The sequence below is a fragment of the Ascochyta rabiei genome, chromosome 2, assembly GCF_004011695.2.
Source record: "Ascochyta rabiei chromosome 2, complete sequence".
In the NCBI taxonomy this organism is placed as follows: Eukaryota; Fungi; Ascomycota; class Dothideomycetes; order Pleosporales; family Didymellaceae; genus Ascochyta; species Ascochyta rabiei.
The window spans coordinates 1,941,438-2,398,304 of record NC_082406.1 but is presented as its reverse complement, the minus strand read 5'-3'; the positions used below and the strand labels follow the sequence as shown (position 1 = coordinate 2,398,304).

Below are 456,867 nucleotides of genomic sequence, written 5' to 3'. Positions count from 1 at the left end.
AGGGAGGACATGCGCCTTATTCGACTGGCACAGCTACCGGTGCAGCTTCCACCTCCGCGATGCGGTTTTACCCTGCAGCGCTGGGCGATGTTTGTGAATTTACCTTACTCTAAGTGTCAGCAACCAACGTGGCGCCCTCGCACTGAAGTTTATTTTGGCATGCCTTAGCCACAAGCTCCTTTGTCCGCCTTCCAGCCACTCAGGCTCTGCGGCCTGAACTCCGCCTGGAAACTTGATGCTGCCTAGGCGCTTGGCAACGCCCACCTATGCAAAACAGCTGTTTTAGCCTTTCGGTATAGCAGTTGAAGACGGTTGGACTGCAGCCGACGTTCTGATCTCCCAGCGTTCAACAACCGAATGCTCGATCAAGCGTTCACAGTCGATCTCCAGGTCAAACTCTAGTTTCGCGATTGCAGCCTTTTTCGAAAACGCTGCAACGCGAGTGCATTACTCGCTCCACCTGATGCCGAGGTTTTAAGCCATCCGCACTGCAAATATGAAATCATGCCTCGTGAGTGCGTTACGCGTATGGTTTGCCGACAAGGCCCACAGCCTTCAAAGACCATTTGCATGCAGGGTCGGTTGTCACGAGGAATTTGAATCTTTCGGCATCCTTGTTCGGCGAAGATCCTTGGTCTCTCGGTTGCCGTCAACCGTTCCAACGTTGCTGTCAGCCGGTTTGGTGACTGATTGCTGCCAGGGATCTCGGCCTGACCAATCAAATCTTTTCGCACGCCCAACGTTAGCCCAGTTCTGCCCCATGTAGTACGGTCCCTTCTTTTTTCTGTTTCTGCCAATGAAAGCGTCGAAGCCAGAAGATTCTCGGAAAACCTTCGAATTTTTACTTGTGTGTGCTAGGTATCAAGGCAGGTCTGCATCGGCAGATGCAACAATCTACACATAGGTAAGCCTCCACACTTTTCCAGAAAACGGGTCCTGCAAAATCCACACGTCATCATGAGGACCACTGCCCCGCGACCAGCAACCGAAATTGTTCTGAGGTTCGCTCACAAGGGCCCAGACCCCGTTAGCCATTCTCTGCATCACCACGACTCAGCTTCGACTTCTGAAAGACAGCAACGCGCCTCGCCGCAATGGAGGGCAACTTCAAGGAGTTGGTAGCTCCAGCTCCGCGCTAGGCTCTATCCAGCGTCTCCCTAGCCATAGGTAACTTTTGGCAATGCCTTCCAAGCCGTTAATCAGGAAACTCACCGTTTACTGCCTGTCCACGTCTACATATCAAGACACCCGCTGCACCTTCCGTGCCCCGTTCCATTCTTGAAACCCACGTGGATCCTAACTGGCATCGCCGGTTGCGATTGGAAAGGACAGCCTGGGGTCTTCAAAAATCCTTTCGGTACAGCTTCCGATAAGCAACTAATGCCTGTCTGCACTAATCAGTCTTGGAGATCAAATGGCGATCTTCAAGATCTACTTCCCAAGCGCTCTCACGGAGTTTACGCCATGTGTTTTCCCAACGACTTTGTGGCTCCCCTACGTAACTGCCACATTCTAGAGATTGTTATCCAGGGCCTTATCGCGGACAGTCATCCACACTAAGAAGGCGAATATCTTGCACGAACAACCCCATATAACTTAGCTTGTTGCTCAGACATTTGCGCTCTGGGAAAGGGTCTGACGTCGCAGCAAGCCGTCTCACCTTGCATCGTAGCGCTTTGGAGGGCGCATTGTAGTGTGCCCCTCTATGTAAATGTGCACTAACGTCATAACAACGTTCCCAGTCTCGTGCAAGCACTAGGCATACGCTTGTTCAAGGACCGAACAGACAATAGGCTAAACTCCTGCCTTCGGAACTACTACAACACCCACACACTAGTATGTTGACTTCCAAGCCACACCCTGTCTGGGACAGCTTCCGCACGCCCCGGAGTAGCGACTTTGCAGAGAAGTTTGGTTCGCCTCTACCGACCACTGTCGGCTTTTTTGCACAGCCTACATAGCTCAAACTTCGATCAGTCATTAGTAGCCAAACAAAATCAACAAACAGGGATTCCTAGATTACGCATCTTGACACCGAGTCGAGGTGCCGTCGGTCCAAAATTCTACTATATTCGTAGCAGCATGCAGGGTGAACAGTTCATTCGCGTACGCAGCTCGCTTGCAACCCGTTTACCATTGTGCATCAACGCTTCTTGGGAGAACTGCCGGTGAACCACACTAGGTAGTGACGCTTAATCGACAGCGTCTACCTAGCATGGCACCATCTAGACTGCGTCTATAATAGCTCATTCCTCATCGGTATCTAGCACTGGTCCGGACCTGTGTTCCCCTGACCAATTGGATCTCTCTCTCCACGTCCACCCGGGTCTACAGCAGTCGACTAGCATATATATGCAGTCGACTAGTGTATATATGCAGTCCCAGTACCGGACACTCTATCTCTGGATCAGTTCCTTGCCGACACACGTACTACCCTCTAGCCACACGACCACCTGAATGGACTACCGGGTACCAGGCACAAGTAGTGTAGGTACTGAGATGTTACGGCGTCCAGGGAGCACGGACCGAGTACTTAGGAGCTCCCTCACCATCCACGCAAGCCAATAAAGCCAGTCTTGGTTGCCGGTTGTCCCTGACTACCTGCCCTGTGTAGAGGGATAATAGTTTCAACACTCAGAACTTCATCTGCGTGACCCACTCACACTACCTGTGCCTGCTACCCCAATAGAAGCCCGCGGGGGGCCTGCTTACGCGGGGGCCACGCGCGCGCACTGAGCTGTAAACGAGGTTGGGTTGGTGGTTGGCGAGTCTGACACGCCCCTGAATCTGCCAGCGCGCTGTTGGATGGGAGGATCTGGCATTTGTTGTCTTGTTCGGCTCGGATACTGTACTTGTCTGGTAGATCAGCAGGAGAGGTCAGTGGGCGTGGTGTGTTTTTCGCGAAAAGTGTCGAGATGCGATCTCGATCTGCTACATGGCAGTGATAGCGTCTTCGATGCGTTGAGTTCCTTCATCAGATGCACTGGACGGATGCTGCAGAAGAAATCCAGGTCTTTGACCAGCGAAACTAACATCATTTCTAGGCGGCTTTAAACTCATCAGTCCATCCAGCTCCTTGTGAACACATACTGCAGCGTAACCACGCAGATGAAATAGTATCAAGTAGTAACTTGCACACCCCCCATTCCCCCAGATCATGCTCAACGGCTAAACCTACACTCGTAGTCCATACATATCGACATAGTTCCAACCCTGCCCCTTCTTCGACAATTCATCCCATGCACTACAACTGCCATTCGATAACAAACAAACCACCTCAAAGCTACACCGTACCACCCCACGTCCACTATCAGTCCCTCAATGCTCAACTGCACATCCTGCGTAAGACACATTCGCTCAATTGTGACTTCCCAACTACGCACATGTGGACAAGTCCGCTTCCAACCTTCACACGCTGCATGAGAGCCTCGAAGTCTTGTTTGGCAGATACGAAATGGACCTGAGTACTCTCGATGAAGGCTTCGTTTACGTCTACCAAGAGGGCGGGTCGTAGATAGAGCGTGCATGGTTCCGTAGCGACCGTGGGGGTTTCCTATACGGGAGGTTTGCATAGTACGGTGCGGGGAGACGGTTCGTCGTACTTGCTGGTCTTCACTGAGTGTGGTTCTGAGACGAGCTTCACTGGTTGAGTTTTTTTTGCTGCTGCTGCTGCTGCTGTTGGGGTTTCTATGGATTCGATTTTATTCGATTCTCAGGCCCGGGTAAGGTTTGGATATCTCGGGAGCGCGGGATCCTTCTGTATGATGCTTAGTGTTGGAGTATAACTTCGCTATCAACCTAACAATACATGTGTCTTAACAGCGCTAGCAGTGCTCGAACACTTGCGCAAACACTTCACCAGACACTCACGGCTCTTTCAGGTTGCGACAACTGCTGGAGCACGAGCACGGTGCACTTGGGGACTGGGTTGGGAGGGGGAGTTGTGAATTTGAGAGGGGTGTCTTCAAGGGCTGCCATTACAAGAGCAAAGGATATCTACACGAAGTCGCCCAGAAGCATGCAATGAACTCCACGAACGTCCCGCTGCGCCTGTCATCATAGCCTAACGCCCGTTCTGGCTGGCTCCACAGGTGTCCTATACATAGCCAGTAATTACATCTCAACGCATTGCTCGTTCTACTCGCTATCGTCACCAATAAGCTTTGCGTAATCCTCCGCAGAAGCAAAGGTGGGGAGTTGCTTGAGCTTCCTCTTCTTCTTCTTCCTTCCATCTTTGCCATCGTCGTCGCCATCTGCGTCGTCGCCAACGTCGAGATCAACGGGCACGTCGTCTTCATCGTCCATGAACCCGTCTTCGTCGTCGAGGTCAAAGTTCTCGAAGTCGTCGTCGTCATCGTCAGCAGGCGCAGGAGCTGCATCATCCTCGTCATCGCTGCCAAGGTTGAGCTCGACGCCAGCGTCCATAGTAACTCCTCCTTCTGCGTCGGAGTCGCTCATCATGTCGTCCATGTCGATGTCGCTGAAGTCGTCGTCGCCGCCGTCGCCCTCGACATCTGGTCGCGATTTGACAAGCGCCTTCCAGATCTCGTCCTCGCCACTTTCGTCGTCGCTGTCGTCTGCGTCCTTCTTGCTCTTCTTCTTCGCCTTCTTGTCGGCCTGTTTGGCTTTGCCGGCCTTTTCGAAATACGTGTGGAAGAAAACTTCGTCGTCACGCACGTCGTCGACCTTCTTGCGCCAGAAAGACTCTGAGTTGAGTGGATCGTGGGTGCGGTCGCCGTCGCGGGCTGTAATAAGGTAGTCGGTGGCCTTGGAAGTACCAGACATAGGCTGCATGATGGAGGAACCGTGCACGCCTTGCGCCTTGGTCTTTGCATTGCGGAAGGAGAACTTGTCGAGGAAGTTCATGAGAGTGTAGATAGTTGGGTCGGGCTTCTCCTTGATGAGTTCCTGATGAACAATCTTCGAGGCTAAGACATGTACTGATGGATGGTAGTGTGCCTGAAGCGGTAGCAACTCCCACAAACAAGACAGGTCTGCTTGTGCGTGCTCAGGGTCGCGTTTTCGGGCGTCGTATGCAGGCTTAGCAGGCTTCTTCTCCTCCACCTTGTTCTCGCCATCTTCTGGGACATCCTCGAAATGCTCATCCTCACCATCGTCAACATGATCTTCTGGTGTTGACAACATAGCCTTGATACTGGGGAAGGTCGTCATAAGCTCATTAACAAGGTACAACACACCGCAGATGAAAGGAGGTTCGTGCATGTGAATAACCTGAAGTAAGCGCTTGACGAATGCTTTGACGCGTTTGATGCTGGTATCCGCTTTGAGTGACCGGTAAAGGAGATTGAGATACATGATGTGCTTAGATGTCGTGATGAGACGAGGGTCGAGAAGAGACTCGTATAGTGTGCGGTAGAATCGGTCGGTGGAGATGTTCTTGGTGACAGAAATTTGCTGAATGAGGGTCATGGCCTGGATACCGGTGTTGAAGTTGGATGAGTGTGTAACCTGGTAGATGGTGTTGAGCTGGTCCTCGAATTTGGCATCGTCAGTCTTGGCGAAAGGAAAAGCACGGTTGACACCTGTGAGAATGGCAGAGATCAACTTTTCTCTCGACTCGTCGGCAACCTTGAAAGCCATGGTAGCTTCCTTCTCGGCCTTCTTCTTCGCCATCTTTCCAGGTGCGCTTCCACCTCCTTGGATGTGACCGTGCTTGTTCAGCACTGCGACCTTCTTTTCTTCCTTTTCATGATCCTTTTGTTTCTTGAGAAGACCAAGGAAAATACTGAAGTATATCTCCAGCAGTTTGTTGGCAACTTCCTGCTCCTTCACACTAAGCACGGTCTGGTTGAGGGTAATGACAGCGTAGTACTTGGCATGTGCGCTTTGGTTCGGCCGGAAGATTAGGTCAGATTCGATGGAGTTGATGATGACGTTCTTCATCAGCGGGTGCGTGATCTGCAGCTGGAGAAGCAGGTACGATGCTCGCGATGACACCTTTTTCTCTTTATCTCCGAGCTTGTTGATGAGCAGTCGCAGCAAGTTTTCCTCCTGCTCTGGCTTCTCTTTCAGCAGCTCCCAGACAAAGGTCACTGCGCGATTTCGCGAGTACTCGACTTCGTCGTTGGTCCAGCCTTCGATGATCTTGAGCATCTCGAAGTATTGCTTCTTGAGCCAATCCTCGTACGACCATGCAATCAGGTGCACCTTCTGCAGCTCGCCAGGCAGCTTCTCGCCATATTTCCAGTGCATGTTCTTTCCCTGCAGCGCGCTAAGAAGGCCTGGCTGTCGTGCAAACGCCTTCAACTTCCTGTCTGGCGGTAGGAGAACACCCTGTCCCAGTAAATCCTTTAGCGCGGCCAAGGCCATCATGGCAGCACTCCTGCTTTTCTTGCGCGACAGTCCCAGTAGCTGATCGAAAGCCTTTGTCGTGTGCAGCGGCGACTCCTGAACCAACAGTGTCAAAGCTGAGACCTTATCTTCCATGGTACCAGACGCCATAATGGTGGACATGAACTTGTGCGACGCATCCTTAGACATGTGGGAGGCGGCATATTCGGTCGTCTCGACTTCCAGAAGCTCATCGGCGTAGGCGTGGAGGTCGTCAAGAATGTATTTGGGGGGTATCGTAGGGTTCTCGACTGTGGGAAGCTGAGGCAGCTCGACGGTGTGCCATTCAGGCTGCACTTTGAATATCTGGCGCGTGTATCAGCTTATCATCTCTCAGAGATCGCAGACATGCCCTTACCAATGCCGAGCGCTTCTTGCCGGCATCTCCACCCTTGCGCGCATCCTTCTTGTCGTTCTTCACCCGGTCCTGGCCCGAAGGCGGCTTCGTAAAGCCATCCTTAGTCTCAGCATGGGTCCGCTTCTTCCCCATTTGAGGTATCTGGCGTCGCGGGGTGTATTGCTGCAAGGTCTATCAGAGAAAGTACTCTGACGCGTCTTGACCTTGAACACGCCGTTTGCGACAGGTTCGATAGTTCGAAATTTGAGATGCGCACGGACCGACGGTGAATCGTTTCGCCTCGCGTCCGATACGCTAGCTCGACACGGCCTAGCTTGCCCTGTGTTCATCGCGGACACCCATAGGGATCTCCGGATTAGTGAGTCAACGCGGCGAAACTCTTCAACTGCTTGAAAGGGGCTCCAGCTGCTCTCAAATAACAGTAGAACATTATCTGAGGTCAATTGACTTTCGCGACCATCCGATCTTGCAGCGCGAAACTACCCCTCCTTCTACCCCGCGGAGCTCTGCAGTATCTGCTTAGGTAAAGCTTCAAGGAGGATTGAGACGACGTGGAACCCCGGGCAATAGCAAAGATGGCATCCACAGTATCAACAGCAAACGACGAAGATCCCAAGGTCTCAATCACGCCACTCCTAAAACGACTATGGCATGAATCGCCATCGACAAAACCCAACGCGGACGAGATTGCTGCAGCACTTTCCTTGATCTTCACAAACAGTCTTTCAGAGGTCCAGATAGGTGCTCTGTTGACATGTCTCCATTTCACCGACGAAGACAGACAGGCGGAAGTGCTCGCCAAATGTTCAAAAGCTATGCGAGACTTCTCGACCAAAATCGACGTACACGCGCTTGAGCAGGTCCTCCAGAAACGTGGAAGAAAGGAGGGCAACTACCATGGAGGTTTGGTATGTGTTTCCAGCTCTTCGAGACCCTCGAGTTTGCTCTGCCTCACATGTTGATCAAGTGCATCATCACTGTATTATTGTCAGCTGACCATCTGTCCAGGTTGACATAGTTGGCACGGGAGGTGACTCGCACAACACTTTCAACATCTCAACGACATCTTCTATCCTCGCCAGTGCGTTACTTATGGTGGCAAAGCACGGTAACAAAGCATCCACATCGCGCTCAGGCTCAGCAGACCTCCTGGCTTGCGCTCCCCCAAAAGCACCAATAATCACCGCGGTCGCCCCCAGAACCATCAACGAAATCTACTCTGAAACCAACTACGCCTTCCTGTTTGCACCTATATTTCATCCTGGTGCAAGACATGCTGCCTCCATCCGCAAGCAGCTCGGCTGGCGCACAATCTTCAATCTCCTCGGACCCCTTGCAAACCCCCTGCACGAGCAGATCGAAGCTCGAGTCCTTGGTGTAGCACGCAAAGAGATTGCCCCTGACTTTGCTGAAGCGCTTCGCCAATCCGGCGCCAGGAAAGCTTTGGTCATGTGCGGTGATGAGGAATTGGATGAGCTCTCATGTGCAGGACCGACGCACTGTTGGCGCCTGATTGAGAACTCTTCAGGCGAGGTTGACATCAACTTCTTCAAGCTCTCTCCGGAAGACTTTGGGCTGCCAACACACCCGCTGAGCGAAGTGTCGCCGGGCCAGTCACCAGAGAAGAATGCCGAGATCCTGATGAAGATCTTGACTGGCGAAGTCTCACCCGACGACCCGATCTTGCATTTCGTGTACATCAACACTGCTGCTTTGTTCGTAATCAGTGGTATCTGCGACGCAGACACGAGCGACATGGGCGAAGGCGATGATGGCAATGTCATCAAAGAGGTTGGACCCGGCGGTGGACGCTGGAAAGAAGGTGTGAGAAGAGCAAAGTGGGCTATATCGAGCGGCGAAGCATACAAACAGTGGCAAAACTTCGTCGAAGTCACTAACAAAGTGGCTTAGGGGACTTTCTTCTATTGGTAGATTTGGTACAAACTTGTTCTCAGGGGCGAAGTCCATTCTTGAGTCTCAACCATGCTTGTTGTCAAGCTCTGGCTTACCATTTGCTCAACCTCCTACTAACATGGCTGGTCGGACCAAGGGCATTCGTCTGTCGATGCAACGCGCATGTTGTTTACGTTCCATTTCCGCCATTCCCGAAAAGGGTGGTCCATCGTCAGACCAAGACAAACGACTGCATCCATCCAAGTACTGGCACCGACCTGGAAGTCAAAGGCTAAAAGCATACTTTGAACGACAGGGGACGCTCGCCAACGACCAACCCCTGAGAACACCCCAGCACAAGCTCCAACCTAAACAGAGCCAAGCCCACCGTACCAAAGAAACCTACCAAGCATCAACAAGCAGCCCCCAGCACTCCCAGCACATTCAACCCCCAGATTCCCCACCCCCACCAGCCAAGCCTCCCTGAACGAGATGGAAATCTCTTACAACCCAAACAAACCTATCTGCATACTCGACCTCTGACACTTCTACCTTACTGCCATCTACACCGCAGAGCACGCACGCCTCTTCCCCTCCCTCATGCAGGGCAGGTCGTGAAACTACAGATCGCTGCCAGGCCGCTGTTCAGGCTGTTCAGCGTCCAAGTGCGGCGTTGCAGTCTGTGGGTGATTTTGAAGGGCTGGTCGCGGGGAGAAGTGGGACCGGGCTGCTGTTGTACGATTGGAGACAGGGGTTAAGGAGACGGTGGAGGGTAGGGTGTATATAGAGGAGATAGTGCCGTGTCGGGTGGTGGGGTCGGAGGAGTGGTGGTCGGGTGCGTTGGAGGGTGTTGGTGGGTTTGGGGTGAGCGAGTAGGAGGGATAGAGTAGTGGTTGGAGGGGTCTGGGGGTCATCACGGAGCGAGGCTTGTGCAGCGCAAATGTGAGACTGTGTGAGCGAGGAAAGGCCGAGATGGGTTATTAATGGACATGAGAGATTCAGTGGCAATTTGAGGACGAGCTCGAGTCTCGAACGTGGAGCATGTCATGATGTTTTCATTAATCATATCAGTGTTCGCTATACCCGCTTCAGTATGCGCCCTCTCTCGCCTCATACTTCTGTCCTTCTACAACACCTACTTCCACCCCACCCCAGACCTCGCCATCAACAACGAGCTCCAAGCCTGCAATCTTTGTAGCACCAGCGTCGAGGCCCCACAGCGAGATAGCAAGGTAGTTAGTTCCGCGGTAGTTCAAGATACCTTCTGGCACGGGGAAGTTGGTCTGAGGTCCGACGTTGTTGACGTATTTACCGTACTGCCATCCGTTGACGTAGAGCTGCACCCTGTATGCCGAGACACTGGATCCCGAGCCAGTGCTGTTGCTGCTTGTACCATTTGTGAATGTAAAGCTCACGGGGATGTCAAAATTCTTAGGCAAGTCGAGGTCGAACTCGGTGGCGAAGAAACCAATGCCGGGGGCGGGAATGCCATCTGTGACAGGGCCTTTGCTGGCCTTCCAGCTGACGTTGGCAGACAAAGCTCCAGGCTGATGAAGACCGTTGCGTTCGGCGAACAGGCCGCCCTCGTTCAGCGGACCGCGTGAGATGTCGACGTAGTCCTCGCCGCCAAGGTTACCGGTAAGCTTCCAGGAAACATCGGACTGGCTGTGGCCGGCGAGTTTGTAGTTCAAGATACCACGAGGGTTCTTGCCGGTCTCAGTGCCGATGGTCCAGGTCTGATCGAGACCTTGGTTGTCGATGACAACAGTGATGGTATACTCCTTGCCGGCCGACAAGTTGGGAAGGGTGACAGTCGAGTTCCCGTTGGTTGCTTTGTCGTATCCTGTCCATGACCCCAGGAACTGGTCACCAATCCAGATAGAGGAGCCGAATGCAGATCCGCCCTGAGTCCAGACATAGAAGGTCGTCTCATTGCCGGTGGCCTTGAAGGTACCGCGGTAGAGCAGAGTGCCGGTGTGGAAGCCATAATCAGAGCTGTAGAGTGAGACAGGCGTCGTCAGCGGTCGCAGGGAGTTGTATGTCTTCTTCAAGTCTGCAGCTTTCCACTTGCTATCGTCGTAGTCGGCCTGGAGTTCCGGCAGTGTGTCAATGTACTTCCACTCGAGTTCGTTCAGCTTTGGGACGCTGATGTCGGCCTTGGGCAGCTCGACAGTACCACTCAGCGCACCAGCCTTTGAGGCTTGGACGCTAACGTCTTTACCATTGAAAGTAACCTTGGACACAGTTGAAGCTACGCCGATGATTTCAATGGATGTGGTGTTGTTCAGATCTCCGGTAAGAGTCAATGTATCACCACTGACCTTCGCCGTGCGAGTCAAAGAGCCTGCCTTAAGAATGACAGGGCTTGATGAGTCGTGGGGAGCCTGGTCGATTGCCCAGTATTTGTAAGCTTCGTTGCGGTCTACGATGTAGACGTAGATGGGGTTACTCTCTACGCCAATCTTGGCGACCTTTCGCCCACCATCGACGTTGAAGTTGAGAACAGTGTAACCCCTTGTGGTGATGCTCTTCAAATCGCCCTCGAGTACCTCCAAGCCGGTGACAGCAAGAGCCAATTCGTGGGTTTCACCAGGACCACCGTACACAACGAGCACAGTCTTGTCGTCGTACTTGTGCCAAGTAAAGATCTCGGCAGTTGAATAGACAATTGTGGCACCACCAATGCTATAGTCACTGACGTGGATCTTTGAGTCGCGTCCATTGAGCGTGAGCGAAGTTCCGTTCACTTGTGGGACAGTAATGTTGCCAAAGGCCTTGGTGGGGATGTTGAGCTTGTAAGTGGTCGAGTCAAGAGTGTTGTACTTGGAGTGGCGTACAAAGTAGAAGTTGGTGGTATTGCCGAACGCAGGCGTGACAGTCAGCGCTGGAGTGTTGGTCCAGGCGGTGGTGGAAGCATTTCCTCGAGCTGCAGTCAAGTACGCAGGGCTGACCTTGAAGAAGTTGGCTTGTAGCTTCTGCTCTGAGTACTTTTCACGGTCCACGCGACGATCTTCGCGAATGATAGCCGCGTAGTCGTAAGATGTGTATCCACCAGGATGTCCAAGGTTGCCCCAGTTTGTACCACCGTAGGTCATGTACAGATTCAGGACAGTAACACCAAAGCTGTAAAGGTTCTTGTAGAAGACTCTCTCCATTTCGGCATTGACGAGGATGTTGCACTTGTCGAAGCCTGGTCCGCCCCAAGGATCGAAACTACCAGCCTGGAACTCGAGAATGGAGTATGGTGTGTTTGGGCTCTGTTTCAAGTGCAGGTCATGCCAGTTTGTTGGAAGAGCGTTGTTGGGCCAGACAGTCGGGTTGGCGCAGTCGAAGCCTAGCGGGTAGCCATCGTGGCCATATATATCCACCACGGCTGGATAGCCAGGAGCAGTCGGAATCGGAGCATTATACCCTTTCGGGCTTGCATCATTTGAGATCAAAGGCACGATAACACCAGCATCGTGAAGCTGGTCGATCACATACTGCATGTACTCGGGATCCGGGAAGGGTTTGATCGCTGATGTGGCCTGGGTGTACTCATTCTCGGGCTGCACAAGAATGATCGGTCCGCCGTTTGTGATCTGAGCCGAAGCTATCTTCTTGCCGACGTTCTTCATGTAGTTGTCCGTTGCTGCGAGGAAATCTGGAGCCCTCGTCCTCAGAGTACCGTTGACCCTCTGAATCCAACCGGGAAACCCACCACCCGAGCTTTCTGCGTTGATATATGGGCCAGGTCGAGCAATTAGATAGATGCCGGCTTCGGACGCTGCGTCGAAGAATGGCTGGAGGTCGAAAACACCCTCCTCACGGTACTCACCAGGCTTACCCTCGAGCAAAGCCCAGTCGACGTAGAAGGAAACACCATTGTATCCAAGTGCCTTAACCTTCTGGAAAAGATCGAGGTAAAGATCGGGTACTGGGAGTCTGCATGTGGTGAGCAAGGAAAAGTCGTTGACCAATTGATATCTACTTACCGGTAGGGGTGAATTTCCCCCGAGTAGAGGAAGATGCGTTCGCCATGCACGAAAATCGAGTCCTTATCCCAGGTTACAATATCCTGCAGGGCATCCCTCTTATAGGGAGTAATCCATTGATCAGGCTGGAAGCCAACAGCTCTCGCAGCAGATTCAATCGCAAAACAGGAAAGCGCGACAGCGCCACCAAGCTTCAGGATGCCCTTCATATTGACTGAAAAGCTAGCAGTATCCTGCCCAACCCAACGAGCGGGCAAGCTGTATCTTTGTACACCCACAACTCGGCTATCCCGCCGGACCATCAGCCACTAACATCCTGTTCGTGCCTGACCACGACTGCACGTCCACGGGACTTGTCTGATGTCACCCGAGTTTGCGGGCTTTCCCCACCTCACCCAGTGCTCCGCTGCAGGCTGCAGGCTGCAGGATTTGAACGCTTACTCGCTTCGCACTACAATCCGCAGCAGCACGGACGGTACGATTCCACCAGTGTCGGCGCTGACGGCTCTTCGGAACATGGGTTTATGATGATGCAAGTGGGGAATCAGTATTCACAAACGGCTGAGCCGCTACAGAATGGGGAATGTGGGTGGACGATCAACGGGGTGGCGCTGGGGTAAGAGCTTGACCTTGGGAAAAAAGCTTGGAGAACTGGGGTAATCCGCCCCATATCGGGCAAGGCATCCGCCAACTTATTCGCAGTCGTTCGGCTTTTGGCCGAGGGGAGATCACGTTGGCATCCAAGGAGGCGATGGAAGGGGAATTGTGCCGGTCTCCGACGCGATGACGCTGGTCGGAGACAAGATTCGTGTTCTGCTAGCTTGGAGGCGTTAGCATTTGAATATCGACCTGAAAGCCGAGGAACAACAAGTCTCCGTGGACTTCCCATTCAACGAGAGGCGTTTACGAACCTTGAGATGAATCCAAGCCCAGAGACGAGCAACTTTTGCATCTTGCACAAGCCACGTCTAAACTACCTCCCTAGCAGCGACTTCCAACCAAGCATCCCAGAGACTGCGAAGACCTCCAGCGCCCAAAACGTCCCCCTCTTACACATCCACAAACCCACGCGTCTCCAACAGCACCCAAACAGGAAACCTCTCAACCTCTACACCGAACCAAAAAGAAAAGAAGAAGAAAAAAAAATCAAAAAATCAAAAAATCAAAAACATTGTAGCTACGCCGAATTCGAAACGGTATTACAGCTTCTTGGAACTTCGAACCTCGATGCTCCTCCATCCCGTCTCTACTCAAGAAAGGGAATACAAAGGCCCGTGTACACCTCCAAGATCCATAGCCAAGTAAGCAACGGGAACACCTCACCTCTCAACCAGCGATGTAGAAGACGGAAGACCAAGAAAAGGGTATACGTGCAAATTGAATCTGGGCCAACGAAACGTAAAAACTGGACACTTTGTGAGTCGCGAATAGGATGAACCTGTCTTGAATTTCGTTCAATCGATCTATTCAAAGTGAAATCCTGGGCGTCAAATCAACAGGAGAAAGCATGATCTTGACCTGGAATTCACTTCTTCAATTGCTATCTGAGCTCCAAACGCCATGGCTAATCTGCATATTGAAGCTTGCGCTTGCACCAACCCATCGAGCTTAACAATAACCGCTGGTATTCACAAAGACTCTTCACTTCGGGCCCGACTTGATGTTCTCCTGGCGCCTGGTATCCTATTCATAGGCGCTCAGATCCAGCGGCACGCTACTCCCTCTCCCAGCTCTGTACCTCTTCGGCCCACCTGTGAACGGCCTTGGAGCTGGGAACGAGTGTTCGGGCTGGAACCTCCATCTCAGATCGTGCACAGGCGCAATTTTGCCCTTCTGCCCTGATGATGCTCCGCTTGTTGTTCCTGTCGGACTCCTCAAGTTCGATCCGCCGTTCGATAGTGTGTACATGCTTGCGTCCATTGTTGATCGCGAAGGTGTCTGCGAGGTGGGTCGACTCGGTGCGGCGCTCGGCGGTGGGGGAGGAAGGGGCGCTGACATGGAGGGGGGCGGCGGGGTTGGCGCTGCCCCTGGAGGAGGTGGTGGAGGAGGAGGAGGAGCCGCAGGTGAAGCGCGGCCTTGGCCAAACGCGTTTCGTGCTGCTTGCTCTGCGAGAGAAGGTATGTGTCCGTTTGTTGGTGGTGGAGGCGCGGGCGTAGAAGGTGATCGAGATCGAGAGCTGTCGTAGCGGTATGGATCGTAGTCGTCATCGTCTTCTTGCGGCCGAGGCGCGGGCGGCGCAGATGGAGGGGGAGGAGGCGTTGATCGTGAAGGAGCTCGCGGCGCGGCTGGTGGGGGTGGTGGCGGCGGAGGTGGAGGTATGGCACCTGGGGGAGGTGGAGGGGGTGCGGACGGCGTCGAAGTTGGAGGAGGCGGTGGAGGGGCGGGGGGTGCGCTACCTGGGACGGGAGGGGCGCGAGCAGGCGACGCTGGGGGTGGAGGCGCCATGCCAGAGGGCTTTCGGGACGAAGGGGGGGGCATGGGTGGCTTCTTGCCAATCGGCGGAGGTGGTTTTGGTTTCCCGCTGATGCTCGAGGCAAGAGAGGCAACGGGTTTGAGCGGCGGTCGTGCGCCTGGCATGGGCGGCGCAGGCGGGGCACCCCCAGGAGGAAGCGGAGGGGCGCCTGGCGGTCGCGGTGCTGCTCCTCGCGGAGGTGTGGGCGCCGAGCTTCGTGTCTCTGGATCGGACATGTATGGCGACTTTGTGTCGGCGCCCGTTTTGACACCCCCCGACTTTCTCAACTTGGGCATGCCGCCAGCGAACAGCCCTCCCAGCTGCGGAGGTGCAGCCATTCCACTGTCTCCTCCCGTGTCGCTGTTGCTTCTCGCCCGGCTGCCAGCTCCTGGTACGGGCGGGGCAAGACCGCCAGGAGGTGCAGGTGGTCTTCCCATGCCAGGAACAGGCGGCGCTCCCCCGATTGCCGGCGCAGCATCTTTGACCTTCCCGACGATTGGCGCGGACCGGTCGTTCACCACGGCAACCTTCTTCAGCCTCGTGCCCTTGCTAATATCGCCCAGCAGCGCTCCCTGCGACCTGTTAGCGGGCTCACGCCGACACATCCGGGCACATGTCCCAGCTGCAGTCCGAGTTCAGACGCACTCTTCCGGCACCAGAGGGCGGCTTTGCTCCTGGCGCCTTCATCCCAGGCATGGGCGGAGGGGGAGGGGGAGGTGGAGGTGGAGGGCCCGGCATTGTGTCGAGTGCGTCCTCTGGCGGTGGTGTTGGGGGCTCCTTCTCTTCCGTGCAGGCGATGCAGACGGTCTGGCGGGGTCCTGCTGCCTGGAGCCGCGTGTCGGTGTGCAGAGGGTGTCGTGTTGGTTGGTTGGGTGGGTTCCAACTTCCAAGGCAGTCGTTCGGTCGCGGATGCCAGCTCCTTGGCAGCGACCGCCGCACCGCCGCCGCACCGCCGCCGCGCCGCCGCACCGCCCGCAGGCTTCGTCACTCACTTGTCGGACCCGAGCCGCAGTCCACCACCCAGCTCGCCCACCACCATGAAGCCCGCGAGCCTGCCCCTGCGCGTCCAATCGCGTCCTGCGTGCCAGCTGTGCGACTACATACGCCAGCAGCCCCTGTCGCGGCGCACTTTCCTGGCCGCCTCCACCCTCAAGTCCCCCTCGATACCGAGGCAAACAGCCCGATCACAGGCGGCCACACCCCGGATTCCTGCCCGCCGCATCCAGACCAGCTGGCGCAATGTCGAGCGAGCAGACTTCCCCGAGACTGCTGCCAGCCCACAGTCGACTTCAGACTCGGTTGCTGCCGTGAAGACGCGGCTGGCGGAAGTCGAGGCGCAGATCAAGGGCATCCTCGACTCGAACAGGGGGGAGCCAGAGAAAACCATCCACGCAGCATTGGAGGGCTTGGAAGACGTGGCAGTTTCTGCCATCGCTGTTCGCTCACGGCAACCACCTCCCACCAAGACGACCATCAGACAGAGCTCGGCTGGCGCAATCCTCTCTGGACTCGCCAGCGAAGACACACCCAAGCAGAAGAGGGCCTACACAAAACCACTCGCTCTGAATGAGCTCCCAACCCCCGCATACCTCTCCAAACTCGCCGAAGGCTTCCTGAAGCACCCCAATGTCTTCATCGGACCCAATGTGCTCAGGGTCTACATCCGCCTGCAACGCCTGCTCAACCGCCCACACGCCATCCCTGAGATTCTCTATCTCTACGCCAACAAGCCTGTTCCGCAAGAAGGGTCCTCTCCACCCAAGTTCTCGAAGCCCTCGCCCAAGGCTGCATCGCAAGCTATTCCCGCCGACCTCGCCGAGGAGTCGTTAACAGCTGCCATTGAAGCCAAGGACATGTCCCTCGCCCTTGCCGTCATTGACCACACCTACCGCGCACCAGCTTGGAGGCGCCACCGCATGATCACCAAGATGGGCCTGCCCAGCATCCTAGCCGCCATGACCCCGCTTGCCCTCTACATGATCGCCCAAGAAATGTCCGTATACAGCGGCTACATCAACCCCTGGACCTTCAAGCTGTACGCATTCGCCGGCATGAGCACCTATGTCATTTGCACCGGTACCCTCGGCTTTGTTGCCCTGACCACATACAACGATGACCACGACAGAGTGGTCTGGAGACCCGGTATGCCTTTGCTCGACCGCTACATCAGGGCTGACGAGCGCGCCGCTCTGGATCGCATAGCGTGTGCCTGGGGTTTCAAGGAGCTGTGGAAGAGGGGTGGCGAGGAGGGCGAGGAATGGGAGGGACTGAGGCAATTGTGTCTGTTGAGGGGGATGTGGCTTGATAAACCCGATTTGCTGCCTGGCATGAACCCAGGCCGCTAAGCTGGACAAGGAGAGGAGAGACATGTATCGAGACATGCTGTAATATAGGCCAACACTGGCGAGACCAATTGATCTCACGATTCGTGACCCTCCACCACCTTTCTTCGTGATGCTTACTCAGCAAACTCTAGACATAGTAACCAATACATCACCCTATCTCTGTATATACCACTCATGCAGTATCTTATATACTAGACAGTAACTAATACATCACCCTGTCTCTATGTATACCACTCATGCAGTATCTTATATACTAGACAGTAACTAGTACATCACCCCATCTCTGTGTATACCACTCATGCAGTATCTTATATACTAGACAGTAACTAATACATCACCCTATCTCTATGTATACCACTCATGCAGTATCTTATATACTAGACAGTAACTAGTACATCACCCCATCTCTGTGTATACCTGTTCGCTCCCTTGGGAGTCGGCAAATCGGCGGCATAGCTTCGGTTCATCAACCAAATCCACAAACAGCCCTTCTGACGATTTCGAACCCATCCGGCAGGCAGCCACTGACAAAACAGCATTTGCAAAAAAAAAAAAAAAAAAAAAAAAAAAAAAGAAAAAAAAATCATTCATGATCACGAAGCGGCTTACTGCTCACAGTACCATAGAAGGTGAACGCAAAAGCGAAAAAAAAAAAAAGATTCTGCGACACCTGTGTGATTCGAACACACGCTCCCGAAGGAATTGGCTGACTCCGATCTTAGTAGTAGAGAAAGGTAGCAGGCCAACGCGTTAACCACTCCGCTAAGGTTGATGTTAGCGACTGTTTGTGGTTCTTCTTTGTGAGGTGATTGCTTACCCAAAGTGCCTTTGGATGTTGTGATGAAGGGATAGACGAGTTTGAAATTATAGATACCCAGATTGTGGGTGGTGGGGCTGTGCTGATGTGAGGCTTGCTGGGCTTGCTGGTCTGGCTTGGTGGGGTGGTGCTCGGTTCTAGAGTGCTTTGGGATTAGTTTTTGATTTTCTGGCGAGCGCGGATCGTGTATAGTGGGTGGGATGACCACCTCCGATGTTACGATGCCTTCGCTGCACACTGACTAGGATATGCACTTTCATTCAATCAACTCGAATGCCCCCTCGGTGGTCTTTCGTTGCGGCAATGACGTCGATCTTGATGATCGTGACTGAGACGATGGATTTCGTGCATCTTTTAGGGTTATGCTCTAGAGCACTGGGTACGAGGGACGAACACTATGTCATGACAGCAGCAATCATGAACGTGGCAGTCTTCATGCTGCTATCGTTAGGTTATTCTTGCGTCTACATTTGTTCACAAGAGAGACCTCGAAAACACAATGCTGGAGAAAGTTTGACCAGAATTGTACATCACACCAGTTTCATTGAGGAGCGAGCTACCTCTTATTGATATTCGACTCATTGGCGTTTCATGACGCAAGCTTCGTCTCGCTGTCTGCTACCTGTGGAACTATCACACGATAATTCGAGTGTGAGTTGTTGAATTGATCTTGCCGAAAGTCTGTGCGACGCTCGCCACTCTCTCTGACGTACAACGACCAAGAAGTGCAAGATTGATTGTTTCTGACTGATTCACTGCCTTTCCTTGCCTATGTGCTCGCACGCTGCGTGTCAGACTGGACTTCTCCTTTGCTTAGACGGTTATCTATCCGTGAATGTTGCATATTCCCCACAGTGCTTCCCTTTCTTGAGCATACGACAACGTATCGTCGCTCAGTCAAGTATTTGGCGGTCCTCTGTTCGGTGTTGGCATGGAGTAGGCTGGCTACTGCTGTCCGAGCGCAGTGCTGAGCCCTCGTCAGTTCCAATCATAGGCTTGCAACACTCTTCTGAGACTCACCCGTCAGACATGTATGCCATTCCATTGTTCATGCCACCGCTCATATCCCACCAGCTCTCGTGCCAATTGCGGCATATGAAGTCCTCCATGGCACGAACGAAGCTAAGCGGCTCTGGTTCGCCGTCCATGGTCATTGGGAAGTCGGGAAAAGTATCGAAGGCGGATGGGTCAAGGTCTGGTATGGTCATGTGGTGGTCCGTACCATCTGTTTGCTGTTGGGTGTCATTGGCATCTACAGATAGCAATTGTGCAGGCGGTGCTCTCTTATTCCGCCGATAGTCCTGTATGACCCGCGACACTTTATTCAAGGCTTTGATGGTCTCTGCGAAAGGTTTCAGATCTGTGCGGGCCGTTGTGCTTGTGTGTTCCATAGCATCGCCAACCTGCTCGAGTAGACGCACATCTGCCTCGCAGTCCTCTGGGTTGGTGCAGTCCACGATATACTCGTACAGAGTAAAGAAGGCGCAGAACGGATAGAAGAGAATGAAACTGTGTCCAAACATTAGCCCGTCTTGATTTCGGGCGCCGTCTAATGCCAAGATTCATCTTTGCAAACGAAGCGGCTTGTGCAACTCTGCTAAAAAGTAGCGAAGCCTCGTGAATAGAAGTCAAGTATAAAGACGATATAGGGGACCACGACTTACTGAACAAAACCGAATCTAGATGAGTTGATTTTTACCCCTCCTCCTCCAACGCCAGTTGTCTCAAAATCTAATGAGGTGCTGACGACTTTCCGCGCTGCGCGCACACTTAGTGAGTCGACAGTGTCTATCTTATCGAGGCGGTTTGCGAGCCTTTTGAGCCCTATTATGAAGGCATAAATGTTCATGATATTGTCGGCGACAAGACAGCGGAGCTGGAATTCTGGGGCAGTATCTGCCAATATCGCTTCCATCTTCTATTCTGCCACCAAAGCTTCAATTTGATGACAGCATTCGTTCACTCTCTGTGATACATTGGGGTCTTGATGCTCAGAGCTGTCAATATAATCGACGACCTCAACCACTCTGGCTAGACCCTCAAATGGTCAGCAGTGCTTTTGAGCTACCAACTTACATTGGCTTCTGCTTACCCGTGTGGCTCGTCCACACACAAGCTAGCATAACCTGAGCTGCAGTAGGGTGCAGGTTCCTCGAGGTCAAAACAGGCGGTGGCTTCACACTCTTCGGCTTCCATCGCAACTAGCACAAAGTCAGTCTGTACTGTCCGCGGGCCAACTTTCAGGCCGAAAACCTGGCCAGGCTCAGCACCTTTCCATCTGTACTCTGTATCCTGCAACCTCATGTTTTCTAGTAGATCTGGAAGGAATGGTCCGGTACGATCAACGCACACCCTAGTCGTCTAAGCTTGAATCCGCAACAGTTGGACGAACTTGCTTCGAGTGTCTTCTTGGAACTGGGACGATCTCTCAAAAGGGGCAACTTACAACAGTGGGCTTGCCATAAAACAAGCGGAACAAGCAATCAGTGGATAAGACATGTCAATAGAGGTATCTGAGCGACTCTCTTTTCTCTTCCTCCTCCACTGTCCTAGCTGGGGTGATATCGAGGTTGTCGATTCCCTTACTTTCTAGGTAATGGCAAGATTTGCAATGAAACTTCCACGACAGCTGATAATCAAGGTTGTTAATCGCGACCCAGCACGTCATCGCTGCTGTGTAGCCATCCATATCGGTCTCGGTTGATGTGTCCAGCCATGCGGGAACATGCTCGAGTGCCTTCAGGTACGCTGCTTGCGTGAGTAGATGTTCGTGCCCCCGCGTTTGGGGCAGGCCATAATGGAGTGCTGCGAAATACATCACGTGTAGGCCTGAGTCGACCTTGACATAAGGCGAGCCATTTATACTCGGAAGTGTCCTCAGGAGGTCAACATCGAGAGCTGTCGTGAAGATGTCCGGTATCACCAGCGTATTCATCATATCGATAAATGCTTCGATGCACTGACGTGCTTCTTCAGGGGCGATACTCCAGTTGACTCTCAACTGAGTCAGTCAGCTCGAACCTTGAGTTTGCCAAGGTCCTCAAGGGCATCGTTAAGTGCCGACATAACAGTGTCGACTTGCGGAGTTGGAGTGCTGGTTGGAGTGGCCTGGGACTGGAAACACCTTTTCGTATCGTTCGCCATACGAAAAATCCAAGAATCTTGGGCATTCTCAGGAGCTTGGAACACGACACTTGGAGACGACTCTGCAACTATGTTTGCAGCGCCTGGGTCTATAGGATCTGGTGTAGAGCCGGCCAAAGATGTCGACACTGACGGTGATCGTTGCTGCGCAGATTCCAGACGACTGCCGTCGTTGCTAATTTGCTTTTCAAGCAGCTCGAGCCGTTTGCTAAGAGATGTAACCGCAACTCTGTGTTGAGCCAGTCGAGGCCGTTGACGGCGCTCCACGTATTGACACCCTGACTTGGCTGTGACACACTGGTGACAGGCAGGATCATCTTTATCGCATTTCACCTGTATGTCGTCAGTACGTCACGTTGTTTGGAGCCTACAGCTTGAGCAACGGGCCCTAGAGGGTTTCTTGGCTGGAGGTTTCCTATCCAAAGTCCCGACTCCTGCAACTTCTTGTAAGGCCTCAGCGAGGACAAAATCAATAACCTCGACCCTGAGTCGGACCACGATCGTAGCAACGCCCTGTATCACGCGCATTTCGACATCCCCACTCCTCCGACTAGCCTAGAGGAACACACCTTGCGCTCACAGCGCAGACACTGTACACAAGGATCAGCGAAGCATTCTACAGGCACACATATAACGCATACAGCGAGCTTCATAGTGATCGACACTGACAGGTGCAGTCCTGTCGTGTTGCAGGCCGCTCTACGTATGTCCGGGTGCGGATCTCTGAGTACACCTGTGGCTTTAGATGTGGACCATGTCGCTGATTAGTAGTACCCAGTTATTGGAGCTTCTGTCAGCCAAGTTAGTGCCTAAAATTGTGGTGAGAGGATGACGGATCTTGGGTCATCATCGTTGTATGTTTGGAGTTCATCATATGGACATTCGGTACTCCGGGCGCCGCGGGAGCCGTGCAGAAAGACGAACATGTCCAATCACAAGATGCCTCGCTGCTCCACACAAAGCCAAACCGGACATTCGGCTTCCAACAACAATCCGTGACAGCAGCCCTCTCACTGTAGCTTTCGAAACGTGAAAGCAACAGCTCGCTCTAAGTGCAGCACAACGACACAAGAGTCACGAAATGACTTGGCTTTGTCTGGACTGCCGGGAAGAAGTCTTGGAAGGCGCGGAGCCCGTGGTCGTAATTCCCCTTGATGCCTACGTCGGCCAAAACTCCTCTTCCTTGACGAACCCACCTCCGGACTCGATAGTCAAACTTCATGGTCGATCTGTGATCTGATGGAGAAGCTCACACGCAACGGTCAGGCCATCCTGTGCACAGTTCATCAACCATCCTCTCTCCTCTTCCAGCGGTTCGATCGTATCTTGCTTCTTGGGAAAGGTGGACATACAGTCTACTTTGGTGATGTTGGTCGAAACTCCAAAATCCTCCTGGATTACTTTACGCTAAATGGTGGACCCGAGTATACTACTGGCCAAAACCCCGCGGAGTACATGCTCGCAGCAATCGGGGCAGCCCCAGGTGCTCAGAAATCGATCGAATGGCCTCAAGTATGGAAATACAGCCAAGAGTACAAAGAAGTACAGGTCGAGCTCTCAGTTGCGGGAAAATGCGTATCGCCCGTCCGCCGTTATAGATCCGTCCGATGAAAGCCATCAGGCCTTCGCTGCATCGTTCATAACTCAGCTCCTAGCTGTTGGTATCCGTGTTGCTCAACAGTACTGGCGTACTCCTTCGTACATATACTCCAAGGCGATTCTTACCGTCGGTTGTTCGCTTCCCATCGGGTTCTCTTTCTTTAAGGGCGACAACACCCAGCAAGGTCTCCAGAACCAAATGTTTGGTGTCTTCATCTTCCTCTTCGTGGTAATCCAACTTATTTATCAGATCATGCCTATGTTTGTAAGTCAGCGAACGTTATATGAGGCTCGAGAGAGGCAGTCAAAGACATACGCCTGGCAGACGTTCGTGTTGTCCAACGTTGTAATCGAAATGGCTTGGAATGCGGTTAGTTTGCTTCTTCCTGACCTCACTAAGAACTGAGTGCTAACCATCTCCGTTAGTTCATGGCTGTCTTCTGCTTCCTCGTCTGGTTTTATCCGGCAGCCTTGTATCGCAACGCACAGCCTACAGACTCTGTCGGCATTCGGTCCTTCCAAACGTTGCTTCTTGTTGTGGTCACCTTCATCTTTGCATCGGCCTTGGCGCATATGCTGATCGCCGGTTGCCCCAGCGAGGAAGTTGCTGGCGCGTTCGCAACGCTCCTATCAACCATGCTTTACGCTTTCTGTGGCATTCTCGCAGGGCCAGACGCTCTTCCTGGGTTCTGGATCTTCATGTATCGGGTCAATCCCTTCACCTACCTTGTATCCAGTCTCATGTCGACAACGCTCGGCCAAGCTCCCGCCTATTGCGCAGACACTGAGTTCCAGCAATTCAGTCCAGCTAATGAAACCTGCCTCGAGTACATGCAGAAGTACATGTCGATAGCAGGAGGTTACCTACGCGACAACGAGGCCACAGATCAGTGCCAGTATTGCCAAATTGACAACACCGACCAGTTCCTCCGCCGCATCAACGCGAGCTGGGAAACGCGCTGGAGAAACTTTGGACTGCTGTGGGTTTATGTCGCATTCAACGTTACCGCTGCGATGCTCCTCTACTGGCTGTGTCGTGTGCCCAAGGGCAGGAAAGCAAAAAATGGGTCTGGAAGAAGTTCCCCAAAGATGCAGATGCTGCCTCATGGCGCACTGGGTTCCTTTCCTGTCAATCGCTTTCGGTTTAATATCCAGTCGGTAATAGACTTTTAGATTCTCTTAGCCTTTGTTCGAAAAGTAGTTGAATAGTGATAGCGCGACTTAGCTCACGGCCTGGTCGGCAAAGCCAGACGTTGATGTCATTCCCCCAGTTACATCACAAAAAATGCCATCATGGACTACCATCATTAGAAACAAATCCAACATTTATAGACGTTCGAAGTCTCGAGGGCTTTTTTTTCTTATACGCCCAGCATGCCGCAGACCAATGGGAACGTGAGCCCTGACCGATTCATCGATCCCCAGCCGCAGCGCCAATCTGCAGTGCAGATCGCGATAAGGGAATTCTCGCCAGTGTGGTATGTGGTTCCTCAGACCGACAGCGATGCCTGCATCTCTTGTCTCAATCTCGTCTGCCTCGCCTCGCCTTTCCCTATTCTAAGACGTTGCTTGAGAGTCCTCTGTGGGCTTTGGATAAATATTGACCCCAGAATGCGACGAACTCTAGCGCGGCTTGCGAATGGTGTTGGCAGGTGCTTAGCAATGCTTTACAACTATACGCTCTGCAACAAGTATAAAGGTGACTAACATATTCACCAGGTTCCTCATATCCATGGATACAGGAATCATCTCCATAATCATGAACATCCTCCCCTGGCAATTCAACGGCCTCGGAATAATCTCGACAATTATGTTTGTCTTTAACCTCGTCCTGTTCACTGCCTTCAGCCTCCTCGCCATCGTCCGCCTCTTCACCTTCCCGCGCCATGTAAAAGCCGAATCCCTGAACTCAGTCGAGGAAATGTCCTACCAGGGCGCACCCGCAATCGCGTACCTCACGCTCGTCGCCCAAGTCGCGCTCACATGCAGCACAGCATGGGGTTTCCGGCTCACCGTCCTCGCATACGTGCTGTGGTGGATCGGGTTGGTGTGGTGCGTAACACTGTGCAGCGCGAGTGTCATTGTCCTTGCAAAACGCAGCATTACAGACGATCGAAGTTTCTCGCCGGCCATCTTCCTGCCTTTGATCGCCGTCATGACGCTCGGCACAACTGGCGGTATCGTGACCCGCTACTCGGTTGGCATGTCTGCGCGTCTCGCTATTCCCATTATCGTGACCTCATTTATGGTGATTGGGTACGCGTTCTTTCTCTCGCTGCTGTACTACGCCATCTACGCACATCGATTACTTGCTGTTGGCCCGCCGATGAAAGCTAAGCTGCCGAGTCTGTGCGTCACGATTGGACCGCTGGGACAGTTTGCCACGGCGATTCAATTACTCAGCACTGCGGCGAATACCAGGGGACTATTTGGAAGCTATAATCGAGGGACTTGGCTCACGGCAAGCTCTGCGTCGAGTGTATCTGCTGCGAGTGAGCTGATTGCGTTGATGGTTGTCGGATTCGGGTTCTTGTGGATCACAGTTGCGTGGTACATGATCCTCGAGGCTGTGGTGCAGAGGAGAATGCCATATAGCTTGACCTGGTGGAGTATGATTTTCCCAATGGGTAAGCTTTTTTCCTATGTCATTGGCAAAGCTACAGTCTCTAACCTACCTTCAGGTGTCTACACCACAGCATTGATCAACCTGTCCATCGCAATGAACTCCGACGCATTCCGTGGGCTCTCAGCAGCGCTATTGATTTTCTTGGTCATTCTGTACTTTATGAACTGGGGCTTCACAATCGGGCGGCTTGTTACTGGGGTTGCATTGGGCATTCCGCAGCAACGAGAAGAGGAAGATGAGCATGCGAAGCAGAAGGCTAGGGAAGAGCATGAACGACTATACGGACTCATCCAGAGCCAAAGGAACCAACGCGAGCAGGAGGAGGATCTGCAAGGCGGAAATGCCTAGATTGCTTGTTTCTGTCTTCTTTTCCTACCCGTTTCCACGTACATAAAGTTGATCTTTCGAACACAACACCGCAGCATGTACGTGTTTGATTCAATCATGGATTGTGTGCGGAAGTGGAGTCGCATCAAATTCAGCCCTCCATGTTGACTGCACGAGTAACTCCAGCGACCGCCTGATGGCCTTGGCCACCAACCGGCTCTCCACATTCTGGGCAACGAGCGAGTTGCATTGGCATCCCACACTCACCGATAGCAAACTGTACCCATTAGCAAATGTCACCGAGAGATTAAAAGGAGACTTACCGGGTGTCCATTGACGCAGTTGTACCAGTGGCCAGAATGCGTAGCGATACCTCCGCGGCCGCTCACCATCGCTCGTTTGATCGCCTCAAGCTCTTCCGTCGTTATTTCAGCATAGAATTCGCGACCAAGTAGCCGGAGAGACTGCTCCACGCCATTTTTGAGCTGATCCCGACCGCTGAAAGCACTCTCGCAAAGCTCCTCCGCATCTTCGAGTAGAGCCTTTGCAGACTCGCGATACTGCATAGCCTTTGGGTTAGGCGCTTGTTGAATACCACCTGACGAACCAAGAAGGCGGGCGATATGAGCGTAGTACAGCGTTGCCTCAACTGCAAGCTTGGGTGATTTGGAGATCTTGGAATCTTTGATGAGCTCTGAACAGTCGTGCAGGAAGGAACCGCTCTGATCAATTGGCGAACCGCCGGGGAAGTCGATTGTAACAGATTTTGACCTGAGAGGACGAAGTACTTCGAACTTGTCGTTCAGTATGACTTGACGTACTCTGAGATGGTACAGTCGACCGCCCAAAGTAATACGCTGATCACGGTCTTGTTCTTTGCTCATTCCTATTGATTCAAGACTGATCTGCGCCATTGAGTCACTAAGGTCGACTTGTTTGCTGGCAGCATGCACAATGGCCTCATGTAGCTTGTGCGACGGTTTGTGCTTCTGGTTCATCTTAAGCAAGAATTCCGTAGCAGCCTTCTCCAGATTGCTGGCCTTGACATATCGCTTGCGAATTTTTCTAGCAATGTCTTCTGCGTCCCTGCTAGACAGGGTATCCGAGCGTGTCGACTCCAGACTGTCTTCAACGCTTCGCAACGCGCCTGACAGCTCATGAAGCTCTTGTTGCCCACTGACAACGAAGCGTTTTGACATCTCGTCGATGACTGCACGGTTGACGACCCTGTTGTATCGCTGGATGACATGTTGGCGAATAGGCTCTCGACAGGTAGGACACTGAGGAATGGCAGCTGCCAACTGTTCGTTGTCTCTCAAAGCAGTGTACTTTCCGGTCTCCTCATTCATCTCGTACACTTCCTTCATCCCAATGATACCATCGAGAGTCTCAACAGTGAAGAAGTGTCTGCCTTTGCAGCCGAGAACAACAATAGGCGAATCGTTCAGATCAACCTCTGCGTATGGTAGCATCATGACAAGGTCGGGTTGCTCGTCTGCTCGCATACCACACTGCTGACAGATGTCAAGTGGGCACTCTTCGCCACAAAGCCCGGGGCATTGGTGTCCACACGGAAGCAGCTTGGTGCATCGCACGTCGCATGGAAGCCTGCTGCAGGGGGCTGAACATGGCATTGCGCAGTTGCCTTGGTGTTCACAAGACCAAGCGCATTGTTCGACGCAAGGTGCGCAAGGCTCGTGGCACTTGAGCTTACAGCTTGAGTGCTTGCATTGTACCTGGAAATGTCAGTCATTTTGGTTACGATACCAGTAACGCCATAGAACAGTCCGGGAACCACACTTACCTCACAAGGTTGCTGACAGAGACCACAGTCACCTCCTCCATGACAGATTCGCTTACAATTATGATTGCAAGTCCCATGTTTCCGACCACACTTCTTTTTACATGCAGCGTGCTTCGAGGTAGCTTCGCCTTCAGTGTTCTTCTGTTTGCAGCTGCCGCAGCTCCCAGGGCATTGGTGACCGCAAAGGAGAACTTCAGGGCAGAGCGATGGGCACACAAACCTCTCACTGTCCACATCTACCGAGCATTTGATTTTGACCGTGTGCTTGCATTCAGAGATTTCTTTCTGCACAATCGTCTCGCAGCGAATGCTATTGCGATCCAAGGTCTTGTGGCATAAGACTCGATCTTTCGTGTGGCCGCATGGAAGCTGTACATTATCGATGGGAATCATGCATAACCCGCAATCCTCACCACACGTAGGTTTCTGACATGGGTGTTCGCATGGATCGTGCCGGCGCTGACATGGCATCTCGCATTGCCAGACTGCGTGCATCGCTTCAGAGTGACACCTTGCCTGACAGCTGTGGCCACAATCTAGCCTATCAACACATGCCTCCCTGCAACCGCCTTCGGGGCTGGCGGCTAGAAAGTCATCGGGTTCGCTGACTTCAATGATCTTGTCTGTGTGGCGTGGGCAACACAATGAGAGAGTATTGCCAACTGCTTCTTCAGCTTCGAGTATGTTGATCACCTTCTGCCACATTTTGACGCTGCGATATGTCTCTGCGTTACCGATCAGATACATTCCGTGTTGAGCCCGGCTTAGCAAGACGTTGATCCGGTTCGAGGTCTTGAGAAACCCAACGTTCTGACTTTTGTTGCTGCGTACCAAAGATATGACAATGATCTTGGCTTCCTCGCCTTGGAAGTTGTCGACAGTCGCAACTCTGAGAAGTTCACTTAGTTGCTTCTTCTCCAGTGGCTTTCTTCGGTAGTTCTGCGTAGCATTAGGCGTTTGTGGAGCAGGATCAGCTGTGCCAAACCCGTCCTTCTCAAGAGCTTCTTGGTCTCGATCGCTCAGTACAATCTCATAGTCCTTACGTAAAGCTGCACGCAACTTCTGTAACTGACCAGTGTATGGAGTGAGTACTGCAATCTCGCTGCTGGTATAGGCACCTTGACGGATGATGTGACGGACGAGTGCGTGTACCATCGCGATCTCCCATTCATTGGATCTCGACTTGTTGTGATGTACTGAACCCTCCTTATCATCTTCCAAGTGGTCATGATCAAGCCAGAATACATTCTTGCGCATACCAATGACGTCAGGTAGGGTAGTTGTCGACGGATGATCGATCAGCTTTGGGTAGATTGTCTCACGAATGAGCGTGGAGACATCTGGTCGCATCCGGCGTTGAACTTCCAGTTGGGCGACGGGCATTAGCGGTCTACCTCGCTCTCCGATCGACAACCTCTCAAATTGGCTCTTATCGAGCGAATGCAAGACGCCTTGTTTGCTCTCGAGAGACAGATCCTGGAAGTTATTGATTGTAGGGCGCAGCTGCTCATGATCGCCAATCTGAATGCAGTGCTCAACAGTCGGAAGCAATGCAGAGAGCATATGTGGTTCCATAACTTCTCCCGCTTCTTCGCAAATAATGACTTTGGAGCTGACATGTTGTAGCACGGAGATACGTTTTGCTAGCCCGGATGTAGTCACCCCAATAACGTCTGCGCCTGCCAATACTCGTCGATCTGCCTCGTCGTGAACTTTGCTGAGCGTTGTGTAGCAATCATTCGCTGTATCAACAGTCTGTGACAGTTCCGCTACAGCATCAAGTCGTATCTCGGCTAGCCAGTGTTGGACCAAGATGCAGCGCTCGAAATGCTCCAAAGAGCGCGCACTATGTGTCGCTTTCTTGACAATATCTTGAATCTCCATCGCTGTAGCTTGGGAATGAGGGCCGATGACTGACCTCGCAGGCTTCCAAGTGTCAAAAGGATGCTTACCAACTAATGCGAAGTTGTCATCATCAGTTTTCCGGAATTGGGAATGGATCTTGGGGTACTTTTGAGAGATGTGGTAACCCAAGGCCTTCCAGTCCGCAGTTTTGTTCGATGCATGGAGTCGCCCGAGGATCTTGTTCACATGCTGTTCGTGCTCTTCCAGACCCTTGTACGTCATTGCCGATTTATATGCCTCGTTCTTGGTCTTCCCTTCCGACTTTGCAATATCACGAAGATTGTGACCGTCGAGAAGGTCTGATTTGCTTTGGCCGCCAACACGGATGATTTTCGTGATGCCGACCTTGATCAGATGTTCCAAGAACTGGTCGAGGGCGTGGTTCGTGTAGCACCTACACATGTATCAGCAGAGCACTTTGATAACGGATTCAATGTGAGTCGTTGTGATCAGAAACACATGGTCGTAAGCTTATGAACTAGCATTTTAGGAGAAGAGAAACGGCTGCATACGCTTACATGCTTGTTACGACAAGGGAGCAAAAGACTTACACTACAATAATTGGCCCAAGAGCTGCAGTTTTTTTCACCGCCAGAAGAATCCTCATGACTTGTAGGCCAATGTAAGATTTACCTGTCCCCGGTGGGCCTTGAATAAAGGCGATTTCGCGGGTCAGGGCCGCAACCAGAGCTCTACACTGACCATAATCAAGCTCTGTTTTTGCCGCGATCTCTTCGAGAAGCGTCGAGTCTGAGCATGATGCGGTGGCATGGATACCAAACGAGCCGTCAGCGGCTCGTGCAGTCGTCTTCATAATTGCTCCTAAAGGAAATTTGAACCCAGGTTGTCGGGAGTAAACGGGGGGTGGGATGTCCTGGTAGACTCTTTGATGCGGTGGTTCATTGTGTCTATCCGGAAGAAGCCACTGGGAAAATCTCAAGCGACTCAGTCGCTGCATGACCTGCAGATTCTCAAGTATCGGTACGAAGGTTGCTGGAATGACATTGGGGAACTCTAGGAGGACGCCTTGCGTGTTGCCACAACTTGCACCGATCGATATGTCAAGTGATGTGTGATCTTGAGTTGTCAACTTTGCAGTAATGGTTGCTATGTAGTCGCGGTCAACCAGATTGTACTCCTGGGCGGGGTTGGTGCTTTTCTGTGTTACCGTAAGGAAGAGCTGTTGGACGACCGAGTCCTGGATCCAAATGTAAGAAAGCAACGAGCCTTCTTCCAGTCTTCTGGAGTCTTCCCACCAATCGCGTCTCTCAGTAGGCGACCTCCGGCGCGCGCCTTGAGGCTGAGGAAACGAGATTTGTATCTGAAGTCCACGGCGTGTGTCAAAGGTCACATAGCTGACATGAGCGTTTGGATAATGGTACACTCGCATATCTCCGAGATGTCCTTTTGGTTTAGAGAGTACGGAAGGATCATCGATTGCTGCGCACATCAGGCCGGAAAGAGCTTTCTTCAGCTCACCGAACACATCATGTCGATAGAGACGAAAGTTGGTATCGATGTGTCTCTCAACCTTGTTCGTCAGGAAATGAGGCTGATCAGGGTCGGTCGACGGCAGGAACTCCTTTACGTCGCTCATTAGCTCTTCGCGAGTAGGAAAGATGGTAATCTCAACGATATCGAGCTTATCATTGTCATGTCTGTCGGCTGGGAGTACAAGATCCCTTGGGTATGTGGAAGCCGCAAGGGTGCGTGGTACGTCTTCCGTCGATTCTTCGTCAGAAACCAAGCCCTTTGCTCGATTAATCAGCGCTCGTGTATCTGCGATACAATTCTTGACGATCGTAGAAGTTACAGAGGGCAGGTTTTCCGGAACGATGTCTGCCGCGGTCTCTATAGTATCAACCAGCTCGAGCAAACAATCGTTGAGCCGTGCTCGCCGGTCCCGGTAGAGCAATTCGTACAAAGCTGCAGTAAGGCAGGTGAGAGCCCTCTCAACTACGGCCTGAGGGACTGTGGTACGCTCACCAGTGCGGACAGTGACTAAAGCTTCGCAAAGATGTTGGAAGAAACGGATCGCTCGGGTGCCGTTAACGCCTCCAATGAAGCTGTATATGCCGCCGACATGCTCGTCTACTGCAAGACAGTCCACTAAGGATGGGTGTGTGATGACCTCAAGGAAGTGCTTGGCTACTTCGACGTACTCTGCCATGCTGTTTGCTGTGGTTCGCCTGTCAACAATAGCTTTGACGTGGGCACGACCGTTGCACTTCACTTCGTCGTTGTCAAGGTCGCGAGGCAGTTGCTGCTTCCAATCTCGATCGTCTTCCTGGAGGATTCCCAGAGCACCTTCCCACACACGTCGCATGGTGTAAGTTTCTGCTGGAGAGTATGCACCGCCAAGATACTTCTTCCAGCTGCTGTATTGTGTGCGGGCATGCTGCTGCTCCTCAGTCTCCTCCGCTCTCACTCGCCGCGGAAGGCCACTGGTAGCAGAATCGGCATCGTGCGAGAAGCGGCAATTCTTTCGAGTACAGCCGTCGTTCTGAAAGTCAAAGCATATGCCTGCTGCTTTCTCACGTCCGCCACGGTCGTCACGTCCTCGTCCAGTACCCCGTCCTCGGCCACGGCTGCTTCCTCTGCTGTTTCCGCGGCCAGACCCACAGCCTCGCCAACTCATTTTGACAAATTGTTGAACCTTGCGGCTGTTGGTTCTGCACAAATAAAGGTCAATGAAAAGCACTCAAATGGTAACGATGCTCTCACCGAAGTTGTGTACAGTGAAATGGCGCAGTGTGATTGTTGTTTAGTTGAGAGAGTTCAGCAAGGTGGGGTGAGACCTGATTGCTCAACGCCTATCTCAGCGCAAAACAAACACGCGGACCAGGATGTTACCGGCCTGGCGGGACATGTCGACCGTGGTGACGCAATGTTTTTAAAATGTTGCAGTCTCAGTCAGCTACGGGTGGGTGCACGGTGACTGTACAATTCTATGCCGTTCGGCAGCATAAGTTGCGCACTTGCTGCTTTGTTCGATGAGCATCTGCAGGTGTCTAAGGAACAGATGAGATAACTTGCTGCCAGCTGTAACTGTTAGAGTATGCTGGCTTCTTACGGTAGTACGCTTGATGAAACCTTTGAGGTAAGTGAAATTGACGTGAGACTCACCTCATGGCGGTAGTGGCGGTTTGCCCCAGCCCTGCCACACAAATTCGCCATATCAGGGCAGGTACAAACAGCACTTAAGATGTTCCCAGTAATCAACACAGACGTGTGAGTTAACCGTAACACAAAACGCAAGAAACAAGCAGGAATCGAAGAAGTTCCAAAACGATCTCAATAACAAAAGTACTAGAAAGCGACGCTAACAAAAATGCAAGTGAAAGATCTATATACCATTAGCATCCCTTCTTCCTACATCCTCATTACATCCCTCCTGTACTACCTTCTTGTATGCAAATACACAAAGCAAGACAGGAACGCGCAATCGACCGCTGTACGCTCACTTCAACACAAATGCCAATCACTTGGATCCGACTGCATCCAATCTTTCTTTGAAGTCACATCTTGTCCTTAGATCATGAAAGCAGCAATACCAGCTGCTCCTGCAAGAGCCACACCTGCACCAGGCAACAATCCACTAGCAGCTCCCGTAAAAGTTTCAATCGGAGCTGACTGGCTCGCGGTCGGCGTGGTGGAGGCACCAGAGGTCGCAGTAGCGACAGCAGCAACCGTCTTCAGCAGCCGGGGAGTCGTGGAGTACGTCATGAGATCACCCCCGAATGCGAGAGAAGCGCTGGCCAAAGGCATGCGCGAAACTGTGGAAGCGTTGGGGAAAGCAACACGTTCGGGTGCAGGTGCAGACGGCTTCAGAGTGGCGCGATCAAACTCTCCTGGAGCGAGGACACTAAGACAAGAGGTTAGTATGTGTATGTTTTGGTGGTTGCGAGCACAATACCTGTCAATGACATGAGCGACACCGTTGTACAGGATGGTGTTGGGGAACGTGATCCTTGCGTTGTTCACCCAGGCGGAACCATCTGGCAAAACCGTAAAAGTCAAGTTGGTACCTTGGAGGGATGGGACCGTGACATTGCCCAAGGATGGTGAGAAGATGACATTGTTGGGAATGATGTGGTAGCTGAGAACCTCTCGGAGCGTGTCGATATCTGCACTCTCAAGTACTGAGCCAATGGAGTCAAAGGCTGCATCAGTGGGAACGAAGATAGTGAAGTCAGAAATGTTGAGGCTCGCAGTGTCGGGTCCGGTCAAGCCAAAATCAATGTTCAGCTTAGCAGCCTCCAGAGCAGCGTTTATGGCGAAGTAACCCGCTCGGTATGTGAAGAGCTGGAAAGGAGCACCAAATGCGAGAACAGTGTCAACTTTGTGGATCGTGATTCCTTCACCCAGCTTGATGTCCTGTTTTACGGGTTGGTAATCTTTAGATAGATTGAGCGAACAGAAGAGATACATACAGCTTCAGTAACCGTGGAGATGGTTTGCTCTCCAGACAGAACGCACACGTCGTCCCCGTTCTTTACGAGTCCATTGTAAGCACCACCAGTGAAGTTGGAGAAAGGCTGTCGTGCATCAATATATGAGATGTCGAGCAGAGTTTGGGCAAATGTAGGAACATTGGTGATGAGTTTTGACGGATAGGCTCCTTTGAAGACGTGGTTTGCAAGCAGAGCTCCAACGGCAATAGTGTTGTTGCGGTACTCGATCGCTTCGCCCTCAGGAACGTCTCGTGGCACGTTCAAAAAGGCTTGATTGGTTGGCGCGAAAATGGTGATGTTGGAAGCCGAGGCGAGGGTGTCTGCAAGGCCATCCACGAGACCGACAAGCTCAAGCAGCGTGCTGAGATCAGGCTGAGACTTGAGAAGCGCAGCAATATCGCCCTGTGCAAGGCAAGAGCCAGCCATAAAGATGGAGGATAAAAGTGATAGACGCATCTTGAAGCTGGAGGAGTTTGTAGACGCAGAGGCGAAAGCGTAGGCAGGTTACTTCAGAGATGAGAAGGAGACGTATGATGCGAAACTGTAGAGTGATGTCCTGGCAAGTGGTGAGCTTGGAGTGCTCTTATACTCAACTCATACCAAGGCCTCCAGTCTTCCACTATAGAGAAAAGCTCGCTGATAATCATGACGACTATACAAGACAAATTTGTCGTGGTTGAGGTCCCATGATCAGGGTAAAGCACACTGATCCTATGATTAGACCCCCGTAATTCTTCGCTTGATGTATTGTGAAGTCTTAATTCCCAGGCTGCCCCAAGATGCACAGCCATGCCAAGACATGCAGCAAGCCGTGGACCAATCAGCAAACACATCGTCCGCAACGAGACGGCCAAAATTTACCGACTCCACAGCGAGCGGCCAGGGGGAGCGAGCAATATGCCAATTGTGGTGAAATCGCGCGCGGAAGTATAGATCATGGTTTTGGGCTCCCGGATTTCGAGGCTTCAGGGAGCCTGACCGCTACCTAGGTATGACGACGCCTTAAGATTCCGGTCAGCAAACACACCTGCACGAGTGGGGACGGCCAAAATCTGCCGGACCCCTGCCCGTACAAGCAAGCGATTTGGATTGACGCTTCCCCAGTATCTAAAGAACGCCCGTAAATTGTCGTTCGGCACAGCAATCAAGTCATTTCTGTGTCTTTCAACAGGTTCGTCTCATAACGCCCAAGGATAGTACTGTAGTCGCCGTACCATTGCTCCAACCACGACGTCGCATCAAACAAACGGGTTGTGAAACAACTCATCGCCGGGTCAAGAGACGTCATGTGTGCCGTCAACATACGCAGCTTCAGACCGCACTGCTCTATACGAAAGTTGTCCTTTGATAGACACTGCCCGTAGGTGTTTGTTGGGTCTGTAGATGCTACCAAGAGATTGACCAACACGAAGAGTGAGTATAAGACAGTAGGGGCAAAACAAAACGTAGGAAGACCGAGAATCAGGGTAGGGTCCATCTCTGTGGCAGTATTGATGACGGCGTGACAGTGTTGGATTAAAGCCTCGAGCGCGGTTTGTAGAAAAGGGATGATGTTTGCTGGCTTTGGGAAGTCTTTTACGATAATACGTCCCGGGATGAAGGGTGCTGCGAACGATGCCTTATTTGTAGGAGTGTGAAGGACAAGCTCGTAGATGTAGACCATGGCTACGTGTTGCCAGACTTTGAGCGTCTGCGATGACGCGAGACTGGGTGGAATCTGAGCTACCCATGCATCGACCTTGGATTTCAAGTGCTTAACCGTAGCGTAAGTATTGTAATCGTTTCCATCTACGAAGACCGCTGATTGACAGAGACACAAGCAATTCGATATCTCGTCAACCAGTTGGATGATGCGGACGATCTGGCAAAGCAAGATGTCGGATGGATCGCCTGTACTTTCCAGGTGTAGGAGACATTCCCGATGGTGAGCGTCCCAAGAGACTGCAATTGGCCGGCGCGTACTGATGGACGATGTTGAAAGCGCCACAAAGCAGGCAAGCCAAGTCCGGCGTGCTTCAAAAGATGTAGGATCCTCATGCATGGAGAAGTACGCCGCAGGAGAAGGCTGCAACAAAGGTCCGGCGATTCCAAGGTCAATAGCCATATCGGTAGCTAACTGAACGAGTTGATAGCAACTAACTTGCTGCCCCTTCCGCGTCGATTTGCTCCAGAAAGTGGCTACAAGCAGAGCCTGCACGAGTTCCAGGGATCTCTGCCCCTTACTTATGACTTCGTCTCCGAGGATACGCATTGTCTCTCGCACAAGCTCATCGTGTACTTCGAGTTCAGTACCTTGCGCATTCTGCGTGACGGAAAACACCACCACAGAGAGCAGTAAGACTGGAGATCTCGCGCGAATATAATTCAGCTTCATCGGCAGACGAACGACAGGCCAGGCGGCTCCCGCATGGTGTGCATACAGGGAAAGCAATTTTTGTTGCTTACTTGGCGGGATGCGGGCGTCTAAGAATGCCAATACAGCGGCATCATAATCCTCTAGCGAGGAGCTGGGCGATGTGCTACTGCTCTGCTTCCGCAATGCTTTCCTGAGTTCCTGGATTTGGACTTCGAGTTCGTTGATGCGATTGCGCTGGAGACGTGGTGCCGCTGGGATGCACTCTAAATTGGTGCGGCTGCATCGCTCACAAGTCCCTCCAAGTGATGTGCTTACGTCACATTTGATCTTGAGACGATGGCACTCTTCACAAGCACGAGACCGCTTCCTTGTACTGCCAGTCCTATCCAGGAAAGCCATAGGGATCGAAGACAAAGCACCGTTTTTCTCAATCGTATTCGATGCGCTTGGGAGTGTACTCTGGCAATTACTGTGGTAAAGGTCTCGTTCGTGCAGTCGAGGCGCAGTAGCGTGGCATTGGTGGCACCTGCCTGATTTGTGTGATGGAGTACGGTTTGGGAATGTCAGCAAAGGGCGCAAATATCCGTTTAGCCTCAAATTGCCAGCCCTGTGCCGTACTCTGGTCGATTCTCGGACAAAGTAGAAGTGCAGAAGTGTTCCATCTTAGCTGTGCATCCCCATTCGCTTCATATCTGATTTGATCCTTCATGTCGTTCCCAAAGCCTTGTATAGTTCCTCAATCCCGCCCTTTGACTCGCTTGAACTGTGCGCATGGACTTCCCCTCGTACCTTATCCTGATATGTTTATTCTTCTTTTGATTCTCCCCTCTCGGGATAATATCCTCCCGCGAATTCCAGGCTCGCGTTTTCAAATCTCTCTATCCTGACCTTTTTCCACCCATGCCAAGGCATCCACCCCTCGCTCTCATAAATTGTAACGTCAATCGTCGCGATAAAGCTCTCGCGGCAAAAGTTCGGCCTGTGACCATCAGGAAACGGACTTGCCAGACCGAACCAGCCTGGCTCTTTTGGTGCCCGCGCCTTCAGCTCGAGTTTGTTCACGTAATTTGATACTGAGATGGAGAATGAGCGGGTTTCCCAGTCGATATCGACGCTCATGAATGGGCTTAGGAATGGCATGTTCAAATATGAGACTGAGAACGGGGGAACGAAGTCCAGAACCAGATCGTTTGAGCGATACCCGAGCATATACGCTGTTTGTCCCATAATCTTGCCGCCGGCGAGACAGACGCCCGTCTGGTCGTTGGTGTTGAAGGCCTGAACCCACATATGAGCATCGGGGAAGCTGTTTGCCCAGTTCTTTTCTTGATGGATGTGCCCGCGGCCTTTGCGGTCCGCAACAGGATGGTCGTCACCCAGAGGCGGGATCGAGAGTACAAATGAACAAGGTGAGTTGATGCTGTGCACGTGCCAGTGCAACGGTAGGGGGAGGTTGATCATCCATCCTTCGGGGGTGTTTTTATCAGCCCTCCAGGTCGTTACAGAATCGCTGTCTGCTTCGAGACTCCATTCTGGTGCACTAAGACGGTACGATGTAGTACCGTTGGCGTGCACGGCCATGTAGCCTATGCCTGGGATGCGAAGTTCGAAAGCATTGCTGCTTGTGTCTGTGATGTTTCGTTCGATGCTGTCCACAAACTCTTCGCGTTGGAAGATTGGAGAGCCGGATTTAGGATAGTAGGTAAAGGATACCATGTGTGGTCGTGTCGAAGCCTTTGGTACTGAGCAGATGATGAGAGCGATGTGCGCGCCGCTTTCGAAGTCGAATTTCGAGTAGAAGCCCTCGAACTGAGAACTCGGATGGGGTGCGTAGTGTTCCATGGTTGTGCGGTGCTCCGTTGTGATAAGATTGTAAAACGGTCGTGCAAATCTGTTGACTCCTTTAGTAGACTGATGATGCGCAAGTCATGACGTAGGGTCTTCCATCGCTTGGCAACAGGAAGCAGTTATTTGCTTACAATTTTTTAATTTTTTTTTGATATATTGATGACGGAGCATCTTTGGGTTGTACGATTGTTTCGGAGATTTCTTAATCTAACGTTGTTGTTGAGAGTGCGTGGAATTCTTAGCGGCATACACATCCTGTGAAGTTGCTTCGACCCAAAAGCTACCACCATCTACAATCAGCTGCACTCCTCTACAACTCATCCTTCTCACTACTTTTGACACTTCCAGTCCTGGCCTGCTCAGTCAATCCTTTGCGAACAATGCTCGTGAGAACTTCGTAGACTACTTGCGCTGCAGCAACGCTGGTGACCTCCGCGGAGCTGTCGTATGCAGGGCTGACTTCGACAATATCCGCACCAACAACGTTCAGACTCTCAATGCCTCTCAGAATTCTGATAAGTTCTCTGGTAGACCAACCTCCCGGTTCAGGTGTACCTGTTGCAGGTGCCAGGCCCGGGTCAATGACGTCAATATCGATGCTTAGGTATACTGGCATATCTGTGCCAACGCGACCCATGATGGAATCGATGATGCCCTTTGTCCCTATGTCGTCAATGTCATCGGTAGAGATGCGCATCCACCCCTGATTCGTGTCGTCTTCGTAATCTGTCGCATCGTCGCCTGATAACCTGGTCCTCAGTCCAGCGTGCACGCTCGAGCCATTCGCAACAAGACCCTCGGTCGATGCTAGCCAGAACATGCTACCATGGTTCAAGAAAGACTGTGTTGTGGGGTCTTCAGGATCAATCCATGCAGAGGGATACTTGGCTGGGTGCCATGTGTCCAAATGTGCGTCGAAATGCACAACTGTGATGGGCTGACCATATGCCTTGTTCAGAGCCCTGAGTGCAGGCAGAGCAACGCTGTGGTCACCACCCAGCGTGATGACCTTCGGCTTGTTAAAGTACTTCACCCCACTCTCAGTGCTCTTCTCAGTAGGCCCTCGCCCTGCAAGCTCCAGGTAGGCTTCGCTCATCTGTCGCAGAGCGAGAGCATTGTCGAAGGGTGTGATTGGGATGTCACCACAATCCACGATGTTCGCCCATGATGTGAAAGGATTGAGGCCGGCGCGTGCGTTGTAGCCTCGGAAGGACGTCTGGCGTGCTGAGCCAGAGCGAATGGCTCGAGGGCCAAACCGAGCGCCTGGTCGGTAAGAGACTGCTGTATCGAAGGGTGCACCGAGAATGGCAATGTCGTAAGCTGTCTCAGGGTGGGTCAAGCATCGTGTGTGCGGCAGATGAGCAAATGTCGATATGCCGCTGAAACCCCACTGCGTACAGGTCAGTCGTGACCAAAGTATGACTTGTAACGCTCACATCAGTTCCCCATTTCTGCTCTAATTCGTCAAGACGGTCCTGTGAGAACGCCTCTTGGTGCGCGTGATGAGAGCCGTGTGCCGAGGCAAGAGCTGGCAACGCCAGTAACGACGCTTTCCTCCACCTCATGTTGATGCTAGATCGATTTGATTAAATCGCTAACAAGGATATGTATGGGCGGCTCTGGTATTTGAACAAGAGCGGCAATCGCGTCTGCAGCCATGCTACCTATCTCGAATACACTCCGATTTCAGGTCCGACAGGCGTCGCGCGGGGTGGTCCAGCGGGGCAGCTCATAGCTCAAAGAGGCAGGTCCACGCTGGTTCACCGTTTCTTGCGTCAAACTATACCCACGACAGGAAGTGCCTGATGAAGTGCAAGGTTATGGAACATGTGAAGGACGTGATGTCGCAGAGAAAGGCGGCACAATGTCGTGAGATGACTGTCAGGACAATGTTGGCCAATGACGCAACACAGTACACGTGATGGCGCGATTTTGTCCTTACGAACTCCATCCTTCTCAGCTTACTTTGTAACTGTCAATCGTCAGCTAACGCCTTGCACCCCCGATACCAAAGTCTCTTTCGACAATGAGCGACGAGAAGACGACTGAGTATGTGACGCTTGTGTCCAACGATGGCTACGAGTTCAAGCTGTTGCGCTCGGCGGCCTGCATTGCAGGCACGATCAAGAGAGCGATGAACCCCGAATGTAAGCAGGTGTTTCAGTGTTATCACGACAGCGAGAAGCTGACAATACTTGCAGCTGGCTTCCAAGAAACAGCGCGAAACCGCATGGAATTCCCTACGATCAAGTACACCACCCCTACCCTTCGCATTTGAACATCCGCATCCGCAATGCTCCGACGAAGACGTGCAGCTAACCACGAGAAGTGGCGTTGTGCTCGAGAAAGTTTGCGAATACCTCTACTACAACCAGAAGCATGCAGACAGTAAGGATGTCTCGGACATGGACATCCCGCCTGAGCTGTGCTTGGAGCTGTTAATTGCCGCTGACTTCTTGGACGGTACATATCCTTTCTCCGATATCACTATACACTGCTCACACAACCTACAGTTTGAAACGGTTTTACGTAGCATCGATCAAGCCCATGAACGTTTGGGCGCGGACCTACACAATCAGTCAAGCCAATATACACGGCTTTCGGCCTCAGCACCGACAGCATTCCTGCACACCCTGCGTCATGCCATAGAGATGGGTGAAGTGTTTCGTCTCAGGGGCAAAACACGAAGCGGATCGAAGGCGAAGGAATGCGAAGGGGGGGAGAGGGCTGCCAGGGCTTTACTTCACGGTGTTGTAGAAGGGTGACTGTTCAAGTCCAGATACTGCTGACATTTCAAAAGAGTGATGGATTACCTCAATAACCCCGGAACATCGATGCATGTCATCTTTAGGGGTACAGTAGAAGAACGAAGTCGTCGCCGTAGGCTGATCAAAGTCTCTACACGCCCATCCTGTTGTAGCGTAGCCTGTTAACTCTCACCACTCTCAATCTTGTTACACCTGTCCACACCAAATCGCGGTATTGATTGGAAGGACTCTAGGCTGAGCATCTGGTGACGAGACTGAAATCTGCGTGAATTGAAATGAAGGGTATTATTATTATGCGGCAAGGTGAAACCTCTCCTTCACACTTTATACGGGGCGGAGCCGTTCGCTCGACTGCTTGACCAGGTGCAGTTGTAAAATATCAGCGAGCGTTGAAAGTGACGCTTGACTAGACGCTCGAAAAGCATCAGATATGCGAGCGATGAGGTTCTGTTCACAGGAGAGTCTGCGCGCCTTACCGATGAGGAGTGTACCTCCACCCCATCTATCTGTCTGAAGCGAAAGGAAATGCTAGGCTAGGCTCGTAACGAGAGCAGAAGCTTACTATGCACGCTTCGGGCCGAAAGACTTGATATCCCATCTGAAAAGCCTGAGAAGACTTTAAATTCACAACCGATCAAAATAAAATCAATCCGCCCCTTTTGCGAAATGCAGAGCTTGATCTGATGGTTTAGTCACGTCGCTGGTTTCGACTATCTTACGCGACGTCATGAGGCGGTCGGTATCTGGACTTTGCACACGACAACCAGCACTTCGACGATATGAGACGTATGACTCGAGCCCGAATCCTCTATCACGACCTCGATATCAACGAGGCAACTCGTTGATCGGTCCATGAGCATAAAGCACGCTCGTTTCAGAACCAATGTCGGATTGTTCTTGTGCAAGCTCACACACTTTTAGTCACCTCAGCCTTTGTAGTCAAGGGTCGTGTTTTAGCGAAAGTTCAATGTGTAAATCCCCCTCCAGCATGGTCACGAACACGAGATAGCAGCTAGCCCACCTTTCTTATCCGGATGCACATCCCGAAATGGTACACCAACCCCGCACCTTATCCCTCGCATGGGACCAGGGTACGTCTGATAACGACAACCATCGACTACAAATACAGCCAAGCAGCTCGCGTGAGGCTTGAAAGCTTGTGCGGTCATATTCTCGTGGATTGCATTTATCATGGATAGCACAGGTAAAGATGTCGAAACGCCCATCACGGTGCGCAAGCTCTCAATCGCAGCGGAAGAGGTGCGCGAGGCAATTGAAGTTGAGCACACCCTCACATTCTGGGAGGCTGTGAAGCTGTATCCCAAAGCAATTGGGTGGTCCTGCTATTTCAGCCTAGGGGTCATCATGCTGGGTAAGTGTCTCACACGAAACACAACACACTTCCTAACTCGGATGGACAGCATTCGACCCCCAGCTCCTCGGCAACCTCTACGCCATGCCCGCGTTCCAGAAACAGTTCGGGTACGCCTTTGAAGACGGGTACATCATCTCTGCCGTCTGGCAAACCGGTCTCGGCATGGGCAATCCAATTGGCCAAGTCGTTGGCGCGCTCGCAGCCGGTTATCCCATGGAGTGGTATGGGCGCAAGAAGACATTTATCGCTTGTGTCTTCGCTGTCGCAGGATTAGTGTTTATCCAGTTTTTCGCTCGCTCCTTACCAGTTCTGCTCGCTGGAGAGCTCCTTGCGGGACTGGTCTTGGGGGCATTTGTCGTCATTGCGCCCGCATATGCATCTGAGGTCAGTCCACTCGCTATGCGCAGTGTGAGTACGAGTTATGTCAATCTGTGTTTTGTTACAGGCCAATTGCTGGGAAACGGGGTCACGGCGGCAACGCAGCACATGACCAGCCATTGGGCATACTCAATTCCGTTTTCGCTGCAGTGGTTCTGGGTCCTTGTCATCCTGCCTGGAATGTGGTTCGCGCCTGAGTCGCCCTGGTGGCTCGTACGGCAGGGTAGACTCGAGGATGCGGAGAAAGCGCTTGCGAGTTTGTCAAGCGAAAAGGTAAACGTCAAAGCCGCCTTAGCACAGATCGTCGAGACGGATTCGCTGGAGAGGGACATGGAGGCTGGAAGCACCTATTATGACTTGTTCCGGAAGATCAATTGGCGCCGTACGGAGATCGCCATCGGGGTTTACACGACACAGGTACTGTGTGGCGTTTACCTGATCAACTACGGGACCTACTTCTTCAGCCTTGCAGGGTTGAACACAGACCAGGCTTACGACATGGGCATAGGCTTCATGGCCATTGGATGGATCAGTGTCCTCTTGTCGTGGTATCTGATGCAGAAGTTCGGACGTCGGGTGCTGTTTGGCGCTGGTCTTGCCGTACTCACTATCATCATGTTTCTGGTCGGAATTCTGGACTGTGTTCCAACGCAAGGTGCGGTGTGGGCGAAGTCGGCCATGTAAGTATGCCCTTCTTGGTCATCAATTATTATGCTGACTCTACAGGCTCTTGGTTTGGAACTCGGTGTACAACTGGAGCGTCGGTCCCGTCGCTTTCGCAATCTTCTGCGAAGTCAGCGCCACCCGGGTGCGCTCAAAGACTATCGCGGTTGCTACCGCAGTGCAAGCACTGGTTGGCATCGTTATGACTGTTGCTATTCCGTATCTCATCAATCCAGACGAGGCAAACTTGGGAGGGAAGCTGGGCTTCTTCTTCGGTGGCCTCTCGCTGCCATGCCTCGTTTGGTGGTTCTTACGAGTTCCAGAGATGAAGGGAAGGACCTACGAGGAGCTGGATATCATGTTCGAGAGAAACGTGCCGACGAGGCAGTTCAAGAGGTTCCAGATATGAGTATGACGATGGGAACGCTGTGTTTCGTCCCAGAGCAAGATTTGCCATGATTGCCGCCCGGGTCAGACCATATGTCGATTAAAACACAACACCAGATCTTTGGAGATACGTGGGCTTCTGTTCGAAAAATATAAGGTAGAGCACGTGGTCGTGATCTTAGAACCTTCGATTCGGTCACAAGACCACTGTGATGCTGTCCAAATCAGCAGCCCCGTGTGATGTGCGGAAAATTGACAGCTTGACAGGTCGATCATCAACGGTCGAGAAGCCACCATTTCTCAGAGCAGTTCGAAGCGGCGAGTAGTGTGAGGACAACCGGCGCCCATTGGCTCCTTAATTCCGGTTCATGAAGCTTCCGCTTCGCTTGCAACACGATGCTCGGCTCAACATACGTTTTGCGCATATCATCTCGGCTAGCTGACGGTCAACGTATTGAATACGGTCTGGTTGGCCACCGGGTGAGTTCCTGGATGGGCCTACTCAGCGCGCACATGTTCATGCAAGCAGTCGCTTCGCTCGCATTCTCCTCATCTTCTCAAGCTTTTGCAAGACGCGTTTGTGAGAGGACAAACTGTCTGAACGATCGCGACGTTGTTTAAGTGTAATGAAGAAGACTTGCTAAGCTTTCAACGTTTTTCTTTGAGTCCATCAGCTCCACAGCGGCCCGCCGGTAATATCCAGCCAGTGCATCGTTTCACCCCTCGGCAAGATGCAGCGTCCGGATAACAACGTCGATGAAACACTGAAGGATGAGAAGCTGAACAGCAAAGAGGTTCTAGGGACTGTGAACGATAAGGATGAGGGCCTTGTAAGAAGAAACTGCGATGTTGACGCCGAGCGGCATGAGAAGAATAGAGAACTCGCTGGTAGCGTCCGAGTGAGCAATGAAGCACCAAACAACGACATCAATCTCGAGAGAGCTGTCGCTACGAACGAGATGGAAGAAAAAGACGCCGCAACTACAGACATTACAGGTGCTCCTATCGAAGACGAAGAGGCAGAAGACGAATCCAAGTACCTCTCTGGTGTCAAACTCTGGACACTCTCTTTCGGCCTGTGTTTAACAACGTTTGTCATTGCACTAGACAACACCATCATCGCGACCGCGATCCCAAAAATAACATCCGTCTTCAACAGCCTCGAAGATGTCGGCTGGTACGGTTCTTCCTACCTGCTCACCACCACCTCTCTCCAGCCCTCGTTCGGAAAGGTCTACACATATTTCGACGTAAAATACACGTATCTCGGTGCACTCATCATCTTCGAGGTGGGCAGTGTGATATGCGCCGCCGCGACCAGCTCGCCCATGTTCATCATCGGGCGGGCCATTGCCGGTGCAGGAGCTGCGGCACTGTACAGTGGCGGCATGACGATCATCGGGTTCTCTGTTCCGCTGCGAAAACGTGCTATCTACATCGCAGCACTGTCTTCTATGTTCGGCATTGCCAGTGTCGTAGGCCCAATCCTTGGCGGCGCCTTCACCGATCGGCTTTCATGGCGTTTTTGTTTCTGGATCAACCTTCCCTTTGGTGGAGTCTCTTTGGCTGTGGTGTTTTTCTTCTTCAGCAATCCGGAGAGGAAGTATAGTCATCTTCCGATCAGAGAGAGGCTGGCACATATCGACTTGGCTGGTGCGGTGTTCCTGATCTGTGCGATTGTGAGCTTGCTCTTAGCGCTGCAGTGGGGTGGATTCACGTATCCGTGGAGTAACTCGAAGGTTTGGGGGACGTTGTTGGGGTTTGGACTACTCATCGCTGTGTTCATTGCAATCCAGTTCTACCAGAAGGACCGAGCGACTATACCAGTAAAGGTTTTCAAACAGCGAACCATCTTGGTTAGTTGTGTTTTCTCAGCGCTGCTATCTATGGCGCTCTACACGTAAGCCATTGCCTCTGCCTTACATTTGATAGGTGACGCTGACCACAACAGGCATATCTTCTACCTGCCGTTCTACTTCCAGGCTATCAAAGGCACTACGGCTGAAGAGTCCGGAATCCGCACTATCGCCTACCTCGTCAGCATCACCGTATCTTCTATCGTCATTGGCGCCTCCATCACTGTAGTGGGGTGGTACGCACCCTTCATGTGGTTCGGTTCGGCAATATTTGCGGTCGGTGCAGGCATGCTATACACACTCAAAGTCAGCTCGCCCAACAGCCATTGGATCGGGTACCAGATCCTCGCAGGTATCGGCGCTGGAGCAGGTGTCCAGATCCCGTTCATCGCCGTTCAAGTTGTTTCTAGCGTAAAAGACATGCCGACTGCAAATGCTTGTGTGCTGTTCTTCAACAGTCTCGGTGGTGCGCTCAGTATCTCGATAGCCCAGAATATCTTCGTCAATACGCTTGCGAAAGAGATCCCAAAATACGTGCCGAACTTTGATCCACAGATTGTTGCGCAGGCTGGAGCCACAAACCTGAGGCAGGTTGTGCCTCCAGAGTTATTGCCGGGGGTGTTGCATGGCTACAACAACGCGATTGTGACGGCCTTCATTTTGGCGATTGCGACGTCGTGTATGGCCTTTGTTGTCAGTCTTGGGCAGGAGCAAAAGAGTGTTAAAGGAAAGAAGCTCATGCATGGTGGTGGAGGCGCGTAGGATAGTCCACGAGGATAGGTTTACACTTTGAAGTACAAATACAGCTCATCTCAGACCAGCTCTCAAACCATCCTGCTTGATAGTACAAGTCCGCACAACGCCAATACAGTCATTGACCCAGGGCTTGCCAGATCAACACGTCTTGCACATCGCTTCAACCTTTCGATATCACTGCGTTTCGTCAGTGCTCAAACAATATAAGCAGAATCAATCAGGCTTACCTTCTTCGGGGGACACACTGCACAGCTAGTCTCCACCTTCACAGTAGCCATGATGATTCCTTCGTGTCCACGTCCGCATTTCTGCTGGATCATCTGACCCTTCGGGCAGAACTTTTGCAAGATGCACTCGGTGTGGCCACACTTGTGCGAGTATGCGTGGTAGTAACACATCCCAAATGATCTGGCTGTGAATGGAGCTTTGATGGATTTGTTGCTTTGTTCTTGCTTTAACGTGGACTATGTGTTTGACAGTCTTGCTTTCTGTGGAATTGCGGAGTAAGAAACGATGGAGCACAGGAGGCGTTCGGTCTTATAGTGCTCGGAGTTTATGATAGATGGTATTCAGTGTTGGAAAACGATCGATAGAGACAGGAAAAGACTGATCCACCGTGGACTAGGTTTTATGGCTAGTGAGCTGGGTGAACACATTCTGGCAGCCGACCGAGTGCATTATATACGTTTATGTCTGTAGCTTCAAATTGAGTGCATTGAAAGTGCATTGTCTGGAACTAGAAAAGCTTTGTTGGCTTGAGCGAAGTAAAGCAAATGAGCACAGGTCATAGTTTGAGCATGCGTAACTAGGGCCACGAGCAATCCGTGAAAGCAAATGCTACATGCAGCAATCGAAGTCGGGTCGCAAACTGTGACCAAATGGGGTTAATGTGATGGTTACACAGTATGCGTGTCAGGACGAGTGTTTATGTCGAGGAGCTGGTATCTGAATCTTGCTCATTGAGAGAAGGGACGAGCCAGACTATCTCAAAAAGCCAGACCGTTTGTCAGTGCCATTTCCTACCTTGCGTACGGCTGCTGGTCATTACTAAATCAAGTGACAATGGGTGAAAGCCGTTTGTTTGAGTTGCTCGAGTAACACAATTCATCCGCTTATTCGGGTACCTGCGATCCACAAGCCTCGGGTCAGGTGGTTGTGGTACCTCTGTTGTTGAGTTGATGGGTTTAGACAAGCTGCGGAAGCGGGTTGATCTCTTTGCGGGTGTACAGATGTTTCCACTGTTTGGTACTGTCTTACCGTCGGCACGCTGCATTGAGTCACGCCAGGCTCTTCACTAGTGGCTGAGCATACGTCTTGAGCATAGCCATGTCGTTTCAAGTGCTAAGACTCTAGCTGAAGATGGATTGATCGAAGGTTCTACACAGATTCGACAAGTCGTACGTCTTATTTAGCTTGCTCACGTGTTGCTCGAGGATCAAGATTGACCGATTTTGCAAGATTCTCAATGACGCCTCAAGGCAAATAGCCGGCTTCTTCTTGGCTTGTGTAATCACATGGTCATGTTTGCTACCTACCAGAAGTTGGCGGTAGGAATCGCCGGTAGGACCTAGGCGCAGACTGACAGCTCGACAGCTACCGGAGGCTCAAGTGGCTGTGTGACGCTATTGTCAAGACTCGTGCGGTGGCGCTCTTATGCCCAGTAGATCTCGAGGAGGCTGGGTTAGCGACAAATGTTGTTGATCGAATTCCTACTACGGCGTTGGCCAGCATTTTCGTGATTACTGGCCAATCACAGCACACCCTCACCGCCATTTTTGGTGGGCACTATCAATGCAGACGCAGCGAGGACCTGCAGATGACGAAAGATAGCTGAAGGCTGTTGTTGCATGAGCTATGCTCTCTTGCCTCGGCCTTGATTGAAGCAGAGGCAAGCGCAAGCAAGTGCAAACGAGTCGACTAGCTTCAGGATGCCACCATACCAAGTGAGGAGTTGCAGGTGCAGGAGCTCCACTTCGTAGTGGGACTTCAACATCTTAGATGGGCGGCATACCCAAGAGCTGTCATGTTCACCCGATACAACGTCAGCTGGAATTCTGGCGACCCACCGTGGCGTCGGAGAGCGTGTGGAGGTCGAGAAGGTGAAAGCCTGGCTCGTCTGCTGGCGGCCTGTGGCTGATAGAGACCTGTCCGTCAAGCAGCAGAGGGCAGACAGCAATAGCTGGAGAACCGCGGTATGCTACACGCCCTGAAGCCATGGAGCAATGCGCTGGCAGCCGGTTGTCGTTGATATGAGGCGTGCCTGCTGGTGAGGCACAGCCCTGCAAACGCACGTTAACAAGCCTCAAGAAGCGGTGACAGCTCCTGGTGTCGTCAGTCGTGGAGACAGCGATTCGACAGCTCTTGGTGTCCGTGCCAGCTGTCAAGATGTGAACTAAAATCGGCACAGAGACGATGCATGAGACAGGTGTAGTTAGCGGAGGATTTGGACAACGCATCGCTCGCCTCTCTGCAGGTTGACGCAGAGCTGCACCTGCATACCCACAGGGCCGGGATGATTTGCAGGTTAACACTACCGGCGACATCCACAGCGTTCGCCTCGCCATTTTCTCGCTCTCCTACGGTCGTGGTCGCTGTCGTTGTTGTCGTTGCTCTCGCTGTCGTTGCAGATACTGCTGCCGCTCACTCCTCCCCTCCTCAACCTACCTAAGCGGATAGCCCCCCGCACCCATCCTCGCGCAAATCTGGAGTTCGTGTGTGCGGCCCAATTCGTCTCGGACCGCCCAGGACAGCCGCATTGACCTCCGCTACACCGCCTGCGAGAGCTGTTGCAGCTTTAAACAACGTCGCGGCACCTCGCGCGCGGGGAATTGGAGTTGGAGAAGTCGCGATGCGCTGTCCGCCGCTTTCATCTGACTCTCCAGCCACCCTGCATCTCCCTCTCCTTGCCTGATGACAGCTAGCCCGTCGCAACAGAGTTCCCGCGTCGCCTCGTCCAATCGACGCTGTAATTGGCTCATTCTTCATCCCAGTCATCGAATGAGAGTAGGGCTGTGGTCCTGAACAGCGACACCGTCTCGACTTGTCCATTTCGAGGTATTTAGATATCTGCAAGCTGAGCCACGCCATGGGGGCAGCTGGGCTCTATCGAGTGCATCGCTGACGGCTCTCCAGACATACACCCAACTTGATCTGCCCTTCGTTCACCGATCTTGTACAACACCTCAATCATCCACTGTCTCGACTTTGTTCCAGTATCTGTACATTATACCATCAGCACTTTCATCGTCATTGCCTAATACAGCAGTTCCCCGCGTGGCGTCTATCTGGGTGGACCACCCTACCAGCGTCAATCTCCGATTGTAATCATCACGAGAGTCGTAATTCACTTGACATAGCGCCGCGCACGGCCACCCAGTCGGCTCTCGGAACACATCAATTGGCCAGCACAGGTTGCTAGATCTCGAGTCTTCATCTCTTCGGCGGCAACATCGCACAGCGTCATCGGTCAGCTCGGGCCGGGCTGCTCTGTGTCTGTTTTCGAGATACAGCGCAACGGTCCGGGTTGGCTGTTGTTCAGGGTGAGTGAAAGCAGTCTTCTGGCAGCATCTATCTCAGCAGATACCGACGCTTTTGATACACAACGGCTTTCGCCGCACAAGCATTACCATACATCGTCACTCTGTCACTCTGTCACTATCGCTCCTTGCGACAGCAATCTATCTCAACATCAGGCTTACGTTGTACAACAGTTGAAACTTGTAGAGAATGGCATCTCTAGACTTCGACCAGAAGTTCCTCGGGCGGATAGCCCAGCAAACGGAAGACTCCAGCCCATACCTGTCAAGCGCATTGTACCAGATTCTTGGCCTCTCAGTCCTGCTTTCACGCAGGCTCATTCGCGCCAGGAAGCTTCGCAAACTCGACACAAGCAGGGACACACCATCACTCGCAGCATATCAGCATATCCTATGGATGTCCAGAGAGGGCCTGTCTATACTGGAGCTGTATGTGCTTCCGTACGCGCAGGACAACCAACATGGACCAGAATGCAGGGTGCTGAGCGTCAAGCTACGAGCAAGCTTCTACCACATCTTTTGCCTGTTCCACAACCAGCCATCTGTCACCATGACAAACATGGAATCGACAGAGTCAAGAGGACACGATGCAGCATTGTCTACACGATCCGCGCACGGCCGCAGGCCAGATCAAGGACCATCGCCGCCCTCGAAACGTACAGGGAAGCAACCAGTGCTTCGTGAACCCATCGACTCGATCGTCTCAGAGACATCCTTTGTCACCAATCCTTATGCGGCAGGTGGGCCTGTGGGGACTCCATCTCCCGGCCCACCACTTAACGCACCCCCTGGTCTCAACCCTGTCCCAATACCACAGCCCTCTGCTTTCCTTTTGCCGCCGTTGAATTTTGTACCACTAGCCACTGGATACTTCACTACTGCTACATCGTATGCCACATCGTTTCTCCCAGGGTCGCATCCTCTTCGACTGTCTGTAGCTCTTGAGCACAGTGCGTTCCTGTGGGACTGCGTGCATGACCACGAAGGATCACGACGCGTCGCTCGTCGCGCCATCAAAGACGTATATCGTGCACAGGAAGCGATGGACGATACCGAGTTCGAGGACGCTGCAGAGCTTGTGGGTATATTGGGAAGGATGATGAAGCGCAAGAGCTGGGAAGGCACCCCCCGAGTTGGAGGTATAGGAAGCCCTGAACCAGTCCTACCGGGCGGAGGACAAGTTCGTGACACTGCTAGCAGAGTTCATACAGATCCTAGTATCCCTGTGATTGCACCTCTGCAATACATCCAAAACACACGAAGAGCCGCCGAAGGCCCCCCTATAACTATATCCGCTGCACAAAGCCCACCGAGGGACCCTACACGCAGTCGTGCTAGCAACAATGCATCGAAGCACAAACATACTAGTAGCCACGAGAACACGCCACGGTCGAATACAAACCGGTTGTCTGGAGGGAGCCAAGAAACGACCCCACGTGCAAAGCATATCAGCATGGAGAGTGGTGGCAGTATGACACCAAGAGCGCCCCAAGGCAAGGGCGGTCGGTCTCCTGCTACGCCTTCAACTGTCCGTAGCGTGCATCAGCATGCTGGCAGCGGCGGCTCACACAAGACAACATCTGAGTACCGGAACTCTCCGCCGATACCAGAGAGTGCAGCTGTGACAGCAACTTCCCAGGAGATGCGAACCTCACCGACGTCCCGCCATTCACCACCGTTGCGCCGCTCTCCAAAATCGTCTCCAAATCTCGATGCACGCAACAGGGAGCCAAGCTGACTCGTAGCGGCGGGTAAGGAAAAAGCAAGAAAGATGGACGTGCAGTGGTTACCAAACCGAGAAGCAGATATCGTCTTTCTGCCGCCATCCGCAAACTCAACTCCAGTGGATACTCGCCCGCCGATACAAGAAGCATTGAGACTACTCTAGTCACACACATTATCCCACACACAAACCTAAACCGACCCGAGCCTCGGTCGAAACTAGTTTGATTACCATATACGCTCCGACGCGTGCGACGGCTGTCTAATTTCCTCATCCTACACCACACCTATACTACGCGCAATGTACAGTATCTCATCATGTTCTGGCGTGTTGGATTCTGCTCCCAAGTTTGGAAGCAGATATTGTCTGCACATCACAATTTCTCGGGGGCGTATTCGGATGAATTTTAATGGTTTTTGCATCTTCCTCTTCGAGATATCACTCTGTCAGCGGAATATAAGTGGGCAGCTTTGGAGCGGTTTTGCTTAGTAGGTCTCACGCGTTACGACGTGATGACTAGGACCATGGTAGAATTAATGCACAATATCTACTCTTTTTTTCTCACAATACTATGATACATTTTTGAAGAAGCTTACTTGCATCAACTGCAGCACCCTTGCTCCTGACAACACGGTCACTCGTCATCTACATCGGAGTGATCCCGTTTCGTAACGCACGGAGCGGAACGATGGATCTGGCTGACGGATTCTTCTCTCTCTGCCCGCCCCGTCATTTCTCGGTCCCTTGCCTCAGCACGGCGATTTCTGAGGGAGCGCGGGGCCCATCCGAGGAAGTCTCTCCTCATCCTCCGGTCAGCAGCAGGGACCGTGGAGATAGCCAGGGTGGGTGAATGTGGAGATGGAGACGGCGTTCTGCGCTTATATTCTCCATTCAGCGTTGGGCTCGTGTCCTCTTCATCCTGAGCAGGTGCGGCAGGAGTCGGCTCTGGTTTGAGAGTGTAGAAGGTGAAGTCGTAGCTAGCTCTGGAGGTGGTCGTCGCTGGTTTCTTGGAGCTGCGGTCGACACCCTTCAATATCACAGCTTCCTCGGAACACTCCCACAGCTGCCTGATTCGGTCGTTGCTTTCAGGACGCTTGTCAGGCGACTCACTCTCCAGCGTTGGATAGCATGGGAATGGCAGGTTCCTATCCTGGAGATCCTTGAGTGTCATTAGGGTGGCGTGGCTGGTCAGATTGACAGGTGTTGGCTGTAGTGGTGGCTCGGGCTCCTGTCGAATGGATCCAGCTTGCGATTTAGTCATGTTGGATGGGTGGATTTTGAACAGTATTTGTTAGAGTTTCGAGGAGTGGCTTGGAATCGCGTGATATTGACGTGGGGGGACTGGGGAAGCCAACACGAATTATATAGATAAAACTGCATGAATAATTCATAGTAATTAGGTGTGGATAATTTATCACAGTACAGTTAAAGGTCCTTGGTGATGCGGAATATTGCTATAGGTATGTACGTTTTTGGTTTGAGTTCTTTGGTTCACGATGTGAAGACACAACCACAAAAATCATATTCTTCTATTCCCTTGTAAAATATGGTTAACCTTTCAACAAGCGTATAGGAGCGGCTGTTTAGAACCCGAACCATAGTTAAGTTCACGACAGTGTACAACCCTCGTAGATGATCTAGGGATACCACAACTGGATAATATCTGGTTAGACTTGTACGCGGCTTATCGAAGCCAATGTTGGTGAGTGTTAGAGCCGTAATTACTTCCAGAGCTTTCTGTACAACCCATCAAGGTACGTATTCAAAAACTGCTATCTTTGCGCCTCGAGATATTCAATAGCACATTGCAGCCCTCCCTGAACATACAAAAATTTGCATGAGCAGAAACTCAATTTTGTATTATAACATCTTGACAGTACCAACTACCACCAGATTCGTCTTAAGATTCACAACATCAAAATGGCAACACCCCAAAAAACAACCACTCTCCACGGTGGTGAGCTGCACCACACGGTATCAAACACCTCCACGGCAGCTGTGGAATCACCAGAACCGCAATCTTCCAAATCTTCTGGGCGTTCGAATCTATCCCATTCTACACCAGTACCTGAACCTACAGTCACTTCAGAGTCACCGGAGTCGCCTAACTCGACACCACCAAGCGCACCACGACCATCAAAACGCGTCAGGACAACCCGGGTGAAGCAGGTGAGCACCTCCAGCACCCCATATACCGTTGGCAGCGCCCAGAAGGCAACACAGGTAGCCACTAGGACGATTCAACGGCTTGTCATTCGCATGCTCGCAGGTCACGGTCGCCGCCAGCCCGGACTGTTGATCTGCTAGGTGGGTTCCTGCGGCCTGGCGACTCATAGTATGAGACGGCCAGGCGAGCCACGAGAGACCGTGATTCGTATTGGTTTGGCGAAGGGCTCCAGACTGCGGAGAAGGCGGAGGGGATGGTTGAGATTAATCTTGATGAAGAGAAAGAAAAGATCGACGAAGGAAAAGGAAAGAGGAAAGTGGAGACGGAATGAGAAGAGAAGGAGTTCCAATCGGTGGAGTAGTCGACGCTTTGCGTTGGCGGGTGTCTTGCCGAATACTTCTGGCTTTGTGTCAGCTCAGAAGCGCCAGTGAAAAGGCAGCAAGACGTTTATTGGTAAAGAGTGCTTTGATAGACAGTTCGAGTTTGAAACCCGTGGATTAGAGGCAACTGTGCGGCACTTGAAGAACCTGCGCCAATAGCAAAGTGGTGGGTGATATGTACTTCAGCGCAAGCTGACTCGATGCCCATACTTCATAAGATAATGTGACCTGCTGCTTGCAGCATCCTGGCTAAGGTAGCCTGTGAAGCGTGTCCAGTTGTTGTGACTAACGTTCGCTCGTACTGGCATCGCGACCGAGCACAATTCATGTTAGCTGTGTGCCATGCTTTGAGCTTCGACTGTGGCGATCATCTTGTACCCAGTGTCGTGCGTCCTCTCTCACCTCTCCTAAATTTTTATTCATTGCAAAATTTTGCGTCTTTAATAGCCAGGAAATCGGGTTAGTCACATTGACTTCTGTAAGTGCCATCTTGGTGTCGTTAGTGTTGTTACCCTGTAACAGGCGAGTTCGAATATGAAGCTGGAAAAGTGAGTATATAGTTCCAGATTCGGTGCGAAATTAGCTCCGCCCGATTCTGACGTGGCGAGTTCAGTTTCTGGCGACGCTTACCCTTTGCTTCTCATCTAGCAGTGTAGAGGGTTGATAAGTAGATTGTGTTGGGTTGCGGAATTCTGGCGAGCAAAAGTCCAAGCCAGGCAACAACAGACAGCGGTTCTTACATGTACAATTTGCTAGGATGTGAAACAAAGCTGAAAATTTAGTTTTGGTTCAGCTGCATCGTCCCTTGCAGCTGTTACGGCCTGAACCCCGCCATCGTCATCGTTGCGGGGCAGTGTGGCTGGCGCAATGCAGCAAAACGCGGACAGCAGGATATTGCGTGCATGAGGAGTGGCTGCAGGTTCGAAGGTGGGTCCTTCCCTGTGCTGATGTGGCGCAAACGTAATCACAACTAGACAGCTGACGGCGCGATAGATCCCGTTCAGGATCTTACTACTACTCTACTCTCCCACTCACATCACTGATTCTCAGCATTTTGCAACAATGGCTGGCTCTGCAAAGTACCTGCTGCTCGTCGCAATTGCGATCCTCGTCCTCCTACCTGCGAAGGCGGACGCCTTTGGCGCTGGAAACATCGCGTCCATCTCAAAGATTGAAGGAAAAAACTGGCGGCATGGCGATATCGAAGACATGCTTGCGACGGTCGCGTGTATACGCGGTCACAAATGGAAGTCGATGATGATCAAGGTATGCTTGGCTGGCGATCCGCGAGTCAGTACATGTGGTTGATGCACTGCAGCGTGTGTACTTTGGCAACTGGCTACGGGACTATTCACAGGTATGTTGTTTGGAAGAGATGAACGATGCGAATACTGAAAATTACAGGCTGTCGATACTGCTACCCTCAGCAAAGTCCAAGTGAGTGTCAGACATGATGTGTGCCGCATATCCGAAGACTGACGACTGCCAAGGGCGAGACTATCCGCTTGCTTGTGTGGATACTTGCCTTCATGTCCTTTGGATACGCTACCGGAGAGTTTGAAGTTACTGCTGAGCGTCTGGGCACATACCGACCTGAAGAACACATTGACAATCCCAAAGACTACGCCGACAACCAAGATGCTCGCAAGTTTGATCCACGGTTACGGGGCCCTGTTTCAGAGGCAGAACTTGCTGTTGATCCCAATACCGGTACTAGTTTGTCTTGGCAGCCTCATTGTTAGGTTACTGACGCTCACAGGAATGAAAAACTACATCGCAAATGAGCAAGGTGGGTGGGCAACATCAGCAGGCTACGTAAAGTATTCTTTCTCGCGGGCCATTCACTTTGGCAGGATGTACACACACGGTCCTTCGGGCCAATGCGGACGAGAAGAGGATCTCTGCGAGGCCCTTCGATGTCTGGGCCAAGGACTACATTGCCTTGAGGATTATGGTGCCCACACGAACTACACTGAGCTCGTTCTGCGTGAGCTTGGATACAACAACGTGTTCGCACACGTTGGTACTCAGGCTAGCATTAACCTCCGCGGCAAGCACGTGTTCCCGCTTGTGACTGGTACCTTTGGAGGCGTTGACTTCTTCCATTCGGTTCTCGGAGAGGCCACAGACCATATCAGCTCTGCGGAGATTGATCAGATGGATACTACGCTCTCGGATGCTTTAACAAGCAACACGAAGGGAGGTGGTCCAGGTGCACTGGGTGGACTCACCGATATCCTGTCCAAAGTTCCTGGCACAAGCGGTCTTATCCAGGAAGCGCAGACACTGCAAGCTTCTTCTGACGCTCAAGCTACGGCAAACGCCGGCCATGGGTACCGCTCTGGAGGCTACGACAGCTTCGGTTCGCGTGCTGGTGCACAGGATCAGTTTGGAGGAGCTCCTACGTTCGATGCACCTCCAGGCTCAGTTGGAGGGCCCCCCGGTCCGAACATTCCAGGCACTAACACTGATCCAGCCACGATCATTCCAAAGATTTACCCCATCTTAGTCTTCAGAGACAGGGTAGTCCGTAGCATCTCGGACATTGTATCCAAGATTCCAGGCCTTGAGAAGCTGATCGACACCATCACAGAGCGCGTTACTCTGTTCGTGCTATCGCTCCTCGCGCCTTTTGTCCTCCCTATCATCAAGAATGCATCTTCGCAGCTGAAGACAGGATCCTCAGCCGTTGTCGAGGCCGCTGCCAAACATCAGTTTGATGTCTGGAACAACCCCATGTCCACTGATCCCACGCACTCGATGCTCTCGAAAGACCATTTCTCGAATATCCTTAACGAGCCAGCTGGCCAGGTCGCAGTCACCATCCTGCAATACGTCGTCCCACGTATCATGTACGCATTCGACCATCCTGATGTGCCAGTCGATCAAGTGCTTAACGACTGCGTGAGCGTGTTTCACCATCCTGGACTGCGAGACTCACGCTCCGAGGTACACAACAGCATGTTCAAGGTCGTCCAGGACTGGGCTCACGCCTACCAAGGCCAAGACCTCAACACTGTCCTGAGCTCCGAGTCGGTCAAGGCAGGAAAGAACCACAAAGGTGGCGACGACCACGCCGGCCACGGTGCAGCGGGTCTGCAGCAGTTTCAAGGACATGGCGGACACAGTCACGGCGCGGGAAGCAACTACAACTTCGGCGCCAGCCACCAGCAATCGTCCTCTTCGTCCGGAGGCGGTCTGCTTGGTTCGCTTACATCGCAACTCCCTGGCGGTTTAGGCAGCGCATTCTCCAGCTTCGGCAAGCGCGAGGGTCCAGAAGGCGATTTCTCAAGTCCCCAAAGTTCGTCTGCGTACCAGCCCTCGCCCTCACCGCAGTCCTCGGGCTTCCAGCCTTACCAGTCCAACTACACCGGGGAGCCATACCAGGCGCCCGCTGAGCATGTAAATTCGCAGCCAGTGGGTGGCTATGGGTGGGGTGAGGCACAGTTTGCGAGCGGGCAGGTGCATGAACCGAGCTACACTGTGCCGACAGGATACCAGCAAGGTTTTGAAAACCATGGAAACCCGGCGCAGCAGTACGGGGGTGGAGGGTATTCGTATGATCAGGGTCAGGGTCAGAATCATGGTCAGAATCAGGGACAAGGCGGTGGAAGGCAGTGGGGCGCTGGCGGTGGGAATGCAGGCTGGTGAGCTACCACATGGGAGTGTCAGGGTCCTGGCCGGAAAATTGTTGTCAGCTTGTCCCGTACGATAGATCGTTGTGACTGCACGGAAGCAGCGGTATGACGGCCCTATGTTTCTTTGTTGGGAGATCGAAAGCTGAACAAGGCAGTCAATCAGAAGGGTTGCATGCCAAGTGAGTTTTGCTGTTGCTGTTCATTGGTCGCAATATAGCGGAGAGATTGAATTTTTTTCTCTTTACTTCATAGCACATCCTCGCCTGTCTTTCCCATTGTAATTACACACATGATACAAGCGCTTCCAGATGCCCAAGATTTGCAATAGATGCCAAAACGCCGGCGGGGTGAATGCAGGCGCGTTGTTTACAGTGGGGGCGGTGTTGGTACATTAGGTATACAATCGCTTCATTCTCCGTTCGCTATTCGAAGCTGTTCCAGCAGTAACATTTACTCGTTGATCTTGGCCAGCAGCCTAGCAGTCGTTAGTACCTTTGCTCCCAAGCACATCGCTGTCTGCTTCTGTAGCCGCAACGTCGTGCGCGTGTAGGTGGACTTACTCGTGGTCGCGGAACAGCGAGTACTCCTCCTCGCCAACCTTGATGGGAGAGCCGCCGAACTGGGGAATCAGGACCTTGTCGCCAGGCTGGACGCTGACGGCGACGCGGTTGCCAGACTTGTCGTATGCGCCGGGGCCGACGGCGAGCACCTTGGCCTCGTTCAGCTCCTTGACGGCTGTCTCGGGCAGGAAAATGCCGGTTGCGGTCTTGGCTTCAGGCTTGAGGCGCTGCACGAGCACGCGGTCGAGGAGCGGGGCAAGGGAGCGGATGGACTTGAGGGCAGACTGGAGGGCATGTCAGTGATGTGCTGGGTAGAGAATGCAGCTGGTCAGGTTGCAGCTGTTGTCATTATCGTGGATGGTTTGGGGTGCAGAGACATCGTCTCGCGGATGGGAAGCTCGCAAGAGGTAACGTACCATGGTGCTTGATTAGAAGAGATGGGATTGAAAGACGGGGTATCTCGAGAAGTGAATGTTATGTTCTGGGGGTGAGGTTGAGATGCAGACGTCGAAATTTCGAGAACATGTCCATGTCCGTATGTCCGTGCACGGGCAGAGCTTCGAGACCTCGGAACAACGCGTCGAGCTTCGTGTATTACCACATACAGCCAAGCTGCCATTCGACCCAGACCCTCTTTCTTGTCTCTTCTGTATATTGATTAGTGCAGGGCGTTGCGAGCTGTTCAATGCCACGGCTTCGTACATGTGGAGAAGCAATGTCCTCAGGTTGAGGGAGAAATCCTCTGCTGCGGCATGGCGCAACACTCGGGCACATAGCTCGCAGACGAGCTTGCCTATCTCTGATCAAGAGTTTTGGCGCGCTCTGGGGCGTGTCGATGATAATCTCGTGAAGCACAAACACGATGACTTCGTCCTGAAGATAGGTGAGTTGTGTTGCTGAATGGAGCGGTCGAGCTGCTAACAAAGGTCTCAGGCTTCGCTATCAGTGGAGGCGTGGATTCCATGGCACTCGCTGCATTGTTTGCGAACCTCAAGAATTCTAAAGAGTACCAGACGCCTCAAATCCATGCACATGCATTCATCGTAGACCATAAAGTGCGTCCAGAGAGCACAGAAGAAGCAGACTGGGTTGCCGAGCAGTGCCGCTCCAAATGTACGGCATTTTTCCGTGTATATTCGACACTAGAAGCAGGGCTAACATATACCAGTCGATATGCAAGCTTCTGTCCTGCCTCTTTCATGGCCCGCTGGATTTGACCCGCTCGATCACAAGCGCTTCGAGACGGACGCACGCACGCTACGATACCAGACACTTGGCCGTGCCTGTCGCGCAGCGCGCATTAGAACATTGCTTCTCGCGCACCACGGCGATGACCAGGCGGAGACGGTCCTCATGCGTCTTGCGAACAACCGCCTGCGCTCCGGCCTGCAAGCCATGCAGCCTGTCGATTGGATTCCTGAGTGTCACGGCATTCATGGAGTCTCACACAGTGGACTTCATACAAGAAATCGAACAAACTCGCCGTTTCCGGTTGAAGACGGAGGTGTGAGCATCCTGCGGCCTCTCCTTGGATTTGACAAATCGCGCCTCATTGCTACGTGTAAACACCATGGAGTGGCTTGGGCTGAAGACAAGACAAACCATTTACAAACGTACACATCACGCAACGCCATTCGACATATTTTGAAAAATCATGAGCTGCCAGCTGCTTTGAACATCAGGTCGCTCGTGGAAATATCGCTTCAGATGCAGAAACGCGTAGCACAGCACAGAGAGGATGCGAGACTCGCATTACAATGTTGTCCCAAGCGGCTCGATATCCAAGCGGGTTCGCTGCTAATTCGTTTCCCTTCGTTCGACAGCCTTTTTGATCAGTCCCCCGTTGATCAGCGGAACGTGAACAAGGCCAAGAATAAGGCCTACTGTCTCCTCGAGCAAGCCGGTCAATTGATCACGCCTAGGGAGACTGCACCGCTAGGAGAACTAGCTGCCACTGTCGCAAATATTTGGCCTGAGTTTCTTGAGCTTGAAGGAACCGACCCATCTCAAACTGCGTTTTCTGGTAACAAAACAAACTACTGCATTTACAGTATCTGGTGGCGGAAGTGGGACAGGCCTTCTCCCTTTTCCGAGCGATTCAGGAACCCTGGTGGCGCTGCACATGCTCATCCTCACGAATGGCTGCTTACGCGCCAACCTCTGGAAAACCACAAACCGGACTCATCCCCTAGAAGTTTCCAATATGCTCCTTCACGCGTCTTTCCTCTCACACAAGATCCCATCCCGACGCTGAACAGCGTGGCGAACGATGGATACCAGCTCTTCGATAGCCGCTGGTGGATACGCATCAGGAACAACAGCGCCGACGCTCTCACACTGCGCTTCTTCACTAAAGACGATCTCGCCCACATTCCATCTCTGCACGACGCAAAGCGTTTCGGTCGGCGTCCTGAACGCTTCATCGCCGCCGCTTTATCACTGCTGAAACCTGTAGATCTGCGCTTCACACTCCCAGCTGTGTTTCGACAAGATCCGGTCACTAAACAAGAAACTCTTGTCGGATTCCCGACACTGGACGTGAGTATAGGACAGCTTGGGTCTCCAGAGGACGTATGCACGTGGCAGGTTCGATACAAGAAGATAGGTCACTCGAGTGGGAGTGTCGTCTCGGGTATTACACACGCAATGATCGAAAAGGAGCTGGCAAAGTTTGACAAGAAGGTGACAAAGGTCGCAGATAAAAGAAATCCAGAGGATAAGCGGGGTAAACTTTCTGCACAGTATCGCGGCCAGTTGCAGTTGAACATGGAATCCGAAAAGACAAAATCTTCTGACCCTATGAGAGCCGGGAAGAAGAGAGCAAACCACGACAAAACCGTACCGCTCGTGCCCGCTGCCGAATCACAACGACGCGGTCGGTCGGAGAACAGGGAGGGCGGTGGGTACAAGATCAAGTGGGAAGATTTGCAAGATCGATTCAGTTGTTAACCTTATAATATTCCGTCGTAAGACAAAATGCTGTTCATTCTTGTCTGGCTTTCTTGTCACGTCTGAATGCTCTACTCGTATGTTTTTGCTGACCGCTATCGTTATGGGTTAATCAAAAAAGCTCATTGAAATTTCGCTAAGAAATCTACAGAGCTCTGCCGAGAGACTTGAAGTGAGCACGATGGGGAGCCGTAGGCAAGTGAGACGGGTTCATGTGCTTGATTTCGGCGCGTCTTCCTCTGCTCGTGCAGTCTTACTCTGCAGCTGCACAGCAACTGAGGTCACAGATGTCCTAGCAGCCATGTCCACCTTTGTCGAGCCGTATAATCGCCTAATTTGCACGATAATCGGTGCCAAGTCCTGCTCCACCCCATTATACGCGAGCTCGCCTTATCAAAGGTGTCACAGCCTCGGTGCACCAATAAGTCACAGCATGATCATAGTATAGACACAGCATGGCTGTTGGTAAAGACCATACTGAGTCTGCAGTTCGCTCGATCACCATGAGCCAAGACGAAGCTACCAAATATCGCCAACGTCCATAGGCCGCATTTCTGTCCCGAACGCACTCCCACAGAACTTGAAGTTTTGTCTAGCCTTGACTTTCAACTTCGAACCTAGAGAGATTGCTTATGTGCCCTCGAGCACACTAGCGAGAGTGATCGCTAGTTTCAAAGATATCCATAATGACCTTTAGGCAGTCTCCCAACAGGGCTAGAGGAGACGTTTCTCGAAACCAGGGCTTATGCCAGCGCCGCTCAGCCTGCTGTGTGAAGTTGTCGAAAATCAACCCCGGCGCTTGGCGAGTCACTGCAGCTCCAGACTCAGCTGACACGCATGGAATTGCATTGCCACTCACAATGAGGCCGTCAACTCAAGGGTGTATCAACAACTGACAATTAAAGTCGAGGATACTGATTGTCAACGGCTACGGAAAACACAAAACTTATCACCAATATAGAACTACCGAGCGACCAGAGGCTCAAAATCTTTACCAGCAGTCCTTCTTTCAGAATAAGCGCCACCAGCTGTACGCCGCGACACACGAAATCCTGCATCGGTTGCACCAGCGAATGATATAATTGCTCTGCTTCGTCGGAAGCATACCAGTTCCTTGCTCAACACGACACGGATAGACATCAACAACGCCTCGACGCCCTGCTAGTACCTGATCGTATGCCAGTCTCCGGACTCGCTCCTGAACTGGATCATGCAACTTATCCTTCTCACTGCGATACTTGCGGTGACTACTGCGCAGCAAAATCCTCCGGATCCTATCAAGGACTTTTGTCGACGACACCAGCATCAGACATGCATAATCGATTCGAAGCTTTACATCGATGGGGGGAAGGTGTTCTATGGAGGGTCTGTGGAGAGTGATAGTGTCGCTCAGCAGAGTCAGCTTGTCACAATTTGAGTCGCGGTTGTAGCTGACCAACGCAGACACTCGATTATTGTGGGAGGATGTTCGGGATACCAACAATCAGTACATGTTCCCAACTCAGTACAAGAACCTATCGAAGGTACGTTGTTCCTGATACGCTACGAGCCAGTAACGAGAAATTAACATCTTGAACAGGATGTCAATGTTCCTTCCGTAAGTGGTGGCGCCCTGTGGCCCGACACCTCCAACAAGCTGTTCTACTTGTTTGGTGGAGAATACAACGAGGTCACCGACGTGCAGACTTTCACCAGTTTATGGCTCTTTGATGTCATTTACAACACTTGGAACAAATCAAGCGCCTCGGACGGCTCACAGGCTGGCATTTCCTGGCCTGCATTCGGTGCAGCTGCTGTATCTGACGTAGGAATCGCCTACTACTACGGAGGATATCTGAGCAACAAGACTGTCCCTGGGTGGTCCGACAAGCCCATGATGCTAAACTCTCTAACATCGTACGATATGAACACTCGAAGTTGGTCTAACCATACATACGACCGAACACCTCGAGCTGAAGGATTGCTCCATTTCTTGCCGGCCTCGGCAGCAGGCATGTTAGTGTACTTTGGGGGTGTAGAGACGAATCTTACCGGAGGAATTAGCTTTGTGAGTCAAGTTGGTTTCTAGTGGATGGACGATTGCTGACATGTTATAGGCAAACATGAGTGTATGTGGCATCATGCATGGTACTATTGGACTTGACTGACAACGATTGTTAGCAAATTCAGTTGTTTGATATAAATGACAACAAGTGGTACACACAGAGTGCCAGTGGAGAGGTGCCTGATCCAAGACGTGGAGCCTGCGCAGGTGTAATTTGGGCAGAGGATCGATCCTCCTACAATTTGTAAGTGCCACACGAAACATATCTCGTCATGGAAACGATGCTAACCTCGCGAAGTTATGTGTGGGGTGGGGTTGCAGCCAACGGGAGCGCGTTCGAAGAGGCCTACATACTGACTCTACCATCCTTCCAATGGACCCGAGTAAATCATCCATCCACCTTCACAATTTCATGGTATACTCACACAGTTAGATACATCCAGCCCCTCCCGCCACTGTTCCGAACTACGGTGGTAAGGGATGGTCATCTTGTGACGTGATCCGCAATTCACAGATGATCATCATGAGTGGCGCGACCACCAACAGATCCATTGTGGAATGCCATGTCCCAAACATGGGTGGCCAATCCGGCCTCTTACTTGGGCAAGAAAGTGTGGAGGTAGAAAACTGGTGGCACGCAGTCAGGAGCGATGTAAACAGGTACCGGGTGCCGGATAAGATCGTTGAGCTTATCGGCGGCAAGTACGTGCTGTCCATGCTTTTTAACAGCTCTTCACATACTGATGCGGTAGCAGTGCTGATGGTAGTGCCACCAAAACTGCACCAGTACAAGGCTGGGCCACGCCTTCGTTGGCGGGCTATTGGAGAGGAACCATGGTAATCAATTCACGAACAGCAACGAGAACTGTCGCAGCCACACCAACTGCTGAGCAGCCGACAAGCCAACCCCCATCGAGAAAGACAAACGTGGGAGCCATAGCAGGTGGGACTGTTGGTGGTGTCGTTGCGCTGGCCGGTATAATCGCTCTTATATTCATCTGTCTTCGCAGACGTCGCAAGCAAGCCATGCACGACCAAGCCGAGCGTAATCCCAGCACGGGACCCAACCTCCACGGTCCTGACATGGCGCCGAAGCACTTTGCACACGCTTCTATCTCGCAGAGCAGCACCATGTTCGCTTCCATGGCCCAATCGCCCACCTACTCACCCCAGGCCTCACCACCGCCTCCGAGCACCTGGCACGGAGAACAAAACTCCTACCAAACATCACCGCCACACCAGCATCAGAACAGCGAGTGGGCGCAGCAGGGCAATCAGTCTTACCTGCAGCCGTACTACCCGCCGCCTCCCGACCCTTCGCAGTCACCGGCGAGGAAAAGTCCTTACGAGATCAGTGTTGAACTGCCCGAAGTGAGGAGCCCAGCCAATGCTGAGATGTCGGATGTTAGAAGTCCCATCGGTAGTCAGGCACCAGACTTGACGATTCCGGTTCCTGTTCGCGGTGTCTTGTAAATCAGAGCTGATACTTGTATAACGAACAGTCAAGGATTTTAGTTGCGTCTTGTTTACTAATAACGTGGGGTTGGTGGATTGGTAATTGAAGTAACGTACTTTGTTATACTCGACACGTACGTCCACTGTGATTTGAGAAGGATCGTTTACAAGGGGTTAAGACAATCGTTCGGCTTCGCTATTCCTGTCACTGGCTTTGTGAGACGCATGATTTTCGGCTCCTCAGAACACCGTCCATAACTGCAAAGGTAGACGCAAACGCAAACGCAAACGCAAAGAGATGACCACTCTCCTGCTTTTTCTCTCTCACGGCAGACCCTATACCCACGAGCCAGACCCTCAACACCCAAACACTCATCTCCCATCTCTACGTCGTCGTGCAGCTCGTTCGATGAATTCTTGCAGGCCTTTTGATCCATGGCACGGTAAGTCGGGGGCAATGACTGTCACTACGACCTCATGCTTGCGGGCTGAGCTACGGTCAGAATGAAGATGAAGCGCATTAGGGTCTCGAAGCGCATCGTGTGGTGATCTGTAGTTGAGGGAGAAACTGCACAAGAAGGATTTGAGACGGATACCATCTGGGGTGATGGCGGATGTGGTGCGATGGTTGAGGCTGCGGTTCTGTCTGAGTGCATGCAATGTAGAGGCTACCCCCACGTGTCGACGGCGGAGAACGTTGCGTTGTCTCGATAAGACATGGTGAACTGTTTACCGTTGCTTAATTGGATTAGGTAGTTGTGCAGCAGATGGGAAACCTATCGTGATCTGGTGTTGTGCGCTTGAAGGCTTTGTGTATTGTTGATTTGCCCTTGTGAGCGCGGGTGTGGTTGGAAAAAGGTTGACGCGCCACCATTACCTCATGCCGTCGAGACTGTCCCTTCCGTGGGCTCACCACACTTCATCTATCTTTCACCCCGAACCCCGAAGCTTTAGAATATCCACGCCCAGATACACTTGATATTTGCATCGACGTATTATAGATTACTAGCGAGCTGCGCACTTCGAAGAATACTCAACTCAACTATCTGACTGCGAACAAACCAGTCCACCAAGGTCCTGAATCCGCCAAACATTACATATGCTAAACATTACAGCTAGAGCCATCAATATCCCCAGTCCTCCTCCAAAATCAAACAGGTATAATGCGAATGCTCCCATGAGCCCCCATAAGAATAAGAACATAGCGTCGTGAAGAACATTTGAATCCGGAGCGCCACCCGCTAAAGATGCTAAAGCCGTATGAGCAGTATCGTGGTCATGTGCTCTGCCTGCGAAGCGGTTGCCTTGCATACGTGACGATCGCTATCAAAGAGCTAGCACGGCGAGGAATCCAGCGACACCAGCCAGAGTTGCACCGACAGCAGCCCGAACGTGCGACGCAGCGCCAGTCGACTCAGGCAGGGGGGACCCAGTCGCGGTGCCGGTGTGGGTGCCATTGGCAGACAGGGTAGCAGAGTGGACAGCAGAAATGGCAGTGCTGTTCAAGCCGGTGGGCACTGCACTCGCGGAGCTGACGGTCGAGCTGACGGTCGAGCTGCCGGTCGAGCTGCCGGTCGAGCTGCCGGTAGAGGTGGCGGTCGAAGTGGCGGTCGAGGTGGCGGTCGAGGTGACGACAGGCGTGGTCGAGGCTTCAGCAGTGACAGGGTACAGCAGAGGCAGAATGCTCTTGACGTCGGCAGGCATGGATGCGTACCACCCTGGAGTGTTGCCGGCGGAGAGAGAAGAGCTCATTTCGGCCGCAAACGCCGACTCAGAGGCCGTGGCGTAGTCGCGCACATCGGACGGCAGCGCAGTCGCAAGGACCCAAAGGACGGATTGCGCTTGCTCAGGACTACACCATTACTGTTAGTGGCGTGTCTACAGAGTGTTGTGGCTGTGTGGGTCGCGTGCAGCCTACCTGATAGAAGTCTGGGCACTCACGCCCACAGCCACGGCGGCCAACCCAGCCAGGAACGTGAGCTGCATCTCGTATAGCGACTGACGAATGGTGCAGACGCGCAAATGAATGTGGAGAAGCCTTGATCACTTCCACGCGTTCGGTGGAGACAAGAGGTCTTGCGCAAGGAGCGACAACAGAGCAGTAAACAGTGAGCGACAGGATTGAGATGAAAAGGGAGGCTTCTTGGGGATCCCCCAGGCTGTATATGAAACGGGGTCAAGGCACGACATGTTCACGATGCCATGCCTGGGGCGGCTAACGCATCACTGGGAATTAACCACCCAAGGTCCAAGGCCATCCTCCAGCTGCGATTTTTAAATTGCGGCGAGAAGACGTCAAATGACAAGGCTGGGGTAGAAATGAATCTCGAACAAGCGAAATGCGCATTGGGTGATTCGCTACACGGCATGTTCAGTTTTCGTAGAGCTAATGCACTCAGGGGCGCAGGCAGTGGAACCTTCAGTGCAGTGCAGTGCAGCGCAGCGTGGCATTGCGCTCTCTTGAACCAAATCGCAGCGTTGCTGCGCTCAGGGTCATCGACTGCTTCACTGACCGCACAGCGCTAATTACAACATGCTCCCGCTTTTCGAATCCTTCGGCTGCATACCATCGCGCTCGAGTCATGTTCATCTGACGGCAGCGCGGAGGTGCCAGACTAGCGCACCAATCAGCAATGCTCGTGGCATCGTTAGTGAGCTTCCTCATTTCCACTTTCCTTCAAGCATCTTGCACGGACTGGGAGAGTGGTTTCCAGGGCAGCCTCGCTGCGAGACGCGGTCCGGTCGGGTCGGGTCCCACGATCAACAGCCTCGTCGTGACGCGTAGATGCGTGTGACGTCAGTGGTCGTGAACAGCAACCGCAGTTTGTGGAGATCGAGGTCTGTGATTTCCTGGTTCAATGGGAATATCGCTGTTGTAGTCGATACTTCGCACAAGGCAGCTGGCAAATGACACCGCACATGGCAATTTGGCTTTCGGTAGTCGCCAACCGAGGATGATGCCGCCCAAGTGCTAAACATCGCGGTTTTGTCTGCTGTGTCTCCGGCATCCCATTTTGCAAATGTTGATGTAATTCCTCATCTCAAAATGTGTTTTGTATCTACATAATATATCGTGACAGCCATCCATGCAAGCTATATACAGCGAGCGCTAACATTAAACTCGGGTCCGTCCGGATCGCAAGTATATCCTCCCAGTGCAGCCGTAATAGGTGGCCGTAGTCGTAAGGACGTGATCGTGACGCTCATCGAAGGCGAAGGTATCATCTCTAACAGGGCATAAAGTCGTCGATCGGTGTATCCGCAATGTCGGTAAAGTTGGAAGGAAAGTCGTAATGCAAACATGCTGCCCAGAATCTCGTCAAGCTCCTTGTCATCCTCGCTCTTGTTTCCATCGTAAGGTCGTTGGCCAACGACTGTTTCAAGGCGCGCGAGCCTTTAAAAGTATGATTCGACAACATCCTGCCCACCACGGATGGCCCACTCCACGATTTCCATACCGTTGAGCCCGCTGGCCCAGTAACTCTTGTTTTTGCCTTGCAGGCAATTGAATTTTTCGTACGCGCCATCTCTGAGAGGCTGGCTGTCGAAGTGTGGGAAATAATCCCACTTCCTGAAAGCCTTGACGTCGCTGTCAGTCAAAGGTTCCGACGGTTCAGTGGCGTTACGAGGGTCCTTGTTGATCTCTGACAGGCTCTCGATGAGCAGGCGGCGTGCGGCTGACTCCGTTTGAAACTCGTATGGGCCCCAAGACCAAGCTACGGAGACGTTCGATTGTTCGTTCAAACGCAATACTGCCACGGGCTCGCCGTCGTTTGGTGGGGGTAGCGCCGGCGACGTGGTGTTTGCGATATAGGAAACGCCGAATGGAAGTTCGAACTCGACCGCTGAAGAGTAGTACTGGATCGTGGACACATTCGCAAACACATTGTACTCCTCTTCTGTAATGTCTAATCCTGCTCTTTCCAGGTTCTCGATGTTCGGCGGAAACGCAAATATAATCGAGCTACATTCCTGTTTACGCCACTTGTAGAAGCTATCGCACGGTTCAGTGTATTTGATGACTGGATGCTTTCCCGATCGATCAATGCATCGGACTTCGGCAGAAGTTTTAATGGGTGTGTTACAGAGCTGTGACGCGGAATACTCTACAAACATCTTGTGGAAGTCCATGTAGTACACTTCGTGTAGTCCAATGAACGCGGTCAGGATGTCCGGGGTGAAGTATTGCAAGATGTAGAGCTGCGTCACGTGTTAGTACGTGCTGCATGGATTGCCCCTGCAAGCTCTATGCAGAAGAGGCCGTGACATACCGCTGGGACTATGTTGATGTCGCCGTATCCATACAGAGCCACTGGATTTACGAGCAGGATTGGTAGCGCCGTGAAGTTGTTTTGGCGGAACCATTGCGTCCCTGAGACGGTAAACTCGTCTGAGACGCCATTCTGCGGCTCGTTAGCTCACCGTCTTCGCACCACCAGTTGCGCAAAGCTCATGTGGTACCTTGTATCCCGCAACGCTGATAGGCTGAAAGCGTTGGTTCCACAGCGCCGCGTAACGCGGGATCTCTGCAGACAGAGAAGCCAGAAACTGGGGGATCAATGCTGGGTTTGCTTGAATTGCGCCATTTGTATAGTTGTATCGGAACATCTCACGCGCGCCTGCCAGCTGGAACGGCTCGGAGGTGACATTGGTTGCGTTGAGGATCTTTAGGGTTTCGGTGTAGGTTGCGTTGGAGAAGAAGGCGGCGCCAAGCGGGTGGAAGGTGCCTCTGAGTGGTGTGATCAGCCGCGTTTGGGCGCTTCCCATGCTGTGTAACAAATACGTACTGCTCGTCATACCATGCCTGACATTTACCACCGACCTCGGCTTGTTTATCGAATATCATGGCTTTGATGCCTTTCTCTTCAAGCTTCGCCGCTGCTGACAAGCCCGACGGGCCTGCGCCAATGATGCATACCGGAGGCTTTTCATGGCGAGGTTGGGGCCAAGCTGATGCTGTAAGTGAGAGAAGCGGTAGAAGCAAGGACCAAGTCGTTGTGCCCTTCATGGTGTACGGTTGTCAATGGAGAGCAGAAGGAAAGTGACAGCGTACCTGCAGCTTATAACAGTAGCACCAGCATCTTACGAGCCTTCCTTCAGACGGTGAGGCCGTCGGCTGCACGGTGCGCTGGCAGCTACTCGGGAACAGCAAGGTCGGGTTGCCGCCTCAACACGCCAGCCAGTTTGAAGCCTCAAAGGAAGCGAGGAGGAGCCGGGATCGTGACCGATGGGGCAAAGTTGGGCGACTGAAGGTCGTGCGTTGAAGCTTTGTGCTTCTAGTATGACGTTTGAGACCAGGGACGTGTCTGAATGGAGTTCACCGTAGATGCTCTGGTAGCCTGGGAAACGGTCGCAACAGCGATGGCCGAATTCCTCTGAAGTCGACAATCTCCCCACAACGCATCTAAGGTAAGGGTAGATGCACATGGCGCTGCCATCGATGTCATTCTGCGTTTGCTCTGCATTGCATTGCATAGCGCGCGCCGGTCAATAGGTTCAGCCTTAAACCCCCACGCCACATCGTGTTTGAGCTCTCCACATTCCACGCCAATGGCTGGTTCCTGCCTCTTCAAAAGCTGCACGCCCCAAACGGAACCATTGACAGAATTTATTTCGACGTCTTGGACCGCTGTGGATACTATTCGACAACGCGCCCTACCTAGGAACAGCCGTGCAAGACGACTCGGCCCGCGGGCCCCTGATTTAGCCGGACGTTATGCTGGGCTGAAGGACCTTCTGCGCTGGCCATCCAGCGAGCCTTGACAACTCATCTGCTCGGCGAAGTGGCAACGCTTTTGGCAAGCCCTGCGACGACGAACGGCACGGCGACAAGATGATGCTGTTTGAAACAGCAACGACAATGAATCGTAGAGGAAGAGATGACATCAGAAGCACGGACAGCCTTAAAGAGCATGGACAAAAAGAGCAACCATGGAGGACGAACCGAAAGGAAGGACGTTCCACCCATGCGTGGGCGCGACCGCAATGACTTTTGATCGATCCAGTGACCTACCTTGATGTACGTGGCCATGCGACGGGAGATCATGTCAATGCTGTAGGAAACGTCATCTTCATCGAACAGGTGCGAAAGGGGTGAAGGCAGCAGCGTGTCGTAGGCCTAGATCATTGGAAAGGTCAGTGAGTTGGTGCGCCTTACCCTTCGGCCAGTGCGACGCAAACGCTGCCCTGGAAGCAGCCGCGTCTCAAACAAACAGACACCTACACCTTGCACTGGAGCTGCGCATTCCCAGGAGCATGCAAACGAACTGACTCCGTAACATTCAAGCTATCAATTCGATTGCTTCGACGGGTACTGGGAGGCAGACGACGGCATTTAGCCATTGTATAAGTAAGGAAAGTCGCTAAGCGAAGACAACCGCCACCCGTGGTATCCTCAATGCGAGTCATTAATAACGAGTAGAGATGTGAACGGACGTGACAAAGTGGGAGCGACCCAGGAGGCTCTACTGTCTACAGCTCGAAACGTAAGTGCATTTTGTCAGAAGCGAAAGATAGGGAGTACCAGTCATCAGTACATGTAGGCTTTTTGCTGCTCGATATCCATTTCAAAGCGAGTTTGGTCTGTTGCACCGCTCATCGGTCGCTCGGATGGAGGACTGCTATGCTGCAACGGTATCGCAGTGCCAGGCCGCGATTCCATATCGATACGATCCGCTGGTCTGCGCGAGTCCATCTCGACCTGGTCGACAATCGGTGTGAACTTCTCCCGTCTCCTGCTGTGGTCGGATCCGTTGGCGTATTTGGAGCCTTGTTGTCGTGCGCGAGTACGGAACAGCAACGGCTTGAGAGCAGGTATACAGCCACAGATCACACCAACATTTGTCTCGATGGCGGTCCAGATCCAGATGTTGTAACCCTCCCAAGTGGCGTCGTATGTCTCAAAGAGTGTATAGTGGATCCAGTACGCACGAAAGCTGCCAGCTACGACAATGACACCCCCAACGGAAAAGAGAATGACAAGGCCAATACGCTGATTCCAGGGTAGAGAGAGACCGAAAAGGGTTGGAATCGGCAAAGCGTAAATCATGAAATCTGTGACCACGTTGAGGGTACTCTGCACCATCAGCGGTGGACCCTCAGGGATGCAGTCGCGGTGATCCGCAGTCAGCTCCCAATAACTGGAGATCGGACTGTCCTTGTCAGTGATAGGAAGAGCGCGATGGAGACTGAGCAACGTACATGCATTGCACCCACAGTGCAACGATAAACACGACGAATGCAGCGAATACAAGGGCGAAAGTACCCCAGACAAGTTTCCGAAAGAGCGACTTCTCTGGTGCGATGCGAAAGTACGAAACAAGAATAGACATCTTGACAGTGCTCGAAGCAAGGACGAATAGTGTCTGACCAGCCATGGATGCCTGCGGAACCGTTAGAACACCTGTTCCGTTACACACGTCGTACATCGTCGTACCTTTCGCCCAGTCGATAGCTCGGGGAGTTTCATGTCCCACACGTGCTTATCCCAGCCGTACATCTGTGTCGCCATGATGACCAAGACTGTGGTTCCGATGGAGAAGATCTGTTGTTCGTTGGCATCGCCACTCGGTAACGCCGACTCTCGGTACGTACCATGGCAGCAACCATGAGGTAGTCGTCCCACCAGCTCTTCTTCAACCACCCTATTCGCACCCATAGTCGCAGGAAAACGATGATCATGGCGATTGGTAACAGGGTGAGTTCGACGACCATCAGTCCTGGTCCGCGCGTGGCAGGATCGACATAGTTTGGCTTCGGCCATGTTGCAACGATCTCGGGCGGTGCGGACCTCATGGTGATGAAGATATGATGAGTCCGAAGTACTAGGGGTATGCTTCAATCGACTCCAGAGAGAGAGTGAACATGGAGCATCACCCATCCAGAGGCACGGGACATGCAGGACACATATATCCAAATTGAAGTTCAGGGCGAGTCTGTACTCAAGCCATATTCAGCTACGCCGTACTAGGATTGATACACTACTGATTCGCCATCACTGAGGAGGCACTGAAGACAGGCATCTTCGAGGTGCGACTGGATCACTCGTATGGCAGCCATGGAGCGCTCCGCTGCGGGTACTGGATGACAAGCCGCTTCGTCCGCAGGGGTCAGGTACCTGAGATTCGCCTTCAGCGCGCCTGTGCCGTGACTTGCCAGTACCAAGTCCATATTAGCCTTCTGGCCAGTACGACGCGAGCCGTGGTGGGTCCAAGGAGAACCGGGTACAGGCAACGTCGTTGATGCCGACTGTCGTTGGACAGAATGCTGACTTAGATTCATGATGCGCTGGCCAATGAGGCGGTGCAGACAGGGTTGAGTTGAGCTCCGCACCGCTTCGAGACGCCGCCAGTGCATCTCACGCAGGGTGGTATGGGAAGTGCCGTATGAGCCGATGCTTTAGTCGACCAGAGGCGCGACCCAGTCTATCCGCCTCGCTCAACAAAAGAAGAGCAAGTGCACAGCGTAACGCGTCTGTCGCGTGGGAAGTCGTTGACATCCCGGTCCTCGTACGGGAAGATTTTGAGTTTGCCACTTCAGGCATGGCAGCTCGGGAAGGTGGCCAATCGTTGGTGGGGCCACGACGATCCCCAGGGACTGGTCAACATCGTGCAACGAGTTGCATTGCAGCATCGCTCTCCAATGTGATATCCACCCAAAATGGGTCAACGCGATGGCGGAAGCGGGTTACGGGGAAGCGCTGAGTTACCACCACTGTTCTCGTGGCGGCCAATTCACAGCCGCCTTCCAGGTCTCCGTCCTCTCCTCCACAGACCCTGCCTTCCGTGACGTCCTCTCCCGGCACAACCTTCCAGTCCATCACCGTCAGCTCGTGCACATCTGCACCATAAAAGCCACAAACAACGGACTACGTCAGAATCGTTAGGTCTGAGGCACGATCTGGGAGACTTTGTATCCCAACCCAGCATGACATGGCCTGACACCGCTCAAGTACTACGTATGACAGTATTGCGCTACACATACCGTGTAAGCTAGGTATGGGGAATGATGTGCCAAACGACGCAAGTCAAGACGCTATACACTACCGACCGAGCCGTTTCCTCCTGCCTTTATGTGGTAACCGTAAGGAGTGCACTTACGTACCGAGCTTACCCTAGGCCAAACCCCGTCTCCAATGACCTGCAGGCTTTGTTCACCGTTACGCGTTCGCATCTCCGAGGTCAACCGATGTCGCTTGTTGGAGATCTAGCGAGCCGTATGGACCGTCGACTGCAGCAATACCACGCCGTCGTAGATGGTACTGCTATCAGCTCATGGCTACCACAACGGCGCGGGTCCAGATTGTGCGGTACACTTGGATACGGAACGCGAATCAATTCGACTGCACCCGCTCTCCAACCGCAATCACATGACTACGCACTCCCATTGGGCACTCGCAACATCCCAACATAAGTAGGGCTGTCTGAAAGCATCAGGTCCCAAGATGGTCAGGCTACACAACAGATCGGACGGCTTCGTCAACTTTCTAAAGCATATGCCAGGCATTACAACGACTGCTACGACACGCCTTCCCGTCTCATGTCCGTCATAGCAGTGGGCATACTGCTTTGGAGAACCATGACATAAGCATCCTATCCACTCCTTTATTTGATCAGCACTGTAAGCAAGGATTCAGCACTGTAAGCAAGGGTTCAACAACAGTGCCGAATTCAACAACACGATATGTAACAAGCACGACTATGTTTGAGCACAGAACCACATCTTAGCCTGCAGCTTAGAAAGATCCCCAGAGAAACGGTAGATGCGTCGAAGAAGTCACCTCCCCCAACAAGGCCGAATTCCTGTTTCCATTCGAGGAACCTGCGCATCGCATGGCCATATGTGCTGATTTGCGTTTTCGTACGAAACTTTACTGTCCTCTGCAAGGTGCTGGACGCTCTCGTTTGTGCAGTTTCCGTGCTCGCTTGCGCACGGAGATATCTGGATGCTTGGGCTGCGGGTGGGAGCTTCCTTGGTGCGGGGTTTGAAGGGGAGGGTAGTAGCGTGTTATTGGGGGTCGATTTGAGATGGTCGGAGTAGAGTGAAGGAGAGGAGAAGAGAGGAGAGGGTACGGTGTTTGTATTCGCGCAGCAAAGGGGGTATAGTCATGCAAGTACACTTTCTTCTTGCGCCGTGTCCACCATCTAGAAATCCACACATCCTGCCAACGCTCTACGCACCACCGACGTTCATCTTCTTCTTGACAGCGCGCATCCGCTCAATCGTGCCCTCTCTCCCGCTCTCCCTGCCCACCTCGAGCACAATCATGCGGACAAAGTCTTTGCTGAGCCAGTAGCTGCTGTGCGCGCCCAGCATGGTGAGGTACTGAATTTCCAGCGCGCCGCCGCCGTACTTCATGAAGTAGTCGATCTGGCCGTTGTCGTTGAGCAGATACGCGCGTTTCTCTGCGACTTCTTCGCGCGTGAAGTTGTGCGTTTCGAGCTCAACGTTGCTGGGTAGGCGGATGGTGGCGGGCTTGTTGAGATGGGTGGATGAGTCGGCACGGCGAAAGGGGTTGGCGAAGGAGAAGTAGGAAGAGGAGGCTGAGGGTATGGTGGCGGGCTTCAGCATCTCGGCATACGAGACGTCGACGGTGGCGTTGATGCGCATGGCGACGGGGTCGTATGGGTTGATGATATTGTAGATGTTGTCGACGGCTAGGCAGCCATATGTGCCTTGCTCGCCGGCGACGCCAGGGGTGGCGTACGAGTCTGCGCCAGGCTTCTCTTTATCGCGACGGGGAAGGAGGGTTGCGCTTTTCATGAGGAGGAAGAGAGCGGCGGGGCTGCCACAAACAAACAGGTCGGTCGTGTTGAAGATGAAGTGGTCTTTGGGGAGGTCTTCTGTAGGCGACGCTGGGTCAATCGAGCTGGAGTCGACTTTGCTGGGCTGGTTGCTGAGGATGTCGATGGCCATCACTGAGCCAAGGGAGTGGGCGATCAGGTGGACTCTGCCGTATTCCGCAAAGCCAGGATTGTTGGCGCACCATAATGTGTAGATACGGTTCGCTTCTTGTATGCATGCGGCGACCATGGTCGGGTTGTGCTGTGGCGAAAGGTAGTACGGGACGTCGAGCATGACGTCGCTGATTATGCCACGAATGGAAGGCAGGGTGACTGGAGTGATGTCCTTCAGAGTGTACTTGTTGGCTGCAGGATCCTCGGCCTCCGTGGTGTCAGCGCCCGTCTCTAGGGATACACGTTGCCGCCAGTTGACCTAGCAGTAGTAAGCACGCTAGTCACTGGCAAGGACAAGAACGAAGTCTTACTGGCAACACCATGACGCCACCCATGTCTCTTCGTAAATGGCGTTTGACATCTGGGGTCCCGAGCTCGACATTCACTTCGCGTCTGAAAGAGTTCATTGCATGTGTGAAGTGAAAGGTTTCCATACGTTCGGACAACTTTTGCCCAATGCCATGGATGACCAGCACCAGGTCTGTCACTCGTGGACGTTCAGACACGGCAAGCTCAGGGTCCGACTTCAGCCTTCGGTAGGCTGGTGCTCCGGCCTGCGCAGTCGACGCGCCCTGGTACGCCTTTTGGGAGGTCGAGTCCATTTTGCTTGGGTGCAGCTTATCCCAGATTGCTTGGTCGAAGCCTCTCACCACGCACACGCCGATGGACCTACCTTTCCGGATGTAGTTCGCCAGTGGTCGCCTACCGTAGTAATCAGACGGCTGCAGCGTCGGCTTCAAGATGTAGGCTTCCGTGTCGTTGGCATAGATGACACCAGCCTTGAGATAGAGCTGCTTGTATCCAGCAGCGCCGTACTCGAGATCGCCGGCTGCTTTGTTGTCGGGCCCTTCTGGGCCCGTTGAGATGTCAATTCGGTCGCACGCATTTTCAACAATGTCCAGCCGCTCCTGCTCTGGAGTATCCTGTTCGTCCGGTAGAGTGCTCTGGACCAAGCCGGTGGTTTGCATCTGCTGCGATGCCGAGGGCCTGCTGCCTGGAGCTAGGGGCTTGTCAGGCCACAGCTTGTGAAGGACCTTCATCTCGCCGAGCGCTCCGACTTCAACCGCACTGCTCAGCTCGTCCTTCCATGTCTGCGTCCAAGGTTGCAGATCGACGTAGCCGGCTTCGAGCATGTTCGCGACCTCGACCTCCACGGGCATCATCGAGTCCTTGTAGAACCAGGTGCCGCGAATGATTCGAGAGATGTCGCTGAGAGGTGACCAGTAGATGGGCTCCATGCGTATCGAGTCAGCGTCCATGGCGACATGGTGCAGCCTCGAGACGCCGACGGGTACCTTGGCAGAGGGTCCGGGCTGAGGCTGGGAAGGCCTCCTCGCCGGACCTTTGTCTTTGGCGGTCGACAGAGCTGGCTCCATGTCGTGGTCCCACCGGTAGCTGTCCACCTCGTGTATCGTCGGCCGACTGCCGCCTTCTCCCGGGCCGGGTTTCCACGGGGCAGCAGCAGCGCTGCGGGAGGGTGCCCGGATGAAAGGCGTTCCTGTGGTGGTGGAGCCCGCGGTGGGCGATGCTTGGCTCGGATCAAGAGCCTTCATCGACTGTACCATCGTTGCCGCTTGGCTGCCACCACTCGAGCCAGCTCGGCCGCGGGCAAACAGGTCAGCAGAGCGGGAGTAGTGTCCGCTGCTGCTCGATCGTCCCAACGGTATGTCTCTGCCCCTGGGGCTGCCTCCGCCTCTGGGCAAGCTGTCGGCTCTTCTCCGCTTCCACCGAGCCACGGCCGGGTTGGTGGGTGTGCCTGGTTCCTGCACCTCCTTCTTCTCGCCCGGCTCCTCGTTGTGCTGCAGTATCTTCTTCCTGAGCGCCAGCCAGGACCGGTTGACGGCATCGTTGTCGTAGGTGGAGAAAGGACGGGGGAGCTGCTTCTGCTTCTTTGCCGCCGCCGCCGCGCCTGTTGCGGGTGGAGGGACAGGCGAGAGCGGGTCGTCGATGGCGAGCGGGGACGTGTAGAAGTAGCGCACGGGGACTGGGCTGGGTGCTTCGGTCGAGTGAAGGACTTGACGGATGTACTGGTTCGCGTGCGAAGACATGGCCGGCTCGCGCCTGCTCGTGGTGGCGGAGGTCTCGGCTCAGACGACGGGTGCAGATGGCTTCGCGTCTGCAGGCGTTTGTCATGGTATCCCGCCACAAGCGTGCATTGAACGTGTCCTCATGGTGCGTGGAGTAAGCAGGTCACAGACAGGCAGAAGGCGGGGTGGTAGCCTGGCGCCGACCTGCTCTCGTCGCGCGTCTTGTCCAGACTCACTCGAGCTTCTGACGCCAGCATCCAGCATCCAGCATCCACCATCCACCATCTCGCTTAACATGGCGCTGCATACGCCGAGCCGGTCGAGATGATGGGCACGCTACGACACGAGGCAATCCATGTTTTACTTTGTTGGATTATCGTGGCTAGGAACTATATACAGGCCCGTAACATCATCATTTCATCTTCGTGCCATCAACCCTTAACCGAACAGGACATCACCGAGGCGGATGGACACCGTCTTGGTCTGAACGTAGTTCTCTAGAGCAGCCTCACCAAGCTCACGACCTACTCCCGACTCTTTGTAACCGCCAAAGGGCAAAGCAAAGTGGAGGGTGTTGTACGAGTTGACCCAGACGGTACCAGCGCGGAGCGCGTTGGCCACCTCGATCGCGGTCTTGAGGTTGGTGGTGTGAACGGCAGCGGCCAGGCCGTAGATGGAGTTGTTGCCAATCTTGATGACGTCCTCCTTTGTCTTGAACTTGGAAATCGTGCACACGGGGCCGAAGATCTCTTCTTGCTGGATCTTCATGTCCTCGGTGACGTTGGAGAATATGGTAGGCTCGATGAAGTAGCCCTTGTCACCCTTGCGCTTACCGCCCGTCTCAACCGTGGCACCGGACTTCTTGCCCTCGTCGATGTACGACATGATGCGGTCGAACTGGAGCTGGGAAACCTGGGGGCCCTGGAAGGTGTCCTGATGGAAGGGATCGCCTACACTGTTGGCGGCTGTGCGCTCCCTGAATCGCTGGATGAACTTGTCGTAGATCTCTTCCTGCACGTAGATGCGCGAGCCGGCGCAGCACGTCTGTCCGTGGTTGAAGTAGATACCAAAGTTGGCCCATTCAATGGCTTCATCGATGTTGGCATCGGCGAAGACAATGTTGGGGCTCTTGCCGCCGAGCTCGAGGGTGACCTTCTTCAGGTTGGAGCCAGCAGCAGCCTTCATGATCTGGCGACCGACAACAGTGGAACCAGTGAAGGCAATCTTGTCAATGTCCATGTGCGCCGACATGGCAGCACCGGCAACCTTGCCGAATCCAGAAATGACGTTGATGACACCTGGTGGGAAGCCGGCCTTTTGGATGAGTGTGCAGGCTATGAGGGCCGAGAGAGGCGTCTGCTCAGCTGTCTTCAGGACAATGGTGTTACCTGTGGCAATGGCGGGACCAATCTTCCATGCCCACATGAGCAGGGGGAAGTTCCAGGGAATGATCTGACCGCAGACACCAATCTAGCCAAGTCAGTACGATGCGAGTGAAGGCGTGTGGATAGCACGTACGGGCTCCTTGCGGATGTAGTTGAATGTGTCGGGTGATGTGTCGACGACCTTGCCCTCGATCTTGTCGGCCCAACCGCCGTAGTACCTCAAGCAGCCAGCGGCAGATTTCACATCAACGTCCTTGGCCACGGAGAAGGCCTTGCCGTTGTCGAGAGCCTCGACCGAAGCCAGCAGGTCGGCATACTCGAGGAACAGATCGGCAAGCTTCACCAGGAGCTTTCCACGGTTCTCAGGTGTCTCCTTCCTCCATGGGCCGTTGAATGCCTTGCGGGCAGCTGCAACAGCAATGTCGACATCCTTCTCGGATGCCTCCTGGACGGACGTGATGACCTCTTCTGTGGAGGGGTTGATGACCTCAAACGACTTGCCGTCAACGGCCTTGACGAATTCGTTGTTGATGAAGCTGTTTGACGTGTGAGCAAGTACAGTGGACAGGAAAAGTCGAAAAGTCAGAAAGAACAGAAAGGACAGAAAGAATAGAAAGGACAGAAAGGTCAGAAAGGACAGAAAGGTCAGAAAGGTCAGAAAGGTCAGAAAGGTCAGAAAGGTCAGAAAGGTCAGAAAGGACAGAAAGGTCAAAAAGGGGACGGCGGCAGTGGGCAGCGAGACTTACAGGCCAGTGGGCTGCTCGTACTCGCCCGTCTGAGGGGTCTTGAGCTTCACCGAAGTGTCAGACATGATTCTGTTTGCGAATTGGGGTATCAAAGAAAACAAAAGGTCAGTGGAGGGCTGCGTGCTCAGGACGAGGGGTAGACGGGTTTTAAGTAGTCGCCGCTATGCCGCCAGCATGAGGGGAGTCTCCACCAGACGAGCACCGATATGGAGGAACCGCCAGCAGCCTCGGCCGTCAGGAGCCGCTCGGAGCCCGTCTCGAGCAAGCTGAGTGGGCTATGGCGGCCGTGATGGCGCGGGTCGAGTGGCGCTTGTTGCTGCGGCGTCCAGTGCTGCCCCGCTCTTCTGGCCATTGATGTTCTACCCCTCCCCCGCATCCTGTGTCGCCAGGACGCTGTAGCCAGCCCCAACGTGGATGCATGGCGCGCCCATTTGGAACGGACATGCCTAGCACACAGGCCTGACCGTGGAACCATTGTTGATCGTCGGCGCGCATGCTGCACCACCGTCTGGAGGCACACAATTGCACTCCAAAGCCCTGCAGCGCGCGGCCCTCTCCAGCCTCGGAATTGCCCACACTCCCGAGCGTAGCCTACCCACACCCAAGCCCCTCTACTAACACGAATAGGGGAGTCCTCCTGCCCCACCTCAATACCCTCGGCTTCTATTCAAGCGAGCACCGGAGGCAGATGTCCAGAGGGTGGACATGGGAAACGACCTTTCTCATCAAAGCCAGCGTGGCCATGGACTAGCCCTACCTGCCGGCAGTCTACTCAAGTGCTGAACAGACGACCCCCAAAGGTCAGGCGCCTTCACATCGAGCCTATCCGACCCGAAGTGGCTGCTTCGGATGAACGCTCCATTACCCCAGCAAGCGGGCAAGCGGGCAAGCTGTTATGATGGCAGGCCCCGGAGCCCAGAGCTGACTGGCATCGTAAATCCCCATGTGTTGGTTTCGCGGGGGGTTCGTAGGGAACAAGCTGATGACACGGAAGCTAACATGGCTGGCGTCATTTCCGCACAAAAGGCTGTACGGAACGGCTCCCATCTGGTAGCCGACACTTGGCCTATGCACATCTTCCGGACCCTGAGCGCAGTGTGGACGTCTCTTTGGCTGCGATTGCATGATAGTGTGGTAAGTGTAGCAGGCACGAGTCGTGAAGTCGTGTAGGTGTGCCGGCAGTGACTGGTGAGCAAACTCTACCTATCTACTGTTTCACAGCCATGCATAGAGCGTGCAGCGCAGATAGCTAGCATTCGAAAACACTATGATGAGTGCACCATCGATACCGAGATGTTTCGTCTTCTCGACTGAACGCTCTGCTGCCATGGCCCACCTACGCTACTTGTGCCTGCTACCATGATAATACGTCCAAGATGGTGCGAAGCGTTGTCGCCCAAGAGGCGGAACGATGTGCAGCAGACGTCTGACAAGCTGGTGTATGATGTCAGCGCGGCATCTTTCCGAACGCGGAACCCTCAGAATACACCGTCACGAAGACTCGAGAAGCCAAGTGAAGCAATCTGTCGCTCCTCGGTTTCAGGCTTCTGTCGCTTCGCTATGCACGCGTCGCCACTTGGGTCTGCACGTTGATGGTGCACCTTGCTCCGCTTGAGCGTTCCGTTGCGCTTTGTTCCGAGAGGCTCGGTCCAACGCTGCCATGCAACCCATGTTTCCGAATCAGCACTGCGTTAGTGTGGTTTGGTCGCATCGAGGCAGCAGTCATCTTGCTGGGCAAACTGCGACCGTATGCGGAACCCTGCTCCACTCCACCACGGCACGCGATTCTCGTCATCCACATTGTCATGTCCCCAAGGGCCTGTTGGAGAAAAGCGTGTGCTCGTCTGAAAAGGCGCTTTCACAAGTGGTAGACATGTTTAGCATTGCACGTAAGTCTTGTCACTGACTGCTATTCCTGTGTCCGCTACCTAGAAACTCAAAGGAAACCCGAATAGAATCGCTCCGTGTGTCGTACAGAATCGAACCAGATACCCTGTCGACCAAGTGCCAATCGCAATTTGAGGTGGTCGTATCGTTTGTATTGTAGAGAATAGGGACATTTCCAAAGAGAGAAACGGAAGAGGTAAGAACGGCCGTTTTGACGAGTGAACCATCTGTCGCTCGACATCGGATTAAACATGAAAAAAGACCAAATCGTCAAAGGCGCATGAGGATCGAAATCGCTCAGAGCATCTCGTCGTCCATGGCAGTGTCACCTCCCGCAACAGCCGGGGCAGCCTCGGCGCCGTTGCTGACCATGACATCGTTGCCGCCCTCGGCGGTGGGGAAGTAGTCAGCCATCTCAGCGTCAAGCTCCTCGATTGTCTTCTTCTTCTGGCGCTCGCGGCCACCACGGCCACCGCGACCACGGGTGGCCTCCCCGCGTCCTTTACCAGCAGCAGGAGCGGCTTTTGCGGCTGTTGCCGGCTTGGGCTTGTCCTTTTTCGGTTGTCTAGATGTGTGAGCTGACGTCCAGGTAGATGCGGCAGGGTAAACCTACGTGACGCGGTCGGCAAGAGAAGACTGCTTGGTTGCGGGTACGTTCGCAGCGCTGACAAGGAGGTCAACGCGAATAGGGCGGTTGTCAATCTTAACTCCGTTCAAGGCAGTGGTGGCCTTGGAGGCCTGTTCGGGCCTGTTGAAGATGACGGTAGCGCTTCCGAGGCTCTTGCCGTTTGGTCCGTACTGCATGAGGATCTTCTTGGGCCTGCCAACACCGACTGCGGAGGCAAAGTAATCCTAAAAGGCGTATTAGTCGTCGTGGTAGGGAACGAGTTTCGTAGCAGTCATGCATGACGCGCGTGTCCGGGACCGGCGTTCGTAATCGTCCTCGAATCCATGTTCGGCAGTGGTACGGCAACGCTTGGAAAGTTGAGATTGACATCCAGGCGCAGCGAGAAGACCTTTCGGTTCAGACGGGACCACTTGGAATGCTGGAGCAAACACTGGGCTGTTGAGAATCGCGTGGGCATCACGCTGCGAGCCATTCTTGAGAGTACAACGCCTTGCCCCCGGGGATCGAGACTCTCAATGTTCGTAGAACGGCTCGGCTTCTCGGTGCTCGAAGGCTTGCTGAATCAGGGCAAAGCCTCGCCAGGGACAGACCGCTGGTGCACGCTGATGTCTTCTTCTCGGGCTGTTTGCCTTGTTCGCAGACATCGAATCTCAACTTTCGTCGCGGAAGCGCCTCAGGGTGTTCGCATGCTGCTGGTCTTATGCCAGATGTGTCTGCCAAACACATATCGTGACGTGACTTCTTTGCAAGACATGGCTCAACGACCATGCTGAGGGCCTAGGGGAGAGAGTTCGACATCGACTTCGTCGTTGGGACGCGTTCGTGCGCAAATTGCGACAAGAGTAGGTTCAAAGACCTGCAGCGGTCTTACATACCTGAAGTTGGTTCTGCTCGACGTCCAACGGCTACTTGTGGTTAGCGTGGGTTCGGCGCATGGTGCAGGGGGGCTACGTACCAAGTTGGAGATCATAATCTTGCTCTCACCGCCGACAGCAGCGGGGCCGGCAGGAGCTGCCTTGGGCTGCTTGGCCTGCTTTGTCGACTTCTTGACACCACCGACAGGGGCGGCGGTGGCAGCAGGGCGACCGGCATCTGGGCGACGGCCGCCGCGGCCCTTGCGGCCTGACTGCTTCCTCGAGCTGATGATGGACTCGAGGGACTGGTCCAAGCGTGATTCAGACATTGCGAAGGTGGCTGAGGCTAGTGTCGTCGCTGGGACGGACGTGGAGGGTGCGCTGAGTGAGGGCAGCGGACGCGACAGGGCTTGAGTCGCGGTGTTTGGGCAGGGCGCGTGGCAGCCGGGGAGAGAGCAGTTGTCGCGGGTGCGCGTGGGAGCTTGGGCGCAAAGGAGGGTGTGTGCAAAGGGATGGGTTGCAGAAGCTGGGCTTGGGTGGAGTGGGTGGAGTGATGGAGAAGACGGTGGAAGGGGGAGCCACCAGGCAGAACAAAAGGGAAAGGGACGCCCGGCGCCCGGCGCACGGACGCGGTGACCGAATCCACGCTGTGCTGTGTTCGAACCAAGGCCGCCTGCGCCACGGCGGATCCCTGGGTCGCGCCTGCCTGCCTGGCCATAGCTCAGCCTAGGTGACGACGAGACGACGAGAGCTGCCGCCACTGCTCACAGCAGCACAACAAGCATGGACCGGTAGCAGAATGGCCGTGACTCCGGTGAGCGCCCCCGCAGCCTCGAGTGTATCGGTATGCAGAGCTGACCCGCGCCACAGTGGCAGTTCAAGTTCTTCGACGTCTCGCAAGTGAAGCTCCCGGACGACGAGAGCGCGTTCCTCGCCGAGGTATGCCCCCCATAGCCCCCGCGAGCAGAGCCCTTCTCACCCACCGCAGCCCGGCAACACTACGAGCGTCGTCTCCGGCTCCGGGAGCATCTTCGTAGGCAGCGCCGATGGCGTCGTCCGCATCCTGTCGCAGGCCTTCAAGGTCGTGCGCGCCTTCCAGGCCCACGATGCCGGCGCAATCACCTACATGAAGCAGGTCGAGGGCACTGCGCTGCTCGTCACCATCGCCGAGGACCTGTCCAACGAGCCCGTGCTGAAGGTCTGGGCACTCGACAAGCTGGAGAAGAAGACGGGCATCCCACGCTGTCAAAGCACCCTCCCGATCCAGAATGGGCGCAAGCAGTTCCCCATATCAGCCTTTGCCGCCCTCGACGATCTGTCGCAGCTTGCCGTAGGGTTTGCGAACGGCGCCGTCACGGTGGTCAGAGGCGACCTGATCCACGACCGGGGAGCGCGGCAGCGCACTGTCTTCGAGTCGGAGGAGCCCATCACCGGCATCGAGTTCAGGGAAGGGAACATCACCACCCTCTATATAGCCACAACCGCACGTATCATGACCCTCGTGATATCAGGCCGCGGCCAGGGGCAGCCAGCCAAATCCCTGGACGAGTACGGCTGCGGGAGAGACTGCATAGCCGTGGACAAGACCACGCGAGACGTTGTTGTAGGGAGAAACGATGCCATCTACTACTACGGTCAGCACGGGCGAGGCCCGCCGTATACCTACGAAGGCGAGAAGAAGATGGTCTCGACCTACAAGGATTACGTCGTAATCGTGGCACCACCCAAGTCGAATGCAATACCTAGGTCGAATCCGTTGAGGGCTTTCGGTGTCGGTGCAGCCGACGACGCTTTCAACACATCGACCTTTACGTTACTGAACACCGAGCTGCGGTATGTAGCGCATCAGGAGCAGTTGACATCACAAGTGCAGCACATCATTTCTGAGTGGGGTGATCTCTTCATCTTCACAATCGAGGGCAAGGTAGGAAGTCTCGTTGATCCAAACTAAAACCGACTAATACCCCTCAGATCTTCAGATACCATGAGAAGCCGTTTGCGCAGAAACTCGACATGCTCTATCAGAGAAATCTCTACGTGCTTGCGATCAATTTGGCCCAAAAGGCTGGTCTCGATGCGTCGCAGCAGAATGTCATACTCAGGAAGTTCGGCGACTACCTCTACTCGAAGCAGGACTACGACACAGCCATGCAGCAGTATCTAAAGGCCATTGATAACACGGAACCTTCTCAAGTCATACGAAAAGTGCGTTCATTGTGATATAATCGATGCTTCTGCTGACATTTGAGTAGTTCCTAGATACACAGAGGATACACAACTTGATCGAGTACCTGGAAGAGCTCCACGATCACCACAAAGCCACCTCAGACCACACGACTCTATTGCTGAACTGCTACGCGAAACTAAAGGATGTCGACAAGTTGGAGGAATTCATCAAATCGCCTGATGACCTGAAGTTCGACCTAGATACCGCCATTTCCATGTGTCGCCAAGGAGGCTACTACGACCAGGCTGCTTTCCTTGCCCGTAAACATGGCGAACATGAGCTTGTAGTTGACGTCCTCATCGAAGACTCGAAGCGATATGCGGAAGCACTAGCCTACATCTGGCGGTTGGAGCCTGAGGTCGCCTACTTCAATCTCATGAAGTACGCTACAGTTTTGCTTCAGCAAATACCCAGGGACACTACACAACTGTTTATCGATTACTACACAGCAGTTTTCCAACCCAAAAAGGACGCGATTGTGATCCCAACCGCCCCTTCGTCGGGAGGTGGAATGGGCATGGGGCTCGGTGTGGCGTCGAGCGCAGTGCAAAACCTCGCGGCGCTGTTACCACTACCATACATGAACACCAACGCGCTGGCGTCGCCTCCCACAGGTGAACAGAAGAGCACGATGAGCCAAGCTCAGATCATTGAACAAACCTCGGACGAGCCTGCGCCCGAGTACAAGGTCCCCAAACCACGAACTGCCTTTTCTGCATTCGTCGATCACCCTCAAGAGTTCATTGTGTTCCTTGAGGCTTGCATCAACTCGGACAACCTGCGAGAGGATGACAAAGTTGATCTCTACACGACATTGTTCGAGATGTATCTACATAGTGCATCGTCAAAGAAAGACGGTGAGCGGCAGGCTTGGGAGAACAAAGCGAGGAAGCTCGTCGAGAAAAAGGACATTCCCATCGACACTTCAAACGTTCTGTTGCTTTCTCATCTCTCCGATTTCCGCGATGGTGCAATACTCGTCCGTGAGCAGCAGGGACTCCACTTCGACATCTTCCGTAGCTACACCGCTACGAACGACACGCAAGGTGCAATCCGCGCGCTGCGCAAGTACGGTCCGGAGGAGCCAGCTCTCTACCCTGCCGCACTAGCGTACTTCACCTCTTCCCCTGAGATACTGGCTGAGGCTGGCGACGAGCTCGATTCAGTTCTCAAGAAGATCGACGAAGACGGGCTCATGGCGCCCCTCCAGGTCATCCAGACTCTCTCCACAAACGGCGTCGCTACCATGGGTATGGTCAAATCCTACCTCAGCGCGACCATTGAGCGCGAACGTGTCGAAATCGCAACCAACAGACGCACCATCGAGACGTTCCGCGCCGACACAGAAAGCAAGAAGACGGAGCTTCAGAACCTCAACACGAAGCCGGTGGTGTTCCAAGCAGCTCGCTGCAAGGTGTGCAACAAGGCTTTGGAATTGCCAGTCGTGCACTTCCTCTGCAAGCACAGCTTCCACCAGAGTTGTCTGAGCACAGACGAGGATGTCCGGGATGCCGAAGTCGAGTGCCCGATCTGTAGCGGCCAGAACGCAACCGTCAAGGCGATTCGGCGCGCTCAAATCGAGAGCGCAGAAAGACACGACCTGTTCGCGGATGCACTGCGCAGGAGCAGGGATGGGTTCGCGGTTATCAGTGAGTGGTTTGGCAGAGGAGTCATGGGCGTGGAAGGGAAGGACTAGACGCAGGCAACACATTGGTAGAAATGGAAAACATGGTTGCACTCAAGAATTCAATTCTAGATGCAGGGGACAGACCCTGTATCTCGACTTACACCGCATGCCAAATCTCCAGCATACAGACGACTCCCGGCACGGAGGATGGGAGTGTCATTGACTGCGGTGAGAAGCCATGCAAGGCTTCGAAATAGCCATAGTGGAGTGCATGTGGAAGACTGCCATGGTAAATGAAGTCGTGTGGTTGTAGCTTTTCAAGGCTGGATGGATGTTGGCAAGCATCTCGTTGGCAAGCATTTCGTTGGCTTGATGCGGTGGTGGTGGTGGTGGTGGTGGTGGTGGCTGCAGGCTGCGGAGGTGCGGTACGGAGAGATGACGGAAGCGCGGCGAGGTAGCAGGGGTGTAGCGTGTGTGTACCTTCACAAGCTAAGCTGGTATCTTGCCCTCCGCACCCAGCCCGTCGCCATCTGTCGCCTGTTGTACGCTCGCTCGGTGTTGGACATATCCTACGAATCTGCACCAACTGTTTGCACGCCGCGAAGTTACTGCCCTCTGCACAGCTCCACGTCATAGCTGCGGCTGCATCACTTTCGCACTCCATCCATCACTCGCGCCAGGCCGCCTTCACGTTCACATTCACGTTTACGTTTACGTTCAAGTCCACCTCCACATTCACGTTTACGTTTACGTTCACGTCCACGTCCACATTAGTCGCCGTAGCTCTACCTCAGCTCCCGCTGGCCCGTCCGGTTCCAGTCGCGGGGACGAATGCGCCTCGCCCATCACCGCTCTCTCGTGCATGATTAATGTGGATTGAATGCCTCCCGTGCTGAATCCCTTTCTGCGCGCCTTCTTCCGCAGTGCACTCCCCAGCCAGTGCTCCCCCGCGCAGCACCACGTATGCCTCTCATGTGTACCAGCCAAAAGACAGTAGCTAATCGGGATCATGGCAGGTCCTCCTCGTCCCCACGACCGAAGTTCTCCTCACCTCGCGCGACAAAGACTCGGGCAGCTCCTACGCCGACCTCAGCGGCTCCGAAGAGTTCCTCGCCAGCCATGTGCTGCGCGTGCCGGGCGGCGTGGGCCCCAACAACCAGGTTCGGGACGCCAGCAGCTTCCGGGAGACGCGCGGCAAGGCCAAGCAGTTCACCACCGCCAACGGGCGCACCGTGATTGTCAAGGACGCCTTCATCTACAGCAACAAAGGCGCGTTGGCATGCACGCCCGCACCGTGAACTTTGCGCTGACACACCGCAGGCTTCAAGACCCTCAACCAGGCGCAGCTGCTCAGCGACACCATCTTCTACCCAGACACCTTCGAGGCCCAGCCATGGCTCGTCTACTACATCTCGCGCCCCCTGATCGGCACCTACGACGCAACCCCCATCATACCCGCGGCGCTGGTGGCGGGCAAGGACGTCAAGCCAGCAGGCACACCCGCGGCTGGGAGCTCTTCAGCCGCCGGCAGCTCGTCCATGCCACGGAAGAAGGAGGTCAAGTCGTTCACCGACTTGCTGAATCACTTCCCCATGATTGCACGCCAAATGCAGCCAGGCTTGGAGAGACTATTCAAGGAGTTCGCCAAAGAGCTGGAGAAACCTCTGCCGCCAACTCCATCGACGGGATCGCGACGACCATCCCAAAACTCGCGAAGACGCGGTTCGGTATCCTCGGTGGAGACGGCTGGATCGCGTCCTATGTCCATGCACAGCAGCATGTCGTACGGTCCCAACGGATTCATCTCGACGCTGGAGATTGGCGACGAGGAGGATGCCATGCGGAACTCGCTGGAGACAGCCGTGACGGCGGCCATTGATCTTTTCCAGATGGTGGACAAGCAGCAGTTGTCGCTATTGGGCGCAACGACAGATCTCACCGGGCCCCTCGTCGAGCGCATGATCGAGCGCTACATCGCCGAACAGATGCACCACACCCTCCTCTTCCCGCGGATATGCGACATTCGCCGACTGGAAGACGTGGATCTTGAACGCCAGACGCGGCAGATGCAGGACATTGACATTTCGCAAGTGGGCATCGACATTGGCAACGGCCGCAAGGGCAAGCAGGAACTCTCCATACGATTGTCCAAAGCCGTCGATATGTTCAAGAAGATGGGCGTGGCTGGCAGTCCGCAGGAGATGCTAGAGATTGTCCTGGCCGTGACCAAGCACATCACAATGCCCGATGCATCATCGATCGCGAGCGATCCCACAGCGCAGGCCACGCTAAATGGACAGCAGCTCTCGGAGAAGCATGATCATCTTCTTACTATCAACGCGGATACGCTGGTGTCCTTGCTGCTCATCGTGGTGATCCGCGCTCCAGTGCGACACCTCCAGGCGCGGCTGTCTTATATGCGTCACTTCATCTTCATTGATGACGTGGAAACAGGTGAGATGGGCTATGCGCTCAGTACGTTCGAGGCCGTGCTGTCGTATCTGCAAAATGACTCAGGCGGCCTGCGGAAAGCGAGTCGGCGGAATCGAAAGCTGTGGCAGGCGACACAGTCTGGAGACCTGGCGACAATGCAAAGCATTCTAGAGCCTAATCGGTCTTTCCACGAAGCCTTGGACGACTCTTCAAGTGAAGACGAAATTCCCGAGCGACACCATCCTGTCCGGTTTGCGAGTTTCTCGGATCTGAACTCTCTCGCTAGCTCCTCGATGAATGGAGACTACGAGCCGAGGAGAAGGCGGCGGCGAAGGCCCTCGGGGACTTTGCGCAAGAACGAGGACGGGCCACTGGCACACATCTTCCCGTTTCAGCGTGCTCAAACACCGACACTACCCGATCGACCAAAGCTGAAAAAGACCGTTTCATACGACACACGGAGTATGTCGACTTGCTCGGCGCGATCATTCAGGTCCCGCACAACGACGGATTCTCGACACAGTGCTATCGAAGGCGACACGTCAATCGAGAAGCTCACAATGACACAAGGGTTGGACGGTGAGTCGGTCTTGATGATGGCCATCGAAAGCAAGCAAGACAAAGCACTGCAGTATCTGCTCAGTCTTACAGAGTTCTACACTCCCACGTTCGTGTTCGAGGATTGCAACAACGAAGCAACGACCCTGCTGAGCTTAGCGGTCCAACTGGCCCATACTAAATCGACCGACACAATACTTTCCTACATCTTGGAGAACAGCACAAGCCCTGAGATGTTGAGCCATTATCTCTCGAAACAAGACTCAAAGGGCAGATGCATGGCACACTATCTCTTTCACCAGCCTCGCCTTATCGATCGCATTGGCCATCTTGTGCCTTGGCTCCTGAAAGACAAGAACGGACAGACGCCTGTCTTTGCTCTTTGCAGATCATACGACCATGACGAATATTACAGCATGGTTGATAATGGTCTCCTAGCTGCGACTCACGCCCAAGGCGATGGACAGCCGCTACATCTAGACCAGCATGTGGATGCCAAGGGCAACAGTCTGCTCCACGTCATCACCGATCCCCAACTCGCGACCAAGCTCCTCTACCGCTGCGATTCGGACGCCAATGCCACGAACGACAAGCACTTCACACCGCTGATGGTCGCTAGTAAATATGGACGTACGGACATGGTTCGCGTGCTGTTCCAGGATCCGCGGGTCGACCTCTCAGTGAGAGACGCACGCGGTCTGACAGCTGTCGAGCTCGCCAAAGACGACGATGTCCGCAACCGCATCGACGATCTCGTGCTGTTGTCCAACGATCCTGGTGTTGACGGGCGCATTACTACCGTAGTTCGCTCATTTTTTGTTGAAGACGGCACGGTTCGACTTGTACTCAAGTCTGGCGCACCCAACTCTAATGGAACCATCACTGTGACCACATGTCGCCGGTCGTCACACGATTTCGACAACCTTGCCAAGTGGTTGGCGCAGGAGAATCCAGCATCGTGGCTCCCGGTCATCGCCAACGTGGCCTCACCCTACCTCATCCCGTCCAGGCCATCTCGATCGGTGTTGCGCGATCTTCAGCTCCGCCTCGACGCCTTCCTCAAGATTCTCCTCAGACACCCGACGTTTTCCATGCACGAGATGGTGTGGGAGTTCTTCCTCGTCCCGGACATCGACTCCGCTATGCTTGCGCAGCGGTCCGCACGCAAAGCCGAGCTCCGTGTCGAGCGCCTGCGCGAAGAGGTTACGCCCATCTACGATGTGCGAGAAGTCGAGCTCTTCGTCCAACACGCGCGAGAAAATGTGCGCTCGCTGCACCACGCATCCAAATCCGTGCTGCGCCGCACGAACAAGCTCCGCATGTCGTCTTCCGACCTCAACGACGCAGCCAAGCTCTGCAACACAGCCATTCACTCCCTCACGTTTCTCCCTGAAGAGCATCTGCGCGCGTTTGAACGCTACACCAAGACGATTGCTATCAGCGAAGCTAGCCCGATCGCAGGCTTCTACTACAGCATGCACGCCATCTCCTCGACGATAACCGCCGTGTTGACGTCGCTCAATCGCCCATCGAGCCTGATCAACGCCATGTCCAGCACGCAAAAAGCCATAGACCGGCACAATCTCTCTGTGCGGCGCTCCGACCGCTGGCCGCTCGGCCTTCTCGACGACGCACGATCGAGGGTGCAGCGCGACGCGCAGGACAAGATGGACAAGAGCAAGGGCGAGCTTGCGGATCTGGGCAGGGAGCTGAGGTACACGCAGCAGGTGGTTGCGAGTGAGCTGGCTAGCTGGCAGGAGAGTAGGGTAGAGACGGGGCGGAAGGCGGTGCGGGAGCTGGCGAGGAGGATGGTGGTTAGTGAGAGGGCGAGGTTGGAGAGCATGAAGAGGGCAGTCCGAGAGTTGGGGATTGGTGAGGGGAGGAAGAAGAAGAAGAAGGAGGAGGAGGAGGAGGAGGAGGAGGAGGAGGAGCCGGTGGCTGTGAATGGTACAGCCATGGAGCCTGAGGTCGCTGGATCGTCTGCAGGACTGCAGGAGCCCATGCACGACGATACCACTATGGACGGCCTCGGTCAAGAGCTGGAAGACGTCATGCTCCCAGACGAGGACGGACCACAGATGGAAGACGTGATCGCCGGCCCTTCAAGCAAGGCAGTCGACGAAGAGACGTCGCTCCTGGACATGGCAGCAGAAGCCCCAGAGCAGCTCGACGACACAGTCACACCAGTAGCCGTGGAAGACGCATCGCCTGCCACGCCGTCGTGACAGCGCGGGTAGAGAGATGCCAGGCTCAACTTGATTTGGGGGGGTTTTTTTTTCTTTTTTTTTGGAATCACGAATGGCACTTTGCTGTATACCAGGATTGTATGGGGTTGTGTGCAGAATCTCACCTAATGTCCTACTGGATTGAATTGAATGGATTGAATGGATTGAATGGATGGATTGGAATAGCACATCTTTGGAAGATCACGATGTCGTGTCACGCTGCGTGATCCAAGCCTGTCGTAGCCAAAAAAAGAAAAAAAAAAAAAAAGCTGGTAGGAACTTGTCAGCATGTTGGCGCTGCGGGAGATGGTAGGGATCTTGGCGCTCGCTTGGGGGAGGCTCCGAGGCTCCGAGGCTCCGAACCGAAGCGAACCGAAGGGAAGCGCGCGTGTTTGTATCGGTCGTGCCATCTCACGCTTGTTTGGGAAACTCGATTGGAAGGAATCGACATCTCGGTTGTCTGTGGCTTTTGTGGCTTTTGTGGCTTCTGTGGCTTTTGTGGCTTTTGTTGTTGGGGAGGTGCTTTGTTCTGTTGGGATAGCGATAGCTAGGGTTGCGTGCCTGGTGCTGTGTCCTTTGGGTTGGGGATTGAATTCGAGCAAGATGCTCACGGTACGGAATCTGACGTCCCAGCCCATCTCCATCAGCCGGGTGGAGCGCTTCGAGGATCCGAACGCGGGGCAGAGTAGAGCGGGGGATGTTGGGTATTTCTTCGGCGGCAGAACGACTGCTTCTGTATCGCCATCCGCGCCGGAGCTGGAGGGACATGCTCAGTCGTTTCATCACAAGGATCTGGATGTCAGGCTGGGGCCGTTTGAATCGTACACGGTCAGCGTGCCGGGGAGTGAAAGAGAGGAAGGTGGAGCGTCTCGCTCGAGATGCACGCTGCGGCTCACGATTGAATCGGCGGGTGCTGGACGTCACCGCGTCGACACGAACCCGGGACACACGCAGAAGTCGACGCACAAGTTCACGTCGCTGTCGCCGAACCCTGCTCAGAGCTACACTGCTCTCTTCCACCCGTCGACACCTACCCCCCACCTGACCATCCGTGAGAGCAGCTCCGTCGACTACCGCAAATGGATGGCCACGCTCCCAGACGCTCTCCCCCTCTCGGCCATCAGCATACCAGGCACGCACAACTCTCACGCGTACTACAAGGCGCTCCCCTCGGTCAAGTGCCAGTGCGTGGACGTGAAGACGCAGCTGGAGAATGGCATCCGCTTCCTGGACATACGCGCGCAACCCGTGCACGCGTCTGACGCGGGGAAAAAGCACATGTACCTCGTGCACGGGGCGTTTCCCATCAGCCTGACAGGGCCCAAGTACCTGGGTCCGATTCTGGAGACGTGCTACGCGTTCCTGGCCGCGCACCCCAGCGAGAGCGTCCTGGTGTCGTTGAAGCGCGAGGGCGTGGGGTCAGCGAGGGACGAGCACTTTGGGCGCATTCTACAGGACCACTACATCGGCCCCAACGCATCCAAGTGGCACACGGAGGCCACGATGCCGTACCTGGGCAGGGTGCGCGGCAAGATGGTGCTCGTGCGGCGATACCACACGTCGCCCTCCCACACATCCATGTACGCGTCCGGCTCGGGCTTAGACGCCACGGCCTGGCCGTACAACTGCAGCTCGTCGACGTTCGGCTCGCCGTCGTGCAGCTTCTGCCTGCAGGACCTGTGCGAGGTGCTCGTCCCGTCGGCGATGGCGCAGAAGGTGCAGTACGCAAACGAGCATCTCGCGCGCGCGGCCGAAGCCAGGCACCCGATCCCGGGCATCACCACGGACAGGACGAATCCCGTGCCGCCGGGCCCGCTGTTCCTGAACTTTCTGTCTGCCAGCAACTTCTGGAAGCGCGGGTGTTGGCCGGAGAGCATTGCGAGGGTGGTGAATAGGCAGGTGGAGGAGTGGCTGTGTGCGGGGCATCATCTGCAGCAGCCGGCCACGACGCCGGGGCATGCTGAGAGGAGCGAGGGGGAGGGGGGTGCTGTGGGTGCTGTTAGGAGGGTCAAGGGTGGTGATGGGGGAACGGGGGTGGTGATGATGGATGTGGTGGGCGAGGGCGGGGATTGGGAGCTTGTGCGGCTGATTATTGGGTTGAACATGGGGGTGTTGATGCGGGCGGGGGTGATGTAGAGGTTATTTAATAGCATAGGTGGTGTAGAGGTCATTCAATAGCATAGGTGGTGTAGAGGTCAAGGGTAGAGGTGATGTAGAGGTAGAGGTCAAGGAGGTGGTCCATGCGCATCACCGACCAGGCTCAAGTTTCAAACCTTCAGTGGCTCCCTCGTCCTCTCTCTCCACAAGCTCCCTCGACGTGCTCTGGAGCGATGTGCCTATCGCGGCATTGCATAGGCCTGTCCAGGACGTAGCCAAAGACCGACACCAGCCGCCCACACGATCCCATGTCTCTCCTGCGGCCCTCGTGCGCTGCTGGGCGACGCCTGTGTGCGTGGCCATCGCGCACCGAGGCCACGACGACGCCGTCCCTGTCCCCGATCCTCGCCCTGCTGCGACCACCCGCGGCCTCTCGCCCGCCCGGCCGCGGCTTGTCGCACGCCCCGCGCCTCGCTGCCCCCGTCGTCGACCCGCCGCCCAGCCCAGCGGCCGGGAAGCAGCAGCAGCAGCAGCAGCAGCAGGCCCAGAAGCAGGCCGCGCGCACCGTGCGGATAGGCCCGCTGCCAGGGGGACGTGCCAGCGACGACGTGATCCGGCGCATCTTCGGGCGCAGACTGTCGCCGGCCGAGGGCAACAATGTGCTGCGCATCCTGCACCACCGCCGCACCGCCGGCTCGCTGGCCGACTACGGGGTCGACCAGCTGGGCAGCCAGTACGCCCACGTCGACCGCGCCCTGGCCCTCCGCGGGCTCAACTGGCTGCGCGACCGGTACCCCGTCGACGAGGCCGTCGCCGCCGAGCAGTGGGCTGAGCGCGAGGCCAACCGCATCGCCTACGAGCTGTGGCTCGCCGACCCGGAGACCGAGTCCAAGTACAAGCACCCCGCCCGCGCCTTCCGCGAGCAGATGCAGAGGGAGGAGGCCGAGCGCCAGCAGCACGCCCGCGACGACCAGAAGATCGGCATCCTGCACGTCGGCCGGAGCCAGTTCGAGCGCAACATCGAGGAGAAGCGCCACGCCCGCCTCGCCGAGGCCACGCGCAACGCCGAGCTCAAGGAGCAGCGCGAGAGGGACATGGACGCCCAGCTGGCCACGGGCGAGTGGGTCAAGACGCCCAGCGGCAAGCAGCTCATGAAGCCCCACCAGACCACCTACGTCGACGTCTTTGGCAACGAGCAGGTCAGCCGCCGCAGCGAGGAGCGCGCAAAGTACGAGCAGCGCGCCGTCTCGGGCTTCAAGGACCCGGAGGAGATGCTGTCCAAGACGACGCTGGTAAGTCGTGGTATCTCCAGACACTCGTTCTCTCGCTCCTCTCACTCCAGACACTCCAAACACTCCAGACACTCCAAACACTCCAGACACTCCAAACACTCCTCGTTCTTACCAATCAACAGTCCCAACGCCTCTACCCCATGACCGCCTTTGTCCTCTTCGTCTCGCTCCTCAGCTGGGCGTTCGCCCACTACTACACCCCTCCCGCGCCCGAGTACCGCCTCTTCCCCGACCTGTCTCCCACCACCGCCACCATGGCCGCGCTCCTGGGCGCCAACCTCGTCGTCGCCATCGCCTGGCGCATCATGCCGCTGTGGCCCCTCATGACGCGCTACTTCATGCACGTCCCCGGCTACCCACGCGCCGCCCAGAGCGTCCTCAACGTCTTCTCCCACGTCCAGTACGAGCACCTGCTCGCCAACATGATGATGCTCTGTCTCGTCGGGCCCGTATGTCTCGACCTCGTCGGCCGCGGCATCTTCATGGGCACCTACATCAGCGCCGGCGCCGTCGGCACCCTCGCCTCGCTCTACTGGGCCAACCTGGGCCGCGGCAGCATCACCGCCCACTCCGTCGGCGCATCCGCCGCCATCTGGGGCATCGCCGCCCTCTACTGCCTCCTCACTGACGCCGAAACCATCCAGATCCCCTTTGTCAAAGACCTGCAAGTCAGCTTCTGGCCCAAGATGCTCTTCGCTGCCTTTGTCGCCCTCGAGATCCACAATGCCCTCAGGGGGAAGCGCGCCACCATGGACCACGCGAGTCACTTTGGCGGCATGCTCGTTGGAATCGGCACAGCCGGCTATCTGAGGTACACTGGCTTTCCGCATACCATTCGCAGTGCGCAGACTGGGGTTGCACAGGAGGAGAAGACGGTTGACGTTGGGGCCCGCGCCAGTGAAGCTGTTGGGGAGGTCAAGGATGGCGTCAAGAGGATTGTGAAGTAGACTCTCTCGCACTCTCACGCACACCTATAGAGAGAGAGACTGTAGGATTACGATTGTATATATTACCACCCACCAACGAAGCTATAACTTGCAGAGTGCCTCTCGAGACTCAACTACCCATCCAAGCAAAACCCCAACAAAAGCTCATAGCACCTCAGATATAACCTACACAGGTCCGCACGAGCAAATACATACTGACCTATTGAGCCCTTCCACATCTAAAAAAAAACAAAAAAAAACGTCCAGCGCCAACAACCTCGCATGAGGTTGGAAAAAGCTCCTCCCCACCCTCTAGCCGAGCCAATCACACGACTTCACTAGCGACGCTTTTCCATTTTCACGGCCCCTCCCACTCCCCCACCCAACCGCCCCGCCGTGACTGTTGACTCCCTCTACTCGACGCAACCCAAGCGTGGCAGTGTATATACACGGCAGGAACTGTTGCTGGCGGAGTGTGTCTATGTGTGAGTTCAGGGATATCGAGAAAGAAGAAGGAAAAAGCTGGGAGGGTTCGCATTCGATTGGTTGGATTGCGCGGGTCTTGTTCGTGTGCGAGTAACAAAGAGGGGCGGATAGGGAAAAGAGGAGGGAGGGGGGCTAGGAGGGAACGGGGAGCGAAAGAGAGAGATTACAAGGACCATGCCGCACTATCTCGTGCGCTTGGCGCAGATCCACGAGAGCTTTCGCAAGGCGGAGTTGGGTGCGCTGGCGGAGCTGGCTGGGGTGGAGCTGGAGATTGTCGAGTACGATGATGATGTAGGTACTCTCATTTACGCATTCACCCCTTTGATTATTCAGATCTTGAGAAGTTGGGTGGGACTCGGTACACTCGCATCTCTCCGCTGTTCAGAAAGTGCAAAGTCGAATTCTTCTCTAACGCACACAGTCGCCCTACTGCATCGTGCGCCTCCCCTCCGACGCAGCCGCGAAACAGGTCGTCTCGCGCGGCATGCTCATCCAGGGCGTGTACGAGCTCTGGGGCCAAGGAGCAACCTACGACGCGCTGCACGCCTCGGTGAAAGAATCGTCCGCGACCAAATGGCCCAACTACGAAACCTCGACCTTCAGCTTCCGCGTCGAGCGCTACCGCGGCGTCCAGGCCCCGCAGGAACAGGTTCGCGCCATCATCGAGTCGTTCCAGTACCTGGGCTTCCGCGGCAAGGTCCAGATCAAGCACCCGGCGGCCAGCTTCCGCGTCTTCGAGGCGTACGACCTCGACGCCAAGAGCCCCAAGTATCTGTATCTGGGGCGCTGGATCGCGGATTCCGGGCGCGACGCAAAGAGTACGTATGACCTGAAGAAACGACACTACATCAGCACCACGTCCATGGACGCCGAACTGGCGCTTCTCACGGCTAACATTGCGTTGGCGGCACCCGGGAAGCTCTTCTACGATCCATTCATGGGCACCGGCGGGTTTCCCCTCGCGTGTGCGCACTACGGCGCCGTGGTGACGGGGAGCGACATCGATGGGCGCAGCATCCGCGGGCTAGGCGGGAGCGCGCGACGCGGACAGACAGGGAAGAAGAACGTCGCGATGAACTTTGCACACTATCGACTCAGCGGGGCCTACCTGGGCGGATTCGTCTCCGACCTCACCAACACGCCGCTGCGTCTCGGCAGCACCACGACGCCCTACCTCGACGGCATCGTCTGCGACCCGCCGTACGGGATCCGCGAGGGCCTCAAGGTGCTGGGGTCGCGCGAGACGCTCCTCGAGCACGAGAAACAAAGCCACGCAGACCAGTACAAGATCGAGGGCTACATCCCACCGAAGCGACCGTACTCCTTCACCGCGCTGCTCGACGACATCCTCGCCTTCGCCGCCTGCACCCTGGTCCCCGACGCCCGCCTCTCCCTCTGGATGCCGACCGCAAACGACGAAGACGTCGAGCTCCTCATCCCCGCACACCCGTGTCTGGAACTGCACTCCGTCTGCGTGCAGGCCTTCAACAAGTGGAGTCGCCGCCTGCTGACCTACCGCCGGCGCCAGGCGAGCGAGATTCCCGCGCACGAGCAAGTAGCGGCTGCGCGCGAGTACGAAAAGGGGACGCGCGCGAGCGACTTGAATGCGTTTCGGAGAAAGTACTTTCAGGGCTTTCGCGAGTTTGAGGATATGAAGAAGGAGTTTGTTAGGATGAAGGCTGGAGGTGGTGGGGGGACGAAGACAGAGGCGAAGACAGAGGTGAAGACAGAGGCGAAGACAGAGGCGAAGACATCAACAGAAGTGGAGGCCAAAGTAGAGATAGACGCCGACGTGGAAGTAGAGCCGAAGCCGAAGCCGAAGCCGTGAAAACAGACAAGTCAATGACCGAGTCACTACTCCTCTCCTCCACAATTCCCATGGTTCAAAGCAGCTAGCGAGCACAGAAATAGTAAAAAGGCTCTCGAACCCGACTTCTCGGTAGATCCAGACGCTTTGCAATCAACCTCCCACTCTCAACGTGACCAACAAGATGGTTACCACCGCACCTCTACCATAACTCCTACCACCCGCTTCTCCATGGGATCAAAACCCTCTATATCTAAAACAAAGGCACGATCTTGACAAAAGTTGTATTACCCACCTCCTCGAACTACACCCATACTAGATCCACAACCGTAGAGATACAATACCCAGCTACTTCCACCCCTGTTCCCCTCTCATTCACACCCCTGTTCCCCTCTCATTCACACCCCCAGCTTACCCATTCACGAGCACAGCATAAGCACAGCATAGGTACAGCATAAGCACAGCATAGGTACAGCATAAGCAAAGCATAGCTACAGCATAAGCACAGCATAGGTACAGCCCAAACCCACACACACGATCCGCACAAACCCCACAACCGCGTTTTATGATCCCCCACTCAATCCTCGCCTGCTCATCGTGCGCTTCTAGCTGGAGACTTCTGTGTTGAGACGACTTGAAGTCGGCAAGCGCTCTGTTCGTTGGGTACTCACACTCACACTTACACTTTCACTTTCACTTCCACTTTCACTTACGCTTACACTTTCACTTACGCTTTCACTTTTTTGTTGATGGGGGAAGGGGCTTGGTGGTGGAGAGGTGGGTGGTGGGTGGTGGACACGGCAATGCAGTGCGTGTGTATATCTCTTGACCGCGTCTCGAGTCTCGAGTCCGGGGGGTAGAAGGGGAGTGGGTGATGACGGTGTGTTGGAATTGGTGGTTGTGCTGGACATGTCAAGAGGCGGAGGATGTAGAGAGAGAGATAGACAGTCAGAACAGATGCAAAGGTGGAGACGGCAAAAGCGAAGCAGAGCAATTCAACAGAAACCCTGCAACCACGCAATAGACTCAGATCAAGAGAAATAACTATCATTTGCCGTGCAGGGAAGCTCATGCTACCACGGCTGTGTGGACTATGCCACGTCTACGTACGCCAGCAGCCATCTTCCCAAAAAAAAAACTTCTTCTACGCTGACCGGGACATACCCGGGTATCATGCACTGATAAGAAGCTAAAGATCGATGCCTCAGTCACGAACCCCTACTCATACACTCGACCACCCATGCCGCCGATAAGAAGAGCGCCTCGTATGCAAACGTCCCCAACGCGTGCAGGGACCTCGCTCGGGAAACATCAAAAGAGAAAAACGCCGTGAAATGCAAGAGGCTAGCAGAGCAGGTTGCCCATGCTATGTGGCACAGACTCTGGCCTGACTATCTCGTTCCTCTGCGAGCTAGACGAACCAGGGCGAGAGTTGGAGGCAAACGAGCGAGCAATCTCATCGTGGAGCTGCTCACTAGGCGTACGATCTTTGACGGGCGTGAACATTTCGATTGCTGGACGAACTGGCGAGTGGTTGTTGCGACGGTCCGCATCCGACAACGGTTGCATGACCATTTCTGTCTTGAACTTTGTGACTCGGACGCCTCTGGGCGTCGAGGGAGCCTCTCGTTTCGCCACTGTGATGGTGTCGCCGACCTTCTTGACCGGAGCTGACTGGACTTTGGACTTGGTCGAAGGAGCGAATTGGACCGGCGCCTCTGAGAGCTTCTTCGCCTTGCCTGTCGGCTTCGCCGTCGCTTTGGTGGCCTTGAACATGTTGTTGATTGCGGGCGTCTCCTTTGTGTCTTTCCCGGCCTTGGCCTTGGCGGTGGCTTTCTTGGGTTGCGCCTGCGCCTTCTTCGCGGTTCCTTTGGTTGCCAACTTGCCCAAGAGGTCCATCTGCGCAACAGACTTCCGCTTTGTACCTTTCTTCGAGGGCGTAGTCGGTTCCTGCTTGACGGCGTTCTTGGGCAGCATGCGAGGGCTTTGACCCGGTGTTAGCTGGCCGGCATTTCGGAAAACGCCTGGCTTCTTGGGAGTGCCAACGACCACCTCGATTCTTCGGCTCTCCTTAGCCTTGGACAGCTCCTCGTCAGTGATCTCCTTGAAATCCATTGGGTCGTCCCATTTCCGCATAGCGGCATGTCGAGCGACCTCGTCGCAGGGCCCTGTGACTACCAAGTCCCACGCGTTCTTGAGATCAACGCCTAGAGGCTCCGGATCGTTGTTGATCCAGATCGCAACGCCGTCCTTCCGGTCGCGTACGGTGTTGCACATCTCACGGGCAATGCGGCGGATGCCAGGGACCTTGAGCGTGGTGCCAGCGACAATGACCGCGTCCGGTCGCATGCGAAGGTCGGTTGCGGCACAGGAGCCAATTGCTTCGTCATCGGGGTTCTGCTCATTGTACAGGACCATGCGAGGGCGCAAACATCCAATCCCGTGGGTTCGCTTCTCTGCTGCTTGACGGACCATGTCCGTTTCGACGCAGCTCGGGCAGGGCGGCGCGGTGGGTCCGTCGAATAGCGCAGCATCAAAAGGGTATAGCTTGTGGCATTTTGAGCACACCATGTGATCGAGGCCCCCGTGTACCTGGACCGTCTTGGGCCATGGTGCCTTCTTCGGCAAAGGCGCCTCGGTCTTGAGAGGAGGCATGGCCGTGTCGATGCCGTCGACGTTCTGAGTGTACAGTCGCATCAAACGCCCCTCCTGGGCCAAGGTGGCGAGCAGGTGGTGGAAGGCTGTGGGCTGCGCGCTCTTGGTCTCGGTGGACAGACTGCGCACCATGGCGTGGAAGGTGGTGGTTGAGACGTCATCCTGGTAAACGGAGGCGTCGAAGAGATCCTTGCCGGAGGACTTGAGGCCGTGCTCCTTCTTGAGCGAGTTGAACAGACCGGTAGCCGATCGAAAGTCAGGAATGCCTGCAGATACTGAGATGCCAGCGCCAGCAATGACTACAATCTTGCGCTTCTTGTGCAGCACGTTGAGCAAGCGCTGCAGGTGCGGCTTGTCGTCGGTGGAGATGTCTTGGGTCAGATCGAGGTACTGGGTGGTGCGCCCGTTGGGGTCTGTCGTGGGCGCGAGCTTCCTCCGCTTGGCTGGCCGCGGGTCCTCGTCGTTGCTGGAGGGCGGGGAGGGCATGTCTTCGGGCGCGGGGGTCGTCTTGGCCGAAGAGCGTCGTGACGAAGACGGGGAGGGCAGCGATCGTACGTGGTACTCTGCAGGCGGTGAAGGCGAGCGTGTAAGGACGGAAAGCTCGGATTCGCAGTCGGACAGTTCAGTCAGCGGCGAGCTGGGCCCGCCGTTGAAGAGGAAAGGCACCATGGTGCACGAGGAGCGAGGAGCGTTGGGTTTGTGGCAGGCGCGGACGTGGTGGACGCGTTGGGTAGCGGCGGCCGGGGTCGTGCAGAGGGAAGCCGCGACCAACAACGTGGAACGCCTCCGCTCAGGGATGCCGCGGCTAGAGGTGCCGATCTAGACGACGCAGGCAGCAACGAGCGAGGCCGAGGTGCGCATCCAAGAGAAAGAGCAGCGACGACAGCTCTGCTACCGGCTGATGCGTGGCAGAGGGCGTGGCAGAGGGCGTGGCAGAGGGCGTGGGCTCGTGGTCCGGCGGGCGGGCGTGGAAGCGCTGCCAGGCTGGTGGATCGCTGCCGTCACCGCTGGGTGTGGGGGAGGCGCCGGTCGTGCAGGACTGCAAATTCGCGGAGCCAGGCTAGATCATGGTCATGGACGCGGGTAGGGCGAAGATGACAAGAGCGGTGCGCGCAGACGCGCTGTCGCGGGAGAGCGTGGGGTTGGCGAGGAAATGGGGAGGTTGGAGGGCGTCGTGCTCTGCACGAGAACAGGAACGCCCGAGACTGTGAACCTGCCAAGACGTCCAACAGCACTTGAGCACGATCCAAGAACCAAAACAAACCGATCAAGACGGGTGCGCTAGTGAGCCGGCCGATTGCAGCTTGCAGCTCGCAACTTGCAGCTCGCAACTTGCAGCTCGCAGCTCGCAGCTTGCAGAGGCGCATGCTGGATCCGAGGCATCCACAAACACTTGGTCACCACGTCTCATCTCTCAACCAACGCCTCTGCTGGCTGCGCATCGAATGAAGAACCACTGAGACGCTGACATTGTCATCCATCCCTGGCCCCAGCTCACCGCGCACACTGGTTCCGGCGCACTTTGGTTCCAGCTGGGGCCACGTACACTGGTGGGAAATGGATACCCGGGATGGTCGCAGACAAACCGTCTCGGGTGCATTGTTTCCTATGAATCTTCAGCCGCAAGTTGTGGAGAGATGCCATGTTCTGAGGCATGGGACCCGGCGTGTGCAGTTCGCGAGAGCTTCATGATGCAACAAGCCGACGAGGCTGCGGCCCACCGTAGCGTTTCGCTTACCGGCCCTAGCGCAGACCTACCCTGCTCGAGTCTAACGCCATCTCCAGCACTCGGCCTTTACCCAATCGCAGCCTGGACTCATTTCCTATGTTTCTTGCATGATACCCGGTCGTCTTGCTTCCTCTTCAATCTTTCATCTCGTGCTCTTGCATTGAAGCGAACATTGGTTGCTGTCCCCTCCGCCTCGGTCCACCGCAGCCACCCGCTAGGTTGGTGCGCATCTCTGTGGAGATGGACCCCAACTACAGCATGGACGTGGACGACCTTTTCGGCGACTCGGAACATGTCAATCTCCAGAACATCACCGCAGTACCGCCTGTGAAGGGACTCGCCAGGAGGGTCGATGAGCTCGGCACAAATGGTTGTTGTCAGTGAGTGGAGAGTACACACATTCACTGCACACCATCCTAACCATCTGCAGGAAGGTTGCATGGTCTAAGAATGGATGCGTGGCCTACATCACCCCAGATGGTGCTGCAGTTCACCTCGCAGTCTTCTCTCGAGACATCGAGACCGGAAAATGGGACCTTGGAAAAGACGTCGCCCTAGAGGTTCCGCACGGCCGCGAACCCTATCCGTTTGTTCATTTGTCCTGGAGTCACCTCGGAAATGATATTGCAGTCGTCGATGCTGCAGGTCGCCTACTGAACTTCTCGTGCGCCATGGCGCTGGATAGGATGCAGTACACCAAGGCCGAGCTAGCACATCCCGAGACCGAAGCAGATGGCGTCGTGGGCTTACATTGGCTAGCGATATACCCGTATGAGCAGAAGGTACGACTACCTTTCATCTTGCTTCTGCTTCTGCTTCCCCCTGACTTGAATTCAGAATCAGATTGTGTGGTCGGCCGAAAGAGAAGGGGAAATGTGGAAGTGGAACATCCGCTCACATGTGTTCCACGACGCGCACCACCCCATCCCTAGCAAGGCTTCTCTGATCTACTTGAAGAGGCATGGCGAGCTGAATTTGCGATTCCAACAAAACGACAACGCCTGGCAGGAGACATCCATCCAGCTGGGTCCCATGATCTCCACACAGGAGCCTTTCACACACGCCGCTTTCGCATCCAACAATGGTACCCACATCCATCACGTCTCGCTTTTCACCATTAACGCTGTTCAGATGAAAGCTTGTTGATGGCAGCATACGACGCCAAGCAGCGGTTGTACTTGTATCAAATAGAGACTACCTGGCAGGTGCCACAAGAAAAGCACAGCCAGAACGCGGGACACTTTGACAAACCTGGTCTCCAGGTATCACTGGTTGCAATCGAAGAGAACTGCGGCCCTGCGAACACGATTGCGAGTGAGCTCGAGAGCGACACCGAGCCGAGAGGTACTGCTCCAGCGCAACTCACACAGCTCAACTTCCTGCCAGTCACACCCGATCTGGGCGATGGCTCGTTGCCTACGATCCAGGCCGTCTACTGTAGACCGCCGAACCTGATTTCGATGGATCATCTCCAGGCACAGGAAACCCCACACAGCGTACTAGTCAAATGGGAGGTGCATCAGTTGCAGCAAAACCAGCTACATCCGAGCCTCGACCAGGTCACCTCGAAGAAGAAGACGATTGGCTCTGTCACAGCACGTACTGTCTTCCAACTTAAGCGCGCCACAGACTTTCCCATGCATGCCGTTGTTGTGGCTTGCATCCCAGTCTGGTACAACATGCTCCTGGCCTTCTGCTACAGCGATGGCACAATCGAGTTTAGAAGGCGGTCGACGATGGAGATGCTCGTGAATGACGGCAACACAGATACCGTAACGTCTCTGTTCCAAGCCGGCTTTGCCTTCCCACACGGAGAACCATCTCTACACCTGGCCCTGTCACCGAATTATTGCATGTCGGTATGCATGCAACAAGACGGAAGTATCAAGCTTCGCTCCCTAGAGTACCAACGCGGCACTCTCTCCATCGACGACGAAGACCCCCGCAACTCTGCCGCCCTCGCTGCCCTCATTCTCCAATCCGCGTCCTCGGCCAACCAGTACTTCTCCAGCGACGACATATTCAGCATCATGGGTCCGCTGTCCGATAAGCGCAAACGCGACTTCACGAACCTCCTCTTCGAAGGCCTGCAGGTGAACATCGACTGCGGCATCGACGACATGAACGGCAACTACCTCATGCTGCTTGGCCGTTCGCCTTTCTTCGTGAAGACGCTGTCCGCGATGCACCTCCTCGGCCTCAAGTCGCCCGTCGACCGCTCCCTCAGCAGCAAGATGGCCTGGATCATCCTCAACATCAAATACGTGACCCAGATCCTGACCAGCATAACGCGCATGCACGGGCCGCTCGAGAAAGCCGTGTTGCGCCCGGAAGTCGTACCGCAGTTCATCGGCATCTGCAGATGGATCATGCACTTCATGGCGTACATGGTCGACGAGCTCTTCTCTCTCGGCCGCGCCGTCGAGGCCCTCGGCCCATGCGACCTCACAGCGTCCAAACTGGAGCAAGTCTTCGCCCAGACCAACAAACCGGCCGTCCTCCTCCTCCTCTCCGCTTTCCCGCGCGCCATGATGAAACTCTGGCCCCAGCCTCTCCACTGGGTGAAGCGCAGCGCCGACAACTTCACCAACCCCAACGCGCCCACGCCGTCCCCAGAGGTGCGCAAACTCTACGCCCCGCTGCAGGCCGCCGTGTCCGAGCTGCCCTTCGACTGGCGCTGGTTCGAGCGGCTCGTCGCCGACACACACGAGCAGTCGCGCGGCGCATTCAAATCCCACGGCCTGGGCGACGCCGCCCGCAACGCGCTGGAGCGCGACTTGCTGCTGGGAAACCTGCACCCGGTCTACCTCCCGCTTGCGCGCCGCCTCGTCACCGAGCAGCTGTGGAACAGCGACATCGCGGGCGGCTGTCTGGCGGACCGACTGGACGCGGGACGCCTCATGTTCTTCGACACCACCTGGCTCGGGCTGCAGGAAAGCAAGAGGGCCCACGAGTGGCATGCTACCCATGTCGTCGACGTGTGTCAGAAGATGATCATTCGTGGCGTCGGCACCCAGGAACATCCCGTCACCAGCAGTACGCAGACGGGCAGGAGCAGAAGTGACAGCCTGCAGAGCGCGAGGGGGGATGGCGGCGTCGATGCCGAGGGGAGGCGGAAGAAGCAGCTCAGAAGGTGTGTGCGCTGTGGCAGCTACATGGAGGATGTCACGATCCACCAGGTGGGCTACACGCCGCACCACGCGAATTGGTTGATGAGTATCGCGAAGCACTGTGTTTGTGGCAACAGCTGGATGTTGGCTCCGGAGAAGAAAAGGGCGCGCTGAGGTCGCACCCTGTTCACCAGATATTGCAATTCACGTGGCACGAGAAAGCATGTACGTGTAGGCACTCATGTACGTGTAGACATTTCTTCATTCATGGGTTCGCAGAGGCTCCGTTTTTCGTGTTGCGCATAACTAGGGGTATTGTCGACACGTCTCTACGACTTGGCAGCGCCAGCCTTGAAGAGCACAATGTCACCGTCCTCGACGACGTAGTCCTTGCCCTTGGTCATGATCTTGCCCTTGGCCTTGACACTGGCTTCGTCACCCTCCTCCTTGAGGACGCTGTAGTTGTAGACGATAGCCTGGATGAAGGTCTTCTCGAAATCGCCGTGAATGACACCGGCTGCCTTGGGTGCCTTGGTGCCGTTGCGCAATGTCCATTGCCTGACCTCATCGGCACCGGTTGTGAAGAAGCTGCCAAGGTTGAGGGCCTTGCGCATGGTAAGGATGACCTTGGGAAGCGCAGACTTGGTGCCAAGGGTCTTGCACTCCTCAGCGGCCTCGGCGTCAGACATGGCAGCCAGACGCTCCTCGAACTGCACAGAGATGGGGATGACTGGGTCGCCAGTGGCGTTGGTCTTGACCCACTCGGCAATCTTGGGCAGGTGCTTGTTCTTCTGGCGGATGTAGTCCTTCTCGCTCAAGTTGACGAGGTAGACGACAGGCTTGGCCGAGAGAAGGAAGAGAGGGTTGATGACCTCGACCTGGTGGCATGGTCAGCGACAGTCCAGCAGGATGCTTTCCAGGTATAGATAGTGGGGTGTATGTCGATCAGATAAGGACTTCTTTTCAGAACGTTCCGGCGTTACGGGAACATCAAAGAGCTGGGATTATAGAGCAATCGCTCTTTGTCATCTTGTGACGGGGAGGGCAAGGTGTTGGAAAGACGTTCACGTACCTCCTTTGGGCCCCAGTCGCCCTTGCGGACGTCCTTGCCGTCCTTCAGCATGGCGAGAATCTTCTCCACGGTAGCCTGCTCCTCCTTGAGCTTCTTCATCTCCAGAGACTGACCACCACGTCTTGTCTCCTTGACGAGCTTCTCAAGAGCCTTCTCGACGAACTCAATGTCCTTGAGACGAAGCTCCTCGCTGATGATGTCCAAGTCACGGATGGGGTCAACGTCGCCCTCGACGTGGATAATCTCAGCATCGTCGAAGCATCGCACGACCTGGAAGATGGCATCGACGGCGCGAATGTGCGACAAGAAGGCGTTGCCCAGACCAGCACCGGTCGAGGCACCGCGCGTCAGACCGGCGATGTCGTAGACGGTCAGGTCGGCGGGAACCCTCGACTTGGGGTTGTACATCTTGCAGAGGTCATCGAAGCGGTCATCGGGGACGATGACGCGCGCCTCCTCAGGGTCGATGGTGGCATAGGGGAAGTTGGCGGGGTTGCCGAGCGAGCACCTGGTAATGGCCTGGAAGAGCGTGGATTTACCAACGTTGGCAAGGCCGACCTGGCGTTGACTGTTAACATGTGAGATGACGTTGACAGCGAGACAGGGCTCTCACTCACGATACCGCTCTTCAGACTGTTGCCAGGCCTGCCGAGCAGGAGCTTCTCCTCCTTGACGGCCTTCTTGGGGGGCATTTTCTTCTTCTTGGGTGCGCTCGCGTAGGTGCGAGTGCAGGCAGAGAGGATGAAAAATTGGTGTGGTGCGGGAGCAGAGAGGATGGGAGAGGAAAATGGGCGGGCAGTACTTGCGGCCGGCCGGCGAACAGTGGGTATCAAAGAAGAGAAAAGAAAGGCGAAAGAAGTGGTGGGGGGAATGGTGTATGTAATGAGGGGCAGAGAGAGCTCTGCAGCCTCCTCTCCTGCTTCCTGTGCTTGTGGGTGGCTGGTCCGAACGAAAATTCACGAGGGCGTTTAATAGGCCGTGGCGGCACGGACCATTGGAATTCGGCTACGGTGTCGAGTGCGTGCGCCTGCCAAGCGGTGTTTGGTCTTGCGCCCAGAACGGCAGGCACGCACGGGTCGAGCGTGGAGTGGAGCAGGCGCGTTCGAGGCGCGGTGCGGACGGGAGTGGGCTGGCGATGGCCCGCATGCTTGTGAGTCTGTGACCCTCCACCGAGTCCACCCTCCACCTCTCCACATCGATTGCTTGCCTGCTTGCCTGCGCCAACGGGCTGGCCCCGTCTTCCCTACCGTAACCTGTTCTTCCCCACCATAGTGCTACCTCGCACGCCAGACCGACCTGCGCCTGTAGTCGTCTCGGCGTTCCACCCAACACCCCAGTCACAGTCACATGCCCCAGCTACACCCCATCCCATCTACACCCACGCAACATGTCCTCGTCCAGTCGGCCCAAGCCAGCGCGCAAGAGCTCGGGCCAGAAGCACCGCAGCACACTGTCCCTGCAGAGGACGGAGGTGGTCATCAACGTCTACGATCTGCTCCCGCCAGGCAAGGTCTCCACCGTGCTGTGGGCTATAGGCAGCTCTCTCCTGCATTCAGGCGTCGTCATCGGCGATAGAGAATACGCATATGGCGGGCATGACCGGCGAGGTTTGACCGGCGTGTACTGGACCAAGCCGGCGCAAGAGCCTCCTGGTGGAACCTTCAAGCAGTCCATACTCCACGGCTTCTCATTCCGCCCAGCAGAGGAACTGGATGCAATCATACATCAAGTACGTGGGTCGCATTGCTTGAACACCAAACGATCGCTTACGCAGCCAGGCCTCTGAAGAATTCCAAGGAACCTCGTACAACCTGCTCACCAAAAACTGCAACCACTTCACGTCTTACCTCTGCGAGAAGCTCACTGGGCGACCGGCGCCAGGGTGGATCAACCGCGCCGCCAGCATAGGCGTAGCTCTCCCATGCGTTGTGCCACGGGAATGGATTGCGCCACCGGATTATGATACTGCGGATGGAGAGCTCCTTGACGAGGACTTTGACGAAAGAACGTCTATGCTGCGGCACGGCGAGCACCAAGCACGGTATCGCAGTGCTTCAGAGGAGACGGACCGACAGGAAGCGCGAATTCCTGGCAGCAGTAGTCGAGGTGAGCAAGGAGGCGCAAGAGGGGATCATCGGCATACGCCCGCAGACCATGGCGCCCGGCTGGTCCACGTCAAGAAAACCGATAGCAGTGGCCATGAGATACCGGCAGCGGAAAGAGCGCCCCTTGCAAAGAATTTGATATGACTCGTCCTATACGTACATGCACGTACATGCACGTACATGCTCGTACATTGCGCTGATATACAGTGGTCTCCCATGCGCCTGATGATGCCATAATGTACAGCTAACCACATCGGCTGGACCCGACTCTTTTGCAAGCCCTCCGCGTGCAAGCCCTGCTTTGCCTTGCACATGCTCCACCCTAACCCAGTCGCCTGGGCTTCTTGCTCCTCACACCTCCAAACTTCAGTCGCGTCGAGTCGGACAGCTTGACGATCAACGGCCTGATCTGCTTCCCTTCGGCGCCCAGAATGGCCTTGGTCACGGCCTCTCTCCCTGGGCCGAAGCCGCGGTAGATGAGCTCCAGCTTTTGAATCTGGGGCAGCAGGCCCTTGTCCTTGATTCTGCTCATGACGAAGGCGGCCAGCTGGTAGCCGGCGTCGTACGTCCCCCGTCCGGCCTTCCTGAAGCCAATGTTGCCGCAGGAGACGGAGATGAGCGAGTCGCGGTTCGGCTTGGCGAGTGTGATGTGCGTGTTGTGCTTGGTTGCGTAGATGTTGAGCTTGTGCCGCTCGTCCTCGTCCCAGTCCTGGATGATCGAGTTCCTCATGCTTCCCTCGTCCTGGCCGGGGATCATGTTGGAGAAGTAGTTGGGGTCGGCGCGCTTGAAGTTGCCCTCGACGTTGCCCAGGAGCGAGTCGAGCGTCTGCGACGGCTTGTCGCCATCGCGGCCAAAGGCGAGCGTGCGCGCGGTGTGGGACAAGGGCCGCCGACACGATGCGCAGGCCGCCGACGTCAAGGAGCGGAGGGCGCGCAGGCCGGTGCTGGTAGGGGCGGCCATGGTGGGTGTGCTGCTCGTAGGGGTGGGGGCGGCAATGGCAATGGCAATGGCAATGGCAGCTGACCATGTTCCTGCGCCAAACTTCTTCTGCCGGCTTCGATGCGCAGACGGACGTTGGCCAAAGCTTTCCGAAATATCTTGCCGCATGACACTCCGCACCTTCCCTCTCCCCCTTCTCCGCCGCCCACTCTCTGACCTGACTTCACCCGGGCAGGATCCATTTCGGCTTCTGTCATTCCATCTCACACGCACCTGCCACCCAGGATGCCGCCCCACACAGCAGCCACACTCGCCGCCAGGGCGCGAGGCTGCATACAGCCGGCGAGCACATACGGACGCGCAGCCGCATACCGGCGGTTATCCACCGCGCCATTGGCGCCGCGGTCATTGGCGACACAGCCATCGCTCTCTGCTGATGCATCGCCCCTCACGTTCCTGCGAAGCACCTTCCTGCCGCAAGACGTCCTCTTCCGCACCGCCGCCGCACATGCACGCCACTTCTCCTCGCAGTCTGCCCGCTACCAGCAGGCGCAGGCGCAGAAGCAGAAGGACGCAAAGGACGCAAAGGACGTAAAGGACGAGGCCGCTGAGTCCCAAGCCGGCCCCAAGAAGGCTGCCGACGAGCAGAGCAAAGAGGAAGAAGACGCCAAGGCGAAGAAGGAGGGCGACGAGGACGCCGGCGAGCAGCAAGACGGCGAAGAGGGCAAGAAGAAGGGCGAGAAGCAGGACAAGCCGCCGCCACCGCCCCACGGCGACAAGACCCCATGGCAGGTCTTCACCGAGACTCTGCAGCAGGAGTTCCAGGCCTCGAAGGAGTGGAACGAGTCCACCAAGCAGCTGTCCGGAGGCATCCATGACTTCACCCAGGATCCTCGCGTTCAGAAGGCGAAAGAGGCGTCAGAGGCGGCCAAGACAAAGACCGCAGCAGCGCTGAAGGCCACAGCATCAGCCGTTGGCCACGGTGCTGCATGGACGTGGGACACCATGCCCGTCAAGGGCGTCCGAGCTGCTGCCCGAGTCACGGGAACCGGGCTCGACTACGCCACGCGGCCAGTGCGCCAGACCAAGGCCTTCCAAGCCGTCAAGGAGACCATCGACGACGGCAGCTCCTCCCGCTACGGAGGCTGGGTCGAGAAGGAGGAGCGCAGGAAGCGAAGGGAGTTGCGCGAGCTGAACGAGCTCCGGCGAACCGGCGGGAGACCCATCGGACCCATGGAGGAGGACATTGAGTATGTGACATGGGCAAACGCTTGTAAACCCGTACTAACATGACCGCAGGGCCGGCACCAACGTCACACTCCACAAGGATGCAAAGTACAAGGAGGTCTGGAGAGACTGGAAGGACAACTCCAAGATCGCCCAGGGCTTCTTCAGCATGAAGCAGACGTACGGCGAGTCCGACAACGCCATCATCACGACCGCTCGCAGCATCACCGACCGCATCACTGGCTTCTTCGCCGAGAACGAGACCGCCATGGTCATCAAGAAGTTCCGCGAGATGGACCCCAACTTCCAGATGGAGCCGTTCCTCACCGAGATGCGCGAATACATTCTGCCTGAAGTCCTAGACGCCTACGTCAAGGGCGACATCGACGTCCTGAAGCAGTGGCTCTCTGCGGCGCAATACTCGGTCTACGCCGCCCTCATGCAGCAGTACAAGACCGCCGGTCTCAAGTCCGACGGCAAGATCGTCGACATCCGCGGTGTCGACGTCCTGAACGCCAAGCTGCTCGAGCCTGGTGAGATCCCCGTCTTCATCCTCACCGCTCGCACACAGGAGGTGCACGTCTACAGGAACGCAAAGTCGGGCGAGCTTGCCTCGGGCATGGACGACAAGGTCCAGCAGGTCACATACGCCATCGGCGTCACCAGGATACCCGAAGACGTCAACAACCCGGAGACAAGAGGATGGAGACTGATCGAGCTCCAGAAGAGCGCTAGGGATTACTACTGATCTACTCGCGCCCCCTCTACTTGTTCCTTCTCACAAGTTGTACTACTACCATGTTTGTTGCATCAATTCTCACGCGCGTTGGCGGTGGCTTCCTTCGCCGTCTCGCTCCGGCATCCTCCGGCGTCTAAAATGGCTTCCCCCTTGGTCTGTTATTACCACCACTCTGTCTTACTATGCATGTCTCCCCTTACGAGACGCACCTTCTCTCCAGGGTCACGGAAGTGGGGTTGGATGAGCGCGCGCAGCGCTCGGCATCATGATACACTTCACTTCCCCACTCTGTACGTATATTTGTATAATACTTGGATGGCGACGCGACGCGACGAGACGAGACGATTGGGTGGAATGCGATATTGGATTGGGAAGAAAGACGATGTGTGTATAAGAGTAGAGCCACGTGTGTGGCTGAATGGATTCGTATGGATCTACAAGCACATCGTGCCCGCTGCGCTTGCGTTGCTGACCGTGTGGATAGAGTGTGCTACTCGATCCTGATATCCGTATCTGTACTGCTCGACATCACGTTTCCATACCCTTTCCCCTTCTTCTAACCATTCCTTCTCAGTTCTGCTTGCCATCACCACCGACCCCCGCCCAGCGTGTGCATGTGGTACCACGTAATCTCGCCACGAGAACGACACGGTCGCCGGTAGTAGCAAGTCTTATTCGGCCGTTGCATCTCCAGATCGGGATACATGTCCAGAGCGCGCTTCAAGACCTGCCTGTCAGCGACACCGCTAGTCGTAGCCACCGTCTTCCCTGCGTACTCCTGGCCTTGGAATCGGCGCTGCCACTTCACCTCCGCCATATGGGCGGTCAGACGCGCCGTCCCAGGGCGCACTACGAAACGCAACTCCATGCCCAGCCCCTTCACCAGAGACTGAAACCAATGCAAGCCGGGATGTTCGCGGAAGGTGGCGGGGTTGGACACTGGGAGGACGATGCGGCTCGCGTCAGGCGATGTGGTGGTGCTCAGCATGCGCAGGACGAGCGCGAGGTTAAGCCCACTGACACCACCGACGCGGTATCGTGGGTGTGCTCTCAGTTCTTCAGCCGTGCAAGCAGACCCCCTGCCCCTCGAGGACTCGTGTCGCCGTTCCTCGTGCATCTCAATCTCTCCGTCCGTCTGGTACACACACCTCAGCACCCGCGCCGCATGAGACTCCCCCCGAAATTCAACCCGCAGCACCACGCCCCTTACCCTGTCGAACCGCCCCACGCGCTGCAAGAACGCAAAGTACGTGAGCGTATCCGGACCCACTGCAAACGTATTCTGCTCGTAGAAGATAGGCAGGCTCTCGCTCCGGATCTTCCTACTGACGCGCGTGAGGTCCAGAAGCTTAGCCACGAAGTTGTGAAAAACGCCGTTGTCGTCGTGGAATTTCGGATCGCCGGTTCTGCTGGCTTGATCGCAGAGGTGCGGTAGGATGGCGTTTTCGATCGCGAGGGCGTGGGTGTAGACGCGCTCTCTGAGCTCTTGCGGCAGGGCTAGAAAGCGAGGAAACCAATAGAGCGGTGGGGGTAGGTTGAAGAATGAGAATTCTGGAGACGGTGGGCGTTGAGGTGGTGATGTTGAGGAGAGGGCGGTGAGGTATGACAGTGGCACCTCTTGCTCTTGCTCTTGCTCTCCCTTCCCTATCCTATCTACATCTACATCTACATCTACATCTGCATCTACATCTGCATAACAGTCAGCAAACCACTCATCTCACACCACCACACCGCAAAAAACACATGATCGCCACACCAGGCCACCACAGCCCAAGCGAGGCCCCAAAAGCAACACTCGGTCAAGGCAGCTAGGAAAAACTGGCCTCAGACCCATTCATCTGCTCACTCCCTGCTTTCACCGCCACCTCGATGGATCGTGCTTACCAACGGCTTCATACCCAGTCAAGCGCAGCAGTCCGACTCGCGTCTCGGCACGGTGCGCCATCGTGGCGGTCAGGAAGGTTGGCGACTGACCTTTCGTTTGTTCTTCTTTCGAGGGAGTGGCGCGCAACGGAGACGCACCAGCTACTTGGTTGCGTGTATCGTACTCACGTGCCCTGTTCGAGGCAGTCAAGTCCGAGTGAGTGTAAGTAGCACCTTTGTAAAGTAGGGATGAAGCGAGGTGGGTTGAATTACGCAAATTCAAACAAGGGGGGGGGGGGGGGTTTGGAAGGTGAAGGTGAGAGGTGGAAGGTCTGGTGAAGTGGATTTGTACACTTTGAACCGAATCTATATGCCTACTTGATAGCGGTGTTTCGTTGGTGAGTAGTACTAGTAGCGCACAACCAATAATCAAATAATGCATTCGCTCAGTGAAGGATGCGTTCGAATGCAAAACATGTTACGGTTCGCTCAACTCACTAACCTACTCACCCACCATCCCTCTCCACCCTATCAAGAGCACGACCCCATATTCACATCCAGCCGCCAACCTGTCACCTCAGTCCCTGGTCTCGACTGGCGTGTAGGAACGCAGCCAGAGGGTACAAACCACAAGGGAAGAAACCAGTCCTCGGGTAGCCTCTCCGGTTCGCTCAACCAACCCACCACAGCCCGTTCACAGCTCTCTTCTACAGCCACCGAACCAAATGCACTGAACACACCACCTACCTCCATGCTCGACCCCGCGGCCCTGGTTCCCGATGATATCCAGTACTTCGCATCGTCCGTTGGAGCAGACAACATCGGCCCCCCAAACGAGGGAGTGTTGTGCTGCACACCACGCCCTGCTTCCCCCCGCGCGGTCCTCCAAAAGTCGCGGACATACTCGTGTCCAGATGGGTTTTTGGTGGGTTGGTTGGATGGTGGGCCGTCCGCCGGAAATGGGAAGACGAATGCCGCGTCGGTGTGTTCACGATTGCACAAGTTGTGGGGACCACCGATCCGTGGTAGCGAGGAGCGGCTATTTTGAGGGTGTGGTACCGGGTGTTGATCTGAAGTGGCAGTGGATACGTGCAAAAGTGATGTAGATGAGATGCTGTGTGATCGCTGCGCCATGTGACGGGGTCTCGCGTCTCATGTGCATAAGATTCTCGATCAAAACGAGTTTTCTTCGTTTTCTATCATGCGTCTACCATCTCTTCCCGCTCCCTTCGTTGAAGTCGCCGCCCCTCCTCTCCTTCTCGAGGCGCTCATCAAACTCGCGCTGCGCTCTCTCCCGCTCGACGTCCCTGTCCTCTCTGCCCTCGACGAAAGCAAAGTTGTCGCCCACTGTCGAGCCCTCGGCACCGCTCTGGCGCGCTGATGCAAATCGCTGGATTCGCTCTTGCTGCGAGGTGCCCTGAGATGACGAGGAGTTACCAGCACCACGGCGGAGACGGTCCCATGAGGATTCACCAGGACGGGAAGATTGGGTCTCGGCGTTTGCGGCTTCGGATTGGAAGAGACCGCCTGTGGGTGAGGCATCGTCGTCGAAAGGCGAGGATGAGGACGACGACTGGGCGGATTGGTAGGCAGGTTGACGGCGACTTCTGGCGTTGGTTGAAGGCGCGGGCTGTCGCTGTGAAGCAGGCTGTGATGCATCTGAGGGGAAGTCATCGCCCCAAGAAGAAGACGATGAAGAAGAACCCCACGACTCGTTTCCGGCCGTCGGACTCATGTCATCTCCATCCCCACCCGCAAGCGGTGGTGGCTGTCGTCGTTCCTGGCCCCTGCCACCGTACGGTGGTGTCATGCCGCCTGTTCCCTCCTGTCGTCTCCGGGCTTCAAAATCCTTCCGCCTTTCCTCAATCATTCTGCCCCTCTGCTCATTCGCCCTGTCATCCCTCCCACTTGCAGCCTTGATCTCTGCCCCAAACTGCTCCAGCTTCGGATCCACGCTCGTCTCATATGCCGCGATAGGCTGCGCAATCAGCTGTCCAATGATGTTTCCCATCTGGCCCGCAACCAGCGCATACAATCCAAATCTCCACGTATGCCTTGCCAGATTCGCCGCGGGGCCCTTGATAGGCCCAAATTTGTTCACATCAATGCTCTCGACCTTTGGCTTGTAGAACGGGTACTGGTACGTGCTCATCGTCGCATACCACCTGTAGACTCCACCCGCCGCACCGCCCGCAGCGTAGTAACTTTTGCTCTTTTCGAGCTTGTAGATGTGGAAGGCAAGAGCTTGCGCCTCCTCTGGGTGCAAAGTGCGACCGAGTTTCTTCTCGGCGAATTTGAGAGTTGTATCGGCTTTGAAGCGGATTGCGCGTTCGGAAAAGCCTATGAAGGGGCCGATGAGGGGTATGGGTCGGGGCATGGAGGAGGCGTCGAAGCGCTCGCCGGTTGCGAGCGGAGGCGATGATGGGGACGCATATGGGTCGTTGTCGGAGGGGCTGGGATTGTCGCTGAAGCTCTCTGGAGCTGTGTTTTCTACGTCTTGGAGCACCATCTTGGTCAGTTTGGCTGTGATTGTGGTGCGGATATGTCGTGTTAGAAAGGTCCGAACGGAGGCGTGAGGTGATTCATGAAGCTTGAGCTCAGGTTCGCAATGACCTCATGCAAAAGCGCACCGACCAGTTCGGACTTCAACAACCATGCTGCGGCGGTCTTGGTGAGAAGCCGAACATGAGGCCCGATTTACACACATGTTGGTAACAGAACACTCTTCAGTATATGATGTAGATAGAATATATTGTTGCTACCGGCTCTACAACAGTCGGCGCAGATATATCGCTAGATTATCCAGCTCAATACTTATACACATGTGTAGGAACGGAAGAAAGCTAAATGCCCAACCACAAGATGCTTGACAGGGAAAGCGCCGAAGAACGCCAAAGAAATGTATCCTCTTCCACCTATGCTTTGACAGCTCACCACGCAATGTGAAGTCAGCTACATCGACTTGGCACACCGGTATTGCTCGAGGAGTTGGCGTGGCGAAGAGGACCAAGATACGCGTGAGACTGTTGGCCTGCAGAGACGCGGTTCTGCTATAGGCCCATTTGGCCCAAACGTGGGATATGCAGAGCCAGGTTTCGAGATTGATGCTGGACCGTGTCTGAATGTCAAGCAACAAGATGACTGAAGAAGGCAATGTTAGCATGGCTGTGATGTGTCTACATAATAACACAGCGACAACCAGCTGTTGGTTCTTCTCCATCGTCTCGAGCTTTTGAGCTTTTGCCAGTCTTTGCGTTCTCTTCATCGTCAACAACCTCCTGAGGCTTGATGGTCATGTGGACAACGTTCGGGGCTTCTGTTTGGAACCGGCAATCTAGACAAGGTCAGTAAGGGCGCTCACATGTTGAGCGGTCATGCTCCTTGGGAATCTTGCTGCTTGCAAGTGTGGTAGGAAAAGACTATGAGTGTTTGAAAGCAAGCAAGGAAAGCTTTACGAAACAAGATCAAACAGAGCGGCTCTCTTACCTTTTAGAGGTGAATTGTCGTCCAACATTCGTCCAAAGTGAATCAGCCTTATCGAGCTTGGTGAGGTGGGCCGGGGTTCCCATTCTACAACCGAATCGGGTTAGCAATTCTGTACAAGATGCCGGTGAAGCGTGGCTGTGTAGAAGTGCATATGCGCCGAGTACGGAAATACGATGCGCACATGAGAGATCATCTGGTCTTCTGCCTTTGCGCAGTCGATAGCGTAGCTGAGAAGAAATGCTCGACAGCGTATACCGCCATCAGATTTCGTCAAGCCTTGGTGAAAACGGAAAGGAGAGGAGATGCTTTATCCGAGACGTACCTTCTCGCCAGTCTCGCCATATCAACTCTTTCAGCGTGTATACGCTGATGTTATATGGGTCCATGTCTTCCACTGTAACATTGCGCTTCTTCAGATACTTTTCGTCGATCTTGTATGGGTGCCTAGCTCCTGTGGTAAGAAGCAGCATTATGACAACGGTAGGTCCATTGGTGTTGTCGGGATTGGCCGCTGGCCCATCTGTTGAGGGTCCAAGAGCTGCCTCGGTTTCTGTCCGACTGAGCTCTGTGCGAGTGGCAGGCGTTGGCGACGAGGACGTGTGCGGTTGCGCGCCTTCTGACGGACTGATGTCGGTAATGTTTGTGAATTCTACCGGGGCAATCTGAGGAGCTGCGGAGTCGAGTGGGGTGGTGTTCGTGGTCGCCGGCGCGCCGCCAGACGGGGAGAGCGTCGTCATCTCTACAACGCTTGAAGACAGGGTGTCGCGGCCAGGCTCTGTTTGCGAAACTGGGACGGACGGTTGAGGAAGATTGTGTGTGGTCGTCGACGGCTGGTCCAGCGAAGGAGTCGTCATGGCCGGCCGAAATAACCCTGCTTGCGCGACGTGCCCGGGGACAAGGATGGCAAGACCACGCCAAGCGAGTGAAAAGCCACGAATGGACGAACGGTGAGGCGCACTACAATGCGCGGGGGCGGTGCAGCGTTTCTGCAGCGAGTGTGGTGGGTGTGGTGAGTGTGGCGAGTGTGGCGGCGGATATGGGAGGTGAAAGCTGAAGGGCGGGTGGAGGAAAGGTGCAGCAGAGTCGCCCGTGCTCGCCGCTGGTTCCTCCGCAATTCGATGGACGGCAAGAGCGATCCGCTGGCTCCACCTGGCTTACCCCAAAGTCCGGTTCAGACGCCCGTAGCCGAGGGACTACTCTGCGGCCAGATCGTGCAGACTGTTGATCACCAAGCTTGCACTGTCGCTGTCGTCTTCTTGAATCCAAAATCCACAAGATCGGGCGCGCTTTTGACCGGCTGTGCTTTGCGCGAGCAACGGCCTTATTCTGGCGCGTTCAGCGACTGCCCCTGCATGCCCCTGTGCAGTCATCTTGGCCATGCGTTCGTTAGTATGTACTGTTCAACGGTCTAGAGAGAGTCGCATGGATCATGTCCATGGCAACCGAACATCTCAAATCGACAATGGATATCGTGAGAAACACATGTGCCACCGTCTTGGGCGTTGACGTAATGTGCCTTCGGCGTACTAGTGGTCCACCGAATAGGACATGGTCAGTCAAGATGGAGTAGGGAGACATTTGGAGCCCTTTTTTTAAGGCCAGCAGTCGATGTTTGTTAGTGTTCGGATTCGTGCGCGAACGAGCAGAGCACACCACACTATGCGGCACACATGCCAGGCTTCTGGCTGTCCAGTGAACATACTCAGACGTCTACAGGTCACAAACTATATGAGCAGAACATCGTAGCTTGAGTGCCATGACGCGGGTGATACGATGCACCGAGTTATGTTGTTCGTTCATTTCGTTCGATCGTACGGCCCAGGTTTCTATAGGAGCGCCATGCAAGACTGCAGACTGTCTAATCATAGCCAGCTTGCGTCGTTTCGCGTAATCGCAAATCCATGACCGTTCTCATCCTGACTTGCGCCGCAGCATACACAGATGCTACATCACTAGAGCCACCTCTGTTCTACCAGTTCATCTTCATCTTGGACTCGATCTCGGAGTGGAAATCGGGGATTTGACGAAGCTCGGATCCTACAACAGATCATGTTAGCCAATCTGGTAGGTCGCAGGTGATAATGCCGCAGGTGGCGCGCCATGTTCTCGATCCAGACTTACCAGTGTACACATCCTCCCAGCCAATCTCACAGTCCCTTCCCTCCAGAATGTCCTTGTGCACTCCGCTCGAACCGCCGAGGGCAGCCGGCCGCCACTCGCCAGCAGACGCAATCTTGAGCTCCATACCCCTCCTCACCGGCTCCGCGATGCCGAACTGCCGCCTCAGCATCTCCATCTTCATGCGGTCTTGTGTCTCGCGCCACTGCACAAGGCGTGCCTCGAGAGGATGTGCGGACTGGAGCTCGACGGACTTTGTTGATGAAGGTGCTGTGGATGTTTGTGCGAGGCGAGAACGAAGGTTGTCATGGACACCAGGGGCAGAGGGTGCGGACGTCTCGAGCTGAGTAGAGCTGGCATGCGCCTTGGCTGGGACGAAGCGGAGAGACTGTGCCAGATGTGTTAGCCTCTATGACCGTGAAGTAGCTATATGGATGTGCCACCGTACCATGTTGAGACAGAAGAAGTTCACGCGTCTATGGGAAAAGCTTCAGTACTCTGCAAGAAGCTTGGCTGCAGTAGAGGATTACTGGACAAGCAGGAGAGCTCGAGAATAGGGCGTGTTGTTGGTGGTCGGAGTGGGATGTTCAAGGTCGAGAGCTCCAGGCTGTAAGTGACGCGCCGCTAGCGGCTCACTTTCTTGGCAACACCTACTTCACCATCGTTCAGAATTCACGACTTTGACAACATGAACTTTTGTAGATATCGATTCATCGATTTGGATTCGTCTCCGGTACTAGCTCAAATTCCAACGATGCTGCTGAAAGGCATGTCCCAGACAATGCACGCTACCATCATAGCTCCTACGCTTATTGACGCCGCCATGAGGAGGTTGACGGCATTGTTGTCCAGCAAATCGCTGCCCACTTCAACTCTTCTGCTTTCGTGCTGCCCATCAACTACGGCGGTACTATCGGCTCCCGCCTTCTGCATTGTCTTTGTTGCCTGCATAGAGTCCTCGAGATCGGCACCACTAGTCGTCGCAATGCCATCATTGCCCTGTTCGTTGCTGATAACTTTGCTTCGTAGCTCGGCGCCCTTCTTGAGATGCAGCGGGTTCTTACTGTGGACCAAGACCTTTCTGCCACCCTCACCTTCGATCACTCTGCCGGAGTGTACATCAACTACACTAGCTTGGAAGAGAGCGCCAAGGAGTGAGTCGAGCAAGGTTCCCAGTATACCAACGAATGTAATCGCGAAAGTGAATCTCATGCGTGCTTGAGAGGCCCACTCTTTGCAGAATGGTAAGACGAACATGGCTACTAGCGATATAAGGAGTGAACCATACATGCCGGCAGCTAGCCCAGTAGTTGTCACACCCCCATTTGTTCCTGGAGGGACGGTGCGCCACGGTGCGGTGATGAGAAATGGCTCGACTACGGAGAGTATGCCAAGTTCGGAGGAGAAAGTATCGGCGGCGACGGCAGCGTAGTTTCTGCACAGTGTCAGCGCTAACACAACAACTGGTGGAGAGGCTGTACGTACGCAACGATGCCAACGACCAGAACATCACTCTTCTTGTGGAAGCACAGGTCCCCGCTTTCATACCTGCCCTCCTTCTTTAACTGCCAAAGGTGCAGCAGGATCAGCACCGAAGCCACGCCTGAGTTCGCAATGACCTGGATGTGGTTGCGAGATCCTTCTCCGCCAGATGCACCGTTGGCAGACTGTGTGAGCTTCGCTTTGACATCATGTTTGACCTTTGTGCGTTCAGCCTTGCCGGTGGTTATGTTCTGCGGGGCTCGTACCTTTGTCACTGCGCTTCCAGCAAGGAAGAATGTCGCCAGCAAGAAAAGAAAAGCACCCCAGGGATGTATCGCGTGAATTACTGCCGTTGTGAAAGCTGCTGCAATGCCAACAGGCGTAAGGGATTTGTGCGACCAGGCGCGATAAACAAGCGCAGCTATCAAAGGAGCCGCGATCACAAGCTTCATCGTAATTGCGGGGATTTGGTGTGCGGAGCTCTTGGTGGTGGTGCTGGAACTCGTGGGGTTGAAGTGGTGTCATAGGCGTCAGTTGAACGACCGAACGTCCAACTGTCAGGCAACCTCGCCTCCTTGGCATAAATCTCGTTCAAGAATCTACAGGATCTCTCAATCCTCTGCGTATATATTTTTTCGGTTTTTCTCTACAAGACATTCATAACCGTAGCGTTGGGGGTAAACCTCCCATCATTATCCGTGTCTTTACCGAGCAGCTGACTTCTGGTGTGTTAATGGTCCAGGTCAGGTCTCGAGCGGCCGTTGCAAGGCCTCCTCAAAAGATGCCGCAAAAGTACGAAACCATATACAGATGTTTCCAGGAATCTTTGAAGCGAAGTTTTCACACGGTGATTGGGAGTTAGCACTTGCAGGACGCCTTGGCTACGGACACGCCATACGCACACAGCACGTACGAATACAACGGCAACAATAGTGACAGATGCCATGATTCGTGTCACCGGTCGCCTGCAAACTAAGAGATGCTTGTCAGAGCTTGATTGCACTTGGAGAGGCATTAGCCCCCAGAAAGACTCTTGAGCATTCCGTGTACCGGGGTCGTAACGGCAACACCAACGTCCTTGCGTGCAGCTCTGCGTAATCACTGTCTGTTGCAGAAGGCCCTTTGATGCGATTGGTTCATCGCAGAGCTGGCTCAACTAGGTATAGACTCTACCAGTGTGATTGGTCCGCTCTGGAAGCTCGAATAGGTATAGTGTACATCAGCTGAGCACAGCCATATCTTATGGTGGAGCACAAATGGTTGTGTGGGCTTAGTTGAAGGTTGCAGGGAACAAAATGCGACAGCATTGGTCGAAGTGCACTTTGAAGCCAAATTCAAGGGCTCCAGTCGCTCCAAACACGTTATCTCGTGTCTCCACAACATACTTTCCTATTATGGCGAGCATCGCGCACTCTGAGAGTTGATATAAGGCTGGTCAGACTTCTGTCCACCTCGCGACTTTAGCCAGCCCTTGTTTTCTTCTGCCAGGTCTGATCTCTCAGATTTGCTCTCGTTTACCTCCGTCAATCTCTTGTCAACCATTCCCATGGCCATCTGGCTGTTCAGACAGGCGCGAGGTGCATTTCAAGAGCACCAAGCAAGAAAGACAATTAAAACTACAGATGATTCTCATCTTGTACCTGAGACGACTTCAACACACACGCAACACAAAGGACGTGACAGCGAGCATGATATCGAGCTTGGCTCCCCTAGAGCGAGTCACAGTTTAATCGGACATTCCACGACAACCGCACAAGAACAAGAGCAGGCCCACCAACGGAATATACAGCAGTGGAAGCTGTTAATTGGATTGGTGCTCCCAAATTTCCTTGCGGCTGTGGATGTCACTATCGTTGCGCCGGCGATTCCACTCATCTCATCTGACTTTGGTTCGTTACACATCTGGAGTCACACTTGATCTCTAACTGATCATATCATCTAGATCGACTATCAGGTAGCTTCAACTGGATAGTCGCCGCCTACACTTTGACATTCACCACCTTTGTGCCAGTATCGGGCCAGTTTGCAGAAGCCTTTGGCCGCCATTCGACACTACACTTCCAGATGTTCTGGATCATGATTGGCAGCGCACTATGTGCCGGCGCTCAGACCTGGGGCATGCTACTCGTAGGCAGAGCGCTACAAGGTCTAGGGGCAGCAGGCATTATGAACCTCAGTCGAATCATATTGTCCGATAACGGAGCTACGCTGGCCCAGATCTCGACGAACAACTCGACGCTTTCGTTGATCAGTGGCATCAGGTATGTCTTACCTACAGGTCGAGAACACAACATACTGTGAACACTGACATATCGTAGTTATGGCGTTGGTCCAGTCATTGGTGGCTATCTTGCAGACGCAAGCTGGCGATACTGCTTCGTACTTCCCGTCGGCCTTGCAGCGCTCTCACACGTCCTCATTGTGTTCCTAATGCGCAAGGAACTAGTCAAGGGCCACGCAGCGCGAGTAGCGGACACCCCAAACAGCTCTCGACGCTCGAACTACCTCACTGGCCTTTTGAGCATCGACTGGCCAGGCGCAGCCCTTTTTATACTCGGTGTTGGTCTGATCATCCTTGCGTTACAATGGGGCGGTACTCAGTACGCGTGGGACTCAGCAGCGACCATTGCACCTTTTATAATTGGTGGGCTTTTAGTAATCGCCTTCTTTGTGCACGAGTATCTCCTTGGTCCTGGACGGTTCACTGCTCGCCTACTGCCACGTCAGATCCCAATGATTCCGTCAACTCTCTTCCGGAAAAAGGATACGTTCCTCCTCATGATCATCAACTTCTCAGCGGGTATATCGCTAGTCAGCGCCTTCTACTTCATCTCATATTACTGGCAGCTCGCTGAAGGCTACTCGTCTTCTAAAGCGGGCGTTCAGCTCTTGTACTACACTCCTGGGCTGGGTGTTGGTGTGTATGTTGCAATGTATTTGTGCAACGTCCGACCCGCGCAGACATTCTTTCCCCTATTTTTCGGTTCGATTGTGGAAGGTGTTGGCCTTGCAGTGCTGACCTACGCTGTTTCTATTCGCCACGGTAAGCTGGTCAGCGTTTTCTTAGCCATCTCTGGAGCAGGCACTGGACTCCGCTTTATGCCCGTCGTGCTGCACGCTGCAGGCATCTGGTCGACACGTGTTCCAGCGATGCAATCACTGCTTTCATTCATGTTACCTCTCGGAGAGACCATCGGCATCTCGATGATGGGAGCCGTTTTCTCTAACAAGCTCGACGTTTATCTTTCGGGGATTCCGGAGTACACTGGAGGGACCGGGAAACTTGCAACACTTGACGGCCTACCAGCACCCATCAAGGAGAGTGTACAGAACGCTGCCGCTAGATCGGTTATGTGGGCTCTGATCACTGTTCTGCCGTTTGTCGGCTTGTCAATTGTAGCTTCAGCTTTCCTTGGTAACGTCTGGATCGGTAGTGTTGCGGAGGAAGGGAAGAAGGAAGAAGCGGATCAGAAGGCAACGAAGGGATATGTCATGTATGGCGTATATTTGCTAGCCATGTTAAAGAGTCGCGCCGACGCGGAGAAGGAGACGTTGGACTTCGACAGAGGGCATGAAGCTAGACAGAAGGTACCTGACGTGGAAAGTACCGAGATGGCTACACCCCAAAATGCTCATGTAAGATATGATGGATAGGCAAAAGGTAGCCTGGTCTATCTGTCGCATTGCTCATGTATCTATCTTCTATAAACATTCTATAACCCGTTGAATTTTGTACGGTAGATCCAGCTCTAGCAGCTCAGACTAACCACTGCTTCAACACCTCATCATCCACATGTCTGACAAGTACATGCAGGTGTTCTAAGCTTCTCACGCTTTGAAGATTCGTTGTATTCTTGAACCAAATGATTTTGCTGTCTTTCTCTTCTTCGCCAACCTTTACTCTGAACTCATTGTTTACGAATTCCTCCACCATTCGTATTCCCTCCTCTGATAAAGCTCCGTCCTTGTCGACCGGCAATCGCTGCTTCAGCCAAACACAAACGTGTCGAATCCCTGGCTCATGTCCGTATGGCCAGTCATTTCTAAGGATGGTGAAATCTTCTGGATCGGCAAATGGGACTACGTTTTTCACGTTAAACGCCATTGCTCCTGTATCGTCATTGATAGGTCGCCAAAATAGTCGCTGTGTAAGCAAGTACGAGGTCGCGCTCCCATATTTTGCCTTGACATGCGCAGTCCAAGATAGGTATGCCTTCAGCTGACTAGGCCACCTCTTCAGCTCATCCAACTGTCCAGCCGAGATCAATTGACGCAGATTTTCCCATGAGTGTGGTGTGTATTCGTCATCCTTCAGATTAAGCTGACGCCGATCAATTGCAGTGAGTGCAAAAGGGGGATTGTCTCGAGGGAATGGTAGTGCAGTAGGATCTGGATTTGATTTCCACGACGCTTGGAATACGGATGGGAGGGATGATTCATCGACAGGGTGTTGTGGCGCCATATTTGGTTTGGCCGTGGTGTGAAACGAGTTGAATTGCACAGCGGGGCTGAGACGCGTTGACAACGGGCCACTCCACGGACCCCCTCCAAGCTACGACAAGCACGTTAAGCGTTCTTGACTCTTCGCTCTTTCAGATCTCTTCTATAATCCTGAAGACGGTGAGTTATCCTGCGAGAGCGATTTCATCTGGAAAGAGTCCGAACAACGATGTCGAGCGTTCCTAAGCCGCATCTCAAGCCACGCTCATCCCGCTCTCGCCCTTATCACTCCGTCCAATCTCCAATTTCTCCGTCAACTCTCTCGCCCTAATAACGCCAAGCTCTCCTCAATCTTGGCAAAGGGATCCACTTTCCTTCCTTCTCCTTCCCACTTGGTCAAAATAAAGCACATCGCCGGTGGCGGAGATTTGAACAGGTGAAAAGATGGGTGATCCCGAGCACTTGTAAGGATGCAAGCGGCATGAGTTGATATTGAGAAACGGCGCAATTGCAGCAAATATCGTCCGATGGCGAGGAGATTCCAGACATGAACGTGTGGAGTATATAACCATCTTGACCGCACTGTCAAGCCTTCATCAGACCTCGAACTTTCTTTTATAGGTCTTGGTCTTTCTGCTATAACTCCCTGTCTATAGTGCCACTCGTTTCAACATGCGTTTCTCCGATCTCAGCCTTGCAGTTCTCTCGTGCGCGAGCACGACTCTCGCTGCGAAGAACACCACAAAGCAGCCGTATTCGACGTGGATGGCCACCTCGTTCCTATCAAAAAACTTCGTCATCCGCCAGACTTATGTTCCCGCTGTCACACTTGAGGGCATCCAGAAGGCGGCTGCTGCCAACAGCGACGAGGATCTGCTCGAATACGCCCGTAGCTCTGTGTCGTCTCTTGTCTCTGAAAATGGCACCGTAACTGGGTACAATGACACTTACTACACTCTCGACGATATCCGACTGGGCAACAACGTTCTCCACTGGTGGAACGAGGGCGGCCGCAAAGAGTCCAAGTACGAGATCGCTGCCCACAGGTACAGGGATCAGCTGAACCGCTGGCCCCGCACACCCGAGGGCGGGTTCTGGCACCGCGCTCCCACCTACGCCAACCAGATGTGGCTGGACGGTATTTACATGGCCGACACGTTCTACGCCACCTATACCTCGTACTTCGACAACGACAACATCACTGCGTGGAAGGACATTGAGCTGCAGTTCGACCTCATCGAGGAGCACACCAGGAACCACACAACCAACCTCTTATACCACGGCTACGACGAGCTCAAGAAGGCCGTCTGGGCTGACCCAGAGACCGGCGCTTCTCCCTACGTTTGGGACCGTGCTGTAGGCTGGTACTTCGTCGCGCTCGTCGAGGTTCTCCAGGTGTACCCCAAGGAGCTGCCCGGCTACGCCAAGCTGCAGGAATACTTCACCACCCTTGCCGAGGGCATCAAGAACGTCCAGGATGCCGAGGGTGGCTGGTGGCTGCTCATGGACCCTGAGCTCGAGGGCAAGGCGGGCAACTACATCGAATCGAGCGCCACAGCTCTCTTCACATACGCCTACTTCAAGGGTGTCAGGACCGGTCTGCTCGACTCCCAGTACCTTCCTGTTGCCCACAAGGCTTACGAGCTGATGGTCGACGACTTCATCATCTACGAGAAGAACGGAACTCTGTCGTGGAACGGTACCGTTGAGGTTGGTAGCTTGAAGGGCGATGCGTCGTACGAGTACTACACTACCGTCCCTCTAAGCCTGAACGACGGCAAGGGTGCGGGTCCTTTCATGTACGCTGCCTCTGAGTTCGACCTGGCGACCAAGAACGCCACCAACTAAAGGCATCACCATCGACAGTTATTAGATGCAATAGATACACCGTACATACATCCTGTGTACTGATAATTATACTCCTTGCATGGCTTGATATGCTAGATCCTACAAGTCCGTGGTGTGAGCTAACAATTATGATTATGAACGCTAAACCAAGCCTGTCCCAAAAACAACCGTGGTATATATGCCCTCCTACTTCTCCCCTCATGAGCATCATCCTACAACATAGCTCCGGCAAAAGCGGACACCACGATCATAGCCAGCACACCAAGCCCAGCCTTGCTAGCTTGTGGCACAACGATACCCGCAGCCGCACCTGTGCTACCACTGGCGCCGGGGCTGCTTGTTCCACTGCTGCTGCCTCTTGTGCCACTCGCAGTGGAGCTAGGCCCCCCGGTAGGTGTGCCCGTCGCGGTAGCAGTGTTGTTGCCATTGCAGAAGATCGTCCCGGGGGCAATGCCGTTCTCCATGAAGCAGCTCTGCAGGTCGGAAACAGATTGTTGGACGGATAGGCAGTAGTAGCCGCAGTCGCCATTGAATGACTCGACGGGTGCGGATTTGCAGCAGTCCTTGAGGACTGACGATGCGTTACTGGCGAGGTTCGATGTTGTACTGCCGACTGCGCAGGCGATGTCTTGCGTGGGGAACTACATAGTTGTTAGTAAGGGATATGGTGGAAGGGAAGGAAGCCAAAAGTACCTGGGTGAAGTCTGCAGTCGCGCATGATGCGCCGCTTGGAGTTGCGCTCGCAACAGCGGAGGAGACGACCGAGGATACGGCAGACATGGTGGCGATTATGTCTGGTAAGATTTTCTGTTAGGGGAAGGCTGCAAGTGCTTGCTAAGTATTGCCTGGGTTTGATGTATGAGTTGTGACTGTGAGGGGTTTGCGCTGCAGCAATCGCGTGAATTAATACGATGTCTAATTCATGAGCAGCGACGATCAATATGAATATTCTGGCAAGCCCAATCCTTAGCGTGTCACCCCATCTTTTCAGGTGGAAGCTTCAGCCCGCCTGCGGTTTGACAGGAGGCTGTGAGCATGAGTGGCTCCACACGGTGTTGTCCGGACGATTCGTGCCGAGCTGCAGCTGCTATTTTTGCAATGGATGACGGAGGACTCGGATCAGGCGTGCCGATGTGGCACAACGTCTCAGCCCGTGAAAATAACAGGTGGAGATAAGGATGTTTTTCATCTGGAAGATGATTTATGAAGCTTGAGCTGAATGGTGAAGCGAGATCATCTTCGCTTCGCGCTTGAAGAATGGAAAGCCCGGCACGTCGCGTTGGCTGCCGAGTTTGAACGTTCAAGCATCTCCTCATCCTCATCCACTACGGCTCTATCAAAGCCCAGACCTCGTAAGTCATTCATGTCATTAAGATAACTGATATTGAGATGTACCATAAAATCAGTTCCTGGCAAAACTTGAAAGAAATACAAACAGTGCTGTATAACCAAACACAATCCGTCGAACTCGATGAGCATAATTGAAGACCTTCACCGACAACCTTGCCCGAACACTTGGAAACGAACGATTATCGACTTTCCGAGGTCACACTGAGCAGATTAGCTCACTTATGGAACCTCGGCTTAGATGATGATCCACTGGACGACGACTTTCTGTCGTCAGAGCCTTGGAATTGAAATATGGGCATGTTAGCGTTACCGCGATGAATAATGGAAGAGATTGACAGAATCTCCCGAATGTCTTGGTACATCAGCAAGCGCGACTATCAACGGCGCAAACAAAGCATCGGCTTTCTTTCTCTACACAGCTCCCGAAGAACCCAACACCAGAACAGCTGACGGCAAGATACGAGCTGTTGGTGTGCACACCTGACACAGCACCAGATTATTCGGAAATAATTCGTGAGTGTTCCTTATCAAGGTATGTCGGATCAGCTAAGATATGTGCAAGGCGTGAAGATGTGTCTCTCGCTCGAGATCGATCTCAGTGCTGTGCTGAAAGAGCACTACAAAATCAGGACAAGATTAGCAGATGAAATGTCGTACACTGTGGCGAACTGCACGATTGCTTGTTAAAATCCAAGGTGCGAGAATGGTCTCCTCGTTCGAAGGCGTGAGAAGGATTACGGTACTGTGAACGCTAAATACTGAGCACAAATTCACGTAAGTCCTATCGATGGAGTGTATGCACAGTTTCTACTTGTCGAATGTGGAAGGTTCCATCATCGAAGATCTACGAGTTGTTGAAATGTTAGCAGCACAGCAAGAGTCAGACATACACCGGTACAACTGCTATTGTTCTATTTGTTGACGGCGATGGTCACGGCCTATTGCTGGAAACAAAAGTTTCCCTCTTTTAATTGGACAGTGTGTCTACATGAGCACTCGTATGGTGCGATGCTGAAAACGCCGGCAATGCATGTTGATCCATATGTGACGAAGAGATATGACAATTCAACCCCCGGAAGACCGTCCCGAAGTCATTCTTCAACGTTCTTTTCGTAATAGTCCATACAACCCTCCTCTAGCCTTAGTTCAAGAAAACGTTCTCCTTCTTCCACTGCTCTTGGAACACGCTGATGATACCTGCAGCATCCTTGCATCGTGGGGGTGCACGCGCCGGTACGTCGACAATTGCGCGCCTCAACACAGCTCTAGCCTGAACACCGTAGAAACCCATAAATTTCTTGTAAAAGTCGCGCAACAAGCCATTCAGGATGGCGAAGTGTCCAGGGTACAGATCCTCGGGACGTGTGTTACATACCAGCACCACAACACGCCAGTACTCAGACATTGGCAAAGCGGGCACTGTTTTGAAGGCTCGTAACGACATGGCCGCGTATCCTGCCGACAAACCACGAATGCGCTGCATGTAGATCTCGCCGGTTGGGGGCTGTTTATCGATCGGCATCCAGCCCAGGCGCCTTTGTCCCTCGACGCTGTTCATGGAGCCCCGTACACCGAACAGGATAGGGCAGATGTGGTGCATCTTTGCCAAGACGACGTCGATAAGGGAGATGCCCTTCCACATGTACCGCTGGTCCGCAAATAGACTGGCAGCGATCAGACCAATTTCTTGGATGATACGTCCGTCTTCGTTCGCTGCTTCCTTCTCGAATTGCTTCAAGAGGAACTTTTCGAACATTATCCACATGTATAGCAAGAAGGCTGGGTACTGCGCTTCAGCCTCGTTGGCAAGGGGTGGTATCGAGTGGGAGACAAGGAAGGGTCGAATATCGACTGTTGGGCCTGGGGTGCTGAGTGCGATATCGAATGAGTCTGCTCGTAGACTTTTGATCGCCAGCTGACTGGTTGCGCGGGCGACGTTGATCTGACCGAGCTTGAGGCGCATATTTCGACGAGCATTGCCGATAGGCTCCTTGAGTGGCTGGCCGACCTTCTTGTTCTGATTCCAAAATGTCACTCTGAATTCCTTCATCCGCTTGTGCAGCTCCAGGTATTTTGTGTGTATGTTATTGATGTCATCGCCTGGTGCTTGTGTGCCGACCGGAGCTTTTGTAGTGGTGGTAGGTTGTGCTGCAATGGCGGGGGCAAGCGGTGCTGGTTGCGGCTGTTGTTGCTGAGCGGTCTGCTGCACTCGAGCCTTTGCTGCAGCCTCTGCAGCCTCCTTGGCTTTCCTGTCTGCATCCTCCTTTTCCTTCTTCTGTCTCTCGGCAGAAACTTCCTGCTCCCTTTGCGCTTTTTGACGTGCTTCCGCCTCTTGAAGCTGCTTTTGGTGTTCAGTAGCTTGTCTCGCTATCTCCTCTTCCCTTTGTTGGGCTTCGAGTTGCCGCCTGTGCGCCTCTGCTTGCTGACGTGCTTTTTCTCTCTGCAGCTGCTCAATTGCTTTTTGCTGTTCCTCCTGGCTTCGCAGCCGTGCCTTTTCCTCCTCCAAAGACAGTCTTTGCAGCTCCAGCTCGGCGCCCCTCAGCACCTTTGCATGCTCTTCTGCAGCTCGCGCAAGCTGCTCCTCGTGTAGCCTTGCACGTTCTGCAGCAGCTTGGTCGAGTTGCTCATTGAAATTCTGGTCGGAGATACTGAGCTTCAGATTGAACTCAAGCTGCATCTGCCGCGAGGGGCTTTCGTAGTGATCCCGCGCGACTGATGCTCGAGGGTTGCGGGCGCCATTTCTCGTCGGTGATTGGCGTACTGGAGAACTCTCAATGATGCTGGAGCCAAAAGATGCCCGGGTGTGCATGCTTGACGAGGACGTGCCCGATCTGGCGGGCATTGCAGGTGTGGGGGTCGAAAACTCGAGGGATGGACGGGGTCACGTAGAAAGGCGTGGTTGGTCCTGTGAAAGACGCGCCAAAGACGCCGAAGCAAAGCTCCGAGAAACATCCACGTGACACGGCGTACCCCTGCAAGTCAGTCTATTCAAGTAACTACCCGGCGCTGGGACCCCGGCACCCGCGTCTGCGTTTGAAACTTTGAATGTTCGTTGTTTCTTTATCATCTGATCACTGTTTCTTTGTCCACTGATCGCTGTTGTACAGAACTGCTTTGTAAAACCATCAAACACTTGCGCATGACCGTTGATAGTAGTGTCACTGCCGAATGAACGGACATTTACTTCGCACAGGTTGTCGTGCAGCACCGTGCAAAGCACATGCTTCCCAAGGATCGAGGCTCAGGACAGCTGGCGAGACGGCCGGCCTCCAAAGTATAAGCTAGAGAGAGTCGATACGGGGCCATGCTCAGTATTGGGCACACTGACGTGTGTGGTTTCTGCCACAGGCTGCGACGCAACGAGTCATCCATGGTGCGTTGGTGAGCTCCTAAAGGCGTTCCATTGTGGGTATCGAGCCTTCAAGACTGCATGCACTGCACGGCTTGGTGAGGACACGATGATCTGACAAGGTTGCCTGGCCGTCATTTCGCGGCTAGGACAACGTCAAGGCTGCTACCGTGCTGGCCCGAGCAGAGCAAACACGAGCGTTGTTGCGCCATGGAGTTCTCCAGACGCGTGAGCGTGCTACCGTGGCTTGGTTATGTTGGTGCGGGCTCCTCTCCGCTGCTTTTGAAACATGTATACCAAAACGTGGTGCTTCACATCACCCATTTGCGACGGCAGGGTGTGGCTGCATTTACAGAGTCGCAACCAGCTACGCGGTCCCTCGCGGCACCTCCTCCTGCTCCCCTTTCATTACCAATTCCAAGTATTGCTCCTCGGCGCTGCTGGACTCTGCGCTGGTGACGTGACGTACGTCCGTGTTAGCACTCGTTTGCGGACTGGACGAGCCGATCGCTTCTCTTTGGGACTGGGCCCCAGCTGTCCGCAACAGCCCTCACCCTCCGCAGCATCTCACGGCTGCCATCCTCACCAACCTTCTCTTTCCCTCCTGCGCCCGATCGCTCCCTCCTTCGAGCATTCACTCCTCCTCTTTATTGTCCCTCGTGACATACAGCCCTACTCCCAGGGAAACCGCGCTCCTTGAACTAGTCGAAGCCCGCCGCCCCTGCAACTCGATCCTTATCACCCAGACCAGGCTTTTGGCTGCACACACTCCACCACCGAGCAGTTTCTGCCACTCCCTTGCAAGGCTTACCTGTCCGCCATCCAGCATCGACTACTCGAAGCATTGCATTGCATTGCCTGCGCCCACGGCCTTGTCCCGCACGCACCCAGCACAGCATGTAAGTGTGCTCCCCACTAGCTCCCCAGCATTCGACCCTGCATTCAACCACAGTGCCTCGCGCGATATGCAGCCTGCAGCCTGCAGCCTGCAGCCTCTGCCGCTTGCCTCATCTCCATCTACCTGCCTTGATGCAGCTTCGTTGTTGACCTCTGCCAGATAGCCCCACAACCACTTTTCCGAGACCGATTCGTGTCCTCAGCGGCCTCGACCGGCTCGACCGTCACTTCGCTGAACAGTACATACACCTTTGCAGCAGGCCTTGAGCCACCTACACAACACTATTAGCTATGGATCAGCAACAGCAGCAGCCGCAGCAGCAGCAGCAGCAGCCAGGCCAACAAGGGCCCATGGGTCCTGCTGGCCGCCGTCTGCACATTGCTCATCGCCGCAGCCCCTCTGAGCTGACACCGCTGATGAGTTCGTACACCCTCACCTCTACTGCCGACTTGGCTGACACATCTGCGCAGTGGAACAGCTTGCTATTGCACAGCAGATCGAAGTCCTACAGCAGCAGCAACAGCAAATCGCCGCAACGCATCAGCAGTATGTGAATATGGGCATGATCCAACCGCAGCAGCAGCTCGGCAACTTCCAGATGCAGCCCGGCCAGATGGCCAACCTACCCCCCCAGGTGAACAACTACCAGTTCCCACAGCAGATGCACCAGCAACACCTCGGTGGTCCTATGAACGCCCCAGGCCAACCGTCCCCTCATCGTCGTAACCAATCCGCCCTTCCTAACGTTGGTATGGGCCCACCTCCAGCTCCCTCCTCTGGCGCGTCCGGATTCGGTGAATTTGGGCAACAGGGTGCCCAAGGCCGGGAGAACGTTAACCCTCGCGGCCGAGGTGGCGGTGCCGCTGGCGCTGGACACACTCGCAGACACTCTTTGGCACTTTCTGATGCTAAGAAAGCGGCAGAACTGGCAGAATCGAAGAGAAAGACTTCCGGCTTCCAGTTCCCTCTGCCTTCGGCCAGTGGAAGCTCAAACCGTGACGCCAGTCCTGGCGGTGTCAGCCCGGGCGAGCAACCTTCCGGTCGCGGCGGTCGCGGCGGCCACGGACGCAGCCAGAGCATGGCCGTTGGACGGGGTGGCGGCAGCGCTGGCCGCGGTGGACCAGCTTTCTCCTTCCCGCAGGCACCTGCCGACTCGAGCACACCGAGCAACAATGGCAGCACCAACAATAGCAACCAGAGCGGTCAATCTGATTTCCAACGTCGTGGCAGTGCTGGCCACGGCCGAAGCGCGTCCCGCAACTTTGAGGGCAATTGGAGACAGCCTCAGAACAACACCCCGCAGCAGTCTACCCAGGAGAATCAGGCCCAGAACATGGGCAACTTCAACATGAACCAAACTGCCAATGCCGCTCCTTTCCAACCGGGACACCGTACCCGCGGTTCAGTCAACCAGTCTGTCGGCTCTCTCGGCAACTTCCAGTACCCAGGCCAGCCTCAGCTGGTCCAGCTACCCCAGGGACAGGTCCTCGTCCCACAACAGATGCTTGGCCAAGGACTCAACCCTCTCCAGATCGCCCACCTACAGGCGCTGCAAGCGCAGCAGCTGCAGAGTGGAGGCTTTGGAGGCCTTGGAGTCAGCCAGCATGCTCAGCCTCAGATGGGCATGCAGCAGCAACAGCAGCAGCAGCGCAAGACTTTGTTCACTCCCTACCTTCCTCAGGCCACTTTGCCTGCCCTACTTAGCGACGGCCAGCTTGTTGCTGGTATCCTCCGTGTCAACAAAAAGAACCGAAGCGATGCTTACGTCACTACCACTGATCTGGATGCTGACATCTTCATTTGTGGTAGCAAGGACAGGAATCGTGCTTTGGAGGGAGATCTGGTTGCCATTGAGCTTCTCGACGTTGATGAAGTATGGGGCCAGAAGCGCGAGAAGGAGGAGAAGAAGAAAAGGAAGGACAATGCGGATCCTCGCGGCGGTAGCATTGCTGTAAACGACGCCACCACTCAGCCTGAGACGGCTGGTGAGGGTGGTCTTCGCCGCCGTGGAAGTCTGCGCCAGCGACCCACTCAGAAGAAGAACGATGATGTTGAAGTCGAGGGTCAGAGTTTGCTGCTCATGGAAGAGGAGGAGATCAACGACGAACTGAAGCCTCTGTACGCCGGTCACGTTGTCGCAGTTATCGAGCGTGTTGCTGGACAGATGTTCTCCGGGTAAGCAACATGAATCCGGTTGTCAAGATATTACTTTGCTAACTGTATCTAGTTCTCTCGGACTTTTGCGCCCTAGCAGCCAAGCTACAAAGGAGAAGCAGGAGGCTGAGCGCCAGGCTCGTGAGGGTAGCAACAGCCGTCCTCAACCCGAACGCCAGGACAAGCCAAAGATTGTTTGGTTCAAGCCTACCGATAAGCGTGTGCCCTTGATCGCCATTCCTACTGAGCAGGCGCCCAGAGACTTCGTCGAGAAACATCAAGATTATGCCGATCGTATCTTCGTGGCATGCATCAAGCGATGGCCCATCACCTCTCTGCATCCATTCGGAACACTGGTGGAGCAGCTTGGTGTCATGGGTGACCCCAAGGTCGAGACTGACGCTCTGTTGCGCGATAACAACTTTGGTCCTGACGATTTCTCTGATGCAGTCATCAAAAACATCGGTTTCGAGGACTGGTCTGTTGCCAATGACGGCGAGGAAGTTCTGGAAACACGTCGCGACCTTCGCAGCGAGGAGACCTTTACCATCGATCCCAATGGAAGCAAAGAGCTCGACGATGCCATCCACTTCAAGTATCTTGACGACGGCCGCGTTGAGATTGGTGTGCACGTTGCTGACGTTGCACACTTCATCAAGCCAAACTCGCTTGTTGACCGCGAGGCCAAGAAGCGAGGAACCGGCGTCTACCTCATGGATCGCTCTGTCAACATGCTGCCATCGCGCCTTTCCAATGACATCTGTTGCCTGAGCCCTGGTGAAGACCGCTACACAGTTAGTGTCGTCTTCAAGGTCGACCCCAAGACCGGTCGAGTATCAGACGACGAGACCTGGGTTGGCAAGTCCATCATCAAGAGCTCCGGCAAGCTGTCATACGATGAGGTCGACTCCGTTATTAGCGGACGCGATGGCGAGATCACAGCGGCTCGTGCTAAGGACATCAAGACGCTTCACCAAATTACACAAAGGTTCCGCCAGGCACGTTTCGGTGACCGCACTGCTGATATTCAGCCACTGCGCCTCATGTACCAGCTCGACGACGAGAATGTCCCTGTTGAGCAGAACATCTTTGATTCTTCGCCAGCTCACGAGTGCATTGAGGAGCTTAGCCATCTTGCGAACAGTTTTGTTGCGAAGAAGGTCCTTGCTGGCCTGCCAGAGAAGGCGCTTCTTCGTCGCCAGCCTCCTCCTAACCCCCGCCGCTTGACCACCATCGCCGAGCGTATGGGCGCTATTGGCTACGAAATCGACACTGAGAGCAGCGGCACCCTGCAGAACAGTCTCTTCCAGGTCGAGGACAGCGACATTCGTAAGGGTATGGAGACACTTGTCATCAAGTCTATGCCTCGTGCGAAATACTTTGTGGCTGGCAAGGTACCAGAGGATCAGTACGCGCACTACGCCCTGAACCTTCCAGTCTACACTCACTTTATGAACCCATCTCGTCGCTACGCCGATATCGTCGTTCACCGCCAGTTGGAGGCTGCTCTCTCGAACGGTACTATTGAGTTCACTGAGGATATCGAAGTCCTGACCAAGACCGCCGAGATGTGCAACACCAAGAAAGACTCCGCACACGCTGCTCAGGAGCAGAGCGTACACATCGAGGCATGCCGCAAGATGGACAGACTCAGCCAAGAGATTGGCGGTGATCTGATTGCCGAGGGTATCGTTATCTGCGTGTACGAGTCCGCTTTCGACGTTTTGATTCCGGAGTGGGGCTTCGAGAAGCGTGTCCACTGTGATCAGCTTCCTCTCAAGAAGGCCGAGTTCGACAAGAACCATCGTCTTCTTGAGCTTTACTGGGAGAAGGGTGTTCCTTCTTCTGCTTTTGTTCCCGAGGACGAGAGGCCGAAGCACGGTTCTCTCCGAGCTTCTAACGCTGCGACGGCTGCGCGTCATGCCGAGGCGGCTAAGCAGCGTGCCAAGGAGCAGGAGGAAGCTCAGCGTCGCCAGATGGACACTGGAACAATGTCGACCAACGAGGTTGATGCTCTGTTCGACGATGACGATGACGATTCGAGTGACCTCAACTCTGCCATGGCAGGCGTTTCATTGAACCCAACAGGTGCAGACCGACCAACCCAGAGTATGCCCCCATCACCAACTAGGGGACTTTCTGGCCAGGCACCACAGCGGACCAATTCGGACTCGAAGTTGTCGAAGAGTGCGAGCGAGGCGCCCGAGGCCAAGCTGTCGAACAAGGAGAAGTACCTTAGCTGGTTTGCCCTGCGTGAGCAGAATGGCGACTACATCCAGGATGTGCGGGAAATGACACGCGTGCCGGTGATCCTCAAGACGGACCTGACGAAGAGCCCTCCGTAAGTTGCAACTACAATTCTCAATAGCGCAGGATACTAACATACCTCCTAGTTGCCTGACCATTCGATCCTTGAACCCATATGCTCTTTGAGCAAATTGGTCCAAGCTCAAGCGATCGACGCTCAATGTTTGAGAACGCAAAAGTTACTGTACCATCCCAAGATAGCCTGTGGCTGCTGCCGTAATTATTTGGTGGGAATTTGCATAGCGTGGGTTTAGTCTAAGCCGTGTTGGCCAGGATGCGATGGATGAATCTGTATTGTTCATGTGTATGGGTCAGGGAACGCTAGCGCGATATATACAGTAGGTCTATTCAATCCGTCAGTAGTGTTTTGGTGCGTTATTCGAGCGTGCTATCAGTCAGAATCAATATTGTTACAGTTTTGCGTATGGTGTCGGTAGCATGTCTGTATCTAGTCCACGGTTCGTATTTGTGCGTGCAACTTGACGTTTGACGGATTCACCAAGAAGCTGTTTGACATCAGTCTGTTACCCTCACAGAGATGAAATGACTCAAAGGTACTGCAGGCTCCGGCAACTACACTTTCCTGGAAGTGCCACTTAAGGCCGAGGAAGGGTATCCTGCGCCTCACGTGCATCCCCTTGGAGACAAGAGTCCTTGGTAATACCCACCCGTGAAGCTTGTCCTGGCAGTCGTTTCTTCCGGCCAATGCATCGCGTGAGGTGTGAAGGCCGTTGTGACAGTGCTGATCAATGGTGGTCGGTGAGCAGCGTATCATGGTGTTTTTGTGGACCATGCGTGACGCTCACCACTGCTTCCTCTTCGACTAGACTTGTCATCAGCTTCCTCAACACAACACCACTGCGCAAGCTCTTCTCCAAAAATCTTAGAATGAACGCACAGATTGCGCTCCCCGACCTGTCGAGAGCGTATTTTGAAACGTTTCAAGGGTGCGGTCACGGCCGCATCACCAATCGCGCGGGCCAGCCTGAAAAGTCGAGTGCCTCGCGCAACTGCTGGTGAGCCACACATGAAGCCCTTCGGATATGCTAGGCGCCGCCATTGATGCCTATGCACTACTGTAGGAACCCAGAGCTCGTCATGGGCGGCTTTGTCGCCTCCGCGCAGCCAAGTGTGTGATGTTGGTACTCACACAGTTTCATCGCGCAGTTTTCGCGTCGCAGGCCCCCAGACCTGCTACACCTCACGCGTCCAACACCAGGCCCAACACAGCCATCCCCAAAAATTCAGCGGCTGCTACAGTACGAGCAAGCAGTTCCCTGATGATCAATGGGTCGATGTGCCAAGGCTGAAAGCTCGAATCATCACGGGTCCGGTAAGTCGCGCCAGTGCGTGGACGGGATCGCTCTGTCCGCCCCTCTGCCACGAGCTCTGCATCCGTCCTCCGAATTTACTATGGCGTCTCAGATTTGCCAGGAGCTGTAGTGTCCTCTATAAGGGTCATTCGCTGCCCGTCTCTGTTTCTGCCGAACGTTTCTGTTGGACATCAACTGCAAGGCTTCCATATCTCTGTACCTAATACTTCACGACATTCCTTACGGTCTTCTTCTAACTCGTCCCTGGCTGGACTTTAAGAGATACATTTAATATTCGAATTCAAAGCGAGACTTTGCTGGCCGTCGATCCTTACGAATCTATCTTCTCCTCAACAACAAGCACTACATAATTCACCAATATGCCGAGCGTATCAACCATCCTCATGGGCCTTTTCGTCCTGGCGCCTCTCGCAGCTGCCGCCCCTGCTAAGCTCTATGCTCGTCAAGAGGCGCCGTCACCAGCGGCCGCATCGCCAACCAGTGCTGCAGGTGCACCAGCAGCGATGGCCACTCTGAGCGATGTCGACATCCTTCAATTGTAAGTACAGCGGCTTGATAAATAGCAGCAAGTGCTAACAAACCTAGTGCTCTGACCGCTGAGCATCTTGAGTCGACATTCTACAAGCAGGGTTTCGCGAAGTTCCCTATGAGCGACTTCATGAAGCTGGGCCTCAACGAGGGTCAGGTCAAGTCTCTCATGGGCGTTGGTATGACTGAGGCTATTCACGTTACCACCCTGATGTCTGCCATCACTGGAGCAGGAGCCAAGCCTGTCGAGCCCTGTGAATACAACTTCGACGCCGCTCTTGCCAGCGCCGACTCCATGGTCAAGACCGCTCGTGTCCTCGAGGCTGTTGGTGTCTCCGCCTACCTTGGTGCCGCACCTATGGTCAACTCTTCCGCTGTTCTCGCCGCCGCTGCCTCCATCGTTACCGTCGAGGCTCGTCATCAGGCCTTCATCCGTATCGCTTCCGGCGCTGAGCCCGTCCCTGCTGCCTTCGACACCTCGCTCCAGCCTCGTGCCGTCTTCACCCTGGTTGCTCAGTTCATCAAGTCTTGCCCTCAGGGCTCCAACCTGAACATCCAGGCCTTCCCTGCTATTGCCCTCCAGAACCCTGAGAAGGCTACCGTTGGCCAGAACCTCAAGCTTGCTGACCCTGCTTCGCCCGCTGGTGCTTCCTTCTGCGCCTTCGTTGCTCCGTAAGTACTCCCCTCTTTTGGTGTTTGTTGAACAGGCGGCTAACACAATGCAGTGGCGGCAACCAGTTCTCGCAGATCAAGGACGGTAACTGCATGGTTCCCCAGAACCTGCAGGGTGAGGTCTACATGATGATCACCAAGACCGAGTCCGTCAAGGACGACCAGGTTCTTGCCGGTCCCTCCGTCATCCAGCCTTCGTAGATGGCTTGACCGAGCATAGACCAACCAGTCCATCACCACAACGACCTCAAGTCAAGACCCCATCCCCCATCAGAGGAATCGGTCGAGAAGGTGTAAATAGGCGAGCGCAAACAAACAAAAATGAAAAGGGACAACACAGGCAAGCCGAGCACGTTTACAACGAATAAGAGTGTTGATTCTCCCCCACGATTTGCCTTTCTGTAGATGTTTTTTTCCGTATCAAGATTGTCGACGTGTATGGTACGGTACAGAAGATGAATGGATACTGCATGATGTCCCGCAGATACCCCTAGACACGAGTCCTGAAGCCCCGCTTGATGCGGGGTCGACGGCAGTAATGATTGAAAACCCCATACGCATTCCACAATGTATCCTTTGCCGCATGGTGTGATGTCCGAGCCTACTTATCTCTCATGAAAATACAGTTGTTAAGGATGACGAATCTGGTGCGCTGGCAGTTGGGTGGCGGACTGGAGGTGCCGCAGCAAGAACACATCTCCTCGTTGTTGACTTGCCATGTCAAGTCCTCGAGGAGCACGCCATCGAGGAACATCCCATTCAAAGTGCAGCATAGCGAACATGGTTGCAAAAGGACGTCAAAGTCAACATTGGCATACTACAACGTCTACCTTCCAGCTTAGGTGTAATGCGGCACCTGTGCCTTGTCGCCCTCGGACGCATTCGCAATAGCCTTGACGCCATTCTCAATCTTCTGTCCGGGCTTCAACTTGAAATGCGGCTTCAACGGCTCCCAGCTCTCAGCATTGTAGTCCTCCTGGATCTTCCGACACTTCTTCAGTCCCCAGTCCGTGACGCCAATCATCAGACAGCTCTCGAACATAAACGCCATGCTGCCCTCGCCTACTTTGTGCGGCTGCAGTGCTGCATTCGACGCCTTCTCGTGGGTCGCAGCATCGGGCCCGTGGCCGGACATGATGTTGTGCAGAGAGGCGCCGGCGGGCTGAAAGCCTCCGCCGGTTTTGGCGTCATATTGTCCGTGGATGAGGCCCATGAACTCGGACATGGTGTTACGGTGGTACCACGGTGGGCGGAAGGTGTCTTCAGCGACCAGCCAGCGTGGGGGGAAGATGACAAAGTCTGCGATTGCCGTCCCGGGGGATGCGCTCTGGCATGTGAGCACCGTGTATATGGAAGGATCGGGGTGGTCGAACGACACGCTGCCAATGGTGCTATAGCGACCGAGGTCATACTTGTATGGGTAGTAGAGACCATGCCAGGCGACGACGTCGAAGGGAGTTTGTGTCTGCTTGGCTGCGTAGAGGTGGCCAGCGAATTTGGCTAGGATGGTCCAACCGCTGTTTGTGTCTTCGTCAAAGTCGGCAACGGGGACTTGGAAGTCGCGCGCGTTGGCAAGACAGTTGGAGCCAATGGGCCCGAGCTCGGGAAGCTCAAAGTGTCCTTCGTAGAGCTCAAGGATATAGCCTCGTACAGGGCCATCAGGCAGTGTGATACGGTATCTGATGCCGCGAGGAATCACGCAGATTTCATTTGGGCGAACAACGAGGCGGCCAAGCTCGGTTTGGATATCGAGGACGCCGTGCTGAGGAACGATAAGAAAGTCGCCGTCTGCAGAGTAGAACGCTTCGTTCTCCGCCATGTCCTTGCCTGCTGCGTAGATGAAGTAGCCAACACCAGTCTTCATGGTGGGGTCTCCAGCGCCAGCGACAAGATGCAGAGAGTGCACCCAATCTACTGTCTCATCAAGATCGAACGGGTCCCATCGCAGCTGGTTGGGAATGAAATGAATCTTCTCCCATGGCTTGTTCTCGGGATTTGTGTTGAAGGTAGTCGACTCGCGTGCTTCGAAGTTGCTGTGGCCGCACGAGGGCAGTATGCGGTAGAGCCATGACTGCTGGTTCTTGTTTCGTGGAGCTGTGAAGGCCGTCCCGGAGAGCTTCTCGGTATAGAGGCCTAGTGGAGGTTTCTGTGGTGAGTTTGCACCGACCGGTAGCGCGCCTTCTACTGCTTCTGACCTGAGCATGTGTGAGCATGCATGCTACGCGAGCTTGGGTCGAGACTCAGTGCAACTCACTCATGGTAGGAGGCGAAGCCATTCTGATATCTGTACTTTTCTTTGAAGTTGAATTGTGTGGAAGGCATAGTGAGTATGGGTAAGTCTGTTGGAGCAGCTGAACCTGTGGAACTGATCAATGTTACTCCCTGTTGGCGGGGCAGTAAACTCTCTGAATATATGAAGCAAGCTCCTGCTGCGGCTCGGGAGGCTGCGGCAGTAGTAAAGGGGGCGGTGCCCTGAGACAGGTCTGCTCCTGTACATGATTGCTGGGCTACTGCGGTAATGCACGGCCTGAGATTCCGTTGTTGCTACGAAGCTTGAAGGGCGGCGGGGAGCTCCTGTGGGTCCAGAGTGGCCCAACGCAGTTCGGCTCTCGGCTTACCCCACATTGTAGCCCTGTGTGCTGGGTACAGGCGGAATGAGGAGCTCGGGGTCACGTAAAAAACCGCGCCCGGATATCGTCTGCGGAACGATCCCGTTGCAAGCCGTCACGTTTCCTGCGATCACGACATGGCGGACAGCAACGCAATCGGAACGCGCGTTTTCCGGGTTGTTGGTTCACAGAGCACCTACGCGGAACGACAGAGTACGCTGAACTTTACCGTTGCAACAAAAGAGCGTCCCGCCACTTGCTAAGTGACGAGCTTTGCATTCTGCCCATCTTACGGAGAGCGACAATCTTAGACAGCCGTACACCAACGCCCACATCATGACTTCGCTGCGATCGTGGTTCCATATCCCTCGAGGGTCCCACTTCTCACTCGCCAACATACCCTTCGGCATCATCTCAACGGCGTCCTCAACATCGCCGCGTGTGGCCGTGGCTATTGGAGACCACGCATTAGATCTCGAAGTCTTCGCAGCGAACAGTGGCTTTTCAGGACTGTCACCCATTCAGCCCCACCAGGCCGTCTTCTCACAGCCCTCACTGAACGCCTTCGCGGCGCTTGGAAGACCGACACACTCGGTCGTACGCAAATATATTCAGAGCGTGTTCTCCGAGAACACAGAGTTTCCAGACGTACTAAAGAACAACGAGTCATTACAGAAGCAAGCTTTGATTCCATTGCAAGATGTGACAAAGCATCTGCCCTTTAAGATTGGTGATTACACCGACTTCTTTGCTGGCATGAATCACGCCTACAACTGCGGCGTCATCTTCCGAGGACCTCAGAATGCTCTGCAACCCAACTACAAGCATTTGCCTGTGGGCTATCACGGTCGTGCATCGTCAGTCGTACCATCAGGGACACCAATCCGTCGACCGAACGGCCAGATATTACTGAACCCTACCGCGGAAAAGAAAGAACCGATTCTCTCACCCTGTAAGAAGCTCGATATTGAGCTCGAGCTCGGTGCCTTCGTCTGCGGCTCTAATGAGCAAGGGAGCCCTATACCAATCGACAAGGCTGCGGAAAATCTGTTCGGAGTTGTCTTGATGAACGACTGGTCAGCGAGAGATATCCAAGCCTGGGAGTACGTACCCCTGGGGCCATTCAACGCAAAGAACTTTGGCACGACGATCAGCACATGGGTAGTCCTTGCAGAAGCGCTCGAACCTTTCAAAGTCAAAGGTCTCGAGAACGATGGCAACGTACTATCGTATCTTAGAGAGAAAGATGAGAAGTCAGTATATGACATCAACCTTCAAGTTGATGTAAAGAGTAAGCCAGACCATCTTTGACCCGTGGCGCGGAGAGGCTAATTGAGTTCAGCGTTGTCCGGCCATAACACTACAATCTCGAAAGTGAACGCACGAAATCTGCTGTGGTCTTTCCCTCAGATGCTCGCACACCACACCATCACCGGATGTCCCTTCCAACCCGGTGACCTCCTTGGTTCCGGTACAATCAGTGGTGACTCTCCTGCTGCATACGGTAGCTTTATAGAACAGAGCCAGAATGGCAAAGAGCCAATCAGGCTCAGTGGCGGTGACATGAGAACCTTCTTGGAGGATGGTGATGAGGTAACAATCAGGGGCGTATGCGGTGAAGATGAGGAGACCTTGGTTGGATTTGGGGAGTGCGTTGGAAGGATCGAGCCAGCTTTGGAGCTGAAGTTCGATTGAGGTGTAAAACACAACACATGGGTCGAGTCTCTAATACTACACGGATGCCATCAATTCGAGGGCTTGATATGTCCCAACGTTGCCAGAGCATGTCAATACCTTTACAACGAAAGGACTAACCGATGGATGAGATCAGGTGGACGACAGTTACTCGTTGCAACACCTGGTTCGTATGTACGGCCCTGTCTATCTGTCTACGCCATGTCTTGCTGTAGTTCTTACTAATGTGTCCAGGTAAGCACCGAATGCGCTAGGCGATGGCTCTCCTGGTCACCTCTAGTGCCACCGTCATGTTCTTGGTACGTTGTGTACCGAGAGAGGTAATTTCTCGACAATGTTCCTTGAGAACCCAGTCCACTTTAGTGAGGAGAAGTTCCGCTATCAACACGTACAGACCCACAGCACACGAAGCATGCATTGCAGCAGCATTTCCACCGTGGAGGCCGGGAACACCAGCCGTGTGAGTGACAACTAAAATAAACATCCGTGCGATGCGCGCAAGGCCATGGTTCTTCCAATGCAGCTAGCTCATGACCTCAGCCCACAGCACACCTCCCCGCACCGCGCTAGTAGTGGCATCTTCAGAAGCATCAGCGGCTGAATTCCGCAGAGACCTCCTCAAACGACCACTTCTTCGACATTGGACACACACTAACACCCCACTTCACTGCGTCCAGTAAGCTGCATCCATGTCGGGTCGCGCTTCCAGTAAAGCGGTACGCATTCGTGCTGAAACTGGCGTCCAGGATGTGGTCAAGTGCAGATCCTGAGGACGAACTACGCGGGGACACGATGCGTGGGCCAAGTAAACGAGCGTGGTATAAGTGCGGCTACATCCTCTATGTCCTGATTCACCAAGCTTCAACCTCATTCAGATTGACAGCTTGAGCAGCCAGCAACATGTCGATACCAATCTACGTCGCCGGCGCTGTGGTTGTTAGTTTATTCCTATACAGGTTTTTGTATGGAACCGACACACCTCACATCAAGGGCCTACCAGAGGTGCCTGGCCTGCCTCTCTTTGGTAGTTTGTATGAGCTCGGTACAAATCACGCAAAGGTAGCACAAGGATGGGCGAAGAAGTATGGACCAGTCTTCCAGGTTCGAATGGGCAACAAGGTAAGGAAATCGCAGCCCCACTCTCACAGAAGCCTAGAGCTTATGCTTTACTACAGAGAATTGTCTTTGCAAACTCCTTCGACTCGGTCCGTCATCTCTGGATCACAAACCAGTCTGCACTGATCTCAAGGCCTATGCTCCATACCTTTCATAAAGTAGTCTCCTCGTCCCAAGGCTTCACGATCGGTACCTCCCCATGGGACGAGTCCTGCAAGAACCGACGGAAGGCAGCTGCCACTGCCTTGAACCGCCCAGCCGTCCAATCCTACATGCCCCTCATCGACCTAGAGTCCTGCGTCTCTATCAAAGAACTCCTCTCCGACAGCAAGGGCGGCGAGATCGATCTTGACCCTCGCGCCTACTGGCAACGATACGCGCTCAACACTTCTCTGACACTGAACTACGGATATCGCATTGACGGAAACAAGGATGCGCCGCTGCTGAAGGAGATTGTAGATGTTGAGCGTGGAGTAGGAAACTTCAGATCCACAAGCAATAACTGGCAAGACTACGTCCCGCTGCTGCGATTGTTTCCCAGCCAGAGTAACGAAGCAATCAAGTTCAAGAATAGACGAGATGTGTACATGGACAAGCTGCTCAACACTCTGGAGGAGAAGATCCAGAAGGGCACAGACAAGCCTTGCATCACTGGAAACATCATCAAAGATCCAGAGGCTAAGCTGAACAGAGGTACGCCACACCATAGCTCTCAACGCATCTCCGTCCATACTGACAAAGCACAGCCGAAATAAAGTCAATTTGTTTGACCATGGTCAGCGCCGGCCTCGATACCGTCCCCGGCAACCTAATCATGGGCATTGCCTACCTCGCCACGCCCGACGGCCAGAAGATCCAAGCCAGGGCGTACAGGGAGATCATGTCTGTCTACCCCAACGGCGACGCCTGGGAACGCTGTCTGCACGAAGAAAAGATCCCCTACATTACCGCCCTGTACAAGGAAATCCTGCGTTACTGGACCGTCATCCCCATCTGCCTGCCCCGCGTATCCATTAAGCCGATTGAGTGGAACGGCGCCGTCATCCCGGCAGGGACGACATTCTACATGAACGCCTATGCTGCCGACTACGATGCAGAGCACTTCAAGCACCCGGACAAGTTCGACCCAGAGCGGTACCTCAACGTTCCTGAAGGCGCAGGCACACCGCACTACGGATACGGCGCTGGGTCGCGCATGTGCGTGGGTAGTCATTTGGCCAACAGGGAACTTTTCACTGCCTTTGTGCGATTGATAAGTGCGTTTGAGTTCACGCCACCAACGGATCCAAGGGATGAGGCCATTATGGATTGTCTGGAAGCGAACGACATTCCTACGAGTTTGACCATGGAACCGAAGTACTTCAAAGTCGGGTTCAAACCGAGGGATCGCACGAAGCTGGATCAGTGGATCAGCGAGAGTGAAGAGAAGACTAAACACTTGATGTAGAGGTGGTGTTGTATTTTCATGCAAAGTAGTTGACTGCATGTGTCTAGCGTCTCGAGTATGTTTAATGGAGCTGGTAGAGTGTAAAGGATATATCGGTCGTAAAGAGTTTATGTGAAAATTCCAACCTCCTCGAGTAAATGCATATGTCCAGCCTCGTTGCTCAATATATATGCAATCACAATAACTTTTATCGTGTAGCATGTGTCCAAACTCCCAAACGCTGGTAAGAGGATCGTGTGATTGTGGAAAGGTGGGCTTTCGCTAATGATCCACAGACTTTCTAGGATCGAGCCGACGCCAGGAGACCAGCTAAGAGCCTCTAGAGAGATGGAAGGCTTTGATCTCTTGTTAGTTGTTAGATTCGTCGTCGCTTGTCTCATCGAAATTGTCAGGCTCCGCAGCCCAGAGGATGAAGGGGCCGTTGTAATCACGCTGTCATTCACAGTCAGTGCCAGCCTTGTCCTGATCGCTTTCAGGCACCTACGTTGAAGTCCACAGTCTCGGAAGCAAACCACCATCGGCCGACGATAATACGGCCTCCAGGTAGGACCACACCCTCGTACGCCCAAAGGTTATCCGAATCGACATCGTCAAGATCTTCTGCAAAATGCTTCATGAATGTGATACGCTGCCATCCAGGGATTCCGCACTGGTCAGGAAGAGCGTTGAGCCAACCAATGGCGCGGAAGTCGTCTTCAAGGTCAGTGCCTGTGCCCATAAACTGAAGGTTGCCACCCGCGGCATCTTTGAACTTGCTGCGGCCCTGCGTCTTGAGAGGTACGTTGGACTCAAGATTGCTTCGTAGAGACTTTAGACGTTCTTCGAAAATCAAGGGCCACTTCAGTTGGTGATCCGGATCGAAATCGAGCTCCAGAGACTGTCTCAAGTTAGCAAAGCATCATCAGTCGCAGCGTACACAATCATGCATGACATACCTGGATCTTGCCTTCATCAACATTTTTGTCGCTGAAGTAGATCTCGCTGTCGTCGTCATTTGGAAGAGCTCTAATCTTGCGCTGTTCGTTGGAATCGAGGAAAGAGTATGTGCCTTTCCAATGTTTGCTAAGGGGAAAGGCGCCTTTCTGCAAAGGACCCTGCCACACCGTAGGCTTCTGCAAAGTAGACAGATTCTCCATAGCGTCGCTGAGCGTCATAACTTCCTGGTTCATCATGTGATGACGAAAGAAATCAAGACACTTCATAATCCATTCCACATTCAGATCAGTGTGGTCCAAGCCTTCATATATCGGGGCCTTGTTGGTCGCGGCATAAACTGCTCGTTGCAGCTGCTCGACAGCGAAGACATGATGCTTAATATTCTCATGTTCGAAGACAAGGGGCGAGCACATGATCTTCACGGCAACTAGCATTGGGTTCATGCCTTTGATCTCGCCCTTCTCCGCCCTGCTGGCTTCTTCTGGTGGACGCCGGTCGTTGAGGAGGATCTTCGAGTTGAGGACAAACTCCAACAACCGGTCCTGGTTCTTGCAACGCGGTCGTCCATATTCGTCAAAGCTAACGGTGCCTTGGAACGACTCTGCAGGAAGTCAGATCGGACAAATTGATGAGGTCACGAGTGTCTCTGGAACGAGTGCGCACACCGATACTTCGCATCGTATGTTTCTCCGAATCAGAAAAGAGGGAACGTACCGACAATCAGGTCTTTCAGAACTTCCACGACGTCTTGCTCACGCTTCTTGTAGCCGCGAAAGAAGTCGTAGCCTGTACCACGTCGAAGCATCTTTGCGCGACGCTGATACATCCTCCTCAGCTCCTTGTTGGTCAGACCGTCCTTGAAGGCGTAATTCTTACGAAACATGTGTCGCCAGAACGTCCCATGGTCTGCGTCGATAGCGTCATTGGTGCCACGACAGACTAGGCGGAAGGAGACGATGTCTTTGTCGGTTTCTAAGTAGTGTGCGATGGCCTTGTTGAGCTATACCATGTCAGCACGTTACACAGCTTGCGATACCCGCCGGACAGTTTACCTCTATGGGTAGCGTGTTGAACGCTGTACGCGTCAAGATTGCACCGGGAGACATGTTGGGGTAGATTGACGAAGTTGTAATGCGCGAAGAGAGAAATCGCAAGCTCCGAGTGCTTTGCAGTCGATCGTCAAGGAGCACAGAGGTACTGCCCATGTTTTGCGAGCTTATATGGGGTCCGGAGAGCCCAGGCGCGCTGTTAGTGGGTGAGGGACGCTTCACGAGTGTTCAGTCAGAAGTGAAGGCGTTGAATGAGAAGCTTGACCTTGAGATGTGAGAGGCAGGTCGAAGTGAAAATTAGACAAGTTCGACTGGATTTGCTGTTCTTACACTCAAGACGCATGCAAATTCATCAGCGCTTCCGAAATGATGGCAAAAAGTGCTTGGAAATGACGGGCGAGTGAAGGCTGACAGCCGTAAATCAGGATCAAGGCGCGCTGATGGCAAAGGTCGCTGCAGATGGCGGGCCAGGGAAAGAATGATCGCACCAAAAGCAGTCCAAAATGCCAAGTATTAGAGATGCAAGAGCTTGCGAGGAAAAGTGACGGGTCTTGCTGTGCAAACGGAAAGCACCAATGACATCCTGCAACCACATGCAAAATATGGAGGTAGGTATTCCCGTGCACCCAAACTACAGAGAGGTGATGAACATCGACGATGATAATGGTGTGAAGTGAATTTGGAAGGACAAATTCAATTGGTACCTACAAATTTGTCGTAGTTCTCAAGCCTACTAATCACACTCAAAGCGCCAAAGCGGCCGCCGCAGCGCCCGCGATCCAGAAGCCCGCACTGCTCAAAGTCTTTGTGACTGCCGCACCACTGCTTCCAGTAGGTGAAGGCGTTGCCGAAGTTCCAGTACCAGTACCGGTGCTGCCATTAATACCGTTCGCCTGCATACTCACTTGGCTCACGCTGTTCACCCCGCTGCCGTCCTCCCTCGTGATGACATAGATCTCCCCAGTCGCGTCACTGCTAAAGAACAGACGTCCCCGGCTATCCCAAGCCATACCCGCAGGGCGGAAGCAGTTGTCAGGGCACTTCGTGAGATCTGGGTTATAGACAACATCGACAGCTGCGGTTGTGCTGTTTGCTGCAGCAATTGGCGAGCCGTTGCCGTCAAATTGGACGAAACTGATTTTATAGCCGATGGGGCTCTCACGGTTCCTATTCAAATAATCAATGATAAGATCGGTCTTCAGAGTGTGGATTTTACCATGATCCACGGAATGTGACCCATGCGCCGGTACCGTTAGGGTTGAATTTGATGTCGATGGGGGCCATATGAGCTTGAAATGCCAATCTGGGAGCGACGTGCTCCTCTCGGCAGTTCCCATCGTTGACGGTATCGTTCTGACTCCCGATAGCAAACTGTGAGCCCACCGTGATGCCCTCGTTGTCAGGGATTTCAGACACGTTCCAGGCTGCATAGCATGTCGGATAGCCATAATTCCCGCCTTGTTGTGTGGGCTGAGTACCATTTAGATATCCGTGGTAGTTCATCTCTTCTCCTGGGTTGTTCTCATTAATGAGTTCAGTACCTCTTTGGAAGTTGTCGACGCTGTTCTCGACCGAATAAATGCCGCCAGTCACGGGCTCTTCCGCTACGCCAATACTATTTCTCAAACCCCAGCCGAGCAACATGCCATTGTTGATATAGCTGTAGCCCTCAGAGGTGGCGTTGGTGACGTTAAAAGCCTTGATCGTAGATATGGCTGTCGACCGGTCGAGTGCACGAGGATCAACATTCGGACCACTTCCTCGACTGACCAACAGCATACCGGGGACGTTCTGGCTCAAGAGTAGAGTGCGTGTAACGTGACCATCCTCAGGACCAAAGTCACCTACAATCTGGCGGGACTCAGATGTTGTTTGACCCTGTGAAGCATCGTAGTCCCAGGCATAGACAGCACCTGCTGAGGAGGCGTAGAGTGTCCGGCCGTCTTCCGAAAGCGCCAGGCCGTGATTCAACTGCTATTTGTTAATCTCTTGCACGAAACAAAATATGCTGATGAAGTGTACATATAAGCACTCACGTTCGTATTGTCGATGACATTTTCAACACTCCCATCCTGTCTCACACAACTTCCATCCCCAATCAGTCTCAATCTCCTTACACCCTGAGCCTGCTCCACAATCAACAAAGTACCTTCCGAATCGAAATGAATGCTCCGCGGGCGGGTCAGATTGGTGGCGACCACCTCAACACGGAAACCCGGCGCTACCGAAGGAGCCGCATTCCGTGGGGCAATTGTGCTCGAGCAGGCACTCGATGCAGTAGACTGAGCACTGGCGGTAAGAGCAATAGAAACCAGTGTTGTTAATCGTCTCATTGCCATCTCGCAGTACAGAGAATACGTAGGGCTGACGTGAGATGCAAGACGAACACGAAAACGAGTCAGTGGGGAAGTATGCAGGTACGGCACGGCTCAGATCGTTCGGTTGGAGGGAGGTAGTGAAGTTCTAGAATGTCAGATTGAAACAGCGATCAAGTGACAATTCAGAGGAATGGACAGGATTTGTACCCCTCAGTGGCGATGCGACTTATATGAACGTGATCAAAAGTGTTGCGGTGGTGCATTCCCAAGGTGGTAACTCTTGGCTTCCAAGACCAGCGGACGTCATCGTGTGTGGAGGTGTCAGCGTAGTGCAGGACTTGTCAAACCCTCACAGTCTCGTAGAGATATTGCAAGGTAGCGAGTGAGGCATGAACCGTGGCCTGACAGTGCAGCACAACTTGTGTTGGTTGCTGAGACGTGCGCTGAATGACTTGCTAGGGGCGGGATCAATGTGGGGCGGCGGAGAGCAACAGCCCGCTGGAAGATGGAGCTGCAAAGCCCTGAGCTTCCAAGACATGGGAGTTACAGGCATACGAAGCTGGTTTCCAAGAGAAGACTTGTAAAAACAGGTATATGCAAGTGGGGGTAGTTCGTGCTGCAACAAATGGGACCGGCGGCTCGAGTAGCGTCGGCATTGTGGCTGGGAAAAGACATTTGTTTATTACCGCCAGGATTACAAAACAAACAGCAACCTTGCTCATCAACATGCGAACTCGACCTTATATTATATCGCGCAAATTACTACTACAAGTATCATCTGTGAGTCGCTTTTGTTTAACCGAGATCTCATGATGAGCCCAAGTCAACCAATAGCTGCGACTGCGGTACCTTTGTACGCCGGTGTATGAGGTGTCCAGCTCAGACCATGGCGTTCAACTAGCAGATCTAGCAGGTGCCAGGAACGCCATGCATTCTTAACAATCGTTTAGTAAGATGACATGCAAAAGGCCGCGTGCGCGCAAAAGGCATGGTGGAGTTGAGCCGGCTGAATCTAACAGGAAACTGTTGAATCAAAGAAAGTGGAGAACCAGATGGCTTCTTGTTTGCCCCGAACTTTGTCGGCATGGCTATACGGCATGCGCAGCTTCCACCTTGCTGCTTTATCGGTATCGGAGCGGTAAATCATCAAGTACCGTCGCCACGAAGCTGAAAAGATAAACAAGACAGATTTGTTCAATGTTTTGTATGTTTGGGTCTGTTCGTCGAATATCGATGATGTTTCTGCAGCGTTCACGGTTACTAAGAACCAGAACAAGGAAACCAAGGCATCAGAAGAAAGGAGGTAGCAAGACGAAATCCAGTCCGCTTCTGTACATGACCCGTCATACTCCGTAAAGTTCATAGGAACAAAGCTGGCACACTGCGCCGCCTGATTATCCATAGAGCCAACCCAACTGGGGATGCGAACAAACGGAATGAAGTTGTATTCCCATGACGGTCAAGGAAACACCAGAATGCCTGCCATGCTCGTCTTTCACAGCCAATCTGCCCTCTTCATCCATAGCTGTTCCATGGCATACTGCACCCTATGCAAAAGAGAAACAGGGAAGATGCGACTTCGCTACAAATGCAAAATGTTGACCAAGCAATGATAGCCAATAGTAACAAAAAAAAGTACAGGTATTGAATCCATAACGGACCCAATCTCGCTCAAACGCTCTGATCCAAAGTCGGAAAATATCCGGGGGAAATCTGTCAATTGTGATCTACTGGGGATCATCCAGGTGGTGTTTGTCAAGCAGAACTCTGTGGGTAGCCGGAATGCTCGTAAATCCGTTACATCGTTGGAGACTGCGGACATTACATGACTGTCATTAGTTTCATGTGCGATGCAAGCTCCGCATCTTGCTGAAAAGGGCTCATTGCGAACGGAGGCTCCTCGTGCTGTGGGCTAGTGATCGGACTGTAATAAAGTCCTTCTGCGTCTCTGATCGTATCTTTGACTTTGCGCGTTAATGTGCTGACGTAGGGGACGATACGCCGTAGTGTTGCAGTATCAAAAGGGACTTTCTTAGAAGAAGGCGTAGGTGGTGCATCCGCAGCAGGTATGAACACACTTCTCCTGGTCTGCAGTGCTTCGATTACTGATCTTGCTTTGGCTTCTGAATCTTTGCGTGGTCGCGTGGTGAAAGGCCTGGATTCTGGTGTTGCAGGCGCTTCGTACGGAGGCTTCGGTGGTACCGGGGACGATTGGGGGCTGAAGATTCGGTCATTTGGCGGTAAGATGGATTTCCGGGGGCGCACAGTTTGGTGGTTCTTGCTAAGATCGACGTTCGGCGACCCCGACTTGCGCCTTCCTCGACCAACATTAGGGCTGGCAGACACGTCGTCAAAAGCATCTTCGTCAAATCCAAGCGATGAAGGGGGAGAGGCGCGAGGGATCTCTTCATGCTCCGCCTCCTGATCAGCAAGGTCGATCATAGCGTCGACTTCCTCCCACATTCCGGAGTGCGGCCCTTGGACTATGTCAAGGGAGACAGCTCGAATCCTGTGCTCTTTGAGTTCTTCGATAAGGAGTCCCCATTCGCGCAGGAGACTGATGTTTGCAAGTACATTGTTCTGCTGCTCTTGGATGCTCTTGGGTACCACCATGGCTGAACCGCTGTCGATACGTTGTGATCCGGCTACGCTCTTGGGAGTGGGCTCCTCGGGAAGCTCGGAGAAATCGAAATCGTCATTCCAATCTTCAGTGACACCTTTGCTGCCTATGCCCCAAGTGCCAAATTTGTTTGTGACCACCGTGTTACGCTTGCCAATGACATCTGGAACCACAGGAACACTCTGACTGCGTGCATGCAACCCGCTTGGAGCACGCCTGCCAACCGATCGGCTGTCTCTTCGATGTGCATCTTTCTTGCCGTGCACTGTTCTGGGACGAGGCGGCGTTCGGTTGCCCGAGCTCTTGTCAGCAGGCTGTTGTTCAGACCAATCGAAAATGCTGCTGCGAGCGTCGCGGTCGACATGGTCGAGTGCAACATGCTGTGGAGTTGTTGGCTTCGAGTTTGGACCAGAAGCGAGGAAGCGCGGGTTCGAACGCCGCAGGGTGATTGGCGTCGCGAGATGGCTGACTGGTGGCAGGTCAACCCAAGGGTCCTCACCTTCCTGTTCATCAAGTAACCACCTACTGCTCCTGTCATCGTCGCCCACCGTAGAGTCCCATTCCAGCGTTCCAAGAGAAAGCGGTTTGGGCATGCTCGGAGGTGATGATGGTATCAGGCTAGGGAACACGGTGGTGCTCATCGGTCTAGGGAAGCTGACTGCTTCCTGAAGGTACGGCTCTGCTCGTACTGTGCGCACCGGTGTCGTGATGCTATCATCGTCCTCGGCGATGCTCTGGTCGCTAGTCGGGAGTTCTCCAAAGGCACCAGATGGAAGCAGGTCTCGCAACGCTGTCACTCTGTGCTTGGCAGGGGGAGACTCGTCGAATATCGTCTCTATGCGCGGCCCTCGACCACCACCAGACACGCTTCTGGTTGCGCCGGTGTGCAGCGAATCATAAAGAGTCTCGCTTCGAACATCGGCGTCGTCCTCATCGACGGAGCCTACGGCGCGAACTTCATTATCAGACGAGCCAACCAAGGTCGATGCTTGTTCTGAGGGAGCCGTGGAATGACGCGACGGGCGAACGCCCGCTTGCGCTAAGGCCGAGGGCGATGGTGGGGCCTGATTGGTGGCTGGCGCGGCTGAGGCAATAGCCTCTAGCTGAGGCATTGACGCCAACCTGTTCTTGGCGACTGTCATTGCGCGATGGGGCGGTAGCGCGAACAATGGCGATGTTGAAGAGCCTCCAGGCGCTGCATCGCAAGTGATGTTGGAATTGGCCATTCTGGTGGATGCAGAAATGTCACGTTTCGCAGGCGCTGGGTCGGTCAAATTTCGTGGTCCTTGCAACTCACCGTGCGAGGTGTTTGAGCGCTTGCCTATCGTTGGTAGCACAGGATCAGAGCTAACGCGCCGGTTTGACCCATGGGTCAATTTCGTCTCAGGGTGTTTGGCGAGACGCTGTTTCTTGGCGCTGGATCCAGATCCAGATCCAGAAGGGAGGAGGTCAGCAATTGAGAAAGAGCGCCTGCGCCGTGAGGCATCCTCGGGACCAAAGGTGTATGAAGGTTCAGTGGAAGGCCGTGTGTGTGAGTTTTCCGTGAAGCGTGGAGCCCCGGGTTTGGGGCCTGCGACCGTAAAGCTCAGTGGGGTGCTTGGCCTGCTCCTGCTCACGTAAAACACACTTTCACCTGCTTCGCTCGCCGAATCATCCAGTTCCTCAACACCTTCAGCGACTGCCCTTGTAAGCACTAACGTAGGCCGGTACTTCTCGTCTGGGAAAATCCGCTTGTATTTGGTTGAATTTGTAGTAAACCGTTTCGACAGCGTCCCTCCTCGCAATGATTTTGCGGTGAAGAAGTGTGTATACTCAGCTTCGCTGTCCGTGCTCGCCGAGGAGGGCTTGACGGCCAACGACGGCGATTCTGTCGTTACCGGCAGCAGAGAGTGGTAGTTCTGCAAGGTTGCCGACCGTTGATGGCTGGTGGCAGGGCGGCGAAACGAGGGACGGAGGGATCCAGGACCATGGGCAGAGTGTATGTCACGAGGAGCACGCACTGATGAGGACCGTTTTACGAGCTTGTTCGGCGGTAGTTGGGGTGGACTTTGCCTGCCCATCATGGGCACAGTGGAGCCGTTGTGGGAGAAGGCCACGGAGCCATTAGAGCAAGACACGGAGGGAGACAATGGCGCAGGGCTTTGGTTGCTACTCGAGTGTTGCGAGACTGAGATGGTCGATAGGCGCTTCATCCATGAGGCTCTCCTCGACACGTGGGTGCCAGGGTCTGACGATTCGTTTGCGCCGTGCTCACCGGTAGCAAAGCCATTGACCACAGCGTTTGGAGGCCGCACAGCCGCATCGCCGCTGGTCATCCTTCTCGTCATTGGACGTCTATGTGGCCGGCCATCGTGAGGGCGAGTCGCAATTGGGATGCGCGAAGTAGGGGCGACGGGTATAGGGGCTCTGAAGGGGGCGACCGTAGTCGTTGTCGCAGACGAAGATTGGGCGGTGGCGGGCATCGAGCTGTGTCCCAGCTCTTGTGCTGGAGTGGCTTGCCTCTTGTTTGGGTTGGAGGAGTCGAGGGGAGGTCCGCGTCCAAAAGACAGACCGACCGCAGATGCACCAACGACAGTGGCAGTAGCACAAAGCTGTGTGACGAGGATGCGTCAGTCATTGCCCTCAGTGCGACTTGGATGTGAGGTATAGCGAAGCGGAAGAGGCACGCAGCCCTACTCGGAAGCAGTAGAGGCGTTGAGACATATCCAGAAAAGCAAGGGCTGTGGCGGAGGGTATATGCAGACATGCAGTCGTGTAGACGCAACGTTGGGAGCCTTGCAGACGGGGGAAAAGGCAGAGCATAGTTACCGTTGGAACCGTTTTCATTCTCGTCAGAAACCACACCGCCGGGGAAGACTCGCTCGACGAAGCGCTTGGGACGATGCGAGCATTCTGGCACGTCAAGCCTCAGTGAACCATGGATTGCAAGCTGCACGACAGGTGTACGGGGAGGAATGGAGGGTTCAATCAGACGCCAGAAAAGCGAACTGCATCACAGAACAGGGCGACGAAAGGGTTGCAAGAGCACCCGGCAGAGAGGTGGAGCGTCGAGGGAGAGCGGACGGAGGACTGAAGAAATCCGCTGGCTTGCTGGCTTGCTGGCTTGCTGGCTGGCTTGCTTGCTTGTTGCTTCTGGGATCGACGGACAGGGTTACCCAGCGCGCTTGGGGATTAGCGAGATGTCGCCGATGAATTGGGCTGATAGCGGCATGTCGAAACAACACGGAGTCAACACACCCATGCCTCGCTGAACGCCGCCAATGCTGTCATGGCTCTCGAGAGTAACGGCGCCGTCCACGCTGCATCTGAGTTCCCCATTCCGCTGTTCTACAGGGCGGGCCAGCTGCAGCACCACGCCGTGTCACGACGTTTTGCGCAAAGCGCGCTAGCGGTAGCGCCGAGTATCCATCAACGATACCCATGGACCATGGTACTCGGAGTACGCATGGCGAGTCCAGTGAGTCCAGTGAGTCCAGTGAGTCCACAGCTGGGAACCACCCCTCGCTGCTAAGAGCCAACTATTTTGGGACCCACGATATCATCCCGGCCACCCGCAATGCTGCGCGGTGATTCGCAAGCGCCCCTCTGCACACCGACAGCAGTTCCCTGCAAGCGAGTGGAGATTGTTTGCTGATCACGGTATCGCGCAGAGTACCTAGGCACGTACAAACCGACCGGTTTCTGTACAGCAGCTGCTGGTGGCGTACCTTTGCGGTCGTCTCCGCCACAGCGCACCACAGCGCACCGTGCCGACTCTTCCAACATGGTCCTGGCAAACGGCGCCGCAATCAGCGTGACTCGTCTTCGTGCTGGAGGCAGCCGAAGGAGCGCGCATGGCGAATTTGGATGCATGATAACGTGTTTTATAAGCGAGCGCCGCGTACAAGCGAGCGCCGCACCCCACCAGGTTTGCACATATCTGTAAGCGTGTATCTCAACAACGTGATAACATAACAGTTAGACAATTATAGAGTAGATTAAGCAGTATCTAAAGTATCTTTCTTACACGTGCATAAGTTATAACCAGTCTTTCTGCACCTTGTACAGCGCGCAAGAGCCTGGCAGCTAAGGCCTGATTGCTTGCCTCCTTAACGCTCTTCACAAGCAACCTGCTAATCAGCCTCACGTTAAGCAAGTATATCCTTACTAGCTCCCTTTATTAAGACTCCTTGCTTCTGTATACGCTTTTTCTTACGTTATTTCTGCTCTAATACTGCCTTATTAGCCTTCTTAAGGCTAGCGATCTAATTGCTTATTAGCTCAGCAGAGAGCATTATTACCTCAGCGCCCTTTTTAAGCTAATTAATTACTTTAATAATTAAGGTAGGTAATAAGCTCTTATGCTAACGTACATAATTACGTATTAATATTAATTAAGTATTAAGCTTACGTACGTTGCTTAGCGTATAAGCCTCCTAGAGGGTCTCTATAAGAGCAGTAGGAGAAGGTGTACAGAGCTGTACGTCTAGCTTTAATAGAACAGCATCTAGCTAGAGGGGAACAAGGCCTGCGCCTTAAAAAGCTAAGTAGATATTAGCTAATATAAATAATTAATTAAAGGCTGCCTTAAACGCTGGTAGAAACTTAAGCTTAGTAATGTAGTTAATGTGGTAGCAGATTAGGCTCTTAATCTCACAACTGTACGCGCGCTTTAACGGCAAGAAGCAGCTAACGTTAAGAGGCTGTAGTAGGTGTAATAAGTAAGGCAGCATACAGAGCGTGTAGATATTGTTCTCCTTATAGAGCTGCTTAAATTTAAGAGAGTAGTAGCTCTTATAGCTGTTAAGGATAAGCAGGCAACATGCGCCTACTACCTAAGCCTCTATATACTTAATAAAGTGCTTTAGCTACTTAACTCTAAGCTTGTTAGTTGTCTAGCTGTTGTTGCTAACTGCGATCGCCCAGTTGTGTGGGATCTCTGCCTCCTTGTACCAGGCAGATAAGTAGTATTAGCCAGCAAAGATAAGGAAGGGTGGGATTGTCTAGCCAGCAGCGTTAATTGCAGCAATAACTGTTACCTACTCGCAATTGCCAGGCTAAACAGCTTTTAGCCTGCCTTTCCTCTCTAACCCTGTTATAATAAGCTAAGTTATAATCTTACCTATTATAAAGCCAGCCTTGTTAAAGTTATAGACGTTATTATTGCAGATACTGTACCTAGCCTTTGTCTGCTCTATAAGCTTAAACTAGTAGCTAATTAAGACTAGATCCTTACAGAGGGCTCTCTGCCTATTATACGCTTAGTTAAAACGCGTTATAAGACTCTTAGTATACTTAACAAAGTTACGTAGCTAGTAGACGCTAACCTAACCTACACTGCGCGCAGCTAGTAGCTTATTAGCTATATTACGTATAGCTGCGTACGTAGGCCTAAATCTATATTAGTCTAAGTTAAGTATATACTAGACTATTACCTCCTCTTCTATCTAGGTTAACTTCTTTAAGTTAGGTTAGCAATCGCGTTAGGCAGGCTTGCTAGCGCGTTAGTAGCGGATTATTCGTTCAGACATGTTATAGACAACAGCAGCATTGCAATTACTCTGTATTTAATAGGAATTAATAGATAAGATAGCAAGCTAGATATCTGCTTTATTTGAAGCTAATATAGTAGCGCTGCGTTAAGCCATTGTACGTTGAGATAGGAGAGGTGCGCAAACTTGGTGGGGTGCGGCGCTCGCTTGTACGCGGCGCTCGCTTATAAAACACGTTACCTCGTGGGTGTGGGTGTTTCGGCACGCAGCTGCACACCAATGACACGGCTGGCCGAGCACTCCTGAGAGGCAGCCTCAGCAGCCAAAACAGAGAGCACGTCAGCCCCAGGACGGGAAACTGGGAGCGACGTGCAAGGGTGGCAGGGATATATGGCGTTGCGTTGCGGAAGCCTCAGCCAGCAAATTCCAATCCATTGCTGGGCTCCCCATGGGCCATGGCACGCGCCGTGATGACTGTGGCCGTCCGTTGCTCTTCAAGTCACAAAGCTAATTCAATGTCACAGGTGCGCCGCGAACGACGTCGACGACAAGGTATGGGTTGACAGCTATGGACCGGGCTGCTTGCTGAATTGTGGAGGCGGCGCTGTGGCAATCATTCTGGGGGAACGGCGACGGCATGTATCATTCTTTCTGGCCGCTGGCTTGCTGGGCGAGCGGCTCAGGGCCTGGATGAGGCTACGGCACGATCCATGATGTTCAGCGGAAACACAAAGACACGGCAGAGGATGGGCGCAGCCGGGAATCCTGGAGCAAATCGCACCCATGTGCAGCAGAGGCGTGCCCCCAGACTGGTTGTGCAGGCCCACTGGCTTCGTGCAAAAAGCGCGCCGAGACTTGTGCGCCGCCGTTTGGCCTGTTTGCGCTTGCCCCGCGCTGATTGGCCACCGCCGCTCCTTCCAGAACTGACCGCCACGCCACTTTGGGTTTCTTCACCAATTTGCGCAGAGCTCTGGACGACCTGTTGTGGCACGAATATCGAGCGCAGAAACACCGTTCCGCTCAGCCAATACACCGGTGCCTGTTATACAGCAGCGAGACGTGCTCTTGTGTGCCCGCCGACCGCGCCAGCGCCTCTGCTGAATATTGACTCCAGACGGCAACCGCCTGTGTGGGACGAGGACTTGTTTCCGTATCCTCCACGCCAGCCAGCAGCCATGGAAGCTGAGATCAGAACCCAGATCCCTAGCATTGATCCCGTCTTGTCGGAGTACTCGGTGGGGTACTTGACCCATGCGGCCAACTCATTCTCTTCCGACTCGGATCCCAATGCCCCTTCCCCGCTCGAGGAAGCAGCCGCTACTGTAGCCGCCCTGCTACTCTCTGCTTCTGGCAATTTGTCAGAAGACAATGAGACGGCCATCACGAATCTCGTGAACAAATTCATCTCACGCCTCAATGCGGCAAACGGCACCGATGGCGAACGCCGTCAAGTGGCCCCCTCGGCCAGGAAGCTTGACCAGGCCGTCCACGTGGGCTCCTCAAAGAACATGTCCGCGACTCTTGGTCTTTCCGGCGGCACTGTTGATCTTGAGTCAGCCAACACTCGTAAGGTAGAATCCAGGGTGGACCGGAAGAAACTGGAGAAAGCCGAGCGTAAACTGCGTGCCAAGCAAGACCGTAAAGAGTTCAAAAACGTCGAGTATGAGGCTTCCAAACTGCTCGACGTGCCCAATGAGGCACAGAGCTATGAAGAATTCTACATGGCTGTTAATCCCCTACAAGCGGGCAATGATTCCGCCAACAAGAGCAAGGACATTAAAATTGATAGCTTTGATGTCTCCATGCCTGGCCTGCGTATCCTGACCGATGCGTCTCTGACACTGGCTTACGGCCGAAGATATGGTTTGGTCGGTCAGAACGGTATCGGTAAATCTACGTTGCTTCGAGCCCTTGCTCGACGTGAAGTCTCGATTCCGACACATATCTCCATTCTTCACGTAGAGCAAGAAGTGAGTCTGGGCTATATCCACTGCTTGAGCATTGTAGACTGACGTTGGTCCAGATCACCGGTGACGACACTCCTGCCCTTCAAGCTGTCTTGGATGCGGATGTTTGGCGAAAGCATCTTCTCAGGGAGCAGGAGAAAATCACCAAAGAACTTAACGAACTGGAAGCTGAGCGTGCCTCCATGGCAGACACGTCTGCAGATGCCGAAAGACTTGACAAACAGCGTGAGGGCCTCGATACTACTCTCAGCGATGTCCACTCCAAGCTTGCAGAGATGGAATCTGACAAAGCAGAATCCAGAGCTGCAAGTATCCTGGCAGGTCTCGGGTTCTCAACCGAACGTCAACAGTATGCGACAAGGACTTTCTCCGGAGGATGGAGAATGCGATTGGCTCTGGCCCGAGCTTTGTTTTGCGAGCCAGACCTCTTACTTCTCGATGAGCCGTCGAACATGTTGGACGTTCCATCTATCACCTTCTTGGCAAACTACCTCCAAGACTACCCCAGCACTGTTCTTGTTGTATCTCACGACAGAGCCTTCCTCAACGAGGTTGCCACAGATATCATCCACCAGCACTCTGAGCGACTCGACTACTACAAGGGCGGTAACTTCGATTCCTTCTATGCCACCAAAGAGGAGCGACGCAAGACTGCGAAGCGCGAGTACGAGAAACAAATGGCAGAGCGTGCGCACTTGCAAGCTTTCATCGACAAGTTCAGGTACAATGCTGCCAAGTCTTCGGAGGCTCAATCCAGAATCAAGAAGCTGGAGCGTATGCCAGTCCTGCAGGCACCCGAGGCGGAGTACACAGTCCACTTCAAGTTCCCCGAGGTGGAGAAGATGTCACCTCCTATCATCCAGATGAGTGGCGTCTCGTTCGGCTACAGCAAGGATAACATCTTGCTGAAGAATGTCGATCTTGATGTGCAGCTCGACTCACGTATTGGTATCGTTGGTCCCAACGGTGCTGGTAAGACGACAGCCCTGAAGCTACTGATCGGTGCCCTGCAGCCTACCACTGGTTTGATATCGCAGAACCCTCGACTTCGAGTAGGTTTCTTCGCCCAGCACCACGTTGATGCTCTGGACTTGAACAACAGTGCTGTGGGATTCATGGCCAAGCAGTACCCTGGCAAGCCGGACGAGGAGTACCGTCGTCACCTGGGCGCTTTCGGTATCACCGGTATGACAGGTCTTCAGAAGATGGAGCTGCTATCTGGAGGACAGAAATCGCGTGTTGCTTTTGCCTGCCTTGCTTTGACCAACCCGCACATCCTTGTTCTGGACGAGCCCTCGAACCATTTGGACATTGAAGCTATGGATGCTCTGTCAGAAGCCCTGCAGAAATTCCAGGGTGGTGTCCTGATGGTTAGTCACGATGTCACGATGCTGCAGAACGTATGCACAAGCCTGTGGGTGTGCGATGGTGGTACCGTTGAGCACTTCGACGGTTCGGTACAGGCGTACAAGCGCAGAATCACAGCACAGGCCAACGCGGCTGGTGTTGTAGCGAAGCACTGATTAGTCGTAGAAGGCCCTGCAGCCAGTATGATAACATCAGAGCAGTCACATGTGAACATAACTCCGTGTGTGTATTACTTGTCTGTGATGACTGCCCATCGTGAATCGACCTATCAACATGGCGGTCGTGACCTCTCACTGTGCCCTTCTTGGACAGCTAATTAGCAGCCGCGCTAGGCCCAAACCAATGACGCTCATGCAAGCTCCATACGCTCACCTTACCACACGCGCCCAAAGACGACCACCTCCGTCTGCCTCGAAACGGCCTGCATTTCTGTCGACTGCTTCTCAACTCGATGCGCTTTGCCAGACGGTGATTTGAACACGCACGCGATCGGTTAATTGACACCCACGGCGGTTAGCGCCCTTGCCCCTTCGAGGCCTCATTTGCGTCAACACACAACACACCGGCACCTTGTCGCGAACGCAGCCTTCGCAGTCAGACGGCTTGTCCGTATCCACTCTTTTGTCCCCAACCCCCAACGACAGCGATACATCGCGTCCACAGTACACCGTCACAGCACCCGCGAGAGACGCAGCAGTATCAACGACCACGGGCGAATCACCGTACCCCCCTCCCTTCTCGTCCCTCTTCTTTTCGTCTGAGGATCCCGTCGAGGCGCACAACAAGCCCAGCGAGCCCACACAGCGCGAGGCACCGCCTGAATTTGCGTTTGCACCCGCACCCCCCTTCACCGAGTCCGCACCCTCAGCAGCTACTGTTGCAGCGACTAAGGCCGTCCTCCCGCGCGACACCAAAGCCAGCTCAAGCAACAAGGACATCGACGACGGAGAGCCGCCGCCGCCCTACACCGAAGGAACCAGCCCGCTCGATTCGTTTACATACGTCATGGCTTCTGCAGGAGGCCCCGCGAGTATCATCACTCAAGTCTCCCAGACGAGCCAAGGGCCACCGATCAACGCCCTGGGTGGTGGCTCTGATGAGAACATCACTTTGGAGCTGAGGTAAGCAATGCACGACTGCTGTGCTGGACACATGCTTACTATCCTTGCAGAGGAACGCGCTTCACTCTGTCGCGCGACGAGCTTCTGACTCTCCCCGAGTTCGTCCTCCTCTCCTTGTTTCCCAACGGTCTACTTCCTGATGGCCATATGAACTCGTACCATGATGGCGACGTATATCCAGTCGACGTGGGTAGCCCTAATCCTCCTTCTCTCCCCTACCTCCCCACGGGCACAATAGCCAAGATCATGTACCATCTCTCCAATTCCGCGATATATTTATCTGACAATCTCTATCCTTCACAGTACGACCCAAACTCCCTCCAGTACATGCTCGAATTCTTCCGCAACGTCGCTCAGACTATCCCCGCGTCGCCTCCTTCTCCGACTGCCGCTCCCGAGCATGCTGCTGAAGCGGTTCCTATCGAGCCTATGCATGGCTCCGCAAGGGACATGCTGCAAGATCGTGCTGGCATCATTGTTCTCCGGGAAGATCTCGACTTCTACGTCATCCCACCACACCGCGACATTGCTCAGCCGGAAATGATTGAAGTCAAGCGTGCGGCGGGTGAAGCGCTGTTGAGACAAGAGGGTATCTTCTCCGGTCTGAGGAAGAGCGAGGAGCCGGGGACTACAGAACAGCACCTCATTGAGATGCTAACTGCAGGGTACGTCATCCCTACTTGCAGCCAACAATTGTTGCTAATACATGCCCAGAGGGTTCAATCACGATGATCACTGGGGTCACCGTGCGGGAGAACCAAACAAGGCCGTCATCTGCAGTATCGCTCTTGCGCGCCTAAGGACCGACATCAAAGGCAACGATCTTGCGAACAGTAATGCTGTTGGTATGGCCCAGAAATTGCTTCTTTTCTGGAGGAAGCCTGCTCGCCGATGCTGGTGGGAAGGAGTTGAGCTTGACGACGTCAGGGGCGTCGAAGGCAAGCTCAAAGTATGGATACGAAGAGTCTGGACGCTCGAGATGGTACGTTCCATGCAATAATCTCTGCCAACAACTGTTGCTAACGACCAACAGAGTGTCATCGGTCTGCGTTAGATGATCGTCACAAGTGTTTCTTTTGTCCTCCCCCCGCGGCGTCTCCTACCTCTCTTCGCCTTTCCCTGACGCACTTGCCGTGCCATCTCAATTGGAGCGCACGACTGGCTTTGTGGGTTCCATGCGAGGGGCATAATTAGCGGCTCCGTCTGTCTTGTCTTTGTGCTGTTCGTGTTCTGATACCTCTCTGCATTGTCTATTGTACAGATAGGCAGACGTAAGTCATCCATAGCGAGCGTTGGCCTAGGTTCACATTTCGTTTGCTGCAGATGTAAGTGGCACAGTACATATGCTTGCTAAGCAACTGCGATATAAAGTTTCAACTGTTCTTGTATTTTAATATTTCAATAATCCTCACGCGCCACCGCTAAAGCAGTCCTCTACATGTACCGGAGTCGACGCCGTTAAAGTTCGACAAGTCGGAACCGGCCCCTTGATCTTGCATACCCGGCAGCCTTCTATGCTCAGTCCCAACGCCCATCCACAACTGAGCGCTGCAGTAAGGTAGCTCATTCGCTACTTGTTATCCTGGCGAACCTTTTCCGCATTCCAAATTCAGAAACTTGGCAAATTCCACATCCACAGGTAGATTCGTCGGCCCAGTCTCAGCTTGAAGTCTATCGGTATGCAGACCTCCCTGCAGGACAATACACCCTTATCCCGGTCAGCAGGCGCAGATGCAGACGTTGGGGCATCGACCCGCGACGCGCATGCACACAGCAGTAGTCACACCAACTCCCCTGGCAAAGTGACAGCAGTTTCTGACAAAAAAAACCGTCTTGCATCTACGTCAAATGTGGCTCCACAGATCGCTTCGGTAGGGGTACGTCTCTTGTCATCGATGCTGTGCATGCCCTGAGTCCCCCTTTCGTGTCGCTCTCCAGCCCGGTCGCGGAGCTGCTCAGACCCACCCCTCTGCATCTCGAGTCGGCTTGTCAGGCCAGCCACGCTGCAGGCGTCCGAAGACCTGGTTGTTTCGGCAAGGGAGGAGGGGTTGTCGACTGCTGTCGTGGCACAAGATCCACTGTTCTGTGGCGGGCTGCATGGGCACTTGGGGATGTTCGGAACATACGTCAGTCTGCTCGGATACATGTGTATCTCTTCTCGAGTTTGATGCAGTGTGCAGTCCGCTTACCGACGGGGAAGTGGACGTTCGGTCCGCGCAGTTGCCAGCCCTGAGGCTGCTGGTAATGAAGCAATGTTTACTGCTATACCTCACCTTATGAAGCCCTGCTACCCACAGCCTAGGATCTGCGATACTAAGTCACCTCACACGACAATGGGTATTCCCACTGCCCCGCCATTGCTCAGACGCAGGTACATGGTTTTCTTTTTTTTTTTCTTCTCCAGCGTTAACAGCCCTGACGTTTCAGATTGCCAGCCACCTGCTGTGACCCAGGGACCAGGAAACAACAGTCTGCAGGCGTGGACAGGGACCAGGATATGTGTACGAGCTGCAGTTGTGCAGCCCTGGCCTGGTACCCTGTCCATGTTCGCTTTGTACTTCGTCTGTCTCAACAGGTGCACTGCATGGCGGTGGCGCCACGCGGACTGCTGTGAATGGAAAGTGAGACAGACGCCGGTGGAGATCAGTGGGGAGACGAGAATAGCAGATGCAAGGGAGTGGGAAACTCGGTCGATCTGGAGAATGTTCTGAGACAATGGGGTGGTGGCGTCCACATATGCAAGGCGAATAGTACAATGCTTATGCGGAGGGCAGGTACCGCAGCTGAGTGAAAGGTCTGACGGCCACCGCAGATGTTGTATAGGCTGCTTTTGTGATGTGGACACGTCAATACTGCCAAAATCGCTGAGGACAGCATCTTGTGCAGCAGTAGACATGCTGTGTTGCAGAAGATTGTGACGAGGCTTGCAGCAATAAGAAGTGCTACTCGACAACACATCACTCAGGTGTGTACTCGGTGTTGTTGACGTCGAGCCGGTGAGGGCTGACCAAAGTTCTCTCATTTCCAACCCAGCGTGTTTTGCTGGGCCATTACTACATATCGATTGCGTGTGGAGACGCGCTGTCTTAACCCATATCGCACTCTTACAGTGTATCACCTCTATGCTTGACCGTGGTTGAAGGGCCAAGTAGATGATATGCAAACAACGCCTTTGAACGACCAAAGAGTCCCTGACTCTTGAAATACTATGCCGTTGAAGACAAAGAACTTTTCCAAGTGGTATCATCCCAGTTCATAACGTCGTGTTGAAACTGCTCAAACTCAAAACGAAGCAAAGAGAAAGAAATCTAGTAGCGGTAGATGTCGCTCTTGAAAGGACCCTCGACAGGGAGACCGAGGTACTCAGCCTGGACTTCGCTGAGCTTGGAGAGCTCGACGTTGACGTGGTCGAGGTGGAGAAGAGCGACCTGCTCGTCGAGGATCTTGGGGAGAACGTAGACACCGACGTCGAGCTTGCCGGTCTTGCCGAACTCGATGTACTTCTTGCCGAACTCCTCATCGGCGGCCTTGTACAGCATGATCTGGGCAAGGACCTGGTTGGTGAAAGAGCAGGACATGACGAAGGAAGAGTGGCCAGTGGCGCATCCCAAGTTGACGAGACGGCCCTCGGCGAGGAGGATGATGTGGCGGCCGCTCTTCATGAGGTAGCGGTCGACCTGGGGCTTGATGCTGGTGACCGACTCGGCGTTCTTCTTGAGCCAGGCAACGTCGATTTCGATGTCGAAGTGACCGATGTTGCAGACAATGGCGTCGTTGGGCATCTGCTCGAAGTGCTCTCCTGTCAGGATGTCACGGCAACCGGTGGTGGTGACGAAGATCTGACCCTGGGAAGCGGCCTTCTCCATGGTGGTGACCTGGAAGCCAGAGACGGCAGCCTGGAGGGCGTTGATGGGGTCGATCTCAGTAACGATGACACGGGCACCCATGGAGTGGAGAGCCTGGGCACAACCCTTACCGACATCACCGAAACCGGCGACAACGGCGACCTTACCAGCGATCATGACATCGGTGGCACGCTTGATACCATCGACAAGGGACTCACGGCAGCCGTACAGGTTGTCGAACTTGGACTTGGTGACGGAGTCGTTGACGTTGATGGCGGGGACAAGGAGACCCTTGCCCTTGAGCATGCGGTAGAGGTGGTGCACACCAGTGGTGGTCTCCTCAGAGACACCGTAGCAGTCCTTGAGCATCTCGGGGTACTTCTTGTGGACGAGAGCAGTGAGGTCACCACCGTCGTCAAGGATCAAGTTCAGGGACTTGCCATCCTTGAAAGCAGTAAGCTGCTGCTCGAGGCACCACTCGTACTCCTCTTCGGTCTCGCCCTTCCAGGCGAAGACAGGGACACCGGCGGCGGCGATGGCGGCAGCGGCGTGGTCCTGAGTGGAGAAGATGTTGCAAGAGGTCCAGGTGAGCTCGGCACCGAGGGATGTGAGGGTCTCGATGAGGACGGCGGTCTGGATGGCTATTGTATTGTCAGTAGAGTTCGAGTTGCGGGGTTTGAATGATGGGGGCCGGACTAGGCAGGAACGGCACCAAAGAGGCAGGGACGACGTACTCATGTGAAGACACCCAGCAATGCGGGCACCCTTCAGGGGCTGGTCGTCGGCGTACTTAGCACGAGTCTGCATGAGACCGGGCATCTCATTCTCGGCAAGCTCGATCTCTCTATCCTGAGGTTAGCAGCTGTCTTTCCAAACATGGGCCGAGGGGCAGCGTACCGGCGACCGAAAGCGGCCAGCGAGATATCGGCAACCTTGAACTTGTGGGCGGGAGCAGACATGATGATGTGTGTTATGAAGTGTGAATGGAGGGAGAGAGGAAGGGTGAGAGACGAAGGTGCAGCTGCGGGATAGCGAGGTTTTTGAATGCTTGTTGCCCCGCGCTGCGCACCTTTTCTGCTCTTCACCGCCTTCCACCTCGGTGCGTCGGCAGTTGTGATTCGTTCCTCCAGAAGACCCTTTCATGCACGACAATGACTAGCATTTTCCTCAAGAGCTCTCCTGGTCTGTACACTGAGGACATTGATGGCCTTATCGTACATTATGTTTGTCCACTCCAGTTGTCAAAAAGCAGCACTCTAGCTTACACACACCAAAAAGCCTCGAGTTGAGCATTCTCATGGGCACCTTGTTGGGTGTGGAGAACTTCTTCTGCATGTCATGACATCTTTCGTTTCAAAGCGGTTTGGGTTCGTTCTGTCTCCGGCGCTGGCCGGCCATCTCCAACCTCAACACGTGTATGACATTGCAAATTGCTCTCTGCAGGTTCGGCATTTGCTTACGTTGACTCGGGCTACGTGGTTTCTGGGTAATACCACAAATTCTTTCAAAGTCCATGCATCTTCATGTCTCTGCCGGACTTCTACCAGAGCTCGTGCGGCGGCAAAAGTCAGATGCAGCAGCGGCCATCTTCAACTCTACACTTGAGCCCGAAGGTAGTTGGCAAATTTTAGGCAGTGTCTTACGTAGCAAAAGACCTTGCAATGTTTTATCTGCCTGAGATGGAAAGCGTACAGCGTCTAATCAATGCTTGACTGACTGCCTCCAAACACAGCGATTGCACGCTCGTGCTCGGTGTTTTTTGCATCTCGAGGGCCAAGTCATTACCAAGGCGATAACAGAAAGCACGTTCCAGATAAACGTACCAGTGCAACATTGTGGCCTGTATATGATGGTTGATCAACCAATGACAGCGATGTGCTGTTGTGTCGCGGCGAACACTTTTCATTTGTTCTGCGATATAATCGGAAGATAGAAAGCATCAAACATTCAACTTAATAATCTGTAGACCTAACGCCTACCCATTGGTTGTGAGAGATGTTTGTCTGCTATTCAGTCGCTGCCAGCCCTCTTCGAATCTCCTCAAAGACTTCCACACCCTTCCTCCCGAGCGCAGTGCCCACGCCGACTGCCGCTGCACCCACCGCTCGCATCCTCTTGTAGCTCGCCGCGTCCTCCACGCCACCCACGCCAATAATCTGAATCTCTTCCAGTTCCTTGTACTGGAATAGTAGCCCTTTGATGGTGTACACGTTACCCAACGCGAGAGGATGTAATGGTGCGCCAGCAAGCCCGCCGATACCCGTTCCTGCCGCGGACTCTAGAGCGCGGTGGAACACTTCATGCGAGTGTTTTCCATCTGAAGAACTCTCGAACTGGGGTGTCAAGAGAAGCGAAGAGCCAAGCGTGTTCGTCGCCGTGATGAACGATATGGGACATGGAAGATGCTCCGGTTCAGCGTGTGCAGACTCTCTGAGTGCCTTGACAAGACCACTGTATTGATCCTGATACGTGTATGGAGGCGTCTTGATGCCGATGGGTACATGTGTATGGCCTGTATGTGGATGTGACGATGTACCATCCTCAGATACCTGGCGGCTAATCTCTGTCTTTAGTGCGCTTAGATAGGTCAACAAAGAGGCCGAGTCGTAGGCTGGCGGCGGTTTGCCTGGAATGTTTGGGCAAGAGAGATTGACTTCCATAGCAAGCACCATCCGGACATCCTTTTGGGAAGATGTGATGAGCTTATAGCAAGATACTGTCTCCTCAACGGAGCCTGTCACTGAAACGATAACCGGTTTGTAATGCTTTCTTCCTCCTTTTGGACTCGGAGGCAGACTTTGACTGATAGTTTTGATGAAGCCGAGATACTCTTCCAGAGGTATTGGGCTATAGCCTAGTGTATTCAAACTGCCATTGTCATCGGACCTGCCTGCTAGATCAACATTCGGAGGCGATGCAGCATGACTTGTGGGGTTGTAAAAAGCGAATTGGTGGACCACTGGGTCGTGAGGGAAACCGTTGAGCAGGGAAGTTCGTGTTGTGATAGCTCCAGTATGATCGCTGTCATACAGTTTTTGGAGTTGTTCAAGCGTAGTGCACCACGGGTTGGCGGAGTTCAAAAGTGGTGGTGTGATTGAAAGGGGAGCCATGGATTGAGGAGATGGGAGACCTGAAGAGGCAAACGCTCTGCTAGTGGTTTCTCGTTAGAAGCATACAATTGAGAAAAACCAGGTGTTGAGTATAGAAGTTCAATCAAGCAAGCTTAAGGTCATGCTCGCAGAAGCTACCCCGCGACACAAGGCTGGTGGGGCCGATAAGATGTCGTGCATCTTCAATCATGAAGCCGTCACAAAACCTCGTCAAGAGCCCCAGTCGAAGTACGACCCGAACAAAGATACCGATAGCTTGATCTTGTTCACTTCATCGTCTCGATGTTGGGCTTGGCACTTGTACGTTGCTTTCGTTCGGAATGATGTATTATGAGCTTGTCCAGGGCGCGGCTGCCGCCTGACTCCTCGCGGCTTTGTCACCTTCGACTGAACCCTTCATATCAATAAGTCTCTCGTAAATCTTGTACATCCCTACACCAAAATGGGGGATGCGGCTCCGCCGAAGAAGAAACGAAGAGGTGGCCCGAGAAGGAGAACAGGTAGGTAGCGGATTGGCCGACTCAAATGTTTGTTTACTGACCGACTCAGGATGGTACGCCAACTTCGATATTGAGGTGTAATTGGATGACTGACTGGCCATAGCGACACCTGCAAGCGTCGACATACTCGGTGTGATGAGAAAAAACCCATTTGTGGAAACTGCGCACGTCTGGATCTTGGATGTGAAAAGACTGAAGCCGCCTGGAAGATCGACCGCACGGCTCCTGTGCAAGAAAGATATGTTCAAGATCCACAAGGTGCTCAAGAGGAAGCTACAATCTACCACAATGAGGCCCCAATCTCGACACTGGATATCTTCCGGTCGCACTTGGATGGTCTAGATCGATTGATGGAGCTCACACCCCCAGAACTTGACCTAGCAACAGCAATATCTATATCGCCTCCAACAACAACCAACAGTAGCGGCTCATCCGACAGACCCTCACTCAATCCTGAAAGTGCATTTCTACTTCAAACGTACGTCAAGACAGTAGCTACCTGGATGGACCTTTTCGACCACAGCAGCACCTATCAACTCAAAGTCCCGCAGTTGGCTCTTGCCTCACCACTTCTCTTCCACTGTGTCTGCGCATTTACCGCTAACCATCTCTCACTCTCCAACATGAGTCTGAATGCCTCTTGGAAGCTAGTCGCTGCACGACATTATGGCCAAGCTCTACATCTGCTTATCGACGCGCTCGAAGTGCCGTTCTGCGAGACAGCAATGACAGGCAGCATGCTCCTTCTAAGTTACGAAGTGCACGGTGCCATCCGGTCCGAAGATTACAGACGCCACTTTCTCGGCCTGACCATGCTGATCAAATCGCACGGCATCACTGCACAGTCCACAGGCACTGATGGTGCCAACTTCTGGATCTACTGCCGTCACGAGATCGCCGTGTCATTGGCAAACGAGAGACCATTGGTCTTGGATCCGGCAGAATGGGGCGTGTCCTGGAAAGAATACGAGACGCGAGAAGACATACTCGGAAACCACTTGATGTGGATCCTAGCCCGGGTCATCAATCTCGTCTTTGGTCCAGATGGAGGGAAAGAGACCAGTAGGTCCGCACGAGAAGATTTCTTACGAGAGTTGGAAGCATGGCGCGCTGGGCTGCCCGAGTGCTTCATTGGGATCCCGTACGGCGATGCAGACGACGATGGGTTCCGGAAGATTTACTTCACCGTCGTTGCAGCGGCGGCTTCAGCTTTCTGGTATCATATCACTCATGTTTTGCTGTACGCCGAGCCCGTCTTGCAAGACGAAGGCTACATTGCTTTGATCCAGGACCAAGCGATGCGCATTACAAACATCACCATTTCGGATTTCCCCGCTGCGCTTAAGGTATTCTCAACGCATGGGTTATACTATGGTAAGCTTCATCTCACATGTTTCCAGTTGCTGACTTCGTTTGCAGCAGCCAAGCATATACAGACTGTGTCCCAGAAAGCACGGGTTTGGAATGTCCTCAAGGACATTGAGACAGATACAGGCTACCACACGCGATCCACGGTGAAGAACCTGCAAGCCCAAGTAGAACAACGCAACACATCTTGAACATCATCACATGTCTTGTAAACTACGGAACTACAACTTGGAGGAGCCCTGCGGTCGCTCCAGAGCCTTTGTCTTGTTCTTGAAGTTCTTGACCAACTGCCGCACTCCCAGGTCCAGCATTACGTCCTCTGAGCCGCCTGGTATCCTGATGCCAGGTACCTCGCGGTAGATACGCTCAACCAACTCTCCCTGTCCGCTCTTGGTATACCCGTTCCCGCCAAACAGCAGCTGCGCCGTCTGCGCACATTCATTCAGCACAATACCGCTCTGCGCTTTGACCATGGCTGTCAGACCGCCCAGCTCAATGTCCGCCGTGGCCTTTGGCAGCTTCGTCATTTGGTACACGAATTGTTCTACCCACGCCCACTGGCTCTCGAGCAGGGCGCCTGCTTTGGCGAGTCGGTGTCGAACGACTGGTTGGTCGATCAACGGCGTCCCAAAGGCTTCGCGCTTGAGCACATATTCCATTGCTGCGGCAAGCGCGACGCGCGACTGACGAGTGGCCCCGATGGCGATGGTGAGGCGCTCGTGGTTGAAGTTTGTCATGATGTACTTCATGCCCTGACCCTCTTCGCCAATCAAGTTCTCAACCGGCACCTTGACGTCGTCGAGCTCGATGAACGTCGTTCCTGCGGACACCTGGCCGCCGACTTTCAAGCGTCTCATGCTCACGCCTGGATTTCCCTTGAGCGGGACGACGAGCATGCTCAGTCCACTTGGCCCCGGCCCACCCGTGCGCACCGCCATAGACGACAGTTCAGACCAGATGCCGTTTGTGATCCACTTCTTCGTGCCGTTGACAATGTAGTGTTTCCCATCCGGTGTCTTGACAGCCGTGGTGGTAATGTTTGCAACGTCGGACCCAGCTTCCGGCTCGGTAATGGCGATGCAAGTGCGTTTCTTGCCGGTAAGGAGGTCAGGGAGGAAGCGTTCCTGGAGCTGCTTGTCGCCGTACTTGATGATAGGCGGTACACCGAACGCCATGCCCGTGGTCAAACTACCACTGGGGCCTGCGAGGCCAGTACGTGCCATCTGCTCAATCTTAGCCACGTCTCCCAACCAACACACCCAGACGGATATGTAGTAGCAACACTCACCTCGTCCGCATAGATCATCGTATGAATATAATCCCACTCCTCCACCTTCACCACACCCAGCACGTCGCGTATCCCCAGCTTCCTCAGCCACTCGACAGGAAGCGGCGCCGGCAGCGTAGGGAGCAGCATCCCCGCCTTCGCAAACGTCTCAAACACATGCGGCGGCACCGTCTCCTCTGTATCCCACTCCAGCCCCTTCTCAATCAAATGCTCGTCCACAAACGCACGGCACGCTTTCTGCCATCGCAAGTGCGTCGCCTGGTAGTACGGCGAGGGCAGGCCCGCGATGTAGCCGGGCTCGGAGAAGGGAATGTACGCTGTCGACGACATTGTGTGTGTATGTGTGTGTGTGTGGTTTGACAAGAAAGAATGTGCGGTAGCTACATTCTCTGTGATTGTGGCGGCCACTTTCTTTAAAGCAGAGCAGCCCGGCTGGGGGAAAGGTGGAGGTGCAGCGAATCTGGGGTAAGGGGAACGGCGTTGGACCGAGGTTTACCGGTTCTGGCTTTGCGAGTCGCGAGTCGCGCGGCGCTGTGGGTTGGGTTGGAGATGGGATGATGGTTGGTGCGCTCAACTCATTGAGGTGGGGAGCGCGATATTGTTGTCGCGGTAGCGGTCGGATCTTCTGTGCATTCACTGCGTACTGTGCGTACGAGTTGGACTGTGCGAGTATTTCTTTGCGAACAACTCAAGGCTGGATTCGGTCATTCGCTGATCCGATTACACACACCCTGCAGGAACTAGACACAGGCTCTGGTGTGTGTAGTAGCATAGAGACACTGCTCGGTTGAGTAGCAATCCTCGAGGTGTCGTTGGACAGGCACATTCGGTGGTTGACTCGGGGCGTCGAGTCAGTGCACGTGCAAACACATGCTGTACTCGCCTGGGTCAGCGCATCGCAAGCCATAGAGAAGAATTGCATGTGTACATGCTTTGATGCATTACCTCCTATCAGACGACGTACAAACTAGCTATGTGACAGGACTAAGATACACAATAATTAAATCCCACCACGATTATGCTTTTCTCCACACCATCACTTGCACTCCTTGGTACTCGGACAGTTACTTACGCTCACCTCGAAGCTCAACGAACTCGGCTTCCTCGGCAGAGGAAAACTTGGAGGTTTCAAGGGAAGAGAATTCGTCGGCAAGGATCGCTAATCCTCTTCGATCTCGCCTTCTTCGCTGCCGGACCTGAGAGCGCGGTCTTCTTCCTTGATGGGCTCGGGGACGGGAGTCTTGGACTTACCGCGCGGGTCAGGGCGGGGAGAGTACCGCGGGCGCTGTGATGGCGATTAGGACACATTGCGTGAATGATGTTGAAGAAAATCAAAGACGTACCTTGGCATCGCGACGGCTTGTACTCGCGTCGCTCTCACGACGGCGGCGAGATGGAGCGGCCCTACTCGTACCATCGCCGTAGTCGAGGCTGACACTGCCCTCGCGTGGATCAGCGCGGCTTACGTAGGTTCTCTCACGCTCGACTTCGCGCTCGCGGCGCTCACGGCCATAGTGATCTCCCGTGGGACTGCGGCGGCGCTCGTAACGATCGTCATCGCGATGTTCGCGACGGCGCGGGGGCGAAAGACCTGTACGTTCGGTATCCCTATACCTGGCCTCGCGGTCCTGCTGTGCCCGCCTGCGCTCAGCAGCGTACGGGTCATGTTCAGGTGAGCGAGTGCGGGTTCGGTGACGATCACGGCGATGAGAATCACCGTTGCGGTACTCACGATCTCTGTCGCCGCGGTCACGCCTATCTCTGCTTCTGTTGCGGTCGTCACGCCTGCTGCGGTCGCGTCGTTCGCTTTCCTTGTCCTTGAGTCGCTGCATGTACTTGTCGAAAGCGCTCTCTCGAAGGGTATCTGACTTCAGTGCGCGATACTCGTCTGTTTTCTCAACACGGGGACGTACCACTTCCCAAGTGTCCTGTAGCTCGACAGGAGGCTCGAGGCGCTTAATGACGGAGCGAAGGCGGTCGACCGCGTGACGCTCGTCGGACTCCTCGATCTTGCGCTCGTCTTCTTCGCGCTTTTTGACCTTGTCGAGAATGTACGAGTAGATGTCATGCATCGACTGTTCGTCAATGTTAGCTGTGCGAGGATCTTTTCGCATGACACTCAAGAACTGTTCGACGGGGGTTGCTGTGGTGACCTCGAAGCGTTGAGACTCGAGCACGTCGAGCGCATAGCGGCGCAGTGTACGGAACTTGCCCGTCTCCTCCTCCAGAGCATCCCAGAATAGATCAACAGGCGAGGAACCGCTTTGTCCAAGCATAGCAGTGTAGCGTGGCTCATTCTCGATGAGGCCATGGATGTCCTTCCACTTTGTGCCGTATCTGAGCTTGCCGCTGTCTCTCAGCTCGTTCAGAAGCTTCATGAAAGCATCTCGGTTCTTGCGCTCGACGCGGTGCTTGACGCGGCGCTCAGCTTGGACTCGGTCGTTGTGCTCGCGCTGAAGCTGGCGAATGTGTCGCTCGAATTGATTGAGGACGTCCATACGGCTCAGTGTCTGGAATTTCTCGCTGTTGAACTCGTCCTTCTGCTCGAGCTTGGCTTCGGCCGTCTGCCAGCGGGTGAAAGGCTCCAGGTCGAGGCTCTGCATAAGGCCAAGTACCTCGTCGAGGGCAGACTTCCTGGCCTCAGCCTCGTCTTCTTCGTGCGCCTTCTTGAGGGTGACGATGTACTCCTCGAACAACTGTCTGCGCTCGTTGTCATCCTTGGCCGAGCGGAAGATGGTCTCCTCTTCGATGATGGGCAGAGCGGTCCGCCAACGCGTGTAGTACTTGATCTCAGGGTGGGATCGAAGCATGGCGGTGAAGTCCGAGCGCAATTTGGCCTGGCGTTCTTGCTCTTTGTTCTTCTCCTGTGCGCGAAGATCCTCGCAGTACCTCTTGAAGGCCTCCTCGCGCTTCTCGGGCTCGGGGATGGCGCGCCAGTTGGGGTCCTTGACACCTGCGCGGACCGCCTGCGTCCAGTCCCAGTCTGGCTGGACCTTCATCTGCTTAAGGACCTTTACGAAGGCTGCCTCGGCTTCCTGCGCGCTCGAGAACTGGAGCTCGCTGCCGGTCGAGAACTCGACCCTCGGACGGTCGCCGCCAAAGCCGCCCTCGCGTTCGCGGTCGAAGTCGCGGTCGCGGTCACGTTCACGGTCGCGGTCACGGTCGCGGTCACGGTCGCGGCGCTCGGGACGGTACTCATCGCGCTCGGGGCGGCGGAAGTCGTTCGTAGGCGGGAGCTGGGCAGGGCCCGCGGCCCATCCTGCAGGGCCCGCTGGAGGGCGTTGGGGCGGCATGTTGGCCTGAGCCTGGGCCTGGGCCTGGTTGATCTTGTCCTGGACGGCGTCGGGGACGGTCCATGTTGTCTGTCGCGTGTCCTTGTGGTAGTAGTACGCCTTGCCCTCGGCCGTGAGCTGCCTCGCCCATCCAGTGCCTTCGATCGCGCGCTGCTGACGTCAGTACACTCTTGGTTACAGGACAGGGCGTGCATGAACCTACCTCGACTTCGTCCTTCAACTCATCAGGCTTCTCCCACGTCGTCGCATTGGTCGCGGCGTTGTGGTAGTACTCTTTGCCGTCTGCCGTCTTGACTGCCCGCCAGGCAGGGGCGGGAATGCCCATGGGGGGTGGATAGCCGTTCATTGCGACACGGGTGGTTGACGTCGAGTCGCAAAGAGTGGCAGAAGCATCGTCACGACCGTTGCCATCGTTCGTGTTCAAAGTTTTGGAACGCGAGCGCACTGACCAGCAAACCAATCAACACCAACACCAACACCAACACCGCCCTGCGTGGGGAAGGGGAAGCTCCACACTTCACGAACAGACAGCTGGGCTGCACGTGAACTTGACCACGCCATCACCCTCACCTTGCGATTCCCTACTCGTCGAGGCTATGAGTGCGGAAGAAGCACAGCCCCGGCAGAGCCTCGAGTTTGTAGAGAGCTCTGTGCTGGAGGCCATTGCCCCGGCCGCCTCCCAAGTTGATATCGAAGAAGCGTTCAACTCGTGGGACGGCACAGTCCAAGATGACACTGCGTCCATACTGCCCTTCGTGACGCAGAGACATGTGCTTCTCTTTGGTATGTACTGTCTACTGCACGTGTCCAAGCAAGCCTCTTACTTATGCGCAGGCTTTTAGATGAAATTCTCCCAGTATACGTCGTCTTTCGGACGCCGTTGCTTGAAGACGCCGCCCTGAAATCATACCTCGACAGACTGGCCGTCAGCCTCGATGTGTTTGCTTTTGGAACTGCTCCAGGTCCAGACCAAGAAGCCAAAGCTTTACCAAAAGAGCTCATCTACTCCGAGACCATCAAGGACACCAACGAACCAACCATTGTCCTGCACGAAAGTGGAGATGCAACTCATGCATATGTTTTCTGGAAGGTCCAGGTTGCCATAGGTGAGTCCTTCCGTCTCTGGCCGTGTTCAAGCTAACGTCGTGCAGCTCGACCACAAGGCAAATTCCACAAGCCCGCCATCTACTTCCAACCCATAGCGTCTCTCAAGCCGGATGTGACAGCCAAGAAGCACGAATCCCACGATGACTACCTCACCAGCCGAGTTCCTCTGGCTCTCAATCTGCTACAGTCTTTTGAACATGACCCAGCGCTAGCTGGCATCCACCCTCGACTGTCAGCAATGAGGATTAGTAAGATGGCGCCATCCGCACCTTTGGCGAGAGAGATGGTCCGGCCCATCAAGACTGGCCAGCGACCACTCTTTCGAGTAGTGCCTCCGCTGATGTGGAGGACCAGGTTTGTCAAGATGCCGACATCGTTGGCAGACTTGTCACTCATGGCCTCGCTGGACATGGAGGTCTCGCAGTACACATCTTACGACATCATAATCAAAAGGATCGGCCTTTCGCTACAGGAAGGTGATATCAAAGATCTGACTGATATCGATACTACGACACGGCATAGTCCTGGCGACCAGCTGAGCTACTTGTACAAGTTGACTCCAGATCTAGGTCCCGATGGCACACCTACACTCGGGAGGGAAGGACACATACTGACGCTGAACATCGAGGCTGACATATTGGTGTCTGATGACTGCCAGCCACCTGTCTCGATCCAGTGGAGAACGGCAGTCGACTTTGCAAATGAGCAAACATCTAGTCTGATCAAAGCGGCGCACAGATTGAGTATTGCTTCACATGCTGGCGGCAGCATCAAGAGCCCAGACGCTCTCCCGGCGCACGACACACAAGAAGCTACTGTGCCGAGCAATGCGATCAGTGTCACCATCACCATCTCTGGCCCATCCAGTGTTCGGGTTGGAGAAGTGTTCCACTGGGATGTTTTCATGGTCAATCGTTCAGACAAGGCAAGGAGACTGGCCATTATGGTGATTGCAAAGAGGAAACGAGACGTACACCGACCACAGTCTTCGGCGTCTTCGATTGGCGGGCACAGCATGGGGAAGGAAGAGCTCGTTGCAACTGCCGTGCTCGACGAGAACTTTGTTTATGCAAGGCAGAAGAGCGCGAAGAGCGGGTCAACCGAGTTGGTGTGTCTAACGACAGACATTCGCCTGGGGTAAGTCAGGACGGTCGAGAGATGGCTGAGCTGCGCAGCTGACATGGCACAGACAACTGGCACCTGGGTCCTGCTACACGGCGGATTTGAAGTTCATTGCGCTTTCTGCTGGCGTGCAGTCGGTGGAGTGTGTGCGTGTAATCGATCTGGCTACCAATGAGACGGCAGACATTCGGGATGTTCCGAGCATTGTAGCCATTGAAGCCATTGAAACCATTGAAGCCACTGGATGAGTCTGTGTACGATGCTATAGGCGAGACAAGGAATCTCCGGCTTCGATATTTAGGATGTCTCCAGCGTAAGATGACAGGAAATTGAGAAGCCAACAAAGGCGAAGATGGCTACTGGGACGTCCATGTAGGCTAAGCATAGATGTCGTGCATGTGAGGATCAGGACGGCGTGTCGAGCTTTTCCCGCAGTAGGTACCGAGAGACAAGGCAGTGCAGTGCAGATGACATGCATGCAGACACACGAACCAATCACATGCATGTCGAATCCCTGTAAGCTTCCCCGCAAATCGACCGCTCCGATCAGTGGGAGTCGCCGAAGCCCCACTGGCTGCCGGGAGATAACGACGGCGCAACCTGCAGACAAGCCTCCCAACTCGCACGAGACAAGCGGCGGCGGACGGTGGCACCAGCAGTCAGGACAGTCAAAATAGTCAGGACAGTAAAAACGGTCAAAACAGCCAAAACCACCAGGACGCAGCCAGCATGAGCCCGCGACACACGTCCATCGCCGATGGCAGCGACACGATGAGCCCTCCCAATGACTCGGGTGGGAACGCAAATGCGAACCAGAAGCGCAAGGGCGACGACGGGGCAGCGCAGCCACGGGCAAAGCGCAACCGCTACATCAGCATCGCGTGCAATGAGTGCAAGCGGCGCAAGATCAAGTGCAACGGGCAGACGCCCTGCCAGCGCTGCGGCAACCTCAGCCTCGAGTGCCAGTATGCGCCCAACTGCTGCAACAACTTCAAGGAGAGCGACGAGTTCAAGCAGATGTCGGCGCACATTGCCTCGCTGCAGCAGCAGGTCGACGACCTCTTCCACAACCTCAGCGCCCTGCGCACCCACATCGACGTCCACGGCCATGCCAACGCCAACGCCGACGCCAACACCAACATCAACACCAACGGCTCCATTGGCACGCCCTGTACCCAGCACGAATACTCGCCCATGCTCCCCCCATCTTCTGTGCGCTCGAGGACCAAGTCCTTCACCAAGTACCCCCGCTTCCACGGCCCTACAGCCAATGCCTTCAACCTGGGCGTGGCGCGCTCGAGCCTCAAGACCATGGGCATCACCGCCGCCGACGACGCCGAAGACGAGGACGTCGCCACCAACGACCCTGCCCTGAGGGCATCGCCCCCTTCCGCCCACGCCTTCATACCCAACGCCCCTCTACACGCAGACAAGGACCCCATATGGTCCATCTCCAAGCAAGAGGCGCTCAGACTGGTGCATGTCTGGCATGAAGAGCAGGGCATCATGTACCCCATCCTGGACATGGACAAGGTGCTGCGCTACGCCGAGATGCTGTTCTCTTTTGTCGAAGCAGCTGCACGGTCGGGTCTGATGCAGGGTGGCCTGCCCGGCGCCGACGCAATCATGGACAATCAGACGAGCGTGTTGAAGCTGGTGCTCGCCATAACCCTGGTCATGGAAGGAGGCGGGAAAGACGCCTTGGGGGAGAGGCTGTTCGAGAACGTGCAAAAGGTCATCGAGCGCATATTGTCTGAGCCCGTGAGCCTGCAGAGCATCAGTCTCTTGACGCTGGCGGTAAGTGAACCATGACTTGCACCACATTACACGCTCATCCGTACCAGGGTATGTACCACTTCACGCGCGACGACGAAGGTTTGGCCTGGCGCATGATTGGTCTCGCAGCTCGACACTGTCTCGAACTCGGACTCCACCGCCGCGAGACGTACGCCACCCAGTTCCCAGATCCAGATGAGCAGGCATCAGCCATACGCATTTTTTGGTCCGTCTACATCCTCGATCGAAGATGGAGTCTGGGAACCGGCATGCCTTTTGCCCTGCAAGACGCGGATCTGGATCACAACCTGCCGAAGCCTGTACGTCAACAACGCAACTCATGCCACAACCCTATCTGCGATGCTAACAAGTTCAGGACGTGTCCACACACACATCAACCCCCTATCTAAATGCCATGATATCCTACTCGGCCATTGGCAGCAAAGTCTGGAAGTCCGTCGCCAGCACCTCGGATGCCGCCTCACCCTCGGATGACAAGATCTGCAAAGAAGATATATCCTTCCTCGACTTCCAAGTCCTCAACTGGCACCGTTCCATCCCAGAACCGCTCAAATTCAAGCACCCGGACTCGCAAATACACCACTCAGCCTCCGAACCCCCTCTCCGCGTCCTGCACCGCCTGCAAATTCTGCTCTACCTGCGCGCGAATCAAATGCGCATCCTCATTTACCGCCCAGTCCTGCACACAGCCACCACGATACTGAGCCACCTCGACTTTGCACACATTGTGGTCAAGGTAGCTAAAGACACGATCCGTATCTTGACTTTTGTCAACCAAACCTCGGACATCTACCGATGCCAACAAACAATGTTCAACTACTTCCTCATCAGCGCCCTCGCCGTCCTCTTCCTTGCCGTTGCCCACGCCCCTGCCGAATTCTCCTCGCAATGCCGCGATGAATTCTACATGGCACTTGACCTGGTACGCGGCCTCAGCGGCGCCTCACACGTCAGCAAACGTCTATGGCGCACAGTGCGCACGCTGAAAGAAGTCGGGCCTCGGCTGGGTCTTGTTTCGCACGAGCAGTTGCTGCTACACAATGACGAGCACTCAGACGCCGCGGTTGCCATGGCGGGGCTTGCTGGCCACCCGGTCGACGGAATGGCGCTGTACAACCAGCGCCCTGGACACGCGGGTGCGAGTGCGAATCCAAACACGCTTGCAAACGGAGGCCACACGCACACGCACCCCGCCGCCCTCGACACCCCGCACGGCATGGCGCTGGATCTGACCACACTCTTCGAAGCCGCGGGCAGTACTTTCAATCTGAATGGCTTCGATGGCGGCATGAGCCCTGGCTTGCGGAATGGCGATCCTGCGTATGAGACTTCACCTCAGAGTCAAAACCCGAATCAAAATTCACATGGCCAGGAAAACGACGAGCTGGCGCGGATCATGCAGGATTTGTTCTGAATCACCACACTGCTCAAAGCCGCTGGCGGTGCATCTGATTCAAACAGCTCTAATGCTGGCTGTATAGCGCCAGGCTTATAAAACAGTCATTAAACAGCAAGTCCAAATATCCAACTGCTTCATATCAAAACCGGGGCCAAAATCCAGAACCAGAACCAGGATCAACATGAAATCCCGAACTGGTGCCAGGACCAGGGCCAGTGCCAGGGCCAGAGCCAGGAAAACGACAACCCAGTGCAGATGACGCAAGATTCATTCTAAACCACCACGCTGTTCTGTCCCAAGCCGCGATAGCACGTTGCATCTACATGACTTCCATCGCTGCACAGGACCAGCGCTGCACTCCCGCCATCCTCGCACCCGACTTCGCCCTGGAACCAGAAGCACAAGCACAGCCAGAAACCAGAATCAACGCCGGCACCAACACGGCCAGGGACCCAACAAGGCTACCACGAACATTGCAATGCGATTCCGGCCTGTCTACCACCCATCGCGGCACCGGGCCGGGTGGCAGGACACGTCGAGCCGCCAGGGAGGCGGAGGAGGTAGCGAGGTGCAAGTCGGCTTGCCATCTGAGAGGGCGGGTTTTTTTTAAGTCATGGTGTGTTGTGGCACATGTGATAAGAAGCGGAGCAGGAGCAGAAGCAGGAGCAGGTTCGTATGCCCAAGATCCGTAGACGAAAAGGATACAGTATGATGGATTGTAGTGTATTTTTAGTAGGCCAGTCGAGTCGATATCGACGTGGCGAAATGGAATGCTTGCAGTCGTGTAGTGCGACGTAGGGCGACGTAGTGTAGTGTAGTGTAGTGCAGCGAGTTGAATTGAATCGAATTGAATTGAATTGATATCTTCTTTCCACGTTCAAGAGCCAGGTGTGAAGTGTCAAGGTTGAGCGAACAACAGGAACTGCTCAGTACTTGGAGTGGAGCATAGCATAGCGCTACAAAGCCCATCGACGCACACCAACTCGCCTCGCATGGGCGGTTTTACCTGCTTCTTCGCCGCTTGGCTCGCACGTGTCCCAGCTGTCCAGATGCATTGCGCTTCTTGATCTGTCCGTCGCTGAAGATCCAGTCGTGGCTCCACCACCCAGCTGACCTGTACCCGTTGGGCTGACGACGCTCTAGTTCCGCGTCAGGCGGTGCCTAGCCGGCCGCAGCATCGACGCCGACGCCGTTCGTGTCCATCGGGCTGCCCTCAGCCTGCTGCACTCCTATTCCACTGCCGTTTGCCGGTCGCCTCCTTGTCCTGGCCTGTTTTCGCGCGCGATTGGCGGGTGCACCGCCTTTGCCGCCCTCTGCTACGTCCACCATGTTCATGTCATCTTCGTCGGGTCGGTCTTCGTCCTCGGCCCGCTCGTCCCAGTATCGTCGCGTCTCGTCGAGTTCTGTGACGTCGCCGGGTCGCATCCTCAACCACTTCATGCGTGGCCCCGAGCGAGCACGCTCGCTGACGCGGAAGCCGTAGATGCGGGGCTCGTAGATAGATCCTATTCCAAGACCTGGCGCAAGGTTGTGCGGCGCTACGCCATTGATCATGGTGACGTTCGCGGGTGTTGTGTTGTTGCGTGACTTCGTCTCGGCGCTCTGGGCCTGCAGTTGGGCGAGGGCGTCGATGGTGGTAGACGTACTGTTGCGTAGGCCGCCGCCAATGTCGAGGTCGGTAAAAGTCATGAAGAAGAGGGAGGGGAAGGTTGTGCCGAAGAAGGCGCCATCGACGGTCTGGAAGCGCGAGTTGGGCGGCGTGTAGACGTCGAGACAGGAGGGGCAGAAGAGCTTGACGGTTTCGTGGCCGGGGCTGTCGTTCAGACCGACCGGCAAGACTTTGCACGAGTTGCAGTTCACGCGCGGGCAGGTGCCGAAGTGCTGGAGCTCGTACTTCTCTGCCATCTGCTGAATGCCCGGCCTGGAGGTGATATAGCGTTGGTGTATGAGGCCGTAGAGCAGCTCGGCAGAGCTCTCTATCACGCTGAGGTCTGACGCTATCCGTAGGTGCCTGCGGTCGCTTGCCCTCCGGTAGGCTCCCCGCTCGTCACCCAGGACCTCGTCCTCGTCCTCCTCTTCTTCCTCTTCTTCGTCCTCATCGTCCTCTGGCTCGACGTCCAGGATCATCTCCAGCGCCTCCTTGTACATGGGCACCTGCGACTGCAGGCCAGTGAGGTTGAAATCATCCTCGATGAAGTCCTCGGAGACCTCTGCAAAGTACTCGTGGCCGAGCAGGCCGCAGAAGGACGCGACCCAGGACTCGGTGACCTGCGAAGACGACGACATGTTCAGGGCAGGTATGCGCCGCGGTGCTTGAGCGGCTCAGGCTGCAGCGCGCAATTCCACTCCGCGAGTGCCGAGACCACGAGGGGCTCGAAAATGTGGGTGTGGGGTAGTGAGTCTGTATCACGCAGACGCGCGGTCGTCGTGCCAGCCCAGGCTCCGTTCAGGCTAGCAAGCTCGGTGGGTGGTTGGTTGGGTGTCTTATCGCGTGTGTGGTGGTGCGCACAGTGAGAGCTACACAGTGGGGCTGGGCTTCGTGATGGGAGGATAGTGAACCAGGTGGGGTAGCGGTTGATGAGCGAGTGTGGGCGATGCTTGCAACTTGCAACCTGTCGCGTAGGATCAGGCTCTCTCGCTGTACGACAGTGCTATGGAACGTTTAGCAAGAGCTGTGTCTATCGTCCTTGCGTGTTGTGACAGGTGCATCCGTGTCGTCGCTTCCTGCCTTGGAGCTAGCCTTGGCTCTCGCACGTGATGGCTCAGTCTGACGACCCATATCGAACCTCATGCTTGTTCTGTGAAGCGGAGAAGTCCAACGAACAATAGAAAATGTGTGTCAATCAGTATAGTCGAAGTCGTGTATTTACTATACAGCCTGGCATCATTTACGGTATCAAGAATCGAGTCAAGCCACCAGAAGGCAACGCCGCGCTGAAGCATACCCAAAACCCTGTCTAGGACCTGAACGCCATCATGTGTTTCCCAATACTCAGAGCGCCTTTCTGTCCGTCCCTCTTTTCGCCCTTGCCCTATAACTCCCAAGCCCGATATCAACACCGCCATTGTGCGTCGCCAGACCGTCAAAGAGCTCCCTACCCAGCGTTATGATCTTTATTGTGTTACCGAACCCGACTGCAACGCTGCGCTTGCCCAACTTCGCTATGGGTCCAGGAGCTACTACGAACAGATCGTCTTCGGCGTCGTCCTCCATGTCATCGTTGTTGTCAGCAAGCAGTGGACGAGAGCGGTACTCGCCAGTCAACGACAGGGTCCATGCCTCCCATGGGTCGCTGTCGTTGATTGTTGTGTGCTGGTAGCGACGGTTCTTGGCCGACGAGACATGTGAGCTGCTAGGTCTGCTGGCTCGTTGTCTCACAGCGGATGTCAGAGTGACTGAACTCGAAACAGCTTCGTCATCGTCATCAGATGCCACCGAAGAAGCTGAAGTAGATTGTGCCCGCCTGCGAACACCTGCTACGCCAGAATCGTTTGTCGAATCCCACACGCCGGCAGCCTCGACAATGTAGACAGCCTCAGCCGCGCTCTCGAGTCCCCGGCACTGGTGCTTCCTTCTATCTGGCTGCTTTCCAAGACATATTTGCGATGATGGGACGGCTTTGGGCGTGAACGTCTGCATCAGCATGTGCTCGGTGTCCTGCTCAGCATACGCAACAGATAACGCATGCACAGCAGTTGCTCCACAAGAGCATTGACGCCTTGCAGAATGCATGACTCGGAAAGAGTGTGGCTTGATATGCCCTATCTCGAAAGCATGTATCAGTGCCTTGCTGTTGAACTCGAACATCTCGGCTCTTTCGTCACGAAGAGCGAAGATCAGCCCGAGGCTAGGCACGCCTTGGATGCACTTCACCTTGGATGGGTTGCTGTCAGGCGGTGGGCCGGGATCTAGACTAGCAACAACTTCGGATGTTTTGTTGCTCGGGTCCTGCAACGATAGAATGTGCACTTCGCCCGGTTTGCACACGAAGACGAGACTGACTTCGCCCCTGGCACTGACATAAAGCCCGGCACAGAGTATGGAACTGGCGCTGACACGCTTCGTTCGATGAATGCCAGTCCGTGCCTCGAGTTCGGTCAGATGGCCGTCCGGACTGAGAATCATGACATATGGCTTCTCGTTGTCGTTGCGCGTGACGTTGACGAACGAGAACAGTATTGGCACTTGTCCCCGGAAATCAACCGTAGGGAACATTAAGAAGCGCGAGGCAGTGATGCTCCACAAGCCAATCCGCCCAGTGTCGGTGCCCAAAGCAAGAAAAGCGCCATTCTCATCCAAAGCACTCGCCACGATCGGCCACAGCTTGGGTTTCATGGAAGCTGTCTGCAAAATCGTAGACAGGTATCCTGTCCGTCCGTTCAGCCAGATCGAGGTGGTCCTGTCCAAGCTCACACTCGCCAGGTGACCTTTGGAGCACGTTGACACCTGAACAACGTCCAATGTCTGCCGCGTAGGTAGTGTCTTGACGCAGAAAGACGCCTCCTTCTCCTCGTCTTCATCTATAACTTCGGGGAGACCAGTCCACAAGAGGTAGTTCATAAGCAATGTCACGCCAGCTATCAGAAACACTGCCATTAGGGCTGCCGGAAAAGCATGACCCTGCGCAAAGCGCCGAAGACAGGCCATGAGGGTAGTGGGCTGCTGGGGTTTGTCTCGCCCTCGTGCTCCTTTTGCAACAAACAGTATAGGGTCGTGAATTCGAGCGACGAAGCTGTGAGCGCCAGGCTTGAGAATCGCAAACATTTCCCTGGCGGTATTGTGATCCTGTAATTTGAGCCACTCGGCGGGCGTTCTCGCCTGATTGATTGGTGGTGAGGTCCTCTGAGTCCCGAAGCTCCGCCTTTGTTTTCTGGACATGAGTCTCTTCCTGACCGTGTCCAAAGATAGGTGTTGATCGCTGAAATCGAAGAAGTGCCAATTGATGGCCAAAATGATGGAGAAGATTGCGACTGTACCGGCGAAACGCGTGCTCAGCGGCGTGGTACCTTCCATCAAGGCAGTGAGCCATGACTGTCGTTCAGGCCGATTTTTCTTCGAGCCCTGGGTCGGATCGGCCTGTCCAATCGAGTCGGATAGCTCCATTCGCTGTACATCGACACTCAGAACAGCGACAAAGAAGGTGAGGTGATAGACGAAATCGAAAACGAGCGTAACCGCAGCAAACACGCAAAAATCAGCTACCCATGGTGAGACAAATCTTGAGCAAAGGTAGATCAGAGCAAGATTCTGGAAGGCAACCGCAAGAGACAAATGACCCACTTCTCCGAGTGCGTTTCCGATTCGCTGCTGAGGAGGCATCTCCGGCGGTGTTTCCAGAACAGCGTTGATCAGTCGAAATATGTTTCCAAGTCCATAGCAGAAGACCACTGCCGGAAACCAGGGCCTTGGTATCCTTGCCAAGTCAATCCCCAGCGAGGTGCATAGCGAGAAACTGGCGATGATGCAAATAGCCATCTTGGCGCAGATGGTGATGAGCAATCCAAACCAGCTCTTGACAGCACGTAGCTGCATCATTCTCGAAATCACATACACCGCAGTGATGATGTATGATGCGGCAAGGAATATGTCGTCCAGCTTTGTCATTGGCTTAACGCGGAACTCATAGAGTCGGTTTCTCAGAATTTGTCCATCCGGTGGAAACACGGTCCAGTCATTGTCTAGTCCTTCTGCCAACGCTCTCGCCTTTGCGTCCCATCTGTCGCCCAGATCTGGGTCGTCTGTCCGATCGAACAGGGTGAGGACCAAGGCATCAGCCGCTCGAAGCTTGGTGTTGGTGAACGTTTTGCCTGCAAATACGGTGCTCGGTCGCAGAGTAATGTTCATGGGTGTCTGGGTCCTGCTGCGCGCATTGATCGTTCCTAGTATGTCCTTGTCGCTCTCCAGTGCCTCGTGCGAACAGTCCCAGTACATCAAGGGCGACTGCCATCCCCACTTCTGGCCCGGTCCGGGCATGATGCAGCCTCCATTGGCACGCGCGAGTACAGTCGTTGTCGTCGAGCTGGGGCGCTCCACATCGAAAGCAGCGCCGAGGAGGACGTTTTCAACGTCCAGGGCCTTGCGCAGCACGCTCCTGTTGATGGCGCTCATGTAGTCGCCGTGCACCCACACCTGGCGCACGACCACATCGGCAGGGCGGTCGCCCTCGATCTCGGTCGTCGAGGTCCAGACATGTTTGGGGAGGTTGCGCAGGCCGGCAGCGGCGGGGCTGTCGGTTTGGAAGACGGCCGGGTAGCAGAGCAGCACCGAGATGCTGATGGTCAGGACGAGGGACAGCAGCCAATGCTGCGCGGTGGCGGTGCCGTGGGCCTGGAAAGCACGGCGGATGGGGTGGGAGGGCGAGAGTCTGGGCGGTTCGGTCGTCCTGCGAAGCTGTTGAGCATGTGCGTCGGCGGACCTGAGGCGCGAATGCCCGCGCAGATGCGGATGCAGATGCAGAGGCAGAGGCAGAGGCAGATGCAGAGGCAGAGGCAGAGGCAGATGCAGACGCGCATTGCGGCTTCGGAGACGGGAGACTTACCCTCGCAGCGGATAGAGAATGAACCAGATCATCACACGGGCATGCCCAGGCCAGCAACCAGTTCGACCCCAGCTGCCTCGGCTGAAGGTTTGCAACGCGCGCGCGCTCGACTGCTGCTGCGACAAGAGATGTGGGGTGAGGCCTGGCAGAATCATGGGAGAAGCAGCGCTAGAGGAAAGCTCCAAGCCAGAACCCGCCGGGCCGGCGGCGCAAATCTTGGGACTTGGACTTGGACTCTGGCAAATCCAAGGGCGGTAGCGACACGCATTATTGTCCTTTTTCGTGGCGTTCGCGCGTGCAGGTCGAGCATCCAGTTCGCCGCCAAGCAGCGCATCACAGACCTGACGTGGTGTCACACACTCGATGCGGGCTCGCCAATGGTGATCGCTTTACGCGAGCAGCTGGTGCACATTTGTCTCAATGCAGTTACGGCAACGAGAAGGTCTTCGAAGTGGTTCAGCGGCGCGCGTCCAGGCGTGCCTCTCGTCCGCTTTGGCGCTGTCGGCCAAGTGGGAGCCTCCAGGAACGACTACAAAAAGCAATGAGCGGAGGCCCGGCCACTCGGATATGACGGTCTGGGGGGAGCGTCCTCGACGATGCACAGTGGTAGATCACTAGTTACAAACAACCATTACCCCACTGCCCAAGGAGACACAGCGGGCAACGACATGCACGACCCCGTGTTATGCACCCCAACTTCTCTGGAGAGCCTCAAGCAGCCTCCCAATCGGGACAGCCTCGAAGCCCGTGGCACTGACTAGGCCTGGCCATTGTCGCGGTGTCGCACTGTGCTGTAAAGACGGGCAGCGGCAGCCGGACCCGCGTACCACCACCAGCTAATCTGCAGCTCAGAGTGGGCTTGGGACGGCATCGAGTGCATCGCAGCTAGATTCCAACAGAGGCTGAGATGGAGGTGCTGGACGCCTCTGCCATGCAACGTCGTGCCGGAACCAGTTCCTTTCCTGCACACCTCAATTTTGGGCAAGCCGCGTCTCAAGCGCCTTCCATCTCTTCATCGTCGTCCTCAGCATCCTCCTCGTCCGACCACTCATCCTCTTCTCCCTCCACAGCCGGGCCTAGCACATCATTCAACTCCTTCAGGATTTCTTCGGCGTGCTCCTTCAGTCGCTCGTCTTCGTACTCCAGCATGCCGTACAGCTTGAGGCAGTTGTCCAGCCACTCCCGACTCGCCTTCAGTAGTGAGGTGACGGTCTTCTCATGCTCCCCACCCTTTGCTTTTTGCTTGCCAGCGAGCAGGTGCAAGCACCAGCCACCAAGATACCATGCTTCCACGCTGCTGTCGTTTTCATTGACCAATCTTTCGAGAACCTCAATGGCATCGTCTTCCATATCAGCTTCCATCAACAAACGTGACAGACTGATCATGGTGGAGAAATCAGGGACATGAGGGTCGTCCGGCTCCAGGTCCTTCCACAAGTCCATACTCCTCGTCAACGCTGCCTGTGCATCCTCCTTCCTCAGCTGAGAAATCCGTATTGACGCCAATGTTTGCAAGGGCTCAGGGTTGTTCGGTGCAACCATGAGCGCTTCTGTGACGGCGGCTTCGCACCGTGCTTCGGCATCTGCTTCCCAGGACAGGTCTGTCATGTACACCTCTGCAATGCCGCACAGCGAGTTCGCAATCTTCAGCTTCTTCTCTTCCAGCAGCTCTTCGACCTCTGCCTTCTTGACCAGCTTTCCTTCCAGCTCGTCGATCTCGCGCTTCAGCACCTCCACGCCTTTCTCAAACCACCGCACAGACTCAGCTCCGCCGTCTTCATTCAGCTGTGCGAGCCAGAGGAACTTTTCGGCGCCGTCGTTGGCGCCCTCGGGGTCGAGAAGTATGGCGACTTGGAAAGCTTCGCGTGCGGATTCGGGGTCGCCTAGCTCTACGTTGATCTCGCCGAGGAGATTGAGCGCAGGCAGTGCGGCTGTTGTGGGTTTCGAGGTAGGCTGGAGGATGTTGAGAGCCCTTCTTGCCGCGACGAGGGCTTCCTCTGGCTGCGAAGTCTGGAGGAAGATGGCGGCTTGTGTAAGGAGCTCCTCGGGGGAAGCTTTTGGCTTTTTCGAGGCGCCAGGTTTCGACTTCTTCTTTGCATCGCCGGCGCGTGTTGAGGGCTTCGTTTTCGCCATGGTGCAGGGTCGTGTGGGGTATCAAGTGGTGTTGCGGAAGCACGTCTGTCTGCGCAATAAATTTCCAATGACGGTGGGTCGCCGGCGGCCTATCGATAATTCTCCCCGCCATCGCCAACAGAACCCTGCCTGCCTCGAGCTTCTTATACAACACACTAGCCGCCTGTAGTGCCTGCTGCTACTTTTTGCAATGGGTGTTGAAGACCAGCAAGAAGAGAGAGAGGTTCTCGAGTCCATCTTTCCAGACGAGATTACAGGTGCACCGCCCAAATACCTGACCAGTCGACCCGGCACGCTGACAGCACCTCCACAGATGTTTCCGAAACAGAGTTCCGAGTCTCGATACTACTCGACGTCACACCCGGTGAAGAGGACTCAGAAGACCTCGAGGGGCGTACGTGCACACTATCACTAAATATACAACGAACCATGCTGAGACGTCTCAGCAACAATCATCCTCAACGTCCAATACCCCCCCCTCCTACCCCGACGAAGCCCCCCCGCCTCGACATAACCCAACCGCCCAACGCACCAAAACACCCATACCTCGACATCCAAGATGACAAGCAACGCCTCCTGGACTCGCTCTCCGAAACGATTGAAGAAAACCTGGGCATGGCGATGATCTTCACGCTCGTCACGGTGCTCAAAGACGCAGCCGAGCTCCTCATCTCGGAGCGGCAGAACGCCAAGCAAGCGATCGCGGACATGGAAGCAGCCAAGGCCGAGGAGGAGGAGAACCTCAAGTTCCAGGGCGAGGCTGTCACGCGCGAGAGCTTCCTCAAGTGGAGGGAGGGCTTTAGGAAGGAGATGGAGGAGAAGAAGAAGCAGGCCGAAGAGGAGAAGGAGCTGGAGGACAAGAAGAAGAGGATAGCCAAGGAAGAGAGGAAGTTGACGGGCAAGGAGCTGTGGCAGCAGGGCTTGGCTGGTAAGGGTGATGACGAGGACGAGGGGGATGACTTGCAGGCTATGAAGGATCTGAAGGTGTCTGCTACGTCGTAAGTCGGGGGGAGAGAGAGAGCTTATACCCATTTGCGCGGGAGAAAGGAGCAGTCACTGTACACATTTGCATACATAGCCATGTTTAAAATAAACAACAATAACAAGGCTCATGATTCAGGGCTTAAGAACTCGTATCGGTGCCTTCCTCCTCCCCCTGATCACCTCCTGTCCCTCCTTGAGCGCCAACTCAGTCTCCTCATCCACGATCCTCTGCATCTTGTGAATAATCTCCCTGTCCTGTGCCAACTCCCCTTCATACAATGCGAGGTTCTGCCTGACTGCCTCGTGTACGGCATCGGTCCACTTGACTTTATCCTCCTTGAACATGAGCTGCGCCATCATCAGCACATCCCACTCATCCTCCTGCCTGGCCAACGGCAGCCAGTAGTTATCCAGCTCAACTTTCCTGTGGAAGCGCGCTACCCTGCGCGCCAGCTTCTGCCGCAACACACGACTCAGCGCAGCGGGCTGCGGTTTCGTGAGGCGCAGGAAGGGGACGCCGTTTGCCGAGGCGATGACGGGGACCTTTCGGGGTCCAGAGACGTTTGCGTAGGGGCGGACCTTGAGCACGGCTCTCTCGGGGGGCAGGACCGCGAGGGGATGTTTGCCGGACGGGTGCAGTGGGGGTGGAGGTGGTGGAGGACGACGCGTTGGGGGCGCGTTGGTGAGGCCGCGCGGTAGTGCAGCGATGAGCTGTAAGAAAGTGTTTGCGCCAGCAGTATCATCTGCGCTTGAGGCATCGAGCTTGTCCAGTGTCTGCCTGTGATGAGCAATGTGATGCGGAGATCGAGTTTCGCAGCGTACCTCGTAGCCGAGTTGGAAGCTTAGTCTTAGCTGGTAGGGACTTTGTAACTTTCTGTTCTGGCGGAATTTGTTCTGAATCGCATTGCGCAACGACGTGCGGTCGTCATCTGGGAGGGCGGCAGAAGAGCATCCTGAAAGCAACGCTCTGTATAGAGCGATCGCTGTGCAACTGATTAGTCGACATGACATGTAGTGTATTTCATTATCATACCTGCTACACGATGCTGCGTCGACTTCTTAGGCTGTAGAAACCGGGGCATGCATGGGACGGTCTGTTGGTGTTGGAGCGTTGGGTTCCGAGCACGTTCGGAACGCGAGAAAACGCATGATCACGTGTAAGCCTCGAGCTGCAATGGACCGTTGATGTACGCCAGTCAAAGAGGATATTCGTATTTATTGCTCTCCCTTACATCCTTCGTCCCTGTGGCTAGCTTGTGGACCCCTAAACTCCATACCCATGCACGTTCATATTTCTACCTCAGGCTCCTTGTTCGCATTCGTGTCGTTCGTTGGCATAGTTATGAGCATCTAGAACGTCGAACCCTCGGGCGGCTGAGGGAGCTTCTTGTTCTGGGGCAGAGCCATGTATCTGCGCAGTTCTATCAGGATAGTCTCCATTGTGAAGTCCCTCTTCCACTGCGCCAGACAAGGCAATTTGGAAGCGTCAACCTAGACTGCGTTAGCGAGAGTCTCCGTATACGGTGTGACCCTACGTACCTTTCCATTCTGTGCGTTTACGCAGGGCAGATTGATCTTGGATGTGAACTTGATCTCAGGTGGCGTGTCCGGGTAGTTTGGGCCGCAATGGATCGATACACTGTAGATGCGGTTCTCGTGAACGCTCTGTGTCAATATGTCAGTCTTCGGTCGCCGGACGCATGTAAAAGGAGCGTACGTGGGGCGGGCCGAGGATCGTGCCGTTCCAGTCTGACATCAAAAGATCGTCACCGTTGTCGAGCCCATAGGAGCATGCCTCTGTGTACACTCAGTATTGGACTTGTGCACAGCAGCTGTTGTTGCCCGCCATACCAGCACCGAGACCCTTCTCTCCCTTCTCCAGCTCCTCAAGCAGACGGAAGTTGCGTGGTACTTTGGCACCCATATTTGTTTTTGTTTTTGTTGTTTTTGTTGTCGTTATCTGGTTAACAGGGTCGTGTGATGGTGAGTGTAATTGAGGAAGTGGGAGATGTGCCCCGCTATTGCACTGGTCGTAGTAGGCGGCGCGCGCGTGGGGGAGGTCGAAACGTAGTCTGAGGTGAATGAGGGAGAATAGCGAAGCTGATATCGAGAAGCTGAGGCTGAAGGTCAGTCGGTAAGGCCAGATCCTTGCGATCTGCTGTGGTTCTGCGATTTGGTAAGCTGTTTGTTCTCTTGGCGACCCTATGACGCGGAAACAGCTCGCGGCCACATGGACAAGGGTCCTTCGGCGCGCATGCGGCAACGGCGATGTTTGGTCTTGACCGCCTTCCGTACTGCACGCTTCATCTGACAGGACAAGTGACCTTTCAGCATCGGGCTCAAACAAGGAGAATTATTTGCGACTTTGTGCTACTGCCATCCATGGACAGCAGTCGTATGTCCTTGTTGGTCCTTTACGCAGCATGACAGCCCAGATCCTGGCGGCGGAATTGGCGAATCTGATCTCGGATTCGAAGCGCAAGAACACAGAGCTTCGAACGGCTGCGGAGAAGGCGTTGCAGGATCTCAAGTCCTTGTCCAATACATCTGAGGCTCAGCTTTCTGCAGGCAAGCAGCCATTGTGTGAAGGAGACGCGTCTGATGCTAACGAACCCAAAAGATCTCTCGAGACGACCGCACTTTTGCTCTCCATTCCTGATTGCCTGCGGCACTCATAATGCAAAATTCACCTCGACTGCAGTCTCTTGCTTACAGCGTCTGAGCGTCTCACGGGCATTGCCAAGAGAAAGATTGTCTGAGGTTCTTGAAGCCTTCAGAGAATCTGCAGCATCAAGTATGTTATCTTAGGCCGTCGTTCAATTGCCGATGCTGAGCTCTTCAGGTCATGATATCCAATTGAAGATATTGCAGGCATTGCCGTCCTTGCTGCAGAACTACCCTTCTGAAATTCGTGGCGAGCTCCTCTCCACAGTATTGCAGATATGCTCGGGCTTGCAGAATGCGAAGAATCCTGCGGTCAGCAACACGGCAGCTGCCACTTTGCAGCAGCTTGTCATAGCCATTTTTGATAGAGTCACAGCAGAAGATGGTAAGTGGTTGTGTGCCCTAGATCAACACTGCATCTAACTTCGTGCTTAGGACAAGCTCTTGAGATACCGACAGTCACCGAAGTTAAAGGAGATGACGGCCTTATCCCAGTCAGACCAGCGGCGAACGATGCGTACAAGGTTTGTCTTGTACTGGGGAATGTGGTCCTAGGCTGATGGTGTGCAGGTGTTCAACGACCTCAACCTTCTGGTAACGGGAGAGAAGCCAGCTTTCATCCGTTTTTCGACAATACCGCCTGCTTCAATACTTGAACTCATCGAAGCAGTTTTGTCCAACTACGGACAAATCATGGTGGAGCATACAGAGCAAGTGTACATTCTGCGGACACTCTTGATGCCTCTCATCATACGTTCGCTTTCAGATCGCCTGTCATTCCCAATCATTGTGCGTATCATTCGGATACTGAACCTGATCATCCGGAACCACTTGACCATTCTTCCTTCTGAGTGCGAGATTGCACTTGGACTGCTCAACCATATGCTTGACCCAGAAGCCTCACAACTCTGGAAACGCGCGCTCTGCCTTGAGGTCTTCCGTGGTATTTATGCTGACTCACGGCTTCTACTGGCAATTTACCACCAGTTCGACGCACAAGATGGGAAGAAGAAGATTTTCGGCGACAACCTAGCATCTTTTGTGCGACTGGCGACAGAAAAACCTGCGCTCATCGGCCTTGGCCAACAGTCCACCGCTCCAATGAGCTTTGTTGATGATAGAATTGCGGCTTCCGAGCAGGCCGCGGCTGCAGCAGGTGCAATGGCCGGTGACATTGGCGGCCCTATCAGCGATCGCAGCAGCAGCAGTCGTCCGTATGGGATCAGCACGCAGTGGAGCTCAATGAAGACGCCTTGTATCGATCAACTCGACAAGTCGGACCCGCCTGTCCTTCCCGATACGTACATATACAGCTTGGTGTTGACTTGCATCACAAACATCAGCGAAAGTCTAGCAAAATTCGTGTTACCTCTAACAGTACATCATGACATCAAGAGCCGGAGAAAGACCAAGACAGACGATCCAGCTGCTCTCGACAGCGAAGAGACACCTGCAGATGAAGGTGGACAACGGCTCTCAAGAACACAGTCGTTCCGCAAGAAGACAATACCAGTCAACCCGCTCGACCTTAGCGATCATCCTGCATACGCATACATACAAACATCACTGACGCTTACGACCGAGTGCTGGCCTGCTATTCTCGCAACATGCTCGACATTCCTGAATGCTTCGTTAGACGTAGAGTATTATCGCGCCTTGGTTCGAGCAATTCAAAAGTTCACACAAGTTGCTGGTCTTTTGAGGATGGCGACGCCTCGCGATGCCTTCCTCACTACAATGGGCAAAGCAGCTATTCCCTCGAACCTGTTACTAGCAAACGTGTCTTCGCCGAAGGCGGCTGCGACCGACCAGACAGGCATGTTCAACAACGCGAAAGGCCTACTGAGCGTAGACAGCCTTGTAAGTCAAGCATCTTCAGCTTCAACAGAACATAATCGTCGCCCTTCGCACGACGTTCAGCTTCCTTCGTTGGGGCCTCGTAACTTGCTGTGTCTACGAGCCCTCCTCAATCTCGCGATTGCATTAGGACCAACTCTCCAGTCTGCGTGGTCCATTGTGTTTGAGACGCTCCAGGTCGCCGACCTGGTGTTGTCGCTCTCCAATCACAATGGCGGTCGTTCAACAGCACAATACGCCGGGCCGGAGGGTGCCGCTGAGAAGATGGAAGCGGAAACTGCAGCAGTGCAAGCAGCAGCCCGGAGACTCTTTGAAAGTACTGTCGACTTTCCAAACGATTCATTCTCAGAGGTTTTGCAGGCGCTTTGCGCTCTGCTTAACAACTCTTCGCCAATAGAGAGCGGCCAGATGACGCCCACAACAGCCGGGCGGCCACAAATCCTTCACCAGCGAAGACTGGGAAGTGTATCTGGCATATCTTTGAACACGGGGGCCAACTCCCGCGACGCAGCCTTTGCCTTAAACAAGATCGGTGAGCTTGCTGCTCTGAACGAGGCTAGGCTATCCCAATACGATCCCTCGGAAAGTGGCTGGGACACGTTCGTCAACGAAATCGTCCGTTTCTCTGCCGATGACCGCAAAGCACCATCATCTAGACTTCTTGCGGCTGATATATTGTCGAGGACTGTCAGAGAAATCGCAGAAATATCTATGTACGACGAGCAACGTGAACAGATTCAAGCACGCATCCTTGCCACCCTACAGAGACAGATTACGGTTCTACGGCTAAACGATATTAAAACAAAGGACGTCCACAGTGACACCGACATTCGAGTACACCAAACAGCCCTCGATGCTCTGAAGAACGTGATCGAGCAGTGTGGTGAGTCACTCGTTGCTGGGTGGGCTTCTGTTCTCGACAGCCTGCTTAGTGTGTTCCTGCCCGACGACGAAACACATGAAGGTGATAGGAAAACTTCAGGTGGACCAGCATATCGAAAGTACGATTCAAGGGTAGTTCGCGTTATCTCAAGGTCACTGGCTCGATCGGCATTTGCAACAGTTCAGCTCGTCTGTTCAGATTTTCTGGCATCTGTTCCAGACGCATGCCTATCTACGCTGTTAGAGCTTCTGCTCAACTTCTGTGGACAGCAAGATGATCTCAACATGTCCCTCACTGTAGGTCCATCACTCAGCTTCCTTATGTGGCTAACAGTGCTAGGCGATAACGTTTTTTTGGAACGTCTCGGACTTTTTGCAGTCTCGCAGTGACATTTCCTCTCTTCCGAATGTCATAGGAGATGTCCTAAAGTCAGAGGAAATCCGCGCTCTTGTCAAGACGAATTCAAAGGGAGGTAACACGCCTACGTTATGGCTCCAGGTATTACTCGACCTGTCTACGACTACCACAGACAAGCGCGCGGAAGTCCGAAACTCGGCCGTACAAACGATCCAACGCATCTTCGAAAACTACACAGATCAGCTCTCATCCGATGCATGGATGCTCTGCCTTCGTGCAGTGTTGTTCGAGGCCATTGAGGCGAACCTGGCCGCTCAGAAGAATGTTCGACATGGCTCACACAACACGGCTAACGACATCGAAAGCTGGAATGAAACCACTAAAACCGTCCTACAAAGCGTTAGTACTCTTACTACGATGCGCCTGCAAAAGATCGATGACACTTCCACATTTGGTGGAGCTTGGACAGATCTCCTGGATCGTTTGCAACAGTACTTCGCCTTTGGCTCACACGCTTTAGGATCCTACGTCTTCGTGACGATCACTAGTATGCTTTCAAACCTTAACAATGCGCAGGTCTTGGGCGCGTCCTCTCTGCATAAGACTGCTGTCGTCTGGACAAGTTACCTAGATTCGCACAATACATGGGGAACGGATCCTGGAGACAACCAAGAAGCTTTCGTGGCTTTTGCAGATGCTTTCAAAGCAATCTATCGACTAGCGGGTCAAAGCATCGACGCGGATCTACCTTCCATGTTGTCTCACCTGGAGACCTGTGTTATGGAGTCGGATGCTATTGCCTATTCATCAGACGTTGATGCAATGACACCTCTCCAGACTAGTGTCTTGGAGTGTCTGTCCATTGTTGATACTACAGAGGCCAGTCTTCCTTCATACATGATCGGATTGCTTGGTCGTTTTAGCGTGCTGCCTTACACCTCGGGGGCACGACAATCTGAGATACGGGGACCTACCTTCGTCGCACTGTCAAAGACTTCAATGGCCATGCTCCAAGACATTATTGTCAAGCACATTGGACACAGACAGATTTACACAGACGGTGCTTTCAGTTCAGCCGTGACATATCTAGCACGACCCATCCAAGAAAAATATGCTTGGCAGAAAGAAGGCAAACCTCCAACAATTTGGCGGAAAGCTACGACAACTGCTATAGCTATCCTCCATGCGGGCCTACCGCAGCTCGAGGCCAATCAGATCACCGGTCAATCGCTCAACAATATCTGGACCGCAGTAGTCGATATTGCCTATTACATCACACGCGCTCATCATCTGAACCCAGACGTACCTCCACCGTCGCTCGACCAGGACGAAGAGTTTGACATTAAATCATTCACAGAGCTCCGTCAACTGATCACGACACCTCTCAACGCTCCTTCGCTACCCGACAGCCTTCGCAGAGCATACACGCGCAATCTCTTCTCTGTCTCTCTCATTCACACACCCCTGCAAGGCGAGCTCTCAGACCTTGCAAGCACACCGCTCAATGACCTTTACAAGATAAGACTGGGACAGACAGCTGTTCTTCCAGCAACGCTTCGAACGAAGATGAGCTATACATGTATTTCTGAGCTCTTCAACCTCGTCAGCGCTCATGATAACAGTAACCAATGCGTTAAGCTCGCCCAGGCAGCAGCCCCTTACCTGATCTTGCGCGCTGCCGTGCCGCTTAAAACCTATGTTGCAGACCATCCTCTTCGGGGGCGTATGCCAGCTCCTGACTCGCAGCGCAAAGAACTTCTCCAAGTGCTCAGCAAGCTCGAGGCGTTGGAGAGCGAGCCTCTGGCCATTCCTGATGCACCAGGCGTAAAGAGCAAACATCGAAAGCACCTTCAGAGGCTATACCCATTACTCTTGAAGGCAATGAGAGTCGCGAGACATGATCATGAGGTTTTTGAGAAGTTGGTCGCGTTGACTGAGATAGTTGGGGACGAGTTTGGTATGGATGATGAGTAGACAATGTTGGGATGCGTGGAGTTGAGTTGGACAGTTGGATCGATGGGAACGGACACTGATAGCAGTAGCGTTGAAAATTTGTTTAACACGAAAGAGGATCAGGAATACTGTGTTTCATATATTGCCATCTGGAAGTAGCATCGTGGCTTATGACAGAATGCAGCACAACCGATCATGTAACACACCCGACCATGCAACACATGAACTGATCGTGCAACACGCGAACTGACCATTCAGTACGCAAGCCGACCATGAAATACTTGAGCCGAACATCTCAGATCCAAATAAGGTGTCAACAACTTATTCTCCACCCGACATCAGGGCCCGCACAGGACCGAGAACAAAATCTCTACGCATCTGTTCACCCGTACAGTAGCCAGTGCAGCAGATGCAAAACTAGAGAACTTCCTTAGCCTAGTCACGGCGTTACAAAAAGTGATGCACAAAAAGACATGGAATTCCCGCTCTGTGTTGGTGTAGCAATATCTGCAGAGCTGATGATTGGGTTCGCTAAAGATTGGGTTCAGGTTGGAATGTTTGTTGAAGTAGCGTGTTGTTTCATAACTGAGGGAGCGCTTTTGGGCTGCTTGGGGGTGTTATTGTCGGTTGGGGTTTGAGATGGCTAGTTGAGCTTTTCCTATGCTCAGTTGAGCTTTGTCTTGGTCGGTTGAGCTTCAGACCATGGTTGTCCGAGAAAGACCGAAAGGACAGAGAGTTTGCAGATTTAGCGTAACAGAAAAATGTCTAATTTCATCACGTACTAAGAGTTTGGTTTCCGGTCAGAATGAATGCAGTTTTCGCTTTGGGTCGAAGGAATAGTGCATCTGTTTGTTGTCCACGTTCAACCTGCTGGTCAATCGAGGCTCTTTTGTTGCCCGAGCTGAAGAATATGGTCGCCTAAGATAAGATATCCGATGCCTCAAATTTGAGCAGTGTTCAGAAGACCTTTCCATGCGAGGAGTATTCAAGTTATTCCAAGAGACCAGGTCGGGTCTACAGACTATTTACCTTGTGAAATATAAAAGACTGTCCTCGTGAAATCTATTTAGGAAGGAAATAACTCTATGCACAGCCGCAGCCTATAGTGATCTAAACTATGTCCAAACGTACACCGTAGCATGTCAAGAAGATCACAGAGCCTGCTATTTGGACCTCCAATGTCAATTGTTGTTGGTATTCTGCGCGCTACCTTGACCAGTTCACGTGCTCTATCTGCCTTCACACTCGCTGCATTTTCGCTACAACACAGCTACGTCAACTTCAAAGAGCCGTACGCTTAAGCAAGTCCTAACTTCCAGCTGATCACGACTTTGACCCAGCCCTAATCCTAGAGATGTGTTGCGAACGCGTTCAAAGTACATTCGCACTGTCTTGTGAACAGCTTCTGAATATGGTTACTACAGGCAAACATTCGCTGTCCAAGCAGTCAGTTCGGCAGTCAGGTATATGTCTCCGTGAACCCGCTCGTAGAGTCTACGGTGTCTTGGCTACATTTCAATCAACTGTCAATCATTATTGCTATGGTAGTCAGATCCGCTTGTAGTGGACAGACGCTGCAGAGAAGAGAGCACAGACAATCGTAGTACCGTAAAAACTCGATTCTCTGGCCGCAAGCTAACAGCGGGTAGTTTAGTAGGGCCGAGGTGGAGTAGATGTTAACAAATAGGAGCCCCTAGATGCGCTTAGACTAATATTAGAAACCTGCTAAACTACTTGTTAACGTACTCCACGGGTGAGCGGATCAAACGGGTGAGCGGATCACTCTGCCAAGACCACACCAAATTTCTACCCTATTATAGCTCGCATTAGCCCACTTTGGCCTTGTATATAGTAGTGTAGTACATAATATTATTTAGAAACATCTTCTACAGCCTTCTTACATGTACGTAAGTTATGTCTAACGTTATAGCACTTTGTACAGCGTCTTTAGGTTACTTCCCCTCCTTTAGCGCGCACTTGCTTCTTTGCCTTCTTACTATTACTATGCGCCCTAAACTTAGTTAGAGTAGTTAATTAAAGGCCTTCCTTAGCTGTTAGGACTTACTCCTGCTGTAATTACTTTCTTTTATGCGATTTACGTCGCATAGCAGCCTTATTTGCTGCTTAAAGCCTAGTAATCTCCCTTTAAGCTAACACTAGCTTGTGCGCTACTATAGCTGCGCCTTTAGTAAGCTTTTTAAAGGCCTTAACTATTAAAGTTAGTAAGCTGCTTGCATGCCTTTAAATCCTCTCTTAAACCAGCGTTAATTGCGACCCTAATTGCAGGGTAGTGCTTAGGGTTTAGGACTGCTAGGGCTTATCTTCTATAGTAGGTAGCGGTAGGGTACATAGGCGGACATTAAGACCTATTATAACCCGTTCTAGGTTAAGGGGGACTATTCTAGCGCCTTAGAAGCCTCCTTAGATATTGCTAGAAGTAAATGTCTCCTTATAGGCGTCTATAAAGCATAGTAGGAACTTAGTTTTAGTAATATAAGTAACGTACCCCACAGGCGAGCCGCTCAACGGGCGAGCCGCTCACTTTTGCCAAGCCCCTACCAAACTTCTCCTCCTACACCAATGTCTTCTTAATAACACCATTTAGACGCGTTAAAGGAAGCTTAGATACAGCTTGCGCTCCAGGCTCTTAAACAAGACGCGAATCTCTCTTAGCGACGCGCTGCAGCTATCTACAGGGTCCCTTAAAAGACACTAAGCAACTAACACACAGGACGACCTTTACGCGCAGATTCTATAGCCAACTTATAGAAGCTGGACAACAATAAGAAGAAGGTAATTATTAAGCATGTTCTTAAGCTAGATGCGTGAGGATTTTCCTCTTAGCTCTTAGATGTAGCTACTATAGCTAATTCTTTGCGCGCTAAGCGCAATCTAGGCCCTATTAGTGTAAACTGGCCTAGTACGTTTGTTAAGCAACACCTAGAGCTTAAAGTCAAGTTTAATTGCAAGTACGACTATAAGAGAGCCCTCTGTGAGGATTCTGAGGTTCTACAGGGCTGGTTTGGCCTGGTAGCTAATATTAAAGCTAAGTATGGCATCTAGGATAAAGACACGTACAACTTCAACGAGACAGGCTTCATAATAGGCCAGATCTCCCCAGGAGCAGTTGTTACAGCTTCAGAACGACAGGGTCAGCCAAAGGCTATCTAGCCAGGCAACTAAGAGTGGGCTACGGCTATAGTGAGCATTAATGCCAAAGGATAGGCTATTCTGGCCTTCCTTATCTTTAAAGCCTACTACTACCTCTCTGCCTGGTACAAAGAAGAGGATCTGCCTTATGACTAGGTTATTAGAGTCTCTAATAACGGCTGGACTACCAACAAGCTTGGTCTTGACTGGTTGAAGCACTTTGACAGGCATACAAAGGAGCGTACTATTAGCACCTACTATTTGCTTATTATTAATAGTTATAAGAGCCATAACTCTCTTAAATTCCAGCAATACTGTAAGGATAACAAGATTATTGCTCTCTGTTTGCCTCCTTACTTATTACACCTTACACAGCCCCTTAATATAGGTTATTTTGCTGCTTTAAAGAAGGCGTATAGGCGCTAAGCTAAAATACTTATACGCAACTAGATTAACTATATTACAAAGACAGAGTTCCTGCCATGCTTTATACGCGCCTACAATGCTGCAATTACTTCTAAGAACATCTAGGGAGGGTTCCGAGGTGCTGGATTAGTCCTATTTGACCCAGTGTTACGATCCTGTGCTAGGGCACGGCACAAACATAAGTACCAGCCAACCAAGACCCCTGACTCCGCCCTGAAGGAACGAACAGTGGAGAAGGACAGAACAGATAGGGATGTTACGTGACTGCTTGTTAACAAGCATGACACACGTGACTGCTTGTTAATAAGCATGATACGATATGCTTGTCCACAAGCACCCTTATGTATTTTATTAGACTAACTCTAGTTACTTATTAATAAGTAATGTATCTTATTAGTATATAGTTAATAGGAACACAACCCTTATAGTTTGTGTTTAACCTTATTAATTAAGTTTGTCTTTAGAATCTTAACCTGCTCTTAAACTAGACAGTCTACTCTGTACTATTTATTGCACCCTATCTTTACAAGCTTTGCTTAGTTAATAACCCTTACTGATCTAGTACCTGTACTTATCCCCAAGAACTAATAGAATTAGTGCTTACGGTCTTTAACTAAAGTACAACTTTAACATTTTAAACACCCCTAAGATGAGTACTATTGGATCCTGTGCTACCCCTAGCAACTCTACGTCTAGCAACGTCGACATGGACGCAACTGCTACCACTAGCACTATAAACGTTAATAAGCCTGATCTCTACTACAGAGATTGCAGCAAACTTAACAACTGGCTTATATAGTAGGACCTCTTCTTTACCTTCTAAGGCAAGAAGGTTCCTAAGATTAAACAAGTAGTCCTTGCAGCTAGCTACATGCGTGGCAAGGCGTTTACCTAGATTAAGCCCTTTATGCAGCAGTACCAAGCTAGCAAGGCCTTAGACAATGTAGATGTATAGATAAGAGACTTTAACCTATTTAAAGAGAAGATTAAGCCGATCTTCGGAGTCTCCAACGAACCACACATTGCCTGTCGCAACATCTAGAGGATTAGGCAGGACAAGTCAGCCGCCGACTACGCCGCGGAGTTTCAGCAGCTTGCTGCTAACACTGACTAGGACAACACTGCTCTAACCACTATGTTTTAACAAGGATTAAAGCCTAAGGTTAAGGAAGAACTTATGCGCACCAGCGCAAGCACTAAGACCCTTAATAAGCTTATTAATACCACTATCAACATCGACGTACGCCTCTACGAACTCCAGCAGGAGCTCCAGGACAACCTACGAGCTCGTACCACCGTCATCGCTACTAACAGGCAGCCACTAAGGAACTAGTGGCGCAACAACCTAAACTGAGGACAACGAGGAGGCTGTAATCAGCCAAACACCGGTCGCCACATCCACAGCAACACTCAGAGTGGATACTTTGGACCAGAAGCAATAGACCTCTCAAACCTCATTAAAGGACCACCTAAGCGATGGAACAAGAAGACAAAAGGGGGCAAGCAATTAGGAGGCAGCAAGGACTGCTACAACTGTGGCAAACCAGGCCACTTTGCCAGGGACTGCCAGATGAACAAGGTTCACTGCCAGTTAAATATACTTACCTGTAATTACAATGATACAGAAGCTAGTAAATAGGAAATTCTTACTGATAATATAGGACAACTGCTGGAAGACCCAGAGTCTGGTCTAGAGGACGATGACGACTGTATCGTACCTCCAATTCGTGTAGCAACACCTTACCAGGACGCCCAGACAGGCAAAGAAACGGAATACTACTCTAACAACGACCAGCGATACCACGCGGTAGAATTCACGCCAGAACTCCAAGAGCTCGTTCACCGATTCTGCAAGGAAATCGACGACGGTAAACAGTTCACCAACGACCTGGAAGAAGCTGAAGACCAGCTTTAGTGCAAGCAAGAAACATAGCTCAGCCTAGAACGTATGCAGAAACAGAAAGAAGAACTACTACTAATTAGCCCACAACTACAGTACATCCTAGATTACTAAAACCTAAAACACAGAAACCTTATATAGATAGCATGCACTAAAGACAGATGTATAATCTACTACAACAAGAAGCTTGGTGCAGGATAGTTCCTGGCACAACAAGGCCTCTGTCGCAACCAATGGTACCAGTGTCACAATAACCTGTGTGAACTTCATCTTATTAACAAGCGCTAGAAAGCACACTTTCCTGGTACAGATAACCCACAGGCCACGATACAAATGCAGCTAGTAGTTAACAGAAGTTGCTACAACACACACTGGCAGAACTGTCTTAATACAGACTGCAAGAAACACCGCACTACTAAGGAATACGAAGGGTTCGGTAATAAGGAGACTTTTTTAGGCCAGCGCCTACAAGCCCCAGGGATCGATCCATTAATAGCATCAGGACTAATCACCTTATTAAACTACCTATTAAACTAAATAGAGTAGTCTTTTTAGTACTCTTAGACTTAGGAGCATAAGCAAACTATATATCACAGACAACAGTGTTCTGAGCTAGACTTAGATTATATCGCAAGAAACACGCTTATTTGCTCTAAGTAGCTAATAGAGAATTAATGCTGGACAAACCGCTGATTATGTTCAAAGTAATAGCAGCACCCCTACAGATACAGGGGCACTATAAGGAAATAAACCTAGACGTCTTTGCAAAGGCCACGCACAACGTTATACTAGGACTTCCCTAGTTACAAAAGCACAACCTAAAGATAGACTGGGCACAAGAAAGACTTTTGTTAGAAGGTTACAAATGTGGCACTAATGCATCTACGCCTACGCAGCGCACGCAGCAGCTGGTAGATAAGAAAGAGATTAACAATGTCTCTTCAACACATAAGACGCGCCAAGATAGAGCAGTTAACTCTGCAGATACTGAGAGACCTACAGATTATAAAGTAAGAGTTAAGGAGGAGAAGAGTGCACCTCCTGCCATCCCTGACGTTTACTAACAGTACGCAGAGATGTTTAGAGAAGAGCTTACAGCAAAAGCCCTGCCTAAGCATAAACCCTAGGATCACGAGATTAAGCTCCAGGAAGGAAAGATACTGACTTTCGGGCTACTATACCAGTTATTAGAAAAGGAACTTAAAGTACTTCGCAAGTACATTAAGGAGAACCTTAAGAAGGGATTTATTAGAAGATTAGAATCACCTGCAGGGTACCTAATCATGTTCGTTCCTAAGAAGGATGGCAAGCTACGACCTTGCATTAACTTCAGGAAGCTCAATAAAATCACTATTAAGAACCGCTACCCGCTCCCGAACATCACAGAGTTGCAGGACTGGCTAGCAGGAGCTTAGTACTTTACGGCGTTAGATCTACAAGGCGCGTACAACCTTATACGCATAAAGAAAGAAGAAGAATAGAAGACGGTATTTAGGACGCGATATGGACTCTACAAGTACCTTGTTATACCGTTCAGTCTAACAAACACACCAGCTACGTGCCAGGAGTTGATTAACAACGTCCTGAGAGCACACCTCAACAGAACTGTGGTAGCGTACCTAGACAACATCCTAGTGTACTCTAAGACACTAGAAGAGCACACAAAACACGTTACAGAAGTGCTAGAATGCCTAAAGCAGGCAGACCTACAGCTTAAACCTAAAAAGTGCGAATAGCACAAGGAGGAAGTCGAATTCCTAGGGTATATTGTAGGACGACACAGAGTCAAGATCAGTCCAACAAAGGTGGAAGTAGTCAAGACTTGGCAGACGCCAAAAACGGTCAAACAGATCTAGGAATTCTTAGGATTTGTTAACTTTAACCGACGCTTTATTAAGGACTACTCTAAGACTGCAATCCTGCTGACAAAGCTTACGCAGAAGGATACACCATTTAAGTAGGGAAAAGAACAAGACAATACGTTTAAAGCACTTAAGCAAGCCTGTATCACACCTCCTATATTAATCACATTTTGCAGCAGCAAACTAATACGCATAGAGACTGACACCTCAGATCTTATATTAGGCGCATATATTACACAAGAAAAGGATAGACTATAGCACCCTATCGCATACTACTCGCGCAAGTTCTTAGGACTAGAAGAACGCTACAATGTGCACAACAAAGAATTGCTTACAATTATCTTAGCTCTAGAACATTAGTAACTATACGCAGAAAGCTGCTTAGAACTTACTATCTATACTAACCACAAGAACCTAGTATACTTTACTACAAGTAAAGTCTTAAACTAACGCTAAGTACGTTAGTCTAAGATGCTTAGATAATATAAATTCAGGATACTATACACTCTAGGCAAGGACAATAGTAGAGCTAATGCACTTAGTTAACGACACAACCTCGTTAGAGAAAAAACAATTAACCAGTTTGCAGTGCTAGGAATCAACAACGATAGATTACTAGGACCATTACAGCAGCTTAACAACATAATGCAGATCAAAATTAACCAGCGCACCACATTAGATGTACCAGAGGAACTTTAGAACAAAGTTATTACTAATTATCACAATAACCTGTTACACAGACACCCTGGAATTACACACATAATAGAACTTATTAAATAACACTATAAGTTCAGCAACATAAAGGATAAGGTTACTAAATACATTAAGAATTGTGTTAACTGCCAGTAAAATAAACACAGCACACACGCAAAATACAGAGAAATGCAGGCAATAGAGCCGCCAACCGCACTATGGACGAACATTACGATAGATTTTGTCACACAGCTACCTACCTTAAGAGACCCTGTTACTAGATACAACTACAACTCAATCTTTGTTATAGTTGACAGATTCACCAAGTACGCTAAAATAATACCGTTTTGACATAGTTACACTGCAGAGCAGCTTGCACAAGTGTTCCTAGATTAACACATAAGGCATCACGGCATACCTAAATTAATTATTAGCAATTAAGACAAGCTCTTCACGTCAAACTACTGGACCACGCTCTTAGCAGCTATTGGTACCAAGAAGAAGCTTTTAACAGCCTATTATCTATAGACAGATAGACAGACTGAAAGAACAAATTAGACTATAGAAACATACCTACAGATATACAGCAACCAGCAGCAAGACAACTGGGTTTTGCTATTACCTATGGCACAGATTGCATATAACAACAAATTGTCAGAAGTAATAGGAGAATTACTGTTCTTCCTGAATTACAGGATGCACCTAAATCTCTTTACCAGAAGTCTGGACACACCAATTCAGACTAAATCAGCAATATCCTCAGTAGCAAGACTGAAGGAAGTGCACGAAAAGGCACTAGAAAACATCAGCAAGGCTTAAGAACAAGTAATCTCACATGTCAACTAGAAAAGAAAAACAGCACTTTAGCTAAAAGAGGGGGATAAAGTCTATCTCCTTACAAAAAACCTTTGCACACAAAGACTAACAAAAAAACTAGACTATGTTAAAGTTAGACCCTTTTTTATTTCTAAGCAGATAAGTCTAGTTAACTATAGACTTAATCTGCTAAAGGATATAAAGATTTACCTAGTGTTCCACATATCGCTATTAGAACCAGCTAACCCTAGAACGCCTATCCAGGAAAACTTCCATTATTAAGCCAACAGCAAAGATAAATAGGAAGTTAAAAAAATAGTAATACATAAGGGAAATGGTAATTAACAAAGGTATCTAGTTAAATAGTTAGGATACCTAGACTTAGAAAACACATAGGAACCACCTGCGCACCTTACAAGTTGCTGCTAATTAGTACGTAAGTACCATAATTCGCAACAGACTCTTTAATTAAACCAAGAACGCCCTAGGTAGCTGGCGAGGCACACATGCCAATGGACGCTGCAGGACAGTCAGGATTAACTTCCTCAGCCAGGTCTAACTTGCCAGCCTTAACTATTCTATTTGCTAAACACAGCGCCTTTTGCCGCGCGCGTTTATTTACCTATTTTAGGATTTTCTTATTACGCAACAATCGCGCAATAACAGTTGTAAGAAGCAACTTATCTTCTTCTACCTTTTTCTTATACTCCTTGCAAGTCTTATCTAACAACGCCTAAGACATGTTTACACATGGCTTGCCTGCCTTTATACACTTGGCACACTTTAGACCTTTTAGACTACTAGGCATAATAAAGCACTTATAGCTGCTAAAGAAACAACAATTGTAAGGGACTTTAGCAGGTGTATTAGCTTAGCAGATTTCTAATATAAGACAGATGTTGCAGGCGTGCAAGGACATCTTAACTTACAGGTTACTAGATATAGAGATTACAGATTATATAAAACTCTAAAAGACAATTACATAGTTTAAGGACAAACTAAAGGGGAAGGGGGGATAGTGTTATAATCCTGTGCTAGGGCACGGCACAAACATAAGTACCAGCCAACCAAGACCCCTAACTCCGCCCTAAAGGAACGAACAGTAGAGAAGGACAGAACAGATAGGGATGTTACATGACTGCTTGTTAACAAGCATAACACACGTAACTGCTTATTAACAAGCATAATACAATATGCTTGTCTACAAGCACCCTTATATATTTTATTAGACTAACTCTAGTTACTTATTAATAAGTAATGTATCTTATTAGTATATAGTTAATAGGAACATAACCCTTATAGTTCGTGTTTAACCTTATTAATTAAGTTTGTCTTTAGAATCTTAACCTGCTCTTGAACTAGACAGTCTACTCTGTACTATTTATTGCACCCTATCTTCACAAGCTTTGCTTAGTTGATAACCCTTACCGATCCAGTACCCGTACTCATCCCCAAGAACCAATAGAATCAGTGCTTACGGTCTTTAACTAAAGTACGACTTCAACACCCAGACCGGGTTATAATGGCCCTTGATGTGAAGTTGCGCACTCTATCACCACTACTACCTGTCAACAACGAGCTCTGGCAGTCGCAAACCCCAAGCAACACCCTTAAACTTAGGTCGCAATCAACGCTTGTGAAGACAAGGATTCAGAGGCATATAGATAGTTCGCCTACCTCTATAGTTAAGGCGTTTAAGAAGGTAGCAAAAGGGGCAGCAATAATTGCGCATAAGCTAGTGTTGGCGCAACAGGAGATTACTCAGCTTTAAGCTACTAATAAGGCAGCCACACAACAAAAATTACACAAAAGAAAGCAAGTTTAGGCAGAAGGGACCCTAACAGTTAAGGATAGCCTGCAATTAACAACTCTAAAGGAGTTTGGGGCGCGTAGTAATAGGAAGAAGGCAAAGAAGCAGGTGCGCGCTGAAGGAGGTAAGCCCTCCTAAAGACGCTGTGGACAGTGCAATCAGACAGGACATAACGCGCGAACGTGTTAGAAAGAGGTAGAAGTAGTTTCTAAATAGTATTATAGGCCATACTGCACTTTGCAGCACTAAACTGGGTTGTTTTGGGCCATAATAGGGTGGAGTTTGGTGGGGGCTTGGCAAAAGTGAGCGGCTCGCCCGTTAAGCGGCTCGCCTGTGGGGTACGTTAATATAGTTATATATAAGATTCTTAGCTTAGCGCCTATATACCTTCTTTAGAGGGGCAAAACAACCTATATTTAGTAGTTGTAAGAGGTAAGATAAGTGTAGAGGCATACACAGTGTAACAATCTTTACTTCCTTACAGTATTGTTAGAAGTTAAGGAAGTTGTGGCTCTTGTGGCTGTTAATAAGGAGCAGCTAGTGTACTCCTTAGGTGCGCGTCTTTGTATAGGCATTAAAGTGCTTTAACCAGTCTAGACCAAGCTTGTTAGTAGTCCATCTGTTCTTAGAGACTCTAATAACCTAGTTATAGGGCAGATTGTCCTCTTTGTACCAGGCAGAGAGGTGGTTACAGCCTTTAAAGATAATAAAGGGTAGAATAGCCTACCCTGTGCCATTAATGCCCTGTATAACCATTGTCTACTCTTAATTACCCTGCTGTACTGCCTTTAGCTGTCCTTAACGCTCTAAGCCTGTAACAACTGCTCCTGTTAATATCTAGCCTATTATAAAGCCTGTCTTATTAAAGTTATATGTGTTATTGTTCTAGATGCTATACTTAGCTTTAACATTTGCTACAAGCCTAAACTAGCCCCTAATAATCTCTAGATCCTTACAGAGGGCTCTCTTGTAGTCGTACTTGCAATTAAACCTTACTTTAAGGTTAGGGCAGCGCTTAATAAACGTGTTAGGCTAGTTTATGCTAACATAGCCTATATTGCGCTTAGCACGCAAAGAATTAGCTATATTAGCTACAGCAGCTAGCTGAGGGGCAAATCCTCGTGCATCTAGCTTAAGGATGTACTTAGCAATTACGTCCTTCTTAGTCTAGTCTATAATCTGTTGAACTGGCGTACAAGTAGCTTGTGTAGGTTGTTCTGTGTATTAAGCGTGTAGTGTGCTGTAAGGCGCGTTATATATAGCTGCAGCACGTTACAGGGTAAGTATTATGTCTTGTTTAATTGCCTGGAGCGCAAGCTGTATCGCAGCTTCTCTTAAGGGCGTAGATTGATGTTGTTGTTGAGGCATTGCGTGGTAAGGTGGAGGTTTGGTGTGGTCTTGGCAGAGTGATCCGCTCACCCGTTTGATCCGCTCACCCGTGGAGTACGTTAACTGCTGCTGCAACAAAGGTGCACGCATTATTTAGGGAGTGTAGGGATTACAGGTTATGCAAAATTATAGGGCGCTCTACCTAATGTTGCATTACGCGTTATCTAAACTTATCTAGGCCATGCCGCCCCCTGTTAGCTTGCGGCCAGAGAATCGAGTTTTTACGGTAGTGCGCAACTTGTCATCACGACAGCGACCGCTTCCGCCAAGGTATTTTGGAGGTTTATGTTAGACAGGGTTTCATGGTCTGCCGGCGTTTTGGGCATGGGAAGCTGTGATTGACTCATGTTGACCAATATATTAGGAAGCGGGACTGACCGAGTCATACGGTGATAGGAAACCGAGGGCATGGCCAGGTCGTCCAGAAGGATTACCGTGCTTTTTCCCTAATAGAGTCTGTTCACATGGCATGGCCAGTTGGCCTTCCTCTCGTTGCGAATTGTTCCTTGGTAGACAGAGACACACCTTCCTAACATGGGTTCTCGGAGGGACTCGCGAACTGTTGAGAGTAGAGAAGACAAAGCGAAGTGTTGTTCCCGCCAGCTCTGCCGCAAAAGGATGAGGCTTCAGATCGACCGGACCTAACTCGTGTGGGCAATGTAGTGGGCCTCTATCGCTTGAAGACCCCTTTCTTTGCAGGTTCTCCGAAGCCCGTCGCGAATGAAGGCAAAATGCGCACCCTCCGGCTTCTCCTGGGCTTGTCGCAGAGTCTTCGTTGTTGTGATCCGAGGCAATAACTATCAGTAGTTCGAAGGATGCGTAACTCGACTCTTTGACTGGAAGCTCTGAGCTCATTTGTTCCCTGTCTCTAGGTGTTGTGCAGAGTCATGGAGTTTAGGGTCTGGCATGACAGCTCGTTTGACGTTTGACAGATGCGGGAACTGAATCCCGGGACACCGTGGGTGATCTGATAATTACCGATTGTCATGGAACAGAGCAGAAAAAAATACTTGGTAGCTGGCATAAGTAGTGTAGGTGGAGACGCTTAACAGGGGTACTTGGCTGTAATTTTTGGGTAAATTGAATTAATTACTCAGTATTTAGTGTACCTGCCCTTTGCCTTAATAACTGCCTAGCATCTGTCCTTTATGCTTGCTACTACCTTCTAAAGGTCCTTAGGAGTAATAAAATCCTAGGCCTCCTGTATAATACCCCTAAGTCTCTTATAGCTATACTGCCTGCTAGTAGGAAGGTTAGGATAGTAAGTCTCTATCTAGTCCTTTATCTTATCCTAGATAGCTTTAATTAGATTAAGATCTAGTAAAAATAGAGGCTAGTAGATAGGCTTAATCCCTCTCTTATAGAACTCCTTAAGGGTAGACTCTGCTCTATAAGCTAATGCCCTATAGAGACTCTTATCTTGTAAGAGGTATTAGTAATAGGCAGGAGTAAATAGTTAAGTAGATAGACAAGATAGCTGAGATAGCTAAGATGACTGGCCGGCCATGGCTGAGATGGATGGCCAGCAGATAGTTAAGATGGCTGAGATGGCTGAGATAGGAGGATGAGGGTGTAGGGCAACAGCACGTAGATGCTTCTAGAGACAAGAGACATTGTATTATATACGAAAATAGGGAGGATTTAATGTAATTTAGTTAATAGAGCCATTCCGCGACCTCCGGCTTATCCCGGACCCATCTACACTACTTATGCCAGCTACCAAGTAAAATGCAAAAACGACATCTACATCTGTATGCGGGCCGTTCGCAAAAGCATTGATAACATCCAATCTTCCGGCAGTTCTTCCATCAATGCCACATCGGATTACGCGGCTGCTGGTGCCACGTTCTTGTTACCGAGTCACGGTACCCTCGTATGGATTGCCCTTCCTCTTCGCACAGGCCTATTCAAATATCTCGGCAATCTGCAACTTCGATCTTTGATCTGACCCTAATTTCCTCTGAATCGTCACAGGTTCGGTGTTGGGCTCCGCGGCGGCGTAGTCCAACGGAAAAATCTCGACCTCTGATTTTCGATCTTAGCCTGGCGGGGCTGCGATGCTAGTGCATTTGCTAATGCATTCCTATCTGTGGAAGTTTGCGAAATGCGGGATTGAAAACCTTGGTAATGGGTTTTCGACCCGCTTGAAGAGCCGAGCAGGGGTGCAGCAGGGATTGAGGTGAGAGAGACAGAAACAAGCGGGGTTGCGGCACCGAGGGCTTCTGCTGAGATGGTGCCCGAGGTTGAAAAGCATTGAGGATGTGGTGCAAACAACACTCTCCATGCAAAAGAGAGGTGCCACACAGACGTTGTTCTGAGCTAAAAAAGAAATGCTGGTGAAAAAGGTTGATCCACTCGGATAGGTAGAGCCTTGTACCATGCAGATTACTTCAACCTGCACCTTGAAATCGATGGGCATAGTCAACGATTGCTGTGAGGCGCAGTCCCGTGCCTGTCTTGTTGGCCTTGATCAATTTCGGACACCATTGTCTAGCTACAGTACACCCAGATCCTGCTTCAGCACGTCAAGGATCTTCCTACTATCCACCTCTTCATCTGCCCTGCCGCTTGTTCCATCATCGCGTAATTTTTTCAATATTGCAGGGTCAACGTCCTTCATCAGCTCCTCAAATTCTCTCTGCTGTTCGCCCTCCTCCATTCTGTAGTCTTCATCCAGCACGAACTCTGCAGGCAGGTTCGGTGTTGTCGAAGAGAAGAAGTATATTGTTGGGAATTCTTCAACTGTGCAACCTCGTAGGGCTTCGCCAAGGGTGTCAGAAGATGTCAGAGGAATGAGCACACGCCGGCTTGAGCTTGTTCTTGGCCGCAGGAGGAAGAAACTATACCTGCCATCCGTGGGAGTGTCAGATTGTGCAGGATCTGGAGGTGGGGCCTCTGCATGTGTATCGCTCATCTCCTGTGCCTCTTGCGCTAAAGATTTCGGCATTGGAGGCGATGGCTTCTGTGTCTCTGCAATCGACTCACTTTGAGGCAGCGTGGCCTGATCATTCGTGGGCTCTGCAGCGTGCTGAGGTAGCTCAGACTCTGAGTTCGAAGGGACTTCGGCCCCTCTCTTCCGTTTCTTTTTCGATAGGGTGCTCTCAAAGAGGGGGTGTGCCCTGTAGATAGGTTCAACTGCAGAACTCTGGGTGAGTGTTCGACTCTTGTCTTCACCGATCCATTCGACTGTCCAGATGATGTTTTTGTTACTTCAATAACATCAGTCAGTCTCGACCCAAACGCGCAGGACCGTATACTTGCCCTGACTTGGATCTATGTGTCTTGTTCTCTCTCGCTCTGCTCATGCCTTTAGGTGCCCGAATCACTTTTACGCCAGCAGCTGCAAGCTGGTAGTCCATCCTCTGAGTCTGATCACCCTTGGGCCTGGCGGAGAGACCGACATGGAGTCCTCTCTCAGCAACTGATTTTTCCGATTTCTCAAGATCACGTTCGATGCCAGAAAGGAAGTTGTAGTCATGATCGATGCCTGCTGGAGTAGCGAGTTGCGACTTTTTTACGTACTTTGTTGGGTCTCGTTTGCCTGAACACTGTGCCCATTGCTTGTGACGCTTGACGCATGGCAGCGAGCATGTGCGTGCAGAACAACCCGGGCATTTGTATTTGGACTCTTTGATGTTACTGTCAACGTTAGTGTGAAGCGAAAAAAAAGGATCATAATTCGTTCTCAGGATGTGTGATCCGGGTGCAGACAGTTGGCAGCGACGTATGCTTCCGTATATGTTGACATACCAGACGCTGCAAAGACTGCTCAAAAGAGTCTGGCCTGACATGTTGGCCCTGGCGTGGTCACTGGTTCTGTGATGCCAAGATGGCAAGTCTCGTTGTTCAGATCCCGGGCTAACGGTATCTGACCGCTGCAATCGGCTCGGAGATGCGGGGTGTCCGTCGCGCAGAGGCCGTGCGTGTATGGCGGCTCAACGAAGTTGGCAATTCGTTTTGGCGCAACAACGTTGCGGAGTGGTGGTCGGAAGAGAACTGGCAACGGCTTGCAGCTGTGGAAGTTTCAGCGGTCCGTGCTGTAGCTCCCCCACCCAATCACCTTGCAAACCACAGTTTGCAAGAGGCAAGCTCCAGGGATGTCTGCACTTCGCGTGTTGATGTGCGTAAGAATCAGCAGATGTTGTAGGCTAGGACTTGCCAAGGCTTGAGTGGCTGATGGTTAGCTTGTCAACATGCTTTTCGACCTGCGGGTCCTTGCTTCTGGACCGAATATTTTGTTCTTCAACAGCGCGCTTCAAGCACAGAGAGAGATGGAGATTGGCGTGCTCAAGGCTAAAACCGTTGCGGTTCTCGTCCGCGATAAGACATGCCATATGGTCACGGGTACCGAGCCCGGCCTTTATTGCTTGCAGGCCTCCGAGGCTGATCACACAGGTTGGACCAACAGACGGATGGGTGCTCAGAGTCGACAGGACGCTTGCATGTAGATTTATGAGATACGTCTTCTGCAAGCTATGCTCTAAGCTAGTCCACCTACTTTCCGCGCAGAACGTGGGCGAATCTACCCGATTCGACAATCCGCCAACGTCGGCCAGTGTTTCAGCTTCATGATCTCCTCCAGGCCCCACGACTCTACTGCAGCTAAGAACCATGGAATCAGCTGGCACTACGTACACAACATCGACCAATGACAGACGAGTCTCTGCGGCTCAACGCTCTCGATAAATGTCGATATGCCCGTCTTCTGCAGCCCTCGACTCTGACGACGAATCGTCACGGTAGAGTCTTTGCCGCTTCTGCTGGCAGTCAGGGGAAAGGCTGAAAAATGAGGAATTCCTATTCGCCGAGAGCGGAGCCTGCTTCTGCGGGAAGCCGCCGCAGGTAGCCCCGCCCATGCACGTTTCTGCAGAGATGCACGCTGCAAGACGGCCCTGGCGCTGTGCACAAACTTGCAGCGACTCAATTTGTCCCCAAATCGGCGCTCAACAGGACACCACGCCGTACGCTATTGCCACTTGAGGCGGGGATTTCGACCGTTCGATATCGATATGTACAAGGTTCAGCTGCTCAAGCTGCAAGACTGCAAGACAGCGAAACAGCGCAACAGCGAAACAGCAAGACAGCAAGACAGCCAGACAGCCAGACAGCCAGTCAGCCAGTCAGCAAGATAGCCTGGTAGCAAGGGCTGTGATACCTGTGTGAACATTGCTGTCGTGCCCAACGCAGCTCGATGGCTAGCTAGGTAGTGCGCTCTCTTGTCTCGCTCGCATTCAGCGCCACCAGCCGCTGTGTACTGCTCACGAGCAGAATACGCCCATATTGCTGAGCGGCGTGCACGCCTCTGACGGCACCATGCTCGGAGGCGGAGACGTGCAAATACGGATGGGATGGACAGGGAACATGCCTTCATTTCCTTAACCGAGCCTTGTGAAGCCCGCCCATGCTAGCGTTCGGGTGCTTCATCCCCAAAGCTCCAGCCCGAGCTTCGAGGGCGCCGCAGGTCCCCAAAAGAAGCCAGCCTCCTCATTGCGTTCCCCTTGCTGCAGCCCTCCTCACTGCAATCACGCAGCAAGGCGACTCGGAGCTTTCGGCAAGCAGAGTTGGTTGAGTTGCTGTCGTTGTATTCGACCATTGTCGCATGTCCTCTTGAAGTTGTTCTACGATTTCCTCGAATGTCCCCTCTGTCGTTATCATAGTACTACCAAGCCTCGGACGCCAACCAAGGGACTTGTTCGCGCCATCTGTTCGCATCATCCGTTCGCGCCATCTGTTCGCTACCAGCGTAACGCGGTCCAATTCCAACAACAATGGCACCGTCTCTGACCCTTCGTCCTCGCACTCGCGATGACCGGCCGCCTACAAGGGACAATACCGACCACAGTCTCATCATTCCCAGCCGGACGTCCTCTCTTCATTCGCGCATCACCCAGCCGCTCCCTTCGACATTGAACGTCAAACAGGGTGCTCGCAGCCCCAAGACACTGACCCATGCGTACATGGTATGCGGTGTTGGACGGGAACCATCGCAATGGGTGAAAGCACCGGCGCCGGCTCAGGGCAAGATTGGGCACATGAAGGGTGCAGTGGGCACCTTCTGGCTGCCAGAGATTCTGGGTAGCAGCCCCAGACTGGAGCAAGACAACGAAATCGCAAGGTCTCTTCACGCTGCCATGCGGGTAAGCTTGCTTTTCTCTTGTAATTGCTGAATATGTCCTAACCACACCACAGGCCTGCTTTCCTCACGATGTCGAGATTTGCACGGGACGGAGCCAGCCACATTGTGTGCACCATTCCTTTGTTCTCCAGCAAGATTCCTCCCACACCCTTTACGGTATTGCTCTGCGCGTCTGGTCTCGCGCAGACGAGAAGAGGGCTGAGACGATCCGAGACCTGCGCAAGCGCATCGAACCCGACTTCTTCGACAACCCTGATGAGACCTACTGGATCCCGTACTGCCTGAGTTTCCTCTCGAGGTATCCCTTGTACAACTTACTTGGTGACTACCTTCGGGGCATGTGGATTCACTGGAACAAGGCAACAAACCTGTTCCACGCCGAGGAGGTGTCTCGCATCCTGAGCTTCCCCGCTCCGCGATTGAACGACCTAGTCCGGATTGACATGAAGGACTATGCCTTGTGCTACCAGTTCCCCTCCTCGCCTACCGGGTTCCAGAATTTCGCCATGTGGCCGCTTTTCACCTGTCTCTCCATCCCCAACATTGTCGGCGTGATCGAGGCTGCCGTGTCGCCGACACGACGCATCATATTCACCAGCCACTACCCCGCCGTTCTCACCATCGCAGCTGAAACGATCCGGTATTGCGTTCGGGTGTATGAGTGGAGTGGTCTGTATGTTCCTGTTGTACATGCGCGTCATGTCAAGGACCTCGTACAAGAGCCGGGCCCGTACATCCTTGGTGTAACGTCGGAATGTCGATCACTCTTCACCGCTCCAACAGATGCCCTCGTAGTGGACTTGGACCGAAACTTTGTGCTGACCTCGAGCCCACCGACCGCCCTGACTGCCGGACAGAGGACAAAGATGATCCAGCGCCTTACACAGGCCCTCAACGGCGAAGTGTCGCCGACCGGCGTTCCACAGCATCTGCGATCTGCTTACGGTGGCGGCAAGTTGATTCCCGCTGGTCAGATCATCGTTATGCGTGGTGAGGTTGAGAGCGTCCAGGACCCAGACTGGTGGAACCAGGATGCGATAATGTCCATTATGGATCACGTGTGCGAGAAGCTCGTAAGTCCTCAGCTAACCCATTCTCGCCTCACATCTGATGCTGACAATGTGCAGGGCCGTAACAGTGGGATGAAGGCAATCTTCGGTGGATCTGTCAAGAAGCCTCTGATGACCAAGGTTTCCATGCGCCACCTCAACGAGATTGTTCGCGAGCGCAATCAGTACTCTCGTGATGCCCAGGAAGCTTGGCAGGACTTCATCAACCTCAAGGGTCGCATGGATACGGAGCTGTCCAAGGTCTCCAAGCGCAACAACTTCCTGGTCGAAGAGCTGGAAAGCTGGAAGCAGCAATTCCTCAAGTTCCAGACTTTCGCTGAGCAGCTCACCAAGGAGACCCAAGAGCTCAAGGTCAAGATTGAGAACCACAAGCGTGAAAACCGTCGCCTCACTAGTCTCATTGACCAGCAGAAGGATGATGCCGCCCGTCTTACAATCCGCCTCTCCGGCACCGAGAAGCAGCGTGACGATGCTCTGGAGGCCCTTGTTCTGCAGCAGGAAATTGCCGAGGAGTTGGAGCGCGAGAGGAAGAGGAACAAGAAGGAGATGTCTGCCCTCCAGCACACCAACTCTGCAATCATCCGACAGCGAGATGAGACTCAGCGTGTCGTTCTCCACCTCCGTGCCCTCATCGAGGGCCAGACCCACCACATGGAGCACATTGTCAAGTCTTTGAACCAGGACGACATGAACAACTACATGGTAGAAGGCTTCGAGGACGTTACCGAGGAGGACGAGGACGAGGACGAGTTCCACGACTCCGAGCTACCTGAAACCCCCAAGAAGAACAGGTCCGAAGTTGGCACCGTCCGCGGCGCATCCGTCACGGAGAGCCGCAATGACTCAAGATCAAGCACCGCCAACGGTACGCACCTCGATGGCGTCGACGTCACACCCGATATGGAGTACCGCTTACACAATTCTCCAGCGCGCAACTCGAAGCGCTTCTCGAACCAGTCCATGGTTGATGTCGCCGATCGCGTCCTCCGCGACAAGACCGACGCCATTGCCTACATCATCCGCAACATATCGGAGCAGTGCGCTGCCGCCGTCGAGGGGCTCCAGCTTGCCCAGCGTGCCGACACCGAAGACGGTGACACCCACAGCGAACGTCGTGCCAGCGTAGGCCAGCAGTCAACTGCCGATGGACGGGCACAGTCCACAATCGGCAGCGAGTACGGCGACGAGGACATGCTTCGCCCTGGCCGGCGTTCCAGCATTCCTCCTACCCCTGATCTGAGCCACCGATCAAGCACATCGATGTCCATGGCCAGCGCCTCGACAACACCAGACAGGACGAGTCTGCAGCACCGATCGTACGATGTTCCTGACGTGCCCACGCGCATCATAGAGGATGAGTCGTTCGACGACAGCAACTCGTACTCGGACTTGCCCGTCTCCAAGTACGCCACGCCTCTACCTCGCTCGCGCCAGAGCTCGCGGCATGTGCGGTAGACCCGCACGGCTTTGGTACGACGATCTCTCAGCTGGCTCAACTAGCCACCTCCACAGCTCTCCGAGCAACCCCGATCTGGCCTCCACAGCCAGCCTTTTTGCATTTCCAAGCCCTTTCTCCTTGGCGCAGGCGTTGGCTTCCAAAGGGACCCCAAACTTACGTTCTTACTGTCCTTGATCACACGTTTTCCCGGCTTCTTCATGTTTCCGTTCCCAACCACCCACGACCTTTTTCCTCTTGTGTACGGCCAGTATCTAATCCGTTTCCTCTTTTTCTTTTTCTTCTTTTCTTTTTTGTTTCTCTATTTCCCCCCCACTTCCTTCTGACGGCGCACAGGAAGCGCAGGAGGAGGAAATCAGCAGAACTCGGCAGAACTTACCAGCAGAGCCTCTGGCAGAAGGAAACACGTCAAGCTGGCGGGCGAGCTCGCTTGAAGAGCGCAACATGTCTTCTTATGTATCTTACCTCGGCGAGGTGTTTGTAGCATAGCATACCATATTTCCTCATCCTGAACTCCTATGCATCCCTCCCCTTGCTCGTGGTTTGGCGTTTGGAAGGCGCGGAGACGCAATGGGAGGCACCATGGACTTGGTGCTGCAGACTCGACACAGCGGGGATGCTACGTGCACGACACCATTGCACGACTGGACGACATATGGTTCGTTTGGCATGTGGTTCGCGGGAGTAAGTGCGCGGATGCTGTGGGTGTTGGGAGATGATGCTCGCGTGCATGCGCAAGAGGAGTCTTGCGCATGCAGGCATCCATGATGGGTTGCGTGGCTGATGCACGCACTGGTCTTGTTGGTAAGTGCTTGCGCACGTTGGGTCTATCTGGCCTGCGGCAGGTGTTGGGTCGCAGTTTTTTAGGCATCGCAATGCCGGTATTCTTCCGAGTGATCAGTCTAACATGGCTAGTATCGGGTTCAATGTGCCTTGTTCGGCCAAGGCGCAGTCTTGTAGCGTTTCGCGCATGCTTGGGGGCTTGAAGGAAACGGCGGATTCAAGGGGAAATATTCTACGTTTTCGTCACGTTGCCGTCGGGTCATCGATAGCCATGCTGGCTGGGGTAGAGGCCCGCGTTGTTGAGCGGAGCTGCAGTCTTCCGTAGCGCCAGTGGCCCAAACCATGCCGTCGTCATCGATGCAGGTCAAAGTTCAAGCTATTGAGACATCAGTCGACGTGTCGAACTGTGTTTTTGGATGGATTGGGGTACGCTTCCTACCTACCGCTGTCGCCTTGAAACACGATCCACCTTCGGTAAGCCTACTGCGCATGCAGGTTAGTGGGTGCACTGTGGAGTGTGGACAGGAGGGCGTTGGGATCTTCAGCAAGTGGCAGGCACGGTGCCCAGGCATGGGAGGGCCTGAGGGATTGAGGCTGACGGGGTCGGGGGTCACCCTAAAACAGCAGATGACGAGAGACACGGTGGTGGCCAAGCTAGAGGCGCTCAGCAGCCCGACTCGGCTGGCGTGTAGATGGTGTTGGGCGCTGAGCCTTGGTACAGACTACAGACACATCAAGACAGCTCCCTTCACCGTGAGATGAAGGTGAAGCGGCGTTGCCCAGGCGACAAGTGCAGAAGGAGCAGGGCGCGCGTTGCACAACGGCGTGCACTGCCAGGAGGCGCCGTAGCGAAGGCCGAGTGGAGGGTGGGGCAGCGTGGGCAGCGAGTGCAGAGGGCGTGGGCGTGGGCGCGGGCGTGGGCGTGGGCGTGGTTGTGGCTTGGTCGAAGTTGGTCAAGCTCGGATTCCCTGCATGGGACAGGGGAGGCGCGCCCGAATCAGTCGGTGACTTCCCCTGGCAGGCTGGCTGGGCGACGCTGGACAACATATCGGTGCACGCCGCCAATGGCCAGGGGTGCAGTTGGGTCTCTTGCGCGGCGCTCGCTCGCCCGCCGCAGGTAGAATCGCACCTCATTCTGATTATATAGTGTTTCTTGTGCGCCGACCCCGGTGCGTCACCTTGGACTGCAGTTGCGCGTGGCATCAGGTAGGGATCCGCTGCGCTGCCTTGACCTGTCCAGCCACGCCCGTGCCGACGAGAGCTGCCTTGAGCTGCCGACAATCCGTAATCACCACCTCGCCGCTCGGCCACAGCTGGACACCACCTGGGTCACCCAGTCGCCCCGCCGTTGCCGTTGCCGTTGCCGTTGCCGTTTTCGTTGCCGTGCTAGACAGCGACACCGTCCCTCGACTCGACTCGACGAACGGCGCTGCCGTGGCCGCACTGCACTGCACTGGCCGCACTACACTGCACTGCACTGCACTGCACTGCACTGCACTGCACTGCACTACACCGCACCGCACTGCACTGCACTACACCGCACCGCACTACACCGCACCCCGCCGCATGGAGTCTCCGCCAACATCGCCCCCCCCACGCCGCAAACGGCCAGCGAGCGCCATGATCCGCCCCAATCGCAGCTCGAGTCGGCTGAGCATGAGCAGCAAGGTCGGAGGAAGCCGCGCCTCAGACGACGATACCAAGACAGCGGTCAAAGTGGGTATGTGGGCAGCTCTCACCCTGAATTTCCCCGCAAACACACGTCCCTAATCGCAATCACCACAGTTGTGCGCGTCCGCCCCCCGCTCAAGCAGGACGACCCCAGCTTCGACCTTGTCCCGCAGCGGTTCCGCTCCCCGCGCTGCCATGTCACCTCGCCCTCCAGTCTCGCCGTCGACCCAGCTTCGGGCGGCCGAAAGGTCTTCGTCTTCGACCGTGTGTTTGGCGAGGACGTTGACCAGGAGGGCGTCTTCGAATATGTCGGCGAAAGCGTCAACTCTTTCGTCGAGGGCTACAACGTCTCCATCCTCGCCTATGGTCAGTCGGGCGCCGGCAAGTCGTATACCATGGGCACCACAGGGCCCGCCGACCAGGCAGACGCCCAGGCCATGGGCATCATCCCTCGCGCCGCTGCGCTGCTCTACGAAAAGCTCCAGGGCCCTAGCGCTCGCGCGCCTGGCTCTGGCCTGCGCCCTCCCAACTCGCGTGTCTCGAGCATGGGTTCACACAACTTCCCCACCAAATCGTCCCCCAAGAAAGACTGGCAGCTCACGGCGACCTACGTAGAGGTATGTGCTCGCTGCGCCGAGCAAGACTGGGCAAGACTGACGTGTGCAGATCTACAACGAACAGCTGCGCGACCTCCTGCTCTCCGACACGGTGCCGCACAACTCGCGTCCTGAAGTCGCTATTCGCGAGGAGCCTGGAGGCCGCATCATACTCGCCGGTCTTACCCAAGTGCTCATCAACTCAGTCGAGGACTTGCTGAACGCGCTCAACTTTGGTTCCGCCATTCGCCAGACGGATGCAACCGCTCAAAACGCAAAATCTTCTCGTTCCCACGCCGTCTTCAGTCTGAACCTTGTCCAGAAGAAGAGCTCCTCTGCACCCCTCTCGACGCGCGAGAAACGCAGATCGGTGCCTCTCGAAGCCATGTCTGGCTCAGGCGACAGCCTCGTCACAATCGACAGCAAGCTGCACTTTGTCGATCTGGCAGGAAGTGAAAGGCTGAAGAACACACAAGCTTCGGGCGAGAGGGCGAGGGAGGGTATTTCCATCAACGCCGGACTGGCAAGCCTGGGTAAGGTCATCTCACAGCTGTCCTCGCGCCACGCCAACGCTCACATCTCCTATCGTGATTCGCGCCTTACACGACTGCTTCAAGACTCGCTAGGTGGGAACGCTATCACGTACATGATTGCCTGTATCAACCCTGCGGAGTTTCATCTCAGCGAATCGTTGAACACGGTTCAGTACGCACAGCGTGCACGTGCAATCCAGATCAAGCCTCAGATCCAGCAGATCCACGATGATAGCGACAAACAGGCTACCATCGTGCGACTGAGGAACGAAGTCCAATTCCTGCGGGACCAGATGAGGCTGTCGCAGAATACCGATCGGATCAACGCCGATCCGAACGAGCGCGCAAACCAGCAGTACGAGCGGGAGATGGAACTGCAGAATCAGTTGCTTGATTTTCAAGAAAACTATACAGCTCTCAGCCTTCGCCACTCGAAATTGATCTCGGAGATTTCTAGAGTGCGGGACAGCGACGCTGCAGACACACCGATCCTTCGAGGTACCGTCGGAGACTCTGCACTTGAGCGGCTCAAGCGATCCAACTCGTTTGCGGATGCCGTCGAGGACGTGGTCTTGGAATACGAAAAGACGATCCAGGCGCTCGAATCTTCCCTCTCACATACGCGAACGTCCATGTCTGGACAAGAAAGTGATCTCCTGGAAAGAGAAGCTCGCATCTCATTGCTCGAAAGCCAGAACCATCAACTGCAGGCGCGAATCCAGAAAGCTGTAGAGAGGGACGCCAGCAACGAAGAATACGTCAAGTCACTCGAACGTCAGATCGACAGCTCGGTCTCCGGCATCGAGAGAACTGACACGACCATCTCTGATCTGCGTGACAAGTTACAAAAGGCCCGCGAGAATGAGACTAGCTGTGAAGAGTACATCTCTACTCTCGAAGAGCGTCTTGCCGAGAACGAGCAAGAAGTCGAAGTCATGACGCGCGAAATCGAGCGCTTGAAGCATGTGGTGGAGAGACAACGCAGCATTGGAAAGCTTGACAACCTCCTGTATGAGCTTGACGCTGTGCGTCAGACCGACGCAACAACAGACGAGGCCTCTACAAACGGTCACGTCAGGGGTCCCAGCGATCCTTTTATCCAAAAGCGAGCCTCTCTCGGTAGGCAATCTCCACTTGAAGGCACTCGTCATTTCAGCACGCCTGTAGATGCTATTGCAGAGGAGGATGACACCGAGCGCCCTGCTACTGCCGGAGCCGCCAGCGCCAAGGGCGCGCGGGGCGACAGTCACTCGGTCAAGAGCATCTCGGTCAAGGGCCTCACAGCAGAGAACGACATGGAAGAGCCGTCAAGTCCTGCACAGTCCAGGTTCGTTCACGACAAGCTCGATTCCGTCACGCAGGAGCTCTTTGATCTTCGCGTCGAGCATGAAGGAACCCTGCACGACTACGAGAAGCTCGCCAGTAAGTATCAGGAAGCTTTGCGTACCTTGGCGTCTCTCCAAGACACCGTGGACGAGGCACGTCACGGATCTTCTCGACCATACTCTTTTTTAGGCAACACCGAAGCCAACGGTCTCGACAAGGAGCTTGGAAAGTCTACGTCTTCGCGTGCATTGTCTGTGGAATTATTCTCAGCAGACTCTGGCAATGTTACTACGCCTGAATACATTGCCGAGGCTGGTGACGAACAGCCTGATGTTAGAAGATCGTCGACCGCTTCCACCGAGAGTGGATACTCGGTCCCGAAGTCAATACTGGTTCAGGAGCTGCAGGCCCTAAAGACACTGCATGCTGAGAAAGAACAACGTGTCACTGAGCTCAAACGAGACTATTCTGAACTCCAAGAGCAACACCAGGATGCGTTGGATTACGTTGAAGAGCTCAAGTCCGAGGTCACCAAGGCCCAATTGACCGCGCGCCCGAGTTCTCCATCACTTCACATGATTCGTCGCAAGTCTAGCCAAGCTCTGCTCTCGAATGATAGATCCAACCGTGCCGTCAACTCGCTCCGTAGCTTGGCGCTGGACAAGCTTGAAGAAGAGTCCGCCTTGGCTTTTGAGAACAATCTAAGTGCCATTATGACCGAGCTCAACACCAGGTCCGAAAGAGTCCAGGAGTTGGAATCTGAAGTTACGTCTGTGCGGAAAGAGATGGAGAGCAAGATGACTCTGATCAGCGGCCTGACAAAGGAACGATCCAGTTTGAAAGCCTCCACGCCGCTCGATATCTCCATCGTTGCTACCATGCAAGACCAGATCAGGCAAAACGAGGAGCAAATGAGGGAGCTGAAGAACGCGCACGCTCAGCGGGAGCTTGAGCTTCGAGAGCAGGTGGCTCTCCTCACAGCTTCGGCAAGATCGCCAGAGTCTTCAGACGAAGTACTGTCTGATCGACAACTGTCCGACACCACGGAAGGCCACGGCAACCTGACTGGTGAAGATGCGACACGCCATCGACAGCTGATCAGTCTCACAAACGAGGCCGCTCAATGGCAATCCAAGCATCTCGAGGCCATCGAAGCCACGAAAGTCTCGGAGAAGCAACATCTTAGCACCGTTCGAGAGCTAGAGTCAGCTATGGAGCAGCTCCAGGCGAACCACACCGCCCAACTGACCGAGCTAGAAGATGTCAAAGGTGCCCAAGCATCAGCAGCGCTTGAACAAGAGCGTGTCAAGCACGCAGAACTCGTTGCTGCTTTGCAAGCTCAGGTCGACGAGCACAAAGCAACTGCGGGTAGTAATGCTGCCCGTCTAGCTGAGCTTGAGCAGTCCCACGCCAATATCATCAAGCAGGTCGAAGAATACTCAGAGGCCAGAGCATTGACCGAAAAGGAACTCGATACTCACAAATCGCTCGTGGCCAACCTTGAGAATCAGATCGAGGAGCACAAGGCTGCCATCGACTACCATGAACAGGGCATGGATTCCCTACAGAAGTCTCATGCCGCTGAGCTGGAGAAGCTGACATCAGAACTAACAACGCACAAAGAGTCGACCACCGTGCTCCAGACCGACCTGTCAGAGACCAAGGGCGAATTGGAGACACTGCTGCATGGCATATCTACTGCTCTCAACCAAGAGACGGGCGTGGATCAGGTGCAATCGCAAATTGAGTCTTTAGTCGAGTCCCGCAAGTCACTCACAACGCGTATGGACGAAGCTCTTGACGATCTTCAGGCAGCAAGACTCGAGCTATCTGATGCAACCAAGACAATCGACACTCTCAAAGCTAACATGAAAGAGTTCGAGGTTCTTAATGCTGAAACCATCAAGGAGCTCGAGCGCGTCAGCGAGAAAGAGCAGAAGAGCTCTCGTCTGGTTCAGGAGCTGGAAGACCAGCTTAATCAGAATTGGGATCAGCATGAGGCCACCAACAACCGATTATCTGCTCTTCAGACGGAGCGCAGTCGTGAGCTACAGGATGTCATTGTACATCGCGAACAACTTGAGAAAGACTTTGAAGACTCCAGGGCGAAAGTCGCTATTCTCGAGGTAAGTTACACACCTTATTCAGCAGCTTTGGTACTTACCAATATTCAGTCACAGCTTGCGGACATGAAGAGAAACTCTAGCCGAGTCTCCGTGGACCCTCGCGAGGACCTCCAACGATCCAATTCTGACAACTCCAATGCTCGCAAGAGCATGTCGCATACCTCTCTGCCCTCGCCGCCGCCAGCTATTCCGCTGCCTCCTCTGCCACCAGGCAGTCCACCTCCCAATCAAGCTAACGCTCCGTCACCGCCCGCCTCGCGTCACCAGAGTAAAGATATCGCAAACGCTCAGCTGGTTGAGGATCAGGAGGCTCGCATTCGCACCATTGAGAAGCACTTGTTTGCTGAGAAGCAATTGACGGCCACCCTTGAAGATGCTCTGACGGACCTCGAATCTTCGAGCCAGAGGACCAAGAGCGATCTGGATCAATTCAGAAAGAAGTGCGCTGGACTTGAGGAGGAGCTCAGCATCATGCGCAAGGAGCGCAGCATGGCGCGTCATTCCCTCCAGGCTGTTGAGGAAGAGCGCAATGCTCGTCTGCGCGTGGAGGCAGAGCGCGCACACCTCGAGGCTCGCATGGCTGCTCTCAATGATGCTAACAAAAAGAGCAAGAAGAAGGGCACCTTGAACTGCTTCTAAGCTCGACTACAACATTGTTCACACCGTACTTTTTTCGCGTTACGGCGCGTCGGGATATGGCGTTGCATACCCTGATAAATTCTGTCATACCGTCACCATATCGACTCATTCTCGAGGTGGCTTTTACGTTCTTCACGATTCCTCGCTAACCGGGTCTACTGCTCGGTGCCACTTTTCTTCTTTAGACATATGACATGACAGGTATGTCACAAAAGCATACTAGCCATATGCTCCCCTCCTCTAGCTCTTGTTTGTTCGTTTTTGCGCGTCCATACCACATACCCCCTTTGCTTCCTAATGTATACGACGTTTGGTGGGCGGAGATGGACTGGTTACAACTTAATTTGTGGAGGAAGTCGGTCCTGCTAGGTTTCTTGTAAGCAAGGCATTTACGAGAGACGACGATGGCATGGTCGGAGCTCTGTGAGCTGGGTTGGAAATGGATCACATTCGAAGAACATGACTCTTTTCTACAATCACTTCTCGACTTGTTTGTGTGTGCAGCTAAACAGGGTACCACATTGCCCAAGGTACACTTTGCTTCAATTACAACGAAGGCAGGTTCTCCAGGTTGCTGCACTGCCTCACATTCCGCTTTGCCTGACGCAAATGTATTCTCAAGCGCGCTGTATCGTCGACCAGAAAAAGGCTATGAAGGTCGCTGCGCAACAACATCCCGCGTTTGCCCGGCTGCACGTTTTGTCGGGCGATAGGTTGCGAGGCCCGGCTTGTCGCGTTGATGCAGCGGGCCGGCGCGTCACGTCATCTACACTAGCAGGTCGGTTCTTGGGATGCATGCAATCACTATAAGCAGAATCGGCATTTGTTGAACGAAGGTTGACTAAAAGCAAACAGCCTTCCTTTCCTTGAGTTCTCCGCCCATCTTGAACCCATTCATCCCTTCATTCTTCTCTCACTTCCACAATTTTCAGCAAAATGGCGACGTGAGTGCCCCACCATCCCACCATCCCACCATTGATTCGTCTTCCAAACGCAAGGTCGCATACTTACAGCTTACCAGCAACATCACCTGGCACCCGTCCCTCTCCCGCGCCGAGCGCAACACGTTCCGTAAGCAACCTGGCTTCACTATATGGTTCACCGGTCTCTCTGCATCCGGAAAGTCCACAATCGCAACTGCGCTCGAGCAGCACTTGTTGCATTTGGGCTTCGCTGCCTACCGTCTCGATGGCGACAATGTGCGCTTCGGGTTGAACAAAGACCTCGGATTCAGCGAGAAGGACCGCAACGAGAACATCAGGCGTATCGCGGAGGTGTGTTTTCTGTCTCCACGAGCTACTCTCAGCCAGCGCTGGAAGCGCAGAGGTTACATCTGGTGCTAACATGCGGATCACAGGTCGCAAAGCTCTTCGCTGACTCCTCCACAATCGCCATCACATCCTTCATCTCGCCCTTCGCTGCCGACCGCAAGACTGCGCGTGATCTGCACGCCGAAGTCAAGGGCAATGATGCACCGCTCGAGTTCATCGAAGTCTTCGTTGACCTGCCGCTTGAGGTCGCTGAAGCGCGTGACCCCAAGGGTCTCTACAAGCTCGCTCGTGCGGGTAAGATCCCAGAGTTCACCGGTATCAGCAGCCCGTACGAGGCGCCTGAGAACCCGGAGATCTACATCAGGAGTGATCAGAAGAGCGTCGAGGATGCGGTGGCAGAGATTACGCAGTACTTGGAGAAGAGGGGATTGTTGAAGTTGGCGCAGTAGAGGATGTCCCTCCTGCATTTCGTGTCTGTAGAAATTCTAACAGAGGCTGTGCTGGCTTGAGTAGCTGCCCACGTTGGGAACAGACGAATGACGAACAAAATGCCGGGCGAAACAAAGCCTCTGAGCAAAAGGCAAACCAGAATCAACTGCGTGATGAAGCTCAGACGAGTTGAGCAATTATTTCGGTGCCCTATGCGACCTTAACATGCACTCGAGATCGTGATTGACTACTTTCAACATCAAAGCCCTTCGATGAGCTTGTATCCCAACCCTCTGAGGGTTGATGATGTATAACGATAGCACCCGCGACTTCAAATGCTCCGCTGTTTGGGTGACCACATCGTGCTGGGGAAGGTTTATGTAAGCGCCGCGGTACGGCGAATCATACATCCGGTCCGCGCTCAAGCTCTCAATTTTTCCGCCAAAACAACTCTGACCACAACCACCAACACGAACTCATCGCGCTTTGCATGCGCGCGTTCTTGTTTGTTGATTTTCACTGACGCAGCGATGCGCTTTCAATCGTAGTATATGGTAAGCCTCTCCTCCAACTTGCGTACGCGCAGATGATTCTCAATACACGAACAATCCAATTCCTATCAATTCATGAAGGACTACCTAAACTATAGAATACAATGATGCACATACCACAGCATTGCTTCGACTCATACGTTTGCGTCTGATCAGTTGGCTAACTGTACCTTAGCTTTCTCTCGCTTTCTCGTAGGCTTCTCGCAGCGTTGTTCCCATCTTGATTTTCAAAAGGTACGACTCCCCCACTTTACCACCCTCCATCACCCCAAGCATAGTGATGATACTGTGACACGGAAAGGCATTCCTCGACCTGAATATACAATGTCGATCTTATCACGCAATTAAGTTTCAGCCTTGTCTGATTATGCTCAACACCATCAACTGTTCAACATTCGATTCGAGACCGAGAGGCTAACATAGTCTCTTCAGGTACATACTCCAGCAGGACTTCTGTCCATCCTCGAATCATTCTCCCTTCCTGATGAGACCCCTCGATGCGCCGGGCGGACAGATCGTACTCCTTGACCGGCATCCATCAAAAACAGGCGTACAAACCTGTGGGTGTCGGAAGGGGAAGTACTTGTTGATATAGCATCACTGATTGCACATACCCTCGTGCTCACTTTGCGAGACGCTTTACTGCACAGCGCATGCTAACTGTCGTCGCGCAGGTACGACATATTCCTGTCTTTCTACACGGTCCATCATTTCTATGATGATTATTTGATATTCACACTGTGTGACGCGGCGGCTTCGTAACGGTTGTCGTCGCCCTGATCACTTTAAAAAATCTGATTTAATGAGGTATGTTGTATCCACCAGTCGCTCACCAACCTACATCTACTAACATGGCTCAGACTGAAACACTTGATGGACTTTTATCCTTCATTCGACGGAATGCCAGTTATCTCGTTTGAGCACACGCTGACGACATGACTTCAGTGACCCTCTTCAATCTCATATGCTTGCGGCTCTACTTCATTCGTAAGTTCTCTTTCTCTCACCTCCCCCTCAACCGCCCATCTACATGAGGAAGACAATGTACTGCTGTATATCTTCTGCATACCCCTTGAAGAACATCACATCACTTTGGAGACCTGACACCCGATTCCACAAACGTACTGTCAACATGTGCATTCTGTGACATGCTTGCTGACTAGTTTCAGGTGCCTGGGGACCCGGTTACTTCCGAGAGAAGCCCGCACAGTTGAATTGTAGTATAGACGAATGATCAATGCAAGCAATAGTTTTTTGAGCAATCTGGACCGTGTATTCAGCAGTGATCCCACATCGACTCAGTAAGATCTGTACAGCTCATCCACCCTTGTCCTCATCCTGCTCGACCGACCTAGATCTCGTCCCATCACTTGACGCCGTCCGTCCGTTTCTGTTTGTTGATCTCCACCCCAGCGTTCCTCCAGCGTCCGGTTCAACGCTCTGTGGATCCATCTCGGCTCTGACCGTCTGGAGTGCTAGCGCGACGTGAAACCACAATAGCGGTCAAGAACCGTTGTTCCCGGCTTGCAGAAAACAGCAGTTATGCCCACCCTTCCTTCCCCATCTATCCAAGTGACCCACAGCTCCCACGCACCTCTGACTCTGACCGGCAGTCCATCTCCTCCTCACCTTGACCGACAGCTAGCTCCATGAGACCGGTGCGTTCCGCGCAGTATGGGACGAGGAATCAAGAAGGTCACGGCTTGCACAAGGTAAGCATAGCCGAAAACCACGACCCAGAGGACCACAACAAACAAACAAACAAACAAACAGACAGATAAGCAAACAGATAAGCAAACCAACCAACCCCTCGCGATCTCGATCGCCATCGGCAAAATCGTATGATCTGGGGACCGCGTACTGGGGGGGTGCATGTGCATGTGCATGTGCATGTGCATGTCCATGACCCCCACCCCGGCCCCCATGTCGCTACCTACTCTACCTACTCTAAGTACCGCATCGAATGCGACGCGCAGACAATACGCTGTCTTGTGACGTGGTAGCCGGTGTGGGGATCGAGCTCGCCGTAAGCGCTGTTACGATGCAGCCCGCGGAGCAAAGCGCAGTGGAGCCAACGTGGCAGAATCTCGCAGTGCGGCGTGCGGTGGTCGGAGACCGAAGAGGGGGGTTGAGTGAGTGGGCGCTGTGTTATTAGGCGTGGACGGACGTGGAGGAGGTTGCCGAGGGGTATTGATGGCCATTGTCGAGAAATCGTGCCAGCTTGACTGACGGCGGGTTTGCAAACCGCTTTGCAATGGAACAGCTCATACCTACCCACGACGCTGGTATGTGTACAGGCGCAGTAGCGCCATGGCTGGGTGATGCGCAATGTAAGGTCTGTTCTGCAGGGCCGTGAACACAGGGCTGCTCCTCGAGCTGATGCTGCGGTGTTGGTGTTGCTGATGTTGGCCTGCATTAGATCTATATCGATACGTGTTGTTGTCTACTCTGGAAAGGAATGTTTCACGCGATACACTGTGTGACCTAAGCTGACGCGGGGGGGCTGAAGATGGTGCAAGACTTGGGAGATACAGTAAGCGCCAGCGTGTCGGTCCGACCCAGCGTCTTCTGTCGCCTTTGCAAGGCGTATGCGCCCTCACTGTGTTTGATTCGGGTACTATCGTTCATTGTATGTACTATGTAGACAGTGCGTGTCCGATGCGGACGTCAGACTGCTGGAGAACTTGGAGAACGAGATGGCACATGTCCAGTCCAGTTTTATCTTCGAGAACAGAAAGCCCTGGTCGAAGTTGGTCTCCCCGATCCGTCGAGACCAAGTATTGGATTTCTTTCTTCTGCCCAATGGAATGCAGAGACGGTTGAGTTGTCATTTCTCGACGTATCACAAACAAGATGAGCATCAAAAAACAACGCGCGCGTGTAGTGCTACCGTATGCCCCACAGTGCATACCTACAACCGTCGAGCCGGGAGAACACATGGCTCGAACGACAACCGTCGTGCATTTTCGTCCACGTTACTCGCTTTTCTACGTTGCCGCCCGCAAGAAGCAATGAGCCGTTCAGGATGCCGAGCCTTCTCGAGCGCACGCGCTGCAAGGGCTGTGTAACTTCCGCTTTGGACGCGAGGGGACTCTCGTTGGAGGTGTGGCTGGTCATCTTGGACTCTTGCAAGGCAGCCCTTGAGGTCAGCCTTGGGGCTGAGCGGTGCACTATTCATCCATTCCTACAAACATGTAATCGACATCACGTCAGGATCTGCTGTATCCGTCTGCTTGAGGTAGGGCAGCTCTAGTCTGTTCCATAGCGTGTGGCTCGATCATTCGTGCACCGTGAGCAGCCACGGGAATGGGTGTCGGTGCAAAAGAGAACGTGATCGTCACATGTCCAGATTTCCACGACAACAAACAGGGATGCTGTCGAAGATCAGAGTGGACTGCGTCAACACAAGTCGGGCCTCCTCACCAACCACGGATGATGACTTCCAGAGGAGATCATAGCAATAACGCCGTGTGGAAGGGGGTGCTTTGACAGTGGGCCGACCACGACGTGGTTGCTGGCCGGATCTTGATGCCCGACATGAACCAGGAGATTTGGGTGATCCGGGGCCATGGTCGGTGTCAGGTTGTTCTGCCGAACAGGTGGTTTGCAGCCTTGTATGTTGCGTTGGAAGTCCATGGACCATGATGTCTTTTTCAGAATTTCGCAAATCGTTAGGCAAGAAGCATGGTTCCCTTCTTTCTGAAAACGAGCGTACAGCGACGCTCCGAGAGATGCTGTAAAGTCCGAGGTGATTTGTGTATTCACAGGTCTCAGTTACCTGTGCCCTTTCGTGGGTATTGTGACGGTGGGCCGGCAATCTATTTTGATGGTCTGTGATGAGGTGCTGAGGCGGGGAGAAACATTCTAGCCGATGAGTGGGACCAGTAACGGGATGAAAGACATTGGACACGGGTCGTTCGCCCAACACTATGGAAAGCGATGTCACCGACTGCACAGGCTTGGACGATGGGAATCCGGCACCTCAGGGTCCTCAACAAAGGTCTGGTGGTGACAGCGGGCAGCGGCAGGACCAGCAGATGGCGTCAAGTGCGCCCGGCGGACAGCTCGGCGACGTGGACTTGCAAAAACTCTGTTCGCTGTGCGCGATTTGCATAGGGGGGCCCTTTGCTGACCGAGTTGTTCGTAGAGCAAGTTTGCCGTACGGATGTTCAATGCTCCTGGCAGTTAGAGTTGGCCCTTGAGCTTGCTATCGTTTCGGCGATGACTGCGTGGTAACACGGCACGTCAGGCTCTGGACCCCCGGTTTGCCCTGCGTCGCCCGAGGCAGTTCAGCGCAGAATGACGACGATGACATGGTGGTCTCAAGGAGTCCCGAGGGATGCAACACGGCCGTGATGATGGTGTTGGGCAAGCCCTGATCTGGGATGCTCGTGATGCGCACATCAGCGGCGGACTCACTATCCCAGCTCCCCACTGCTGACTCGCAGGCAGGAAGATTCCACGCCGCTCTCTCACCATGGCCGTGCCGGGAAGCCGCGGGTGCGCTAGAAGCACGCCTCGACAGCGAAACCACGTTGACGGTGCGGACAGAGGGTTTTGGCCAATAGTGGCAGACGCTAGAGGGTATGGCCAATGGGGTAAGGCTGCAGGACGCTCAGGAACCTGGAACCTGGCTCAAAACAGGTACTAGTGGCTGTCGGCGCAGGACAAGAAAGGGAAGAGGAAAAGGGGCCGGAGAAGTGACGAAACGTGGTTGCCCCGGGGAGAAGGGTGCCAGGGTGCCTAAGGGCGAAGGCTGACAGAGGCCGGTGGTGTAAGGGTTGGGTTGCTCGATGCCTGCTGGGGCGCGGAGGAGCGAGCGCAAGCAAGGCGAAGGGCGTGTTGGCAGCTCCGCTCGTGCCCGCGTCGGCGCATCCTGGCTGTGGCAGGCGTGGCAGTCGTGGCAGGGAGATGCGAACTGCTGGCGGCGGGGGCCATGTTTCGTGCGGTGAGCGAGAGTGGCGGGCGTACATGAGAGTCAAGACATGCGCGTGCCAATGCATATGCCATATGCATACCGCACACGCTGCACCGCTGCACGGCTGCAGTGGATAATTCTGGCTGCATCGGCGACACAGGACGTCACGTGCTGACACAAATGTCGAGCGAAATGCGCAGCACGCGCAGCAGCCCGGCCTATGAGGTGCGCGACAAAGTCGAAAAGGGGGGCGGGCCGGTGCGCAGTAGGCCAATGGCTCTCCCTTGTTTTGGCTTTGGCGTGGGCGGTCGCCGCCTTCACTGGACGCTTGGAGGGCACCTTGCCGAAACGAGGACCGAGTGAACCGAGCGCTCCTGCAGCCGCAGCTTTGCATCGCGCCTTCCCTCACACGCCCGAGCCCGTTGACAGTCAGCCCCCGTCTCAAGACGGTCCTGCCCTCATTTCGCGACTCGCCTCTCTGCAAAGCACAAAGCACAAGGCACAACGCACAACGCACAGCGCTCAACGCTCCACGCTTTAAGCTCCAAGCTCCAAGCTCCACGCTCCACGCTCCAAGCTCCAAGCTCCAAGCTCCGAGCTCCAAGCCCAAAGCTCCAAGCCCAAAGCTCCAAGCCCAAAGCTCCAAGCCCAAAGCTCCAAGCCCAAAGCTCCAAGCCCAAAGCTCCAAAACACAGCCGCGCCCTCGCCATGCTTTTGTACCTCACCGCTCACACCACGCCGCTTGCCGCTACTTCGTCCGCGCACTGCTCTGCTCGCTAGCCGTCTACCGGTAGCAGTCCTGTCAACCCCGTCCATCTGGCCCGCGACGAACTGGCTGCCAACGCACGCATCTGCGACCGCCTTCACCACGGCAACTGACCGACGACTGGCCTTGGACCGGGCTTTGCCTGACTGGGTGCTTTGATCTTCATTATTACGCCTCGCAACGCTCCCCGGGCGCCCCTTCCACCCTAATTTCCCACCCAGCCCACCTAGGCGATTCGTGCAAAGGCCCATTTTCGCACCCTTCCTGTCTCTCATTAAAGATACGGTCCGTCAATCACAGGAGCTTACGGCACCCGGCCCATTTCTGTTCGTGTTGTCACCTCCCGTCAATCGCGCCCACCTCGCGTTAGACCGCTTCGCCGTCCACCACCCCAGCCGCGACCACTGGACCACGCCACCCTTTCTCGACCTTCACTCGTCGGCCAAATCCACTTCCCCCTAGCCCCCGACGCTTGGATCAGACTCAACCCTCCGTGCCTGATCACAGAGCCATTTGCGCTATGGTCACAAAGTCATACCTGATCAAGCTCACTAGAACATCCTAACCAACGGAATACTACCCGCCTACCGTGGTCCCGGGCGTGTCTCCACTGCCCTTTTCCAACCGTCGTCCCTCATTTCTCTGACATTCCCGCACCTGCATCTACCTGGACCCTTACTCCTACTACCATCGCACCTCCAAACCCTTTGATACCCACTGGACTCCCCCTCCTCCCTCCACCCACACTCGACATCAAACCAACCCGACCATCAAAAGAAACCCAACCACGCGAACCTGGGAATGAGATGAACTAGACGATTCCCATCCATACAACCCACCATCCCACCATCCAACCATCCAACCATCCCAGGACTCCCACCTGGTGAGATCATCAGTTGCCTCCACCGGGCATCTGTCTAACCCCGCTCAGTCCTGTGTACCACACAGATTCGTTGAACGCCTCTCAACACATCACATCCATCATGCACGCAGAATCACGGGAACTGCCCCATGGATGGGCATCCCTTGAAGAGAGGTATGAGGTGATGAAAGAGATAGGCGACGGCAGCTTCGGTAGCGTTGCACTTGCACGCGTCCGAACCGCCGGTGCTCACATTGCCCGCCGTGGCACTCTGGTAAGTGCCATGTTACGCGAACAAGTCACGCTCAACGCTAACGCACCCGTTACAGGTCGCGATCAAGACAATGAAGAAGACCTTTGACTCATTCTCGAGCTGTCTGGAACTGCGAGAAGTCATCTTCCTTCAATCACTGCCACCTCACCCTCATCTAGTCCCTGCACTCGACATCTTCCTGGACCCTTACAGCAGAAGGCTCCACATCGCCATGGAGTACATGGACGGAAACCTGTATCAGTTGATGAAGGCCAGGGACCACAAGCCACTCGACGCCTCCAGTGTGCAAAGCATTCTTTTCCAGATCCTTGCAGGCCTTGAGCACATCCACGCCCGCGACTTCTTCCATCGCGACATCAAGCCAGAAAACATTCTCGTCTCCACATCACAGCAGAATGACTCTTCGCATCCGTTCCGACGATACTCCGCTATGATGACACCCCCATCGACTCCTCCAGCCTACACTATCAAGATTGCCGACTTTGGATTGGCAAGAGAAACACACTCGAGACTTCCTTACACCACATACGTCTCGACGCGATGGTACCGTGCGCCCGAGGTCCTGCTTCGCGCCGGCGAATACTCGGCTCCAGTCGACATCTGGGCGGTTGGAGCTATGGCCGTCGAGATCGCGACACTGAAGCCGCTGTTCCCTGGAGGTAACGAGGTCGATCAGGTATGGAGAGTATGCGAAATCATGGGCAGCCCAGGCGGTTGGGTCAACAAGCACGGTCAGCCAGTCGGGGGTGGTGAGTGGAGAGACGGCGTCAGACTCGCGCAGAAGCTGGGCTTCTCTTTCCCGAAGATGGCCCCGCACTCCCTTGACACAATCCTCCAGACACCGCAGTGGCCTGCCAGCTTGGCCAAATTCGTCACCTGGTGTCTGTTGTGGGACCCGCGAAACAGGCCTACATCTACCCAGGCACTGGCTCACGAGTACTTTCAGAACGCCGTCGACCCCCTGCGTCTCAAGTCATCGTCATCTCGCCTGCTCGGTCGCAAGCAGTCCGATTTGTCTGGCAAAGACTCCCCCGACGCCTCTCCTAGCATCACTTCCAAGACTTCCTCGTGGCTACGCCGGTCGTTGGTCGCTCGCGAAAGCGCTCCAGCCGTCCCACAGCACGTCACCCCTGTTCAGCAGGTGTCGCCACGCCCGTCACCACAGCAGGCCAACACGAGTGATCCAAGTGGATCGACTAAGCAGCGTCCGAATGCAGCTAAGCGGGCTACGTGGACAAATGGAGTGCTCAACAACGGCGCCCCTATTCCTATCCTGCCCTCCATCAGGCCAGTCTCTCCGCTCTCTGCAGAGGTCACCGCACAAGCAAGCGTCCGTGCTGCAGACAAGGAAGGAAAGTCCAAGATTGGACGACAGCTGTCTCTTGCATCACATGGCAACCACTACGCAGATGCCCACCGCCAGGAAGCAGAGAGAGCGTTGAATGGCCAGTCAGGCCTTGCCTCCCCAGCAAGTGGCCATAAAGAGGGCTTCTTCTCGCATCTCCGCAAGCGTGCTCGACGCTTGTCGGGACGTTACCCAACTCCCATGTCGCCCAGTTCCGACGACGTTGAGGCTAACGCGGGCTGTGCTCCATGGGCGGGCTCCGCTAGGTCGTCACTGGTCGTGGATCAGCCAGTCAACGCAGGACCATCAACAAACCCGGACTACTCCGAGCTAGACAAGGCCCTTCAGCATGTGAGGTGCACTGTTGAGAACAACGCAGCAAAGCAGCGTGTTGCATCGAACCCTGTGCTTAAGAGGCACCACTCGGTGCCTCACGGCCCTGAACCGCGTGTTTCAGAAAATGGTATCGGTGCACCAATCTCCAGCAGGACTAGACGAGCGGCTCAGAGCAAGTCGAATCCCTCGAACCCCCCTCACAAATACGAGGCTCCCAACGAGGAGGAAGAGCTACTCAGTGAAGTTCTTGCTTCTGCTCACAAGGCTGCAAAGAAGCTGGACAACCCACAGAACGCACCGCGACACTCGCACTCCCAGACCGAACCTAGTGCATCTTACCTTACGCCATCCTCATCGGCAAATCGCAACAGCGCATTCAACCATAACAACCATGCTGCGCCTAGTAAGCCTATGGAAATCTCAAAGCCTCATCCTGCACAAGATGAAAGCGTATCGAAATGGCCCACACCACCGTACGAGAACGAGAACGACTGGGCATCGAGCGTAGCAGCAAGCCTGATGGCAACGCAATCGCTATACCGGTAGTTTTCCTTTCGGTCAGAATCTTTTTTACCTTCCTTCTCCACCTTTTCGATCAGATATCAAGTGTAATTTACGGCCTACCTATCCATCGCCAGCATGTGCTCGCGCTAGTCACCATTCCTCTGGGGCTATGACCGCACGACATTGAGCTTCGGTCTCCCGTCCGGAACGGTGTACAACAGGTCACAAAAGCGGTGGCGTTGAGACATCACACAGAACAGTCGTTCACATCTCGCAGCGCTGTCTCGCTTCACTATCAGCGACACAATCATTCTGTTTACCATCACATCTTTCTACATCGAACACTATACATTGGCGGCATTTTCCATTTTCATCTGGCGAGGACATCATCGTACAGGCAAGAGATGGTTGGTATCTCTCACTCTTGGTTAGGGATCGGTTTGGGATATCCCGGCATTTACTTCTGCACCCTGTTTCATCTGGGGAACATTTCCGTCAAAGATACCTCGCTAGACCGTACAGCACACATTTTCCTTGTCAGCTTCATTTCGTTGTTCCTGGCGGATACCCAGTTTGCATTTGGCGACTACATGACCGTTGTTGTCCCCGCACTCGTCGTTTGTTTTGGTTAGGACCGCAGCCGGGGTGAACCTTGTTTTGGGATACTCTGCGCACGGATGGGTCTGTGGTGTTGTGCATAGATAGCTAGTCCTGTTGAGCGATCAACTCCATTTCCTCCCCCACCATCTCCTTGCGTTTCCCGGCAACCGTACAGTCCGTTGTTGCGGACCCGATCGGCGTTTCCTTGTCTTTTTTCTTTGCCGCGACTATTCGCCCAGCAGAAGTTTGGACGTTCCTTGTAATCATCTAATGTCGCCTCGTCCGACAACACACTTTTTCTTTTGACAGCTGGCTTGTCCTTGTACATTCATGCCGTTCCCTCGGAGGCTGGAGAGCCTTGGGGAGGCAGAAGCGTTGATACCATTGTGCTGTCTTGTCGTAGTCGGCTGGACCGCACATCAAAACCCTCTCCTATGTAGCCATATCAATCAACCCTCGATGCTCGCATTGCGGCATTGCCCAAGATTGTGCAGCCATCAGGCAGCTGTGGTTTGATCTTCAGGGTGCACTCTTTGCCACGAACGAGTCAACGGTGGCCCGTACGCGTGTATCAAGGCCACACGTGCGTGAACAAGGCACACTCTCCGCTCTTCCTCGAACCACCGAGGCACAGACTTGTGTGTTGCCACCGAGGTCCTCCACAGCCCCTCCTTGATCAGCCTTTCACCGCCACGTCCCCACGGATCAGTATGTGTACTGGCAGGCGGGCTGTGGCACTCGCCATGCCGCCACAGACACATCACTCGCGTCAGCACGGGCTCGCAAGTAACAAGCGTCGACCTGAGCACACCGCAACGGCCTGGCTGCAGGGCAAGACGAGCCTATCCTCGCCGACTGACCTAGCTAGCTGTGACCAGCGTGAGGCTCTGCAGGCACCGAGGCAAGACCGGATCTCCAGGGTGAAGTGTCAGGACGGGCCAAGGACCCTGATGCACGCGTATGCAGATGTTGATCCTTCTTTGAAAAGTGCATGGATTTCCTGTCCAAGGCCATGGCACGGCAGAAGTCGTGTGTGTATACGTGCAGAGGCTTCCCTGCATACTAGACCACGCAAGATGTTGTTGACAGGCATCGACTGTTGAGCTAGTCCAGTACCGAGGTTGGCGCTCTCTTGCTGCTCCTCGTGTCTTCCCCCCAGCTCGCTCTCTGTCCAACACTTGACATGGAGATGAACTACCAGCACGACAGATGGAATCAACACTGCATCCATCACGGAGTCGAGGATGCAGTCGAGCTAAGGTTACACGACCGGCTGCGGGCCGCTGCATGCATGTAGATCAAGGGAGGCTGCTGTCGACATGTCTTGTCGCTTTGGGCATAGGGTGCCAGACTTCTGACGAGGATGCTGTCCAGTCACCTTTCAGCCATGGTGTTTTGGAGATGGACGTCTACCTCGTCTGCCGCTCCGTGGGCCAGCTGCAGCGCGGTCTTGGTCGCAAGCTTCCGAGGCAGCAAGTCGGAACAAGCGGAGGAGCATGGGCCAAGCGTCCAGCTCTCGATTGGCCAGGCCGGGAGGCCAAAGAGTCAAACGCCGCGGGCAGAGGATGCGAAGTGGAAGTGCGGGCTTATCGATAGGCGCATGGTCACGTGACTGAGAATTAGTTGGGCTTCTCCGCGCTTCGGCGTGGATTACACATCAACGTTCAGAGCCAAGTCTCGTTCTCTCTGTTTTCTTGCCTTTGCACTTGCCTTTGCACTTGCCCTTTGGTTCTTGCGTTGCACGTTGCCTACAGACCGAGACGCTGCGCCGGTCGCATTCGACGATTCCTTGCCGCCACCCCTCCCCCGCCAATACCCGCCCCGCGACCATGAGCGCGATTCTCTCCGCCGACGACCTGAATGACTTTATATCGCCTGGTGTCGCGTGCATCAAGCCCATCGAGACCTTGCCAGCCAAAGAGGCGACCGGTTCCGTACAAGTTGCCCTTGCAGCTGCAGCCGGCGCATACTGACAGCTGCCAGAACGCGTACGAAGTCACCACCGAAGAGAAGGCCGCTGCCGCAGAACCACCGCCGCCCGCGCAGATATCGCTCACGGACTGCCTTGCCTGTTCGGGGTGCGTCACGAGTGCCGAGGCTGTGCTGGTCCAGCTCCAATCGCACAACGAGGTCCTGTCGACGCTGGACGCACACCCGTCGCTGAATCCACCATGGCTGGCGCACAACGGGACGAATGGATTCGCAAATCCTCACACACACATAAATGGCTGCAACGGGCATCAAGCTGAAGGAAAGCTGTTCGTGGCTAGTGTGTCGCCCCAGGCGCGCGCGAGTCTGGCAGCAGTCTTCGGTGTGAGCGAGGAAGAAGCCGGGAATATGATTACACAGCTCTTGAGTGGGCCATCCGGTCTGAAATCCGGGGGGCACCAAGGCAGCGCGTTCACGTGGGTCATCGACACAAACGCAGTGCGCGAGGCATGTCTGGTCGCGGCCGCAGACGAAGTCGTAACCGCGCTCTCACCAGAGACGGAGAAGACGCCCTCGAAGCCAGGCACCGAAGGCGCAATCGACACCACACCGAAAGGACCCATCCTCACATCAGCCTGTCCCGGCTGGATATGCTACGCCGAAAAGACACATCCCTACGTTCTCCCCCATCTCTCGCGCCTCAAGTCACCGCAAGCACTTACCGGCACGCTTCTCAAATCCGTGCTCAGCCAGCGCTACAACATCCCACCCTCGCAAATCTGGCACCTCGCCATCATGCCCTGCTTCGATAAGAAACTCGAAGCCAGCCGCAGCGAACTTACCTCGGCAGCCTGGCTGCCGAACCACGATCCTGCAGAGCCCATCCGCGACGTCGACTGCGTCATCACAGCGCGCGAGCTGCTACATCTCGCCTCCGCTCGCAACCTCTCCTTCTCTAGTCTCCCTCGTACACCACTTGCCGACCGAACGCCTTTCCCCGATTCCAAACTCGACGCCTTCCTGTTTCCTTCCACTCGACCAAGCCGAAGGAACCAGTCCCGAGACGCAGGCTCTTCGGGTGGCTATCTGTACCACATCCTCCAAACCTACCAGGCCGCCCACCCTGGGTCCACCGTGACCGTCTCGCGCGGGCGCAACGCAGATGTGGTAGAATACACCCTCACGTCCGGCTCTGAGACCATCATACGCATGGCGCGCTTCTACGGGTTCAGGAATATTCAGAACCTCGTTCGACGTCTCAAGCCCGCCAAGATGAGCCGGCTGCCAGGTGGAAAGACAGGCGCTGTAAGAAGACCGGGCGGTGGCGTGGTAGAGACAAAGGATTACGCCTACGTCGAGGTCATGGCGTGCCCCGGTGGGTGCACAAACGGCGGAGGACAGGTCAAAGTCGCCGAAGTCGAAAGCCTCCGAGTTGCAGAAAAGCTACAAGATCCGGCGTTGATCGACGACGTACCAGCGATCAAGCCCGGGCCCAAGGAGCAGAAAGAGTGGCTGGCCAAGGTCGACGAGGCGTACTTCTCTGGCAGCGACTCGGACACTGACGCCGACGCCGAAGGAGCCACGCAAACGCACGAGGCCAACGACAGCGAAACCGACACGGACACGGACATGATCAACGGCATCGACAGGACACACATCAAAGACACCGTAGCGCACTGGTCAGCCCTGACCGGCGTCGACACGCAGAGCCTGCTGTACACGAGCTACCGCCGAGTCGAGAGCGACGTGGGCAAGAAGCAGCAGAGCGACATGGACCGCGTGGCCGGGCTTGCTGTCACCGTTGGCGGGGGGTGGTAGATGCAGAGAGCGAGTTTGACAATGACTTTGACGGCAACCACGATGAAGATGGACTGGTGGAGTTAGCATTCTACGGGCGTAAGAGAATAGAGACGAGCGTAAGAGAATAGAGACGAGCGTAAGAGAATAGAGACGAGCGTAAGAGAATAGAGAATAGAGTATAGAGAACAGAGAACAGAGAACAGAGAACAGAGAACAGAGAACAGAGACCAGAGAATAGAGACCAGAGAATAGAGACCAGAGAACAGAGAACAGAGAACAGAGAACAGAGACACAGATGTGCATTCTACAGCAAAGCATGGCATCTCTCTATACCCTATACCCTATACCCACCCATCCATCCATCCATCCATCCATCCATCCATCCATCCATCCATCCATCGATCGAGACACGGCGTTCAAGACTCGTCCCCACGCACAGTTCTCTCTCCCACTGCATGCCAGCTCAGCCCACGATAAAAAGAAAGGGAGGAAGGGAGGAAGGGAGGAAGGGAGGAAGGGAGGAAGGGAGAAAGAAGAAAGAAGAAACCATCACGTTTCCACAGCAGTGGAAAGAATAACGCTTCGCAAAAGGATGGCACTGTCATTCATTTATTCATTCATTCATTCATTCATTCATTCATTCGTGTGCTATAGTCATAGAATCATTCCATTCCTTCCTTCTCTCCATTCATGAATCATGTCCTTATCTCATCATCCCGTCCGATCCCATCGTTCATCAAAGCACCAGGGCAAAGAAAAAAAAAAGAGGGGAAAGAAATTGGCCGGTCCTCGGACTAGCTTAGGTATAAAACCGTACAGTCGTCCCCATGCCTTAGCAATAAGTTGGGGAAATAACCAAAAAGAAACCAAAAAAAAAAAAAAAACACCCCCAACCCCGCCCAAACCCGCCATGTTCAGTACATAGGCAAACGTCAATATCGCGCTCCCATGGGTGGCGGCGGCATGCTGCCGTAGGGGTTGGCATCCGTATAGCTCGTGGGATATGGTTGCGCAGCTACAGGGTACGCATACATATTAGCGCCATTCGTCTGGGGATTCTGCATGCCGTAGAGGGCGTTGTCACGGGCCTCTCGTTCACGGCGCTCTCTCTGCTTTCTCCGCTTGCGGCGTCTGCTCTCCAGCTCTTTCACGCTGTGTCGCTGCTCGTTCATCTCCTTCCACTCGCTGTACGCAGACTTGATACCGAGGGCGGCAATGCCCACGGCGGCCGCGTCCTGGAGCATGTTTTTGGATTTGCGTTTCCGCGCCTCCTCGGGCGACATTTCACCTTCCCCGACAAGCTTGCGCCGTTTCTCGGAGGCGACCATGGACGAGTAGACGCCGTGCGCTGCGTGGATGGTGGCCACAGTTGCGAGGCCTGCGGTCAGGAGTTCCTTACCTCGAAGCTTCTTGCGCTGTTCCTCCATGTCCGTCGTGCTAGACGAATCGCTGCTGGCGTCTCTGCCCCCACCGCGCTGGGCTACACTCCTGTTTCCTCCGGAGGCGGCGAGCGCGCCAGCTCCCGCGCCTGCGCCTGCTGCCGCTAATCTGCGATCTGGGTTAGCCCGGGAAGGAGCTTCCGACTGGTATGTATTGTTCATACTGCGGCCGCGGCTGTACGAGCGACGGTTCCTGCGAGAGGGTACGTAGCTGTCTGCGCTGGACGAACGCGAGCGGTCACGCCTGTTGCGCGAGCGGGATCGGGAGCGAGAGCGGCCGCCAGGACCACGCGACTTGGAGCGCACACGGTCGTAGAGGGCCTTGCCTGCTGCGAGAACAGCTCCGGTGCCGGCAATCTTGGCGATGGGGTTGCCGTCCCTGTCGGCGGCTCCGCGAGAGGCCGAGCGAGAGCGACCACGAGAGCGCGAGCGACCGAAGATGGAGCGGGAGCGAGAGCGGCTTCGACCACCGGGGGAATCGTCACGGACACGAGCACGAGAGCGAGAACGAGAGCCGTTGACGGCGCGGCTGGCAAGCAGACCACCGAGAGCAGACTCGGCGACGTGGCGCTTCTCGTGCTTGTCCGGGTCGCGGTCGATCAGACCGTCGATACCAGCAGCACCGAGGGCGGCGGTTGCCACACGCTGACCTTTGGCGCCCGTCCAGGGACCTGCGACGTTGCGGCTGCGGAAGGCCTCGACGGCACCGGCCACGAGGGCGGCTTTGGCGGCCTGCTCCCACTTGTCCGACTTGCGGCCGCCACGGCTGCGGCTACGGGAGCGCGAGCCGTATCGGCTGCTGCGGCGGTCGTAGTCATCGTAGCGGCGGTCGCTCTCGTAGCCACGGTCGTCGCGGCGTCGAGTTCTTGAGCGCGAGCGCGAGCGGTCCTTGCCCGTGATGGCGCCAATGACGCCGCCCAGGCCAGCGGCCTCGCCGAACTCCTTGGCCTTGTCGACGATGGACTTGCGGCGCTGGGGCTTGGGGCGGTCGGCGGCGTAGGAGCCCGCGTACGAGTGGCGGTCGTCGTAGCGGTCGTTGCGGGGTGCTCCGCGACGATCGGCGGCATAGTAGGAGTCGTCGTCGTAGTCGCGGTTGGCGGAGCGGGTGCGGCGCGGGGCGTACTCTTCACGGTACTTTGTCTGGCGGTACTCGGTGCCCGGCGGGGGGAAGTCGCGCGGGATGTCTTCGATGCTGTCCTCGCGCGCGGGGCGGTAGACGAGGTCGCGCACCGGCCCGCTGCCTCGGCCGCCGCGCTCAATGTACGTCGTCTCGGTGACGTACTCGGGCTCGCGCGTGCGGTGGCCCCGCGGCGCGTAGCTGTACTCGCTCATGGCGTGCGCTCTCGATGAGTCGGTGCGGTGCAGTGCAGAGCGGTGCCGTATGATTCGGTGGTTCAGGGTCCGGGCGGGCTAGGTAGGGCTTAACGTCAGCGGGTAGGCCGGCAGGAGGGGGACAGTCAGCGATAGCGTACCGGATCTTCTCTTGCGCAGGGTCCGGTCTGGGCGAGGCAGTCGCAATCAAGAATACAAGGGGCCGGCGAAGGACGAGACAAGGGGGGTAGGGGGAGGGAGAGGAGAGGGAGAGGAGAGGGAGAGGAGAGGGAGAGGGGCCAGTGTTCAGTGATCAGTGAGTGACCAGATCGAGGGCGGCGGGGTGTGGTGCCTGGCTGTATTTATCAAGAATGCGGGCGGCGGCACAACGGGGCAGGAAGTCCAAGGGTGAGATGGCTGTGCGTGGTGGTCCGGCTGTCTTGGCTGCTCTTCTCAGGGCTATCGTTGTAGGGCAGAGGGACTGTGTCACTGTGAGTGGCAGGAGTTGCGTGGCTACCAAAGCATTACTTCACTTGCTGCCCGGGGTGGAGCGATGGGCGGTCGTCTGGCACTCGCCGCTACGTCATACCTGCCGTCTTGCTGCGCAGCGCCCAACACAACAAGGCAGCGCCCGCACGAGCAGGCGAACAGGTGGGCAGGCAAACAGCCTAGCAGCCTGGCAGCCTGACAGCCCAGCAGGGTCTCCATGCATCCGTGAGACGCGCCGGTCAGCGTGCGCAGCAGAGACACACATCCTCTGCAGCGCCCTGACCGGTCCCACGCTGGAACGTTGGATCCCTTCCCTCTCTCTCGCCTTGTGCGTCTTGCCAGATTCGCGACCCGATGACGACGGCCTGTGCAACCTGGCAGGCTTACCAGGGGAGTGGTGAGACCACACGGGAAGCGCTCATGATTCGCTGGCCGAGTGTGCGAGCATGACGCCTGCCTGCCCTGCTGCTCGACCTCTTCCCGGCACCACGCACGCCGACCACCCCTGCTTCGGCCGACGAGGGACGGAAAGGGCCCTAGCCGGCCCTTTTCACAACCAGCCGGTAGACGAGAAAAACAAAGAGTCGTCTTTGCATCTGGGTTCGATGGGCGTGCTCGGCAACTGTGCAGACCTTGAAGAGCGTAGAGGTTGGGAATCGTTCAGACTTGGCAGGATGAGCGTAGAGGTATACCCAGACACGACGCCGCTCGTGCAGAAGAGCAGAGCAAGATGAGCTATTTTCTATCAACTATATTAGAAGCGTAGGTACTCTTGCACTACCATGTAGAGATACGGCAAAGCATACAACCTACCCTACAATCTACAACCTACAACCTACAACATACACTATACAATTTACAACATATAACATGTAATACACAACATACAATACACAACATATAACATACAACATACAACATACACCATAACACACAACATAACACACAACATAACACACAACACACAATACAATACACAATACAATACACGATACACAATACAGTACACAATATACAGTACTCGTACATCACACCTTCCCTTCCACCCGGACAGCGCTTTCCACCCCAGCCTCCTCCCATCCCCTCTCCGCCCTTCTAATCAGCTCCTCGTACACCGTCCAGGCTAGTGCACTGCTGATGGCCTTGCGCGCGATCCTGATCCCGAGTCCATCAAAGAGACTCCTCGTCCCCTCCTCCGCCAACATCTTCTTGCCCGCCTGCACCAGGTTCGTGTACGTGTCCGGCATGAGCTGGATCCGCGTCTTGATCGCATCGAACGGATTGGTCATGGTGGTGCCCAGCCCCGCAGCCGCGACGCCCGAGAGGAAGTTGATCCCCGCGCTCGTGCTGGTGGAGAGCTTCTGGCTCGACGAAGCGTCGCCCGACTCCATCTTGGTGGCGACCGCCGACAGCCGCCGTTTGGACTGCTCGTAGAAGAGCACGTAGAGACCGGCGTAGGGTGCGTCGCGGACAGCCGTGGCGCCGAAGCCGGCGAAGAAGCCCTTGAAGCCCGAGGTGCGGTACATGTCCTTGGTTGCGCTCGTCAGGCTGGTGTAGGCGTACAAGCTGCTCTCGTACCGCACTTTCAGCACCGTAATGGGCATCATGATGAAGCCGGCCCATGTCCGCGCCGCAGCTCCCGTCGCCAGATTGGCCGTGTTGCTGAGTTTCGGCAGCGAGGACGAGTGGTCCCCCGCCACCACGGCTCCATCAGCACGGCCCGCGGCCAGCAGAGCTGCGCGCCGTCGCAGGGCGTTGAGCGACGAAAAGTATATGGCCGAGCCGCATCCTGTGCGAAGCGTCGAAGGGAGCGTACCGCGCCAGAACTGGCGTACGGGATTGGGCCCGCTGGCGATGGAGCGGATGGTGCCCAGGAGCGTCGATGTGCGCGACTGCTGCACGCGCGTTTTGACGAGGTCGGCTGGCTGGAGGAGCACCGCGGAGAGGATGCCCGAGCTCAGGCCGGCGAAGAAATGGACTGCACCTTGCGTCAGCGGCCCTCTTTGGTAGCCCGCGTCCTGTTCACAGCGAGGGCGAGCCAGAAGAGCGCGAGAGAGAGCTCGAGAGCTCCGTGCGATGCAGAACCGAACTCACATGAAGACGACGAGCGCGACTTCCCGCCATCTGACATGGCCGCGCCGTCGATGTGTGTGTTACTCTATCGTGCTGCTGCAATTCCTCCTCTGCATCGTGAGGGCAGATGGGTAGGGCCAAAGGACGGGGGCGCGTGTTGTGTTGCGATCCCTTTGCGAGCCGCAAGTCGGTGGTTTGCATTTGTATGACGTTCTTGACCCTCCAGCCTAAGCCCGCGAGTGCCCGAGAACAGCGGCCGATCCAAACCTCCGTCCATGGAATGCTCACCTCTCACCGAGGTGGAATTTTGACATTCTGCCTTTTCGATATCCTGCCTTGGATGTAAATCGATCAATTTGTGAGGATGATGAATTGCGATTTCTTCTCTCTTGAATCCATCAATTTCTGATGATGATGAATTGCGATTTCTTCTCTCTTGAATCCATCAATTTCTGATGATGATGAATTGCGATTTCTTCTCTCTTGAATCCATCAATTTCTGATGATGATGAATTGCGATTTCTTCTCTCTTGAATCATCAATTTCTGATGCATTATTCCTTTTCTCTTGAATCATCAATTTCTGATCCTTCCCTCTTGACTCGTCTGTCCATCCACGGTTCCTCTACACACTTGGCTCTTGTGGCCCCTTGCCGTCCTCCCCTGGTATCCAGACCTCGACTCGGCTCTTGTCCTGCCTCAACCCCTCCGTGGCCTGCACTCTCAACACCTTGTTGAAGTACTTGTCCATGACCTTGAGACTCGGGGCTATCCAAGCTCCCGTTACCAGTGGCAAAATAGTATACCTCACCGTCTGCCTGCTCATGGGCAACAGATGAACCAGCCTCAGCTTCGGCCCACTGAAGCCAAACTCCTCGCTGGCCTCCATGTTCAACTCGAAGCTGAGGAAGTGCATCGTCGGGTTCTCCAGCGTGTAGTCTAGGTGGACAACCGAGGCCACGGCCGACGAGGGCACAATCGACGCGAGAACACGCGGCTCCGAAGACGGGATCTGTATGCGGGGGATGGGCAGGGAGGAGGCAATGGGCTCTGCGTCGGGTGAAGAGGTGCGCTGCCAGGTGATGTTCAGTGTCGTGTCCAGAGCTGTCGACCGGCGCTCTTCAAGGTTGTTCTTGCGGATGTCGAGACTGAAAGACCAGTCGTGCAGCTCTTGCATGTTCATGGCTGTGTCTGCAGCAGAGAACTCTTGGACTACATCGCACGTCGCGCCGCCATGAATGCTGTGTACTTCAATGGCCACATCTTTGACAATGAGCGGCTCGTCCGCAAAGGAGGCGACTTTGGCGCGTAGACCCCAACTCTGCGCGATGCCGAACGCATCCGTAGAGTCCGAGTCGTGCTTGCTCTCAGCCTCTTGCAGCTCAAAGTAGCTAGGCCAGGCATCCGAGTGCACTCGAGCATGGAGGTCATAGCTGGCTTCGAAGGGAGCGTTGAAGACCAGGTCGGCGATCATGATCTTGGAGATGGGTATATCACGGTCGCTCAACAGGTGGTAGAGCACTTTGACCTCCAAGGCATAGTCCGCCGGATCTGCGGGTGCAGTAAAGCGTATCTTTTCAGTCGTTCTGGCGCCCTGTGCTAGCCTGCCCACCACGTGACCTGGCAGATCAACATCGGTCGAGCCGTCTAGGACTGGCGGAACCTCCTTCATAGGCGATGATGCAGGCCGATCTACCCAGCTGAATCCGAGCGTGTCCTTCGAGCGTCCCAACAGACGGACTTCGAGCACAGCCTCGGTCTCTTCCTCTTCCTGGTTGGAAATTTCTATCGCCAGCGTCACTGGCTCATCTGTGAAGTATTGTCCACGTACATCTGGGAGCCTGATCTCCATCTTCGGCGGCTTCGGGAGGATGTGAGTAGTGATCCCTGACAGTCGCTTTACTTTGCGTGGTTTGACCCCAGACTCGGACTTGGTCCACCAGATCGAGTGGGGCTCGGTCTCTAGTTCACTGTTGGAACAGACCAGATCGAACTTGTCGGTGTTGATCTCGAAGATGAAGGCTACTGCCTCAACGTCGCCCGCTTCACGGAATACAAGCGGAAAATTGTATACCTTGGTTTGGCCGGGTTGGAGTGTCAAGTCTGTGGCACCCACCCACTTTGGCTTCTCGGGTGGTGCAGCGCTTTCCTGTAGCGTGCAGTCGAAGAATGTGGAGGATGCATTTTCATCAGGCTCGTGCGTCAGTCGCACCTCATGCAAGCCACCCTTGAACTGCACTTGCAGAGACGACAATGTGATAGGGACAGATCCTGGCCGTGCTGTCGAGGCGACCACTATCTGCGACCGGAGAGGCTCTCCTACGTTGCCTTCGCTGCCCAACAAGGCAAGATGTACGGATACTATAAGATCAGCAAACAGTTACTCACAAGTAGAGTCACACATACTGCACGAGAGATAGTCCTTGGTGTCAAGGCTGATCGTGACCTTCTCTGAGGAGGCCTCTGTTGGGAATACGTCCAAACATGACATCAGGTCGTACTTGTACCGGGTCTTCCCTGCTATGGCTTGTGCTCGTTAGCACACAATCCGTAAGAGTGCATTGGATGTTTCCTCACCTTGACTGTAGAGTTCCCATTCAGTCGCAACATATGTCTCTCGATCCTGGACACGCAGCGCACACTCATGAAGAGCCCATAAGACTTCAGAAGCAAGACCCCACCACCCTTCTTTCCTCCAAGACATTGATGCCCATAATGGTCGCAGGACCTTGAAGGCGTCATCGAACCTCTTCACGTGCAGCAGAGTCCTGGCAGTATCCAGTCGCAGCTGGTCCACTTTGCGTTGCTGCCCACGTGCCTTGAACTCCTTCACAGCAGCATCCAATTTGGTAGAGATATCATTCCAATGTTGGAAACCTTCTCCACCACTGCCTGGCAAAGGGAGCTCCTCGTGGGGCTGCGGAACCAAGTAGTGATCGTAAACCTGGTTTCGAGCCGATACCTTTGTCGCAGGAGACATGCCGGGAGGGATTCGGTCTTCCTCTGGCATATCGCGAGCTAGGATGTATCGTTTCTTTGCGTGCTCTGCGGACAGTTTGTACCAATAGCCTGCATGATGTAACAGTTCCCAAGGTGGCAATCTTTCGCCCATGAGGAATTGCTTCTCAGGAGGTGCATAGATCAAGCCTGTCTCTTCGTCTGAAGCGTCGCCATCTGCGCGGAAGACTGGCAGTTCTGTCCGCTGGATTAGCTCAGCCATCAGCTGGGCCCACCTCGACTCCCAAGCCTGCCAGCCGTAGTTGGAAGTGCCTTTGCTCCTGCGATCAAGCACATCCTGAAGTCTAGCCTTGTATCTCAACCACGTCTGGGCTGCAGACGTCAGTTGGTAGTTCCACAATTGACAGCGAATATGTCGAAAGGCGATAGTGTCGGCCAACAGTCGAATTTCGTCCCATCTAGGGGACCAGCTTGCGGTCGTCTCGAAGATACCCTCTGGGCCAAAGAGAGCATCAAGTGCGGCGCTGTAGTGTCGTTGGGCAGCATCCATCTCCTGCCTAAATTCTGCAAGGACACCTAGTTTGAAGTCATAGCGCACGCCCCAGCCAGGATGAGAGAGCGTTTGAGAGGTGCCGCGGGTTGGTGGCGCTGTTGGAGGAGGGACGGTACCTCTGCCCTTCTTTCTCCGGGCATGTTTGGTGAGGTCTCGGTAGTACTCTACGCAGAGAGGATGCAAAGTCGTGAACACAGATGCGACGAACGCTCGCAACTCGACTTGAGATGTATTCGGTGGAAGGAAGAAGAGCGAGTTCTTGGGGTCGAGACCGGTAGCACGCCGAATGACAGTCAGGCGCTCCTCAATGTCTGGGGCTTCCAATACAGTCTTGTTGCTCAGGAGCACGACGACGTACCGTGTACGATGCTCTGATTTCGATAACTGCCCCTTGATCTTGTTGATCTCCGTCTTGAGCTGGTTGTCGTGCAGACTGTTCGTGACAGGGTCGGTGGTGAAGTCGAAAAAGGAGACGAAGACGGAAGGTATGTAGTCCTGGTGTTTTGCAACCCACGAAGGGGCGATGACACCATCTGGGAAGATGGTCGCTCCCGGCGATAGTGGAGATATTGGCGAATGGAGAATCCATGAAGTCGCCGCTGCAATGGTTGGGCTACCCGGTGGGGTGGTTTCTGAGGTGGTGGGTGCATCTGCTTTCTTGGGAGGCAGCACGTAGTCCTAGGAGACGTCAGTTTCTGTTGCACTGCTCGTTGCACTTGGTAGGCGCCTTACATACCCGCCCTACAGATCGTATCCTGAATGCATGCGCTAGATCCTTGCGCGTGGAGTTTCGAGCGTTCCACGGTGCATTGGTACCATCGGCGCTCAGAAAGCCTTGCAAGAGCTGGTCTGCACGCTCACCGGTTACGGGGGGTATTTCCGAGTTTGTTCGTGTGGCAGCCCTCCCTGGGAGCACGCTGTGGACTGACGGAGGCGGCTCGAGTTCATGCTGGGATCCCAGGCCAGACAGGACGATGAATGGGAGGTTGTGTTGCACGTATGCGGGCGGATATGCCTCCATTGGAATCGTTGAACGCTACCTGTCCATGAAGCAAGGCGCGTGTGGGGTGTGGGTTGGGATGCGGGTAGCTGCAAGACCCCCGGTGATCGTCTGGCGCAGAGTATGGTGGATGGCCCCGGTTTGGCGACGTGCGTACTGCGTTTGCTGCTGCCGCTTGCCATGCGCATGCACATGCACCGGAGTTGGTGTTGCTCCGCGATGTCATCAGCGGGCACCTTTCATCCATGGCCGCCGCGCTAGAGCTGTTGCCGGTCGTTTCCAGGGTTCTCCGCCCTGCACTCTCTCCTACGCACACTCGCCCGTTGCGCGCAGAGCTCTTCTGCCCCCAGCACCCCCGCTGCTCTTCCTCTTGCCCCCTCTTCCCCGGCGGACCACGTGCAAGCTTGCCTTTGGACTCTGGACGCCCACCACGCCAACCACGCCAGTCACGCCAGCCTTCACTCCTCCCACGACAGCACCCAGTTCCTCGCTCGAGCTGGCCAACAGGCCGCCGTCGCAATGGCAGGCCAGCAGCAGCAAATCATAGACACCATCTTCTCCATGAAGAGGAAGATACTGCGAGGCACCGACTGTATGCGCCCGCCCGCCTCCGCCCCAGCTAGAAACGCAGACTGACGGCCGCAGCGGACGCCGCAGACACAGACTCTCCTTTCGCCGACTACAGACAGGACCTGAAGCGCAAGTCCCAGTATGCGCGCGCAAACGACCCAGACTTCCTGATTGACCCTCGACCGTACAAAAAGGTGCGTCGCCCACCACCGCGCTGCCTCTGCCTCGGCTCAGACTGACCGTGTCCACAGCGCGTAGAGCACGCCGGTTATCGCAGGTACATCCTGCAGCGCAATCCCCCGCGATACGACCCTGACGGCGACATCGTCGAACCCTCGGACGAGTATGAGGACGAGGACGACCTGGAGTCGGTTGAGGAGAATCCGTACGCAGAAATACGCTTGGAACGTAGGCAGGCCCACATTGTCGGCGCAAAAGACAGCAGCTGACGAGACACACAGGGTTGCTGAGACCATTGACGTCTGCCGCTGATCTGCCCTCCCATCGATCTATGAGCGTCCCATACACGTCCACACACCTCACAAACTTGGCGAGCGAAGCCGGCGCCCTCTGGCGGAAAGAGCAAATCACTATCGCACGAGCGAAACAGCTGTTCATCAAGCTGCAGGGAGACTCGACCTTTGCACCTGCAGCCCTGGCAGCCATGGTGGATGCGCCTTTGGGCACTTCCGGGTCCAGTGGCACAGCTCAGCGCGCTCTGAATGGTGCTTCGCAACCAGGTTCGCGTGACGAGGCAAACACTATGCTAGATAGCGCTCAAGACACTGCGATGGAAGACGCAGGACACCTCAACCATGTCCTCCAAGACAAGCCCAATGGTACAACAGACTCAGAAGCGCTGAACGGTACCAAACCCACAGCCAACGGCACAGCGCATGAAGCAGATACAAACCGGGCTCAAGAGAATGGCGAAGAGCCGCAATCCCCGGGCGGCGACGATGCTTCTGACGATACTTCCCAGGCTGCCCACCGCATGACCACACGTGCCCGAGCTCAGGCAGCATCAACTCCCTCGCCGCCAAATTCCCCCTCGAGTCTTGCTGGTCAAATCCACCCGCTTTTCCTCTTCTCCACCAACTCACTCCCTGATCGCGACTTTGGCCTGCCGTCCAACGAAGCCGAAGAAACGCGCATGCTGCTCATGGCGTACGTGCAAAAGCAGGAAGAGGTCGCACGAGCAACCTCAGACCTGTATCATGGCCTGATGCAGGCGGATCGTATGCGGCAGGACGTATTCAAATGGTGCAAAGCCGAGGGACACGTTGGCGAGATGAGTGATGGGGAAGACTGGTGTGATAACGAAGAATGGGGGTTAGATCATGACTTGATCAAAGGGCGAGATGAAGAGGAGGATGAAACAGCAAACACCGGAAAGAAGAGCACAAGACAGAGGAGAAAGCCTGACAAGGAAGATCGGTAGGCCCGGTCGAGGGCCGCAGAGAGTCGCATCATGGCACGGCTCCAGCGATCTAATTCCAATCGGCTCTAGAATCATCCTTACAATTTTGCATAACGCAGCGATATACCACGATACCAAGAATTGGAATACATTAAACTCTCAGTCCCGTGGCGCGCCTCTTCGAGCAGGCGCTCTTGCCTCAACGATGCAGCCCACGTGCTTACGCGTTTAGCGCGAGATGCACTTTCCTTCGGTCTGCCAAACTCTTCCGTTCTCCCACCAACTCCTGTCAGATGGATTTCATGCTCAGGTGTAACGACCTGAAGTGTCGGACACAGCTGCGCGATCGCGCTGTCGTCACTACATGCAGGTAATTCCCACAGCTCCACTTTACAGCATCCAGTAGCTGATGAATCGGAGCCATGTCTTCTGTACACAGTGCGCAGACACGACTGGATTGTCCAGATCGCAGAATGATCACAGGATCTGTCCGGCATGCAATGCGCCGCTGCAGAACCCTGACGATGTCGTTGTTGCTGGTCTCAATCCGTCAGAAGACTACAAAACGAGCGTACTGAGCGGCCTCAGTCCGACCATCATCATGGAGTGTGCAAGTCGTAGTTTGGCCTTTCACAGCTACCAGACATCTCAAGAGATCATCTACCAAGAGCACTTGGCGAGAGGATTGACCGAAAAATACAATGTTCTCAGTCAGCAGATGGACCAGCTCATTCATGATGCAAACTCCCAGATCAAGGTGCTACAGGAAAAGGTGCGAGGTGAGTGTATCTTCACTGATGGCCTCAGGCACTGCAGCTGATTTATGCATAGCTCAGCAAGTAGACCAAGATGCTCTTGAGACGAAGAACAACGATCTTAGTACCGCGTACAGGGATAAGGCAAGAGAAATTGCACGCGTTAAACAAATGTGTAATGCCATGAGGCAACAAGAGATGGCATCTCATGTTGCTGTGGCAGCAGGTGATCAGGCAGAGCTGACGATTCAAACCGCTCAAGGCAACCGGTCCATCGATCGTATGCCAGGCGTCAGGACTGGTACAGGAGCTTACAGTCAGCCGGGTGTTGTTCAGCAGTTTGGTGGGGCCAAGATACACAACAGAGCAGGCAGTGGCAGCTCTGGTAGTGTTGGTGTTGGCCCTACTCCTACATATGCTCCGCGCTTGCAAGGGCGTGGCCTGGGTGTTCAAGTCCATAGCGGTCGTAAGTTCACTCTGCTCCTTGAATTTGACCCAAAGCACCAGCATCTCTGATCACAAGCAGAACCTGCATCTATCGGAACGCCACGACAAAACCGCCTACCAATAATTGGCGGAACACGTCAAGGTCCCATACTCCATACGAATATTGGACCGCCATACCAAGCCTCACCCATGATGCAGCAGCAGCAGCCAGGAGGACAGGCTAGGATGTCACAGGGCTTTGGAAACTCCATGCTTGGTGCAACGAGACTCTCGAGAAAAGTTGGTGGTCCTCTGCAACGATAAGCTGGTGCTGGGTGGGTTTCACAGGCTCATCGCTTGTCAGAAGCCGGTATGATGCGGCGTAGAGCAGTTGGAAAGTGGCTGTCATCGTGTGACGAAAACGATAAGGTAGATCCTGAGCCAGTCGCATAAATGAAAAAGCAAAGTCGTTCATAACGCCAATGATGTGGAAGTCATCAAGGCAAATCCAGAAGATGTGTGTTTGTCGATCCAGCATGCACTGGAGCATGTGTTCGCTCGACACTGGCCACAATCGGCAAGGCCGTACTCCTCGCTATACAAACATGTGGTGTTGCACGGCGCATCTGCAGTCGCCCAGTCGACCTGCAATCCTCAAGTGCCACATGCTGGCATCCAACACATGGGTCCAGAGCCACAATAAGGTTGCTATTGTGGCGTTGGACATGCATGGTAGGGCAGCAGTGCCTGAAAGCTCGTCCGGTGACCTGTACACATGCACACCTGCATTCTCCCAAGGCAGTGTAGTTTTTGAATGGAAGCTGTACAGTCTGGATGAGCATGAGTCATGGAAGCGAGATCTGGAAATTCCATGTCTCGTCGCTTGATGGGGAAGTGGAATCGACAAGACAGCACCAGCCCTGTCATGTTGAGTTTGGTTTCGCATGCAATGCATTCGAGGATCGGGGAGGTAGGCAAGTTCGTTACAGGCTTTTGGGTGCTGCGTCCTCGGTGTGATCGACTCGAGGGTGGGACTGGGGTTCTGGAGAGGGCAAGCTCGAGATTGGAGATTCTCTTGGGTGTTGGTGTTTCTCTGCTGCTTGCATGATGCATATGCAGCTTGTGTTCAGGGATTTAGCGGGGAGTCATGGTTCTCTTCCGGTGTTTGACGTAACGCATGGTTCTGTGTGAGTCTGTGCCGGGATTTCTGGCATCAGTGTTTGGCTGAGTGATCAGGAGGTTGCACGGAGAGTGTTTGGTGGTGATTGGTATGAGGGCACGAGCTTATGGCTTCTGGTCGATAAGTATGTTTGAATGGTGAGCAGTCCCGTAACGGTCTCTAATTCGGCTGGTGTTCTCGTCCAGGCATTGCTCTACCGGCCAGCAGTAAAGAAACGATAGCCTGACATTTTAGAGGTCTTGCAGGAGATGCCTGCACCCCCTGTTATATGTGGAAACGTCTGGAAGATCTATCTCCTCCTCCAATCTTCGTGTGTTCCTGAAGGATCGGTGTCCTGCATCTTGGGTTATCAACATGAGATATATCACCTCGAATCTTTGCGCAAAGTTCCCTGATTGGTCGCAGCATTGGTGTGTATCTTATGCGGCCTATTATAGTCCTGACCGCTTCATGCATGCGCAAGCGAGTCCGCCTTAGCTACATGTCGGACTTCGACTTGACAACAACCACATTTCTTTCATGGCTGGAGAGACTGTGGACAATACGTGGATGCAGTAGAGCTGAGAAGAGGGTGGCAAGTAGTGTTCGGACATACGCGGTGTTCAGATTTATAAAGGTAACGTTGCAGAGCTGCGTGGCTGTGTCTACGCCAGAGGCGAATATGTGCTTATATTTGAAATTCTCCTTTCCACTCTTGCAAAGGATGTTTTGGTTGATTTGCTAGATCTGAGAGCCGGAAGTTGAAGTGGCGAGCTGGGAAGAAGGCGTGAATGATAACGTGGATGAATCTCGGTTGAAGCTTCCGTCAAATCTTCGCCTGCGATACAAGCAATCAAGTTCGACGAGCTGGCTGCTAATGGAGTGCGCAAGAATGTGGCTGAGTATTCCGTCGCGTCCAGTTATACTGTGCCTGGGCAATGGTTGGCCTTTGAAGCTTGGGATTTTGTAAGCGGGAAGATGCTAGTCTGTGTATTGGGTCCTTCAAATCGAAACGCTATTGCTTATGACACTTACATATAGCCTATCGTAGCGCTCAAGTGGTAAGGGCGAAGGAGTCTACGCGCGGCAAGTGCGAGATACTAATCAACAGCCGCCATGTGGCCCACACCTAAGAAATCCCATGATGATGATGACAATACGCAAAATACATGGCTCAACCAACTACCTTTTAACTCGCTCATCTTATAAGAGGACGGGAATCCTCCCCTGATCCAGTCATCTGAGCTTGCAAAGAGATCCGGCTCATCCGCATGGGCTCCAAAAGTAACACCGGTTGTGAACAGGCAACAGAAGCAAAGGAGACTCTGATCATACAGGAGAGTCGAGACTGATCGTCGTAGTCGTTCGATTCGTTGCCCCGTTTCTGATGCCAAGGATCATCGTTCTCGAGAGGATTGCTTTTCGCAGCCTGTTTCGATCGAGACAGGCCACCCCAGACTGCAACCTAACGCAATGTCCGCAGACCTGTCTTTCTCCTCTTTCCCGTAAACACCCTCACGAAGCCTTCGCCGTCTTCACAATATGGCAGCTTCTGCCACGCTGTTCATGTCGCTATCGAGCGCACTCAGCTCATCTGGCAGCTACCTATAGTACAGTCGTCCCAGGCGTCGATGATTCGAGGAGGTAAAGAGGTCGAGTGGAGGACGTGAGTATGAGCGTCGTCGTTCGTTGAAGGACTAAGTGGATCCGGACACCATGCTGACCTTATTTTAGCGCCCCCGCCCGCTCGTCTTTGTCCAAACTCTACTGCCCATCGCCGCTCCCACATCCGCGGCCATCCATCCTCTCAATGCTCTGCAAGCGTATCTCGAAAGACAGATATGCCGGCCTGTTGTCTGCCTTCGCCCGAGCTGCTCGCACGTGGCAGTCCGTAGCTGCCTTGACTCCTTTTCGCCAGCTGCTTAAATCTGTGGCTAGACTTTAACCCTCACTAACGTATAGGGAATACAAAGGGAACGAAGCCAATTCCAACGCCTGAACGCCTCGAACATATGAGAACAAAACAAACACTACGCGCCGAGCTTCCTGCTTGTGTTCCACAGTCACAGTAAGAAACGGTGGTCCAAATGAGCAAAACCTAGGAGGGGAAGAGCATCGAAATACGACAAATACACTCGATGACATAGTACTACGACCACCACAAAAACACAATGCCAAAGCGGATCGCATCGAAACGAAGTAGCAAGCTGCTAGGATAGACTTGTCTTGGCGGTTCAAACAGCCTCGTGAGTGGGGCGGAATGGCACAAACTCAAGTGCAGGACCTGCTTTACACGCCAAATAACTTCGACTGCGATTGGCTCCCAGCTGTACTAGTTCATGCTAGGTTGGTATGCCGTCTGCACACTTTGAAAGGCTAGGGGTGTGCACGACTGCCACCTTGAGGCCCCCGAGGCACCATTGGCCGAGCAACAAGGTGGGCGTGATGCCTCCGGTAATGCTTAAGACGGGCATCTGATCGATTGAAAAACCGATCACAGCGAGAATACTCGCAGAGATAGTCGCCTGGCATACCTCTATGTTTACGACGCTTGTGGCGAGCCAAGTTCCCTTTACGGTACTCCCCAGTGAATTGAACTTTGCAATCGTCTTCATTGCAAAGTAAGACAGTTGATATTGATGAAGACGTCACACTCATTTGAGAAGGAGTGCTTGGTGTATTAGAGTAAGGTGATCCTGGCAAAGGGATCAAAAGAGAACTTCGAGGATCCGTACAGCTGTTTCTGGTTAGCTATGTGCTACTCATCAGTCACAGATCATACGTACACCATTCTGTCCCTGTCCTGGACCGCTTCATGGTCTTCACCCTCGACACCTGTCGTCTGCGATGGTGTGTCCTCCCTTGTCCGCAATCGCGATCCAACTTCCATCAGTGTGTCAGGCAACGTACTGAACGTGCTCGGCCGTACATATGGAGTCAAATAATTGTTTGTCGATGTGGAACCTACAAAGTACGGATCGTCTCGGATGGTGGCCGAGCTTTCACCCAAAATGTCGTCAACTTCCGAATCGAACGTTGCTCGAGATGTAGCCTGGTTGTATATCGGCACTGAGCTTCCATCTCCATCACTATCTCGCGATGTGGACGTTGTGCATGACTCGATCGGTTCGTGGATTCTGGGGCTCACAAATGAATAGTAATCATGTCCGTCCGACCGCGTGTTGGTGCTCGACCATGGCGCCTCGAGTTGGTTCGCGAAAAAACTTTGGTTCTCATCATAACTATACTGATTGTGAGAGAGGTCCATAAGATCGCCTGGCTGCAAAGATATCGAGGAGCCTGAGGCAGTGTCCGAGATGTGCGGTTGCGAGTCTCCCATCTGATTCACGCTTGGCTCGGATACCGACTGATCGAAAGGTGCATACTGTCCTGCAACATGGGGCACTCCAGGGTGAGCGTCCATATTCTGGTCAGGCATGTTATCATTTCCAGGGTAGAAGTACAGATCGGTAACGCCTGGCTCTTCATTTGTAGGAGCTGCGAAACTGTTCGGCACCATCTCATAATTTGTCTCATTCATGATCGAGTCCTGAAATTCCCATTGACCATCGGGTGCCCGCCACCATCCCTCCTGCTGATAGGTTTGGAAAACAGAAGGCCGGATACGTGGATCCGGCATCGTGGAGTAAGAGGTGGACTGAAGCGAGCCAAATTCTTCCTGTGCTCTCGATGGTTGATGCGTAATACAACTCGCGAAGGCAGATGATCGTCCGCTTACGATGTGGTTTTGCGGTGCGTTGCCTAGAGTGACAGTTGTCTGCGCCGGGTGCTGCATGTCATTGGGGAAAGTCGCACTATGCTCGACGACTCCAGTATCGACGTAGCTTGGGTGTGCATGAAGGCTCCTACTACTGGATGCAGAGCCCTGAGCTCGACTATCAACGCCAGTCGGCGAGCGTGTCCGTTCAAGATTTCTGCGACAGTGGCCACGGACCAGATCGCGGTTAGGAAAGTCATTCATGATGACATGCAGTTGGGGAGAAATGGAGAATGCCGTTAGAGAGTCGGGTCTGGACGGATAGCTGGTAGCAGGGGCGCGACGTGGGAAGCTGCCTCCGAACTGATCAGTCGAATATGTCGAAGCCGTCTAGCGAGTCACGATCAGCAGACACAAGTTGAGCCAGACGTTGTCGTTGTCGAAGAGAAGGTTCACGAGTCGTCCTGTGTGTTCAGCGGGAAGAGGTCGATGGACGTGAAGACTCCTAACACGATGAAGGTCAGACCGAATGCCAAGCGCGGCTGTGGCCGTTATTCAGCCTTGCGACGTTAGACCTGGTTTCGGCGGGGCTGCACCAAAGGTTAAGCAGGAAGTTGGCAGGAAGGAGACGGTCGGACAAGATAAAAAGGCTGTTTGCAGTGATGCCGTGCGAAGAGGAACGGGGTGCGCTGGGTCTATGAGCCTCGTTGCAAGAGGGGGGTTGAGAAAGAACCACGACCCTCTGGAGTCCTCCACCAACCTTGGGAGCACAAGCTCCTGACAACCCTTGTCCAGCTTCACTTTATTGATCGAAGAGTCGTTGGGCCGGACCTCCCCAATGATGAGTAGGCATCGTCTTCTCTGGGGTTGCGGGATATACAGGCGCGGCCTTGGAGCGTCATGAGGGCCTTGTGTGGGGAGAATTTAAAGAAGATACACGGTTGTTCACGACATGAAAGCAACTTGTCTCGGTGTACTCAACACGTCAAGCTATCAAGCTAGAGTTTGATCAGGGCCAAAGGACCTCACCTGGATGCTCCATGACGGCATGGGGCAGTGCAGCACCGTCTGGCAACTCACCATGCTTGTTGTTGTGCGACTTTGAGGAGATGACCTGTCACTTCCTCGCCAGTATCGTGCCTGGTCCGCCATGTATGTGGCGAAGTATGTTCCTATGCCGTACAGGGCAAGACGACTACCATCAGGTGCCAGAAGTTGCATGCACTACGCCGAAATGAGCCGATATACTTGATCATCCTTCGATCTTTGGCAGCAGCATCGAGGTGGCATTATGTGCGTTTGAAGTGGACGAAAGCGGTGTACGACTGGCAACTCTGTCCAGTAAGGCAGAATCGCCAGCTGGTCCTTGTGAAGACTGGAGGCTCTCAGTGGCAGTGCAGACGACTCAAGCTCCTCTTCCGCTCCGTGCAACTCAGAGAAGTTCATACCAACATCGATGGGTCGTCTGCATGCCCGAGACAGTTCGAGTGTGACGGGCAGAGTCACTCTTGAAGTATGGTGAGGTATAAGCTCGAGAGGCGCCGGAGCATAGAAGAGCGGATCGACAATGGCAACGAAAGAGGGCGTCCCTAAATTCAGCAGTACCAAATGCCTGAGGGTACCATGTGAACAAAAAGGAGCGAAATCTCTCTCAGCAATGGGCATGGAAGCTCTATTTAATCACCATCATTTGGACGCCCTCTGCCGCATTGTCGTTTCAAGCAAGGGAATACTGCATGCTGCATATCGCTTCTACCCACATGGGTGGGATGAGCTACTGTACCCACTAGTCTACACAACGAAGACCGGTAGTGGCATCCCACTCGGTATGTTTTCCTTTACCCCGAGTAAACTAAGCTTGAAGGTTGATAAAGGGTGCTATTACTATGTGTTCACCTAAAGGCAGGATACAGTCAACTGTCTGAAGAAGTTGAAGCCTTTTGCACATTTGTAGCACTGATGTGGTACGTGCAATTCCTCTGCTTCCTTCAAGCCTCATGTCAATATAGAGGAAGGGCGCATGAGATGGCGCACGAAGTTGGGTGCGACAGTTCGAAGGTGCATATGAGTGCATCCACGATAGATAGCTCGAGCATGTTCCGGCATTGGTCAAGTGGTGGGATCAGAACCCACACTTCGCCTATCACTGCAATCTCCCACTACTCCAGTCCACATAAATCTGCGTAAAGAGGCGCCAATGTAACCTCGGACCCAACAAGTTAGACTGCGTGTTTGGCGCTCAGTAGCTCATCATTGGACTACTACAGCACGAACGAAAGCGAGATTGAGGTAGGCTTGTATGAGTTGGTACAGGTAGGCGAAACTGGGCGCAACCTCACATCCGACAATTGCGTCAAGCGCAAGCCGCGCCGCGGATAGCTTCAGGACTTTGATACGAACATCAATGGCGTTGGATACCAAGCATCCGGCTTGCTCGGATTTGCATCCGTGAGGCATGAAAGCGCCTCTCAATAGTTGATACGCATAAGCCCCACCTGTTCGCTGCATTCACTACACCCTCAGATGGTACCGATCCTGTGCCAGCCAACTGCAGCCCAGCATTCATCCTTCAATACTGTCTGAATACATACATGCGGGATCACCATCACTTGCCGGGTCACGAATGCCGTGTTTCTTACTCCAATTCACTTCGGCCGAATGGCTCCGAGCAACTAGCCCAGCCACCAACTTGCGCAGTACCGGACATGACTCGTGCGCACCCACGATTTTGGAGCCGATCTGGCACTTCCGCTATGGTTCCATTAGGAACGAGGCGGACCCAAAGATGCTCGCTGAGCCAAAAGACCGCGAAAGACATCGCATGCGGCAGAAGCCCCAGCCAAACATTATCGTTATCGACTATCAAACGCTCCTCTGCAGCCACTGAGGACCCGAACAACAGAAGTTGGCCCAAAAGAAATGATGATAACAATAGCTAGGGGTAGTGTGCTTGCGAATAGGGCACAACTGAGAAGACAGCAAGGAAGAAGCCGAGCGCGATCACGCCATCGGTAAACACTACTAGAAGGTATGGCTTCAGAGCGCAACCCAGAATGGCTAATGTTTCCGCAAGTGCAGTCACTCATATAACGTTTTACAAATAGTACTTGTTTGGAACTACGACGTCCGGTTCAATGAAGGAGCAACCTACCACGTCGCACTTTGGTCTTGGTTGCTCATCACTGAGCTTAAGATATCGCTCACTGACCAGCTTACGAAGACAAGTAGTATAAGGCGAGGGTGGGATATGGAAACCCTATCCAAATGTCAATATGCTCGCCTTCGTTCGACATATTTGAAAGAGCTAGGATCCTACATACGTCAGGAAAGCGGCTGGCAAAGGGCTCAGCGCTTTTCCAGAAGCCCAAGCTGAAACGGTAGGCATCTTCTTACGACTGCAAGTTCGGACCAGCACACGAAACAGATGTCATCAACTCAACTTGAACTCTGCTTGACTTAGTGCCTCCTCAGAAAAGAGCGCTCACTGGTACTAAACATGGACTATCCTCTATGATACATATAACGTTCAGAGCATAGTCGGATTCTCAGGTCTTTGCTCGCAGCTTCGCTGATCGGTGTGCCGGCCTGATGCTCTGTGGATTGTGGAACACATCATCAGGGTCGACCTGCGCTTTGATGTTCTCTAACCTTTCCACATTTCCACCCCAGTACAGACTCGCACTGTTTTCACCTAATGCTGGATCTACATAACCGGCATATGCACCCTTGTCGTGATCTGGCAGCGCATCAGTGACAGCATCGTTAAAACCCGTCAGGAACTTCTTCGTTTTGTCACCGATCTTCCCGAAGAGATTTACAGCATATGCCTGATGGTAGAACAGTGCGTTCCTGTGGCCGTATGCAGTGGCGTTCGGCGCAACGTCGTTTATGGCGCCACCTTCCAGATCCCAGATGATAAACCAGATGGCGTTGCCCTTGTCGGCTTTGTCGACGTAGGCAAACAGCTTGTCGACACCATCACTCGGGATGATATCATCCTCTGTGTAGGCCAGTGACTTGGCGTAGAAATTGCTCGAAACACCCCCAACAATGTCAAGTGCAACATCCTCTGCCCAATGGCCAACTACGCCTAGCCAGTCCTTAAGCTCAACAACTGAATCGTCGCTGTTGGGCAGGCGGCTCGAGATGTTGAGGCTGTCATATTCCTTCTGTGATCCGAAGAAGGTGCCAGTGACAATAGTGCCGAATTGCTCGGTGAGGATAAACTGGCTGGCGAACTTGCGTGAGAGGGTCTGGTCAGAGATAAGTTCTTGCCACTTTTTGAACGCTTCGGCTTTATCCGCACTGGACCCGCCCTGGATGTTGTACGTGTAGAGAACAGTCTCCGAGGGCTCGGCTTGTGTGCGCACTTTGAACTCTGTAACAATACCGAAGCCTGCTGCGGCACCCTTCACAGCGAACAGGATGTCCGGATTTTCTTTCTCAGAAGCGCGAACAACTGTGGAGTTGGCGAGTACGACTTCGACCTCCTCAACGTGATCGAGAGCTGAACCCCACATACGACTGCTTGGGCCCAATCCACCGATGGTTGCATGTCCTCCAATGCCAACCTGCGGACAGGTGCCATGTGCCATCGCACGGTTTCCATTCTCATGCAAACGCTTGGTCACGTCACTGAGAAGGGTGCCTCCACCGATCGTAGCTTGCCAAGTGGAGTTGTTCATGAAGAACTGCTGGAAGTGCTTCATATCGACTACGATAGTGTTGTCTTCTCCACCGATCCCTGTCCACGAGATCAACAAAGCAAAAGGTATATGACGGGAACAAATTACCATAGTTGGCATACGAGTGCCCTCCACACCTCGGCTGAACCTTTAACTTGTTTCCAACAGCGCATTTTACAATCGCAGAAATATGCTCGGTGGTTTCAGGGTAAGTGACTGCCGCCGGCGTAACCGCTATACCGAGATTGTACGGTTTGACATGCGCAATCTGAAAAAATGGCGTATCTTTGAGAGCAAATAGGTCTTTGTTCCCGCCTACCGCACTCTCTAGGCACTTCTGTACCGGCGAGCTGGATGTATTGCCCATTGATGGGGCTCGAAATGCGACAGAAGGTTGTTGCTAGATGTGGGTAAGAACAAACTGACCTTAGAGTTGAAGAATGAATTTCTGCAAGTTTGTTTGAGGGTACGTAGATACTACGACCTGGGAGTACGTGCGCCGAGTGAAGGATTACAGGGTGCAGCAAACAAGCCACCAATGAGGAAGCCACACTTCACATCGCGTGCCCAACTTGAAGCATAAGTGGAAGGATTGCATGAATGTAAACAAGGAATAAGGAATGCTGATCATTTGTACACGTTGTTGGCTCATTGTAGTGGCAAGACAATACATAGACCGGGGTAGCCATAGGAGGCTGTGCCAACAGGGCCCGCTAGTTGTGTGAATGGCTCATGCTCGCGCTTTGCGCGTTGAATGAAACACCGTGGCGCAAATTCGGTTCTCGGAACTCTAACATAATCATTAGCAGTACTGCATTCCGTGATGATGGCCAACGCGATTGGTAGCTATGCTCGAGAATCCCATGACGTCATCGCACCTTGCTTTCCTTCGATGTTCCAAGACGTGAAACTTGCTTCTATCACTTCGAGGCTACAGTTAAGAACTTTTTTTCCATCATCTGTTCCTTGGAAGATTTCGAAAACAAAAACCGGAAAGATGTTTTCAAAGCTGATGCTGGTTCCCTCACTATCGAAGTGGGGCATCTTTGGACTTGGCTCACTCGAAGCTTATCCCCCACCAAGCTCTGCCCTTGAAGCTTACTCAATGCTGCATGTTGAAAGGTAATTGCCGAGTGGCACGCTTTCTTGTCTTACGTCAGATTTTGGCTTTGTCGCGATGTCCCAAACGGCAGGTACGAGGGATGTAGGAAAGACACTCACTTCCGTTGGAATTATTCACAGTGACTCATGACTTAGCGCACACTGTTCGAGGACTTAACTGAAATGATCCCCCAAAGGTCTCACAGGTGAATAAACAAAGCGCACAACAGCCATGCCCCTTGAACTCCACCCCCTCCGCCCTGCAGACGCACTGTCCTATATCCGCATTCGTGCCCTGGCATATTACGGTCCAACTCATGATGTCCTACACAAAGGTCCCATCAGCGAGGCATCCATTTTCGGCGTAGCTGAAGATCGTAAACGTGATATCGGTGCACCTAACGTCTGGCACTGGAAGATCGTCGACACCGACCTACCACCGAGCAAAGACGACCCTGAAGACAATGGTGGTCGAACTATCGCAATTGCGGTGTGGAAGATGATGAACGTTGACGGCAAAGACGAGAGGAAGAAAGAAGGGGGAGAGCTCGTTGAGCATGCTTCCATTCCTGTGGAGGTCGAAGTGAAGACAGATAGCCCTCTTGGCCCACGTTTTCCGTCTTTCCTTCCCCCGGAACTCCGTCTTGATGCGCTGGCCTCTCTTTTCGACCCCTTAGATGCTTCTCGCGGCGAGATCATGGGGACGGAAAACACGTTCTTCATGTTGAATAGCTTTGCAACTCACCCCGATCACCAGGGTCGAGGTGCTGGCAGCTTGTTGTTAGACTGGGGAACGGGAAAGGCGGACAATGAGGGATTGGTCACGTATCTAGATGCTACGCAGGTTGCGAGGCCAGTTTATGAGAAGAGGGGATTCGAGGTTAGAAGAGCGGTGGAGTGGGACAGGACGAAGTGGGGTGGTGAAGGGAAGGATGTGCACTTTTGTATGGTTCGGCAGCCCAAAAGTGCATAGCAGCTTTGGGGCTTAGGGGGCACAGATAGCGAGTCATGCATTATATTGTCTTTTTGTGCTTTTTTGCCTCCTTCAACAGTTTTGATAGTGTGTGGTTGAAAGATGATGTGGGAGTAGGGAGTGGAAACGGTATCTGGTATGCTTGGGAACCATCCTGAAAGCTAGCTACATAGGCGCTGATATCAACGCAGGTGAATGAAAGTTCTTTTTGAACAAGGTTTTATGATTCTAAAAAGGCATTCCTCTCTTGAAGATCGAAAGCTCTTTAACTCTTCCTAAGTCCTTCATTAGCGGCAGACATATTGTTCATATGGAATACCATGTGGAGCCACGGCTGGCACCGTTTGCAATCTCGGGCCCTCTCTGGGTTACTATCGTGTTTTGGGCTGACTAGGTCCATACCGGTGATAGCTAATGAGATGAGCAGTTGCCGGGTATTTTGGAGGAAGAGTAAAATCTTATCGCCTGCAGTGTTTACGCCAAACTTGTAGTACGTGCGATACTGTCAATCACGTACGGCTGCTCAAGCACATCAATTTCCCCGCCGCTAGGGTCCTTCAGTGTCTTGTCGAAGTGCTGCAATTTGAAACCCGTGTTATGCCCTGGAGCAAGCTTGTTCTCCTCATCGAGACTTGTATCAAGGCGAAGTCCATCGAACGCCTCCTTGAGGTAGAGACGCTCGATGTCGCAATCATAGTCAGCCTCGACATCACCCTTATGTTGCCCCTACGTCTTCAGATACTCTGCATACTAAGGTAAGCATATCAGAATTTCAAAGCTAGTAGGTACTGCGGCAGTCTTAGAATGCGTTGTTGGGCTTAGAGACTACAGATTCTATACAGTAGGAAGAGTATCTCCAGGTCACCAGTTCCAGGATTGATCACTGGTGTCGAGCCTTCTGTCCAGGTTCCGGGCACCTTCTGATGTCGCACGCATAAGGCATGTAAAGCAACTGCCCTTGTCAAAATACGTCTTCCAAATACCCTCGCTGGCTGTGCGCTTAATTCATTCACTCGAGGCCCTTCTGTACCTCGTAGTCATCATTCTTGGTGATCTCGGTGTGATCAGGCAGATATCGGACGCTGAAAACGTCTCTGGTGATCGACAGGATGGTGTTATCAGCTGGCGACGAGACAATCCGATGGCTTCGGCGCACGGCATCAGTGGTGCCTGAGTCATATCCGGTTCGTTTGTCGATCACAGACCTCTCTTCCTGAGCCTTTTTTGGAGGTGGCACATCCCGAATCTGGAAGAACAGGTGCAATTCAGGCACTTGGAAAGGCTTGATCGACTTGCTGTCCGAGATGACATTGATCTGATAAATCTCCTTGTTACCAAGCTCTTCTTTGTGCTGAGCAAGTAGGATAGACATCGTGCCGCCAATTGGTGAACCTGAAAGAAGTCAACAAGGTTACCGAGTAAATAATAGAGTCAGCCATAGCCCATTCCATTGTCTGACTTACCGATGATAGCCTGAAACTCGACAGGGTCCTTCTCCTTGTCGAAAGCGGTGCCAGGCCAGACATCTAGCTTAGGTACAAGCTTGTTTCGCATGGCGCGCGAGACGATCGTCGTGGTCTCGGTGTTCAGCACGTTATGCACAACGTAAACGCGCAGATTCTTGACATTGTCATTGTTCTCGACCCATTTGCCCCACACCAGATCAGACATGTAGCGCAGTTTTGGGAGGTCTTCATCCTTGGCTGTACCTCCAATTGATCTCCAATGTGTCTTCACCGCATTATGGGGGCTGAAAATATTCAGCGCGACGATGGCTCCATCAATCTGGTTGATGACGAAGATGTAGTATCCGCCAGTAGACTATAGACGTCAGTACTGTGAAACAAGAGCCCACTTCAGACTGCACACCTTGTAGATCTTATCACCAACTGTGTAAGTTTGTTCGATTACAGGGATCATGGGGAAAAAGTCGGTGTTAGGGTCGGTAATCTTGTCGACTTGCTCTTCATCGTAATGGCCGAGACCCCAGCCCATGTTGTGGCCGCCTTCTTCTTCGCAATAGGCATCGAGGTTGAGAGCATCAAAGGCATCCTTGAGGTTGAGGTACTCGAAGTTGCAGTCGTCTTCGTCAAAGTGTAACTCGTGCCAGTTCCAGATGTGGCGGTCGGCTGCGCGCGCTGTGAGCACAAAGTATAATGAAGTGTGTTTAGGGCAGCCGCTTACCGTACATACTACCTTTCCAAACACTCTGAGCTGATGGTGGTGTACGTGAATCCTCGACTAGGCGGCCAGCATTCTCATCGTTGGCCTCAAAGAGACATTGGTAGTGGTCGCCCTTCTTCCGGTACTTGTCCCAGATAGCGTCGGAGGCAAGATTACTGGGGTTGTATTCCCCGGCTGTCTGGACAATGTAGTTGCCAACCCCAGCAGCGGACGCGTTGAGCGGAAGCGCCCGCACAGCCGTGATGGCTAAAATGCTGAGCAGAAGCGTATAAACAGCTAATAAATGCATGTAGATTCAGTTGCGATGAGGTTGTGTCATGGAACAGAGGCGGGGAGGTAGATGAGGTTATATACGGGAGAGTTCTGCGCCAGGTAACGCTAGTGCAGTGAAGCGAAGTGAAGTGAAGGTAAAAATAGGTTGTTCAAGGAGATAAACCTGAGCATCGATTCCATCTAAGATACCCTACAATATTGCACTTCCAAACGGTTCTGGTAGGCGCGACTTGATGCTTTCGGAAGCTATGAGCGTCCCAACCTCAGCACAGCCATTTTAAAGCGGCCCCTTATGTGAAAGACGACACCAATTCACTACAAGGTCTGAGATCGGAACATGGAAAGTGAGAATCAAAAGATTCTATACCCACATAATTCCTACTCTTTGTACAAGTCACTCGTGATCTGTTCACTCGCTCTCAGTACTTTCCGCGCAAGCTCACCAGTCCCATCTTTTAATGTCAACTCGAACTTGAAGACCCTCTGAACTGCGACTGGAGCGCTCTTGATCAAGTTGTGGTCGACATAATTGGTGTTTTGTGGTTCTATTACACTGGCCTTGATTTTATAAAGGCTGAACAAACGGAAGAGTGCAGCGTCGGTTTGCTTGCTGGCAATCATAGCACTCGGGCATGACCGTGCCAGTGCCGGAGGAAAGATGGGGTGTGCTCGATACAAGCTTCTTGGTGTAGAGGGATGATAGCAAGGCGGGGGCGTCAAGCCAATGTTCAGGGTCACATGTACAAACACCATGACCTCAGGAGTCAGCGTCTGTTTACGTCAATACATCAGTGATGAGGTAGCAGAAATATACCACGACTTCCAGCTTGCAAATTCACCAGAACTATCGCGTTTGGGGGGGGGGGGGGGGGGTAAGCATTTCACCCCAACGCACCTGGTTCATTGCCTTCCTCGGCAGGCTCATATTACCTATCGCATAGCATCGCCCAGCGCGGTTTGAGCTTCTTGTCTGCCTGTATGCGGTTGATATGTCCTGCAAGATGTCGAACTGCATAATACAGTATAAAAGTCTTTTAATGTACTGTCTCCTAAATAATGGACTAGGTAGATCAACTAATGGATAGATGTTAGGTTTGTGAATCTATCGTAGAGATAAAATGGTGGAGCAGTGGAAGGAATTTCCAGGGCGAACGACTGAAAGAACCGGGTGGAATTAGAGGCCAGGTAAAGACGGATAAAGTAGTCACGGTAGTTGGACTGGATTCATGAAGTCAGAGGTCGTAAACGTGTTTCGAAATGAGAGAAAGGTATGGTCCATCGAGATCTGCCTAGAAGTAATCTAATAGAGTCTGATAGAGCAATTGTACAGCAGAGAATCTACAGGCTTGTTGCTGCTGTAGACGCACTCTCTACTACTGGGAATGAGACGAATCACATGTCTACTCTCGACATCCGTCCCTGGTTCAAGCCGTTCCGTCGCTTCCGGTTCCAATCCATCTATTCGGGTTGTTGACCAGCTGGTGTCAGGCTGTCCCTTGACGTATTTCAGACAAAGGGCATGCGATCTCCACGACAAAGGCGATAATTGAATGGCACGGCGAGCTACAGCTATCCTTGCTTCGAGGCTGTTCGTTACCTGTGACAGGATATCATATTTTGGTGAGAGATAGGTTGAAAGGGCAAGTTGATTGGAAAGAAACAAGTTGCAAGTACTCTTATTCCTTCAGAAACTCGGTTATCTGCTAACCAGCAGCCAGTGAAGGTGAACAGATAGACCAATGGAAACGTCTGTATGGCTGTCATGTGACTGACTGTGGCTCAATTTCCCATCTTTACTTGCATAGGGTCCATCGAATTAGGTACAGCCATTGATTTATCTCAACGAGTCAGGATGGTTTGTAGTGAACAGATTGTGGACAGACGTATAGTGTCTCAGTGGGGTGTTTCGATTGGAGGAGCGGTATCCAATCCTTTCAGGGCTCCTACGAGACCTCTCCGGGAAACACTTGCCGTCATTAGTGAAAAATACAAAGCCCTGCGGCAGTCGTATACTCAAGCGGTTCATGGACGCAACAATTCCCCCACTACACGTCACAATCTTTGACCTAACAGGCCACGACGGTTCCCTGTGGAGAACGATTCGACGGATAAACACATGTAGAGACAGCTTTGCATGCATTTACGTACCCAGAAGGATGCATTGAAAAGCTAGCGCAACGCCACAACGAGGCTTCCAACTGTTATGCTCTGAACAATCCAGTCCTCAACTTTCTGCATGCCGCTGTGAAAAGTTTGTTTAGACCCTTCGGACATGTAGCGAGCTGACTACCTGCACGTTCTGCTAGTAATCTAGCATGGTCTATGTTGTACCTGCAATCTCTCCATGCTATGACATAAGTATAGCTTGTATCTTGAACAGTTTTCACCCTGGCAGAACTCCTTTTAGTGCTGCTATCATTGTTGTTATTGCCACCAAGCAGTATAAGTATTCATATGGACGGCCAACGAAAGAAAAAAGGGCGTAGTAAAGCACTACATCATGATAATACTACAATTGAAGCTGTCGTCACCATAGATAGTAGCAAGTTTTGCCGTTGCTGTTTCAGCTGATGAAAGTATGCTGCGCGCCGAATCCCCAAAAACGCTGGTGGCATGTTCTTTTGTACGAATGCTCGACTAGAACAATTGTTAGTATGGTGGAGTGAATCTCGGGAGTAATCAAACCCAATAGCACATCTTCGATTGCCCGATGTGACATCTTCCTGAGCTCGTAAAGCATGTGCGATCATTTCAGCGTTTCCACGAATTGACATCAGCAAGCGTCAGCGTATTGTCATGTCGTTCTTCTCCCTCGTCCTTACACTCAGCCCCATCATCAACAGAAACATGAGGCATTCTTTAATATCGCACTATTCTGCTCCTTCAAGTGGTGAGGTCAGGAATCATAAATTCTCATTGACAACCAGCACAGAGCTGGAGACAAAGGCGATCTTCATTACAAAAAGACTGGGATTTGCAGTGAGGCGGAGTTGGTTTTTCTTTCTTATCAGTAATGTCTTTCACTCTTGGGCCTCCGAAAGCACTGCTCTGCTGCAGGGAGATAATAAGAGGAAAAGGTATTCAGGGACTTGATCACTTTTCCGTTGCACCTGACTACTCGGTTGCACTACACTATACATCTATCTACTTTTACTTTCTTCTAGATGCACTCAGTCTCAGATAGACTGTACCCAGGATAACAACTGTTTGAGATGATAACGTCAAGCTGTGCAGACTAAATGTCTAATATCCGGGCGTGCTTAATCTCTGCGCCATCAATGTGTTCTCGAATCTTGCCATAATTCGCAAATCCATCCGTCTCTGCGAACGCATGATGCTGCTCAACGCTCGTCCATGGTGTCAACAGTACCCATTCGTCCTTGTTGCCTTCCTTGTCAACACGCCAGCCCCCTCCAAAATCGCCCTTGGTCACGAATTCCTGCAGATTATGCTTCTCCATATCGAACGTCTGCTGAAACTGGCTCTTCTGACCGTCCTTGATATAGTGCCTGACGATCCCGTAAACTGGGGCCTTGTGCTTGTTCGTAACAGTACTTGGTAGCGGCAGGCCTGCATGCGGCACATCAATGTGCAGCAGCCACTCCACACTCATCAAACCCCTGAGGCTCTCGAGAACTGCCTGATTGTCCGAGCCTGGAATGAAATCGTTCATATGCTGGCTCAAAGACTCCCATTCCCCAACTATGTAGACGTACGTTGGATCCTCGATTTGCTGGAGATAATAGAAGGATCGGCCAGTAAACTCTTGCATAACGGTCTTCGCGCGGACAAGTTTCGAACGGAGCTTGGCGTCGTCAACAGCGACATCTGGCGAGAGGTGCAGCAGAGCGATTTCGGTAATGGTCATCGTGAATATAATGGACGCGTTGCGCGAAGTATTCGATAGGAAGAGTCTGAAGGTAACTCTGGAGTCAGTAGAACACCATCAGTGTAAGATCAATTTATTTGGCATTGGAAAAGCTGCTAATGGCATGGGCAGGTTAGGTCGCCCATGCCAGGTAGAAGTGCTTGCGTACACAGATGGCAGGAACGATCATTCATCCGACTAAGCTGCTAGCGCGCACTAGTTCTCGAAGACGCAAGACCGACATCATAAAGGCTGTTTGAATCGCTCAAAAGCTGTCTGGGATATCGGAGGCTACTCAAAGGCAATGCGAAAGCTGTCGTTTGTACTATTCAGAGAAGTTCACAACAATCCACACATTGGTTGAACCGGGCCCTTTTCTCGTACCGAGTCCAGTCGCAGCACATTCCGTAGCAGGAGCTGTGTTCTCTGTTTCACCTCCCAGTTCCTTGCCTCTGGTCAGGGATTTGGGCTGTGGCTTGTAAGACCGCATTGTTGAGGTTGACGTGGCGCCTGAGGCTGGTGACTTCTTGGATTGGGGTGTCCTTGACTTCTTCTACATAGTAATTGATCGCTTGCGACAAGAGTGATCAAGTCCCGATATACAAGCTTTTACGTGCTCCCATGTGTACATTGCATTACTTGGCATTTCCCCAGAACATTTTTGTGCTGTTGGTGTATGCTGCATCAGCTACCTCCTCAACACTGACGCCCTTTAGCCCCGCAACGATCAGCGCGACACCTTCCATCTTACAACTTTTGTTCCTCTCTTTGACCATCTCACCCATAACGAATTTATCCTTCTTCTTCGCAACGTATGATAACTTCGTTGCGTTCTTTAGATACGCCTTTGATACTTCGCTTGTAGCTTGGATTTCGCCCCACGGCGCGTCCGTCTCGATTTGCATTTTCTCTAGAGGGATAGCGCAAACCATCTCCAGACTCTCATGGTCGCGGAAGCTGAACCCGTTGACGCTTACCTCGAGTCCCATGTGAATGAGTGTTTGCATCTGCGATGTGGTGCCGACAAAAGAGTGGACCAAGCCAAATTTAAGAGGTAGGCGTTCCAAGTAGGGTGTTAGAATTGCCACAAAGTCGTCGAAGGCTGCTCGACAGTGTAGAAACAGTGGTAATTGCCATCCCTCGGAGACGACCATGTCGAGCTGTCGTTTGAACACGCGAATCTGGGTTTCTTTGGATGCTGCAGCTAGGTGATCGTAATCCAACCCCAGTTCTCCAAACGCGGCTAACAGTCCAGGCTCCTCTTGGACGGTAGTATTGATTGCTTTTGCAAGATCCTGATAATACTGTTCGCCTCCTTCATCAGCCTCAGCGGCATGATATGGATGTACACCAATAGTGACTCTGCATTGTTCTTTTCTTCTTCTTGCAATATCGAGATTGACAGGCACGTCTGAAAGTAGCATGCCTGTGAGCATTACTTTATCTACGCCAGATACTGCTGCTCGGTCTAGGACAGCCTCGAAGTCGGGCTCATGGTACTGCTTCCCGCGATATATGCCTGCAAAATCTTTTGCTGTTGCTGTAACGGCGACCTGAGTTTCATGAATCAGCTAATGATGTTGAGTTCGGAAAGGGTGTGACCGTACATCTACATATCGGAGCTTTCGTGTCGGAGCTGCAGGAGCTTTGGCGGGAAACTCACTCAAAAACGACGAAGCCATTGCGAATATGTGGCTGGATATCAATCTTCAGCCAGGCGGTTCGATAATGTTTTCGGCCAAAGCTCGGCCAGACCGGCCGAAAAGCAAGCGAGCACTAATCTCGGACCCATTCAATTCACTCTAAAAGTTAGGAGGCACGTAGAATGGCTTTGCAGGAGTATCATATGCTTGTGAGTACGTAGAAGACTACAGGTGTGATTAGCTTTTCAAGTCTCCTGCGGGAAACTGCTAAAGGCCTTTATGTAATGCTGTTTGGGCAAGAATTGGAAGCCACCACGCCTGAGCTTTATGGCAACATGGGAAGCTCCCACCCACCTTATCTAAGATTGCTCACTTCATTACTTTCCTAGTTTCAGATCATGTTCTCTCAGGACATGAAAGTGGAAGAAGAAAAAGCAAAAATCCAGGGCAAAATCTACACGAATATACGAATCAATCGACGCCATACATGCAACTGTACATTCCCATCCTCAATGCACCTCGGCCATATGTACAACAATCTCTCAGGATCTCGACTCGCACACGAGCGAGAACTTGGTTTCTCTTTGCGCAGTCATGGCACCCCACGCAGTCTCATCTGCTACCTTGCCGTTGTCACCAACGGAAGCCGGCTTCCAGGACTCATCGAAAGCCTCAAAGTAGAAAGCGTTGTAGCCCCAATCGAGCAGCGAGCAGAATCCGTACTGGTAGAAGTGCTTAGCGTTGTCCAATCCACCCTTGGCTGCTTCGTAGTCGGTGTTCTCGACGGTGGGCCATCCAGTCTCGCCATTCCAGATCTCGGGCGTCTTGTCAACGCCACCGGCAACTTTCTCAATGTGTGTAATCGCCTCAAACATGTCGTTCAAGTACACCTTCGTTGCGTTGTCGCGCGAAGCGCCCTGCCAGAAGGCGAAGGCGTTCACCATGATGATGTCCGCGGTGCCAATGATAGCGTCACCGGTACCGTCGGCGAATTTGTTCCAGGAGTCGGCGGTTCCAACTTTGATGCCCTTGGGCAGCTTGCCCTTTACGGTGCTGATCTTCTCCTTCAGCTCGGGGCCGGTGAAGTTGCCGCGGTAGAGAGTCTCGGAGCCAACGGTGACGGCGTAGATGGAGTCGGCATAGGTGCTGGCGACGTCGGTGATAGCCTTGAGATCCTTCTGGAAGGAGTCCTCTACATCAGGCCTGCGTATGTATTAGCCTTGTGATTGCCAGACTTCTTGCGTTATGTATGTTCGCGTACCAGATACCAAGAACGACCTTGAAACCCTTGCTCTTGGCGGCGGGCATGATGTTCTTCGCTGAGTCGCAGTCTGAGGCAGAGTAACCACGAACAATAGTCGCGTCAGATGCGCGCTTGATGGCTTCGAAATCGTCCTCGTAGTCAGTCTGCGTCTTGCAGCTTCCGGAAGGCTGCTTGGTGCCAAGCGCAAAGCCCATGCTGCCCTTGGCTGCGGCTACAATGACAGGACTGGCTGCCAGAGCGGTGGCAGCGACGGTAGAGAAACGCATAGCGACTGAGTGGTGCGAGTTTGGAAGATGTTCGACAGGAGTTGATCTGGAGAGGTGGAGAGAGTGTAGGATTCGGTAAGAGCTAGTTGTCTAAAGAACGACTGGATTAAAAATGAAGGCAGACAAAAGAATGACTGTAAAGCAACTGTACTGACGTAGAATGGGGGAGAGAAGAGTGCTGAGGCTCGGCTTGGGATGCTTGGTCCAGGGGCGGCGCTAGGCTCCCGCTGTTTTGAACGTCCAATTCAGGAACACCAATCTTCTGCAAGCACTAAAACAAGTGGGTCTGTGGAGTTGGCGGCATTGTTGTCAGTACATGAGGCTCTGCAGGAGATTATGGTTGTTGCATGATGAGGGTTTGTAGCCTACAGGAACCAAATACCGTCAATGCCTTCCCAGATGATTGTATGGAGATCTTGCTAACCCTTCGATAATCGGAAAGGATGCGCTTCTGTGTTCAGGACAAAATCATCCAGACTGATCAAATCGGTATCTGCAAAGCACAAGTAGAAGTACTTTAGTGTCTCCGCCATCCAAAAGCTCTCCATGTAGTCCTCCTTTACACCTCCACCTACTATATTGACATCCATGATCGCAGCATTTGCGTACTGAGTATCCGTAGCATTAGCCACAGCCTCGAACATGTCCCAAGCCGTCTCGCGGAAAGACGCATCACCTGTGATGCGCCAAAGGATGAAGATTGACTCAATTGCCTCAGGTCGGAGGATATACCGAGGGTCTTTGGCAGTAGTGAACCCTTTTGGTAGGTCTGATTTGTATTGCGGGCGGTTGGCGGCTTCCTCAGCAAAAGCAGCTTCGTCCCAAGCGCAGTCTGCTCGATGATTCTTGCCAGGACACAAGGCCATGTTGTAGCGCTCTGGCATGATGCCTGTGGGAAACGATCTGTAGGCGTAGGCGCATCCACGGGCTAGCTTTGCTCCGATGTCGAGATACTCGTCACTGCTGAACAAACGACCACCTAGTGCATAGAGCCCACCAATGAAGCAGGAGAGATGTTCGCTCTCGGGATCGAGACGTGCGCCGCCATCCAGGACATCGCAGTTGCCAGAGATCAGGATGTCTTCGCCTCCTGGAATCATGGGTCGGAAGAAGAGATTGTCTCTCGCCGTGTCCATGAAGTAGCGCGACATGGCCTCGTACTTTGCTGAACTCGGGTCCGTCGAACCAAGCAGCGCATGAGCCTTGGGCAGGTACTCGTACAACGAATCTGCGTTGCCACCGATGGTGAACTGATAGCCAGAAACCACGTCTTTCTGGCTCATGGACACCATCATCGGCCACATACCCGGTAACCTCGTTGCATTCTGATTCTGGTAGAACAGTTCCATGACCTGCGATACCGCTGCATAATACTTGTTGTCGCCTGTGAGCTGGCTCAGCCTGCTGAACTCCAGTGTGATCGTCCCTGGACTCGCGCTGACCACCTGACTCTCCACCCTCAGACCGGATCCCTCTTTCGCGCTTTCAAAGTTGATGAAATCTACGGGCATCCCGTTCTCCGTGTTAAACCCTGCATACAGCAGATCGCCAACCTCAATTGCCTTCTTCAACAAAACTTCATGTCCGCTCAAATCATATGCAGCTAGCAGGCCGCCCAAGTACCGAATACACGTCTCGAACGTGTTCACCGTAGCAGCAGTACTCTTTCCAAAATCGATAGAAGCCACCGCTTCCACAGCCTCGTAGAACTCCTCCCTCATCCCCATCATCCATAACGTATCCAGGCTATCCACCAGTGTCGCAGCCCAGCCAGAGAACTGGTCGACATACTGTCCGCTTATAGGTTTGAGTGCATCTTTCATCCATGCCTTTGCTCTGTAGCTCGCCCAGCTCTTTTGGAAGACTCGCTTCACTTCCAAGCGTCGTTGCTCCTGTATTACGGCGACGTCTGCGCGGTCTGGCTTAAACCGGTACTGGATGCGGGGTCGATGGGCGACGGGCGGAGGTAGAACGGGCGTGAGCGGAGGTGGATGCGCTATTCTGACTGAACTCCAGTCGAAGCTGCTGTTCTTCGCGCGAATGTCGGGAACATAGACGGGATCGTTCATGTACCGCGCGAGCGCGTGGGTTCCGGTTCTAGAGGAGGAGCCATAGCTGGATTGCGGAAGATAGGCGATCGTGTGGTTCGCCGGTAAGAAGAAGAATATGAATAAGACAAGAACTGCACAGAAAGCAATGTGTCGAGTGCGTAAACGAGCCATGGCTGGCAACCAGCAAGCTCAAGTGATATTACACAATGGAACCGTAACTGTAGCACTCATTCCCCTGGGAAGAAGCATTGAGCGCTTAAGCGTAAAGACGGAAGGTCGAATAATGTCGGACATCGTGAAGAGCCGAGGAAGTTGCGATGTGTCTCGATATGGTAGGTGCTGCTAATTTAGTGCAACCGCGCATGTTGGAGCAGATGTGAAACATCCACATTAAACCCTTTACCGTGTCCGTGCGCGCAACAACCAGAGTCGCGCAACAACCAAATCATCACAACTACACCATACTTTGACGCGTTGTAACTTAACAACTATAGCAGCTATTAACAAAGCGCTTACAGCAATTAATGTGCTAAAACTAGGCAAAAAACTTATATATTAGTATTTTGCTACTAGGTTTAGCGTTAACTGCGTAACTCTAGCTTAGAGACACAAGCACGTTTAGGACTCCTAGGAGACTAAGGACATTAACTAGCAACATTTAATGCTATAATAGGAGATAGAGCTTATAAAGTATATAGAGTTACTTAGTACTTGTTACTTACTACCTACTAGAGAGATAATCTAGAATTTTGCGTTACTAGTGGCTTAAAATCTAGTTAGTAAGAGCTAGGTTACCTGCTTTATTAACAAGTACTCTATCTATCTTATCTTATGTTACTTTACTAGGATAGATTAACTATATTATAACGCTAATTCCTATAATAAATATACGCTCTACTTTAACCTGCTATAGCACAAAATCTCTAAATACTCTAACGTACCCCACGGACGAGCCGGTCACCGGACGAGTCGGTCACTTTTGCCAAGCCCCTACCAAACTCCACCCCATTATAACCTAAAACAACCTAAATTAATACTACAAACTGCAGTACAGTCTGTAATATTATTTAGAAACTACTTCTACCTCTTTCTTACACGTTTGCGCGTTATGTCTAGTCTTACTACACCGTCCACAGCGCCTTTAGGAAGGCTCACCCACTTCAGCGCGCACCTGCTTCTTTGCCTTCTTACCATTACAACGCGCCCTAAACTCTTTTAGGGCTGTTAATTGCTAGCCCTCTTTAACTACTAGAGTACCTTCTTTTTTAACCTACTTTCTTTTATGTAATTTTTGTTATGTAGCTGCCTTATTAGCAGCTTAAAGCTCAGCAATCTCCTGTTGTGCTAACACTAGCTTGTGCGCAATTATAGCTGCCTCCTTTAAGACCTTCTTAAACGCTTTAACTATAGAGGTAGGCAAGCTATCTATATACCTCTGAATCCTTGTCTTTATAAGCGTTAATTACAACCCTAGTTTAAGGGTGTTACTTAGGGTTTGCAACTGCTAGAGCTTGTTATTAACGGGTAGTAGTAGTAATAGCGTGCGCAGCTTCACATTAAGGCTGCTTATAACCTGTTGTAAGTCAAACAGGACTAGTCCAGCGCCTCAGAACCCTCCCTAGATATTCCTAGAAGTAATTGCAGCGTTGTAGGCGCGTATAAAGCATGGTAGGAACTCTGTCTTTATAATATAGTTAATCTAGTTATATATAAGTATTTTAGCTTAGCACCTATACGCCTTCTTTAAAGCAGCAAAATAAGCTATATTAAGAGGCTGTATAAGGTGTAATAAGTAGAAAGGTAAGTAAAGAGTAATTATCTTGCTATCCTTGCAGTACTGCTGGAATTTAAGAGAGTTGTGGCTCTTATAACTATTAATAATAAGCAAATAGTAGGTGCTAACAGTACGCTTCTTTATATGCCTGTCAAAGTGGCTTATCTAGTCCAGACCAAGCTTGTTAGTAGTCCAGCCGTTATCAGAGACTCTAATAACCTAGTCTTAAGGCAGATCCTCTTCTTTGTACTAGGCAGAGAGGTAGTAGTAGGCCTTAAAGATAAGGAAGGCAGGAATAGCCTATCCTTTGGCATTAATGCCTACTATAGCCGTAGCCCACTCCTAGTTGCCTGGTTAGACAGCCTTTGGCCGACCTTGTCGTTCTAAAGCTGTAACAACTGCTCCTGGGGAGATCTGGCCTATTATAAAGCCTGTCTTGTTAAAGTTGTATGTGTCTTTATCCTAGATGCTATACTTAGCTTTAGTGTTAGCTACCAGGCTAAACTAGCTCTGTAGAACCTTAGGATCCTTATAGAGGGCTCTCTTGTAGTTATACTTATAATTAAACTTAACTATAAGCTCTAGGTGCCGCTTAACAAACGTACTAGGCCAGTTTGCGCTAACAGGACCTAGATTATACTTAGCGCGCAAAGAATTAGCTATAGTAGCTACATCTAAGAGCTAAGGGAAAAACCCTTACGCGTCTAGCTTAAGAACATGTTTAACAATTACCTTCTTCTTATTATTATCTAGCTTCTGTAAGTTAGCTATAGAATTAGTGCGTAAAGGTTGTCCTACGTATTAGTTGCTTAGTGTTGTTTAAGAGACTCTGTAGATAGCTGCAGCGCGTTACTAAGAGAGTGTTACGTCTTGTTTAAGAGCCTGAAGCGCAAGCTGTATCTAAGCTTCTTTTAACGCGTCTAAATAGTGTTGTTAAGAAGGCATTAGTATGTGAAGGGTAGTTTGGTAGGGGCTTGGCAAAAGTGACCGACTCGTCTGGTGACCGGCTTGTCCGTGGGGTACGTTAACGTTAAAAAGATAAGATAATTAACGTACTCCACAGTCGAGCAGATCACACGATCGAGCGGATCACTCAAAACCCCACCAAAATTGTCCAAAACTACAACCCTTTATTTCAACAACCACGCAATAAAATCTTCTTAAAATCTCAGAATAGTATTGCATAGTTATTAGTAAGTACATATCTAGATTTCAGCTTTATAGCTATAATAGTTATAGAAATAGCCTGCAAATAGTGCTAAACACCCCTGTAAAACAGTAATTGCTTAATAACGTCTGTGTTATAGATTCTAGCACTCTAAGACTTTTAAATACTCTTATTTATATTAGTGCAGCCCTGTCCTGAAAATTTTAGAAGATTTTATTGCGTGGTTGTTGAGATAAAGGGTTGTGGTTTTAGGCAATTTTGGTGGGGTTTTGAGTGATCCGCTCGATCGTGTGATCCGCTTGACTGTGGAGTACGTTAATCTACTATATCTTAGTTAAAACCTTACTTCTCTAGCATAAGATAGATAGCCTTAAAAAGACTCTAAAGACGCAGAAGAAGCACAAAAAGAAGAGCAAAACCTTAGACTTGCAGTAATAGCAGGAGTACTATGGTGGTGCAGTGTTCTAGTTACCTAGAAAGGTTAATAAAGCACGCTTCTGTAAGCAAGTCAGACAACGTAAGGAGAAGGAGGAGAGGCTTAGAAAAGCTACTAGTAAGGAAGTAGCAGCTGCTAAGAAGCTGGTTAAGGAGAAGGAGAAGGAGGAGAGGCGTGTAGCATAAGAGGCAGCTAAGGTGGTATATAAGAAGGAGAAGGCTAATACAGTAAATTAGAAGGCTAAACAGAAGGCTAAAAAGCAGCATTAATAATAAGAGCTTAACGCTGCAAAAGCTATATAATTACCTTAAAAGGGTAAAAAGAAAGCTTTATAAGCAACCTAGCTAAAAAAGCGTTAAAAATATAGTCCTAGGGATAATGTTAGTGGTTGTAGTCCCCTATTGCTGTCCCTAGCTCCCCTACTTAAAACCACATCACGTAGCTGCAACGTTAAGTTACTAGCCAAATTTAAATAGTATATCTTTTTTATAAGTAATTAATTAGTACTATACTACAAAATTACAAAATAATAGCTGTTGTGGGTGGCTCTATAGCCTTATCTAATTTTGAGCGTTAAGGTGGTTTTTGGTCGTTGCGCGACTCCGGTCGTTGCGCGCACGGACACGGTAGTCAGCAATCGAATGTGATCCTTTTCAGCTCACCCCAAACCCACACTGCAGCTTTATTTGATCGTAAAATGAAGAGGTGTAAACTTTTGAATATTACAAACTATAGATAAATGTAGGGTATTTGATGCAGGTATCATGTCAATCATCCCACCAATGCGATGCGACTGTAAATGCGAGAACGCTCAATCAAACCGAACAACATGCAAGACGAGTTTATTTCATGGACTTCTTGCTCCTCGTGCTGTTGGCCCTCGTGCGGCCGACAAAGCTTTCCCTTGTGTGCACACGGTCGATCTCGTACGGGTTGTCGTAGTACTCGTCCACGGGGTTGACTGATCTCCTGCTCCTTGTCGATCGTCCCGTTGCAACCTTCTTAAGAGGGTTCTCGGTCTCCTTTTCGGTCTTCATCTCAGCAAACCGAGGTGTAGCGTCAGGGTAGGCATCGTTTTCAGCCTCCTCTTCGGCTGCAAGTGTTGCGGTACGGGATGTTTCCTGGGAGTCGCCTCCGGCAGCAGCCTCCTGCTGTTGAGCTTGTGCTGCCATCTGACCACGAAGTTTCTCCATGAAAGCCTCGGACTGTGCGGCGTACTTGCACTTCTTGCGGATGGTAGCTCCGTACTTGTAGAAGAGGAACGGCAGCGGAATGCAGGCTAAAGCGAGGAATGCAGGGACAGAGGACGCCCAGTGGATACCTAGGCCGTTGTACATTTGCTTTGTGAAGAGAGGAAAGGCAGCACCAAAGATAGATCGAATGATACCGTTACCAGCCAGAACGGAGGCAGCGAAGATGGTGTAGGAGTCGATGAGGTAGTTCAGAATGGACAGGAAGACGAGGACCATTCCAAAACCGAAAGGGATGGCAGCACAAACGCTGGCAGCCCAAGGAAGATCCGGCGAGTTTGTCCAGGCGAACCCTAGATGGACGTTAGTAAACGATATTTGAGGTTTGCGGGTTGTGAGACTTACAGAAGAGACCGATGGGCAAAACAATGCCACCAACCAAGCACATAGGCAGACGCGCCTCAGGGGTAGTGTATCCCTTGCCGGATTCGTTGACTTTTCTCATGTACATCTTGTTGTCGACAAGGATAACGTAGGTGATGGCAAGTAGTACACCAATGGCAATCGCGACGAAGGGAAGACCACTGACGCCCTCGTTCCAGCCACGGCCCACGCGGTAAACGATAGGGAAAGCACCGAAAAGCATGTAGAGAATTCCGTAGATGATGGCGTGGTAGAGCGACATGAGCAGGACAATGGGCTCACAGAAGAGCAAAATCCATGGGCGCTTAAGGCCAGTCGCAAATGCCTCGCCGAGGGAGATCTTGCCTTGGTCGATGTCGGTGCGGGACCTGTACACTTTTCCGGTCAACTTGGAAAGCGTCTCAGCGCGCCTTCTGAGCAAGACAGGAGGGTAGGTCTCAGGAACGAGGCATGCAGTGATGATAAGAAGGCCACCGGCCCAGATAGCCATGAGACCGTTGACCCAACGCCAACCCTCAGTCATACCCAGGAAACCTCCGATAATAGGTCCAAGGACAGGACCCATGAATGGCGCTGCGGAGAAGATGCTCATTGCCAGACCGCGTTCGTTGGCACTGAAAAGATCGGCAATGACACCTCCAGCGTTGGTGAGAGGACTGGATCCGAAGGCAGCAGCGAAGAATCGGAGAATGAGAACGGACCAGATGTTCTGAGCACCGGCGACGGCAGCGTTGAAGGCCATGAAGCAAAGGTAAGTACCGAAAAAGACAACCTGGCGTCCATACATCTCGGAAAAGGGAGCCCATAGCAGCGGTCCAAGAGCAAAGCCTAGAACGAAGAGTGACACACCCAGAGTAACAATCTCCTGGCTAACATTGAATTCGATCATGATCTGCTGGACACCTCCAGAGAATGCCGAAGAGCAGAACGACACGACGAGGACCGAGTTGGCGACAGCAATAGCCATGATCCACTTCTTGGTCTTTGCAAACGTCATAGGGTTCCTGGGGTCGTTGGGTAGCCATTCGACTGCGTACGGATCCTCTTCTGTGCCGGAACCCTCGTAGTTCCAGTTCACGATATCGTTGGTAACGACACCTTGGTCGAGGATCATCTTCCAATGTGAAATGCCTTCTCTTCCTGACTCCACGTCCATAGTGGAGCTCTGCGGCTCAGCCGCTTTCTCAGACATTTTTGTTATTTTGTTCGGTTCCGATGGGGGTTTGAAGTATGACAGTGCGTGTGCGTGTTCGTGAATGTGAATGAGGATGCGAAGGGTGAGCGCGATATTATTACTAAGTAGTGAACAAGGGAAGGCACAACGCAGCAATAACAGAGTCACGGCGATCACAGCGGGACACGCCACATATAAACATCGCAAACACAGAAATTTACACCCACCTGGGGCACGCACTAGGCGCGCAGACTCCTATTCCAGCAATGGAACGCCACCGAGGCTCCGGCATCCATGCGACGATGACACCATCATTAGAGCTTGTCCCATAGTTCTTCATGTTGCTCGGCCGAGGAACGAAACTAGACCATGCCAAGGACCCCTTCTGCGCATTCAGTCTTCAAAATACAGAGAGATGAGCCAATGAGCGAGACGGGAGCGTGAAACAGCCACTGAGAAAAATGGACCCGACGGCCTTTCGCAGCGTTACTCAGGCGCTACAAGACCATCTGACTCCCGGTGCCGATCGCATACCGTGCATTATAAGGCGCCTTTCGTTGAAGCAGCCGAAAACGTGATGTTTGTACCGAGATGCCGAGGCAGCGCGACTCGAGGCTTGTTGCTTTCTTCGGGTGTTTTGAAGTGCGCAACCTCGCAGCGGAGGATCGGACGCTGCGAAGGATTAGGTGGGGAGTCATTGCTTGCACAACTGGGCTATCGTAAAGTACCATGTATGTGCGCGCAATGCTGGCCAGCCCACATCAGAATATATGTGGAGTTTCGAAGGAGGTCGAAAGCTTGGCAGCCTTGGGCAGTGATCTCGGAGTCGATAACAAGAACCGATTACGGCATGCTCGAGATCACAAAAGGGAGGTGCCATTCTCGCTTTCTTTTCGCAGACCACCAGATCACGGTGGTGTTGACTTTCATTGTGTAATGCCCGCGCGAAGCTTGCACAGGCGATAACTTGCACAGCCATCGTGTTTGATTTGAAGCTCATTTACCATCCATCAAAATCTTCAAGCTTTGACGAGGCGGCTCAAATAAGGTCCGGCTAGCAGGCCATTAGCAAACGGGGCTCCCGAGCGGGTGGGGACTTTTACGATTCATCAAAAACAGAATAAGATTACCCAGTCCAGAAGAGCTACTGGGCCGAGGCTCGATGTTGTTCTGATAACTTTTGTGTATTGTCGTAAGTGCGTTGCAAATTCTGCTGTCATCGTACTGTTCTCATATCCTAACACCGTATTTGCCTTCTAGCTTCTGTAGATATAGTTACCCGTAAATCCCGTACAGGTTCACCCAAAACGCCTTACGAAACGCTCAAAATCTAAATTGCGCCACAAGTCAACTTCCAACGCAGTCATCGCTTATCGGCATTTTACACCTCATTGCTGGGGTACGCGACCTTCTCGGTTGCAACGAACTCCTCCTTGATCGCCCTCATGTTGACGAAGCGGGAGAGCAGAGTAGCGCTACCGGCCTTGTCGTTAGTGCCACTGGCCCTTGATCCACCGAAGGGCTGCTGGCCAACAACTGCTCCAGTACACTTGCAGTTGAGGTAGAAGTTACCGGCAGCGTTCCTCAGCTTGTTTTCAGCAAAATTGAGATCCTTCCTCTCCTTGGCAAAGACAGCTCCAGTCAAAGCGTACTCGGAGGTATCATCGATCTGCTTGATGATCTTCTCGAAAGCATCAGGGGCAGCATCGTCGTAGACGTACGCAACGAGGACGGGCCCGAAAAGCTCACGCGACAAAAGAGGATGGTTAGGGTTGGAGGTTTTGTAGATGGTGGGGTGGATGTAGTAACCCTTGCTGCTGTCGTACTTGCCACCAACGACGAGCTCAAGTTCGCTGTCGTTCTTGGCTTCGTCAATAACACCAGAAAGCTTCTTGAAGCTGGCCTCGTGGATGACAGGGCCTATGAAATTCTCGAACTGAGAAGGCTCACCGATCTTAAGAGCCTCCGTCTCTGCGACCAGGGTCTTCTGAAATTCGGGCCATACAGATTTAGGGACGTACAGGCGCGAGCACGCACTGCACTTCTGACCTTGGTACTCAAAAGCACCGCGGACAGTCTGGATCGCGGCGTTCTTCACGTCGACGTTGGGGTGGACCAAGTGGAAGTTCTTGCCTCCAGTCTCGCCGACAATGCGAGGGTAGCTCTGGTATTTGCCGTCGGCGACACCGTTTGCGATCGTGCCGTACAGCTGACGGAAGACTGCCGTGCTACCTGTGTAGTGGAGGGCAGCGAATTGTCGGTGGGACAGAACTTCTTTAGTCACTTCGACCGCATCACCAGGGACCCACTGGATGACGTTTGGGGGAAGGCCGGCTTCGATGAGGATCTGGTACAAGAGCCAGTTCGAGGCAATGGCGGAAGGAGATGGCTTCCAAACCACAACGTTGCCCATGAGTGCTGGAGCAGCAGGGAGGTTGCCGCCGATAGCCGTGAAGTTGAAGGGCGATACGGCGTACACAAAGCCCTCAAGAGGTCGGTACTCGACACGGTTCCAGACGCCTGGCGAGTTGTGTGTGGGCTGGTGGCCGTATGTGTCCTCGGCATATTTGACATTGAACCTCAGGAAATCGCACAGCTCGGCTGCTGAATCGATTTCGGCCTGCCACGCGTTCTTGCCCTGGCCGACCATAGTTGCCGCCATGATCTCGTATCGGTACTTGCTGGACACGAGGTCGGCTGCCTTCAGGAAGATCGAAGCACGATCGGCGAAGGGTAGAGCCTCCCATTCTGCTTTTGCCTCGAGGGCTGCATTGATGGCCGTCTTGACGTCTGCTGTGCTGGCGTTGGAGTACTTTGCGACTACATCGGCGTGGGACGACGGATCGTGCTGAGTGAGGATGGAGGAGTTATTGATCTGGATTCGGTCAGCATCGACAATCAAAGCACCGACACATCAGAAAAACCTACGTGTTCGCCTCCAATGGCAAGCGGTACCTGGATAGCTCCCCTCTTCTTCAAGGCTGCGATAGCATCTTGCAACTTTTGCCTGTCCACTGAGCCTTTCGAGTAGTGTTGCTATAATCCACGTTAGATCCTCCCTCCCATATGGAAATATCCATGTTCGGAACTCACGTTGGGCTCGTTGTTGATCGTGGGGATTTTAAAGTTTGCGATGGTTCCTGCGTGCCGTCTGGACGCGACCTGCGCGCCAGCGTATGCAGCTGGCAGCGCATTGAAGGTCTTGGAAACTGGACGGATAGACTGAAGACCCCTTGAAGAACTCATTGTGATGCTTTGCGAAGGATTCGTGCTCTTGTGTGGGCAGATTTAGTATTTGTATCTGGAGCAGTCAGGCTACCAGTGACGGTGGTCAGCAGCTCAACCGACTCTAAGCGCGCGTGGGGCACAGAGCGGAGAAGCGGTGGGGGCGGAACACCTGCCCTGAGCCCTGCGCCTTCACAATCGCGCCTTAAGACGAGTGAAAAGTGCAAGGTGCGTCCGATGTCGCAGAGAATGGCACATGGGCAGAATCGGCTAAAGATTTGGAGCTACTTTGGGCTTTTCGAAATTGTCAAGGCTCTCCACATGACGCTCAGGTAGCAATCGAGTTCAACATGTTGTTTGAAGTGGGCCGTTGCCTATTGATTGACCTTCTAAACAACATGCAGTGGTATCGTCACGATGTATACCTATGAGATCCTGACCCAGCAAAAGCGTAAAGGTCTATCAGTTCAAACGCCGTTTCGCCATATTACGAATTTTGTCCAAAGATGCTCTACTCCTCCATGGCTTCGGTCGCATCTGGTTCATCGCCCCAGAGACCGTCCAGCTTGAACTCGGCAGCCCATTCCTTCACAATCTCCTTCTGGTCTCCAACAAGACCGGCAGTCTTCAGAGCAGGTGCGGTCTTGTTCGTGGCGGTCGGCTCAGCAGGCTTGTACTTGGATGGGTCTGTCCAACCCTGAATACGTCCATCTCTCCAATCGTTGATAACAGTCTGCGCCGAGCTGTAAAGGTTGGGAACGCCGCCCTTGCCCAGTCTCCCCCTCTTACGTGCGACTTGTACCAAGAAATCGGTCGTCTTGTCCTTACCAACACCGTTGAGAGCAGGCAGATCATAGACTTCCATGAGCTTTCCAAAGAGCTCTTCTGATGCCGAAAGCCTCTTGAGCAGTAAGGAGACTGCTGGCACAGGGTCCTCGATCTCCTTGGGCGGCACAGCGTTCAGCAAGATGCGTCGAGCCTGCTGCTGTACCTTGCTCTCCTTCGTGCCTTCTGGGTCGTTGGGGAAGACAATACCAGGCGAATCGAGCAGCTTGAGCTTGTTGTCCAGCTTGACTTCCCTCAGGCTTGTAGTGACACCAGCCTCCGCACCCGTAGGACATGCGCCAACCCGGCCACCCATTCTCTGAGCCAATGCATTGATGACTGATGATTTACCTACGTTGGGATAGCCGATGATACCGACCTTGACAGAGCGCTTGAGCTGCCGAGACTCGGCGAAAGTCTTCAGCGCCTTGAACAGTGTCTCGGATGTGCCCTTCATGGTGAGGTCCTTGTGCTCGAAGACCTTCGCGTTTGGCGCAGGTTTCGAGGCGCGCAGTGGAAGGGTGGGGAAGGATCGGCGCAGGTTGATGAGCCACTGGCGGAGGACCGGAGGCGGTACCAGATCTATCTTGTTCAAGATGAAGATAAGACGCTTGCTGCCTCCATCGGCCGACATAACCAGCTGCTCCACGTCTTTGGACCGTGTTCCTATGGGGTCTCGGGCATCCAGTACATAGAGGACGACGTCGGCGGAGTCAACCACTTGCTTGTAGATCTTGTCGAACTGCTTTCTCGACGAGTCCTTGCGAACGCCTGAAGCGCCATCCTCCTCGTCAGAGCCGTCAGAGTCCACGTCGTCTTCCGCGTTTCCGCTCTTTGACTCGAACTCGGCGGCGCGGGCCCTTGCAGATGCAAGCAGCGCAGCCATAGGGTTTGTGTCCTAGTCCATTTTAGCGTCATAAGCATGTCAGCATCCAGTATCACTACTGACCACCTGCATAGAATCCTCGTCGTCGCTGTCTTCGGCCAAAAGCTCGTCGCCCTCAGCATCGAACTGCTCGAATTCGTCGTCGTCGTCTTCCATGGCGTCCGAAGCAGCTCCTCCGCCTGCTCTCTGCTGCTTGGCCAGCTCGCGACGACGGACGGTATCCTCCTCCTTCAGCCTGCGCTGCTCTTCAACCTCTGCGAGAATCTTGTCTTTGTATGGGAACAGGTTTGGGATTCCGGGGTCTTTCTTCGCCTTGGATCGCCATTCTGGATTCTGCAAATGTGTCAGAACTACTCAATAGCTTGTGCGCAGCCACCGTACCTTCTTCGCCAGCTTCTTCGCCTTCTTCTGCTTTTGCGCAGATGCTTTCTCGATCTTGTGGCGCAGGCGCACAGGCTGGCGCTTCGACTTTGGCTCTGCGCGAGAGGTTAGCACTGTTTCTGCAGAGCTTTTATGAATTGTACATACTTCCGACCTTCATTTTGTGTGGTGGTTGTTGTTGTGAAAGTCTGCCACTCGATGCGCTCCATATTTTCGATTATTTCTCGAGATTCTTACGCTAGCAGGGCGGCGAGTTGCGGCAGTATTTGCTGTTTGCTGCCCCTCAGCTCTTTGACAATAAGCCTTTGCTATAGGATCACATCAGCACACAATACACGAACAAACCAAATACCGTAATGCTTGCGCTGAAAGCATCCGAACTAGGTCAGAACAAAGTTTCCGCCTTTGGAGGATGTTCAACTCGAGCCCTCCTCACTCACGCTTGTCGGGATTGGCTTGACCACATCTAAAATCAGGCGGCCGGAATGCCATTTTCAGTTAGCTCTCTTGCTTTTACTGTCGCCATCTGACTCTGTCCATGAGGTATATCAAGGCCATATACACTTTCTCGGAAGCTTAGAAGAGCAACTCGATTTATCACGATTACCTGGACCATGACCGTCGCCGAGCCTAATTTCTCTGCGCCCGCGCAAACAGTTAAATGTCACGGCTTGGTGAGTGGCTGTACAAAGTCTTCCACGCAAGACGGTGAACTGACTAGAATCTAGTTGTTTGACATGGAGTACGTTCTCAGTGCCTACACCACACAGAATAATCTCTGATCCCAGCAGCGGCACTATCATTGATTCTACTCCAGCCATCGTCAAGCACTGGCAAAGGTACGTACCAGTATGTCAACACAGGCAGCTCAGGCTAAGGTGTGCAGAATCGGGGAAGAGATTGGTGTCGACCCAAAGGTGATTCTTGCTACGTCACACGGCAGACGTTCGATCGATGTTCTCCAAATATACGAACCAAAGCTGGCTAATTGGGAGTGTGAGTAGTCGCCATGCTTCACCTGAGTAACAACGACTGACCAGCAACATCAAGACATCAGCCACGCTGAAGGTCGGATACCAATCGAATTTGGTTCAGATGCTGCGGAGATCCCTGGCTCCCGCGCCATGCTAGATCGACTCGACGAACAGTCTACTCCGTGGGCTATCGTCACCTCAGGTACGCGTCCTCTGGTCACTGGTTGGCTAGAGGTCATGAAGTTGGCGCATCCCAAAAACATTGTCACCGCCGAAGACGTGCCGAATGGCAAACCGGATCCAGCGTGCTACAAGATGGGCGAGAAGAAACTGCTTCTCCAGCAGCAAATGCCATCTATTGTTGTCTTCGAAGACGCTCCAGCTGGTGTCCGATCAGGAAAGGCAGCTGGCTTCACTGTCATTGCGCTCCACACAACGCATTCGTTGGAACAGCTCGTGGAGGCCGGCGCAGACTACATTGTCAAAGACATGCAAAGTGTGACCTTGAGGGCTTGGGATCAGACGACTGGTAGTGGTGAACTCGAGATTACCAACGCCCTGGTATAGGGACGAGTTGGCTGTCGAAATAGACGCCTTTCCAGCATCAGATCTATGTGTCAGCCATGTGAGCAGTTGCTAAATGCCAGTTTTCTTCCAGATGTTGACGCCCTTGCATACCTGCTGGTTAGTCAGACATCGAGACGAGCGGCCTCCGCCGGCAACGCCGACTTGGCCTACGGTCTTGCGCGTTCGACGGCTAGACCTCACAGACCTTCGACGCTTGCTCGGCTCAACGATGATAACATTTTGTCGAGTACGGTCTAATGGCTTACTCTTCCATTGTCTAAACCACGGCTAGCCACAAAAGGGCATCGTGCATAAAAATGCCATGCTTTTGGAAGGGCACTGTTTCTAGAAGGGTTTCAGGTGTTCCACACAAAATATGTCGACACTAAGTGTCTCCTTGACCTCTGGGTTCATGGGTCATTGTGGTGCGACTCTAGGCTCCCTGGTATGCCGTGCGAGCGAGAAACTCGAACATTTTTCGAGAACATGACAGACACATGGACATGGAAACTCAGGATTGGCAAGTGACGGGAAGTCAATGCCCCCTTACTGTCGTGTCGTCCACAGCTTTGGGTAATGGTTGGCGATGCAGGTGCGCATCATAGTTTGCAACTGAGTTCAGGTCAACGTTACGCCCAGCCTTCCGGCACACGAACCTTGTAGAACGAAGCGGGGCCTATTTGAGTTCATTGTGTTGCACCGCGGCCAAGAGGGATTCAGTGCTGCAAGGTACGCTCAGGAACAGCTGCGCCGCATTGGAGAAGCAGACACTAAGGCGCACGATGCCTCCTCGAACATGCAGATTTGCAAACGCCGTGGAGCAAACACGGTGGCACGGGTGCTCATCAAGCACCGGAAGCGGCTTCTGACAGGGGTGTCCTCGGCGACTCGTGAGAGGACAAATGACGTCCACAAATGACGGCGAGCCTGTCGCTCGCTTGACACAGTGCAAAGCTTGCGATGGAGAAGAGCGGAGCGTGCGCGGACTTGCGTGACTTGGTAGCGGCGCTTCGCGAGTTGTGATGGATCATGGCCGGAAGGAAAAGGGGCAACCGAGTTGGCGCCCGCTCAGGCGGGCTGCTTTCGCCCTCCACAATCCAGAGGGCCGCCACCTGGGAACTGCCAGGGCTGCAAAAGCGGCCGGAGCGGACGGGGCGAATTGGTGCAGAGGCTCTGGGCGATCGCCAGAATTCGCCTCTCTGGTGACATGTCTCGAACTGGAGGCCCCGGCGACGGTCCTCGCGACGGTCCTCGTGCGTGTGCACTGCTCCCGGCACGACGATGCCCACTGCCGTCAGGCGCATCGAGGAACATCCTTCCACACGTTCCTACCTTAGGGGCAGGTCAAGCTTCCGCAAAAAGTGGGCCACACGCTGCTCCAGAGTCCAATGAGGCCTCGGCGCAGAGGCCGGCTGCGCCAGCTGGCGAGGCGTTGCAGACGTTGGGCTGGCAGCAGGTGCGAGGCCGGCTGCGCTCAAGCGGGAGGGTGACAGCAGACAGCTCGAACGTGTGCGTCAGGGCGCTATCGAGGGCGAGTGTGCGCTGAGGACGACCCAGTGTCACAAGTTACAACCATGCAGGTTATTTTTGTGCCGGGGATGCAGGATGGGCCAGTGGCTTAGCGGGTGGAGGAGGGAAAGCCCGTCGCTATTCGCTGCGGCCGCCCTGCTGCAACTGCACCTCATCGGTCGCTCGCTCTGCCCACACCTCACCAAACCTCACGCTTCAGGAGACCGCCTCTCCGCACCTCGCCCACCCACACTCGTTTTTGCTTGCGCGCGCCCCGTGATATCTGTCGCTCGCTACAGCTCGACTCCGCAACGCAACATCGTTAGCGACATTATAATATCTCCGTGCCGCACTTGCTTCGCATCTCATCTCATCTCATCTCGGTGCAGCCCGCAGCCCCGTGCTCAGCGACTTACCGCCCAACCCTGGAGGACCGCCCGCTTCACGACAACACTGGTTCCCACGCGACTGCGCGGCGCCACTCTGCATCGCGAAGCCTACAAGTGCCCTCGACCATCTGAACTTGCTCCAGACAGACGACGCCTCGCCTTGTCGCGGCGCGCCAAGGATGGAACATTCCATGCGCCCCTATACGTCTGCGGTCGATGAGCTCCCGTCGGACAGCGCAGCGGCAGGGCCCAAGCCTGCAGGCGGCGATGTCAAGCCACGCCTTACGAAAGACCAGCATGACATCCTTGAGCAGCACTTCCAGCAGCAGCACAAGCCCACCACCGGCGTAAAGAAGGCTTTCGCCGACCGACTAGGGGTACCCCTCGACAAGATCAACGTCAGTCTTCAGAGGCACTACGACGTTGCCTAGCTAACTGTCTGTAGAATTGGTTCCAGAATCGCAGAGCGAAAGTGAAGCAAGATCGCAAGAAAGCCATGAACCAGTACAACATGACGCTTGGAATGGGAATGTACGGCCAGCAGGTCCCCGTTATGCCCAGACAGCACTTTGTTTCTCCACCTCACCCCGACATGTACCAGCAACATCAGCAACACTCGCAGCATCAACAACTTTCACAGCACTCGCAGCATCTACAGCACTCGCAGCATCCACAGCACTCGCAGCATCCACAGCATCCACAGCATCCACCTCACATGCCCATCCACCAGGACTTTGGCCCTGTGACGGCCGACATCAGCCCTGGCAGCCTACCGGTGCAATGTGTGGACAGACCGTCAGCCCTGGAACCCGGTCCCCAGACCTCACTGCAGCAGCCATTTGACATGCAATACAATCTACGCACAATCTCAGAGGCTGACCGCTCAAACTACCACCCACAGATGGTTATGCACTCGCTCATGGCTGCCACCGCTGGTCCTGGCTACCTCCAACACGGGGGCATATCCAGCAACCCCCAGGAACAAACCTTCGCTTACAACGACAATAGCAACTCACTGTCGAGCCAATACGCCAACGGCGCTGCCTTCTCGATGCCCACAACGCTACCCAACGAACCTGCAATGCAACAAGACACATACAACGGGTTTACAGACTTTGCAAATTTGGACTACAGCACTCTTACCGCTGCGCACACCGACCTCCCCGGTCAAACTGAAGGTCAAAACAGCACAGGCACGGGCTCAACAGAACAGTCACCTTACTCAGGTGACCATTCCACTACCACCCCCCAGTCATCCAATGATCCCACGCCTCCCGTTGCCTCTATAACATCCATGTATTCTGGTTGGAAAGAAGATCCTGCCCCGGAATTACAGCTGGAGCAGGTCAACGACAACAGCGATTTCGTGGCATCCTTCAATTTCGATCAGAACACACCATCCGAAAACACGCTACCTTTCTGGGCTCCAAATGACGCCGTTCCAGCGTTCCAGCAGTCCAACTTCTACCAGCAACTCAACGCATCATCACAGGCCATTCTCTCTTCTCCAGAACAAGATTCAACCCGGAAACACAGTGCAGCTACGTCCGACTTCGAGATGCCACCTTCCTTTGGCGAAGATGTTTTCGGACGTAGGAATTCTTCGACTAGCAATCTTGCGAGTAACATTGAGGCAATCCAGATTCGCAACGGGACACCGGACGATTTCAAGCAGACTTCGAGCATAGCTATCAGGAGACAAAAGCGACCTGCCGCATTGAATTCAAGCGCGATGAGGAGTTCGTCCTACACTCCCGGAATGCCATCTCCGGCAGGCAACCCCGATCACACCCTCAGAAGGATACGATCCACAGGAATACCAAATGCTGGAGGTCGCATTCAAAAGTCCCAACCAGGCTCAGCACAACGGTCGCCCATGGTTTCCAGCTTTTCAGAAGCTGCCGCCTCTCCTAAGTTTGCGAGAACGTTTTCGTCTTCTAGCATAACCACGCTGGGTAACAACGGGAGCTTGGCACCACCTACGCCGCTTACACCTCAAGATATGGGTTTTTACTGGCAGCCGCACGCTTCTGTCAGGCCTCCCAGTATGCCTGAGCATAGTAGTCCAGAAAGTCTGAACACAGCTTGGTCTGCTGAGCCCTACTCCACTAGCCTGAACACCAAGACTGGATCACCACCCTCAACACCTTTGGATTTGCATCGAATTCACCACGTTCGTCTTACAAGTGAGAGCATCTACCGCGATACGCCACCGCAATCAGCGCCTCCAACCCAGCAAAGCTTCCCTCGCAACGGCTATATGCACCCGCCACAGATGCGTGCTGATTTCCATTCTTCCACAGATCTGACCCTGGCACAGCCCAAACCCTCGCATTTCCGAAGACCTTCATTGCCCGGCACTGCTCAAAACCCGGCTGATGGAGTCAACCTTGACTATCCGTATTGTGACAACTTCGGGTACAACGAGATATCGTTGAACGGCATCTCACACAACGTCCCGTTTGCGCCTCCTGTATCCTCCATGCCCGACTTCTTGGTCCACCAATACACACCCTCACAAGGCTCAACTGCTATGCATGGCAACACAATGCGTCGTACGGACCAGCCGAAGAGCTATATATTCGCCAACCAAACCTCTAGCGACTTTCGGTCATAGATCCCAGTATCTCTGTACAGTACAAGGCCGAACCTCCCGTAGGCTTCTGTACTTGACCGTCCTCATTTTCCTTGTCTATATACCCGTTCCGTCGACTCCTCTAGGCCGATGGCGTTGATCATTCGCAGTTTCCTTTCTCTCGATTTTTTTCCTTTCGTTGTTACTGCTTTGGATCAATCAGACACCTCGGTGTTCACTGGTTGCTGACCCATGTTGCTAATACTAATTGATTCCGTCGATCTTTTTTTTGGTCGTACACGGCGCAGGCGTTGCATCATAAGGGGCAACAATGGGATGAACGCATGGCTTTTGGCCCAATCACGAATTTTTTCAACATACATTGTTATCGACTGGATCTGTCTTATACTTTCGTAATGGTTGTCGGAGCAGGCTTGGATCTCCTGCGCCTCGTTTCATAAATGGCACCGCCAGTCTGACTGGCTGGGGAGAATTAGGGGTTATGTAGAAGAAGCAGTGCTACGCAGCTTTCGTTCCGAAACAAGGACGATGCGTACACGCAAATACAGATGGCAATGATTGCCTTAACTGCAAATTCCTTCTGCTTCTTCAAAGCATCTTGTATCAGTGTTACGCGTACGGTAGATCTGTCCACGTACAGACATGCCGTGCTCTTTGAGATTGATACTCTTTTCCTGTCACAGATTGCATGCCTGGGAACCCGTTTTCAGTCCATTCATCCAAGCCGTACCTTGCTTCCCTTTCACAGGCAGACTGGGCAGCAGTCACAACGCTTGTGGCTGACTGCCACACGGTCCGTGTTCGCATTGAACATGGCATGTAACGTGCCCTGTAGCGATCAAGCCGCGAATCCGGAACGAAACATGCATGCAAGCTGAGGACCTCGAAAGGACCAATTGGAGCGCAAGCAAGAAGAAATCAGCTCCAATCGGAGCGTGAGCGAAAATGCACTAGACGTGTATCACTCTGCCTTTCCGGCCGTGGGTCTTCGCTCGGAGAAGCTAGACGAACTCGCCTATCTCACATTGAGGACGACACGACCGGTGTTGCTACGAAGTGGAGTCAGCTAGTGCTGTAGAGGCTGTCTTCAAAAGACGTCGTGTGGGTTCCACCCATGGCTAATGCAGGTACGCGGGGCACCCGGCAACAAGGCATTCTCAGTTCTCTTTTGCCCAGAGCTACTTGTTGCCTCTTTGTTGAAATCATGGTCAGCAAGCTACATGGTCGCATACCCGGATCATGACGCACGTTTGCAAACCCGTGCGGAGCGACGCGCTGTTGTCACGAGCGCTACCTTGTCTTCGGACGGAGACGCGCAAACTTGCAGGCGCAGCTGCGGCTCAGTTGGTAGGTTTGATGAAGCGCTAGCTTTAGCGTTGCCTGCCAGATGCTGAGACAAACTTGTTGGTGCTATCTGGCCGGCTAACTAGAACGCCAATGCGTGTCATCGAGTGACAGCTTGCTGGATCCTGCGGTATCGAGTGTCGGAGTCGGGTTCGAAGGTGGTTGTGTGTGGTTCGCGAATGAAGCTGAAAAAGGAAAGAGGTGTGAAAGGGCGCGGTGATACATGCGTAGCTCGTTGGCCGGCATGATCTAGGCTTCAGAAAGTGGACTAAACATTCAAAGAACTGACATGAGAATAAGTCTACAATTGGATCGTGTTTACTCGGTCCTTGTCCCCTCCCAGGAGACTGGAGAGGTTTTGTCGAGTATCGAGTGATCACTGTAATGATCTGCAATATTGTAAGCTTGTGTGTACTGTGTAAGTGGGATTGTAGAAGACCGGCTGTACAAAAGAAAGTGTTACGGTGTGCGCAGTGTGAGCCGTCTCATGTTTGAAAAAGCGGAAGGCATCAGTAGAAGTGCAAGAGAAACTTCGCAGATGCGAAAGACCTCTAAAAGTCACTGAACCTGAAATCTAGACAAACTCCTATGAGACTAGCCAACCAACTGTGTAGCTCTTTCCTTAGAAATAGAGGTGTTGCGCGCAAATCTGCTATTTGAAGTGACCGGGCGTGTATTTCTACGTTGTGCCTTGAGTATGACGTCAGTACCATAGCCTGCGCCTCATGTAGATCTAGTGAAGAGTATTATTATACAGGCGCTCATTACGACGACACCAGCAATTCGCAGCATAATCAGTATGCGACCGAACAACCCCGAAGGAAAGAACATAAGAAGGAGCAGAAGAAGAGACGAAGTCGAATGAACGGAATCGTTGCCGCCGCGGCAGGTGCAACTTAGCAGAGTAGGGTGGTGCGCAAAATGGGAGGTTATGGACAAGGATCCTACACTTGCAATGCAACGGACGTTGTACTTACTGCTCGGCTCAGTGGAATGAACCTAGTCACAACTTGATTCATAGAATTATGATTGTGTTTACCAAATTTCTGCACTGCCTCATGCTCGCAAAGCACAGCAAACGCGATGCCGTCACACCTTGAGCGCAGCTAAGCCCTGACAAGCATCGGATAAACTAGACAAGCCTCAAACGTAAATGGATCAGCACGCCCACCAGGCCTCCCGTACGCTGCGGATGCTCGAAATGGCTCGATCGGCACCCTTGCGGTACCTTTTGTGTTTCGTCAGGGAAGTTTTCCAAATCGCAAATCAAGTTGCAATTTGAACAGCCATCTGAATCGCTGCCCGAGTCATCACCTGGTCCGTCAGTGCCATCATTCAAAGTCTCTATCTATACCTCTTCTGGAAGATCATTCAAACTCTCTCCCGGGTCGTCGGCTGAACTGAGTTCTGAACCGTCGCCTGAATTGTATTGTGCTTCGCTTTCTGAATCAACCTCCAAAACCATTGCCACGCCAACTTCTGAGTTACTCTCCGAATCGCCTCTTGTGTTGTCATCCGCATCCTCAGCAGAATTTGCACACGATTGTGTGGGTCTCGGGCCAGACGGTTCCCAAAGGACGACGCCGGTACACTCGATTCGACGGATGGCTTTTGTCTTGTCTTTAGATGCGACACGTATCGTGCATGGTGTTGCTGGACTTGTAGGATCCAAGCGTTCTCAAGAAACTTACCGACCATCATGGGCTCGAGCAGACTGCTGTTTTTGACTTTCAACGTGTTGCACACCTCTGATCGCATCTTCTGACTGTTTCCGAGTGGTACTTGCTCTGGCTGCTCCCGGTCAAAGTAGAGGGATTTGCAACACGTATGCATAATGCCCAATTTGTCAAATTTTGAAACTTGAGTGACGGAAAAGCCAGTTGATGACCTGGTAATATGCTCTGTGTGTACTGCTTAGATGTACCTTTGCGTCAGCGGTTCCTATCGGCAGCGAGGTGCTGCCGTTTCTCAAGCCTAAGCCAGTATCTCGCGACATACGTGCGCTCCGACCTTGCCAGGTCCAATCGCTCGTGAAGAGCTGAGTTGCACCGCTCTCGAGTGGCGTGACAAGCCGTTACCAACAGACTCTGCCTAAGTTTGACGGAGCAGATCAAGGCGAGCTTGCAAACGATTATAGTATTAGCGCTACATCTGATAGTTACACAATGTCTTAGACCTTTGCTGAAAGAGTCTGAGAGATGCTATAATCCCATGTTTTGCCACCCTTGTACAGTGTCGAAGCCAGCTTTCATCGCAACGCGGGAGACGTCAAGCAGCTGGTCCTCGTCCAATCCAGGTCCTGAAACTTCGAAACGGTCCTTTGCGCTTATCGATGTTGTTGTATTGGTATGGTGGACCCAAGGTGAGCTGATTGGTATTGAAGTACAGCCATCCATCTAAGATTGCCATGCTGTCTGCATGTTGGATCATGGCATTCCGTATGAGCGTCTTCAGCACATAGTTGTTCGCTGGAATGGGTCCGAAGTCACTCGGCACATGACCATTGACAGTCATGTTGGTCTGTGATTGCAAAGTGTCAACGTAGTATATGGCGTTTTGCTCGCTTGCTGCTATGTAGACTCGGCCTTTGTCGTCTGCAGTGAAGCCGGCTTGCTCAGAAGCGCATTGGCCTGGATTTTGAACAGCTGCGAGAACATCAGCGTTGGTTCTTTTCGTGTCGACCAAGACCTCCTGTGAGATATAGTAAAAGCGGCGCGATGCGAGAACGCCCCAGTAGAAGTTTCCCGAAGCTAAAACCACTATCAGTAAGATTTCCCCAAGCATTGGATGATATACAAACAACTCACCAAGAGCAATGCCATCTGCAGCAGTCACGATGTGGTTCCTTTGTGTACCGTTCCAGCTGTAGATGAGTTCACCATCGTAGGATCCCACATACTTCTCATCTGCTCTGACTACACTCTCGTTAGACAATCTGCGGACTCCGCTGCCGTCATCTAGATTGATCGCTACGAGTGAGCTGTTCCTGCTGGCGTCCGTCATGAATGCGTAGCCAAGGGTAGTGTTAAGTCGTAGATCGTTCATGTTCATTCCGTGTGCCAGCAGATCTTGCGGAACGATGTAGGTACGAATAAGATCGCGGGTCGTTGCATTGAAGCTCATGAGCTTCGCGCCTCCATAGACAGCATTAGAGCCGGATGGTGTGCCATACGGAATGCCACTATCGACAACCCAAAGCCGGCCCAAATCGTCGAGAACGATGTTTTGGACGTTGATGAAGCACGTGCTGGGGTCCTGGCTCGCAGAACAATTCTGAATAGCAGCGTTCGGCCACGGCTTTTCGTCGTTGAATGATGTACAGACAACAACGTTGTTTGGCGTCAAAGCCGCATTGCGAGGGTACGTGAAATACAGATTGTGCTCGTTATCAATAGCCAGTCCAGTAGAAGGCTGCTGACTGTCGTGTACGGCCTCCAGTTCCTGACCGACGACATTGAAGTCTTGAGGGTAAGCGCCTTTGGTATATCCTGGGCCAAACGGACGAAATGCACCAGGTGGCGTGTCAAAGTATGTTTGAGCTGCGCAGAAGCCAGCGAAACGAGCGAAAGCACTAAAATGCAGCAGGAAATGTACTGTCATCGTAAACGAGTCCTTTTGAATGCACGAATCGATGCTCAGGTTGCCGTAGTCAGAGGAGGTAAATACGACAACTTCTCACCTTCGATGACGCCATGGTAGCTGTTCAATATTACTGTTAGACTGACCCCTGCAAGCTAGCAGCCTAAGTGATATCTGTTGGCCGTCATGCTCAACGTTACACCGGTTGATGCGTTACTCGCAGCTCCAGCCAAAGATTGTCGAGCTTACACCCTTGGAAAGTGGGTACTGTTTGATCGGTACATTATCTTTGAACCAAACCGGGAACAATATAGAGACAAATGCCCTTAAAACCGAAATGCGGAGTTGGGCGAATGAAGATGGAGGTGCTGCTCCAGGTTATGCAATGACGCACTAGCGCGTTGCACGAGCCCCCGCGAACTCGCCAACGCGTGCTGGTGCGGCAAGACATTTGAGCATCAACAACGCCATATTGTGTTCTCCATACGCCCACAACAACCATGTGCAGACTCGATGTCTACCTACGCGTTGCAAACACAGACAATGCTTAGTTCCATATCTGACAAACCGGTACATATCCTTGGACTGACCGCGACACGCGACGAATCAGAACCAGAAGTACCTTCGAAGCGCAAGAGGAACTCTCGCACCGGCCTCGAACCATACAACACGCCCTTCACTTTCAAATCGTATCCAGGCTTCACATACACCAAGTCTGCCACATTTAGGCCAATACGGGTCATCAATCGGTCCCAGTTACCGCTCACCTTTCTCGACACAGCCGCCGCCGCCGACCGATTCCCACCTAATGGCCTGTTCACGGCACAAATCGATGTATTGGAAGAAAACGAGGGCGACCAAAAGCAGAATACCGAGGCTTCCAAAGTGCTCATCGCACAACTTGAAACAGAACGAACCCTCTATGCCGTAGAACGAGTTCAAGCTCGAGTATACAGCATATGTAAGCTAGCTTCATGGTTGAAAGAAAAGGATACAGAAGAGATTTGGGATTCGGCCAAAGTCCCAGTATGTCCCGTGTCCTCGGCTTTCGATACAGCCGAGGTTGCTGGAGGAACGTGGTGGCAGCATGCTATCGTGGAGACAAAGCTGCTCGAGAGGCCAGTGAAGCGTGCAAGGATGTCGATGGCTCGACCGGCCGCAGAGATAGTGTCTGTCAAACCTGAGCCCCAGCAAGAAGTCGATTGTGCAACAGCGCCACCAGCCCAAACGGATGGCGCCATCGCAACTGAATCTCTGCAAGAGCCTCATCCTACGCACGTGCTGACCGCTCAAGAACAACTGGATTCTCTCGTGCAGCAGTATTTGGATGCGGTCTACACCTCGAAGACGTCACTAGCATACTTTGCCAAAGGTCCTATAACGCGAATACGCAACACTTTTACTTCGACCGAAGCAGACGCTCCACCAACACACGAACTGGCTTCGTTCCTCAGGTCGATGTTGTTGAGTCCAAAAGCCGGCGAGAAGAAGTACCACGAAAAGCTGCCTGCCGTCATTCGGGCTATACCTGTTGGAGCCGTTTCGGACGATGATGCAAATGGAAAACCTAGCAAGGTCAAGAAATCCAAGAAGAAAACAAAACTCAGTCGTGACGGCGTCTATCCTATGGAAGATGTCTTCATCAAGAAGTGGTGGAGGTCTGAGATGCTTAGCGCGGAGAATGCTGGTCATGAGACTACTGAAATTCGTATGAGACGGAAAATTGGAGATTTGCGAGTCCGCGAGACACTTGCGCAGATGATCCTGATACTAGAAGTCATTGCACTTGAATCGCTGGTGACTTACGCGGTGCGGTCAGAGGAAAGACTTCCTGTGGGAGAAATCCGACTCCAGGACGAGTCACAGATCCACCCAAAAAAGCGAAAGAAGAAACTTGACGACATTGCGTTGCAACTGGATCTTCTCTTAGATAAGTTGAGTATTTGGCATGCTACTGAAGAGGTTGGGATTCTAGACTTCGACGCAAGATCTACAAAACAGCATAACAACGCCGACGGACTAGAAAAGGATGGTGCTAGTGATCGCCTGCATGGTTTCTGTGTAGAAGTGGTCGTCCCCTTCTATATGAGTAGACTCCCAGAGCAGGCTCTTATCATCAACAAAAAGCTTGGAGGGCCTACCACCATCGCATCTTCGAAACGTAAGGCGATGAAGCCTCCTCTGACATCGAAGAAGTCTGGAGAATCCAAAGAACCAGACAGGAAAAAGTCTCGTCGATCGCTGGCAAGAGTAGCCACTGATACTACAGGCAAGACTGGAGACAAGAAAACACCGTCCTTGGCTCGATCTGCCACTGACACTGCGCTGTTACGACAAAGTATCAAACGAGAGACAAGCGAGGCGCCATTATCGACGGTTCCATTCCAACGCAGTCCTTCAAGAGCTAGACAGTCGATGTCTCAGCTGAGACATCTTCAGGGGCGTGAGCTGGATCTAACGACCACCTCAGCCGCCGCCGCGGCGAAGCTGAAGCATAAGGCACGAGTGGAGGATGATCTCAAAGAGGCTATCGCCACTCTGAAAAAGCCCAACCGAGACTTGGCTGCTGGCAGCTATATGGCTGACCTCGAGAAGCGAGGACTTGGCTCGGCCAACAGACCCAGGAAGCAAGCCAACCCTGTAAGAAAGGTAGTGAAGGATGTACAGGTCACTGCAACACCTCGAGCCGGCCGAAGAACCAAGAATGTGGTTGATCAGACACCAGTCCGTTACCATTACGATGCATATACCAGGCCAGCTGCAACCGAAGCGGCGCATTTGAGCGAGTCCTGCATTCCGTCTTCAGGCGTCCGCCAATCGTCTTGCGTGATACCGGGTACGATTCAGCGTAGTGTAACGGGCCGAGAGCTAGCGCATTTAGGTGTTGCCGAGACACCTTCCAAAGCACCGACCGCGAAGATGTTCACCTCAGGGGCAGCTCGCAGGATGATCTTCGCAACCCCTGTCAAGGGCTCGACTCGACTCTTTCAGGATGACGAGCACCAAACTTCAAATGTGTTTGAAACTCCTGTCAAAACGGTGGGCAGCTCACCACCCAGTACTACAGATATGATGCCGCCAATTGTTGCGGCTACACCTGTCACGACGACGGTCTCGGACGCAGACACTGCTCCAGTTGCTTTTGCAACTCCAGCGAAGAGAGCTGACGAGCCCTCCATATACGAAGCACTGGGCTGGGCCGACGATGATGACTTTGCTTGAGAGACGGATGTTCTGTTTTCATCTTAGCCTAGCGAGCATGGAATGGCGTTTGCTTTTGGATGGTGCGTTGGGTGGCGCAGAAACTTTCTCTATCCATACTTGGTGCTTAAAGGATAGAAATGAGAGGTTCCTACTGCAGCTGGAGTCTGTCCGTCAGCCTGTCCGAATACAACAGAAGCATAGCACATGTAAAGATCTGAGGTCAAACGTACGTATGCAACCGTCACGGCACCCACGCTCTGTTCTCAGCTTGCCGAGCGCGGCGCATGTAGCGCGCTTAAGCCATTCATCCTGGCACCTACCTGCTTGTATGGGCGCGCAAAGCGCCACCTAAAGGCCGAGCCATGACAGTGCGAAATGAGCTGACGGTTGAGGTTCATTTCGACGAGCCGTCGGACGTTGTTCAACGGCTGCCAAACAACAGCCTGGAGCAAGGTGTACGCCTGACGGTAGTATGTCTCGAGAGCTTTACGGAGTACAGTAACCAGACTGCGCGGTTTGTTGACCGCAGCTCTGGCTAGCAAGCAGCCAACAACCCAGATGGCTAGCTCTCAGGATTCGAGATTTGCATGCGAGTCAGGGAGGTGTTGAACAGCTGGGCGCCGTCAGTGCGACATCGAATCGAGGCAGGCGCACAACTCTGTGCATAAGGTTCGAGTGTTGGACCTCCCCCCGATCTTGAAGGCTGCCCCGTTACCCAGTCCATGGCACAAAGCTCCCTGGTAGCCGCGAATCAAATTTCAGCCTGCCACGTTTTGGCCGCGAATCAGAGGCCGAGAGCTTCATAATGTGCCGGGATGGTTGCTGATCGTCCCGGTGCTAGCTTCCCCTAAAGACTGCCTGGCAGTGCCTGCTAGAGAGCGTTGGTCGGTGCAGCCGTGTCCGCAGAGCCGAATGGGGCTGGAGTAATGAAAGTCGCATGTGTATGTCTTGATGTCTCGTTCCTCGTCGAGGCAGTCCGGTCTCACTTCCCGACATTGTTTTGCGACTCACTTGCGCGCGCAGGATTGCGTTTCAAGCAGCGGTATTCGCTGGATCATGTTCAGATCGCCCGGAAAGCAAATATAGCCGAAGCCCTCGAACCCTCGCAACCATGGTCCTCGCAGCCAAGCAGCGCGTGTCGACGAGCCAGCGCAGCCCAACCCTTTCCGATGCTGGCATGATTCTGCCGGGCTTCGAGGCCAACCACGCTCGCAGCACCTCGCCGGTCTTCGAGCGCCCGCCGTCCGTGTCGGCGCTGTATGTTGCGTACCAGAGCCCAAAGCTAGGTTTCCCGCCCCAGAGCCGGCGCCGCGCTTCACAGCAAAAGCAGTCGCCGCCGCTCTCAACACAGTCCTCGCGCTCGACCCTGCGCGACATGGCCGACTCTGGAGCCAATGCCAAAAGGATGCCGTCCCGCGACAACCTTCTCGCGTCGTCGCCCACCATTGACGCCATCGGCCCCAAGAGCTGGCCTACGGGGAGCTGGGGGGAGCTGGAGCTGGAGCTGGAGCTGGAGCAGCGCAGGCTCAGCACGGCTAGCTCAATGTTGAGCGAGGACTTTGAGAACTGGCCTGGGTTCGACAGCCACGAGAACTTCGACGACAGCGGCGTGGATCTCCAGGAACAGGACAAGCGTGGTCGAACCCCGCGCGGCCTTGCCAAGGACGGCGACGGCATGGAAAACGACCAGTGGATGAGCGGGCGCACAAGTGGCAGCGACGAAGACGACATGGACGACCCCCAGTCCTCGGCAGCGCTGAGCAGGAGAGCGGAGATGATCCTGGCCAATGCGAAGAAGCGACTCAACGTATGCGTCACCGTGTGCAGACAATCCATTGCACGCCCGCTAATCGTGACAGGTCATGGAAGGTAACCTTAGAGGGGCCCGGGAGTCGCTGGTTGTCTCTCCTACGCTCAACTCCGTAAGAAGTGCGTCCGAGCTATCACAACATATTGCTTCCACACGAGAACGTGACAGGAAACTATACGCTGGCATCGGACCCATCCCCCCACGAACGCCTTCCTACCACCGCAACTCACTGCTCTACTCCAACAACAGCAGCAGCAGTCCCAGTCACACGCGCGGTGCAAGCGAGACGTCGATCCCCCCGCCTTTTACACCATCCTATGTCTCGAAAATGGGCACGGGCAAGCGAGCATCAAGTGCAATGGGAGCTACGAGGGGTCCATGGTCTCCGGAAGGATTTGGTCACGGTCGTTTTCCCATCAAAGAGTCGCGTAGTCACGAAGTCATGCGCGATCCTCGAAACACCTGGAACACAGGTGAACACCAAATCCCCGGGAGACCTACCTCGAGGAGCTCCAAGTCACCACCTGCCTTGGAAACGTTGCGGGAGGATGACAACGGACATACGTTGCAGAGATCAGCCTCAGCCACGAGTGGACTTCGCGATCAGATGAACGACCTGAGAGGTAGAATATCGAGCCTCAAGCAGAGAGCGCAAGAAGACCATATGCGACGCCGAAGCCTCCACAGCCTGCGTACGCCCAGCCCGTTCACCTCATCTGAAGTCTGGTACAAGGGGAAAGACGGCTATCAAGCTGGCACATCGCCCGTTACTCAGCACGCAGGATTGGGCATCAAGACGAACTCCCCGACAAGAAAAGCACTGTACGAAGATGGCGGTTCACCCACGACAACTTTCTCCCAGCAAGAAGGGGAGATGTTGGTTGTGACGAGAGAACGCAGTCCCAAGGGCTTGGGCATTCAGCAAGCAGGTGTCAATCCGCCCAGTACGATTGATGAAGTCACGGAATTATCTGAATCCACGCATGGTTGCGAGGAAGCCGAGGACAACGACTTTGTCTCTGCCCATGGTAATCACATCGAGCCTGGAGGCGACAGCGTATACGAAGACGCTGTCTACGAGATGCCCGTCACCGAACGACACGAGGATCGCGTCGATGCATTCGATTATGAGCACTTCTTCCTGCACAGCGCAATGGGAACGTACAGCCTCGAAAACCGCCGATCGAGCATCAGCTCCAACAGCTCCACGGCAACCACCCGCCCAGTGACGGCCATGCAGGATAGCGAGGGGCTCAGCAACGCAGAAAAACGCATCTCGATGCACCAGAGAAACCCCAGCGTAGACTCGGTCTCGACCGTTGCTAGCTTCGCTACCGCTGCCTCTCATCAGTCCGACGACGACGATGACGAAAACGAACGAATGGACCAATTCTCCCAGCAGATCCTCTCACACAACCAACACATGGCCGCTCAACGTCCGTCTCTCGTATCTCTCCGCTCCGACTCGGCCATCCACATGCGCCGCGGCACCGGCTTATCACCGACGCAAACCACGCTGTCCCGCGGATCGTCGCGCACGTCTTCGTCGTCGGGCTCTCTGGCCAGCGGACTGCAAATAAGTAAGATGTATTCTATCCTCACCGAGAGCCAGCGAGATGAGCCACGTCTTGCGCTGAGCGAAGAAGATAAGCAATTGATCTACAGCCTCGCGGCAGGCTTCCAAAGCGTTTGTGCAAACCTGCAGAACACGTGCGGGGACGAAGACGATCGCAAGGCGTGGAGACGACGACTCGAGGATGCACGCAAAGTTTTGGCTGGCGAGGCGATTGAGGACGACTCGTCCTTCTGAACGATGATTGACACAATCTATACATAATGTGTATTAGTATGACCGGCCAGCGTTCCAGCGTTGCCTCTCTGTACGATTTCGAGATTATGGTCTCACCCTACGACATGGACATGTAGTTTCCTACCCTTTTCCACGACCACAATGAGCTCCATGCCATAGCCCCTGTTAGGACTTTCTTTCTGTAATCTGCTTGGGCCTTTTTGTTTTTGTTTTTACTTTTGTGCAATGCCTTGTATTACCTTTCTTCTGGCGGGGGGACGTTTTGTTAGAGACTGTATTGATACCCTGGCGGAGATGCGCGGTCCAGTGTGGGTGGGCTTCGTGTATAAGTAGTCTAGATTCGAGAACATGGCTGCCACCCATGTGCTTGGGCGCCAATGACACAGCAGTTGCATAGAGTCATTCAACCGAGTGCATACTTTTGCCCAAGACGTTGCTCCTTGGGCCTTTGCAACGGAGTGGTTAGAACGTCGAGGAAGAGGGAAGAAGGACGTCAGAGTGGGGATGTATATGTAGTACCCCTCCTCGAGGCTGTCATCGAGTCTTGGACGCTGGTTGACACGCACTTGTCGACTGCTGCCGAGGGGGTGTGGAGGCGGTGACGATTGGTCTACCTAGGGAAGCGCATGTCGATGCTCGGTCACAAGAGTCTGGGTGACAGACTGTCGACAGAGGCCCCACCACACAGGGTCGTGTCTCAGGCGGGCGCAGAATCTGAACCGCGTGCGTTGTCGTTGTCCTGCGTTCTCGACATCTCTCCATGATCCAAAGCGGCAGCTCTAACGCACGTTCGCCAGTGCCGCTGCATGTCATTGGGCCGTGTCCAGGGCTGCGGACTGGCGGTGAAGCTGCACACGATCAGCCACGGTCGCCGGTTCATCATGTGGGCCACTTGAAGACAGGTGGTGTGCTGGCCTCGGTGGGCTAGACAAGAGAAGAGCGGTGTTTGGGGCAGGGAGCAGACGGCTAGCAGACGGCTAGCAGACGGTCAGCAGCATGGCACTCCCACGGCCATGCAAGTGGTGGTGACGGCCATGCAAGCGGTGATGACGGCCAGTGGCAGGCTCGTCGACGACACGCGCAGCTCGCGGACGTCTCATGCAATGCACTCACGGCCGCTAACTTGTTCGAAGTTTTTGTGGGCGGAGCCCTCTTTTCCTTAACCGCCCGCCTCGCGCATCTCGTCTCCCTGCATTCGAGGGCTGCGTTGCTGCACCGCATTGTCGACACTGGACGAGGTCACGACTCATACATACATCGCCCTCGCGCACCCTGGCGCCGCTCCCGCCCATTGTAGCCTTCCTTGCCCCTCTTCACCTAATTACCCCTCGATTGCGCCCCTTCACCCCTCCTTTTCACGTTCTGGAAATTCGCCAGCTGGCCTGGGCGTGTGTGTGTGACGAGGTGGATGAGACCGAGACAGAAACCGCAGCAGAAACAGCAATTGGACGCTTCTACCAGACGCCTCTACCGGCTAAGAGAGAGCGAGCCAGGACAAGGCGCCGAGAGCGATTGGCGTCCCGAGGAGTGAGCATCGACCAAGGGCAGCTGGACAGCGCAGCCTCTACGCCTCGAGCCTTGTGACGACTCGCGAATCACTGCGCTTGTCGTGCCGCGTCGCGAATCTGACGCTTTGCGGACCTGCGCCCCTGCATTGTCCTGCATTGCACCGTAATTCGACGACTGCAGGGCTGCCAACGGCCTTTGCTGTGTGCGCGCATCCCAGCGTGGAATTGTGGAATTGTGGAATCGTGGAATCGTGGAATCGTGGAATCGTGAAAGCATCGCCAGGTTCGCTTTGGCTGCGTGTGCTACCAGCGCTGCTCAGGCGCACGCCGGTTCGACGAGACCTGCAGACCAGGTCACACCCCGCGATACCAATACCGATACATAGCCGCGAGCGCACCACCCGCCACAGCACTGCATTGCACCCCGCCGCCCGAGTCTTGCGGTGCCTGAGCGCTCTCATGTGCCCATCTACGCCGTGCTGCCTCTGTTTGCGCATCTCGAGATACCCGCATCATGTCGCCTACCGCAGCACCTTGCGCCGCCGCCGCCGCCGCGCAATCACCGAAGCAAAGGACCCGGCCGTCCACGAGGACTGGTTCGGTTGAAGGGCGCAAGAGCCGGAGGGGGGGATCGCACTACGCGAAAGCTGGGCAGACTGGCGGCTGCACAACTGCCAGCATGGCCATGGCCATGGAGACATGGCCGTCTGAGAACGACGAGCCCACTGCTGGCCTGATGGAGCACGTAGTCCATGCGCTAGACCGGCTGGAATGCCGCAGCGCTGTACTGCACAAAGGAACAGACAGAGACGCTCTTTCGGTACGGCACGCTTGATTTGGTCCCTCTTTCCCCGGCTTTGGTTACCACTCCCGTAACCGAACCAGCTTCCGCGCTCCTGACAGCACGTCACACTTCACGTTTCCTTCCCTCGTCGAGCTTCGAGATCTAACAACCGCCAGTTCCACCACTTTGCGACGCAGCTCCCCCAGCTTCTCCCCCCAACACCAGTTTCCACTCCAGATCTATGCATCGACGCGTCCCTGCGCAACCATGGAACCCCACCGCCTTCCTACCACGACAGTGTCGCAGACCTGCCTCCAGAGTACACCTCCACCGATGCGCTAGCTACAGCGCAGACGCCTGAATACACTCCGTTTCCTTCCCTCAACGCCTCTCTCTGCTCTGATGTGCCAAGCTGCCTGCGTGTTAGCTGCAACACAACGCCTGCTTCTTCCTTGTTCGTGGATGAGAAATCGCTGTATGCGGACATTGACTTCGGCTTTACCCATGACGGCGTTCGCTCTCACGCGAAAAAGAAGAGCAACAAAGCCGCTAAGAAGCCGGCAGCCAATTCCAACGCCCAAGATGCACCAAAGGACGACGAACCGCCACCACCGGCCGAGAGTCCTGGTGGCGGCGATCCGCCCGCAGACGGAGGCGGAGCAGGGGGCGACGGGGGAGATGGAGGCGATGGCGATGGCGACAAAGACAAAGACAAAGATAAGCCCGATGACGACTGGGGCGCGTGGGGAGAGGCTGCGACGAAGAAGAAGAAAAAGTCCAAGAAGCAGGCACAGGAAGAGGAGGCAGAGCGTCTGAAGAAAGAGGAAGAGGAGGCAGCAGCAGCAGCGAAAGCGGCCGAAGAAGAAGAAGCAGAGCGCATCAAAAAGGAGGAAGAGGAGGCTGCCGCTGCCGCTGCCGCTGCCGCCGAGGCTGAAAAGGCAGCAGCCGCTCCAGACCTTAGCTTGGCCAATGATGCGCCTGCGACTGATGACTGGACCTCTGGTGCAACAACCTCCAAAAAGAAGAAGAAAAAGGGGAAGGTTCGTTGATTCGGCTACTTGTTCATGACATAGGGCAGGGCGCTAACTAATGCAGACGGCTGATCCAACGCCTCCACCCCCTCCCGACCCACCAGCCACGGAGCCTACTTTCGACGACGTGAACCTCGACGACGGTGCACCCAATATTGATATGAACTTCGATGGCTCTGGAAAGGCAGCAGATTTGCTTGGCGGAGGTGATGGGATAGGTGGGTGGTCATCTGGCTGGGGCACGTCCAAGGGATCATCAGGATGGGGCTTCGATGCAGCACCGGTCGGTGGCCCCAAAGGGACGCCGAGCGACAATCCATGGGACTCCACAGACAAGAAAAAGCAAGGCGACGGGTTCGACTTTGATTTCGACGCATTCAAAAGTCCTACGGAAGCTGCACCGGCACCTGAACCAGCGATGGAAGATGATGCATGGGGCTTTAGTGGTACAGCCAAGTCCAAGAAGAAGAAGAAGGGTAGCGCAGCCTTGCTCGACGATTCTGTTCCAGAACCACCATCAGCGCCGGTCCCTGACCCTCCGAAAGCTGACGAGGCCGACTGGAACTTTACCTCTGGCTCGGGCGACAAAAAGAAGAAAAAGAAGAAGCAAGCTGTAGAAGAGGAAGCTCTTTCCCCAGAGCCAGAGCCAATAGTTGAACCCGAACCTGTCCCAGAAACGAAACTTGAGCCGGTACCCGAAATACCAGCTGCCGATCCGTTTGCAGGGCTCAGCAAGTCCCAAAAGAAAAGGCTTGAAAAGAAGATGAAAGAGGAGACTGCGGCGAAAGAAAAAGAAGACGCCGAACGCAAAAAGCTCGAGGAAGAGGAAGCTGAGCTTAAGCGGATGGAGGAGGAAGAGGCTGAAGCCAAGCGACTCGAGGAAGAGGCTGAACGCCAACGCGTGGAGGCAGAGGAAGCTGCTGCCGCTGTCGAAGCCGAGGCTGCCGCCGCCGCCGCCGCTGCTGCTGCTGCTGCTGCTGCTGCTGCTGCTGAAGCTGCTGAAGCTGAAAAGAAAAAGAGCGAGCCTGCATGGGACGATTGGGGCGGTGCGGCAGTCACATCTTCGAAAAAGAAGAAGAAGAAAAAGGGCGCAGTTGAAGAGGAAGCTCCTCCCGTGCCTCCACCACCGCCTCCACCACCCGTACCGGAGCCAGAGCCAGTCGTTGAACCTGATCCGATTGTCGTCGAGCCTTCGCCCGTCAAAGAGGAAGAGGACCCCTGGGGTGGTGGTTGGGGGGCGACTGTCAGCACGAGCAAGAAAGACAAGAAGAAAAAGAAGGGGGCCGTTGAGGAGGAGGCCCCACCACCCCCGCCACCACCTCCACCTCCACCAGAGCCTGAGGTCGTAGCTGATCCCATCGAAGTCGTCTCACTGCCTGCTGAAGAGGACGGATCGGGCGATGACTGGGGGCTGCCGGCAACGTCAAAGAAAAAGAAGGGTAAGAAGGGTGCCGTTGTCGAAGTCCCTGAGCCTGAACCTGTCATCGTGTTACCTGTCGAAGAGACTGTTCCAGAACTCGAGCCTGAGCCAGTCGTTGTCGTCGAAGAGAAGAAAGAGAAGAAGAAGGAGAAAGAGGGCAGCGACTGGGGACTCAGCTCGATTTGGGGCGGTGGCAAGAAGAAAAAGAAGAGCAAATCCACTGAAGCAGAGCCGGAGCCAGAGCCAGTTGTTGTAGTTCCCGATGTCCAAGAGCCTGTCGCAGTGGAAGAGCCTCTGATTGATGAGGATGATGACTGGGGTGCGCCATCGTGGAGCAAGGGCAAGAGGAGCTCCAAAGCCGATGTTCCGGTTGAGGTTGTTGAAGAGTCAACAGATCCTGTGCAAAAGCCAGACGAGGACGACCCCTGGGGCAGCGCAGCTTTCAACATTGGCAAAAAAGCGAAGAAGAGCAAGAAGGGCGTACTTGGGGCGCCCACACCTCCTGAGCCTGAGCTACCACCACCTCTCGAGATTGAAGCACCCCCGCCGGTCGTCGAAGAGGACGACCCATGGGACCTTGGTGGCACATCTTCTAAAAAGAAGAAGAAGAAGGGTGAGACTGCTGACGAGCTCACTAAGACCTTTTCCAAGGACTCCGCGACCAAGTCTGCTACCGAAGATCTCCTTGGACTCGATGACCCCCCTCCAGAAACCGTGGAGGAAGCGCCAGTCGAGGAAAAGAAGGAGAAAAAGGACAAAAAGAAAGAATCCAAGTCCACAAGCATGTGGGGCGCTTTTTCATCTTCATCATCCAAGAAAGAGAGCTCGGCCGACAAGAAAAAGCGCGAAAAGAAGGAAGCTAAAGAGGCTGAAGAGGCTGCAGAGAAGGCACGACTTGAACAAGAAGAGGCTGATCGTCTTGCTGCTGAGGCTGCTGCCGCCGAAGCAGAAGCTGCCGCTGCCGCCGAAGCAGAAGCTGCCGCTGCCGCCGAAGCAGAAGCTGCCGCCGCCGCCGAACAGGCCCGTATTGAAGCTGAAGAAGCCGAGCTCGCGCGTATTGCCACTGAGGAAGAAGAGAGGAAGAAGCAGGAAGAGGAAGAAGCGGCCAAAAGCTCAGGCTGGGGCAGCAGCATTTGGGGCTCTTCGAAGAAGAAGGAGTCCGCGAAAGAGAAGAAAGCCCGTGAGAAGAAAGAAGAGCAGGAGCGTATAGAACAAGAGACGAAAGAGGTGGAAGAAGCGGCAGAGAAGGCGCGTCTTGAACAAGAGGAGGCCGATCGCGTTGCAAAGGAAGCGAATGAGAAACTTAAACGCGAGGCAAAAGAAGCAGCAGAAGCAGCACTAGCTGCTGATGAAAGTCGACTAGACGCTGAAGATGCTGTGCGCATGGCCAAAGAAGACTTTGACGCAACATCCGGTCCGCCATCAAAGAAAGAGACCTCGAAAGCAAAGAAAGAGCGCGAGGCCAAGGAAAAGAAAGTCAAGAAGCAAATTGAGAAGAATGAATTGGAGGCCGCCGACGCTGCTGAAGCTGCCGCCAAAGCCCAGGAGACGGCCGACAACCTTGAGGCTGAGTGTGTTGTAGCAGGAATTGATACTGCGTTCTTGGCAGAGTTTAAGAGAGAGCCTGAACTTGTGGTCGAAGACGCACCTCCACCGCCACCTGAGGAAGAAGCTCCGCCTGCCGCTGAGCCTACGCCTATGCCAGATGCAGATGCATATGCCGATGCAGATGCAGATGCAGATGCAGACCTTTGGAATTCCGTCAAAGACATTCCTGAGGATGAACTTCTTGCCGAGCTGGGCGAGACCAAGACCACGTTACCGACGAAGAAGGAGGATGCCGCTGGGTGGGGAAGTGCTTGGGGCATCTCACTGCGTAAAACCAAGAAGGAGTCAGAACCTGATACACTTCCCGAGCCCGAGCCTGTCTTTGAAGAAGCTCTGCCAGAGCCAGAGCCTGAACCCGTAGTCGTTGTCGAAGAGCCTGTGTTGTCGGCCAAGGAACTGAAAAAGCTCAAGAAGTCTAAGAAGGGTAAGATTGTGGAACCGGAACCAGAACCTGAGCCTGTATTTGTCCCTGAACCAGAGCCTGTTCCCGAGCCCGAGCCCGTTGTTGAGACAGAACCGGAGCCCGTTTTCGAAGATGCTCCTGAGCCTCCTCCTCCTCCTCCTCCTCCTCCTCCTCCTCCTCCTCCGCCAGTGGAGATTATCGAGGCGACGCCCAAGAAAGACAAGAAGGGTAAGAAATCCAAAAAGTCCAAGTACGAGGATGAGATCATAGCTATTGAAGAGCCGATGGACGTGCCTCCAACAGCCCCAAGGCGCTCGCCTGTACCAGGCGGTTTCCCCATGGACGATGATATGTTGATCGATCTCGACAGCTCTGAACCGCCACCGCCGCCGCCCCCCCCTGCTGAGCCAGAAGCTGAGCCGGAGCCAGAAATGGTTACGGAAGTGGTTCCTGAACCTGAGCCGGTCGCTGTCGAGGAGCCAGTTGTTGTACCTGATAAGAAGTCGAAGAAGCTGAAGAAAAGCAGCAAATCGTCAAAACCAGCGCCAGTGGTCGAAGCACCACCTCCGCCGCCACCACCACCGCCGCCTCCTCCTGAGCCTGAGTTCTTTGAAGCTGAGACGGAGCCAGCAGAGGTTGTGGTTCTCGACAGTGTACCTGTGGATCGGGAGATTTTGCTCGACGATGATGATCTACTGGACGACGAAGAGCCCCCTGCCAAACCTCCGACTCCGCCGCCTGACGTTGAACCGGAGCCAGTGGTGATGGATTCACCCAAAAAGGAACGCGCAAAGGTCGTTCGCAGCGGTACCTCAGGTTCCTGGGGAGTATGGGGCGCAGCAGCACCTTCCAAGTCAAGGGAAAGCAGGAAGAAGTCACGCGAGGACGGTACAGGTGCTGCCGCTCCTTCCAAGCCCAGTATGAGCCGCTCCAAGTCGGCGCGCACCTCATCGACTAGGGACCGAGATGTCATGTCCAAGTCGTCAGGCTCTGACAAGATGTCGAAGACGCCGTCTGCGTCGCGACGCAAACCTCAACGCGCTGCCACGGGACTTGGTCAGCTATTCGGCGCTTCACCCTTTGGCACGGCACCATCTCATCCATCCGTGTCCCGTTCCAAGTCGCATCGTACCTCTGCTACGCCCAAGATGCTCTCGCGCCGAAACTCGATTGACCGCGACACGGCAATGTTGTCGCCGCCCCAGACAGACACGGACGTGAAGTACTCGTCGAAAGCCGCCAGGGTATTGGGCAGGGAGAAGCCATCTCGAAGGTCGAGCACTCGTGACAAGGGCAAGTCCAGAGGTAAGCATGCCACGAGTACGTTGGGCGCCATTGGTCGGCCCGCGGTCAGCAACGGTCGGACAGAGCTAACCGAGCATTCAGCTGTGCCCGACCCGTACCCTCTCGAAGATGACGGAGTGATGCTCGACGACCCTCCCACACCTGTGCAGGAACGACCAGAAACGAAACGCCGCAAGTCGAAGCGTGGTTCCGTGCAGCCTGAGGAGCCCATCACCGCGCCGCCTAGCGCCGACGACCCTGTCATTGTGGATCCGATGGATGTGGAGCCGGCCCCCGTTGAGGCTGAGCGCAGGCCCCGCCGCGACCGCGACCGCGACCGCGACCGCGAACACTCGCGACGCGAACGAGCACCGTCGATGGCCAAGGACGCGCTGCCCACGCTGGCTGGCGTCGCCGGCACTGCTGCTGCCGTCAGCGGCCTGAAGAGCATGTTTGCGTTTGGCCGCAAGAAGAGCGCGCCTACGCCCGACGAAGACCCCCGCGACCGGCGCAGGGCCGCCTACGAGACCGAAGACGAGCGCAGACGGCGCAAGCGCTCCACGATGCGCGGCGACATGGACGAGGATGAGGCCAAGCGCCTGCGCCACGAGCGCCGCAGCGTCCGGCGTGAGCGAGAGGAGGCTGACATGATGGCCTCGGGCGCGAACGGCAACGGCAGCACCGAGTACGACCCCGAGCGCGAGGCACGACGAGCTGAGCGCCGAGCGCGCCGCGAGCGAGACGGAGACAAGGGCTCTCGCCGCGCCGAGCTGGACGAGGTCGAGTCCAAGGCTGAACGGCGCCGCGAGCGAGAGCGCGAGAACGAGGCCGCCATCCTCGCGCAGAAGAAGGCGCGCCAGATGGCCGAGCTGGAGCGCCGCAACAAGCAGGCCGAGGAGGAGCTGCGCCGTCTGGCTGACAAAGAAGAGCGCAAGCGCCTGCGCGCCGAGCGCAAGACGGCCGGCGACGACCGCGAGCACCGCTCCTCGCGCCGCAAAGACAGCCAGCGCGAGCCCTCTCGACCGCACAACGAGCGCCGCCGCTCGCACCAGGCTGAGCCTGAGGAGGACCGTCGCCGCCGCCACGAAGAGCGCCGCGCAGCGCGCCGCAACTCTGACCACCCACCGCCCGTCAACGGCGATGGCGAGCCCATCACCGACTACTTCGACCAGCGCAACGCCGACGCCAGCGGCGCTGGTCTCCGCTCGAAACACCGCAGCTCGCGCCGCCCAGCCGACGAAGAGCAGAACCAGCCGTACCTGAACAAGGGCCCTGACAAGACGAGCTCGTGGGTGCAGTCCCTCTCGGACGAGAATCCTCTGCCACCGCCGATTGCGGAAACGATACTCGACCCCCCGCCCGGCAGCCGCGACGCCCCTGGGCTAGACGACGATGAAACCCCGAGCCAGGACGAAGACATCCGCCTGCGCATCGCGGGACGCCGGGGCCCCAAGCGCGACAAGGAGCGCGCCGAGCGGCACGCCGAACGGGACCGCGACAAGAAGCAGCACCGCAGACGGTCGTACTACGGCGAGGACGACGAGGAGGAGCCGCGAAGTAGCAAGCGCGACAGCCGGAGGAAGACGTACGACCAGTACACCGAGCAGCCGGTGCGGACGTGGGACGGCCGGCCCCAAGGCGAGACACCCAAGGGGGTGAAGAGAGGCAGCTGGCTGAAGAAGATTGCCGGGCTGGGCTGACGAGATGAGTGAGCCAAGTTGTCACTCTGAACGTTTGATCTTGTCTTGCCTATTTGAAGCATCGCGCGGCGTTTTTGGCCTGGGGGATTACGATTGCGTGGGCCTGGACTTTCTTGTTATCGTTTCTGTCATCGTTATTTTTTTGTCTTTGTTGTTGTTGTAACAGTGGGCGTGGGCGTGGGCGTGGTCGGTGCTTGTCTATCCTGGGTTTGGGTTTCCATCGTGGAGCGTTCTGCGACTTTACGACTTCTACGATGATGCATGGAGATGGAAAAACACGGAGAAGGAGAGAGAGGGGAAGAGAGAGAGGACGAGAGAGGAAGGGAGAGCGGCAAAGAGAGAGAGAGGGAGAAAGAGAGAGATAGATACCCCCCCTTCGTATAAACGTCGTTTTGAACCCGATTATCTTCTTCTCTATTTTTCTTTCTTTCTTTCTTTCTTTCTTTCTTTCTTTCTTTCTTTCTTTCTTTCTTTCTTTCTTTCTTTCTTTCTTTCTTTCTTTCTTTCTTTCTTTCCACCTTGATCTGTTCAGTGTCATATCATGTCGTTCCATGTCATGCCCTGTATATCTCGACACTTGTCGTGCTGTGTCACGTGTGTCAGATGTGTTGTAATGTCATGACATGTGGTCCGCTGGCTATGCGGTGTCGTGGACGTCTGACATTGGCTGCCCCGCCGTACTGTAGATGGATGCCCCATGCACGGACGCGTTCTCACGCCACGAGTGTGGACAAATGTAGATGTGAGCGAGAGAAAGTGTGTAGAGTTTCTTTCATTCGCGGTGTGTTGATATTGTGTTGTGGTATTAATCAGTGCGGCCCAACCCAGCCATGTACGCCCAATCGCCTTCCCAATGCTGCATGCTGTACCGACCCTCTGTATGATGCGATGTATCATCCTCCGCATTGACGTCTCCAGATGCCAGCCCGCTGTCCAAAGTCCTACTGCTGCGGCACGGCTGCACCCTGAAACCCCTCTCCGCCCTCCATCTCCTCGTCTTCCTCGTCGTCGTCGTCCAGCTCCTCGTCCTCTTCCTCGAAGCCTGTCTCGATCTTCAGCTCCTTCAACCGATCTTTCATCGAGTCGCGCTGATCGCCTTGCCATCTCGACAGCGCTGCCGCAGCGTGTACTTTGAAGCCGAATACGCGGGGCTCGTATCGTCGTTGGGATTTCGGGGGGAGCATCGCAGGGTATACCTGGAAGAGAATGTTGTGGAAGGACGTGCCAAAGTAGGCGCCGTCGATAACAGCGTGCCGTGAGGACTTTGGGTTGTAAAGGTCTTCGCAACGCGAGCAGTATAGCTTGACGGGCGAGGTGTTGGCTACGTCGGATTGGCCCATGGGCAGGAGCGGTTGCGACTCGCACATGACGCGCGGGCATTTGCCAAAGTCTGACTTTTTGAACTTCTCGAGCTGGGTCTCCTGTCAGCCGGGCGCAAACACGACGCCGTCCAGGTTTGAGCATACCATCTTTGCTAGCCCCCTTGTTGTGACAATATATCTGGCGTGGACCAAGCCGTACAGGTGTCGCGCCGACTTCTCAATCTGTTCCCGCATCTCATCTTCGCAGTCAAAGTCGAAAACATCTGTTACCAGGTCGAGGGCGTATTGGTAGTACTGAACTTCAGTGTTCAGTCCCGTGAGGTTGAAGCGGTCGGTGAGGTATTCTTCGTCGATCTCGCAAAAGTACTCGTTTCCTCGTGAAGATATGAACTGGCCGTACGTCAGCCTGTGCTCTGCTGTAGCCATGTGCCTGTGCGGTGTTGTCTGTTCCAAGGCCCCCCGTCGTCAAGCTGATGCCATGCTGCGCAGAGTGCTACGGTGGTAGATTCAGGAAGGGTAGCGCAGCTGGAGACATGTGGTGGTGTGGATTTGGGCAATGTTGGCAAGGAAGTGCCCTCGTGGAGCGCAGAGTAGACACAGGCGGCGTACACAACGTCGCGACATAGGAGGCAGTCGCACAGTGACATATTGAGGAGCCAGTGGCACTTCAAAACAACGACAGCCTCAGGGCGCATGCGGACATGAAAGCAAGGCACCTACCCAGTCGCGCCAGTAACTTGTATAGTCGCTGTCTGTGTCGCTGTTGAAGTCATCCATGCCGCGCTGGAGCCCTGTGTACAGCGAGTGGGGATGTGGGGGAGGGGGGTGGTGGGTTTAGGATTGCGGTGGTGGGCGAGGCGACGGTGATGGTGAGGTTTGACTGTCGTCGAGTGTTGGCACAGCCTGGGGCCGCGGTTGCTGTGAATTGAAGTCGAGGTCTCCCGTGTGAGCCCTGCGCGGGGTCCTGTATGCCATGGACTGGCTGACGTTCGCTTATCCGCATTGTACGCTAGTCTTGATTGGCCACTAGCGCGCTGGCCTCCACCCTTCACGCCTGGATCCACGCTGTGCCAGTGAGCCTGTCCCCTCTCATCACTGATACCACGACACGCCTCCATGTCTGCCATCTCCTGTAAAGCATATCAGCAGCACTCTCGAACATCGGTAGATTGGCTCTGCAACGTCCCTGGCCAGACTCTCTCTCAACCATTGTCTACCAATTGGGAGGCATGGAGCATACTCAGCTTGGTATCTGCTGCCGTTGGACAACACCAACAAACGCAACGCTCCTCTCTCAGGTCCCCTATCCGTGACCCAGCTGCCTTCCATCCAAAGCCCATCGGCATCATGCATCCGATGGCGCTTCAACAATCGACTACTTCAACCATAGGCCGTGGCTGCACTAGAAGCAACACCCAGAGCAAGCTATCGCTAGCGGACTCGCTCCGCCTGCTTGTGCTCCGCTTGACGACTTCCAACCCCAGGATCCTGATCTATCTTTTGTCCGTGCTGCTGGTACGGTAAACGGTACCTGCATTGTACATGTTCCATGCAGATTGACAGGTGTGTGTCGTGCCTGCACTCGTTGTGGCTCAAACCCCACCTCTTGATGGGGACCACGGGTAACACTTTCTTCAGTCCTCTGTATACAAGCTGAACACACGACCAGAGCCATCTTGCTTGAGTTGCTTACCCGCTACGGATTGGAGCGGTGATACGATCCGACATTTTGCCTCTTTTTCTCCTCTTTCAAACAAGGAGCCTAACGACACTAATCACCAAGTAGCTCCATCTACCTGCAGCAACATGCCGGTCTATTGCGATCGTGCAGCTCCGTCAAAGACTACAGCCCCCAAGCCATGCGCATCGTCTAGGATCTAGCTGGTAAGCCCCAGGTAGCTGGAGCCATCGAATCACTCGGCGTTTTTGCATAAACAATGCGTGAGTTGGTTCAAGTCCTGTTTTCGTTCCATCCCGCTCCCGCTTTCCACTCCATACCATGACCCAAGAATTGAGCAATGTCATCATGGGTGTGTCCAGGATCGCTTCCCTTTCACACAAAGAATCAGCAAGCGAAACTGGCAATCACGACGACGCGTTATCAGACGATGACTTGGAAACCCATGGCTCATACAGACTGAGGCTTGGTCGCCACTCCACCGACCTGGAACATGCTTATGACCTTAGCCCACCACCTCCTACAATCACAGATCGAAGTTCTGAGCTTATCGCCGAGCGCTTGTTCTCAATCGATCATCTGCATGTGATCCTCAAGGACAATGTCTACCTTCAGCGTTTCACCACGTTTCTTGTACGATACCGCGCCCGTACTGTACCCATCTTGGTGCGGTACCTGGACTCACAGAAAGCTCTCAGAGCGATAGAGTATGCCAATGCGCTGGCAGATCAGATTACACAACAGCCGAGTTGGCCATCAAAAGTCAACGCTGCCTCTCTGGACCCGAGATTTGAGCAACTGTCTCAGGGCGCATCAGAAGAACTGGTCGCCGAGGCTCTACCCGCATATGTGACCTTCAGCGTCGTTGATGTTGTCACGGAGCTGCCCAACAAGGAGATTGTTGGGAGGAACACGCCATTGATGCGCGAACTTGTGCATGGTTTGGGCGAAGTCTACTGTATGAGTGACCCTACACAAGAGGGCAACCCGATAGTGTTTGCATCGGAAGGTAAGCGCAGCGGTAAAGGAGATAATTCTCGTTGATGAAGAGAATTGATTGTGCTCTCCAGAATTCTACAACACCACCCAATACCGAAGTGGATACGCTATTGGGAAAGCTTGTCGCTTTCTTCATGGACCCAAGACCGACAAACGCGCCATCGAAAGAATGGACAAGGCAGTTCGGGAAGAGCAAGAGGTTGCTGAGACTATGGTACAATAGTGAGTTGTGAACATTCAAGCACAAGTTTCGAGACTGACACCACACAGTCGACAAGATGGCTCTCCATTCCTAGCGCTTGTAGGTATCTTTACTCCAAACTTCTGATGATATTGACACATTCAGGTTATGATCTCACCATTGAAAGACAACAAAGGTGTCGTTCGCTATTTCATTGGCGCTCGAATCGACGTGACTCGATTGCTCGAAGGCGGCAAGACGATCGACTCCTTCCAACAGCTACTCGCTGGTGACGGCCCTGTATCGCCCACCACTGACCCACTTGAGAACAGACCAACGCTCAGGTCCCTACGAGATTTTGGAAAGCTGTTGAACGATGAAGAAAGAATATCAATCAAAGATTGTGAGGCAATGCGTACCGACTCGCGGCCTAGCACACCAAAATTGATGCACAGTCCATCGACAAGACGCTTCGTAGGTATAGAAGAGCGCATATCTCAAGAAGGTCTTCGCTCTCAATACTCCGGACGAACCCCGGGAGTATACCAGAACGTATGCCCAGTCGCCCGTCGCCATCTTTCCGTCTCACTCTACTGACATAATCAGTACATCCTTGTTCGCCCCTACCCCTCCCTTCGCATTGTCTTCACATCCCCCTCCCTCCGCATTCCCGGCCTCTGCCAGTCCAAACTTGAAGACCACATCGGCGGCCCCGAACACATCCGCGACAGCCTAGTTGATGCCCTCGCGCGAGGCATCGGCGTCACAGCCAAAATCTCCTGGCTGACCCGCATACCACAATCCAGCTCGCGCCTTGAAGTGCCCACGCCCGACAATGGCGCGAGTATCGCCACAAACAATGCGGACACCATCGAGGGTAAAGCGCGATGGATACACTGCACGCCACTCACCGGATCAGACGGCGAAGTCGGCGTCATTATGATCATCATGGTAGACAAGCAGGACGTTGCAAACAACCTGTCGAACATAAGCAACATGTCCAGCATGCGCTCTGCCTCCGATGAACTCGTGGACCCTGTTCCTTCCCACGCGCGCGCTCGCAGTTACAACAGCAAGGGCCGTCGCTCCCTTGACCACACGCCGGAGCGCTGGCAGCCGCGTTCCGGCCCGCCGAGTGTCGCGATGGGTGGCACCATCAGCAATCCACTTCTGCGGTCCATAGGCGGGAGTCGGCTGTATGCGGAGACTATAAAGGAAATCAGAGAGTCGCAGAAGAAGCCCGAACCCTTCAGCACTAAACCCAGGGACAACGCGGATCAGTACCCTGGTTTGGGGCTGACGGCTACTGCAGTCTCAGTTCAGGCTGCTCAAGCAAGGGGTAGGATAAAGAAGGCCAGAGGCACTTTTTGATGCTGGGGTTTTGGTGTCGTGCTGTGAGTAAAGGTGTTTTATACGATATAGAACGACTTGATGACCAGATAAATTATTTGCACGAAAGAGAACAACAAACACCACAAACAGCACGCGCACGTCTCCTTCAACATGAGTAGCCCGCAGCTAGCAGCTAGGCTACACATTGGCTAGAATCGGCGCATCATGAACGCAATGCGCCTGGCTTGGGCTATATGGGCTTGTAAGATGCCAAGCTCGTGAATCTAGGAACACAGTGCGTGGAGAGCCCATAACCTTACCTACACACGGTTGAAGGAGAAGTAGGGCGACTCTCACTACGACTGTATTTTTTCCTGATGAATTCAGCCCTAGGAAATCCAACTACAAGCTCAATGTCTGAGCTGTAGCCGTGGCGGTTCTAACACCATGTGTCGAGTCTGGCTGAGAAAAGTCCAAGCAAAACGGTGGGTGGCACTCGACAACACAAGACCAGTGTAAGCAAACGAGACATATCACCCGGCAATCGGCGTTGCATTGTAAGAACCTGCGGAGCCGCTTGTCGCGTGCATAGTGTTCCAAGACAACGACTGGGTGTTCCGTCCTCGGTCAGGTAGTCGGTTTAGCCATCGCCATAGCCATACTCGACCAATTCTCAGCCACAGGCCTCGATATAGTGGAACGATGGGCTATGTGGCAAGCGCAACGGCGACCCTGCTTGGTTTGTTCAGGTGCGTACAGTAGAGTTCGAATTTGTTAGGATGTATGTGGTCTGATATGAGACCTCGCCGATGTGTACCTCGACCACACAGCCAAAGTGTAACTGGGGGTGACCAAGGCGTGCGCAAGTCATCCAGCATCCAAGACGACCGTCACGTGTCAGAAATCCTGCTGTATCGGCTCTACAGAGAATCGGCAAAGTGCAGTGTTGTTGAGGTCCTTCGCGCTGGTGGACTATGCACCTCACCATTCGAACAATCCACGAGCGTATTACTGGTGGACCATCAATAATTGTACATGTCTTGTCTTTCTGCAAGTTCAAAGGAACATCCTGGGAAACAATGTGGTATCACCTTGAGTCTTTAGCCCCTCATCCACGCGCGCGGTCTGCTCACCGCTTCTGATGTTCGCAAGTCGCACCACGGCGTTGCACGACATGGCCAAGCGTGGGCACAACGTCTGAGCTCGCACTCCGCGCAGCCAAGCGGTCGAAAGAGAGTGAGGAACGAGAATAGCTAGGTGGAGATTGCGCTGATGGAAGACTGGCCGTGTCTTCATGCTGCAGGGCCTACGGTATAGCTTCATGGACCAGGGCCAGAAATCAAGCCAGGATGCCACGAGAATATCCAGACACCTGGATGAGGGTCCCGTAGGTGCTACGGTAACAGAAGAACTGAAGACGACCAACGGTCCGAGAGCCGGACCATACGCTGAGTTGTGGTTGAGGTCCGAGTGGGGCAATGAACGCATACCTAGCAACGTTCAAGGCAAGCACGAAAAAGTAACATTGCGCTATGAGAGTGCCGGCAAAAGCTCAAGCATGCAACAGTATCCGGACCTGTAAGGACAGGTTGTTGATGCATGTTGGCTCGAGAGTTTGCCTGTGATATCTCTACCAAACCGTCGGTCAAGACTTACCGTTCAATGCCGTCCTTTGGTTCTGACAGATGCAGCTACCAGCATCGGGCGCATTCAATAAAGGATTTGGTCGTATTAACCGGGGCTATGATTGCGCGCATAGCAGTAATTCTAACTACCGAGCGGTAACGGTCACGATAACGGCGTTGCAGGCTCTTGCGTCGGTGTAGACAGTAGACAAAGAGTTTGTCGACTGCATGAGGGTGTGGTTGCGCAGCATACGCGTGATGCAGGGGGTCGTGAAGTTGAGAGGCGGGAAAAGAGCAGCGGCGACAACATCAACTGTTGTGCCGTCATCGGTATAGACGTTGGCAGAGACGCCCCACAAAGAAGCTAGCTCACGTGTCTACGTTGACGATGGCATGATACTGAGTACGAGAGCAACCGAAGTCTGGCTTTGCACGAACTCATCGTGAGCCGACGAATTTCGGCTCCTTGCATCTAACCTCGCTTTGCTTCTTGTACCAGATCTTGATGAAAAGCAAACAAATGTTCCGTGTTTTATCTTCACAGCCCGCAACTCCAATGGTTTGTCCATCGAATGCCAGGCCTGGTGCTGACCGCATGACGAAGCGTGCACACGACGATGCAAACCTCAAAGTGGGCATGCTATCGGCCTCGGACAGCCTTCAATGTTGCTACAAACCTCAGGTTGTCCGGCGCGTCAAGTAGAGCAGTCTTTGATTTATGAACGAGTAACTCATAACGACAAGGAAGCTGCTTGCGTTGCTTTTGCAGGTTCGATGGATGGGCATGAAAGTGAGACAACGGGTTGTTGATGGTGAGGGGTGCTACGCGTATGTTCACCGGACGGGAGGGCACAGCACGATATGGGTCTAGTGAAGCTAGGGCCTCGTGTTCCGCGTCCGAGTCAAGAAAGAAGGTTTGATGAACAACCACAGTGATGATCTTGATGTTCGATCTTCAATGGCGGAAGGTGGTCGCAAGGAAACATGCTTTGGCAATCCATGACATGCCCAGCACCCGGTTAACGCAAACTCAATCCCCAGTGCGAGCAAGTCATGAGGTGCCCGAACGCTCAGCACTGACCAGATCTATACTGAACGTGTGGAGAATGTGGCGTGCAGGGTTCCCTGTCTTAATGGTTTATCTTAGTGGCCGCGGTGTTTCATCGCAAAGTGGAGAAGCGGCCGCCAGCGCAAAGCGCGAACTTACGGAACGCAACGATGCCGGACCAGAACGCAAGGCATTCTTGCAAGCTATGCAGTTGACAGGAAGCTCGTTGATGAGCAGCAGGCATTGGCATGCGGAGATCCCCACAGTTGCTCTTGTATAGGTATGTATGGCCCACTATCTATCGGTTGACCAGGTATCCATATGCACAGTAGACAAGTAGTAACCTTGCTGCAATTTGTTCAGAGCTTACGCAAGACCTTCTCAAGCCTGGGATCCGTTGGGTCGTTTGGCTTGATGGTCATCGTGTGCATCTCCCGGTTCGAGCCCTTCGATCCGATCCTCTCGTGGTGCCAGGAGGGAGTGCCACTTCTGACCGACGAGCCGTCACTCTTGCGTCCACTAATGAGACGATCTGCTATGCCCTGGCCAGCCCTTACGAACCAAGGGTCTCTACCACGTGGTCGGACTGAGTACGGTGGTCAGTGTCAAGGTTGTCTCGAGTGATGTTAGGAGCTTACTGGACCAGTATTCCCGAGCATCTCTATCATCGGGAATGATGCGGCCACCAGATATCAGCTCGGTGAGGTATGCCATGCCGTTAAGCGTTGTATACATCATCAGACCAGCAATCAGGCCGTAAGCTGCGCTGTAACTAAAAGGAATGAACATGAGGGTAACGAAGGCAGGAATGGCATCTCCAATGTATCGCCAATTAATGTTTGTGACTTGCCGCATCATCAAGCATCCAACCTAGGCCGCTATTAGCCATACGCTTGAAATGACTGTTAAAAAGACTTACGATGACGAGTGTACTTCCTGTTGCCCAAGGAGGAATTGATGCGAAGATAGGGGCAAAAAACATTGAAAGAATGAAGCAGAGACCGGTGGTAATTGCAGTCAGTCCGGTCTTGCCACCTTCTGCAATGCCCGCTCCAGACTCAATGTAAGCTGTGACCGGTGAGACACCCAGAAGAGCGCCAACAGAAATACAGAATGCATCAGTGCAGTAAGCCAATGTAGATCGAGGGAAGTCGCCAGAGTCTGAATCCACTGCACCGCAGAATCGAGCCATGCTGTACAATGTAGCTGTACAGTCGATAATATCGACGTAGAGAAATGTGAAAAGAGCAAGCACAAACTGAGAGGTATGCTGTGACATGTCCCAGTCCAGCGTGTTGAGAGTGTGGTTGATCGGATGGAAATAAGCGACCTTCTTGAAATAATCCCATCGGTCGTCTCCGATTTTGTTGTAAGGGAAGAAGGTCACTTCAGTGCCTCGACTGTGTTTGTGTAAGCTCCAAGCTATCTCCAAGCTGATTGTGTACTTACGGCCATGCGGTTATAGAAACGATCAAAATGCCAACAATCATGGCACTTTTGACCTTGTACATCATCAGATAAGAGGTGATAACGCCTCCACACATGAGTCCTATCCAAAACTAGAAGACGTGTATCAGTAGACATCTTGTCTCGATCAGTGCCCTGCAAACTTACGGTAGGAGAGGTCATCTTATGGCTTGTACAAATACCAAGGTCGTCCTTGTACTTATCCGCACAGCCCGCGATTTGCAGCGGGGTAACCTGCGCTCCGCTGATTGCACCAATACCAGTGTCATTGCTCAGACCAATCAATGCAAGAAAAAGTCCAATGCCACAGGCCGTAGCGATTTTCAACGAGTTCGGGATGGCTTTTACCAGCCACTGGCGCATGCCGATCAGCGACAATCCGACGAAGATGAAGCCTTCTATGAAGACAGCGGTGAGCGCGAGATTGTACGGTATAATGCCGCTACCGTGGTAACCAACAACTTGGTATGCGAAGTATGCATTCAAACCCATACCAGGTGCGAGGGCGACGGGCATGTTGGTAAGGAAGCCAAACAAGACAGAGCTGAAGCCTGCAACAGCCGCAGTTGCTGTGATGAGCGACCGGTTAAGATCTTCCGTACGATGAGCAAAAACAATATCAATAATTTTGATTACACTCACCTTGGACACAGACGGCATACTCATCGTTGTTCATGCAAAGTGGATCGGCAGCATCGTTGCATATGCAATTACCACCCGAATCTGCCAGAATAGAGGCCTTTGAGTGTCAGTATTGCTCTGGTCTTGGATCAATATGGGAACACACATTGACAGATATGACGTATGTCATAGTAAAAAACGTCGTCAAACCGGCGCGGATCTCGGAGGTAAGCCGTGCGTTCTTGATCTCTTTCTCCTGCATGACTTATGAGTGATACACGTTTTGCGCGTAGGAGCAATACCTACATGTCCGCAGCCTTCGAGACGAAAGACTCGTCCGAAAGTTGAAGCCCCAACAAAGGTATTGAGCCTCTCGAAATGAGTACGAAGAAACTCCATTTTGCAGACGGTATCCTGGAGAGAACGGAAGCCAAAGGCTCAACACGAAGTAGAGCAACGAGAGACGGCGAGACGGCGATTCTTGATCGACCTACGACAGTCCCGTATTACACGTCGTTGGCAGGGTAGTAAGGAGATTAGATCATAGGAGGATCTGACGACAGCTGCAGAAAAGCGACAACTCGAAGACGGGAAACAATCCAGACAAGACAGTTGTGCCTGAGATGGTCCAAGGCTATAATGGCTGTCGGCTCTCAATGAAAGCTGCAGGTGGGGCGAAGTTGCAAGCACGCACGCATCGGACAACAGCAACAATTGTAGCGCTGGACGGATGTCATTTACCAGATGACAGCACGGCCGCTGCGCGAGGCGCCCATTTGGACGTTTTACAAGGGATGCTCATTGTGGAGTAGCGCTGTGTTGCAGTGGAGACACCTTCGATGCTCAAAGTCGAACTGGGATTGGTGAGATAGCCTTGTACTCTTGTGGCTTGCCGAACCGAGTCAGGGTTTGTCCAAACGCCCTAGTCTTGGTCCCAGGAACATCCAACGCAGATCAGAGCTGGAGCTTGTCGACTTCAGTTCCTCGCTCCGCGTCTGCATCTGCTGCGAAACAAGCAGCTCGGTAAACCTTCAAAGGTCTTCTGCCAGGGCTAGGTCGGTCCGCCGGCCTTACCGTGGAGCCCACATTTAATACCAGTCTGTTCCTCCCTGCATTGTTTTGCAACCGTGAGTGGTGTGTTCCTTGAATTTTACCGCGAGAGACAAATCCAGCAAAGCGCACCAAGAGGGATCGCCCGCTACAGTTGCCCATCTTGCTTGAGTAACTTTGAGAAGCTCGACAACTCCTCTCTATCGACCACTTAATGTTGTATCCCCAGCCCATCTGTAAGCGAAGGGGAGAATGCCTGACGACCTGGAACATGGTGGTTTGCGGCGCAGATGAGCTAGCCACCTGTCCCTGCAGTACGACATAGGCGTGTTCCCTTTCCGACAGACGCCTTGCCGGTGCAAGTGTTCGAACACGCGCCTACCACGTGTGGGTATCCCCATGACATGGTCAGGATCCCGAGAGTTATCACGGTCCAACAATGGGACCGCGCGCTGGCGTTCTGGTACGACCGTATGTGCAGAAGGTGGCTCTTCCTTAATCTGAACTTGATAACTCTGGTCCCTCTGCTCAATAGGGCCAATAAAACCACGCCACAGGCGGGATCTCTAAGCTTGCCTAGCGTAGTGAAAGGACCCGTTGCGCAATTCGCTGTGATGGCTGCGACAGCTTCGCCCATATCCCTGCTTACGTCTTGCTATGGACTTGTGCTCTGACGTGCGATCGCCAGAATTCATGGTACTTCTTCGCTCGTTCTCCTCCGGAACTGGTGGAGTCTAGCTTAGCGACTGTTCCTTTTCGCGGCTCTCGCCAACCATTGACGATGTTCGCAGCCGATCTATCGTGGCAGAAGGCGGAAAGTGTTGGAGAGCACAAAGAACGAAAAGCTCGAGAGCGATCGTCTGGAACGCCTTCCGTTAGGACCTCAGTAACATCAACGAGCTCCAGCTCAACAGACAGGCAAAAGTGGTGGACCTCTGGGCTGAAGAAAGTCAAGGCAAAGGCCTCCTCGAGCTCCTCGTTCAAAGCGCGGCCAGTAACAAGCCCAAACTCGAGTTCTCAGCAGAGATCCGATGCACCACCTCTTCGACCTGTTCACGAAATGGTGACAAGAGATATTCCAAATTGGGAGCTCGAGCTTCCATATCAAATAAAGGACCCTGCCCCACAGCCCGCCTACACCTTCTCAAAATCGCTGTCTCCAAGATTACCATCAGGGGGCACGATGGATCTGTTGGAGTGCGATGTACCAGAGCTCGAAGGTGACATGTCATCTCGCTACACGCATTCCATCGTTTCTGTATCATCACGTATGTTGGGAGATATCTCGTGTACAAGGACCAAGCACTTAAACTGACTCGGCTGTTAGATGACCAGCATTGGGAAGTGAACACACCCCAGACAGAAGCTACGAGCGGGGTTGACGAACTGCATGGATATGACCCGTATACCCTTGCTTCGAGCGATAGGCGAACGAGTACCGGATCTCCTGAACAACAAGATCCGGCAACAGTGCCGAGAGCTGATGTACTTGGAAGAGAAAAACGGTCAGTATCCTCAGCACATCTTGGATCCGCTGGTTGACTGACTGGCCGCAGGAAGACAATGGTCCCAAAAATCGAGACTCGAATGGGCCAAAAGCCTTGTGCCCAAGGAGCCACGACCACAAGTGTGGTGAAGCCGGGGGGAATAGACGCGAAGCTTCTTACATGCGGACCGATGGCCCAGTGGGACAGTCTTTCACCAATGATGGTACCCAGAGACCTTCGCAAACCGTCCGCACCCCGATCATCCAAGATCGCCACTACGCAGAACCACGCATTTGCGCGAACGCGATTCCAGCGTTTCATTCAGAGACTAGAAAGTGCAGGGCCACAGCTTGTCTTAGACAGGCTCAAGGAAGCCCTGCAGGAGCCTGCGAACCAAGAATCAGAAGAAGACTTGCTGGAGCAACAACTCTGGCTGTTGACTGGTTTCCAGCTGCAAAGCTTAGGCAAGGCTCGGATCGTTCCGAAACCACAGTGTGACACGGGCAAGGTCCTGGAGCTTTATGGTAACCTCTGTAAGTGACTGTTGTGCTCGAGCCACGCTGTTGTGTATCGTCTAACAATGATGTCAGCTGAGGTCTACCAGTCATCTGCAATGCACCCAAACCAAACAGTACATTTCCTAACCACAAAGCCGCAAAGGACTCTTTCCCTTCCTAGCAATGTGTCTTATCTGACAGTACGCGAATTTGGAACAGTACCCCTGCCATACCCAGAAGACTACTTCTCGCATATACGCGCATCGACTCTGCCATCTTTGGTACCCTCCGCGAAGCTGCCGGAGCTTTTCCGCGAGTGCTACAAGCTACTCGCCCCAGGCGGCCTGCTTGAAATTAGAATCATGGATGCAGCTCCCGTGCGCCGAACTGCTGGTCCCTTGATGCGAATGTGGATTGAGGACAGACTGTCAGTAAATCTGGAGAAGCTCTTCCGTTGTTCGAAGCCGTGCTCGCTAGTGCCAGGTTGGTTGGCGGAGGCAGGCTTCGAGCTAAGTGCGGAAAACGATCAGAGTTTGACACTGCCATGTGCATTCGATCAAAACTCAAACGATGTTAACAAGGAGCTCTCGACGATGATCGGACAAGCTCTATGGAAGGATACCTGGGGTACATTCGTCGACGATCTTCCTGGAGAGCCGAAATGGTGGTGGGAAGAGGATATCATCATGCAAGAGTGTCTCAAGAGGAAGACAGTATTGGAATGTCGCTGCTTGTTTGCTTACAAGAAGTGAGATTTGCTCGAGACGAAAGCTCTCGACAAGAGGGACTTTATGAGCTGGCAGGTGGATGAGTTGTAATTTTGGGATACCCTATTCGCGAGGTGAAGATGACACTTTCCGTCTGAATATAATCATGAGGATAATGATAAACAAGTCGGCATGTCAGGCCTCTGTTGGTATAATACGGTTAACACCCAAATGTGTGAAGAAGGCTTCGCTGCCATCCCTCGGGGCCTTCCTAGGTCGCTAGCGCGTTTGCACATGCAACCCCGCGCGTCTTTCTGGAAGCCGCGAAAGGTAGAAACATCAACAATGGCAGTCTCGAGACAATGTGATGATCCACAATACAAATCGTCGCGACCTCGGTCAGAACGTGGTTCAATGTTTCTAGACGTTTAGCTGTCGCGTCCGTGCGACAGCCCCCGTTTCAACGCACTGCACGACCCATTGCTACGCCTCAAAAGCAAGCCCCCCAGCTCAGGATTCGGTTGTCTCGATTCCACCGCCTTTTTCGAAACCTGTACCAGCAAGCCAATCTGCCGAACTGTACTCCAGAGCATATACAACCCTGGTCTGGAGCTTGAAGCAAACACGCCCACATCGCTATGCTCAGCAAACTCACGACACAAATCGCACTGCGGAAAGCCGGGTTAGGCGGTATCAAGATCCCGGACCCGTTTGCTGGGAATGATTCGAAGAGCGCAAAGGGTGCTCAGGATTCAGAAGGAGGAGCGGGCCTGTCAAATCCCTTCGCCAACGTCAAATGGGGTGCACCCAAGGCCTTTGCATCCTGGACTACTCTCCCACCAACTCAGAATCCAATTCAGGCAGTGCCAGTAGCAGGTGACAGGGCCCAGTCTGGCGTGAAGCTCCGGTTTCCTGCAGTCGATGGGAGACCTTGCATTCTATTGTTCTTGAGATATTGTGGCTGTCCTTGTGCGTAATGCATGCTGCATCCCATCCTCTGTAAGACTGATCGAGTTTAGTTACGGAGAAGCTATTCCTTCACCTGCGATCGTTAGCGAATCGGCACACCTCAATACACTTCGTCATCGTATCACACTGCACAAAAGCTGCCACCGAGGAATGGCTCAAGAAGCTAGGGGGACCATGGATGTTGGATATTATCGTAGATGAGAGCCGGGAACTATACGCTTTGTGGGGGCTGGGTATGTCAAATTGGGGCCATCTGCTTAATCCGAGGAATGGCTACAGCCAGTACATGCTTGGCAAGAAAGAAGGCGTATGGGGACAACAAGTCGGAGAAGGGGGCTGCAGATGGCAGACGGGGGGCGCATACGCCATCGACGGGCGGGGCATAGTCAAGTGGGTGTATCCCATGAAGAGCGTTGACGATCAAATCCCGTTAGAGGAAGGTATTAAAGAGCTTGGTATTATTCGTTGAGAAGACACCCAAGTTCTAAGCGCTCCAAATGCTGGTTCATCAAGCACAGAACGGCTCTCGCTCATTTGAACAATGCAAGATGGTATAAACATTGCAACTAACAGCTTTGCTTTTCAGGATGTACTTGTTCCATGTAATAAACCAAAAAGATAAGTACTATCTTATCTGTACAGTTATAAAGACAGGGCTTCCAAATCAATGCAGAAAAAGTACTTGAAACGAAAACATGACTGATTAGTTGCAATAGTTAAACCTCATATGATAAATTAGATGGAAAGTGGCGCTGGTCAGCGAAACAACTGTGTGTCGTAGAAAAGATTGAGCTAACAACATGCTACTTCTAACACTTCCGAACCAAAGCCCTGTACTTGGCTTACACCTATTGACTCTTCTTAGCTTCCACCTCTTCAGCTGGTACAAATCTCTTTCTAACAGCCTTCACCATTTGGCTGAACCAGTAAACATTCAAGATACTCAGTGCAGTGTTTCCCAAGAGATAGATTGTCACCAGCCAGATGGGTAGCTCAGTAATCTCGCAGCTGACTGGTCCGCCGAATGTCTTGCTGCTGGCATTTCGTCCACATACATCATCGTCCAGGAGCAGACTCGTGAGCTGCGAAGTCGGCGTTGTCAAAGCCTTGTACATGTCCGAGTATATGAGGACTGATTGGTAGGTTCCCCACATAACTCGGCAAGCAAAGAAGGTAAAGAGGAGGGCGATGCCATTGTACAGCTGGAGCTTCGATCCGGTGAGACGCAGCTTGTCACAGAACCAGTGTACGTTTAGGAAAGGCGTGGACAGTTCGTATAGAATGAAGGACAGGCCGTAGTAGTTTCCGAACGGTTTCTATGTCGTTGTGAGCTCACTTCTCGCCGTAGCGGCTTTCGATACGTACGAAGCCAATGCATGTTATAGCCAGAGCACCGATGGCGTGAACCAGAGCACCCACTCCACAGATGCTAAAATGCTGTACGCAAACTTGGAGATCCCAGAGGAAATAACCGGCTGCGAAGCCCTGGACCATCCCACTAGCTGGCGTGTAACCCCAGAGTCTGCCTTTCCAGTCCATCTCCTTCCTCTCCGGGTCCGTGAAGATCACATAGAGAGCAGCACCGTTGATGAACAGCGCTTGGATCATAGAGACCCAGTGGATGTTCCAATTCAATCGTGTGCGTTTGTTGAAGCTTGCGTACGTCTTGGGGCATACAAGTCGAGAGATGGCCGGCGATAGCCCATAGAGAATGAGGTGATACGCAAGAAAGCCCAGCAACATTTCATGAACATGGTAAGGCATGGTTTTCAGACCCAGCTTATCAGCCAGAGGCTGGCTGAGCTGCACCAGCAGCGGCGGTGGTGGGATCGGGTCCCTCATGGCGTTGATTGTTGAAGATATGAAGGCAGACATCGTTGGGTAAGCTTAAGTCACGGGCTCTAGCAGCGGCGGTAGCCGCATATTTAACAAATTCCTGCACGACTCAAGGGGCCAGCTTCACCGGTCGCAAGGTTTCCTCGTGAGTAGCAAAATGCCTCTCGGAAACGTTCGATGCCGCAGCCGGGCCTGATCTGTGAAACAAATGGTGCTCAGGCGGGGTTAGAAGGGTCCAGGGCGATCGTGGCCGTGCATAGCTCAGGAACCAGGGTTACAAGCCGGCTGCGTGCGTTTTGTACTATAAGCGAACGGAGCTCTTGCATCGCGCACCGGACCGAGGTTCTTTTATCCATCACGCTGCAACAACGTCAAAGCCACCACGTTGCGATTTGCTGCTGTTACGAGCACATTCAAGGTCCTCGCTACATCTCGCCAAGCGCTGTGTAGGTCCATCCGCGCCCTCGAGATGGCCGCATTCAAGGGCAAGCCCTTTCGAGAGACTAACGACGGGTATCTCAAACAGCGGCCCTGACCATACTCCTACTTCTGAAGGCCACCACACCCTGAAACCAACGATAGAGGATCTCGTCCATCTAATCGATCCCCAGAGAAACATCACCGCCGCCGGTCACGCGTGCCGCCGCCTAGCTCACCGCCTGACTTTTCTGCCATTGTGGATAGCAACGAGCTTTGGAGCTGTCTTCACAACAGCAAACAACACTGCGACAACACTGCGAAGCGCTGTTGCGAAGCTTGGCCGAGTCGCTATCTGTTTTGGAGCCTCAACCCGTCATTCCTACTTTGGCTGAACCAAGCAGTGCTGCGCCGGAGTCTTGTGGTTAGCAGAGACAGCCCTCTCTACGGTAGCCTGTTGTATTATCTGCTCAGTCGCTTGATCAATACACCGTCTGGATCGTTTTGAACTGGCTTGACTTCTCTGAGAACCGCAGCAGCCATGACACACGAGATCGTCGACAACCCACTGACCGAGGCTGACATTGTCACCTCAGAGACGCCTGTGAACGTGCAGACTGACCTTCCCAGCAAAAAGCGCAAGAACGTGCAAGCCCCTGATGTAAGCCACTCCCACCAGCCCCAGCCAGTACACCTACTGACAAATCCACACAGGCGAGCAAGAAACCTAAGATTCAGGAAAACCGGGCTATCTATGTCAGCAACCTCCCCCGCGACACCAACGAAACAGAGATCGAGGACGAGTTTAAGAAGTACGGCATCATTGATCAGGGCGCAGATGGGAACAAGCGTATCAAAATGTACAAAGACGAAGAGGGCAACTTCAACGGCGACTGTCTTATTGTCTACTTCAAAAAGGACTCAGTCGAGCTCGCGATCAGGATGATGGACGACTACTACTTCCGCATCGAGGATCAGTCGCAAGGCAAGATCAAAGTCAAGGAAGCAGATTTCTCGTACAAGAAGCACAAGGACGGCGACGAGATTGCTTCCAAGCTGACACGCAAGGACAAGAAAGCTTCCGAGCGCAACAGAGCTGAGCTGAACCGGTAAGCTCAATCTTCCTCTACTCTCTATTTCAAACGCGGGCGTACCGTGCTGACCACCCTCGCAGCAAACTCGCAGAATGGTCGGACAACGAAGAAGAAGTCGCCGAAACGTTTGCGCCGAAGAAGAACAAATGGGCAAAAGTGTGCATCCTGCGCTACGCATTCACGCTTGCCGAGCTCGACGAAGACGATGCGGCCATACTCGAGATCAAAGAAGACATGCGCGACGAAGCGGAGACGTTTGGCGACGTCACAAACGTCACGCTCTTCGACAAGGAAAAGGACGGCATCATCACCGTGCGCTTCAAGGAGTTTGAGAGCGCAGAGAAGTTCAAAGACGCTATCGACGGGAGACACTTTGGAGGCCGCAAGCTCGAGGTGACGCTGGCGGAGGATAAGCCACGCTTCAAGAAGAGCGCAAAAGGGGAGGAGCCGGATAGTGATGAGGAGGAGCGCAATCTCGATCGGCTTGCAAGGCAGCAGTAGGCGTTTTGCTCGCGGTGGACGCATAGGGAAAAGATGAGGTGAAATAGGAATGTACATGTTTGGGAAGTTCTGGTAAGCTGTGGCACCCAGAAAGCTCCTATTGCTGCCTATCGAGACTGCAATGGTCTGCCGTCAGGCGTTTCGAAGATGATCAACTGTTGTAGTTTTCACATGGAACTTGTCAAGTACAGCACATGCATGAGATTGAGCACTATTCAGTCGAAAGCTACGCTCGAGTTTGGTATCTACTTTTCGTCTACATTACCGACTCCAACCCATTACCGTCGTCGAAAAAATGACAATGTACAAGAAAATGCCTATACATCAGGCCTGCCGTGCAGAATAGAGCTCACACAGCTCAGTGGTATCGATGCCAACCATCCGGAACGCCAATATGCACAAATCTCCTCGACTGAGACATCCTTTCCTAGAGGTGTCACAGTCCAATACTCCTAGTCAGTGTGACACGTCGCTCAGAGCAACAGAGCAGCCACAAGGACAATCATGGCACCAGCGGCAGTGCTGGGGAGCTTGGAAGCTGCGCCAGTGAACTCGGGTGAGGACGAAGGGCTTGAGCTGGGTGCGATCGGGACGCCGGTAGTAGGTGCTGAGATGCCTGTGGGTGTGTTTGGGACACTGCTGTTGTAGTGACCACTATCGGTGGGCTGAGCATAGCCAGACGATACAGTAGTGCTCAGGATAATGCTGGAAACAGGGTAGGAGGACTCCTCGCCAGGCGAAAGCTGGGTGAAGTTGGCGCAGGCAATGCGAGTCTTGTTGGACAGATGAACAACGACCGACAGGTTGCCGAAGTACGAGTTGATGTCAGGTCGGGTAGCTGAGTAGAGATCGACATATCTGTGCTGTTGTTAGGACTCGGCCACTCTCGATTTCGAACCGGAGACTTACTCCTGCGACCATTCCTGTGCAGTCATGTTGCCGAACTTGCCGCTCAAGTCACCTGTCTGGCAGGTCTCGGGCTTGCTGGCGTCGCAGATGGGCTGCTCGCCGCGCTTGTAGGGGTCGAGATGAGCACCAGTGCCAGTGCAGTTGCCGTCGGAGGGCACAGGCTTCTCGTGGAGGTGGTACATGAAAGGACCGCCTTCGGCAGGAAGACCAGAGATGGAGACGGTGAACTTGACACCGTTGCCATCCTCGGCGGACACAGCAGCGACGGAGCCACGGACAGTGTACTTCTCCTGCTCGGGCAGAGTAGCAACATAAGAGGCGCCCTTGGGGTTACCGCCGACTACGGGAGCGGGGACAGCGGCCGGAGATTGGGCAGTGACAGCCGAAGCCACGGCGATGAGCGAGAGGATTTGGACACGCATGTTGAGTGATGTGTAAAGAATGAAGTGCTGCAGAGGCGTTTAGTGAATGTACTTTGTGAGGTAGGTGTTGCGGTTGAGCAAGATTTTGGTGAGTAAGCTGGAAGTGGTGCGAGGGAATCAGGTAAACCCCACTAGCGAGGCAGTGAAGTGAGGTGAGAGGGAAGGCGCGATTTACCTCTTGTATAGCAGTTGCAAACAACGTCGTCACCTGTGAAAGGCCGGCTGACTGTCGATTGGACAAACGAGCAGGAATGCTACACGTAAGACTGAAAGCAAAGGGGGTAAGGCTGCTGGAGAAGGAAGTGATCTCATGTGCAGGCGGGCGCGTACCTGGCTATATACGGCGCAGGCGCAGGCGCAAGTGCATTCGAACTGGGCCAGGAGGTTGGGGCCAAGTCACACGCAGCACACAGCTCTACCACGACGCTGTGCCGCCCGTCCTGCACAAACTCTGCTGCGGGTGCCACCAAGCCCGCCCAAAGCCACTTACTCTTGGTGAATCACTGCTTCGGTCCCGAGCCTGTCATTGGGCGCCCGAAAGGGCAAGTTTACCTTTCAAACCGCTTGCTTTGTTCCCTAGATTGGAGGGACGGAGTCGTTGCATATCGTTCGGCGCCCGATGCTGAGCTTGCGCGCCGGCTGCAGGGCTGTTTTGAAACGCCCAGAGCTGTTGGTGATTGGCGTCCAATCAGTTTGGTGTTGGCCTCAGGAACGCGACCGCAGCGTGGCCAATGGCGAGCCGTGATCGCACAGCATCTGAGGTACGCGACACACAGGCGCAGAGGGAGGCTGGAGAGCGGTGGGCCATAACGCTGTGTATCTTCGCCACATGGCTGCAGCTGCAGCACTGCGCAGCGTGGATTCACTCTCACCACCCTATGGTCCCTCTTTCGAAGCGCTTTGCTGTTGCTGTAGGCTCGCTACTGTGAATTGCGGACTTCAGCAGCAAAGTGCTAGGTAAGTTTCGGCTAAAGTGCTCACTTCCAAATTTATCTCAGGCGGTCCGCTGGCGTTGGATTACGCGCTCCAGTGTTTCTCTACCGTGAAGACAAAACCCAGACAAGTGACAGCAAACATACCAACGTGTCACTGGCAATGCCAGAACCCTCGCCGTTTCGAATCAAGAGCCGCAAAAAGACTTGCACCGCTGCGCTTACCGAACTGGCCGCACTTCAGCACACGGTCACGGCCACTGACAACCGTGCAGATGTGATGTCCCAGAGGCACGGGTTGGAGACAGACGGGAATGGGAAATAACAGTAAGACAGAGGAAATTAATTGGAAATGAAATTGAGAGCGGCGTTGTAACAGGGATGCACATTTGTGTGATGCAAATGCCCCAGCCCTTGTGTCACCGGCGAGAGGCAGGAACCACGCGTTAGATCCTTGGCTTGAGGACAAACGAGGACAAACGCACGGAACACCGGACTCTGCCGGATGTCCCAAAGACTGAGTGTCGGAAGACTCCCTCAATCGATCAATACTGCTCGTTCCTCACCTTGTAGCTCACCCTCGCCCTGCACCATCCAATGACGCTTGCGACGCCAGCATCTACCAGGTCTTGACCCACAGCCTGAACGTCCTTGTAGGCATCAGGAGCCTCCTCAAACACCAAGTCTTTCTCGTCGCAAACAACCCAGGTGCCTTGAATGTCTCCAGCTCGTGGTTGCAGGAGGTTCTGCCCTTTGTATTTCTGCGATAGTGAAGAGAGCGCTTTCGCTCGAGACATGCTTCGTCCAGCGCCATGAGCGAGAGACAGTGCATTCTTGAGACCCCAAGACGTCGATGCTGAAAATGAAGGCTGGAGAATGAGGGTCGCTGTTCCTCGGGATCCTGGGAGAGGCAGGAAAGTTAGGGGTAGACGTGTATCCGGGTTGTAGGTTGGGGCAGCGCCTTTACGGTGTATGTACACATACTCCTGTTGGCTTGTAGCGTCATCAAGTGCCAGACGAGTTGCATCTTTGTCCAGTGTGAGCAAGGATGCCGTCTCCGTAGCGACCGATGGTGGCGGTGATGGTGGCCACTCCACTCGCTCGACGTTGTTGTGCCAGATATCGACCACCTTCCGTGCTCGCAGAGCACTCCTGCTTCGCTCAACGCTCGTAGGATCGACTCTGTCCAAGCCAACGCCATCTGAGATTCCTAGCTGCCAGTCTTCGTTGCCAGGTTCGAGGCAAGCCAGAAATCGCAAAGCGATCAGATCCCGATTCGCTTTTGCCCACCGGCAGGCCTTGTCGTGTTCTTTGATGTACTGGGTCGCCTCCAGGCTGCCTTCCTCCAGGCTAACGTTTGAATCAGCTGTATACTTCTTGAGCACACTACTACCGTATCCACGAGAGCCTGAATGGACTAGCAGCACAACATCATCCTGGTGTAGGCCCAGAGGGTTGCTGAAAGCGGCCGCTGACTCTTCTACCACCTGGATCTCTGCGAAGTGGTTGCCTGCGCCAATCGTACCCAGCGAACTGTCCCATTGTTCACCTGCAGAGCAGCTACCTTCCTCGTCTTGTAGCCATAGTTCCCTGTGCTCTCGTGTACGCCATGATCCTTCTAGGCCGCGCAGCTTCTCGGCGACTTTCTTGCCCTTGTCGCCATCAACCTGGCTTCTAGGGAGTGTAAGCTTGAACCAAGACATGCCGCAGCCAATGTCTCCCCCAATGAGTGGTGGGTGGATCCATTTTCTGGATACAAAGACGATGCCTATAGGAAACTTAGTGCCTGGATGAAGATCCGGCTGGCCTACAGCGCGAACGATTCCTGGAAGCGTGTGGGCTGTGGTAGTAAGCTGTGCGATAGCGAGTGAATCGACAGCTGCATTGGATGCGAGTACTTCGATGGGACAGTCGGGCTTTACGTCTACTACAGAATGTTAGTGACTGTCGCACCGTTAAGTAGTGTGCAGGGATCAACCTGCTCAAACGTGCTCAACTCAGAAGTAGACTTACCATGTACAATCGTTTCTTTCCCAGCACCAACATACTCTTCTCCAATAGAAACGAGCAATACATTGTCTTTCTTGACCTTGCTCTTCCAGTCTTCCTCGTTGATCAGCTCCTGGCCCGTTTTCCCAACGTAGACTCGCGAGGGCTTCTTTAGCTTCAGCTTTGACTGCGCACTCTTGAAGACGTACGATCGCATAGAACCCGTCACGGCAGGATCTGCGGCAGCGGACGCAGGAATGAGTAGCGGAGCCTTTTGCGACTGCTTCGCGTTGTTTGCGATGGTTACGCGCGTCGCCATTGGTGAGAGGATCGATGATGATAGAACTCAAGGAAGCAACAATGATTCTTTTGGTAGTTGCCACTATCGCTGTGGAGCTATTAGAAAGGTGAGTCGACGACCATATAGGACTGGCACAGGTGGTGCTTGTACTTGTGGTCAAATCGTGGGAGGGTAAGTTGAGTTTGTATGGCCACTAGCGCGGTTCGACTCATCTTCACCCATTCTGTGACACGCTTTCACCTTCATACTCCAGCGTACCACCATGTGCTTCCTACGGAAGTACTCACGAGTCACGAGAAAACTTATGTGCAGCTATAATATATTGGTTTACCGACTTTGCAACTGCAATCAGGCACCGAACATCTCTCCTGGTATGACAGCGCTGATATCCGCTCTTTCGTCCACCATCCTTACGCAATGAATGAATCCCGTATGAGTAGGATCTCTCAAACAAAGCGAAATCGTTTGGGCGATCGAATTCGGTATTTACTGCGAGCGCGTGTTCAGCGAACACTATTCCTTGCCTCCTTCTCTCTAGCGGCCTCCTCTCTGGCCTTCATCAGAAGTATCCTGTTTTGTGCCTCGAGTTGCTCGAGCTGCGGCCGATATAGCTCCCACATCGCACTCCATGGCTCGTGCTCTGCCTTGCGCCTTACGATCTATCACCTGTCAGACATATCCCTGAAGTGCTGGATTCGCTTTCGTCACCGGATCGCGTCCAGGCAAGGCATAACGCCAGCGATCCTGATCCTGTTCGGCTACTGGAATGAAGCCTTGTTGTTCATCCGTGGTAGGTTGAATTGACGTTGTAGTTCCGGAACTGATCAGAGATCTCGTCAGCCATCAACGACTCGCCCGTGATGGGAGATTTCTCAGGAGATGTCTCGTACGTCTCATAGTAGGTCGGCAGCTCGAAGTCAGTGGCTGCGTGGTCGAGGATGTTGGGATCGACCTCAGGGATTGGTGTTGCTGTGTTTACAGGTTCGAGGCCAGATCGAGTCGATGATGGCTGTTGCACGCCTTGAGGTACATCGGAAACCTGTCCGTTGGTTTCAACCATCTTGTCCCCTTCGACTCGAACTTCTCGATCGCGGAGTCGCCGCATAAGTTCAAGGAATTGGGAATTCTGGAATTTCTCGCTGGTATTGTCCGCAACCCTCTCCAGCAGGCGTCCAGCGGTTGCCGCCATCTCGTCGTCATCGTTCATCTTCGGCTGCTCCTCCTTCTGCTTGGGCTCTTGCTCCACCTGCTCGTTCTGCGGAGTCTTCATGTACCCAGCCTCATCTAGGTCCTGCCATATCCGCTCTTCGCTCATAGGTACTTGCGCACCCAGCGGGTACTGTGACATGATTCTTTGATTGATGGTAGCAATCAAGCCTTCCGCGCGTGTCCTTACTTCTTGCGGCGCTCCACGGTTCACTATCCGTTGCAGGGAGTCTACGATCCACTTCGCTTCGTTGGCGTCTTGTACAAGGTCGCCACTCCTCTCTAGTATGCCCATATTGTCTAGGTATGACACGGCTTCTTCGGTGCGGCCGAGGCCCATCTCGCTCCAAACCTGGATTGCCGAGTATACAGCTGGGTGTGTGTTAGAAGACATGGCACACCTATATGATACTACACACCTGGCCGTGTTTCCCGTATCCGTATAAGAAGAGGATCCTCACTTGGCCGGTCCATGCCCATCACCTCGGGGTTCATTGCTCGAGACTGCGCCCGCTTCTGCTCTGCCTCTGCCTCATCGAACGCGTCTTGTTGTGCCTGCGCAAATGCTTGCTCAAAGGCTGCCTCGTCGAATGCTGGTGCTGGTTCCTGCGTCGCCTGCTTTCCTTGCGCTACCTGTGACATTTGTGCGCTAGGCTGGAAGCTCGGTGTCTGCATGTAGGAAGGGCCTCCAAAGCCGCTCATGCCGTAGTTCGACACACCTGCAAAGTTGTTCTGCTGTTGCGCCAGAGGTGGCATAGACTGGGCTTGCTGCCCCATAAAGTCCTGATGCCATGCTGATGCTGCATTCGCTACCTGAGGGCGTTGTTGCTGGAAGGTATATGCGGGCTGGTTCGTGATGTTTAGTCGCTGGAAGTCCGAGGCCCAGTCAGGCGCTTGTGAAGCATGGGCGAATTGTGGGGGAGGCGATGCGAACTGTGGAGGGAATTGCTGGAAGTCAGACTGCGGTAGACCTGCACGTCCTTGCTGAAAGGCATCGAACTCTGAATCTAATGCGCCGGCATGTGGGCCCGGCGCTGACCTGAAGCCCTGAGAGACATTAGCTCGTCTTCTCTTCAGTGTAACGTCCCAACTGACCTGCGCTGGAGAATGACGACCGACCAGGCGGTCTTGTTGCAGGGTCCGGTCAACGGAGGTATGCTTCTGGAAGTTCTGCAGAGCATTTGACGGTCCGCAAAGTGCATCCGCCATAGCTGTTGAATAACAAAGGGTATCACCGCGAAAAGCAAAAGACAAGAACGTGGAGGAAAGAGTGTTGCGGCAGCGGCGTGGTGCGTCAGGACTTCCAAATGTCCCGCGGTGCCAGAAGCCGAGGCTTGCTCGATGCGGGCCGAGCTGCCACGATCAGATGTCGACACCGGGCACGTGTGACAGGCATCCTTCACTGACCATGACATGCACTGCCTATGTGGTACCATGATACAGTAAAACCTGGCTAGGATCAAGTGACTCAAGTCAAATTCTCAGTTAAGCAGGTTCTTTAGTATAAGCAAAGGGGAAGAGGTGGAGCGGGGGGGTACTCCTAACAGAATTCCCTATGTATTTTACCCTCACAAATACATGGCCGAACCACATTCATATGCTCAGCTCGAGTAAGTTTGCGCCAGTGTGTAAGAAGTGTGGTGTACGCATGCATTTCTACCAGGTAGTTAACATCGGCTGGTGATTCAGCACGTGCATGTATGCCAGCCACTCGACCAATCAAAGCTGTCTATAGAAGAGATAATAAGCACGTGACTACACAAGGGTCTCGTGGGTGCACTTGTGTAAGTAGACTTTGATAGATAATGAGCCATTCGACACACACTTGGTACTAATTGCGTCCGTATAGATCCAGAATAATCCTGACTACAGAAGGTCCCTACAAACTGGCTTATGACGCATTGAAGAGTACTTCTTCCATGACACACATACAATATCACGTCTTCAAGGCTCAGCTGCATGACCAAGACCTTTCTCCACGTCTAAGTCGCGCCTTTCCCCTGGGATTCTGATTCCTACATGGTTGGGAACCTGTGGAACTGCGCCGTGTTGGTTTGTGTTCCTTCTATCGTTTCCCTTGGGGAGGCCTTTTTCTTGCTTCTCTTCCTCATTCTCCACAGCTTCTCGGAACGAGAAGTTCTCTGTGTCCTTGAAGATATTAGGCAAGGTCTTGGGGAAGTTTCCTCGGTTGTCGTGTTGCTCGGCGTTTGATGGTACTTCAGTACTGGGGTTATGCGATCGTGACCCAGTGGTGGCTGGTTGTTGCTCCTTGTTTAACTGACGGTCGCCCAGCTTTCTTGGAAGCAATTGCCCTGGACCCAGTGGTCCGTTCTCTAGTGAATTATGTTGCGGCTGCGATGGTGTTGCTGGTGCCACCTGCTTCTCTTTCTGGCGCCTGCGGTACTGAGCGCGGTGGGCTATAGACGGCTTAACAACGCTATGAAAGACGGCGTACTTGACAATCTGCCACAACTGCCGCAGACCGAGCAATGAGCACATGGAATAAACGAAAGACCGATACACCTCTGCTACCGGCGCTGCCATTCCCTTGACGAACTCCGCATTAAGCAACATGACTAAGGTAAGCGCAAGTGCTGCTAAAGCTGTGAACACGAGGTTCATAGATGTAGAGTGATCAGGAAGGCCGTTCATGCTAAGTACTCCGGTAGCGAATCCGAGGGGGAGGAAAACGACGGTAACGTACGTGAAAAGGTTGATACTTTGAGATCCGCGGAAGTTGATATCCTCTCGGATGGACTCTAACTGGCCAGGCAAAGACTCCTGGAAAGAATGCACCTTATCTCGCAAGCGCTTAATCTCACGTGTCTGCCTCTCAGTGAAGATCTTGAGCCTCAAGATCGTCGTAAAGTGGTTGCGCTTATCTCGCTCAGTCCAACGCGGCTGTTGATCTTGACGGTCCTGCTCTCGCCGTTGCCATTCCTCCATCTTCTCAATGTTTTTGATTAGACTCTCTTCTAGGACATCGAGTATCTGAATGTACCTCCTCCACTGTCTTGCGATCGAGGTATACTCTTCTTTGTCGCCCAACCGTTGAAGCTGCTTAGCTTCTTCGATGGCCCCTTCGAACTCATTGTCTTCAGAGCTCTTCTCGTGCTCAGAAGGCGTCTCCTTCGATTGAAGAGCTAATGCCTTTACGGCGTCAAGAATGTCGATCGTATTCTTACGTATACCCTCAAGTATTTTGCTGTAGATGAGAAGCTCGAGGATTCTACGCTGTTGCCACGGCTTCGTTGGTCTGTCTTCTTCTCGTTGCTCTCGTCTCTCCGCTACCCCGCATCCTCTGTGGGCCTTCAGAAGATCCAGATCACCTCTGATGCCACATTCAGGAACTGGAAGTAAATGTGTGCCGAGAGTCTTTCGACCACGCTGACCCGGATGATGCTCCAGTAGTAAACATGTCCAGAACCTGTCAGAAAAGTCGCCCGAGAAGCGGAAACTGACGGCGGTCAACGCGAGGTACCCATGTCCCTTGAGGTGATATAGAGACCCCTCTTTTGAAGGAGAAACAGAGTAATATGACAGATGCAGCTCTGTCTCCCATTCATTCAGCGCTGCTGTGGCGCTATCGAGAAAGAATCTTTCTGAATCAAGGTGTCGTTCGTAGAAAGAGATGACGTTGTCTCCTTCCACGTCTGAGCAACACTTGTAGACCTGCTGTGCCTCTGCTCGGTTACGATGTGAAAGCCAGATGATGCGTTTCTTAGACTCCCACACACTTCGGTCTTTTCTGAGACGCATTCTTGCATTGGGCTGCCAGTCGGATAATTCACTGCCCAAACTGTATTTTGGGACATCGACCACGATGCCGTTCCAGCCTGGCTTCTTTCTGCTTGAAAACATGCCAATGATGCGCTTGGCTCTGCCTTCGGCTTTACTTCTCTTAGCATTGTCATCCTTCCATCCTTGTACCATATTCAGAATCAGCTTCATCTGCCCATCCTCCGTCTTCTCGTCGTCCAGGTCCACGGCCACATCGCGATGGCTTCCATTGGCTTTTGTTTCGAAACTCAAGATAGCAGGTGGGCTCTGAAGCCAATCGTCTGACAAGACATTGCGATCCAGCTGATCCTTTGGGGGACTGAGATTGAGGAAGGGTACATATTTTGGAACCTTCTGGGCGATCCTCGAGTTGTCTCTGAAACTCAACGCATTTGCACCACTCGACGTTGGTAATGAGGCTTTGCCAGTCTCTAGTCGTATCGTCGTGGTGTTACTTGCAGTCCCACAACTCCACATAATGTTGGGTGTTTCGAATGCAGCATGCCAGTGGTTATCGCGATCCAACTCACTATCGTAGCACGCCGGCATACGCCTATATCCAAGGGTACCAGCGGAAAGTCCATTGTACCAAGATGAGTCTAGAAGTGTGGAGTTTGCCTCTCTTATCAAAGCCTCGGACGAGTAATTGCCTACTCGACGACCTTTGCATCCAAGGACGTATATTATCGTATACCACAAAGGTTTACTCCACTCCAGGAGCTCAAATTCATCCTGATATGCCTGCGCGTCAAGCAGCTTCGCCCACCGTTTATCAGCAAATCGCCAGGCATCTGCTGTTTCGGGCTTGGTTCTTTGCTCCGAAGAACGTGTTCCCGTCTTTGGATCATCGAAAAATTGCATGTTTGCTGCCGAAAAGAGAAATGTATCTTTGGAGTGTAACAGAAACCTGGTGTCGCCAGACCATCTGCTGGTTGCAAGCACTTTTTGCTTTGAGGTCGGGTCTTCAGTGGTAAAACGTTTGAGAGTCTTTCGCCGCACTTCTCTGTAAGTGTAGTAGCATCGGGGCTCGTCAGTCCATATTGGGCCAATATTTGGCTCGGTCACACGGCGATGGAGCTCTTCAATGCATCTGAAAGCCATGCTGATCATCACATGGTCCAATAGACTGAATTTTGTGTCCTGGCTCGGTATGTTGGATTCTTCGTTTCCACGAGGAAATGCATAAGTCCCGCGTTGATTCGAGTTGTGTAGACCTTCCACCCAGAAGTGAACTTTAGACCGTAATTTCTCCTCAATCCAGATACTTGCTTCGGAGCTGAACATCCATGGTTCAGAAAGGCTGTGTAGAACCTTAATCAGCTGCAATGGAGTGTCAACTAAAGACGACGATGACAGATAGTCGAGGTTCTGGATCTTCTTTCCAGTGGCCCAATAGTGAGGTGCGAATGCTCCGTCTTCCCACGAGTCTGTTTTCTGGCAGATCCAGGAAATGTGGCCTTTCAATACTCGGCGCACGCGGCGGAAGAGTTCCGGAACATATCTTGTCTCTGGATTGCGTTGCTCCACTTCTGTCTCCGGTATCTGGTCAAAATCATTTTCTGTCAATGTTTCTGCATCTCCCTCAGTGGAAAAATCCTTTCCCGAATCAAGGTGAACCCTTCTGTTCCGTGATCGGATTCGCTCAGAGCTAGATGAGTTTGGGTCTAGGTACGTGAGAGCAGAACATAGAAACTGGAAAGCAGATCTCAGACCTTGTCAGCATCTCACACGGGACATCTCAGGCTACTCAAACTTACAGGCTCGCTCTCGATGCGACACAATGACCTGCAATATCTCCGCAGGTGATTGCAATCGCTGGCCCTTTGAAGTCGACCGGCAGAGTTATATCTGCGTCAGAATCCAATGGAATTGGGATGCTGCACACAGAGAGAATGTGTTCCAGGTTACGGCGGAAAACAAAGTCAGAACGCGGGCTTGGAGCAAAATAGATCTTCTGGAAGCTGGACGCGGTACTGAAGACATCCTTCATAGCAGCTAACGCAGGATTATGTGGTTCAGCATTCGCTGATATCTGCAGCTCTTTCAGAACGTCAATGTTCCCTTGTTCGAAGATTTTGACAGTGTACACTATAGTCAGCTCGAGTCGAGCATCGTCTTTATTATCTTTCAACGTTATACAATATCCATCATCAATTTCAGCAGCTATGCCGCCAATAAAAGGCGACACAATCAGTACCGCAACTGATGACTTCTGTTGCTTGTTCTCCGCTGACTGGGCTGCGTCTCGGATCTCCGTGAGGTCCTCAGGTACGGTTCCTATGACCAAGAGCTTGCAGCGGTCATCCGTTATTCTGAGACTATCGAGATCCGTGAAATCTGTGCCGTATTCGGAGTTGTCGTTTACGAAATTCAGACCCCTGAAGCAAATGTCGGGTTTGAGAGAGATGGAACCCCATTGGACTTTGTCGCGGGGGACTCCTCCTTCACCGAGGTTCAAGAGGTACGTTTGTACCACGCTGCCTTCAGAGCAGAAGTACTGGATTGATAACGGAAACGCTGGTCCTGCGTCTAGCGTCTTGACTGTCTCAACCTCGCTCGTGCCATGTGCCATCTCAGGGGTTGTCTTTGTCGGGCTGTCCACTTGAACTGGCTTAGTCGCAAACTTTGGTGCAGGATCTGCGGAATCTTGATTTTGTTCCTTGTTGTTGAAGATGTACCGTGGCCACCGATCGTACATGAAGCCCACCGAGGGCACAGGTTGGAACGTAGTCCAGTCAACAATGTCAAGTCTGAGACCTCTTTGTGGATTTGTGCACGACTCGAGAATATCTTCCATACGGCTTTGTACGTAGAAGGGTGTCGCGTATTGCGAATCCACACAAAGAAAGCCTGAAGCGCCGAAGTTGAGGAACCGGGTGATCTGCATGATATTCCCATAACCGTTAACGCTCACAGTCGTCCCATTGTCCCCGAACGATGCATAGGCATGTGTATCCTTCATCGTGACTCTGTCAGGTCTTCTAGGCGGTCTGATGAACACATCGTTTTGCAAACTCTCGCTCTCCCACAAGAATGGTGGGACAGACGACATGATGCATGAAGGGAATCGATCATGCAGGTGATGGAAAAAGGCTGACTCTCAACTCTGTTCGCGGTATTTGAGTTATCTTTGTCTTCTCTGCTGACACTTCGACTGATATAGGGACAATGGCGAGAAAGAAGCAATTCTCCATGCGTTGACATCCCTCCCAGCGCCGCCTTTTCGATAAAAACAACTGCGAAGCATCCGCCGTCGTCCCAGGTACGCCCAGCTCCGGGAAGAGTATCGATTGTCCTCATGAATGCATTCATTCCCCAAAAGGTATAGATAGACGAAAGGATCGCATGGTAGGATTGCGAGAAAAGGCACTAGATAAGGTCGCAGCAGCCGCCAGCGCACCCAGTGATCCGACGGCTGAAAATTGGCGATATATTTTTCCGCTGACATCGGCGAGACTGCTGCCGCTACCAAGGGTACTTGGTGTCCTCAGCCAAGCTTGTTGTGAATCAATTGTGATAGGTACAGCCTTATTCACATCGTCCACTTCTTAGGACAGCGGTCTTTGTACTGTGCTTGACGGAGAAGGGCAACCATATATCATTGCGAGGTTAAGCTGTAAGGCTGTGCTCTCGATTCTTTCGGAGCCACAGCTCACATTGAGCAACAGATTGAAGACATATGTCAGATGGTGTATCTGCGTCCAGCCGGCTCGGCCCGTGCCTCATGGGTAGGTGTACATGTACAACTGGGTCCAGAATAGCGTGGGCGATCGTGCTGCATAAAAGACGAGATCGTCGATCAAAGCTGTGGATCACCGCTCGAAATCAGGTTTAAGGACCGTAGGATCGTTCCTCAGCCACACACAGCAATTCCCCACCAACGATCTTCGCTTCTGACGTCCATATCGAGAGTTGAGCAACATGTTCGCCGACTAAGTGGAGGCAGCACGGCGTGTATCTCATCGCTTCGGGTGCCCCGGTATGTATCCTTCACTCAGGCACGTCCGAGATGCTCCTTGGCGGCTTGGTAAAATTGACATCAACCTTACACCGCCAGTCGAGTGCGACTTAGTTTTTGGATACCTCCACTTAAGCACAGATACACCAGTAAAGGACAATTTTGGTAGAGCTGGTCATTCTTCGTGCCCCATCTTGCAGCTGCCCTGTTCGCAATTCGGACGCTCCTGGGCGCAGTACGCAGGTAGCCTTCGGCGAATCTCGAACAACTCTGAAGGACGAAATGACCGGCGAAGCTGCATCGGAGCGCAAGGCTGAATACATCGCGCCGCTTACCCGGAATAAGTAAACATCAAACAGACGATATCTTCTACAAATGAAGTGAAACGCAGCGATGCTTGGTACCGACACGTGATCGAAATTTTACATGGTTCGAAGCTTCAGAACCCATTATATCGTTACCGCAAGGCGAAACGGATGAGTATATTTGTCGCCAGTAATGGTGTGAACTTCATTGTAGTTGCCGCAGGGGAAGTGTTGAGGGACATTAGGTTTCTTACTTATGATTAGCTCTCAGCAGCTTACCTAGGTATTTTTATTGAGCTTTGATAAGTTAGCAATCAAACAACATGAGTAAAGCTCTTAGTGTAAATAAAAGCACATTCCTTCTATAACCTTCTCTTCTAGCTAGATTTACTGTGAACATCATTGGCTATAGTTTAGCTATCCATTTGCTAAGTGAAGCCTGCTTACTTCTCTAAGCCTGTTCGTCTGATTACTCAGGCACAAGTGGCGACAAGCTGGCGTGGTGACACACGACCGGTGAACAGCTGAGATAAGACATTGACATCACCGCATCATTGTCACGCAGATATGCAAGAAATGCAGCCACTTGCAACAGCTGCATGTAATACCTGTATGTTGTGGACGACTCAGCTGCACTGGAGCCCAACGCTATCGGTGTACGTAGTGAAGGAGACGTAGACGTTTCTCAAAGCTGGCGAGTCTGAAGATGTGGAGAATGGTATACGCGTTAAGGGATAGTAGAAAGGTTACAAATCAAACAACAAATGCCCATCACCACCTGTCTTTACCTGAAAAGCATTTCACCAAGCGTCATGTTCTTCGCCGGGCGGTGTACCTCGCTGCGAGACCTCGATCTTGACTTCCTGCGCACGAAAGCGTACTCCTTCTTGCCACGGCGATCACGGCCGTCCGCTTCAATGAACAGGCGGTCTCCGTGGTTCGAGCGTAGTCGGCGTGTGTGCTCGAAGAGAATATCAGTCTCCTTCTGGCTCATCTCGCGGAGCACGATGATGTAGTTGGGGTCCTGTGTCTGTTAGTACTGGAGCATTGTGCGGGGATACAGTCATAACTCACGACGTCGTTTTCGTACGGGATGTCATAGTAATGCAGAGTCTCAGTATCGAGGTACTCCCTCCTGATCTTCGCGTACGTGGGCTGAGGCGCAATTCGCAGTGGGTTGTGGGGTGTCAATCCAACCTGCTGCTCCAGCTTTTTCTGCTGCTCGGGATGCACCATAGCCTGGATCTGATTCTCTTGGAAGCCGAACTGAGCCAGGCGTTTGCGCATCGTCTCCTCGAGTTCCTTCTCTTCCCTATCGTGCTTCGCTTTTTCCGCAGCTTGTTTTTCAGCCTGCTTGCGTTGGAAGGCCTCGTACTCTTCTTTGTCCCTCTGCTTCTGTCTCTCTTCTTCAAGCTTCATCTGTAGAAGTAGTTCCTCCCTTGCCTTCTTTGCCTTTTCCGCGTCAAGAACCTTCTTGCGCTCGTACTCATAAATAATACGGTCGCGCTCCTCCGCCGCTTCCTTTTCTTCCTGGGCTTTCTTCTTGTTGTAAGCATCTACTGCTGCCTGTTGAGCTGCCTTTGCCTCACGCTCGGCTTTCTCGCGTTTCACCTGTGCTTCCATGATAATTCTCTTCGCATCCTCTTCCCGGGCCCTGGCTGCGTCTTCGCGTTTTCGAGCTTCTTTTTCCAACTTTGCGGTGTTCTCATCGACAATGCGCTTATGTTCTGCGTCCGCCTCTCTCTTCTCTCGATCCATCTCAGCTAGGATCCTTTCGCGTTCTTCTTTCCTCTCTCTTTGTTCTCTGGCTGCTTTGGCTTTGCTGTCTGCGAGGATTCGCTCCCTCTTGCTTTCCTCATCTCGTAACTGGAGCTCACGCGCCCGGTCTTCTCTCTCTCGCTTGAGGTCCCAATCCATACGAAGTCGTTCCTCAGCGCGCTTGATGCGGTCTTCTTCATCTTCACGCTCCTGGCGGTCCTTGATGTACTTCAACTCCAACTTCCTTCTAGTGATCTCCTCTCGCCTCTCCGCTTCTTGCTCTCGCCTCTCGGCCTCAATCTTCGCTTCCGCTTCTCTCAGTTTCTGCTCGGCCAGTGACAGCTTCAGCTTGTCTTCGTAAGAGCGGTCAGGTGAGTGGTCATGGTGATGATGGTACTCTCCACGGGAGCGAGACCGCGCCAGTCGCTCTCTAGTGACTTGCAATCTCAGTTCTTCGATATCATCTTCCAGTCCCCATTCGCCAGGCATCTGTCGAGTGCGACCGCGACCGTCAGCACTAGGCTCTCGGCTTTTCTGTTCGGTGGTAGTGCGCACATTAGGGTTGCTCTCGTTATCCATGCGAGTTGTGTTGTAGATTGTCACGTTGGGGACGACTCCATGGCCCTGGGACTTGGATCGATGAAGTCCACTCGTGTAGTGAACTTCAGGGTTGAGGTATTCCGTAGTGCGTCGGCCGTACTGCTCATGTGGCGAAGGTTTGGGAACATGGCGGGCCCACTGTTCTTTTTTATGGTACCATTCATCCTCTGAATAGTCGTCGTACATGTTGAAGATGTAGCGAACGGTGTAGCGAACGGTATGGCAGTTCGGTGCGTGCAGTGTATGGTATGAGAAGACCGAGAGGATCGTGCAACAAATGCAATCACGAGCAAAGGGCGCTCAAAGGTGTTGGGTTCAAGTGTCAGCTGCGAAAGCGGGGCGGTGGTGATAGCTTGCTGGAGGGCGGCACGAGCTGACTGACTCAACGCGCGAACGTGAGACACAAGCAGGCAACGCAAGAGTGCAGGAAGTTTCTGGACAAAGGGCGAACGCGTGAGAATTTGAAGGAAATTAAGCGGCCGTCATTTTGGGGGCCGAAAGCACCACACTGCACCACGATGCAGCTAGTCATCAGGCAGGCAGCTGTGTCGTTCGGGGCTGAAGACGGGCACTTGTGCATTGGTCTGCTGCCCGCCAGGCTGCATCTGCGCGAACGAATGGACGATTGGATACGGGGTCACGTTGCAGGATCCTATAGAGACTTTGCCTCAAGCACCGACAACGGCCTGCGACGTTCGCAACGTGTTCGTGGGTACATGGCAGCATCCAAGCGCGCTGTCTTGTGCAAGTCCATGGAGGGGGGTACAGCACTCTATATTTGTCGCTAACGCCGGGCATCAAACACGCTTTACCAGGAGAAGCGCGCGGGGCGCTTCGCAACGTAGATGTTGGACATGCTGTCAGCCTCGCCGATGGATGTCTCTGGACCGACGCATGATCCGTTGGTTGCTATCGCCTTTGCCGCTGGTCGATGTTTGCTTCTGACGAGTCGCAGACAGCACGGGAGCGCTTCATGAAACACTGCGCTCGTGGGTGTCGTTACAAGCAACGTGACCATTTGCTGTTCTGGACAAGCTTTCATGTGCCTGACACGCAAAGTCGGCTCCCACTTGGCGGAAAGGCAGCCCCTACCAAGACGTGTGTTGGCAGTCCAGTCAATCTCTCCAACCCGGCGCCTCAACAGTGGGACCCGAGACTCTGCAAGTTGAAGACTTCCGTGTCGCTTTTCCGTGCCTCGTGCAAGTGAGTACGATCAGGAGCCTGCCGTTGTAGACAGCCACGTGAGTACGCGGTTAGCGCGAGTCTATGGACGCGTCTCGTAGATCCACCCGTCGTACTCTCTCATTACTCTGCTTGCCATTTTTGTTATCTGGGGCCAGACAGATGCTTCATTTGCAACCAGGCTCTTCAAAGCCAGCGCGTGGATTCTGAAGAACTAGCAGATGGGTATTCGCAAACAACGTCACACTGCATCAGACCACTACTGGGCATTCTGTCTGAACTTCGGCATACCCTCCTTCTTTCCCCATCCCCAGACCTTGCTGTTCAGGTCTGGTACCATGACGAGCCAAATGATAGTCGTGATCCATGCCATGACTGTGTCAACAACAATATTGTTCCTCTGACTGCTTCCCATGGAACCCCAGCGTAGCAGACTTATCAGCCAATTCGTGGTAGTCATGTAGTTACCATTCTCCAGCCCTCTGACGGCAGCAGTAGCAGCTTCCGTCTCAGTCTGCTTAGGGTCTGAGGATTCGAGGAGGCGTGTTACAGGGTGCTTCGTCTTCTCTTCATTCTCAAAGCCGGGAGATAGAATAGAGCCGGGGAAGATGGCATGAATGTCGACATCGAACGGTGCAGGTGTTTGCCCAGTAGCAACCTGGCTTCGACGCGCTCCATTGTAGAGCAGGACTTCTGAGCGCAGACCGTCTGCTAGCGAGCGCAGCGCGGCTTTCGCGGGCGAATAGGGGGTGTAGCCTGCCAGACCCGCAAATGCAACAGCCGAGGACGTGAGAATGAAGTGCCGTGTTCCTTGTGAGACGGCGCTCTTGTCCTGCGGCGAGTACGGTGTGTCAGGGTACCACCAGGCCTTCAGCGTCTTGTGTGCAAGGTATGCAGCTGAGAAGTAGTTCAAGTCCATTTGCTTGCGCATGGTCTCTGTGCTGGTCTCCACGAAGAGTCCTGGTATCGAAGCACCAGCGATTGCCCAGACAATCTCAGGCATTGCACCGTTGTTCCAGGCGGTGACTTCAGCGACAATCCGCGTGTTTTCCTCTTCAATCGATACGTCGGCGGAGATGTAGTGGAAACGCTGGGCCGAGGGGTTCTTTGCGTAGCTCCGAGCGTATTCGACAGCCGACTCGAGGTTCTTGACGGTGCGGGCAACGAGGACGAGGTTTGCGCCGCGAGCAGAGAGTAGCCTGGCGACTTCTCTGCCCATGCCTTGGGAGGCACCGGTGAGGAGAACTGTCTGTCACAATGCATCGGTCACTATGGACATGCTGTATATGGACCGTGCTTACCTTTCCCTCCACCGGAAACTGGTTACCCTTCCAGAACGCGAAGCCCATAATGTCCAGACTGACTGTTCCGACCAGTACAAGGAGGAGTACCGTCGCTCCTACAAGCAACTGAGACATTTGACAACAATGTCAGCAAAACTTACTCCCGGTGCACAGGACAAATAAAAGGAGAGGAGCAGGGGTCCTTGTAAGCACTACGACCTGTCGTCAAACCATCAGCAAACAGTGAAGTGCTGCGATGGCATAGGAATTGGTCGAGGGCGCCTTGCCCGCCCCGGCCTAGAGCAGACCCTAGCGCAAAGACTGGGGCGTGCTTTCCCGCGGCCGGCCAAGATTTCGAAACTATTTTTTTGGAAACCATCTCCAACACCGTTACGTTGGCGCCACAGGTTGAACAACAGCAAACATGGCTAAGAAGAGGAAGGCTGGCGGTCGCGCATATGGCGAATCCAAGGCGCCGAAAAACGACGATTCGAAACTCGCCATCAACTCGTGGGAGGATGTGGCAGACTCCGAGGATGAGTTCCTCTTGAACCGCGAAAAGGTCATGCTCGATGAAGGCCCGGCGGCAAAGAGGATGAGGAAGTATCAAGAAGAGGGCGAGTGGCCCATGCCCCATGAACTCGTACAGCGACACCCTGGCTGACTTGCAATAGACAAATTTCTCGACAATTCCGATGAAGAAATCCTGGGCGACAACCTAAGCGACAGCGACGACGATGACGACGAAGACGACGAAGACGAAGACGCTGCCAGCCATGCCGCCAAATCAGACGACCAGGCTGCCGAGGATGAAGACGAGGAGATGGACGAGGCATGGGGTACGACAAGGAAGGATTACTACAATGCCGACGCCATTGAGACGGAACAGGATGCCCTTGACGAGGAGAAGGAAGCACGTAGACTGCAGAAAAAGCAGTTGCAGAGCATGTCAGAGGCAGCCTTTGGCTTCGACGAGGATGAGTGGCTAGGCCAGGGTGAGGAAGAAGAGGAAGAGGGCGGCGCGCGGGTCACAGAGATTCTACCCCAGCTACAGATAACGGACAGCATGTCCGAGGAGGAACGCCTGAAGATCATGAAGACCCGATACCCCGAGTTCGAGCACATCTCGAGAGAGTATCTGCGCCTGCAACCGCTGCACGACGAACTGGCCGCCGCCGCCAATGCCGCCGAACGTCTACTCAAATCGCGCGCCACAAAATCGAGCAAGAGCACGCAGACGATCCCCATCGCCGTTACGAAGTACCGCGCTTGCGCCGCATACCTGGCCGCCATGGCTATGTACTTTGCCATTCTAGGTTCGACTGCAAAGGATGACGGTTCATCGGTCATCGCATTGGACCCGAAGGAGCTGCGCGAGCATCCGGTCATGGAGAGCCTGCTGAAGACGCAAAGGCTATGGACGAAGATAGAAAGCCTACCAGTCGCCGATCCCATGGTTGAGACTGACGCGGACGAACTGTCCGTCATTGAGGAAGCCAGCACACTGTCAGGTGCCGAACTCGAACAAACGCCAAAGAAGAAGGCGCAGAAACAGAAGAAAACAAAAGCTGAGCGTGCAGCCGAGACCGCTCGTGCAGAGGCCAAGGCACGCCGTGCTGAGAAGCTGCTACAGACTGAGCAGGATCTAGGATCGCTCTCAGCTCTCACCGACAAGGCTGCGCTCAAGAAGGCGTCGAGAAAGAAGAAGGCACCGGAGGGCAAGATCAATCTGCTCAACCCCGACGACTCGGACTTTGGCGAGGAGACCGACCTTACTGCACACGAGCTGGCCGAGAAGGCGCGCAAGAAGAAGTCGCTTCGTTTCTACACATCACAGATCGCACAAAAGGCCAACAAGCGCGATGCAGCCGGCAAAGATTACGGCGGCGACGCAGATGTCCCACACCGCGAACGTCTCAAGGACAGGCAGGCACGTCTGCAGGCCGAGGCTGAGAAGCGCGGCCAGCACAAGGATGCAGGACCTGGTGTTGCTCTCGGCGAAGGCCCAGACAGCTCCGGCGACGAAGCTGAGCCCTTCCGTCCCGAGGACAATGACTTCGAGGATGAGGAAGGCTACTACGACATGGTTGCCGCCCGCAGCAACACTAAGAAGCAAGCTAAATCCGACCGCGCAGCCGCGTATGCAGAGGCCGCCAAACAGGGTGCTCAAGTCATCGAAGAAGAGATTGTTGGTGACGATGGTCGCAGACAGATCAGCTACCAGATTGCGAAGAACAAGGGTCTCACACCGCATCGTAAGAAGAGCGTCAGAAACCCGCGTGTCAAGAAGAAGGAGAAGTACAAGGAGAAGCTCAAGAAGGAAAAGAGCATGCGGCCGGTATTCGACAAAGCCAAGGCTGCGTCTGGGCATGCAAACTACGGAGGTGAACTTACGGGTATCAAGAAGGGTATGGTCAGGAGTAGGAAGTTGTAGTTTCTTAGATTTCAAGACTATTGTCGGAGTAGGACAGATACCCGAAACAATTCTTCCGCATCCTCTCAACTGCCCCCTACTGATGCATGATGCCGTTATAGGCAGCTACATTGGACTGCTGATTGATAAGGTACTAGAGGAGCCAAGAGACATCATTGCTGGCGGTAGTCACTACAAGATGGGTGTAGTCGGTGTTCTAGTCAGCCTCAATACCCTGACCCTACCCCACCACCCCTCAGCGCGGCCAGATGCGGGTGACGTCACCTCCAAACACGGCGTATCTCATGACTGGAGCCTACGCCCTGAACCGCCCAACGCGCTTCGACCAAGTTAATCTCGCCTCTTACCAGGGTCCTTTATCTACATATATACCTCACTTCCCTCTTGCAATCCGCGCCCATACGTAGCAGGAAAACAACAGCCCGCATACCCTACCTACCTACCCGCTTCACAATACTTTCTCGCACCACAACACGCCGCTTCACCGCACCACAACACGCCAACATGCCTCTCGTAGTCCCCGGTCTGCAGTCCAAGGACGGCAACAACAACGAAGAGTGGACGAGCAAGCTGATGGGCAAGTCTCTCGGCGACAACCACAATGAGACGGTACGTTTACTCTGCGCCCCTCCTTCGCACCATCCAATCTACTGTATTCTGTTCGCTTCTCTTCTCTTCTCTTTTCTTCTCTTCTCTTCCTGCCAGTGCATCGCGACAGCTGGTTCGGCGCTGATATGCAAGCAGACCTTCGCCAAGCAAGATCTCCCCAAGGAGCACCGCGTGCTCGAGCCCGGCAGCATGAGCACCATGGACTTCAAGCCCGACAGGCTGAACATCCACGTTGGCGAGGATGGCACCGTGCAGAAAGTGCGCTATGGTTGAGTCTTTGGTCACGGGCTGGGTGTCTGTGGAGAGCTACGTAACGAGTCATGAATCAATGGATTGAATGGTACACAGTCTGCTGGTCCTGGTCCTGGTCCTGGCTGCGGGTAATGCTGCGGTTCTTGAGGCGACGCTAAGCGCCCGTGTTCGGCTACTTGGCCAGGCCAAACCCCTCATATTGCCAGCTTTGCCTTGTCAGGTTTCATATATCGCTCTAGTGGCCAATCAGGTAGGCTTTGTGCGTCGTGTTTGTGTATAAGGCAGCGGTGATGGCAGATTGTGAAGAGCTAGGTTTACAGCTGCGTTGGCTCTGTCGCGGCGCACACTGAACAAGGAACAAACTGCCTGCAAATTGCCCGTTGTGCTGGTAGAGATGCCAGAGGAGGTGCATTGTGGCTTACGACATCTATGAGGTATTGCCTGACGCTATATGCCGGTCGAGCTTCACACGTGTGTAGTTTACCAGGAGACTGTGGGCATGAACCAAACGTCGGTCATGGCAAGAGCTCTATTTAGCTACGTCGGTGGCCCCCAGGGATCAATCAATGTCGTCCAAGCGGGCTCCCCAGACCAACGCCAAAGTAGTCGGTCGGCTCTTGTGCAGTAGTGTTCCTGCGACCTGCTCCTCGTCCGCCAGGACTAACGCTGCTCTCTGCTGGACTCCGACTACCACTCGATTCGTCACAATCCTTTCGGTATCCATTCGTACCGGCCCGACCCCTTGTAGGAATACTTAGACGAGGTGTCTCAAATGTAAAGTGAGACTGCCCGTAACTCGGTTCTGCTGACGGCGTCTTAAGCTCCACTAGCTCCAGTGTTCGTTGGAGGGTTGCGCCCGATTCGTCGAGGGCCATGAGGAAGCGCGCCAGTTCTTTGCAAAGCTCCCAGTCCTGCTCTTGCTTCGCGCGCTGCAGTAAGCGAACTACCTGATCGCCGGTAGATCGCAGTTCTTCGAACGTATGTAGGACCAGTAGATAGCCTCCTGCAGTCTTCAAGTTGCCTTTCTGGAGCGACTCCTCAAATAGTTCCTCTGGCGGCGGCAGGTTTGCGAACAGTGTCCGCCAAGAACGAACTTCTGTCTTGCGCGTGCATTGAACGACAATGTCTAGATATTGCGGGAACGAGCTCAGGAATGACAACACGCTTGGTAGTAGCGCCTGCTCTGGCGGGGGTTGGGTGTCGACTTCTTCGTCAAGGATCTCATGCAGTAAGATCTCGAGGGCGTGCGGAAAATACAGCAGATGCTGGTAGTGGTGGCTAAGATGTAGGGCTGCAGGGTGGTTATACTGCGCTAAGTGATAGCGTAGCGTTGCGGGGAGGAAGAGGTGTGTCTGCAATGCATGTCAGCTTATAGTCGCTTGTCGCCATGGCTGCACCACTCGAACGTACCCGCGTTCCAAACCGCAGATACGCAAAGCTGGTGTCCCTGCGCTGCACTAGCTCTGACTCTATACCGAAGATGATCGCTTTGTTGAGCAGAGCAGACAAAGGATAGAAATCGACAGGAATCTGGACAGGCGTAGGCAGATCTCTACCAAGCTCTGGAGATGCAGACGCAAGCACGTCTTGCATGTCGATCCATACTTTCATATCCTGACCGTCAAAATACCATAACGAATCCCGTAAATCGTGACCATGACCGTGGACACCATTCATTGTCAACCCTACTGAAGGGCTGGGTGGTAGAGAATCTTCGTGAGATTCTAGTGCAAAGGCAGGATGGTCACGCATCAACGCGTACGTTTCCACGTTGTGTGCGATGACTCGCATTTCGTACTTGAGTTCACCACCTCCGGTCGTCGTAGGCTGAAGCAGCACAAGCTTCCCGTCGACGAGAAACAGAATTGTAGCAACAGACACATCTTGCGATGGGTCACCATGATCTGGGCAGTGTCAGAGGATGCTCCTCGCTGTGATGAGCGAGAGAACCTACGAATTTGATCTTCTGGCAGCATCCAGCTGAGTGCCCTTACTCTAGTGGGTGCGCGAATAATGCCCTGTAGGGCAATCTGACCGACTTGTATCAAGTTCACCGTAGCATCAGAAACGCCCATGACGTAGTGATAAAGTATGTTCTCATACGTGTAGACAAGGAGCGAGTCTTCTCCGGAGGGCGCAATGAGTACGATGGGGGCTGGCAGCCTCTGCACATGCATGATATGGCTGTTGTCGAGCGCTGATTCACGTGAGTAGATTCGAACCTAACAAGCCACTGTCAGTACACAGCTGATTTAGATGTGAAGTGGAAACGTCCTACCTCATGGGAATTCTGCGATTCCACTGCCGCAATAAGCACGTGCTGGAACCAACACATACCACCGCGGACTGTGAACTCATTCTCAACAAACGGATCATCGAAAGTCTTCCATCGTCCGCTATTGACACTGTAGTGCGCAAGTCCTCTCCTTCCAGCGATTGCAACGTACCTACCATCGTTGGATATTACCACGCTTTTGATGGGCCACTGGTCAACGAGATAGTGCGATGGCACCTGTACGTTGTGCCAGAGTGATAGTTCCGCAGAAATGGTTGTCAGATCAGGCAAATCATAGCCTCGGTATATCATAAAACCTGTGCTTGTCTGCATAAGAGACCTTGACACATTGGCCGACGAAAAGCATCCGGTCACAGCGCTTCTGGCCATCTCGACAACGAACAGTCGGTTATCGTTATTGCCTAAGATCAGCAGCTCAGCGCCTCCGCCAATCCAAAAGGCATCTTTCACGCCGAGTAGCCATCCCTCGCCATTCGTCTCTGAGATGGTTCGGTCGGTCGTGAAGCTAGTGGCACCTGGTTTACCATACACACTCCACATGGCCCACCCGTTCTCGTAACCAGCAAACAGGCAATATCCATCCGGTGAGTATGTCAACACGTTCAGCTTGCCAGCAGAGGAAGTGTTGGGTTGTAGCTTGTGCGAGATTGGAATGTTGCCAGTATAGTCTCGAACTGTGTAGACGTAGATGTCGCTGTTTTCACATCCCACAGCAAGCAGCGAGAATCGAGCATTGATCGCAGCCTTCACTCCCTTCTCGCCACTCGTTTCGGGTGTATGGAAGCCATATCCTTGGAAGAGATTCTGCGGAACACTCCCCTCACGCTGTAGACCTGGTTTTGATCTTTGAACAGCGTATGCTTGACCCTCTTCAGTTATCCAACACGACAGATTCATAGGTCGATCGTGGGTCATGTCGACAAGGGCAGGCTTCTTCCTAAGCCAGCTCATTTTAGTAAGGACTTCTGTACTTGTCTGACTCCCTTGATTATCCGGTGCCCATCGGATGCACTGAATCGCGGCCGGCTTTGCAGTCGCCACGACGAGCTCGTTGTCAAGGGCCAGAGCCTTTACAATCCCAGCATCGACACGTATGACCATACGGAAACGGAGACTAAGCTCCTTGAAACCGCTGCCCTCCCCAGGCCCAGCATTGGTATCATGCTGACGCTGTAGTTTGAATCCATTGGCACTGCTTCTTCTTGAATGCGTCCCATGCGTGTCTGTGAACTGTGTCTTGTATACACGAGACGAGTGGTCTGTTGCGAGCGAGTATGTGATCAAGAAGCCAAGCGTAGTCTGAATAACGAATATCTGGGAGTCAGGGCGAAGCAGAATGTCCGTGTTTGGACCGTAAGTCTTCAACGACTTCTGTGATCGTAGGACGGAGGCTAAGATAACGGTGGGCTAGATCGTAAGTCAGCGATGCCTGACGCAAGAAAACAGCGAACGAACCTTTGTCTGCCAGATAGTTAACGTGGTTCGAGTGAGGGTAGCGAACAATTGTCCACTCCTTGTCACTTGAATAGCAACAATCTCGCCGTGCACGTCATCTTCCGCGAAGTGATCAGGCGTGTTTGTTTTATGCGCTGTCTGCTCCTTTCCTTGCTCTTTCAACCCTTCAGTTCTTTCTGATGCCGTGACCTTGTCGCTCTTGTCGTCGGACTCGACCTCGACCTCAGACGCGCCATCTCGTTCACTTTGCGACGCTTGGTCAGTGCCATCATGGGATACTGGTGTGCGCTCGAGATTCGTATTCTTGGTGGCCGCGAAGACGGAGGGAGTGGAGATGGGCCAATACGTCATGGCGGTCTACGTGCAATTGATGGCTGCATTTGCGCGTGCCCATCTCACTGCGGGGTGTGAGACTACCCGCGACGGGCGTGTTGGTGGAGCTGCAGGGTCGCGGTGGCTGTGCGGTGTTCGTTGAATGCAGAAGGCGCAGCACTGGTCCAAGCTTCTACGAGCATCCCTGACCGAAGTTGAGATGAATGGCTACAAGGGCGTAATGGAGATAGATTACACAACATGGTGAACTCCGAGGTGTCCATATCTGCCTGCCTTGATAGGAAGTTATCGCATTCCCGTGCAATGCTTGTACACCTGCAGACTTGCAGACTTGCAGACTTGTACAATTACCCATTTGCGCCGCACATCTGCACACTGACATGCCCGTCCATTTCGCCTGCTACATGATTGAGCGACTGTGCGTAGAGATGTGTGAAGATTTTTACTGCAATTTGTTAAGGAACTGTGACAACAGGATACCTGAATGCAGCTTCCTATGCCAAGACATTCGTTCTCGCAGCTCGGCGGCCCATCATCGACCTGCCGAACCACATCTCAAGCTCCACTGTCAACACCGCAGCATCAATCCCCCTCGAAACTACGTACATTGCGTGTGACGGCAGAGCTCTACTGCACCGACCACATATCCGACACGTGAGAGGCGCATCTCCCGCAGGCACAACAATGGCCTTCTTCGGCACAGCCCTCAACACAGTGGGCGCACTGTTCCTCACACACGCGTACGTCCAGTCTCGCAGCCCAGCGCAGCAACCGGGGAAGCCAGGCGCGGATGCCACATGTGCTAACGTCTCCTCCAGCGTATACTCTGCCCACGAACACACGACAGCCTTCGCCAACACCCCGCTTCCCCTCGACATCACCCTCGAGCTCCTCGTCGGCGTCCTCTTGCTTTCGACCGGCATCGTCCTCTCCGCCGACAAGCTGAAGCCTATTCAACATGCCAAGTGGGCCGGTGAGATCTCGCGAGACGGACGCCGTGGAGAGGGCAGGTATACAAGAGAAGGAGAGGAGATTCTGAGCGAGGGAGACCCATATGCTTTCTTGGGTCTCGATGGTGGAATCGGGGGAACAAGTGAGGGTAGGAGAGGATTCTGGGATGTCAAGGGCAAGAGGAAGGAGTATGATGAGTGGGTGCGCGGGAAACAGTAGGAACGTGCACATTGGGCGACAATAAGATTATGGATCGGGGTGTTGAGTGGCAAAGCAGCAGTGGAATTGGAAAGGATTTTACTGATCACGAATGATTGATATATGATAGAAACCTTTCTTAGAGCACGCGGCCTAGAATGTTGAGGCCTTGTCCAGCTTAGCATATACCCAGGAACGCCAGAAAAGTCGCTTGAACGCAAAGCAATACCCCCATGCATCATGATAAGCATGCACCGTTTTGTCAACGTCCCGCTTCCTACGCGTTTCCCGTCATCTTCTCCACTCCGCCAGTACCACACGCATGAGCCTTGCAGGTCCAGCACCCCTTCTCTTCCACTGACTGGTGGATGGCTGCGACATCCGCACTGCTCCGCCTGCCTCGTACATCGGCGTCTGCGTTGACATCGACTCCACTGACCCACCAGATACTCGCGGCCACAATCTGCATCACCGCGTCCAGCTCCGTCTCCGTTCTCGGTGCGTAGATGAGCACAAACTCGCGCGGCACGAACCTCCTGAACCAGCCACCTCTCGCCAGCGGGTGTCGCTCTCCCCAGCCGTTTTCAACCATGGTGTTTGCGTCTGCGGGGTGCAGTGTGAGATGCAAAGAGCCGTCCGAGGGGTGCGCGTGGCAGATCTCACCACCACACGTGCGTGTGATAGGGACAGAAGCGAAGAGACCCGAGCTGTTCTTCTCGAAGCAGCTCGTGCGCTCCAGCAACATGTTCGCGGGATCGTGGGCATAGTGTCTCATTCGTTCAACGAGCCGATTGTACATCTTCTCGTCGCTTCTCTGTGTCTGCTGACGTTGCGGTGCAATGCCTTGGACGAGTGGTCGGGTTCCAGAGCGAGTCGGGAGCGAGTCAAGGTAGCCTTTCTGTGGACGGAAATGCGGTGGTATGGGTAGGGGCCGCAGAGGATCCCGCAGAGAAAGCAGACCAAGCGTTTTGACCTTCAGGTACCCGACCGGTGTTGACGGCGTACCCCCAGGGCCGAGCGAAAGGAAGGCTTTGTAGTCATGGTAGACGTAGAAAGCCGTCAGGACGGGAAGAGTGAGGACGACAATCGTGGTCAGGATGTGGAAGGTGTTCTCTGATATGAGTGGCTTGTTGGCGAAGTCAAGTTCCATTATCGCGTTGGTTCGGCTCGGTTGGTGGTGATGGTGGAACGATTGGAACAGAGTGAGCATTATAGAAAGACAATCGTTGTTGCAGCAAGTGTTGGACTGGAATGAAGCTTTACTGTCTCAGCGTTTGCTCTTGCCCAAAGCAGTGGAATTGGAGGTCCGCGGACTATGACACAGAAGTGACCGCAGAGTGCAATGGCTTCAATTCCTCAGTAAACACTACGTTGTTTGGAAAGTGATATCTCGAGCCCCATAACTTGCAGCTATTGCCTTCCCTCCCTCGCTTGCCCCGGGGTATATATACTTCTCGCCCCAAGCCATCAGTCCACGCCCAGCCAACGTTTTTCCCACACGACGTCAAAGGGTTGTACGCAGACACCACGTGCAGCGCGCTAGCCCCCTCGCGCAAACGACGCTGATTCGTCCAAGCTAAGGATCCTGTGACGTTTTGAGTGGAGTACCCGTCTACGCGGAGAGAGAGTTCCGTCACAATGCGGTTTTTGTAAAAGGGCCAATCATCGGTGTGGGGTCTCAGAGGGAGTGCTCAGGGATGGCAGGGGATCTTCACACAGATTCGAGGCGGTCAATGGGCATCGTCAACTTTCGCATCCAAGTGCTCGTGGCCTTACTGCTTCGGGAAACCTTAGATACAGACAGGAAGGCTGTCACCAATGCTATTGAGTAGGTGATGGAAACGGTGTGATTGTGTGTGTCAGCGTCCTTGCAGCATGCACTCCGGAACCTGCAGCTGTGGAAGCGTCGTGACAGGCCATCACGCGCTCGGTTGCTCTGACTTCAAGCTGACTCCGAAGCCGCATGTTTCCTCAATTCGGGCCTTCGACTGTCACTTATCGTGCTGCGTGCTGCTCGTCATGTTGCTGATAAGCACCTTCAGACCCTCTCCGGTACACGATAGCCTATGCTACGAAATCGGTGCCGTCTCTGAGATGTAGGATGTCTAGTTTGCCAAATGTGCTTGTTTCCTGGACCGTAGATGGCTTGTAGCTGAGCGGCGTGGCTATCAGTAACTGGTTGGTACTTGAGGGTGAGACAAATGCTTACAAGCGACCAACTCCTGCAGATTCTCGATCATGTCCATCTTTTCGCCACGGAGGCCTTCCATTGGGCCTTTTTCACGCCGTCAATTGGGGTAACATATGGGAAGTTGCGGGTGATGCGGTGGGCGCAAGCTCGTTGAGCGCAAGCCATATAAATGGTCGGCGATTGCTGTGCCGTCGTTTTGCAAGCTTTCGGCAATCGTTGTACGGAGAACACATGTCGCTTTACGGGTTGACTTTGTCCAAGCCTGTTGTTTTGATTGAATGGAGCGTCGTCAGGCGGGTAAAACAGTTTCCCAGCTGAGAGAATTGATGTAGCGATCATGTCCGCGTTTTCAACGCAGGGAAGGTTGGTGGAAGCAGGACGCTTCTTGCATCATCGAAGGTGGATGACTCAAACAAACATGAACAGCAAGACGAAAGAAGCACCAGCGAATCGTTGCACACACTACTTCAACACGGGGAACTGCGGGAGGTGAGAGAAGTATTAAATCTTATATTTCAGAGCTGCCGGCCCATTCCTTCATTGTACAGGCTCGGCATAATCTAGGCGTGAGCAACAAGTTGGCCCAAACAAATACTCCAATGCACGCTCCAAACGTTAGTCTTTGTCTAGCCATGATCCATAAGCTCCTATGTTACAAACTGCACGCTTAACCAGAGAACTCCTTGACGTCCGATGTCTTGCCAGGGATAAGCGCCAAAGGCACGATACCGGATACGTGCATCTCAGGACCGTAGACGTGCATGTTGAGGCCGAGCTCCTGGCCGACGTTTTTGATGTTCTTGAGACCCTCCTGGTAGTTGGGACCGGCACGACGGATCCAGATCTGGACCTTGTGCTCGTTGAGAGAACCAGCCACCTCCCTCAGGGCACGAATGACACCCTTGAAGGTCGAGGCAACGTTGGTGAAGTTGGCAATACCACCACCGATGAACAGGACCTTGCCCTCGGGGTGCTGAGGAGCACGGAGCATGAGGTCAAGGACTGTTCGTGCGTAGTGGAAGGTCTGTGTCTCCGTGGGAGCACCCGAGTATTCACCGTAGTTGGCGAGCTCACTGGCGAAGCCAGCCGAGGCGATGGCATCGGCGTAGACGACGGAAGCACCACCACCTGCAACAAGCGTCCAGACACGGCCAGTGGCGTTCAGGATGGTGAGCTTGAGGGATGCACCGGTCTTAGCATCCATCTCGGCAATGTAAGCCTCCTCCTTGCTCATCTCACGACCGAAAGGAGCGGGGAACTCCATGGGAGGACCAACATCAACAGTGGTCTTGGTCTCCTTGGAGGGAGCAACGGGTATGCCGAGAGCACTTGCGCTGCGGGCAATGGCCCACTTGGCACCGCACTCGAACTCAGCCGTCTGGTCAAGCTTGGCAGCAAGATCGAGGAAGTGCACCTCAGCCGAGGTCTTGTCCTCGTTGGGGATGACGACGAGAGGGTTGATCTCGAGGTAGCTGCAAGGCAGGTCAGTGATGGTTGTGTGGGGAAGATGCAATGTACTCACGTGAACTGGCAGTCAACGTAGACGGCGTACAGCCTCGAGATGAAGTCGACGAGGACATTGTGTACACCCTGGGGAACCTTCTTCAGGAGAGCGGCGGCGATCTCCTCGTTCGAGGGGAACTCCTTGAGGTCGACGGGAATGAGAAGCTTCTCAGCCTTCTCGTCAACATCACCAACGTCAACACCACCCTCGTGGGTGAAGAGGATCCAGTCACCCTAAGCGGAACCGTCAGCCAAGGTTCGCAACATGATTGGTGGAAGCGTGCAGTAGCCGCGATTCAAATGAGCCGCAACACCAGTGCTCAGGAAAATTAAGCACACGAAAAGGGCAGGAATAAAAAGGAAAATTGGCATGTGAAAGGAACGTGCGTATCGCATGAAGCAGGAGTGGGTCGGTATTGGCTTCCCTTCGTCCGGCCGGCCGTGCAACAAAACCAGGCAGCGCGCCCGTGTGGCTTGGGACCGTTTTCCGCTCCCACTTTCGCTGCAGCTCTCCGCCGAAGCGCAGCGTGCATTTGAGCGAAATGATTTTCTCGTGGCAGCACGTGAGGGCATTGGCCTGGCCACCCTGACCTCGACCCTCAACGCACACGCAAACGAAAAGCAGAAGAGAGATGGAGAAGAGCAGGAAAGAGAAGGAGAAGCAGGAAGAAAAAAGACGTACCTCGCGCACGGAGTTGATGTTGATGTAGTACTCGGTGTCCTGGGGGTGAGGGACAAAGGGCTCGACAAGGAACTGCCTCAGGACACCGTCGACGGTCTCGACCTTCTGTGCCTTTCCTGCCCTCGCCTCGATCCACTCGCGAGCCTCGGCCCAGGGCTTGTTCAGGGCCAGCAGGCCGCTCTTGCCTCGCCTCTTGATCAACTGATCTGGCTTTGCGACGAACTTTGCGCCGGGAGCCAGCAGCCAGGGGTATGTAGCCTCGGCCTGGTCGAGGACGCCGTTGATGTCGGCGTCGGCAGCAAAGTACAGCGAGGCGAGCTTGGGCGGGGGGTTGTGTGTCGAGGAGGCGGGCAGAGGGGTGGGCTTGATGACAGGGGCGCGGGTGAGGTGGTAGTTGAGGATGGCCTTGCCGTCGGCCTCGAGGATGGATTTGGCAGACATGTTGCAGGCGTGTCAGATGTCAAGCGTCAGACTGCAGCGAGGGTGAGTAGGAAGACGTGGTGTGGGCAGTGGGCAGTGGGCAGTGAAGGGCTCGAAAGGCTTGACAGAGAGAGGAAGCCGCGGTGTGGACACAGGACGATAATTCCGAGACGGCGACGGCGCTACGGCAGGGCCTTATGAGGAAGAGCGAGGATCGGGCAGAGGTGTGGAGTGGAGTGCCGGGATGTTGAGACGTACCTGTGTGGTGGAAAGCAGGGTGCACAGTGCAGCAAGAGCGGGAGGGAGCAAGAGCTAGCGAGAGCAGGAGCAAGAGCAAGAGCAGGAGCAGGAGCAGGAGCAGGAGCAAGAACAAGAGCAAGAGCAAGAGCAAGAACAAGAGCAGGAGCTGGAGCAGCAGACAATGGGTGGGATGCAATGCAGGTGGTGAGGAATGAGGAATGAGGAACGAGGAACGGGGATGGATGGGGAGCTGGGCGTCAGACGAGTGCTGAGGGTGGGGGTTGAGCGCAGAACGGAACACGGACGTGGTCAAGCGGTCTGATGTTTTTTTGCGTTGAGCGTCGCCCGGGGGTGGCAGAGGTTGATGCGCGGCAGGCTAATGCGCGCGGGCCCACCGCCTAGCCTGCTGGTAGCCTACCACAGAAGACCCCTCACCAGGGCTCCAGGGGCAGTGGCGCGGACGGGGGGATTGGCGGACGCGGTGCGAGGAACGAGAGTTGGACAGCGCCTTGCAGCAGGCGTCACACATGGCAGCCCCAACGGAACTCTGGGTGGGAGGCGACAGGGCAGCCGTGGGACAGCAAGACCACTCCGGCCAGCCGCCGGCCCCCCAGCAGTGCGCGCGCGATATCAACAGTCTACCCGGACGCAGCACGCGTCGAGGGCCCCCGCTGCCGAGCTGCGAGAGCGAAAGGCTGCACAGCACAAGGCTCACACTCGCACGGCTCCTCACCGCCCGATAGCGCGCCGCGCCAGCGTTAGCCCCAACAACGCAAGAGTCGAGCAGGGACCCTCAACACCGCCGAAAAGAAACACAGCAGCCCCAATTCTTCGGGAAGACTCGCCAGCTCGCCCAGCTTCGCAACCTCTTCCTCTTTCATCCCCAGCCGCCCTCTCCTGCGTCCTGCTCTGCTCTGTCTGCGCCCTGGCACTGCTCCCATAAGGTGCGTTCTGCTCTGCCTCCCCTCGACCACTGTCCTGTCTTTTTTCTGGCGCCCACCCCCCCGCCCTCACCTCAGACAGCTCGTTGTCACCACCATTGCTGCCTGTCATTTGGTCACTGCCTGCTCTTCCGCCACTGCCTGCTCTTCCGCCACTGCCTGCTCTTCCGCCACTGCCTGCTCTTCCGCCACTGCCTGCTCTTCGCTCACTGCCTGCCATTATCCACGACATTGCCCACGCCATTGCATCTGCTCGCAGTCACACTGACACCCCCCGTCACAGCCACAGCCACAGTCACTGCCCCTCTCCTCCCTTCCCACTCCATTGACACACCACACCGGCCACGATGCCTTCCGCCGCGCCTGTCAACGGGTCTGCCCCCAACCAGGCTGGCACCTCTGCCAACGAGGGCCAGTCTGCCAACGACAACATCCGTCGTTTCGAAGCTCCCAGCCGCGCGCTGACCCCTCCGCCCTCGCACACGCTCTTCCACCCCAAGACACGATGCTTCGTCTAGTAAGGACCCCCCCCCCCCCCCGGCTCCCCGCTCCTGCCTCGACCGTCTACGCAGTGCAAATGCAGCGCTGACCTGCACCAACAGCGGACTCCAGCCCCGTGCCGTCCAGGGCATGCTCGACTTCGACTTCATCTGCAAGCGCAAGCAGCCCTCCGTCGCCGGTATCATCTACACATTCGGCGGCCAGTTCGTCAGCAAAATGTGCGTCCCAAGCCCGTGCCTTGCAATCCGCCCTGGAATGCCCTGCTAATCCCACAACACAGGTACTGGGGAACCAGCGAAACCTTGCTGCCCGTCTACCAGTCCGTAGAGAAGGCCATGGCCAAGCACAGCGACGTCGACACCGTCGTCAACTTCGCCTCGTCCCGCTCCGTCTACCAGTCCACCATGGAGCTGCTCGAATTCACCCAGATCAAGTCGATTGCCATCATCGCCGAGGGTGTCCCCGAGCGCCGTGCTCGTGAGATCCTGCACGTTGCCCAGAAGAAGGGCGTCACCATCATTGGTCCTGCCACCGTCGGTGGCATCAAGCCCGGCGCGTTCAAGATCGGCAACACGGGTGGTATGATGGACAACATTGTTGCCTCCAAGCTCTACCGCCCTGGCTCCGTCTCCTACGTCTCCAAGTCGGGAGGTATGTCCAACGAGCTGAACAACATCATCGCCAACACCACAGACGGTGTCCTCGAGGGTGTTGCCATTGGTGGTGACAGGTACCCCGGCACCACCTTCATCGACCACGCTCTGCGATACCAGGCCGACCCCGACTGCAAGATCATCGTCATCCTCGGTGAAGTCGGTGGTGTTGAGGAGTACCGCGTCATCGACGCCGTCAAGTCTGGCCAGATCACCAAGCCCATCGTTGCTTGGGCTATTGGTACCGTTGCCGGTTTGCTGAAGACTGAGGTCCAGTTCGGTCACGCTGGCTCCTTCGCCAACTCTCAGCTCGAGACGGCGACAAGCAAGAACAAGTCGATGCGCGACGCCGGCATCTACGTGCCCGAGACCTTCGAGGAGATGCCCACCACGCTCGCTCAGGTCTACCAGAAGCTCGTCAAGGAGGGCACCATCAAGCCCAAGCCCGAGCCCGTCGTGCCCAAGATCCCCATTGACTACTCGTGGGCGCAGGAGCTTGGTCTCATCCGCAAGCCCGCCGCCTTCATCTCCACCATCTCCGACGACCGTGGCCAGGAGCTGCTGTACGCGGGTATGCCTATCTCCGACGTCTTCAGGGAGGAGATTGGCATCGGTGGTGTCATGTCTCTCCTGTGGTTCCGTCGCCGTCTGCCCAACTACGCCAGCCGTTTCCTCGAGATGGTGCTCATGCTGACGGCCGACCACGGCCCCGCCGTGTCTGGTGCCATGAACACCATCATCACCACCCGTGCTGGCAAGGACCTCATCTCCGCGCTTGTCTCTGGTCTCCTGACCATTGGTTCGCGATTCGGCGGTGCTCTTGATGGCGCCGCTGAGGAGTTCAGCAAGGCTTTCGACAAGGGTCTCAGCCCCCGTGACTTTGTCGACACCATGAGGAAGGAGAACAAGCTGAGTAAGTGTTTTGTGGTCACTGAGTTTCTTTGCAAGTGCTAACGACCCCGCAGTCCCCGGTATCGGCCACAGGATCAAGTCCCGCAACAACCCCGATCTCCGTGTCGAGCTTGTCAAGGAGTACGTCAAGAAGAACTTCCCCAGCACAAAGCTGCTCGACTACGCCCTCGCTGTCGAGAGCGTGACAACGTCCAAGAAGGACAACCTCATCCTCAACGTCGACGGCTGCATTGCTGTCTGCTTCGTCGACCTGGTCCGCAACGGTGGTGCTTTCACCAACGAGGAGGCCGAAGACTACCTGAAGATGGGTGTCCTCAACGGTCTGTTCGTGCTAGGTCGCTCGATTGGTCTGATTGCCCATTTCCTCGACCAGAAGAGGCTGAGGACAGGTCTCTACAGGCATCCTTGGGACGACATCACGTACCTTCTGCCTTCCCTGCAGCAGGGCGGCGCACCCGGTGCCGAGGGCCGTGTCGAGGTCAGCTTGTAGATTCACGCAACGGAAAAAAGGATGGTTACATGCAGTTTGGGTCGCTTGATGTTTGACCTGAACCGGCGTTTTGAGCGTGCTAGACAGATTCTTTACACGGAATTGTGGGATTTGTAGCAATATCCGCTAGCTGTGGGCGGAGATACAATATTTTAATGCCATACGACAACTACACGTAGAACTGCTTCTCGTCTTGCACCATACGTGACGCCTTGGCGTGTAGGCTGATGAGAACGATCACTGCTACACACGGCCCCACCGACCTTCTCAGCTCTCACAAACCCTACGCGCATCAGCCGCCGAGGCTTCGTGTGCGTATGGATGCAGGTACACCCAGGCTGCAAGGGTTGCACTGCACGTCACTGAAGCGTGCCCTGCCCTGGCATCATTGCGCAATGGAATCGACCCACGGAACATTCACGACATGCAAAGGAAAAGACGGAAATGCCCACGTCGTGTGTGTCTGACGAAGGACAAGACAAGGTACGCCATGGCCCAAGAGGGTTTAGCCGGGCCGCCTGAGAGTGAAGAACTGGCTGACCCGCGTATCCCCAGCCTCCTCAGGATGTTGGCTGGGTAGGAGAGTGTGTAGATGAGATGGCAGCTTGACTTTTGTTTTTGGACTTTTGGAGCACACACACACACACACACACACACAGGACGGGCATGCCATGTGCGTTGCACGCGGCTTAATTTACTGCTGTGCGACTGTGAGGAATGGATGCAGACCATCTATTTCCGGACGTGGATGTTCAGCTCGTCAACGACGTCTGTGGTTAAGGCTCGTTCGTTTGCGGCGCCGATGGATTCCAGCTGCACTCGATGATGCTGGTGCTGGTGCTGAGCAAGGCACAGCACATCACGACATGGCAGAACGCCTTGGCCTTGGGCCTTGTTGGTGGGTAGGCTTGAGGAGGTCGGGGATGCTCGAGCTTTTGGTATGCGAGATGATGGATCGCTCCGACTAGGGCTGGAGCGACATAGGGTCGATTGCAGCCTTGGAGCTACCCCGCTGGGCAAAGCAAGCTACAGAGGCAGAGCTCGAAGCTCTTGCTCGGCTCGGTCAAAAGAGACGCAGAGCAGAGCACGAGACAAGCACACGCAGAAACAAGCTCCACACCTACATCGTGTTGCTTCCGTTGCGACAACCATGCGCATCTCAAGGTAGGCTACAGTCTCTGCAGCTCTCACAGACCATCTTCGGAGGCATGAGCCTTTAGCGTCCTACGCCCGATGAGATCACAACGGAATGGGCCCAAGCTCGCCAGGCGTGCTCTTTGTGCTGGCAGTCAGCTCTAGCCGGCGAACCAGCATGGGCTGCTGCATGCAAGCTCGTGATGTAGCGAAAGGATAAGTAGTCGCATTCCGTCCTGTTCCTGGCCGTCAGCCTTGTGCTGGTTTTCCTCCTCCCAGTCAGTTGTCCCAGAAGTCTCGCACGCCCCAGACGAAGCACCATGTACGCGCTCTCGCTGACCGTCCTGGCCTCGACCTGGCTTGTTGCTGCCCAGAACGATGACGTTTACCATCCTCACGGCGCATTCGCTTTCATCAGATCTGGAGAGCACACACCGGTTCTGACGGGTGACACCCAGGTTCTCACTGCAGTGGGTGCGAACCAGATGTACCAACTGGGACAGAACCTCAGAGCCAGGTGGATTGATAGCAGTGGCAATGCGGAACTCGGTAGACAGAACATTGCAAACATGTCGGTCGACATGATAAACAACGACCAAATCTCTATCCAGACGTTGGACACACAGTACCTTGTGTCCTCGGCGCAAGCCTTGATGCAGGGCATGTACCCTCCACGTGCTCTCAGCAACTCGACTGGGCTCGGGGACGCGACGGGTCTACTGGCGGACGGCACGATTGTTCAGGCGCCCTTGGATGGCTACCAATATGCGACTGTCCAGTCGTTCAGCCCGTTTGCCTACAACTCCATCTACATTGCTGGGAATCAGAACTGCCCCATGGCGAAGCTACAGTCTCTGCAGTACCTGGTGACTGACAGCTTCGGAAACACCAAAGCAAGCAGCAAGGAAACATATGACAAGTTGCAGACGAGCTGGTTCCAGGGCAACTTGCTCGATGATCAGAGGTAGGTGGAATAGGGATGTGGTTGTGGAATGGTCGTAGTCTAACAGTGCTGTAGAGATTATGATCATGCGCTCGACATCTACGACTATCTCTCCTACCAGTACACACACAACCGCACCATCTACGAAGGGCTTACCGGTAGCCCCATGTACACCGGCGTGTACAACGCAACGCGCTACTATGCGGACGAATACGCCTGGAACTTCTGGGGCAACACTGCCTCTTCTGGGAACAACACCGACAATCAAGCCACGGGCGGCAAGACTCTCGCAGCAGAGATTCTACACCAGTTCCAAGACCTCGTCGCATACAGCAGGAATCACAGCGCCACGACTGACGCGGCTTCTCTCATCGCCCTCCTCTTCGGCGAGAAGGACTCTTTCATCAGCTTGTTGAGTCTGATGCTCATGGATGTTCGCGACAAGAGCTTCCGCGCCATTCCACCTTTTGGCAGCGCCATGATCTTCGAGCTCTTCTCCATAGGGCAAAACGACACGTTTCCGCAAGACGACGACGACCTGTGGGTGCGCTTCTACTACCACAACGGCACCACCGACTTCAACGGCCAGCTGATCGCATTCCCCATGTTCAACCACGGACCCAGCCAGACGGACATGAAGTGGAACAACTTCCAGATGATGTTCAGCCGCATCATGGTGAACACGATTGCAGACTGGTGTGAGACGTGCAGCTCGCCGAGTCTGTTCTGCACCGGCGTGAACCAAGACCCGATCACGGCGTCGAGTCCGAAGAAGCAGAACAGCAACAAAGACCACACGCTCTCCCCAGCCGTCGCCGGCGTCATCGGCGCACTCGTCACCCTCGCCCTCGCTGGCTTGCTCTTCGCTCTCGCCATGCTGGCAGGCGGCCTCCGCTTCCACCGTGTACAGCGCCGCCCGGCCTCGACGCTAGGCGGCTTCAAAGGCTCTCGCAAGCTGGCCTCCGACCCAGACGTGGCCGGGCTATCCAAGAGCGGTGCGCTGCCCGCGGGAATCGTGAGCTTCGGCGCCACCACCAACAACACGGCGGCGGCGGCTGACAGCGATGGCAGGGCCAGGCACGAGAGAGTGGGGAGCTGGGAGTTGAGGCAGAAGGAGTTTGGGGGCTATGAGAGCGGAGATGTGGGCGAGGGGTTTCATAGCCCGAGAGAGAGCTTCGAGCCTATCGACGCTGTGGCTGGTGGTCGGCCGGTGCAGCCGCGGGAGAGCGTCTGAAGGAGACACCATACGGCTCCCGATGGACGGACGATTCTTCACGCTCTTTACGACTTGGACGAAGATGATTTCAGGGATTCTCTTTGCTGCTGCGACGGGTTTATGGAATGGGTTGGGAGATGGACTTTGGACTTTGGACTTTGGACTTTGGACTTTGGACTTTGGACTTTGGACTTTGGACTTTGGACTCTGGGCTCTGGACTCTGGACTCTGGAACCTTCACTTCGTACGATCTTGATACCCCCGGCTTTCGAGCTATTTCCTTGTTTTCTTACATGGCATCTTTGCGTTGGATAGATATACCGACACTCGCTTGGCGGTGCTGCTTTGAAGTTGAGAGAGCGAGGGGTTGGACATAGTTACACATATGCTCGGCCGTGGTATTTCGATGCCCGCTCATTGCGAACATGGATGGGGAGGCGGTGGTGAGTGCGCATCCCACTCGCACACGTGATGCCGCAGCGTGCGCGCCTTGTAACGTGAGCGAGGCAGCAGCTGCATAGATGATACTATGTAGTAGCACACCCAGGGTCTAGCCTAACAAGCTCAGCGCCCCAAAATGGCGCGCTCCGCATCGTCTTGTGGCGGCGTGGCGGCGTGGCGGCGTGGCGACGACGGGCGTTTCCCAGCACCCACTGCTGTGCCGCGTGGGCGGGCGAACACATGGTCCTGTGCGAGAGGCATGGCAAGGCAGGCAGGCCATGGCAGGTCTCAGGTCTGCAGCCCACATGTTCTGTGTTGCCAACTTGCGTCACTCTCCGGTGACGTAGGGTCGCGCATTACGCCGAGCGGCTGCAACAACCAGCAACCAGCAACCAGCAACCAGCAACCAGCAACCAGCGGCAAGCGGCAAGCGGCCGTTGGGCCATGTGCGTGCGGCGCGGTGCGGTGCTTATGGTCTCGACGCCATGGCATCTTCTAGCGAGCGCGTGGTTAGCGGGCGGCGGAGGTGAGCCTTCCAGCGGAGCGCGGCCCAGGTGGCCGTCACCTGTCCACGACCCCGTCCCCGTCCTCGTCATTGTCCGTGTCCGTGTCTTCGCCCTCGACCGCTGCAAGACGTGCAGTTGTTGACGTCCCTTGTCGTCCACTGCCTCTCCACTGCCTCTCCACTGCCTCTCCACTGCCTCTCCACTGCTTGCCTGCCGTCCCATGTCAAGACGAGACTAAGCGCAGGGTATGGCAAGAAGCGCGCGGAAGCGCATCAGCTACGGTGGGTTTCCCTGGCCCGGGCATTTGCAGCTGCAGCTGCAGCTGCATGTCTCCGCCGTGTCCTGCTGGCTCGCCGTGGACGCTGTTGACCGCGCACAGTGCTACCGCTGGCCAATTCGGCGGGCGGCCACCGACTCGGGGTCAATGGGCTCGCCGTCGACCCCCAGAGCTCGACGCTGTAGGTACCCGTCCGTGTCTGTGTCTGCGTCCGTGTGTGTGGTGCCAGCAACTCCCCGCTGACCCCCGTGCCCCAGCTACTCGGGCGGTCGAGACGGCGTGATATGCGCCTGGGACCTCGGACTCGACCTGAACCACGCCGCCGCCGCCGCCGCCGCCGACGCCGACGACGAGCTCGACCCCTTCGCCGACTCGCATGCCACCGACGACAAGCCCCCGCCCACCCAGTTCCGCTCCCAGGTGCAGGCGCACACCCACTGGATCAACGACCTCGTCCTCGCCAGCAACAGCGCCGCCCTCGTCTCCGCCTCGTCCGACATCACCGTCAAAATATGGCGCCCCGCCGCCTACGAGGCCATGCCCCCCGAGACCATTGGCCTCCACACCGACTACGTCAAGCGCGTGGCCTCGCCTGGCCAGCATGAGAACTGGATCGCGTCCGGCGGCCTCGACCGCAAGATCAGCCTGTGGGACCTCAATGGCGGCGGCAGGAGGCTCGAGATCCACGTTGGCGAGGACGACAACGCCTCGGCCAAGGGTTCCGTCTACGCCTTGGCTGCCACGCCGACCATCCTCGCCAGCGGCGGGCCCGAGAGCGTGGTGCGTGTGTGGGACCCGCGGACGGGCAAGCGCATCACAAAGTTCGTCGGCCACACGGACAACGTGCGCGACATCCTCGTTGCCCAGGACGGCGAGACCATCCTGACAGCCTCGTCGGACCAAACCGTCAAGGTCTGGTCCATGACGGCCGGCCGCTGCATGCACACCCTCACCATGCACAACGACAGCGTGTGGTCGCTGTTCTCAGAAGACCCCCAGCTCTCCGTCTTCTACTCGTCCGACCGCTCCGGCACCATCGCGAAGACCGACGTGCGCCATTGCGCCGAGTGGGACGACGGTCTTTCCGTCGCCGTGTGCCAGGAGCACGAGGGCGTGGGCAGGGTGGTCAGCGCCGGTGACTACATCTGGACCGCCACCTCGAGTTCGAGCATCAACAGATGGAGCAACGTCGACACCAGCGCCGAGGTGGAGCTGCCAGACTCTTACAGGTGGCACGGGAACAGCGTGCCTACCACGCGCTCACGTTACCCTTCGCCGCCCGCGTCCGGCCCATCCACCAACGGCGCCACACCAAAGATACCCGGCAAGGCACTTCTGCGCTTGTCAAACACCGCGCCTTACCCACAGCTCTTCGCCAAGGACCCAGACACATCGACACTGGCCAGCACGCGGAAGCCTGCAGAAGTCTTGACTACGGCCGAGCATACCGGCATCGTCCCCGTGAGGAGCGCGCCAGACTTCTGTATCGAAGGTCAAAACGGTCTCATGAAGCATCACCTGCTCAACGATCGCAGGAGAGTCTTGACCATGGACACGGCGGGAGAGTGCATGCTCTGGGATCTGCTACAGTGCGCGCCGATCAAGTCATTCGGCAAGAGGCACATGGAAGACGTGCTCCCTGAAGTCAACACGCAGGAGAGCGTCGCGCACTGGTGCGCTGTCGACACCAGGATAGGAACCCTGACATGCGTGCTCGAGGAAAACTACTGCTTCGATGCCGAGATGTACGCTGATGAGTTGCAACTCGAAGAGCAGATCGACTTCCGCGAAGACCACAGGATCAACCTGGGCAAGTGGATACTGCGGTACCTTTTCTCGAACTTCATCGATGAGGAGATCAAACGCGACGAGGTCTTTCGTGCCAAGCTGCTGCAAGAGAAGCAGCAGGAAGCGCAGACAGTACGACCGACGACCATCGAGATGCCCAACGTTGGCGTGAACGGTTGGAACGCTTCAGGGCCGGCTTCAGCCTCTACGCTGAAGGGCAATGGATTCCACTTCCCACACACACCTGGCATGGGCATCGGCCTGGCGACTCCTCAACTACCGTCCAGCAACGCAGGACGAGCACCACACCACAACGCATACCTGACACCGACCACTGAAGACGGCAACCAGCTCGAGCCTACAAAGTCGCAGCGCAGCTCGACGCAAGACGGCCAGGACTACTTTGGACAGGGGGCCTCGACTAACGGCAACGGCAATGGTAACGGTAATGCCAAGCCTGCGGAGGCCACGACAGAAACGAAAGAGACGAAAGAGGAGACTGTTTCGTCACCCACCCTTGAGGACACCCCTTCCAAAAAGGGCAAGGGTATGTTTGGCAAGAAGTTCAACATGGGCTTCAGCAAGAAAATGTTTGCTACGGGTACTGCTATCGCTGCCGAGGCACCCAAGCCCGCTGTGGACGAGAAAGCGGAGGACAGCGACTCGCGATCAACAAAGACGGACGAAAAGACTTTCGAGGACAATTTCTTCGGCTCGATACAGCGGATACGGCATGGCTACGGCGAGGTCTTGACCTCCGGCACCACAGACCTGGTCTCGGCGATTGCGCCTAGCTTGCCCAGCGACACACCCGTGCTGAAGCCGCCAGCCATGACCACAATCCTCATCCAAGAAGACCGTCCGGGCTCTGGTGGCGTGGCGGATTTGTTCGAGGGCAAGGTCGGCACGCTGGCTCTGCAGGCTGATCTCATTGAGAAGGTCGCGCCCATGTGGCTCGGCGAGGTGTTGTTACGCGTATGTTCGCCCTGTCTACTTGATAACGTCGCTGACTGACTGCTACAGAACCAACTACCACCAAAGGATATTGTCAAGGTGTCTTTCGTCCTGGAGCCCTACCAGAATTCTCTGCCTGCCATATCGACGGATGGGTACGTACTCGTTTTGTTTGACTGCACGACGTTACAGTGCTGACAGAGCCAGCAACAACCGCCTCAATGCCAACCGCATGCTGCGCGCCCGCAAGATCCTCGGCTACGTGGCTGAGCGCATCGAGCCCGCGCCGACAAAGGAAGAGCAGGAAACTGCAGAAGCAGAGGAGGACACGGCGCTACGACCGCACGAGTACCTCGAGCTGTACTGCAACGGCCAGGTACGTTCCCCCCCATCTCCGACTCGTACGTGCCCATTTATAATATACGCTGACGTGTCGATAGCTCATCGCACCCACCATGACGCTCGCCTCGATACGAGCCCACGTCTGGCGCGGCGGCGGCGACGTGGTCCTGCACTACAAAGCCAATGGGCGCAAGGAGATCAAACAGCATCCGCAGCACCCGGGCCTGCCGTTCGCGGTGCAGCAGGGCGGACTGTCGTCTGGGCTTGGCAGCAGCAATGCGAGTGAAGGGAAGCCGAGCAGCGAGGCGGGACGGAGTCAGCACTCGAGCCAGGGGGATAGGAATGCTGCCTTTGGGCCCTAGTGGACTGTGGAGGTAATCGGGTGGACTTGAAGCGTGGGTTGGGAGGTGAAGGTGGATGCTCGACAATCTGCCTTCTCGACGTTCTTTGGCTGGCATTTTGGACTGTATATAGCGATTTGGGAGGTGGTGGTTGTATACTTCCCTGGCTAGGGTACTGGGTGGGTTTCTTTTGGATAGGTAGTCGTCACATCTATCGTACATGGGTTTACCTCGGCCGCAAGCTTCGAGCTCCATTTATGCCTCGACCTCTCCACCCAACAGATTACTCGCCCACTGGTAACTGCCCAAGAAGATGGCACCACCGACACTGATCCAGCCGACCCTGGGCCCTATGCCGGCGAAAAACGCCCTGGGTCCGCTCTCGCTCAGAATCGCGCTCAGCATGGTGAACATGGGCTGCTTCTCCTTGGCAAGCATCATGCGCGTCTTGAGCACATCCAACGGCGTCGTAACCCCCGCCGCGACCGCCCCGGCCGCCGAACCCAGCAGCCCGCCCTCCAGCCCGCTGACCTGGCTCCGCCCCGTGCGCGCCTGCCGCCACCGCTTCAGCGCCTCCCACAGGGGGAACTGGATGACGGTGAAGGGCACCTCGCGGATGATAGTGATGCTCCACCCGCGGTACAGCTCGCGCCAGACGTGCGCCAGGCCGTGCGAGGCGCGCTGGTTCAGGATGTGCGTCAGCGCTGCCAGCGACGAGGGGTGCTGCGACGCCTGCGCGCGCTGCTTGACGACTTCGGTCGGGACGCGCACCGCGCACGCCGCCACCTCGCCCAGGCTGGCCGCCAGCATGTGTGCCCCTGCGCTGCTGGGGCCTGCTGCCGCGACGGTGTATTCTTGCCCCGAGGCGGTGTACGCCGTTGTTGCGCGCGGGGTCAGCTGCCGCTTCACGGTGTCGTAGGTTATGAAGAAGAGCGCGGCGCCCGGTGCGGAGCCCACGATTGCGCTGCCGACCCCCCGGTAGATGCCCGTAAAGCCGCCTGAGGCCGTGAAGCCGCTGGAGGACTGCAGGCGCGTTTTTAAAGTGTCGAGCGGGTACAGCGAGAGGTCGACTGTTGTGCCTGCTAGGCCGCCGGCCTGGGTTTTGTTAGCGGGCTGTCTGGAAGGGGAGGTGAGATGAGATGGAACGAGAGAGCAGAGTGCAGCTTCTGCAACTTCACAGAAAGGCGGGTATATCTTGCAAGCGCGCAATGGCTTGGAGAGACGAAGTACCTAAACTCCACGCTGCGACCTCGGCGGGCACATTTACACAGCCAGAGCGGAATGTCCTATATTGACACTGCCACGAGAAAGAAAGGAAAAGACAGGATACTAAAAAAAAATCATTCCTTACCAACAGCGACCGCACGTACGGCGACTCAACCCACGCCTGCCCGCGCTTGGGCTCGAGGACGCTCATGGTGGGGAGTGGAAAGGGTGAAAGCTTGAGCTGAGCTACAACAGCTCCGACGTCAGTTCCGAGCTGCGGGTCCGTTTGGGATTTCGTCTGTGCGTCAGCCCTACGGACTTTGGAACGGTGATGCGCCGTTGCTGCTGGGCACGCGACTTGACATGGAACACGACGTTTCGAGGTTTTGAGAAGATGCGAATGCAACCTAGGCTTTAGGCTGAATGGAGAGGCGATCTCATAAGCGATTATGAGTTTGAGTGGCTTGACGGCGCGGTGTTTGGCGAGTACCAGCGTTGGGGAGCTGGTGCAAGAGAAGGATCGAAATGAGGATGTCACGAAAGAGCAGAGAGAGGGAGAAGAAGATGCATATGGCAGTAAGGAAAGCAGCGACCTTGTCAGAAACAGCCAGGACGAAGAGGGTATTCAGAAAGACGAGAACGCTCCAGCATCAGCATCTTCAACGTCAAGCACGAGCACAGACAGCGATTCGGAGTCAGGTGGTAGTCGCGCCAGCTCCAGAGTTGCGAAACCGGGCAGGCCAGTTGCGTCTACAAGCTGCATCCAAGAAGCGCAGCTTTCGCCTGACGGGACATGCGTCTTCACGTCCGGCTATGATCGCGCGTTCTCCGTCTACCCCATTAGCGCTGACATACTCGACTCAACTGCTACCCGACCGTTGAAGCCGTACGCTCAGTTCAAGTCTCCTGATCCTGTCTGGGCGTTTGCAGCGAATCCGTTGTTCAACCTGCAGGATCCTAGCAGCACACACGTCCTCGTCAGTCGGCGGGACAGATACATCACCCTGCACAACGCACTCTGGGATGTATCAAGTACAATCACTGATTCCGGACTACAAAACTCGCCCGTCGATATCCACACGCCACTGGCATCCTACAAGCTGATCAACCACCTCAACGAAGCCGTCACCGCGCCGCTCAGCCTCGCCTACTCACCCTCAGGGACGCACTTCTTCGCCGGCGGGCAGAACAGCATCGCCATCTTCGACCTCACCAACACAGACGATCCCATCCAGACGATCCCGACGATCCCCTCCAGGCGCAACAAACTCAAAGGCGGCGGTCGCGGCTTCAAAGGCTACATCTCCGCTCTCTCCGTTTCACCACCAACATCCGCTTCCTCCGAGGGCCTCCTCGCCGCCGGCGCACGCACACGCTACATCGGCATCTACGACAGCCTCAGCGGGAGCGAAGTAACCCACTTCTCACTCCCGGGGACTGTCGACGGCAAAAAGCTGCGCAACGAGAACCTCGCGCACGTCATGGGCGACGGCGTCTCGAGCCTGAAATGGAGTCCCTGCGCGCACTACCTGTACGTTGCTGAGCGCCAGTCCGATGTCCTGCTCATCTACGACGTGCGCAATTTCTCCCTCGCCCTCGCGTACTGCGCCGGCCGAAAAGCGCTCACAAAGCAGAAGCTCGGGTTCGATGTGTGGTCTGCGGGCGCTTCGCCGTATGATGTCCAGAGCGTCGCGCACGAGATCTGGGCTGGTGGCACGGATGGCATGGTGCGCGTGTGGAAGGATCCATACATGAAGGAAGGTGCTGTTGAGGCGGACGAAGTGGTTGGTATCGGTGATGGGGAGTCGATGCCGGTTGTCAGTACCCTTGTACACGCTTCTGGCAGTCTGGCGGTGACTGCGCGCGGGACGCTGGACGCCGGCGACGACCCTCACGAAGGAGGGATTCGGAGAGGTGGAGGCACCAGGCCTAGATTCACCGAGCGAGGCTGTCTCGACATTCTAGAGTTATCCAGCTATTAAACACACTCCCACGACAGCCTCAACAGCGCCAGCTTACCCTCAACCCCCGCGTCGTCCCAATACCAAAACCCCCACCCACCACACCCCACAAAGCGCTCCCCCCTCCTTAACCCCCTCCACCATCCTCCCCGCCCGCTCATACACCCCCTCGAGCAAATCAGCCATGGCGTCCACCGGACGCTCGCACAGACAGGAATTCACCAGCAACAGCACCCACTCCGTGCGTGCCTGTGCCGTGTAGACGATGAGCCGCGTTTTGCACTCGTACCCAGCACCGCCTCGCGCCTTGGACACAATGACGTCGTACCCGTGGCGCGTGGGGTGTTGCGGGCTGAAGAGGGCTTGGGCTTCATCTGTGGTGAGTTAGTAACGGCATATGGGGTGGCTGAGGGTGGATGGACGGACTTGTGATTTGGGATTTGAGCTGCTTCACCAAAAGGATGCTGGAGAAGAGGATGGCTTGGTCTGTAGCATCCATAGTAGGGGCGCTTTTGGCTTTTGGCTTATGGGATGGTGACTGGTTGGCTAAGTGGGTGTACGTTGTACCTAGGACATCTTTTTGGTTTTCATCTCATCACAACGGTCCTCTTGTCTTCACTTTCACCGCCGCAGTTATAGATACAAGCTCATGCGTTCTTTCAATGTTATGTCATGGCACAGCCCTTCCCTGGACCCGGCAACCCCGATCTTCACCTGGCCACTTGACATCTGACGCGTCTGCAAGGAGGACAAGTGACCCCCGGCCGCTGCCTCACCTGCTGTAGTATCTAGGAACCTATTGGGGAGCCTGAGTTTGGGTTGGTAAGTGCGTGTGTCAGAGTAGAGAAGAAGAAGAAGAAGAAGAGGAAGAAGAGGAAGAAGGATGACGGGTCAAGCTACGCAGAACAATGTAATGAATGCATCTTTCATCCGGAACGGCACAAAGTTGTTGAAAGTATAACGCGAATTGAGCAGGTTAGCTGAAAGAGAGTTTGTACATTGTGGAAGAGTTGCGGGTGTCGGACTTGCCCAGGGGATAGTATAGAGTAGAGAGGCGACGGTGGGGCAGACATCACGTGAAGCGCGACGCGTCGTGCCTTCCTAGGACGCGCTCGCATGTATTGGTGCGAACATTGACAACACCACCGCACTTTGCGCCTGCTGAGCTCACGTACCACCACCACCCACCATGGAGGACACAACCATGCCGGATGACTCCAAAGGCCTTTTTGGAGAGTCTAGTTTTACAATCATACCCAATGGCTTGTCCGAAGACCGCCTTAGCCAGGTCAGGACTACGCGCATGCATAACGGAACGAGCTTGCTGATGCGTGACACAGCTTCAGAACGATGTCGTTGCCGCAAACGGCACCATAATTCCTTTCGACGCCTCCAAAGGGCGTATCGAGCGACTTGAAGAAATCAACTATATTGTCTCTGCAACGTCCGACTTCCCCGACTACTACCGCGCGCTGGACCTTATGATACACGTTGTGAAGCCGACGTGGGTGGACCAGTCTCTGAAGGGGAACAAAACAAAGAACCCCCGCACATACAGCCCCGACCCTGCGCTGTTCATGAGCGACGTTATCATATGCTGCGGCAACCTGCCGAGTGGAGACAAAGAAGCTATCCAGGGCGGAGTGCTTGCAATGGGAGGACAGTACACAGAGCAGCTCTCGAAAACGGTCACGCATCTGATCTCCTTGGATCTTGACGATCACCGATGTCAGCTAGCCATCAGCAAGCGACTGAATCTCACAATTGTCCTGCCGCACTGGTTTGACGATTGCCTCAAAGTTGGTCGCAGGATCTCCGAACGACCGTACACACTACCAGACCCTGAGATCCTGAACGTGGAGCTCAGCGTCGTTCCCACGGCACGAACGAGCCAACAAATACGAGACGCAACCACCCCTGACCCGGTCAACGAACCCGTTCCCCAGGCGCTGTCAGCGCGTTCCGAAGGCCCGCGAGCGATACAAGCATTTTCTGGGAAGAGGGTAAAGCTGGGCGAAGACCTCAACCTCAACAGCAGGCTCAAGGGCATCATCTCAGGCATGATCAAGAGCGGCGGTGGAGATATAACTACCAAGGTCAAAGAGGCGGACATCTATGTGTGCAGCTATCGAGATGGAGACGATTATGTCAAGGCATCGCAGGATGGTAAGGATGTGGGCAATCTGAGCTGGCTATACTACCTGATCACGCACAACGTCTGGACAAATCCCATGCGGAGGATGATGCATTACCCACGGCCTCGCAGTGGCGTACCAGGGTTTGAGGGTTTCAAAATCAGTATATCAAGTTACACTGGCGAGGCTCGCGTGTACCTTGAGAACCTCGTTCGCTCCACCGGTGCTGAGTTCACAAAGACATTCAAGCAGGACAACACACATCTCGTCGCTGCGCACAAGAACAGTGAAAAGTGCGAAGCTGCGCAAGAATGGAGTGTGAACGTTGTCAATCATCTCTGGCTAGAAGACAGTTACGCGAAGTGCAAGCTCATGTCAATATCGGACAATCGCTACACCTACTTCCCTTCGCGAACGAATCTTGGTGAGGTGTTGGGTCAGACCGAGATCGATCGCGATGCCACGGAGAAGATGTTCTTTTCGGCGGCACGCAAGCCCTCGAAACCAGTTCAAGCGCCAGCGCCACCCTCCGAGTCGGTCGCACAGAGCCTGCCACTAAACAGAGCAGCCAGCGATTCTGCGGCTCGCAGCTCACCAGCAGCAGAGAGGATCAAGCGGACGAGGACGACCGATGTTGAAAAAACACCAGTCCCCGCACGAAACCTCGATGGGAAGGAAAACCAGACACCGGGAAGTCGAGGCGCGAAAGACCGGGCGCTGTCGAAACTGCATAACGCTGCAGGGGACATAGCGGCTTTTGAGAAGGAGATGAAGCGGAAGGGTGGTGTTGTACATGGCGGGAAACGAAGGGCAGAGGATGAAATTGAGGATCGAACGAGGAAATCCAAAGGTGGCCGCGATTCAGTCTCCAGCAAACGCTCAGCAGACGAGGTCGATCAGGATGATGAAACCGAAGACGAGGAGACGGAGGCACCCACAAAGAGTAAGAAAGCGAAGAAGGACAAGCTCGAACCCATAAAATTCCGCGTGCTGGTTTCAAAGGACGAACGATGGGCTGGCAATCTGGAAAAAGAGTCAAAAGACAAAGCACGATTACGCGAACTTGGTCTCTTCATCACAGAAGACTTCAAGAAGGTCGACATTCTGTGCGCACCACACGCAGTACGAACCAAGAAGTTTGTCGCGGCTATGGCATGCGGACCCGCCTTAGTGGGATCATCATATCTCGACTTCGTCCTCAGGAATAACAAGCTTCCCCCGCCAGAAAAGCATGCCATGGACGTCCGCGACTTCGAGAAAGAGCATGGCTTTAAGATGGCGCATGCTGTTCAACGCGCAGTACAGAACAAGCACCACCTTTTCCGCAACTGGACAATCTTCTGTACGGAGAAGGTTCCAGGCGGCTTCGAAACCTACAAGGATATCATCGAAGCCAATGGCGGCAAGTGCTCGCTCTGGAAGGGTCGCACTACTAATATCACTGCCACAAAACGCCTCATCGACGCCTCTGCCGGTGAAGAAAGCCAGAACCAAAAGGAAGATGAAGGCGATGTCTTGTACCTCATCTCCGATGCCAACAGCAAGGAGTTCGCCAACTGGACCAAGTTCCGTGAGCTGGCTGAGAAACACGACATGGTCCCTAGGATTGTAAAGACTGAATGGTTGCTGATCAACGCTATGGCGCAGTATGTGCATTGGAAGCCCGAATGGGAGCTTACTGAAGAGGTAGTCAAGGCGGCAAAGTCATGAAAGCATTTTCGAGCGTTTGCTAATGACAGCTAGAGCGATAGGCGTTCAGGTACGGGCATAGGGTCCAGGACTGCGTATAGGCGATGTTTTGGGCCGACATCAAGCCTGAGATGTTTGAGGACTTTGGAACGAGGGCGTTGATATGTTCGTATTGATAGCTAAGTTGTCTATCGAATCGATGACAGTCTTATGATGCAAATGCAAACGCAAACGCAAACGTAAACGCAAATGCAATCCACCGCCTCTAGGGTATTTCCCAACCATGACGCCATGCTCCGTAACTGATGTGCTCTGTTCACTCCCAGACAAGCACGTGTATGACGGCCTCCTCTTAGAAAAACTTGACTCCCTCTCCCTCGCCGCCCGAACTAAAGATCTGGGCCTTGCCCCTCTTAACACAGATCCCCAAGCTCGCCCTCAACAACTCCATCTCCATTCCCGCGAATTCCTCCCGCGCACTTGCCTCGCCCTCGACAATCTCATACAGCGTGAGCACCGTCCCCTTCTGCGCCGTCCGATCAACCCACTCCTCGAGCGCGGCGGCCCACTCCTCAGGTCTGCGCCAGTATATCCACACCCTGCCGCCTTCGCCCTCGTCCGCAGCCTTCTTCTTGGAGCCGGTGGAGGAGATGAATTCAGCGCGCTGACCGCCCTCGGGAGATGCCATCCACGAGAGTATTGCTTTTGCGTCGCGCAGAGAGAGTTGTCGGCTCAGCGTGGTGTTGTGGAATAAGGGTGTGGAGAGGGCGTCGATGAGCGAGAGCGAGAAGATGCGGTGGAAGCGGCAGTAGGATTGGATCAGGGTGGACCAGGATTGGAGCTGTGAGGAGCGCGTTGTGGCGACGGGCTGGAGGGTGAAGAAGGGCGGGAAGGAGTAGTGTGGTGGGAATGGGAAGGTCGCGGTTTCGGTCGTCGTCGCCATGGTGGATGCGGATGCGGAGAGGTGTTGGATGTGAGACATGGGACGGCGGGGTAAAGCTTGGAGCTTGGGCGTGGGGCGTCAGCCCTACGCTTGGTGACGAGGGACAGTAGCTGTGCTAGTTCGCGAACTTGAGCACTCTTTTTTCTCGTATGTAGAATGGTTGTTGAACGTAAATAGATTTATATTTCCCCGGTGTAACGCGCCCATCTATTCAATATGCAAAAACGCGTCTATCACATGCAAATCGTCATCTCAAATCCCTACTGGCCCTCCTGCTCAGCAGCTTGTAGCTCAGCTTCTACCTCAGCGACGACAATCTTGCGTACGCCTTGCCAGCCTTCCGACTTCTTAGCATGGCTGACTCTCCTGGGCTTGTCCTCAAGACCCTTGAATTCGTTGGGCAGCACCTTCTCCTTGAAGTACTCCTTCTGCTCAGGCAATGCGAGCTCAACAGCATTTGCAAATTTGGCAGGGTGTGCTGTCGCGAGCGCGATATGGTGTGTGGAGGGAGGCTTTGAGACCTCAGCAGACTGGAGGGCAGCTGCGATACCGATAGCGGAGTGAGGGTCAAGCACGTAGCTCTTCGACGGGCCTGCGTGGAAAATATTCTTAATGGTTTTGATGGTCTCGTCATCGCTGACACGGTACGAGGCGAAATCAGACTGGGCCTTCTTGAGGATCTGCGAGTCAACAGCGAAGCCGCCTTCAGTCTTCAGGTCGCTCAGCCACTGTCGGACGTGGTCGCCTGCCTGGCTGCGTCGCTGTGAGACCGCATCTGAAGACGTGCTGTAGACATCATACGCGAGGAACCACAACAGACGCTCGAAGTTGGACGACACAAGGATGTCCATAGCTGGGCTGAGTGTCTCCTTCACGCCGTCCTCATGTGCCTTGACGCCATCCTCAACCAGACCGCCCTCAGCTTGCCTGCCGTGCACCTTCTTCTTCTCGTATTTTCCAGATTCCCAAAAGCGATGTAGGATATCGTTCTCGTTGGTTGCAATGACCAACTTCTCGGCAGGCAGACCCATGCGCTTCGCGAAATATCCGGCGAGGATGTCACCAAAGTTTCCGGTGGGCACGACGAAACGGACAGCCGAAGCGGGAAGGAAGGACTCAGACTTGACGAGGTCAAAGTAAGAGTAGAAAAAGTATGTGATCTGGGCGAGGATACGCGCCCAGTTGATGGAGTTCACGGCAGCGAGGCGGTGAGTCTTGTTGATTTCAGGGTCGGCGAAGAGAGCCTTGACGAAATCCTGCAAAAACGTTAGCTGACTTGAGTACTGTCGTGAGGTATTGGCGTACCTGGCAGTCATCGAATGTGCCGTCCACGGCCAAGTTGTGCACGTTCGCGTCAAGGACAGTGGTCATCTGTGCCTCCTGGACAGGGCTGACTTTGCCCTCCGGATGCATGATGAAGACAGACACATCCTTCTTTCCGCGCAGACCGTAGATGGCAGCTGAGCCAGTATCACCACTTGTTGCGCCGATGACGGTCAAGTGTTCCCTATCGCGACCTGATTTGTTCTGGTTCCTGCGCACGAGAAAGTATTCGAACAAGTTGCCCAAGAACTGAAGCGCGACATCCTTGAAGGCGAACGTGGGGCCGTGGAAGAGTTCCAGCAGGTGGATGTTCTTCTCCTTGTCAAGTGTGACAGTCGGTGTGACATCCTTTGCGCGGAATGTGGAGTAAGATCGGTGAATGATGTCCTTCAAGTCGGCAGGCGGGATCTCGGAGGAGGAGATGTAGCGGGAGAAGATCTCGTAGGCAAGATCTTCGAAGGACAGGTTCTGCCACTTGGACGCCCAGTCATCGGGGAGGGTAGGAATCTCCTCGGGAATGAAGAGACCGCCGTCGGAGGCAAGACCCTTGAGAACGACCTCCTCGAAGGAGAACTGCAGACGTCAGTATGAGTGGTCTGGCACAACTCAATGCGCCGTTGCGCTCACATCGTAGGACCCTCCACGGGTACTCAGATAGCGTTGGGACGCGGTATGCGATGACATGGTGACAATCTTTGTTTACACTGATGTGGCGACGAAGTACAACGACAATAGGAGAGTGATGACGCTGTCAAGAAACCAATAGCAGAGGATGTAAAGTGATGCCCCGTGGGGAGAAAAGTTGTTGATGAGCTCCGGAATCGCACTGACTCAAGAACTTCGTCTTGACCTCTGCAAACGGTGCATTTTTGCACTCAGTCAAGTAAACACTCGCATTGGGAGCTTGAGATGACAATGATCTATGGCAAGGATCCGTTTCTCAATCAGATGCTTTGTTCAGTATCGCAGATCTCTTCTTCGCATTGACATTGCAAGAGTACCCCGCGGTCGCTCGGTTTCTTGCTGCGGAATACAAGAATGACGACTTCGGCACTGCTGGGTACCTCCACGTGAACGAGAATGGTTGCTTGAGACTTTGTGATCTTTTAGTTTCAGTACGCTCGTTACCCTCACCAGAAGATTTACGTCAAAAGGGAAGTGTAGGCCTCCAGGCTCACTTGACGATGCAACGCCCCGCAGCTCTCGCCCCACCTGTGCCCTCCTGCGGTTGCGGCTTCGGCCGCTCTGACCAGGCACCGGCAGTTCCTCGGCCGGAGAAAAGCTTTTGCAGTCCCGGAGCGAATCCTGCCTATGCCATATAAAAGCTCGACTCTGACCGAATCTTTGAAAATTAGTTCGACACGCAAGTCCACCCCAGCCCATATTGTTTGGCCAGCACTAACTCGCAGCAGATACTTCATAGAATCATTTCTATAGTATACGTCCTCTTCTGAGCTTCCTACAGAAGCCACAGATTCTCCAACCTGGTTGATGACTTTCAGCCTCTTTGTCCCGGAGTGAGGCCTTATTGCACTTGCCTCGGCGAGTGTGGCGATGATCTTCAGCCAACTGGTTGCGTACTTCGGTCGCGCTGGAAGGCAGGACGCAGATGGCAATCTGACAGGCCTCCACTTTTTCATTGATGCTTCTGGCTTGCCGGTCGCTCGAGGAAGAAGATTTTTCGTTACCGGTCGCACGCCTGCTACTACAAAGACGCCAGGTCGACGCGCTTCACATGGTGTTCGACTGCTGACACTCGCCTTGGTTTGATGGCCCCCGATACAGAATTAAAGACTCCATTGTGCGCGCAGGCCGAGATCCAAGACAGCGCGCGCCTCTGGACTGAATACCTATCTCCTTTTCAGCACCAGGCGTACTTCTCATTGCTAATCCAGTCAACCTGATCTGCAGCCGGTCCTTCATGCTCCGGATACCACAACAGGCTCGCAATGCTCTCTGAATCCCGCTCGATGACCTTCGCACTCTTGTCTAGTGTCTGTGCTCCAGCCAGCGCTGCTGGAGACGGACTCCAGACCTCTACATGCTCCGTCTTCCACTCTTCTGCCTCACGCTGTGCCATCGCCAGGAGAGCTGCAATAGCTGCGCTATGTCCGCCGCCCTGGTGTGCATCCATGCTACCCAATACATCTTCTTCGACTACGAGACGCAGAATGTGCATCGTGTTACCCTTCACAATCGACACATCCTCGTTGTACCACACGCGCGTCCAGTAGCACCATACACGCTTGCCGACCTCGTCGCCCACTATCGCACCCTTAATCTTTGGCACCTTACCATGAATCTCCTGACCGACAAATTGTTCCCGCGCATGGTGCCATTGCACGGTCTCAAGGTCGGGAATGAGCGCTACTGCAATTTTGCTGCCCTGGGGCCGTGACTCCAAGCTCTTGCGAATCAGTGCCTCGTCGAGCTTGCACAGCTCTGGTAGATCTTCCGCGTACAAAGGCCGAGCAGTAGGCAGGCCGACTGCAGGCGTAGTTGCGCTGGCTGGTAAAGCAATGTGGGAGGATGGAAACGGTTCCCAGCCAAAGCTTGTGTAGTATTTCTGTGCTGGTTAGCATGTCATCTTTCGTGGCGTAAACATGAGTCGCCTTGCCGATATCAGAGTACAAGACTGTAAACAAACACTCCTTCTCCTCGTCTGTCTGGTACGTTCGCAACGTCTTCCCAACCTCCCTCATCAACCTCTGCGCATACCCTCTCTTCCGCAAATGCCCCCCACAGAACACGCTACCAATGCCGTGAGAAATGACTTCTTGCAGCTTGCCATTTCGCCATACTAGGGCTTTCTTGCGGTACGTTTCACAGCTCGCGAGCGGTAGCCGGGTTCCTGAGTTGGGGTCTAGGGGGTTATTCTCCAACGCTGTGTCGACTAGGATCCAGTATGTGATACCTCCTTCCTTGGTCAGGGCTTGCTGTGAGAGAGTGGCTTCGCGGCGGAGGTAGGCAGATGGTGACAGAGCGCCCCGCCATTCGGCGCCGTTGAGTTTGGACTGGATCAATTGCTCTTGCTCGGTAGGGTGGACGAGTGCAAGGGTGGGCGAGTCGCCTTTTGGGAGGTCGATAGTTGAGCTCATGGTTGCGCAGTGAGATGGAGAGTGCTTGTTGAAGTCCAATTTTAAATGGTTGATGGATCTGTCTCGCTATGACTGACGCGTAGGGCGTGCAAGTACAAATCTGGGTAGGCTCAAAGCCTAGTGTCGACTACGTTCAAAACGGAAGGAGTAGTTCACAGTGTTCCTTGATTAGCATTAGTGGCTAGTGGGTGGATTCGAGGAGATAAGTACAGTTCTGTAAAGGAACCATACCCCACGTTTTTTGTGTAGTGGAATGCCTGCGGCGGGGGTGGATTCCAATATCTAGGTGACACCCAGTGTAGATCACTCGAAGCATTGATAGCATATGAGTGAAGGCTATGGGCTCTATGAATTTTTCAAGGAGCACTTGCTAGAACACTGGTTAAAGTGTTGTAATGGTAAGAATTAAGAGCGGCTACGGCGTGTCGGCCTAACTGCATTGACTAAGCGCGTGAGGCTCGGCGAGACGCGCACTTCTGAGATCCTTCCACCTATCTCAACACGATTGCTGTTCGCTGGGACGACTGACTGTCGACGGTATGAAGTCCCATTGCACGTAACTGCCGTGTTCCGGCTCGTGCCTCGTTGCCTTCTTGTGTACTTACCTGTTCTGTCAATCAGCCTCAGGGACAGCAACAGCTCTCATCCAAGTCAGATCGATTATCGTCAGAGCTCCGCAACGCACATTTATATCTCGCTCTCTTTTCTTTCATCATCGCGTAGTTTTCGCGTTTTCGCATTTGCCCTTTGTTCGAATCGATATCCGGTTTACACGTCGCGAGGCTGGCGTTAGCAAAAGGGGTGCGAATAGAGCTTGTACCACTCACAGCCGTACTTTCACTCACATCTGCCTAGCTTCTGCGTACTACATTTCATTTGGCATTGAAGGTTTTCTCTTTCAGTCCTTTCCCTTCTATATCCGCGCTACATTTGGGAGCTGCGCGCTTCTTTCCGCGACGTCTCGCTGTTACCTACTCTTCCAACATAACCAATTACAACCGAACGGTTCATCCTCACTCGCTCACCAATACACACCGAAGGGAGCACCCTCCCACGTTCCAAGCTAGTATTCAAAATTGCTAGTTGAGAACAATGGTTCAGCCAGCGATCAGCCATACCCACCAAGTGGTCGACCTAACCTCAGACGATGAAGACGATGACTTAGCGCAAAACGGAATTGCAGTCCTTGACGCACCTTTTTTCGAAGAGCCTACTGACAGCGATGACGGGATGAATATCGACCAGCTGCTGCACGGCCATCAACATTCTGAGATCATCGACTTGACTGCTATTCCGGACGTCGATGTTCCGCCTTCCGATTTAGGGTCCTCTGCCAATGAAGATTATACACCAAATGAGCGCACCGGTGAGGGCAAACTTATTGCGGAGTCTGTTTGCCTGCAGTTAGTCTTAGACATAATTCCGGATGTGGCAGCCGACCACGTTCTTACCTTGATCAAAGCGAGAACGACGGACCAAACGCGTACCGGGACACACAGCGAACAGATCGTCAACGAGCTTCTAGAGAGTGTCTATCCGAAGGAAACAGACACGACGAGTAAGAAAAGGAGAAGAGGAGTGGACAGTGACGATGCCAGCGATTACGAGAAAAACGAGCGTGACCCTGGGGTCCTCAATTATGATACGGACGCGTAAGTGTATATCCGCTCCCCTGTACTACCGTGATGGGTGCACAATAGCGGCTATTTTGACCCAGCCATCGAGGAGGGTGATATACGACTGTCTCGTGTCAGGCAAGCGCAGTCCTCAAATGGTACCTTGTTGTTTTTGCATGCCGGTCCTCAACCTGCAAGGAGGTGGACGTAATTTTTGAAGTGGAATTTTGCTTAACTAGGTCTTCAAGTGTGAACCAGCGAATCGTCAGCGCTGCCCTGACGCTTTCCATGGAACAGCGACCGTCAATTTCAACACTTCAATATTACTCGCCCTCTTAAATTTGCACATATTGCGGGACACCGCGCACCATATTTCTGGATAATTGCTGACGCGAGTTCCTTGTAGTATAGAGCTTCTCAAAGACGAGTTCCTCGGCGTACCAGCTCGGCATATCACGAATACGTTCAGGCAAAGAAAGACACTCTACAAGGCCTACATAACTCTTGAGGAACAAGTTCGCAACTACCAGAAAATCACACGGGCCTTTGTGAAACCTCCGAGACCACGCAACAAGCGCGGCACTGAACTTGTGCTGATCGAGCGCGGGAGTCGACTACCCAAAGAGCTACGCGCAGCGAAGAAAAAAACCGAAAACGAAGTGGGTAAGTACAAACATCCAGCGAATGCCTCCTGCCACTCGAGTGCTACTTAGGCACTAACAAGGTTAGTCAAACGGCGCAAGATGGAGGAAGCAGAGCAAGCTGAAGAAGCCAACCTTCAGCGAGCGAAAATGAACAACCAGATGGGCGAGTGCCAGTGTTGCTTTACGGAGTACCCTCTCAACCGTATGGTCAGTTGCAGTGGCAAGGATACGCATCTTTTCTGCCTGGGTTGTCCCAAGCAATACATTGAGAACGAGATGGGCCAATCCAAATGCCGACCTGTGTGCTTCGCAAGTACAGAATGCAAAGGCACCTTTTCCCGTCAGCAGTTGAAGCAAGTCTTGAGCGACAGGACGTTCGAACGATTAGAGCACATGCAACAACAAGAAGACATAGCCGCTGCCGGCCTTGACTTCCTGTCCGAATGTCCGTTCTGCGACTTCAAGATGGAATGCCCGCCAGTGGACGAGGACCGAGAATTTCGTTGTCAGAGCAGAAAATGCGGCAAAACGAGCTGCCGGCTTTGTCAGAGAGAAACGCACATTCCTTTCAGCTGCAATGAGGCCAGCAAAGATGGAAAGCTCACGTTACGGCACGTTGTTGAAGAAGCCATGTCGGCAGCTCTGATCCGAAAGTGCAACAGATGCAACCATCCTTTTATCAAAGACCATGGCTGCAACAAGATGAGCTGCACGCATTGCGGAAACAAACAATGGTAAGTCCAACTCGCGTCATTCACACTGCTTAGCTAACCGCTTCAACAGCTATATCTGCTCCAAGAACGTAAACGACTACGAGCACTTTGGTGATGTGAGCAAAGGTCACTGCGCTCTCCACGACAACGTCGAGGATGTTCACGAGCGAGAGGTGAAGAAAGCGGCCGACGAAGCTATGGCCAAGATCAGGGCTGAGAACGCCAATCTGTCTGATGCAGATCTTATGATTCAGGTCTCGGACCGTGTCAAGGAAGCTGAGCTTGCGCGTAGAGAGCGGGCTGCTGGAAGATTGGACGAGTTTCCTTTTCAAATGGTCGGGGATCAGCTGGCACATCGATATGGCTTTATGGGAGATGCACCACCACCACGACGATTAAACGTCCTACCACCTGCCCGGTACGTACTTCCTTTCCCTGACGTTGAAGAGCACGATCACGCATTGCCACCTCCCTGTGTGGTGGAGGCAGAGCAGCAAGTAGGCATCGAAGCCGTTCAGTACGACGATGTCGCAGTCTTCCAGCCACCTGATTACCGTCCCCCTCGTTATCCTTTCCCTTTTCGTCCGCCTCCAGGTCTCATGTTCGACCATCGCTTGCAGAGCTTCTACAACCCTCTGCTTCGAGTTCATTTTGATCCTCAAAACGCTCGCTTTCTTGGCTTTGACGATAGTGTTGGCTATGATGCCCGTTGGAGGCGATACTTCCCAATCATGCCACCAAGACACAATCATCAACCATATCCTTTTCGTCTTTACCCGAAGCAAAATCCTGACAGATACTACTAGGCCTTTCGCGAGAGTCGGCGACGTACTGGGAGCGGGATACCATCGCTTTGCGGCTGTCGTTGGCGTGCAGGGCGACGTCCCAGCCCAGGCTGCCCCTTTTGCGGCCCCTGCTCCACCCCAACTTGCGCCTCGAGTGTTCCAACCGTTTCCTGTTGCCGTCAACCCGCTGGCTCGCGTAGATGCCGGTGTGCAAGCAGCGCTGGAACGAAATCGGCAGCAGCTACTCTATGCACACCGAGCGCACATGGACAATCGACTTGGCGATAGACGGGCTGTGCAGGCCCAAATCCACTTGGTGGATGGTGCGGCGCGCGATGCTAGGTGGCAGTTGCAAGGTGTCGTTCAGCAGAACGAGCTTAGAAGGCAGTACAGGAACAGGCAGCAGTTGGTTGGGGCACAGGCACAGGCACAGGCACAGGCACAGGCACAGGCACAGGCACAGAACGTGGCGCGAGGACAGCATCTGCAAGACCAGGTTAGATTAGGCGGGCCACCACCGAATGTTAGGAATTTTGGGGTGGGTGCAAGGCTGGAGGCTGAGGATGCAAGATGGGATTGGGTGGATAGGTGGTTCAACGCGCAGCCACGGAACCATGCAAGGGGATGAGTAGGTTCCCAAGTCACTGTGGAAGCAGGGCTGGGCGATTGGCATCCCTGACGGGTCTCTGTAGCCTTTTCAGGAGGCGTGCTAGGATGTCGTGCATCTCCTCATTCGAGAGGTGGTATTTTTACATGGTTAGACGTTAGAAGCCTCGTTCTCCAGAGCTCGAGAAACCGACTTCCGCCCTTCCCTTGCCCTTTGCACTCATGTCTGCAAACTTTGCCCTCCCTTCCTCGACCCACGTCTCGAAGCGAAACGTGCCAGCCTCGACGGTCCTGATCGGCGTGACCCTCACACCGCCCAAGTCTTGCCCTCTTTTCCTCTTGTCTTCTGCCTTGCTCTCCTGCGTCGAGCCGTGCTCGGGCTCGTCCTCCACGGTAGCACGTCTATCGTTCCGCCGGCCCGTCTTCTGCAGACTAGGCTGCACCGGTATCCAGGCCTGTGGGTGCCCCACGGGAGGATCTACGTCGGCTTCGTCTTTCAGCTCCATGCTGATGTTGAAGGAGCAGTGTTCCGGCAAGGGGGCCAGCTGAGCACAGCGCGTGGTGAGGGATATGAGCGCGGCGCGGAACTGCTCGGACAGATCTGTGTCGACGCCCACGTCGAGGGGTCGAGGCTCGCGACTGCGGCTGCGGCTGCGACTCGGTGTGTTGTCTCCGTCTGGGTGCGAGGAGGGCGAGGCAGAGCGCGACGAGGATGCGCGCGACGAGGGCGGCGACGAGGGCGGCGACGAGGCCCATTCCAGCCCGACGTTGCGCTCGTCCCGGTCGAGGACGGGGAAGGCGTCGACGTCGAGCACGAAGCGCTCCATGATCTGCACGTCGCCGGTGCCGCTGGGCCTAGCGTTGCCGTGGGCGTGGGCGTGGGCGTGGGCGTGGCCGAGGCCGAAGATGACAACGGCAATGCGCGACACGGTGCCGTCGAGCAGCTCGGTGCGCACGGCGTCGATGGCATCGCGGATCCATTCGCAGACGAGCGGGTGGCGCGACTGGTAGGCCGAGGTGTTGTGGAAGCGCGCGTGCACGAACGAGGTGCGCGGGTAGAGGGTGCGCAGGTAGAGCAGCGTGTGGGTGTAGGCGGCGAGGAAGTTGGTGAAGGCGTCGAGGGTGTCGAGGTAGGTAGGGGCCATGCTGCGCGGTGTGGTGCGGTGCTGTGCTGTCATGTCCTGGCGGGCAGCACATGACGTCTACTGGTCTACCGTGACGGGCGACATTGTCGTTTTCCAGGGTCCAACGCGTGGTTTCCGGCGCGTGAGCATGTGAGCACGTGATCGTGTGAGCATGTGAGCATGTGCTGTGCTTGAGCTGGTGGAATCTGGCTGCCGGGCGTCCCTGCAGAAGTCGGGCAGGCGCAGATGGTGCCGGGCGCTGCTCGAAACAACGTCCTCCCTCCGCGAGAGGCATCGGAGCAGATGTCGTGATTGGCTGGGGCCTTGACCACCCGTTCTTGCCTGCCGTGCCCTGTGCCTGTCTCTCCTCTCTCCAGCTCGATTTCTCCCCAGCGACTTCGTTGCCTGTGCATTGCATTGCATTGCATTGCACTGCACTGCACTGCACTGCACTGCACTGCTCTGCTCTGCTTGCCTCGTCGCCGCCGCTTGCGCCAGTGTGTGGGCACAGGCTGTCACGCTTCACCAGCGGCGTGCCCCTCCTCTCCGGGTCGCGCAGCCGTGACGTTTCTCCGGGCTGTGGACCGCCCAGCTCTGCACCACAACCGACGCGTCGTTCGTTTCCCCCCCCCCCAAGAGCATTCCAACGCGGGGAACGCTAGACGCGCCCACTAGCCCTTCGACGCGCACGCCCCTCGCCAGCAGCAATGGAGGACCAGCTAGTCGCCCTGCTCGCCGCAACCCAGTCGGCCCAGCAGACGCCGCGCAAACACGCCGAAGACCAGCTCAGGTCCTTCTATGGCCACCAGGAGCTGCCCCTCGGCCTCGTCGGCATCGCCTGCCACGACAGCGTGCCCCTCAACATCCGCCAGGCCGCCCTGCTGTCGCTCAAGCAGCTGGTCTTGGCCGGCTGGAGTGCCAACTTCGACGAGTTCAAGGGCCAGATCCTCGTCGCCGACGACACAAAGGCGCAGATCCGCCCCCGCCTGCTCCAGCTCGCCACCACAGACCACCTCGACCGCAAGCTCAAGGCCGCCGCCAGCCTCGTCGTCAGCAAGGTCGCCGCCGCCGACTACCCAGACCAATGGCCCGATCTCCTCGACAACCTCCTCCAGCTCATTCCGCACGCCACCGACGGCCAGCTGCACGGCACCCTCAAGGTCCTGGGTGAGCTGGTCGACGACTGCTTCAACGAGAGCACCTTCTTCGGCGTCGCGCCCCAGCTCGTCAAGGTCATCTACAATGTCGCCGCCAACGAGCAGAGACGGCCGCAGCACCGCGCACTGGCCTGCAGCGTCTTCCGTGGCTGCTTCGACATTCTGGAGATGATCCTGGAAGACCACAAAGCATCCGTCAAGGGTTTTGCCGACGAAATACTCGGCGAGTGGCTGCCTTTCTTCATCAATGTGCTGAAGATGAGGCTGTCGGATCCGCCCTTCGAGCAGGAGGAGAACGACGAGACACCAAACGCCGAAACATACAAGGGGCTGATTTCCCTCAAGCTCCAGGTCGTCAAGGCAAGTGACGCCGCCGATCGCGGCATCGATATGTGCTGACTTGCTGTCTTAGGTGTTGATGCGTGTGCGATCCGTCTTCCCCTCCATGCTCTCGCCTCACAGCCTCGTTCTGTTCCAGGCGACTTGGGAAGAGCTGTCCACCTTACAGCCGGCCTACCATCTCATGTATATCCAGGAAGAGCGACAGAGCAGATTAGAGGATGCAGACGGCCTGCCGTATACTCTGGATTTCCTCGTTCTCGAAGAGCTCGACTTCATGCAGGCATGTATCCGGGCTCCTCCAGTGCGCGCCCAGCTCGAGCAAGAGCTTCAACACCAGTCTGCGGACAACTCGTGGGTCACCGAGGTCATGAAACTCGCCGTGGGCTACGCGCAGATCACGACTGAGGAGGAGGGGCTTTGGGACATCGACGTGAATATCTTCCTCAGCGAAGAGACAAGCGTGACCGCCAACTACACGCCCCGAACTGCATGTGGTGATCTGGTGATCAAGCTTGGTGAATGGCTCTCCGAACCAACTATCAACGGCCTCCTCGCCTACACAAGAGCTTTGTACTCAGGGACGGAGAGCTGGAAAGCAAAGGAGGCGGCTCTCTACGTGCTCAGCCAGATGCTCAGCGACTTCCAGGACGTTGACAAGCAGGTCAGCTCCGAGGCCGCGAGCGGCTTTGTCGACTTCACACGCTATGCCATGCAACAACCGGACGCCTTCCTGAGAGCGCGCGGGTATCTGATCGCCGGAGGCCTGACCAGGACGTCTGGCGATGCTCTGCAGCCGTTTGCCCCTTCCTTCCTCGAAGCCTCACTTCAGGCCATCTCCAGCGACGAATCTGATGTCGTACGAGTGTCCTGCATTCGCGCTCTGCAGTTTTATCTGCAGGCTTTGCCCGCCAGCGTCACGCAGCCTCTGCAGAGCAGCATCATTCATGCCATCCAGGAATATCTCAGCACACAAGACATGCAGGAACTAGCCGATAGCGACGACCTCATGGTTACCCTCGTCGAGACGCTGAGAGACGCTATTCTCATTGACACCCGTATCTGCATTACAGCCAATGGCCTGGATCTACTGTTCTCGATTGCCAGCCACGGCGCGAACAACTTCCAGCTGACCATGCTGGTGAATGAAACGTTCGAAGAGGTGACGCAGTCCATTGCTCATATGGGAGGTGATGCGTACGTCAGTCTGTGTGCCAAGGTCCTTCCCTCACTCACCGCTGCATTCGACGTGGGTAGCCTCACCGAAGAAAACGCTCTAACAAACCTGGCCGCTGAGCTCCTTGGTGTGCTTGCCGAGTGGGGGCCTGAGCCACTGCCGCCTGGCTTTGTTGCAGCTACAATGCCCAAGCTCACTCGACTTCTCCTCGGCGCCACTGACGAGGAGCTACTCAAGGCTGCTACCATTGCGGTAAAGAACGTCATCTCACACGACCACCAGCAGCTCTTCGAGTGGCGTGACGACACTGGAAAGGCAGGACTGGAGGTTGTTCTTCTCATCATCTCTCGCCTTCTCTCCTCGGCTTCTGATCATGCTGCCGGCGAGGTTGGTGCGCTGGCTGCTGAGGTAGTGGAGAAGGCTGGGCATGAGAGGCTTGGTCCTTACCTCGAGGAGCTTCTGCGAAGTGTTGCCTCACGTCTCGCCACTGCGGAACAGGCGCAATTCATCCAGAGTCTGACTCTTGTCTTTGCACGACTCAGCTTGAACCACGCTTCAGAGGTGGTGGAGTTTTTGGCCCGACAGAACGTCAACGGCCAAAACGGGTTGCAAGTGGTAATGGCGAAGTGGCTCGAGAACTCGGTCAACTTTGCTGGCTACGATGAGATTCGACAGAAGTACGTGTTACACTTCCCTGCGTGGGTCGCGCTGTTTGTAGACTGAGTTAACCACCCGCAGTGTCATCGCCCTTTCGAAGCTGTATGATCTGAAGGACTCCCGGTTGGCTGAGATTCAGGTCAAAGGCGAGTTGATTCCTAACACAGATGGCCGCATCATGACGAGGAGCCGCGCAAGGACCAGTACGTCCTTGGAGTTCTCTGTCGGTCGACCTGGACTAACACACTCGACAGATCCTGACCGATGGACCATCATCCCCGCCACACTCAAGATCCTCAAGGTCTTGATCGTCGAGTTGCAGTCCGCTGCCGGCGCGCCTCTCGACGCCAACGCCGCAGCCGAGCTGGCGGACGAAGCTTCAGACGACGGCTCCTGGGAAGACGAGCCGAACCCATTCGTGGACCTCGGCAGCGGTCTCACAAAGGAGCAGCTGATGGCTTATGCCGCTGACGACGGCCCCAGCAGCGGTCGCCAGCGCGACGACGAGACACAAGCCTTCCTGGTGGAGTTCTTCACGCGCGCTGCAACAACCCCCGGGTTTGCAGAAGACTTCGGTCAGCTCAACGAGGAGGAGCAGCAACGGTTACGTGACAGTGCTGCCTAACCAGCACAAGCACCATGTTCAGATCACGGCAGATGTTTGATGAAGAAAAAACACAATGGACCGAGAAGAAGCTCAAATCGGCGGAGAGGCGTGTGGATAACAAAAGCCGCAGCGCAGCCGTGTAGATGTATGTGCACTGCGCAACGCAGGCTACAAAGAAAGCACAGGCGGCTCACATTGACGTTCATGTAGCCCCCCAAATCTCACAGTGTATAACCACCATGCGTGAGCGTCTTGACGTTGTCGAATCTGCAAATGCGTGTCGAGCTGCTGCTCCTTCCTTCCTTCCTTCCTTCCTTTCTTCTTACTAACAGAAGAAGACTCCGTTTTCGCCAGACCCGGCCTTCTCTCTCGGTAGTGGCGATTATTCTAATTAGGTCACTTCGCTCGCTCGTGCACGGCTGTCTTGGGCATCGGTACTCTATCGATCGGTAAGGTTGTTTCTTCCACGTACGTTGCTGTCGTATGGAGAGGAGGAGGAGGATGTTGTTATAATAAGATAATGGCTGTAGATATAAGGCAGCATAGTTGTGTATCTGAAAAGACTCGAGTTGGCGATAGGCAAGGATCGTGAATCGGCAGCTTGGAATGGCTTGAGTTGGTGCTATGCGAATGCATCGCGCTGAGCAGAGCTGACTGGTAGAGAGAGAGAGAGAGAGAGAGAGAGAGAGAGAGAGAGAGAGAGAGAGAGAGAGAGAGAGAGAGAGAGAGAGAGAGAGAGAGAGAGAGAGAGAGAGAGAGAGAGAGATACCGATGGGCGACAGCAGCACCAGGACTCGACCTACCGTCATCCTCATGTGCACGACCCGAATCCCTCAATCCACACACACACACACACACACACACACACCTATCCCGATCCAGATTCCAGTTCCGAACACGATCCTCTCGCTCTCGCTCGCACTTGGCTTATCCACACACTTCCATTTCACGGCCGCTACGACCTGTACGGCCGAACCCGTACCTCTAGGCTCGACACGTACCACCCCGCTGAATGTGAAAAGAGAGGATGGGTCGGACGGAAAGAGTGGCGTTGCTATATACAGCGGAGAGCTTTGGTGTGTGAGTGTTTGGGGGTTGAGGAAATGGATGGATGGGTGAGTGAGTGAGTGGGTGGCTTTGTTTCGCCAGCTGTGTACAGAGGTGCTTGGTGTGTATGCCGTCGTTGTTGTCTTGTTTTTGGGTTGAGGTAGTGGGGGTATGTGGTGTGGTTAGCTAGGACGCGTGTGTGTGTACGTACCGACGAGTGCCAATCAGTCAGCACAGTGGTCTGTCTGTTTGATGTGGCGCTCTGTGCACAGCTGTTTAGAATCTAGGGAGGTAGCTATGGTTGGTCTGTCTTTGTTTTGTGGGACTACAAGTGCTACGAAACGGTTTACCTGTATTTGATGGTGGCTTGTAGCTACTCAGCACCCCCAGACGTTGCGTCCGGATATTCGATGCAGCAGAGACACAGTAGTAGAGTCGTTGAAAGGAACCAGAACGCTGACTGCGAATGACCAACCGAGTCATCAAGTCCAGTCATATTGGCGAGTAGGTCAACGGTTGCTGCCTAATCGATATGTTCATGCCAACGATAACCGACCTGAAGTCGGTGTATGGGTCTCCCATCCCTGGTGTTTACCATACGACGTGCGAACGACATGCGTGCGCGCAGTGACGCAAACGTCTCCACCTACTAGTCTAGAGGTGCTGCTTGTCAATGCCTTGCTCGACGTTGCTGGGAGTGCCATGGCTGGTTGGACAGGCAACCCTGGCCCTGACTCACGAAGTGCAACTTGAGCTTGCGAATGAGATGTGGAGGCAAAAGCTTGGGATATCCACTGGAAGATGTACACAGTGATAGTGCGTATCGGCTGCGACCAGGCCTCACGTTAGCTACGATGACGTGAATGTCAAGAAGACATGACAGCCGCTGTTGGGTCGCCGCTACGAAGCTTGCGAGTCGAGTCAAAGATCGAACAGCACCTGTGGCGTCGCACGTTGTAATGATAGGCGCAGAACGATTGAAAGACGAGACATGTGCTCGCCTTCAGCTGTGATCTTGAGAGTTAGTGGCGGCAGAGCCAAGTAATCCGACTTGCTGAGCTGAAGACTGTGCGGTACTCGAGGTGATTCGTGCACTACACGAGGGCTGTGCTCGCCACAGGTGGAGGCAACGTTTGGCAGTGTTTCGCGATGAGTCTGTCGTGGTCCATGGTAGGAGCATGTGACTTACCTCTATGTCGATTACGCAATGCACCGCCACAAACACTGGGACTGACAATAGTACGTTTGCGCGTTTCGGTCCAACCTCCATAACGCGCCGGACAATACGAGCGCTTCGTTGGGCTGCAGCGTATTTTCGGAGCACCGTGATGCAAGCTGGCCAGCTCGCATGGAATGCGCAGTGCGCTACCCATGCTCAGTCTGCAGTCGTGTTCGGCCAACGTGGCGTGGCGCAGACTTGCAGGACTGCAGCACAGTTTCTACGCGCGATAGGGCTGGCGAGGCTGCGCGAACCCGAGCAAGTCGGGCCACGACTACTCGTCTGTATACCCGCTGTGGTTTCGTTTCGCCAGACAAATCCATCTTGAGCTTGGACGCGGACGAAGCGTTTGGTCCTTCGGTCCTTCCGCATGGGAGCCCAGCGGGTTTGTCGCCATCCAGATCAGGTTTTGATAGCCATGAGACGGTGAGACTTGCTGTCGGACGCGGAGCAAGCACTGCTGAAGAGTCATAGCAACGCGCCATGAGGGCGCCTGGGAAACGCAAGATGAGCTGGCTGATAACAGAGTGGGTGCCAGAGAAAAGTCCATGTCCGGAATGCACTGTGCGGGCTCGCTAGGAGCGCAACCCGTCTCCCATAAACCAGGGTACGTGCGTCTTCAGTCCAATAGGAGGCGGCGGGCATGGTGGTCAAAATTCGAAATGAACTGTGTGGCGAGAGAGTACAGGGACGCACTGACAGGAGAATCGAGACAGCATACACCCTGGGCATCACGCTTCATGCAAAGCACGGGTAGAGGCGTGCCGTGCTAAGCCAGTCAAAGGGCAGGGCATGGTGCAGATACTCCTGTTCTGGTAAGGCTGTGGTGCGCGGGGAGTTGACAGATCCATGCGGCGCGAGCATTTGCTTTGTTGTTCGTAGCTCCCCGTCGAATCAGCGTGGCGGCGTAGGAGCGGTATGCAGCGGTAGTGGGTCGGTGTCGACTTGACAAGCTGCTCTGAACGAGGAGGGGTAGCAAGTAGCGGTAAACAACAGCGTGCGCAGGCGGTGACTGGCGCAGGCTGTGAGACGGGTTGAAAATTTTCTCGCGGCAGGGAAATTAGGCTTCGTACTGTGCGTGAAGGAGAGATGGCTCAGGAGGTCTGAGCAGGAGAGTGTGGTGCGTGCGGCTCTGATGTGATGGCAGGGCTTCCCCAGCAGGCAGAGGCAACGGAGCCGGGACGACGTTGGGTGGAGGACTCCCGCTGTTTCGGAAGGACTCAGTCCAGATGGCAGCCGTGTGCCGCGGCGACGGCTCGTGTGTAGTCTCTGTGCTAGCCAAGGGGGGGAGCGTGCCGAACCAAAGTCGAGGCGGTGGTTTCGCGCTGAGTGAGACGTCGTGCGTTCTGCTGCAGCGAGGCAGCGAACTCTGTGCTTGCTTGCTTGCTTGCTTGCTTGCTTGCTTGCTCTCTCTCGGTCGCCGACATGGCTCTCGGCAGCATGGGTTTGGGTGCGGCATGGGTGCGGAGCTTGGGAGCTTGGGAGCGTTTACGCACGCCGAGGCCAGATTGCGGCGCAATGTTGGAGGGGCTCAGGCAAGTGGGCCGCGCTCTCGTCTGCACACTCGCGTCCGCGCGCAGCATCGACCAACGGTGGCTGTCAGTGCCCAAGGCGGGCGGGCGTAGGAGGGTGCTTCAGGAGGGCGGAGCGGAGGCGAGTGGACCGGTGGGTGTCAGAAAACCGCCGGTGGAGTGTGGTCAGTGTGGTCAGTGTGGGCAGTGAGGGCAGTGAGGGCAGCAAACGAAACGCGCCGAAAACAGAGACGGGCATCATGGCACCAGCAAGAGACGTCGAGTGTGGCACGGCCACGGCGGGTGTTGGTGAAGGGCAAGGCGCATGTCTGGGACTGCATGCGCTGACTGCGGCGGCCTCTGTGCAGCGAGTGTGCTTGTAGAACTGAGGCATGGCACGGCATGGCATTTCCAGACAGGACCCACCCAAACACTCTCTCAAGGTGAGTGCAGTGCATCACGTCAGGCATCAACGAGCAACGAGGGTACATGCCATGCGGTGCAGTCGAAGCAGCACCGACACACGCGCCGTGCTCGCACAGTCAGAGGGCAGCTTTACGGACCGCAGGCAGTGGGCCAGGCAGTGGGTGGGCCAGGCAGGCAGTGGGTGGGCCAGGCAGGCAGTGGGTGGGCCAGGCAGGCAGTGGGTGGGCCAGGCAGGCAGTGGGTGGGCCAGGCAGGCAGTTGGGTCATGGCCTCAGCAGCAGCAGCTCGGCGTCAACGTCAACCAACGTCTGACCGTCCGGGCCCAGAGGCGAGGAATGCTCCCCGGGGATCAGGGGGTCGCCGCGCGCTGCTTGGGCTGCGCGAGTCGCTTAGTCGGTGGGCGAAGCGTCGGCGCTAGCTGGGGCGCCCCTGCTAGCGTGCTCCTCGTCTGCCCACCCCGGTCGGGCTCGTCCGCGCACGAAGGGCAGCGGGTTGGGTCAAAAGGCAGGCACAGCCCGCAGCCTGCGAGCGCCCTCGAACCCCTTCTACACTACCCATCTTACCAAGCAACCTGGACGTCACGCCCCCCGACTCGACTCAGGATCCGCAGCTTGGGATCCTTCTGGCACACTCTAGCATCTGCTCCGCCCGCCCACCAAATGTGCAGTAGTCAGGCCCGGATTCTCCTCTCCTCCTCTTGCGCTGCTGCTCCACCCGCCACACCCACCCTCTTCTGCCACCGCACACAAAGGACCGCCCTCGGTTTGCGCATTCCACGGTGAGCAGGCATCGGCCTGGGCTCTATCCCCGCTCCACCTCGACCTCCACTCCACGCCACTCTCCTCCATCGCCGCCGCCGCCGCCGCCGCCCACATGTACGGCCCCCAGTACCCCACCCCGCCCCCGGGCTACATGCCCCGCGACCACTACCACCGCACCACCCCGCCCATGTCTCCCGGCGACGGCGCCAACTACTACTCCCCGCGCTACGGCATGCCCTCGACGCCCCGCGCCAGCCCCCAGGTCAAGGGCCACGCCCGCCGCGCTTCCACCGCCGTACCACAGCATTATTCGCATGCCTCGGCGCGTAGTGCCATGCCCCCAATGGGCGGCGCATATCCTACGCCGCGAGTCACGCCCGAATATGTAAGTGGTTTCGATTACGAGTACCTTCACCCTCGCCCTCGTCGCGCCCGTCGCGACACAGACGCCTCTCCTCTCAAGCCCTCTATGCGCGAGAAGAAGCGTCGCCCGTCACACTCGGCGCATTACGTCCACCGAGTCTTCTACGACCATGGCTACGGCGTCGAATACTACGAGCTCGACGACGACGTCTATCGTCACCCGCCGCCGCCCTACACGCAGCACGATCGATACGACATGTATGGGGATGCTGATCGCTTTTATTATGATCAGGTCCCAATCTTTGAAGAGCAGCCCAAGCCTAGTCGTACTCGACGCGCTTCCCACTCCACACGCGCTCCGCCGCCAAACACCACACCGAAGCGCCCTGCCGCTCCCCCCAAGCCCGCATCCAAGGCTACCGAAGAGGATGCCCTTCGCGCCGGCATACCCGCAGGCTACTCGTACAAGAACTGGGACCCCACCGAAGAACCCATCATGCTCCTCGGCAGCGTCTTCGACGCCAACTCCCTCGGCAAATGGATCTACGACTGGACCGTCTTCTACAACGGCCCCGCCACCCCTCTCGCCGAGATGGCCGGCGAACTCTGGGTCCTACTCATTCAACTCGCCGGCAAGGTCAAGAGAGCAGAGGAGAACATGAGCAAGATCCGCAGAAAGGAAAACGCCGAGATGGTCGAGGACTTCCTCATGAGCGGCGAGCGTCTCTGGATTCGCTTCGCCAAACTGCTGAAGACGTGCGAAGACTACATGTGGAAGGCCGCCAAGAAGGAGAGCGGCGAGAAGAAGCCCGTGTCCATGGGCAAGAACAGCGGTCGCGAATTCGTCGAGTCCCTCTTTGGCCGCGACCGTGAGCTCGAAAAGACCGAGAAGCTCATGACAGGCATGCGCCTTTGGAGCATGCGTTTCGACGCAAACTGCGAGGAGATTCTCCGCTACCCTTCTGCTTAAGCGTTTACATGTGCCATGGCCAGCACGCCTTGGCACTGGTTTTGCACGGTTCTGCTTCCACACGGCTGCTTTTGTTTCTGTTCTTGTTTTCGTTTCTGCGCTTTACTTGCTGTTCACGCGAGATACCCTTTCTTGCTGTCTAATTGCTAATTCTGCTGCATCTTCTGCTCTGGGCGATCATACACTGTAACACTAGTTTCGGGTCGACATACGGAAGGCTTCCAGCATCTGGGCGGTCACAGGAAAAGTCACTTTCATTGCGACAATACCCCCTTTCTTACTCTCTATTGGTTTCGTTCCCTCGTACAGCACGGTGTTCAGGCTGGCCGGGTCCAGATTCTCCTTCTGTCTTTTGGGTCAGCGACTAGATCTGAGGTGGCACCTACGCCACCTCAACGGCTTGGGACCTCGCGGTCAAAACCAGTATACCCTTTTTACCAGCATGTCATTTTATCAATATCACTAGTTACCACCCATCTTGCGCCCATTTCGAGACTAGTCTACCCCTGCGACTCGACACATGGCACTGAGACATGACCAGCGATGGCGCCCAAACCTGTCTGATCCTGGTGCGCATTCGCAGTGTACCGACCATTCACCAGCGCCCCCACTACACCCTCCCGCGGTGGGAGCCGCCGCACGCAACGCACCGCATCACATGGGTGTGTTAGTACACCAACCGAACATCTGCATGCCACTATTCACATGGCTATTGGCCCGCCTTTTCCTAAATCACTGCCTAGCATCAGCCCTGCACGCTGTATTGTGTAGACCACCACGGAATCGGTATATCTGCACCGAGCGATCACGTTTGCCTGTCGTTGCCTCTTCATTCGCTGAGGTGGCGAGAGGTAGGCAACCTGCTCATCCAGACAGGCAGTCACGCAGCAGCATTCACAAACAGTAGCAGCGTGAAGCTCAGACGCAGTCAATACACACCCCTTTGCGCGTTCATTCACGCTCCCTTGCGTTGTCCACACCGCCCTGACTAACGATGCGGCTCTCGCAAGTGCCCGCTGTCACTTCTCCAGATGCGGCTGCGCAGCGCCCTCCCTTGCCGAACCAAACCGTGGTATCGTGCGACCAACCATTGTCCAAATGAAGAGGCGCTGTTATCGAACCAGGACACCCCCTTCTAGACCGGGCCTACCTTTGAGTTTCTACAAGGTCACCCCTTGCGTATCCGCAGGCAGCAGCACACACGCAGTCGAGCAAATGAGCGCTCACTGTCGCAATTCGACATGTATGATTGTACATCTCATCTGACGGACGGGCGGCACAGCGTCGCACCAAATACGGTCGCACGGTTCCATGTCTACTCTCCGGGACCATAGAATTCCGTGCCTGGAATGATGGTGGGTGTCACGAGCTGAGCAGGCTTCTGGGTGTTTGGTCTTGGTTGGCTGGGTCGATGCACGGCTGAACTTTGCCCACCGTCCTCTTACCGTCACCATTGTCGAAAGGACTCGTCACGTATCCAAATCGATGTATCACTGCATCGCACAGCACGAGTAAGCCATGATCGTATGCGGTTTCCCTGTTCAGCACCTCCTCCGGCTGGCTGCGCGGTGCTGGGTCCATTCCGTAGCTTCTGTGCAGCGACCCTTCCTCATACAGAGTGACGTTGGAATGAACAACGTCGCACCTGCAATGGTCAGACACCAGCCAGCCAGACACCGGCCAGCCAAACACTCGGCTCGGTAAGCCTTCCTGAAGCATTGGGATTTCTGTCGTATTGTTCGCGAGTCGTTCATGCACTCCTACGCTTCGCTTCGACAAGGATGCAGGACTAACGGAACAAAGTTTGTTTCGAAACGGATCGGCTTGAACGCAAAGGCGGTTGGAAAGGCCCGTGCCGTGCCATCTGTGCGCCAGAGCTTCGGCATCCCGTGGCATGACAAACGCCAACGATGCCCCACTTGCCTGCAGCTCGTCTTCCCTACCCCGCAAAGTTGGGCAAACCGATTGAGCGACAACGTGAAGCGACTGACTGGCAATGGACGTGACTGGTGGTGGATGCGTGGTCACACGGCCTTCTTTCCATGAGACAGGGGAGCCACCGCAGCATTCTTCGGATCCCGCCGAATCTTGATACACGAGGTCAGAGACATGCCACGTACATGCGGCCCGCGGCGACGTGATGTGATGCGGTATGCATTTGCTGGGTCGCAAAACAGGTCAGCTGGACCTTGTTCGCCATGAACGGACAGAGCACGGAGCTTACTTGCTTATTTCGACGTCGAGATGACGGGACGAGCGGGATGTAAGCGCTCGACATCAGCCTGAGTAGCACATTGAATCAGAGCCAAGATTGGTGCTATGCTGACAAAACGAGAACATGTCAGAAGAGCAGGGCGATTGTCTGTTGAGAGCCGGAGAGGACGATAACTGGTCGTCCTTGGGACTGGTTCTGGAAGCTGATTTCACTGTTGCATTTCCTGCGTCGTTTGTGACTCGACAAGAACCAATCCATGACATCCTCAGCTGCCAGAGATCTCATAGACTTGTCCTCGTCATCACAACGTCCAGTCCATCAGGCCCAATCTGCAACCGCACGGCAAGACCTTCCCACACACTGCCTTAGCGCACCAACATCGACCCACACCCACGTGCCGCACACCTTCATGGCGATCCATTCAACGTCCGTACATAAGCGCTCGGGGCGTCCGGCCCAAACCACACACGCATTTTCGGTATCCGAAATACCTCGTCAAGGCAAGCGATTGCAGTTTACTCCACGCCGTTGACGAAGATGGAAATCCACGCACACTGAGTCACATGGATGGTTGCCTGCACCCACCTTGCTGCCAACAACCTACCGACTGCCGTGTGATAGGTATGGTGACTATCACATGTGAAAAAAATGCAACCCACCCCCTCCCATTATTCTCTGCGAACATAAGAAGAAGAAAGTAAGAAAAGAGCCCAAAATAGCACTTTTCACCATTCCACAGCATATGCTCATAGTACACAGCATCGCACTGCATGACATGGCATGACATGGCCTCGCATGACATTGCAGGACAGTGCAGGACAGTGCAGGACATTGCAGGACTCCTGCATTAGCCCTCTCTCTCTCTTTCTCTCCCCACTTCTCCATCCCCTGTGTAACACGCCAGACTTGCAAGTGGGAAACTTCAAACGAGGATGTGCGGCTGTACGGCTGTGGCTGTGGCTGTGGCTGTACCCGGGGCTGAAGCTGCTTACGTGAGGTGTTGTGGTACGATACCATACCATACCATACCATACCATACCATGACGTGAGTAGGAGGAGGAGGAGGAGGAGGAGGAGGAGGAGTGTGGTTGCACGGCATGCTTGGTGCAGCGAGGCGAGGCGTGGCTGGCGTACGCCGTGATTTGCTGCGTTGTGCGTGTAGGTTCGTCTAGTTTGCGGAGAGAGTGGACGAGGAAACCATTCTTTTATTTCATTTTATTTTATTTTTATTTTTCCTTAGGCTGCGTCGGGAAGGGCCCGTTGAAATGCATCGAGTTTGGTATTTGATCTTGTGAATGTGGTGCTTGTCAATACAGAGAGAGAGAGAGAGAGAGAGAGAGAGGGAGAGAGAGAGAAAGAAAGAGAGAGATGGGTTGTGCTTTGTGGAGGGTAGAGAAAGAGAATGCTTTAACGTGTCCATCCTAGGTGTTGAGATGAATCTTTTTCGACTCCGATTCGAGTTGGACGAGATGCTTGCAGTACCATTCACTGATACAGGCTATACGCTATGCTTGTTGCTTGCTAACAACCACCTTTCTCCATCGAGACTGCTTTCCCATCCCAGCTGAAACCCCCCCCCCCCCCCAATTCGTGACAGTCTTGCTGGCTCAGTCGACGACTCAATCTACTGAGCAGCCAGCTTGGCCAGTGTGTCCTCACAAGCGCGCAACACATGCGGGCTGTGCGTCTCTCGCAGCACCGTTTTGACCGTCGCCACGGCGCCCTTCCGCCTCAGCGCCTCCACTCCCGCAGGCACTTCGGCCACGCTGTCTAGACACACGATGCCGCGGTGTCGTAGGTCGTCGTCGTCGTCCTGACACAAGCCCAGCAGGAACTCGACGCCTTTCTCCTGCTTCAGGAACGGAGTGACTGTGATCTCGCCGCACGACAGGAGCGCGGCTAGCGCGCCGCCGGCCGCGCTGCGCGTCGCTTTGTCGTCGACGTCCGTCATGGCGAGGAGGAGGTGCAGGCGGTGTTTGGCGCGTGGGGAGCCGTCTGCGAATTTCTCAATGCAGTGCGGCGAGGCCATGAGGTTGCATACGAGTTCTGTGGATGCACGCTGCAGCATGCTGTGGTTGCTCAGCAGCAGTTCGTCGACGATGGTGTCGAAGGCGCTGCGGATGATGTGGTTTTGTGTGGCTTCGTCGAGAGATGCGAGGTTGGTGAGGGCAAGCAGCGCTTCGAAGGCGTGTAGCTGCCACGTCGATGACTCGGTACGTGACAGCTGGCTTTGGAGAGGGCGAATCGCAGACGCGGGTGGCAACGCAGAGTTGAAAGCGAGTGCGGGATTGACGCTGATGAGAAGGCGAGAGAGCGCCTGTGCAGTTACTGGCTGCGCGGTGGGCGGGAAGGGCGATGTGCCTGTTTTTGACGAGGCCGCGGTTGAAGCCATATGTTCCCAGGCAATGATGAGTAGTTTGACAGCACCTTGTTGTGTCATCAATCCCCGGCTTTTCTTGTCGTTGCTGAGATTCAAGAGTATCTGGCTGCTTTGCGAAAGTACGTTTGCTGATCCCTTCTTACAAATCTGTACTAGCAGTGGTACGATGCCGGCTTCAAGGACTCGCTTACATCTTGCAGTAGCATGGTCGTTGTTAAGAAGGTCATCTGGCGCCGAAGGTTTCTGGACATTGGCGTAAGCTTTGAGTTGCGCCATACGCTTCTCTTCATCAGATTGAATCGGGAGGAACATGGTAATGTTGGCAAAGATGGTCAGTCCACCAAAGATTATGTTGCCTGTCACCGATGGGGCACTCATTGTCTCGATGAGCCGCTTGAGGAACTGGGAATCCTTCGAGAGGTCTTCGCGAAACCTTGGCTGGAGGGACGCGTAGGCCAGGCCTTCGACAGAGTCTTGTTTGTTGCCAGCATCGGCGCTGATGACCATTGATTTGAAGTTCGCAATTAGATCGCTCTGGTCAACCTTCGCGGGCGTGACAATCTGGGGATTCTCCGAGGGAGCCTCTTCGTCGCCTAGCTTGACCAGAATGAGCGCTGCGAGGTTGGCTCGTCCTTTGTCGGGGCTATCTGCGACCATGTCCAGCCAGTCCCTGCAGTGCCGGTTGATGGCTTCTCGGCACTTCTTGTCTACACATGCCGCACTGATCAGCCCCAACGTCACCTGTATCAACTTGTAGGACTTCTTCTTCTCTACTACAGGAACCAGCGTGCTGACAAAGCCGTCTGTAAGGAAAAGCTCAGCTGCTGCCGTGGCAGCTATGGGGAAAATGGCCGCGGCTGCGGAGAACGCGATAACTAAGTTGTCTGCATCGCCCTTTTCCGCACGCTGCGTTACGAACTTGGAGATCAGCTCTTTTGCGGTCTCCGGACTAAGCTCAAACAACTTGATGCTGGCAAGTGTGGCTTGGTCGCGGAGGGTCTTAGGCAACCGGATATCAAGAGAAGCAAGAATGACATCAAAACTATCGGCGTCGATGATGTTCTCGAGGTGGTTTGCGTGGTGGGCCAGAAGCTGCGCGACGCCTCTCATAGCGCGTTCGGGATGGTCGAGCGCTTCCTCCATCATCATGGCAAGACTGAGCTGGAAAACGTCTCTGTGACTCGCCTTGAACGTAGCGTCATCAGGCCACAGGCTTCTGTTCAGTAGAACTTTGAGCAGTCCGTCAATAGAGTCGTCTCCGCGAGGGAACAGCTCGTAGTAGCTCCTAGTGGGCCGCTCTCGCACGGCCTGTGCAAGCCACATCTGGGCACCGACGTTTTTCAAAAGCTCGCCGGTAACTTGGTCCAGAACGTCATCTTCGTCTTTGAAGTCGTTGAGGATCTGCATTGCCTGTTCGGCTTCTTTCTGTTTCAAGGGTCGATCTTTCATCGACTTCAACGCGCGTTCGCCGTCGGCTTCATCTTTGCTCTGCACCCAAACTTTGCAGATGGTTAAAAACTCGCTCTTGTCCTCCTCTTGCCTCAGCTTTCCCCATGCCTCTCTGATCTGCGCATTGTCTGGTGCGATGCTCGTAGCCTCACGTAGTTTGCTAGCCGCGGCCGCCAAGTCACCAGACGCGAGGCTCTCACTCGCGGCCTGCGCGAGCTGTAACGCCCTTTCATCCTTGGAGATGGAAGACATGGCTGCAACGATAGATTGAAAGAAGAATGGAGTTTATGTGAGGTCCATGTTGAGTTGGAGAATTGTGGGCTCTTACGATCGCTGTCGAGGAAGGGCCGTTTTGATTGGTATGATTGGGTGCACAGGCCCGAGCGGTCACTTGCCGTCTCAGATCGATTGCGGGGGGAGCCACGTCGTCAAACGAGCAGTGCACTGTGAGGAAAGAGCAGACGAATTCCAGTCTGTGCATGTACAATTGCTAGAAACAAAACTCGCGTCAAGCATGCGATGCAACGTCGCTTCAAAAAAACAGAATGCTCGCTCGTGTATGTGACGCTGTTCCCAAGTAGACCTTCCAACTCCATAGGCCAAACAATGTATCCAAACCGCTAAGCCCTGTCCCAGATATACAATATACGCCCAAGCTTACCCCTATCCCAATTGTTTTAAGCTTGTGCCTGCCAAAATACTTCGTCAATCATACAACGACCTGCGCTTTGACTTTACTTCTTCTAATAACTATCGTCGTTTGTCTTCTCAGGCTGCTTGCGCCTGATGACACCAAGCCTGGTTAATCGCTCCCAGACGTCGTCCTTGACCAAGACGCGAGCCTTGTCGAAGGGTAGGCCATCGAGCTCACGAAGGTCCCGGCAAAGATTAGCCAGCATCATTTCGGTGACGCGGCGTCTGATACGCGTCTCGTAGTCAAGCCGGGACTGGTGTTGCTCATCTGCTTCGATGTCACCTCGGGGGAGCACGAATCGATCCGTGAGCTGCTCATCATCTGGATTCTGCCTAAGCGACATGATTCTGTTTTCCGAGGTTGAAGCGTAGAAGCGAAGTGTGACCGGATTGTCGCGCCAGTCAAGCTTCGAAAGAGACGAGAACTTGCCCAAGACCATTGCGTTTTGGCGCAAACGCTCGAGTTTGTTGCCTACCAGCAGGAGTTCGCTTAGTCGTTTGATGTTGAGCAACGGACGGAGGTCCCGTAGAGAGTTGAAATTAAGGTTTACCGATCGAATGTTTGGTGTCAGTTGACCAAAATTGTCGGGCAGCTCTTTCAGCCCCATGGACGCGAGCTCCAGCCGCTGAAGGTTCATGAGGTGCTGTGTGATGCCCAGGGTGTATGCTGAGTTAAGGGAAATGTAAAGATTGTGGACATCGGTGTTTCTGACAAGGTTGCTGACACACGTTTCCGCATCCAAGTCAGTGCCCAGAATCTGCTCCCTTGCCGAGAAAGTGCGGAGGCGTCGAAGGTGCTCGAGACCAGAGACGTGTGTCAACGAGTTGCCGTCAACGTAGAGAGATTCGAGTCTTGGGAAATGTCTGTCGACATCGAGTAGTGTCATACCGTTTCGGCAGATGCGAATGGATCGTAAGTGCTTGCAAGGTTCCGTCGGCGTATCCGACAGCGGGAACTCATCGAGCTCGTTATCATCTACACATATTAGCGTGGTCGTGCTACAAGGAAGGTATGCCATACCCAGGTTCAGGTGCTGGAGCTGCGACAGGCGATGTACATTTCGTATCTCCAGCAAGCGATTCTTGTGCAAATCGAGGTCCGTCAAAGATTTCCTGGATTCACGTCAGCGAGTTCTTTGATCGACAAATGGAACGCAACTTACAGGTTCGAACGCGCGAAATCCACGAGGTCGATATCGTTGCCTCCCGCATGCAATTCTATAAGGCCATCAAGATGCAAGATACTATCGAGCGTTTTCAACTTGTTGTTGTCAATCCTCAGTACTCGCAGATGAACCAGCTCGGCGAGTCCATCTAGGCTGTCGATGTCGTTGTTCGATACATCGAGGTGCTGCAGGTTGCCCAGCGTTGCCCAAGAGGTGAGTCCGTTCAAGCAGTTATTCTGTGCTTTCAGCCGTCGCATGGCGTAGGGGATACCCTCAACCTGGCTGATCTGGTTGTTTGAGACATCAAGCTCTTCAAGCCGGTAGCAAAGCTCATCGAGACGGTGCAGACTGCCGAGGTCTCTGTCGCGCAATGCAATCTCACGAAGATCCTCCCAGTAAGGCTCGTCTGGCTCAACATCCTGTAGTGCTTTCACAAGTTCGGCGGTACCTTGTGCGTAACGGTCCTCGAGTGTCTTGGAAAGTCGAGTACCATCATGCTTGACTACTACCCGATCCGGATGCTCGAACTCGTCAATTTGGTTGAGAGTGAAGTCGGGCAAGTCACTGAGCATGAAGGTGACATCTCCCTTGAGTGGCGACGATGGTGCTACAAATAGCGTGTCTTGTTTGCCTTGCCCAAGAACCGGTGCGGAAACATTCATCGAGAGCTCCATGCGATAGTTCTTTGAAGGCAATTCTTCTAAAATCGATAGGTCGCCGTCACCGTTGAATCTTGGTCTTTGGTTTGGCCGCGTCCTGGGCAGTGTGCTTGTGCCGTTTGTGTGGGCCCATGTGGGTTTGCTCGACTGCGATACGCCCGAGAACCCCCGTTGCGGTTGCCCCAAATGATGTGGAGGTTCGGTGTGTCGTCGTTCAATGCCTCCTAGCTCACGCTCCGCGAAGGAGATTGTGATGTCGCGAACGCGGGCATGCGGCGCGTTTGGCATAGCCGCATCGCGCCCCTCGAAGTACTGGATCTCGTGTTCAATATCATCTTCATCAGACTCTGGGATTGCGTAGGTAGTCGGAAGAGGCAGAGCCTTGTTGGCACTTCGCCTGCGGGGAACCTGTGTGCTGCAAGAGGTGGCTCGTGTTTCTGTCTTTGTAAAGCTCCATCCGAAGTTGTTGGAAGCCTTTGAAGGGACCGAACTTGCGCATGTCATAGGACGCGCTTCATCTCCAGCCTCGTCATCGTCTAGGAGGGTTTCTGCGGTGGGTTGAGGGTATGATGGCGACTCCATTTGCGCAGTGTTGTCCCTCGTCTCGCTCACTGACAGATCTGGGATGTTACCAAACGGGTCTTCCTCGCTCTGGTTCATGCTACTGTGATCCTCTTCAGGACGGCGATGCTCCTTGGAAGGACTCTTCTGACGAACCCAGATCTTCTTCTCGCGGTTGAAGCTCATGCCCGCAATTTGATGTGGAATGAGGTGTGCGACTGCCTCTGGCGCAAGGGTTGCAACTTGATCAGAGCGGCGTGATACGTTCGTAGCAATAGTATGTCCCAGAGATGAGCCGGCGGATTGGCCAGTTTGAGGCCGGGCTCCGCTAGGGTCGTATTCGCTGTCATCCGGTGCAAATGGCCGACTGCGATGGTCAGTGATTCGGATGTCGTCCTTTTCCACAACCATGTTGATTTCCTCCGGCACTGTGCTTTTCATTCTCGAGATCTTTACAGAATTCAGTGACGAGTTTAGGAAGGTATCCGACTCCTTCTCTTCATACTTTCGCAGATGCGTGATGACACTGGGGTCAGAGTCACGCTTGTTGGGATCTCGCCAGGCAGAGCGATGACCTTCCCGGCTAGGCGGTCGTTCGAACGTTAGTGACGTTGATGGTTGTTCACTCGCGCCTTCCGGTATATTGAACTCAGCATCCGTCTCTTCAAGATCCCCGAGCCCACTGGTAGGCCTGCCCTTTGTACGGATGAAGTTCATGATTTTCAGTGCTTCATCTAAGAAATCCTGTGTTGTCACAGATCGCTTGCGGCTCTGGTTCCGCATGGCTTGCCGCTTCATCGTGAACATGGCAACCTCATTTGCCACTGCGGTGGCCCGGTCTTGCTCCTCGCTGTCATCTGAAACCATGGATGGTTCTAGCTGTTCGCGTATTGTGTTCAGCTTCGGGGAAGCCTGCATAAAGGCCTCTGTAGCCTCCATGATTTCAGCCTCGATTTCCTCACGCCTACGTTGGCTAGGGGTTGGGTTGCGAGGCCTCAGAATGTGTCGTCGAGCTAGAATGTCCGGATCCGCTGCGTGAACAGGGGCTCCATGATCGTTGTCGTAATGTTTCTGTGCAAGGACTGCTTGAATTGCTGCATGTGAGTCTTGAGTTGCGGGTGGTCCTGTTTCGCTGTGGGGGTCGACGACTTCACTTTCTTCGAAGGTTGAGTTTATAGTCCTTCGACGCTTGGGTGTAGGGTTCTTGAACGGTGAGGTCGGGCCTCGCTTGCCATCCGCATAGTCCTGATGTTCATCCAACTCTTCCTCCACTTTTGGCGGAGCCACATGTCGCTTAAACTGTGGACCTGATCGGCTTGCCACCCGGAATGGATTCGATACGTGTCGCGAAGATTGTCTTGTAGTCCGCGACGATCCGCGCGTAGGCGACTCATCGAGCTGGAACTTGAAGGGCGGGCGACTGCCAGGAGGCGCAACATCACTTGTGGGCGAGTCCTCAGGCGCACTATCATCCTGGGCATCTGACACATCTGAGGACAGTACGGAGTAGTCTGCGTCGAACTGGTACTTGTTAAGCTGGCCTTGCCCAAAGGCACTCACCCGACGTGGCGATGGCAGCTGAGCTTCTGGTAGCTGAGACAGGCCGCTATGGACGACACTCACTTCTTCGACGGAAGTCAGCCTAGACTTGTTCTGCACCGGTCTGGCAGCTTCCATCTTGCTGTCTTGTACGCTGCTTGAGGTGGTGGAGTCTGGTTTGTATTCCAGTTGACTCAGTCGTCTTATTAACCGGTTGCTCGTAAAGGTGTCGTGGGCGCCAAACAGTTTCAGAGGACTGCCTGAACTCTTTGCTCGATCGGGGCTCAGGAAATGATTCGCTCGTCGATGGGGGGTTTTTGGGCTGTCTTCATCATCGGCAATGGCGGAGTCGCTGGCGGCAGGTTGTGCATCCCTGATGGCTGTCTGGGCCGAGAAGTTGCTGCGAGCCGTGCCTTGGGCTGTAGGCGCGCGCTCGGGCGAGGGACTCAGTGGTCGTCTCCGAAAGGAGCCTTCTTGAGAGTAGCCGCCTCTTCGAAGTTGGACGAATCGCCCCACGTCGGCGATGTCTGGCGTGCCGGCTGGCAGTCCCTCGGGCAGCGAGTCGTCCTGTATGCGGGCAAAGGACGAGTCTTCTCGCGTGTAGTTTAGCGAGCTCTCTTCCGGTATCGAATCGTGCTGGTCGGGCGGGGGCGAGCCAATCTGGCGCAGTCTGTTGGCCAGCTCGGAGCCTCGAAAGGCGAGGACAGGATCGGGGGTCTGCCCAATCTCGAGCTCGGTGTTGATGAAGACGGGGCTGAACTGCTCGTTCTCGAATTCGATCTGGCCACTCACGGTGCGGGCGGGTTCTTGCAGTGCAGCTGACAGCGACTCGTCTGGGTCGGCGATGGACGGCGCTTGCTGGGAGTCTTGCCGGCGGTGCAGTTGACTTTCGGAGTGCGAGACGGACTGTTGGAGCTCCGAATCGTTGGCGGCTGCGGGCCACGGCGGTGGGCTCGAGGGCATGGCAGACAGGCCGCGCAGCATGCCCAGCTTGCGCTTGGGCGGGGCGGCGGCGGCTTCCGAGGGGCTGCCTGCTGGCTTTGCAAAGATGTTCTCGAGGCCGGAGGGGCCAAACAGGTCCTTTTGCTCGCCGCCCTCGCCCTTGACCAAGCGGCGCTTCCACTCGGGGGTCTCGTAGTGGCCGTTTGCCTTGGCCGAGGATATGGCGACGGTGCCGTACAGGAGGGAGCCCTGCGAGTCGGTGGTGAAGGACTGCGCGGCATGGCGGGCGGGGTCGGCGTGGGAGACGTTGCGCGAGGCGGCAGGGGAGACGACGTTGGAGTCGCTGTGGCTGCGCTCGGCGAGGGCGTTTCGCTGCTTGGTGGGGCGCAGGTTGCTGCGTGGCTGAATGTCTGAGAAGGAGCCGGACGAGTGTCTGAGGCGGGGGAGGCGACTGCGGGGCTTGGGCGGCGCGCTGTGGGCGGCGGGCGAGGGCGCAGGCATGGGCGAGTCGGCGGGCGAGTCGGCGGGCGGGGTCGGCTGCTGTGGTACCCACTCCTCGCTCAGATCGTCGAGCCATGGCTGCGAGATGTCGGCCATTGTTGTGGCTGTTGGGCGCGGCGCGAGGCTGTTGTGGTGGTGGTGGTGGTGGTGGCGGCGGCGGTGGTGGTGGTGGTGGTGGTGGTGGTTGTTGTGGTGGTCGCAATCGCAGTCGCACTCGCAGGCGCAGGCGCAGGCGCGGGGCGGGCAGCGGGCGCGCGTCAGGGCATGGGACAGACGGCGAGGGCGGGGGCGAGGGCGAGGGCGTGGGCGTGGGCGCGAAGCAAGCAAGCAAGCGTCGGGGGCCAGCAATACAAATGGACGGGGTGGGCTGGTGTTCGCGCTTCCTAGCCTCAACACGGATGCGGTGAGCTGGTGGATCGACGGCTGGATCGACCGCCCTTGCCCCGTTGCCCCGGCAACCATGCCACCCGCTCCGCCATGCCGCCCGCAAGCCATCCCACGGCGAGCACGACGAGCTGCGCAGACCTGGAGACGCCCCGCCGCTTGCTGTCCTATGCACGCCGACTGCCCTGGTCGTGCGCCCCACTCAGCCGTCTAGCGCTTGCTTTCTTCGCGGCTGGCCCACACGACCTTGGTGTGCACACTGCATGCACGACATGCACGCCCGCCCTGCGCCACACCACCGACTCTCGACCTCCCACAGTCACCTCACCGCCCACGGCACATCTCGAGCGCAGAGTGCAGGCACCCTCAAGCGGTGGAGACAGAGGTCCGCTGCAAGCTGCATGCGTCGCACATAGGCCATGCCCTCTACCTTGCATCCTTGCCTCAAGCGGGGACTGGACTTGACAGCCTCGTCCATCGACCCCAGCGATCTCGTCCAAGACCGGCCCGCCGAACACCACGATGCACAGCTCCGTTCGGCAAAGCGGCGCCGGATCGAGGCCATAGCGCGCCAGTGCCTGCGTGGGAACCCCCCCATCATACTTACGGCAAGCCTCAAGGGCCCCTTCACGAGCGATTGGAAGAATCCGTGGGCGAGAGACGTAAAGGCGAGAGCGGATGGACAAGGCAAGAGCGGGAACGAACCATCGGTGGGGCAAGCGAAAAGACGATCAAAGGCGTCGCACGCGGCTTCCCCTGAGGCCTCTAGGGCGGTTGGACACACGGAGGAGCACACGTACAGCCAGCCCGAATTCGAACCGCTACCTGCTACCGCCCCTCTGCCAGACGAGGACGACTTGTCCGGTGCGACTGACTTCTTCAGCGTCGAGACCGAACAGTTCATCGCCAACCACAGCCCTGCGAATCCCTTCTGGCTGCGCCGTCCTGCTGCCTCCATGACCTTGCCGGAGAACAGCCAGATCGACAAATCTCCAACACGACAGCGCAGAACCCATGCATGCAACACTCGGCAAAGCCTGCAGCTCGCGCTTCCCGGAGAACCCTTGGGGGGTCGACCACTGCCCATTCGTGCAACACCTCCAGACGAATTGCGGTCCAGCGCCTCCGCATCAATGGATATTTCGTCACTCCCAACAAAATCAGCCACGACTGTGAAACAATATACAATAGTCCAGGATTCGTCACACACAACATCATCTTCGGACGCCCCGGATTCCTCTAGGCTTCGAGCAGACTCGGCGCAGGAAGACGAAGCTCGCAGTAGTCAGGCTGCTCAAAACGCGCAGACAACACCCACTGTCATTTCCTTGCAAGCACGTGTAGCACAGCCGCCGTTGGCTCAGTCCTTCGAATCTCTCGTTCCAGCAACCACGTACAAGATGCCGGCTACAGTCCAGGTACCACAGTCAAGCCCAACGCGTGGCGCTGCAGGAATGGGAAGTCAGTCACCCAGGGACAACGTACAAAGATCTGCTGAACGACTCGCCAGTGAGAAGCCTATGCCAGCCACAAGACGCCGACCATCGTCAGCAACTCACACAACAGAGTATGACATATCTAACAAGCTGCGCCACAACCTGGTCGCTTCTCCGGCGCCGGCTTCTTCCACTGGTTTCCTATACCGAAGAGTCGGGAACCCAAGGGGAGAAGGCAGCAATGCACCGAAGGCGAAACCGCGCACTGTTAACTTCAGCTCGTCACCAATGCCTAGGAAGAAGGACGGCGGTCCAACCTGCGTACGTCCAGAGCCAGTAGCTCTTGTGGTCGAGACTGGCGCATCTGAGATTGCAGTACCGCATGCTGTCGCTGAGGCAGCTGATGGGAGCGTCGTCTTGGTCGACAATGAGGAAGTTGCAGAGATCCAAGACATACAGCAAGAGTCGCACCGGTCCAAGCAATCGCAGTACTCTACGCAAGCCGCAATGCTTTTGGCACAGCTTGAATTTCAAGAGGACTCATCGCAGTCTTCAACCTCGTCCACGACCCTTCGACCGTGGTCCCAGCCGGCACAGAACACACCACCGCCGCTTCTGCTCCAACCCAGTCCCGCAATCACGCCTTTGTCAGTCTTCAATGCTCGTTTGGACGAGTCCTTTTGCGGTTTGGTAGGGGGCAGTGAGCACCGTGGGCCACCGGTTAGTACACAAGACTTGTTCAACGCCGCGTCTCCCTTTGCCTTCAGTACAGTAAAGAAGGGCAGCGAGCGACCACGGCGAAGTAGCCTGCGGTTTGCTTTGGCCTCCAAGTCCACCGAGAGCACCACCGCAAAGAGCCCCACACCATCGGTCGGGCGAGTGCCACTCAAGCAGAAGAACTCGCCTACACCGCGGAGCTTCGCCCAGGAGAAGTCGTCCTTGTATGTGTCCAAGCTCGCATCTCAATCACCTCAACGCACTGCAAATGAGGTAAAGCTGCCTCAGCTTGACTTGCACACCTCACTAGACTTCGGGCCGAATACCGACTTTACAGAGCGTTTCCTAAACGGCCTAGATGATGAACCCTGAGGCCATGTCGAGAGGTGGGTGGAAGCAACTTCTGGGCAAAGCCAATGCCGGCAGACGCCCGACAATTACGGCCTCGACCTCACGCTCGCTCTGAGAGGGTACACTCCTCTATCACCCGCCGAGATCCGCGACAAGAGCTGCAGGCGTGGATGAGAAAGGCAGGGTGCAGCAGCCCGGTTGCAGTTGCGGTGAGAGGCCACGTTCGTGGATGATTGGGCGGCAAAAACGGGTCGTCAAACGGCCCTGTGCATATTCCTGCGCAAGTGGCCCAGAAGGGTGGAAGCTTGTGTCGCCGCGACAGAGCTGGTGATGGGACCTAGGGAAAACCACGCTTGCAGGCTGGTACAAAGTTTGGGCACGACGATGGGAGCCGGTGCGGAGAGCGGGAGGGTGGTCTGGCATGAACCAAGTGCACGGTCTAGGACGGCTTGTTACCGCTTGACGACGGCCAGCGGACGGCGTAGGGTAGAGGCGAGGTGCGGTGGCATGTGGACTGTGGACAGCAATGCATGTTTGGGTGGTCGACGCGATAACGATAACGATGCCGTGCTGTTCTCCGTTCTTGTTGTGAGACCCACCTGCTCCTGCCCAAGCCCCATCCACGGGGGTGCTCATGGCGGTAGAAGGTGCCAGCAGACGATTGCGCAACGGCTGGCAGGGCTGGCAGAGCTGGCGAGGCAGTATCCTGCAGACGACACGACACGACAATCGTGTCCAGTGCTAGACGCAACGCTCGCTCTAAGTACTGAGCGCACGACACAGCGTCGCTGGCCGTCGACGGTGTTGCAGCACACGGCGACGTCATTGGCTTGAGCTTTCGCCAATTAAGTTATCTGTGCGCCGTCCGTTGCGGCGTGACGGGCTATCCACACACGGCCACTCGACGCCAGAACGTGGGCCTCTCGCCATCCTCACTCGCTGCACGGCTGCAATCCTCGCTCACTGCACGGCTGTACCCTTATCCTGGCTTCCAAGACCGCGAAGGCTTGCAGCTCTCCGCCAGCACACCGCGCGCCTCGCACCTTGCGCCCACGCTAAGCCGGCCGATTGTGCCCTTGCCGCACCCAACGACGGCTGTCCTGGCCCGCCGCGAAGACCTCCAGGCCTGTCGGGCAATATCTGCCACACCGTCTGCCACGCCCACCGACGACGGCCTCACAGCGAACCTGACCAATGTCGCCCCCATGTCACCGCATTCGGACGCCCAAGGAAATGCCTCACCTCCCGCGTCGGTGAGGTCAAATGCGCCGCAAACCCCCAGCTCTGCCGTCTTCCAGCCACTGCGCGCCTCTCCGGAGCAGCCCGTCGTGACACCACGCAAGCTCTCGCAGACTGGCCGCTCCAAGACGGCGCCCATTGCCCCGGAGAAGAGCCTCTGGCAGTCGTCCTTGGACCGGCCCCAGCTCGACGAGCGCGACAGCATCTTCTCCACCACCTATCTAGCGTCGGACAGCCCCATCTCCTCCCCGCGCGCCAACGCAGCACACACGACTGCGTCAAACGACGATGCCCCTGCGCACAGCTTGTCAGACATGGCCGTACCAGCCCCGCTGCAGAGGCGACTGATCGACCCGCCCTTCTTCCGCACCAAGGAGTCGACCTACCCTCCCGTAGCCCTCCACCACTCCCAGTCTATCCTGGCAACCCAGTTCGCTCAACACACCCCAATTGATTCCGTCGCGGGGCTCCAAGGCGTCCGCCACAGCCCCCCGCCCTACATGAGTCCTGTCGATTCTCCTGTCCGCCGATCGTCCACACCGCACAACGTAGACGCTCACGCCCCTCTATCCAAGGCATTGACTGATACCGAAGAGAGGCGCCGGAACAGGGAATGGCGAGAAGGGAAGCCTGTGCCTTTTAGAGGCAGCGCTGCGCACGAAGACTTAGCTTTAGAGGATCAAGCTGTGAAGAAGATTGAAGCAACGCTACCCAAGACGGAGCAACCATCTTCAGGACGCAGTCGGAAGGCGAGCCACTTCCTCCGTGTCTTCAAAGATGCAGAGGGTCCTGAAGAGCAGCAGAAGCGGGAGATTCGATCCAAGGACCGCCGTCCTACCGACAACGCACTCTCCACACTTTCTGAAGAAGTGGATGCCGACGCTCTGACGCACTCGCTCCAGCAAGTATCACGCCCAACGTCCGTCGTTCAAACGCCCCACCACGAGGATGTTGAATCCTACTTTGAGATCCCTGGCTCGGCGTCCAAGGACAATGACTCAGCTCTCTCGTCGGCCGCCGCTATGCAAACGGATAAAAAGCGCCAGCTACCATGGCCTCTTCTGGAAGAGATCAGGAACTTCACCAATCTCACGCCTGGTGCCCTTCCAGGATCGTCCATGTCGAGAAGCCTACCAGCTTCAGTCCTGAACAAACTTCATGCACACGCATCCAGAGCTAGAAGCCCGCAGTCTCAGGATGAGCCGAATGATTACTTTCAACCCAAAGAGAAAGACGCGAACCAATCACCGGCATCCGAAGAGGATGAAGACTCGGAGCGAGAACAGATTTCGTCCGCGCTGTATTTCCCCCATCGCCAGCACAAAGCAGCCGAGCTGGTTCCTTCAGCTGAGGAGACAGGACGATCGGAGATGGACGATAGCCGTAAGAGAGATTCAATTCATGCGGGCAAAGTACCCAGAGGTTGGGATACAGGAGAGGCTGTTAAAACTCCTGAAGAAGTAGAAATTTCTCTACAGTCCCAAGATACCAATCAATGCCTACATGGTGACCTCGCTGCGACAGCATCAGTGCAGAAAGAGAACGACAACCCGTCGACATCTGCGTCGTTTGATGCATTTTCAGCTGAATCTGAATCTGAAATGGAATCGCTAGCAGAGTCCACACAGTCTCTTCTTGGATATGAATCGAGTGCGACTGACGACCTAGGCACGACGCCCACTGCCACGATAATCAAGCCCGAGCACAAGACTGCGACAGCGCCTGCACCACAGCCGCCAGCACCGCTTGGCGCTGTGGAGCTGAAACCGTACAACCATCAAGTGGGCGGTCATTCCACCGTGTACCGCTTCTCGAGGAGAGCAGTTTGCAAGCAGCTCAACAACCGCGAGAATGAATTTTACGAGACGGTCGAGCGGCACCATCCTGAGTTGCTGGATTTCTTGCCAAGGTACGACCACCAACACTGAGACATTTTGCTTCAAGGCTGAAACTTCAGCAAAGATGTCAGCCCCTCTGTTTGTTTTTGGTACGGATCGCTAACGTTCTGCTGTCGCTTTAGATACATTGGAGTTTTGAATGTTACGTATCGCAAAGCGCCAAAGAAGAAGAAAAAAGACAAGACCAAAGCAGAAACAGAATCCACGGCTCCGAACGCACAAGCCGTCAATCCACCCAATGGCAAAGCGCCAGCAGCCTCTCAGGAGGCGAAAGCCGAAGATCAACCCAGGGTTGTTAGTCATTCACAACAGCAGATGCCTGCACCACAGGTCATCTTTGCCAACAACCGGCACATCATCCCGGACGACCTGTTCGGTGTTCCACCACGATCGGCTACACCAGACCCCTGGTCCGGCAATGGCTCGTTCTCCTCGCAGTACCACAGAAGAAATCAAAGTGTGCAAGACTACTCTTCAAACAGCTCGGAAAGACCCCCGATGAAGCACCACAGCAGTTGGGGCGTTACTACTATCAACCGAAAGCTGCAAGAAGAAGTGCTTCGTCAGGTATTTGCGCCACCCACCATTCATCAACGCCAACGTCACCAGCACCATGGTATTGGAGCTCGTAGAATGGGTGGCGATAGTGCACAATCTGTGGCTGGATCCGCACCGTCGATGAGACGAAATAGCACAGATGTCTCTGTCCTGCAGCCTGGACTCAGAGAAGAGTCCCCGCGTAAGCAGATTCTGAAGGCCAACGCCGAAGCACGTCGACAAGCTGCGGACGCAAGCGAGCTCGCCGTCAGTTTCGGTTCGCCTGAAGAGCTGAGGACGCGGAACCCAGAGTTGCTGCAGCCATCTCCAAACAACGTTCCTCGACGAAGACACTCCGGTAGTGGACTTGTGCGCAGGCCCCTAGGGCTGGACTCTGATAGGAGACACAACCTCGAGTTTTATGAAGAGGAAGGCTATGGTGGGGATGGCGAGGAAGAAGTCTTTGCCATGGATGAGGACCGGACCTCACTATCCCCTACCAAGAGCCCTCAAAAGAATCAGCGGCTGCTTTCTGATAGTCTACCATCCGCAAATAACACCACTAATGACTCGGAAGGCCTGATGCCCCCGGCTCCAGTCACACCTAAAAAGACAGCAGAGCCCTATGCAATCAAAGAACCTGCGAACCCCGAAGAAGCTCAGCAACAACCTGACGAGCGTGTACAGCACTTCATCCTTCTTGAGGACCTGACTGCAGGCATGTCACGGCCTTGCGTATTCGACCTCAAGATGGGTACCCGTCAGTATGGCGTCGAAGCCAATGAGAAGAAGCAACGGTCGCAGCGTCGCAAATGTCAGATGACGACGAGCCGTGAGCTTGGCGTTCGTGTCTGTGGCATGCAGATATGGAATGTGAAGACCCAGAGTTATATCTTTGAGGACAAGTACTACGGTCGTGATCTCAAGGCCGGTAAGGAATTCCAGGACGCGCTCAAGAAGTTCTTCTGGGACGGCACTGGATACAAGGCAGCCAATCGACATATTCCCGTCATTTTGGAGAAGATCAGTCAGCTCGAACGCAAGATCAGGAAACTGCCGGGCTACAGATTCTATGCCAGCAGTCTTCTCATGATGTACGATCAGGCCGATGGCGAACAGAAAGATAAGGAGAGCGCATCTCAGCAAAATGGGCTCGCGACCCCGAGCGGTGATGACCTGTCTGCTGCACCTTCGGCTGCACCATCTGGCCCTACTTCTCCAGGCCCAGCACCCACGTTAAATGTGTCGCCGCCAAAGGACAAATCAGAAATCAAGCTCAGGATCGTCGACTTTGCCAACTGCGTTACTGCCGAAGACACGCTTGAGGGCGCACCCTGTCCGCCTAGGGACCCGGACGAGGTGGACAGAGGCTACCTGCGGGGTCTTCGATCACTGCGGTTGTATTTTCAGCGCATCTATCGCGACATCAACGAAGAATGGGTGGAGCGTGGCGAAGGCGAAGGCATGGCTCGTGGAAACCACCACCACGGTCCTGGACTCAGCGAGGTCGGGGGTGGGTGGATGGACGAGCCTGGTGGCGAAGACACCGGATACGTTAGTTTCTAGCAATGTCGCATGCGGCATGACATCACGGCGAGGAAGATTATTGTTGTTACTTCAAGATACCATGTGGCGTTTGGTAAGATACTTGGCGCATCGTGGGTTTTGTTCAGCATGGCGTTTGGTGTTTACACAAGTCAAAGTATCGAAATTGGTCATTGGGCATGCAGCCGGCGTCTTGCTTTACGCCGCTTACTGGTCTGGGTTGGTTCAGGCACAGTCTTGTACGTTGTATAGTATAGATAGGGCGGCGTTACGCCAACTCAGCAATCATATCACTACAAGCTCAGACTACTGTGACTCTCGTGAGCGATCCATGAACCACAGTCAATGGGAGGAAAGCACGCTAGCGAAGTGGGCTGACCGCAACTTCGGCTGTCAACCCACCAACATCCACAAACAACAGCAGCAACAGCATCGCCCAACATGCCAACCCAGCCAGACGACCTTCTTCTCTCAGTACGTGCCACAAGAGCCCGTAGACGTAGCGCCCTCCCACCCACTCCCCCTACCTTTGCATTCGAAACAACTCTGCTAATCAGTCGACACAGCTGCAGTCGTCTCTCCGCAACGCGCTCGCTACATTCGGACCGCATAGCAAGCAGTATCTCGATGTCAAGTACATGGTCGATGAGTACGCGGTTAAGCTTGCGCTGGAGAGGCTAGAGTTGGGGATGCTAGAGTGGAGTCAAGTGCGGCAGTGACTCCTTTTTCTCCTTGAGGCGGCGAGGAGTGTCTCTGGTCGTGGTACGGCCTCGCTTTCGATTTCGCGGTTGAGACGCGACGATTGACGCGTACCCCGTCGATATCTGGGGTCAGAATCTGTGTGTGCAAGTCGATGTCGACCTCGCTCAGATGGACGCGACGTCTGCTCGAGCTCGGGCTTACCGCGTGGCCGCCACTGCAACATCGCATCTGGAGGCGTCTCCCGCTGTGGCTGACGCCGGCATGTTGGATTAGCGGTGTGAATCTGCCGATCAGATCGTGGCTCATCACATGGTCGTGGCGTTCACAAGAATAGCCTTTCGTCTCGCGACTGGGTGGGGACATCGGAGGACCGCTCCGTCCGCGTTGAATTTGTAGCCTGAAGCAAGCCATTCGGGTACCTGGAAACAACCGCCTTCACCTCGATGTGCAGCCCATCTCTGTCTTGGCAAACTTCCTCCCTGGATTATCGTATTCGGAAAGCTTGCCTCCCAAACATGTGGAGATCGCGGACGGTGCGGTACCATGAAGATCTCGCGGCGGAACTGTCCAGTCGGTCGAGTGTCAGCCAGACGGAGCGTTCCCCGTCCCCTAGCGCTCGCAGATCAGCACAGGCGAAACGTCGATTCTTGACGTCGAATAGTCCGGCAGCTGATTTGGGAATGCTGGGTTGAAGCTGCTGCTTGGCTAGAAAGACTAATACTAGTCGGTTGGGCACATTTCTGTCGTTCTCGGGAGCAGGATTACAGCAGACCAGTGGCTCAAAACTCAACAATGGCCCATTTTACACCTCACATATCACCGCTTGGTGCCAACTGCGTTGTTGTGATTACGACTAACGGCGATGCACAAGTTACAAAATATGAAGGGTATAGTGACAGCCCCGGACATCTGCATTGCTGTGCTGTAAGTAAAGTGGATTGTAGCCACGCAATAAGAACAGATGGCAGTAGATGGAAAACAACAGACTGCATTAAGCATTGGCGCGCAGATGTGCATAGTATATGGTGGGTATGTAGCAAAATAAGAAAACAGAACGAGTATGCGCTTACTCTACCTCAGGATACAGAGCGTCCATGTTGAGGACAGCTGCAGGATGTATAGTGAGCGTAGCCATGGCGCGCATGTCATGTTGCGTGGGTATATAGTCAGGATAAATGCGGGAGAGATGAATGTGGATAAATGTAGCCACGGGAAGTCCACAACACCTTGCGAGATTACATCTCGTATTCGACCGCTATCTTCAACGTCTGCATGTCGATGTCATCCCTGCCCACGTTGATCCCCAAACGATGTATCGTTGCTGATTTGGGCCGTCTTCCAGCAAGCGGTTAGTTCATCAGTCTGCAGATCGAAACCGGGGCCATGTTCTAGAGCTTTTTGCATGTCGTCGATTCCATACCTCCCCCAGTACACATTGCCACGCCGCTGGACGAAACGGTCGCCCATGCCAAAGTGCAGGCCACTGAGGCGCAGAACGAGGTCGAACTTGAGCCGCGAAGCTTATAGCCACGGAAAAAGCTTCCTCTCGTCACCGGCCCAGCCGTCGAGGCCCACTGACAGAAGAGTAGGTGTGACGCCGGCCTCATTTGCGACTTGGATGTCTCTGGTAATGGCCTGTGCGAAGCTGAACGCGCGGTGATGCGACAAGCGCAAATGGAGATTGTCCCCAAAGATACTCTTATCTACCGCCACGGCAGGGAGTTCGCGTGTTGAACAGTTCGAGCAGGAATGGAGAGCAGCAGGGCCTATCTTTAGGCCGCTCATTGTCACGTAATCTGCAAGAATACTCTTGCCAAAAAGAGGCAGGTCTTTCTCGATTTTTGCTGGGCCAGCCTCCCGGCTCTTCGGTGGATGTGATGAACTTCGGTTGATAATGATCAGCGCTGGCGGGGTGCCGCTCTCGGCGGGGGGGGGGTAGCAGGTCCTTCTCGTGGCTACATGTCTATACGTGCAACGCTCTTCGTGCATAGCCAACTTGTAAAGATCCGCGTGAAGGAGCCCACAGCCATCTTGTGAACATTCACAAGGGCTACGAACGTCCTTTCGATGGCTGTTAGCGTGGTTAGCTAGACCTTTGGCGTCAGCAGAAGTCTTCTTGCATCCATTAAAGGGCTTCCAAGCACAGGTCAGGTTCGTATGTACACTTGCTGTGCATGCGCTTGATTTGGCATGTTGGTTTGCCTGCTGGTGGGTGACATATAGGTCGCCGCAACTCTTGGGGCGAGGGATCTTGCGTGTATCATCCTCAATTGTGCTTTCTTCGTAGGAGACGATGCTTTCGTTCGCGTGAAACTTGCCGATATGTTGGACGAGGCCACGGAACGAGTGGAACGGGCCTGATTTGTGGCTACAAGTCCCTGTATCTACATAAGGACAGATGTAGATATTGAGCACTTTGGATGGTTGTTTGGCTCTCGAAAGTGGTTGATCCGTGGCTGCAGCGTCTGCGCCTGAGCGCAGAACCGCCAAGGAGGAAGAAACCTCTGATTTTGCCTCTGTACTCTTTCCTTGGTACGATAGTGATTCTGTAGCCACATCCAGGTGACTTGCTGGGACTGGGGCTGGGATATGCGATATGATGTGGAAGTTGGACGGCTGAGCTTGTTCCGAAGGGCTTGGAGAGGTCGAGGAATTATGTTCGGACGACGATGGTGTCACTGAGACGCTTGTCGTGGCTACAGACTGGGTTGTCTGTTTGAGCGGAGGGACTGATGAGCGTTTCGTGGCTGCAGGCTTGGATGCTGCGGTCTTCTGCATCTTCGTTTCTGGTGTGACTGCAGGCGAGGCATCACCCTTCGTCCCCCAGAGGCTCAAGAGTGAAGCCTGCTTCCTCTTTGCTATTCTGCTCCGAGCGAGGTGAAAGCCAGTGACGAGGTGCGATTTCGGCGTGGCGCGATCCAGGACGTGCAGGAAATCTCGCAGCAACGCGTTTGCAGAACGCCGGAAGGGCAACGCAAAGCACTGACTCTTGACGTGGCTACGAAGCGCAACAGGCCTCAGCAGAGTGTACCGCGTTCAGCTCAGACGGAGCAATGCACTGTAGCCATGCCGCTGCCATCAAACCGACATCCTAGGTCACACTCTGTGTCGATGCATGCCTGGATTCTCGCTGGCGCATGCAATGGCCCAGCTCTTGTTTGAAGGTTCTATAGCCCATCTCTTCCCGAAAGACTGCAACTCGGACGACGATTTGCTTACTCTTACACGCAAAGGAGACCAATTTACAGAACGGAACCGATACTCGAAGCAACGCAACCACAACTAAAGAAGAACTAGGACAGTACACATACTCACCCAAGTCAGCAGAATAGCATCTACAGCGAGACAAATTCGAGCCATGGGTTTCCCTGATTGAGCCTTTCTGCGAGAACAGGAACGAGAACGCAGCCACAGGTGATGAAAAGTACCTACGTCTGACTGGTTCTCGTAGAAGAATCTTGTTGCCTTGACTTATTCACGCAACAAAGTGCTTGAAAAGAACTGTAATCTTTGTAGAATTCAGTTCAGATGTGTTAAAGTAGATCCGATGGTGTAGAATCTTGCTCTGGAGGCTGATGTTCTGTGCTTACTAATTGCCATGGAGCCACTCTGCTCGGGACACAAGTTCAACCGAGGCCACACAGCGAAATGGATAATTCCAAAGCTTGTTTATCATCTGGTTTCCCTCCTTTCTGCTTCCTTATCCTGGGTCGCCGAAAATACAATCACCAGATCCTCGAGATGCAATCGCGATTGCTCGCCTGCCTGTCAGGCGAACTTTGAGAGGGGTACGACGCTTCGCTGCTGGTTTGTGACCATGTTTATATATCATTAAATTTTCCGACATCATTATCAACAGCATCAAGGGCAGATGGGTAAGTTACACTTCTTCACACCGCGAAGTACCAAATCTAACACCATCACAGCCGAGTGGTTAAGGCGCTGCGTTTAGGTCCGTTCTAAACATCCTCCGCAGTCAGTAATGGGTATGTTATCCTCTACTCCGTTATCAGCGCACCGTAACTAACAATGTATAGCGTGGGTTCGAATCCCACTCTGCTCAATGCACCTATTTTTTTCGGCAAGATACGCGCGCTACCAAGAAGCCGTCGCTTAGCGAGATGTTTGTGCCGTATTTTTTTCTCTCCAATTAATGGTGATGTCATGCTGGCCGTTCTTTGCGCATTTTGGCGGCACAACAGAGATGCTGCAGATGAGAAAGGCCCTCCCTCCTAAGCTAGTCCATATACTTTCCGCCCACATATACTTTCCACCTACCCTACTACAACGCATTACCTACTTTTCAAAGCTCTATCACAGCACCACAACACCGTTAAAAATAGATCCTAAGGAAGTTGCTCTCTAAAACAGTATCCACAATTTGAATTCTAGTGTTTTTAAGAGCTAGCGGCAGATAGTTAAGGCGTAGAGGTTCCTCTGATCTACGCTACGCAGTCAGTTGCAGAGTTAACAACTACACGCAATAGCTTACTTAAATTGATGACGTTTAACGCTAGAATAGAAGAAGTTTCTGGTAGAGTAGATGCTTGAAGAGAACTTATGTGTATAGCTGCTATCTTATCTATATGTAAGAGATAGCTACTTACATTCTTACTGGCCGCAACAAGTAGATTCTACAGTCATGGTAAATAGCCTCTATCAGTGTGCCATTAAAAAACACTGCAATCCTGCACCGTTTGCATCCTGACAATCTGCGGTTACTGCCATTAACAAAGAGACCCTCTTGTCACGACCGAGTTGTAACGTCAAAACGCTCTTTGTGTCTTCGCGGACTTGAACCGAGTTTGATCTCTTGTCGCTGTCCATACTTGACAGAACTGCACCAAAATGGCAAAGAGCCTTACGGTCTACGAGGACAAGGGTTTACAACGCTTTGAGGTGCATCAAGTCGCTTGCTGTGGATGAATCGAGCCCACTTGCCCTCAACTCTGCCATCTCGCGTGCTCAACAACAGGTTTAAAAGAAGTCCTTGACATTCTATCCCTGCAACTACATTACTGCCATCATCGCTCAATACACATGTCGTCTTATCTTGGTTCCAGCTTGGATAGTCAACGTCGCTGTAAGCCTGGTCCTGTTCATCGTCCCTGTGCGAGCTGGAGGGGGCTTTTCTGTCGATAGTCGCCATTCCGTGTATCGTTTGGATGCTGTGGATGTTATGGTCGAAGTGAGAAAGTGTAAGTATGCAGCCGGCTTGATAGGTACGTCACGTCCACGATAAACACATATCCAGACTAACGGACGCCCACTTGCCAGGATAGACGTATTCTGAGTGACCTGCAGACTGGTCATTGAAGAGACGCGCATGTTCGGTGTATTCCAGCTTGTTGCCTTACAGGTTGAACACTGTTCCGTTGCTATATGCACAGGTGCAAAAGAGTTTGTGGACCACAAGCAATGGTTAGAGCTTAAGACCGAAGCATGACAACAGGGTGGAAGTAGAAGAAAAAAGGTAACGTTACATTTGAGTCTAGATTGATACTGCGTTTCTATCCCAGATGCTTGCCATGTTCGAAGCTATTCTTAAAGATCCTTGTTGAGGTACTCGACAGGCCCGACGTACACTTTGCGCCCCTTAACAAAGAAGTATACAAGCGAGAATACCACGACCACGCCGTATATGAGAATGTTCCAGTTCATCAGGTCGGGCTTTGGGTTCGGGAATGTAGGAAAGAAGGCAAAGACCAATGCCACCCACAGGTACACGACAGATATACCGTTGATCCAGATTCCAGCGCGGCCGAGCGAGAACTTGCACGGAAGGAGAGGTTCGCCGTTCCACCTCTTGACAAACATGCAGGAGATACTGACGATGTAAGAAGACAGGAGAGCGCAGGTGCCTAGCGAGGCCACCGAGTTAAACGCTACAGTACTGCCGATGTTGATGAGGGACAGCCCGATGGCAATAGCAAAGGAGACGAGAACGCTGTTGAGGGGGATATCCCAACCTGGACGAACTTCAGACAAGAAAGCGCTAAAGGGTACTGCACAAGTGTTAGCTCTGAACTCGTTTGTTAAATCAAGGCACTTCTTACCGCCATGGTCGCGAGCAAATGCGAAGAGCTGGCGCGAGCACGTCGCCACGTTGTTGACGCAACCAAATACCGCCATAATGGTCGTAATCGAAGCAAGAGCTGTCGCACCTGGGACCGACTGTGTAGCGTTGTACATGATCTGGATGTGGGGCTGTCCTGTTGGCGATGAGATGGCGCTTTCCACGTCGCCAAGGCAGAAGCAGAAGGTTACTAGCATGAGAAAACCCAGGCTGCTGTTTACGACCGCTGTCCATATCATGGCGCGGGGAAGTGTATGCGATGCGTCCTTCAACTCCTCAGACATGTGTGTCGCAGCATCAGCACCCAGAAGAGAAAAGATGGGCGATAGCTGTCCTACCAGCACAGACAAACCTATACTGCCCCATCCCGCGTTGTCTTGGAAACCACCAAACACCTCTTTTGACGGGCTGCGGGGCCCTAGAACCCACATGGTGATGAAAACAGCGAAGAAACCGAAAATATGCAGGACCAGGACGATGCCCTCAACCAGTGGCAGCTTACGGGCGAGTAGCGTGTTGAAGAGAATCGAGAAAGTCGCTACCGCAATGACTAAGAGGGTACCATGCCATCGCTCGGGGACGTAGTTTGCGTTGTTGAGGATGACGAGCCCCTGGATTTGTCCGCCAGCGAGGAAGGCGATGGACGCGATTCCAGTCTGCCAACCCAGCACGCAGAGCCAGCCACTGAGATACTTTAGCGCGAATGCTCTTTGATAGATCGAAGACAACATACACAAGGTAACTCAGAAACTTCTGATGTTTCTTTGGTGCAAACTCAGATACCCAGTGGTACTGTCCTCCGGAAGTAGGAGCCCTTCATTCGGTCAGCAACCCCGCAACATGGTGGGGCAACGCCCGCAGAGAGACCAGCACTTGCATTGAAGCCATCTCGGCCATTGAGACAATGACAAATCCCATACATACTGCTGTGACGAGGAACATGACAATAGCCCCGCCAGTACCACCATTTGTCAATGGGATGATCAGAGTTCTGCAGAATGTCAGAAACAGGAATTCAATCTTTAACACGCACTTACGTTAATATAGTTTCCCATGTCGCCATCAACACCATGCTGTAGCCAAAGATCGACACAAACCGGAAGTTGCGTCGCAGCTCCTGCTGCTTACCCATACGATGCATATCCTGCTGGTCGCCGGCGGTGCCTTTCTTTTCCGAAACGACTACATTCTGCTGTGACTCGCTGTCACGAGGCTGAGCGGCAGTGACAGCCTCAGTCTTCAGGTCTGACATGGTGGAAAAGCAACAAGGAAGGGACAAGTCGACACAGATGGATGATGTGGAAGTGTTGACCAAACGACAGCAAGATCGAGGGATAGAAAAAGAAACCTGGGTGCCACTGAGGTGCAAAGTAGCCTGCAACGACAGAGATATTCCAGGACTACCTGACTAGGCTAAGCCTTTCATTCCACGCGCAGTCTAGAGAAGAAGGTGGGCGGCTAGCGGCGTCTGTAACGATGACATTCATACGAATGCCGACGCGCGCACCACGGAGGTGACAAAGCAAATATCCAACACGACAGGATCAGTCTGCAAATCTTTGAGGATGCGGTATAGGCAGCGATCCGAAACAACTGACGACGGTTATTAGTGTTGCATGTGCATAGAGCGGCGCCTCAAGTACCACTTTCAGGTGCTATAACCGAGCCGCGGCGGCAATATCGATAGGCCAGAGCGCGGAAAAGCTTGAGAACCTGTACGCTCGAGCATAAGGCCATCTCAGCAGTGAATCCACTCACCAAGAGGCGGGAGTGATGGCACAGGGGACGGGCCGGCCGAAGCCGTGAACAGCTAGCGCGCCCCATTAGAGTGGGTGGGTCAGCTTCCACCGGGGGGGAGGGGGGGCGGCGTTCAGTCCGATGCAGCTTCATCCATTTGTGGAACGCCACCAACACTGGATGCCATCGACACGGCTCGCTTACGAACTGCCCTACGACCTTGTCTCACCCTACCCTTACTGCGCCATGCGACTGGCCAGGCGTGTGATTATCTTTGTTTGCACACAGGCGCAAAGACGTGATTTCGGCGACATGCCAGCATGAGGGCTTGACGGCCTGAAAGCTTGACGGCCTAGCGGCTTGTTCTGAGTCTGATGGCTGGAGGTATGGCTCTTCAGGAGGCCATCGCGCCAGCAACCCCACAACTCCAGCATGTCCGCAATGGTGCAGGAAGGCCATCGCTGGGCGCGTGTCACGCCCAATGACCACAGCGGAATCCTCTATATCGTCACTTTTGTCGGCTTCACTTACACCAGCTTGACGTTCCTCACACGAATCCTCATCAAATGGCAAGTTTTGGGCTTGGACGATGCAGCGATGCTGGTGGCACAGGTACCTTGCTATAGTATGAATAGCCGTATCAATGTTACTGACAACAACAGATCGCCAGTGTTGTCCAATTCTCATTACTGCTTGCATCTCTATCAAGCGGACTTGCAAGATCGTTTGAATCCATCACTGCGGAGCAATACTCTCGGATGGCCTCTGTAACATTATTCTCCCCAATGTGCATCTTGGGCTAACATGCCGATAGACCTATTCTAGTGGTCAAGTTGTACTCTACATCTCCCTCGGCTTCTCGAAGATTTCCACAATCTTGCTCGTACGGCGCCTTTTCATACGCGACATGAAGAATGCCTGGGCCATGTGTAACGTGATTACTGGGGCTATGGTCATCTGGACAATAGTATCAGCTGTGCTTGTCTTGGCTGGTTGCACGAGCGACAGTCTATCGCCAAAGACACCCTCAGACATCTGCAACGGCATCGAAGTTCGCTACATGTTCGTCGTCATCACCGACGGCGTGACAGATCTGATACTGGCTTTCATCCCCAGCTACTTGTGTCGCCATCTCCAGATGAACATTCTTTTCAAGCTGCAGGTACTTGGGCTGTTCGCGCTACGACTGCCCCTTGTTGTACTTGCTGGCCTTTTCTACCATGCCTGGAGGACAGCCCATCATAGCGACAATCCAGGCGTTGAGCGCACAGCCTCGCTAGTGTACCAGCAATCGCAGCTCTGTTTCTCTCTAATCGCCGCTACTATACCATGTCTGAAGTCGTTCATACAAGGATTCGACACTGGCAGCGGACAGAAAGCAGGATTCGGTTACTCCTCTAACTCCGGCGCGTACGGGCACATGTCTAGTGTGCATCACAGCTCTTCCCGGTTCGACAATGGTGAAAGCTACCAGATGTCGCGACTCGATCGCGATAATGACAACACATCGAGGCTGCGCAAGGGGGGTGGTAGCGAGGAGGCGAGAATCAAGAGAAAATCGTTTGTGGCAGAAGGCGGCGCTACCACAATGGATGGTAATATTGAGCTAGAACGTTGCAGCACTCAAGAGTCCGACCGAAAGAGTCAGCAGAGCACCCAAGAGCTCTTCATCAGAAAGGACGTGCAGTTCGAAGTCAAGCGGGAACCTGCAAAAAAACACACCGACACACACCAGCCAGGGCTACTGCGCCTACCAAAGTAGACTTTATACATCGCGCAGCGAGACTGATGGAAAGTTCCAAGAAAGACCCAAATGATTGTCTGTATCCACGCAAGGTAGAGCGGCTGAGTTGTGGTTGATGATGTTCAGGGTCTTGTATTTTATGACAGTGACTGCAGAGTCTTTTCTTCGACTGATTGTTTGGACTTAACCCACATGAACAGGATGTTCCCACCCACCACATTATCCCTTTGCAACGGATTACCCTCCCCTTCATTCGCATTTCCCACGACCTCATCAAACCCGCATTTCAAATAAAACCCATCTGAACCCTCACTCGCCATCACACTCGCCCTGACTCCCTCTGCGTTCGCACGATCCAAGCCCCACTGCACTAGCAGCCGTCCCGCCCCACGACCCTTGACAGCTGGATCCACACAGCACAACGAAAGGTACCAATTAATCGCGCACGGGCCAGACCAGTAGTGCTTTGTGTAGGGAACGGACTCTGCCATCAAGGTCTTCTTCGAAGGGTCTAGAGCGCGGTTATTCGTCGAGGCTAAGGCTGGAAAGTGTCCTGGATCAGACCACGCTGAGATGACTTGCTGCGCGCCCAAGTCGTCGCCCTGGCGTTGCCAAACTGCGGCCCCGACGACCTTTTCTTGCTGGTCGTCTCCGGCAGTGACGGCGAGGATGATCTTGTTTCGTGGATTGGCCCAGTCGTTGCGCAGCCATTCGTGCCAGAAGATCTGCACATCCTGGGGATACTCGGCTCGGTGGGGATGGATCACCCGGCCGAAGAGGTCTTCTTCGAAGAAGGCTCGAGCGCAGATGGCGGCCATGACTGGCTCATCTGACGGTTGCGCAAGACGGACATGCATGTTTTGGTAGTGAGATATTAGCTTGGCTTGTGATGGCGAGAGAAATCGAAAATTCGAGTCTTTATTACCGTAGGATCTGGAAGCGTTTCCTAATTTGGACTCGTTCTTAACAACTTCTCTTCTGGCTTCCTATATTCGCACCGAAGGCAGCCTAGGTACATAAGCTGATTTCGCTGCTTGTTTCATGCACCACTACACTTATTTCTCCTTAAGTTCTTATGCATAAGGCTGATCTACCTAATCATAATTTTTAAGCTGCTGTTAAGGTTCTCGAACCAGTGCATAGTAAAGCTATTCACCGTAGATTAGTAACAATTGTTAGGACTCCTACCTACCAGGAGCCTTAACGTCTTAGCTTAATCTGTTATGGCCCGTTACCAGCCATACTTAGGTACTAGTGCTTACTAGTTACCTAAAGGATATAAGGGATGTAGGAATTACTCTAATACAGTAGCAATTTGTCTATTCTTACCTACAATACATTCCATTCCCTCTAATCATCTCGTCTCTTAGTCCTGTAACAGCCCCTAATCCTAACAATAGCCTACTATGCCTTATTTAACTCTTATAGAAGCGTTTCTACTCCTTCTATCTATCTCTAAGTGTACTACTATTACTATGATATATAGAACTCCTCTCTCTTAGGACTTATTAAGCGTTCTTTATAGTTGGTTATGTTATATTTATCCTACTAGCTTACTTTCTAGCAACTCTTTTACCTTCTCTACTGTATAGATCTTAACGTTGCAGCTCTACTTTGCTTAGCAGAAAAACAATTCAGATGTTTATCTGTAATATTGTCCTAGCCTAGAATTTTTAGAAATGCAAGACAGTGCTAAAGTAATTTAAACTCCTCTGCCAGGCAACATGCACCCCTACCTCTTTCTACGCTTACAACAGTAACTAGAAATCTTCCTGGCCTTAGCAGTCACCTCTTGCTAGTCGCTGTTCTCTTTTGCAGCTATGAGTCGTTCGTAGCTTATTACCTTTGCTGCTCCTATCTGTATACAACTTTACAATCACGCACGTTACTACCATCTACTACACTAACTCCTGCATTTCTGCGATCCTATAACAAACGCTGATCGCCTAAACCGCTGTGCAGTCCGCTACCCTATGCCCTGCGCACACCCCGTCTGCGTGCCCAGCACCACGCGCAAGTGGCGTTCCACTTCTGTAGCCGCTCCTCCAACGCTTGCACCTCAGATGAAATCTGCGACCCCAGGCCCGTCTCGCCGACATTGATATCTTGCGACCTGATATCACTCGCATACTTGTAAACAGCATACACATCAAGCCATGGCCAAACCAAACCTGTTCAGACAAACCGGCTCCACGACCCTCGCTTCAGGGTCACATCTACACCTACACCCCACCTCTTCTCTTCCCTCAATCTTCCCGTGCCCCCTCCCACTAACACCCGGTGGAATAGCATATCCCCTCTTCTTCTCGTCTTGCGTACTCTGAAACGTACAATACTGCAGCCCATCATGTATATACCCAAGGTCCGAAAAGTGGTGTAGTTCCTCCGGCTTGAGTAGCATAGCAGCCGCGAGCGAATGTACAGGCGCATCGCCCCACCTCTCGTAGTAGAACCCACCCTCCCTATCTAAGTATTCAAAGACTTTGCGGTACGCGTCCGAGCGGAAAAAATCTAGATCCGCAATCTCGAAGTTACTCCAAAAATGACACATGTTCCACAAATCGCCGTTGCCATCTCTGTTCCTCAGCCAAGCGAGAGCACGACGGAATGGCCATGGCATGTACGATGCGTCGATCATTGCCGTCCAGAGCGGAGATGTGGGAAGGTAGTTGGTAGATTTAAAATCGGAGAGTTTGCGGAAGAGTGAGGGAACGGTTTGACCACGTTCCCAGAGGGCGATATTGTAGCCGTAGCGCTTCTTGTGGGTTTCCATGGAGACAAAGGGGTCGTAGGTTAGGGCGCAGGTGAAGCGGATGCTTGGCTCGACGCGCCAGTAGTACTTATAGGGAAGAAGGGCAGGGTGATCGAAGAAGAAACTGATGGTGCAAGTCAGGACTGTGCGCAAGAAGTCTTTGATGAAAGAAGGAGGACAAGGAAGGTAAGTTGGAAGAATCGATGCAACGTACCCGGATTGGAAGCGGCACATGTGACGATAACTCTCGGACCCACCGTATTGTATCTTCTTGCGCTTCATCATTTGCATAATTCCTTTTGCCTTCACCTGATCAATCCACTCTGGATATCCCCACATTGTCTTTGGTATCTGTTCAAACTTGATGTCCACCTCCTTGCCCACCGCCTGCCCAACCTTCTCCTTGAACTCCTCACTCCACTCCACATCGTTCAAGAATACCCATGGGTATCCAAAACTATCATTGAATTGTTCTTGTACGCTTCGTACGCTGGCTACCGCGCCATCGACTTCCGTGTTACGGGCTAGCATCAAGAGGACGGCCGACGCGCGTGCGGTATTGTTCAGGATAGGGTCTTGACAGCCCGTGTAGAATGGCGCATCGAGAGGCTTGGCCGGACGCGTGACAGCATGGTTTCGCACATGGACGCAAACTTCTAGCAGCAACAAAAATGCGACGAACGTAATCAACTTCCAATACGAAGTTGCTGTGCGGTGCAAGGCACGGAACCGGTTGCGCGTAGGACGAAGTAAGGGCATGGGTATAGCAGCTGCACGGGGATCTGTGCAACCTAGACGAAAGTACACCGAAAAAGAACTTTCACTTTCGAAAAACGACCACGAGGAGTGTGGATTAGGCTGGTAAACGGGTTGAGTTTACTCACACGTGGGTTAGGGTTGGGTCGGGGTCGCATAGACCGTGGGTAGGGGTTGGGTAGGGGTTGGGTAGGGGTTGCTATAGCGTGAGTACGGTGGTAAATGGGCGGGGGTTGGGTACGGGTAGGGTACATCATGCCAAGATGCTGCCAAGCAGGTAAGGGTAGGGGAAGACCTATTCAAGGTAGAGGTAGAGGTAGGGTACATTACGTAGGAGTTAGATGCAGAGGTAAGGCATGTCACGTAATGCTTTTGTTCCAGTTACATCTAGGTAGGAATTGTAACATACGCAGTTCTACCTACTAGGAGTATTAACGCTTTAGGTTAATCTGTTATAGCCTGTTATCAGCTATACTTAGGTACTAGTGCTTACTAGTTACCTATAAGATATAAGAGATATAGGAATTACTCTAGTATAGTAGTAATTTGTCTATCCTTACCTGTAATACATCCTATTCCCTCTTGCCATCTCGTCCCTTAGTCCTGTGACAACCCCCCAGCCTGACAGACGTCTTCTTATTGGCTGCTAGAGTCTGTGTAACCCTGCTAGAAGATACTAGAGTCCATTGGAGTTAGCGTTGGGGCTAAGAAGCTCTGTAGGTCGGATGTGGATGAGATAACGAAAGATGGCGCCTGGGCTTTTGAGTCAGGGCGGTTGGGTGCGTCATCCTTGGTTTAGGCCTACCTTCTAGTGTATGTGCGCTTTGCTCGAAGGATCCTGGACATCCCCTTGTCCGCTGCTGCAGGATTCATATTAGGTGGCATTAATTTCGGTCTTGCGGGTCATTAGTAAGTGCATGGGGATAGGCATTCTGCGATGGTTTCACCACGAATTCATACCCATAGTTGTTAACAAACAAGATCATCTGATCAATCTTAAACACACCCGCAAAATGACAGGAAGATATTACCAGCCCTGAAGAGGGAGGCGGCAAAGTGGCTATAGAGGGAGCGTGAAGGTGTTTCGTTCCTCGGTATATCTGGATGGCAGCGCGCAGCTGCGAATACATTCGTTTGTCGAATGCACCCTTGCCCTTGTAAGCCTGTACGAGCTTCTTCCAATCGGTCCTGGGCATTGTGATGTCGTTGTCGGCCACTGTGCGTGGCTCCACGACTCGGCCTTTGTTCCTCTGTCGGGTGAGGGATGGTCCACGCCGCTTCGCTTCTTTGCGGGAGAAACGACAGCCTTGCCGAGCTCAAATCCGTGACCCATCCACACTGGTCGTGCATACTGGGTGGAGTTCTTGCAGTTTATGATGGGTTCCTTCTTTCCAGTAGACCGGGCCGCCTCGTTGACGATGTCGCTGGACACTTTGTCGTAATCGAGCACGAGGAGAGATACCGAGTGTTCCTCTCCCTTACGAATCACGTACCCGTACACGCAAGCTTTGATGCCCTTCTTCTTGCACTTCGCAGCCTCAAAGTAATTTACCCACAGTTCCTCTCCAGCGTTTGTGGCATCGCCAGAGTTTCCCTTGCCGGAATTGCCTGGGATGTGGGTGATCGTGAGCCCGGCCAGCATGTACTGGAGTTCCCCGAGCCACACCAGGCGCGCACTCGGTAAAGATCGGTACTGCACTCGAAACACTGAATGTTCCACAGTATACGTAGATTGTGGGATCTCTGATGACTCGGCTGTAGCCGGTCTGGAGGTCCCTCGGGAAGATGACCTGGGTGTGGATGAGGTCACACATATGTAGCAGGTGGCGGCTCACCATTGAGATGAACTGCGGATCTGCCAGCATGGAGCTACACATTGCTAGTCGAGTACGACTGAAAAGCATAGGTTTAAGACCAACCGAACCTCAACTACTGCACATCCACGCCCGATGTTGGAGGCTATCACATCAGCGCTCAGCTTGGCCAGAATGCGTGTCGGGTCAGATCGTCTCGGCCAAATAAAGGAACCAACATGGCGGCGCGGACTCCGTTCAGCTAAGACGTATCGTCACTGGGTGTCACGGTCAGAGCGAATAGTGGTCGCTGGTAATATCCAACTGCTGTTTGAAATATGCTTAGGCAGTGGTGGTGCTCTTTGGCTGCCTATTTCTAGAGTGTTTGGGTTTTTTTTTCCAAAGTTGCGAAATTAGGTAACGGAGACTTTGGGTTCAAGATAAACTTCGCTTATTTGGACCCAGCGCGCAACGGCCGATTCGCTTACGAGCTCGGCTTCTCTATGTCGCGGTGAAGGTGAAAAGGGATCAGGGGACGACATCAATGCAGCTTGCGGGTGATGCCAAATGCCTGAAATACGAGCAAATTTGCTTTTGGTGACGAAAATGTACAAGATATAGGCCTAAACGACAGCGCAGGCACATAAGGCCTTGCTCATCCTATTGATAAGCAATGTTAATTCACGTGACATCCTTCGGCGTGAGGCAAGTGGGGACTATGAAGAGCTCCGTAAGTAACATGGCACACGGTGACCTAATATACCTGATGGGATGAGTCTTTCCATGTGATTGTGTCAAATATCTAGTCAGGCGCATATGCACGAGGTAAGGAACAGTGAAGGTGAATCGCGAGATTGGTCGCCTGAATCGAGCCCGTGGAACACTTACGATTTCAACTTTTCTATTCTGACTAGATTGAAAACACCTTCACATGCCCTGGAGATCCTCAGAGCTTCTAGGACTGCATCACGAACCCGGGGAAATACTACGTAGTCTCGTAGTGTCTCAACAGTTTTCGAATCATCCGCCGAACTACACCGAGTAAACTCTGATCTATGGAAGCTTTGGGGAAAGCTTGTCTATGTTTGCGGCAGTCAAAATGACATCGGCATGGCACGCGTACATTGGGCACATCATCGAACGTCTAATTGTACAGCTCCCTCGAGATCTAAGCGATAGCCTTCATTTCGCTCCATGATTGTGCGGCATGTAGCCACCAAATCCATATATCATAATTTAACACAAGTTGCAGCTACATTCGTAGTAGTCCAAATTTCCTAAATTAGAGCAGTATCACAAGCTTACAGATCTGCCATACATTTTACTAACGACAGCCACTATAAGCAATGGTTGAGTTTTCAACATGAATAGAGCATTGTAGGCATCATCAGTGCTGGAAAAGGGCCCAGATAGGCCAAGTGTTTACCCTATTAGTAAGGAAACGATGCGACCACAAATTTTCCTTGGTGCCAAACAATGCGTACACGGATGCGAGAGTTCCTGATGCATGCATCGCAAATCCGTTTCTGTTTGCTATCCGACTTCTCCCACGTGCATTCTTCTTTGTTCTTGTGAGTTCCATGGATAGGCGCCCTCCAGTGCCTTCGAACATATGTGTGTCCGGGGTCTGCGATATCTTGCCGCAGTTTTCGCGCTTCACTGGAGAGTCCATCAAGCCGACGCCATCTACAAACCTGGCCGCGAAGGCCTGGTGGTCAGTTACGTTCCTTAGACACCAGGTCTTGTCGTCTGCAGTGGACAGCCACAGCTTGTGAACCAGGTCGCGCTCCCTGGCCTTGAGACTCCTAGTGACATTAGGTTTGCTCAGTAACACCAGGGGCTGGCTAGTAGTGATGTCTCGCTCTACGGCGTTTGGTGTTGAGGCTGATGTGTAAATCAATGTACATGTGTATAGTCCTAATCAGGTGTAGCTATTACGGATGGTTGTTGCTATGAATTCGTAAGCACGAGCCAAGGCACGTCACACTCAACCTTACAGTTGAGCCTGGAGGCCGCCGATAAGTCCCAAATAAAAATCCAACCTAGACGTGATACCTTGCGGTGGTTTGTCTGCCCGTGGGCTTGGGGACCTTTCGCATGTCGGATGCGACTATCTCCCGTAGACATGTATATGTACATTCGTGTCCAACGTTCGCTTCATGTCCGAACAGCTCCTGAACTCGGCGATAAGAGTGCACTGCGTTAGACAGCGGTACGGTAAGCGATCAGTCACCGAATGTCGGACGGCTCAGACGACTCATCGCAAAACTGGGAATCACAGCAGGAGTCATGGTTGTGGTAGGTAAAGAGGTATATTTAAAGAGACAAAAGGCTTCACAAGGAGCATTCTGCTATCAACATAGATAAGGACAGGCAGTTGCAGATCAGAAACAAAAGCATCGACAAACCATTCTCACTCGCGCCAGGAGGAGTCGGATCAACCAAGTCAGGACGAGGGAGACTGCACTCCGGCGGTAAACATTATCGACGAAGAAAATGCGACACAATAACCATCAGCCAACCAAGGCGAGGTACATGTGTGAACAGCAGTAAGTCCAGACAACATGAAATGAAAACTTTTACCAAAAGGCTAGCTGGTCTTCACCAGCTCCTAAAGGCCACCGGTAACTGGGTACGAGGGGGACGGAGATTCATGCTCCTGTGTAACCATGAGCTAGAGCAATGTTCTTCCACTTTTCGATTTCAGCCTCAAGGTCTGCGTTGCGGGCCTCCAGCTCCGACACGTGGTCGAACTTCCTCTGTCGAGACTCACGAGCGGCAAGCGTGTTACGCGCCCGCTTCAAGGCAATCTTGTCGTTGGGATCGACAGTGATTGCAGGGAGGGCTCCCTTGCGTCGACGAGACTTGCTGATGCCGTTGGTGGCGGGCGAGTTAGTGACGGACGACTTCCTTCGGAACGAGCTGGTGTCCAAGACAATTGGCGATCCCATGCTGGAGGAGCCGGATCGCTCCATAGACTGACTGCTGACGGTGCGCTCCATGGGCAGCGGCATCGCAGGAGCGTACTTGACTTCATGAAGCCTGTTCTCCTCTTCGGGAAACAGAGAGAACCAGTCGTTTGTGTTAGTCAGCATAGGCTCACCCTGGAACATGGGTGAGGTCTCGAAGCTGTCGTTGATGAAGGGCGAGGCATCAATGTCGGGCGAGGTCAGGTTGGTAAACGCCGCGGATGGGGGTGCAGAGCCAAAAGCATCGGCGAAGATGTCCTTGGGAGACACGGTGCGCGTGGAGCCGGATGCGACCGAAGGGTCGTTGATCGCGGTGAACGCAGACACCTGCTCCAAAGTGAAGCCGCCGGCCTGGAAGGCGGGCATCAGGCTGGCGCCCGAATCAAAGGAGTTGTTGCTGTGCAGGTCTGCGACATGTGTGAGCATGTGAGAGTACTGGCTGAAGGGACCGTCCTTACCTGCCATGTTTGCGACGTTTGGCAGTTGTTGTTGTGAATGTGGGAGGATGTTATTGCTAGAGCTGGAAAACAAGGGGACCGGGGGACGTTGTCGGGACAAGGGCTGCTGGAATTCTGTGGTGGATGATGGGGCAGAATTTGCGTAAAAGCGCTGGCCGTTGTTAAACGTACGAGCAGGCTGAGGAGCGCTGGGTGCTCGACGGGGCTGAGCTGGTTGGTCGTAGAGCACAAAGTCCGTCTGCGGATGCGCGAGGTCGTGTGATGTCGTATTCAGTTGATGCCGATAGGCGTGGGGAGCTGGTGAAGAGAGCCATGGTGACTGGTGAGAAGCCGTGGTGACCGACGTGAAGTCGATTGTGGAAGGCGAACTGGAGCTGCGCGAGGCGGGGCTATAGTTCAGAGGTTCCAAAAAGGAAGTCTCTGAGGGGGGGAGTTGAATGGGTGGGGTGTTTATTGTTGGGTCCAGAGTGACGGGCGCGAGACGCTTAGAAGGCAGCCATGTTGATGTGACTGTCTTGGCGTATGTTGTGTGTGAGTGGGGAGGATGAGAGCAGAACCAGGCAGCAAGGGAAGGCGGGGCATTTAAACTTGCGAGGAAGCGAGCGTGCCAAGCCACCTTCACTCTGACTCACCGAAATCGCAGCACAGCCGGCGCAATGCAGCCAATGGGCGTTACTGTCCGCGCAGCTGCCCATCAGCGCTAGCACTGCACTGGCTAGAGGACCATCACGTTCGCGCAGCCTCTCGCAAAGCACTGCGCCGTGTTTCGGCAGCCATCGTAGCCATCGCAGGTGGATGGAGACGATGGCCTGCGTTCGCGCATGCGAAACATAGGCTTCACTGACCTCGGAGAACACGCAGAAGCTGGGCGGACTGAGCAGCAGAGCGGCAGGCCGGCTGCACCGGCTGCAGTGCGCCGGGTTTGAAATCAACACCACCAGCCAAATTCAGGCATCAGCATTGTGGCCTGTAGGGCGTGCAGCACGCGAAACAAGGGCCACCCCAGCAATAAGCCGGTGGAGCTGATTACGCACCCTAGCCCAGCTCGGAACACATGCCTCGTTTCCTGGTGGGAAAGAGGGCGCAGCAACACCACCGCCCTTCTCATCCAGTTGCGCGCGGCGCGTCTTCAAGGCTGCGCTCTGTGGTGGCTGGTGTTGCGCGTCGAAGCCGCCAAGTCGTGTATGCTGGATCGAACGAGCCTCAAATCTTGGCTTCTACCAAGCTAGCGGTGAGGGATTGACGTTACTCCAAATGAAACCAAACGCAACGTTCCTGCACCCATAATGTCGGAGCGCAGTATGACTCTTCTACAAGTATGAATCTGGCCTTGACCTGCCAATATGCGACGCTGCAAAGCACCTACCTCATGCAGGTCTATGGGAGTTGCGCTGGCACGTCGAGTTTAGCGCATGCTGCCATCGACTCACTTCCTGCGAAGAGCTCCTTGAACACGCAAAACGCTTTGCCTTTTGTTGTCTAGTATTGACTTCTCAAGTGTACATCAGTTTTCAGCTACATTCAGACCTCAACACCGGCCGTGGACTGGTGATTGTTCGCGAGTAGCGGTCACTATATCCGTCTTGTGGCTTTGTAATCAACCTCCCGTGACCTCATCTAGGCTTAGATGGCCGTTTGTTTTGGCATGCGCGACACACTTCAAAGAGCGCTGACATCATCTTGTATTTTGTCTACATCAGTACGTAAGCCATAATGCATGGTATATGTTTTCCTCGCCTTGTGAGTTGAGAACCGAAGATTGGGGAAAGAGCTCATTTATCTTCACTGAGTCTGGCCTGTAGCCCTGTCGCAATGGTCGTCAGACTGTTGCCCTTTATGGTATCCCAATGCCAACCTCAGCTCAAAGGGCAGCTTGCCTCATATCAAAGCACGCTCCTCGGCCCGTTGGTTACCTTGCTTAACAAAGACACCTTCATAGCCACGTACATGTGCTACCGAAGCAGTCCGTACCAACACACACTTGTCCGTTGTAGGCCGAAGCTCTTCAGCCTGCTCATCTGATGGTATTCCCCTGGGCTATCGGCTGAGCAACGAGCCCACCCCAATGACCAGGCACTGCCCGGTAGGCATGTCGGTGTGCCTCCCCCAGAGATCGAACCATAGCCATACGGCGAATAGTGGCGATCAGATCTTAGCATACGGGCGGTGTTTGACTCGGTATCGCCAAGCTCGCTTGACGGATATGGACAGAAGAGTGTTTGAAGCGCTCGCCATGTCGCACCCATGCATTCTCCTACCGTTTCGTGCGCTTGGAAGGTAACGTCTGGAGTCTCGGCAACCTCATAGACCATCGTGTTCTCGACGCTTCTTTCACTCTGAGAATCCTTCTTCGCCGCGAGGCTAGACGTTCCGGAAACGGGGCGCACCGTCGGTGTCACAGTTCTCTTCGAGACTGGAGTGGGTGGGACTGCAGGTTTCGGGGTCTGGAAGTAGGTTTCTCTGATGTAGAGCCGTGGCGGCAGAGGGGCTGAGCGAGCAATGTCATTCTCGGCCATGAATGCAGAGACCTAATTTGCGGTACTGATGGGAACAAGGAGTTGTATCTGTGCTCCATGATGTGGCTTCGAGCAACCTATGTTGTCTCTGTGGTGCGGGGTCAGACCAGACTACAAAGTATGGGTGTGTCGTTCAACTATGGTAGAGGTCAGTAGCTCAACCCGAAAGCACTGCACCTCTCCATTACGATAGCAGCTTGACCTCACTATCCATGTAAGCTGTGTAAAGGAGTAGTTGCTGTAAGGAGATGTTGCTGTAAGGAGAATGCTAACTTGCGCGAAGGACCATTTGAGTCGTGAGCCCTTCAGATGCCGTGTTCGCGCCACACACTTTTCAGTTTGAACCAGGGATTGGGATAGCTATCTGTAATCGGGAAAAGACCGAGAAAGGCTAGCCATTGATCCTCGTCCTGATCCAGAGTCATAGCTCGCAACTGCAACTGAAAATGATGCTTGAACCAACTATGCTCAGGCGCAAGGAGCGGTGCTGTGACCAAAGTCCCAAGAGCCAATGCCCATGTGATAGCATTGTTCACCTCGCGCGGATGTCTAAGGAAGCGGTAAAAGTAGTCTTTAGCTTCCATTAGATGTGGGTTATTGTTAAGCTTGGCTTCAATCGACGCAGCCAATCTCGGTCCTGTTTCGAAGGACAGCTCTGTACTTGCTTCGAGTAGAAGCGGAAGCAGTGCTTTCATGACACGAGATATTAGGAGCTCACATAGCCTAGTTTGAGGTGGTAATCCTCTTATTCCCGTCCAGAAGTATAGCTGGAAAGCTTCGGCGAGTAATACTTCGATGTCCGAGAAACCATGCTCGGGTTGCTTTTGAGCTGCTAGTATCCGCAAAAGTGTACACTGGACATCATATATTGGCTGAATAATGTAATCATCGATCTTGATGTCTGGTGGTGGAGATGCGTAAAAAACGGCAACTTGGTGCAAACAGCAAATGACTTCGGTGAAAGGCTCGGAAAGCGGTGGCAGACTTCCAAGAGTCGTAGCGGTAAGTACTTTAGTTGCAAGAATGATGTAATCAGGAAGCGGCGAGAAGCTTTGAGGCTGACGAGGAAGTTTCGGTACTTCCGCAAGCTGTGCTGCGACCAAAATTTCACACCTATCAAAACATCAGTAACGCTACGTTGACTTCCTGTTGGGAGTGTACATACCACTGCGAAGCCTTACGTGTAAAGTAACCTGTAGATTGCCAGCCAGCCAATATGTCACCATCGCCCCGGTGTGCGAGAAGGCGAACCAACGCATCACGATGCAGCACAGCTGTCTTGAACATGCCAGAAAATACCTGTTGTTGTCAGTCAATGCCTCCAACTATAGAAGCTTCTGAACTAGTCTTGTCCTGGACTTACCGAAGCAGCCGTGATGCAAGAGACAGCATTTATAAGATAGTCTGAAAACGTCCCAGCTGCTGTTTCTCTCTGTAAGGTCTCCTGCATCACTTTTAGAGATTTGTTGTAGAACCAGTAAACCTCCTCAGTGTTTAAATTGCCCGACGATCCATCACGGATGATGACCGTAGCATAGAGCCAAAGGACAAAGGTGAGCTCGGTCTTAGCCATATTGCCCAGGATAGTGTTCTCGTATTTGAAGGGGACAAGAGCATGCTTGGATTTGTCTGCATACTTATCTGCAAAACAAGTGCCGTTAGTGCTGTTCCTGAGCACGTATTCTTGGACAACCTACCGTCTGAACATGGAATCTCTTCGGGGCAATTGGATGAAAGAACTGAACACGTTAGACACAGACTGCAGATATTTTCGTTCCAAGTTGATCCTACAGTACTTGATGATATGATCAAAATCCCTTCCAATGTGCGGAAGGACACCAAAAGCGTCCACAGAGCTTGCGGCGACTGTTTTGGGAAGACTGGTTGTTATCACGGGAGCTGCAGTTCTCCGTCGTGCCAGCTGTGTCCTCTTCTCTTCATCTTCCGTTTTCCATGCAGCGTTCTTGGGTTTTGATTTTGGTGTTGCTTGTCCGCTGAGGTTGGTGATCTCGCGGTTCTTGTTGACCCATTCTCGGGCCTTCTTGCGAACCACTGTATCTTTCGCGGGATCAAAATTGTCCAGAAATTCAAGCTTTGTGGTGTTCGTTGTTGGCACATGTACCGAGAAGGTTGGTTGCATCTGTTGAAAGAATTTGCGACCTTTGTTATCCTTTCGTTGGCTAGCTCGCGTCTGATCCGTGCTATTACTGAATGACAAGGTGGAGAAACCGGAGGGCTCTGGATTGGGTGTCATCTTGGTCGATCGCGACACCCGACCGCAGAGCTCGTAAACTTGTGGCAAGAGCTTTGGAGTCGTCGTGAATAGGTGTTCGTTGTTGCGGGAAGGGACGGGGATACGTCCAAAACCTACTAGATACAACGCACGAATGGGACTGCGACGCTAGCTTCTGGGAAGTAAGGTCATTGGAGGACGGGCCGCAAACAACTGGAACGATGGGTGAGATCAGTACTTAGGCTTGCACAAGAACTGTCGCATTGCCACAAAGCAGCTGAGCCGGCAAGAGAGACCCACGCCTCAGTAGTCTCGAAACACTGTAGCGTTGGTTGATTTCGTGATTGCGAAGTTGGACAAGTAGAAGCGATAGGAGATGGATCGGAGCTGCTTAGGGCCTCTCTAGGACAATTTGACGACCGTTATACGACTGCTGTAGTAGAACAAAAAAGCACTTAAGATCCCCAAGGTTAGCACAAAATGAGTGGAAGGTTTCTTTCGGTGTACAGCGGTGTTGAAAGACAATAAGGACACGCCCTAATGAATGAATGGCAAGTCAACTAACTAGCTTGTGCGCTAATTCAGACGCAAGAAGGGACGGGCAGGTGAACGGAGGCAAGTCCGGGTCGGGGAGTGACCCAGGATTTCAGAACAACGTACTGAAAAAAGCAAGTTCCGGTCCATTGTCTCTTGAAGACTGTTGTTTAGAGCACGTGCTCGTTACACCATCCACGTGTGACGAGTACGTCATACCATATAGATGCCAAACAACCGACGGCTGAACATTTGCTCTTGCTACGTGAAACGAAAGTCAACGGAACGCGGAACCTGCCGCTTCAAAACGTCGTTGAAATTGATACGCAGTGGAAAAGCCTCGGAGAGAAGAGGCAACCCGCAGTGCCGATCAGTGAGCGGCCGGATCTGGAAAGATTATCAAACACGCCGCAATCACAACCGAGACAGCAATGCTTACTGTGAATCTGCAACAAACTCCATTTCAGACAGCAACAGCTGGTGGAAGCTGAAAGCCCAACTGGACTCTACATACCAGCCTGCTAGCAATTCGCTAATCATACGACTGCGGCCGCGCGGTATCCAGGCTTGTCGTGAAGTTGCCTTTCATTGTGAGATGCACAGGCACTGAGCTTTGGCGCTAAGACCTGGCGAGGCGAACTGCCACGATGCTGCACATCCTCTACTATGTATAACCATCAGCTCCCCTCGTATCGCGGGACGCGCCATGCACCCGAATAGATATAGTAATGTTTATGTGTTGTACGATGGGCGAATTGACCGAAAAGCTCAACATGACGCGTCACAGACTGTTCTCTAGGAAATTCTGTACGCTTTGAAAGAGGCTCGCAATCGCATGGAAGCAAAAGCAATGCGTGCTATGAACACGAGTGGATGTTCAGCCGGGGATAGAGACACCAATGCACGTGCGATCTGCAGGATGGATACAGGGGTACAAAATGTGTCAAGTCAGAGAGTCAAGGGACAGTCGGACATGGTCTCCGGGAGCGAAAATCTCGTTGTCATATTCTCAAAACCGGCAACAAGTTTATCGCAGTTAACGTCTCATGGCAGCCGGTCATGCTTTGCCATCTTCCACCAATTCCTAGGTGTCATCATGCTTATATCAATGCCCTTGTACCAGCAAACACCCGTGCAGATGGCCCAGGTAGTGGAGAAGATAAGGGCCAGTCCGACGAGCCTGGAGTTCTTCCATGACCAAGGCTCTCTCTTCTGCTGAGTATTAGTCGTACACCTTTTGATATACGGAAGGGAAAGCCTACCTCCACCGCGTTGTAGTCGCTTTTGTCACTCGTGAAGCCTGCCTCAAAGTCTTCCGACTGCGAGACAGCCTTCACAGACTTTATCTCCACTGAGAAGTCGCCCTCTTGGTCCCCGAAGAAACTCCTCATCATGAAGCTCCATCTCTTGATACTCTTTGTGTTCAGCGGCGATGTATCATTCTTTTCCTTCCCACGATAAGTTGGCTTCAACTCGCTCCATGGGATGACGACCGAGTAATTGCCAGCTGCGCTGAAGTCGTACTCATAGCTGATGGTCGACTGCTCACGACCGTCGTCCATGGGCGGGAGGATTTCGTCTTTCAGGATGAATGTGTAACGTTTGCCATCATCTTTTCCAACGACCAGATGAATTCCATCGTAAGCAGAAAGGTCCCAAGAGTGGTCATCCCCAGTGGTGCGTTGACTGGCGAAGCCGGCACCCCCTAGAGTCTTGATATCAAGATTGCCATGGAAGCAGGCTGTTGCTCCTTTGATGTCCAGATAGGACTAGAACGGAATGTCAATTTAGTATCTGATGTACAGTGGGGACCTTAATTTACTTGAGACTTTCCGCCTCGTACTCTGTCGTCGCTCGAGGTCCAGTCTTTGGCGTTCCAGCCTCTACAACATCAGGTCATTATTATGGTTGCACTGACGAAGTTACTGACTCACTCATCTCCACCGAACAGGGTAAGCTCTTTGGATATGCCCATGATGATTGCTGCTGCAGGTCGTGATGTTTGTCTGCAGCTTCAAGCTGATCGCGAAAGGCCACCGTGTCCGTGCGCGTAACGCGCGGATTCGCGTGACGCGCACCCCAACAACCTAAGCGGCTTACAAAAATAAGGTTATAGAGCCACCTGATATAGCTATTATTATAAGATTTTATAGTATAGCAGTAATTAAATACTTATAAAAAAGACATACTATCTAAATTTTGCTAGAAGGTTAACATAACAGCTACAGCGGGTAGTAATAGTTAAGGCAGCTAGAGGCAGCGATAGGGGACTACGTCTACTAATATTATCCCTAAGAGCATATTGTGGGTGAGTGTATTGCTCGATGCAAGA

General features: G+C 53.9%; 149 protein-coding genes, 1 non-coding gene and 1 pseudogene across 163 annotated transcripts, besides 211 other annotated features; 66 read left to right on the top strand and 85 right to left on the bottom strand.

Annotated features, from left to right (window-relative positions):
- Window positions 1–3,658: 3,658 nt before the first annotated feature.
- Window positions 3,659–3,681: a tandem repeat.
- A 456-nt stretch (window positions 3,682–4,137) lies between these two features.
- EKO05_0001667 (RNA-binding ribosome biosynthesis protein mak21) lies at window positions 4,138–6,841 on the bottom strand (the record flags this gene model as incomplete). Its single annotated transcript, XM_038937610.1, has 2 exons — window positions 4,138–6,657; window positions 6,710–6,841. 2 exons carry the CDS (start codon window positions 6,839–6,841, stop codon window positions 4,138–4,140), a joined length of 2,652 nt encoding a protein of 883 aa, XP_038802422.1.
- Window positions 4,207–4,229: a tandem repeat.
- Window positions 4,241–4,359: a tandem repeat.
- Window positions 4,471–4,510: a tandem repeat.
- Window positions 6,842–7,284: 443 nt separating the features above from the next.
- Window positions 7,285–8,620, top strand: EKO05_0001666 (Anthranilate phosphoribosyltransferase; the record flags this gene model as incomplete). Its single annotated transcript, XM_038937254.1, has 2 exons — window positions 7,285–7,617; window positions 7,718–8,620. The coding sequence occupies 2 exons, from the start codon at window positions 7,285–7,287 to the stop codon at window positions 8,618–8,620; spliced, it is 1,236 nt and encodes a 411-aa protein (XP_038802421.1).
- A 788-nt stretch (window positions 8,621–9,408) lies between these two features.
- Window positions 9,409–9,459: a tandem repeat.
- A 231-nt stretch (window positions 9,460–9,690) lies between these two features.
- EKO05_0001665 (uncharacterized protein) lies at window positions 9,691–12,785 on the bottom strand (the record flags this gene model as incomplete). Its single annotated transcript, XM_038937527.1, has 2 exons — window positions 9,691–12,526; window positions 12,577–12,785. 2 exons carry the CDS (start codon window positions 12,783–12,785, stop codon window positions 9,691–9,693), a joined length of 3,045 nt encoding a protein of 1,014 aa, XP_038802420.1.
- A 1,474-nt stretch (window positions 12,786–14,259) lies between these two features.
- EKO05_0001664 (uncharacterized protein) lies at window positions 14,260–15,766 on the bottom strand (the record flags this gene model as incomplete). The annotated part of the gene is made up of 2 exons (XM_038937319.1): window positions 14,260–15,600; window positions 15,674–15,766. 2 exons carry the CDS (start codon window positions 15,764–15,766, stop codon window positions 14,260–14,262), a joined length of 1,434 nt encoding a protein of 477 aa, XP_038802419.1.
- Window positions 14,606–14,633: a tandem repeat.
- Window positions 15,726–15,757: a tandem repeat.
- A 299-nt stretch (window positions 15,767–16,065) lies between the features above and the next one.
- On the top strand, window positions 16,066–17,373 carry EKO05_0001663 (uncharacterized protein; the record flags this gene model as incomplete). Its single annotated transcript, XM_038945028.1, has 1 exon — window positions 16,066–17,373. One exon carries the CDS (start codon window positions 16,066–16,068, stop codon window positions 17,371–17,373), a length of 1,308 nt encoding a protein of 435 aa, XP_038802418.1.
- A 543-nt stretch (window positions 17,374–17,916) lies between these two features.
- Window positions 17,917–17,956: a tandem repeat.
- Window positions 17,957–18,037: 81 nt separating this feature from the next.
- Window positions 18,038–18,149, bottom strand: EKO05_2t6. The gene has a single exon. It is a non-coding gene; the product is annotated as a tRNA-Ser (tRNA).
- A 986-nt stretch (window positions 18,150–19,135) lies between these two features.
- EKO05_0001662 (uncharacterized protein) lies at window positions 19,136–20,039 on the bottom strand (the record flags this gene model as incomplete). The annotated part of the gene is made up of 3 exons (XM_038937497.2): window positions 19,136–19,157; window positions 19,211–19,699; window positions 19,855–20,039. 3 exons carry the CDS (start codon window positions 20,037–20,039, stop codon window positions 19,136–19,138), a joined length of 696 nt encoding a protein of 231 aa, XP_038802417.2.
- Window positions 20,040–22,745: 2,706 nt separating this feature from the next.
- On the top strand, window positions 22,746–24,106 carry EKO05_0001661 (Multidrug resistance protein; the record flags this gene model as incomplete). Its single annotated transcript, XM_059635727.1, has 2 exons — window positions 22,746–23,303; window positions 23,360–24,106. 2 exons carry the CDS (start codon window positions 22,746–22,748, stop codon window positions 24,104–24,106), a joined length of 1,305 nt encoding a protein of 434 aa, XP_059491710.1.
- Window positions 24,107–24,665: 559 nt separating this feature from the next.
- EKO05_0001660 (uncharacterized protein) lies at window positions 24,666–25,907 on the top strand (the record flags this gene model as incomplete). The annotated part of the gene is made up of 2 exons (XM_038937640.2): window positions 24,666–25,560; window positions 25,615–25,907. The coding sequence occupies 2 exons, from the start codon at window positions 24,666–24,668 to the stop codon at window positions 25,905–25,907; spliced, it is 1,188 nt and encodes a 395-aa protein (XP_038802415.2).
- A 130-nt stretch (window positions 25,908–26,037) lies between these two features.
- Window positions 26,038–29,997, bottom strand: EKO05_0001659 (uncharacterized protein; the record flags this gene model as incomplete). The annotated part of the gene is made up of 3 exons (XM_059635726.1): window positions 26,038–26,163; window positions 26,210–27,622; window positions 27,691–29,997. 3 exons carry the CDS (start codon window positions 29,995–29,997, stop codon window positions 26,038–26,040), a joined length of 3,846 nt encoding a protein of 1,281 aa, XP_059491709.1.
- A 145-nt stretch (window positions 29,998–30,142) lies between these two features.
- Window positions 30,143–32,233, bottom strand: EKO05_0001658 (uncharacterized protein; the record flags this gene model as incomplete). Its single annotated transcript, XM_059635725.1, has 1 exon — window positions 30,143–32,233. One exon carries the CDS (start codon window positions 32,231–32,233, stop codon window positions 30,143–30,145), a length of 2,091 nt encoding a protein of 696 aa, XP_059491708.1.
- Window positions 32,234–33,126: 893 nt separating this feature from the next.
- EKO05_0001657 (uncharacterized protein) lies at window positions 33,127–34,505 on the bottom strand (the record flags this gene model as incomplete). The annotated part of the gene is made up of 3 exons (XM_038937097.1): window positions 33,127–33,460; window positions 33,512–33,972; window positions 34,029–34,505. 3 exons carry the CDS (start codon window positions 34,503–34,505, stop codon window positions 33,127–33,129), a joined length of 1,272 nt encoding a protein of 423 aa, XP_038802413.1.
- A 688-nt stretch (window positions 34,506–35,193) lies between these two features.
- On the bottom strand, window positions 35,194–36,804 carry EKO05_0001656 (uncharacterized protein; the record flags this gene model as incomplete). The annotated part of the gene is made up of 1 exon (XM_038945027.1): window positions 35,194–36,804. The coding sequence occupies one exon, from the start codon at window positions 36,802–36,804 to the stop codon at window positions 35,194–35,196; it is 1,611 nt and encodes a 536-aa protein (XP_038802412.1).
- Window positions 36,805–37,209: 405 nt separating this feature from the next.
- EKO05_0001655 (uncharacterized protein) lies at window positions 37,210–38,247 on the bottom strand (the record flags this gene model as incomplete). The annotated part of the gene is made up of 1 exon (XM_038945026.1): window positions 37,210–38,247. One exon carries the CDS (start codon window positions 38,245–38,247, stop codon window positions 37,210–37,212), a length of 1,038 nt encoding a protein of 345 aa, XP_038802411.1.
- Window positions 38,248–38,563: 316 nt separating this feature from the next.
- On the bottom strand, window positions 38,564–39,818 carry EKO05_0001654 (Agmatinase; the record flags this gene model as incomplete). Its single annotated transcript, XM_038937105.1, has 2 exons — window positions 38,564–39,643; window positions 39,690–39,818. The coding sequence occupies 2 exons, from the start codon at window positions 39,816–39,818 to the stop codon at window positions 38,564–38,566; spliced, it is 1,209 nt and encodes a 402-aa protein (XP_038802410.1).
- A 461-nt stretch (window positions 39,819–40,279) lies between these two features.
- Window positions 40,280–40,771, top strand: EKO05_0001653 (elongin C; the record flags this gene model as incomplete). Of its 2 annotated transcripts, XM_038937440.1 has the most annotated exons (4): window positions 40,280–40,400; window positions 40,455–40,503; window positions 40,583–40,716; window positions 40,767–40,771. In XM_038937440.1, 4 exons carry the CDS (start codon window positions 40,280–40,282, stop codon window positions 40,769–40,771), a joined length of 309 nt encoding a protein of 102 aa, XP_038802409.1. The 2 variants fall into 2 exon arrangements, with proteins under 2 accessions (XP_038802409.1, XP_059491707.1); XM_059635724.1 differs by having other exon boundaries at window positions 40,455–40,771.
- Window positions 40,772–40,937: 166 nt separating this feature from the next.
- Window positions 40,938–40,968: a tandem repeat.
- Window positions 40,969–42,212: 1,244 nt separating this feature from the next.
- Window positions 42,213–43,846, top strand: EKO05_0001652 (uncharacterized protein; the record flags this gene model as incomplete). Its single annotated transcript, XM_038937503.2, has 3 exons — window positions 42,213–42,393; window positions 42,443–43,454; window positions 43,501–43,846. The coding sequence occupies 3 exons, from the start codon at window positions 42,213–42,215 to the stop codon at window positions 43,844–43,846; spliced, it is 1,539 nt and encodes a 512-aa protein (XP_038802408.2).
- Window positions 43,847–44,555: 709 nt separating this feature from the next.
- On the top strand, window positions 44,556–46,442 carry EKO05_0001651 (uncharacterized protein; the record flags this gene model as incomplete). The annotated part of the gene is made up of 2 exons (XM_038937656.1): window positions 44,556–45,724; window positions 45,776–46,442. 2 exons carry the CDS (start codon window positions 44,556–44,558, stop codon window positions 46,440–46,442), a joined length of 1,836 nt encoding a protein of 611 aa, XP_038802407.1.
- Window positions 46,443–49,017: 2,575 nt separating this feature from the next.
- Window positions 49,018–49,060: a tandem repeat.
- Window positions 49,061–50,162: 1,102 nt separating this feature from the next.
- On the top strand, window positions 50,163–51,710 carry EKO05_0001650 (uncharacterized protein; the record flags this gene model as incomplete). Its single annotated transcript, XM_038945025.1, has 1 exon — window positions 50,163–51,710. One exon carries the CDS (start codon window positions 50,163–50,165, stop codon window positions 51,708–51,710), a length of 1,548 nt encoding a protein of 515 aa, XP_038802406.1.
- Window positions 51,711–52,329: 619 nt separating this feature from the next.
- EKO05_0001649 (uncharacterized protein) lies at window positions 52,330–52,956 on the bottom strand (the record flags this gene model as incomplete). The annotated part of the gene is made up of 1 exon (XM_038945024.1): window positions 52,330–52,956. One exon carries the CDS (start codon window positions 52,954–52,956, stop codon window positions 52,330–52,332), a length of 627 nt encoding a protein of 208 aa, XP_038802405.1.
- Window positions 52,957–54,136: 1,180 nt separating this feature from the next.
- Window positions 54,137–54,202: a tandem repeat.
- Window positions 54,203–55,304: 1,102 nt separating this feature from the next.
- Window positions 55,305–57,893, top strand: EKO05_0001648 (uncharacterized protein; the record flags this gene model as incomplete). The annotated part of the gene is made up of 5 exons (XM_038937223.1): window positions 55,305–55,508; window positions 55,561–55,599; window positions 55,647–55,679; window positions 55,733–55,952; window positions 56,002–57,893. The coding sequence occupies 5 exons, from the start codon at window positions 55,305–55,307 to the stop codon at window positions 57,891–57,893; spliced, it is 2,388 nt and encodes a 795-aa protein (XP_038802403.1).
- Window positions 57,806–57,847: a tandem repeat.
- Window positions 57,894–58,330: 437 nt separating the features above from the next.
- On the bottom strand, window positions 58,331–58,859 carry EKO05_0001647 (mitochondrial heat shock protein Hsp10; the record flags this gene model as incomplete). The annotated part of the gene is made up of 3 exons (XM_038937563.1): window positions 58,331–58,355; window positions 58,441–58,724; window positions 58,857–58,859. The coding sequence occupies 3 exons, from the start codon at window positions 58,857–58,859 to the stop codon at window positions 58,331–58,333; spliced, it is 312 nt and encodes a 103-aa protein (XP_038802402.1).
- A 79-nt stretch (window positions 58,860–58,938) lies between these two features.
- EKO05_0001646 (tRNA(Ile)-lysidine synthetase) lies at window positions 58,939–61,389 on the top strand (the record flags this gene model as incomplete). Its single annotated transcript, XM_038937198.2, has 3 exons — window positions 58,939–59,323; window positions 59,374–59,553; window positions 59,609–61,389. 3 exons carry the CDS (start codon window positions 58,939–58,941, stop codon window positions 61,387–61,389), a joined length of 2,346 nt encoding a protein of 781 aa, XP_038802401.2.
- A 1,210-nt stretch (window positions 61,390–62,599) lies between these two features.
- Window positions 62,600–63,536, top strand: EKO05_0001645 (uncharacterized protein; the record flags this gene model as incomplete). Its single annotated transcript, XM_038937486.2, has 4 exons — window positions 62,600–62,786; window positions 62,833–62,912; window positions 62,969–63,436; window positions 63,486–63,536. 4 exons carry the CDS (start codon window positions 62,600–62,602, stop codon window positions 63,534–63,536), a joined length of 786 nt encoding a protein of 261 aa, XP_038802400.2.
- Window positions 63,537–63,705: 169 nt separating this feature from the next.
- On the top strand, window positions 63,706–64,906 carry EKO05_0001644 (uncharacterized protein; the record flags this gene model as incomplete). Its single annotated transcript, XM_059635723.1, has 3 exons — window positions 63,706–63,816; window positions 63,867–64,135; window positions 64,189–64,906. The coding sequence occupies 3 exons, from the start codon at window positions 63,706–63,708 to the stop codon at window positions 64,904–64,906; spliced, it is 1,098 nt and encodes a 365-aa protein (XP_059491706.1).
- Window positions 64,907–65,158: 252 nt separating this feature from the next.
- Window positions 65,159–65,183: a tandem repeat.
- A 1,031-nt stretch (window positions 65,184–66,214) lies between these two features.
- On the bottom strand, window positions 66,215–66,874 carry EKO05_0001643 (uncharacterized protein; the record flags this gene model as incomplete). The annotated part of the gene is made up of 2 exons (XM_038937576.1): window positions 66,215–66,740; window positions 66,807–66,874. The coding sequence occupies 2 exons, from the start codon at window positions 66,872–66,874 to the stop codon at window positions 66,215–66,217; spliced, it is 594 nt and encodes a 197-aa protein (XP_038802399.1).
- Window positions 66,875–68,284: 1,410 nt separating this feature from the next.
- EKO05_0001642 (uncharacterized protein) lies at window positions 68,285–69,896 on the bottom strand (the record flags this gene model as incomplete). The annotated part of the gene is made up of 4 exons (XM_038937432.1): window positions 68,285–69,088; window positions 69,160–69,291; window positions 69,350–69,617; window positions 69,676–69,896. The coding sequence occupies 4 exons, from the start codon at window positions 69,894–69,896 to the stop codon at window positions 68,285–68,287; spliced, it is 1,425 nt and encodes a 474-aa protein (XP_038802398.1).
- A 1,521-nt stretch (window positions 69,897–71,417) lies between these two features.
- On the bottom strand, window positions 71,418–72,682 carry EKO05_0001641 (uncharacterized protein; the record flags this gene model as incomplete). The annotated part of the gene is made up of 4 exons (XM_038937133.1): window positions 71,418–72,039; window positions 72,089–72,270; window positions 72,324–72,431; window positions 72,482–72,682. The coding sequence occupies 4 exons, from the start codon at window positions 72,680–72,682 to the stop codon at window positions 71,418–71,420; spliced, it is 1,113 nt and encodes a 370-aa protein (XP_038802397.1).
- Window positions 72,683–74,920: 2,238 nt separating this feature from the next.
- Window positions 74,921–74,954: a tandem repeat.
- A 104-nt stretch (window positions 74,955–75,058) lies between these two features.
- On the bottom strand, window positions 75,059–77,891 carry EKO05_0001640 (uncharacterized protein; the record flags this gene model as incomplete). Its single annotated transcript, XM_038937435.1, has 2 exons — window positions 75,059–76,102; window positions 76,155–77,891. 2 exons carry the CDS (start codon window positions 77,889–77,891, stop codon window positions 75,059–75,061), a joined length of 2,781 nt encoding a protein of 926 aa, XP_038802396.1.
- Window positions 77,510–77,541: a tandem repeat.
- A 229-nt stretch (window positions 77,892–78,120) lies between the features above and the next one.
- Window positions 78,121–78,156: a tandem repeat.
- A 152-nt stretch (window positions 78,157–78,308) lies between these two features.
- Window positions 78,309–80,066, bottom strand: EKO05_0001639 (uncharacterized protein; the record flags this gene model as incomplete). Its single annotated transcript, XM_038937586.1, has 3 exons — window positions 78,309–79,340; window positions 79,389–79,791; window positions 80,002–80,066. The coding sequence occupies 3 exons, from the start codon at window positions 80,064–80,066 to the stop codon at window positions 78,309–78,311; spliced, it is 1,500 nt and encodes a 499-aa protein (XP_038802395.1).
- Window positions 79,832–79,972: a tandem repeat.
- Window positions 80,067–82,185: 2,119 nt separating the features above from the next.
- On the bottom strand, window positions 82,186–83,699 carry EKO05_0001638 (RNA-binding RNA annealing protein; the record flags this gene model as incomplete). Its single annotated transcript, XM_038937421.1, has 4 exons — window positions 82,186–82,453; window positions 82,502–82,740; window positions 83,392–83,421; window positions 83,472–83,699. The coding sequence occupies 4 exons, from the start codon at window positions 83,697–83,699 to the stop codon at window positions 82,186–82,188; spliced, it is 765 nt and encodes a 254-aa protein (XP_038802394.1).
- Window positions 83,580–83,629: a tandem repeat.
- A 470-nt stretch (window positions 83,700–84,169) lies between the features above and the next one.
- Window positions 84,170–87,293, top strand: EKO05_0001637 (Vacuolar protein sorting-associated protein 11; the record flags this gene model as incomplete). The annotated part of the gene is made up of 5 exons (XM_038937645.1): window positions 84,170–84,184; window positions 84,241–84,309; window positions 84,359–85,294; window positions 85,342–85,575; window positions 85,623–87,293. 5 exons carry the CDS (start codon window positions 84,170–84,172, stop codon window positions 87,291–87,293), a joined length of 2,925 nt encoding a protein of 974 aa, XP_038802393.1.
- Window positions 87,294–87,600: 307 nt separating this feature from the next.
- Window positions 87,601–87,629: a tandem repeat.
- Window positions 87,630–87,910: 281 nt separating this feature from the next.
- Window positions 87,911–87,996: a tandem repeat.
- Window positions 87,997–88,104: 108 nt separating this feature from the next.
- On the top strand, window positions 88,105–92,440 carry EKO05_0001636 (uncharacterized protein; the record flags this gene model as incomplete). The annotated part of the gene is made up of 3 exons (XM_059635722.1): window positions 88,105–88,185; window positions 88,241–88,493; window positions 88,545–92,440. 3 exons carry the CDS (start codon window positions 88,105–88,107, stop codon window positions 92,438–92,440), a joined length of 4,230 nt encoding a protein of 1,409 aa, XP_059491705.1.
- Window positions 92,112–92,146: a tandem repeat.
- A 44-nt stretch (window positions 92,441–92,484) lies between the features above and the next one.
- Window positions 92,485–92,503: a tandem repeat.
- A 182-nt stretch (window positions 92,504–92,685) lies between these two features.
- Window positions 92,686–92,708: a tandem repeat.
- A 90-nt stretch (window positions 92,709–92,798) lies between these two features.
- Window positions 92,799–92,825: a tandem repeat.
- A 76-nt stretch (window positions 92,826–92,901) lies between these two features.
- Window positions 92,902–92,949: a tandem repeat.
- A 94-nt stretch (window positions 92,950–93,043) lies between these two features.
- EKO05_0001635 (Phosphatidylinositol diacylglycerol-lyase) lies at window positions 93,044–94,576 on the top strand (the record flags this gene model as incomplete). Its single annotated transcript, XM_038945022.1, has 1 exon — window positions 93,044–94,576. One exon carries the CDS (start codon window positions 93,044–93,046, stop codon window positions 94,574–94,576), a length of 1,533 nt encoding a protein of 510 aa, XP_038802391.1.
- A 269-nt stretch (window positions 94,577–94,845) lies between these two features.
- On the top strand, window positions 94,846–96,776 carry EKO05_0001634 (Rhomboid protease; the record flags this gene model as incomplete). Its single annotated transcript, XM_059635721.1, has 2 exons — window positions 94,846–95,829; window positions 95,952–96,776. 2 exons carry the CDS (start codon window positions 94,846–94,848, stop codon window positions 96,774–96,776), a joined length of 1,809 nt encoding a protein of 602 aa, XP_059491704.1.
- Window positions 95,054–95,079: a tandem repeat.
- Window positions 95,872–95,931: a tandem repeat.
- Window positions 96,777–96,996: 220 nt separating the features above from the next.
- Window positions 96,997–97,015: a tandem repeat.
- A 400-nt stretch (window positions 97,016–97,415) lies between these two features.
- Window positions 97,416–99,069, top strand: EKO05_0001633 (tRNA (guanine(10)-N(2))-methyltransferase; the record flags this gene model as incomplete). Its single annotated transcript, XM_038937296.1, has 2 exons — window positions 97,416–97,532; window positions 97,663–99,069. 2 exons carry the CDS (start codon window positions 97,416–97,418, stop codon window positions 99,067–99,069), a joined length of 1,524 nt encoding a protein of 507 aa, XP_038802389.1.
- Window positions 99,070–99,713: 644 nt separating this feature from the next.
- Window positions 99,714–99,789: a tandem repeat.
- Window positions 99,790–99,795: 6 nt separating this feature from the next.
- Window positions 99,796–99,843: a tandem repeat.
- A 549-nt stretch (window positions 99,844–100,392) lies between these two features.
- Window positions 100,393–102,372, bottom strand: EKO05_0001632 (uncharacterized protein; the record flags this gene model as incomplete). The annotated part of the gene is made up of 1 exon (XM_038945021.1): window positions 100,393–102,372. The coding sequence occupies one exon, from the start codon at window positions 102,370–102,372 to the stop codon at window positions 100,393–100,395; it is 1,980 nt and encodes a 659-aa protein (XP_038802388.1).
- Window positions 100,777–100,809: a tandem repeat.
- A 628-nt stretch (window positions 102,373–103,000) lies between the features above and the next one.
- Window positions 103,001–103,062: a tandem repeat.
- A 610-nt stretch (window positions 103,063–103,672) lies between these two features.
- EKO05_0001631 (Mediator of RNA polymerase II transcription subunit 16) lies at window positions 103,673–106,716 on the top strand (the record flags this gene model as incomplete). Its single annotated transcript, XM_038937092.1, has 4 exons — window positions 103,673–103,812; window positions 103,863–104,214; window positions 104,270–104,516; window positions 104,564–106,716. The coding sequence occupies 4 exons, from the start codon at window positions 103,673–103,675 to the stop codon at window positions 106,714–106,716; spliced, it is 2,892 nt and encodes a 963-aa protein (XP_038802387.1).
- Window positions 106,717–106,871: 155 nt separating this feature from the next.
- Window positions 106,872–108,306, bottom strand: EKO05_0001630 (Obg-like ATPase; the record flags this gene model as incomplete). The annotated part of the gene is made up of 3 exons (XM_038937351.2): window positions 106,872–107,420; window positions 107,615–108,172; window positions 108,232–108,306. 3 exons carry the CDS (start codon window positions 108,304–108,306, stop codon window positions 106,872–106,874), a joined length of 1,182 nt encoding a protein of 393 aa, XP_038802386.2.
- Window positions 106,931–106,973: a tandem repeat.
- Window positions 108,307–109,001: 695 nt separating the features above from the next.
- Window positions 109,002–109,863, top strand: EKO05_0001629 (uncharacterized protein; the record flags this gene model as incomplete). Its single annotated transcript, XM_038937631.1, has 2 exons — window positions 109,002–109,343; window positions 109,393–109,863. 2 exons carry the CDS (start codon window positions 109,002–109,004, stop codon window positions 109,861–109,863), a joined length of 813 nt encoding a protein of 270 aa, XP_038802385.1.
- Window positions 109,864–110,041: 178 nt separating this feature from the next.
- On the bottom strand, window positions 110,042–110,827 carry EKO05_0001628 (uncharacterized protein; the record flags this gene model as incomplete). Its single annotated transcript, XM_038945020.1, has 1 exon — window positions 110,042–110,827. One exon carries the CDS (start codon window positions 110,825–110,827, stop codon window positions 110,042–110,044), a length of 786 nt encoding a protein of 261 aa, XP_038802384.1.
- Window positions 110,363–110,407: a tandem repeat.
- Window positions 110,711–110,738: a tandem repeat.
- A 117-nt stretch (window positions 110,828–110,944) lies between the features above and the next one.
- EKO05_0001627 (protein translocase subunit) lies at window positions 110,945–112,634 on the top strand (the record flags this gene model as incomplete). The annotated part of the gene is made up of 2 exons (XM_038937447.1): window positions 110,945–111,909; window positions 111,959–112,634. The coding sequence occupies 2 exons, from the start codon at window positions 110,945–110,947 to the stop codon at window positions 112,632–112,634; spliced, it is 1,641 nt and encodes a 546-aa protein (XP_038802383.1).
- A 309-nt stretch (window positions 112,635–112,943) lies between these two features.
- Window positions 112,944–112,969: a tandem repeat.
- A 242-nt stretch (window positions 112,970–113,211) lies between these two features.
- Window positions 113,212–114,570, bottom strand: EKO05_0001626 (uncharacterized protein; the record flags this gene model as incomplete). The annotated part of the gene is made up of 2 exons (XM_059635720.1): window positions 113,212–114,314; window positions 114,510–114,570. The coding sequence occupies 2 exons, from the start codon at window positions 114,568–114,570 to the stop codon at window positions 113,212–113,214; spliced, it is 1,164 nt and encodes a 387-aa protein (XP_059491703.1).
- Window positions 114,277–114,316: a tandem repeat.
- Window positions 114,571–114,794: 224 nt separating the features above from the next.
- Window positions 114,795–114,829: a tandem repeat.
- A 581-nt stretch (window positions 114,830–115,410) lies between these two features.
- Window positions 115,411–115,434: a tandem repeat.
- A 261-nt stretch (window positions 115,435–115,695) lies between these two features.
- On the bottom strand, window positions 115,696–116,997 carry EKO05_0001625 (uncharacterized protein; the record flags this gene model as incomplete). The annotated part of the gene is made up of 1 exon (XM_059635719.1): window positions 115,696–116,997. One exon carries the CDS (start codon window positions 116,995–116,997, stop codon window positions 115,696–115,698), a length of 1,302 nt encoding a protein of 433 aa, XP_059491702.1.
- Window positions 116,169–116,191: a tandem repeat.
- A 667-nt stretch (window positions 116,998–117,664) lies between the features above and the next one.
- On the bottom strand, window positions 117,665–118,828 carry EKO05_0001624 (uncharacterized protein; the record flags this gene model as incomplete). Its single annotated transcript, XM_038937598.2, has 3 exons — window positions 117,665–117,822; window positions 117,975–118,058; window positions 118,297–118,828. 3 exons carry the CDS (start codon window positions 118,826–118,828, stop codon window positions 117,665–117,667), a joined length of 774 nt encoding a protein of 257 aa, XP_038802380.2.
- A 137-nt stretch (window positions 118,829–118,965) lies between these two features.
- Window positions 118,966–119,004: a tandem repeat.
- A 939-nt stretch (window positions 119,005–119,943) lies between these two features.
- Window positions 119,944–120,543, bottom strand: EKO05_0001623 (uncharacterized protein; the record flags this gene model as incomplete). The annotated part of the gene is made up of 3 exons (XM_038937403.2): window positions 119,944–120,011; window positions 120,096–120,480; window positions 120,541–120,543. 3 exons carry the CDS (start codon window positions 120,541–120,543, stop codon window positions 119,944–119,946), a joined length of 456 nt encoding a protein of 151 aa, XP_038802379.2.
- Window positions 120,544–120,833: 290 nt separating this feature from the next.
- On the bottom strand, window positions 120,834–122,026 carry EKO05_0001622 (uncharacterized protein; the record flags this gene model as incomplete). 2 transcript variants are annotated; one of them, XM_059635718.1, is made up of 3 exons in its annotated part: window positions 120,834–121,527; window positions 121,578–121,792; window positions 121,841–122,026. In XM_059635718.1, the coding sequence occupies 3 exons, from the start codon at window positions 122,024–122,026 to the stop codon at window positions 120,834–120,836; spliced, it is 1,095 nt and encodes a 364-aa protein (XP_059491701.1). The 2 variants fall into 2 exon arrangements, with proteins under 2 accessions (XP_059491701.1, XP_059491700.1); XM_059635717.1 differs by having other exon boundaries at window positions 121,578–122,026.
- Window positions 122,027–123,120: 1,094 nt separating this feature from the next.
- Window positions 123,121–125,228, top strand: EKO05_0001621 (uncharacterized protein; the record flags this gene model as incomplete). The annotated part of the gene is made up of 3 exons (XM_038937310.1): window positions 123,121–123,463; window positions 123,517–123,835; window positions 123,893–125,228. The coding sequence occupies 3 exons, from the start codon at window positions 123,121–123,123 to the stop codon at window positions 125,226–125,228; spliced, it is 1,998 nt and encodes a 665-aa protein (XP_038802378.1).
- Window positions 125,229–125,331: 103 nt separating this feature from the next.
- EKO05_0001620 (uncharacterized protein) lies at window positions 125,332–126,036 on the bottom strand (the record flags this gene model as incomplete). Its single annotated transcript, XM_038945018.1, has 1 exon — window positions 125,332–126,036. One exon carries the CDS (start codon window positions 126,034–126,036, stop codon window positions 125,332–125,334), a length of 705 nt encoding a protein of 234 aa, XP_038802377.1.
- Window positions 126,037–126,686: 650 nt separating this feature from the next.
- Window positions 126,687–127,862, top strand: EKO05_0001619 (Unsaturated rhamnogalacturonyl hydrolase; the record flags this gene model as incomplete). Its single annotated transcript, XM_038945017.1, has 1 exon — window positions 126,687–127,862. The coding sequence occupies one exon, from the start codon at window positions 126,687–126,689 to the stop codon at window positions 127,860–127,862; it is 1,176 nt and encodes a 391-aa protein (XP_038802376.1).
- Window positions 127,863–128,074: 212 nt separating this feature from the next.
- Window positions 128,075–128,642, bottom strand: EKO05_0001618 (uncharacterized protein; the record flags this gene model as incomplete). The annotated part of the gene is made up of 2 exons (XM_038937179.1): window positions 128,075–128,503; window positions 128,556–128,642. The coding sequence occupies 2 exons, from the start codon at window positions 128,640–128,642 to the stop codon at window positions 128,075–128,077; spliced, it is 516 nt and encodes a 171-aa protein (XP_038802375.1).
- A 1,711-nt stretch (window positions 128,643–130,353) lies between these two features.
- Window positions 130,354–132,054, bottom strand: EKO05_0001617 (uncharacterized protein; the record flags this gene model as incomplete). Its single annotated transcript, XM_038945016.1, has 1 exon — window positions 130,354–132,054. The coding sequence occupies one exon, from the start codon at window positions 132,052–132,054 to the stop codon at window positions 130,354–130,356; it is 1,701 nt and encodes a 566-aa protein (XP_038802374.1).
- A 1,473-nt stretch (window positions 132,055–133,527) lies between these two features.
- Window positions 133,528–133,556: a tandem repeat.
- Window positions 133,557–133,749: 193 nt separating this feature from the next.
- Window positions 133,750–138,046, top strand: EKO05_0001616 (Translational repressor; the record flags this gene model as incomplete). The annotated part of the gene is made up of 4 exons (XM_038937154.1): window positions 133,750–133,879; window positions 133,930–135,634; window positions 135,687–137,954; window positions 138,007–138,046. 4 exons carry the CDS (start codon window positions 133,750–133,752, stop codon window positions 138,044–138,046), a joined length of 4,143 nt encoding a protein of 1,380 aa, XP_038802373.1.
- Window positions 133,756–133,792: a tandem repeat.
- Window positions 133,967–134,006: a tandem repeat.
- Window positions 135,082–135,111: a tandem repeat.
- A 1,567-nt stretch (window positions 138,047–139,613) lies between the features above and the next one.
- EKO05_0001615 (uncharacterized protein) lies at window positions 139,614–140,655 on the top strand (the record flags this gene model as incomplete). The annotated part of the gene is made up of 3 exons (XM_038937429.1): window positions 139,614–139,792; window positions 139,840–140,454; window positions 140,508–140,655. The coding sequence occupies 3 exons, from the start codon at window positions 139,614–139,616 to the stop codon at window positions 140,653–140,655; spliced, it is 942 nt and encodes a 313-aa protein (XP_038802372.1).
- Window positions 140,656–141,292: 637 nt separating this feature from the next.
- On the bottom strand, window positions 141,293–142,776 carry EKO05_0001614 (Homogentisate 1,2-dioxygenase; the record flags this gene model as incomplete). Its single annotated transcript, XM_038937349.1, has 2 exons — window positions 141,293–142,649; window positions 142,709–142,776. The coding sequence occupies 2 exons, from the start codon at window positions 142,774–142,776 to the stop codon at window positions 141,293–141,295; spliced, it is 1,425 nt and encodes a 474-aa protein (XP_038802371.1).
- Window positions 142,777–143,399: 623 nt separating this feature from the next.
- On the top strand, window positions 143,400–144,758 carry EKO05_0001613 (Fumarylacetoacetase; the record flags this gene model as incomplete). The annotated part of the gene is made up of 2 exons (XM_038937511.1): window positions 143,400–144,354; window positions 144,406–144,758. The coding sequence occupies 2 exons, from the start codon at window positions 143,400–143,402 to the stop codon at window positions 144,756–144,758; spliced, it is 1,308 nt and encodes a 435-aa protein (XP_038802370.1).
- A 900-nt stretch (window positions 144,759–145,658) lies between these two features.
- Window positions 145,659–147,321, top strand: EKO05_0001612 (Phenylacetate 2-hydroxylase; the record flags this gene model as incomplete). The annotated part of the gene is made up of 3 exons (XM_038937566.1): window positions 145,659–145,877; window positions 145,934–146,567; window positions 146,621–147,321. 3 exons carry the CDS (start codon window positions 145,659–145,661, stop codon window positions 147,319–147,321), a joined length of 1,554 nt encoding a protein of 517 aa, XP_038802369.1.
- Window positions 147,322–147,640: 319 nt separating this feature from the next.
- Window positions 147,641–149,363, bottom strand: EKO05_0001611 (uncharacterized protein; the record flags this gene model as incomplete). The annotated part of the gene is made up of 5 exons (XM_038937426.2): window positions 147,641–147,753; window positions 147,806–148,198; window positions 148,257–148,858; window positions 148,972–149,257; window positions 149,310–149,363. 5 exons carry the CDS (start codon window positions 149,361–149,363, stop codon window positions 147,670–147,672), a joined length of 1,419 nt encoding a protein of 472 aa, XP_038802368.2. The 3' UTR covers window positions 147,641–147,669.
- A 686-nt stretch (window positions 149,364–150,049) lies between these two features.
- Window positions 150,050–151,645, bottom strand: EKO05_0001610 (uncharacterized protein; the record flags this gene model as incomplete). Its single annotated transcript, XM_059635716.1, has 3 exons — window positions 150,050–150,473; window positions 150,523–151,277; window positions 151,343–151,645. 3 exons carry the CDS (start codon window positions 151,643–151,645, stop codon window positions 150,050–150,052), a joined length of 1,482 nt encoding a protein of 493 aa, XP_059491699.1.
- Window positions 151,646–153,445: 1,800 nt separating this feature from the next.
- EKO05_0001609 (uncharacterized protein) lies at window positions 153,446–157,070 on the bottom strand (the record flags this gene model as incomplete). 2 transcript variants are annotated; one of them, XM_059635715.1, is made up of 3 exons in its annotated part: window positions 153,446–154,713; window positions 154,771–156,835; window positions 157,053–157,070. In XM_059635715.1, 3 exons carry the CDS (start codon window positions 157,068–157,070, stop codon window positions 153,446–153,448), a joined length of 3,351 nt encoding a protein of 1,116 aa, XP_059491698.1. The 2 variants fall into 2 exon arrangements, with proteins under 2 accessions (XP_059491698.1, XP_038802366.2); XM_038945015.2 differs by having other exon boundaries at window positions 153,446–156,835.
- Window positions 157,071–157,325: 255 nt separating this feature from the next.
- Window positions 157,326–157,368: a tandem repeat.
- A 730-nt stretch (window positions 157,369–158,098) lies between these two features.
- Window positions 158,099–158,165: a mobile genetic element.
- A 75-nt stretch (window positions 158,166–158,240) lies between these two features.
- Window positions 158,241–159,957: a mobile genetic element.
- Window positions 158,591–158,600: an inverted repeat.
- Window positions 158,591–158,641: a mobile genetic element.
- Window positions 158,600–158,637: a tandem repeat.
- Window positions 158,632–158,641: an inverted repeat.
- Window positions 158,798–159,054: a mobile genetic element.
- A 468-nt stretch (window positions 159,958–160,425) lies between the features above and the next one.
- Window positions 160,426–163,205, top strand: EKO05_0001608 (ATP-binding cassette, regulator of translational elongation; the record flags this gene model as incomplete). The annotated part of the gene is made up of 2 exons (XM_038937399.1): window positions 160,426–161,685; window positions 161,739–163,205. The coding sequence occupies 2 exons, from the start codon at window positions 160,426–160,428 to the stop codon at window positions 163,203–163,205; spliced, it is 2,727 nt and encodes a 908-aa protein (XP_038802365.1).
- Window positions 163,206–164,055: 850 nt separating this feature from the next.
- On the top strand, window positions 164,056–165,225 carry EKO05_0001607 (uncharacterized protein; the record flags this gene model as incomplete). 2 transcript variants are annotated; one of them, XM_059635714.1, is made up of 5 exons in its annotated part: window positions 164,056–164,171; window positions 164,222–164,357; window positions 164,475–164,836; window positions 164,886–165,153; window positions 165,205–165,225. In XM_059635714.1, the coding sequence occupies 5 exons, from the start codon at window positions 164,056–164,058 to the stop codon at window positions 165,223–165,225; spliced, it is 903 nt and encodes a 300-aa protein (XP_059491697.1). The 2 variants fall into 2 exon arrangements, with proteins under 2 accessions (XP_059491697.1, XP_038802364.2); XM_038937211.2 differs by having other exon boundaries at window positions 164,222–164,836.
- A 2,254-nt stretch (window positions 165,226–167,479) lies between these two features.
- Window positions 167,480–168,975, bottom strand: EKO05_0001606 (Adenosylhomocysteinase; the record flags this gene model as incomplete). The annotated part of the gene is made up of 3 exons (XM_038937561.1): window positions 167,480–168,657; window positions 168,751–168,860; window positions 168,914–168,975. The coding sequence occupies 3 exons, from the start codon at window positions 168,973–168,975 to the stop codon at window positions 167,480–167,482; spliced, it is 1,350 nt and encodes a 449-aa protein (XP_038802363.1).
- Window positions 168,541–168,566: a tandem repeat.
- A 1,047-nt stretch (window positions 168,976–170,022) lies between the features above and the next one.
- Window positions 170,023–171,126, bottom strand: EKO05_0001605 (Dihydroorotate oxidase (fumarate); the record flags this gene model as incomplete). Its single annotated transcript, XM_038945014.1, has 1 exon — window positions 170,023–171,126. The coding sequence occupies one exon, from the start codon at window positions 171,124–171,126 to the stop codon at window positions 170,023–170,025; it is 1,104 nt and encodes a 367-aa protein (XP_038802362.1).
- A 449-nt stretch (window positions 171,127–171,575) lies between these two features.
- On the top strand, window positions 171,576–173,185 carry EKO05_0001604 (uncharacterized protein; the record flags this gene model as incomplete). 2 transcript variants are annotated; one of them, XM_059635713.1, is made up of 3 exons in its annotated part: window positions 171,576–171,679; window positions 171,730–172,972; window positions 173,027–173,185. In XM_059635713.1, the coding sequence occupies 3 exons, from the start codon at window positions 171,576–171,578 to the stop codon at window positions 173,183–173,185; spliced, it is 1,506 nt and encodes a 501-aa protein (XP_059491696.1). The 2 variants fall into 2 exon arrangements, with proteins under 2 accessions (XP_059491696.1, XP_059491695.1); XM_059635712.1 differs by having other exon boundaries at window positions 171,730–173,185.
- Window positions 173,186–173,215: 30 nt separating this feature from the next.
- Window positions 173,216–174,612, bottom strand: EKO05_0001603 (uncharacterized protein; the record flags this gene model as incomplete). Its single annotated transcript, XM_038937361.1, has 2 exons — window positions 173,216–174,217; window positions 174,283–174,612. 2 exons carry the CDS (start codon window positions 174,610–174,612, stop codon window positions 173,216–173,218), a joined length of 1,332 nt encoding a protein of 443 aa, XP_038802360.1.
- Window positions 174,613–174,636: a tandem repeat.
- An 805-nt stretch (window positions 174,637–175,441) lies between these two features.
- Window positions 175,442–177,921, bottom strand: EKO05_0001602 (U1 snRNP protein; the record flags this gene model as incomplete). The annotated part of the gene is made up of 3 exons (XM_038937192.1): window positions 175,442–175,567; window positions 175,626–177,725; window positions 177,778–177,921. 3 exons carry the CDS (start codon window positions 177,919–177,921, stop codon window positions 175,442–175,444), a joined length of 2,370 nt encoding a protein of 789 aa, XP_038802359.1.
- Window positions 177,370–177,465: a tandem repeat.
- A 115-nt stretch (window positions 177,922–178,036) lies between the features above and the next one.
- Window positions 178,037–178,061: a tandem repeat.
- Window positions 178,062–178,171: 110 nt separating this feature from the next.
- Window positions 178,172–180,052, top strand: EKO05_0001601 (uncharacterized protein; the record flags this gene model as incomplete). The annotated part of the gene is made up of 4 exons (XM_038937431.1): window positions 178,172–178,358; window positions 178,418–178,681; window positions 178,727–179,819; window positions 179,872–180,052. The coding sequence occupies 4 exons, from the start codon at window positions 178,172–178,174 to the stop codon at window positions 180,050–180,052; spliced, it is 1,725 nt and encodes a 574-aa protein (XP_038802358.1).
- Window positions 180,007–180,044: a tandem repeat.
- Window positions 180,053–180,257: 205 nt separating the features above from the next.
- Window positions 180,258–180,286: a tandem repeat.
- A 247-nt stretch (window positions 180,287–180,533) lies between these two features.
- EKO05_0001600 (uncharacterized protein) lies at window positions 180,534–183,015 on the top strand (the record flags this gene model as incomplete). Its single annotated transcript, XM_038937481.1, has 3 exons — window positions 180,534–181,601; window positions 181,649–181,900; window positions 181,957–183,015. The coding sequence occupies 3 exons, from the start codon at window positions 180,534–180,536 to the stop codon at window positions 183,013–183,015; spliced, it is 2,379 nt and encodes a 792-aa protein (XP_038802357.1).
- Window positions 180,901–180,957: a tandem repeat.
- Window positions 183,016–183,140: 125 nt separating the features above from the next.
- Window positions 183,141–183,235: a tandem repeat.
- A 154-nt stretch (window positions 183,236–183,389) lies between these two features.
- Window positions 183,390–183,426: a tandem repeat.
- A 212-nt stretch (window positions 183,427–183,638) lies between these two features.
- Window positions 183,639–183,669: a tandem repeat.
- Window positions 183,670–183,829: 160 nt separating this feature from the next.
- Window positions 183,830–183,861: a tandem repeat.
- Window positions 183,862–184,161: 300 nt separating this feature from the next.
- Window positions 184,162–185,286, bottom strand: EKO05_0001599 (casein kinase 2 regulatory subunit; the record flags this gene model as incomplete). The annotated part of the gene is made up of 1 exon (XM_038945013.1): window positions 184,162–185,286. One exon carries the CDS (start codon window positions 185,284–185,286, stop codon window positions 184,162–184,164), a length of 1,125 nt encoding a protein of 374 aa, XP_038802356.1.
- A 706-nt stretch (window positions 185,287–185,992) lies between these two features.
- Window positions 185,993–189,694, bottom strand: EKO05_0001598 (uncharacterized protein; the record flags this gene model as incomplete). The annotated part of the gene is made up of 2 exons (XM_059635711.1): window positions 185,993–189,383; window positions 189,540–189,694. The coding sequence occupies 2 exons, from the start codon at window positions 189,692–189,694 to the stop codon at window positions 185,993–185,995; spliced, it is 3,546 nt and encodes a 1,181-aa protein (XP_059491694.1).
- Window positions 189,448–189,506: a tandem repeat.
- An 838-nt stretch (window positions 189,695–190,532) lies between the features above and the next one.
- EKO05_0001597 (uncharacterized protein) lies at window positions 190,533–191,672 on the bottom strand (the record flags this gene model as incomplete). Its single annotated transcript, XM_038945012.1, has 1 exon — window positions 190,533–191,672. The coding sequence occupies one exon, from the start codon at window positions 191,670–191,672 to the stop codon at window positions 190,533–190,535; it is 1,140 nt and encodes a 379-aa protein (XP_038802354.1).
- Window positions 191,673–191,862: 190 nt separating this feature from the next.
- On the top strand, window positions 191,863–192,674 carry EKO05_0001596 (annotated as a pseudogene). 2 transcript variants are annotated; one of them is made up of 3 exons: window positions 191,863–191,929; window positions 191,986–192,066; window positions 192,119–192,674. In that variant, coding segments are annotated over exons 1-3 (216 nt in total). The 2 variants fall into 2 exon arrangements; another variant differs by having other exon boundaries at window positions 191,986–192,674.
- Window positions 192,474–192,543: a tandem repeat.
- Window positions 192,675–192,788: 114 nt separating the features above from the next.
- On the bottom strand, window positions 192,789–193,738 carry EKO05_0001595 (uncharacterized protein; the record flags this gene model as incomplete). The annotated part of the gene is made up of 3 exons (XM_038937117.1): window positions 192,789–193,430; window positions 193,479–193,639; window positions 193,690–193,738. 3 exons carry the CDS (start codon window positions 193,736–193,738, stop codon window positions 192,789–192,791), a joined length of 852 nt encoding a protein of 283 aa, XP_038802352.1.
- A 268-nt stretch (window positions 193,739–194,006) lies between these two features.
- EKO05_0001594 (E2 ubiquitin-conjugating protein mms2) lies at window positions 194,007–194,580 on the bottom strand (the record flags this gene model as incomplete). The annotated part of the gene is made up of 4 exons (XM_038937280.1): window positions 194,007–194,147; window positions 194,196–194,321; window positions 194,374–194,453; window positions 194,508–194,580. The coding sequence occupies 4 exons, from the start codon at window positions 194,578–194,580 to the stop codon at window positions 194,007–194,009; spliced, it is 420 nt and encodes a 139-aa protein (XP_038802351.1).
- Window positions 194,581–195,079: 499 nt separating this feature from the next.
- EKO05_0001593 (Endocytosis and vacuole integrity protein) lies at window positions 195,080–200,391 on the top strand (the record flags this gene model as incomplete). The annotated part of the gene is made up of 6 exons (XM_038937636.2): window positions 195,080–195,224; window positions 195,277–195,450; window positions 195,499–195,705; window positions 195,756–195,844; window positions 195,891–198,356; window positions 198,400–200,391. The coding sequence occupies 6 exons, from the start codon at window positions 195,080–195,082 to the stop codon at window positions 200,389–200,391; spliced, it is 5,073 nt and encodes a 1,690-aa protein (XP_038802350.2).
- Window positions 200,392–202,101: 1,710 nt separating this feature from the next.
- Window positions 202,102–202,868: a mobile genetic element.
- Window positions 202,869–204,091: a mobile genetic element.
- Window positions 203,677–203,942: a mobile genetic element.
- Window positions 203,680–203,942: a mobile genetic element.
- Window positions 203,686–203,936: a mobile genetic element.
- Window positions 203,689–203,942: a mobile genetic element.
- Window positions 204,086–204,089: a direct repeat.
- Window positions 204,090–204,578: a long terminal repeat.
- Window positions 204,090–210,722: a mobile genetic element.
- Window positions 204,092–205,763: a mobile genetic element.
- Window positions 204,310–204,357: a tandem repeat.
- On the top strand, window positions 205,423–205,861 carry EKO05_0001592 (uncharacterized protein; the record flags this gene model as incomplete). The annotated part of the gene is made up of 2 exons (XM_059635710.1): window positions 205,423–205,525; window positions 205,608–205,861. The coding sequence occupies 2 exons, from the start codon at window positions 205,423–205,425 to the stop codon at window positions 205,859–205,861; spliced, it is 357 nt and encodes a 118-aa protein (XP_059491693.1).
- Window positions 205,756–210,723: a mobile genetic element.
- Window positions 206,974–207,257: a mobile genetic element.
- Window positions 207,031–207,242: a mobile genetic element.
- Window positions 207,043–207,236: a mobile genetic element.
- Window positions 207,067–207,254: a mobile genetic element.
- Window positions 207,088–207,236: a mobile genetic element.
- Window positions 207,136–207,254: a mobile genetic element.
- Window positions 207,328–207,572: a mobile genetic element.
- Window positions 207,328–207,578: a mobile genetic element.
- Window positions 207,331–207,578: a mobile genetic element.
- Window positions 207,706–207,800: a mobile genetic element.
- Window positions 208,928–209,005: a tandem repeat.
- Window positions 209,269–209,492: a mobile genetic element.
- Window positions 210,235–210,722: a long terminal repeat.
- Window positions 210,455–210,502: a tandem repeat.
- Window positions 210,723–210,726: a direct repeat.
- Window positions 210,723–211,377: a mobile genetic element.
- Window positions 211,300–211,393: a dispersed repeat.
- Window positions 211,370–212,478: a mobile genetic element.
- Window positions 212,479–212,776: 298 nt separating this feature from the next.
- On the bottom strand, window positions 212,777–213,271 carry EKO05_0001591 (uncharacterized protein; the record flags this gene model as incomplete). The annotated part of the gene is made up of 1 exon (XM_059635709.1): window positions 212,777–213,271. The coding sequence occupies one exon, from the start codon at window positions 213,269–213,271 to the stop codon at window positions 212,777–212,779; it is 495 nt and encodes a 164-aa protein (XP_059491692.1).
- Window positions 213,272–213,423: 152 nt separating this feature from the next.
- Window positions 213,424–213,823: a mobile genetic element.
- Window positions 213,823–213,976: a mobile genetic element.
- Window positions 213,977–214,000: 24 nt separating this feature from the next.
- Window positions 214,001–214,142: a dispersed repeat.
- Window positions 214,143–214,910: 768 nt separating this feature from the next.
- On the bottom strand, window positions 214,911–216,209 carry EKO05_0001590 (Box C/D snoRNA accumulation; the record flags this gene model as incomplete). 2 transcript variants are annotated; one of them, XM_059635708.1, is made up of 3 exons in its annotated part: window positions 216,167–216,209; window positions 215,678–216,055; window positions 214,911–215,625 (listed from the first exon to the last, which is right to left on the bottom strand). In XM_059635708.1, exons 1-3 carry the CDS (start codon window positions 216,205–216,207, stop codon window positions 214,911–214,913), a joined length of 1,134 nt encoding a protein of 377 aa, XP_059491691.1. In that variant the 5' UTR covers window positions 216,208–216,209. The 2 variants fall into 2 exon arrangements, with proteins under 2 accessions (XP_059491691.1, XP_059491690.1); XM_059635707.1 differs by having other exon boundaries at window positions 215,678–216,209.
- Window positions 216,210–217,488: 1,279 nt separating this feature from the next.
- Window positions 217,489–217,541: a tandem repeat.
- Window positions 217,542–218,184: 643 nt separating this feature from the next.
- On the top strand, window positions 218,185–221,077 carry EKO05_0001589 (uncharacterized protein; the record flags this gene model as incomplete). 2 transcript variants are annotated; one of them, XM_059635705.1, is made up of 4 exons in its annotated part: window positions 218,185–218,553; window positions 218,606–219,625; window positions 219,680–220,487; window positions 220,551–221,077. In XM_059635705.1, 4 exons carry the CDS (start codon window positions 218,185–218,187, stop codon window positions 221,075–221,077), a joined length of 2,724 nt encoding a protein of 907 aa, XP_059491688.1. The 2 variants fall into 2 exon arrangements, with proteins under 2 accessions (XP_059491688.1, XP_059491689.1); XM_059635706.1 differs by having other exon boundaries at window positions 218,606–221,077.
- A 1,678-nt stretch (window positions 221,078–222,755) lies between these two features.
- Window positions 222,756–222,793: a tandem repeat.
- Window positions 222,794–223,205: 412 nt separating this feature from the next.
- Window positions 223,206–223,246: a tandem repeat.
- A 55-nt stretch (window positions 223,247–223,301) lies between these two features.
- Window positions 223,302–223,410: a tandem repeat.
- Window positions 223,411–223,481: 71 nt separating this feature from the next.
- EKO05_0001588 (uncharacterized protein) lies at window positions 223,482–228,752 on the top strand (the record flags this gene model as incomplete). The annotated part of the gene is made up of 4 exons (XM_038937533.2): window positions 223,482–223,581; window positions 223,647–224,149; window positions 224,199–228,113; window positions 228,162–228,752. The coding sequence occupies 4 exons, from the start codon at window positions 223,482–223,484 to the stop codon at window positions 228,750–228,752; spliced, it is 5,109 nt and encodes a 1,702-aa protein (XP_038802347.2).
- Window positions 228,753–229,688: 936 nt separating this feature from the next.
- EKO05_0001587 (Adenylyl-sulfate kinase) lies at window positions 229,689–230,472 on the top strand (the record flags this gene model as incomplete). The annotated part of the gene is made up of 3 exons (XM_059635704.1): window positions 229,689–229,696; window positions 229,774–230,026; window positions 230,110–230,472. The coding sequence occupies 3 exons, from the start codon at window positions 229,689–229,691 to the stop codon at window positions 230,470–230,472; spliced, it is 624 nt and encodes a 207-aa protein (XP_059491687.1).
- A 2,279-nt stretch (window positions 230,473–232,751) lies between these two features.
- Window positions 232,752–232,810: a tandem repeat.
- Window positions 232,811–232,871: 61 nt separating this feature from the next.
- Window positions 232,872–232,908: a tandem repeat.
- A 458-nt stretch (window positions 232,909–233,366) lies between these two features.
- Window positions 233,367–233,411: a tandem repeat.
- A 2,995-nt stretch (window positions 233,412–236,406) lies between these two features.
- Window positions 236,407–236,450: a tandem repeat.
- A 10-nt stretch (window positions 236,451–236,460) lies between these two features.
- Window positions 236,461–236,609: a tandem repeat.
- Window positions 236,610–237,521: 912 nt separating this feature from the next.
- Window positions 237,522–237,557: a tandem repeat.
- Window positions 237,558–237,670: 113 nt separating this feature from the next.
- Window positions 237,671–240,050, top strand: EKO05_0001586 (Non-specific serine/threonine protein kinase; the record flags this gene model as incomplete). Its single annotated transcript, XM_038937585.1, has 2 exons — window positions 237,671–237,823; window positions 237,879–240,050. The coding sequence occupies 2 exons, from the start codon at window positions 237,671–237,673 to the stop codon at window positions 240,048–240,050; spliced, it is 2,325 nt and encodes a 774-aa protein (XP_038802345.1).
- Window positions 240,051–242,301: 2,251 nt separating this feature from the next.
- Window positions 242,302–242,334: a tandem repeat.
- A 103-nt stretch (window positions 242,335–242,437) lies between these two features.
- Window positions 242,438–244,355, top strand: EKO05_0001585 (Cytosolic Fe-S cluster assembly factor nar1; the record flags this gene model as incomplete). The annotated part of the gene is made up of 2 exons (XM_038937273.1): window positions 242,438–242,542; window positions 242,592–244,355. 2 exons carry the CDS (start codon window positions 242,438–242,440, stop codon window positions 244,353–244,355), a joined length of 1,869 nt encoding a protein of 622 aa, XP_038802344.1.
- Window positions 244,086–244,191: a tandem repeat.
- Window positions 244,356–244,436: 81 nt separating the features above from the next.
- Window positions 244,437–244,488: a tandem repeat.
- Window positions 244,489–244,496: 8 nt separating this feature from the next.
- Window positions 244,497–244,633: a tandem repeat.
- Window positions 244,634–244,688: 55 nt separating this feature from the next.
- Window positions 244,689–244,737: a tandem repeat.
- An 82-nt stretch (window positions 244,738–244,819) lies between these two features.
- Window positions 244,820–244,866: a tandem repeat.
- Window positions 244,867–244,938: 72 nt separating this feature from the next.
- Window positions 244,939–244,980: a tandem repeat.
- Window positions 244,981–245,186: 206 nt separating this feature from the next.
- Window positions 245,187–245,221: a tandem repeat.
- A 48-nt stretch (window positions 245,222–245,269) lies between these two features.
- EKO05_0001584 (uncharacterized protein) lies at window positions 245,270–247,108 on the bottom strand (the record flags this gene model as incomplete). Its single annotated transcript, XM_038945011.1, has 1 exon — window positions 245,270–247,108. One exon carries the CDS (start codon window positions 247,106–247,108, stop codon window positions 245,270–245,272), a length of 1,839 nt encoding a protein of 612 aa, XP_038802343.1.
- Window positions 246,170–246,231: a tandem repeat.
- Window positions 247,109–247,128: 20 nt separating the features above from the next.
- Window positions 247,129–247,168: a tandem repeat.
- A 168-nt stretch (window positions 247,169–247,336) lies between these two features.
- Window positions 247,337–247,385: a tandem repeat.
- A 992-nt stretch (window positions 247,386–248,377) lies between these two features.
- Window positions 248,378–248,593: a tandem repeat.
- An 11-nt stretch (window positions 248,594–248,604) lies between these two features.
- Window positions 248,605–249,707, bottom strand: EKO05_0001583 (uncharacterized protein; the record flags this gene model as incomplete). The annotated part of the gene is made up of 2 exons (XM_059635703.1): window positions 248,605–249,554; window positions 249,671–249,707. 2 exons carry the CDS (start codon window positions 249,705–249,707, stop codon window positions 248,605–248,607), a joined length of 987 nt encoding a protein of 328 aa, XP_059491686.1.
- Window positions 249,603–249,644: a tandem repeat.
- A 566-nt stretch (window positions 249,708–250,273) lies between the features above and the next one.
- Window positions 250,274–254,180, bottom strand: EKO05_0001582 (uncharacterized protein; the record flags this gene model as incomplete). The annotated part of the gene is made up of 4 exons (XM_038937625.1): window positions 250,274–252,009; window positions 252,055–252,174; window positions 252,226–253,837; window positions 253,896–254,180. 4 exons carry the CDS (start codon window positions 254,178–254,180, stop codon window positions 250,274–250,276), a joined length of 3,753 nt encoding a protein of 1,250 aa, XP_038802341.1.
- A 498-nt stretch (window positions 254,181–254,678) lies between these two features.
- EKO05_0001581 (uncharacterized protein) lies at window positions 254,679–256,170 on the top strand (the record flags this gene model as incomplete). Its single annotated transcript, XM_038937381.2, has 4 exons — window positions 254,679–254,751; window positions 254,805–254,923; window positions 254,981–255,137; window positions 255,191–256,170. The coding sequence occupies 4 exons, from the start codon at window positions 254,679–254,681 to the stop codon at window positions 256,168–256,170; spliced, it is 1,329 nt and encodes a 442-aa protein (XP_038802340.2).
- Window positions 256,171–256,442: 272 nt separating this feature from the next.
- Window positions 256,443–257,654, top strand: EKO05_0001580 (uncharacterized protein; the record flags this gene model as incomplete). The annotated part of the gene is made up of 4 exons (XM_059635702.1): window positions 256,443–256,519; window positions 256,570–256,928; window positions 256,981–257,370; window positions 257,431–257,654. The coding sequence occupies 4 exons, from the start codon at window positions 256,443–256,445 to the stop codon at window positions 257,652–257,654; spliced, it is 1,050 nt and encodes a 349-aa protein (XP_059491685.1).
- A 3,515-nt stretch (window positions 257,655–261,169) lies between these two features.
- On the bottom strand, window positions 261,170–262,471 carry EKO05_0001579 (uncharacterized protein; the record flags this gene model as incomplete). Its single annotated transcript, XM_038945010.2, has 2 exons — window positions 261,170–261,226; window positions 261,272–262,471. The coding sequence occupies 2 exons, from the start codon at window positions 262,469–262,471 to the stop codon at window positions 261,170–261,172; spliced, it is 1,257 nt and encodes a 418-aa protein (XP_038802339.2).
- A 3,281-nt stretch (window positions 262,472–265,752) lies between these two features.
- On the bottom strand, window positions 265,753–266,916 carry EKO05_0001578 (uncharacterized protein; the record flags this gene model as incomplete). Its single annotated transcript, XM_038937269.2, has 1 exon — window positions 265,753–266,916. The coding sequence occupies one exon, from the start codon at window positions 266,914–266,916 to the stop codon at window positions 265,753–265,755; it is 1,164 nt and encodes a 387-aa protein (XP_038802338.2).
- Window positions 266,917–268,225: 1,309 nt separating this feature from the next.
- On the top strand, window positions 268,226–268,966 carry EKO05_0001577 (uncharacterized protein; the record flags this gene model as incomplete). The annotated part of the gene is made up of 1 exon (XM_038945009.1): window positions 268,226–268,966. The coding sequence occupies one exon, from the start codon at window positions 268,226–268,228 to the stop codon at window positions 268,964–268,966; it is 741 nt and encodes a 246-aa protein (XP_038802337.1).
- A 2,564-nt stretch (window positions 268,967–271,530) lies between these two features.
- Window positions 271,531–271,557: a tandem repeat.
- Window positions 271,558–272,278: 721 nt separating this feature from the next.
- Window positions 272,279–272,296: a tandem repeat.
- Window positions 272,297–274,658: 2,362 nt separating this feature from the next.
- Window positions 274,659–275,291, bottom strand: EKO05_0001576 (uncharacterized protein; the record flags this gene model as incomplete). Its single annotated transcript, XM_038945008.1, has 1 exon — window positions 274,659–275,291. The coding sequence occupies one exon, from the start codon at window positions 275,289–275,291 to the stop codon at window positions 274,659–274,661; it is 633 nt and encodes a 210-aa protein (XP_038802335.1).
- Window positions 275,292–275,926: 635 nt separating this feature from the next.
- Window positions 275,927–276,973, bottom strand: EKO05_0001575 (uncharacterized protein; the record flags this gene model as incomplete). The annotated part of the gene is made up of 2 exons (XM_038937621.1): window positions 275,927–276,844; window positions 276,899–276,973. The coding sequence occupies 2 exons, from the start codon at window positions 276,971–276,973 to the stop codon at window positions 275,927–275,929; spliced, it is 993 nt and encodes a 330-aa protein (XP_038802334.1).
- A 503-nt stretch (window positions 276,974–277,476) lies between these two features.
- EKO05_0001574 (Glucan 1,3-beta-glucosidase) lies at window positions 277,477–278,464 on the bottom strand (the record flags this gene model as incomplete). Its single annotated transcript, XM_038937605.1, has 2 exons — window positions 277,477–278,137; window positions 278,196–278,464. The coding sequence occupies 2 exons, from the start codon at window positions 278,462–278,464 to the stop codon at window positions 277,477–277,479; spliced, it is 930 nt and encodes a 309-aa protein (XP_038802333.1).
- A 419-nt stretch (window positions 278,465–278,883) lies between these two features.
- On the bottom strand, window positions 278,884–280,686 carry EKO05_0001573 (Mannosyl-oligosaccharide 1,2-alpha-mannosidase; the record flags this gene model as incomplete). Its single annotated transcript, XM_038945007.1, has 1 exon — window positions 278,884–280,686. The coding sequence occupies one exon, from the start codon at window positions 280,684–280,686 to the stop codon at window positions 278,884–278,886; it is 1,803 nt and encodes a 600-aa protein (XP_038802332.1).
- A 229-nt stretch (window positions 280,687–280,915) lies between these two features.
- Window positions 280,916–280,970: a mobile genetic element.
- Window positions 280,929–281,450: a mobile genetic element.
- Window positions 281,445–283,321: a dispersed repeat.
- Window positions 282,245–282,447: a mobile genetic element.
- Window positions 282,248–282,444: a mobile genetic element.
- An 11-nt stretch (window positions 283,322–283,332) lies between the features above and the next one.
- Window positions 283,333–283,775: a dispersed repeat.
- Window positions 283,773–284,522: a mobile genetic element.
- Window positions 284,523–284,735: 213 nt separating this feature from the next.
- On the bottom strand, window positions 284,736–286,698 carry EKO05_0001572 (uncharacterized protein; the record flags this gene model as incomplete). The annotated part of the gene is made up of 2 exons (XM_038937203.1): window positions 284,736–285,436; window positions 285,489–286,698. The coding sequence occupies 2 exons, from the start codon at window positions 286,696–286,698 to the stop codon at window positions 284,736–284,738; spliced, it is 1,911 nt and encodes a 636-aa protein (XP_038802331.1).
- Window positions 286,699–288,061: 1,363 nt separating this feature from the next.
- EKO05_0001571 (L-glutamate gamma-semialdehyde dehydrogenase) lies at window positions 288,062–289,926 on the bottom strand (the record flags this gene model as incomplete). Its single annotated transcript, XM_038937256.1, has 3 exons — window positions 288,062–289,555; window positions 289,609–289,716; window positions 289,774–289,926. The coding sequence occupies 3 exons, from the start codon at window positions 289,924–289,926 to the stop codon at window positions 288,062–288,064; spliced, it is 1,755 nt and encodes a 584-aa protein (XP_038802330.1).
- A 490-nt stretch (window positions 289,927–290,416) lies between these two features.
- Window positions 290,417–292,157, bottom strand: EKO05_0001570 (nuclear GTP-binding protein nug1; the record flags this gene model as incomplete). Its single annotated transcript, XM_038937424.1, has 4 exons — window positions 290,417–291,628; window positions 291,680–291,949; window positions 291,998–292,092; window positions 292,145–292,157. The coding sequence occupies 4 exons, from the start codon at window positions 292,155–292,157 to the stop codon at window positions 290,417–290,419; spliced, it is 1,590 nt and encodes a 529-aa protein (XP_038802329.1).
- Window positions 292,158–292,353: 196 nt separating this feature from the next.
- EKO05_0001569 (uncharacterized protein) lies at window positions 292,354–293,538 on the top strand (the record flags this gene model as incomplete). Its single annotated transcript, XM_059635701.1, has 6 exons — window positions 292,354–292,381; window positions 292,541–292,671; window positions 292,726–292,739; window positions 292,789–292,836; window positions 292,884–292,993; window positions 293,048–293,538. The coding sequence occupies 6 exons, from the start codon at window positions 292,354–292,356 to the stop codon at window positions 293,536–293,538; spliced, it is 822 nt and encodes a 273-aa protein (XP_059491684.1).
- Window positions 293,539–295,627: 2,089 nt separating this feature from the next.
- EKO05_0001568 (uncharacterized protein) lies at window positions 295,628–298,053 on the top strand (the record flags this gene model as incomplete). The annotated part of the gene is made up of 2 exons (XM_059635700.1): window positions 295,628–295,834; window positions 295,882–298,053. The coding sequence occupies 2 exons, from the start codon at window positions 295,628–295,630 to the stop codon at window positions 298,051–298,053; spliced, it is 2,379 nt and encodes a 792-aa protein (XP_059491683.1).
- Window positions 296,083–296,146: a tandem repeat.
- A 2,140-nt stretch (window positions 298,054–300,193) lies between the features above and the next one.
- Window positions 300,194–300,242: a tandem repeat.
- A 1,402-nt stretch (window positions 300,243–301,644) lies between these two features.
- Window positions 301,645–302,976, bottom strand: EKO05_0001567 (uncharacterized protein; the record flags this gene model as incomplete). The annotated part of the gene is made up of 2 exons (XM_038937565.1): window positions 301,645–302,126; window positions 302,184–302,976. 2 exons carry the CDS (start codon window positions 302,974–302,976, stop codon window positions 301,645–301,647), a joined length of 1,275 nt encoding a protein of 424 aa, XP_038802326.1.
- A 522-nt stretch (window positions 302,977–303,498) lies between these two features.
- Window positions 303,499–306,177, top strand: EKO05_0001566 (uncharacterized protein; the record flags this gene model as incomplete). Its single annotated transcript, XM_038945006.1, has 1 exon — window positions 303,499–306,177. One exon carries the CDS (start codon window positions 303,499–303,501, stop codon window positions 306,175–306,177), a length of 2,679 nt encoding a protein of 892 aa, XP_038802325.1.
- Window positions 306,178–307,270: 1,093 nt separating this feature from the next.
- On the top strand, window positions 307,271–309,779 carry EKO05_0001565 (uncharacterized protein; the record flags this gene model as incomplete). Its single annotated transcript, XM_038937250.1, has 2 exons — window positions 307,271–307,966; window positions 308,019–309,779. The coding sequence occupies 2 exons, from the start codon at window positions 307,271–307,273 to the stop codon at window positions 309,777–309,779; spliced, it is 2,457 nt and encodes an 818-aa protein (XP_038802324.1).
- Window positions 307,648–307,676: a tandem repeat.
- Window positions 309,323–309,350: a tandem repeat.
- Window positions 309,780–311,505: 1,726 nt separating the features above from the next.
- Window positions 311,506–311,557: a tandem repeat.
- A 244-nt stretch (window positions 311,558–311,801) lies between these two features.
- EKO05_0001564 (uncharacterized protein) lies at window positions 311,802–319,517 on the top strand (the record flags this gene model as incomplete). Its single annotated transcript, XM_038937505.1, has 3 exons — window positions 311,802–312,107; window positions 312,248–313,111; window positions 313,167–319,517. 3 exons carry the CDS (start codon window positions 311,802–311,804, stop codon window positions 319,515–319,517), a joined length of 7,521 nt encoding a protein of 2,506 aa, XP_038802323.1.
- Window positions 311,825–311,842: a tandem repeat.
- Window positions 312,829–312,945: a tandem repeat.
- Window positions 312,971–312,996: a tandem repeat.
- Window positions 313,689–313,728: a tandem repeat.
- Window positions 314,019–314,060: a tandem repeat.
- Window positions 314,061–314,094: a tandem repeat.
- Window positions 314,168–314,208: a tandem repeat.
- Window positions 314,403–314,435: a tandem repeat.
- Window positions 314,646–314,674: a tandem repeat.
- Window positions 315,453–315,537: a tandem repeat.
- Window positions 315,588–315,624: a tandem repeat.
- Window positions 316,225–316,270: a tandem repeat.
- Window positions 316,566–316,654: a tandem repeat.
- Window positions 316,677–316,717: a tandem repeat.
- Window positions 317,092–317,128: a tandem repeat.
- Window positions 318,137–318,166: a tandem repeat.
- Window positions 319,518–319,627: 110 nt separating the features above from the next.
- Window positions 319,628–319,678: a tandem repeat.
- A 119-nt stretch (window positions 319,679–319,797) lies between these two features.
- Window positions 319,798–319,883: a tandem repeat.
- A 53-nt stretch (window positions 319,884–319,936) lies between these two features.
- Window positions 319,937–320,032: a tandem repeat.
- Window positions 320,033–320,045: 13 nt separating this feature from the next.
- Window positions 320,046–320,144: a tandem repeat.
- A 314-nt stretch (window positions 320,145–320,458) lies between these two features.
- Window positions 320,459–321,616, bottom strand: EKO05_0001563 (casein kinase 2 regulatory subunit; the record flags this gene model as incomplete). Of its 2 annotated transcripts, XM_038937217.2 has the most annotated exons (3): window positions 320,459–320,929; window positions 320,984–321,229; window positions 321,560–321,616. In XM_038937217.2, 3 exons carry the CDS (start codon window positions 321,614–321,616, stop codon window positions 320,459–320,461), a joined length of 774 nt encoding a protein of 257 aa, XP_038802322.2. The 2 variants fall into 2 exon arrangements, with proteins under 2 accessions (XP_038802322.2, XP_059491682.1); XM_059635699.1 differs by having other exon boundaries at window positions 320,459–321,229.
- Window positions 321,617–322,838: 1,222 nt separating this feature from the next.
- EKO05_0001562 (uncharacterized protein) lies at window positions 322,839–325,068 on the top strand (the record flags this gene model as incomplete). The annotated part of the gene is made up of 5 exons (XM_038937611.1): window positions 322,839–323,526; window positions 323,588–323,738; window positions 323,787–323,817; window positions 323,863–324,249; window positions 324,304–325,068. 5 exons carry the CDS (start codon window positions 322,839–322,841, stop codon window positions 325,066–325,068), a joined length of 2,022 nt encoding a protein of 673 aa, XP_038802321.1.
- Window positions 325,069–328,061: 2,993 nt separating this feature from the next.
- Window positions 328,062–330,189, bottom strand: EKO05_0001561 (uncharacterized protein; the record flags this gene model as incomplete). Its single annotated transcript, XM_038937415.1, has 8 exons — window positions 328,062–328,288; window positions 328,341–328,572; window positions 328,622–329,102; window positions 329,152–329,261; window positions 329,317–329,762; window positions 329,812–329,908; window positions 329,957–330,046; window positions 330,097–330,189. 8 exons carry the CDS (start codon window positions 330,187–330,189, stop codon window positions 328,062–328,064), a joined length of 1,776 nt encoding a protein of 591 aa, XP_038802320.1.
- A 1,432-nt stretch (window positions 330,190–331,621) lies between these two features.
- On the top strand, window positions 331,622–333,576 carry EKO05_0001560 (uncharacterized protein; the record flags this gene model as incomplete). Its single annotated transcript, XM_038937128.1, has 4 exons — window positions 331,622–332,108; window positions 332,168–332,345; window positions 332,397–332,860; window positions 332,918–333,576. The coding sequence occupies 4 exons, from the start codon at window positions 331,622–331,624 to the stop codon at window positions 333,574–333,576; spliced, it is 1,788 nt and encodes a 595-aa protein (XP_038802319.1).
- A 593-nt stretch (window positions 333,577–334,169) lies between these two features.
- On the top strand, window positions 334,170–334,969 carry EKO05_0001559 (uncharacterized protein; the record flags this gene model as incomplete). Its single annotated transcript, XM_038937642.1, has 2 exons — window positions 334,170–334,500; window positions 334,551–334,969. 2 exons carry the CDS (start codon window positions 334,170–334,172, stop codon window positions 334,967–334,969), a joined length of 750 nt encoding a protein of 249 aa, XP_038802318.1.
- Window positions 334,970–335,348: 379 nt separating this feature from the next.
- EKO05_0001558 (uncharacterized protein) lies at window positions 335,349–336,342 on the bottom strand (the record flags this gene model as incomplete). The annotated part of the gene is made up of 2 exons (XM_038937094.1): window positions 335,349–335,816; window positions 335,866–336,342. 2 exons carry the CDS (start codon window positions 336,340–336,342, stop codon window positions 335,349–335,351), a joined length of 945 nt encoding a protein of 314 aa, XP_038802317.1.
- Window positions 336,343–337,294: 952 nt separating this feature from the next.
- EKO05_0001557 (uncharacterized protein) lies at window positions 337,295–338,348 on the top strand (the record flags this gene model as incomplete). The annotated part of the gene is made up of 3 exons (XM_038937246.1): window positions 337,295–337,414; window positions 337,468–337,862; window positions 337,928–338,348. 3 exons carry the CDS (start codon window positions 337,295–337,297, stop codon window positions 338,346–338,348), a joined length of 936 nt encoding a protein of 311 aa, XP_038802316.1.
- Window positions 338,349–338,821: 473 nt separating this feature from the next.
- EKO05_0001556 (Superoxide dismutase) lies at window positions 338,822–339,679 on the bottom strand (the record flags this gene model as incomplete). The annotated part of the gene is made up of 2 exons (XM_038937194.1): window positions 338,822–339,206; window positions 339,258–339,679. 2 exons carry the CDS (start codon window positions 339,677–339,679, stop codon window positions 338,822–338,824), a joined length of 807 nt encoding a protein of 268 aa, XP_038802315.1.
- Window positions 339,680–341,156: 1,477 nt separating this feature from the next.
- On the bottom strand, window positions 341,157–342,919 carry EKO05_0001555 (uncharacterized protein; the record flags this gene model as incomplete). Its single annotated transcript, XM_038937661.1, has 2 exons — window positions 341,157–342,538; window positions 342,625–342,919. The coding sequence occupies 2 exons, from the start codon at window positions 342,917–342,919 to the stop codon at window positions 341,157–341,159; spliced, it is 1,677 nt and encodes a 558-aa protein (XP_038802314.1).
- A 763-nt stretch (window positions 342,920–343,682) lies between these two features.
- EKO05_0001554 (uncharacterized protein) lies at window positions 343,683–345,316 on the bottom strand (the record flags this gene model as incomplete). Its single annotated transcript, XM_038937182.1, has 3 exons — window positions 343,683–344,479; window positions 344,527–345,154; window positions 345,203–345,316. The coding sequence occupies 3 exons, from the start codon at window positions 345,314–345,316 to the stop codon at window positions 343,683–343,685; spliced, it is 1,539 nt and encodes a 512-aa protein (XP_038802313.1).
- Window positions 344,612–344,641: a tandem repeat.
- A 735-nt stretch (window positions 345,317–346,051) lies between the features above and the next one.
- On the bottom strand, window positions 346,052–350,939 carry EKO05_0001553 (uncharacterized protein; the record flags this gene model as incomplete). Its single annotated transcript, XM_038937401.1, has 2 exons — window positions 346,052–349,592; window positions 349,645–350,939. 2 exons carry the CDS (start codon window positions 350,937–350,939, stop codon window positions 346,052–346,054), a joined length of 4,836 nt encoding a protein of 1,611 aa, XP_038802312.1.
- A 1,995-nt stretch (window positions 350,940–352,934) lies between these two features.
- EKO05_0001552 (uncharacterized protein) lies at window positions 352,935–354,694 on the bottom strand (the record flags this gene model as incomplete). Its single annotated transcript, XM_038937307.1, has 2 exons — window positions 352,935–353,174; window positions 353,225–354,694. 2 exons carry the CDS (start codon window positions 354,692–354,694, stop codon window positions 352,935–352,937), a joined length of 1,710 nt encoding a protein of 569 aa, XP_038802311.1.
- Window positions 354,163–354,225: a tandem repeat.
- A 1,255-nt stretch (window positions 354,695–355,949) lies between the features above and the next one.
- EKO05_0001551 (uncharacterized protein) lies at window positions 355,950–357,039 on the bottom strand (the record flags this gene model as incomplete). Its single annotated transcript, XM_038937205.2, has 2 exons — window positions 355,950–356,939; window positions 356,992–357,039. 2 exons carry the CDS (start codon window positions 357,037–357,039, stop codon window positions 355,950–355,952), a joined length of 1,038 nt encoding a protein of 345 aa, XP_038802310.2.
- A 358-nt stretch (window positions 357,040–357,397) lies between these two features.
- On the top strand, window positions 357,398–359,407 carry EKO05_0001550 (something about silencing protein 10; the record flags this gene model as incomplete). Its single annotated transcript, XM_038937338.2, has 2 exons — window positions 357,398–357,590; window positions 357,648–359,407. 2 exons carry the CDS (start codon window positions 357,398–357,400, stop codon window positions 359,405–359,407), a joined length of 1,953 nt encoding a protein of 650 aa, XP_038802308.2.
- Window positions 357,694–357,740: a tandem repeat.
- Window positions 359,408–359,911: 504 nt separating the features above from the next.
- On the top strand, window positions 359,912–360,289 carry EKO05_0001549 (uncharacterized protein; the record flags this gene model as incomplete). The annotated part of the gene is made up of 2 exons (XM_038937595.1): window positions 359,912–360,016; window positions 360,152–360,289. The coding sequence occupies 2 exons, from the start codon at window positions 359,912–359,914 to the stop codon at window positions 360,287–360,289; spliced, it is 243 nt and encodes an 80-aa protein (XP_038802307.1).
- Window positions 360,072–360,105: a tandem repeat.
- A 542-nt stretch (window positions 360,290–360,831) lies between the features above and the next one.
- EKO05_0001548 (WD40 repeat protein) lies at window positions 360,832–364,370 on the bottom strand (the record flags this gene model as incomplete). 2 transcript variants are annotated; one of them, XM_038937444.1, is made up of 5 exons in its annotated part: window positions 360,832–361,620; window positions 361,679–362,172; window positions 362,223–362,490; window positions 362,547–363,971; window positions 364,020–364,370. In XM_038937444.1, 5 exons carry the CDS (start codon window positions 364,368–364,370, stop codon window positions 360,832–360,834), a joined length of 3,327 nt encoding a protein of 1,108 aa, XP_038802306.1. The 2 variants fall into 2 exon arrangements, with proteins under 2 accessions (XP_038802306.1, XP_059491681.1); XM_059635698.1 differs by having other exon boundaries at window positions 360,832–362,172.
- A 666-nt stretch (window positions 364,371–365,036) lies between these two features.
- EKO05_0001547 (uncharacterized protein) lies at window positions 365,037–365,522 on the top strand (the record flags this gene model as incomplete). Of its 2 annotated transcripts, XM_059635697.1 has the most annotated exons (2): window positions 365,037–365,092; window positions 365,171–365,522. In XM_059635697.1, the coding sequence occupies 2 exons, from the start codon at window positions 365,037–365,039 to the stop codon at window positions 365,520–365,522; spliced, it is 408 nt and encodes a 135-aa protein (XP_059491680.1). The 2 variants fall into 2 exon arrangements, with proteins under 2 accessions (XP_059491680.1, XP_038802305.1); XM_038945004.1 differs by having other exon boundaries at window positions 365,037–365,522.
- A 256-nt stretch (window positions 365,523–365,778) lies between these two features.
- EKO05_0001546 (uncharacterized protein) lies at window positions 365,779–366,651 on the bottom strand (the record flags this gene model as incomplete). The annotated part of the gene is made up of 1 exon (XM_038945003.1): window positions 365,779–366,651. The coding sequence occupies one exon, from the start codon at window positions 366,649–366,651 to the stop codon at window positions 365,779–365,781; it is 873 nt and encodes a 290-aa protein (XP_038802304.1).
- Window positions 366,652–368,359: 1,708 nt separating this feature from the next.
- On the bottom strand, window positions 368,360–370,318 carry EKO05_0001545 (ATP citrate synthase; the record flags this gene model as incomplete). Its single annotated transcript, XM_038937471.1, has 3 exons — window positions 368,360–369,164; window positions 369,215–369,429; window positions 369,878–370,318. 3 exons carry the CDS (start codon window positions 370,316–370,318, stop codon window positions 368,360–368,362), a joined length of 1,461 nt encoding a protein of 486 aa, XP_038802303.1.
- Window positions 370,319–370,615: 297 nt separating this feature from the next.
- Window positions 370,616–370,704: a tandem repeat.
- Window positions 370,705–371,441: 737 nt separating this feature from the next.
- Window positions 371,442–371,497: a tandem repeat.
- A 234-nt stretch (window positions 371,498–371,731) lies between these two features.
- Window positions 371,732–371,777: a tandem repeat.
- A 48-nt stretch (window positions 371,778–371,825) lies between these two features.
- EKO05_0001544 (ATP citrate synthase) lies at window positions 371,826–374,034 on the top strand (the record flags this gene model as incomplete). The annotated part of the gene is made up of 4 exons (XM_038937196.1): window positions 371,826–371,995; window positions 372,081–372,197; window positions 372,260–373,545; window positions 373,598–374,034. The coding sequence occupies 4 exons, from the start codon at window positions 371,826–371,828 to the stop codon at window positions 374,032–374,034; spliced, it is 2,010 nt and encodes a 669-aa protein (XP_038802302.1).
- A 632-nt stretch (window positions 374,035–374,666) lies between these two features.
- Window positions 374,667–374,692: a tandem repeat.
- A 412-nt stretch (window positions 374,693–375,104) lies between these two features.
- Window positions 375,105–375,140: a tandem repeat.
- Window positions 375,141–375,488: 348 nt separating this feature from the next.
- Window positions 375,489–377,345, top strand: EKO05_0001543 (uncharacterized protein; the record flags this gene model as incomplete). Its single annotated transcript, XM_038937409.1, has 2 exons — window positions 375,489–376,132; window positions 376,187–377,345. 2 exons carry the CDS (start codon window positions 375,489–375,491, stop codon window positions 377,343–377,345), a joined length of 1,803 nt encoding a protein of 600 aa, XP_038802301.1.
- A 120-nt stretch (window positions 377,346–377,465) lies between these two features.
- Window positions 377,466–377,560: a tandem repeat.
- Window positions 377,561–378,024: 464 nt separating this feature from the next.
- Window positions 378,025–378,052: a tandem repeat.
- A 91-nt stretch (window positions 378,053–378,143) lies between these two features.
- Window positions 378,144–378,186: a tandem repeat.
- Window positions 378,187–378,322: 136 nt separating this feature from the next.
- Window positions 378,323–378,380: a tandem repeat.
- Window positions 378,381–378,521: 141 nt separating this feature from the next.
- Window positions 378,522–381,997, top strand: EKO05_0001542 (uncharacterized protein; the record flags this gene model as incomplete). The annotated part of the gene is made up of 6 exons (XM_059635696.1): window positions 378,522–378,555; window positions 378,654–378,732; window positions 378,809–381,314; window positions 381,363–381,448; window positions 381,501–381,669; window positions 381,734–381,997. 6 exons carry the CDS (start codon window positions 378,522–378,524, stop codon window positions 381,995–381,997), a joined length of 3,138 nt encoding a protein of 1,045 aa, XP_059491679.1.
- Window positions 378,743–378,773: a tandem repeat.
- Window positions 378,868–378,952: a tandem repeat.
- Window positions 380,763–380,794: a tandem repeat.
- A 234-nt stretch (window positions 381,998–382,231) lies between the features above and the next one.
- Window positions 382,232–383,393, bottom strand: EKO05_0001541 (S-adenosylmethionine transporter; the record flags this gene model as incomplete). Its single annotated transcript, XM_038937495.1, has 2 exons — window positions 382,232–383,071; window positions 383,328–383,393. The coding sequence occupies 2 exons, from the start codon at window positions 383,391–383,393 to the stop codon at window positions 382,232–382,234; spliced, it is 906 nt and encodes a 301-aa protein (XP_038802299.1).
- Window positions 383,394–383,631: 238 nt separating this feature from the next.
- EKO05_0001540 (uncharacterized protein) lies at window positions 383,632–385,164 on the top strand (the record flags this gene model as incomplete). Its single annotated transcript, XM_038945002.1, has 1 exon — window positions 383,632–385,164. One exon carries the CDS (start codon window positions 383,632–383,634, stop codon window positions 385,162–385,164), a length of 1,533 nt encoding a protein of 510 aa, XP_038802298.1.
- An 823-nt stretch (window positions 385,165–385,987) lies between these two features.
- Window positions 385,988–386,025: a tandem repeat.
- Window positions 386,026–386,332: 307 nt separating this feature from the next.
- On the top strand, window positions 386,333–388,988 carry EKO05_0001539 (regulator of Ty1 Transposition; the record flags this gene model as incomplete). The annotated part of the gene is made up of 2 exons (XM_038937504.1): window positions 386,333–386,431; window positions 386,484–388,988. The coding sequence occupies 2 exons, from the start codon at window positions 386,333–386,335 to the stop codon at window positions 388,986–388,988; spliced, it is 2,604 nt and encodes an 867-aa protein (XP_038802296.1).
- Window positions 388,989–389,182: 194 nt separating this feature from the next.
- Window positions 389,183–389,222: a tandem repeat.
- A 97-nt stretch (window positions 389,223–389,319) lies between these two features.
- On the bottom strand, window positions 389,320–389,910 carry EKO05_0001538 (uncharacterized protein; the record flags this gene model as incomplete). Its single annotated transcript, XM_038945001.1, has 1 exon — window positions 389,320–389,910. One exon carries the CDS (start codon window positions 389,908–389,910, stop codon window positions 389,320–389,322), a length of 591 nt encoding a protein of 196 aa, XP_038802295.1.
- A 260-nt stretch (window positions 389,911–390,170) lies between these two features.
- On the bottom strand, window positions 390,171–391,917 carry EKO05_0001537 (Threonine synthase; the record flags this gene model as incomplete). The annotated part of the gene is made up of 3 exons (XM_038937626.1): window positions 390,171–391,166; window positions 391,216–391,806; window positions 391,861–391,917. 3 exons carry the CDS (start codon window positions 391,915–391,917, stop codon window positions 390,171–390,173), a joined length of 1,644 nt encoding a protein of 547 aa, XP_038802294.1.
- Window positions 391,918–393,094: 1,177 nt separating this feature from the next.
- Window positions 393,095–394,331, bottom strand: EKO05_0001536 (uncharacterized protein; the record flags this gene model as incomplete). The annotated part of the gene is made up of 2 exons (XM_059635695.1): window positions 393,095–393,799; window positions 393,837–394,331. The coding sequence occupies 2 exons, from the start codon at window positions 394,329–394,331 to the stop codon at window positions 393,095–393,097; spliced, it is 1,200 nt and encodes a 399-aa protein (XP_059491678.1).
- Window positions 394,332–395,423: 1,092 nt separating this feature from the next.
- On the top strand, window positions 395,424–398,717 carry EKO05_0001535 (RBR-type E3 ubiquitin transferase; the record flags this gene model as incomplete). The annotated part of the gene is made up of 5 exons (XM_059635694.1): window positions 395,424–395,983; window positions 396,354–396,610; window positions 396,677–397,325; window positions 397,375–397,722; window positions 398,111–398,717. 5 exons carry the CDS (start codon window positions 395,424–395,426, stop codon window positions 398,715–398,717), a joined length of 2,421 nt encoding a protein of 806 aa, XP_059491677.1.
- Window positions 398,504–398,552: a tandem repeat.
- Window positions 398,718–398,853: 136 nt separating the features above from the next.
- On the bottom strand, window positions 398,854–399,840 carry EKO05_0001534 (uncharacterized protein; the record flags this gene model as incomplete). The annotated part of the gene is made up of 1 exon (XM_038945000.2): window positions 398,854–399,840. One exon carries the CDS (start codon window positions 399,838–399,840, stop codon window positions 398,854–398,856), a length of 987 nt encoding a protein of 328 aa, XP_038802291.2.
- Window positions 399,052–399,084: a tandem repeat.
- Window positions 399,331–399,377: a tandem repeat.
- Window positions 399,400–399,444: a tandem repeat.
- Window positions 399,561–399,589: a tandem repeat.
- Window positions 399,840–399,879: a tandem repeat.
- An 82-nt stretch (window positions 399,880–399,961) lies between these two features.
- Window positions 399,962–400,004: a tandem repeat.
- A 223-nt stretch (window positions 400,005–400,227) lies between these two features.
- Window positions 400,228–400,290: a tandem repeat.
- A 236-nt stretch (window positions 400,291–400,526) lies between these two features.
- Window positions 400,527–403,774, top strand: EKO05_0001533 (uncharacterized protein; the record flags this gene model as incomplete). The annotated part of the gene is made up of 4 exons (XM_059635693.1): window positions 400,527–401,336; window positions 401,389–403,169; window positions 403,231–403,352; window positions 403,404–403,774. 4 exons carry the CDS (start codon window positions 400,527–400,529, stop codon window positions 403,772–403,774), a joined length of 3,084 nt encoding a protein of 1,027 aa, XP_059491676.1.
- A 274-nt stretch (window positions 403,775–404,048) lies between these two features.
- Window positions 404,049–404,078: a tandem repeat.
- Window positions 404,079–404,415: 337 nt separating this feature from the next.
- Window positions 404,416–404,522: a tandem repeat.
- A 5-nt stretch (window positions 404,523–404,527) lies between these two features.
- On the top strand, window positions 404,528–404,875 carry EKO05_0001532 (uncharacterized protein; the record flags this gene model as incomplete). The annotated part of the gene is made up of 1 exon (XM_059635692.1): window positions 404,528–404,875. One exon carries the CDS (start codon window positions 404,528–404,530, stop codon window positions 404,873–404,875), a length of 348 nt encoding a protein of 115 aa, XP_059491675.1.
- Window positions 404,577–404,595: a tandem repeat.
- Window positions 404,596–404,624: a tandem repeat.
- Window positions 404,625–404,660: a tandem repeat.
- Window positions 404,832–404,891: a tandem repeat.
- A 2,503-nt stretch (window positions 404,892–407,394) lies between these two features.
- Window positions 407,395–407,430: a tandem repeat.
- A 1,336-nt stretch (window positions 407,431–408,766) lies between these two features.
- Window positions 408,767–408,829: a tandem repeat.
- A 3-nt stretch (window positions 408,830–408,832) lies between these two features.
- EKO05_0001531 (uncharacterized protein) lies at window positions 408,833–410,053 on the top strand (the record flags this gene model as incomplete). 2 transcript variants are annotated; one of them, XM_059635691.1, is made up of 2 exons in its annotated part: window positions 408,833–409,105; window positions 409,376–410,053. In XM_059635691.1, the coding sequence occupies 2 exons, from the start codon at window positions 408,833–408,835 to the stop codon at window positions 410,051–410,053; spliced, it is 951 nt and encodes a 316-aa protein (XP_059491674.1). The 2 variants fall into 2 exon arrangements, with proteins under 2 accessions (XP_059491674.1, XP_038802289.1); XM_038944999.1 differs by having other exon boundaries at window positions 408,833–410,053.
- A 1,655-nt stretch (window positions 410,054–411,708) lies between these two features.
- Window positions 411,709–411,740: a tandem repeat.
- Window positions 411,741–413,026: 1,286 nt separating this feature from the next.
- Window positions 413,027–413,065: a tandem repeat.
- Window positions 413,066–413,108: a tandem repeat.
- Window positions 413,109–413,121: 13 nt separating this feature from the next.
- Window positions 413,122–413,140: a tandem repeat.
- A 58-nt stretch (window positions 413,141–413,198) lies between these two features.
- Window positions 413,199–413,255: a tandem repeat.
- Window positions 413,256–413,278: 23 nt separating this feature from the next.
- Window positions 413,279–413,310: a tandem repeat.
- Window positions 413,311–413,319: 9 nt separating this feature from the next.
- Window positions 413,320–413,351: a tandem repeat.
- Window positions 413,352–413,468: 117 nt separating this feature from the next.
- Window positions 413,469–413,501: a tandem repeat.
- An 81-nt stretch (window positions 413,502–413,582) lies between these two features.
- Window positions 413,583–413,637: a tandem repeat.
- Window positions 413,638–413,892: 255 nt separating this feature from the next.
- On the bottom strand, window positions 413,893–416,349 carry EKO05_0001530 (SWI5-dependent HO expression protein 4; the record flags this gene model as incomplete). The annotated part of the gene is made up of 1 exon (XM_038944998.1): window positions 413,893–416,349. The coding sequence occupies one exon, from the start codon at window positions 416,347–416,349 to the stop codon at window positions 413,893–413,895; it is 2,457 nt and encodes an 818-aa protein (XP_038802288.1).
- Window positions 416,350–416,840: 491 nt separating this feature from the next.
- On the bottom strand, window positions 416,841–422,254 carry EKO05_0001529 (Protein nud1; the record flags this gene model as incomplete). Its single annotated transcript, XM_038937359.1, has 3 exons — window positions 416,841–417,766; window positions 417,812–417,903; window positions 417,954–422,254. The coding sequence occupies 3 exons, from the start codon at window positions 422,252–422,254 to the stop codon at window positions 416,841–416,843; spliced, it is 5,319 nt and encodes a 1,772-aa protein (XP_038802287.1).
- Window positions 422,120–422,189: a tandem repeat.
- Window positions 422,255–422,267: 13 nt separating the features above from the next.
- Window positions 422,268–422,287: a tandem repeat.
- Window positions 422,288–422,355: a tandem repeat.
- Window positions 422,356–422,413: a tandem repeat.
- Window positions 422,414–422,433: 20 nt separating this feature from the next.
- Window positions 422,434–422,473: a tandem repeat.
- Window positions 422,474–422,961: 488 nt separating this feature from the next.
- EKO05_0001528 (uncharacterized protein) lies at window positions 422,962–425,067 on the top strand (the record flags this gene model as incomplete). The annotated part of the gene is made up of 1 exon (XM_038944997.1): window positions 422,962–425,067. One exon carries the CDS (start codon window positions 422,962–422,964, stop codon window positions 425,065–425,067), a length of 2,106 nt encoding a protein of 701 aa, XP_038802286.1.
- Window positions 425,068–426,251: 1,184 nt separating this feature from the next.
- Window positions 426,252–430,286, top strand: EKO05_0001527 (Inositol-hexakisphosphate kinase; the record flags this gene model as incomplete). The annotated part of the gene is made up of 2 exons (XM_059635690.1): window positions 426,252–428,194; window positions 428,306–430,286. The coding sequence occupies 2 exons, from the start codon at window positions 426,252–426,254 to the stop codon at window positions 430,284–430,286; spliced, it is 3,924 nt and encodes a 1,307-aa protein (XP_059491673.1).
- A 2,202-nt stretch (window positions 430,287–432,488) lies between these two features.
- Window positions 432,489–433,745, bottom strand: EKO05_0001526 (uncharacterized protein; the record flags this gene model as incomplete). The annotated part of the gene is made up of 1 exon (XM_038944996.1): window positions 432,489–433,745. The coding sequence occupies one exon, from the start codon at window positions 433,743–433,745 to the stop codon at window positions 432,489–432,491; it is 1,257 nt and encodes a 418-aa protein (XP_038802284.1).
- A 1,479-nt stretch (window positions 433,746–435,224) lies between these two features.
- Window positions 435,225–435,579: a mobile genetic element.
- Window positions 435,580–436,511: 932 nt separating this feature from the next.
- Window positions 436,512–438,295, bottom strand: EKO05_0001525 (uncharacterized protein; the record flags this gene model as incomplete). Its single annotated transcript, XM_059635689.1, has 5 exons — window positions 436,512–436,972; window positions 437,024–437,727; window positions 437,777–437,857; window positions 437,921–438,034; window positions 438,081–438,295. The coding sequence occupies 5 exons, from the start codon at window positions 438,293–438,295 to the stop codon at window positions 436,512–436,514; spliced, it is 1,575 nt and encodes a 524-aa protein (XP_059491672.1).
- A 926-nt stretch (window positions 438,296–439,221) lies between these two features.
- Window positions 439,222–440,542, top strand: EKO05_0001524 (uncharacterized protein; the record flags this gene model as incomplete). Its single annotated transcript, XM_038937357.2, has 3 exons — window positions 439,222–439,392; window positions 439,443–439,547; window positions 439,595–440,542. The coding sequence occupies 3 exons, from the start codon at window positions 439,222–439,224 to the stop codon at window positions 440,540–440,542; spliced, it is 1,224 nt and encodes a 407-aa protein (XP_038802282.2).
- Window positions 440,543–440,661: 119 nt separating this feature from the next.
- Window positions 440,662–441,381, bottom strand: EKO05_0001523 (uncharacterized protein; the record flags this gene model as incomplete). The annotated part of the gene is made up of 1 exon (XM_038944995.1): window positions 440,662–441,381. One exon carries the CDS (start codon window positions 441,379–441,381, stop codon window positions 440,662–440,664), a length of 720 nt encoding a protein of 239 aa, XP_038802281.1.
- Window positions 441,382–442,673: 1,292 nt separating this feature from the next.
- On the bottom strand, window positions 442,674–444,035 carry EKO05_0001522 (uncharacterized protein; the record flags this gene model as incomplete). The annotated part of the gene is made up of 1 exon (XM_059635688.1): window positions 442,674–444,035. One exon carries the CDS (start codon window positions 444,033–444,035, stop codon window positions 442,674–442,676), a length of 1,362 nt encoding a protein of 453 aa, XP_059491671.1.
- A 129-nt stretch (window positions 444,036–444,164) lies between these two features.
- Window positions 444,165–444,231: a tandem repeat.
- Window positions 444,198–444,281: a tandem repeat.
- A 53-nt stretch (window positions 444,282–444,334) lies between these two features.
- Window positions 444,335–444,387: a tandem repeat.
- Window positions 444,388–444,660: 273 nt separating this feature from the next.
- Window positions 444,661–444,771: a dispersed repeat.
- A 321-nt stretch (window positions 444,772–445,092) lies between these two features.
- Window positions 445,093–445,674, bottom strand: EKO05_0001521 (uncharacterized protein; the record flags this gene model as incomplete). The annotated part of the gene is made up of 1 exon (XM_038937343.2): window positions 445,093–445,674. The coding sequence occupies one exon, from the start codon at window positions 445,672–445,674 to the stop codon at window positions 445,093–445,095; it is 582 nt and encodes a 193-aa protein (XP_038802279.2).
- A 2,802-nt stretch (window positions 445,675–448,476) lies between these two features.
- Window positions 448,477–449,259, bottom strand: EKO05_0001520 (General control protein; the record flags this gene model as incomplete). Its single annotated transcript, XM_038937126.2, has 1 exon — window positions 448,477–449,259. One exon carries the CDS (start codon window positions 449,257–449,259, stop codon window positions 448,477–448,479), a length of 783 nt encoding a protein of 260 aa, XP_038802278.2.
- Window positions 449,260–452,073: 2,814 nt separating this feature from the next.
- On the bottom strand, window positions 452,074–454,022 carry EKO05_0001519 (uncharacterized protein; the record flags this gene model as incomplete). The annotated part of the gene is made up of 5 exons (XM_038937407.1): window positions 452,074–452,881; window positions 452,934–453,067; window positions 453,132–453,409; window positions 453,466–453,507; window positions 453,560–454,022. The coding sequence occupies 5 exons, from the start codon at window positions 454,020–454,022 to the stop codon at window positions 452,074–452,076; spliced, it is 1,725 nt and encodes a 574-aa protein (XP_038802277.1).
- A 1,557-nt stretch (window positions 454,023–455,579) lies between these two features.
- Window positions 455,580–456,510, bottom strand: EKO05_0001518 (uncharacterized protein; the record flags this gene model as incomplete). The annotated part of the gene is made up of 4 exons (XM_038937554.1): window positions 455,580–455,747; window positions 455,798–456,304; window positions 456,358–456,418; window positions 456,470–456,510. The coding sequence occupies 4 exons, from the start codon at window positions 456,508–456,510 to the stop codon at window positions 455,580–455,582; spliced, it is 777 nt and encodes a 258-aa protein (XP_038802276.1).
- A 60-nt stretch (window positions 456,511–456,570) lies between these two features.
- Window positions 456,571–456,839: a mobile genetic element.
- A 1-nt stretch (window position 456,840) lies between these two features.
- Window positions 456,841–456,867: part of a dispersed repeat that runs on past the window's edge.